This window comes from Dendrobates tinctorius, unplaced genomic scaffold (genome assembly GCF_039654945.1).
Source record: "Dendrobates tinctorius isolate UK_male_01 unplaced genomic scaffold, ASM3965494v1 ptg000020l, whole genome shotgun sequence".
Classification (NCBI taxonomy): Eukaryota; Metazoa; Chordata; class Amphibia; order Anura; family Dendrobatidae; genus Dendrobates; species Dendrobates tinctorius.
Genome location: NW_027361688.1, coordinates 4,416,330 through 4,950,000, shown reverse-complemented (window position 1 = coordinate 4,950,000; position 533,671 = coordinate 4,416,330). Strand labels below are relative to the sequence as shown.

At 46.4% G+C, this 533,671-nt stretch overlaps 11 protein-coding genes and 2 long non-coding RNA genes across 21 annotated transcripts in view; 8 read left to right on the top strand and 5 right to left on the bottom strand.

The window, feature by feature from the left end:
• The window catches only part of LOC141083327 (solute carrier family 23 member 1-like), a 35,418-nt gene extending 18,535 nt beyond the window's left edge, over positions 1–16,883 (top strand). For all 4 annotated transcript variants that reach the window (XM_073567512.1, XM_073567511.1, XM_073567513.1 and 1 more), the window contains 11 exons: positions 4,683–4,844; positions 4,958–5,115; positions 6,303–6,462; positions 10,096–10,277; positions 10,424–10,547; positions 11,087–11,243; positions 11,890–12,143; positions 12,387–12,551; positions 13,462–13,570; positions 14,231–14,326; positions 16,028–16,883. In XM_073567512.1, coding sequence (XP_073423613.1) covers positions 4,683–4,844; positions 4,958–5,115; positions 6,303–6,462; positions 10,096–10,277; positions 10,424–10,547; positions 11,087–11,243; positions 11,890–12,143; positions 12,387–12,551; positions 13,462–13,570; positions 14,231–14,326; positions 16,028–16,254 — 1,794 coding nt within the window. In that variant the 3' untranslated portion in view covers positions 16,255–16,883. The remainder of the gene's footprint in view (positions 1–4,682; positions 4,845–4,957; positions 5,116–6,302; positions 6,463–10,095; positions 10,278–10,423; positions 10,548–11,086; positions 11,244–11,889; positions 12,144–12,386; positions 12,552–13,461; positions 13,571–14,230; positions 14,327–16,027) is intronic.
• A 1,885-nt stretch (positions 16,884–18,768) lies between these two features.
• STRA8 (stimulated by retinoic acid 8) lies at positions 18,769–31,798 on the bottom strand. 3 transcript variants are annotated; one of them, XM_073567509.1, is made up of 9 exons: positions 31,689–31,798; positions 24,146–24,335; positions 23,971–24,046; positions 23,073–23,157; positions 22,642–22,800; positions 21,690–21,981; positions 21,535–21,611; positions 19,640–19,745; positions 18,769–19,543 (listed from the first exon to the last, which is right to left on the bottom strand). In XM_073567509.1, the coding sequence occupies exons 2-9, from the start codon at positions 24,305–24,307 to the stop codon at positions 19,466–19,468; spliced, it is 1,035 nt and encodes a 344-aa protein (XP_073423610.1). In that variant the 5' UTR covers positions 24,308–24,335; positions 31,689–31,798; the 3' UTR covers positions 18,769–19,465. The 3 variants fall into 3 exon arrangements, with proteins under 3 accessions (XP_073423610.1, XP_073423608.1, XP_073423609.1); XM_073567507.1 differs by lacking the exon at positions 31,689–31,798 and adding an exon at positions 26,731–26,885; XM_073567508.1 differs by lacking the exon at positions 31,689–31,798 and adding an exon at positions 26,572–26,724.
• WDR91 (WD repeat domain 91) lies at positions 29,729–44,332 on the top strand. The gene is made up of 16 exons (XM_073567506.1): positions 29,729–29,916; positions 31,530–31,661; positions 32,451–32,630; positions 32,711–32,918; positions 33,233–33,315; positions 33,409–33,527; positions 36,272–36,455; positions 36,569–36,724; positions 36,929–37,125; positions 37,212–37,362; positions 37,440–37,534; positions 37,610–37,772; positions 38,885–38,993; positions 39,155–39,267; positions 42,316–42,513; positions 43,935–44,332. Exons 2-16 carry the CDS (start codon positions 31,539–31,541, stop codon positions 44,094–44,096), a joined length of 2,241 nt encoding a protein of 746 aa, XP_073423607.1. The 5' UTR covers positions 29,729–29,916; positions 31,530–31,538; the 3' UTR covers positions 44,097–44,332.
• Positions 44,333–46,304: 1,972 nt separating this feature from the next.
• On the top strand, positions 46,305–56,751 carry CYREN (cell cycle regulator of NHEJ). Of its 3 annotated transcripts, none has more exons than XM_073567504.1 (4): positions 46,305–46,477; positions 56,085–56,215; positions 56,286–56,367; positions 56,505–56,751. In XM_073567504.1, exons 2-4 carry the CDS (start codon positions 56,100–56,102, stop codon positions 56,703–56,705), a joined length of 399 nt encoding a protein of 132 aa, XP_073423605.1. In that variant the 5' UTR covers positions 46,305–46,477; positions 56,085–56,099; the 3' UTR covers positions 56,706–56,751. The 3 variants fall into 3 exon arrangements, with proteins under 3 accessions (XP_073423605.1, XP_073423604.1, XP_073423606.1); XM_073567503.1 differs by having other exon boundaries at positions 46,306–46,477; positions 56,096–56,215; XM_073567505.1 differs by lacking the exon at positions 46,305–46,477 and adding an exon at positions 54,786–54,852 and having other exon boundaries at positions 56,096–56,215.
• A 13,928-nt stretch (positions 56,752–70,679) lies between these two features.
• Positions 70,680–72,199, top strand: LOC141083323 (E3 ubiquitin/ISG15 ligase TRIM25-like). The gene has a single exon (XM_073567502.1). It carries the CDS (start codon positions 70,718–70,720, stop codon positions 71,954–71,956), a length of 1,239 nt encoding a protein of 412 aa, XP_073423603.1. The 5' UTR covers positions 70,680–70,717; the 3' UTR covers positions 71,957–72,199.
• Positions 72,200–75,887: 3,688 nt separating this feature from the next.
• Positions 75,888–77,672, top strand: LOC141083322 (E3 ubiquitin/ISG15 ligase TRIM25-like). Its single transcript, XM_073567501.1, has one exon. The coding sequence runs from the start codon at positions 76,191–76,193 to the stop codon at positions 77,427–77,429; it is 1,239 nt and encodes a 412-aa protein (XP_073423602.1). The 5' UTR covers positions 75,888–76,190; the 3' UTR covers positions 77,430–77,672.
• A 10,940-nt stretch (positions 77,673–88,612) lies between these two features.
• LOC141083321 (E3 ubiquitin/ISG15 ligase TRIM25-like) lies at positions 88,613–90,327 on the top strand. The gene has a single exon (XM_073567500.1). It carries the CDS (start codon positions 88,846–88,848, stop codon positions 90,082–90,084), a length of 1,239 nt encoding a protein of 412 aa, XP_073423601.1. The 5' UTR covers positions 88,613–88,845; the 3' UTR covers positions 90,085–90,327.
• Positions 90,328–92,758: 2,431 nt separating this feature from the next.
• On the top strand, positions 92,759–97,214 carry LOC141083320 (E3 ubiquitin/ISG15 ligase TRIM25-like). The gene has a single exon (XM_073567499.1). It carries the CDS (start codon positions 92,779–92,781, stop codon positions 94,105–94,107), a length of 1,329 nt encoding a protein of 442 aa, XP_073423600.1. The 5' UTR covers positions 92,759–92,778; the 3' UTR covers positions 94,108–97,214.
• A 3,373-nt stretch (positions 97,215–100,587) lies between these two features.
• Positions 100,588–101,196, bottom strand: TMEM140 (transmembrane protein 140). The gene has a single exon (XM_073568096.1). The coding sequence runs from the start codon at positions 101,194–101,196 to the stop codon at positions 100,588–100,590; it is 609 nt and encodes a 202-aa protein (XP_073424197.1).
• AGBL3 (AGBL carboxypeptidase 3) lies at positions 101,087–202,402 on the bottom strand. 2 transcript variants are annotated; one of them, XM_073567498.1, is made up of 22 exons: positions 202,260–202,402; positions 195,522–195,628; positions 194,322–194,373; positions 174,670–174,855; positions 173,911–174,018; positions 156,274–156,424; positions 151,329–152,114; positions 146,939–147,107; positions 145,943–146,069; positions 145,475–145,575; positions 140,668–140,786; positions 140,399–140,465; positions 140,185–140,268; positions 130,886–130,948; positions 126,404–126,514; positions 125,464–125,517; positions 123,890–123,944; positions 123,504–123,683; positions 121,756–121,804; positions 121,403–121,539; positions 102,150–102,201; positions 101,087–101,216 (listed from the first exon to the last, which is right to left on the bottom strand). In XM_073567498.1, exons 2-21 carry the CDS (start codon positions 195,585–195,587, stop codon positions 102,164–102,166), a joined length of 2,703 nt encoding a protein of 900 aa, XP_073423599.1. In that variant the 5' UTR covers positions 195,588–195,628; positions 202,260–202,402; the 3' UTR covers positions 101,087–101,216; positions 102,150–102,163. The 2 variants fall into 2 exon arrangements, with proteins under 2 accessions (XP_073423599.1, XP_073423598.1); XM_073567497.1 differs by lacking the exons at positions 101,087–101,216; positions 102,150–102,201 and adding exons at positions 115,811–116,768; positions 116,939–117,152.
• Positions 149,439–267,013, top strand: LOC141083318 (uncharacterized). The gene is made up of 2 exons (XR_012230683.1): positions 149,439–149,629; positions 266,660–267,013. It is a non-coding gene; the product is annotated as an uncharacterized lncRNA (long non-coding RNA).
• A 53-nt stretch (positions 267,014–267,066) lies between these two features.
• Positions 267,067–272,614, bottom strand: LOC141083319 (uncharacterized). Its single transcript, XR_012230684.1, has 3 exons — positions 272,548–272,614; positions 272,305–272,437; positions 267,067–267,357 (listed from the first exon to the last, which is right to left on the bottom strand). It is a non-coding gene; the product is annotated as an uncharacterized lncRNA (long non-coding RNA).
• A 56,188-nt stretch (positions 272,615–328,802) lies between these two features.
• ISX (intestine specific homeobox) lies at positions 328,803–341,053 on the bottom strand. Its single transcript, XM_073567496.1, has 5 exons — positions 340,745–341,053; positions 334,259–334,375; positions 333,903–334,054; positions 333,429–333,545; positions 328,803–330,136 (listed from the first exon to the last, which is right to left on the bottom strand). The coding sequence occupies exons 1-5, from the start codon at positions 340,896–340,898 to the stop codon at positions 329,924–329,926; spliced, it is 753 nt and encodes a 250-aa protein (XP_073423597.1). The 5' UTR covers positions 340,899–341,053; the 3' UTR covers positions 328,803–329,923.
• Between the last annotated feature and the right edge of the window lie 192,618 nt (positions 341,054–533,671).

Below are 533,671 nucleotides of genomic sequence, written 5' to 3'. Positions count from 1 at the left end.
GGGCAGTATTATACCCTATGAGGGGGTGCATTATACCCTATGAGGGGGTGCATTATACCCTATGAGGGGGGCAGTATTGTATTCTATGAGATGGCTGCATTATATTCTATGAGATGGCTGTATTATACTATGTGAGGGGGCTGCTTTATATTCTATGAGGAGGCTACCCCAACTCCTGCTACATAATTAAGACATGTACAACCTTATATTATACCCGGATATTAGCGTGTTTTACCACATAATTGGTGGTCTGGTATTTAACTCTATGCAGCTACATAGTGGGCCCCAAGACTGATTTTCTCTGGTGGGCCCAAGGTGTTCCAGTCCGACGCTGGATAGGGACAGTTTCTTTAGGGACAGAAGTAGGGACAGTCTTAGTTGTTGCGGGACAGGGTGAATGTGTTAGTGAGGGATGGGGCCTCTAGAATTCCTTTTTCCTGGTGGTGGGCTACTGCATGGCACATCTAGATTTTTGTTTTGAGATAGAGAAAAAATGGATATTGGGCTTGCAGGCACTGAACTTGGGCCTGTAGGTAAAGGTTTGTGGTGTGGTAATATTCGGTAAAGCAAATGATGTAATGACATTGCATTGTGATATTGTATTGTAATATGTATTGTAGTATATGTATTGTAGTATGTGTTGTTATTCTTTTCCGTAGTCAGAGGTGCATGGGGGCGTAGTGAGGTTGGGAGGGGGGTGAATGGGGGGGTGAGAGCGGAAAAAAAAAGTAAAAGGACCCTAAAACAAGGGGAAAGTGGCGAATGGATATAACATATACCATGGACCATGGAAATTAAGGAAAATGGACCATTTTTGAGCACATCGGGGGCAAATGGGTGAGGGTTTTGCTTGTGGGCATAAACTTTCGTGCTCATCAGGCCTAGACGTGATAAGGCCATGGACATTTATGGACCTGTGGTGTGGGTGGTGGGAAAAATAATAAAAAAACGGAAAAAAAATATATATATATACTGTATATATACAGTGGGGAAAAAAAGTATTTAGTCAGTCAGCAATAGTGCAAGTTCCACCACTTAAAAAGATGAGAGGCGTCTGTAATTTACATCATAGGTAGACCTCAACTATGGGAGACAAACTGAGAAAAAAAAATCCAGAAAATCACATTGTCTGTTTTGTTTTCATTTTATTTGCATATTATGGTGGAAAATAAGTATTTGGTCAGAAACAAGCAATCAAGATTTCTGGCTCTCACAGACCTGTAACTTCTTCTTTAAGAGTCTCCTCTTTCCTCCACTCATTACCTGTAGTAATGGCACCTGTTTAAACTTGTTATCAGTATAAAAAGACACCTGTGCACACCCTCAAACAGTCTGACTCCAAACTCCACTATGGTGAAGACCAAAGAGCTGTCAAAGGACACCAGAAACAAAATTGTAGCCCTGCACCAGGCTGGGAAGACTGAATCTGCAATAGCCAACCAGCTTGGAGTGAAGAAATCAACTGTGGGAGCAATAATTAGAAAATGGAAGACATACAAGACCACTGATAATCTCCCTCGATCTGGTGCTCCACGCAAAATCCCACCCCGTGGGGTCAGAATGATCACAAGAACGGTGAGCAAAAATCCCTGAACCACGCGGGGGGACCTAGTGAATGAACTGCAGAGAGCTGGGACCAATGTAACAAGGCCTACCATAAGTAACACACTACGCCACCATGGACTCAGATCCTGCAGTGCCAGACGTGTCCCACTGCTTAAGCCTGTACATGTCCGGGCCCGTCTGAAGTTTGCTAGAGAGCATTTGGATGATCCAGAGGAGTTTTGGGAGAATGTCCTATGGTCTGATGAAACCAAACTGGAACTGTTTGGTAGAAACACAACTTGTCGTGTTTGGAGGAAAAAGAATACTGAGTTGCATCCATCAAACACCATACCTACTGTAAAGCATGGTGGTGGAAACATCATGCTTTGGGGCTGTTTCTCTGCAAAGGGGCCAGGACGACTGATTCGGGTACATGAAAGAATGAATGGGGCCATGTATCATGAGATTTTGAGTGCAAACCTCCTTCCATCAGCAAGGGCATTGAAGATGAAACGTGGCTGGGTCTTTCAACATGACAATGATCCAAAGCACACCGCCAGGGCAATGAAGGAGTGGCTTCGTAAGAAGCATTTCAAGGTCCTGGAGTGGCCTAGCCAGTCTCCAGATCTCAACCCTATAGAAAACCTTTGGAGGGAGTTGAAAGTCCATGTTGCCAAGCGAAAAGCCAAAAACATCACTGCTCTAGAGGAGATCTGCATGGAGGAATGGGCCAACATACCAACAACAGTGTGTGGCAACCTTGTGAAGACTTACAGAAAACGTTTGACCTCTGTCATTGCCAACAAAGGATATATCACAAAGTATTGAGATGAAATTTTGTTTCTGACCAAATACTTATTTTCCACCATAATATGCAAATAAAATGAAAAGAAAACAGACAATGTGATTTTCTGGATTTTTTTTTCTCAGTTTGTCTCCCATAGTTGAGGTCTACCTATGATGTAAATTACAGACGCCTCTCATCTTTTTAAGTGGTGGAACTTGCACTATTGCTGACTGACTAAATACTTTTTTTCCCCACTGTATATGTTGAGGTGTTAAGCTGGTGTAGGTAATTTTGCCAAAAAAGAATTGGCTAGGTTTATTTAAGGCAGCATGGGCCAAGAATATTATTTCTGTTTTCCTGTATATAGTGTGGTGTAGTTACCACTATGTCAGCTAGGGGGCGCTGTGTGGGTGTCCCAGGACGGGTGTACAGGCACATTCAGTGTGGTAACAGGAGCAGGGTCCTAAATGACCATTATGGGTCTCAAGGTGGGTGGCCTTGGGATGCAGGCTCCAGGGTGTATTGATCAGCAGAGGTACTGCTGATTTTTCTGTTACACTGTGTCAGGGAAGCCTGTGTGTGTCTATACAACCTTTAGTGATGTCATAGCCATGTGATCACCTGTGGGTGTGGTTACAGGGCTATGTAATTGAGGTGTTTGGCACATGTGAGAGTGTGAGAGTGAGTCTGTCTGAGTGTGGACAGACTTCCATGTGTCCAGGTGGGACACTACAGAGAGTGGCCTGTGTGCTAAGGAAGGAGAAGCCTTCCTGGGTCTGCGGCTGCAGATAGAGCGCTGCTCTGGACATTGCCCTGGCCTATGTATATTAGTTGTATATGGGGAGGACTACACCTCCCAGCATGTGCTGAGACTCTCGGTCCGAGTCTAAAGCCACGGACGTTTATGATCTTTTGTGCCTAAGCTAGAGGCTATTTTGGTGATACGCTGATTTATGGTTTATGGAGCAAATAAACCTCATGAACTTTGGGAAGAACCTGCCTCATGATTGTCTCCCGCTGCACCTGAGCGAGTCACATCCCTACAATAGGTATGGGTGGAAGTGTGAACGGGGAGTGAAAGAGAGTGAATGGGGGTGAAAGATTAAAAACTGTTTTTCATTATTTTATGGGAAAAGTTTTCTGTTGGAAAGTTCCTGCTGGGGGTCCCCTAAGCTGGAAAGCTTGGGGACTATAACAAGTTGCGGTTTTGCACAAGCTTCTGTATGTCCTAAGTGTATGATTAATGTGTGTATTTTGGTTTATGTGTTTTCTTTTCTGGAATGTTGTGTTGTATTGTTTTTGATATTTTATAATAAAAGAGATACAGGATGTAACTCAGGATCAGTAATGTAATGTATGTAGACAGTGACTACACCAGCAGAATAGTGAGTGCAGCTCTGGAGTATAATACAGGATGTAACTTAATCTTCATTTACCCTATAAAATGCTCATTCATCAGGTAAAATGAAATTTTTGTGCAGCATTAAAGATCCTCGCTCTCATCAGTGCATCATCCTGTGTAAACAAGACTCCCACTGTCAAGCACTATGGCAACCTGTGCTCAGTGAGGGATCCATAGCAGATCACTCAGTGCCCTTTCTTTACTGCTGTATAAACAGGCTGTTAAACAACCACCGATCAGTAAGGTTTACACTGTAGCTGTGAATTATTGCTGCCGGTCATCCGTGTAAACGGATTTTTACTCCCATGTAGAATAAGTACAGATCCTGCAACGTGTGAAGTTATTGCGCAATGGTCTGGGGGCTGGCACAGATTTCGTTTTGACCCTATTAATGCTTCTTGAAATTGTCCCTTGGTGTCAGCTCAGCAATCATTAATGTTATAATAACCCTCGGAGCTGGCGCTCCTCACTGTGAATCCTGTGTAACCCTGGAGAGGTAACGGGAAGCTCCCATGTCCTAATTCAAAATCTTCCTCTGACCACTCCACCAGCCGAGTGTCATTATTAAAAATAGCATGGTGTCATTTTAGCCTCATAAGTCATTGAAGTAAGAATTCTTTACTGTAAGAGAAGTAAAAATCGCTGTCTGTCATTGTGGAAAGAATTCTTTACTGTAAGAGAAGTGAAACTGTAAAATTGTGTGCTGGAGGGGAATCCTGCATAGATTGCTTACTAGGGATGGGCCCTTTCACTCCAAGGCCCCAAAAAGCGCTGACTTTTCTGTTACCGGTTAGAGCAGGAAGAGCAGCTCTGGAGCACAAACTGCAGCTGTAACAAGTAAGAGCGGAATGTTTAGGAATCTGTAAAACACCCACCGAAAATGTAATAAGGTCCCATTTGGCGCCAGCGGCCCGTTGACCTCTAATCAAAGTTCCTTCTTTTTGACAGATAGAAGATGTTAATCATTATAACATCACATCATCATCTGATACAAAACTCCCCGGCCAAGAAAAGACGAAAATCAGTCAGAGCGACAACGACAGGAACAAGCTGGCGTATACGGTGACGGACGTGCCCCCCTGGTACTTGTGCATCTTCCTAGGCATTCAGGTATCGGGGGTCGACGTTACCCTTAAAATGGTCGACCCAAGCCAATGACGGCCATATTGGTTGGCAGCCATTTTTTCTCAGTACATTGCCTCTTTTTCTCCCTGCTTTCGCAGCATTACTTGACCGCCCTCGGGGGGATTGTCGCTATTCCATTGATCCTATCCAAAGACTTGTGCTTGACCTACGACCCCTTGACCCAAAGTCACCTAATCAGCACCATCTTTTTCGTCTCTGGGATTTGTACTCTCCTGCAGGTTCTCTTCGGTGTCAGGTAAGTTCATAGGCGAGGCGGCGCCATCCCTGTCCAAGTATCGTAACTCGGATCCATCCACTTTCATGGGGCTGACTTGTAATACCAGAAACAACCCATCGCTAGGGGGGGGCGCTATTTCCGAAGGAAAGCGGCCAAGTGTTTTTTTTTTTCTAATTCTGGACAACCCCTTTATGACCAAGTCATCTTGGATGGTTTCGGGGGAAGGAAACGGGGGCTTTCTGGGCAGCAGGCCTCCATGTTGGTGGCGTTATGCGGGCGATTTCGGAAAGGCGTTCACAAGTTTGAGCAGCTCCAATTGGCGTAATTCCAATTTGGGAGTTTAGAAAAGATGTGAAACGCCTTATTGGATTATTGGCGGACATGTTTGTTATTCTCGAGTAGGAAAACTGTCTTCCCTCCATCGCAACCAATCACAGCGCAGCTTTCATCTTTCATAAGCCCTCTTAGAAATGAAAGCTGCACCGTGATTGGTTGCTATGGACAATCTGCCGCCATGATGTGGCGCTAGGTCTGGCATTTTAGTATTTCACTGTTTTACAACCGTAAACATATATATATATATTTTCTTACACATCAAGTCATAAAAGTAGATAAATGACAGATTATGTTGCAGAATAACATAATGGAGCGTCCTCTTATCTCCTGCTATCTGCTGTGTCTAGGAGAGACCGTCCTTACAGATATTTAATGTTTCACACCCCTGGATTGCCGCAAGGTCAATAACTGATGAAGAAAAATCTGATAAGGAAAAAAAAGTTACTGGATGACATATTATAGGCCCAAGGCATCAAAAATGCCGGGAAACTAGGCCTCGTTGCCCATAGCAACCAATAACAACATCTAATAAAAGCTCAAGCCTGGTTGCTATGGACAACAAGATCGACTCTTCTGGTCACGCCCCTTGCAAGCTTTGACCACACCTCCTTCATGCCCCCTTAATATGCGTTCAAGGCACCACCACAAAATCTGAAAAACACCGGTGTCCAGAAAATTTGCCAACTCTCTCCAAGAATCACGGAGGTCTCAGCTTTTTCTGGGAGCCTTCATGTACTGTACCTCAGGAGATCTGGCAAATATCATGACATTCCAAAGATGTCTATAGTCAGAATATCCCTTTAAGAAAAAAGGTAAGTAGATGAGAAGTAATGTCGGGGGTCGCTTACCCAATGTTCTGTATCTTATAGGTTACCAATCTTACAAGGAGGAACTTTTGCCTTCTTGACCCCAACCCTTGCCATGTTATCGCTTCCCAAGTGGAGGTGCCCAGAATGGACCCAAAATGCCAGCCTCGTGAATGCAACGTCGCCGGAATTTGTGGAAGTTTGGCAATCACGGTTACGGGAGGTAATGTGGTACAGGAATCTGACCAGAGATGGAAAATAATGTTACTGCATTGGTCTGAACTGAAAAGTTCATGTATTACATCAGATATTATACCCCAGAGCTGCACTCACTATTCTGCTGGTGCAGTCACTGTGTACATACATTACATTACTGATCCTGAGTTACCTCCTGTATTATACTCCAGAGCTGCACTCACTATTCTGCTGGTGCAGTCACTGTGTACATACATTACATTACTGATCCTGAGTTACATCCTGTATTATACTCCAGAGCTGCACTCACTATTCTGCTGGTGCAGTCACTGTGCGCATACATCACATTACTGATCCTGAGTTACATCCTGTATTATACCCCAGAGCTGCACTCACTATTCTGCTGGTGCAGTCACTGTGTACATACATTACATTACTGATCCTGAGTTACCTCCTGTATTATACTCCAGAGCTGCACTCACTATTCTGCTGGTGCAGTCACTGTGCGCATACATCACATTACTGATCCTGAGTTACATCCTGTATTATACCCCAGAGCTGCACTCACTATTTTGCTGGTGCAGTCACTGTGTGCATACATTACATTACTGATCCTGAGTTACCTCCTGTATTATACCCCAGAGCTGCACTCACTATTCTGCTGGTGCAGTCACTGTGCACATACATTACATTACTGATCCTGAGTTACATCCTGTATTATACTCCAGAGCTGCACTCACTATTCTGCTAGTGCAGTCACTGTGTACATACATTACATTACTGATCCTGAGTTACCTCCTGTATTATACCCCAGAGCTGCACTCACTATTCTGCTGGTGCAGTCACTGTGTACATACATTACATTACTGATCCTGAGTTACCTCCTGTATTATACTCCAGAGCTGCACTCACTATTCTGCTGGTGCAGTCACTGTGTACATACATTACATTACTGATCCTGAGTTACATCCTGTATTATACTCCAGAGCTGCACTCACTATTCTGCTGGTGCAGTCACTGTGTACATACATTACTGATCCTGAGTTAAATCCTGTATTATACCCCAGAGCTGCACTCACTATTCTGCTGGTGCAGTCACTGTGTACATACATTACACTACTGATCCCGAGTTACATCCTGTATTATACTCCAGAGCTGCACTCACTATTCTGCTGGTGCAGTCACTGTGTACATACATTACATTACTGATCCTGAGTTACATCCTGTATTATACCCCAGAGCTGCACTCACTATTCTGCTGGTGCAGTCACTGTGTACATACATTACATTGCTGATCCTGAGTTACATCCTGTATTATACCCCAGAGCTGCACTCACTATTCTGCTGGTGCAGTCACTGTGTACATACATTACATTACTGATCCTGAGTTACATCCTGTATTATACTCCAGAGCTGCACTCACTATTCTGCTGGTGCAGTCACTGTGTACATACATTACATTACTGATCCTGAGTTACATCCTGTATTATACCCCAGAGCTGCACTCACTATTCTGCTGGTGCAGTCACTGTGTACATACATTACATTACTGATCCTGAGTTACATCCTGTATTATACCCCAGAGCTGCACTCACTATTCTGCTGGTGCAGTCACTGTGTACATACATTACATTACTGATCCTGAGTTACATCCTGTATTATACTCCAGAGCTGCACTCACTATTCTGCTGGTGCGGTCACTGTGTACATACATTACATTACTGATCCTGAGTTACATCCTGTATTATACCCCAGAGCTGCACTCACTATTCTGCTGGTGCGGTCACTGTGTACATACATTACATTACTGATCCTGAGTTACCTCCTGCATTATACTCCAGAGCTGCACTCACTATTCTGCTGGTGCAGTCACTGTGTACATACATTACATTACTGATCCTGAGTTACATCCTGTATTATACTCCAGAGCTGCACTCACTATTCTGCTGGTGCAGTCACTGTGTACATACATTACTGATCCTGAGTTAAATCCTGTATTATACCCCAGAGCTGCACTCACTATTCTGCTGGTGCAGTCACTGTGTACATACATTACACTACTGATCCCGAGTTACATCCTGTATTATACTCCAGAGCTGCACTCACTATTCTGCTGGTGCAGTCACTGTGTACATACATTACATTACTGATCCTGAGTTACATCCTGTATTATACCCCAGAGCTGCACTCACTATTCTGCTGGTGCAGTCACTGTGTACATACATTACATTGCTGATCCTGAGTTACATCCTGTATTATACCCCAGAGCTGCACTCACTATTCTGCTGGTGCAGTCACTGTGTACATACATTACATTACTGATCCTGAGTTACATCCTGTATTATACTCCAGAGCTGCACTCACTATTCTGCTGGTGCAGTCACTGTGTACATACATTACATTACTGATCCTGAGTTACATCCTGTATTATACCCCAGAGCTGCACTCACTATTCTGCTGGTGCAGTCACTGTGTACATACATTACATTACTGATCCTGAGTTACATCCTGTATTATACCCCAGAGCTGCACTCACTATTCTGCTGGTGCAGTCACTGTGTACATACATTACATTACTGATCCTGAGTTACATCCTGTATTATACTCCAGAGCTGCACTCACTATTCTGCTGGTGCGGTCACTGTGTACATACATTACATTACTGATCCTGAGTTACATCCTGTATTATACCCCAGAGCTGCACTCACTATTCTGCTGGTGCGGTCACTGTGTACATACATTACATTACTGATCCTGAGTTACCTCCTGCATTATACTCCAGAGCTGCACTCACTATTCTGCTGGTGCAGTCACTGTGTACATACATTACATTACTGATCCTGAGTTACATCCTGTATTATACTCCAGAGCTGCACTCACTATTCTGCTGGTGCAGTCACTGTGTACTTATGAATAGCAGCTGTACATTAGGTACCTCCTGTTAGGAGAGATGATTACCAGCCTACTATACATTTTCCCATCTTTAATCATTATTGTATTGATCCCGCCTCCACCAGTTAGCCATACAATGTGAACAGTGTTGTACGCCAGCCGTGCAGTAATAGAATTCAGTCATTACAAGGAAACTTGTGACAGAGTCCAGAGTCCGTTCTTCCAATACAAAAACATCATGAATGATCTTGGTGTTTCCGTGAGGTTGGTCATCACCTGTCTATAAAAACAAGTAATGCTAATTACCTGTAGCTTTATTGGGTTCAACCTCCACTAGGCGGCACTAGTGAGACAGTTTTCTTATACAGTGTTAGCTAATTTTTATTCTTTTTTTCCCCCCATGGAACGTTGCCAATTAGTCTCCATACACAGCCGGACAAAGCCCCAAAGTTGCATATAGATGTTTCTCCATAGAGTGACCACTGAACACCTCCCTCATTCTGTCTCATCTGCTGTTGTCGCTGAGCTTTTGGCTTTTTTGTAAAAATTGGGGTCATTTTGTCACTAAACTATCACATAGTGGGCAAAATAAAGTGGTACCGGTCAGTTTCACAGCATAGCGCAAAGCAAGATGGTTTAAATTGGATTCTACAGATGCTGTACTGACATCTAGTGGCCAATGTGAATACTGCAGCAATTCAATTTTTTTAAATATATTTTACATGGACAGTTTAATTAACCATATATAATCTCCTCTCCATTTTTCCAGATTCAAGGAGCCATTATGGTCGCATCCTGCTTCCAAATCCTAGTTGGATTTTCCGGATTGATTGGCTTCCTTATGAGATTCATCGGACCCTTAACGATCGCTCCTACGATTACTCTTATCGCTCTCCCCCTCTTCGAGTCTGCTGGTAACGACGCGGGAACCCACTGGGGGATATCCATCATGTAAGTAACTATATATATATATATATATATATATATATACAGTATGTGAAATTAAAGTTCGGAGTCTTCCCCGTTGGTCAGGTTATTCCATATTTTATTGTGGACTTCCCCTTTAAATATCGATTTCTTAATTTCTTGTCTTCCAGGACGACTTTCTTCATCATATTGTTTTCCCAATACTTAAGGAACATTCCTCTCCTGATCCCGTACTACTCAAAAAGTAACCGGAAGTGGCAGTACTCCAGAACATACGTCTTCCAGATCTTTCCGGTAATGTCCTATGATTTTGTCTATACAGCCCATATTTAAAGGGGTTGTCCACCTCCACCTTATTGGATTTTTTTTTTTCTTCCTAAATACTTTTGGCTAAATATAATTTTTACCATTAGCTCTCTTTAAAAAAAAAATATTGCATTTTATTGCCTCTGAGCTGTACTGCCTATCGCAGAGTGCACAGTGAATTAACTGAGAATCCACCAGTGAGCTCATTTTGACATTCCAATGGTAGAGTTTGGAACTGTTATATCCATTTTTTTTAGCTCGCAAAAATGATTTTTAGCCCCAAAATACATGTATTTAAGGAGAAAATAAAAATTGTTCCCAAAGGTGGACAATCCCTTTAATATGTCTCCATAGTAACAGACTACAAAACCTGTGTAGTCTGGTCCTACATTTATGCATCTCCCTTTTATCTGTCCCCTACTTTTTTTTCCTATTATTTCATCAAAGGCATTGGGGGAAGACGGTCATTATGTCAGGGTGTTACTCCGGCTCCATATTCCTTCCCTTTTCCATCTTTTCTGCTTTAGGTTCTTCTTGGCATCTCCATTTCTTGGTTGATCTGTTACATTCTCACCGTCACCAACGTCTTCCCAACCAAGCCCGAGACTTACGGGTATTTCGCTCGTACCGACGTCAAAGGGGATGTCTTGTTTCGGGCTCCGTGGTTCCGCTTTCCGTATCCAGGTAAGAAACATTTTACATGTGTCGTGTTTCTGCATTATGAGGTTCTGCAGCAGCTGAGGTCATATTAATATGACTGCATAAACTACATATAACCTGTCTATCTCCGACTCACTCCATTGTAGGAATGTACCAGCCTCGTAAGGGTGCGGTGTAGAAATCTTAAGACAATTGTATGGCTGTGTGCTCCTGTCTTTTTGCTCCTCATCGGGGCAAGATAAGAAAAATAGCTATATGGAGTCAGCAAGAGCTCATTAGGGTGTTTGTTTTGGTTCCTTTTATCCCAGTACTTCATAACATAACTGGTTATCAAGTCTTTTTTTGCCAGGTTTCTTTTCTTAGACCTCTGTTTTTCATACCTTGTACTGATGAGGTGTAACAAGCCTGGAACAGACCTCTTCTTCTACATCTAAATAGTGGACTGTACAAACCTGAGACTCTAAATTAATGGGGTATTCTAGTAACAAAAAAAATCACTTATAAACAGGATAAATGACCACGTCTAGAATGATGGGGCTCTGAATAATAAAGGAGGTTTTTTTGGGGGAGGGACCTAGGTAAAGGGCAGCACACTGGTAAAGGGCATTGTTGAGAGTACCTTCTGTTAGTCAATATATGACACCAAACTATGGCAGTCTTTGTCTTTTAGGCCAATGGGGTATGCCTAACGTCAGTCTGGAGGGCGTGTTTGGGATCCTGGCAGGAGTCATCTCATCCATGGTGGAGTCGGTGGGTGATTACCATGCATGCGCACGACTTTCTGGGGCACCCCCCCCACCGAAGCATGCCATAAACAGAGGAATTGGGATAGAAGGGATCGGATGCTTACTGGCCGGGGCATGGGGCACCGGGAATGGGACCACATCGTACAGTGAGAATGTCGGCGCCCTGGGAATCACAAAGGTAAGTGTTCTCGCACTATTGATTGGACCTGAATTAGAAATGGAACATTGATTCTAAAGGGGAATTTTAACCAGCAGCACTTATCTTCCATACTGTCCATGGTGAAAAATCCTACATCCCTGGGGGTCTGACTGCCAAAACGGGTGACCCCCTAATCATCTTTACTCCAATCTATAAGACCAAGAGATGTTTGTATGGAATGGTGATCGAGCAAGCAATATGATGTTTATCATTGTCTTCCAGGTTGGGAGTCGGATGGTGATCATTACCGGTGGGGTACTGATGCTCTTCTTGGGCGTGTTCAGTAAAATCGGTGCTGTTTTTGCTACTATCCCAACTCCGGTGATCGGTGGGATGTTTCTGGTGATGTTTGGAGTAATAGCTGCTGTCGGGATGTCCAATCTGCAGGTAAATAATATCGCTTTCACATATGGAGGTCAACTGGTTTGTTCCCTTCTAATCATACACCTTTAGTCTAGTAAGCCAAATGTAGCACCATCTACAGGAAATAGTCCTAGAGTCATCCTATAGGCTGGAAGTTTGATCCTGCCGTCCTGTTAATCTGCTTAGTCTACGTTTCTGTGTTACGCTGCGACTGCAAGTAAACAGTGAAAGGGGCCCTGCACTGTTCCTATGGCTGGGACCCTAACTATCCCTGCTCCCAAAGGTACCGCTAAAGGTGAGGAGGTTTGGGCCACCATTATTCTCCTATTATTACCTAAGCTGTCCCACCTCTCTCCACAGGAGGCCTGAGACAGAAATGCTAACGTATGAACACATAAGACAAACAGGAAGCAACAAACATATAAACACTCACCAAAGGTAGAAAGGTATATAGAGAAGGGTAGGAATGTAGAAACCAAATGGGAATAGGACAATGAGGAAAGCATACACCCAAAAACAGCACGTAAAAATCTCCAGCAGCAACAATGACCTGCAACTCAGCACAGCCACTCCAAAGGAGCTAGGAAGTAAAACTTTAACTGGCAAGGAAGAGAAGGGCTGGCCAGATTTTATAGGGAGAGGAAATTGCCAGGTCAGAAACAGCTGTGAGATGGAGATGCAAGTTTCTATCCAGCATAGAAAGGGTCGTTAACCTCATCAGCACAAAAGGAAACAAAATCCATTTAATATGAAAAACAATTACACAGGCTAAATGGAAGATCTGCGATTCACAATAAGTAGTGATCTTCTAACCCCAGATCTCCCAGGAGGACGTGATACACTTGTGATGCTCTGTTCTCGTCTTTCAGTTACAGGCTATAGACAAGGTAGTGGTTCCTCGCAATTAACTTTTTTTGTGTCTTTATACTCGCAGTATGCGGACATGAATTCCTCCAGGAACATATTCATTATTGGTTTCTCCATATTCTGTGGCCTTTCTATCCCAAACTGGGTGAACAATAATGCCAAACTTCTGGAAACCGGTAAGGAGCAAAAACTGACAATCGCTGCTTTTGAGGTGGCCACATTCGTGTGTTCGATTAATGAATGTAGAGATGTATTACTCTCCCCCCAACCAGCAGTGTTGCGTAAAAACAAAGTTTGAACATGTTGGATGTCAACATGCTCCATCCTTTTGTTCTCACGGGTTGAGGATTAGCCATCCTCCGAGGTGTCTGGCAACGACTTTTCCTAGAGAACATGTGCATGATGGGCTGAAGAGAAAGGAACCTGGGCTACGGGTTCAGTCCACGTCAGCGCCCTTGTTCATGACTTTTTAGGGGGTCTTAATTCCATGGTAGACTACACTACGGAGTATGGCTAAAAAGACTGACTCCGTTGAAAAGACGTTAGAACGGAGTGTTAAGTTTCATCTTTTGGACTTCAATTTTGTAAACCCCGTCTTTACGTAAAATTAAGTGGAAGCCCCTGACAAAGTCAGAAATGAGAGTATTGTCTTGGCCTGAACGCGACCTAAGGTGTAGGGGCACCTTCACATTTTTGGGATTGACTTGAACCGTCCTGAATGAGTCCAGAATGGAGATGTTCTTTTTTCCTTCTGTTGGGGTTCCAGGGATCTTTGTTGTTAAATCAAGTGGAGGCAGATACGTGGATTACTTCTTACATTTCCATTTTCGACACAGGTATTATTCAACTTGACCAAATCATCATGGTGCTGTTGACCACGGGAATGTTCGTCGGTGGGTTCCTAGGATTTTTCCTAGACAACACCATACCAGGTAATGACGGTCATCAAGCTAGAATGATCTCCGGAAGAGAAGATAGTCTATCTAGAAAATGGAGAACATCTAATCCTCAGCAATCTATCACGTTTTTTTCTTTTGATATATTCTCCCCTCTTCCTTCTCCACCATTTTTTCCCCTCGAATCAAAGGATTTAGTTGGCAATGCTAAAACAAGAGTCAAGCATGTTGGTTGTCATCACAATATTATATATGGAGGGTGTGCAAACGGACAATAGGAAGGACCAGATTCTGGGGCAAATTTAATAAGGGAGAACAGGGAAGAGTTAGATTAGTGAGGTGTTGAGCCAGTCCAGGTTTATAGAGCACGCTTAAAACTGTGGACACTAGGAACTCACTGGATTGTCCGGGGTAGTGCATTCAAGAGAACTGGAGCAGCACAAGAGAAGCCTTGGAGATGAAAGTGGGAGGTTCGGATTATGGTGGATGTAAATCTTAGGACTCAACAGCAGAGCAGAGAACTCTTCAAGGGTGGTAGACAGAGATGGGAGAAGAGATTTAGGACAGTGCAGAACTGTGGAGAATGCGCCACCATTCCTTTAGATTCCTTCACTCGTCCTACCATGGCTCTGCAAATACTGTTTAGCCGCAAGAAGACACTCTTATAACATTCTTTACATGCCATTATTGCTTTGCCTGCTATTTAATAGCATTACGCCACCTTCTCTGCATATCTGAGAGCTTTCTCAGTGATGGAGCTCCATGTTCTTTTTCTTCTTCTATGGACTCTCAATACATTATTCCTTACAGTAAAAATAAGGCTTGAGAACGTGAGGTGTTGTGTTGTGAATTCTCTTGCTCGGAGTTCTGAGCCAAAGCTCCCTCTGGTGGTTACTGAGAGTAGTGGAGCTGGCCAGGTGGATGGAAATTCCCTACCTGACAACGATAATTGGGAACCTGGCATTAATGGCTGGGAGCATATAATTGAGCTGGCTGCTCTTAGAGGTTGCTGGTGATTTCCTCCTTGTGCATTTGGAGTTCTTTTGTCCCCTGCCTGATCTGCATTGTTCAGCTAAGTGATTCTTTTGCCAATCCTTTGCATCTAATCTGGTTTTGCCTTTTTTTGCTTTCTGCTTTGTTGCTAGGGTTCAGCGTGCTCCCTGCTGGGGGCTGCGCTGGGCCCTGCTTCATGTGATGCAGCTTGTTCAGTCCCCTGTTATGTTAGCATCTTTTTGCTTTGCTTCCAGTTTATACCAGAGTGCTGATCTAGCGGAGGTGAGGTCATGTGACCTCAGTTTTTTTGTATATCAGAACTGTTGGCCTTTTTTAGGGTTTTTGCATGATTGCAGACAGTGCCTTTTCTGTCCTATCTAGTCAGTGTGGGCCCCATCATTTGCTCAGTCTATCTTCTGTCTGTGTTTGTGTCTCATCTTGTCTCACCGACAATATATGTTTGGGGGCTATCTATTCCTTTGGGGATCTGCTCCGGGGCAATTTAGATTTCACCTTTCTGTCTTTAGCCTTAGTTAGTTCTCTGGCTTGATGAAGCGTCTAGGGCATCATTGGAACGCTCCACGGCTGCTAGTTGTGTGGATAGGATCAGGGGTCTGCAATCCACTTAGTTACCAACCTCTCTGGTCTTCTGGTGGCTTAGCCTGTTCCTGCCATCCTCCTCGGTGACCCATTCATAAGTGTTGACTAAAGTATCCTCCTTGCCTTTTGTTTATGACTTGACAGGCACAAAAGAAGAAAGGGGAATAGCGGCATGGAACGAGGTCAATGTTGAAGACGAGGAGAACTGCTCCGACATTGAAGACGTCTACGACCTTCCATTTGGCATCGGCACAAAATTCTGCACTTCTTCTTGGCTCCGATACATTCCTTTCTGTCCGAAACCCAGAGAAATACCCCTTGTCGATCATGAGAACAACCATTGTAATAGCTACACGGAAACTAACCACTGAATTATACCAAAGAGCTATGGAGCCCTATAATCAAAGACAATACACAACACATGAGTATGTTCAGGACCTTCTCGGGACCGCTTTCATCATGACTTGAGGACTGCAAATCTGGTCGTTGTAGACATTGGATGTCAATGGGCGTCTTGCCATGGTTTTTCATATTTCCTCTTTTGTATACAACTGATGGGAATGGTCTGACGGAAAGACCTTCAATTCTCCACTTCCTAGAGAACAGCCTACAAGGAGTCGCTAATCCTGAAGAACACACCTAAAGACCAATTATTTTCATGTATTAGTGCTAAGGACAATACGATTCGTGAATTCATCACTTTTTTTTTTTTTTAGGTAGTCGACATTTTTCGAATAAAATGGATTTCTTTGAAGGAGGAAATATTCAGCACCAAAATTCTTGACTTGAAGACCTCCAGATAAGGCAAATGCCAAATACGACCTCAATTCGTGACCGAAGGGAGTCGGATGGGGGTGGCTTTTTTTTATATTGCTATCATCCCTTTTCTTTAGGTGAAAGCCTTGTTCCATCTTCCTGTTACATACGTTCTCAATAACGGTCATTACGATACTTCTTGTAGGGAGTTTATTAAACCATCTCTGCTGGAGAAGCCTCGCGATCCAAGTCTCTTCTCCGGTGTTTATCATCCACATTAACGGAAGTTGTTACGGGTAGACCCATAATTTAGACCATAAAGTCCGTACTTTGTAAACTAGTGTTAAACACAAGAGCGCCAATGAAAGACTTGGGTTCCAAAGACCCCGAGATTACGAGCGTCTACAACTTCCATGACGTCTCTACCATCTGGGCAATGACAGAACTGGTGGTGGTGAAAACCATACTATCGGGTTAGTTTTATTTTTGGATCGATCAGACTTTTATGGAAGTAGGTATACCACCACCAAAATCATGGTCTCCTATGAACATTAGACCCAGGTTGATGGTCATAGAAGTACCATCATGATAGGCATGGGGGGTCTTCAGCAAACCCCAGGCCATCATGTGAACATATGGTTGACCCACGATGTAAGTGCTGGCAATAGCAGCCCATCGACACGTCAGTCGCCAGCAGCGGACAGCCTATGACATCAATGCCATGCACTGCCCCAACTGTGGAAGAGACGTAAACTCTGTTCGCCAAGTAAACGAGGTCAGGTGAGGATTAATTCAATTTTTTTAATGTGGATGTGAAGAGTGGCACAATGGGGACCTTACTACAAGATAGGGATAAGGATGGGGACATTACTACAAGATGAGGACCAGGATGGGGAAATTACTACAAGCTGAAAAACAGTGTGGGGGACATTACTACAAGATGAAGACCATGATGGGGGACATTATTACAGGATGGGGACATTACTACAAAATGAGGACCCACATGGCAACATTACTACAAGATAGGACCAGGATGAGGACATTACTACAAGCTGAGAACTAGTGTGTGGGACATTACTACAAGATAGGAACAATACTATAAAGATATGAACAGGATGGGGACATTACTACAAGATAGGGACATTACTACAAACTGAAAACTAGTGTGGGGGACATTACTACAAAATAGGAACAATGCTATAAAGATGTGACCAGGATGAGGACATCACTACAAGATAGGGACCGGGATGGGGACATTACTACAAGATAGGGAAATTACTACTAGAGACCGACCAGGATGGGGACATTACTACAAACTGAAAACTAGTGTGGGGGACATTACTACAAGATAGGAACAATGCTATAAAGATGTGACCAGGATGAGGACATGACTACAAGATAGGGACCAGGATGGGGACATTACTATAAAATGAGAACTAGTGTGGGGGACATTACTACAAAATAGGAACAATACTATAAAGATGTGACCAGGATGAGGACATTAGTACAAGATAGGGACCAGGATGGGGACATTACTGCAAAAAAAGGGACCAGCATTGGGACATTACTACAAGATGAGGACCAGGATGGGGGACATTATTACAGGATAGGGACCCGGATGGGGACATTATTACAGGATAGGGACCCAGATGGGGACATTACTATGAAGTTGGGACATTACTACAAAATAGGGATCAGGATGGGAGCATTATTACAGGATAAAACCCAGGATTACTTCAAGATGTTGGCCAGAATTACTATGCTGCTGCTAATTGTTAGACAATATTACGGTACTTTATGGGGCCAATTGGGGGATAAAAAAAAAAAGTAAACACAAAATTCATAATAAAAGCATGAAAAAATAATCAAAATATTTTGCCACTAAAAATCCTGTTTCTATTGATCCAATCTATAAAACTGTACCTTAACCCGTACTATGAATGACATAAAAAAAAAAAAAAAAAACCATGGCAAAAATCTTTCACCCTGTAGTCTAAAGCCCTAATTTTCACAGGCCGTTTCCATTCTTTGCAGGAAAGTCAGTATATGAGTAATCCCACGAGAAGTCGGCTCAGGGATTTGGTCACCGGATCTAGTAAAAGTCCAATAAAAGCAATAATCTCGGCACATTCCCTCAATAAATAGATTTTATTATAACATTTAACAAAGTGGGAACGAGAACACATGAAAAAATATAACAAATCTTTAAGATCGTCGCTCCCCAGACATCACAAATCTTGGTTATAGTTTTTTGGTTTTTTTTTGCAAAAGATGGATGACTGATGGTGTCCTACCCAGCTTTTCCAGACTCTGAAAGGCAAATCTGCCACCTGGTGCAGTATTTTTTTTCTTCTTTTCAATATTTTTAAGGGGGGAGCGATTAAAATCCTGAACATTGATAACATTGTAACAAATATAAACTTTTTATAAATATTTATCTTAAAACTTTTTTTCCCCCCAGAAATCACATAAATAATCCCATTTCTAATAATAATAAATAATCTTTAACCGACCGATAACTACAGGGACGTACGTGACGGATGGCTGTCTGAGGTCATGTCACCGGATTCCGTCCTTCTCTACGATCTTTTAACCCTTGCATTTCCCACTCACACTGACTATACGCTGTGGGGTATTTGGCACAATGTCTGCATCAATGAAAGCCGGGCGACAACCGATAGGAATCCTCGGACAGATGTTGTCGCTCGGCTTTCCCGCGTACGTATATAACTAAGAAATGGGCGAACTTCCATGAGAAGTAAGGAAACGTTGACCTATTCGGGGGGCAGAAGTGACAAACAGTATCGGATGGAGGTCTGCCGTTCCTCAGAGGTCGTCCAAATCATCAAAGTTCTCCGTGCATCTCAGCATCAGCGTCTCGTAATCGTACTGCGGAGCGGAGACCTAAATAACAGAGGAGGCGTTATATTCTATTCCTGTACGTGTCACGGACACAGTGCCGGCCACACTGACACCACAAGAGCAGAGACACAAACAAACCTGGGGGCAGAGAGAGAACTTCCTTCTCAAGAAATCAGAGACATATTGGTGCAGCTGCTCCTCACTTTCTGGACTGCTCCATAGAGAAACATCAGGTATAGGACTGCTGCAAGGCAAGAACCATGTATCTTAGGTTACCTCCTGTATTATACCCCAGAGCTGCACTCACTATTCTGCTGGTGCAGTCACTGTGTACATACATTACATTACTGATCCTGAGTTACATCCTGTATTATACCCCAGAGCTGCACTCACTATTCTGCTGGTGCAGTCACTGTGTACATACATTACATTACTGATCCTGGGTTACATCCTGTATTATACCCCAGAGCTGCACTCACTATTCTGCTGGTGCAGTCACTGTGTACATACATTACATTACTGATCCTGAGTTACATCCTGTATTATACCCCAGAGCTGCACTCACTATTCTGCTGGTGCAGTCACTGTGTACATACATTACTGATCCTGAGTTACATCCTGTATTATACCCCAGAGCTGCACTCACTATTCTGCTGGTGCAGTCACTGTGTACATACATTACATTACTGATCCTGAGTTACATCCTGTATTATACCCCAGAGCTGCACTCACTATTCTGCTGGTGCAGTCACTGTGTACATACATTACATTACTGATCCTGAGTTACATCCTGTATTATACCCCAGAGCTGCACTCACTATTCTGCTGGTGCAGTCACTGTGTACATACATTACTGATCCTGGGTTACATCCTGTATTATACCCCAGAGCTGCACTCACTATTCTGCTGGTGCAGTCACTGTGTACATACATTACATTACTGATCCTGAGTTACATCCTGTATTATACCCCAGAGCTGCACTCACTATTCTGCTGGTGCAGTCACTGTGTACATACATTACATTACTGATCCTGAGTTACATCCTGTATTATACCCCAGAGCTGCACTCACTATTCTGCTGGTGCAGTCACTGTGTACATACATTACATTACTGATCCTGAGTTACATCCTGTATTATACCCCAGAGCTGCACTCACTATTCTGCTGGTGCAGTCACTGTGTACATACATTACATTACTGATCCTGGGTTACATCCTGTATTATACCCCAGAGCTGCACTCACTATTCTGCTGGTGCAGTCACTGTGTACATACAATACATTACTGATCCTGGGTTACATCCTGTATTATACCCCAGAGCTGCACTCACTATTCTGCTGGTGCAGTCACTGTGTACATACATTACATTACTGATCCTGAGTTACACCCTGTATTATACTCCAGAGCTGCACTCACTATTCTGCTGGTGCAGTCACTGTGTACATACATTACATATCCTGAGTTACATCCTGTATTATACTCCAGAGCTGCACTCACTATTCTGCTGGTGCAGTCACTGTGTACATACATTACATTACTGATCCTGAGTTACATCCTGTATTATACTCCAGAGCTGCACTCACTATTCTGCTGGTGCAGTCACTGTGCACATACATTACATTACTGATCCTGAGTTACATCCTGTATTATACTCCTGAGCTGCACTCACTATTCTGCTGGTGCAGTCACTGTGTACATACATTACATTACTGATCCTGAGTTACATCCTGTATTATACTCCAGAGCTGCACTCACTATTCTGCTGGTGCAGTCACTGTGCACATACATTACATTACTGATCCTGAGTTACATCCTGTATTATACCCCAGAGCTGCACTTACTATTCTGCTGGTGCAGTCACTGTGTGCATACATTACATTACAATACACTTGTATTGAAGGGGCTCTGTTGCAGCTTTGGGTGTGACTGGAGTAAGGCTTAATGCTGTGTTTGCACAGTCCCCCACGTTCCTCGTACACCCGGGCTGTGCCATACAGAGCATTTCCCTCCATGCCTGCTGCGATGGCGTCTTACCCCGGGCTGGACGTCATCCGATTTGCTCCTTGATCTAGAAATACAGCCGCCAATTCGAAAGCGTCGTCCAATAGGATCTAAAAACAGAAAAATTAAGCTATGATCAGTGCCGGACGTGGAGTCTCCCCGGGAGCCCGACCACCTCCATCACTCACATCTTCAGGGGTGGAGGACAGGAATGAGCTGGTGGCCTCCTGACTCTCCGCCCCACTGTCTCTTATGCGCCCGTTACGGCAGCCGGTGTCCGGGGGGGAGGAGAAGGAGCACAAGGCGGCCGTTCTGTCTTGGGACAAGTAATTCTGATAATTGTTGGTTTTCCCGCTCCGGAGAAGCTCCTGCCACAGATTGGAGATGGCCTTCGACACCACAGGAAGAGTGACCTGCGCCTGAGACACCACCATGCTGTCCACCAGCAGGTCCACCGTCTGCTTATAGAAGCGCAGATACCTGGGGGAGGAATATAAGTGTGATATAGAGTGCAGCTCCGGAGTATAATACAGTAATGCATGTACACAGTGACTGCACCAGCAGAATAGTGAGTGCAGCTCTGGAGTATAATACAGGAGGTAACTCAGGATCAGTAATGTAATGTATGTGCACAGTGATTGCACCAGCAGAATAGTGAGTGCAGCTCTGGGGTATAATACAGGATGTAACTCAGGATCAGTAATGTAATGTCTGTACACAGTGATTGCACCAGCAGAATAGTGAGTGCAGCTCTGGGGTATAATACAGGAGGTAACTCAGGATCAGTAATGTAATGTGTGTACACAGTGACTGCACCAGCAGAATAGTGAGTGCAGCTCTGGTGTATAATACAGGATGTAACTCAGGATCAGTAATGTAATGTATGTACACAGTGACTGCACCAGCAGAATAGTGAGTGCAGCTCTGGGGTATAATACAGGATGTAACTCAGGATCAGTAATGTAATGTATGTACACAGTGACTGCACCAGCAGAATAGTGAGTGCAGCTCTGGGGTATAATACAGGAGGTAACTCAGGATCAGTAATGTAATGTACGTACACAGTGACTGCACCAGCAGAATAGTGAGTGCAGCTCTGGAGTATGATACAGCTGCTTTACATACTGTAAAGATACTTACTTTTCGAATTCCATTAGCTCTGGTGAGGATAAAGGCGCTCCAGTATTTTCTATTTTCAATTCTTCCACTGTTTCATTGAGATTTTCTTGAATTTCCGGTTGCATGTACAGGAACACAGGGTCGATGTCATCGATATCCACAGGGTCAGCAGTGGGGCCTCTAACATTGAAATAATAAGGTAGTGAAGGGTCAGCAGCAAAGGAAAACCTTACAGTGGGTTGTACTCAATGTGCGCTCCTTTTTTTTCTGTCTTATGACATCTTTTAAAAGGCGTCCAACATCCTGGGACACCCTTCTATCATCTATAATGGAGGGTGACAAAATAATAGCCTGCTGTCCATATATTACTTTGATGGCCAAATGGGTTCAATGTAAAGAAAGGAAAAAGGTGGAGGTCGCTTTTTACTGAAGCATTCGTCTCTGTCACTTACCCCTCCTCGCTACCGACGAGCTGTAAAAATTCCTCCCTGACATCATCCAGGCTGTAGGGGGCGCTGTGCTCCAGGAAAATGTCAGCTGAGGGATAAGGCAGCCACATTATAACAGACCGGGCCTTCACACATGCACCGATCAACCATTGCATTTTTACAATTGTTTTTTTTTTCTTCTCCTTTTTCCCAAAAGCCATAACGGTTTTTTATTTTTCCATCCTCATACTCTTCTTTTTTTTATCAAATTTTTTTTTTTTCCTTTTTTTTCGCCCCACCCATGATTGTTTTGATCTCTTGTACTATAGTAATGATGTCCAAGCCACAGCACCAAGATGGTGGCGAGACACCTTAACATATCCACGCCTTCCTTACAGTGTGCCCTGGGGAATGTTAATAATAATGAAAAATTCCAAAATAAAGCTACCCTTTTATTCCTGACACCTAAAAAAAAAAAAAAAAAAAAATCAGAATTGCTATATTTCATTCATCTGCTTTTCAGAAAAGTGATTAAAAGTCACATCCACAGGGTCAGCAGTGGGGCCTCTAACATCGATTTTTTTTTTAAATATAGTAGCCTATCCATCTTTATTTTTCAGTCTCCATAAGTTCCTTAAGTTTCTTTATTGCAGAAAAATATAAAAAAAAATTAAAAACATCAATTCAAGCTGAAAATTAATAATCTGTCCTGTCACTATGCTAACTTAAAAAAAAAAAAATGATAGAAAAATAAAAAGTTCTGGCGATTCAAAAACTTTTCTAATTTTATAAGTTAAATTTTTTTTAAAAAATGGTCCCCAATGAAAAAAAAAAACGGAAGAAAACGCCGTATCCTGCGGGGGTTAATGTAGCATCGGATCGGTGCTTGTTCACATTACAATTCATTTTTTTGTATGCTCACCTTTCATTTTCAGCAGGGAGTCCAGAGTGCTCTCCAGCTGCAGGATGTACTGCTTCGCCTGCTGCAGAACCTCTTTCTGGATTATGAGAAAGGTCCATAAAATAATAACACATCACAATTGAGGTGGGGGGGTGTGAATTGTGCCCTAGGGCGAGGAATCTTTGCGCCCCCCTACCCTGGTGGCTTTTGTATCGGGTTCGGGGAACACGAGGTCCCGTAGATTCTGGATGAGCTGCGGGACGGATGTGGAGCTTGGGGTTCTGGCTTTCCGCTTCCTCGCTGGTCTCTTGCCGCTGTTTCTCCCTTTTTGGCTGCCGCCTTCACCTGCCGCGTCCATTCAGACCGCACGCGTCCGTCATGTATGTCTGGATCAAATGGTAACACAGAGCATAGTACACCGGCAGCCATTCCTCCCTGAAGGGGCGGAGCTTGTGTCATGTCCCGCCCCCTTGTCAGCATCACCCGCTTACCCAAGAATAATCATTTAACCCCTTAGTGAATAGCATATAAGGTCGTCTATGACAGCTGCCTGCGGTCAGGATCAGAGATCACTCCGATCCCAGTCGATTAACCCCGTTAGATGCGGCTGTGAAAACCAACGTCGGCATCTGAGCGGTTAAACGAAGGGAAGAGAATTTTATGTCGCCCCCAAAAGCCCCCCCGACAGGGTACGGGGGACCTAATAATGCCAGGGTCGGCCATCTTTTATTTATTCTGACCTGCGAGAGGCATAATATACAAAGTATCGCGTGGTATTATAGGAGAAAAAAAGGACTAAAAAAAAATAATAAAAAAGTAAAAATAAAATTACAGGAGACAGGAAAAGTAAAAAAAAAAATAAGAAAAAGCTTTACAGGAGAAAGGAGGACTAAAAAAATAAGAAAAAGGTAAGATAAAAAAGCTTTATAGGAGAAAAGACTAAAAAATAAGAAAACAAAAGCTTTATAGGAGAAAAGACTAAAAAAATAAAAAAAGCTTTATAGTAGAAAAAAATAATAAAAAATAAAGATACGCAATGGCTCAAAGTCTAACATGATGTTGGTAATTCACCCACATGTGGAACACCGAAAAAAGTGAATAAAAAAATATTTTTTGTTTATTCCCCTTTCAAAAAAAAAGTGATCAGAAAAGTCATATTTAATCCCTCAAAATAATACTAAAAAACGCAACATGGAATCAAAGGTTTTTTGTTTTTTTTTAGGAAAAATTTAAAAAATAAACAGATGTGGTGTTATCGCACTCTGATAGAGCCGTGGAATAAAGGGAACAAAGTAATCCGATTGTTTATGCCACATGGGGAATGTAAAAAAAATGCAAGAAAACTAACAAAACAAAAAAGCTACCATAAAATGTAAAAAAAATGCAAGAAAAATAAAACAAAAAAAAACTACCATAAAATATAAAAAAAGAAAAGTAACCAAACGAAAAAACTACCATAAAATGTAAAAAAATGCAAGAAAAATAAAACAAAAAAAACTACCATAAAATGTAAAAAAAGCAAGAAAAACAACAACAAAAAACTACCATAAAATGTAAAAAAAAAAATGCAAGAAAAATAAAACAAAAAACTACCATAAAAAGTTAAAAATGCAAGAAAAATAAAACAAAAAAAGTACCATAAAATGAAAAAAAAAAAAAAAGAAAGGAAAATAAAACCAAAAAACTACCCAAAAATGTAAACAAATGCAAGAAAAATAAAACAAAAAAAGTACCATAAAATGTAAAAAAAATGCAAGAAAAATAAAACAAAACTAGCATTAACATAAAATGTAAAAAAAAATAAAACAAAAAAAGCTACCATAAAATATAAAAAAGAAAGAAAGGTAACAAAAAAACTACCGTAAAATGTAAAAAAATGCAAGAAAAATAAAACAAAAAAAACTACCATAAAATGTCAAAAAAATGCAAGAAAAATAAAACAAAAAAAATACTATAAAATGTAAATAAAGCAAGAAAAATAAAACAAAAAACTACCATCAAATGTAAAAAAAAATGCAAGAAAAACAAAAAAACTACCATTACCATAAAATGTAAAAAAGCAAGGAAAATAAAATAAAAAAACTACCATAAAATATAAAAAAAATGAAAGAAAAATAAAACAAAAAAACTACCATTACCATAAAATGTAAAAAAGCAAGGAAAATAAAACAAAAAAAACATAAAATGTAAAAAAAAAATGCAAGAAAAATAAAACAAAAAAAAGTACCATAAAATGTGAAAAAAAAGCAAGGAAAATAAAACAAAAAAAACATAAAATGTAAAAAAAATGCAAGAAAGATAAAACAAAAAAAAAATACCATAAAATGTAAAAAAAATAAATAAAACGTGCCCTGAAAATAAATAAATAAATTTCATTTTCTCACACTCGGGCTGAGCTGTGGAATAAAGTTTTCTGGTTGCTCATACCACACAGTTAATGTGAAAAAAATGTACGAAAAATAATAAAACAAAAAAACACCGTAAAACGTAAAAAAAAATATATAAAATACGTCTTAAACCCGCCCAAATTATAAAAAATTCTAGTTATTGTAGTTTTGTGGGAAAAATTGCTGTGTCCTGAACGGGTTAAGGCCTGAGGTCTCTCCAAGGGTCTCAGCTGACCTGTATTATGGGAACTGACAACACTTCGGGTCTCCACTCTCCTGGGGCGCTTCCCCTTGAAGGGGGCTTCCATAGGAGTTTTCCGCTGGCTCGGTGATGGCTGTCAGTGTAGTCCTGACCCCCCACATGTCACATGCCGGGGGTCTCACCACAACTTACTGCGCTAGGACCTGCCCGCCGCACCAGGGTCGCTCTCCCGACCACTCAGGCCCGCGGAATTCCATCTACAGCTGGCCAAGAAGCTGCCGCAGCGGAGACCAATCGCGTTACGCTCCAGCAACATTTCTGACCAATCAGAAGAAAGAAGAACCCAATCGGCGTTCTCAGCAACCAATCAGATGGGAGGAAATGAGAAGAACTGTATCGCGTACTGCGGAGGCCAGGAGGGCAGGATTCTAAGGGGAAAAAAAGGGCGGGAGAACGTGACTGGACATGAAGTAAAATAATGGGAGCCCCCTCCTCACAGACAGGAGGCTGCTGTCACCTCCCCTCATACAGGGGCCCAAAAGAGGCAGCCATGGGCCTAGAAGTGTCCAAATAAATCTTATATGAAAGTCTTATAAGTGCTGACGCAGGGGCCCCGATAAAGCACCGCACTAGGCTCAGCCCTCTATGTATGTGGCCCCTCGGGGCCGCTCTTCGCTTTCAATTTTTCCTATTCTTGTTTAGGATGTGTTTTGTCATCGCCATTTTGATTCTGCCCTTTGGTGCCGTTGGTCCATGGTCGGCGTGCGTTGGCTCCGACCCTGCCCACACCTGACAGGCACAACATGGAGCACTTGGAGGGTCTGAGACAACCCTGTCAGGCACTGTGATGCGCAGGGTGTGTGCTGTACTGAGCGTTATAGTCCCCAACAAAGGGCAACACTGTCAGAAAACACGCCGTCGCTCTACAGTTAGCCACAGTGTGGCCATGACAGTACCGACCACAGTGTCGCCATGACAGTACCAACAGTGTCACCATGACAGTACCGACCACAGTGTCGCCATGACAGTACCAACAGTGTCACCATGACAGTACCGACCACAGTGTCCCCATGACAGTACCGACCACAGTGTCGCCATGACAGTACCGACCACAGTGTCGCCATGACAGTACCGACCACAGTGTCGCCATGACAGTACCGACCACAGTGTCGCCATGACAGTACCGACCACAGTGTCCCCATGACAGTACCGACCACAGTGTCGCCATGACAGTACCGACCACAGTGTCGCCATGACAGTACCGACCACAGTGTCGCCATGACAGTACCGACCACAGTGTCCCCATGACAGTACCGACCACAGTGTCGCCATGACAGTACCGACCACAGTGTCCCCATGACAGTACCGACCACAATGTCACCATGACAGTACCGACCACAGTGTCACCATGACAGTACCGACCACAGTGTCCCCATGACAGTACCGACCACAGTGTCGCCATGACAGTACCGACCACAGTGTCGCCATGACAGTACCGACCACAGTGTCGCCATGACAGTACCGACCACAGTGTCGCCATGACAGTACCGACCACAGTGTCGCCATGACAGTACTGACCACAGTGTCGCCATGACAGTACTGACCACAGTGTCGCCATGACAGTACTGACCACAGTGTCCCCATGACAGTACCGACCACAGTGTCGCCATGACAGTACCGACCACAGTGTCGCCACAGTGTCGCCATGACAGTACCAACAGTGTCACCATGACAGTACCGACCACAGTGTCGCCATGACAGTACCGACCACAGTCTCGCCATGACAGTACCGACCACAGTGTCCCATCACAGTACCGACCACAGTGTCCCATCACAGTACCGACCACAGTGTCACCATGACACCATGACAGTACTGTCCACAGTGTCGGCATAACAGTACCGACCACAGTGTCACCATGACAGTACCGACCACAGTGTCGCCATGACAGTTCCGACCACAGTGTCGCTATGACAGTACCGACCACAGTGTCACCATGGCAGTACAGATCACAGTGTCGCCATGACTGTACAGACCACAGTGTCCCCATGACAGTACTGATCACAGTGTCACCATGACAGTACTGACCACAGTGTCTCCATGACAGTACCAACCACAGTGTCCCCATGACAGTACTGATCACAGTGTCACCATGACAGTACCGACCACAGTGTCCCCATGACAGTACTGACCACAGTGTCACCATGACAGTACTGACCACAGTGTCCCCATGACAGTACTGACCACAGTGTCTCCATGACAGTACCGACCACAGTGTCACTAGGACAGTGCCAGGCGATAGTCGGGGTAACCTGTGTTTTTATAGTTACTGTTGTAAAGGGCAGGAAAGTTATTATTATTGCTAGGAAATGGCATCATATAGTGTTCGCCGGGGGTCCGTCCACTGGGAATGATGGAGATGTAATACTGGTTCAGACCCCCGATCCTGAACAGATGGCAGATCGTAGCCATATATAATCACTCTATAGGATGGGAATAGCCTTGCAATACTTTACAGCAGACGCAGGAGCCCTCACCCCGCAGACCCCTTCCTTCCTTACAAGACCCCTATCAGCAGCATTCCTTCCCCAACCAGCAGGGTCATGTGCACTATTTTCCAGAAACAGCGCCACAGCTGTCCACAGGCCATGTCTGGTACTGCAGCTCACGCTCATCAAAGTCAATGGGATTGAACTGCAATACCAGACATGAACTATGGACAGATGTGGCGCTGTTTTAGGCAGTAATAACGCGCGGATATCAAATATGTGTATTTTTTTTATTTTAATGGGTCAAAAGGGGGGTGATTTGAGCTTTTGCTTTTTCCATTTTTTTTTACGGTATTTAATAGGTTGTAGCTGCGATCGTCCGATCACTTGAGCTATACGTAGTGATAATCACATCTACGAACGCCGGCTACGGGCCGACGTTCACAGGAAGATCGTAGCATCAGGCACAGGAGGGTCATCTGCAGAGCCCCCAGCTGTCATGGCAAGTGTGGACACGTCCAAGCCAAATACTGAACGTGTGAACACGGCCGAATGCAGAGTAATAAATGCGGTTATGGACGGTACTGAATACACGTCACTTTCAATAAAGCTTGTTTTATTGTGATCGCTGTATAAACACATCACACAGTATAATCTGGAGTGTAAACACTAACGACAGGCGGCGGATTACTGCCGTAGCTCTGTGTCAGCCTCGCTTTCATTCCAACATGGCGGATGTGGGAAGGCTCTATCTGGCGCACACTCTGCTGCTGCTGCTGTATAGGGGACTTTCACATCCCCTCGTGACCGGCGCTTCCGGCTGTGTCATGTGACCAGGGCGCCAGCAGCACAGTGCCCACAGTGACAGCGGCAGAGCGGGGTCCGCGGGAGGTAAGAGCCTCGGGTACAGGTGTCAGTGGTGTAGCGGCACGTGGAGGATGGAACGTGGGCGGGGCTAAGAGAATCTAATGGAACGGCGCGGAATCTGCTGCACTGGAACGTGGGAGCCCAGTGTGACATATAATGTGCAGAGGAAGCCCTGGTCTCACACTGCTGGGGCCCCCCCACATCCAAATCCTATGGGCCCCCCCCCACATCCAAATCCTATGGGGCCCCCCCCACATCCAAATCCTATGGGGCCCCCCCCACATCCAAATCCTATGGGGCCCCCCCACATCCAAATCCTATGGGCCCCCCCCCACATCCAAATCCTATGGGCCCCCCCCCACATCCAAATCCTATGGGCCCCCCCCCACATCCAAATCCTATGGGCCCCCCCCCACATCCAAATCCTATGAGGCCCCCCCCCCACATCCAAATCCTATGAGGCCCCCCCCACATCCAAATCCTATGGGCCCCCCCCCACATCCAAATCCTATGGGGCCCCCCCACATCCAAATCCTATGGGCCCCTCCCCACATCCAAATCCTATGGGCCCCCCCCCCACATCCAAATCCTATGGGCCCCCCCCCACATCCAAATCCTATGGGGCCCCCCCCACATCCAAATCCTATGGGGCCCCCCCCACATCCAAATCCTATGGGGCCCCCCCCACATCCAAATCCTATGGGGCCCCCCCCACATCCAAATCCTATGGGGCCCCCCCCACATCCAAATCCTATGGGGCCCCCATTGTCCACTATTGGTGGGGATGCAGAGAAGATAGAAGGGGACCCCCCCAATCGATCGGTCAGGAGACCGTACACTTTCCAATGAAGGTCCCAGAAACTGGAGCCCCCCCGTCTTTGCGCCAAAGGAAATCTATTGGGGTCCCATTGTGATGGGAGGGGGCTCACATACGGGATCGCCTCCTCCTGACTTGTGCGCGGTGACTGATCACACCGGGGCGTGTATCGAGGAGCACTCCGGTATCAGCGGGCGACATCCACTGTACATGCGAGCGCTGCATGTATGGAGCGGGCAAGCGGAAGCTGCATCCTACAGCCGGCACCGGAGTGTGACCCAACCAGATGCGATTGCAGCAGTTTAACCCCTTACATACCACTGCCATGAGCAGCAGCAGCTAATGGGTTAATCTGCTGCCTTTGATTGCAGAAGTTAGACTCCATGTGACATTTGTTGGAAATGTATGGACCCCAAAGTGGGTAATAAAAACTTCCACAAAAAAAAAAAAAAAAAAGCTTTATGGACCAAAAACTAAAAAAGTTACAGCTCTTGTAAGGCGAGAAGGAGGAATAAATAAAGAAAAGTGTCCCACTGCCCCCCCCGAGGGTCTGCGCACACATGGGGGTCATGTCAGCTGTAATAATGTGATGTGTAATATATAATAACGATACAGTATAATGTAACCCAGGATCTAACAGGCAGAGTGTCGGGCTGTGGTGAGATCTGACCTCCAGTGCACCAGGGATGTATCCGGCATCATGGAGGCCGATCACGGCGTTACATGTCACCGCGGGGGATTGGCATGTTGTGGATCCATCATGGCGGCCCTCCCATCTGCTATCATTCTGTAATACTGTTTTTGCTTTTCCTATGGTAAGGCGTTGGGGATGACGTCGGCGGTGGAGCGCACAGATGACCTGGTGCGGGAGTACCTGACCTTCAGGGGCTTCACCAACACCTTGAAGTATTTTGAGGCGGATATTAAAGCTGATAAAGAGAAAGGTTTCCGTGTAAGTTACAGTCCGAGCTTTTCTTACCGTTCTGTAGGTTCTTCTACGTTTCCTGTCGCTTGCCCTTATGTATTTTTTATAACCTGGTGTAAATGCCGCCGTTCTCCTGAATCCGGCGATGTTTTTCTTTTCTCCCTGCGCCTTTCCGTTCCTGAGATATGGCCCCTTTTCCCCTGAATATAAATCTGTCCTTATTAGGCAAGTGGGCGTGTTCCTGACTCTTCTCTGTGGGCGTTGTCTAAGAATCCACACTCACATTAGTACCGAGCCATGATTAAAATACCGGAAAGAGGCGGCCATATCTCCGGAACGGAGAGGCGCAGGGACAAACCAAAAACATCGCCAGATTCAGGAGAACGGCGGCATTCACACCGGGTAAAATAATTAAATATTTAGGGTAAGTCATAGGTCCTCCTTAAAGGGGAGGTCAAGTCAAAATGACTATGAATCAAAGGATTATCACATGCTTTGGGCTTTTCGACCAGTGGTTGATTCATTGAGTTTACAGTGCACCCCATCCCTCACTCACCTGGACCCGGACTTGAGAAGAGGCCATATATGGAGCCAGATGGGATCTTCATGTAGTTCGCCTGTAAACCTAATAATTTTGCATCCCACTGCTTCATTTATCTTCCATTAATCTGGTATTTAACTGTCCATAAAGGTTGTTAATCCGACACAGGTGTGCAAAGTCTGTAATTGCTGATGTCCTGCGGTGTAAAGTATGGGGGAGGGACATGCCACCTGGTCAAATATGACTTTTTTTTTTTTTTTTTTTTTTTTTCTAAGGTGGATCGCATCGTGGAGCAATTACTGCAGTTTATCCAGAGTTATGACCTGAACGGGCTGGTGGATTATTGGAGTTACCTAGAGCGGCGACTCTTCAGCCGACTGGAAGACGTCTATCGGCCGACCGTTAACAAGCTGAAGACCAGCCTGTTCCGATATTACCTGGTGTGCACAATACAGGTGCGGGTCTAGGTATAGATTCCTTAATCCTCCAGCAGCGTACACCTGGTAATCGCTCCGTACGTAATATTATATTACAGAGCAGCCGGACGGACAAAGCGCACGACTTCTTCCAGAAGCAGGCGCCGGAGCTGCAGAATCAGGCGGAATGGAAGGAATGGTTCGCTCTTCCTTTTCTTCCTGCGCCCGATGTCAACCCAACCTTTTCCACGTACTTCTCCCGGCAGTGGGCAGACACCTTCACGGTGTCTCTGCACAACTTCCTCAGCGTCCTCTTCCAGTGCATGCATATCCTTACTGGGAAAGCAAAATTCCCTGCTTGTTCAGTGTCTGCGGATACAATTGTGCAGATCCCCCATTGTCCCTGCTGGTTCAGTGTCTGCGCATCGAATGCCATGCTGTGTAATGTAACAGACTCCCACAATGCTGTTTGTACCTTGATAAAAGGAACCTGCAAAATCCCAAATTTATCTTTGGGGGTGACCCGAGAAGAAAAGCATAATATAAAGCCAGGACAGAATGTTCCATATTGTATGAATTTAATCATGTAATTGTGTAAGTTTATTAGAGACGGAGTTTTCCCTTAACTCTTTACCCCGCACCTATTCCAACTCTCCTGAACTTTGATGCAGAGTGTCACAGACTCTTCCATGTACAAGAGGAGAACGAGGCGCTGAGACAGAAGGTGATGAGGGGCGGCAAGAAGAGCGAGGCTGAGGATCTAGAGGGAAATCTTTTAGTTTTTTTCCTTAGCTATCTACATCTGTTGTTTTCTTAGCTCTTTGCTCTGCAAGCAGAGACGCACCGGCTGAAAAAAGAAGGTGATGATGGCCCTATGGTTCACCATAAGCTGCCGCACTACGTCTCCAACATGGATCGCCTGGGAGACTCCGAGCTGTGAGTGACATCAGGACCACATCATTACATATAACTGCTATAATACTGCCCCTATATACAAGAATATAAATACTATAATACTGCCCCCTATGTACAAGAATATAACTACTATAATACTGCCCCTATGTACAAGAATATAACTACTATAATACTGCTCCTATGTACAAGAATATAACTACTATAATACTACCCCTATATACAAGAATATAACTACTATAATACTACCCCTATGTACAAGAATATAACTACTATAATACTGCTCCCTATATACAAGAATATAACTACTATAATACTACCCCCTATGTACAAGAATATAACTACTATAATACTACCCCCTATGTACAAGAATATAACTACTATAATACTGCCCCTATATACAAGAATATAACTACTATAATACTACCCCCTATGTACAAGAATATAACTACTATAATACTGCCCCTATATACAAGAATATAACTACTATAAAACTGCCCCCTATGTACAAGAATATAACTACTATAATACTGCCCCTATGTACAAGAATATAACTACTATAATACTGCCCCCTATGTACAAGAATATAACTACTATAATACTGCCCCCTATGTACAAGAATATAACTACTATAATACTGCCCCCTATGTACAAGAATATAACTACTATAATACTGCCCCCTATGTACAAGAATATAACTACTATAATATTGCCCCCTATGTACAAGAATATAACTACTATAATACTGCTCCTATGTACAAGAATATAACTACTATAATACTGCCCCTATGTACAAGAATGTAACTACTATAATACTGCTCCTATGTACAGGAATATAACTACTATAATACTGCCCCTATGTACAAGAATATAACTACTAAAATACCGGTCCTATGTACAAGAATATAACTACTATAATACTGCCCCCTATGTACAAGAATATAGCTACTATAATACTGCCCCCTATGTACAAGAATATAACTACTATAATACTGCCCCCTATGTACAAGAATATAACTACTATAATACTGCCCCCTATGTACAAGAATATAACTACTATAATACTGCCCCCTATGTACAAGAATATAACTACTATAATACTGCCCCCTATGTACAAGAATATAACTACTATAATACTGCCCCCTATGTACAAGAATATAACTACTATAATACTGCCCCTATGTACAAGAATACTGCCCCTATGTACAAGAATATAACTACTACATAGAAGCATTATTATATGTACAAGAATATAACTACTATAATACTGCCCCCTATGTACAAGAATATAACTACTATAATACTGCCCCCTATGTACAAGAATATAACTACTATAATACTGCCCCCTATGTACAAGAATATAACTACTATAATACTGCCCCCTATGTACAAGAATATAACTACTACATAGAAGCATTATTATATGTACAAGAATATAACTACTATAATACTGCCCCTATGTACAAGAATATAGCTACTATAATACTGCCCCTATGTACAAGAATATAACTACTAAAATACCGGTCCTATGTACAAGAATATAACTACTATAATACTGCCCCTATGTACAAGAATATAGCTACTATAATACTGCCCCTATGTACAAGAATATAGCTACTATAATACTGCCCCTATGTACAAGAATATAACTACTAAAATACCGGTCCTATGTACAAGAATATAACTACTATAATACTGCCCCTATGTACAAGAATATAACTACTATAATACTGCCCCTATGTACAAGAATATAACTACTATAATAATGCTTCTATGTATGTACAAGAATATAACTACTATAATACTGCTCCTATGTACAAGAATATAACTACTATAATACTGCTCCCTGTGTACAAGAATATAACTACTATAATACTGCCCCCTATGTACAAGAATATAGCTACTATAATACTGCCCCTATGTACAAGAATATAACTACTAAAATACCGGTCCTATGTACAAGAATATAACTACTATAATACTGCCCCTATGTACAAGAATATAACTACTATAATACTGCCCCTATGTACAAGAATATAACTACTATAATAATGCTTCTATGTATGTACAAGAATATAACTACTATAATACTGCTCCTATGTACAAGAATATAACTACTATAATACTGCTCCCTGTGTACAAGAATATAACTACTATAATACTGCTCCCTGTGTACAAGAATATAGCTACTATAATACTGCTCCTATGTACAAGAATATAACTACTATAATACTGCCCCCTATGTACAAGAATATAACTACTATAATACTGCCCCCTATGTACAAGAATATAACTACTATAATACTGCCCCTATGTACAAGAATATAACTACTAAAATACCGGTCCTATGTACAAGAATATAACTACTATAATACTGCCCCTATGTACAAGAATATAACTACTATAATACTACCCCCTATGTACAAGAATATAACTACTATAATACTGCCCCCTATGTACAAGAATATAACTACTATAATACTGTCCCCTATGTACAAGAATATAACTACTATAATACTGCCCCCTATGTACAAGAATATAACTACTATAATACTGCCCCCTATGTACAAGAATATAACTACTATAATACTGCCCCCTATGTACAAGAATATAACTACTATAATACTGTCCCCTATGTACAAGAATATAACTACTATAATACTGCCCCCTATGTACAAGAATATAACTACTATAATACTGCCCCCTATGTACAAGAATATAACTACTATACTACTGTTGTGACAGTAATGTTGTGCTCACGTTCGCAGTACTATGATTTCCAGCCAGAGGAGCTCTGGATCCGCTGTTCAGTCTCAGAAGACCACCGGGTTCCTCTCGTCTTTGCTGCCACAGAGCAAGAAAGTAGTCGCCAAATCTCCCCAGGCCGCCATGTCCTCTCCGACACAGAGCGCCGCTGGTCTCCCCCTGAAGAAAGAGCCGGGGAATAGTCAGGTACAGACACGTCACTTGTGTCCGGACAGTGACTCCCCGAGTGTAATGGCCGCCTCTCTGTAGCCTCACGTGGCTGATAACAGAACAGTACTAATTAAATGTTTATTTTTCAGGCCCAGAAAACAAAAGAGACCCTTTGTGTAACTAAGGACGTGAAGAGTGTGACCAGTGTCCTCGGCGTCCCGGCGGTCGCTGATGTCGGTATGGTGCAACAGAGGCAGCGGCGCCTCCAGGAGAGGAAGGAACTGTTCTCCAAGACGCAGTCACAGGTGAGAAGAAATTTACGAAAAGAGGGAATGAGAATCCTAAACCAATCTGAAGGGGGGTGGAAGTGAATAGGTCCGTTTTGAAGATCTATTAAGACTTTTTTGAAGTTGGGCAAGTTTGAGCCTAGAAAGAGCGTTCTAGAGAGTAGGGGCAGCACGAGAGGAAACCTGAAAATGTGACAGTGGAAGATGTGTGGTCTCTTACAGCAAAGCCTGGACAAGAAGTCGGAGACCTCAGACGCAGAGTCCGAGCTTCGCCCCGAGACGCCGCATGACCCGGTGGACGCTCTGATGAAAGGGGTGAAGGGGAGCTCGTCAGGTGGAGGAGAGAAAGCGGAGCAGCCGTTCATCGTGCTCAGCCAGGACGAGTATGGAGAGCACCACTCCTCCATCATGCACTGCAGGTCATCCTTCCTGACACATTGTAACAAGCTAAGCAGCGGACAGAGGTGTATGGATGGTCGCGCTGATTCTCGTGTCTCCCTTTCAGGGTCGACTGCTCGGGCCGACGCGTCGCCAGCTTGGACGTGGACGGAGTTATCAAAGTCTGGTCCATCGACGGTATCATGCAGACCAAGGCGTCGGCCATATCTAAATCTGCCCTCCTGTCGCTGGAGTGGGCGACTAAGCGGGACAGACTGGTGAGTACGGGCGGCGTACACGGGGCCCCACACCTTCAGAGCCCACGTCACCGCTTTGTTCTTCTCTGCGAGCGCAGCTCTTGCTGGGCAGTGAGGTTGGCACCGTTCGCCTTTATGACACCGAAGCCAAGAAAAACCTCTGTGAGATCGGGATCTGTGACGACATGCCGAGGTGAGCGCTGCCCGACGTGGGTCCGAGATCATAGACGTGTGCGGTATGTGACACTGACGATGTCTGTGCTCCTAGGATCCTCTCTCTGGCATGTAACCCCAGCGGGACATCCTTTGTGTGTTCAGCCGCGGCGCCATCATCAGCCCCAGATCTTCCCATCCCCGGGATAGGAGAAAACGGCGGCAACCAAGTGCCGGGACGACTGTTACTGTGGGACACGAAGACCATGAAACAACAAGTAAGGAGCCTTGTATAGGGTGTTACTACAGAGCTGCGCTCACTGTTCTGCTGGTGCAGTCACTGTGTACATACATTACATTTCTGATCCTGAGTTACATCCTGTATTATACTCCAGAGCTGCACTCACTATTCTGCTGGTGCAGTCACTGTGTACATATATTACATTACTGATCCTGAGTTACATCCTGTATTATACCCCAGAGCTGCACTCACTATTCTGCTGGGGCAGTCACTGTGTACATTACATTACTGATCCCGAGTTCCATCCTGTATTATACTCCAGAGCTGCACTCACTATTCTGCTGGTGCAGTCACTGTGTGCATACATTACTGATCCTGAGTTACCTCCTGTATTATACTCCAGAGCTGCACTCACTATTCTGCTGGGGCAGTCACTGTGTACATACATTACTGATCCTGAGTTACATCCTGTATTATACTCCAGAGCTGCACTCACTATTCTGCTGGGGCAGTCACTGTGTACATACATTACTGATCCTGAGTTACATCCTGTATTATACCCCAGAGCTGCGCTCACTATTCTGCTGGTGCAGTCACTGTGTACACACATTACGTTACTGATCCTGAGTTACAACCTGTATTATACTCCAGAGCTGCACTCACTATTCTGATGATGCAGTCACTGTGTACATACATTACATTACTGATCCTGAGTTACCTCCTGTATTATACTCCAGAGCTGCACTCACTATTCTGCTGGTGCAGTCACTGTGTACATACATTACATTACTGATCCTGAGTTACATCCTGTATTATACCCCAGAGCTGCACTCACTATTCTGCTGGTGCAGTCACTGTGTACATACATTACATTACTGATCCTGAGTTACATCCTGTATTATACTCCAGAGCTGCACTCACTATTCTGCTGGTGCAGTCACTGTGTACATACATTACATTACTGATCCGGAGTTACATCCTGTATTATACCCCAGAGCTGCGCTCACTATTCTGCTGGTGCAGTCACTGTGTACATACATTACTGATCCTGAGTTACATCCTGTATTATACCCCAGAGCTGCACTCACTATTCTGCTGGTGCAGTCAATGGGTAAATACATATACACGTCTACGTTTTTCCCTCCACAGCTGCAGTTCTCTCTGGAGCCCGTTCCCATCGCTGTGAACTGCACCTCATTCAATCATAACGGCAACTTGCTGGTGACCGGTGCCGCTGACGGTGTGATCCGGCTCTTTGGTAAATGGCTCAGTGTGGTGTTTCTCTTTCCCTCTTGCCTTGTCAGTAGAGGGCGCTGTCCTCCTTCGTTTTCCTTCCTCTTTCGTACTGGGGTGTACTGTCCCTGTAAGTGATGTGTCCTTGTGCATGCTGGTCATACAGTCAGTGTGTTCGCTCCGCAGATATGCAGCAGCACCAGTGCGCGATGAGCTGGGAGGCGCACTGCGGAGAGGTGTATTCTGTAGACTTCAGCTACGATGAGAACGCCGTGTACAGCATCGGAGAGGATGGGAAGGTGAGCGGCGCATGCTGGGTCTGGCTACACAGGGTTTGTTTTTTTTTGTAGTCTGTTACCATGTGTCACGGGGTCCTTCTCTGGTATCACACAATCAACAGAGCAAGCGAAGAGTGAACAATTCCAAGACCTTTATTCAGGCAAAAATACGAAAAGGTCCATATTCAGTCCACCACACAAAGGATAAGATAGTCCAGAATAAGAATGCAGTCCAGTATCAGGATACAATGTCCAGGGAAACGAGATTCCAAAACTCTAGCACCAGGTGATAAAATGGGTCCTTCTCTCTGAAATGCAGTCTTTACGTGATCCTGTCCACACCGGAACTGACTTGCCCAGCTCCTGTTCTCTGCCCACCCCCTTCCTTGTCCAGGGGTAGTCAAACCAGTTGGGCGGTTTCCAGGCCTCCCAGATGAGAACAAAGGGCCTTAGGGATTAATGCACTACAGGGGGTCATCAAGAGACAGATACAGTGAGGCTGTAGACTTACAATGTAATAAGAAAAACACTATGAAAATAACTGGAATTGTTAAAAATAGGAATATACAAAAAATGACATCCACATAACATATCACACCATCACAACCTCTCCCCCCCCCCATAATAAGTGAGCACGCCATGAGGTCTACACAGACTTCTGGCCTGCTCACTTTAGTCCACATTGCTCAGGTATTTATACTTCCTTCTACAGTGGCAGGGGTAGGTCGGCCTGGGGAGCCTATGGTTGTTCTTGTCGAGACAGTCCATCGGCGTTCTGGTGTTGGCTTCCCCGCTTGTATTGGATGGAGAAGCTGTAGGGTTGTAAGGACAAGCTCCACCGCAGCAATCTTCCATTGTCCCCTGATACGCGGTTCAGCCATGTGAAGGAGTTGGCACTCCTTTTCAATAGTGGCATAGGCAACTTCCCGATCCAGTAGTTTCCGACTGGCAAAAGCAACAGGATGTTCTTCTCCGGCGGCGTTCACTTGGCTAAGTACTGCCTCAATCCCAAAGGTGGATGCATCTGTCTGCACGAGGAACCTGCGTTTATAATCCGGGGCAGCCAAGACAGGAGCAGTGACGAGGGCAGTCTTTAACGCTGAAAAGGCATCCTCGCATGCCGTCGTCCATGTCACATTCCTAGGCATGTTCCTGCGGGTCAGGTTGGTTAGGGGCTTGGCCAAGGTGCTGAAATTAGAAACAAATTTGCGATAGTAACCAGCAGTTCCTAAAAACGCAAGTACCTGCTTTTTAGTCTGGGGTCTACACCAGTTGCTAATGACTTCCACCTTGGCAGGCTCAGGCCTTAGGGTCCCACCCCCTACTCTATGCCCGAGGTACTGCACCTCAGCCATCCCTATTTGGCACTTATCAGGGCGCAGGGTCAGTCCTGCAGTAAGGATACAGTCCAGCACTATGCCCAAGTGTTTAAGATGTTCCTCCCAGGTTGTGCTAAAAATGGCGATGTCGTCTAAGTAAGCAGAGGCAAAGTCCTGACATTGTTGTAACCGTCGATCCACCAGTCTCTGGAAAGTAGCGGGGGCAGTTTTCATCTCAAAGGGCATTGCCAGGAACTCATAAAGCCCAAATGGAGTAATGAAGGCTGAGCGCTCCCGAGCGTCCTCCGTTAGGGGTATCTGCCAGTACCCCTTGCTCAAGTCTAACGTGGTCACAAATTGGGCACTGGCCAGACGATCCAATAGATCATCAATCCTGGGCATGGGATAAGCATCACTCTTGGTGGCATCATTTAGTCGTCTGTAATGAACGCAGAATCGTGTTGTACCATCCTTCTTGGGGACCAGGACGACAGGAGAGGCCCAAGAACTGTGAGATGGCTGAATAACTCCCAGTTGTTTCATCTCCTCCAGTTCGTTCTTTATCATGCCTTGAACTGCCTCTGGAACCCGGTAGGCAGCCTGCTGGATGGGGCGTTGTCCGCGGGTTTCCACATGGTGGCTGGTGAGAGTAGTCTTCCCCGGCTTTAAGGAGAAAGCAGCAGCCCTCGGCCTTAGTACGGCGACAATATCGTCCTTTTGTATATCCGATAAATGGGAGCTCAGGGGCACTTGTTCCAGTGATCCTCCCGCTTGGGCAACCTGGAGGAGATCTGGGAGATACTCGTCGCCGGCGGTATCACTAGGGGGGTGGCAGACAGCTAGAACAGGCAGAGATCGGTCGTGGTAGTCTTTCAGCATGTTAATGTGGACGGTTTCTGAAACCGCCCAACTGGTTTGACTACCCCTGGACAAGGAAGGGGGTCGGGGGAGAACAGGAGCTGGGCAAGTCAGTTCCGGTGTGGACTGGATCGTGTAACGACTGCATTTCAGAAAGAAGGACCCATTTTTATCCTCTGGTGCTAGAGTTTTGGAATCTCGTTTCCCTGGACATTTTATCCTGATACTGGACTGCATTCTTATTCTGGACTATCTTATCCTTTGTGTGGTGGACTGAATATGGACCTTTTCGTATTTTTGCCTGAATAAATGTCTTGGAATTGTTCACTCTTCGCTTGCTCTCTGTTGATTGTGTGATACCAGAGAAGGACCCCGTGACAACTGGTGGCAGCAGTGGGATAAAAATGGGTCCTTCTCTCTGAAATGCAGTCTTTACGATCCAGTCCACACCGGAACTGACTTGCCCAGCTCCTGTTCTCTGCCCACCCCCTTCCTTGTCCAGGGGTAGTCAAACCAGTTGGGTGGTTTCCAGGCCTCCCAGAGGAGAACAAAGGGCCTTAGGGATTAATGCACTACAGGGGGTCATCAAGAGACAGATACAGTGAGGCTGTAGACTTCCAATGTAATAAGAAAAACACTATGAAAATAACTGAAATAGGAATATACAAAAAAATGACATCCACATAGCATATCACACCATGGATACACATAGATCTGCACCGGAGCTGTATACACAAAACGGACAACACTGTGTTTAATGCAGACTAGTTGCTAAGTTGTTATAAACGTGTAGGACCAATGTCCCCAGCCGATCAGCGTGTGTCACTGACACCAGCTTGCTGACAGTTTCCGCTTCCCGTAGTCGGGGAATAATGTTTTTTTTTCTCTGCAGTTTATTCAGTGGAACATTCACAAGAGCGGTCAGAAAGTGTCGGAGTACTCGCTGCCTCCTGACGCCACCGGGCCCTTCATGCTGTCCGGGTACTCGGGGTACAAACAGGTCCAGTTTCCTCGCGGACGACTTTTCGCTTTCGACTCGGAAGGCAACTACATGCTGACGTGCTCCAGCACCGGCGGAGTCATTTATAAGGTGATATTAGATGATGACGGCTGCTCAGTGATGTCTACTTTATTCACAAATTGTGATATCAGTGCCGTGTAAACGTACCAGATGCCGGTGTAGCAGAGCCGACTTTGCTGCTCGGTGTAGCAAAGCCGACTGCGCTGCTTGGTGTAGCAGAGCAGATTGTGTCGCTTTTGGTCCATATAGACTAGTCAGATCCCGGTGTAGCAGGGCCGACTGTGCTGCTTTTTGGTCCGTATAGACTCCTCAGATTCCGGTGTAGCAGAGCCGACTGTGCCTCTTTTTGGTCCGTATAGACTCCTCAGATTCCGGTGTAGCAGAGCCGACTGTGCCTCTTTTTGGTCCGTATAGACTCCTCAGATTCCGGTGTAGCAAAGCCGACTATGCTGCTTTTTGGTCCGTATAGACTCCTCAGATTCTGGTGTAGCAGAGCCAACTGTGCCTCTTTTTGGTCCGTATAGACTCCTCAGATTCCGGTGTAGCAGAGCCAACTGTGCCTCTTTTTGGTCCGTATAGACTCCTCAGATTCCGGTGTAGCAGAGCCAACTGTGCCTCTTTTTGGTCCGTATAGACTCCTCAGATTCCGGTGTAGCAGAGCCGACTGTGCTGCTTTTTGGTCCGTATCGACTCCTCAGATTCCGGTGTAGCAGAGCCGACTGTGCCTCTTTTTGGTCCGTATCGACTCCTCAGATTCCGGTGTAGCAGAGCCGACTGTGCTGCTTTTTGGTCCGTATAGACTCCTCAGATGCCGGTGTAGCAGTGCCGACTGTGCCGCTTTTTGGTCCGTATAGACTCCTCAGATTCCGGTGTAGCAGAGCCGACTGTGCCTCTTTTTGGTCTGTATAGACTCCTCAGATTCCGGTGTAGCAGGGCCGACTGTGCCTCTTTTTGGTCTGTATAGACTCCTCAGATTCCGGTGTAGCAGGGCCGACTGTGCCGCTTTTGGTCCGTATAGACTCCTCAGATTCCGGTGTAGCAGAGCCGACTGTGCCTCTTTTTGGTCCGTATAGACTCCTCAGATTCCGGTGTAGCAGAGCCGACTGTGCCTCTTTTTGGTCCATATCGACTCCTCAGATTCCGGTGTAGCAGAGCCGACTGTGCCTCTTTTTGGTCCGTATCGACTCCTCAGATTCCGGTGTAGCAGAGCCGACTGTGCTGCTTTTTGGTCTGTATAGACTCCTCAGATTCCAGTGTAACAGTGCCGACTGTGCCTCTTTTTGGTCTGTATAGACTCCTCTGATTCCGGTGTAGCAGGGCCGACTGTGCCGCTTTTTGGTCCGTATAGACTCCTCAGATCCTGGTGTAGCAGAGCCGACTGTGCCGCTTTTTGCCTGTATACACTCCTTAGACGCCGGTGTAGCAGAGCTGACTGTGCCGCTTTTGGGTGGACTGTCCTCACGCTTTGCTCTCTGTTTCCTTCTCTGCAGCTGAACAGTGACGGCAGCACGCTGGAGAACTGTCTGTCCCTCGGGGGGCACCGGGCCCCTGTGGTCACCGTGGACTGGAGCACGGCCGTGGAATGTGGCACCTGCTTAACTGCCTCCATGGACGGAAAAATCCGGCTGACCACCCTGCTGGCCCAGAAATAGCGGGGGCCGCACATTTAACGGAAGGACCCGGCCGCCTCCTTTTCGTCCGAGGGTCCGATATATGAGGATGACACGACGGCCGGCCGCCCGGGACCATTCGTCAGATCCGGTACCCACAGTCCTCCAGTGACCCCTCTCAGGACCGGAGCAGATGCCGTCATGGCCGCCGCACAGTCCGGCACCGAGCGCAGTATTATGGTTACCGTATTACTCCAATAAAGTGTAGTGTCCCCCTCCCCCGGTCCTGACTCCGCCTCTTATTTATAGATGTCCTTAAAGGGGCGGCGGTGGTAGTGGGGATTATACCGGGATGTCCGCACACGGCGCATCCAACAGAATCACGAGGTGTGCGGGAAATTCCTGCAATCTGAGAACAGTGGTGACAACACGCGCTGACAACCGGCGCATCAGTGCTGGGAGGAGGGGCTCATCCACTGTAAGGGGTGCGGTTTAATCAAGGGACCACCTACTGCAGGGAGGAGGGGCTTATAACAATAGGTACATCTTAAGGGGAGGCGCTTATTAAAGGGAATGTCACTGGTTGACCCTCACGGTAAATCTCCACCATGGCCGCATCTATCAGGCTCTTTAACACACTGCCCAAAAAAATAAAGGGAACACTTAAACAACAGAATATAACTCCAAGTAAATCAAACTTCTGTGAAATCAAACTGTCCACTTAGGAAGCAACACTGACTGACAATCAATGTCACATGCTGTTGTGGAAATGGAATAGACGACAGGTGGAAATTATTGGCAATTATCAAGACACCCTCAATAAAAGTGGTTCTGCAGGTGGGGACCACAGACCACATCTCAGTACCAATGCTTCCTGGCTGATGTTTTGGTCACTTTTGAATGTTGGTTGTGCTTTCATACTCGCGGTAGCATGAGACGGACTCTACAACCCACACAAGTGGCTCAGGTAGTGCAGCTCATCCAGGATGGCACATCAATGCGAGCTGTGGCAAGAAGGTTTTCTGTGCCTGTCAGCGTAGTGTCCAGAGGCTGGAGGCGCTACCAGGAGATGTGGAGGGGGCTGTAGGAGGGCAACAACCCAGCAGCAGGACCGCTACCTCCGCCTTTATGCAAGGAGGAACACTGCCAGAGCCCGGCAAAATGACCTCCAGCAGGCCAAACTGCATGTGTCTGCACAAACGGTTAGAAACCGACTCCATGAGGATGTTCTGCGGGCCCGACGTCCACAGATGGGGGTTGTGCTCTCTGCCCAACACCGTGCGGCCCTCCAAAGAAATGCCACCCCACACCATTACAGACCCACTGCCAAACTGGTCATGCTTGCAGGATGTTGGATGTTGCAGGCAGCAGATTGCTCTCCACGGCGTCTCCAGCCTCTGTCACATGTGCTCAGTGTGAGCCTGCTTTCAGTTATGAATCGCACAGGGCGCCAGTGGCCAATCCTGGTGTTCTGTGGCAAATGCCAAGCGTCCTGCATGGTGTTGGGCTGTGAGCACAACCCCCATCTGTGGCTGTCGGGCACTCAGACCATCCTCATGGAGTCGGTTTCTAACCGTTTGTGCAGACACATGCACATTTGTGGCCTGCTGGAGGTCATTTTGCAGAGCTCTGGCAGTGCTCCTCCCGTTCCTCCTTGTATAAAGGCGGAGGTAGCGGTCCTACTGCTGGGTTGTTGCCCTCCTACGGCCCCCTCCACATCTCCTGGTGTACTGCCCTGTCTCCTGGTAGCGCCTCCAGCCTCTGGACGCTACGCTGACAGGCACAACAAACCACCTTGCCACACCTCACATTGAGCTAGATTCTGTTGTTTTAGTGTTCCCTTTCTTATTTTGAGCAGTGTGGTATCCTCCTCTCATAGAGGGTCTCTCAGGCTCCCGGCCCTGCTGCGCTGCCCCCACTAGGCCTGTGGCATAACAGCATCCTGGGTGCTACCTGACCAGCTGCACAGGAGAAACATTGGAAAAATAAGTTCTGCCAGACTAACATTGTCAGCCAGCTCCTCCTGATCACCGGGGACCCCCAGTATAAAGCTGCCCCCCACCATAAGAGCGGTAAACGGAGACCTCCTCAGCTCCTGGACGCTTCTATTGCAGCAGCGCCACCTGGTGTTCAATACGCGTCAGCTGTAGTTCTTGGATCCCTTTTTACAAGTTTCTGCTGCAGCAGCAGCGCCATCTAGCGGTCACCTCCTGGTTACTGCGGCTGTAATAACGCACCGGAGCCGGCTTCCGGCTCGTAGCGCGCTGCAGTTTGGGAAATGTAGTTCTTGCTAAATCGAGGAAGGCAAGGCACCCCGTCCGGCGGGTGTGAGCATGAGCGCCCTCAGTTGTGAGGCTGCGGGTCCTGCACGGACGGAGCCTGTGCGCGTGGAAAGTGTGTGGCAGCGAACTGGTCCCTGACAGGTAGGTGGGGGCGCTGTGATTGGAGCAGAGAGTTCAAGAGGGGCAGTGGTTAAAATGGGGGGCGCTAATGAGTATGGGGGTGCTGGAATTATGGGGGCAGTGATGGGGGGCTGTGGTAATGATGGAGTTATGGGGTCTCTAATATGGGGGGTGCTGTAATATGTAGAGGCTGTAATTATGGGGGGCTGTAATGATTACGGGGTGCTGTAATGAGTATGGGGGCGCTGTAATGATTACGGGGTGCTGTAATGATTATGGGGGTGCTGTAATGATTACGGGGTGCTGTAATGAGTATGGGGTGCTGTAATGATTATGGGGGTGCTGTAATGATTACGGGGTGCTGTAATGAGTATGGGGGGCTGTAATGATTACGGGGTGCTGTAATGAGTATGGGGGTGCTGTAATGATTACGGGGGTGCTGTAATGATTACGGGGTGCTGTAATGAGTATGGGGTGCTGTAATGATTATGGGGGTGCTGTAATGATTACGGGGTGCTGTAATGATTACGGGGTGCTGTAATGAGTATGGGTGCTGTAATGATTATGGGGTGCTGTAATGAGTATGGGGTGCTGTAATGAGTATGGGGTGCTGTAATGAGTATGGGGGGCTGTAATGATTACGGGGTGCTGTAATGAGTATGGGGGTGCTGTAATGATTACGGGGGTGCTGTAATGATTACGGGGTGCTGTAATGAGTATGGGGTGCTGTAATGATTATGGGGGTGCTGTAATGATTACGGGGTGCTGTAATGAGTATGGGTGCTGTAATGAGTATGGGGTGCTGTAATGAGTATGGGGTGCTGTAATGATTACGGGGTGCTGTAATGATTACGGGGTGCTGTAATGAGTATGGGGTGCTGTAATGATTACGGGGTGCTGTAATGAGTATGGGGGTGCTGTAATGATTACGGGGTGCTGTAATGAGTATGGGTGCTGTAATGAGTATGGGTGCTGTAATGATTATGGGGTGCTGTAATGAGTATGGGGTGCTGTAATGAGTATGGGGTGCTGTAATGATTACGGGGTGCTGTAATGAGTATGGGGGTGCTGTAATGATTACGGGGTGCTGTAATGAGTATGGGTGCTGTAATGAGTATGGGTGCTGTAATGATTATGGGGTGCTGTAATGAGTATGGGGTGCTGTAATGAGTATGGGGTGCTGTAATGATTACGGGGTGCTGTAATGAGTATGGGGGTGCTGTAATGATTACGGGGTGCTGTAATGAGTATGGGTGCTGTAATGAGTATGGGTGCTGTAATGATTATGGGGTGCTGTAATGAGTATGGGGTGCTGTAATGATTACGGGGGTGCTGTAATGATTACGGGGTGCTGTAATGAGTATGGGTGCTGTAATGAGTATGGGGGTGCTGTAATGATTACGGGGTGCTGTAATGAGTATGGGTGCTGTAATGATTATGGGGTGCTGTAATGAGTATGGGTGCTGTAATGAGTATGGGTGCTGTAATGATTACGGGGTGCTGTAATGATTACGGGGTGCTGTAATGAGTATGGGTGCTGTAATGATTATGGGGTGCTGTAATGAGTATGGGGGTGCTGTAATGAGTATGGGGGTGCTGTAATGATTACGGGGTGCTGTAATGATTATGGGGTGCTGTAATGAGTATGGGTGCTGTAATGAGTATGGGGTGCTGTAATGATTACGGGGTGCTGTAATGAGTATGGGTGCTGTAATGAGTATGGGTGCTGTAATGAGTATGGGGGTGCTGTAATGATTACGGGGTGCTGTAATGAGTATGGGTGCTGTAATGATTATGGGGTGCTGTAATGAGTATGGGGGTGCTGTAATGAGTATGGGGGTGCTGCAGGGCCGGACTGGGACTAAAATTCAGCCCTGGCATTTGAAGTTCCACAGGCCCACTAGTCACATGGTGACTATATAATATCTTTGTACAGTTGTAGTTTACAAGAAGTGAGAGGAGATTAACACGACTATATAACATGTAGTCACAGCTGTGCCCAGTATTTCAGCTCAGTCCTATTTATTGCTTTTAGGTACAGTACTCCTCCCAAATCTCTGTCCCCTTTTGTATGCATCATTACAGAATTCCTGGCAGAACTGCTCTCTATTGGGCATCCAGACCCCCTGGTCATAGCCGCCCCTATCATACCTCCCAACTTTTGAAGAAGGGAAAGACGGACAAAGATTGCGGCGCGCTGCTGCAAATTTTGGCCACGCCCAGCCACACCCATTTCACAACTAGTCACACCCATGTGCACACCTAATCGCACCCATTTAGCACTGCTGATCACACTGACTGGTACTGAGGGCACACTGGCTGGCATTATGGGCACACTGACTGGCACTAAGGAAGAGAGAAAACAGAGAGAGAGAAAAAAGAAAACCGAGAGAGAAAGAAAGAGGGGAAAGAAAGAAAGAACAGTAAGAGACAAAGAAAGAACAGTGAGAGACAGAGAAAGAACAGAGAGAGAAAGAAAGAGGGGAAAGAAAGAACAGAGAGAGAAAGAAAGTAAAGAAAAGAAAGAAAGAACAGAGAGAAAGAGAGGAAAGAAAAAGAAACAAAGAGGGGAAGAAAGAACAGAGAGAAAAAAGAAAGATTAGAGAGAGAAAGAAAGAACAGAGAGAGAAAGAAAGAACAGAGAGAGAAAGAAAATGAGGGAAAGACAGAACAGAGAATGAAAGAAAAAGAGAGAAAGAAATAAAGAAAGATTCTACAAAGATACTATAGCAGCCCGGCTCCCACTGTAGTGCCCACCTGAGCCTCCCGGTGCAGGACGTATCATGATCCGCTCACATGGCCGGCATCCCCGATTCCAAGGCGATCCTGCTGTCTGCGCTGTCGGAGGAGGACACGGTGATGGATCTGAAGCATTCCTGGTTCCGTCACAATCTCCTCAAGAAATTCTCATTTCCGGTCAGCTTCCAGCACATCACTTCAGGTGGAACGTCATGTGTGTGTTTTAAAATGCTCCTCGGGGCTCCGCCGTGTACTCCTGTGTCCGTGGGAAAAGCCCGCTTTGTATGCTTTGTACACACTTGGCTCCTCTCCGTACATCCCGTACACATATGGCTCCACTCCATACACACGGCTCCACTCCGTCCACCTCGTACACGCGTGGCTCCTCTCCGTACACCTCGTACACGCGCGGCTCCGCTCCGTACACCTCGTACACGCGCGGCTCCGCTCCGTAAACACCTCGTACACGCGCGGCTCCTCTCCGTACACCTCGTACACGCGCGGCTCCTCTCCGTACACCTCGTACACGCGCGGCTCCTCTCCGTACACCTCGTACACGCGCGGCTCCTCTCCGTACACCTCGTACACGCGCGGCTCCTCTCCGTACACCTCGTACACGCGCGGCTCCTCTCCGTACACCTCGTACACGCGCGGCTCCTCTCCGTACACCTCGTACACGCGCGGCTCCTCTCCGTACACCTCGTACACGCGCGGCTCCTCTCCGTACACCTCGTACACGCGCGGCTCCTCTCCGTACACCTCGTACACGCGCGGCTCCTCTCCGTACACCTCGTACACGCGCGGCTCCTCTCCGTACACCTCGTACACGCGCGGCTCCTCTCCGTACACCTCGTACACGCGCGGCTCCTCTCCGTACACCTCGTACACGCGCGGCTCCTCTCCGTACACCTCGTACACGCGCGGCTCCTCTCCGTACACCTCGTACACGCGCGGCTCCTCTCCGTACACCTCGTACACGCGCGGCTCCTCTCCGTACACCTCATACACACGGCTCCACCTCGTACACACACACGGCTCCGCTCCGTACACCTCATACACACGGCTCCTCTAAGTACACCTCGTACACACACGGCTCCACCTCGTACACACACACGGCTCCGCTCCGTACACCTCATACACACGGCTCCTCTAAGTACACCTCGTACACACACGGCTCCACCTCGTACACACACACGGCTCCGCTCCGTACATCTCGTACACACGGCTCCTCTCCGTACACCTCGTACACACGGCTCCTCTCCGTACACCTCGTACACACACGGCTCCGCTCCGTACACCTCGTACACTCACGGCTCCGCTCCGTACACCTCGTACACTCACGGCTCCGCTCCGTACACCTCGTACACTCACGGCTCCGCTCCGTACACCTCGTACACTCACGGCTCCGCTCCGTACACCTCGTACACTCACGGCTCCGCTCCGTACACCTCGTACACTCACGGCTCCGCTCCGTACACCTCGTACACTCACGGCTCCGCTCCGTACACCTCGTACACTCACGGCTCCGCTCCGTACACCTCGTACACTCACGGCTCCGCTCCGTACACCTCGTACACTCACGGCTCCGCTCCGTACACCTCGTACACTCACGGCTCCGCTCCGTACACCTCGTACACTCACGGCTCCGCTCCGTACACCTCGTACACTCACGGCTCCGCTCCGTACACCTCGTACACTCACGGCTCCGCTCCGTACACCTCGTACACTCACGGCTCCGCTCCGTACACCTCGTACACTCACGGCTCCGCTCCGTACACCTCGTACACTCACGGCTCCGCTCCGTACACCTCGTACACTCACGGCTCCGCTCCGTACACCTCGTACACTCACGGCTCCGCTCCGTACACCTCGTACACACAGGGGGCTCTGCTCCGTACACCTCGTACACTCACGGCTCTGCTCCGTACACCTCGTACACACACGGCTCCGCTCCGTACACCTCGTACACACACGGCTCCGCTCCGTACACCTCGTACACACGGGGCTCTGCTCCGTACACCTCGTACACTCACGGCTCCGCTCCGTACACCTCGTACACACACTGTTCCGCTCCGTACACCTCGTACACACACGGTTCCGCTCCGTACACCTCGTACACACACGGTTCCGCTCCGTACACCTCGTACACACACGGTTCCGCTCCGTACACCTCGTACACACGCGGTTCCGCTCCGTACACCTCGCACACACGCGGCTCCGCTCCGTACACCTCGTACACACGCGGCTCCGCTCCGTACACCTCGTACACACACAGCTCTGCTACATCCACACTGTAAATCCTGACCCCACACATACTTACCTCAACCAGTACCATGACAACAGCAAAGCAGAGTCTTGCAGACGGTAGAGGCAAGGCTGAGCGCACAGGACCTGTGATGAGGTCACAGGAGGGGCGGAGTCAGGGGTGATATGATCGGGGGTCTGGACAAAGGCTCCTGATCATGTGACCCCCTGACTCCTCCCCTCCTGTGACCTCATCACAGGTCCTGCGAACAGAGCCAGCAGGCAAGCGAGTGCGACGCTGTGAGTGGCTGCGGAGGGGCGGGGGTCTCATGCTAAGGCGAGGATGGGGTGCGTGGGGGGAGGCGGCTTATCGCCCTGCAGTGCGGGAGGAACTTGAAACTATCACCGCCGGGCCAGCGGCAGGAGCAACAGTGGCCGCAGCAGCTGGCAAGCGGCCACCCGCGGCCCACGTGACAGCGGCCCAGCGGGAAAATGCCCAGTTGGTTATATTGCCAATCCGGGCCTGGGGTGCTGTAATGAGTATGGGGGTGCTGTAATGATTATGGGGGTGCTGTAATGATTATGGGGGTGCTGTAATGATTATGGGGGTGCTGTAATGATTATGGGGGTGCTGTAATGATTATGGGGGTGCTGTAATGATTATGGGGGTGCTGTAATGATTACGGGGCGCTGTAATGAGTATGGGGGCTGTAATGATTACGGGGTGCTGTAATGAGTATTGGGGTGCTGTAATGATTACGGGGCGCTGTAATGAGTATTGGGGTGCTGTAATGATTACGGGGCGCTGTAATGAGTATTGGGGTGCTGTAATGATTACGGGGCGCTGTAATGAGTATTGGGGTGCTGTAATGATTACGGGGCGCTGTAATGAGTATTGGGGTGCTGTAATGATTACGGGGCGCTGTAATGAGTATTGGGGTGCTGTAATGAGTATTGGGGTGCTGTAATGAGTATTGGGGTGCTGTAATGAGTATGGGGGTGCTGTAATGAGTATGGGGGTGCTGTAATGATTATGGGGGTGCTGTAATGAGTATGGGGGTGCTGTAATGAGTATGGGGGTGCTGTAATGAGTATGGGGGTGCTGTAATGATTATGGGGTGCTGTAATGAGTATGGGGGTGCTGTAATGATTATGGGGTGCTGTAATGATTATGGGGTGCTGTAATGAGTATGGGGGTGCTGTAATGAGTATGGGGGTGCTGTAATGAGTATGGGGGTGCTGTAATGAGTATGGGGGTGCTGTAATGAGTATGGGGGTGCTCCGTACACCTCGTACACTCACGGCTCCGCTCCGTACACCTCGTACACTCACGGCTCCGCTCCGTACACCTCGTACACTCACGGCTCCGCTCCGTACACCTCGTACACTCACGGCTCCGCTCCGTACACCTCGTACACTCACGGCTCCGCTCCGTACACCTCGTACACTCACGGCTCCGCTCCGTACACCTCGTACACTCACGGCTCCGCTCCGTACACCTCGTACACTCACGGCTCCGCTCCGTACACCTCGTACACTCACGGCTCCGCTCCGTACACCTCGTACACTCACGGCTCCGCTCCGTACACCTCGTACACTCACGGCTCCGCTCCGTACACCTCGTACACTCACGGCTCCGCTCCGTACACCTCGTACACTCACGGCTCCGCTCCGTACACCTCGTACACTCACGGCTCCGCTCCGTACACCTCGTACACTCACGGCTCCGCTCCGTACACCTCGTACACTCACGGCTCCGCTCCGTACACCTCGTACACTCACGGCTTTGCTCCGTACACCTCGTACACTCACGGCTTTGCTCCGTACACCTCGTACACTCACGGCTTTGCTCCGTACACCTCGTACACTCACGGCTCCGCTCCGTACACCTCGTACACTCACGGCTCCGCTCCGTACACCTCGTACACACAGGGGGCTCTGCTCCGTACACCTCGTACACTCACGGCTCTGCTCCGTACACCTCGTACACACACGGCTCCGCTCCGTACACCTCGTACACACACGGCTCCGCTCCGTACACCTCGTACACACGGGGCTCTGCTCCGTACACCTCGTACACTCACGGCTCCGCTCCGTACACCTCGTACACACAGGGCTCCGCTCCGTACACCTCGTACACTCACGGCTCCGCTCCGTACACCTCGTACACACACGCTTCCGCTCCGTACACCTCGTACACACACGGTTCCGCTCCGTACACCTCGTACACTCACGGCTCCGCTCCGTACACCTCGTACACACACGGTTCCGCTCCGTACACCTCGTACACACACGGTTCCGCTCCGTACACCTCGTACACACACGGTTCCGCTCCGTACACCTCGTACACTCACGGCTCCGCTCCGTACACCTCGTACACACAGGGCTCCGCTCCGTACACCTCGTACACTCACGGCTCCGCTCCGTATACCTCGTACACACGGTTCCGCTCCGTACACCTCGTACACACACGGTTCCGCTCCGTATACCTCGTACACACGGCTCCGCTCCGTACACCTCGTACACTCACGGCTCCGCTCCGTACACCTAGTACACTCACGGCTCCGCTCCGTACACCTCGTACACTCACGGCTCCGCTCCGTACACCTCGTACACTCACGGCTCCGCTCCGTACACCTCGTACACTCACGGCTCCGCTCCGTACACCTCGTACACTCACGGCTCCGCTCCGTACACCTCGTACACACACTGTTCCGCTCCGTACACCTCGTACACACACGGTTCCGCTCCGTACACACACGGTTCCGCTCCGTACACCTCGTACACACACTGTTCCGCTCCGTACACCTCGTACACACACGGTTCCGCTCCGTACACACACGGTTCCGCTCCGTACACCTCGTACACACACGGTTCCGCTCCGTACACCTCGTACACACACGGTTCCGCTCCGTACACCTCGTACACACACGGTTCCGCTCCGTACACCTCGTACACACGCGGTTCCGCTCCGTACACCTCGTACACACGCGGTTCCGCTCCGTACACCTCGTACACACGCGGTTCCGCTCCGTACACCTCGTACACACGCGGTTCCGCTCCGTACACCTCGCACACACGCGGCTCCGCTCCGTACACCTCGTACACACGCGGCTCCGCTCCGTACACCTCGTACACACACAGCTCTGCTACATCCACACTGTAAATCCTGACCCCACACATACTTACCTCAACCAGTACCATGACAACAGCAAAGCAGAGTCTTGCAGACGGTAGAGGCAAGGCTGAGCGCACAGGACCTGTGATGAGGTCACAGGAGGGGCGGAGTCAGGGGTGATATGATCGGGGGTCTGGACAAAGGCTCCTGATCATGTGACCCCCTGACTCCTCCCCTCCTGTGACCTCATCACAGGTCCTGCGAACAGAGCCAGCAGGCAAGCGAGTGCGACGCTGTGAGTGGCTGCGGAGGGGGCGGGGGTCTCATGCTAAGGCGAGGATGGGGTGCGTTGGGGGAGGCGTGGCGGCTTATCTCCCTGCAGTGCGGGAGGAACTTGAAACTATCACCGCCGGGCCAGCGGCAGGAGCAACAGTGGCCGCAGCAGCTGGCAAGCGGCCACCCGCGGCCCACGTGACAGCGGCCCAGCGGGAAAATGCCCAGTTGGTTATATTGCCAATCCGGGCCTGGGGTGCTGTAATGAGTATGGGGGCGCTGTAATGATTATGGGGGTGCTGTAATGATTATGGGGGTGCTGTAATGAGTATGGGGGTGCTGTAATGAGTATGGGGGTGCTGTAATGATTATGGGGGTGCTGTAATGATTATGGGGGTGCTGTAATGATTATGGGGGTGCTGTAATGATTACGGGGCGCTGTAATGATTATGGGGGTGCTGTAATGATTATGGGGGTGCTGTAATGATTATGGGGGTGCTGTAATGATTATGGGGGTGCTGTAATGATTACGGGGCGCTGTAATGAGTATGGGGGCTGTAATGATTACGGGGTGCTGTAATGAGTATTGGGGTGCTGTAATGATTACGGGGCGCTGTAATGAGTATTGGGGTGCTGTAATGATTACGGGGCGCTGTAATGAGTATTGGGGTGCTGTAATGATTACGGGGCGCTGTAATGAGTATTGGGGTGCTGTAATGATTACGGGGCGCTGTAATGAGTATTGGGGTGCTGTAATGATTACGGGGCGCTGTAATGAGTATTGGGGTGCTGTAATGATTACGGGGCGCTGTAATGAGTATTGGGGTGCTGTAATGAGTATTGGGGTGCTGTAATGAGTATGGGGGTGCTGTAATGATTATGGGGGTGCTGTAATGAGTATGGGGGTGCTGTAATGAGTATGGGGGTGCTGTAATGAGTATGGGGGTGCTGTAATGATTATGGGGTGCTGTAATGAGTATGGGGGTGCTGTAATGATTATGGGGTGCTGTAATGATTATGGGGTGCTGTAATGAGTATGGGGGTGCTGTAATGAGTATGGGGGTGCTGTAATGAGTATGGGGGTGCTGTAATGATTACGGGGCGCTGTAATGAGTATGGGGGTGCTGTAATGATTACGGGGCGCTGTAATGAGTATGGGGGCGCTGTAATATGTAGAGGCTGTAATTATGGGGTGCTGTAATGATTACGGGGGCGCTGTGGCTGTCATTGTTATGGGTGAGACAGTACCAGTAGTTCTTTCTTAGTGACATGGCCGGCGCTGGCTCCGCAGTGAAGAGGCGCCTGCTCCCCTCCTGGATGACCGATGATAACTCCGCTCCCAGGAAGCCGCGCAGCGCAGAGCCGCGGAGGAGGAAGACACAAGTGTGAGCTCTGGGGGTCTCGGACTGTAGGGGTCCTCTGCATGTGCTCGTCTGACTTTTTTTATGTTTTTAGTTCCGTTTCTTCCAGGAAGAGGACGGTGTATTGTATGAATGAGAAGGAGCTGGTGGAGTGCGCCCTGGAGGTCCTGAGCCAGGTACTGCGCCATGAGGGGGCGCCACTGTACACAATGGTGGGATAGGTCAGAGGTCACCACCCCGAGGCGCGTCACACCTACCCCCAGTATTGCGCCTGCTGTGACCGAGGTTTGTATCATGTCTCCTTCTGTTCTAGAGTAAAGGACAGAGAGAAGACGAGGAGAAGAGCAAAGCTGGAGCAGACGAAGAGGCGGCCTCCCCCGCTGCCGGCCACGAGGAGCCGCCTCCGACCGCCGCCCGATCCGAGAGACCTCAGACCAAGCCGCCATCGTGTCATGACTCTGACGACCCGGACAACGACCCCCTAAAATACGTCCGGGAGATTTTCTTCAGCTGACGAGAGAATAAAGTTTTATATTTTTAATAAATGGGTCTGTAACGTCCTCATGGTTGTCGGGATCTCTGCTCGTCAGTGAAGAGAAATGTTACGGATGACATCCCGCGGCTGAGACCTGCGCAGACCTCACACCGCCGGCGGCTACCGGGGTCACCGGGCCGGATGTCCCTTATTAACCTATAATAATTGTATCATTGATAATCCTTTAATCGTCCCACCATGGGGAAATTCAGAGCATTACAGCAGCAAGGCAGGAACAAGTACAGATACAGATGCATACAGGCATTACACTGACAGTAGGTAGGTACATATACGGAAAAAGATATAACCGGACTATCACAACTTTGGATCTATCAGTTCACTGTTTGGGTCGTTCTCCGTTTTGGACAGTGCTGGTTATACAGCCTAACTGCAGCAGGAAGGAAGGACTTTCGATAGCGCTCCCGCTCACATTTAGGATGAAGTAGCCGGTCACTGACAGTACTGCACATCTTTGTCACGGGCTCATGCATGGGATGGGAATCATTCTGCACCATGTAGCTCACCTTGGCCAGTATCCTCCTGTCGCCTACTTCCTGAACTGGATCAAGGGGGCCTCCCAGGACAGAGCTGGCCCTTCTAATCAGTTTGTCCAGCCTATTCCTGTCCCTGGTTGATATGCCACTACCCCAGCACGCCACACCAAAGAAGATGACTGATGCCACAACAGAGTTGAAGGATGCAAGGAGTGCCCCCCTAACTCCGAAGGCTCTCAGCCTTCTGAGCAGATAAAGCCTACTGTGGCCCTTCCTGTACACTGCATCCAAGTGATGGGCCCAGTCAAGCTTATTATTGAGGATCACACCAAGGTACTTATAGGTGTTGACTATCTCAATGTCATTTCCCTGAATGTTCACCACTACTGGTGGATTTTTTCCCTTGCGAAAGTCCACCACCAATTCCTTGGTCTTCCCGGAATTCATCCTAAGGTGGTTCCTCTGACACCACTCCACAAAAGCTTGGTTAGTATCTCTGTACTCTCTTTCATCTCCTCCTGTGATGAGACCTACTATTGCAGAGTCATCAGAATACTTCTGCAAGTCGCAGCTAGATGAGTTGCACTTAAAATCCGCAGTGTACAGTGTGAAGAGAAAAGGGGCAAGAACTGTACCTTGAGGTGCCCCTGTATTGCAGATCACCGTGTCTGACACACTGTCCCGATCCTTTACAAACTGAGGTTGGCTCGTGAGGTAGTTAAGGATCCAGGAGGAGAGTTGGAGGTCCACGCCAACAAGGCCCAGCTTGTCTCTCAGTAGACCTGGCTGTATGGTATTAAAAGCACTAGAGAAATTGAAGAACATTATTCTCACAGTGTTCCCAGGTTTCTCCAGGTGAGAGTCCTATCTAGAAGGTGGATAATGGCATCATCCACACCAATGCCCGGCCTGTAGGCAAACTGGAGAGGGTCCATATCCGAGCTCACTAGAGGACGGAGACGTGTGAGAACCAATCTCTCTAGTACCTTCATCAGGTGTGATGTCAATGCTACAGGTCTATAGTCATTAAGGTCTTTCGGATAAGGTTTCTTCGGAACTGGTACCACACACGATAATTTCCACATTTGTGGTACTATACCTATTCTCAGGCTCATATTGAACAGATATGTAATGATCTCACTCAGCTGGTGCCCGCAGGTTCTGATTAGCCTTGCACTGATGCTGTCAGGACCTGCAGCCTTCAAAACTTTGATCTTATCCAGTTCTTTTGCAACCTGGGTACTTGTAAAGAACAGACCCTGGCTCAGTTGACAAGTTGCAGCGGGGGTGAGGTTATTGTAGCAGAGAGGTGTGAATGGTATGCAAGGGCAGGAGCAGCCAGTGTGTGATTAAATCTGTTAAAGAATAGATTAAGTTCATTAAGCCCCTCTTTATCTACAACCATCCTGGAGACAGTCTGTCTATGCCCAGATATAGACTTTAGACCCTCCCAGACTTCATGGATCCTTTTCTGTGACAATTTCAGTTCAATATTTCTCTTATAATTAGCCTTTCCCTGCCTGATTAGATTCTTCAGATCTTTCTGCACCTCTCTCAGCCTGCCCTTGTCACCTGATCTGAAGGCCAACTTCTTCTCTTTGAGAAGAGCCTTTATTCCGGGGCTGATCCATGGTTTATTGTTAGAGAAGCACCTCACTACTTTAGTGGGTACCGTGTTGTCTACACAGAAATTAATGTAGTCCGTTATACAGTGTGTGAGACCATCCATGTCATCAACCATAGGAATCTTGCAGCACTTCCCAAGTGGTTGCTTTAAAGCAGTCTCTCAGAGCATCATCACTCTCCTCAGTCCATATCCTCACTGTGCGAGTGACAGCAGGTTCTCTCTGTACAAGTGGCTTGTACACGGGTTGGAGGTGCACTAGGTTGTGATCCGATCTTCCAAGGGGCGGTAGGGCTGACGAGGCATATGCCCCTCTCACATTGGCAAAGAACAAGTCCAATGTTTTGCTGTTTCTAGTGAGGCAGGTAACATACTGTGTGCAACCGGGTAGTATGGATGCTGGAGACACATGATTGAAGTCTCCCGAAACCAGAAGGAGTGCTTGGGGGTGAAGGGACCGCATCATGCTCACTGTGGATTGTAGGACCTCAGTGGCGGCTCAGCTTTCGCAGAAGGGGGGACATATGCAGCTATCATGATTACATGCGATAATTCCCTCGGTAAATAAAAAGGTCTCATCCCCACAGCTAATAGCTCAATGTCCTTACAGCATGTTTGCTCTTTGACCACGATGTGCCTAGAGTCACACCATCTATCATTCACAAATATCGCCAGCCCTCCGCCTTTCCTCTTACCGCTCTCCCTTGTCCTGTCCGCGCGAATGAGTTTAAAGCCATCCAACGAGACAACAGTGTCCGGAGTACCTTCGGTGAGCCAGGTCTCTGTAAACAGCAACATGCTGCTCTCCCTTAATTCCCGATGATGTCTGGTCAGCGCCGACAGTTCGTCCATCTTATTCCCGAGTGACCTCACATTGCCCATAATGACGGAGGGAAGAGCAGGTCTATAGCGCCTTCTTCTAGCTTTCCTGAGGGCTCCAGTTCTGCAGCCTCTTCTCTAAAGGCCCCGTCTCACTAAGCGATCTCGGTAGCGAGATCGCTGCTGAGTCACAACTTTTGTGACGTAACAGCGATCTCACCAGCGAGATCGCTGTGTGTGACAGCGATCAGCGAGCGGCCCCCCTGTCGGTATCGCTGATCGCTGGAAGAAACCTCTGGACATTTCTTTGGTCGCTGGTCTCCCGCTGGCCAGCACGCATCGCTGTGTGTGACAGGTGGGAGACCAGCGATCAGGTGTAAAAAATAATAAAAAAAAATATAGTTATTCTCACCTTCCGACGTCGCGTTCAGCCATCCCGCCTCTCTCCACGCTCCGGTCCCAGTGATCCTTTGCACGAATGACCGCGAGACTTTGTTATCCCTCGAGACCGTGACATCTCGCGGTCATTCATGCAAAGGATCACTGGGACCGGGAGCGTGGAGAGAGGCGGGATGGCTGAACGCGACGTCGGAAGGTGAGAATAACTATATTTTTTATTTTGATTCTATTTTTTACAGGGATGGCCAGCGATGCTGACACCCCCTATATACAGTATGTGTCCACACACAGTACCCCTCAACTATTGTAAAAGCCCCTATAAACAGTATGCCACATACAGCCCCCTATATACAGCATGCCACACACAGCCCGCTATATACAGTATGCCACACACAGCCCGCTATATACAGTATGCCACACACAGCCCGCTATATACAGTATGCCACACACAGCCCCCTATATACAGCATGCCACACACAGCCCCCTATATACAGCATGCCACACACAGCCCCTATATACAGCATGCCACACACAGCCCCCTATATACAGCATGCCACACACAGCCCGCTATATACAGTATGCCACACACAGCCCGCTATATACAGTATGCCACACACAGCCCGCTATATACAGTATGCCACACACAGCCCGCTATATACAGTATGCCACACACAGCCCCCTATATACAGCATGCCACACACAGCCCCCTATATACAGCATGCCACACACAGCCCCTATATACAGCATGCCACACACAGCCCCCTATATACAGCATGCCACACACAGCCCGCTATATACAGTATGCCACACACAGCCCGCTATATACAGTATGCCACACACAGCCCGCTATATACAGTATGCCACACACAGCCCCCTATATACAGCATGCCACACACAGCCCCCTATATACAGCATGCCACACACAGCCCCTATATACAGCATGCCACACACAGCCCCCTATATACAGTATGCCACACACAGCCCCTATATACAGCATGCCACACACAGCCCCTATATACAGTATGCCACACACAGCCCCCTATATACAGTATGCCACACACAGCCCCCTATATACAGTATGCCACACACAGCCCCCTATATACAGCATGCCACACACAGCCCCCTATATACAGCATGCCACACACAGCCCGCTATATACAGCATGCCACACACAGCCCCTATATACAGCATGCCACACACAGCCCCCTATATACAGCATGCCACACACAGCCCCTATATACAGCATGCCACACACAGCCCCCTATATACAGTATGCCACACACAGCCCCTATATACAGTATGCCACACACAGCCCCCTATATACAGCATGCCACACACAGCCCCTATATACAGCATGCCACACACAGCCCCCTATATACAGTATGCCACACACAGCCCCCTATATACAGCATGCCACACACAGCCCGCTATATACAGCATGCCACACACAGCCCCTATATACAGCATGCCACACACAGCCCGCTATATACAGTATGCCACACACAGCCCCCTATATACAGTATGCCACACACAGCCCCCTATATACAGTATGCCACACACAGCCCGCTATATACAGTATGCCACACACAGCCCCCTATATACAGCATGCCACATACAGCCCGCTATATACAGCATGCCACACACAGCCCCTATATACAGTATGCCACACACAGCCCCCTATATACAGTATGCCACACACAGCCCCCTATATACAGTATGCCACACACAGCCCCCTATATACAGTATGCCACACACAGCCCCCTATATACAGCATGCCACACACAGCCCCCTATATACAGCATGCCACACACAGCCCCTATATACAGTATGCCACACACAGCCCCCTATATACAGCATGCCACACACAGCCCCTATATACAGTATGCCACACACAGCCCTCTATATACAGCATGCCACACACAGCCCCCTATATACAGTATGCCACACACAGCCCCTATATACAGTATGCCACACACAGCCCCCTATATACAGCATGCCACACACAGCCCCTATATACAGCATGCCACACACAGCCCCCTATATACAGTATGCCACACACAGCCCCCTATATACAGCATGCCACACACAGCCCCTATATACAGCATGCCACACACAGCCCCCTATATACAGTATGCCACACACAGCCCCCTATATACAGCATGCCACACACAGCCCGCTATATACAGCATGCCACACACAGCCCCTATATACAGCATGCCACACAGCCCGCTATATACAGTATGCCACACACAGCCCCCTATATACAGTATGCCACACACAGCCCCCTATATACAGTATGCCACACACAGCCCGCTATATACAGTATGCCACACACAGCCCCTATATACAGCATGCCACACACAGCCCGCTATATACAGTATGCCACACACAGCCCCCTATATACAGTATGCCACACACAGCCCCCTATATACAGTATGCCACACACAGCCCGCTATATACAGTATGCCACACACAGCCCCTATATACAGCATGCCACACACAGCCCGCTATATACAGTATGCCACACACAGCCCCCTTTATACAGTATGCCACACACAGCCCCCTATATACAGTATGCCACACACAGCCCCTATATACAGCATGCCACACACAGCCCGCTATATACAGTATGCCACACACAGCCCCCTATATACAGCATGCCACACACAGCCCCTATATACAGTATGCCACACACAGCCCCCTATATACAGCATGCCACACACAGCCCCTATATACAGCATGCCACACACAGCCCCCTATATACAGCATGCCACACACAGCCCGCTATATACAGCATGCCACACACAGCCCCTATATACAGTATGCCACACACAGCCCCCTATATACAGCATGCCACACACAGCCCCTATATACAGCATGCCACACACAGCCCCCTATATACAGCATGCCACACACATCCCCCTATATACAGCATGCCACACACAGCCCCTATATACAGTATGCCACACACAGCCCCCTATATACAGCATGCCACACACATCCCCCTATATACAGTATGCCACACACAGCCCCCTATATACAGTATGCCACACACAGTCCCTATATACAGCATGCCACACACAGCCCCCTATATACAGTATGCCACACACAGCCCCCTATATACAGCATGCCACACACAGCCCCTATATACAGCATGCCACATACAGCCCCCTATATACAGTATGCCACACACAGCCCCCTATATACAGCATGCCACACACAGCCCCTATATACAGCATGCCACACACAGCCCCTATATACAGTATGCCACACACAGCCCCCTATATACAGCATGCCACACACATCCCCCTATATACAGTATGCCACACACAGCCCCCTATATACAGTATGCCACACACAGTCCCTATATACAGCATGCCACACACAGCCCCCTATATACAGTATGCCACATACAGCCCCCTATATACAGCATGCCACACACAGCCCCTATCTACAGCATGCCACATACAGCCCCCTATATACAGTATGCCACACACAGCCCCCTATATACAGCATGCCACACACAGCCCCTATATACAGCATGCCACATACAGCCCCCTATATACAGCATGCCACACAGCCCCTATATACAGCATGCCACATACAGCCCCCTATATACAGTATGCCACACACAGCCCCCTATATACAGCATGCCACACACAGCCCCTATATACAGCATGCCACACACAGCCCCCTATATACAGCATGCCACACACAGCCCCCTATATACAGTATGCCACACACAGCCCCCTATATACAGTATGAGCCTACGCACATCACCCACTATATAAAGTATGATCCCTCACAGCTTCCCTGTATACAGCAGGAGTCCTATAGACAGTAAGGACCCCCATATACAGTATGAGCCTTCTATCTAAAGAATGAGCCTCCCTTTATACAGTAGTATTCAGTATGAGCCCCACAAAGCCCTCTGTAAACACTATAAGACATCACAGCCCCACACACAGTATGAGACCCTACAGCCCCATATACATTGTGAGGCCCCACACAGTCCCCTTATACATAGTATACACCCTCACATAGCCCCTATAAGAGGTATAAGCCCCACAAAGCTTTTATACAAACCGAGCCCGCACACATTTACACATAAAAAAACCCCACACCTCCTTTCCCCCTGGCGCTCTCTGCTCCGGTCTTTGCTGTGTTCTAGAATCATAGAATCATAGAATCGTAGAGTTGGAAGGGACCTCCTGGGCCATCTGGTCCAACCCCCTGCTCAAAGCAGGATTCGCTAAATCATCCCAGTTAGATGTCTGTCCAGCCTCTGTTTGAAGACTTCCATTGAAGGGGAACTCGCCACTTCTCGTGGCAGCCTGTTCCACTCATTGATCACTCTAACTGTCAAAAAGTTTTTTCTAATATCTAATCTGTGTCTCCTCCCATTCAGTTTCATCCCATTGCTTCTAGTCTTTCCTTGTGCAAATGAGAATAAAGTTGATCCTTCTACAATGTGACAGCCCTTTAGATATTTGTAGACAGCTATTAAGTCTCCTCTCAGTCTTCTCTTTTGCAAACTAAACATTCCCAAATCCTGCAACCTTTCCTCATAAGACAGGGTTTGCAGACCGGTCACCATTCTGGTCGCTCTTTTCTGAACTTGCTCCAGTTTGTTGATGTCTTTTTTAAAATGTGGTGCCCAAAACTGGACACAATATTCCAGATGAGGTCTGACCAAAGAGGAGTAGAGGGAAATAATTACTTCACGTGATCTAGACTGTATGCTTCTGTTAATACATCCTAGAATTGCAGTTGCCTTTTTTGCTGCTGCATCACACTGTTGACTCATATTCAGTCTGTGATCTATTAGTATACCCAAGTCTTTTTCACATGTGCTGTCACTTAGCCCTATTCCTCCCATTCTATATATGCTTTTTTCATTTTTATTGCCCAGATGTAGTACTTTGCATTTCTCCCTGTTAAAAAACCATTCTGTTAGTTGCTGCCCACTTCTCCAGTTTATTTAAATCTTTATGAATCCTCTCTCTCTCTTCTCTAGTATTAGCTATCCCTCCTAGCTTTGTGTCATCAGCAAATTTAATCAGTTTACCCTCAATTCCTTCATCTAAATCGTTGATAAAGATGTTGAACAATACAGGGCCCAGGACAGAGCCCTGTGGTACCCCACTTGAGACATTCTTCCAACTGGATGTGCAGCCATTTACGACCACTCTTTGTGTCCGATCACTAAGCCAGTTATGAATCCACCTAACAGTTGCCTTGTCCATTCCATACTTAGTCATTTTTTCAATAAGGATTGTATGAGAGACTTTGTCAAATGCTTTGCTGAAGTCAAGATATACTATATCTACAGCATTTCCTTGATCCACCCAATCAGTAATACCATCATAGAAGGAAATTAAATTAGTCTGACATGACTTATTAGTTACAAACCCATGCTGACTCTGTTTAATCACTTCATTCTTATCCAGGTATTGACATACATGTTGTTTAATAATTTGTTCAAAGATCTTTCCTGGTATAGAAGTCAGACTCACCGGCCTATAGTTACCTGGGTCCACCTTCTTCCCCTTTTTGAAGATAGGAACAACATTTGCTCTTCTCCAGTCTTCTGGCACTTCTCCTGTTCTCCAAGAATTTTCAAAGATTATGGAGAGGGGTTCAAAAATATCTTCTGCTATCTCCTTCAGTACTCTGGGGTGTAATTCATCTGGACCTGGAGACTTGAATACATTTAGGTTAGCTAAGTGTTTCCTCACTATCTTTCTGTTTATAGATATCCTGGATTCTTCTATTCCCTTAATAGGACAGTGAATAGCAGTTGATGTTACATTTCCTTTCTGAGAGAAAACAGATGCAAAATAGGAATTTAAAAGTTCTCTGACGCTCTCTGCTCTGGTCTCTGCTGTGGGCTCTGACGCTCTCTGCTCTGGTCTCTGCTGTGTGCTCTGACGCTCTCTGCTCTGGTCTTTGCTGTGGGCTCTGAAGCTCTCTGCTCCGGTCTTTGCTGTGTGCTCTGACGCTCTCTGCTCTGGTCTCTGCTGTGTGCTCTGACGCTCTCTGCTCTGGTCTTTGCTGTGGGCTCTGACGCTCTCTGCTCCTGTCTTTGCTGTGTGCTCTGACGCTCTCTGCTCCGGTCTTTGCTGTGTGCTCTGACGCTCTCTGCTCTGGTCTCTGCTGTGTGCTCTGACGCTCTCTGCTCTGGTCTTTGCTGTGGGCTCTGACGCTCTCTGCTCTGGTCTTTGCTGTGGGCTCTGACGCTCTCTGCTCCTGTCTTTGCTGTGTACTCTGACGCTCTCTGCTCCGGTCTTTGCTGTGTACTCTGACGCTCTCTGCTCCGGTCTTTGCTGTGTGCTCTGACGCTCTCTGCTCCAGTCTTTGCTGTGGGCTCTGACGCTCTCTGCTCCAGTCTTTGCTGTGTTCTCTGACGCTCTCTGCTCCGGACGTTGCTTTGTGCTCTGACGCTCTCTGCTCCGGACGTTGCTTTGTGCTCTGATGCTCTCTGCTCCGGTCTTTGCTGTGCTCTGACGCTCTCTGCTCTGGTCTTTGCTGTGTGATCTGACGCTCTCTGCTCCGGTCTTTGCTGTGTGCTCTGACGCTCTCTGCTCCGGTCTTTGCTGTGTGCTCTGACGCTCTCTGCTCCGCTCTCTGCTCCGGACGTTGCTGTGTGCTCTGACGCTCTCTGCTCCGGTCTTTGCTGTGTGCTCTGACGCTCTCTGCTCCGGTCTTTGCTGTGTGCTCTGACGCTCTCTGCTCCGGTCTTTGCTGTGTTCTCTGATGCTCTCTGCTCCGGACGTTGCTGTGTGCTCTGACGCTCTCTGCTCCGGTCTTTGCTGTGTGCTCTGACGCTCTCTGCTCCGGACTTTGCTGTGGGCTCTGACGCTCTCTGCTCTGTACTTTGCTGTGTGCTCTGACGCTCTCTGCTCCGGTCTTTGCTGTGTGCTCTGACACTCTCTGCTCCGGTCTTTGCTGTGGGCTCTGACGCTCTCTGCTCTGTACTTTGCTGTGTGCTCTGACGCTCTCTGCTCCGGTCTTTGCTGTGTGCTCTGACGCTCTCTGCTCCGGTCTTTGCTGTGTGCTCTGACGCTCTCTGCTCTGGTCTTTGCTGTGTGCTCTGACGCTCTATGCTCTGGTCTTTGCTGTGTACTCTGACGCTCTCTGCTCCGGTCTTTGCTGTGTGCTCTGACGCTCTCTGCTCCGGTCTTTGCTGTGTGCTCTGACGCTCTCTGCTCCGGTCTTTGCTGTGTGCTCTGACGCTCTCTGCTCCGGTCTTTGCTGTGTGCTCTGACGCTCTCTGCTCCGGTCTTTGCTGTGTTCTCTGACGCTCTCTGCTCCGGACGTTGCTGTGTGCTCTGACGCTCTCTGCTCCGGTCTTTGCTGTGTGCTCTGACGCTCTCTGCTCCGGTCTTTGCTGTGTGCTCTGACGCTCTCTGCTCCGGTCTTTGCTGTGTGCTCTGACGCTCTCTGCTCCGGTCTTTGCTGTGTTCTCTGACGCTCTCTGCTCCGGACGTTGCTGTGTGCTCTGACGCTCTCTGCTCCGGTCTTTGCTGTGTGCTCTGACGCTCTCTGCTCCGGACTTTGCTGTGTGCTCTGACGCTCTCTGCTCTGGTCTTTGCTGTGGGCTCTGACGCTCTCTGCTCTGTACTTTGCTGTGTGCTCTGACGCTCTCTGCTCCGGTCTTTGCTGTGTGCTCTGACACTCTCTGCTCCGGTCTTTGCTGTGTGCTCTGACGCTCTCTGCTCCGGTCTTTGCTGTGTGCTCTGACGCTCTCTGCTCCGGTCTTTGCTGTGTGCTCTGACGCTCTCTGCTCCGGTCTTTGCTGTGTGCTCTGACGCTCTCTGCTCCGGTCTTTGCTGTGTTCTCTGACGCTCTCTGCTCCGGTCTTTGCTGTGTGCTCTGACGCTCTCTGCTCCGGTCTTTGCTGTGTGATCTGACGCTCTCTGCTCCGGTCTTTGCTGTGGGATCTGACGCTCTCTGCTCCGGTCTTTGCTGTGGGCTCTGACGCTCTCTGCTCCGGTCTTTGCTGTGTGCTTTGACGCTCTCTGCTCCGGTCTTTGCTGTGTGCTCTGACGCTCTCTGCTCCGGTCTTTGCTGTGTGCTCTGACGCTCTCTGCTCCGGTCTTTGCTGTGTGCTCTGACGCTCTCTGCTCCGGTCTTTGCTGTGTGCTCTGACGCTCTCTGCTCCGGTCTTTGCTGTGTGCTCTGACACTCTCTGCTCCGGTCTTTGCTGTGTGCTCTGACGCTCTCTGCTCCGGTCTTTGCTGTGGGATCTGACGCTCTCTGCTCCGGTCTTTGCTGTGGGCTCTGACGCTCTCTGCTCTGTGCTTTGCTGTGTGCTTTGACGCTCTCTGCTCCGGTCTTTGCTGTGTGCTCTGACGCTCTCTGCTCCGGTCTTTGCTGTGTGCTCTGACGCTCTCTGCTCCGGTCTTTGCTGTGTGCTCTGACGCTCTCTGCTCCGGTCTTTGCTGTGTGCTCTGACGCTCTCTGCTCCGGTCTTTGCTGTGTGCTCTGACACTCTCTGCTCCGGTCTTTGCTGTGGGCTCTGACGCTCTCTGCTCCGGTCTTTGCTGTGTGCTCTGACACTCTCTGCTCCGGTCTTTGCTGTGTGCTCTGACGCTCTCTGCTCCGGTCTTTGCTGTGTGCTCTGACACTCTCTGCTCCGGTCTTTGCTGTGTGCTCTGACGCTCTCTGCTCTGTACTTTGCTGTGTGCTCTGACGCTCTCTGCTCCGGTCTTTGCTGTGTGCTCTGACGCTCTCTGCTCCGGTCTTTGCTGTGTGCTCTGACGCTCTCTGCTCCGGTCTTTGCTGTGGGCTCTGACGCTCTCTGCTCCGGTCTTTGCTGTGTGCTTTGACGCTCTCTGCTCCGGTCTTTGCTGTGTGCTTTGACGCTCTCTGCTCCGGTCTTTGCTGTGGGCTCTGACGCTCTCTGCTCCGGTCTTTGCTGTGTGCTCTGACGCTCTCTGCTCCGGTCTTTGCTGTGTGCTCTGACGCTCTCTGCTCCGGTCTTTGCTGTGTGCTCTGACGCTCTCTGCTCCGGTCTTTGCTGTGTGCTCTGACGCTCTCTGCTCCGGTCTTTGCTGTGTGCTCTGACGCTCTCTGCTCCGGTCTTTGCTGTGTGCTCTGACGCTCTCTGCTCCGGAAAGCATTCATTGACAGGATCTGCAGAGAGGGAGGAGGAATTGCACACTTATCCATCAGTGTGCAGCCGTCTACATGGGCATGGAGCTCATAGAAGTTGAATAAAATGACGGCTTGATATCTGAGATCCAGTGTTTAATTCCAGAGAAATTCACGTTTTTCTTGTATGTAAATGAGCTGTTAAGATCTCCGGGTGGGACATAGATCTCCCCGACAATCTGCCTCCAGAAATTATTGTAAATGACGGGCTGTTACTAGTGTGAGACATGTAATGGCTGACAGTCTGCTCTCCTGATCTCACTGCAGAGCTGTGTGTGAATACCTACAGATTCCTTCTAAGGCTAAGTGCACACGCAGCAGAAAATTTCTGCTCAAAAACCTGACTCCCTTCCCAGAAACCACGCCTTTTTTTTTTTTTGCATTTTCGTTGCGGCTTTTGCGCGTTTTTGATGCGTTTTTTTTTGCCGGCGCGTTTTCAAAACGCATTGAACTAGCCAGAAATGCGGAAAAATCCGCGAAATTAATGAGCATGCTGCGTTTTTTACCGTGATGCGAAATTAATGGGAAGCTTAATTTTAGCGGTTTTATAGGCAAAACCTCTAAAAATACCGCTAAAAAAACGCTGTGTGTGAACACAGCCTAACTGTAATGGCCGCCTGGCTTTCATCCTCTGCAATCTTCCCCTCGTCAAACACCAGGTCGCTGCCCCCTGAAGTCTGATTTTTTGATTGAAGCAACATCCAGGGCTCTGAAAAATGTGACCAAAGTCACACCAAAACAGCACACAAGGCAAGGATTCATGTGCACATTTCCCGGAGGAGAGGGTCCCCAATAAACCAGAAGGCCACAGCAAGGGTCAGGGATCTTCGATGCTCTTCCTAGCCAAGATCGGACAGCTGTTTTCGTGCTTCAACCAGACTCTTCACCCTAGTGGAGCTGGGAGACCTGTCTCGTGTTGGTTTCTCAACCCAAAGCTGACCTTCGACTGGGTTTATAAAAATTCCCCTTCCCGATCTGAAGGCCAGGAATAGGTGGGGTGCTGAAGAAAGTATGAAAGGCTAGGTGAGGCGTGCTATGGAATGCAAGACTTACCCGGGATCTCACTCTAAGGAAGCTCACACTCCCACCAGGGCGACCACTCCTGGGGCACATTCAACCATAAGTCCTCACACTTACCCAGCCTAGTGACTTCGATGCTGGGGGGCCATGGTTTCCACCAGATGACTTTATCAGCCATCGGCCAGGCGTACTAGCAAGTGCACCAGCCCAGTGTGTATTGTGTATCAATGTGCTAGGGTTGTAGGAGAAGGCCACCTTCTCGAAAGATACTACACTTGATCTTGGCCAAAAGGCCTCCCTCGGAAAAGCCTGATGCGATAGTTGCTTCGCCTATGTATGCTGCGTTCTCAACGTAGCAGCACAGCTAACAAGGGTGGAGACTAATGTGAGTATCCCCTCCGCCCAACCTCCCATTTCGTAGAGGCACAAAAAAAAAAGAAAGAAAGTTCCTGTTTGAGTTCTTTCTTCCTCTGTCAGCCATGGCGTCCACCGATCTGAGAGAACAGCTGGACTGCTCCATCTGTCTGAGCACTTATACAGATCCTGTAATGCTGAGATGTGGACACAACTTCTGCCGGGTCTGTATTGGTCGTGTGCTGGATACACAGGACGGGTCTGGAGTTTATTCCTGTCCGGAATGCAGAGAAGAGTTTCAGGAGCGGCCGGCACTGATGAGATGTTTAGCTCTGTGTAAGATCATGAAGACTCTCCAGCGTGATGAACCAAGTAAGGAGGCCACCGGGATCTGCTGCACTTTCTGTGTGGACTCTCCTCTACCAGCTGTGAAATCCTGTCTACACTGTGAGGCTTCTCTGTGTGAGAAACACCTAAACGTTCACAGCAAATCAGCAGAACACGTCTTATCTGATCCCAGCACTTCTCTGGAGAAAAGGAAATGTTCTGTCCATAAGAAGATCCTGGAATATTACTGCACTGAGGACGATTCTTGTATCTGTGTGTCCTGCAGTCTGGCCGGAGAACATCGAGGACACCGGGTGGAGACGCTGGATGAGGCCTCAGAGAAGAAGAAGGAGAAACTGAGAAATGTTCACCAGAAATTGACCACAAAGAGAAAGAAGACTGAGGAACAAGTCAAGAGTCTGGAGGAACAGAGGAGAAAAGCTCAAGAAAAAGCAGCTGAACAAGCGGGGAAAGTGACTGCCCTGTGTACAGACATCAGGAGACGGGTGGACGACCTGGAGAAGAGTATCCTGAGTGAGATCTCCAGGCAGGAAGAGAAGATGTCGCTGTCACTGTCTACTCTGATCCATCAGCTGGAAATAAAGAAGGACGAGCTGTCCAGGAAGATGAGACACATTGAGGAGCTGTGTAACATGACGGATCCACTGACTGTCCTACAGGATCCAGATATTGGTGACTTGTGTGATCCTAAGAAGGAGGGAGGGGATGAGGACACAGGGGGACATGATAAGCTGCCCCATGATGGAGATGACCTGGATGTGGCGGTGATGTCTAATAAGTTACACATGGGATTACTTAGTATTTTGACTGAATCAATGTCAAAATTTTATGTGAAGGGAAGTAACGATCTTAGTATAAGATTAGACAAATTGTCTTTGGCTTCAGCTGTCGAAAATAAGAAGAGGACTGAAGCCAAACCGAAACAGGTTACTATTCCGCAAAAACCACCAATGCCAAACATAGCAGCTACTTCTATGGGTTATCTAGAAAATAATTTTTATGGTTTTTATAAGTAGGAATAAAAATTGCTTTGTTTTTTTTTCCCATACTGCCGATTTGTCTAGTTTGCATAATTTTAATAACATATCCCTAAAGATTAGTGTAGGCCCCTCATTTATACAGAGCAGGTGTACGGGCCCTCGCCTCTCCTGATGCCGGGGGGCCACATATAGGAGGTTCACTCTAGGTGTAATTGACCATGCCGGTAATATCTAATGTGTTATATTTGCTCATAAATAAAAGTTAAGTAATTTACTATATTTTTGTTTCTAATTTTCAGCAATTTTTAAGTAAATTTGCTATAAACATCTTTCCAAGCAACAGTCCAAACGATAGCCGGCGCTCGCATCTTCTTAGAAGAATTGCTTTATTGATCCAGTAGTATAAAAGGCACAAAAAATAGTTGAACAGAGCAGTGCAAAAATGAAAAAAAAAAACAGAAAATATCCGCTGCGCTCGCAGGCACCATATTTCAGACCTTCACGGTCCTTTGTCAGGTCAGTTTTGTGCTGTTGTGTTCAACCATTTTTTGTGCCTTTTATACTACTGGATTAATAAAGCAATGCCGGCTGGGGTTTAGACTACTGCTATTACTGTAGTATTTTGTCGTGTACCTGGACAGGAGAGCTGATTTCTGCTTTTTTCACATGTTTTTTTAAGCAGGTGATATTGGCAACTGCTGACCCAAGGAATGTCACCATCTGGGCTGGTGCGCGCCCCCGATTATATCGGATGAGTGCTCCCTGTGATTCTCATTCGTACCCACGTTATTCTATGGGGCCGTGCGCATGTCCAATTTTTTCTTTGGTGTCGGATCAAAATCAGCAATCCAAGTCTATGGTTCCATGGAAAATATCGGCCCGCACTCGGATGACATCCGATTTTCACAGACTGACAAAGCAGAGAAGGTGGACAAACATTTTGGTGTTTTTTTCTCTCCACCTTTGAAAAAAGTGATCAACGTCTGATCAGCAAAACAGGACCGTTTTTCTCGGATGTAGATTAAGCGGCGGCGTCCACTCACCCTACAGGCGCAGTCAGATGGCCGTATAACATGGACGACGATCGCATCGCAATGCTCGGACTGGCCGGCAGCTCTTCCTACCACTTCTATGCTCCGGTCTTTGCTGTGTGCTCTGACGCTCTCTGCTCCGGTCTTTGCTGTGTGCTCTGACGCTCTCTGCTCCGGTCTTTGCTGTGTGCTCTGACGCTCTCTGCTCCGGACATTGCTGTGCTCTGACGCTCTCTGCTCCGGTCTTTGCTGTGTGCTCTGACGCTCTCTGCTCCGGTCTTTGCTGTGTGCTCTGACGCTCTCTGCTCCGGTCTTTGCTGTGTGCTCTGACGCTCTCTGCTCCGGTCTTTGCTGTGGGCTCTGACGCTCTCTGCTCCGGTCTTTGCTGTGTGCTCTGACGCTCTCTGCTCCGGTCTTTGCTGTGGGCTCTGACGCTCTCTGCTCTGGTCTTTGCTGTGTGATCTGACGCTCTCTGCTCCGGTCTTTGCTGTGTGCTCTGACGCTCTCTGCTCCGGTCTTTGCTGTGGGCTCTGACGCTCTCTGCTCCGGTCTTTGCTGTGTGCTTTGACGCTCTCTGCTCCGGTCTTTGCTGTGGGCTCTGACGCTCTCTGCTCTGTGCTTTGCTGTGGGCTCTGACGCTCTCTGCTCCGGTCTTTGCTGTGTGCTCTGACGCTCTCTGCTCTGGTCTTTGCTGTGGGCTCTGACGCTCTCTGCTCCGGTCTTTGCTGTGTGATCTGACGCTCTCTGCTCCGGTCTTTGCTGTGGGCTCTGACGCTCTCTGCTCTGGTCTTTGCTGTGTGCTTTGACGCTCTCTGCTCCGGTCTTTGCTGTGTGCTTTGACGCTCTCTGCTCCGGTCTTTGCTGTGTGCTCTGACGCTCTCTGCTCCGGTCTTTGCTGTGTGCTCTGACGCTCTCTGCTCCGGTCTTTGCTGTGGGCTCTGACGCTCTCTGCTCCGGTCTTTGCTGTGTGCTTTGACGCTCTCTGCTCCGGTCTTTGCTGTGTGCTCTGACGCTCTCTGCTCCGGTCTTTGCTGTGTGCTTTGACGCTCTCTGCTCCGGTCTTTGCTGTGTGCTCTGACGCTCTCTGCTCCGGTCTTTGCTGTGTGATCTGACGCTCTCTGCTCCGGTCTTTGCTGTGTGATCTGACGCTCTCTGCTCCGGTCTTTGCTGTGGGCTCTGACGCTCTCTGCTCCGGTCTTTGCTGTGTGCTTTGACGCTCTCTGCTCCGGTCTTTGCTGTGTGCTTTGACGCTCTCTGCTCCGGTCTTTGCTGTGTGCTCTGACGCTCTCTGCTCCGGTCTTTGCTGTGTGCTCTGACGCTCTCTGCTCCGGTCTTTGCTGTGTGCTCTGACGCTCTCTGCTCCGGTCTTTGCTGTGGGCTCTGATGCTCTCTGCTCTGTACTTTGCTGTGTGCTCTGACGCTCTCTGCTCCGGTCTTTGCTGTGTGCTTTGACGCTCTCTGCTCCGGTCTTTGCTGTGTGATCTGACGCTCTCTGCTCCGGTCTTTGCTGTGGGCTCTGACGCTCTCTGCTCCGGTCTTTGCTGTGTGCTTTGACGCTCTCTGCTCCGGTCTTTGCTGTGTGCTTTGACGCTCTCTGCTCCGGTCTTTGCTGTGTGCTCTGACGCTCTCTGCTCCGGTCTTTGCTGTGTGCTCTGACGCTCTCTGCTCCGGTCTTTGCTGTGTGCTCTGACGCTCTCTGCTCCGGAAAGCATTCATTGACAGGATCTGCAGAGAGGGAGGAGGAATTGCACACTTATCCATCAGTGTGCAGCCGTCTACATGGGCATGGAGCTCATAGAAGTTGAATAAAATGACGGCTTGATATCTGAGATCCAGTGTTTAATTCCAGAGAAATTCACGTTTTTCTTGTATGTAAATGAGCTGTTAAGATCTCCGGGTGGGACATAGATCTCCCCGACAATCTGCCTCCAGAAATTATTGTAAATGACGGGCTGTTACTAGTGTGAGACATGTAATGGCTGACAGTCTGCTCTCCTGATCTCACTGCAGAGCTGTGTGTGAATACCTACAGATTCCTTCTAAGGCTAAGTGCACACGCAGCAGAAAATTTCTGCTCAAAAACCTGACTCCCTTCCCAGAAACCACGCCTTTTTTTTTTTTGCATTTTCGTTGCGGCTTTTGCGCGTTTTTGATGCGTTTTTTTTTGCCGGCGCGTTTTCAAAACGCATTGAACTAGCCAGAAATGCGGAAAAATCCGCGAAATTAATGAGCATGCTGCGTTTTTTACCGTGATGCGAAATTAATGGGAAGCTTAATTTTAGCGGTTTTATAGGCAAAACCTCTAAAAATACCGCTAAAAAAACGCTGTGTGTGAACACAGCCTAACTGTAATGGCCGCTCTGGCTTTCATCCTCTGCAATCTTCCCCTCGTCAAACACCAGGTCGCTGCCCCCTGAAGTCTGATTTTTTGATTGAAGCAACATCCAGGGCTCTGAAAAATGTGACCAAAGTCACACCAAAACAGCACACAAGGCAAGGATTCATGTGCACATTTCCCGGAGGAGAGGGTCCCCAATAAACCAGAAGGCCACAGCAAGGGTCAGGGATCTTCGATGCTCTTCCTAGCCAAGATCGGACAGCTGTTTTCGTGCTTCAACCAGACTCTTCACCCTAGTGGAGCTGGGAGACCTGTCTCGTGTTGGTTTCTCAACCCAAAGCTGACCTTCGACTGGGTTTATAAAAATTCCCCTTCCCGATCTGAAGGCCAGGAATAGGTGGGGTGCTCAAGAAAGTATGAAAGGCTAGGTGAGGCGTGCTATGGAATGCAAGACTTACCCGGGATCTCACTCTAAGGAAGCTCACACTCCCACCAGGGCGACCACTCCTGGGGCACATTGCACCATAAGTCCTCACACTTACCCAGCCTTGTGACTTCGATGCTGGGGGGCCATGGTTTCCACCAGATGACTTTATCAGCCATCGACCAGGCGTACTAGCAAGTGCACCAGCCCAGTGTGTATTGTGTATCAATGTGCTAGGGTTGTAGGAGAAGGCCACCTTCTCGAAAGATACTACACTTGATCTTGGCCAAAAGGCCTCCCTCGGAAAAGCCTGATGCGATAGTTGCTTCGCCTATGTATGCTGCGTTCTCAACGTAGCAGCACAGCTAACAAGGGTGGAGACTAATGTGAGTATCCCCTCCGCCCAACCTCCCATTTCGTAGAGGCACAAAAAAAAAAAGAAAGTTCCTGTTTGAGTTCTTTCTTCCTCTGTCAGCCATGGCGTCCACCGATCTGAGAGAACAGCTGGACTGCTCCATCTGTCTGAGCACTTATACAGATCCTGTAATGCTGAGATGTGGACACAATTTCTGCCGGGTCTGTATTGATCGTGTGCTGGATACACAGGACGGGTCTGGAGTTTATTCCTGTCCGGAATGCAGAGAAGAGTTTCAGGAGCGGCCGGCACTGATGAGATGTTTAGCTCTGTGTAAGATCATGAAGACTCTCCAGCGTGATGAACCAAGTAAGGAGATCACTGGGATCTGCTGCACTTACTGTGTGGACTCTCCTCTACCAGCTGTGAAATCCTGTCTACACTGTGAGGCTTCTCTGTGTGAGAAACACCTAAACGTTCACAGCAAATCAGCAGAACACGTCTTATCTGATCCCAGCACTTCTCTGGAGAAAAGGAAATGTTCTGTCCATAAGAAGATCCTGGAATATTACTGCACTGAGGACGATTCTTGTATCTGTGTGTCCTGCAGTCTGGCCGGAGAACATCGAGGACACCGGGTGGAGACGCTGGATGAGGCCTCAGAGAAGAAGAAGGAGAAACTGAGAAATGTTCACCAGAAATTGACCACAAAGAGAAAGAAGACTGAGGAACAAGTCAAGAGTCTGGAGGAACAGAGGAGAAAAGCTCAAGAAAAAGCAGCTGAACAAGCGGGGAAAGTGACTGCCCTGTGTACAGACATCAGGAGACGGGTGGACGACCTGGAGAAGAGTATCCTGAGTGAGATCTCCAGGCAGGAAGAGAAGATGTCGCTGTCACTGTCTACTCTGATCCATCAGCTGGAAATAAAGAAGGACGAGCTGTCCAGGAAGATGAGACACATTGAGGAGCTGTGTAACATGACGGATCCACTGACTGTCCTACAGGAACCAGACACTGGTGACTTGTGTGATCCTAAGAAGGAGGGAGGGGATGAGGACACAGGGGGACATGATAAGCTGCCCCATGATGGAGATGACCTGGATGTGGCGGTGATGTCTAATAAGTTACACATGGGATTACTTAGTATTTTGACTGAATCAATGTCAAAATTTTATGTGAAGGGAAGTAACGATCTTAGTATAAGATTAGACAAATTGTCTTTGGCTTCAGCTGTCGAAAATAAGAAGAGGACTGAAGCCAAACCGAAACAGGTTACTATTCCGCAAAAACCACCAATGCCAAACATAGCAGCTACTTCTATGGGTTATCTAGAAAATAATTTTTATGGTTTTTATAAGTAGGAATAAAAATTGCTTTGTTTTTTTTTCCCATACTGCCGATTTGTCTAGTTTGCATAATTTTAATAACATATCCCTAAAGATTAGTGTAGGCCCCTCATTTATACAGAGCAGGTGTACGGGCCCTCGCCTCTCCTGATGCCGGGGGGCCACATATAGGAGGTTCACTCTAGGTGTAATTGACCATGCCGGTAATATCTAATGTGTTATATTTGCTCATAAATAAAAGTTAAGTAATTTACTATATTTTTGTTTCTAATTTTCAGCAATTTTTAAGTAAATTTGCTATAAACATCTTTCCAAGCAACAGTCCAAACGATAGCCGGCGCTCGCATCTTCTTAGAAGAATTGCTTTATTGATCCAGTAGTATAAAAGGCACAAAAAATAGTTGAACAGAGCAGTGCAAAAATGAAAAAAAAAACCAGAAAATATCCGCTGCGCTCGCAGGCACCATATTTCAGACCTTCACGGTCCTTTGTCAGGTCAGTTTTGTGCTGTTGTGTTCAACCATTTTTTGTGCCTTTTATACTACTGGATTAATAAAGCAATGCCGGCTGGGGTTTAGACTACTGCTATTACTGTAGTATTTTGTCGTGTACCTGGACAGGAGAGCTGATTTCTGCTTTTTTCACATGTTTTTTTAAGCAGGTGATATTGGCAACTGCTGACCCAAGGAATGTCACCATCTGGGCTGGTGCGCGCCCCCGATTATATCGGATGAGTGCTCCCTGTGATTCTCACTCGTACCCACGTTATTCTATGGGGCCGTGCGCATGTCCAATTTTTTCTTTGGTGTCGGATCAAAATCAGCAATCCAAGTCTATGGTTCCATGGAAAATATCGGACCGCACTCGGATGACATCCGATTTTCACAGACTGACAAAGCAGAGAAGGTGGACAAACATTTTGGTGTTTTTTTCTCTCCACCTTTGAAAAAAGTGATCAACGTCTGATCAGCTGATCAGCAAAACAGGACCGTTTTTCTCGGATGTAGATTAAGCGGCGGCGTCCACTCACCCTACAGGCGCAGTCAGATGGCCGTATAACATGGACGACGATCGCATCGCAATGCTCGGACTGGCCGGCAGCTCTTCCTACCACTTCTATGCTCCGGTCTTTGCTGTGTGCTCTGACGCTCTCTGCTCCGGTCTTTGCTGTGTGCTCTGACGCTCTCTGCTCCGGTCTTTGCTGTGTGCTCTGACGCTCTCTGCTCCGGTCTTTGCTGTGGGCTCTGACGCTCTCTGCTCCGGTCTTTGCTGTGTGCTCTGACGCTCTCTGCTCCGGTCTTTGCTGTGGGCTCTGACGCTCTCTGCTCCGGTCTTTGCTGTGTGCTCTGACGCTCTCTGCTCCGGTCTTTGCTGTGGGCTCTGACGCTCTCTGCTCCGGTCTTTGCTGTGTGCTTTGACGCTCTCTGCTCCGGTCTTTGCTGTGTGCTCTGACGCTCTCTGCTCTGGTCTTTGCTGTGTGATCTGACGCTCTCTGCTCCGGTCTTTGCTGTGGGCTCTGACGCTCTCTGCTCCGGTCTTTGCTGTGTGCTTTGACGCTCTCTGCTCCGGTCTTTGCTGTGGGCTCTGACGCTCTCTGCTCTGTGCTTTGCTGTGGGCTCTGACGCTCTCTGCTCCGGTCTTTGCTGTGTGCTCTGACGCTCTCTGCTCTGGTCTTTGCTGTGGGCTCTGACGCTCTCTGCTCTGGTCTTTGCTGTGTGATCTGACGCTCTCTGCTCCGGTCTTTGCTGTGTGCTCTGACGCTCTCTGCTCCGGTCTTTGCTGTGTGCTCTGACGCTCTCTGCTCCGGTCTTTGCTGTGTGCTCTGACGCTCTCTGCTCCGGTCTTTGCTGTGTGCTCTGACGCTCTCTGCTCCGGTCTTTGCTGTGTGCTCTGACGCTCTCTGCTCTGGTCTTTGCTGTGGGCTCTGACGCTCTCTGCTCTGTGCTTTGCTGTGGGCTCTGACGCTCTCTGCTCCGGTCTTTGCTGTGTGCTCTGACGCTCTCTGCTCTGGTCTTTGCTGTGGGCTCTGACGCTCTCTGCTCTGGTCTTTGCTGTGTGATCTGACGCTCTCTGCTCCGGTCTTTGCTGTGTGCTCTGACGCTCTCTGCTCCGGTCTTTGCTGTGTGCTCTGACGCTCTCTGCTCCGGTCTTTGCTGTGTGCTCTGACGCTCTCTGCTCCGGTCTTTGCTGTGTGCTCTGACGCTCTCTGCTCCGGTCTTTGCTGTGTGCTCTGACGCTCTCTGCTCTGTGCTTTGCTGTGGGCTCTGACGCTCTCTGCTCCGGTCTTTGCTGTGTGCTCTGACGCTCTCTGCTCTGGTCTTTGCTGTGGGCTCTGACGCTCTCTGCTCTGTGCTTTGCTGTGGGCTCTGACGCTCTCTGCTCCGGTCTTTGCTGTGTGATCTGACGCTCTCTGCTCCGGTCTTTGCTGTGGGCTCTGACGCTCTCTGCTCCGGTCTTTGCTGTGTGCTCTGACGCTCTCTGCTCCGGTCTTTGCTGTGGGCTCTGACGCTCTCTGCTCCGGTCTTTGCTGTGTGCTTTGACGCTCTCTGCTCCGGTCTTTGCTGTGTGATCTGACGCTCTCTGCTCTGGTCTTTGCTGTGTGCTCTGACGCTCTCTGCTCCGGTCTTTGCTGTGGGCTCTGACGCTCTCTGCTCCGGTCTTTGCTGTGTGATCTGACGCTCTCTGCTCCGGTCTTTGCTGTGGGCTCTGACGCTCTCTGCTCCGGTCTTTGCTGTGTGCTCTGACGCTCTCTGCTCCGGTCTTTGCTGTGGGCTCTGACGCTCTCTGCTCCGGTCTTTGCTGTGTGATCTGACGCTCTCTGCTCCGGTCTTTGCTGTGTGCTCTGACGCTCTCTGCTCCGGTCTTTGCTGTGGGCTCTGACGCTCTCTGCTCCGGTCTTTGCTGTGTGATCTGACGCTCTCTGCTCCGGTCTTTGCTGTGGGCTCTGACGCTCTCTGCTCCGGTCTTTGCTGTGTGCTTTGACGCTCTCTGCTCCGGTCTTTGCTGTGTGCTTTGACGCTCTCTGCTCCGGTCTTTGCTGTGTGCTCTGACGCTCTCTGCTCCGGTCTTTGCTGTGTGCTCTGACGCTCTCTGCTCCGGTCTTTGCTGTGGGCTCTGACGCTCTCTGCTCCGGTCTTTGCTGTGTGCTTTGACGCTCTCTGCTCCGGTCTTTGCTGTGTGCTCTGACGCTCTCTGCTCCGGTCTTTGCTGTGGGCTCTGACGCTCTCTGCTCCGGTCTTTGCTGTGTGCTTTGACGCTCTCTGCTCCGGTCTTTGCTGTGTGCTCTGACGCTCTCTGCTCCGGTCTTTGCTGTGTGATCTGACGCTCTCTGCTCCGGTCTTTGCTGTGTGATCTGACGCTCTCTGCTCCGGTCTTTGCTGTGGGCTCTGACGCTCTCTGCTCCGGTCTTTGCTGTGTGCTTTGACGCTCTCTGCTCCGGTCTTTGCTGTGTGCTTTGACGCTCTCTGCTCCGGTCTTTGCTGTGTGCTCTGACGCTCTCTGCTCCGGTCTTTGCTGTGTGCTCTGACGCTCTCTGCTCCGGTCTTTGCTGTGTGCTCTGACGCTCTCTGCTCCGGTCTTTGCTGTGTGCTCTGACGCTCTCTGCTCCGGTCTTTGCTGTGGGCTCTGACGCTCTCTGCTCCGGTCTTTGCTGTGTGCTCTGACGCTCTCTGCTCCGGTCTTTGCTGTGTGCTCTGACGCTCTCTGCTCCGGTCTTTGCTGTGTGCTCTGACGCTCTCTGCTCCGGTCTTTGCTGTGTGCTCTGACGCTCTCTGCTCCGGTCTTTGCTGTGGGCTCTGACGCTCTCTGCTCCGGTCTTTGCTGTGTGCTTTGACGCTCTCTGCTCCGGTCTTTGCTGTGTGCTTTGACGCTCTCTGCTCCGGTCTTTGCTGTGGGCTCTGACGCTCTCTGCTCCGGTCTTTGCTGTGTGCTCTGACGCTCTCTGCTCCGGTCTTTGCTGTGTGCTCTGACGCTCTCTGCTCCGGTCTTTGCTGTGTGCTCTGACGCTCTCTGCTCCGGTCTTTGCTGTGTGCTCTGACGCTCTCTGCTCCGGTCTTTGCTGTGTGCTCTGACGCTCTCTGCTCCGGAAAGCATTCATTGACAGGATCTGCAGAGAGGGAGGAGGAATTGCACACTTATCCATCAGTGTGCAGCCGTCTACATGGGCATGGAGCTCATAGAAGTTGAATAAAATGACGGCTTGATATCTGAGATCCAGTGTTTAATTCCAGAGAAATTCACGTTTTTCTTGTATGTAAATGAGCTGTTAAGATCTCCGGGTGGGACATAGATCTCCCCGACAATCTGCCTCCAGAAATTATTGTAAATGACGGGCTGTTACTAGTGTGAGACATGTAATGGCTGACAGTCTGCTCTCCTGATCTCACTGCAGAGCTGTGTGTGAATACCTACAGATTCCTTCTAAGGCTAAGTGCACACGCAGCAGAAAATTTCTGCTCAAAAACCTGACTCCCTTCCCAGAAACCACGCCTTTTTTTTTTTTGCATTTTCGTTGCGGCTTTTGCGCGTTTTTGATGCGTTTTTTTTTGCCGGCGCGTTTTCAAAACGCATTGAACTAGCCAGAAATGCGGAAAAATCCGCGAAATTAATGAGCATGCTGCGTTTTTTACCGTGATGCGAAATTAATGGGAAGCTTAATTTTAGCGGTTTTATAGGCAAAACCTCTAAAAATACCGCTAAAAAAACGCTGTGTGTGAACACAGCCTAACTGTAATGGCCGCTCTGGCTTTCATCCTCTGCAATCTTCCCCTCGTCAAACACCAGGTCGCTGCCCCCTGAAGTCTGATTTTTTGATTGAAGCAACATCCAGGGCTCTGAAAAATGTGACCAAAGTCACACCAAAACAGCACACAAGGCAAGGATTCATGTGCACATTTCCCGGAGGAGAGGGTCCCCAATAAACCAGAAAGCCACAGCAAGGGTCAGGGATCTTCGATGCTCTTCCTAGCCAAGATCGGACAGCTGTTTTCGTGCTTCAACCAGACTCTTCACCCTAGTGGAGCTGGGAGACCTGTCTCGTGTTGGTTTCTCAACCCAAAGCTGACCTTCGACTGGGTTTATAAAAATTCCCCTTCCCGATCTGAAGGCCAGGAATAGGTGGGGTGCTGAAGAAAGTATGAAAGGCTAGGTGAGGCGTGCTATGGAATGCAAGACTTACCCGGGATCTCACTCTAAGGAAGCTCACACTCCCACCAGGGCGACCACTCCTGGGGCACATTCAACCATAAGTCCTCACACTTACCCAGCCTAGTGACTTCGATGCTGGGGGGCCATGGTTTCCACCAGATGACTTTATCAGCCATCGACCAGGCGTACTAGCAAGTGCACCATCCCAGTGTGTATTGTGTATCAATGTGCTAGGGTTGTAGGAGAAGGCCACCTTCTCGAAAGATACTACACTTGATCTTGGCCAAAAGGCCTCCCTCGGAAAAGCCTGATGCGATAGTTGCTTCGCCTATGTATGCTGCGTTCTCAACGTAGCAGCACAGCTAACAAGGGTGGAGACTAATGTGAGTATCCCCTCCGCCCAACCTCCCATTTCGTAGAGGCACAAAAAAAAAAGAAAGTTCCTGTTTGAGTTCTTTCTTCCTCTGTCAGCCATGGCGTCCACCGATCTGAGAGAACAGCTGGACTGCTCCATCTGTCTGAGCACTTATACAGATCCTGTAATGCTGAGATGTGGACACAACTTCTGCCGGGTCTGTATTGATCGTGTGCTGGATACACAGGACGGGTCTGGAGTTTATTCCTGTCCGGAATGCAGAGAAGAGTTTCAGGAGCGGCCGGCACTGATGAGATGTTTAGCTCTGTGTAAGATCATGAAGACTCTCCAGCGTGATGAACCAAGTAAGGAGGCCACCGGGATCTGCTGCACTTTCTGTGTGGACTCTCCTCTACCAGCTGTGAAATCCTGTCTACACTGTGAGGCTTCTCTGTGTGAGAAACACCTAAACGTTCACAGCAAATCAGCAGAACACGTCTTATCTGATCCCAGCACTTCTCTGGAGAAAAGGAAATGTTCTGTCCATAAGAAGATCCTGGAATATTACTGCACTAAGGACGATTCTTGTATCTGTGTGTCCTGCAGTCTGGCCGGAGAACATCGAGGACACCGGGTGGAGACGCTGGATGAGGCCTCAGAGAAGAAGAAGGAGAAACTGAGAAATGTTCACCAGAAATTGACCACAAAGAGAAAGAAGACTGAGGAACAAGTCAAGAGTCTGGAGGAACAGAGGAGAAAAGCTCAAGAAAAAGCAGCTGAACAAGCGGGGAAAGTGACTGCCCTGTGTACAGACATCAGGAGACGGGTGGACGACCTGGAGAAGAGTATCCTGAGTGAGATCTCCAGGCAGGAAGAGAAGATGTCGCTGTCACTGTCTACTCTGATCCATCAGCTGGAAATAAAGAAGGACGAGCTGTCCAGGAAGATGAGACACATTGAGGAGCTGTGTAACATGACGGATCCACTGACTGTCCTACAGGATCCAGATATTGGTGACTTGTGTGATCCTAAGAAGGAGGGAGGGGATGAGGACACAGGGGGACATGATAAGCTGCCCCATGATGGAGATGACCTGGATGTGGCGGTGATGTCTAATAAGTTACACATGGGATTACTTAGTATTTTGACTGAATCAATGTCAAAATTTTATGTGAAGGGAAGTAACGATCTTAGTATAAGATTAGACAAATTGTCTTTGGCTTCAGCTGTCGAAAATAAGAAGAGGACTGAAGCCAAACCGAAACAGGTTACTATTCCGCAAAAACCACCAATGCCAAACATAGCAGCTACTTCTATGGGTTATCTAGAAAATAATTTTTATGGTTTTTATAAGTAGGAATAAAAATTGCTTTGTTTTTTTTTCCCATACTGCCGATTTGTCTAGTTTGCATAATTTTAATAACATATCCCTAAAGATTAGTGTAGGCCCCTCATTTATACAGAGCAGGTGTACGGGCCCTCGCCTCTCCTGATGCCGGGGGGCCACATATAGGAGGTTCACTCTAGGTGTAATTGACTATGCCGGTAATATCTAATGTGTTATATTTGCTCATAAATAAAAGTTAAGTAATTTACTATATTTTTGTTTCTAATTTTCAGCAATTTTTAAGTAAATTTGCTATAAACATCTTTCCAAGCAACAGTCCAAACGATAGCCGGCGCTCGCATCTTCTTAGAAGAATTGCTTTATTGATCCAGTAGTATAAAAGGCACAAAAAATAGTTGAACAGAGCAGTGCAAAAATGAAAAAAAAAACCAGAAAATATCCGCTGCGCTCGCAGGCACCATATTTCAGACCTTCACGGTCCTTTGTCAGGTCAGTTTTGTGCTGTTGTGTTCAACCATTTTTTGTGCCTTTTATACTACTGGATTAATAAAGCAATGCCGGCTGGGGTTTAGACTACTGCTATTACTGTAGTATTTTGTCGTGTACCTGGACAGGAGAGCTGATTTCTGCTTTTTTCACATGTTTTTTTAAGCAGGTGATATTGGCAACTGCTGACCCAAGGAATGTCACCATCTGGGCTGGTGCGCGCCCCCGATTATATCGGATGAGTGCTCCCTGTGATTCTCATTCGTACCCACGTTATTCTATGGGGCCGTGCGCATGTCCAATTTTTTCTTTGGTGTCGGATCAAAATCAGCAATCCAAGTCTATGGTTCCATGGAAAATATCGGACCGCACTCGGATGACATCCGATTTTCACAGACTGACAAAGCAGAGAAGGTGGACAAACATTTTGGTGTTTTTTTCTCTCCACCTTTGAAAAAAGTGATCAACGTCTGATCAGCGAAACAGGACCGTTTTTCTCGGATGTAGATTAAGCGGCGGCGTCCACTCACCCTACAGGCGCAGTCAGATGGCCGTATAACATGGACGACGATCGCATCGCAGTGCTCGGACTGGCCGGCAGCTCTTCCTACCACTTCTATGCTCCGGTCTTTGCTGTGTGCTCTGACGCTCTCTGCTCCGGACATTGCTGTGCTCTGACGCTCTCTGCTCCGGTCTTTGCTGTGGGCTCTGACGCTCTCTGCTCCGGTCTTTGCTGTGGGCTCTGACGCTCTCTGCTCCGGTCTTTGCTGTGGGCTCTGACGCTCTCTGCTCCGGTCTTTGCTGTGGGCTCTGACGCTCTCTGCTCCGGTCTTTGCTGTGTGCTCTGACGCTCTCTGCTCCGGTATTTGCTGTGGGCTCTGACGCTCTCTGCTCCGGTCTTTGCTGTGGGCTCTGACGCTCTCTGCTCCGGTCTTTGCTGTGTGCTCTGACGCTCTCTGCTCCGGTCTTTGCTGTGGGCTCTGACGCTCTCTGCTCCGGTCTTTGCTGTGTGCTCTGACGCTCTCTGCTCCGGTCTTTGCTGTGGGCTCTGACGCTCTCTGCTCCGGTCTTTGCTGTGTGCTTTGACGCTCTCTGCTCCGGTCTTTGCTGTGTGCTCTGACGCTCTCTGCTCTGGTCTTTGCTGTGTGATCTGACGCTCTCTGCTCCGGTCTTTGCTGTGGGCTCTGACGCTCTCTGCTCCGGTCTTTGCTGTGTGCTTTGACGCTCTCTGCTCCGGTCTTTGCTGTGGGCTCTGACGCTCTCTGCTCTGTGCTTTGCTGTGGGCTCTGACGCTCTCTGCTCCGGTCTTTGCTGTGTGCTCTGACGCTCTCTGCTCTGGTCTTTGCTGTGGGCTCTGACGCTCTCTGCTCTGGTCTTTGCTGTGTGATCTGACGCTCTCTGCTCCGGTCTTTGCTGTGTGCTCTGACGCTCTCTGCTCCGGTCTTTGCTGTGTGCTCTGACGCTCTCTGCTCTGTGCTTTGCTGTGGGCTCTGACGCTCTCTGCTCCGGTCTTTGCTGTGTGATCTGACGCTCTCTGCTCCGGTCTTTGCTGTGGGCTCTGACGCTCTCTGCTCCGGTCTTTGCTGTGTGCTCTGACGCTCTCTGCTCCGGTCTTTGCTGTGGGCGCTGACGCTCTCTGCTCCGGTCTTTGCTGTGTGATCTGACGCTCTCTGCTCCGGTCTTTGCTGTGGGCTCTGACGCTCTCTGCTCTGGTCTTTGCTGTGTGCTCTGACGCTCTCTGCTCCGGTCTTTGCTGTGGGCTCTGACGCTCTCTGCTCCGGTCTTTGCTGTGTGATCTGACGCTCTCTGCTCCGGTCTTTGCTGTGTGCTCTGACGCTCTCTGCTCCGGTCTTTGCTGTGGGCTCTGACGCTCTCTGCTCCGGTCTTTGCTGTGTGATCTGACGCTCTCTGCTCCGGTCTTTGCTGTGGGCTCTGACGCTCTCTGCTCCGGTCTTTGCTGTGTGCTTTGACGCTCTCTGCTCCGGTCTTTGCTGTGTGCTTTGACGCTCTCTGCTCCGGTCTTTGCTGTGTGCTCTGGCGCTCTCTGCTCCGGTCTTTGCTGTGTGCTCTGACGCTCTCTGCTCCGGTCTTTGCTGTGGGCTCTGACGCTCTCTGCTCCGGTCTTTGCTGTGTGCTTTGACGCTCTCTGCTCCGGTCTTTGCTGTGTGCTCTGACGCTCTCTGCTCCGGTCTTTGCTGTGGGCTCTGACGCTCTCTGCTCCGGTCTTTGCTGTGTGCTTTGACGCTCTCTGCTCCGGTCTTTGCTGTGTGCTCTGACGCTCTCTGCTCCGGTCTTTGCTGTGTGATCTGACGCTCTCTGCTCCGGTCTTTGCTGTGTGATCTGACGCTCTCTGCTCCGGTCTTTGCTGTGGGCTCTGACGCTCTCTGCTCCGGTCTTTGCTGTGTGCTTTGACGCTCTCTGCTCCGGTCTTTGCTGTGTGCTTTGACGCTCTCTGCTCCGGTCTTTGCTGTGTGGTCTGACGCTCTCTGCTCCGGTCTTTGCTGTGTGCTCTGACGCTCTCTGCTCCGGTCTTTGCTGTGTGCTCTGACGCTCTCTGCTCCGGAAAGCATTCATTGACAGGATCTGCAGAGAGGGAGGAGGAATTGCACACTTATCCATCAGTGTGCAGCCGTCTACATGGGCATGGAGCTCATAGAAGTTGAATAAAATGACGGCTTGATATCTGAGATCCAGTGTTTAATTCCAGAGAAATTCACGTTTTTCTTGTATGTAAATGAGCTGTTAAGATCTCCGGGTGGGACATAGATCACCCCGACAATCTGCCTCCAGAAATTATTGTAAATGACGGGCTGTTACTAGTGTGAGACATGTAATGGCTGACAGTCTGCTCTCCTGATCTCACTGCAGAGCTGTGTGTGAATACCTACAGATTCCTTCTAAGGCTAAGTGCACACGCAGCAGAAAATTTCTGCTCAAAAACCTGACTCCCTTCCCAGAAACCACGCCTTTTTTTTTTTTGCATTTTCGTTGCGGCTTTTGCGCGTTTTTGATGCGTTTTTTTTTGCCGGCGCGTTTTCAAAACGCATTGAACTAGCCAGAAATGCGGAAAAATCCGCGAAATTAATGAGCATGCTGCGTTTTTTACCGTGATGCGAAATTAATGGGAAGCTTAATTTTAGCGGTTTTATAGGCAAAACCTCTAAAAATACCGCTAAAAAAACGCTGTGTGTGAACACAGCCTAACTGTAATGGCCGCTCTGGCTTTCATCCTCTGCAATCTTCCCCTCGTCAAACACCAGGTCGCTGCCCCCTGAAGTCTGATTTTTTGATTGAAGCAACATCCAGGGCTCTGAAAAATGTGACCAAAGTCACACCAAAACAGCACACAAGGCAAGGATTCATGTGCACATTTCCCGGAGGAGAGGGTCCCCAATAAACCAGAAAGCCACAGCAAGGGTCAGGGATCTTCGATGCTCTTCCTAGCCAAGATCGGACAGCTGTTTTCGTGCTTCAACCAGACTCTTCACCCTAGTGGAGCTGGGAGACCTGTCTCGTGTTGGTTTCTCAACCCAAAGCTGACCTTCGACTGGGTTTATAAAAATTCCCCTTCCCGATCTGAAGGCCAGGAATAGGTGGGGTGCTGAAGAAAGTATGAAAGGCTAGGTGAGGCGTGCTATGGAATGCAAGACTTACCCGGGATCTCACTCTAAGGAAGCTCACACTCCCACCAGGGCGACCACTCCTGGGGCACATTGCACCATAAGTCCTCACACTTACCCAGCCTAGTGACTTCGATGCTGGGGGGCCATGGTTTCCACCAGATGACTTTATCAGCCATCGACCAGGCGTACTAGCAAGTGCACCAGCCCAGTGTGTATTGTGTATCAATGTGCTAGGGTTGTAGGAGAAGGCCACCTTCTCGAAAGATACTACACTTGATCTTGGCCAAAAGGCCTCCCTCGGAAAAGCCTGATGCGATAGTTGCTTCGCCTATGTATGCTGCGTTCTCAACGTAGCAGCACAGCTAACAAGGGTGGAGACTAATGTGAGTATCCCCTCCGCCCAACCTCCCATTTCGTAGAGGCACAAAAAAAAAAAGAAAGTTCCTGTTTGAGTTCTTTCTTCCTCTGTCAGCCATGGCGTCCACCGATCTGAGAGAACAGCTGGACTGCTCCATCTGTCTGAGCACTTATACAGATCCTGTAATGCTGAGATGTGGACACAATTTCTGCCGGGTCTGTATTGGTCGTGTGCTGGATACACAGGACGGGTCTGGAGTTTATTCCTGTCCGGAATGCAGAGAAGAGTTTCAGGAGCGGCCGGCACTGATGAGATGTTTAGCTCTGTGTAAGATCATGAAGACTCTCCAGCGTGATGAACCAAGTAAGGAGATCACTGGGATCTGCTGCACTTACTGTGTGGACTCTCCTCTACCAGCTGTGAAATCCTGTCTACACTGTGAGGCTTCTCTGTGTGAGAAACACCTAAACGTTCACAGCAAATCAGCAGAACACGTCTTATCTGATCCCAGCACTTCTCTGGAGAAAAGGAAATGTTCTGTCCATAAGAAGATCCTGGAATATTACTGCACTGAGGACGATTCTTGTATCTGTGTGTCCTGCAGTCTGGCCGGAGAACATCGAGGACACCGGGTGGAGACGCTGGATGAGGCCTCAGAGAAGAAGAAGGAGAAACTGAGAAATGTTCACCAGAAATTGACCACAAAGAGAAAGAAGACTGAGGAACAAGTCAAGAGTCTGGAGGAACAGAGGAGAAAAGCTCAAGAAAAAGCAGCTGAACAAGCGGGGAAAGTGACTGCCCTGTGTACAGACATCAGGAGACGGGTGGACGACCTGGAGAAGAGTATCCTGAGTGAGATCTCCAGGCAGGAAGAGAAGATGTCGCTGTCACTGTCTACTCTGATCCATCAGCTGGAAATAAAGAAGGACGAGCTGTCCAGAAAGATGAGACACATTGAGGAGCTGTGTAACATGGCGGATCCACTGACTGTCCTACAGGATCCAGATATTGGTGACTTGTGTGATCCTAAGAAGGAGGGAGGGGATGAGGACACAGGGGGACATGATAAGCTGCCCCATGATGGAGATGACCTGGATGTGGCGGTGATGTCTAATAAGTTACACATGGGATTACTTAGTATTTTGACTGAATCAATGTCAAAATTTTATGTGAAGGGAAGTAACGATCTTAGTATAAGATTAGACAAATTGTCTTTGGCTTCAGCTGTCGAAAATAAGAAGAGGACTGAAGCCAAACCGAAACAGGTTACTATTCCGCAAAAACCACCAATGCCAAACATAGCAGCTACTTCTATGGGTTATCTAGAAAATAATTTTTATGGTTTTTATAAGTAGGAATAAAAATTGCTTTGTTTTTTTTTCCCATACTGCCGATTTGTCTAGTTTGCATAATTTTAATAACATATCCCTAAAGATTAGTGTAGGCCCCTCATTTATACAGAGCAGGTGTACGGGCCCTCGCCTCTCCTGATGCCGGGGGGCCACATATAGGAGGTTCACTCTAGGTGTAATTGACCATGCCGGTAATATCTAATGTGTTATATTTGCTCATAAATAAAAGTTAAGTAATTTACTATATTTTTGTTTCTAATTTTCAGCAATTTTTAAGTAAATTTGCTATAAACATCTTTCCAAGCAACAGTCCAAACGATAGCCGGCGCTCGCATCTTCTTAGAAGAATTGCTTTATTGATCCAGTAGTATAAAAGGCACAAAAAATAGTTGAACAGAGCAGTGCAAAAATGAAAAAAAAAACCAGAAAATATCCGCTGCGCTCGCAGGCACCATATTTCAGACCTTCACGGTCCTTTGTCAGGTCAGTTTTGTGCTGTTGTGTTCAACCATTTTTTGTGCCTTTTATACTACTGGATTAATAAAGCAATGCCGGCTGGGGTTTAGACTACTGCTATTACTGTAGTATTTTGTCGTGTACCTGGACAGGAGAGCTGATTTCTGCTTTTTTCACATGTTTTTTTAAGCAGGTGATATTGGCAACTGCTGACCCAAGGAATGTCACCATCTGGGCTGGTGCGCGCCCCCGATTATATCGGATGAGTGCTCCCTGTGATTCTCATTCGTACCCACGTTATTCTATGGGGCCGTGCGCATGTCCAATTTTTTCTTTGGTGTCGGATCAAAATCAGCAATCCAAGTCTATGGTTCCATGGAAAATATCGGCCCGCACTCGGATGACATCCGATTTTCACAGACTGACAAAGCAGAGAAGGTGGACAAACATTTTGGTGTTGTTTTCACTCCACCTTTGAAAAAAGTGATCAACGTCTGATCAGCAAAACAGGACCGTTTTTCTCGGATGTAGATTAAGCGGCGGCGTCCACTCACCCTACAGGCGCAGTCAGATGGCCGTATAACATGGACGACGATCGCATCGCAATGCTCGGACTGGCCGGCAGCTCTTCCTACCACTTCTATGCAGCTGTCACGCTCGCGTCCTGAGAGTCGCCGGCCAGTCCGAGCATTGCGATGCGATCGTCGTCCATGTTATACGGCCATCTGACTGCGCCCGTAGGGCACAGGTTGTGGGAAATGGTGGTTGTGGGAAATGTAGTTCACAGTGGTCACATGGGAAGCATTTAAGGACCTTCGCCCACTTCACCCCCCGGGCAGAGAGACACAATTCTGAAGGAGCTGGAGTAAGAAAATATCTGAAGGCTTGGGTGGTTCACTTTAGAGAGGTTATTAGCCTACAGTGAAAATAGATTCTAGAACAATCCCTTTAAATCCTGAATGTTGAGGTCCTTAAAGATTTCAGATTGAGAGGAAAAGGGATGTACAGGATATGAAAAGTCAGATAACTAGTAGGGCAGTTCGACCTGTGCAAATTTTCCTGAAGGTCTCTGCCGTTGGCTCCTCAACAATGGGCCACAATGGGGTCATCAGAGATCATTTCTTTACCGGTTTCTTCAGAAGGTGTCTAGACTTTGAGGTCATCTTTGCAAAACACCCACATGTTTTGTTGGTGCTCCGTACAAACCAGAAACTCTGTAGCCAATGCTTGGGATTATTTTTTGAGGCCCTAACACTGTTAGGGCTCAGTCGGACAGTCATATAAATTGGACCGAGATCAGAAGACAATGCTCGGACTGGCCGGCGGGACTCCCTCCTCGAGCCTGACATCTTCATCTAATTCTATGCAGTTGTCACGCTCGGGTTGGGAGACCGGCTGACCAGTCTGAGCATTGCGGGTCCGATCTTGGTCCCATTTTTATGCCCATCTGACTGTGCCCTTATAGAGATCGTCCTCCTCCTAGGCCATAAAACAACTATCTACAGCAGGAGCTCAACCCAACTGTTCTGCGATGAGTCTCCAACACTGTTGCCAGTCTTCTATTGTGTGAAAGGCTAACTTCACGTCGATAGCGTTGTAGCCATTGGCTGTGCCGATGTAGACGGAGCACCACACTCAGAGCCGCTGAGCTCACCGATTGGCTGCCACGCTGTCGACGTGATGTCAGATCTTCAACCAATACCAGACAGTGTGAGCGGACACTCTGTACTAGACTTGACGATGGTGAATAAATGCCATTTTTTTTTAAATAAACAGACCCCAAGGATTGTGATATTCTGAAAGGGGACGATGCTCTTAAGTTTTGCCCCTTTAATTAAACTCAGCCCCTCAATTGTGTGCCAGCCTAAGGTCTCATGCAGACCTCCGTGCCAATCCGTACCGTCTCGGATCACAATGCAAGGACAGGCCGCTGACCAAAGCATGACGGCTTCATGTCTTTCTATGAGGATGTCACAATTAGATCGGGAGACCCTCAGCGAATTCGTGCCTTGCAATCTAAGATTGGACCGAATGTCTATATGAACCTTAAATCAAGCAGATCAAAAGGAAATAAACATTTATGTTCTCCACAAGAGATCCACACACAAATCTTGCAGGCCGACAAACCGGTTTATTATGAGCTGAGCACAGAACAAAGGTCAGGGTTTATTTGGAAACCACACAGGCGTGGAATAGGGTGTGCACCTGAGAGGTGCAATGTTTTCCTTCGCACTGGAAGTCATGGCGTCTGCGGTTCTGAGAGACGAGCTCGACTGTTCCATCTGTTTGGACATTTTTAGAGATCCTGTAACGCTGACATGTGGACACAACTTCTGCCGGGTCTGTATTGATCGTGTGCTGGATACACAGGACGGGTCTGGAGTTTATTCCTGTCCTGATTGCAGAGAAGAGTTTCTGGAGCGGCCGACACTGATGAGGAATATAGCTCTACGTAACATTATGGAGAATTTCCTGTTTACTCCATCGACACAGACTGAAAGTGGGATCTGCTGCACTTACTGCGTGGACTCTCCGGTACCTGCTGTCAAATCCTGTCTGATGTGTGAAGCTTCTCTGTGTGATAAACACCTGAGAGTTCACAGCAAGGCAGCAGAACACGTCTTATCTGATCCCAGCACTTCTCTGGAGAATAGAAAATGTTCTACCCATAAGGAGCTCTTGGAGTATTACTGCTTAGAAGATGCTACACCAATCTGTTCCAGCTGCTACTTTGGTGGCCACAGAAAACACCAGGTGGAGATGCTGGATGAGGCCTCTAAGACGGAGAAAGATCTCCTGAGGAGTGTTCTGCAGGAAATGACCATAAAAAGGAAAGAGACTGACAAAAGGGTCAAGTGTCTACAGGATCACAGAAGAGAGGCGCAAGGAAAAGCAAGTCATCTAACAGAGACAGTTGCCACCTTGTTTGCAGACATGAGGACCCAACTGGACAACTTGGAGAAGAAGGTCCTGAGTGAGATCTCTAGGCAAGAAGAGCAGGTGTCACTGTCAGTCTCGGATGCAATCAAGAACCTGGAGACAAAGACAGAAGAGTTGACAGAGAAGATCCGCCATTTGGAGATGACATGTAACGTACAAGACTCTTTGGAATTCCTAAGAGAATCGGCCAGCTGGAAACTATGGGAAGATAAGTCAGAAGGTGACGTGACGGCTCGTATTGTATCTGATCTGGATGACGGATTGATCTCGGACACTTTACACAAAAATTTAGATGATATCATATCTGGAGTGAAGAAAATGTTTTGCGTGGAAAAGAATTCTGATGATTTAACAGATCCGACCAAGATGGCATCTGAGGAACGAGGCAATACCTCATTCTTTAGTTTCTTGCCGATAAATCGGCTATTTCATGGTGACAGAGACAGGTGGAGCTTGTTCCCATCCAGAGAGCAACCGACAGCATCTTCGGTCCCTGCACCGTCTGTAGCTCGGGAGCCATTTATGATAATTGATAGTCCTTCTGCTTCCTCCAGGTCAGAAAACAAAGGTTTATTCAGTAACATCCCTGATGTTACGCTGCCAACGTGGGAGAATTGGCTGAAAAAATAACGTGAGCAGATGAACTCGAAGACAAGTTGACTAGAATTATGTAACACATATTAGGCGACTCTCCTCGTAATCGGGGAGGCCGCCTAGATTTCCGTAGGATTTGTTGTGAGCAAGGAGCCATATTGTACATATCGTAACTCCCCTCAATCCTGAAGTTCTCTCCACCCTCAGGCCTTGTAGGGCCACCAAGGGTTCAACACTGCAAGCTGCAGAAGCAAATGAGGAAAGTATCTGTAGGGTCCTGGTCTTGCCTCTGTAGTCAATGAGAGGACCTTGTCTGTGGTGGTTTTTAGGGGATCTGTAAATATTTAGTGGATCTAGGTGGAAATGTATTTAGGTGTATTCAAGGGGGATGGTCTGAGGTCTGCATTAGTTTAGGTGGGCCTGTCTGGGGTTTGTATTCAGAGCGTCTCCGTCTGAAGATGTTTAGAAGTATCTAGCGTGAATTTACAATCATTGCCAAATGTTTATATAGTTAAACCTAGGACGTTAAAGCCCTCCTAAACCACCAAACCTGCCCCCAAAGGCCCAAAAATGCCCACTTTTAGGTAGAGTTTTGCACTAGGATTGCACTTTGCTTCATGGGACTGTCTCAGTTAAAATTGGGTTGTTGGCAAATATGATTTTAGTTCGGGGGTCTCTACTTACTAGAAGGCCATCAGAGGTCTGCTGTTGTGAGTTCATTTTTCCCTTCACCATTGTGGTCTGATGAACTCCCTCCTCTGGTGAAGGAAGGTAGTGAGGCTGATTACCAAACACCTGGGCAGCTAGATGATGACTGGGTGGCTGGAATTGAGGACTGGATATAAGGCTGCCGACGCCCTTTTTCCTGGCTGGTGATTTTCCTGCTGGATTCTTGGAGACCAGTCTGATTCCTGCATCTCAAAGCTAAGTTTTTCTGCTCTGCTTTGTACTCTTCAGTTTTGTTTTAGTTTTGCCTTGTTTTTTGAAAGTTCTGCCATCCCCGGCCGGGAGTGAGCTGAATTCCATTTTTGTCTCTGATCTGTTGATCTTTTGCTCTGTCTTCAGAATATACCTGAGTGCTGATATAGTCTTTTGAAGCCTAGCGACTTCAGGGCCTGTTTTTCCTATCAGTTGGTTGGCTCATTTTGATAGGGTTTTTGCGGATGGCAGACAGCAGCTTTCCTATCCTGTCCTATGTAGTTAGCTTGGGCCCCATCATTTGCTCAACCTATCTTTCTATCTGTGTTAGTGTTTTCATCTTGCTTCACCGTCATTATATGTTGGGGGCTGCCTATTGCTTTGGGGTCTGCTCTGGGGCAGTTAGATTTCCCCTTTCTTTCTTTAGGCTATGTAGTTCTCCGGCTGTGATCGAGGGGTCTAGGGCACCGTAGGAACCCCCCACGGCTACTGCTAGTTGTTGTGGATGGGTTCAGGGGTCTGCAATCCGATAGCTGCCAACCTCTCTGGTTTTTCTGGACTTAGCTGGTATTTTGTTTTTTCCTTCTTCGGTGACTCATCATAACAGTCTGCATTAGTTCAGAGTCTATCTGGGATTTGCTCTGATTAAGGGATTCGGGGTATATCTAGGTCAGGGTCCCATAGCTAGCTTTTTAGTGGGTACCCGCTCATTGTCATTATCAGTGCTGGTTGTTCTGACACAGCCCTCCTAGCAATCCTGCCCCCTCTGAGAGTAACTGTAGCATGGGACACCACGTGTAGTCCCAGCTAGGATGAGTAGGGATAGGCGGTATAGCAAAGTCAAGCAGCCACATCAGACCGGAGCCTGGTGAACCGTCCCTTCTGCGACGGCATCCCCAACTCCTGGCGTGACAACCTCATTACAATGTGACATACATTTGCCATCACAGTAGGCTGACTAATCAGAAAAAGAGCTGGGGATCCTGGCAGATAGGAAGCCGTTATCACAGCTCCCGTCTGATTGTGGCAGAAAACTGACGTGACCAGGTCCCGCGAATCTATTCACACCATCTCTAGTCACGACACCTGTCAGGGAGTCTTTTCTGGGTCTATATATATTGAGGGAGTTTGGGTTCCTTTTTTTTTGGGCTTGGTTCTCTGTCTGTGTAGGAGTGTATGTGGGTTTAAGGGGCTGGTCCCAGCTTTACATTCATTTTCGGGTGTGTGCTACTTTGGATTCCAGTGCCTTAGTGTGGGGTTGTAAATTATATAAATTATGGTGTATATATAAATATTACATTTCTCCTTGCAATTATGTTATGAAGGGGAAGCTATATTCTCAGTCCAAAAAGCAAACACTGTGACCTGCTGTACAGGGCCGCACTATGGCTTCCTGAAGTTTAATTAACTGTATATAAGGTGATACGATGGCTAAAACTCCTACACTAGGCCTCATTTATCACAACTGTCCGTGCTACACATAGCAACCAATCAGAGCTCACCTTTCTTTCCTCTCACTGTCCAGGAGCAATGAAAGCAGGACTCTGATTGGTTGCTATGGGAAACGGGCCTAGTGCAAGGACGGAAGGATTGAAGCCTGTCGATAATGTTCTGTACCTCATTAACATTGATAACATTTTAAAATACTTAGCATCACATTAATATTTCTAGAATTAATCTTAAGACATGTTGTAATTGTTTCACCGATCTGCCTAAAAGATCCGTAATCTGTGTGTGATAAAAATTTCTAAAAATTAGTAATATATATTTTTTTTATAATTCTTTGCCATTTTCAGGATGTATGTCCTACGTCTGTACCAGAATATTTTAATGCTTTTTCGACTCCTTTCATTATTCTTACATCTGGAGCTGAAAACTACTTATAAATGGGGGTAACGAGGGATGGACCCCATAGATCCCAAGTATCCAAGGGACGGGCCATCAACATCATAAACCTGGACAACCCCTTTAATTATAGCCCTGAATATCTGCTCCTGGGGAAAACAAGGACTAGTTGTGTAGGAAGTAAAGGGGGTTGTCCAGGAGTAGAAAAACATGGCTGCTTTCTTCCAGAAAATTGGCCACTTACGACAACAGTAGAAACTTGTGGCTCCGTTTTTGAGAATAATGCAATCATTTTTTTATTTTTTTTATTTTTAAAGGTTTTGTTTTCTTTTGTTTTTTTTTAGAGCAAATCCAGTGGAAAATCCACTCCACAGTTCAAAGGAGAAGTTTTTTTTTATTTTTTTTTCTTTCTTCCCGGAAGGGGTTTTTAAAAATTCCTGGTGGGAAAAAAAAAAAAAAAAAAGTGGATCTTGATGGAAGTAGCTTAAAAAAAAACACAACTATTCCAAAACCGCTTCAGGATAATAAAAAATCCTCCAGAAACTGCCCAAAAAGGAGCGTTTTCTGTTTAAAAAACAGCGGCCTGATTCTGGATGTTTTTTTTTCTTTTTTTTTCGTTCTATCCTTTGTTCCCCCCAGAAGCGGCATCAGGTGCGGGTGACGATGATTATCTTCATCTCCCTAAGGCTGTGTGCACACGCTGCGGATTCTGCTGCGGTTCCGCAGTGGTTCTGGCCCCCCTGCGGGTTCGCAGCAGTTTTTGCTGCGGTGTACAGTACCATTATTCCCTATGGGAATAAAAAACCGCAGTGCCAGACGGTGCAGATTTTTCCGCGCGGCTTTGAAACTGCAGAAAGAATTGACATGTCAATTCTTTCTGCGGATTCCGCTGCGGTTTGCCATCTCCTCCATTGTGGAGATGAAAAACCGCAGGCCAATCCGCAGGTCTTTTGACCTGCAGATTTACCTGCGGATTTTACAAAATCTGCGCGACCAAATCCGCACCACAATCCGCAGCGTGTGCACGTACCCTAAGGGTGTGTGCACACGCTGCGGATTCTGCTGCGGATCCGCAGCGGATTTGGCCGCTGGTGTACAGTACCATTATTCCCTATGGGAAATGGAAACCGCTGTGTAGACGGTGCGGAATTTTCCGCGCGGATTATCTGCGGTTTCTAAACTGCAGAAAGAATTGACATGTCAATTCTTTCTGCGGATTCCGCAGCGGTTTCCTATCTCCACCATTGTGGAGATGGTGAAACCGCAGGTCTTTTGACCTGCGGATTTATCTGCGGATTTTGCAAAATCCGTGCGGATGAATCCGCAGCAGATTCCTCAGCGTGTGCACGTACCCTAAGGGCTCATACAGACGTCCCTTCGTGTTTTTCACGGATAACATTAATACCTACAAATAGGGAATGAGGTTTTTATTTGCTGAGTTTTTGGAGCAGAACTTGAGCAATAACTCCAGGTTTTTTGAGGAGGATTTTGGAAAGTTTTCTCCAAAAACTCAAGAAAACACTCAGTGTGAACATAACCATAAGATGTGTATGTGCACACGTCATCTTTAACCCGCCAAGGTTTACCACGCGTCAGGAAAAAGCCGACAGTCTTCGCGGGAGCTTTTGCTACGGTTTTTGTAGAGGCTCTTCTTCTGCCAGCATCTTAAACCATAACGAAATATATAAAAACAACTTCACCATTTCCAAAAAGTAAGAAAAGACTGAACATATATTACGTTCATTGTTTGTGTCTGATTTGCGATTGCTTTTTCAGGTGTAATCTGCTCGAAAAAGATAAGTTCTCTGTTCCTATGCCTACACACTTAAACAGTGTGCTCTACTGTCAATAAAAAAAAGAAAAAGATGTTGGGGCACAATAAGTTTACACCATTTTTTGTTTTATTTTTTGCTGGGTGTATGGAGGAAAACTTCTCCGAAAATCACAAGAAATAAAAAAAAACAAAAAAAAAACAATCAGTTGTGATCTGAGTTTCTTGCTCTGATAACTCAGGGAAAAAAAAAAATCAACCTAAGGGCTTGTTCAGACTTCAATTTTCTACATTCAAGTGCAATTTGGTTTTTTTTACACTTAATCCTATGATAGTCTATGGGATTGTTCACTTTTGACTTTTTTCCCACGGACAAGTAAGATATTGACCCTATAAGTAAGATCAAAAGTTTCAAAAACCAATGAAACTCTGACCATTCCCCTATGACACTCTGAACAAAAACACTGATGAAACCGACAGTTTTTCTCGTACCAGATAAATCACTGATGTCTGAATGAACCTTAAAATTTGTTTTTTTTTTTTGCAAAGTTTTCGGGATCAGAAACTCGACTTAAAACTGGTGTTTTTTGAACACCTTGTGATTTTTGGAGAGTTTCTGCTCTGAAAACTCAGCAAAAAACCTCAAACTCTAAGACTATATGCACACAGGGTCTTTATTTTAGCGAAATGAGCGGAAACTTTCCAAATTCTTCTCATGAACTCAAAACTCCTCAAAAAGTTAGGATCGGCTCTGAATTTTTTTTTTTTTAGCGGAAACTGAGCAGAATTTCCAAATTTTTGGAGAATTTTTGAGGAGGATTTGAAGAGTTAGCACTCAGTTTTTTAAAGAGTTTTTGGAGCAGAAACTGTGTGTGCACATAGCCTTACGCAATACTCAATCTACAGGTTTCTCCCAGATGCAAAGAGTCATCAACCTTCTCAAAAAAATCATTTATTGTAAACATAATACCGATAACACAGATTCACATAACGATTATCGGCAAACTCAAAATTTGAGTGCAAGTTTGTTTTCACTTAATACTTTCTAACTTATACAGTTCACACACACACAATAATAGAAAATCATCATCTAAAAAACCCCACAAACAAACAAAAAAATTTGCAAAACACTTAAAGGGGTTGTCTAGATGAGGCATGACGCTTCGCATTATGGTGATGGAGTCAAGTGACTGTATCGTCAACATACCTCCCATCTTTTCAACCACAGTTATGGGACATTTCTAGCCCCACCCCTGCCTATCTAATGGATAATTTTTGGACATATTTGCACAAGCCTGACCACCTTTGAAAGCCGTTGGTAAGTGGCGCAATCATATGACCATATCTGGGACTATTAATGGGCCACTGTACGGCATAGATACAGGGGTTGACCCACTAAACACACATCATCACTACTGTAGGACCCCCTCCATGCCTAAAAGAGGACTAAATGAAGTGGTAGTGCCGGATGCTCGGCCACCACTTCATTCTCTTCTTTAGGACTGACTAATGTTCCGTTAAGTCCCGTAATAGTGAATGGACCCCATTTTCGGGATCGGCGAGGCTCCCAGTAGTGTACACATACTGGTCACTATTATAGTGTAGTAATTGGGCACTACATGTTGTCCGATATCTGGTGATTCCGATACAAGGTGCCAGGTGGGACGAGGATTACAAATATTCCGCAATTTGAGACACATTTATAAAGTGCAATACAATGTTATAGTAAATCAGTGGAGTAGTAAAATACAGTAGGAGGTAGACTCTGACACTACGTAACTCTCCGTCACCCATGTTCCTCCCTCGTTCCCCACATGAAGACGTAGTCACCAGTGCAACTCAAAGTGTCCAGTGACCATTCAAGTAGAGAAAGTGGTCACCTCAAACAACAGTTCTCAAGAGGAGAAATCATCATGGACGTCACCAGCTCCCCATTAGGCCACCAAGATGTTGAAGTCATGATCAACGTCACCAGTTCCTCACTAGGCCACCAAGACTTTGAGGTCCTTGACCGCGTGGTCCTCAGTTTTACACTCTGCCAACACACGGTTGAGTCTTACGTAACGACTTAAGAGATAAGTCTGGAGAGCTGACCCACCAATGGCCAACAGCAACGCCCAGAAACCAGGAGTCATTTGGAAAAGGTCATACTGGTCCCAGTTAAGAAAGAGGTGGATGCTTGTCCCTACGAAAAGTCCTACCAGGCTTAAGACATTTAGGCCCAGTTCAAAGTGCCACAAGATGTCATCCTTGAAGCCCTGAGCTACGACCATGGTGACAAGGCCCATGAGGACAATGACCAGAGAAGAATACGTTAAGATGAGGGACAAGGTGGCTTCGTAGGTGAAGAGCTTTGAGTGCAGGTCCTCCAGTTGGGTGATGCAGCGGCAGCCACCATCGTTATTGGCGTTGTGTAGGCAGAAGTTGTAAAAGCCGATCTTTTTGCAGCCATCGATAAGGAAGTCTCCAGCTCCGATGAACAAGGAGTAGGAGAGGAGAATGCAGATCAGGGTCTGCGCTACCACGATTGTGTATGCCAAATATTGAAGGCTCGGACTCTTCTTCTGCTTCTCGAGCATCTTGTCCTCCATCCTCTAAGACGGTCCAAACCCTGTGGAGAAAACAGAAAATCTTCTATAAATTTTTGGGGTTAAAGGATCCTATAAAAAAAATCAATATTCTGTATGGACGCAACCTCCACAAATCCTTGTCCAACCCCCTCACCCATGGTGGTGACCAGATAGGAATAGGAGCCAATGGGTGGAAAATGAGCAGTGTTTTTATAGATGGAGGACAACCCCTCCCAAGGAGACCCCGGGATTGCAGCTGTCACCGGTCAATCAAGTCTTCACCCGCTAGGGAAATTATGCTGTTGACCCCATTTCCATCACAGACCCCTTTTCTCCCCATAAAGGAGGTGGGATCCACAGCTACCAATCATTAATGTCATATCCTGAGGAGATGTTCCTATTAGTTGGGGTTAGAAGACCCCTTTATAGAAGGTCATGTTCTGATGATACATTGAAACTGTACACAGCGCCACCTAGAGGACAGAAATACATAAAATGTCCCTGTATAGTAATAGGTGACCATACAGATAGTAAGTATTTGCTCCTAAGTAATTTATTTCCAGGGTACAACAAAGACGCAAATCACATTTGCCAAAGTGCACTACAGCAGAGTGACCACCAGAGGGCAGCAGAGAACACACAACCTGAGATCAAGAGGAGAAATCAGCAGAATTGTGAATGCAGCTCTGAGGTACATGGTGTAACTGATGATTGGCTCAGGAGACCGCCAACTGTACACACAGACGGCTATTTTACCCTGAGATAACCGGTTACTTTACCTGCAGTCCTATGTAAATTTATAGGGACACAGTGCCAGGAGATGGTCGCAGTGCTGCTGTCACTCGTCCTTTCGGTTTCCAGGAAGGTTATTGTAGGTTGTTGTGACTCGGCTTCCAAGAAACTGAAACCCACAGTCCTCAGCGACTTACATGGGGTTAGATGTCATTACATGTGATTTGCACAGGACTGCCTACCTGAGTGTAGGAGCTCAGCGACACAAGACCCCTTCTATGTCAGAGAGGCGACCTGTGGGGAAGAAAGAGTTAACGTTAACTGATTAATCACTGGACAGGATGGAAAAAAGCCATTAAAGCCAATGCTCAAAGACCCCAGAAAATGCATCAATGTATCTCCATGAGGCTGATGAAGACTGCAGAGTGGTCTCCTGTGGCCCTCTATACAGGGTGGTCTCCTGTGGCCCCTCTATACAGGGTGGTCTCCTGTGGCCCCTCTCCCCTCTGTATAGGGTGGTCTCCTGTGGCCCCTCTATACAGGGTGGTCCCCTGTGGCCCCTCTCCCCTCTGTATAGGGTGGTCCCCTGTGGCCCCTCTCCCCTCTGTATAGGGTGGTCTCCTGTGGCCCCTCTCCCCTTTGTACAGGGTGGTCTCCTGTGGGCCCCTCTCCCCTCTGTGCAGTGCGGTCCCCTGTGGCCCCTCTCCCCTTTGTACAGGGTGGTCTCCTGTGGCCCCTCTGTATAGGGTGGTCTCCTGTGTCCCCTCTCTCCTCTGCACAGGGTGGTCTCCTGTGACCCCTCACTGCCTCTGTATTGGGTGGTCCCTCTCCCCTCTGTATAGGGTGGTCTCCTGTGGCCCCTCCCTATAGGGTGGTCTCCTGTGGCCCCTCTCCCCTCTGTATAGGGTGGTCTCCTGTGGCCCCTCTGTATAGGGTGGTCTCCTGTGGCCCCTCTTCCCTCTGTATAGGGTGGTCTCCTGTGGCACCTCTCCCCTCTGTATAGGGTGGTCTCCTGTGGCCCCTCTGTATAGGGTGGTCTCCTGTGGCCCCTCTTCCCTCTGTATAGGGTGGTCTCCTGTGGCCCCTCTCCCCTTTGTACAGGGTGGTCTCCTGTGGGCCCCTCTCCCCTCTGTGCAGTGCGGTCCCCTGTGGCCCCTCTCCCCTTTGTACAGGGTGGTCTCCTGTGGCCCCTCTGTATAGGGTGGTCTCCTGTGTCCCCTCTCTCCTCTGCACAGGGTGGTCTCCTGTGACCCCTCACTGCCTCTGTATTGGGTGGTCCCTCTCCCCTCTGTATAGGGTGGTCTCCTGTGGCCCCTCCCTATAGGGTAGTCTCCTGTGGCCCCTCTCCCCTCTGTATAGGGTGGTCTCCTGTGGCCCCTCTGTATAGGGTGGTCTCCTGTGGCCCCTCTTCCCTCTGTATAGGGTGGTCTCCTGTGGCACCTCTCCCCTCTGTATAGGGTGGTCTCCTGTGGCCCCTCTGTATAGGGTGGTCTCCTGTGGCCCCTCTTCCCTCTGTATAGGGTGGTCTCCTGTGGCCCCTCTCCCCTCTGTATAGGGTGGTCTCCTGTGGCCCATCTGTATAGGGTGGTCTCCTGTGGCCCCTCTCCCCTCTGTATAGGGTGGTCTCCTGTGGCCCATCTGTATAGGGTGGTCTCCTGTGGCCCCTCTTCCCTCTGTATAGGGTGGTCTCCTGTGGCCCCTCTCCCCTCTGTATAGGGTGGTCTCCTGTGGCCCCTCTCCCCTCTGTATAGGGTGATCTCCTGTGGCCCCTCTCCCCTCTGTATAGGGTGATCTCCTGTGGCCCCTCTCCCCTCTGTATAGGGTGATCTCCTGTGGCCCCTCTCCCCTCTGTATAGGGTGGTCTCCTGTGGCCCCTCTGTATAGGGTGGTCTCCTGTGGCCCCTCTGTATAGGGTGGTCTCCTGTGGCCCCTCTCCCCTCTGTATAGGGTGGTCTCCTGTGGCCCCTCTCCCCTCTGTATAGGGTGGTCTCCTGTGGCCCCTCTCCCCTCTGTATAGGGTGGTCTCCTGTGGCCCCTCTCCCCTCTGTACAGGGTGGTCTCCTGTGGCCCCTCTCCCCTCTGTATAGGGTGGTCTCCTGTGGCACCTCTCCCCTCTGTATAGGGTGGTCTCCTGTGGCCCCTCTGTATAGGGTGGTCTCCTGTGGCCCCTCTCCCCTCTGTATAGGGTGGTCTCCTGTGACCCCTCTGTATAGGGTGGTCTCCTGTGGCCCCTCTTCCCTCTGTATAGGGTGGTCTCCTGTGGCCCCTCTCCCCTCTGTATAGGGTGGTCTCCTGTGGCCCCTCTGTATAGGGTGGTCTCCTGTGGCCCATCTGTATAGGGTGGTCTCCTGTGGCCCCTCTTCCCTCTGTATAGGGTGGTCTCCTGTGGCCCCTCTCCCCTCTGTATAGGGTGGTCTCCTGTGGCCCATCTGTATAGGGTGGTCTCCTGTGGCCCCTCTCCCCTCTGTATAGGGTGATCTCCTGTGGCCCCTCTCCCCTCTGTATAGGGTGGTCTCCTGTGGCCCCTCTGTATAGGGTGGTCTCCTGTGGCCCCTCTGTATAGGGTGGTCTCCTGTGGCCCCTCTCCCCTCTGTATAGGGTGGTCTCCTGTGGCCCCTCTCCCCTCTGTATAGGGTGGTCTCCTGTGGCCCCTCTGTATAGGGTGGTCTCCTGTGGCCCCTCTGTATAGGGTGGTCTCCTGTGGCCCCTCTCCTTGCTCTTCCTTACCTTCTCTTCTCTTCTTGTGTTTTGATACTTTCTGTTCATGAAGAGACTTGAGATTTGGTCAAACCTCCCCCAGCCCAGGCCCGACCCCCTCCAGCAGGACCCTGACCCCGGTGGCTCGCCCATGGTGTAATCCTCACCGCCTAGCTTTCTGTCATTGATGTTCCCATAAGATTCTTTCATTTTCTATAAAAGTAAATAAAATATCATCTGATTGTTTCCTTTTTTTTGTAAAACCTCTTAGATTAATAATAATAATAATAATAATAATAATAATAGCCGCTGCTGAGTGGTTCACAGTCACCTCCTTTCTCAGATTTGCAGCAAGGCGCCTGGGGCGCAGCTCTGTACAGGGTGGTCTCCTGTGACCCCTCACTGCCCCTGCACAGGGTGTTCTCCTGTGACCCCTCACTGCCTCTGCACAGGGTGGTCTCCTGTGACCCCTCACTGCCTCTGCACAGGGTGGTCTCCTGTGACCCCTCACTGCCTCTGCACAGGGTGGTCTCCTGTGACCCCTCACTGCCCCTGCACAGGGTGGTCTCCTGTGACCCCTCACTGCCTCTGCACAGGGTGGTCTCCTGTGACCCCTCACTGCCTCTGTACAGGGCGGTCTCCTGTGACCCCTCACTGCCTCTGTACAGGGCGGTCTCCTGTGACCCCTCACTGCCTCTGTACAGGGTGGCCTCCTGTGACCCCTCACTGCCCCTGCACAGGGTGGTCTCCTGTGACCCCTCACTGCCCCTGCACAGGGTGGTCTCCTGTGACCCCTCACTGCCTCTGTACAGGGTGGTCTCCTGTGACCGCTCACTGCCCCTGCACAGGGTGTTCTCCTGTGACCCCTCACTGCCTCTGTACAGGGTGGCCTCCTGTGACCCCTCACTGCCTCTGTACAGGGTGGCCTCCTGTGACCCCTCACTGCCTCTGCAGGGTGGTCTCCTGTGACCACTCACTGCCTCTGCACAGGGTGGCCTCATGTGACCCCTCACTGCCTCTGCACAGGGTGGTCTCCTGTGACTCCTCACTGCCCCTGCACAGGGTGGTCTCCTGTGACCCCTCACTGCCTCTGTACAGGGTGGTCTCCTGTGACCCCTCACTGCTTCTGTACAGGGTGGTCTCCTGTGACCCCTCACTGCCCCTGCACAGGGTGGTCTCCTGTGACCCCTCACTGCCCCTGCACAGGGTGGTCTCCTGTGACCCCTCACTGCCTCTGCACAGGGTGGTTTCCTGTGACCCCTCACTGCCTCTGCAGGGTGGTCTCCTGTGACCCCTCACTGCCTCTGCACAGGGTGGCCTCATGTGACCCCTCACTGCCCCTGCACAGGGTGGTCTCCTGTGACTCCTCACTGCCTCTGCACAGGGTGGTCTCCTGTGACTCCTCACTGCCTCTGCACAGGGTGGTCTCCTGTGACCCCTCACTGCCTCTGTACAGGGTGGTCTCCTGTGACCCCTCACTGCTTCTGTACAGGGTGGTCTCCTGTGACCCCTCACTGCCCCTGCACAGGGTGGTCTCCTGTGACCCCTCACTGCCTCTGCACAGGGTGGTCTCCTGTGACCCCTCACTGCCCCTGCACAGGGTAGTCTCCTGTGACCCCTCACTGCCTCTGCGCAAGGTGGTCTCCTGTGACCCCTCACTGCCTCTGTGCAGGGTGGTCTCCTGTGACCCCTCACTGCCTCTGTACACGGTGGTCTCCTGTGACCCCTCACTGCCTCTGTGCAGGGTGGTCTCCTGTGACCCCTCACTGCCTCTGTACACGGTGGTCCCCTGTGACCCCTCACTGCCTCTGCACAGGGTGGCCTCCTGTGACCCCTCACTGCCTCTGCACAGGGTGGCCTCCTGTGACCCCTCACTGCCTCTGTACAGGGTGGTCTCCTGTGACCCCTCACTGCCCCTGCAGAGGGTGTTCTCCTGTGACCCCTCACTGCCCCTGCACAGGGTGTTCTCCTGTGACCCCTCACTGCCCCTGCACAGGGTGGTCTCCTGTGACCCCTCACTGCCTCTGCACAGGGTGGCCTCCTGTGACCCCTCACTGCCTCTGTACAGAGCGGTCTCCTGTGACCCCTCACTGCCTCAGCACAGGGCGGCCTCCTGTGACCCCTCACTGCCCCTGCACAGGGCGGTCTCCTGTGACCCCTCACTGCCTCTGTACAGGGTGGTCTCCTGTGACCCCTCACTGCCTCTGTACAGGGTGGCCTCCTGTGACCCCTCACTGCCCCTGCACAGGGTGGTCTTCTGTGACCCCTCACTGTCCCTGCACAGGGTGGTCTCCTGTGACCCCACACTGCCCCTGCACAGGGTGTTCTCCTGTGACCCCTCACTGCCTCTGTACAGGGTGGTCTCCTGTGACCCCTCACTGCCCCTGCACAGGGTGTTCTCCTGTGACCCCTCACTGCCTCTGTACAGGGTGGCCTCCTGTGACCCCTCACTGCCTCTACAGGGTGGTCTCCTGTGACCCCTCACTGCCTCTGCAGGGTGGTCTCCTGTGACCCCTCACTGCCTCTGCACAGGGTGGTCTCCTGTGACCCCTCACTGCCCCTGCACAGGCTGTTCTCCTGTGACCCCTCACTGCCTCTGTACAGGGTGGCCTCCTGTGACCCCTCACTGCCTCTACAGGGTGGTCTCCTGTGACCCCTCACTGCCTCTGCAGGGTGGTCTCCTGTGACCCCTCACTGCCTCTGCACAGGGTGGCCTCATGTGACCCCTCACTGCCTCTGCACAGGGTGGTCTCCTGTGACTCCTCACTGCCCCTGCACAGGGTGGTCTCCTGTGACCCCTCACTGCCTCTGTACAGGGTGGTCTCCGGTGACCCCTCACTGCTTCTGTACAGGGTGGTCTCCTGTGACCCCTCACTGCCCCTGCACAGGGTGGTCTCCTGTGACCCCTCACTGCCTCTGCACAGGGTGGTCTCCTGTGACCCCTCACTGCCTCTGCAGGGTGGTCTCCTGTGACCCCTCACTGCTTCTGCACAGGGTGGCCTCATGTGACCCCTCACTGCCTCTGCACAGGGTGGTCTCCTGTGACCCCTCACTGCCTCTGTACAGGGTGGTCTCCTGTGACTCCTCACTGCCTCTGCACAGGGTGGTCTCCTGTGACCCCTCACTGCCTCTGCACAGGGTGGTCTCCTGTGACCCCTCACTGCCTCTGCACAGGGTGGTCTCCTGTGACCCCTCACTGCCTCTGCACAGGGTGGCCTCCTGTGACCCCTCACTGCCCCTGCACAGGGTGGTCTCCTGTGACCCCTCACTGCCCCTGCACAGGGTGGTCTCCTGTGACCCCTCACTGCCTCTGTACAGGGTGGTCTCCTGTGACCCCTCACTGCCTCTGTACGGGGTGGTCTCCTGTGACCCCTCACTGCCCCTGCACAGGGTGTTCTCCTGTGACCCCTCACTGCCCCTGCACAGGGTGGTCTCCTGTGACCCCTCACTGCCTCTGCACAGGGTGGCCTCCTGTGACCCCTCACTGCCTCTGTACAGGGTGGTCTCCTGTGACCCCTCACTGCCTCTGTACAGGGTGGTCTCCTGTGACCCCTCACTGCCTCTGTACAGGGTGGTCTCCTGTGACCCCTCACTGCCTCTGTACAGGGTGGTCTCTTGTGACCCCTCACTGCCTCTGTACAGGGTGGTCTCCTGTGACCCCTCACTGCCTCTGTACAGGGTGGTCTCCTGTGACCCCTCACTGCCTCTGTACACGGTGGTCTCCTGTGACCCCTCACTGCCCCTGCACAGGGTGGTCTCCTGTGACCCCTCACTGCCTCTGTACAGGGTGGTCTCCTGTGACCCCTCACTGCCTCTGCACAGGGTGGCCTCATGTGACCCCTCACTGCCTCTGCACAGGATGGTCTCTTGTGACCCCTCACTGCCTCTGTACACGGTGGTCTCTTGTGACCCCTCACTGCCTCTGTACACGGTGGTCTCCTGTGACCTCTCACTGCCTCTGTACACGGTGGTCTCCTGTGACCCCTCACTGCCTCTGTACACGGTGTTCTCCTGTGACCCCTCACTGCCTCTGTACAGGGTGTTCTCCTGTGACCCCTCACTGCCTCTGTACACGGTGGTCTCCTGTGACCCCTCACTGCCTCTGTACAGGGTGTTCTCCTGTGACCCCTCACTGCCTCTGTACAGGGTGTTCTCCTGTGACCCCTCACTGCCTCTGTACAGGGTGTTCTCCTGTGACCCCTCACTGCCTCTGTACAGGTTGGTCTCCTTTGACCCCTCACTTCCTCTGTACAGGGTGGTCTCCTGTGACCCCTCACTGCCTCTGTAGAGTGGTCTCCTGTGACCCCTCACTGCCTCTGTACAGGGTGTTCTCCTGTGACCCCTCACTGCCTCTGTACAGGGTGGTCTCTTGTGACCCCTCACTGCCTCTGTACAGGGTGGTCTCCTGTGACCCCTCACTGCCTCTGTGCAGGGTGGTCTCTTGTGACCCCTCACTGCCTCTGTACAGGGTGGTCTCCTGTGCCCCCTCACTGCCTCTGCACAGGGTGGTCTCCTGTGACCCCTCACTGCCTCTGTACAGGGTGGTCTCCTGTGACCCCTCACTGCCTCTGTACAGGGTGGTCTCCTGTGACCCCTCACTGCCCCTGCACAGGGTGTTCTCCTGTGACCCCTCACTGCCTCTGTACAGGGTGGTCTCCTGTGACCCCTCACTGCCTCTGTACTGGGTGGTCTCCTGTGACCCCTCACTGCCTCTGTACAGGGTGTTCTCCTGTGACCCCTCACTGCCTCTGTACACGGTGGTCTCCTGTGACCCCTCACTGCCTCTGTACAGGGTGTTCTCCTGTGACCCCTCACTGCCTCTGTACACGGTGGTCTCCTGTGACCCCTCACTGCCTCTGTACAGGGTGTTCTCCTGTGACCCCTCACTGCCCCTGCAGGGTGGTCTCTTGTGACCCCTCACTGCCTCTGTACAGGGTGGTCTCCTGTGACCCCTCACTTCCTCTGTACACGGTGGTCTCCTGTGACCCCTCACTGCCTCTGTACACGGTGGTCTCTTGTGACCCCTCACTGCCTCTGTACAGGGTGTTCTCCTGTGACCCCTCACTGCCTCTGCACAGGGTGGTCTCTTGTAACCCCTCACTGCCTCTGTACAGGGTGGTCTCCTGTGACCCCTCACTGCCTCTGTACACAGTGGTCTCCTGTGACCCCTCACTGCCTGTGTACACGGTGGTCTCCTGTGACCCCTCACTACCTCCAGTTTTGGGTTATGACAGACCCCTTAATATTTCCATTTCTTTTCCTTGGAAACTGTTAGGCCCCCAACCCCCCAAAAAACTACAAAGCCCCCTACTTTCATGCAAATATGCATGAGCCATGCACACTCGTTTACTGTACATTTCTGTGAAAAAATGGGCCATTTTGGGGTGAGGGTCCGGCTTAGGATCAGTCATCAATATAAGATAGCAGGGGGTCTGACTTGTCCCCAATGATCTGATGACGGAGGTGTCTGCGGCGCTCTGGCGAGCGGTCTTGCGTCTTTATGGTACATCAGACGCAGCGCCACTTTTTAAAAAGTGGCCATGCCGGGTATTGCAACCCAGTTCCATTTACTTTAATAGGGATTAGATGCTGTAATACCAGGCACAGCCTCTGCCTAGATTACGACGCTGTGTCAGGTATGTATCACCTGCTGGGGCACTGCGGACCCTTTACTCATGTGATTAGATAATGGTGAATTATCAGCTTTATGTTAAGTACAACAAAGTTCTGCTCTTAACAAAAATTCTGATTGCGGACACCACTAGAGGGAGCTCAACACATACAGCCAAATAAAGGGGCACAAGGTGCCACCTAGTGGTCACTGTGGGTAAATACCAGGAATATGATGGAAATCAATTCTAGCGCTCCCCCCACAGTCGTGCACTTTGCCCCCATCACCTTGTAGGTCCATCCTAATAACACAAGCACGAATCCTCAGTAAAGGGCAGAGTACAGATGTGTTTTGCATTCTTAGCTGGGGTGAGCAGGTTTGCCAATGGCAAAGACCAAGGAGCCAAAGTTCAGATCCCTTTAAATCAACACCGTGTACCTTCAGAGACTTCAGAACTACAACTCCGGTCAGAGTGTAACTACAACTCTCAGCAGGAGAAAGGAAATCAGATCTAATATGACGCGGTTATACCTTTATATACATCTGCTCCTTTAAATCAGTGGCGCCATCTGGTGGTGGGAACATGTAGGCCGCGCATTTGTTATTTTGTGGCCACTTTGGGGCTGGTCACTATTGACCCGTCTATTTTACTACCGGATGATGAACACAGCGCGCTTCGGCACCATATGGCGGATGTTTTTATTTTTTCCCAAGACTGGGATTGGATCCAAAAAGGAAAAAGCCTAAGTCTGAGCAAGAGCAAATAAAAACAGGACGTGTCTGGGCGACAGACATCCATGCCGGTCCGGATAAATTAATCCACCATAAAAATAAAAATTATAACGGAACCTATAAGGACGGCGGTCTCCAAACTGTGGATATTGGAAAACTACAACTCCCAGCAGTCTGGAAACTGACTATATGTAATAAAAGAAGCCACAAATGCAGGCGGCAGCAGCACGGCAGGGGTTAATACTAAGAACAGCCCGAATAGATGGGTGAGGAATAGGATATGGAATAAGTCCGGGAGAACTCACCGCCGGCAGATGTGATCGGTGCTCCTCCGCTAGGGTCATGTGAGCGGCCGCCGTCAGCGCTGGATTATCAGCTGTCACCGGTCACAGATAAGGGAGAGCCGCCAATCACAGACATCACCTGCAGTCACAGATAGGGGAGAGCCGCCAATCACAGACATCACCTGCAGTCACAGATAGGGGAGAGCCGCCAATCACAGACATCACCTGCGGTCACAGATAGGGAAGAGACGCCAATCACAGACATCACCTGCGGTCACAGATAGGGAAGAGACGCCAATCACAGACATCACCTGCAGTCACAGATAGGGGAGAGCCACCAATCACAGACATCATCAGCGGTCACAGATAGGGGAGAGCCGCCAATCACAGACATCACCTGCGGTCACAGATAGGGAAGAGACGCCAATCACAGACATCACCTGCGGTCACAGATAGGGAAGAGACGCCAATCACAGACATCACCTGCAGTCACAGATAGGGGAGAGCCGCCAATCACAGACATCACCTGCAGTCACAGATAGGGGAGAGCCGCCAATCACAGACATCACCTGCGGTCACAGATAGGGAAGAGACGCCAATCACAGACATCACCCGCAGTCACAGATAGGGGAGAGCCGCCAATCACAGACATCACCTGCAGTCACAGATAGGGGAGAGCCACCAATCACAGACATCATCAGCGGTCACAGATAGGGGAGAGCCGCCAATCACAGACATCACCCGCAGTCACAGATAGGGGAGAGCCGCCAATCACAGACATCACCCGCAGTCACAGATAGGGGAGAGCCACCAATCACAGACATCATCAGCGGTCACAGATAGGGGAGAGCCGCCAATCACAGACATCACCTGCGGTCACAGATAGGGAAGAGACGCCAATCACAGACATCACCCGCAGTCACAGATAGGGGAGAGCCGCCAATCACAGACATCACCTGCAGTCACAGATAGGGGAGAGCCGCCAATCACAGACATCACCTGCAGTCACAGATAGGGAAGAGACGCCAATCACAGACATCACCTGCAGTCACAGATAGGGGAGAGCCGCCAATCACAGACATCACCTGCGGTCACAGATAGGGGAGAGCCGCCAATCACAGACATCACCTGCGGTCACAGATAGGGAAGAGACGCCAATCACAGACATCACCCGCAGTCACAGATAGGGGAGAGCCACCAATCACAGACATCATCAGCGGTCACAGATAGGGGAGAGCCGCCAATCACAGACATCACCTGCAGTCACAGATAGGGGAGAGCCGCCAATCACAGACATCACCTGCAGTCACAGATAGGGGAGAGCCGCCAATCACAGACATCACCTGCAGTCAGATAGGGGAGAGCCGCCAATCACAGACATCACCTGCAGTCACAGATAGGGTAGAGCAGCCAATCACAGACATCACCTGCAGTCACAGATAGGGTAGAGCAGCCAATCACAGACCAGACACCACCTTCAGTCACAGATAGGGGAGAGCCGACAATCACAGACATCACCTGCAGTCACAGATAGGGGAGAGCCGCCAATCACAGACATCACCTGCAGTCACAGATAGGGTAGAGCAGCCAATCACAGACATCACCTGCGGTCACAGATAGGGGAGAGCCGCCAATCACAGACATCACCCGCAGTCACAGATAGGGGAGAGCCGACAATCACAGACATCACCTGCAGTCACAGATAGGGGAGAGCCGCCAATCACAGACATCACCTGCAGTCACAGATAGGGTAGAGCAGCCAATCACAGACATCACCTGCGGTCACAGATAGGGGAGAGCCGCCAATCACAGACATCACCCGCAGTCACAGATAGGGGAGAGCCGACAATCACAGACATCACCTGCAGTCACAGATAGGGTAGAGCAGCCAATCACAGACATCACCTGCAGTCACAGACAGGGTAGAGCAGCCAATCACAGACACCACCTTCAGTCACAGATAGGGGAGAGCAGTCAATCACAGACATCACCTGAGGTCACAGATAGGGGAGAGCAGTCAGTCACAGACATCACCTGCGGTCACAGTGGTAACCCTGGAGAATCCCCTCCTCTATGTGTATACATGGCTGAGCCCGGCGGAGGGGATGGGCAGTACAGGGTTGTGGCTCAGTTTTCTATAGTGTAGAAGACATGGTTGGTTATGTGGAAACCATCAGTAAGCAGGTGAGCGGCTGAAGACGCTGGCCATTACAGGACTTGTACTATTTTAGGTATCAGCCTTTCCTTCCGCACTAGTGGCCCCAGCATTCTCTCTTTGCATGTTCTCTCCGCTCGCCGTAGACTTCTTGGCTCAGGTGTAATTTGATCTTTCACTGAAGACAGATCTGTAGACCGATTTGAGAAATTTTTGAGAGTGACAAAAAAAATAAAGAAAAATGACAACTGGGATAAAAAGGTAGATTTCTTTATTAGGTTTTGCTGGGAGTTTGTCTCCTTTGTGCATTTTTCAGACATAAAAATTCAATGCAAGCCCCCCCATAATGAATCAGGCTGTCCTAAGTGATTAAAGTGTGGGCATAATGCAGGATAAATATGAAGAACATTAGTGAAATCTCCACCTTTTACCCTCAGTCTATGTTCTGATACAGAGCTCTAAATCCTCTACACCAAAAAAAAATAATGAAATTCTGTCAGCCACCAGTAGGAGGAGCTCACTGAAGACAGATTTATTATGGAGTGCAATGTATAAAGTGTATGCGCTCAGCTCCTGGGCTCCCTCTAGTGGAGGCTGCCGGTAGACAAATGTCACCAATTACATGCTGAACGTTTCACCACAGACCCGGTAAGGCAGAATATCTGCAATGTGCCAAGAATGCAGCTAACCTTCTACACGCTAAGTCAATGGGAGCGTTCCTGGGATGTGGCGGAGAGGAAATCACGAGACACGAAAAGAGGAAGTCATATTTACACATATTTTTTTGGTGAGGGGGCAACAAACAATTATTATGGGAGATTGGCCTTGCGCTAAATAATACATACAGTGGGGCAAAAAAGTATTTAGTCAGTCAGCAATAGTGCAAGTTCCACCACTTAAAAAGATGAGAGGCGTCTGTAATTTACATCATAGGTAGACCTCAACTATGGGAGACAAACTGAGAAAAAAAAATCCAGAAAATCACATTGTCTGTTTTTTTTCATTTTATTTGCATATTATGGTGGAAAATAAGTATTTGGTCAGAAACAAAATTTAATCTCAATACTTTGTGATATATCCTTTGTTGGCAATGACAGAGGTCAAACGTTTTCTGTAAGTCTTCACAAGGTTGCCACACGCTGTTGTTGGTATGTTGGCCCATTCCTCCATGCAGATCTCCTCTAGAGCAGTGATGTTTTTGGCTTTTCGCTTGGGAACACGGACTTTCAACTCCCTCCAAAGGTTTTCTATAGGGTTGAGATCTGGAGACTGGCTAGGCCACTCCAGGACCTTGAAATGCTTCTTACAAAGCCACTCCTTCGTTGCCCTGGCGGTGTGCTTTGGATCATTGTCATGTTGAAAGACCCAGCCACGTTTCATCTTCAATGCCCTTGCTGATGGAAGGAGGTTTGCACTCAAAATCTCACGATACATGGCCCCATTCATTCTTTCATGTACCCGGATCAGTCGTCCTGGCCCCTTTGCAGAGAAACAGCCCCAAAGCATGATGTTTCCACCACCATGCTTTACAGTAGGTATGGTGTTTGATGGATGCAACTCAGTATTCTTTTTCCTCCAAACACGACAAGTTGTGTTTCTACCAAACAGTTCCAGTTTGGTTTCATCAGACCATAGGACATTCTCCCAAAACTCCTCTGGATCATCCAAATGCTCTCTAGCAAACTTCAGACGGGCCCGGACATGTACAGGCTTAAGCAGTGGGACACGTCTGGCACTGCAGGATCTGAGTCCATGGTGGCGTAGTGTGTTACTTATGGTAGGCCTTGTTACATTGGTCCCAGCTCTCTGCAGTTCATTCACTAGGTCCCCCCGCGTGGTTCTGGGATTTTTGCTCACCGTTCTTGTGATCATTCTGACCCCACGGGGTGGGATTTTGCGTGGAGCACCAGATCGAGGGAGATTATCAGTGGTCTTGTATGTCTTCCATTTTCTAATTATTGCTCCCACAGTTGATTTCTTCACTCCAAGCTGGTTGGCTATTGCAGATTCAGTCTTCCCAGCCTGGTGCAGGGCTACAATTTTGTTTCTGGTGTCCTTTGACAGCTCTTTGGTCTTCACCATAGTGGAGTTTGGAGTCAGACTGTTTGAGGGTGTGCACAGGTGTCTTTTTATACTGATAACAAGTTTAAACAGGTGCCATTACTACAGGTAATGAGTGGAGGAAAGAGGAGACTCTTAAAGAAGAAGTTACAGGTCTGTGAGAGCCAGAAATCTTGATTGCTTGTTTCTGACCAAATACTTATTTTCCACCATAATATGCAAATAAAATGAAAAAAAAAACAGACAATGTGATTTTCTGGATTTTTTTTTCTCAGTTTGTCTCCCATAGTTGAGGTCTACCTATGATGTAAATTACAGACGCCTCTCATCTTTTTAAGTGGTGGAACTTGCACTATTGCTGACTGACTAAATACTTTTTTTCCCCACTGTAAATATCTCATGTATATATTTCATGTATGTTTAAATTTGCAGCCTTTTTTTTGCTCAAATACTACACCAGAGTGGTACGCCTGACCGACGCAAGAGCGGCCTGACCGACGCAAGAGTCGTGCGCCTGGCCGACACAAGAGTGGTACGCCTGGCCGACACAAGAGAGGTACGCCTGGCCAACACAAGAGCGGTACGCCTCACCGACGCAAGAGCGGTACGCCTGGCCGACCCAAGAGCGGTATGCCTGGCCGACCCAAGTGCGGTACGCCTGGCCGACGCAAGTGCGGTACGCCTGGCCGACGAAAGTGCGGTACGCCTGGCCGACGAAAGTGCGGTACGCCTGACCAATACGAGAGTGGTACACCTTACCGATACCAGAGCAGAACATCTGATTGCGATGGTTTAAGGCCACGTGACCGCTATGGGGGCACCACTATCGGAGTTGGAGTATGCCATCCATATTACATGTGGTGGAGCGTCCGCACTAGGAAATGGGTCATGAATTTAGTCATGATTCAAGGTCCAGTCACTGGATGAGGGGACTGTTTTTGGAAGAGGCACCAGGCTGACCCTCTGCCCAGATTTCTGTGTGCATCCCTCTAACCCATTAGAAATCCCACTTTTTAGAAGATGCCCCTTAGAGGGTGCAGGTCTGGGCCGGTCTCTGGACCCTCCCCCTTCGCCCATCTGTAGCCCCATCAGGATGTCCTTCCAGGTGTTGGCAGGCAGGTTGGCATGGTCGGTAGGAACACGATCCTCCGGGGGTTGTGGACCAATGAGCTTTCCCAGCTTCCTTTTCTGTGTTGCCCCTTTGGTAGAATGAAGCGAACGGCCTCTGACTTTGGCGGGCGGCAGCGGCCGGGTGCTGGCGGAAGAGTTGTGTGAGGTATGAGGGTGGGACGTCATTTTGGGTAAAATGTTCTGCACCGACCTATAGGTGATAAAACATTGTAATACAAATGTAAATACAATTTTAAAAAAAAAGGGGACGAAATTGCAAAATGAAACCACCCCGATGTCTCCACAATAAAGTCCGATCTCTCCAGTTACTCGAGGTGTTTCATGCATCCGTTAACAATCCCTTTAAGAACCAGTACGTACCCGCCTCCAATGGCAGCGGAGGTGTACAGAATGTCAGGTCCCAAAGTCGGCATTCCTCTAGAGGCAGTCACGGCTGGCAGGAGGGTCTCCTCCTTCTCATGTCTCGGGTGGTCTACGATTTCTCCCTTCTGGCCGCCCCCTCTGTGATCGGGGCTATTCTGGGGGGCAGAGGAGACGTCCCCCTTCTTTTTGCTTTTACGTTTCACCACATTACCTTAAGCAAATAGCAAATATTTGGCTTAATTATTTAAAGGAACAGGTCCTGAGGGGGAGGAGCGTGATCCCCGGATGTTTCGGAATTCCCGGAACAGGTCCTGAGGGGGAGGAGCGTGACCCCAGATGTTTCGGAATTCCGGTGTCATGCTCGGCCCCCTCTAGGTCTCCATTAATAAGGATTACGAGAAGTTCTGTAACTTTCTAATAAACTTTGCTGATCATTTTCAAGGACCCCGCTCGCTGTCAGTGAATGAGAACATTCTGGTGTACACACATAGGCTGAAAAACAAACACCTCACAGCTGAGAACTCGCTCCAATTGCATCTGGTTTAGACGATTTATCTGTGGCTGCCATGCAGTTTCCCTGCACCGATACACTGTGACAATCCCTCAGCTGTGAGAGGTATTTGTTGTGTAGATTTACAGCCTTTGAGTGTGAACAAAAATGTTTCCAACCATTGCCAGCAAGCGGAGGCTGAGAATCCCAGAACCATTCATAATGGCTCGATCACACCCATCCTCTGCGCCCAGCTATCGCCCCATCTCTCTTCTCCCCTACGCCTTCAAACTACCGAAACAACACGTCCATCTTGAACTGTCCTCCCACCGCTCCTCCTGCTCCTTCTTACAATCTGGCTTCTGACCGCACCACTCCACCGAAACTGCCCTGACTAGTCACCAATGACCAAAGCCAAGCGTCACTAGTCTGTCCTCCTCCTGGACCTGTCCTCTACCTCCTACATTACTCTGTCCTCGTCTTCCTGGACCTGTCCTCTTCCCTCTACATTACTCTGCTCTGTGCTCTTCCTCCTGGACCTGTCCTCTACCTTCTACATTACTCTGTGCTCCTCCTCCTGGACCTGTCCTCTGCCTTCTATTTTACTCTGTGCTCCTCCTCCTGGACCTGTCCTCTGCCATCTACGTTACTCTGTGCTCCTCCTCCTGGACCTGTCCTTTGCTTCCTACGTTACTCTTTCCTCCTCCTCCAGGACCTCTCCTCTGCCTTCTACATTACTCTGTGCTCCTCCTCCTGGGCCTGTCCTCTGCCTTCTACGTTACTCTGTGCTCCTCCTCTTGAACCTGTCCTCTACCTTCTAGGTTACTCTGTCCTCCTCCTGGACCTGTCCTCTGCTTTCTACAGTACTCTGTCCTCCTCTTCCTAGACCTGTCCTCTACCTTCTACATTACTCTGTCCTCCTCCTCCTGGACCTGTCCTCTGCCTTCTACACTACTCTGTCCTCCTTCTCCTGGAGCTCTCCTCTGCCTTCTACATTACTCTGTGCTCCTCCTCCTGGACCTGTCCTCTGCCTTCTACATTACTCTATGCTCCTCTTCCTGGACCTGTCCTCTGCCCTCTACATTACTCTGCGCTCCTCCTCCTGGACCTGTCCTCTGATTTCTACATTACTCTGTCCTCCTCCTCCTGGACCTGTCCTCTGCCTTCTACATTACTCTGTGCTCCTCCTCCTGGACCTGTCCTCTGCCTTCTACATTACTCTGTGCTCCTCTTCCTGGACCTGTCCTCTGCCCTCTACATTACTCTGCGCTCCTCCTCCTGGACCTGTCCTCTGCGTTCTACATTACTCTGTGCTCCTCTTCCTGGACCTGTCCTCTGCCCTCTACATTACTCTGCGCTCCTCCTCCTGGACCTGTCCTCTACCTTATACATTACTCTGTCCTCCTCCTTCTGGACCTGTCCTCTGCCTTCTACATTACTCTGTCCTCCTTCTCCTGGACCTCTCCTCTGCCTTCTACATTACTCTGTCCTCCTCCTTCTGGACCTGTCCTCAACCTTCTACATTACTCTGTCTTCCTCCTCCTGGACCTGTCCTCTGCCTTCTACATTACTCTGTCCTCCTCCTCCTGGACCTCTCCTCTGCCTTCTACATTACTGTCCTCCTCCTTCTGGACCTGTCCTCTACCTTCTACATTACTCTGTCTTCCTCCTCCTGGACCTGTCCTCTGCCTTCTACATTACTCTGTCCTCCTCCTCCTGGACCTGTCCTCTGCCTTCTACATTACTCTGTCCTCCTCCTCCTGGACCAGTCCTCTGCCTTCTACCTTACTCTGTCCTCCTCCTCCTGGACCTGTCCTCTACCTTCTACATTACTCTGTCGTCCTCCTCCTGGACCTGTCCTCTGCCTTCTACATTACTCTGTCCTCCTCCTCCTGGACCTGTCCTCTGCCTTCTACATTACTCTGTCCTCCTCCTCCTGGACCTGTCCTCTGCCTTTGACACAGTGGACCATTCCCTCCTGCTACAGACTCTCTCACCTCTCGGCATCACAGACTTGGCCCTATCCCGGATCTCCTCATACCTAAGGTTCCCGTTACACCAAGCGACGCACCAGCGATCCCGACAATGATATGATCTGGTAAGGATCGCTGGTGCGTCGCTACATGGCCGCTAGTAAGCTGTCAAACAGGCAGATCTACTCAACGACGCAGCAACGATACGGCGATCTGTATAACGACCTCGGCGGTCGTTGGGTCCTTGTCACACAGCAGCTATTCTGACGATTCAGACCTTGATAGGTGTGAGTTCCGAGTTGCCAATGAGGTCGCTCGTCGTTGTTATGGCGTCAAACACTGCGATGCATGCTGGCCAGCGGGACACCAACGATCAAAAAATGGCCTGGAACATTCGAGCACGATCAGCGATATCCAGCGGGGGCCGGTCGCCGCTATGTGTTATACGTAGCGAGATCGCTGAAGAGGTCGCTGTTGCGTCACAAAATCTGTGATGTTTCAGCGATCTCGCTAACGATCTCGCTATGTGAGACGGGGCCTTAACAGACCGTACATTCAGCGTCTCCCACTCACACACCACCTCCTCAGCTCGCCCCCTTCTGTCAGTCCAGTTCTAAACCCTAACCATGTGAAAAATGAGGTTGAATGAACTCATGGAGATCAACATCCAACACTGCGGAGACACCATCACGTGTTTCTCAACGCAGTGATTCTAGAGCAAAGCCCCCATCCCTTATGGGAAATATGTAAAAATATGCAAAACACAAGCCGCGGAGACACCATCACGTTTCTCAACGCAAGCAATGACCAGCCAGGTCTTTCCCCGGGAAGGAACAACCACGGGAAGGGCAGTCTCCAATGAAGGAAACCACCTATGCCAAAACATGGTATCCATCCACAGACAGCTGTTTCAGGGTATTGCCCCTCATCAGTGTGGAGTAGGAAACTGGCTGGTAGGAGCTATGCCTAGTAAAAGACTGTGAAGATGAGGTTGAATGAACTCATGGAGATCAACATCCAACACTGCGGAGACACCATCACATGCTTCTCAACGCAAGCAATGACCTGGCTAGTCATTGCTTGCGTTGAGAAACATGTGATGGTGTCTCCGCGGCTTGTGTTTTGCATATTTTCCATAAGGGATGGGGGCTTTGCTCTAGAATCACTGCGTTGAGAAGCATGTGATGGTGTCTCCGCATTTTTCACAGTCTTCTACTAGGCATTGCTCCTACTAGCCAGTTTCCTACTCCACACTGATGAGGGGCAATACCCCGAAACAGCTGTCTGTGGATGGATACCATGTTTTGGCATAGGTGGTTTCCTTCATTGGAGACTGACCTTCCCGTGGTTGTTCCTTCCCGGGGAAAGACCTGGCTAGTCATTGCTTGCGTTGAGAAACATGTGATGGTGTCTCCGCGGCTTGTGTTTTGCATAAACTAAACCTTAACCATGACATACAAAGCCATCCACAACCTGTCTCCTCCATACATCTGTGACCTCGTCTCCCGGTACTTACCTGCACGAAACCTCCGATCCTCACAAGATGTCCTCCTGTACTCCCCTCTTATCTCCTCTTCCCACAATCACACACAAGATTTCTCCTGCGCTTCCCCCCTACTCTGGAACTCTCTACCCCAACATATCAGACTCTCGCCTACCATGGAAACCTTCAAAAGAAACCTGAAGACCGACCTCTTCCGACAAGCCTACAACCTGCAGTGACCACCGATCCACCAAACCGCTGCACGACCAGCTCTACCCTCGCCTACTGTATCCTCACCCATCCCTTGTAGATTGTGAGCCCTCGCGGGCAGGGTCCTCTCTCATTCTGGACCAGTCGTGAGTTGTATTGTTTAAGATTACTGTACTTGTATGTATTATGTATACCCTCCTCACATGTAAAGCGCCATGGAATAAATGGCGCTATAATAATAAATAATAATAATACTACAATTATGGTTTTTGTACACGGGTCAACTGTCTCTCCGGTCCTCTTACCAGACTGATCCCGAGCCTTCAGAGGCGCAGGACACACCGCAGGTGGAGCAGATTCGGTTGCTCTCACATGTGAAGGCAGCACACGTCCCTTCATGTCCTTTTCTAAAAGAAGTTCCCCAGACCAGAATTTTTTAGAGCTAAAAAACAAAAAACAAAAAAAATAAATAATATATATATATTATATTATTATTTTAATTATTATATTACGGATGTCACTTTTATTACTTTATTTTACTTTTTAACTAGTCTAAGTGATCTAATGATAATAATGATGATAATAATAATATAACAATAACATAATAATAAATGTGTTATTCCACATAGCAGATGATTGTGTGAGACGCGTCACTTACCGGCAGAGCGGCGGCGGGTCGTGTACAGGAGGCGGGAATGAGATTTTCACTTAAAAAACAAATCAAACGTCATGTCAAGTGATTGCTCGCAATATCACAATAAACAGTAAATAATATCCTCTGCCACGAAACCGGACAAGACCGTCTGATCCCGGCTCTTCCGTCATCCGGCTCAGTGCGAGATCTGGGGAAACTACGACTGACCACAGCTAGAAAGGCACAATGTGGAATCGGCTGCCATCGGCAAATCCATCACGATGCTGAAGCTGGTTCCATATACACGCGCTGCACGATGCGAGGATTCTCCGGCGCCAGCAGCGACCGCGAGTATGTGATTTTCATAGTTCCAGCCACATCCCGACTAGAAGGGACACAGTGTAGTTGGAATGTGGTCGGTAGTATGTAAATCACATATTCACTGTCACACGACCAATGCTTCTGTTGCAGGCACCGGAGGATTCTCACTAAGCGCACTGCGGCTGGATTCACAAGTCTGCATTCACATAGTCACATAGAGTGACTGCAGACTTGTAGCCTGAGGCCGGACGACCCCTTTAGAGTGACTGCAGACTTGCAGCCTGAGACTGGATGACCCCTTTAAAATGACTGCAGACTTGTAGCTTGAGGCTGGACGACAACTTTAGAGTGACTGCAGACTTGCAGCCTGAGTAGCCTGAGACTGGATGACCCCTTTAAAATGACTGCAGACTTGTAGCCTGAGGCCAGACGACCCCTTTAGAGTGACTGCAGACTTGTAGCCTGAGGCCGGACGACCCCTTTAGAGTGACTGCAGACTTGTAGCCTGAGGCCGGACGACCCCTTTAGAGTGACTGCAGACTTGTAGCCTGAGGCCGGACGACCCCTTTAGAGTAACTGCAGACTTGCAGCCTGAGACTGGATGACCCCTTTAAAATGACTGCAGACTTGAAGCCTGAGGCCAGACAAACCCCTTTAACTCTTAATACAAACTAGTAACTTATTCCCATCAGTAAAAGTTTCCAACTTCAGCATCGTGAACCCATTTTTGTATCTTTTATTCCCTAGTTTTCCTAGACCCTAGACAATGGCTGAATTCGTGGATCTCAGCAGAGTCTATACGCAGCTCTCGGGCCGCTATGTATCTGGCTAGGAGACAACTTACTGCAGCAGAAACCTCCCCCCACTGCAAACCCTATAAAGCTGATAAAATAGGACTATAACTAAGCCCCGTCTATTGACACAGCCCAGATAGGTGGTCTCTGCTGTGTCGCTATCCTGCAGTAACAAAATCACAATTCTCTACAAATTTACTTTCGGTTTAATGCAGGGGCCGACTGATCATTTTCAGGGTCCGCTACAATAAAAGGTCATGGGCCCCTTATCTATAACTTTAATTCCGTCCATCTTTTTTGATTCTCTGTTTCCAATTTTTCTCTTGGGCTTTCGGATTTATACCTCATCCATTGAAGTCAATGGGAGCTGAACAAATCTGTATGTAGTGCGCTCCCCCTAGTGGTGACCCTGAAGCCCCGTTTCAGCACTTGGTAGGCAGGCTATTCACGATTGCTCTGAGCCTATCACATTTCTCCAACACTGCTTTGACTCCACCTTGAAAAACTAGGTGGAAAGCTGCAGCTGCATCCCCCTCCTCTCCCCACCTATTTCTGCAATTACTGTAGCTGGATTTGGGAAGGGGGGACTGTGTGCCGTATACAACGTACAGTGATTTAATAGGCTACTTTGTGACTGACACCCTTTATCGTACCTACCCAATTCCTGTGCTCCATCACCAGAGCCGTCCTCGCACTCATGGCTGGCGGTATTTGGCCTGAAGGACTCGTTGTTGTCGGAGCCGACATAATAACAGCACGGCTCTAGGATGTTATCGCACGGGACTCGTTGGGAGAAGAGATTCTTAAATATTGGGAGAGGTCTTTTCCAGTTAAAACCTGGGAAAATAAAAAAGCAACCCCAATATTCAGTATCATCTGCAGGAGTAAAAGTCATATTAAAGGACATTTCCCCAGTAAGTGACAAAAATAGCTACAAAATGCAAAAGTGACAGAGTGCATGACTTCGGGTTTACTAATGTAAAAAAAAAAAAAAAAAAGCGTGTTGGACGAGGATTGGGATCGGAGTGGCGGCATTTACTCACCATTAAAGGTGCCCGTTATATTGACGACATCCTGGCTCCTGGCACCAGAGAGCGACTGGGGTGAAATATGGAAAAATGGTCAAAATACAGAAAAATACAGATCAGATACAAGGAAGGAATCAGAGGTAGATTATGTGATATGAGCACAATAACCAACCGACCTGGTGATAGGGATCAGTGATCCGTAAGGAAAAAACAGACCTCGTCATAGGGATCAGTGATCCCAAAAGAACCAACCAACCTGGTGATAGGGATCGGTGGTCCCCAAGGAACCAACGGACCTAGTCATAGGGATCAATGATCTCTAAGGAACCAACCAACCTGGTGATAGGATCCAACGTACCTCATCATAGGCATCAATGATCTCTAATGGACCAACTGACCCGATGATACGGATCCCTAAGAAACCAAACAACCTAGTGATAGGGATCAGTGATCCCTAAGGAAACAACAGACCTTGTCATAAGGGTCAGTCAACTAATCTGATGATACGGATCCCTAAGGAACCAACTGGCCTGATCACACAGATCCCTAAGAACTAACCGGCCTGATGACACTGACCCCTAAAGAACCAACCGGCCTGGTCACACAGATCCCTAAAGAACCAACCGGCCTGGTGACACAGATCCCTAAGGAACCAACCGGCCTGATGACACGGACCCCTAAGGAACCAACCGGCCTGATGACACAGATCCCTAAGGAACCAACCGGCCTGATGACACGGACCCCTAAGGAACCAACCGGCCTGATGACACGGATCCCTAAGGAACCAACCGGCCTGATGACACGGACCCCTAAGGAACCAACCGGCCTGGTGACACAGATCCCTAAGGAACCAACCGGCCTGATGACACAGATCCCTATGGAATCAACCGGCCTAATGACATGAACAACTAAGGATCCAACCGACCTGATGACATGGACCCTTAAGGAACCAACCGGCCTGATGACACGGACCCTAAGGAACCAACCGGCCTGATGACATGAACAACTAAGGAACCAACTGGCCTGATGACACGGACCCCTAAGGAAGGAACCAAGCAACCTCAAGATAGGGATCGGTAATCCCTATGAAAAACAGATTTTACATGATGGATGGAAATAAGGGACATCATACGTTAAAATCTCATATTTGGGAATGTAGGAAGCCAACAAGGACAATACCTGTAATCTGTGTTGTTACAGTATGTTACATCATTAACCCTGTGAGGCAGGAGGGCGCTTGTCTGTCCATGGACCCTTTGTGCTTCTGATCACCCCCTGCAGGTGAGCTATCAGAGACCCCCTGCAGGTGAGATCTGTACACAACCCCTGAGCTGTTGGAATATAAACCATTGTTCTTGAGATGGACATCATGTCTCCAGCCTAATGGAGGGTGAAACTGTCCTTGGCCTTTGGACAGAAAGACTTTTCCTAAATGCAAGGACTCCATCTGCAGGAAGATGAAGATCGTTGACCCTCTAATCCATTCTGCACCTAGAGCGCCACCCTCAGGAGCAGGTCGACATCAGCAGCCATATATACCTTCCATGGGGTGTATAGGGTTGTCAGCCGTTCCCGGCCCCTGGACTCACCTTGGTTGTGATGACTTCTCCTTTGGCGTTGAACACCAGGTAGATCACGGAGACCTGTCACACAGACACGGGGTCAAAAGTCTGCGAAGCCCGAGAAGGAAGCATTGATATTATGTTGCCCTCTGGTGTCCACACACCATGTTAGTAAAGCTGCTTTGTGACAGATTGTCTTATAGCGGGGTGTCAAGGCCAGCGGGGGGTCAGGGCCGTCAGGAACCCATTTCTCACAGGCCCGCACTGGCTACCAACATTATAATCAATCCTAAATGGACTTGGCACTATTTAGCAGAACATGGCGGTATAAATGGTGATGGCTATATGGCAATACTTAGATACTATATGGCAGTATTATTCGTTATCCAAGTACCATTTGGCCATAAACATCAGTTTTCTTCCAGCAAAAAAATATTATTTACTCTTGGTATGGTAGTATTTTAGTACTGTATAGAGGTATTATCTATCCCTTTTATAGCAGTAGTGTTTGGTACTGTATAGAGGTATTATTTATTCTTGGTATGGTAGTTTTTCAATACCGAATGGAGGCATTATTTATTCTTTGTATACCTGTATTATTTGGAACCTATATGGCAGTATTATTTATTCTTTGTATAGTAGTATTTGAATACTGTATAGAGGCATTCCTAATTATTTGGATATGGTATGGAGGTATTTTTTTTCATAGTATGTCAGTATTATTTGGATATTTTATGGAGGTATTATTTATTCACTGCAATGACAGTATTATTTTGGAGTGGCAAGCAATGCATCCTGCCTTGAATACTATATCTCATGACAATCAGGATTCCTGGCACTGTTCTGGCTCACGGATCACCCTTGCCAGATACGGTTATCCACCACACTGACGGACGTAGAGGGTAACAGCTACGGTAGTATATGCTTGGCAATGTCCCGATCAGTAAACCTTGCACAGTATACAGACCTTCTTCGCGCTTAGGTCTTGGTAGAGAGGCGCCCTCTGCTGCTTGGTCAGCCTGTTTTTTTTGGAAACCTTTTGAAGGTTTTGCAGCCTCCGGATGGAGCCGAGTTTTGCCTAAAAAGTTAAAGATTTGTAAATCATCTGCATAACCGGACCTCTTGTCCTCTTTAGCTCTCGGACCATGATGGGAGTTTAGTTTAGAAACAGCTGCTAGTTGGCAACTAGAAGTCATAAGAAATGGAAAGTCCTGAGAGTCAGCAATGGCGCAGTGTAACCAGTGATTAGCACACCCACAGGCTCCAAAGTAAGAATGATGGTAATTATCCATAAGTAGATATTGGAGGATCTATTATTCAATGAGCCGTCAAGAATCTCTGGTAAATGTGAAGCATTTTATATAACCATTTCTTAGTTTTCAGCTTTTTAGATATTCCTATAGAGGTATAATCAATAGAATGGTAGTCAGGTTCATTATATCTCCTTGCTAGTGATTGGATCAGTTTGTCTGATGCACTGCTCCAAATCCCCTGTATAGATGTAGTGTGACTGCAGTCACCACTAGAGGGAGCTCACTGCATACAGGTTATACATTGAAGACAATGAGAACACAGTCTGCAGTAAGCTCCTGAGCTCCCTCTAGTGGTGGCTGCAGGGAGCTAGAAATTGTATTCTTTATCTATAGGTCACAAAAAAAAGCATTTCTTACCGCCACCGATTCCTTCCCGCAGGATGAGAGCAGATAAATATAAAATATGTTCTTTAGCTCCCAGAAGAAAAGGGAAGAAGGGTCTGTAAAAAAACTGGGCGACAACCACTAGGGGGCAATGTAATAAGGGCCGTTACTGGCTGTCACCCAGAATGTTATCAGGGCTTAATGGTAGCAATCACATCACATTACAAGCTCCGTCATCACGGCATGCAAAACCGAATATTGGGCACACACGTCCTCAGAGGCTCAGCAGGAGGAATCCTTTTCCTAATAATAAACCTTAATATTCGGCTTCATGAGATGTCTGGAAGCAAAAGAGGATCAGGATAAAGGAGAATTCCAGCCGAGTAGTGCGGCTCCATCCGTACAAATCCATCGAAAAAATAAACAGAGATCATTATGGTGCAGAAAGAAAAAGAAGTCAAAATAATGTGTTTGCATAAATCTGCACACCCATATACAGTGGGGAAAAAAAGTATTTAGTCAGTCAGCAATAGTGCAAGTTCCACCACTTAAAAAGATGAGAGGCGTCTGTAATTTACATCATAGGTAGACCTCAACTATGGGAGACAAACTGAGAAAAAAAAATCCAGAAAATCACATTGTCTGTTTTTTTTTCATTTTATTTGCATATTATGGTGGAAAATAAGTATTTGGTCAGAAACAAGCAATCAAGATTTCTGGCTCTCACAGACCTGTAACTTTTTCTTTAAGAGTCTCCTCTGTCCTCCACTCATTACCTGTAGTAATTGCACCTGTTTAAACTTGTTATCAGTATAAAAAGACACCTGTGCACACCCTCAAACAGTCTGACTCCAAACTCCACTATGGTGAAGACCAAAGGGCTGTCAAAGGACACCAGAAACAAAATTGTAGCCCTGCACCAGGCTGGGAAGACTGAATCTGCAATAGCCAACCAGCTTGGAGTGAAGAAATCAACTGTGGGAGCAATAATTAGAAAATGGAAGACATACAAGACCACTGATAATCTCCCTCGATCTGGTGCTCCACGCAAAATCCCACCCCGTGGGGTCAGAATGATCACAAGAACGGTGAGCAAAAATCCCAGAACCACGCGGGGGGACCTAGTGAATGAACTGCAGAGAGCTGGGACCAATGTAACAAGGCCTACCATAAGTAACACACTACGCCACCATGGACTCAGATCCTGCAGTGCCAGACGTGTCCCACTGCTTAAGCCTGTCCATGTCCGGGCCCATCTGAAGTTTGCTAGAGAGCATTTGGATGATCCAGAGGAGTTTTGGGAGAATGTCCTATGGTCTGATGAAACCAAACTGGAACTGTTTGGTAGAAACACAACTTGTCGTGTTTGGAGGAAAAAGAATACCGAGTTGCATCCATCAAACACCATACCTACTGTAAAGCATGGTGGTGGAAACATCATGCTTTGGGGCTGTTTCTCTGCAAAGGGGCCAGGACGACTGATCCGGGTACATGAAAGAATGAATGGGGCCATGTATCGTGAGATTTTGAGTGCAAACCTCCTTCCATCAGCAAGGGCATTGAAGATGAAACGTGGCTGGGTCTTTCAACATGACAATGATCCAAAGCACACCGCCAGGGCAACGAAGGAGTGGATTCGTAAGAAGCATTTCAAGGTCCTGGAGTGGCCTAGCCAGTCTCCAGATCTCAACCCTATAGAAAACCTTTGGAGGGAGTTGAAAGTCCGTGTTGCCAAGCGAAAAGCCAAAAACATCACTGCTCTAGAGGAGATCTGCATGGAGGAATGGGCCAACATACCAACAACAGTGTGTGGCAACCTTGTGAAGACTTACAGAAAACGTTTGACCTCTGTCATTGCCAACAAAGGATATATCACAAAGTATGGAGATGAAATTTTGTTTCTGACCAAATACTTATTTTCCACCATAATATGCAAATAAAATGAAAAAAAACAGACAATGTGATTTTCTGGATTTTTTTTTCTCAGTTTGTCTCCCATAGTTGAGGTCTACCTATGATGTAAATTACAGACGCCTCTCATCTTTTTAAGTGGTGGAACTTGCACTATTGCTGACTGACTAAATACTTTTTTTCCCCACTGTACTAATACTTTGCTGTAGCTCTACATCTGTCGGATTGCGGGGGACATCTCATGTGTATAGTGCCCTCTTCATATTACCCATAAATTTACCACTTAGCTATTCCCAGGCTCTGGTCAAGCCATTCTCTCGCTGATTTGGAGGTAGCCATCGCCCGCTGAAATTCCTCTTCAGGTTTTCAGTAGAGGTCTGAAGGTTTTGTTGCAAAATTGACCGATTTTCGGAACTGTATGGAATTCTTCCCACAATGACTAAAACCCTAGTTCCAGCTATCGAAAAACAGCCCCAAAACCTAATGCCACCTCCACCATGCCTCACTTTGGGTATGGTGTTCTCTTGGTGTTGACTTTTCACCTTTTGGAATTATGGCCAAAAATTTCCACCTTGGCCACCATGCCTCACTGTGGGTATGGTGTTCTCTTGGTGATGAGCAGTGTTGACTTTTTACCATTTGGAATTATGGCCTTAACATAGTTTTGTCAGACTTGATGTAGGGTTTGGTAAAACATAGCCAGACTCCGATGTTTTCCTTTGTAAGAAAAGGTTTCTGTCTTGCCACCTCTATCTCACAGGCTGGATATATGAAGAATATGGGAGATTATTGTCACATGCAGAACACAACCAGTACTCGTCAGAAATTCCTGCAGCTCCTTTACTGTTGTCGGCCTATCAGACTAATTTTCTTCTAGTCTTTTCATTAGAGATGTCCAGTTGTAGCTAACGTCACTAGCGACAGCTTCACAGTGCTCCGTGGTAGATCTAATGCCTTGGAAATATTTTTTGCCCCCTTATCCTGACTGATCACTTTCCATGATGAGATCCCTTTGCTGTGTTGTCAGCTGTTTACAGACCATGGATTTTACTGTAAAATCCACCTAAGAAAATGTCAGGAAAGTCCTCCTAGAACAGCGAAACTTTATATGTGGCGAATCAGAATCACTGTAAATGATGGCGGCCGTGCACTGACTACCATGTATCATGAGTGTACACAACCACATGCCCTGTTATAAGAGGGTGTCCACACTTATGCAACCACATTAATTTTAGATTTGTCAGGTGACAATGAAGCTCTGCCCACAAGATGGAATAATGATGCATCTTGGGAAAACAATAAAAATAAAGTCTGCACACCCCATACTTTTTAATTCTAAAATTTTGATTTTAAGTCTCCTACATAGGATTTACTGGTATAACATTATGCAACGGCTGGAGTTCCCCTTTAATCCATCAGATAAAATGCGTGAGAGTGTCATGGTTGTGACTGGATTAAAAAAAAATAATTTATAGGGGCTGCAGAATTTTGATTGCAGCTCTGGTTGTGACCGGTGTCCAAAATAATTTAAAGGGGCTATCCACAAAGCAAGCATGCAAACAATACAGTCTGGACCCAGAAAACGCATTAAAAGCTCTGGATGTGAACACGCAGTTAGGTCCATATGGAACATCTACATTTTGGTGGTCACAGCTCGCCCTCCCTGACCCCGGGCTTTTTTTGTCCTTGTAGTGTGTCGTTGCCTCTGCCTTAATAAAAGGTAGAGAAAAAAACAAAGAGACAAAGAGACACCATAAATAGTTAACACTGACTTTTCTTTAAAGGGAAAGAACACTCTTAACACTTTAAGTCCTGGGCACGTGTAGGGCGACACTGACAACCACACGCATCATTATCGCTCCCTCTCGAGTTGTCACTTGGTTTTTCAGGATTGTACTTACAGCCTCTGGGCTCAGCCGCCGCTCCACCGTCACCTCCTTCGCTTTCTCACCTTCATCTTCTTCCTGCACAAAGCAAATGTCCGCTCATTACTGGGGTCTGAGGCGGCTGGAGAATATTTCCAAATATACAGACTCTTAGGATGCTTGTATTCATGGGTGACGACCATAGTTCCCCAAAACCAGTGCCAGCCCCAGTAGTATTAGTCACAGCGCCCCATTACCAGTCCCAGACAATGCTACCCAAATACAGTGCCAGCCCCAGCAGTATTAGTCACAGCGCCCCATTACCAGTGCCAATGTTACCCAAAACCAGTGCCAGCTCCAGCAGTATTAGTCACAGTGCCCCATTACCAGTGCCAATGTTACCCAAAACCAGTGCCAGCTCCAGCAGTATTAGTCACAGTGCCCCATTACCAGTGCCAATGTTACCCAAAACCAGTGCCAGCCCCAGTAGTATTAGTCACAGTGCCCCATTACCAGTGCCAGACAATGCTACCCAAATACAGTGCCAGCCCCAGCGGTATTAGTCACAGTGCCCCAATACCAGTGCCAGACAATGTTACCCAAAACCAGTGCCAGCCCCAGCAGTATTAGTCACAGCGCCCCATTACCAGTCCCAGACAATGCTACCCAAATACAGTGCCAGCCCCAGCAGTATTAGTCACAGCGCCCCATTACCAGTGCCAATGTTACCCAAAACCAGTGCCAGCTCCAGCAGTATTAGTCACAGTGCCCCATTACCAGTGCCAATGTTACCCAAAACCAGTGCCAGCCCCAGTAGTATTAGTCACAGTGCCCCATTACCAGTGCCAGACAATGTTACCCAAAACCAGTGCCAGTCCCAGTAGTATTAGTCACAGTGCCCCATTACGAGTGCCAGACAATGCTACCCAAATAGAGTGCCAGCCCCAGAAGTATTAGTCACAGCGCCCCAATACCAGTGCCAGACAATGTTACCCAAAACCAGTGCCAGCCCCAGCAGTATTAGTCACAGCGACTCATTACCAGTGCCAGACAATGTTACCCAAAACCAGTGCCAGCTCCAGTATTAGTCACAGTGCCCCATTACCAGTACCAGACAATGCTACCCAAAACCAGTGCCAGCCCCAGTAGTATTAGTCACAGTGCCCCATTACCAGACAATGTTACCCAAAACCAGTGCCAGCCCCAGCAGTATTAGTCACAGCGACTCATTACCAGTGCCAGACAATGTTACCCAAAACCAGTGCCAGCTCCAGTAGTATTAGTCACAGTGCCCCATTACCAGTGCCAGACAATGCTACCCAAATACAGTGCCAGCCGCAGCAGTATTAATCACAGCGCCCCATTACCAGTGCCAGACAATGATATCCAAATACAGTGCCAGCCCCAGCAGTATTAGTCACAGCGCCCCAATACCAGTGCCAGACAATGTTACCCAAAACCAGTGCCAGCTCCAGTAGTATTAATCACAGTGCCCCATTACCAGTGCCAGACAATGCTACCCAAATACAGTGCCAGCCGCAGCAGTATTAATCACAGCGCCCCATTACCAGTGCCAGACAATGTTACCCAAATACAGTGCCAGCCCCAGCAGTATTAGTCACAGCGCCCCAATACCAGTGCCAGACAATGATATCCAAATACAGTGCCAGCCCCAGCAGTATTAGTCACAGCGCCCCAATACCAGTGCCAGACAATGTTACCGAAAACCAGTGCCAGCCCCAGCGGTATTAGTCACAGCGCCCCAATACCAGTGCCAGACAATGTTACCCAAAACCAGTGCCAGCCCCAGCAGTTTTAGTCACAGCGCCCCATTACCAGTGCCCGACAATGCTACCCAAATACAGTGCCAGCCCCAGCAGTATTAGTCACAGTGCCCCATTACCAGTGCCAGACAATGTTACCCAAAACCACTGCCAGCTCCAGCAGTATTAGACACAGTGCCCCATTACCAGTGCCAATGTTACCCAAAACCAGTGCCAGCCCCAGTAGTATTAGTCACAGTGCCCCATTACCAGTGCCAGACAATGCTACCCAAAACCAGTGCCAGTCCCAGTAGTATTAGTCACAGTGCCCCATTACGAGTGCCAGACAATGCTACCCAAATACAGTGCCAGCCCCAGAAGTATTAGTCACAGCGCCCCAATGCCAGTGCCAGACAATGTTACCCAAAACCAGTGCCAGCCCCAGCAGTATTAGTCACAGCGACTCATTACCAGTGCCAGACAATGTTACCCAAAACCAGTGCCAGCCCCAGTAGTATTAGTCACAGTGCCCCATTACCAGTGCCAGACAATGTTACCCAAATACAGTGCCAGACCCAGCAGTATTAATCACAGCACCCCATTACCAGTGCCAGACAATGCTACCCAAATACAGTGCCAGCCCCAGCAGTATTAGTCACAGCGCCCCAATACCAGTGCCAGACAATGTTACCCAAATACAGTGCCAGCCCCAGCAGTATTAGTCACAGCGCCCCAATACCAGTGCCAGACAATGTTACCCAAAACCAGTGCCAGCCCCAGCGGTATTAGTCACAGCGCCCCAATACCAGTGCCAGACAATGTTACCCAAATACAGTGCCAGCCCCAGCAGTATTAGTCACAGTGCCCCAATACCAGTGCCAGACAATGTTACCCAAAACCAGTGCCAGCCCCAGCAGTATTAGTCACAGTGTCCCATTACCAGTGCCAATGTTACCCAAAACCAGTGCCAGCCCCAGCAGTATTAGTCACAGCACCCCAGTACCAGTGCCAAACAATGTTACCCAAAACCAGTGCCAGCCCCAGCAGTTTTAGCAGTTTTAGTTTTAGCCAGTTTTAGTTTTAGCCATTACCAGTCCCAGACAATGCTACCCAAATACAGTGCCAGCCCCAGCGGTATTAGTCACAGTGCCCCAATACCAGTGCCAGACAATGATATCCAAATACAGTGCCAGCCCCAGCAGTATTAGTCACAGTGCCCCAATACCAGTGCCAGACAATGTTACCCAAATACAGTGCCAGCCCCAGCAGTATTAGTCACAGTGCCCCAATACCAGTACCAGACAATGTTACCCAAATACAGTGCCAGCCCCAGCAGTATTAGTCACAGTGCCCCAATACCAGTGCCAGACAATGTTACCCAAATACAGTGCCAGCCCCAGCAGTATTAGTCACAGCGCCCCAATACCAGTGCCAGACAATGTTACCCAAATACAGTGCCAGCCCCAGCAGTATTAGTCACAGTGCCCCAATACCAGTGCCAGACAATGTTACCCAAAACCAGTGCCAGCCCCAGCGGTATTAGTCACAGCGCCCCAATACCAGTGCCAGACAATGTTACCCAAAACCAGTGCCAGCCCCAGCGGTATTAGTCACAGCGCCCCAATACCAGTGCCAGACAATGTTACCCAAAACCAGTGCCAGCCCCAGCAGTTTTAGTCACAGCGCCCCATTACCAGTGCCAGACAATGCTACCCAAATACAGTGCCAGCCCCAGCAGTATTAGTCACAGTGCCCCAATACCAGTGCCAGACAATGTTACCCAAAACCAGTGCCAGCCCCAGCAGTTTTAGTCACAGCACCCCATTACCAGTGCCAGACAATGCTACCCAAATACAGTGCCAGCCCCAGCAGTATTAGTCACAGTGCCCCAATACCAGTGCCAGACAATGTTACCCAAATACAGTGCCAGCCCCAGCAGTATTAGTCATAGCGCCCCAATACCAGTGCCAGACAATGATATCCAAATACAGTGCCAGCCCCAGCAGTATTAGTCACAGCGCCCCAATACCAGTGCCAGACAATGTTACCCAAAACCAGTGCCAGCCCCAGCAGTTTTAGTCACAGCGCCCCATACCAGTGCCAATGTTACCCAAAACCAGTGCCAGCCCCAGCAGTATTAGTCACAGCGCCCAAAATACCAGTAACAGACAATGTTACCCAAAACCAGTGCCAGCCCCAGCGGTATTAGTCACAGTGCCTCAATACCAGTGCCAGACAATGTTACCCAAAACTAGTGCCAGCCCCAGCAGTATTAGTCACAGTGCCCCATTACCAGTGCCAGACAATGTTACCCAGAACCTGTGCCAGCCCCAGCAGTTTTAGTCACAGTGCCCCATTACCAGTGCCAGACAATGTTACTCAAAACCAGTGCCAGCCCCAGCAGTATTAATCACAGCGCCCTATTACCAGTGCCAGACATGGTACTCAAAACCAGTGCCAGCCCCAGTAGTATTAGTCACAGCGCCCTATTACCAGTGCCAGACAATGTTACTCAAAACCAGTGCCAGCCCCAGTAGTATTAGTCACAGCGCCCCAGTTCCAGTGCCAGCAATGTTACCCAAAACCAGTGCCAGCCTCAGTAGTATTAGTCACAGCGCCCCAATACCAGTGCCAGACAATGTTACCCAAAACCAGTGCCAGCCCCAGCAGTATAATCACAGCGCCCCAATACCAGTGCCAGACAATGCTACCCAAAACCAGTGCCAGCCCCAGCAGTTTTAGTCACAGCGCCCCATTACCAGTGCCAGGCAATGTTACCCAAAACCATTGCCAGCCCCAGCAGTTTTAGTCACAGCGCCCCATTACCAGTGCCAGGCAATGTTACCCAAAACCAGTGCCAGCCCCAGTAGTATTAGTCACAGCGCCCCAGTTCCAGTGCCAGCAATGTTACCCAAAACCAGTGCCAGCCTCAGTAGTATTAGTCACAGCGCCCCATTTCCAGTGCCAGACAATGTTACCCAAAACCAGTGCCAGCCCCAGCAGTATAATCACAGCGCCCCAATACCAGTGCCAGACAATGCTACCCAAAACCAGTGCCAGCCCCAGCAGTTTTAGTCACAGCGCCCCATTACCATTGCCAGACAAGGTTACCCAAAACCATTGCCAGCCCCAGTAGTATTAGTCACAGCGCCCCAATACCAGTGCCAGACAATGTTACCCAAAACCAGTGCCAGCCCCAGCAGTATAATCACAGCGCCCCAATACCAGTGCCAGACAATGTTACTCAAAACCAGTGCCAGCCCCAGCAGTATTAGTCACAGCGCCCAAATACCAGTGCCAGACAAGGTTACCCAAAACCAGTGCCAGCCCCAGCGGTATTAGTCACAGTGCCCCAATACCAGTGCCAGACAAGGTTACCCAAAACCAGTGCCAGCCCCAGCGGTATTAGTCACAGTGCCCCAATACCAGTGCCAGACAATGTTACCCAAAACCAGTGCCAGCCCCAGCAGTATTAGTCACAGTGCCCCATTACCAGTTCCAGACAATGTTACCCAAAACCAGTGCCAGCCCCAGCAGTTTTAGTCACAGCGCCCTATTACCAGTGCCAGACAATGTTACTCAAAACCAGTGCCAGCCCCAGCAGTATTAATCACAGCGCCCTATTACCAGTGCCAGACATGTTACTCAAAACCAGTGCCAGCCCCAGTAGTATTAGTCACAGCGCCCCAGTTCCAGTGCCAGCAATGTTACCCAAAACCAGTGCCAGCCCCAGTAGTATTAGTCACAGCGCCCCAATACCAGTGCCAGACAATGTTACCCAAAACCAGTGCCAGCTCCAGCAGTTTTAGTCACAGCGCCCCATTACCAGTGCCAGACAATGTTACCCAAAACCATTGCCAGCCCCAGCAGTTTTAGTCACAGCGCCCCATTACCAGTGCCAGACAATGTTACTCAAAACCAGTGCCAGCCCCAGCAGTATTAATCACAGCGCCCTATTACCAGTGCCAGACAATGTTACTCAAAACCAGTGCCAGCCCCAGTAGTATTAGTCACAGCGCCCCAGTTCCAGTGCCAGCAATGTTACCCAAAACCAGTGCCAGCCTCAGTAGTATTAGTCACAGCGCCCCAATACCAGTGCCAGACAATGTTACCCAAAACCAGTGCCAGCCCCAGCAGTATAATCACAGCGCCCCAATACCAGTGCCAGACAATGCTACCCAAAACCAGTGCCAGCCCCAGCAGTTTTAGTCACAGCGCCCCATTACCAGTGCCAGACAATGTTACCCAAAACCATTGCCAGCCCCAGTAGTATTAGTCACAGCGCCCCAATACCAGTGCCAGACAATGTTACCCAAAACCAGTGCCAGCCCCAGCAGTATAATCACAGCGCCCCAATACCAGTGCCAGACAATGTTACTCAAAACCAGTGCCAGCCCCAGCAGTATTAATCACAGCGCCCTATTACCAGTGCCAGACAATGTTACTCAAAACCAGTGCCAGCCCCAGTAGTATTAGTCACAGCGCCCCAATACCAGTGCCAGACAATGTTACCCAAAACCAGTGCCAGCCCCAGCAGTTTTAGTCACAGCGCCCCATTACCAGTGCCAGACAATGCTACCCAAATCCAGTGCCAGCCCCAGCAGTTTTAGTCACAGCGCCCCATTACCAGTGCCAGACAAGGTTACCCAAAACCATTGCCAGACCCAGTAGTATTAGTCACAGCGCCCCAATACCAGTGCCAGACAATGTTACCCAAAACCAGTGCCAGCCCCAGCAGTATAATCACAGCGCCCCAATACCAGTGCCAGACAAGGTTACCCAAAACCAGTGCCAGCCCCAGTAGTATTAGTCACAGCGCCCCAATACCAGTGCCAGACAATGCTACCCAAATCCAGTGCCAGCCCCAGCAGTTTTAGTCACAGCGCCCCATTACCATTGCCAGACAAGGTTACCCAAAACCATTGCCAGCCCCAGTAGTATTAGTCACAGCGCCCCAATACCAGTGCCAGACAATGTTACCCAAAACCAGTGCCAGCCCCAGCAGTATAATCACAGCTCCCCAATACCAGTGCCAGACAATGCTACCCAAATCCAGTGCCAGCCCCAGCAGTTTTAGTCACAGCGCCCCATTACCAGTGCCAGACAAGGTTACCCAAAACCAGTGCCAGCCCCAGTAGTATTAGTCACAGCGCCCCAATACCAGTGCCAGACAATGTTACCCAAAACCAGTGCCAGCCCCAGCAGTATTAGTCACAGCGCCCCAATACCAGTGCTAGACAATGTTACCCAAAACCAATGCCAGCCCCAGCAGTATTAGTCACAGCGCCCCAATACCAGTGCCAGACAATGCTACCCAAATCCAGTGCCAGCCCCAGCAGTTTTAGTCACAGCGCCCCATTACCAGTGCCAGACAAGGTTACCCAAAACCATTGCCAGCCCCAGCAGTATTAGTCACAGCGCCCCAATACCAGTGCCAGACAATGCTACCCAAATCCAGTGCCAGCCCCAGCAGTTTTAGTCACAGCGCCCCAATACCAGTGCCAGACAATGTTACCCAAAACCAGTGCCAGCCCCAGCAGTATAATCACAGCGCCCCAATACCAGTGCCAGACAAGGTTACCCAAAACCAGTGCCAGCCCCAGCAGTATAATCACAGCGCCCCAATACCAGTGCCAGACAAGGTTACCCAAAACCAGTGCCAGCCCCAGTAGTATTAGTCACAGCGCCCCAATACCAGTGCCAGACAATGTTACCCAAAACCAGTGCCAGCCCCAGCAGTATAATCACAGCGCCCCAATACCAGTGCCAGACAATGTTACCCAAAACCAGTGCCAGCCCCAGCAGTATAATCACAGTGCCCCAATACCAGTGCCAGACAATGTTACCCAAAACCAGTGTCAGCCCCAGTAGTATTAGTCACAGTGCCCCATTACCAGTCCCAGACAATGCTACCCAAATACAGTGCCAGCCCCAGCAGTATTAGTCACAGCGCCCCAATACCAGTGCCAGACAATGTTACCCAAAACCAGTGCCAGCCCCAGCAGTATAAACACAGCGCCCCAATACCAGTGCCAGACAATGTTACCCAAAACCAGTGCCAGCCCCAGCAGTATTAATCACAGCACCCCAATACCAGTGCCAGACAATGTTACTCAAAACCAGTGCCAGCCCCAGTAGTATTAGTCACGGCGCCCCAATACCAGTGCCAGACAATGTTACCCAAAACCAGTGCCAGCCCCAGCAGTATAATCACAGCGCCCCAATACCAGTGCCAGACAATGTTACCCAAAACCAGTGCCAGCCCCAGTAGTATTAGTCACGGCGCCCCAATACCAGTGCCAGACAATGTTACCCAAAACCAGTGCCAGCCCCAGCAGTATAATCACAGCGCCCCAATACCAGTGCCAGACAATGTTACCCAAAACCAGTGCCAGCCCCAGCAGTATAATCACAGCGCCCCAATACCAGTGCCAGACAATGCTACCCAAATCCAGTGCCAGCCCCAGCAGTTTTAGTCACAGCGCCCCATTACCAGTGCCAGACAAGGTTACCCAAAACCATTGCCAGCCCCAGTAGTATTAGTCACAGCGCCCCAATACCAGTGCCAGACAATGTTACTCAAAACCAGTGCCAGCCCCAGTAGTATTAGTCACAGCGCCCCATTACCAGTGCCAGACAATGTTACCCAAAACCAGTGCCAGCCCCAGCAGTATAAACACAGCGCCCCAATACCAGTGCCAGACAATGTTACCCAAAACCAGTGCCAGCCCCAGCAGTATAATCACAGCGCCCTATTACCAGTGCCAGACAATGTTACCCAAAACCAGTGCCAGCCCCAGCAGTATAAACACAGCGCCCCAATACCAGTGCCAGACAATGTTACCCAAAACCAGTGCCAGCCCCAGCAGTATTAATCACAGCGCCCTATTACCAGTGCCAGACAATGTTACCCAAAACCAGTGCCAGCCCCAGTAGTATTAGTTACAGCGCCCCAATACCAGTGCCAGACAATGTTACCCAAAACCAGTGCCAGCCCCAGCAGTATTAGTCACAGCGCCCCATTACCAGTGCCAGACAATGCTACCCAAATACAGTGCCAGCCCCAGCAGTATTAGTCACAGCGCCCCATTACCAGTGCCAGACAATGCTACCCAAATACAGTGCCAGCCCCAGCAGTATTAGTCACAGTGTCCCATAAACAGTGACTGTCACTTAGTCTGTCTCCCGGACACTGGCAGAGAGCAGGCGCATGACAGACCCCTATATCCGGTCTCGGGGTGGTCTCCATCTCAATCCTTTGCTGTGTGATTGGACCCAGAATGTAACATAAAAAAACTCCTACAAATGTAGAAAACGGTTCTGTGTAACTCCGGAGACGTCTCCGCTGGTGAAATGACAAAGGTGAGACAATTAGCGAGATAACGAGCGAGGAGCCTGCAATCCGGCCGCCATCAGTTCCAGGTTGTGCGCTGAGAAGATGCCGAGACCTGATCAACAACGTGCGATCCTGGAAGCTCCCGTCTGACCGTATGGGGTAAGATAGATGATGGGGCCCTGACGGCTGCATATCTCCACCAGCCTGGCCGGTCGGGGGGCCGCGTTTCCTCTTACCTGGGGGTTCGGGCTCCTCGCCGGAGGTCTCCTCTGCGAGTTCCGTTCTCTCTTGGACTTGAGGAGTTTTCTCCGGGGTTTAACCTGACAAGATACAGAAAAAAGGGAAACCTCTCAGGAGCCCCGTGTAGTGCCCTCCTCTATCCGTGACGGTATAACCGGGGGCACACGTGTATCTGTGTGCTGTATACTGGCGCTCTCCCCGTATACATACCTTACCAGCGAGCTCCATCAGATGGGCAGGAGGACCGTTGGAGTCAGAGCTGTCCGATCCCCTGGTGCTGAAATCAACAAAGAACGCTCGTACATACGGTATTCTCACACTACAGCCGGACTTTACAGTCTACTGCTACAGTTACATCCAGAGCTGCAATCACAATTCTGCTTCTTTATTTTCTATCGTGCTGCAATTTGGGATCAGTACCGTTTGCAGCGCGTGCTGTCCAGTAATGTGCTGTAGAGAAACGCTTCGTCTAAACTCACCTGGAATCAAGATCCGACAAGACGTCTTCTAGAACAGATCCCGAGTCCAGGCCGAGCCGGTGACTGCAGGTCACTCGCTGCTTCACCATCTCCTCCAGATCCCTCATACAAGAGTAATACTGCAAAGAGATCATCAACCCAACGGTATAACATCTGGCACATAGGGGCAGTATTATTACAGTGACATGGAAGAGTTTGGGCACCCCTGGTCAAAATTACTGTTATTGTAAACAGTAAAGCAAGTTGAACATAAATGATCTCTAAAAAGGTCTAAAGTTACAGATTTCCTTTATATTTTAGGCAAAAAAAAAAAAAATATATATATATATATATATATACAGTATATATAGTCATTTTAAGCATTTAAGAAGTACAAAAAGGGAAAATGGGCCGATGCAAATGTTTGGGCACCCTTGGGAATTTGTGGGCCCAGATAATTTTGCTTCAGATGTTAACTAGCCTGTTAGGGTTATGGCTCGTTCACGGTCAGCGTTGGGCCAGGTGATGACAATTTCCCAGCTTTATAAACACCCAGCCTTCTCTAACCTTGGGCCAAAACAAAGGAGACATGGGTTCTTCCAAGTAGCTGCCTAGCACTCTGAAAAAGAAAATAGTGGCGGCCACAAAGCAGGAGAAGGCTATAAGAAGGTAGCAAAGCGGTTCCAAGTTGCCCTTTCCTCAGTCCGAAATGTAATTAAGAAATGCCAGTGATCAGGAGGTCAAGATAAGATCTGGAAGACCAAGCAAAATTTGATTGACAGCTGCTTGTAGGATTACTAGAGAGGCAAATCAGAATTAACATCAGACTACAAAACACCTTCAGAAAGATTTAGCAGAGTCTGGACTTGTAGTACATTGATCTACTGTTCAGAGACACCTGCACAAATACAGCCTTCATGGAAGAGTCATCAGAAGAAAGCCTCTCCTGCGTCCTCACCATACAATTCAGCGCCAGAAGTATGCAAGAGAACATCTAAACATGCTTGATGTATTTTGGAAACAAGTCCTGTGGACCAATGAGGTTAAAATAGAAATCTTTGGCCACAATGATCAAAGGTTTGTATGGAGAAAAAACACGCAGAATTTCAGGAAAAGAACATCTCGCCAACCATTAAGCATGGTGGAGATCAATCATGCTTTGGGGTCTTGTTGCAGCCAATGGCACGGGGAACATTTCACAGGTAGAGGAAAGAATGGATTCAATGAAATTCTAACAAATTCATAATGCAAACATAACACCATGTGTAAAAAAGCTGAAGGTGGAAAGAGGAAGAGGAAGAAGATGGCTTCTACAAATGGATAATGATCTTAAACACACATCAAAATCCAGCTTAGAGGACCTCAAAAGGCGCAAGCTGAAGGATTTACAATGGCCCTGATCTGAGCATCATTGAAAATCTGTGGCTAGAACTCAAAATAGCAGAAGAAGCAAGACGCCCCAGGAATCTCACAGAACTGGAGGAAAATCCCTCAAACAGAAAGTGAAAGACTCATGTCTGGCTACAAAAAGCGTTTACAAGCGCTGATACTTGCAAAAAGGGGTCTCTACTAGGTACTAACCATGCGGGGTGCCCAAACTTTTGCACCAGCCCATTTTCCATTTTTTAATTTATAAAATGTGAAAAGCTGAAATTACTTATATATTTTTTTTTTACCTAAAATGCAAAGGAAATGTGTCATCTGTAACTTTAGGCCTTTTAGAGATTGTTTAATCTTCAACTTGCTTAACTCACAATAACAGTAATTTTGACCAGGGGTGCTCAAAATTTTACATGCCACTATAGTAGTTATATTCTTGTACATAGGAGCAATATTATAGTAGTTATATTCCTGTACATAGGGGGCAGTATTATAGTAGTTATATTCTTGTATATAGGGGGCAGTATTATAGTAGTTATATTCTTGTACATAGGGGGCAGTATTATAGTAGTTATATTCTTGTACATAGGAGCAATATTATAGTAGTTATATTCCTGTACATAGGGGCAGTATTATAGTAGTTATATTCTTGTATATAGGGGGCAGTATTATAGTAGTTATATTCTTGTACATAGGGGGCAGTATTATAGTAGTTATATTCTTGTACATAGGGGCAGTATTATAGTAGTTATATTCTTGTACATAGGAGCAGTATTATAGTAGTTATATTCTTGTATAAAGGGGCAGTATTATAGTAGTTGTATTCTTGTACATAGGGGGCAGTATTATAGTAGTTATATTCTTGTACATAGGGGGCAGTATTATAGTAGTTATATTCTTGTATATAGGGGCAGTATTATAGTAGTTATATTCCTGTACATAGGGGCAGTATTATAGTAGTTATATTCTTGCACATAGGAGCAGTATTATAGCAGTTATTTTCTTGTATATAGGAGCAGTATTATAGCAGTTATATTCTTGTATATAGGGGGCAGTATTATAGTAGTTATATTCTTGTACATAGGGGGCAGTATTATAGTAGTTATATTCTTGTATATAGGGGGCAGTATTATAGTAGTTATATTCTTGAAAACAGGGGGCAGTATTATAGTAGTTATATTCTTGTACATAGGGGGCAGTATTATAGTAGTTATATTCTTGTATATAGGGGCAGTATTATAGTAGTTATATTCTTGTACATAGGAGCAGTATTATAGTAGTTATATTCTTGTACATAGGAGCAGTATTATAGTAGTTATATTCTTGTATAAAGGGGCAGTATTATAGTAGTTATATTCTTGAAAACAGGGGGAAGTATTATAGTAGTTATATTCTTGTACATAGGGGGCAGTATTATAGTAGTTATATTCTTGTATATAGGGGCAGTATTATAGTAGTTATATTCTTGTACATAGGGGGCAGTATTATAGTAGTTATATTCTTGTACATAGGGGCAGTATTATAGTAGTTATATTCTTGAAAACAGGGGGCAGTATTATAGTAGTTATATTCTTGTACATGGGGGCAGTATTATAGTAGTTATATTCTTGTATATAGGGGCAGTATTATAGTAGTTATATTCTTGTACATAGGGGGCAGTATTATAGTAGTTATATTCTTGTACATAGGGGGCAGTATTATAGTAGTTATATTCTTGTATATAGGGGCAGTATTATAGTAGTTATATTCTTGCACATAGGAGCAGTATTATAGTAGTTATATTCTTGTATATAGGGGGCAGTATTATAGTAGTTATATTCTTGTACATAGGGGGCAGTATTATAGTAGTTATATTCTTGTATATAGGGGGCAGTATTATAGTAGTTATATTCCTGTACATAGGGGCAGTATTATAGTAGTTATATTCTTGCACATAGGAGCAGTATTATAGTAGTTATATTCTTGTATATAGGGGGCAGTATTATAGTAGTTATATTCTTGTACATAGGGGGCAGTATTATAGTAGTTATATTCTTGTATATAGGGGCAGTATTATAGTAGTTATATTCTTGTACATAGGGGGCAGTATTATAGTAGTTATATTCTTGTACATAGGGGGCAGTATTATAGTAGTTATATTCTTGAAAACAGGGGGCAGTATTATAGTAGTTATATTCTTGTACATAGGGGGCAGTATTATAGTAGTTATATTCTTGTACACAGGGGACAGTATTATAGTAGTTATATTCTTGTACATAGGAGCAGTATTATAGTAGCTATATTCTTGTACATAGGAGCAGTATTATAGTAGTTATATTCTTGTATATAGGGGCAGTGTTATAGTAGTTATATTGTAGTAAATAGGAGCAGTATTATAGTAGTTATATTCTTGTACATAGGAGCAGTATTATAGTAGTTATATTCTTGTATAAAGGGGCAGTATTATAGTAGTTATATTCTTGTACATAGGGGGCAGTATTATAGTAGTTATATTCTTGTACATAGGGGGCAGTATTATAGTAGTTATATTCTTGTATATAGGGGCAGTGTTATAGTAGTTATATTCTAGTACATAGGGGGCAGTATTATAGTATATTCTTGTACACAGGGGACAGTATTATAGTAGTTATATTCTTGTACATAGGAGCAGTATTATAGTAGCTATATTCTTGTACATAGGAGCAGTATTATAGTAGTTATATTCTTGTATATAGGGACAGTATTATAGTAGTTATATTCTTGTATATAGGGACAGTATTATAGTAGTTATATTCTTGTACATAGGGGCAGTACTATAGTAGTTATAGTCTTGTACATAGGGGCAGTATTATAGTAGTTATAGTCTTGTACATAGGGGGCAGTATTATAGTAGTTATATTCTTGTATATAGGGGCAGTACTATAGTAGTTATATTCTTGTACATAGGGGCAGTATTATAGTAGTTAAATTCTTGTACATAGGGGCAGTATTATAGTAGTTATTTTCTTGTACATAGGGGGCAGTATTATAGTAGTTATATTCTTGTACATAGGGGCAGTATTATAGTAATTAAATTCCTCTCCATGGAGGGCAGTATTCTCTACTCAATCTTATATTGCAAAATGTCTTTTCCATAGGAATGTGCGCACAGCAGTGATTTCTCTCAGACAGATTGTGGCTTCGGATATTGTAACCTCACATAGGATGTGCATGTGGCGAGTCAGTAACAAACCTACTGTTCATTTCCCTAGAGCTGGAGCATGAGATTGGGGTCACCTCCGGGAAGTGAATAAGGTAACCCGTTAAATTCCACCTGGTTCCAGGTTGTGAGTGTTTGCAGCGGTAGAGCTGCGTGCTGTCACTGAACTCATCACCCCTCAGGTCGGCATGACTCTGACGTCTCAGAACGTGTGCTCCCCTTCGTGGACCGGAGACCTGGTGGTCGCTCTCGCAGGAGCGGCACGCTTACCTTAGTTAGCTCAGGGTCACAATAATCTAAAAGTGCATCGCAGAAATGGTAACCCAGCGACTTCAGGTCCTTTGTGCTGAAATGAGTCCCGCGTCGTTTACCTGTGATTTATGGCAGAAATACAGAGGTGAATTAAAGGGTCAATTTAAGGAATGCGTTAATATAGGCTTATGTAATAGGCCTGAAAAATTCTTGCTTTCCCGCTGTCACCACTAGGAGGCAGATATGTTGCTCTTATTTAGGGGCCATATACAGCTTGTCCCGGTGACCGTATCCCCTAGTCGTTCTACATGGATCATGTTTACACTGCTGAGCAGCTCACAGTGGGCGGGGCTGCCGTGTGATTGACAGGTCGGTTCCCGCGGCACCTGTTCAGTCATATCCTTGGTAGATCACAGTCAGGGCATGCTGGGAGTACTAGTTTCACTACCGTTGGTTTACAGTAGGTAATAAGACGGTTAGGCTTACCCATTGAGGACCCACAGAACGTGGCCTCCAGTGTATAGCTATTCCGAATGCCCATTTTCCACATGACCACGCGGCCCGTCCCTTCTTTGTTCCTCTGAACCTTGAACTTGCAGGCTGAAAATGAAAACTGAATGGGACATCGGTAAGGACACAGAAAAACACGACAGACTAATACTGAGGCTTTTATATAATGAGATTGTAAGGGGGGTGTTCAGGAGCGAAGGCTGGGCAAAAATACAATAAAAAAAAGCAGGAAAATGAGATAATAGAAGCTCAAGGGAATTTTAAATGGTAAAATTCTGGCTACTTGCAGCCTCCACTAGGGGGAGCTGATGTGAACCGATTTAAAAAACTCCCTTCTGTCTTCAGTAAGCTCCTCAGCTCCCTCTAGTGGTGGCTGAGGGCAGACTGAATTCTACCTAGGGCTACGTGAAAAGTAAGGGTCACTAAGTGTCCAGAGTCTGAATTTAAGTGTGACTGTTTTAGCGGTCTGGTTAGGGAACTTAAATGCCAGAGCAGATCCTTAAATTACGAACTCAAAAGTCTAAATTAATTGTAGGGTCTGGTTTGGGGTCTGAACTAGCAAAGGGTCCATGTTCAGGTTCATGTACAGTCTGGGTCTAAAATTATTTAGAGTTTGGTTTGGGGGTCCGAAATAATTTTAGATGCTTGGTCTGGGGGTCAGACTGAAATAAGATTAATGTAAGGGTCTGGAATAATTGTAAGGTCTGGTGTGGGATCTACATTATTTTTGAGGGTCTGATTTAAGATGTGAATCATTTAGGGTCTGGTCTGGAGAAGTGTATGAATAATTACAGTGGTTAGAGTTTAGTCTATGTGTTTAAGGTCTTAATAATTTAGGGGTCGGTATTTATTTGGGATCTTGGGTTTAATTAATCATTTTCTATCTATGTGGCTGTAATCCCACACACGACCAGTGACAGGGGCGGCGCCGTTTTTAATTAGCCATGTTTTGGCATGTCCATCATTGGTTACCTTGTCGGGGGAGATCTTGCTGAGCATTAATGGGAAGATGCGCTCACACAAGTGACTTTCGCCGCCATTCTGGGCACCTCTGCCTTTACAGCCGTACATAAAGACATTCTGCTTCCTGCTGTGTCCGTGCAGGTCACAATACAGTAAGATATCCCGCTCATCCATCACCCTGAGGAAGAGAGGACAGGATCCAAGTTACAGAGAGGAGGGCGCCATTTACAGGACATGTGCTCCAGAAAGGCACTGCTATCACGTTATATTGTTGTACATAGGGGGCACGCCAGCAAAACTCGTACAATCAACAGGCAACCCTGGCTGACCAGCCTGACCAAAGAGCTGAGACGGGCTTCCAGGGTCATTGAGCGGAAATGGAAGAGATCCCGTTCTGCCGAGCACTTAAATGTATACATACAGTCCCTCACCAACTTCAAGTCCACGCTCACTGCCGCAAAACAAACTTACTTCTCATCTCTCATATCCTCCCTATCTCACAACCCTAAACAGCTTTTCAACTGTCAATTCTCTACTCCGTCCCCCAGCACCTCCTCCCTCTCCTCTCATTACTGCTGAAATCTTTAAGCAGAAGATTGATACGATCAGAGAAAGCTTTGGCCCGCAGCCGCCAATGCCCCTCCTCTTAGCTGCTCAGCCCTGTTCCTCCAAAATCAACTTCTCCACCATGACATAGGATCAGCTCTCCACCCTCCTGTCCAGATCACACCTCACCACTTGCACGCTTGACCCACTCTCGTCCCACCTCATCCCCAAACTCGCCACATTCTTCATCCCAACTCTAACACACCTCTTCAACCTCTCACTTAAAAATGGTGCCTTCCCCTCATCCTTCAAACATGCCTCAATCACACCAATCCTCAAAAAGACCTCCCTCGACCCATCCTCTGTGTCTAGCTATCGCCCGATATCCCTTCTTCCTTATGCCTCAAAACTACTGGAACAGCATGTCCATCTTGAACTGTCCTCCCACCTCTCCTCCTGTTCCCTCTTTGACAGGTTACAATCTGGCTTCCAACTGCATCACTCAACTGAAACTGCCCTAACTAAAGTCACCAATGACCTACTAACCGCCAAAAACAAGCAACACTACTCTGTCCTCCTCCTGGACCTCTCTTCTGCCTTCGACACCGTGGACCATTCCCTCCTGCTACAGACTCTCTCATCTCTTGGCATCACAGGTTTGGCCTTATCCTGGATCTCATCATATTTAACAGACGGGACATTTAGTGTCTCCCTCTCACACACCACCTCCTCACCTCACCCCGTCTGTCAGTGTTCCTCAAGGCTCTGTTCTAGGACCCCTTACTCTTCTCCATCTATACCTTCGGCCTGGGACAGCTCATAGAATCCCACGGTCTCCAGTATCACCTCTATGCCGACGACACGCAGATCTACCTATCTGGACCTGACCTCACCTCCTTACTGACCAAAATCCCACAATGTCTGTCTGCTATTTCAGCTTTCTTTTCTGCTCGCTATCTAAAACTTGAACATGGATAAAACAGAATTCATCAACTTTCCCCCATCTCACTCTGCCCCTCCACCCGACCTATCCATCATTGTCAATGGCTGCTCACTTTCCCCAGTCCCGCACGCTCGGTGCCTTTGAGTGATCTTCGACTCTGCCCTCTCTCTCAAGCCACATATCCAAGCCCTCGCCTCCACCTGCTGTCTCAAACTCAAAAATATTGCCCGGATCTGTGCATTCCTTGACCATGAAACCACAAAAACACTAGTGCATGCCCTTATCATCTCCCGCCTTGACTACTGTAACCTCCTACTCTATGGCCTCCCCTTTAGCACTATGGCACCACTCCAATCCATCCTAAACTCTGCTGCCCGACTAATCCACCTGTCCCCTCGTTACTCCCCAGCCTCTCCCCTATGCCAAGCCCTTTCACTGGCTTCCTTTCGCCCAGAGGCTACAGTTCAAAACCCTAAGTTTGACATACAAAGACATCAACAACCTGACTCCTCTATACATCTGTGACATGGTCTCCTGGTACTTACCCACACGCAACCTTTCATCGTCTCAAGATCTCCTACTCTACTTCCCTCTTATCTCTTCTTCCCACAACCGCATACAAGACTTCTCCCGTGCTTCCCCCATACTCTGGAACTCTCTACCTCAACACATCAGACTCTGGCCTACCATGGAAACCTTCAAAAAGAACCTGAAGACCCACCTGTTCCGACAAGCCTACAATCTGCAGTAATCTTCAGTCTACTGAATCGCTGCATGCTCTACCCTCTCCTAGTATATCCTCACCCATCCCCTGTAGACTGTGAGCCCTCGCGGGCAGGGTCTTCTTTCCTTCTGTACTTGTGTGTGCCTTGTTTTGCTCATGTTTATTGTACTTGTCTATATTTGCCCCTTTTCACATGTAAAGCGCCATGGAATAAATGGCGTTATAAAAATGTATAATAATAATATAATAAAATGAGCGACGGTAATCTAATTGACCAGTAGAGGGCAGATGGACAGGGCACGGAGCAGACACAATGCACATCTTACATAGAGGGAATAGCCTTCTCTCTTCATGTGGAGACATTATCGGATGGAATACGCGTTGCGGTGATGAATTCAGAGCCGACTCCAGGATGACTGGCAGCGGCAGGCAGACCATTATTGGTAATCAGCTCCACAACGAGAGCTTTAGGCTGGTGAAGTGGAAGGTACGTGGGCAGAGATGGAGTCTTTGTGTTGTCAGCGGGAGATTATTATTATTGTAATAATGATTCTTATCTCTTATATTATGCATACAATTTCTACAAAAAGAAAAAATAAAATAAAGTCTGACATTTGCACGGATGAAAAGAAAATGACAATGTGACTGACTGAGCAGGCTGCAGGGAGTGATGCTTCACAGTGCGCTGCCGAGAGACAGTCAGAGACCGAGGGGTTATGTAAAAGGATTGGACTATCGTGTTGCGTGCTGCCGAGAAAAAGAATTGTGCGCTGCGGAGAGAAATGTGCAGTGTTAGCTGGACTATATAAGGCTAGATTATCTCTGTATAGCAGTATTATTTGGACTGCGCATGGCAGTATTTGCATTTCACATGGAGGTGTTAATTGAACTTTATATGGCGATATTGGATCTTTGCATGGTAGTGTTATTTGTCATCTGTGTATATTTCAGCTCAGTATGGCGGTATTATATACAGTATAATACAATATGGTAGCATCACTTCAGCTTTTGTCTTATGATATTATTTGGACTTGATATGGGGATACAGAATTACTTCCAAAGTGGTATCATTAGTTGATCTTTGCACAGCGGTATTATTTGGATTCGGGATGGAAATATTTTATCTGTGACAGTATTATGTGGACTCTGTATGGAAATATTTGATTTTTTGCAAGTAGGACTTTGTTAAACTCTATATAGCAACATTAATTGATCTTCGCATGGCGGTATTAGACTGTATCAGGATAGTATTTCATGTTTATATGGTGGTAACATTTGTCATCTGTATATTGAAATATATAACTATTTCAGTTTTACATGACAGTATTGATACACAGATAGACCCGAGCGGTGCGGGACGGATAAGACCCGAGCGATGCTGGATGGATAATACTCGAGCGGTGCGGGATGGATGAGACCCGAGCGGTGCGGGACGGATAATACCCGAACAGTGCAGGACGGATAATATCCGTGCGATGCGGGACGGATAAGACCCGAGCGATGCTGGATGGATAAGACCTGAGCGATGCTGGATGGATAATACTCGAGCGGTGCGGGATGGATGAGACCCGAGCGGTGCGGGACGGATAATACCCGAAAAGTGCAGGACGGATAATATCCGTGCGATGCGGGACGGATAAGACCCGAGCGATGCTGGATGGATAAGACCCGAGCGATGCTGGACGGATAAGACCCGAGCGATGCTGGATGGATAAGACCCGAGCGATGCTGGATGGATAAGACCCGAGCGATGCTGGATGGATAAGACCCGAGCGATGCTGGATGGATAAGACCCGAGCGATGCTGGATGGATAAGACCCGAGCGATGCTGGATGGATAAGACCCGAGTGGTGCGGGACGGATAAGACCCGAGCGATGCGAGACAGATAGATATTAAATTGAAACAAGATAGGTAGAGAGAAAACTATGAGATAGATACATATGAGAAAAAGATAAATATTAGATATGAGAGAAATAGATGGATAGAAAGCTATGAGATAGATAAAATGTAGATATCTGATAGACATGAAAAATAGAAAATAGCTGGTTAGACCTACACGAGACATAAGAAAATAGACCGATTGACAAATATAGGACAGGTAGACTGACAGATATAGATAGATAATACAGATATGACATACATATTAGACATAGGAAATCGATGAGACAAACAGACACAATCGTACCGTCTGATCATATTTCGGGTGAACCAGATAGATGGGAATGAGTCTTTCAGTCTGGACTTATAATTACGGTTTAGATCCCGTCCGGAAAGAGAGCAGCGATAGTTCCCCACAATCACTCCGTCCGGGTTTAACATGGGCACCACCTTAAAGACAAAGGTGTCTCTGAGCAGCTGGGCATCACTCCTGGAGCTTAATATGTAGTCCAGGAACCCTTTCATCATCCAGGAGCTGTTGGTCTCCCCTGGGTGGACCCGGGCAGTCAGGATCACAGCTTTCTTCTTCTTCTTGTGTTCCTCAGTGTTCGGGGAGGGGTTGGTGATAGTCAGTATGTACACAATGTTACCGGCCAAGGAGTGGCACAGGACCCGGATCTTACAGTATCTGGAGCGCTCTGGGTCGTTGGCTACCCTGGCCAGGTAATCTTGGAGGTTGGAGTAAGTATATGGGTAGCAGTGGGCGAAATAACAAGTGTCTCCGCTGTGAGGGAACCTGAAGGTCCAGGACAGGGAGTATTGTCCCGGTCCTTCTCCAGCCCAGCTGTTCTTGTAATACTTTATCTCATCCCCGATCCTCTTCCACCCAATGTGACGGGCGTTGGCGTCCGTCTCGGAATACATGAGGGGACGCATGCCGTGGCTGTACAGACTTGTGGGTTTCATGAAGTTGACGATGGTAAATCTGTAAGGGACGCCCGCCCTGGTGTTCTTCACCTGGAAGTAGTACCACTGGGTGTGCCGGTCGGTGTACAGGTCACTGCGCAGGGTCAACTGGTAGTCGTAGTCACCTCTGTAAGGAGACACAAGACTGGTGAGCTCGAGGGTCGCCGATATAGTGGGCTATTCCCACCTTAGAAAGTATGTCCTAACTTGTGATTCCTGAGGGTTCATCAATCAATCGACAGACTGACCGCCACTGATATTGACAATGAAAGGAAGGCAGAACAAATTTACAGCTTCATCCCCTTTCTACCTTAGATTGATGTTGACAAAATCTTGACAATTATTCTTCCCATTTCAACATGTACATGCACGCTCATCTCACCTGAGTGTGTGTGTGTTCTCTGAGAGGGATACCAGATAACAAACATGCAATCCCCGCATATTTTGTGGCTGTCTATCAGCCGCTGGGGACTCGAACAGGTCACTCAAGCACCTGTGATATTCAGTGCATACCCGGGCACCCGCGATACTCGGCGCATACTCGATCACCATAGGCAAACTGGAGTAATGAGCACTTGCGCTCATCACTAGAGGTAACACATTTCCCTGCCTGTTTTATCACAGGAGTGAGTGTTTTTGCTTTGTCTCCAGTCCAGGGGCAAACGGATATGATTATCTCAGCATATCATTATTTTTATTTTTTTAACACATCCAATTGTGGAACTTATTATTATTCAAAGATCTACTGACTAAACTATAATTTATTCCTTGGAGAACCCCTCTAAGTCTGCTGTAGTTACCCGCTTCATAGAGAACAGCTGGAAAACTACAGTCGAGGGGAGTGATTGACACTTTTGTGCTTGCACCCCCCCCATCATCTGCTGGTTTCCATTCTCCTCCGAGTGGGCACTAAACATTATATGGATACCCTGAAACGCGTGCGCTCACTGACAGGCAAGACTCGTGTCAGCCTCCTGAGTGAAGACTATGACTTATACTATTATTATGCGCAGCTACTAACCAAATTTATGGCAATTTATTCTATATAAAGCAGGCGGCGGCTGGTGAGAAAAAAAAAAAAAAAAAGAAGCTTTCCCACTGAGAAAATAAAAATGCTAATGCGTGTAGTAGATTTCTGATACATGTGCATGGCGTTAACAGCCGTCCGTGACAGCGCTTGAATCGATGCAGTTCTGTATTCAGGTTAGTCGATGACAACCCCCAGGTCGCTCCTGTCACTGATCTTACGTAAACGCATATTTTATTATTTTTTTAATTTGCAGAAGTTTTTGAAAAGTTCTCCATTTGAATTTCCTCAGCCAGCCACAGGGTGGCGCCGCAGCGCAATGAATCATGTTCTTGTTTTGACGAAATACGGTTATTTCCATTTTTTTCGATAATCTGCTGCCAAATGAGGTACAACGTCCGATACGTTAGGGGAGAATATGATCGCTCACTTCTCGGCAAAAAAATACATATATACAGCTCTGGCAAAAATTAAGAGGCCACTGCACAGTTTTATAAAAATCAGCTTCTCTCCATGTCTGACAGCCATTCCATTCCTGTGTCAGGTGAATTCCATCCAGAGTACACCTCTTTCTACTTAATGTGCTTCTGATTAGGTGATCACTTGAACCAAATCTTATTTAACCAAGGAAAGTATAAAAAACCCTGCTTTGGGGTTCACAATCCTCTTGCAATAGGACAAGCTGGGTGGCAAAACAAGTGCTAGTAATATCCCAAACGTAATAGGAATGAAAAAATAACTTTTAACCATGCAAAAGAAGTTGAAAAGAAAAGTCTTGAGTGAGGAAAAGAAGGCCGCAATTCTGGCTTTACTAGCAGAGGGATACAGTGAGCGTCATGTTGCCTCCATCCTTAAAATTTTTAAGACGGCAGTCCATTACAACAAGGTCAAGCAGCAGATATTGGGGACAACAAAGCTACAGACCGGCAGAGGGCGAAAACGACTCTCCACTGACCGGGATGACCGTCATCTTATTCGAATGTCACTCAGCAGCTGCAAGATGACATCAAGTGACCTACAAAAGGAATGGCAAATGGCAGCTGGGTGAAGTGCATGTCAAGAACAGTTTGTGACAGGCTCCTAGAGGCAGGTCTCAAGTCAAGTAAAGCTAGAAAAAAAGCCTTTCATCAATGAGAAGCAAAGGAGAGCCAGGCTGGAGTTTGCCAAAGACCATAAGGATTGGACCATAGAGGACTGGCGTAAGGTAATCTTCTCTGATGAATCTAATTTTCAGCTTTGCCCAACACCTGGTCATCTAATGGTTAGACAGAGACCTGGAGAGGCGTACAAGCCACAGTGTCTTGCAGCCACTGTGAAGTTTGGTGGAGGATCGGTGATGATCTGGGGATGCTTCAGCAAGGCTGGAATTGGGCAGGTTAATCTTTGCGAAGGACGTATGAATCAAGCCGCATACAAGGTTATCCTGGAAAAACAGCTGATTCCTTCTGCTCAGGCAATGTTCCCCACCTCTGAGGACTGTTTTTTCCAGCAGGACAATGCGCCATGCCACACAGCTAGGTCAGTCAATGTGTGGATGAAGGACCACCACATCAAATCCCTGTCATGGCCAGCCCAATCTCCAGACCTGAACCCACTGAAAACCTCTGGAATGTAATCAAGAGGAAGCTGGATAGTCACAAGCCATCACACAAAGAAGAACTGCTTACATGTGTGTACCAGGAGCGGCATAAGGTCACCCAAAAGCCGTGTGAGAGACTGGTGGAAAGCAGCCAAGACGCAGGAAAGCTGGGATTAACCATCATGGGTATTCCACAAAACATTGATTTCTGAAATGTTCCAGAGTTAGAACATTAGTTTTGCTGTTTCTAAATGATTATGAACTTGTTTTCTTAGCATTATTTGAGGTCTGCATTTTTTTTTTTGTTTTTTTGAACATTTCTGATTTTCTGAAAATAAATACAAAATTTAGTTCTTGGAAAATCGGAGACATGTTGTCAGTAGTTTATAGAAGAAAAGAGCAATTTACATTTTACTCAAAAATATAAAGAGAAAAATCAGACAAACTGAAAATTTTGCAGTGGTCCCTTAATTTTTGCCAGAGCTGTGTATGTAAATATTTTTTCTAAATCATGCTGTAGAATGCTTCGGCGCCGCTAGCTTCCACATTGGGACGTGCAGGCGCCTGGGAAGTCATCAGCGCCGCTCATCTCCCGATGTGGAAGTGAATGGTGCCAGACAAAAAAAAACTTTTAAGTGCCAAATTAATTAGTTGTACAATTTACTTTTTGGTGTTTGTCTATTATTTTCCTAAAATATTGCAGATTCACTGTCAATTTTCAGCTTGTGCTCATTTAGGAGCTCAGCAGAAGAGAGGTTTTACAATCACTGTACATGTACAAGGACCACGCAGGATACACGGATCATGCCCACTGCACAGGTCCTTTTTTGATGTCGTTTAGTCATGACAAGTATAGAATGGAAAAAAAAAATTTGAAAGTAAAACCAGATTGTAAAAAAGTTGTTTTTTTTTTTTTTTAAATCAGACTACTTTTTAATTGTAAGAAAAAAAAGTAATTGAGTTCCCTAGTAAAAATCTATGAGCTCTCCCGATTCTGTCACTCTTTTCGGTTTTGCTCTGCGTCGCTCCATTGCAGAGATATTCACATTTGTTTCTTTTGGAACACAGTATGTGAAATCTCTGCTTGCAGACCAACTGGGCGTTTCTTCAGATTCTTCTCTATGGGCGTCCACTTTCTCCCCTCCCTCCCAGATGCCGTCAATCACAGCTCGGGTGCAAGACCAGCTGCGGAGCTGTGATTGCCAGCATATGGGAAAGAGGGGTGAAAGTGCACGCCCACAGAGAAGGTTGTGAAGAAAACCCTAGTTGGTCTGCAAGCAGAGATTTCATGCACTGCGCTCCAAAAGAAACAAATGTGAATAACTCTGCAATGGAGCAACGCAACGCAAAATGGAAAGAGGCCAGAAAATCAGCGGAGTCAAGGGATTTTTACAAGGTATTTAGCTCAATTTTTAGAGCAAGTGATGGGCCCTATTTAAAGTGGCTATACCAACTTGACACAAGATTTCTGATTGCTGGTGTCTAATGGCTAGGACAATATAAATACCGAGATAAAAGGAATGCATTAGCACTCCATTCACTGTTTATGGGACTAGCGGAGTGCAGTCACATAGATGGAAGTGAGTATGCCATCTACAAAGTGTCTATTTTTTACTATATCTTATGTTTTAAAACTGCAGAGAAAGGACAAGATACACGTGTCTGGACATGTTTTCTTACACCTGTATCACTTTCTGCAAGTTCCCGCTCTCGAATCGAGACTCGAACATCAGAGTGTTGTCGGATTCTTCACAGCTGTGGGAAGACACAGGCTTGAGGGGGCTGCAATTACCACCCACGCGGGAACACATAAAGTAAGACTCCTTCCAACCTAGGAGGATACAGAAGGTACAATTCAGCCACTAAAATGGAACATAAAGCGAAGAGTGAGAAGAGTAATTCTGACAGAAGATGGGGGAGGGAGAAGAGACAGATGAGACTAGGGGTGTAGTAACAGGGACAACATCAGAATAGAAGAGTAAAAGACAACACAAGTATAGAGGAAAAGGATTGTAATATATAGGGACACAGGAAAGTAAGAGAACCAGCAAGGACACAGGAGAAGAGGAAGCAGAAAGACATGGGAATGTAAGAGAACCAGCAAGGACACAGAAGAAGAAGAGGAATCAGAAAGATACAGAAAAGGAAAAGCACAGAAGAAGAAGAGGAAGCAGAAAGATAAAAAAAAAGTAACAGAACTAGCAACAGCACAGAAGAAGAAGAAGCCAAAACATACAGGAAAGTAAGAGAAAGAGGAAGAGCACTGAAGAAGAAAAAGCCAAAAGGTACAGGAAAGTAAGAGAACGAGGAAGGGCACAGAATAAGAAGAGGAAACTGAAAGATACAGGAAAGTAGATGAAAAAAGAACACAGAAGACAAAGCAGAAGTATATAAGAAAGTAATAGAACTAGGAATGGCACAAGGTAGATGAATTTGCAAGGACTCAGGAATGACACAGGAACCTAAGAGGAAGCAAAACAACACAAGAAAGTAAGACAAATAGACAAGACCCACAAGATGAATAGGAAGCAGAAGTACACAAAAAAGTACGAGACATAGGAAGGACACAGGAGAATAAGATGAAGAATGACTCAAGAAAATGAGAGTAAGCAGAGACCACTGAAGAGAAGTGTTGTACTGCCAATGGAAGCAGGCTACGCCACTGATATGGGGCGCGTGAGCCACAGGGCCCCCCCGCCCATCATCGCAAGTTCAACTGTTTGACCTATCAGCACAGCGGGTGCGATGACGCTTGAGAATGCTCGCTTCAGTTATTTATTTTTAAATAAGTGAGAACATTGTGGTGGCCAGAATACTGTATAGAGGACTATGGAGAGTGTATTATACTGTATGGAGGACCATGGGGAGTGTGTTACACTCTATGGAGGACCATGGGGAGTGCGTTACACTGTATGGAGGACCATGGGGAGTGCGTTACACTGTATGGAGGACCATGGGGAGTGCGTTACACTGTATAGAGGAGTATGGAGAGTGCATTATACTGTATGGAGGACCATGGGGAGTGCGTTACACTCTATGGAGGACCATGGGGAGTGCGTTACACTGTATGGAGGACCATGGGGAGTGCATTTCACTGTATGGAGGACCATGGGGAGTGCGTTACACTGTATGGAGGACCATGGGGAGTGCATTTCACTGTATGGAGGACCATGGGGAGTGCGTTACACTGTATGGAGGACCATGGGGAGTGCATTACACTGTATGGAGGACCATGGGGAGTGCAATATTCTGTATGGAGGACCATGGAGAGTGCATTACTCTGTATGGAGGACCATGGGGAGTGCATTACTCTGTATGGAGGACCATGGGGAATGCATTACACTGTATGGAGGACATCATACTATATGGAGGATTATGGGGTGCTGTATACAACATGGAGGACTATGGGGCCCATTATACTATATGGAGGGCTATTATAATATTTTGAGGGATATATTCAGGCTATTATAATACTTGGAGGGCTATGTAATATTTGGAGGCCTATGTGGGAGCCTTTATAGTATGGAGGGCTATGTGGGGGCCATTATACTGTATGTAAGTGTGACACCCCAGATTCCTGTTGTCACAGTGACATTACCTCCCTCTAATGGGTAAAGTCTTGCTTGGAGGCAGAAAGCGACCCCATGCCAGGCAGCATAGATTAAATCACAATTTCCTGCTGCAGGTCAGAAAAGGGAGCTGCCTTATAAATTCTGGCAAGCAAAGGGGGTAGGTGAGTCAACTAGAGGTGAGCTGAGGGGGTTGTCATGGAAACGAAACAGCTGTGAGGAAGTGAGGTGAGGTAAAGAGATCTTTCTGGAAGATCCTGTCAGTTAAAGACAGGCCGCTGATCTGTGAAGAGGGAAAGGACAAGACCAGAGACTGAGAGACTCTAGGGAAGCTAAAATACTGCATATAGCAGACCCCTGAGTGAAGCGCAAAGAAAGAGAAAAGGGACATCAGAGTCCTGGGTGGTCAGGAACTGTACGCCCTGATAGCCAAATCTGAAAGTACAGGGGATTGAAAATTCCTGTGCATATTGATCACCTGAGGGCACGGCAGCGGATAAGGAGCCCGGGGCCGATGGTGAAGAGAATGGTACCCGTGGAATAGGCTCACGCTGACAGCCGTACAGGTTAGTGAAACCATCACGAATAGAGGGTCGCAGCATAGTTATATACAGCGGAGACCCACACACATAGCGCAGAAAGGAAGGTCCTAAATCCCCACCTGGCAAGGTGGATCCCCTGAATGCCTCCAGGCGAGCCGGACTCATTCCATCACCTGTATGTGGTACTCCGGACTGCAACCTATTACCAGTAAAAGGTAAAGAAACTGCACCTCTCTGCGTCTTTCTCTCATTTATCTGCACCCCAACGTTTACAGCCATTTTACTATTTATTTAACATCTTTGCCCTGGGACTACAGCCCTACCTGTGGAGGGCTACAGCATCATAGCTGCGCCCAACATCCATCCCAGAGAAGCAACACCGCAGCACTGGTCACCTCTGACCAAAATACCACAGGTGGCGTCACGTATTTCACCATCTAATAACTTTATTTTCATTTTTTTACCACATAAATACCACACAACTTTCCCCTATTTTTATTACTGGACGCCTCTGGGCCATGGACCGGGTCGCTGCCGCCGTGACACCGTCCCCCATGGAAGTCGACAGGCCCGATACCGAGTTCCCCCAGGCCCCAATGTAAAAGTTTGTGTGGGGTCTCATCTTGTGTGGGGGCCTTTACACTCTTTGGAGGGCTGTGAGGGGGCCATTATACAGTGTGCTGAGGTCACAATTGGGGAATGATACTGTGTTGGAGTCACCATAGTGTACACGTGGAGGGTACTGTGAAGAAATGAACTTTGGGGGTTTCATACTGCATTTGTGGGATAATTTTGTTTGCATCATACTTTATGGGTGAAATGACAGGGGAATCTTACTTTGTAAAGGCTGCAAAGTTGTGAGATGTGCTCCTCTCTGACCCCGCTGATTGTAAAATAAAGAGGAAGGGTACAAAAAAACAAACAAAAAGAGTAGGGGAAAGACACAGAAAAAAAAAACGGGATACATACAATTGGATTCAGCCTCTAAAATGGAATATAACGAAGAGTCGGCAGAGTGGCTATGACAAAAGATGAGGGAAGGGGGAAGAAAAATAGTAATAGGAAGGATTAAAAAAAATTAAAAGAAAACACCGAAGCTGAAGAACAAAACATGTTAGTTAAAAGGAGAAGGACATAACTGAGGAAAAATGCAGAGGGACAAAAACAATGATAAAAAAGAGTAAAGCATAAAACCGATAAGTTAGAGACAGCAGAACATAAAGGAGTAAGAGGAAGCAGAGTGGAAATGAAAGCAATATGAAAAAGAGTGACAAAAAAGTAAGTGGAAATCAGAAGGCTAAAAAAAAGAAGAGGAAAAAGAGACACAGGTACAAGGAAAAGATAACAAAATTACCAGGGCTGTGGAGTCGGAGTCGGAGTCGTGGAGTCGGAGTCGGTGCTCATTTTGGTGGAGTCGGAGTCGGAGTTGGAGTCGGTATAAAATGGAACGACTCCGACTCCTAAAATATATAATAAATTGGGTACAGTAATTCAATGCAGGATGTGCTGAATATTTTTTCATAGGAGTTTGGGAAAGTTATGAAATGTCCTATAAATGGCTGTTCTATTCCTGATCTAAGGCTACATTCACACACAGCATTTTTCCTGTGTTTTTTGAGGATACGTTTTTCAGCTACAAAAGCTGATCATCTTTTTAAAAAACCGCATCACCTGAAAGGTTTTTGAGCTCATAGATAATGTTTTCAATAGCAAAAGCAGATTAGAAATCTGCTCTATCTATCCATTTATCCATATCTGTCTATCCATATCGTATCTGTACCAAAAAGAATGAAAACCGGGTAGTACACCAATATATATTCTGTTCTATCTAAATATCTTGATTATTGGATCATAAAAATGATTAAATGTCTGAGGTTCACATTGTACTACAATACATTTTTCACTTAAATATAAGCAATATGTGTGGGAGTCGGAGTCGGAGTCGTGGAGTCGGAGTTGGAGTCGGAGTAAGGGAAATTGAGGAGTCGGAGTCGCAGGTTTGGCTTACCGACTCCACAGCCCTGAAAATTACACTGGGGTGGAAGAGGATCAGGAGAGAGGAAAGTAAGAAAAAATGGAGGGTCAAAATAGTATGAGAAAGCATAAAGGTTATTGATAGTAAAAAGCAGAAAGAAAAGCATGAAAAAAAATGTGAAAGTTAGCGAGAAGCAGCAAAAAAATAAAATGGAAGAACAAGGGAGATAATAAAAGGAAAACCACTTGAAAGGAGTAAATTAGGCTCCGTGTGATAACATTTTGGCTTTTTTATAAAAACCATGAAGGTGAAACAATATCCTTGGGACAAGAAATAAGTAGGAGACAGATAAACTGATAAGGAGAACTGAAGAGGTGGTGAAAAGATTGGATTAAGATATGAGAATAAGGACAGGCTGACAATACAGGAAGACAAGAAAACAGATAAAAGGAAAAAAATAAAGTCGGCACGTAACAAAGCCGAATTCATGTAAGTTACAGATGGCAGATAATTCCCAAGAGAAGGAACTAATTATAGAGAAGAGGGAGAGATAAGACGGACTAGAATTAGGGACACGGGATGAAATAGATTGGCAGGCCGGTAATGAAATGCTGGAGAAAGCAGACAGGAAATTAAACACGAGAATCACCAGACAAGTACAAAATGTAGATCAGCCAAGGGAGCAACTGGTTAAAAAAAGAAAAGATTTGTTCCCAGCCAAAGGCAAAAGTGAAACTGAAGAGATAAGGGGAACAGAAAAAAGTCAAAATCATTAATATTCCTGTCGCAGGTTATCTATGGGATCGATTCACAGTCTGAGGACAACATGGCTGACACCATCGGGACACCGGGGATGACCCAAATTCAGAGGCTTTCTGTACTGACTCAAGCTACTTGCTGAAATGCATGACCATCTGACACATGGGTAAACGTTCCTGCAGGTACAGGAAGGTTAATTGGGTGGATGCAGGAAAGTAGAAGGAGGAAAAGGAAATTGTAGTAAAGTAGGGAGGAAATTGAAAAAGAGGGATTTTTTGATACTCACCGTAAAATCTCTTTCTTGGAGACTTCATTGGGGGACACAGGTAACCATGGGGGTATGCTGCTGTCGCTAGAAGGTAGACACTAGGCAAAAAAAGAAAGGAAAATAGCTCCTCCTCGGTAGTACACACCCACCGACTGACACAAAGCTCTTCAGTTAGTGTTCAGGCAGTAGGAGAAGCAACCAAAACTCAACATATGTGCCAACCCAAAAACAAAAGGCACGTAGGCCCAATCGAGGTACATTAGGGAGGATGCTGTTACGGCGGCGGAACACGCTTAAAAAAATATAAATAAGCGTGTTCGTTCGCCGCCCGGGGTCCAACATGCAGCAGATGGTAAGACCGCTGCTAACCGAGGCAGAGCACTACAGCGGTAGTGTGCACTGGGTATAACTGCACCCAATATGCACTGAGGCAAGCTCTGTTCACACACAGAGCTGCAAGCACAGAATATACAATAACGCTGAGTCTGTTCTATGTCACAGACTTACAGCAACACAGATACGGTATTTAAGGTCACAGGAGTAGCCTTAAACCGCAGGACTACTCCGTCTAGACCTACCGTAACATAAGATGCGGAACGTCGCAACTGCGAACGTCCGTGAGACTGCAACCGCAGCGTGGTGTGTACGGAGCCACAGAGGAGACACCGCAAACTCGCTGGCACGATGCAGGACGCTAGCTGCTGGAAAGTATAGCTGGAGCGCGCTGACGCTAGCGCTGCTACTGGCGGCTGCCCAATCACTCACACAATCGTAATATCAGAGGAAAGGGGTTTCATAATAAGTCAGTCACCAGTCCAAGCATCCATCACCATACATACAGCAGCAGTACGAAAATACTAGCGCATGGCATAGTGGCCATGCGCACTTTTTATAGCGTACGGGATCTGCCGGAAATCTCCAGAGCCCTGAGCATAACCAATCAAATCAGGAGCAGGACCTGAGCACCTGACTCCTGAACTCCAATGAGAGCTAGTCCCGTGAGCATGCTCAGAAGCTGGGACAAAGGACTTAGCCTCTGGAGACAAATGTGTGAACCTGGATTCCCGCATAGGCATTATAGAACCCAGATTCCTAACAGATGCTGTGTCTCCCAATTAAGGTTCCAAGAAAGATTTTACTGTGAGTATCCAAAATCCCTCTTTCTTTATCGCTTCATTGGGGGACACAGGTAACCATGGGACGTTCTAAAGCAGTCCCATTGTCCTGCCGTTCTCCGTTCCCAAGCGTGGGAACAGAAAGAACTCAAAGAACAAACAGACTTAGGTCGGCCGTTGCGTAACCGCCTCCTGCAACATCTTCCTTCCTAGGCCTGCGTACAACAAGGAATGGGTATGAACGCTGAAAACCTTGCGAAGAGATGACTAGTTCGCGGCTTCACAAATCTGTAAAGCCATGACGAAAGGGAGCAGTCTTGATAGGTGGACTCGGATAGCTCTGACCAGATCCAACTTGACTTCTCCATGGGATGGACCAGAGAAGGACATACAGAAGAAGGAAGGACGATGACTTCATTAATGTGAAATGAAGAGACCACCTTAGACAAGAAGAAAGGAACTGGTCTGAGAACTACCTTGTCCTGATGTAGAATCAGGAACGGAGAACGGCAGGACAACTCAGAAACTCTCCTGATGGACGTAATGGCAACTAAGAAAGCAACTTTCCACGACAGGAGGGAAGACAGAATGTCTTGAATGGGCTCAAAAGGAGCGTGCTGGATTACGCCAAGGACAAGGTTACGATCCCATGGAGCTATCGGAGGACGTAAGGAGGTGCCAGGTGGGCGACTCCTTGAAAAAAAAAAGTCTTTACCTGGGAGCGAGAAGCCAGAATTCATTGGAAAAGAACTGACAGAGTGGAAAATTGCCCCTTAAGGGTACTGAGTGATAGACCAGAGTCAAGACCCACTTGAAGAAAACCCAGGATGGAAGGAAGGGAAAAAGACATAGGGACCAAATTGTTGTCCTCACTCCACCGAAAGAAGGCCTTCAAGTATCTGTGGTAGATACGCAATAATGCTGGTTTACCAGCCCTAATCATGGTCTGAAAGACCTGATCGGAAAAACCAGCCTCCTTCAGAACTGCGGCCTCAACGGTCATGTGATGGTGTGATAGGCTATGTGGATATCATTTTGTGTATATTTCTATTTCACTGATTTTCATAGTGTTTTTCTTGTTGCCTTGTATGTCTGCAGCCTGACTTTTATCTATGTGTTTTGATGACCCCCTGTAGTGTCATAATCCCCCAGGCACCTTTTGTCAGGCATGGGAGGCCTGAGAACCGCCCCAACCCGTCTGGCTACTCCTGGACATGGGGAGGGGGCTGGAAGGGACAGGAGGGGAGAAGTCAGTTCGTGTGTGGAGAGCATCGTGGGAAGACAGGACTTCAGGGAGAAAGAAGAGTATATAGAACATGTTATCCTGTTACTGAAATGCATTTGGATTCGGGACTATCTTATACTTTGTGTGGTGGACTGAATATGGACCTTTCGTATTTTTGCCTAAATAAAGGTCTTGGGATTGTTCACACTTCCCTCACTCTGTTGATTGTGTGGTATCGGAGAAGGACCCCGTGACAACTGGTGGCAGCAGTGGGATCAACAGAGCGTAACCCAATGGAGAACCACCCACATAGTGAGTACAGAAATTGGACTGTATCCAGTTTACAGGAGAGAGCCAGAGACCTGTGTTGTGAGTTAATTTTCACCTTCACCGTCGATGACTGATGAACTCCCTCTTCTGGTGAAGGAAGGTAGTGAGGCTGATTACCAAACACCTGATCTGGTAGATGATGACTGGGTAACAGGAACGTCTGACTGGATATAAGGCAGCCGACGCCCTTCTGAGTCGCTGGTGATTTCTCTGCTGGATTCTTGGAGACCAGTCTGATTCCTGCTTCCCAAAGATAAGTTCAATAGCAGAGCAAAAACTTATTAGTTTTGTTTTTTTTACCTTGTTTTTTGGAGTTCAGCCATCCCCGGTCGGGGGTGTGCTGAGTTCCATTTTTGTCTCTGATCAGTTTGTCTCTTTGCTCTGTCTTCAGAATTTACCTGAGTGCTGATATAGTCATTTTGAAGTCCTAGCGACTTCAGGGCCTGTTTTTCCTATCAGACGGTTGGGACATTTTTTGGTAGGGTTTTTTACGGATTGCAGACAGCAGCTTTTCTATCCTGTCCTTTTTAGTTAGCTTGGGCCCCATCGTTTGCTCAACCTATCTTTCTATCTGTGTTAGTGTTTTCATCTTGCTTCACCGTCATTATATGTTGGGTGCTGCCTATTGCTTTGGGGTCTGCTCTGGGGCATTTTAGATTTCCCCTTTCTTTCTTTAGGCCTATTTAGTTCTCCGGCTGTGATCGAGGGGTCTAGGGCATCGTAGGAAACCCCACGGCTACTGTTAGTTGTTGTGGATAGGATCAGGGGTCTGCAATCCGATAGCTACCAACCTCTCCGGTTTTCTGGACTTAGCTTGTATTTTTGTTTTTTCCTCCTTCGGTGACTCATTCATAACAGACCTGGGCCTGAACTACCAGGGACTGACTAAAGAAGCCTTAATTGACCTACTGGTGGGCGCTAGTCAGACCACCTACTCCCATATGTCTGAAGGACAAGCACTGGAGACAGGGATCCCCACCCCAAAAAGCCAGTGGGTGGTGTGGTACGAAGAAGAGAAGGCGGTTCTGGGCCCAGGCGTCTCTCAGGAGTACAAGGAGGAGGCTGCCCGCCGGGCACAGCGGAGACAAGAAGCAATGGAGCTTGAAAGAGGGAGTAATGCAATGTGGAGTGTAACCCCAACGATCCGGAAGCCTGTACGGATCACCCGGACAGAGTTTAAGCCATTTGATGAGGCTTCCGGAGATGTGGAGGGGTTCTTCAAGGACTTTGAGCAGCAGTGCACTGTGATGGAGGTGCCCCACTCTAGCTGGATGCGTTTGTTAGTGGGACTCCTGAACGGTAGCATGGCGGAGGCTTACCGAACCATTGACGCACAGCGGAATTGGGATTATAACATTGTAAAGCAGACTATCCTGGAGTACCATGCTATCACCCCAGACTCATACAGGGCCAAGTTCTGAGACCTCCCATGCACCACAGGGGGATCATTTAGGATGTATGCACATAAGATTTCCCAGGCATGTCAGAGATGGCTGGAAGCAGAAAACGCCTTTACTGTGGAAGATGTTATACAGGTGTTCCTTATAGAACAATTTCTTGCCAAGTGCCCCGCAGAGGTACGGGAATGGGTCCGGGAGCACACGCCGTGTACCGTGGATAGAGCTGCAGCCCTGGCCGATGAAGCCCTTACTATCCGACCGCAATGGAGGAGGCTTCTGGACAATGAACCATGACCTGCTCCCGCGCCCCGTCCCCCTCAGATTATATCTGCCCTTCCACCTAATCGCAAGCCGATGACTATCACGCCTCCCAATCCTGGGCCCCAACAGTTCCGACTACGACCTGGAGGTATCACAGAGAGGAGATGTTATGTGTGTGGGCAACCTGGACATTTGCAGTTTGGATATCCCTCAAGGATTCGGAGGGAGCCCCACGCAGCCCTACCTCGTCCAGTGCATCTGGTGCACTCCATCCTGCCTGAGGAAGAGCTACCACCATCCCCACCAGTGTGGACCACCGACCACGCACCATAGATTCCCCTCCTGGAGTGTACGGACTCCGGACTTTGTCCTTTGGCTACCCAGAGCAACGGCAACGCTACCGGCAGGATGTCTTAATTGATGGATACAAAGTGTCAGGATTTAGAGACACGGGGGCATTTCTGACTATCGCTGACCCCATGTCGTTCGACCCGAGGCAATTCACCAGGGTGCAGTAATTCCCATTGTCTTGGAGGGGGGTGTCCGCAAATATATACAGCGAGCTTTGGTGCGTTTGGATTATGGTTTTGGAGAAAAATTGTGTTGGATTGGAGTTATGGGAGGACTTCCTGCAGATATCCTCCTTGGTAACGACATTGGGGAGTTACAGTGCCAGTTTGTGGGAGCAGTCACCCGACTACAGGCCCTTCAAGCACCATGACGTCCGGACCCCACTAGGGAGCAATCTGTTTGGCCAGAAGGTCCTTGGGCCTCTCACTCTTCTGAAAGAACAATTGGAGGGAGATATCGCAGACATTGGAATCCCCATCATTCTCTACGTTCTAGAGTTCAGAGACCGTCTCGCCCAGCTAGCTACCTTGGCTAATGATCAACAGCAAATGGCCCAGTCCAGTCAAGAAACCTGGTATGACCGTAACGCCAGGACCCGGGAATTTATGGAAGGACAACAAGTGCTTTTAATTATTGCAACCCCTGCCACTGTACATGGAACTATAAAGGCTATGTGCACAGACTGCGGAATCACCTGCGGGTTTTTCCCTGCGGAACCGCAGGTAAAACCGCAGGTAAAGTGACCTGTGGTTTTCCTGCGGTTTGGTCTGCGGTTTCACACCTCTACTATGTTAAAGGTGTGAAACCGCAGCGGAATCCGCAGAAACAATTGACATGCTGCGGTTTATAAACCGCGCGGAAAAAACCGCAGCGTGAGCACTGCGGTTTTGAAAACCCATTGGGTTACATGGTACTGTACCATGTCTGTGGAACTGCTGCGGTTCCGCAGGGCCAAAACCGCAGCGGAACAGCAGCAAAAAACGCAGCGTGTGCACATAGCCTTAATGATTGAGCAATGTGGACTAAAGTGAGCAGGCCAGAGGTCTGTGTAGACCTCACAGCGTGCTCACTTATTATGGGGGGGGAGAGGTTGTGATGGTGTGATAGGTTATGTGGATATCATTTTGTGTATATTTCTATTTCACTGATTTTCATAGTGTTTTTCTTGTTGCCTGGTATGTCTGCAGCCTGACTTTTATCTATGTGTTTTGATGACCCCCTGTAGTGTCATAATCCCCCAGGCACCTTTTGTCAGGCATGGGAGGCCTGAAAACCGCCCCAACCCGTCTGGCTACTCCTGGACATGGGGAGGGGGCTGGAAGGGACAGGAGGGGAGAAGTCAGTTCGTGTGTGGAGAGCATCGTGGGAAGACAGGACTTCAGGGAGACAGAAGAGTATATGGAACATGTTATCCTGTTACTGAAATGCATTTGGATTCGGGACTATCTTACCCTTTGTGTGGTGGACTAAATATGGACCTTTCGTATTTTTGCCTAAATAAAGGTCTTGGGATTGATCACACTTCCCTTGCTCTGTTGATTGTGTGGTATCGGAGAAGGACCCTGTGACAGGCCATGCCATTAATCTCAGGGACTGAGCTCTGGTGGAAGAGGGAACATTGTGAGAGAAGATATGGATGGTCTGGAAGCCTCCACAGAGCGTCCATGAGCATGGTCATCAGCTCCGCATACTAGGCCCTTCTTGGCCAGTCTGGAGCTACCAAGCTTACAGGAATCCCCTCCGCCTTTATCTTTTTCACGACTGTCAGAATCAAGGGGAGAGGCAGAAAAAGATAAGGCAGCTGAAATTGGGACCACAGGATTACAAGGACATCAAAACCGATGGGTAGCAAATCTCAGGACCTGACTACGAACTGAGGAACCTTGTGGTTGACCCAAGACGTCATAAGGTCGATGTCCGGGGTGCCCCATGGCATATGTGGCTGAAAACAGCGGGGTTGAGAGACCACTCGCCCGATGCGAGACCCTGATGGCTCAAAAAAAATCGGCTGATGAAGAAAGACCGCTCCCCAACCGAGGAGACTGGCGTCGGTGGTGATGACCTGCACCGGAGAGGGAGAAAGGACTTCCCGCGCAGGATTGAGGCGTATAGCATCCACCAGATCAGGGACTGCCTCACCTTCAGAGGCAGAAGCACGGGCCAGTACAGGGAGCTGGTCCTTTTGTCCCAAGCAGACTTAACCAAGAATTCAATCTGTCTATCCGTATAGTCCTCCAAAGGTACCCCATCTGGTAGAGACAAGACTGTCTTAGAACACGGGCGAGAAACTGGCGGGTCCACATTAGGGGACTCTGCCCATCTACCAATGAGGTCTTGGTTAAAAAGATAAAGAATGTCTAGCGGCTTCCTTCGCGGGAAATGCTTTTCAGGGTGTTCCCAGTGTTTAGACATAATCGCTTCAAACTCCTTGCGAGTGGGAACATTCCGGGAAGGACGTTTTACCCGTTTGAAGGAAACAGAGTGCTCCTGAACAAGTGCCAAGTCCTCCTTTAGGTTTAGAGTTTGGGTAATTGCAAAGATAAGGCTATTGACCATATCCTGCATTTTTGAGACCTGGTCCGTATCAGACTCAGACTGGGAATCCGCACCCAAAGGCTGCCTCCGAGGAGGGAGCATGGGGTGAGGAATGCACCATGGAGGATGCCGAAGGACCCGGAGAACTGTAGGAAGAACTATAAAGAGCCTGCTTCCTTTGCTTTGTACCGATCTGCCTCTGCGAAGGTCGTGGGCAGTTGCGTGTGAATCACTGTGAGAGGCGTTCGGAGCACTGGTGGCTGCATATAAATGTGGAAGTCGCTCCAGGACCTGGACCAGGGACTGTGATACTTTTGTCAGGTCGGAGAACGACTGTGACATGGCAACAGCCCACTCCGGAGGGAGGGGTGTGCTTTCATCACGAGCGTTAGGAGGCTCCTATGGAGCTGACATGGTGGAAGGACTGCAGGACAGACAGAAAGGGGAAGGCTGACCTGAAGACCACTTTCTTTTGCAGAGGGCACATCACAGTAGGCTTACTGGGGCAGAAAGAAGCCTCTGAAGGGTTGGGCATAAGTCGAGCCTTGGGAATACTGCAGTGGAGAGATCAAGATAGAGCAGAGCCTACCAGCAGAAGAAACTGTGGATGGCTGTCCCCCCATGTGTAGGTGTCCGCAGGTCATGCAGAGAGCGCAGGATATGGCGGTATAATATTCAGGACCTCCAGCTGCAGAGGCACAGAAGCTGATGCAGTATCGGCTTGTGTCACCGCACGTCCGTGCATTGCGGTCGGCGTGTGGTATGTCAGCCGGTAAAAAAGCAAAAGTAAGCATCCTATTGGCTGACACGCAGGGTGTAAACAACCAGGAAGGGGAAGCTCCATGATAGGAGCGAAAAAACGCGCCAAACAAGTGCGCGCTGCTGGGGAATGGGGGGGGTCATGGCCAGACTTAGCAAAAAGAGGAGGAAGAGACAAACCTCTTATTGGTTAAAACGAGCGATGGTAATTGGCCATAGAAAGCCGGAAAGAATTGTGGCCAGCAAAAGGAGGGGTGTGTCCGCAAGCACTGAGACTGTGCCGGATTGTCCGCTCTACTAACGCCACCCTGTCCCCTGTGAGATGAAGGGACAGTGTTCCCGGGATTAAGGCCTGCAGCTGCAGAGAGAAAGGAGGGAGACATACCTGTGCGGTGAGCTCCCGCTCCCTCTGCAGAGATGAGGATAAATTCAGGAGCCCTCGGGTGGGTGAGGGTCACTAGAATCAGGAATCCTCCTTCCTGCATCATCTCCAGACGGTGCAGAAGATGGCGTCAACCCCTTACAAGAAGGAAGGCCACCAAAGGTGACCACCGTCTTCCACCCAGCCCTCTCCGAGGAGAGGGGTGGGGTGGGAAAAAGGCAAGGACCGGCCACCGGGAATCACTCTGAAACACCCGTGAAGGTAACAGTGGATTAGGTCCTGCCTTGTGGGTCCAAGAGTTGGTGATGTGGGTGACACCACACTGCTCTCTCGGTCGCATAAGTGTGGGAAAACAGGGTGAGAAATTACACTCTATTAACCTAAGAGAAAGGAACCTGAAAAACAAAGGGAAAACATTAATAAAGACAAAAGGAAACCTGAAAAGGAAAATTGCGGATCAGGGATCTGGCCTCTTACAGACACTAAGCTTAAACTGGGGTGCTTTGTGCCACTCGGTGGGTGTATACTGCTGGAAGGAGCCATTTTACTTTTTTGCCTAGTGTCAGCCTCCTAGTGACAGCTGCATACACCCATGGTTACCTGTGTCCCCCAATGAAGAGATAAAGAAATTAGGAGAGAAAGAGGCAAGAGGATACAGAAGAGTAAGAGGAAGCATGAGGACACAGGAGAGGATGTAGAAAAAGACCAACAAAAAAAAGGAAAAAACATAGTACAAACAGAAAAGCCCCAAAAAATACAGAGGGGAGTAAGAGGAACGAAAAGAACTCCGGAGGAAGAGGCAGTAGAAGAAGAACAGAGAACATGGGAGAGGAAGAGGAACAGGAGGACATGAGAGAGAGAAAGGTAGGAGGACACATGAGAAAAATTAGAAGAACCCAGGAGAGGCAGAGGCAGAAGAACATGAGACAGGAAGGGGAAGCAGGAGAACACGAGAGGAAGTAGAACATGGTAGAGAAAGTAGAAGAACATGGGTTAAGAAAAGAAAGCAGGTGACATGGGAGAGAAAAAGGAAGCAGTAGGACACAGAAGAGGAAGTAGAAATACATGATAGAGGTAGAAGCAGTAGAAGAACATGGGAAAGGAAGAAGAAGAACACGGGAGATGAAAATTACGCAGGAGGAAGTAGAACTCAAGAAAGGAAGAATCGGAAAAAGGCACAGGAAAGTAAGAGGAAGCAGGAGGACACAGAGGAGGAAGTAGAAGAACACAGAATAGAAAGCGAAAGCAGAAGGATGCAGGAATGACAGGAGAAGAACATGGTAGAGGAAGAGGCAGAAAGAGGAAGGAGAAGAACACAGGAGATGAGGCAAAAGAAGGGAGAATAAGTAGGATACGCATGTCAGGGAGGGGCTGAAGGAAGACACGAGAGGAAGAATAAGGAAGAGGACAGGAAAGAGTAAGAGAAGAAAGGAGTAGGAAAAATATACTGGAAAGACAAAGAGCGCAATAGGGTCTTATTGGAGTATGAAATGATAACGTATAAACAAGTGTGCTCATCTGGTGAGGTTTGTGGCCACAACAGCTTTGAAGGCTTAAAAAATGCTGCTACAGACCCACGGCTTGGAGAATCATCAGAAGTAGGAAATAAAAGGGTTAAAATCTGGCGGCGCAGATATTTACCCATTTATTTCCTACCTCTTAAAAGAAGGCAGGAGGACACAGGAGGGAAGTAAGAAACTGGCGAGAAATAAGAGGAGTAAAATTAAGAGAGAGGAAACTGAAAAAAGGAGAAAGAAAGACATAGCAAAGAAAGGCAGAAGGAGAATATGGGAGAGTCATAGGAAGCAGGACAAAGGAAAGAAAATACCAAAAAATGTGTAAAGTAAAAAGAGAGGACACAGCAGAGGAAAAGAAAGAAGGATGACAAAGAATAAGGATGCAGCACTCCAGGAATAGGCAGATAGAGGACAGGAGAGACTAAGAGACAGCAGAAGCGTACAGGAAAGTAAGTGGAAGCACGATGGAAAAGCAAAGGGAATGAAGAAGGCAGGATAAGAAATAGGGGAGAGGGAAACAGAAAAGTAAGAGGAAGCAGGATGGAAAAGGAAAGGGAATGAAGAAGGCAGGATAAGAAATAGGGGAGAGGGAAACAGAAAAGTAAGAGGAAGCACGATGGAAAAGGAAAGGGAATGAAGAAGGCAGGATAAGAAATAGGGGAGAGGGAAACAGAAAAGTAAGAGGAAGCAGGGTGGAAAAGCAAAGGGAATGAAGAAGGCAGGATAAGAAATAGGGGAGAGGGAAACAGAAAAGTAAGAGGAAGCACGATGGAAAAGGAAAGGGAATGAAGAAGGCAGGATAAGAAATAGGGGAGAGGGAAACAGAAAAGTAAGAGGAAGCACGATGGAAAAGGAAAGGGAATGAAGAAATAGGGGAGGAGAAAAAAGTAAGAGTATAAGAGGAAACGAAAAACCAATTGGTTAAAAGAAAGAAAAATATTATTCTGTGCTAAAGAAACAATTGCAATGAGGGAAATAAAGGAAAACTGGAGATATCATTAATATTCCCATCACAGCTGATCTATAGGATCAACATAATTCACAGCGGCTCAGCAAAAAAATGGCTGACGTTCTCCGATGACCCAAATTTGAGGGTTTCTGTAGTAACTAGTGTGGAGTTTGTCATGGAATTGTACAATTGTGTGACACGAGGATCAAAGTTATGGTGGGTTTAATTGCCGCTCAAATAAACATATGCAGCCCAGAGATGCAATTAACTTTTAGATCTCCTCTCTCTCGGTACGAGCTCCCCCGTCCTGTCTTGTTCAGAGTCGGGTGGAAAATTATGTTTAATTCATTTCAGTAGCAGAAATAAAGATAAATAATACTAAAAAATAAAAAAAAAAAAAAAGCTAAAAAAGCTAAAAAAGTAAAAAAAAAAAACAGTCTGCGCTTGACAGGAGGGAGTTTAGTGAGAACATGAGAGAATTCTAAAGAATTTCAAAATATTAGCAATTAAGTCGCAGTTCTGAGCGAGCGACGATGAATCTGACATTTTCAAAGAGCATTTTATAGCGCAATTATTACCTCCCTCCCCCTTGAAAAAAAAATAAAAGTGATTGGATTAAAAATAGATCACAGGATGGGGTGGAAGGCAAAAAATAGCATGAGAAACAATGTTCCGCCGCCGTGAGTCACCCGCGCCTTGTGCTAATAAATGTGGTGAAGAATCCAATCGGTTTAGGTGCAGAGCGGGAGCGTTATGACTCTGCGGAAAAGCCTCTCGCCATCTTATCTACATAATGTGGAGAGGAAATTATGAGGAAATTAGTAAACACATTTTTACTCCACAGACCGAATCTGTTGTTATGTGAGAGCAATCGGCTGATCGCCCAGGATTATTCCTGCCCTTTTTCGCAGCAGTGGCCACTATAGGCGACATGTAGTATTACGCCATGCCTATTCAGAAAGGCAGCTGGAGTCCTCCAGAACAGAATCCGCTCATAACACTGGGGTCCGAGAGGATACCTCCTCTGTATGATGTGCTAGTGCCCAAGCCTTCATACACATCAGATAACTCTCTCTCCTGACTCGGTGATGCGTGGGAGACAGGTGGAGGGGGAAAAGCTTCATACATAACTGGATTTCATAGGTAATCATGGGCGAGCCCATTTCCCATTGGGGTGCCATTCGTTTCACATAACTCTACAGCATCCTAGCCATATTTTGTCCCCTCCACCTGATAAACACACTAAATTTATGGTATTTGGGGGGCTACATAAAATTTTCATACTCCTTAATTTCCAAATTAGTCAGTCACAGGAGAAAAGACAAAAGTCCAGTCATCAGATACCAACAAGAGTAGAAGAGGGCAGAGATCTGCACCCACCATCGCTGAGCTGATAGATGACCTTCATTTCCGTAGGGTTCACATACATAGGTTCCTGCTCTAAACCTGAAGGCTTGTACATGGGTTCAGGAACAGGGGGGTCCCAGTCTGAAAAAGAGACAGATCAACCGGTTCAAGACCAGGCCATTTATCCCATCTCCCCCTCCCTTCCTGGATTTTCAGGATTTTTCATAATTCGTATATTTAAGTTCTTCCAAAAATCTGATTAATAAGACGTAGGAACAGTGTTGGACTGGGGAGCCAAGAGCCCACCAGTAACATTGACCTCGAGGGGCCCACTTTCACCTGCATACAAATATTACACTATCCTCCTTCACAATTTACCTCTACATAATAATAGACTGACTAGTTTGGTTAATGAATGATGAGACGCTGCTTTTTCTGTACAGAGTGAATCAAGTGAATTATGCCAATTATGGCCCATACAGTGGGGATGGGGACCGAGATCTGCACAGGGTCCCAAAGGGGGATTCCCCTGTTGCCCTATGGGCCAGTCCGAGCCGGTGTAGGAAGTGCTAAAGTAAGAACGACGAAATTTCCTAATAGTTACCATATTTTACACACGATTTCTATTAAGTATATCCCTTGTGTTGCCCGTGGTGGATTGGCAGGGGTGTAACCATGCATTTCACATGCACTATTAATCAGATTTTTGTAATACTGGATTCTGAAGGCCTGCCCGAATTATAAGAACACCCGCATCTATACCCTCTCTGGACGTTTCAGTGAAGACCTCACCGATGTGCTCAATTTGTTTCTTGATAACCTGACACTCATACGGCCACCGCGGTAGATGGAAAAAGCTATTGGAGGATACACCATAGAGGTCTCGTGGCTCCCGAAGCCGCGCCACTTTCCTTCCCGAGTGGAATTCATACACAATCTGGTTGGTCTTCTGGATGTAGGGGTATAAAGGTGAATGCCCTGTAAGAAAAGCTTAAATTAGCTCACAAGGAACAGCATCTGTAAAGACTTCTATACACAGTGCCCCTTTCTTCGGGAGAACTTCTCTTCCACTTTCTTTGAACTCCGTAATTCAGGAGTGACCCATTGTGTCACGTGACCCATTTAGAATCCTCAGAATTCTGACAGCTCCTCAGTGGAGGGGCTTATGTGATAATCCAATTTCCAACCTCCCTGAGGAGCCTGTTTAGAAAATGAAGCTACAGCCTGTAAATGAAGAGGGCATTTAGAGGATCCAGGAGACCGGTTAGCTTTCCAGGACTTATCCCAGCAGCTTAGGTTGGAAACGGTAGATAGTTGAAGGTTCTGCTTGTCAAGATCTTCTGCTCCTCTCCAATACCAGGCTTGTGGTGAAGAGGACCTCAATCCATCAATTCAAGTGGGTGAATGATGGAACTCTCACCTACACGTGCTAAAGGGCAACTCTACATAGAATAGATCTTTATGGGGTGACCAGCGGGTAACAGACCTCTGGGACGCTGACCGATCAGTAGCCCCGTTTCTCAAACATCTGAGGACATCCAAGTGCCTGACGCTTGAATGAAACTTAGCTTCAGGCCCGGAGACAGCGACGCTCATATGGAAGGTGCTGTGTTAATGAAGGGGAAACATCCCGCTCAGGTAGTGGTCTCCTTATTACGCCTCATCTATGGGGATCCTAGGGTTGGAACTCCGACTGATCAATCACAAACATCAATGTTTTAACGAATGGAATACCCCTTTAAAGCAGGTAATTGCTATATGCAAAGTGTTTCCATTGATTATCCCACTAGGCGAGGCCGCTACTGACCCTTCTCCCGCCTTTTTCGTACCTCTGCTGGCTTCTCGCCTGTTCCGCAGCCCATCAATATGTCGACTTACTGTAAAGACTGAAAGCTACTTTGCCACTAAACATTTGCATTAACCCGTTTTTCCATTTAGAAATGGCAGAGCATTACCGCGCGTCTCATTGAATTCCGGAGAGTCCGGACTCCGCAGTCATTAACGTGTCACTCTGTGATATTTCAAAGCTACGGGTTTTTTTTTTTCTTTAGTAGCTGGAACAGGGAAACGACAAAACTCAACGAGAAGCTGAATAATTTGTCTCTTGACACTTGGTGGGGGTGAGCGCACAAAGTGCAGCCACGAGGTGCACGACGTCACCCACCGCTATCATGAATTAGAGATGCTGTCATCCTTCTGCCTGGTGCTTGTAATTAAAGGGAATCAATTATTTAAAGAGGTTTAGATGTTTGTTGGCAATCAAATGAAATGAGTGTGACGGTAATGGAGAGGGGTGGACGTGCACGGTTCAAGGGTGTGTATACTTTTGCAACTGTACACTCAATGCATCTGATGTAAAAAAATGAAGCCACCTTGCACATAGTTTTGATTAGAAATCTCCTATCGATTTGTGTATGCAGCCCCTATGCAGACCCATGTGTCTCCACGTGTGATCGTGTGATATGTTATGTGGATGTCATTTTTTGTATATTCCTATTTTTAACAATTCCAGTTATTTTCATAGTGTTTTTCTTATTACATTGCAAGTCTACAGCCTAACTGTATCTGTCTCTTGATGACCCCCTGTAGTGCAATAATCCCTAAGGCCCTTTGTTCTCCTCTGGGAGGCCTGGAAACCGCCTCAACTTGTTTGACTACCCCTGGACAAGGAAGGGGGTAGGGGGAAGAACAGCAGCTGGACAAGTCAGTTCCGGTGTGGACAGGATCATGTACAGACAGCACTTCAGAGAGAGAAGGACCCATTTTATCCTCTGGTGCTAGAGTTTTGGAATCTCGTTTCCCTGGACATTTTATCCTGATACTGGACTGCATTCTTATTCTCGACTATCTTATCCTTTGTGTGGTGGACTGAATATGGACCTTTTCGTATTTTTGCCTGAATAAAGGTCTTGGAATTGTTCACTCTTCGCTTGCTCTGTTGATTGTGTGATACCAGAGAAGGACCCCGTGACAACTGGTGGCAGCAGTGGGATCAACAGAGCATCACCCAATGGAGAACCACCCACAGATTGAGTACAGAAATTGGACTGTATGCAGTTTACAGGAGAGAGCCAGAGACCTGGGCCTGAACTACCAGGGACTGACTAAAGAGGCCTTAATCGATCTACTGGTGGGCGCTAGCCCGGCCAACTCCTCCCAGATGTCTGAAGGACGAGCACTGGAGACAGGGATCCCCATCCAGAAAAGCCAGTGGTTGGTGTGGTATGAAGAGATGGCGATTCTGGGCCCCGGCGTCTCTCAGGAGTACAAGGAGGAGGCTACCCGCCGGGCACAGCGGAGACAGGAAGCAATGGAGCTTGAAAAAGGGAGTAACGCAATGTGGATTGTAACCCCAACAATCCGGGAGCCTGTACGGATCACCCGGATAGAGTTTAAGCCATTTTATGAGGCTTCTGGAGATGTGGAGGGGTTCTTCAAAGACTTTGAGCAGCAGTGTGCTGTGATGGAGGTGCCCCACTCTAGCTGGATGCGTTTGTTAGTGGGGCTCCTGAACGGAAGCATGGCGGAGGCTTACCGAACCATTGATGCACTGCGGAATCGGGATTATAACATTGTAAAGCGGACTATCCTGGTAATCCATGCTATCACCCCTGACTCATATAGTGCCAAGTTCCGAGACCTCCCATGCACCACGGGGGGATCGTTTAGGATGTATGCATATAAGATGTCCGAGGCATGTCGGAGATGGCTGGAAGCAGAAAATGCCTTTACTGTGGAAGATGTTATACAGGCGTTCCTTATAGAACAATTTCTTGCCAAGTGCCCTGCAGAGGTACGGGAATGAGTCCGGGAGCGCACCCCGTGTACCGTGGATAGAGCTGCAGCCCTGGCCGATGAAGCCCTTACTATCCGGCCGCAATGGAGGAGGCTTCTGGACAATGAACCACGGCCTGCTCCCGCGTCCCGTCCCCCTCCAATTATATCTGCCCTTCCACCTAGTCGCAAGCCGATGACAATCACGCCTCACAATCCTAGGCCCCAACAGTTCCGACCACGACCTGGGGGTATCACAGAGAGGAGGTGTTATGGGTGTGGGCAACCTGGACATTTGCAGTCTGGCTGTCCCTCCAGGATTCGGAGGGAGCCCCACGCAGCCCCACCTCGTTCAGTGCATCTTGTACATTCCACCACACCTGAGGAAGAGCTACCACCACCCCCACCAGAGTGGACCACCGACCACGGCACCATAGATACCCCTCCTGGAGTGTACGGACTCCGGCCTCTGTCCTTTAGATACTCAGAGCAACGGCAATGCCACCTGCAGGATGTCTTTATTGATGGATACAAAGTGTCAGGATTTAGAGACACGGGGGCATTCTTGACTATCGCTGACCCCCGTGTGGTTCGACCCGAGGCATTTTACCAGGGTCCGGGAATTCCCATTGTCCTGGCGGGGGGTGCCCGCAAATATATACAGCGAGCTTCTGTGTGTTTGGATTATGGTTGTGGAGAAAAACTGTGTTGGATTGGAGTTATGGGAGGACTTCCTGCAGATATCCTCCTTGGGAACGACATTGGGGAGTTACAGTGCCAATTTGTGGGAGCAGTCACCCGACTACAGGCCCTTCAAGCACTACGTCATTCGGACCCCACCGGGGAGCAACCACCACGAACCGCATCCGAGTCGGTAAGCAATACTTTCGCTGCTACTACATTGGGAGAGTCTTGGGACAGAGAGGAGTTTAGGAGAGAAATAGAGGGTGACACTACCTTAGCAGCCCTTAGGCGAAAGGCAGAAACTGGGCACATGGGAGATAATGGGGATGGCTTCACTCGAGAAAACGGACTGTATTCTCGTGTAACAAAGGGCAGTGACCAGGGCAACCCTGACGCAACAACCAGGCAACTCATTGTCCCTCAGAAGTACAGGGCACAGCTACTCCAACTGGCCCATGACATCCCCTTGGCTGGGCATCAAGGGAGAAAAAGGACTGAAAAGAGACTCACCCAAAGCTTTTACTGGCCGGGCGTCTTGCAGTGGTAGCCCATTATTGCCGCACCTGTGATGTGTGCCAGTGAATGCGGCATCCAGGAGCTCGACATAAGGTACCCCTGCAATCCCTGCCCATAATTGAGGAACCATTTCAACGTGTAGCCGTCGACATCATGGGTCCTCTGGCCCACCCCAGCAGGTCGGGGAAAAAATATATCCTGACCGTGGTGGACTATGCCACTAGGTATCTTGAAGCTGTGGCCCTGTCCAGTATTACAGCAGTAAAGGTAGCCGAGGCCCTGGTTGCCATCTTTACCCGGGTAGGGTTTCCTAGTGAAATATTGTCGGATCAAGACACTCAGTTCATGCCAGATCTGGTCCAGTCTCTATGGCATACCTGTGGTGTTTGAGCCATTCGCACCACCCCATACCACCCGCAGACCAACGGACTATGTGAACGCTTTAATGGAACCCTAAAAAATATGCTGAGGGCTTTTGTTGACGTTGAAAAAGACTGGGAAAAGTACCTGCCACATCTCCTCTTCGCCTATCGGGAGGTTCCCCAAGAGTCCACAGGGTTCTCTCCCTTCGAACTACTGTTTAGCCGGAAGGTCCGTGGGCCTCTCACTCTACAGAAAGAACATTTGGAGGGAGACATCTCAGATACCGGAATGCCCATCGTTCCCTATGTTCTAGAGCTCAGAGACCGTCTCACCCAGCTAGCTACCTTCGCTAAAGAACATCAGCGAATGGCCCAGTCCAGACAAAAAACCTGGTATGACCGTAATGCCAGGAACCGGGAATTTATGGAAGGACAGCAAGTGCTCATGATTACTGCTTCCCCTGCCAACAAGCTTCAAGCAGTGTGGGAAGGCCCTTATCAGGTTGTCAAGAAAATTAATGACACTATGTTATTGCCCTGGACTCTAGTGGTCGACGACAGAAAACCGTCCACATTAACATGCTGAAAGACTACCACGACCGATCTCTGCCTGTTCTAGCTGTCTGCCACCCCCCTAGTGATACCGCCGCCGACGAGTATCTCCCAGATCTCCTCCAGGTTGCCCAAGCGGGAGGATCACTGGAACAAGTACCCCTGGGCTCCCATTTATCGGATATACAAAAGGACGATATTGTCGCCGTACTAAGGCCGAGGGCTGCTGCTTTCTCCTCAAAGCCGGGGAAGACTACTCTCACCAGTCACCATGTGGAAACCCCCGGACAACGCCCCATCCAGCAGGCTGCCTACCGGGTTCCAGAGGCTGTTCAAGGCATGATAAAGAACGAACTGGAGGAGATGAAACAACTGGGAGTTATTCAGCCATCTCACAGTTCTTGGGCCTCTCCTGTCGTCCTGGTCCCCAAGAAGGATGGTACAACACGATTCTGCGTTGATTACAGACGAAAAAATGATATCCACATAACATATCACACCATCACACCATGGTTACATATGATAAACTGATAGTAAAAGAAGAGTGGATGAGCGTGACCTGAGTGTAGGTTACCAAGAAGAGGGGGCAGAGAAAGTGGAGTACACGGGATTGTGGGATCTGACTATGTATGGTAGGTCTATAGTTTGTGACCATGGAGATACGTAGGCCTGCGTATGAGCTGCGTTTACTCTTCCAACCGTCTTTCAGGTTGGAAGAGTAATCGACTGCCGTCCCATTCACAAAGGGCACTTGAGAGCCCCCGTACTTCAGATCGCTGGGGGCCCTAGCAGTCAAGTTTTTAGGGGATAACTTTAAAATGTAAGAATACCCTTTTAAAGGGAAGTCGGTAAGCAGGTTGTTCTACAGCGATGTGTCACGTACTGCAGTTTTGATAGAATCCCTGTTTTCTCTGCTGTAGATATAGCAGTGATCCGAATGCTGAGCTCTGTATGAACCCGCCCCCATCACTGATTGGCAGTGTACACAAGAGGCTGCCAATCAGTGATGGGGCGGGGTTACACAGATTAGCTGGACTACCTGGCACGTGACATCTTGTCCTGTGGTGATAATCTCCTGCTGATAAATCACTGATGGTATTGAAACTTCAGCAAGTAACATCCCTGGAATCAGACTCTCTACATTTACATTTTGCTGCTTTCAGACTAAATATCTAAAACCTATCTACAGATCCCCTTTAATATCTGAAAAATTGAGATTGGCTCGTTTGGAAAACTCATTCTGTGAGTTTAAAAAAAAAAGTGGCGCCCCCTATTTAAAACCCTTATAGAACAAAGAGCAGCTACAAAAGAGTTACCAAGAGCGTTTCTTCCTCTGGAGGACTAAGTCCATCAAGTATATAGACAAACAATTGATTTCAATGGCAAAAATTGTAATACTTCCTTTCCCCTGCGGAGGCAGTGCAGGAAAAATAAACACTTGCTATAGTGCGATTTTTCAGAAATTACAGCTCAAAAAGGGATTGTCTAACGTGGACATCCCCTCTAACCTTGATCATTAAAAGAGTCCCGCTGCTGGGTAACAACTGTTTTGGTTACCACACAAGACTTCTGCCTCCAGTTCGGGATGTCAATGATTGCGAGAGTCCGTCTCACGGCAGATTAGTAATTAGGGAAGAATATGCGATGATGAGTTCATGGTCTACTTGTTCTGTTGCAAGGGACACTCCAGTGATTTAGCAATGCAAACACTCGCATGGTGAGAGCGGGCAAACACGACGCCGACCATCCCCGGAGGATACCGTTACCAAACTGAACAGCAGTCGATTGTTCCAAGAAAAGGAAGAAGGGTTTCTCTAATTTTGCATTAACTTTCACGGGGAGGTCTTAAAGGGGAAGTCCTCCTGAAAGCGATCCTCTGCCCATATCAGAGAGACTGATTGTTAGATAACATTGGCCTAGGTTTCTCTCGATATTTATCACTAAACCTCCTCCAATCCTTTCTGGAAGCCTCTGACTTCTTCACCCACAAAACAGTGCCACATTTTTGTCAGGGTATAGTATTGTCCAAGCGGGGAAAACGTTTTGGGTAACTCCTGATCATTGCTGACTTTGGAATACCGAGCCTGGATCGGAGTGATCTCAGATCTGGGGCCTTTGAAACTTTTGTATTTAATACCGCCATCACGATTCTTTACTATGGCGCATGAGCGCACGCTATTATGGCGCAGGATGAGAATGGGTTAAACAATAGTTCTTTAAGAAGGGATCTGAATGATATTATTCAAAGAAAGATTCCCGTGATCCTCCCGCGGGAGACATAATTCTGCAACAGCTGGGGTGCGGTAGGTCGCCAGGCGCTCGCTTACAGCTCCGCGATAATTTGCGATGGTTATCCACAGCCGCGCGTCTCCCTACTAATAAGTTGAAGCCCTCGTCTAATTAGCAGAACAGACTTTTTAATTAAAGGCGTATTCATTTATTTTGTTTGCTTTTTTATTTTCGGTTTCGGGGGAACTTTTTTTCCTTTTTTTTTTTAAATTGGATGGGTTTTCTATTCCGCTTTGTATCCTACCGATTCAGACGCCACGAGGAGATGGCGGCACGGATGGATGGAAATGGAGCGTGTCAGCATCTGTTTACTCTGCTGTCTCCCCTCTTCTCATAATTGTGATGTATTTACTGAAAACTTCCGCATGAGAAGCACCGGAATCATTTATAAAGATCATTATCCCCTCTATAAAAAAAAGAAAAAAAAAGTGGAGTGAACATGAGTCCTTGAGTCGTCCTATTTTGTGAAGTTATTCTGATGTTTAGAAGTATGTTATCCATCTCATTCCCATCTCTATCTATCCATCCAAGTCCTTAAAGGGAATATGCCACCGGGTTTTTGCTATGTAATCGGACAGCAGCATAATGCAGGGGTTGAGACCCTGATTCCAGCGATGTGTCACTTACTGGCCTGCTTGCTGTCATTTTGATAGAATCAGAGTTTTCTCTGCTGCAGGTCTCGCAGACCTTGGAATGTTGAGCTGTGTATAACCACGCCCATACACATAAAGCAGCCAATCAGTGGTGGGGGCGTGGCTGGACCAGGAGGCACGAGACACCTAAGTCCAGTAGTGATAATCTCTTGATTTTATTTAAACAGAACACACACAACCTAGTAAGCGACACATCGTTGGAATCAGGGTCTCTTCCCCTACACAGTGCTGCTCTCAGATTACATAGCAAAAAACTGCTGACACATTCCCTTTAAGGTGCCTTATTTTGTGAACTTTATCAAAAATTCGACTTCAGAGGTTTATGTGAACTATGGATCATATCCCAATTTTCCCACACTTTGGAGTAGTTTTTTTGTGAGTGGGGGAGAGGGAAGCCCTTTAAAGGGGCTGTGTTTTAAGGGGGTTACTGTACTGCTGTTCTTCCGGTGTGTGGTTATATGTAAATTATTCAATGTAATACCTCTCCATCTAATATCTACAGTATCTAAGCATCTAATCACTTATCGATCTAATATCTATCATTTCCTCTGTGTATCGAACTATCTGTAATAGATCGATGAATAAATTAATAGATATTAGATAGATGTAACACATAGATACAAACCAGAGAATACAGCAGGACTACGTATACACCCAGATCCACAAAAACTATACTTATAAAAACAGCACAATTCGTCCAATTCTGTGTGCCCACCTAACAAGGCCCGAGAAAGTCATGCCTAAAAGAAAAGGTTAGGGTTCCAACAAAAGAAAGGACTCCTTGTTGTGGCTGGTGGGAACACATGAATTGGACAATCTGTGCACAAAGGGTCCGATTACATGGGAAACCGGCGGCACTAATCAACCACCGATTGGGTAAACTCTTCCCGTTGTTCAATACAGGCAGACCAAAGGGAACGATGCACACTGAAAGATCTGCAATAGATTGCTCAGTGTGCGCAGGTTGCCATTGTTCTCGGCAATGCAAGTCCTATTTACACAGTACAATGTGTAGCCAGTGATGCATTTCTGTACGGATGATGGTTCTGGTGATTCATTTCTGTACGGATGATGGTTCTGGTGATTCATTTCTGTACGGATGATGGTTCTGATGATGCATTTCTGTACTGACTGTGGTTCTGGTGATGTATTTCTGTACTGATTATGGTTCTGGTGATGCATTTCTGTACGGATGATGGTTCTGGTGATGCATTTCTGTACGGATGATGGCTCTGCTGATGCAATTCTGTACTGACTGTGGTTCTGGTGATGTATTTTTGTACGGATGATGGTTCTGGTGATGAATTTCTGTACGAATGATGGCTCTGCTGATGCATTTCTGTACTGACTGTGGTTCTGGTGATGTGTTTCTGTACGGATGATGGTTCTGATGATGCATTTCTGTACTGACTGTGGTTCTGGTGATGTATTTCTGTACTGATTATGGTTCTGGTGATGAATTTCTGTACGAATGATGGCTCTGCTGATGCATTTCTGTACTGACTGTGGTTCTGGTGATGTGTTTCTGTACGGATGATGGTTCTGATGATGCATTTCTGTACTGACTGTGGTTCTGGTGATGTATTTCTGTACTGATTATGGTTCTGGTGATGCATTTCTGTACGGATGATGGTTCTGATGATGCATTTCTGTACTGACTGTGGTTCTGGTGATGTATTTCTGTACTGATTATGGTTCTGGTGATGCATTTCTGTACGGATGATGGTTCTGGTGATGTATTTCTGTACGGATGATGGTTCTGGTGATGCATTTCTGTACGGATGATGGCTCTGCTGATGCATTTCTGTACTGACTGTGGTTCTGGTGATGTATTTTTGTACGGATGATGGTTCTGGTGATGCATTTCTGTACGAATGATGGCTCTGCTGATGCATTTCTGTACTGACTGTGGTTCTGGCGATGCATTTATGTACGGATGATGGTTCTGCTGATGCAATTCTGTACTGACTGTGGTTCTGGTGATGTATTTCTGTACTGATTATGGTTCTGGTGATGCATTTCTGTATGGATGATGGTTCTGATGATGCATTTCTGCATTGATTGTGGTTCTGATGAGGCATTTCTGTACTGATTGTGGTTCTGGTGATGCAATTCTGTACTGATTGTGGTTCTGGTGATGCATTTCTGTATTGATTGTGGTTCTGGTGATGCATTTCTGTATTGATTGTGGTTCTGGTGATGCATTTCTGTATTGATTGTGGTTCTGGTGATGCATTTATGTACTGATGGTGGTTATGGTAACATATTTTTTAAACTGATGGTGATTCTCTTGATGTATTCCTGTTCTGTTGGCGGTTCTGGTGATTAATTTCTGTACTGATAGTGGTTCTGGTGCTGATGGTGGTTGCAGTGCTGTGCGCAATTATCTTTTCATCATATGAACGAGAGTTAGAGATAGCTTTCTCAAATACCTATCCATCTGATGTCTAAACAAAAAAAAAAATCTATCCGACTACATCTATTTAGCAAATCTCTCTCTGTCCATCTAATTTATATCAAATACCTATACACCAACTTCCCATCTATCTAATATCTATTAATCCATCCATGTAATACCAACACATCCAATATCTATCCCTCTTCCTGTGCATCTATCTCTTGTTAAGATTAGATTGTGACATCTACATAGAATGGGACCTTTGAGTGAAAGATGCATTGCTTGCTTGCCTTAGTGGTTGGAAGACCCCTTTAAATTGCACTGAAGGGCTCTGTTTGTAAAGACCTTGGCAGTTTACCTTTTAAGGAGTTAAAAGTACAGTTTGTTCTACCACTTCTCAGCTCTGAAACACCGTACTAGCTGCATTCACCAGGCTGCAGACATTTGCTCCTCGCAGTGAGGAAACCTCCAGCCTGTGGTGAGGAGTGTGCTGGTGTCAATCAGCCCCCTGAAAGCCACCGTATTTTTATCGTTCTCCTCTATATAAACCGCTGCTTTGAGATTTTACAATTGGGAAATATATAATCATATTGTATGCAGATGTGTATTACGTTTGGGGGGTAATTATCATTTAAAGTGAATTCTATAATTAATTTTTTTCTTCCGCACGCCCACTAAATGCATAAAGAAAAAAAAAAACAGTAATTACGGGGAAAATCACAGTCATTTCCATTCCCTTTGTGATAATCCATTTTAATTACCGTCGCATAATGTCCAATAGTTGCTCGACGTGTACCTTGGAAGACTCCGGCGCGCGGCACAAAACAGGTGTTTGCTCACCCCGCGCCTCCGTAAATAATGTAGATGTGCGTTTAATCGGCAGAGGGGCTTTCACACCCGTCCGCCCTCACTAAATCTTGCATTCGGGTCGTGGATTCAGCCGGCTTCTCTTAGATTTGTGCCTAATTGATAGTCCGTGAGGATATAATGTTATCACTGTCAGAGCTATTGAAATGCAACGCCTACGCCGAGACGAATAAATCACCCGATCCTTTAACGCGGAGGCAAATGAGCGCTACTTCACAGAGCAGAAAAGACCATTAATCACCGCACACCAAACAATAAATAAGAACAGTGCGCCCATCAATCATCGGCCGGACGCTGCTCGCCTCCTGTTACACGAAGCGAGCGGCAAAAGCGACAACTAACAAAAAATATAAAATGCCATTCATATTTCTGCAAAATTAGTCCAACTTTTTTTGGACAATTTATAATTTATACCGCCATGTAGTGTATGAGAGATCCTGAGAGCATAGGACCCAAGGTCGTCTGCGTGAATCAAACCCCACTGAGCATGTGCGACCGCCACTCTGCTGACTCCTATAGGCTGCTAAGTGGTCGCACATGCTCAGTAATGATTCATTCATACAGGCATCGTTTTAGGGGGTCTCAGCATGTCCAACTACTGATTTACACTACGGAAAACAAGACTCCTTTTTATTTTGTCTGCATCCCAAAACTTCAATCGGCTTGGCAGCAGCTTCCTGACGCTGAGTGCTAGCGTGCAGATAAAGACGAGCTCTATGAAAGCCACAAAAGAAGTAAACGGGAATTGTCGCAAAGCATCGATTGGTGGAAGCCTGTCTGCTAGTGTTAAGAACGGCGGAACGCACTAAATAAAAATAATAATAAAGTGCGTTTGCTGCTCGGGGTCCACCGTGCAGTAGGTGATATAACCGCTGCTGAGTAATGGCAGACGAGCAATATGGCGGTATAATGCGCACGGGTTCAACTTCACCCAAAGTGCGCAGAGCGGGCTCTGTTCACACACAGAGGCGCCGCAACAAAAACATACAAAAACACTGAGCCTGTTAGTGACACAGGCTTCAGGTAGATGCACACACGGTATCTGGTCACAGCAGCAGGACCCAAGACAGAGGGGCTGCGTCCGTCTAGACCTACCGTGTGTGCGGCGTCGCTACTGCAGACGCCAAGAAGGGCTGCAACTGCAGCGCGGTGCAGGACACTGCCGCTGGATGACACAGCTTCAAAGCAGGCGCTATGTCGGACGCTAGCGCAGAGGTGCGGTGTGCACAGTGGCCTAAGGCTTGCCACAGACTGGCGCAGACTACAGAACTAATTCCCTAACCACATGCGTAATATCAGAGGGAAGGGGTTTCATAATATGTCAGTCACCAGAATCATACATCCGTCACCATTCACACATAGCAGTATAGTCTATACTACCGCATGGTGGAACGGCCATGTGCGCTTTTTATAGCAGCCGGGACCTTCCAGATCTTCGATATGGACCAATGAGATCTGGAGCAGGACCTGAGCACATGACTCCCGATCTCCAATGGGAAACCGTCTCATGAGCATGCTCAGTAGGAGGACAGAGGGACTTAGCCCCTGGAGAGATTTGCTGCAAGGCAATCTCCTCTGCAGTAGATAAAGAGCGAGAGACCGCAGAATGTGAGGGTCTGGATTCTTGCAGAGCAGACGCAGGAACCTGACTCCTAACAGCTAGGACCCCTACCGATCTGTCTCCAAAGGACTTCTAGGGTCCCCCTTTATTCTATGGAGAATCACCATATGGAAAAGCTTTCCTATTTTCTGACCGTTATCTTCGTGGCGGAGCGACGTTCCCTACTTCTACACGTTGCTAACTTTAGTGCCTTTTCCAGCAGTTTTGTGCTTTCGAACTTTCCGGAGAAATCTTCTTTATACGGTCAAACCCACCTGGGTCACAGGATGGATAATTGACTGTGTGGCTTTTAGAGGATTGATCAGACAATAAAATATATAAAAAGCCGAATGAACCAAAGGTGGAGGTTTGAAGCCTCCACGTGGGGGGTTCGGTTCCAATTCTAGATATGGACGGAAGACCTAGCTTACAGTCATTGCATGCCGGCTACAAAGCGTGGCGTGATATAAAGCGGCGAGGAGGAACCGCTGCTCTACGGGACGTCCCCGCGGAGATGTGATTACTGGAATATATCACTGACATAAAAAAGTCACAGTCGGCTGCGAATCTCCCAGCAAGAATCACACAAAAACATTCAAATGGCTCCATACAATCAAGGATCAAAAGAACCAACTCCTGGAGAAAGGACTTTAACTAAAACGTATTATAGCAGTGGCTTTTTTATCCATAGGAGGCGGTATTATCCGGCTCAAGCCTAGAGTATTTCTGGACAACTCACAGCTCAGCTGTTTTTAGGTATTTATTGTGCATTCTAGGTGTTTTTTGTGATTTTTTTTATTCTTAGACTTCTAGAAAGTTAAAAAAAAGTAGGTAATTTTTCTCTAAATCACACGATGTTACCCTAGTGCTGTACTTCAAATCAAATAGTCTCTGATTATCTCTTTATTTTTAATTGTATTTTTTTATGACTTGTTTCACTTGCCAAAAATAGAGTTTTGTTTTCTTTTTTACCAGGTGTAAATGCCGCTGTTCTCCTGAATCCAGTGTGATTTTTCCTTTCTTCCTGCGACTCTCCGTTCCCAAGATATTGGCCAATTCTTTTGTATGTAAGTCTAGTCTTTCTAGCCAACTGGGAGTGGTCCTCAAGAAGATGCTCATACAGACAAGTTGATTACCACACCCACTTGACTAAAAACACACTGGACCTATATGCGGGGAAGACGTGGCCATATCTCAGGATTGGGGAGGCGCAGGAACAAAAGAAAAAACATCGATGGACTCAGAAGAACAGCGGTGTTTACACCAGGTAACATTTTTTTTTACATATTTATGGCAAGTGATAGGTCCCCTTTATAAAGTCAAAAATTCTCATACATTAGGGGCAGTATTATAGAAGTTATATTCTTGTACATAGTAGCAGTATTATAGTAGTTATATTCTTGTACATAGGAGCAGTATTATAGAAGTTATATTCTTGTACATAGGAGCAGTATTATAGTAGTTATATTCTTGTACATAGGAGCAGTATTATAGTAGTTATATTCTTGTACATAGGAGGCAGTATTATAGTAGCTATATTCTTGTACATAGGGGGCAGTATTATAGTAGTTATATTCTTGTACATAGGAGCAGTATTATAGTAGTTATATTCTTGTACATAGGAGCAGTATTATAGTAGCTATATTCTTGTACATAGGGGGCAGTATTATAGTAGTTATATTCTTGTACATAGAGGGCAGTATAATAGTAGTTATATTCTTGTACACAGGGGCAGTATTATAGTAGTTATATTCTTGTACATAGGGGCAGTATTATAGTAGTTATATTCTTGTACATAGGGGGCAGTATTATAGTAGTTATATTCTTGTACATAGGGGGCAGTATTATAGTAGTTATATTCTTGTACACAGGGGCAGTATTATTGTAGTTATATTCTTGTACATAGGGGCAGTATTATAGTAGTTATATTCTTGTACATAGGAGCAGTATTATAGTAGTTCTATTCTTGTACATAGGGGGCAGTATTATAGTAGTTATATTCTTGTACATAGGAGCAGTATTATAGTAGTTATATTCTTGTACATAGGAGCAGTATTATATTAGTTATATTCTTGGACTTAGGGGGCAGTATTATAGTAGTTATATTCTTGTACATAGGGGCAGTATTATATTAGTTATATTCTTGTACACAGGGGCAGTATTATAGTAGTTATATTCTTGTACATAGGGGCAGTATTATAGTAGTTATATTCTTGTACACGGGGCAGTATAATAGTAGTTATATTCTTGTACATAGGAGCAGTATTATAGTAGTTCTATTCTTGTACATAGGGGGCAGTATTATAGTAGTTATATTCTTGTACACAGGGGCAGTATTATAGTAGTTATATTCTTGTACATAGGGTGCAGTATTATAGTAGTTATATTCTTGTACACAGGGGGTAGCATTATAGTAGTTATATTCTTGTACATAGGGGGCAGTATTATAGTAGTTATATTCTTGTACACAGGGGCAGTATTATAGTAGTTATATTCTTGTATATAGGGGCAGTATTATAGTAGTTCTATTCTTATACATAGGAGCAGTAGTATGGTAGTTATATTCTTATACATAGGGAGCAGTATTATAGTAGTTCTATTCTTGTACATAGGGGGCAGTATTATAGTAGTTCTATTCTTGTACATAGGGGGCAGTATTATAGTAGTTATATTCTTGTACATAGGGGCAGTATTATAGTAGTTCTATTCTTGTATATAGGGGCAGTATTATAGTAGTTATATTCTTATACATAGGAGCAGTATTATGGTAGTTATATTCTTATACATAGGGAGCAGTATTATAGTAGTTATATTCTTGTACTTAGGGGGCAGTATTATGGTAGTTATATTCTGTCCTTAGGGGGCAGTATTATAGTAGTTATATTCTTGTACATAGGAGCAGTATTATAGTAGTTATATTCTTGTACATAGGAGCAGTATTATATCAGTTATATTCTTGGACTTAGGGGGCAGTATTATAGTAGTTATATTCTTGTACATAGGGGCAGTATTATATTAGTTATATTCTTGTACACAGGGGCAGTATTATAGTAGTTATATTCTTGTACATAGGGGCAGTATTATAGTAGTTATATTCTTGTACACGGGGCAGTATAATAGTAGTTATATTCTTGTACATAGGAGCAGTATTATAGTAGTTCTATTCTTGTACTTAGGGGGCAGTATTATAGTAGCTATATTCTTATACATAGGGAGCAGTATTATAGTAGTTCTATTCTTGTACATAGGGGGCAGTATTATAGTAGTTCTATTCTTGTACATAGGGGGCAGTATTATAGTAGTTATATTCTTGTACATAGGGGCAGTATTATAGTAGTTCTATTCTTGTACTTAGGGGGCAGTATTATGGTAGTTATATTCTGTACTTAGGGGGCAGTATTATAGTAGTTCTATTCTTATACATAGGAGCAGTATTATGGTAGTTATATTCTTGTACATAGGGGGCAGTATTATAGTAGTTATATTCTTGTACTTAGGGGGCAGTATTATGGTAGTTATATTCTGTACTTAGGGGGCAGTATTATAGTAGTTATATTCTTGTACATAGGAGCAGTATTATAGTAGTTATATTCTTGTACATAGGAGCAGTATTATATTAGTTATATTCTTGGACTTAGGGGGCAGTATTATAGTAGTTATATTCTTGTACATAGGGGCAGTATTATATTAGTTATATTCTTGTACACAGGGGCAGTATTATAGTAGTTATATTCTTGTACATAGGGGCAGTATTATAGTAGTTATATTCTTGTACACGGGGCAGTATAATAGTAGTTATATTCTTGTACATAGGAGCAGTATTATAGTAGTTCTATTCTTGTACTTAGGGGGCAGTATTATAGTAGCTATATTCTTATACATAGGGAGCAGTATTATAGTAGTTCTATTCTTGTACATAGGGGGCAGTATTATAGTAGTTCTATTCTTGTACATAGGGGGCAGTATTATAGTAGTTATATTCTTGTACATAGGGGCAGTATTATAGTAGTTCTATTCTTGTATATAGGGGCAGTATTATAGTAGTTATATTCTTATACATAGGAGCAGTATTATGGTAGTTATATTCTTATACATAGGGAGCAGTATTATAGTAGTTATATTCTTGTACTTAGGGGGCAGTATTATAGTAGCTATATTCTTGTACATAGGGGCAGTATTATAGTAGTTATATTCTTGTACATAGGGGGCAGTATTATGGTAGTTATATTCTGTACTTAGGGGGCAGTATTATAGTAGTTATATTCTTGTACATAGGAGCAGTATTATAGTAGTTATATTCTTGTACATAGGAGCAGTATTATATTAGTTATATTCTTGGACTTAGGGGGCAGTATTATAGTAGTTATATTCTTGTACATAGGGGCAGTATTATATTAGTTATATTCTTGTACACAGGGGCAGTATTATAGTAGTTATATTCTTGTACATAGGGGCAGTATTATAGTAGTTATATTCTTGTACACGGGGCAGTATAATAGTAGTTATATTCTTGTACATAGGAGCAGTATTATAGTAGTTCTATTCTTGTACATAGGGGGCAGTATTATAGTAGTTATATTCTTGTACACAGGGGCAGTATTATAGTAGTTATATTCTTGTACACAGGGGGTAGCATTATAGTAGTTATATTCTTGTACATAGGGGGCAGTATTATAGTAGTTATATTCTTGTACACAGGGGCAGTATTATAGTAGTTATATTCTTGTATATAGGGGCAGTATTATAGTAGTTCTATTCTTATACATAGGAGCAGTAGTATGGTAGTTATATTCTTATACATAGGGAGCAGTATTATAGTAGTTCTATTCTTGTACATAGGGGGCAGTATTATAGTAGTTCTATTCTTGTACATAGGGGGCAGTATTATAGTAGTTATATTCTTGTACATAGGGGCAGTATTATAGTAGTTCTATTCTTGTATATAGGGGCAGTATTATAGTAGTTATATTCTTATACATAGGAGCAGTATTATGGTAGTTATATTCTTATACATAGGGAGCAGTATTATAGTAGTTATATTCTTGTACTTAGGGGGCAGTATTATAGTAGCTATATTCTTGTACATAGGGGCAGTATTATAGTAGTTATATTCTTGTACATAGGGGGCAGTATTATGGTAGTTATATTCTGTACTTAGGGGGCAGTATTATAGTAGTTATATTCTTGTACATAGGAGCAGTATTATAGTAGTTATATTCTTGTACATAGGGGGCAGTATTATAGTAGTTATACTCTTGTATATAGGGGGCAGTATTATAGTAGTTATATTATTGTATATAGGGGCAGTATTATAGTAGTTATATTCTTGTACACAGGAGCAGTATTATAGTAGTTATATTCTTGTACATAGGGGGCAGTATTATAGTAGTTATACTCTTGTATATAGGAGGCAGTATTATAGTAGTTATATTCTTGTACATAGGGGGCAGTATTATAGTAGTTATATTATTGTACATAGGAGCAGTATTATAGTAGTTATATTCTTGAACATAGAGGCAGTATTATAGTAGTTATATTATTGTACATAGGAGCAGTATTATAGTAGTTATATTCTTGTACATAAGGGCAGTATTATAGTAGTTATATTCTTGCATATAGGGGCAGTATTATAATAGGTATATTCAGTCCATGTGTTACAATTGCTGTTACACAATCCCTTTTACGCTGGCAGAATCCAGGTGTGAAGGACAAATATATAAATGACCCTGGCAGGCATGTAATAGTGTGTGCTACGTTTGTGAATTTTATGTTTTCATCGCTAATGTTGGAGCAGGTCAGGGCCGTAGGTTTTCAAGCACCGAAGGATGAAGAACACTTATGAATTTGCACAGAGAGGATGTAGTTTTTCTGAAGGGAGCACATCAGGACAGAGGAGAGAAGCAGCGTGTGGTCCTTGGTTTTCCTAGCAGATTGTTTGGGAAGGGGTAAAATATGGAGAATATTTGTTATCTATTCCCACTAGTAACAGGCTGGTCCAGCGCCGCAGTATCTGGCCAGAAGTCCACCGAATTACATTAAAGGGGCTGTTCATTTTATTTATTTTTTTAAAAGAGGTTGTCTCATCTTATAAAACCTCTTTGATATATAAACTATAACATTTTCCAGATTTTCCTGGCCGTTTATTTTTCAGCTACAGTTACGTCTCATGGTCTAATGCCCATAGCAGGGTCTTGCGGCCACCAGACATTAATGGCCCGGGTCCACCAGACATTATCGGCCCGGGTCCACCAGACATTATCGGCCTGGGTCCACCAGACATTAATGGCCCGGGTCCACCAGACATTAATGGCCCGGGTCCACCAGACATTAATGGCCCGGGTCCACCAGATATTAATGGCCCGGGTCCACCAGATATTAACGGCCCGGGTCCACCAGACATTAACGGCCGGGTCCACCAGACATTAACGGCCCGGGTCCACCAGACATTAACGGCCCGGGTCCACCAGACATTAATGGCCCGGGTCCACCAGATATTAATGGCCCGGGTCCACCAGACATTAACGGCCCGGGTCCACCAGATATTAATGGCCCGGGTCCACCAGATATTAATGGCCCGGGTCCACCAGATATTAATGGCCCGGGTCCACCAGACATTAATGGCCCGGGTCCACCAGACATTAATGGCCTGGGTCCACCAGACATTAACGGCCCGGGTCCACCAGTACAAGAGCCCCTTCTGGTTACGGCCCCTCCGCTCTGGCATAATCTCCCAATTTACAAAGTCATACCTGAGTAAAAATCATAGGGGTGGTTGTCTTCCAACTCACAGGGGTCTTCATCCTGTAGAAAAAGGCGAAAGAAATATAATGAGACAACCGTGAGACTATTTAAAGGAACAGTAAGCTAGGGAGGGGCTTAGTTAAATGGGAGTGGCTTAGTGTCCAGCCCCATCTGTACAGACCGTTCCGCAGGGGAGGGCTCTGCCTTACACATACAGACTGGTCTGAGCTGCGGTTTATAAGAAATGATATATGGATCTTTTTGTAAATGATTCTTAGAACTTGTATTTTATTAATTGAAATCCCTGGTGTTTGTGTGCAGAGGAGTCCAGTGGGCGTTCCTAAGTCAGTGACTCGGCCTGCACAATTTACAAAAATGAATTTAGAAACTTACCATTGAACTCAATAGTAAATCTGTATTCAGCAAGACCCTGAGCTCCCCCTAGTGGCGACACCCGACAACAAGCACTTTATGGTTTGGTATGTGACCACTGCAGCCAATCACTGTCTGCAGCAGTGACAAAGTGATTGGCTGCTGAAGTCACGTGTCCAATTGAACAGAGAAGGTAGTACAGAGGTAGTCTCTGCACATCCTATTGGTCCTATGCTGCGTGACGTGGGGGGTGATCACTGGCCTAATGACAGAAGGGCTTTTGCTGCAAAATTTACACATTTTTCCATAGATTTTATTTACCCACAGAAGGCGCCATTAAAGTAATATAACCAGTGTGAGCCCATGCGGCACATCTTTGATTCCTGTGTAGACTAATGGACAATTACCATTGACCTTCTGCCCATTTCCAAGATGGCGGCCGCTTATTTTCGAGGAGTGTCTATCCAGGTTTTACAACTTTGTCATTCGATATCAGCCGTGTTGTACGACACAGCCGTTAGGACGCCGTCGCTTTCACGCCCCGCATTGTGGTTTTCGGTGGAGGTTACCCACAGTTCAGTGACTCTTCATTCACCCGCTCTGTACCTGTCGCTATTGTGCCGCGCGGGAACCTGTAACAGACACCGCTGCGTGCGGCCGGAGCGACGGATTTCCGACAAACAAGAATGGGAGGAATTATCAGCAAGGCTTCCTCTTGTGTGACATTTGATGGTCTGGAAATTCCAATAATTCAGAATAAAAGCTAAAATGTGTGAGGTATGGTGACATCAGCAATCCTCCAAATCTAGTCTGAATTAACTCTTACTAGCACATACCGATTCTGAATCGCTGCTGCTCGTCTGCTCGGAGGCAAAGTCCCGGATCTCGGTGTCGTCAGACATGACGCGTCAGCGTAAGGTGCGAGGGCGGGCGTCCTCCAGCTCTAGAAAAAGACAGGAGTTGTGAATTATTGGCACCGGAACTGCACAGAAAACGATGCTGACAAAATGAGTTCAATCAAGTCACGCCTGGTTTTCCCCACCTATGAATTTGCAATTGGGGTCCATCTGATGCCGGACCGTTCTGGAGTCGGAGTCACTGATAAGAAACATTAAAGGGCTGCTCTTTTGAGGTTTGTCGACATTTAGGGGATTCGTAAACTCGTCCGCGAGGTCTCCTCTTTTACCAGGAACTTTCAGGATGCTCCGGAGGATTTGGTAAGTAGGAGTAATGCTCGGTAGTATTCTGCCAGTGCAAGTTTTCCAAGGAACCGGCAAAGAAGCAACAAAAAACCAGAGATCTAACAGGAAGCCAGCGTGGATCGCGGGAGCTAACAGAAAGACAGCAATGTGGTGACGGCAGCTGTCTGGATGCCACATTCAAAGCTGTATTCACAGAGCTAACGGGAAGTCAGCGTGGAGCACGGGAGCTAACCGGAAGGCAGCGTGAAGCCCGAGAGCCAACGGAAAGTCAGCGTAGAGCACGAGAGCTAACGGGAAGGCAGCGTAGAGCCTGAGAGCTAATGGGAAGGCAGCGTAGAGCCAGAGAGCTTACAGGAAGGCAGAGAGGAGCATGAGAGCTTACGGGAAGGCAGAGTGGGCCCAAGAGCTAACGGGAAGGCAGAGTGGAGCATGAGAGCTAACGGGAAGGCAGCGTAGAGCCTGAGAGCTAACGGGAAGGCAGCGTGGAGCGCGAGAGCTAACGGGAAGGCAGCGTGGAGCGCGAGAGCCAACGGAAAGTCAGCGTGGAGCACGAGAGCTAACGGGAAGGCAGCGTAGAGCCTGAGAGCTAATGGGAAGGCAGCGTGGAGCACGAGAGCTAACGGGAAGGCAGCGTAGAGCCTGAGAGCTAATGGGAAGGCAGCGTGGAGCGCGAGAGCTAACGGGAAGGCAGCGTGGAGCGCGAGAGCCAACGGAAAGTCAGCGTGGAGCACGAGAGCTAACGGGAAGGCAGCGTAGAGCCTGAGAGCTAATGGGAAGGCAGCGTGGAGCACGAGAGCTAACGGGAAGGCAGCGTAGAGCCTGAGAGCTAATGGGAAGGCAGCGTGGAGCGCGAGAGCTAATGGGAAGGCAGCGTGGAGCGCGAGAGCTAACGGGAAGGCAGCGTGGAGTGCGAGAGCTAACGGGAAGGCAGCGTGGAGCGCGAGAGCCAACGGAAAGTCAGCGTGGAGCACGAGAGCTAACGGGAAGGCAGCGTAGAGCCTGAGAGCTAATGGGAAGGCAGCGTGGAGCGCGAGAGCTAACGGGAAGCCAGCGTGGAGCCCGAGAGCTTACGGGAAGGCAGCGTGGAGCCCGAGAGCTTATGGGAAGGCAGCGTGGAGCCCGAGAGCTTACGGGAAGCCAGCGTGGAGCCCGAGAGCTTACGGGAAGGCAGCGTGGAGCGCGAGATCTAACGGGAAGCCAGCATGGAGCCCGAGAGCTTATGGGAAGGCAGCGTGGAGCCCGAGAGCTTACGGGAAGGCAGCGTGGAGCCCGAGAGCTTACGGGAAGGCAGCGTGGAGCCCGAGAGCTTACGGGAAGGCAGCGTGGAGCCCGAGAGCTTACGGGAAGCCAGCGTGGAGCCCGAGAGCTTACGGGAAGCCAGCGTGGAGCCCGAGAGCTTACGGGAAGCCAGCGTGGAGCCCGAGAGCTTACGGGAAGGCAGAGTGGAGCATGAGAGCTTACGGGAAGGCAGCATGGAGCCCGAGAGCTTACGGGAAGGCAGCATGGAGGCCGAGAGCTTACGGGAAGCCAGCGTGGAGCCCGAGAGCTTACGGGAAGGCAGAGTAGGCCCGAGAGCTAACGGGAAGCCAGCGTGGAGACTGAGAGTTAACAGGAAGCCAGCGTGGAGACCGAGAGCTAACAGCAAGCCAGTATTGTTGTGAATGCATCTCTTGATGTTAGGGTTCATTCAGAGGACCTCGATCTTCAGTCTGATCTCGGATGACAATGCACGGACTGACCGTGTGTCTTCTGACATGCTGGTTCATTGGAAAACATGAATGGGACAAATGTGGTACTGCTTCTTACTACACAGCCTTATTCAAATTTTCCAAATCCCTGGGCCCATCTGGGAGGCTCCGAGAAAAAGGGGAGACTTCCAGCATACATGAAAAAAAAAAAACTGCTTTGTGCTGCTGAGACCAGGACTGAAGCAAAAACTCCCCACTAAAGTAAGAACTTTCGAAAGCTGGCTTCAGACGGGGAGGATTTGCTGCAGGAGCGACTGATACCAATCTATGAATGTAAATGTCTCTGCACTGGAGATAGGATCAGGATTCAGGTGTTGTGAAGTGGCTGATAACAGGGAACAACAGACTGTGTCATGAGAGGCTTAATAATCCCTTACCTGTAACTATCGGAGCGAGAGATCTTCATCGGATTACCTGCCTACACCCTGATATCTCGTAAACCTGTGGAGGGGATTGCCGGGATCCTATTGTTTCCTGCTTGGAGGTACTTAACGGTAACCAGGCAATTACACTAATTACTGGATGTACAGGGAGCACACACAAACAAGTGACAGACAACCGTGACACACGCTCTCGGCAACACAGCACATTCAATTTCCCCCTCCCTAGACGAGCTCGGCCTCCAAGAATGGAAAGTTCAATCTCTCTATCGTCGGGAGAGTTGGGGGCCCCTGTACACACACTTGTACCTCTTAAAGGGATGTCCGATCATTGAAAGGTCATCAGTGACTGGTGTCGTTGGGGGGGGCAAACACCAGTCACCCCCAGCAAACTGCAGTTTTTTCAGGTAGAGCGCCGTTTACAGAGCTGGAACAGCATGGCTCCATACACCACGTAGTGTCCTTTCTTGGGTACTGCACTTAAATAGGGATGTCCGGTCATTGATAGGTCATCAATGACTGGTGTCATTCGGGGGGAGGGGGGAAAACACCAGTCATCCCCAACAAACTGCAGTTTTTTCAGGTAGAGCGTAGTTTACAGAGCTGGAACAGTATGGCTCCATACACCATGTAGTGTCCTTTCTTGGGTACTGCACTTAAATAGGTACCAGGTTGCAGTTCCAAGGAATGGCCACTACTAGTGTTTTGGCTTCTTTCACTGCCCCAAGAGGGCCGAACAGCTAATTAGTGGAGGTATGACACTGCTGGAACATACCTGTTCAAGGAGCCCCTCTGTTTTGGGTTCTCTGAAAGGAAGGGATAAAGGGAGGATAAGCGTGACTCAAGAAAGTCAGAGCCACAGTGGGCATCACCGCACTGTCCCGGGAAGGTGAATATGTACAGATCGGTATATATAGTGAGAGGTATACATCACCACCACATAGGGCGCCTTTTTGAGGACTCTTTAAGTTCGGCCTCAATAATCTTCCGCACAGTCCTTCTATTTGTCCACAGTCTTTACAATGTAACCGCAGCCATGTCCTCCCATTCACAGCCGGCCGTGCAGGAATGTCACTTCTGAACCGGCCAAGGAGAACCGACACAGATCATTGATCGCATGGTCACGTGTGTAAATATAGTGGTGGTGGGGGGGGGGGGGGAGTTCTCATCGTCCCTAGGACTAATCATGGTAAATGCTGCCTTTAATAAATGTGGAGGACATTTGGGGGAGCTCCCCAAGTTTACTGTTCACATCGGACATCATAACAGCTGATCGGTGGAGATCAGAGGCGTCAGACCCTCTTCGATCTGATATTGATTACCTGTTCAATGGATGTGGTGGTCAATATATATGTAACGGACGACCCCTTTTAGGTCTAATCTAGGGTCTATATGCAGGAGAAGTGGCTGGGGCTGGTGTGGGGTCTGGCCTCGAGTCTGGTCTGAATTAGTTTAGGGGTCTGATCTGGGGCCTGTATTAGATTAGTGGTCTGTATTAGTTTATGAGTCTGGTCTGTGCTGTGTATTAGCTTAGGGGTCTGATCTGGGGTCTATATTAGCTTAGGGGTCTGGTCTGGGGTCTGTATTAGTTTAGTGGTCTGGGGTCTATATTAGCTTAGGGGTCTGGTCAGGGGTCTGTATTAGTTTAGGGGTATGGTCTGGGGTCTGTATTAGTTTAGGGGTATGGTCAGGGGTCTGTATTAGTTTAGGGGTATGGTCTGGGGTCTGTATTAGTTTATTGGGTCTTGTCTGGAGTCTATATTAGTTTAGGGGGTCTGGCCTGGAGTCTGTATTAGTTTAGGGGGTCTGGCCTGGAGTCTGTATTAGTTTACGGGTCTGGTCTGGGGCCTGTATTAGATTAGTGGTCTGTATTAGTTTATGAGTCTGGTCTGTAATGTGTATTTGCTTAGGGGTCTGGTCTGGAGTCTGTATTAGCTTAGGGGTCTGGTCTGGGGTCTGTATTAGTTTAGGGGTCTGGTCTGGGGTCTGTATTAGTTTAGTGGTCTGGAGTCTGTATTAGTTTAAGGGTCTGGTCTGGGGTCTGTATTAGTTTAGGGGTATGGTCTGGGGTCTGTATTAGTTTATTGGGTCTGGTCTGGAGTCTGTATTAGCTTACGGGGTCTGACCTGGAGTCTGTATTAGTTTAGGGGGTCTGGCCTGGAGTCTGTATTAGTTTAGGGGTCTGGTCTGGAGTCTGTATTAGTTTAGGGGTCTGGTCTGGGGACTGTATTAGTTTAGGGGTCTGGTCTGGGGTCTTTATTAGTTTAGGGGACCTGGTCTGGAGTCTATATTAGTTCAGGGGTCTGGTCTGGGGACTGTATTAGTTTAGGGGTCTGGTCTGGGGTCTTTATTAGTTTAGGGGACCTGGTCTGGGGTCTGTATTAGTCTAGGGGGCTGGTCTGGGGTCTATATTAGTTCAGGGGTCTGGGGTCTATATTAGTTTATGGGTCTGTGTACTTGTGTAGGCCTTTTTCACAGATCATTTTTTTGCCATCAGTCGCAATCCGTTGTTTTTAGAAAAAAACGGATCCCGCGACTGATGATGCTGGATCCGTTTTTTTTCTCATAGACTTGTATTAGCGACGGATGGCTTCACGTTTCGTCCGTTGTTCACTGGATCCGTCGTAAATTTTGTGTCCATCGGGCGGAGATGACAAAGTAATGTTTTTTGTCTCCGTCGAAAACTCGGACAGCGACGGATCCAGCACCGTTCGTCGTTGGCTATAATGGAAGCCTATGGGCGCAGGATCTGTCGCTGTCCGTTAAATGACGGAATCCAGCGACAGATTCCGTTTTTTTAAACTGAGCATGCTCCAACTATTATTACCAGGTAGGGCAGTCGGATCCAGCAAAACTGCTGGATTGTGACTGACAGCAAAAACTGATGTGTGAAAGAGGCCGTAGACAAAAAACGTTCCGATGTCCGCTGTCTCCGGCCAAGGGACAAAGAATTTCCTACGGATCCGTCGAACAACGGATGAAACGTGCGGCCATCCGTCGTTAATACAAGTCTATGATAAAAAAACGGATCCAGCAGCATCAGTCGCCGTATCTGCTTATTTCAAAAAACGACGGACTGTGACTGATGGCAAAAAAACTGATAAGTGAAAGAGGCCTTAGGTGTCTGGTCTGGGGTTTGCATTAGCTTAGGGGTCTGTATTTATTTAGAGGGTCTGTATTAGTTTAGGGGTCTGGTCTGGGGTCTGTATCTATTTAGAGGGTCTGATATGGGTCTGAATTAGTTTAGGGGTCTGGTCTGGGGTCTGCATTAGGTTAGGGGTCTGGTCTGGGGTCTGCATTAGGTTAGGGGTCTGGTCTGGGGTCTGCATTAGGTTAGGGGTCTGGTCTGGGGTCTGCATTAGGTTAGGGATCTGAATTTATTTAGAGGGTTTGTATTAGTTTAGGGGTCTGGGGTCTGTATTTATTTATAGGGTCTGCATTAGTATAGGGGTCTGTATTTATTTATTTATTTAGAGGGTCTAAATTTAGGGGGTGTGGGGTTCTGTGCTTGTTTAGAGGGTCTGGTCTAGGGTCTTAGGGGTGTGCCCTGGGGATCTGTACTTAGGGGGTCTAGTCTGGGTTATGCATTTATTTAAAGGGTATGGTCTTGAGTCTGAACTTATTTCCAGGTGTGATCTATGTACGGGACCTGGAATGTGGTCTGCGTTTACTTGGGTGGTCTGAACTTTTTTAGGGGTGTGGTCTGGGGGTCTGTATTTATTCTGTTGTCAGGTTGGGGGGGGGCTGGGATTGTTTGAATTTATTCATAGATGGGAGGTAATTTAGGGGGTCTGCATTTTAAAGGATCTGGTCTGCGCCCTGTATTTTAGAGGGTCTGCATTTATTTAAGGATGGGGTGGTCTGTACTTAGAGGGGTGCAGTCTGCCTTTATTTAGAGGGGTGGTCTATTTACAGAATTTGGAATGGGGTCTGAGCTTATTTAGGGGTCTGTAGTTCTTAAAGGTCTGGTCTGGGGTCTGTATTGTTCGGGGGTCTCCATTGGGGTGTCTAGGATGTGTATTTATCTGGGGGTCTGTATATCTTGGGGTCAGATGAGGGGGGTCTTCTGTAGTATCTGTGATAAATATGTGTGTCCTATAGAACCTGAGGGGGCATAAGCCATGTACATGGCATTTTGGGGGGCACATGGTGACCTCCATACACCTCTCCTTTACCCCACACCCAGTATCTGCCCCTCTAACAGTTCCCCTCATCGATCCCCCATTTACACCCCAGGCTCTCACCTTCTCCCCTCCGGGTTTTCCTCTGCATCCTCTCGGCTCCACAGTCCTAGAGAGCGCAGCTCAATGGCTCATCCTCCTCCTCCTCCTCCTATTCCTCCTCCCTCAGGGCCATGTGCCAGCTCCGGTGAGTCTGTGTACACTTGTCTCCATAACGACCAACCACCTGATCTGCTCTGCTGCGTTCCAAGCCTCGATCAAAAGTCACAATATGATTGGTTAAGATAGCATAACCACGCCCACCGACCTTCGTGCACAGTCATGGAGCTATGGGACGAGGGGAGCAGCTGCCCTTAGCAACCAATAAGGTTGCTGCTTTTGATTCTCGAAGAGCCAATGAAAACAGAGCGCGGGAATGAGCTTGGTTGCTATAGGAAACTACTCAACATTTTTCACTTGCTCCAGTTTTTGAGACAAAATGGAGTTTTATCGAAACCCTGACTACATGTTCTGACAGAAAAACTTGTCATTAAACACCAAAATGAGATAAATTACACTTTAAACATAAGCACAGGGAAGTATTATGCGCTAAACATTACCCCATTCCCAACACGGCCATTTTTCTTTATTTCCCTTCCCTTTCTTCCAAGAACCGTAATTTTTTTTAAAATTTTTCCTGTTTTTTTTTTAATACCTACGTCCATTTTACTATGTTGAAAATGGAAAAAAAATTCCAAGTGAGGTGGAAAAAAAATGCAATTCTGACATTTTTGGGAGTTTTTGTATTTTCGGCGTTCATTGTGTGGTAAAAGTGACCCAATAACATGATTCTTTACGTCAGTACTATTACGGCGATACCAAACACGTATTTTTTTAAATATTTTAATTGTTAAAAACTTTACAAAAATATAATTTGGCTTGTGGCGCCATTTTTTTTGAGATCTGTTTTTTTTTCCTCTCACGGCACTGCGTGAGGGATTATATTTTGCGTGGCGAGATGTAATTTTCATTAATACCATTTTCGGGGTATATCCGTTGTTACATGCGCTCATTATCTCTCCCCTTGTGACAGGATTGCTCATAAATGTCGTGGAGAAAATATAAAATCCATAATGACATCTCCGGAGAGGGGACATATAGCCCTCACATTCAACATATGGGATTAATTATAACTGGGGAAGTGAAGGAGAGCTGAAACTTCATATCCATTGAAGTAGGGGTCTCCTGCAATGGCCAGGTAATTACAACAGGAGATTTGCTCTGGGAAAAAAGACACCAAGACTGAGGTTTGGTTAGACAGAGGCAGAGAAGTACACTTCCCAGGCTGGAGCTTCCTCTGATCAACGCACGGCTCCCAGACCTTTTGGAGTCAGCGGTCAGTGATGAATATCAGGATTTATATTGATCTGATATTTATGGGACATATATTTTCGTCGTCGTAATGAAGGGATGAACATAACGCATTCACTTACACCATCGTAAGGCCATTCCAACTCCTACTCTTAATAACGGTCCGATAGATGATACCTGCATGATTACTGGGATTTCCTATCACAAGAACTGGGGTCTTCCCACATTTGCGTAGTGTCACAATCATTTGTCCAGGCCACTATCCATTGTTTATGGGACTGAGGAAGGTAGCCGAAAGTTTGATGAGAGCGCTAGTATGACTGAGGACCGTCATTTCATTCAAGCAGGGGATCCTTGGAGTCTGGCTTCATTGTAGGAGCCAATTATGCTTTTAAGCAATAGAAGAGATCCCAAGATGGGGGCCCCCTTCAATGATATCCTTATACCCAATAGGTTGTGTAGTCTGGGGGTTGTCATCATGATAGAGCCCCTTTATCTTTCTTACATGAGTCCGCCCTTACAAACTGTTCTTTTCTGATTCGCAAGGAAAGTCGATTAACTTGCATTACGGCCACAAAGCCGTTACTTGTTTACACAGCAGATGGTGCAGATTTTATGCCGAATCCCAACAAATTCAATCACTCGATGTCTTCTGGAGGAAATCTGTCAGCCTAAACTTATTATAATATGATTTAGAAACATTTCCCTTTGTGTATGTTTAGTGACTGTGATGTGTGCACGAAAGGTAATCCATATTTTTTTTGTATCCGTGACTTTAAATTTGATTACTCCATTGAAATGCCAAAGATCAAACAGAGGTAAATACAAGTTATGTTAAATACCATTTTTTTAGCATCTTAAAGGAAAATTACTATAATTATACAACCCCTATGTACAAGAATAGAACAACTATAATACTTCCCCTGTATACAAGAATATAACTACTATAATACTGCCCCTATGTACAAGAATATAACTACTATAATACTGCCCCCTATATACAAGAATATAGCTACTATAATACTGCCCCTATATACAAGAATATAACTACTATAATACTGTCCCCTATGTACAAGAATATAACTACTATAATACTGCCCCCTATGTACAAGAATATAACTACTATAATACTGCCCCCTATATACAAGAATATAGCTACTATAATACTGCCCCTATATACAAGAATATAACTACTATAATACTGCCCCCTATGTACAAGAATATAACTACTATAATACTGCCTCCTATGTACAAGAATATAACTACTATAATACTGCCCCCTATATACAAGAATATAGCTACTATAATACTGCCCCTATATACAAGAATATAACTACTATAATACTGCCCCCTATGTACAAGAATATAACTACTATAATACTGCCCCTATGTGCAAGAATATAACTACTATAATACTGCCCCTATGTACAAGAATATAACTACTATAATACTGCCCCCTATGTACAAGAATATAACTACTATAATACTGCCCCCTATGTACAAGAATATAACTACTATAATACTGCTCCTATGTACAAGAATATAACTACTATAATACTGCTCCTATGTACAAGAATATAACTACTATAATACTGCCCCTATATACAAGAATATAACTACTATAATACTGCCCCTATGTACAAGAATATAACTACTATAATACTGCCCCTATATACAAGAATATAACTACTATAATACTGCCTCTATGTACAAGAATATAACTACTATAATACTGCTCCTATGTACAAGAATATAACTACTATAATACTGCCCCCTATGTACAAGAATATAACTACTATAATACTGCTCCTATGTACAAGAATATAACTACTATAATACTGCTCCTATGTACAAGAATATAACTACTATAATACTGCCCCTATATACAAGAATATAACTACTATAATACTGCCCCTATGTACAAGAATATAACTACTATAATACTGCTCCTATGTACAAGAATATAACTACTATAATACTGCCCCCTATGTACAAGAATATAACTACTATAATACTGCTCCTATGTGCAAGAATATAACTACTATAATACTGCTCCTATGTACAAGAATATAACTACTATAATACTGCCCCTATATACAAGAATATAACTACTATAATACTGCCCCTATGTACAAGAATATAACTACTATAATACTGCCCCTATATACAAGAATATAACTACTATAATACTGCCCCTATGTACAAGAATATAACTACTATAATACTGCTCCTATGTACAAGAATATAACTACTATAATACTGCCCCCTATGTACAAGAATATAACTACTATAATACTGCTCCTATGTACAAGAATATAACTACTATAATACTGCTCCTATGTACAAGAATATAACTACTATAATACTGCCCCTATATACAAGAATAGAACTACTATAATACTGCCCCTATGTACAAGAATATAACTACTATAATACTGCTCCTATGTACAAGAATATAACTACTATAATACTGCCCCCTATGTACAAGAATATAACTACTATAATACTGCTCCTATGTGCAAGAATATAACTACTATAATACTGCTCCTATGTACAAGAATATAACTACTATAATACTGCCCCCTATGTACAAGAATATAACTACTATAATACTGCCCCCTATGTACAAGAATATAACTACTATAATACTGCTCCTATGTACAAGAATATAACTACTATAATACTGCCCCCTATGTACAAGAATATAACTACTATAATACTGCTCCTATGTACAAGAATATAACTACTATAATACTGCTCCTATGTGCAAGAATATAACTACTATAATACTGCCCCTATGTACAAGAATATAACTACTATAATACTGCTCCTATGTACAAGAATATAACTACTATAATACTGCTCCTATGTGCAAGAATAAAACTACTATAATACTGCCCCTTATGTACAAGAATATAACTACTATAATACTGCCCCTATGTACAAGAATATAACTACTATAATACTGCCCCCTATGTACAAGAATATAACTACTATAATACTGCCCCTATGTACAAGAATATAACTACTATAATACTGCCCCTATACACAAGAATATAACTACTATAATACTGCCCCTATGTACAAGAATATAACTACTATAATACTGCTCCTATGTGCAAGAATATAACTACTATAATACTGTCCCTATGTACAAGAATATAACTACTATAATACTGCCCCCTATGTACAAGAATATAACTACTATAATACTGCCCTCTATGTACAAGAATATAACTACTATAATACTGCCCCCTATGTACAAGAATATAACTACTATAATACTGTCCCTATGTACAAGAATATAACTACTATAATACTGCCCCCTATATACAAGAATATAACTACTATAATACTGCCCCTATGTACAAGAATATAACTACTATAATACTGCTCCTATGTACAAGAATATAACTACTATAATACTGCCCCCTATGTACAAGAATATAACTACTATAATACTGCTCCTATGTGCAAGAATATAACTACTATAATACTGCTCCTATGTACAAGAATATAACTACTATAATACTGCCCCTATATACAAGAATATAACTACTATAATACTGCCCCTATGTACAAGAATATAACTACTATAATACTGCCCCTATATACAAGAATATAACTACTATAATACTGCCCCTATGTACAAGAATATAACTACTATAATACTGCTCCTATGTACAAGAATATAACTACTATAATACTGCCCCCTATGTACAAGAATATAACTACTATAATACTGCTCCTATGTACAAGAATATAACTACTATAATACTGCTCCTATGTACAAGAATATAACTACTATAATACTGCCCCTATATACAAGAATAGAACTACTATAATACTGCCCCTATGTACAAGAATATAACTACTATAATACTGCTCCTATGTACAAGAATATAACTACTATAATACTGCCCCCTATGTACAAGAATATAACTACTATAATACTGCTCCTATGTGCAAGAATATAACTACTATAATACTGCTCCTATGTACAAGAATATAACTACTATAATACTGCCCCCTATGTACAAGAATATAACTACTATAATACTGCCCCCTATGTACAAGAATATAACTACTATAATACTGCTCCTATGTACAAGAATATAACTACTATAATACTGCCCCCTATGTACAAGAATATAACTACTATAATACTGCTCCTATGTACAAGAATATAACTACTATAATACTGCTCCTATGTGCAAGAATATAACTACTATAATACTGCCCCTATGTACAAGAATATAACTACTATAATACTGCTCCTATGTACAAGAATATAACTACTATAATACTGCTCCTATGTGCAAGAATAAAACTACTATAATACTGCCCCTTATGTACAAGAATATAACTACTATAATACTGCCCCTATGTACAAGAATATAACTACTATAATACTGCCCCCTATGTACAAGAATATAACTACTATAATACTGCCCCTATACACAAGAATATAACTACTATAATACTGCCCCTATGTACAAGAATATAACTACTATAATACTGCTCCTATGTGCAAGAATATAACTACTATAATACTGTCCCTATGTACAAGAATATAACTACTATAATACTGCCCCCTATGTACAAGAATATAACTACTATAATACTGCCCTCTATGTACAAGAATATAACTACTATAATACTGCCCCCTATGTACAAGAATATAACTACTATAATACTGTCCCTATGTACAAGAATATAACTACTATAATACTGCCCCCTATGTACAAGAATATAACTACTATAATACTGCTCCTATGTGCAAGAATATAACTACTATAATACTGCTCCTATGTACAAGAATATAATTACTATAATACTGCTCCTATGTGCAAGAATATAACTACTATAATAATGCCCCTATGTACAGGAATATAACTACTATAATACTGCCCCCTATGTAAAAGAATATAACTACTATAATACTGCCCCCTATGTACAAGAATATAACTACTATAATACTGCTCCTATGTGCAAGAATATAACTACTATAATACTGCCCCCTATGTACAAGAATATAACTACTATAATACTGCTCCTATGTACAAGAATATAACTACTATAATACTGCCCCCTATGTACAAGAATATAACTACTATAATACTGCTCCTATGTGCAAGAATATAACTACTATAATACTGCCCTATGTACAAGAATATAACTATTATAATACTGCCCCTATGTACAGGAATATAACTACTATAATACTGCCCCTATTTACAAGAATATAACTACTATAATACTGCCCCCTATGTACAAGAATATAACTACTATTATACTGCCCCTATGTACAAGAATATAACTACTATAATACTGCCCCCATGTAAAAGAATATAACAGCTATTATACTGCCCCTATGTACAAGAATATATCTACTATAATACTGCCCCCTATGTACAAGAATATAACTACTATAATACTGCCCCCTATGTACAAGAATATAACTACTATAATACTGCCCCCATGTACAAGAATATAACTACTATAATACTGCCCCCTATGTACAAGAATATAACTACTATAATACTGCCCCCATGTACAAGAATATAACAGCTATAATACTGCCCCCTATGTACAAGAATATAACTACTATAATACTGCCCCTATGTACAAGAATATAACTACTATAATACTGCCCCTATGTACAAGAATATAACTACTATAATACTGCTCCCTATGTACAAGAATATATCTACTATAATACTGCCCCCTATGTACAAGAATATAACTACTATAATACTGCCCCCATGTACAAGAATATAACAGCTATAATACTGCCCCCTATGTACAAGAATATAACTACTATAATACTGCCCCCTATGTACAAGAATATAACTACTATAATACTGCCCCTATGTACAAGAATATAACTACTATAATACTGCTCCCTATGTACAAGAATTTAACTTCTATAATGCTGCTCCTGTGTACAAGAATAAATTAATAAATTGGGAACGTTTCCCTTTGAACAGTGTCCTATTTCATGCTTTTATTTGTGGTTCTGTACATTATTTGTGACACCTTTTGTAAAATAGTAAGTTGATAAGTGCAGCAGCCATAAATAGTAATGTCAGAGCAATGCGGCACTTCTAAATTTCAGCTGTCACCAAGAAGGAAAAAGTTCAGCTTCTTCAGTTAACATCCAATTGATGTTTATGGGCCACTTATGCTAAAATTCAGCGTGAAGGACTGAAACCCAGCGCAAACCCTCAGTAATTCAAACACAGTTGACGTGTCTGAGCTGCTGCTCATTAATCTTTCAGCTAAGGGAAAAGAAAAGACAAGAATTTATGTTTTCAGTGTGTTTCCATGGCAACTTGTTTAGAATGGGTTAATATATAGAGCACCAAGAATATTTTTTGGGCTCAAAATTATTCTCAGTACATTCATAAAGTCTGAATATTTACAGTATTATGGCTACAACATTATCCAACATATTTTGCATAACAAATCTGTTTTGACTGGTAGGAATACAAAAATTACAATGTACAAGAATATAACTACTATAATACTGCCCCTATATACAGGCATATAACTGCTATAATACTGCTCCTATGTACAAGAATATTACTACTATAATACTGCCCCTATGTACAAGAATATAATGACTATAATACTGCCCCTATGTACAAGAATATAACTACTATAATACTGCCCCTATGTACAAGACTATAACTACTATAATACTGCCCCTATGTAGAAGAATAGAACTACTATAATACTGCCTCTATGTACAAGAATATAACTATTATAATACTGCCCCTATGTACAAGAATATAACTACTATAATACTGCCCGCTATGTACAGGAATATAACTACTATAATACTGCTCCAATGTACAAGTATATAACTACTATAATACTGCTCCTATGTACAAGACTATAACTACTATAATACTGCTCCCTATGTACAAGAATATAACTACTATAATACTGCTCCCTATGTACAAGAATATAACTACTATAATACTGCCTCCTATGTACAGGAATATAACTACTATAATACTGCTCCTATGTGCAAGAATATAACTACTATAATACTGCCCCTATGTACAAGACTATAACTACTATAATACTGCCTCCTATGTACAAGAATTTAACTACTATAATACTGCCCCCTATGTACAAAAATATAACTACTATAATACTGCCCCCTATGTACAAAAACATAACTTCTATAATACTGCTCCTATGTACAAGAATATAACTGTGACAAACAGCACGGTCGGTGCCACCAATACGTCACGATCCCACCACTGACACGGGTATGTCAGTGGACGGACGCGATGCACTGCCAGCACACGGCTATCACAGGCACAGTGGGGGCTTATCTTAGTTATCCCACCACTGGCACCATGTGACCAAAACACAGCAAGCTAATCTCGCTCTAACAATTTACCGCAGGGGGGTATTTTGGATGCCCCACCACTGCTAACAACCTTCCAAGAACTGCGGGGATTTATGTCTATCCCAATTTCTCAGTTCCCCTTTGGAACTCGCAGCTCTCCGGGCCCCCTTTACCCTCAGGTCAGTCAGGGAACTGCACCTAGGATAATTAGTCACCGGACGGGCTGCTTGTTGTGCACGGCCAATTAGACTACTGCAGTAAGGGAATTATCAATGCCGTGGCCGCAGCCCCTCATCCAGCAATATAAGACCCTTCCTGACTGCCAACCAACCTAACCAACCGCACACACCAAGCTGCCACCAGCCACACTTTACTTAATTGGAGAGTTAATTAAGAGGGTCCGTGGCAAACCTCCAAATTAGTAGCGATTATCTAACAAAGACGCACAGTTCGTTTCTTAGAGCATGGAAACAGAGATAATAGACATTTTTATCATTTATTCCCAAAATGTGGGCAGTAATTACATAGATAAAAGTTGCTATAAAGTTGAGACATTAAATATGTACAGTTGCAAATATGAAAACAACAAGGATTAAAAGGCAGAAAGTAACACTTACGTGTGCTTAGGTGGTATTAGGCAGACCATGTGGCTGGGGGGATGGGCCGCAACCAAACATTCCAAGACATGGGGTAGGTCTGTTCAGCATCAGAACTCCAGCTCCAACTGACTGGAATATGGTAGGGAATACCTTATAGCCTAGGGTCTGTGACCTCACGAAATGGGCGGTCTGGTGAGGTCCAACCCTCCTTTCTCTAAGTTATGATTTGGCTACAAAACTTAGAATAACTATATCTAAACGAGAAATGCCCATACCAACACATATAGGGCATCATTGTTTGTGATTTATCGAATAGAATCCAACAACACCAAGCATTCCATAATTAAGACACTCCATTTGGGAGCAATCCATACCTCAGTTTCTGGAGGGATTAGGATCATGAAAATTAGAGATTGGTAAGCTGGTTTCGTTGCCTACGCAGTGATATGGTTATTACATCTCTGAGGTGTATGGTTTTTGCAATATGACTTGTTTTAATACTTCCCATATACTGGCATCCAACTTTGTGGTCAGAACAAAGAGATCTTTTCCCTTTAGCTGTGCAAGGGGGGAAGGAGAAGGCTTCGAGAGGAAATGCCCGGTATCAGGTTTCAGATGCAGGCAGAGAGCTGTACACACAAACAGCTGCTAGCGGGGGCAAAAGGAGGGGGCTGCAAGAGCTGACAGGCTACTTTCTCATAGAATGAAGGATTCTAGAAGGTTACAGAAAGCATCATACTTTATAGACATTTTACATTACAATAACTACTATAATACTGCTCCTATGTACAAGAATATAACTACTATAATTCTGCCCCTATGTACAAGAATATAACTACTATAATTCTGCCCCTATATACAGGAATATAACTACTATAATACTGTTCCTATGTCCAAGAATATAACTACTATAATACTGCTCCTATGTACAAGAATATAACTACTATAATATTGCTCCTATGTACAAGAATATAACTACTATAATACTGCTCCCTATGTACAAGAATATAACTACTATAATACTGCTCCTATGTACAAGAATATAACTACTATAATACTGCTCCTATGTACAAGAATGTAACTACTATAATACTGCCCCGTATGTACAAGAATATAACTACTATAATACTGCTCCTATGTACAAGAATATAACTACTATAATACTGCTCCTATATACAAGAATATAACTACTATAATACTGCCCCCTATGTACAAGAATATAACTACTATAATACTGCTCCTATGTACAAGAATATAACTACTATAATACTGCTCCTATGTACAAGAATATAACTACTATAATACTGCCCCTATGTACAAGAATATAACTACTATAATACTGCTCCTATGTACAAGAATATAACTACTATAATACTGCTCCTATGTACAAGAATATAACTACTATAATACTGCTCCTATGTACAAGAATATAACTACTATAATACTGCCCCCTATGTGCAAGAATATAACTACTATAATACTGCCCCCTATGTACAAGAATATAACTACTATAATACTGCCCCCTATGTACAAGAATATAACTACTATAATACTGCTCCTATGTACAGGAATATAACTACTATAATACTGCCCCTATGTACAAGAATATAACTACTATAATACTGCTCCTATGTACAAGAATATAACTACTATAATACTGCTCCTATGTACAAGAATATAACTACTATAATACTGCCCCTATGTACAAGAATATAACTACTATAATACTGCTCCTATGTACAAGAATATAACTACTATAATACTGCTCCTATGTACAAGAATATAACTACTATAATACTGCTCCTATGTACAAGAATATAACTACTATAATACTGCCCCCTATGTACAAGAATATAACTACTATAATACTGCCCCTATGTACGCGAATATAACTACTATAATACTGCTCCTATGTACAAGAATATAACTACTATAATACTGCCCCCTATGTACAAGAATATAACTACTATAATACTGCTCCTATGTACAAGAATATAACTACTATAATACTGCCCCCTATGCACAAGAATATAACTACTATAATACTGCCCCTATGTACAGGAATATAACTACTATAATACTGCCCCTATGTACAAGAATATAACTACTATAATACTGCTCCTATGTACAAGAATATAACTACTATAATACTGCCCCCTATGCACAAGAATATAACTACTATAATACTGCCCCTATGTACAGGAATATAACTACTATAATACAGCCCCCTATGTACAAGAATATAACTACTATAATACTGTCCCCATGTACAAGAATATAACTACTATAATACTGTCCCCTATGTACAAGAATATAACTACTCTAATACTGCTCCTATGTACAAGAATATAACTACTATAATACTGCCCCTATGTACAGGAATATAACTACTATAATACTGCCCCCTATGTACAAGAATATAACTACTATAATACTGTCCCCATGTACAAGAATATAACTGCTATAATACTGCCCCCTATGTACAAGAATATAACTACTATAATACTGCCCCCTATGTACAGGAATATAACTACTATAATACTGCTCCTATGTACAAGAATATAACTACTATAATACTGCCCTCTATGTACAAGAATATAACTACTATAATACTGCCCCCTATGCACAAGAATATAACTACTAGAATACTGCCCCCTATGTACAGGAATATAACTACTATAATACTGCTCCTATGTACAAGAATATAACTACTATAATACTGTCCCTATGTACAAGAATATAACTACTATAATACTGCCCCCTATGTACAGGAATATAACTACTATAATACTGCTCCTATGTACAAGAATATAACTACTGAAATACTGCTCCTATTTATAATAAAATAATTTCTGTATCAGCTGTAAGAGGCGATTGTATTGTAGTCTCCTTTTTATTTATTTTTTTTACAGTTTTGCTCCCTCATATTGTGACCAATTTTATCCAGATTAAGGCACAAGCATTCAGTGATCTTTTCTTTATTCAGCATTGTGCCTGTTGATCAAGTCTCCCACACTATATGGCAGTCTCTTTTGGCACTTTTTATATTCGGTATTCTGTGGTGTTGATAATTGACAGAGTCTCCTTATATTATTTAGGTGTTGTGTGGCATTGTTATTTGGGCAATGTATTCATGGTGTTGTTCAGACACTGAGAAGCACTGCTCTGTGGTCAATGTGTAGTCATGTTGATTGGAATATATGTGACACTTTTTTCGGGCAGTGTCTGCTGATTTTCATTAGGTACAGTATAGTGCCGTTATATGGGCACCTAAGTGTGCATTTTGAGGCATTGTATGGTGCTATTTTTTCCAATATATGATGGTACTGGAACAACATGCCAAAGTGGCATTCTGAATCTCTGTGCGGTACTATTTTGTGGCATAGTATAATGAGTATAATGGTATTCTCAGGCACTGTATGGTACTTTTATTTGTGCAGTGTATGGTGATATTTCTAAGATGTTGTGTAGTGCTGCTCTATGGGCACCTAGGTTGGTATTCTGTGACAATGTATAGTGCTGTTTTTTGTGTGTAATAAATGGTTGCATTGCTGTGGCAATGCATAGTGCCATTGTTTGAGTAGTCTACTGTCATATTTCTGAGGCACTGTATGGTGCTTTTATTTGGGCAGTGTATTGACATGTTTCTCAGGCACTCTATGGTGTTTTTAGTTGTGCAGTGTATGGCAATATGACTTACGTGCTGTATGGTGCCTTTATTTGGGCAGTGTTTTGTCGTATTTCTGAGGCACTCTATGGTGTTTTCATTTGGGCAGCGTATGATGGTATTTCTCAGGTACTGTATGCAAATAAAGAACTTTTGTGCGTGTGTTTCTTTCATGCGAATGTCTGATAGATACCTCTCCATTACTAATCCCTGGGCTTTGATGCCAGCAAACATTACACAGCTGACATCAACCCCAAAACTGTCATGGGGTCCTTCTACCACACAATCAACAGAGCGAGGGAAGTGTGAACAATCCCAAGACCTTTATTATAGGCAAAACTAAAAGGTCCATAAACAATCCACCACACTGAGAATACAATAGTCCAGAACACGAATGCAGTTCAGTAACAGGATGAATGTCCAAGGAGATGAGAGTCCAATAATGCAGCAGACAGAGGATAAAATGGGTCCATATGCTTCCCCTTCCCTCTGACGTGCTGTCTTCACACGATCATCACCACACAGGGTCTGCCTTGTACAGCTCCTGTCCTCCCCAGCCCCCTCCTTATATCCAGGGGTAGTCAGACAGGTTGGGGCAGTTTTCAGGTCTCCCAGACCTGACAAAGGTACCTTGGGGATTAAGGCACTACAGGGGGTTCATCAAGAGGCATAAGGCCCTTTTACATTTAGCGATGCACCAGCGATCCGACCAGTGATCCGACCCGGTCAGGATCGCTGGTGCATCGCTAAATGATCGCTAGTGAGCTTTCACACAGAAAGATCTCACAGCGATGCAGCAGCGACGCAGCGCACGATACTCACCTTTCACACACAGCGATCCTGACGTCCTCCCGCCTGCCTCCATTCGTCGCTCGTCGTCACAGCAGGAAGCCCCAGCAGGAAGCTGACGACGAGAAATGGAGCCGGACATTCTCGCGGGGGGAGCCGGTCGGAGGTAAGTATCACACATAGCGATATCGCTAGCAATATCGCTATAACGTCACAAAATCGGTGACGTTATAGCGATATCGCTATGTGTAAAACCCCCTTTAGATACAGTCAGGCTGCAGACTGTAAGTGAGCTAATTCAATTATCAGACTTTTGGAATGTAATTGAGACTAGACAATATGGGGGAATACACGAAATGATACAGGGCAACAAGAGAACACTATGGAAATCCGTAAAATATAAATAGACACAAAATGATAATCACTTAACATATCACACCATCACAAAAACATTACCCCAACTGCCCCTTCACCAGTGAAATCGAGAATTTCTGAGGCTAAATGGCAAAATTGGATGCGCCATTTCTGGGGAAGCATAGGGCTGGTCTTATTAGCATGGGAAGGGGCCAATATCTATGGACCTTCCAAGCCTATTAATATCTGCCCACAACTGTATTCTTAGCCTTTGCTAGTTATTAAAAATAGGCGGGACCTTACGTCATTTTTCTAACCGTCCCCCCCTCTTTTTTAAAAAAACTAATTTTTATTAAGATTTTTAACAAGTTTTAGCAATAAAGACATTGTAACATATTCTCTACTTAAATAATACAGAGCTAATTTAAATCATACATAGGTAAAAGCAAAAATTGCATTCCATCCTCACCTCCCCACCAGGACTGGAGTGATGTTACTCCCGAATTTATCATGTCAGTTTTAAAGGAAAGTAACACAAGACAAAGACAACAACAAGGGGGAGGAAGAATAAAGGAGAGTGTAGAGAAAATGGAAGTAAAGGGTTAGCCGGTTTGTTGTGCCCAATAATAGTCCCATGGAGCCCAACCCCGCCTCAAACAGTTCAGTCTTTGCATTCAGGTTTACTGTTAAATACTCCATACGACGACGTACATCACATACCCAGCTGCAGTCCTCTAGTCGAGAGGGGTGTGGAAGCTTTCCTCCAACAACATGCAAACATACGTCTTGCAGCACTCAATAGGTGAAGATGTAATTTAGAGGATCTCTTACCCATCTCCCTTGGGGATACATTAAGCAAGAACACAGAAGGATCCAGTATGATATCAGTGAGTAAAACCTCCTGAATCAGTGCTCTGACTATTTCCCAAAAGGAGACTCTGTTCCCACAAGTCCAAAATATATGCGGTAAGGTTCCAACTGAGGAGCCACAACGCCAAGAGAGATTTGGGGATTCATTTTACTAAGCAGCTCTGGTGTGTGATACCAAAACATAAGAATGTTGTATTGATTTTCTTTTATATAGTACACATTGAGGTCTTTGCTGCCCTAGACCAAATCATCTGTCAAGTCTGGGGAGAGAGAGTCTTTCCCAAAAATCTCTCCCACCTTGTCATGTATGAATGTCTAGAAGGAGAGCCATCTCAAGGAGAGTTAATCATTTTATCTGAGATCAGATCTTTAATGGAGGGACTCTTCACATAATCCGTAAGGCTCGAAATTTTGTAGGAACCATAAAGAGATCTTGCCAGATGCTTTATTTGTAAGTAATGGAAAAATTCACGATCCGCTATATCATAATTAGACTTTAAAAATTCAAACTGAAGAATCTCCAATGTATTCCTGTCGATTATTTCAGCAAACCTAAAGAGCCCAGCCGAGGTCCATGGGACAACCATTGGCGCTTCCAAGCAAGGGTTGATATACGAATGACATCATAAGAATGCTGAAAAGAGAGAGCAAATCTCTTACAGGAGATCCCAATATCCCTTGTGAATTGCATAGGGCCCAGTAACCCCCACCGGGACCCCAGACCACAGGAGGGAATTCGGATGTATAAGAGCCAGCCACAACTTTTCAATTTCCATCCATTTATTATATGCCCGCTTTGAATCCCAGGAAGAAATCCTCATCCTCCTTGCATGGCCCAGAAATATTTTATGATATTCGGTACGGATAACCTCCTGCATTTGTTTAGAGACAAGAATTTGTTTAGAAATTCTATGCTGCTTATTGCTCCATATAAATCTCATTATATAAGCCTGAAGGGCCTTGAATTCTCCCAACGGGACCATAACAGGGAGGGTCTCAAAATAGTATATCAATTTAGGAGCAAGGGTCATTATTATAACTGCCGATATACATCCCAAAAACGAGGTTCGACCATTAAACCATCAACCCTTTTAATTCGGGTCACCCTTTTTTTAATAACCAGTAAAGGCTAAGCAGACAGCTGTGAGCTGATATTAATAGACTAGGAAGCTCCATGGATAGTGACCCCATCCCAGACTATTAAAAACAGCTCACAGCTGTCTGCTTTCCCTTAACTGGTGGTGGACCCCACGCAATTTTTTTTTAATTTGTTCCTAAAACGCTGCCGGACAAGCTGGACAGAGCTTATTAAATATCTGTCTATCTATCTATCTATCTATCTATCTATCTATCTATCTATCTATCTATCTATCTATCTCTGTATATAACATTGCTTTATTACTTAGAAAACTAGCTTTAAATTACATAGAGATTACTATATGTAAAATATTAATTGTTTTACGCAAATGAGAGTGAGCCCTAAAGCTTCTCTATTATCTTAACATGCCCAAAAAAGTTAAAACACGAGGAGTCGTCTAGAAGTGACCACCCTAAGCCTTTGTTCAGGTATGTCTATTCTCAGGATGCCCCTTTTTCTGTGCCTACCCCTTTAATGAAAAAATGTGCCGCAGCATTCATTTACTAATGCCAAATCCTGTATTGAGTCATTGGCGAGAGCTATAAGGAAAAGGAGATCATGAAGAATATTGGGCTCCAGATGGGTTAACTCTGTAATGTGCGCTAATCAGTCATTGTAAAGCCCAGATCTGTCCTGACAATCAATAATTTATTCATGGAGATGCGTGTTGGTGTTAGGAGATAAATCTGCTATTTACGATGACTCCATATAGTCTCTGGAGATTAATCCCTTTTATTCCTTCGGTCTATATGAAAATGAGAAGTTTTCAGAAATTGTTTTTCTTCCCCAACCTCATTTCTATATTTAAAGAGGCCATAAAATGAGGGTGAAGTTATTTCGCCATTGCTCAAGGTAATTGTCGCACATCTCCGTAATAGACCCAATACCTGTCTGCCGAAGCCTGGTGCCCAAATCCCTGCTGTCCATTGGTTTATTGCCCTAGTCCCTGGTGACCAGTGGCTTATTGTCCTAGTCCCTGGTGACCAGTGGTTTATTGCCCTAGTCCCTGGTGTCCAGTGGTTTATTGCCCTAGTCCCTGGTGACCAGTGTTTTATTGCCCTAGTCCCTGGTGTCCAGTGGTTTATTGCCCTAGTCCCTGGTGTCCAGTGGTTTATTGCCCTAGTCCCTGGTGACCAGTGGTTTATTGTCCTAGTCCCTGGTGTCCAGTGGTTTATTGTCCTAGTCCCTGGTGTCCAGTGGTTTATTGCCCTAGTCCCTGGTGACCAGTGGTTTATTGCCCTAGTCCCTGGTGTCCAGTGGTTTATTGTCCTAGTCCCTGGTGTCCAGTGGTTTATTGCTCTAGTCCCTGGTGACCAGTGGTTTATTGTCCTAGTCCCTGGTGACCAGTGGTTTATTGCCCTAGTCCCTGGTGACCAGTGGTTTATTGTCCTAGTCCCTGGTGACCATTGTTTTATTGCCCTAGTCCCTGGTGTCCAGTGGTTTATTGCCCTAGTCCATGGTGTCCAGTGGTTTATTGCCCTAGTCCCTGGTGACCAGTGGTTTATTGCCCTAGTCCCTGGTGTCCAGTGGTTTATTGTCCTAGTCCCTGGTGTCCAGTGGTTTATTGTCCTAGTCCCTGGTGTCCAGTGGTTTATTGCTCTAGTCCCTGGTGACCAGTGGTTTATTGTCCTAATCCCTGGTGTCCAGTGGTTTATTGCTCTAGTCCCTGGTGACCAGTGGTTTATTGCCCTAGTCCCTGGTGTCCAGTGGTTTATTGCCCTAGTCCCTGGTGACCAGTGGTTTATTGCCCTAGTCCCTGGTGACCAGTGGTTTATTGCCCTAGTCCCTGGTGTCCAGTGGTTTATTGTCCTAGTCTCTGGTGTCCAGTGGTTTATTGCCCTAGTCCCTGGTGACCAGTGGTTTATTGCCCTAGTCCCTGGTGTCCAGTGGTTTATTGCCCTAGTCACTGGTGACCAGTGGTTTATTGCCCTAGTCCCTGGTGTCCAGTGGTTTATTGCCCTAGTCACTGGTGACGAGTGGTTTATTGCCCTAATCCCTGGTGACCAGTGGTTTATTTCCCTAGTCCCTGGTGTCCAGTGGTGTATTACCCTAGTCCCTGGTGTCCAGTGGTGTATTACCCTAGTCCCTGGTGTCCAGTGGTTTATTACCCTAGTCCCTGGTGACCAGTGGTTCATTGCCCTAGTCCCTGGTGACCAGTGGTTTAAGGTTCGGGTCATACTGTCCAATGATTTAGAGTCGTTTCTTCACATATCCATTGGACTGCTAGTACAGTAATTGGTGACTGAGGGTTTAAAATACAGGCCCTGTGTCCAAATGTCTTTGCCTTTGGTATTGGTTAGTCTATTACTCTAGTCCTTATTAACCAGTGGTTTAAAATTCACCTTCTGGTATCCATTAGTTTAGTGTCTTTGTTTCCAGTATCTTTTGGTTCTATAACACAGTGCCTGGTGACCAGAGCCTTAATGTTCAGGTCCTGGTTTCCAACGATTTAGTTTCCTTGCTTCTGGTATCCACTGATCTGTTTTCCTTGTCCCTGCTGACCAGTGGTTTCAAATTCAAGTCTTGGAGTCCTGTGTTTTAATGTCATTGCCTCTGGTATTCATTGGTTTGTTAGTATAGTCCATGTTTACCAGTGATTTATGATTCAAGTCCTGGTGTCTAGTGGTTTGGTGTTCTTTCATCTGTTATCCATTGGTCCTAGTTCCTGGTGTCCAGTGGTTTATTGCCCTAGTCCACAGTGTCCAGTGGTTTATTGCCCTAGTCCACAGTGTCCAGCGGTTTAATGCCCTAGTCCACAGTGTCCAGCGGTTGAGTGTCCAGTGGTTTATTTCTCTAATCCCTGGGTGTCCAACTGTTTATTTCCATAGTCCCTGGTGTCCAGTGATTGAAAGTCCAGTCTCTGTTATCCATTGACATTAGTGTACAGTGGTTTATTGCCCTAGTCCCTGTTGTGCAGTGGTTTTCATGTCCAGTTTATGGTTTACTGTAGAGTTTGTACTTTCCAGTGATTTTTCTCTAGTTCCCGGTGTACAATCTTTTAGTGTTTAGTCCCTGGTATCCAGAGGCTTTTGTCCAGTCCGTGGTGTCCAATCTTTTAGTGTTTAGCCCATGGTATCCGGTGGCTTTTGTCCAGTCCCTATTGTCCAGGCTTTTAGTGTTTAGTCTGTGGTATCCAGTGTTTTTGGTCCAGTCCCTGATGTCCAATCTTTTAGGCTTTTGTCCAGTATTTTAGTGTTTAGTTCCTGATATCAAGTGGCTTTTGTCTAGTTTCTGGAGTCCAATCTTTTAGTTTTTAGTCCCTGGTATCCAGTGTTTTTTTGTTTAGTCCCTGGTATCCAGTGGTTTTTGTTCAGTCTGTGGTGTCCAACCTTTTAGTGTTTGGTCCCCAGTATCCGGTAGCTTTTGTCCACTCTTTTAGTGTTTAGTTCCTGGTATCTAGTAGTTTTTTGCAGCTCCTTTTTGTCTATTGGTTTTGTGTCCAGTCCCTTTTGTCCAGTCCCTGTTGTCCGGTCCTTGTTGTCCAGTCCCAGTTGTCCGGTCCTTGTTGTCCAGTCCCTGTTGTCCGGTCCCTGTTGTCCAGTCCCTGTTGTCCAGTCCCAGTTGTCCGGTCCTTGTTGTCCAGTGCTTGTTGTCCGGTCCCTGTTGTCCGGTCCCTGTTGTCCAGTCCCTGTTGTCCGGTCCCTGTTGTCCGGTCCCTGTTGTCCGGTCCCTGTTGTCCGGTCCCTGTTGTCCGGTCCCTTGTTGTCCGGTCCCTGTTGTCTGGTCCTTGTTGTCCAGTCCCTGTTGTCCGGTCCTTGTTGTCCCATCCCTTGTTGTCCGGTCCCTTGTTGTCCGGTCCCTTGTTGTCCGGTCCCTTGTTGTCCGGTCCCTTGTTGTCCGGTCCTTGTTGTCCGGTCCTTGTTGTCCAGTCTCTGTTGTCCGGTCCCTTGTTGTCCGGTCCCTTGTTGTCCGGTCCTTGTTGTCCGGTCCTTGTTGTCCAGTCTCTGTTGTCCGGTCCTTGTTGTCCGGTCCCTTGTTGTCCGGTCCCTTGTTGTCCGGTCCCTTGTTGTCCGGTCCCTTGTTGTCCGGTCCTTGTTGTCCGGTCCTTGTTGTCCAGTCTCTGTTGTCCGGTCCCTTGTTGTCCGGTCCCTTGTTGTCCGGTCCCTTGTTGTCCGGTCCCTTGTTGTCCGGTCCCTGTTGTCCGGTCCCTGTTGTCCGGTCCTTTCATGTTTTGCCCCTGATACGTATCTATAGATTATAATGAAGTTATCAGTATAAATCTGACGTTTTGGTTTGTAGATTTACCCATGCATTGCCCTTTATATTCCATAGGACGAGGGGCCGTACACTTGGCCTTTAAGACACATAAATCGAGCCTGTGAAATAAATAAAAAAGCGATGTATAAATTATACATATATCCATAGATCATTATAAATAATGCAAAGAGGAGAAAATAGACGTAAAGTAAATGCAACTAATGAAGCCGTGTCAGTGTTGGGGTAAAGAGGAGCAAATAAATAAGTCCCGTGTTTACCCAGATTATTGGCCCATGCTAAGAAGATTATCGGAGCCTTAAATATATAATATATCAAAGGATTGTGCCAGAAACTAGAAGGATCCAGCTTAAGGAACATTCATCAAAACAGGACCAATCCATAGGCTATGCTTCCCTAATTAGTCCTCCAGTATCGGAGCTATTCATCAACGTCTACCCTTGGAAAATAAGTAAAGGATTGCTTGTTTCTGCGTCCATGTGACTATTGTATACAGGCTCTATCTATGATGAGGACTTTGAAAATCTAATTTGTACTAAAAATTTTGTTTCCTGTGCCACGTAGAACCAAAAAATCAGTCAATACCTGGAAATAGAGTTGAGCGACTTTTGGTTTTTTAGGGTCGCATTTCGTTTCGTGAAACCCGACTTTTCCAAAAGTCGGGTCGAGCAAGATCGTCCGATTATAGGGAAAAGTCGGGGTCGTCCCGAAACACGAAACCCAATGTAAGTCAATGGGGAATAAAAGTCGGCAGTGAGAGGAGGACAGGAAACACACCTACAGTGCCCATTTGAATGCCAAAAGCATCAATTCTTCTTTCTTAAGCTTGTCAACCTTAATTAACTTCATAATACAAGTTACGCACTGAAAAATGGGGGTTATTTGGCTAAAGTTGTGGGGGGGGAGGGCTGGCTCCAGGTTTTCATGTGCCCTGGGCGAAAGAGCGCCCCTTTAACACATACCACAACTCATCATGCTCCGATACGGCAGAGAAATAGCGGTATAGTACAATGAAAAATACCTCACTTTTTACATCTCATGACGAGGCCCATCTATTTCTCCATACAGAATCATTGGTCCCATATAATGTTTGAAACAGTATATGATGAGCTCCACATAATGCTACAGTATATGTTGGTCCCCATGGATGAAGCTCCACTGTCTTATGGGCCCAAATAATGCTCCAAACATAATGGGCCCCATTTCTAATGCTCTAGTGTATAATGGGCCCTGTAAATGCTGCTCCAGTGTCTGATGTCCACCTTTGGAATGTTCCAGTGTATGGTGGGCCCCATCTATCATTCTCCAGAGTATAGTGCTCCCCAAAAATTGCTGTCCCAACATTGAAAACAATCAAATAAGTCTCCTCGCTAGGGAATCCCTGTACTTGTCTGGACTCCTCGTCGTCCCCATCTTCCATCTCACTGCACAGTATTTCAACTTTGCAAGTGCTGTGATCCTGAGCAAGCAGGGGGGGCCCACTCATTGGCGACGGCACTGGCACAGGGCCTCTGATAGTACGGTGGTGTGTCTGATGGCGGGTGGGCCGAACCTGCACTTTCATCTGCAGCTTCCTCTTTGTCACCGTGTAAGATGGAACTGTATATGGGAAGGGTAACCTGAGTTTCATCAGGGTCAGATTCAGGTCGTGTAGCGTGCGAGGGGAATGTAGTGGTCTGGGTCAATGTACCAGCAGATTCATCGAGCAGTGACTGGGCATCAGTGCACTTGTGTCGCCCCCAGGAGTACGGTCGCCACAGTGGCATTACCTTCTTCCTAGGGAGTGTGATGTCATGCTTGGGAGCAACGAAGGATCTCTCTAGCAGGTTAACTGATTGGGTGGCGTTATTCCCACGAGTCATGACCCTCCAAACAGCGTTCATGAAGGCAAAGTGTTTGTTTTACGTGGGCAGTATGGTTGCAAAGCTGAACCTTAAAGGAATGTCCAGAAGGGCACCACCAGGAGTGGAGCCTACGGTTAAATTCGACTCCACCTGGGAAACCTCAACCATGCCAGCTACAGAACAGATGCACACATTGCAAGCTTAATTCCGTTAACGAACGAGACTCCGTCATGCCCCGCGGTCCGAGTCCGGCTTACTAGAGGGACACGTGAGGCTCTGGCACATGAGATTGGCCAATAACTGGTGTGTCATGCCCTTACATGTCCGTGGCTGCATGTGCGCTACACTGAAAAGGCCAGCGTTTGTCGCTTACAGGTGCAGATAACCCGCTGAACAACGTTAGTGATGGGGATCACTGATTACAATTATTACCCGCGAACAATGATTTCCCAGTAAGTGCAGGTCAACCGCAGTTCCGGAATTAGGCCTAACCGTCATTCCTGAAAAAATGAAAAACTTACGTGTGCAAACCACAGGTGCTGTAGCTTGCTTAACAGCTCGCCAGCCATTCTCACGCCCAGTATGGATTACACGTGATTGCACAAAGGTGAGAAAGGGTACCGTATCCCCAGATAACATGTATGGATAGCATAGTGTACACATTCAAAATATATGTCTATACATCAGGAGGCAGGCTCAGACGGTGTTAGGCCCAGTATGGATTGCGCGTGATTGCACAAAGGTTATAAAGGGTACCGTATCCCCGGATAACATGTATGGATAGCGTACACATTCAAAATATATGTCTATACATCAGGAGGCAGGCTCAGACGGTGTTAGGCCCAGTATGGATTGCACGTGATTGCACAAAGGTTAGAAAGGGTACCGTATCCCCGGATAACATGTATGGATAGCGTACACATTCAAAATATATGTCTATACAACAGGAGGCAGGCTCAGACGGTGTTAGGCCCAGTATGGATTGCACGTGATTGCACAAAGGTTAAAAAGGGTACCGTATCCCCAGATAACATGTATGGATAGCGTACACATTCAAAATATATGTCTATACATCAGGAGGCAGGCTCAGACGGTGTTAGGCCCAGTATGGATTGCACGTGATTGCACAAAGGTTAGAAAGGGTACCGTATCCCCAGATAACATGTATGGATAGCGTACACATTCAAAATATATGTCTATACATCAGGAGGCAGGCTCAGACGGTGTTAGGCCCAGTATGGATTGCACGTGATTGCACAAAGGTTAGAAAGGGTACCGTATCCCCAGATAACATGTATGGATAGCGTACACATTCAAAATATATGTCTATACATCAGGAGGCAGGCTCAGACGGTGTTAGGCCCAGTATGGATTGCACGTGATTGCACAAAGGTTAGAAAGGGTACCGTATCCCCAGATAACATGTATGGATAGCGTACACATTCAAAATATATGTCTATACATCAGGAGGCAGGCTCAGACGGTGTCAGGCACAGTATGGATTTGACAGCCCAGACTACACAGCGGAGGAGCAGGGAGAGGTAAAGATTGCAAATGCTGGGGCCCTGCCCAAGCAAGGGGGGCCCACTCGTGGGCGTCGGTACTGGCACTGGGCCCCTCATAGTACGGCGGTGTGTCTGACGGCGGGTGTGCACCACCACCGTCAGAGACACTTGATTGCACTATGAAGGACCCTGTGCCAGTGCCCGCGCCCAAGAGTCGGCCTACCCACCTGTCCAGGGCAACGGCACTCGCACGGTGTCGTGCGCTAGGTGGTGACCCCGGCCATGGGGGGGGGAGGCAGCACAGTTAGGGAGTTTTAGAAAGTGGCATATGTTGATGTTGGACATTCAGCTGATGCAAAAGGTGAAATAGGTCAAGTCCCAGGAAGAGGTGGACCAAAGCAAGCCATTTTTCTGTCACCCTATGTGTCATCAGGGGAAGGTGGGACAAAATCCTTGGAAACCCATGCGTGGTTCATTTTAATGAAGGTTAGATCATCCACATTTTGGGTTGACAGACGGGTCCTTTTTTCTGTCAGGATTGATCCAGCTGCACTGAAGACTCTTTCCGATAGCACACTTGCAGCTGGGCAAGCGAGCTCCTGTAAGGCATATTGGGCCAATTCAGGCCAGGTGTCCAGTTTAGCGGCCCAATAGTCAAAGGGGAATGACCTGTGTGGGAGAACATCGATATGGGAGGAAAAGTAGTTTGTAACCATAGTTGACAACTGCTGTCTCCTGTCACTTTCCATCGATGCAGTATTACCAGTTGTGTGAGCGGTACTTGAAAAATCAGTCCACAACATTGTCATGAAACCCCTGTCTCCAACGCCACTTCTGCTGTGTGCACCACGAACACCTCTGCCAAGCTGCCCCCGGCCCGTACGGCTCGTGTGAGAACCATCACCGCTGCTGTGTGCTGGGAATGCCTCAAGCAACCGATTTACCAGAGTTGCTTGTTTATTAGCCAATATTAGGTCAAGGTTCTCCTGTGGCATGATGTTTTGTAATTTGCCTTTATAGCGTGGATCCAGGATGCTGGCCAACCAGTAGTCGTCATCGTTCATCATTTTGGCAGTGCGGGGGGTCCCTTTTTAGGATCTGCAAGGCATAATCTGACATGTGGGCCAATGTTCCCGGTGTCAATGATGCACTGCGAGTGCTGGTTGGAGGAGCACTTTCTGGCAAATCCACATCCCTCCAGTCACGCACAAACCCTGTACCAGACCTTGCCACGCCAACATTTTCACTTGCCCCACGAGATGCGTCCTCCTCCCCTAAGTAATCATCCCCATCATCCTCCTCCTCTTCTTCCTCCACCTCGTCCAGGAGAGGTCCCTGAGCAGACAATGGCTGAATGTCATCAAGGATTCCCTCCTCCTCTTCCTCCTCATCAACATTGACTGCAGACGCCTGCTCCTTAAGGTGCGTCAAAGTTTGCATGAGCAGACGCATAAGTGGGATGCTCATGCTTAGGATGGCGTCGTCTGCGCTTACCAGCCGTGTGCATTCCTCAAAACACTGAAGGACTTTACAGAGGTCTTTCAGCTTCGACCACTGCACACCTGTCAACTCCATGTCTGCTCTCAAAGTGCCTGGCCGTGTATCCTCCCACAAATGCATTATGGCCTGCCTCTGCTCGCACAGCCGCTCCACCATGTGCAGGGTGGAGTTCCACCTTGTTGCAATGTCGATAATGAGGCGGTGGTTGGGAAGGTGGAGCAATCGCTGCAGCTTCTGCATACGAACGGAGTGTACAGGCGACCGGCGGATGTGCGCGCACAGTCTTCGCACCTTCTGGAGCAGGGCTGTTAACTCCGGATAATTTTTGAGGAAGCACTGCACCACCAGGTTCAAGGTGTGAGCCAAGCAAGGTATATGGCTGAGTTTTGAAAGGGCTATGGCTGCCACAAAATTACGGCCGTTATCACTAACTACCTTGCCTGCCTCAAGATGTACACTGCCCAGCCATGACTCAGTTTGTCGCTGAAAGTACTCGGCCAGCACCTCGGCGGTGTGTCTGTCGCCCAAACACATCATCTGCAACACAGCCTGCTGACGCTTTCCACTAGCTGCTCGATAGGGGGACACATCGTGTGCAACAGTGGCAGCTGCAGATGGAGTGCTCGTACGACTGCGCTCTGTGGACGAGCTTTCGCTTCTGGAGGAGGAGGAGGAGGAGGGTCGAACGCCTACAGCCAACTGTTTCCTATACCGTGGGCTAGGCAGCACTGTCCCACCACCGCTGTCCCCTGTGGACCCTGCATCCACCACATTAACCCAGTGCGCAGTGATGGACACGTAACGGCCCTGGCCATGCCGACTGGACCATGCATCAGTTGTGAGGTGCACCTTTCCGCTCACTGACTGCTTGAGTGCATGGACAATGCGGTCTTTCACATGATGGTGGAGGGCTGGGATGGCTTTGCGAGAGAAGAAGTGGCGACTGGGTAGGTCATAGCGTGGTACTGCATAGGCCATGAGTTCGCGGAAAGCTGTGCTTTCCACCAACCGAAAGGGCATCATCTCAAACGAGCTTAGTTTGGCAATGTGGGCGTTCAAACCCAGTGTACGCGGATGAGAGACTGAGTACTTTCTTGACCTACTCATAGTGTCTGGGAGGGTGAGCTGGACTTGAGAGCTGCATATGGTGGAAGTAGCGGTGGACAGGGCGGACTGAGAGAGGGTTGATGATGGTGATGGAGTTGGTGTTCTTTCTGATGGCCTAGAATCAGTCTTTCGTTGATATAACAGTGGGATTCCCTGACTGCTGTGGTCTTGCAACGACACCTCAACATTTGCTGCTGTGCTAACCGGTGGGCTTACAGTGGGGGAAACAATGTAGCGTTGCTGACTACCTTCGTTGTGATCAGTTGCACATGTGGCACTTGAGGTTTGGTGTTGTGTCCACGCTTGCAAGTGCATGCTGGTTAAATGTCTAAGCATGCAACTGGTATTCAAATTTTTCAGATTTTTCCCTCGGCTAAAGGTCTTTGCGCACTTCTTACAGATAACCTTGGCCTGATCATGAGGATTTTGGTCAAAAAAGTGCCACACTGCACTCTTCCTACTTTGGCAGACATTTTGCGGCCTAGCACGCTGTGATCTTTTGACCCTCTGGACAAGCTGTCCAGCAACTCTTTTGATGTTTGGAACCTGTCTTTGGAGTGCTCCGGGCCTGCCAGATAACAGCTGTTGCGATGTCGATGTCTGCTGTGGATGCTCCTCATCTGAGCTATTGGAAGCAGCACCCTCTTCCCCCAATGGATGCCAATCTGGGTCAACAACTGGGTCATCCATCACCTCCTCTTCTATGTCATGTGCACCTTCCTCTGTGTCACCGTGTATGGTGGTATAGTGTGCGGGAAGGGGCACCTGAGTCTCATCAGGGTCAGAATCTGGCTCTGTACACTGCGAGGACAATGTAGTGCTCTGAGTGAATGTACCAGCAGAATCATCCATCAGCGGCTGTGCATCAGTGCACTCCATGTCAGATTCATCTTGGCCTGGGTAATTCACCATTTGACTTGATAATCCAGGCATGGTATGTGAAAACAGCTCCATGGAGTAATCAGTAGTATGGCCTGCGTCATCCTTCAATCTTGGTTGGGGTGAAGGACACAAGGAAAGGTGTGGTTCATGAACATGAGCCTCCAATGACGACTCAGTGCTTTTACTTTTTACAACTGAAGAAGAGGAGGCGATAGAGCTGGAGGCTGAGTCAGCAATGTAAGACAAAACTTTTTCCTGATGCTCTGGCTTTAAAAGCGGTTTGCCAACTCCTAGAAAACTAAGCGTTCGAGGCCTTATGTAGCCAGACGATGACGCAGGCTCAACACCTCCTGCATTCGGTCCTATTTTGCTCTGGCCACTACCATCAGATCCACCACCAACACCATCATTACCAGCTGCCAACCCCCGCCCAATTCCACGGCCTCTTCCACCAGCCTTCCTCATTTTTGGTAGAAATGTAGACAAAATCCAACAAACTATATAGTAATGTAAAACAAGGTACAAGGTGTCTATAGGACAGGGGAGATTTTGAATTTCTGCAGACACTTGTGGACACTGGACACTTTTGGATTGTGTGAGGGCCACTGATATCTGAGTGCTATGTCACAGGCTCGATGGCACAGCTGTGACAAAAGTGACGAGAGGATAAGGGAGATTTTGAATTTCTGCAGACACTTGTGGACACTGGACACTTTTGGATTGTGTGAGGCCCACTGATATCTGAGCGCTATGTCACAGGCTCGATGGCACAGCTGTGACAAAAGTGACGAGAGGATAAGGGAGATTTTGAATTTCTGCACACACTTGTGGACACTGGACACTTTTGGATTGTGTGAGGGCCACTGATATCTGAGCGCTATGTCACAGGCTCGATGGCACAGCTGTGACAAAAGTGACGAGAGGATAAGGGAGATTTTGAATTTCTGCACACACTTGTGGACACTGGACACTTTTGGATTGTGTGAGACCCAATGAATATCTGAGCGCTATGTGACAGGCTCGATGGCACAGCTGTGACCAAAGTGACTAGAGGATAAGGGAGATTTTGAATTTCTGCAGACACTTGTGTACACTGGACACTTTTGGATTGTGTGAGGCCCACTGATATCTGAGCGCTATGTCACAGGCTCGATGGCACAGCTGTGACAAAAGTGACGAGAGGATAAGGGAGATTTTGAATTTCTGCACACACTTGTGGACACTGGACACTTTTGGATTGTGTGAGACCCAATGAATATCTGAGCGCTATGTGACAGGCTCGATGGCACAGCTGTGACCAAAGTGACTAGAGGATAAGGGAGATTTTGAATTTCTGCACACACTTGTGGACACTGGACACTTTTGGATTGTGTGAGGCCCATTGAATATCTGAGCGCTATGTGACAGGCTCGATGGCACAGCTGTGACCAAAGTGACTAGAGGATAAGGGAGATTTTGAATTTCTGCACACACTTGTGAACACTGGACACTTTTGGATTGTGTGAGGCCCAATGAATATCTGAGTGCTATGTGACAGGCTCGATGGCACAGCTGTGACCAAAGTGACGAGAGGATAAGGGAGATTTTGAATTTCTGCAGACACTTGTGGACACTGGACACTTTTGGATTGTGTGAGGCCCACTGATATCTGAGCGCTATGTCACAGGCTCGATGGCACAGCTGTGACAAAAGTGACTAGAGGATAAGGGAGATTGGATTGCTTTTAAAAAAGCAGTTTGCGGAGCAGTGGGTAAACAGCAATGCAGGAATGTCAGGAAGCCTTAGAAGGCAGCCCAACAACCAACACCACTGATACACCACTATATAGCCTCCCCTTGCACTGCACACACAGTGACTGGTGTGTTGTACAGGCCAAATCGCTAGCAGCAGAAGCAGTTTTTTTGTCTTCTTCCCTGCCTAACGCTCTCCCTACAGAATCAGCAGCAACCTCTCCCTATACTGAGATCGGCAGAAGTAAGATGGCGGTTGGCGTGCACGCCCTTTTATACCCCCTGTGACGCCCACCAAAGCAAGCCAATCACTTGCATGCCCTTCTGAAAGATGGTGGTGACCCCTGCCTAAGTCATCACGTTGCCCACAGTGTCCGTGGATCCTGATTGGCTGAAAAAGAGCGCAAAACAAACTTTTGAAACGCGACTTTGGCGCGTAAGTCGCCGACCTCGTGGCCGACCTCATCCTAGGGTCGGGTTTCGTTTCATGAAACCCGACTTTGCCAAAAGTCGGCGACTTTTGAAATTTTTCGACCCGTTTCGCTCAACTCTACCTGGAAACCATCAACAAGCAGGTTGTGTGCCATTGAGCAAAAAGGACCCTGGTCCCAAGTCTATGCCGATACTCAATGGCAGCTGGTCCAACAGGGGTGCAGCTTGTTGGGGGGCAGGTGGGAGGTGACCCAGGGCGCAGCAACCTATTGGATTGCACTGATTACCCCTTAGTCTTAGGATTAGGGATTAGTTTAGAGTTGGACTAAGGGTTAAGATTAAATTTAAGACTAGGTTTAGGTTTAAGGCTAGGGATTAGGTTAGGATTAGGTTTAGGGCTAGGGTGAGATTTAGGGTTAGACTTATGGATAGGGCTAGAGCAATAACATTATGTTAAACAAACCATAATAGTAAAAAAATAAAATATAAAAAATGTTATTGTAAAATGTTAGTAAAAGAAACTAGGAGTTGAAAGCACAAACTATAATTACAGTACATCAGATTTTTTTGTCAAATTACAATATGTGCTTAGGAAATGAGGGGTTCAATATTGGATTGGTGCAAAATGCTTACCTGGGATCAGGGTAGTAGAATTTTGGTTTTTTTGGCACGCGAATGCTGGCATCCATGGTGCCTCTTATGATTACTAAAACTTAATCTCCTGTCGCCACCTCTTGGCTTTATCCAGGTAGTTGCATGGATGACCAAAATGGTTCATGGCTGCACCTGTTGTCTCCGAAAGGTAGATGTATGTAGGTGGGTCACACTGGTAGCTGCCAGTTTTGAGTTGATGGCACTGCTGGACATTAAACAATTTTGTAAGTAATTAAACATGATGTATCTTTCATTTGTTGCACTAAGTTTCCTTGGCTGACTGCTACATCTACCATTCTCAATGTGGCCCATTTTTTGGGGCCTCTATTAAAAAGCATGAACAACACATCTTAATACCCCCAGTCTGCATTGAAATCTTTCCCTGAAAGAGACCTTGCTGATACAGTATAACTACCTTGTCTCTTATTGGTGTGCTCAATCCTGGTGTATGACCTGCGACATGAAACTGTCTTCCACAACCTCACCTTTTGTAGCAGAGTTTGGATGTTCCTCAGCCAGTTTTAAGCCTCTCATCACTTCCAGGGCTCCTTGTTCTTAATGCCATTGGCTGCATGTTTATTGTTGTCAAGATGCTGAACAAATTTGGAGCCAATCAGATGCCTCCCTGATGGTATTACATGATGGCTAAGTATCTGCCTGGATTTTTAAGTATTGAGGACACCAAAAAATGGACAATATTGAGGTCCCTAGTAGACATACGGGTTAACCAAGGAAACTTTCCAACTTGCAGCTTTAACGTACAGCAGATGAAACACACATTATGCTTACTTCCCTTTGAAATCAGATGTCCAGCAGCGCCATCACCTCAGAACTGGCAGCAATCAGTAGGACCCATTTACGGCCATCTATGGTTCAGAGATGTCTGACTAGAAGTGATCTTCATGGAAGAATTGTGGCCAAAAGTCAAACCATTAACATGGAAAAAAACCGATTTTTAGTAAAGTGTTATTCTCAGAATCACAAGCTATTCCCTATCTATACCAATGATCAGACTCCTTCCAGTGGGCAGAGATTGGGACTCTGTCACCCAGGAACCAGTAGAATGGAGTAGGAGGGCGAATACTCGACCTCTGCTCCATTCATTGTCTATGGAACTGCCGGAGAAATCTAATTACAGCACTCTGCTATTTCCAGCAGCCCCATAGACGATGAATAAAGAAAAGGTCGAGCAAAAAAAATTTTTATTATCTGATAGTCGTGAAATTTTGCAGTCATGATTTTGAGGACAGAACTGAAAGATAATTCTGCACAAAGACCAGAGCCCGGAAACGAAGAAAACCTTGTTTGCAATGGTGTTCAGTTTTATTTTTCAGTGTCTCTACCCAGTGGTGTAACTGGAGTCTTATGGGCTCCAATGCAAAATTTGGCCCTGTGCCACCACCTTCATGTCGGTCATATGAATGGTCCGTTATAGTCTTTTAGATCATATAAAGACATGTGTTCACCCTCCATGTAATGTCCCTAATCCTGGCCCCTTTCTCTAATAATGTACCCCCGTCCTTGTCCCTATTTATAATAATGTTCCTCGCCCTAGACCCTTTCTGTAATAATGTCCCCAATCCTAGACCCTCCTTGTAATAATGTCCCCTGGCTTGGCCCCCATCCTTTAATCATGTCACCCATCCGGTTCCCCTTCCTGGTATATTCTCCTCCATCCTTGTATTATCTCCTCCATCCTGGGCCCTTCCTGGTATAATGTCCATTCCGGTTCACTTTTCCAATGCATGGTCCATTTCTGTACTAATTGTCCTGGCCCCTTCTTGTAATAGTGTCTCCCATCCTGGTCCCCTTTCTGTAATAATATTCCCCTTCCTGGTCCCTTTCTGAAATAATGTCCCCCATCCTGGCTTCTTTCTCTAACAATGAGCCCGGCTTGGCCCCCTTTCTGTAATAATGTCCTCTATCTTGGGCCCTTCCTGGTATAGTGTCCGTTCTGGTTCACTTTTCCAACACATGGTCCTTTTCTGTAATAATTGTCCTGGCCCCTTCTTGTAATAGTTTCTCCCATCTTGGTCCCCTTTCTGTAATAATATTCCCCTTCCTGGTCCCTTTCTGAAATAATGTCCCCCATCCTGGCTTCTTTCTCTAACAGTGACCCCGGTCTGGCCCCCATTCTGTAATAATGTCCTCCATCTTGGGCCCCTCCTGGTCCCTTTCTGAAATAATGTCCCCCATCCTGGCTTCTTTCTCTAACAGTGACCCCGGTCTGGCCCCCATTCTGTAATAATGTCCTCCATCTTGGGCCCTTCCTGGTATAATGTCCATTTTTCCACTTTTTTCCAACACATTAAAATTAAATGTAAAATACCCCCAAAACGATTCTTCTTACCATTCCCTGCGTTATCCTCCTCTAGGACTTTGGCGTGTCAGCCATGGGCGGCACATGACGTCACTGCCTTGGGTTACCCTTGACGGGCACGCCGACGTCATCTATCGGACTCTGATTGGATGGCGGTGTATATTGTGGTGCAAGGAGCCAGCGGGTCTCTGCACCGCAATACACTTCCTTGGACGCACATCCAGCTGAAATAGGCACTGGCAACGTGGGCTTCCCTCCTGCACCACCATTAGATCCTACTCTATGACGGTCCAGTAATCCAGAATATCCATTACCCCACACCTATCGGATCCCATTGCTTCCTGATTTAGAGATATGACATTCTGAGAACGCGTTTCCCTCCTGTTCCTGTCTCCTCCTGTTAGCTGGCAAAGCGGTGACCTCTATTCCATATCTTGCCCCTTTTGGGGGGGATGAATCTAGATGTATTTTTTAAAGCGGTGCGACTTTATTAGTCCCGTTACATGACGCATGATGGAGCGATTTAATGGCGGAATCTTCGTGTCTGCCTAATTAATAATGCAGCACCTTACAAGGTGTCATCATACAGATCTCAGCTCTGGAGGAACGTGGTCGCTCTCTCCTACGGTACAAATTATTATCCGGGTGAAGCTCATGTAACGCCCTGAGGGTTACTTGTAATCACAGATTGCTTGATGACATCCCTTATAGTCAATTATATGGAATGTGACGGTTGTGGGTGGGTGGGCGACCGTCACCGATCCCCTGCTAAAGCATCAGTGGCCGGAGGAAAGGACGGTGACCTCCTACGTGACATTATACGGTAATTGTGATATTCTCCGGCTATTTATAAGAAATGACAGCACATCTCCTGATGCCTGCAGCTCCCATCCCAAGGGATCCTAGAAGAGCACAGCGCTGCCATATGGCAGGCTGAAGACATAAGGAGCGTTACGGATGACCGATGTACCTCTATATAAATGTCACCCTATCCAAGGGTGCAAGAAAAAAGAGCAGAAATGGAGGCATCTAGATGACTACTGCTAGTTATGGATTTATACAGATGGTATTAAAATGAATGGAAAACTATAGTGACCGCCAATATATCTTTTTAAGCTTCTTAAAAATAAGTATCCCCCCCCACACCCGGGCGAACAAATAAGCAGTAGCGGTCGACTCGACCACAATCAGTGTGGACAACCCCCTTAGATGCCCCTTTCAATAATGGCCGAGGCGTCTAAACGGTTGATAGGTGGAGAAGGCTCCCTCAGTAACGCCAATCTTTGAAAAATGATAAAGTAGACATATGGAAAAATGTTGCTTGTTAATTTTTTTTTTTGTGCGGTATGACTATCTAATTAAGGTGAGTAAAAAATGTAATTTAAAAATTGTTGATTTTTCAAAATTTAAAAAAAAATCTACAGAAATATTGATCTAAATTTACCACTAATGTAAAGTACAAAGTGTCACGAAAAAAAAAACAATCTCGTAATCGGTGGCTGTTGGATTTTTTGCAGCTTCTAAGTCCTAACCCTTCCCAGAAACACCACATTTAAGCAGATACTGCCTCTTTTGCGCCCTGATTTGGCTTGGGCATGCCAGCATCACTGCTCAGGTCAGTGACTGGCTGCAGTGGTCACAAATCCCAAAAAATCAGGATAGTGATAAAATGTCATCAGTTACAATGAAGTATTCTTTAACACTTAAAGGTCCAGTCTACTAAGACCCAGTAAGTTGTAAAAATGTGGGAGATTGACAGTCTCGCAGTCAATTACTATACATAATTCACATGACCACTGCAGCCAATCACTGCCCTCAGATGCCGTGCACATAGCTAGTTTTAGTCCCGCCCCAGCTTGACCCAACCACCCATAACCGGTAGGGTCTCTTGCCCCTTCCTTTTTGCCCATGAATTTGTCAGAATTGTTTATGAAAAAATCAAGACATTCTCGGCATAAAAGCATCACTGCTTAGGTCAGTGATTGTCTGCAGCGGTCTCATTATCACTGTAGGAAATAGATCAAGGAGATGAGAATATTTTTTTTTTAATTTAACCTATTCCATAGTCTTGGCTAAATTTTTATAAACCTCCACAAAATCCTTATATTTAGATGAATAACTTATGGCAAAGGGAGTCAGTCACTCTTAAAGGGACAGTATCCAGTATAAGCAAATCACTGGAATATATATATATATATATTTTGTAGAGATGTCATATCTGTCTCCTTTTTGGTATTAGCTTCATGCCATAAGGATGAATGATCATTTAGTCTATATATTAGTCAGACCGCTGATGACGGCAACCCAACCAACCATAAGAGAGATTTGCTATTAACAGGCGCTACAGTCCAGTAATCCGGAACTGTTCTGGGCTGTGAGACACCGGGAGAAATTTCCTCACGCCTGGAGCACAATTTCTGAAATATATTAACCATGTACCTTACCATCAAAGCTTATTGGCTTTTTAATCACACAGCGTGCCTAGAAGTGGACTGTCCCTTTAAGTGTTAAAGAAGCATTCCCTATAAAATAACTAATGAGATTTTTCAATACTAGTTCAAACAAGATGTATATTAGGTTTCCCATAACAACCAATCATGATTATGCATGTATTTTAACCCTTTATGCCACAAATCATGACAATGTGCACATTTTTAACCCTATATGCCCAAAGTGGAGCACAAGTGTTAGATTGACCAAGGTAGAAACTACTGGAAGTTTATAGGTAACAGTTGCACCGATGCTGTGGTGCCACTATTATAAATGGGACATGGCAGGCAGGGGCGCTGTTACAGATTTTGCAGTGTGGTGGGTCCAGGAGCTTCTCATGAGACCCCTGAGATTGACCACTGACTGCGAGTATATGCTGTGATATAACCCCATGTGCATTTATTAGCGGGAAATGTACTTTTAACCCAACATTGCTGGTGTGAAGGACCCCTTTAAAACTTATAAAGTCCATAACTTATATCCTATGATTTGTGCAGGAGGCCTGATTCATTGGCCTCACTCAGCACAGACTTGAGATCTGCTCAGGTTTTTGGGAACAGACCATACTAGGGCGGGGACGCTGTGAGGGATTCATTCATTGTGTTGGGAAATTCTAGAGGTAATGACACGGTGTGGGGCCACTGCAAGGCCATTCTGTTGTGTGTGGCATCATTTTGTGGCAGGGTACTGTGGGGGCTTCATACTGTGTGGAGAGGTCATCATACTTATTGTGGGTGTGCGGGTGCTGTAAGGGCACCGTACTGTGTGGAGGGGCACTTTGGGACATCGTACTCTGTGTGGGGGCATCATACTGTATGCCCTGGCATGCGTTTCGCAAGTATAAACACTCGCTTCCTAAAGGGGGCGCCCCCTTGAGGAAGAGAGTGTTTATACTTGCGAAACGCGCGTCAGGTTTGCGGTCACATCATGGACAAGAGCAGACACAATATGGAACATCTAGTATCTCACATCATTGTTAAGAAGGGCACACTGGGGCATAATTCTGTGTGTGAAGGTGCTGAAAGGGCACCGTGTTGTGTGGAGGGGCACTCTACTCTGTGTGGGGGTTATCATACTGTATGGAAGCATCGTTTTGAAGCAGGGCACTATGGGACCTCATACTGTGTGTATGTGTGGGAAGGCATTGTGGGACATCCTACAGAGTGTGGAGCTACCAGAGTCACCATAATGTGTGGAAGGTACCTACCTGCCCATCTGTAGATACGCAGTGGTGCCGGAGCAATCGTCGGTTCGTGATGAATTCAGTATTTTGTAAAACATATTTTTCAGATGTTGAAACTTTTTGGTTGGTTCAATCCTTTAAGTAAAAACTTATTTTTATCTATAATATGCTGGAACTATACCTCCTGTGTCCTGTAGGTGGCGTCTGTGTTCACCAAATAAACTACTAAGCGCTCGCGCTGCAGCATTGGTCAGTGACCAACCGAAGATATTTCTAAGATGAGACTAATTAGGAAATGTAGGATTTTTACATAACTAATTTGTATTTTATTGCATGAAATAAGTATTTGATACAATAGAAAAACAGAACTTAATATTTGGTCCAGAAATCTTTGTTTGCAGTTACAGAGGTCAGACGGTTCCTGTAGTTCTTGACCAGGTTTGCACACATTGCAGCAGGGATTTTGGCCCCCTCTTCCATACAGATCTTCGCCAGATCATTCAGGTTTCGGGGCTGTCGCTGGGCAACATTGAGTTTCCGATCCCTCCAAAGATTTTCTGTTGCCCTGTGTGTGTTTCAGGTCATTGTCATGCTGGAAGACTCAGCCATGACCCATCTTCAATGCTCTTAGGGAAGGAGGTATTTGGCCAAAATCTTGCGATACATGACCCCATCCACCCTCCCTTCAATACAGTGCAGTCATTTTATCCGATTTGCAGAAAAGCACCCCCAAAGTATGATGTTTCCCCCACCATGCTTCACGGTTGGGACGATGTTCTTTGGGTAGTACTCGTCCTTCTTATACCTCCTCCAAACATGACAACTAGGGTTGATACCAAAAAGTTCTATTTAGGCCTCATCTGAGCACATGACTTTCCCATTCCTCCTCTGGATCATTCAGATGGTCATTGGCGAACTTCAGATGGGCCTGGTCATGTGCTGGCGTGAGCAGTGGTACCTTGCGTGCCCTGCAGGATTTTACTCCATGACGGTGTAGTGTGTTACTAATGGTAATGTTTGAGACTGTGGTCCCAGCTCTCTTCAGGTCCTTAACCAAGTCCTCCCGTGTAGTTCTGGGCTGATTCCTGACCTTTCTCAGAATCCTCCTTACCTCACGAGACGAGATCTTGCATGGAGCCCCAGACTGAGGGAGATTGACAGTCATCTTGTGTTTCTTCCATTGTCTAATAATTGTGCCAGCAGTTGTTGCCTTCTCACCAAGCTGCTTGCCTATTGTCCTGTAGCCCATCCCAGCCTTGTGCAGGTCTACAATTTTGTCCCTGGTGTCCTTAGATAGCTCTTTGGTCTTGGCCATGGTGGAGAGGTTGGAGTATGATTGAGTGTGGGTACAGGTGTATTATATACAGGTAACGAGGTCACACACGTGCAATTAATACATGTAATGAGTGCAGAGTAGGAGGCTTCTTACAGAGAAACTAGCAGGTCTGTGAGAGCAGAATTCTTGCCGGTTGGTCGGTGATCAAATACTTATTTCATGCAATAAAATGCAAATTAATTATGTAAATTTCATATCATATCAATGTAATTTTCTGGATTTTATTTTTAGATTCTGCCTCTCACAGGTGAAGTGTATCTACGATAAAAATTACAGCCCTCTCCACTCTCTGTAGGGGGAAAACTTGAAAAATCGTCAGCGGCTCAGATACTTATTTTCCCCACTGTGTGTCAAAGGCCCGCGCAATGCGGAGATGTCTTTGCAGCAGCTGGTTAAACCTTTGACTGACAGCTGTATTCCCCGATGACGGATCCCCGGCACCCGTCTTGCATGGTCTGTCGAGGACGGATGTGACCTGTCAGGCTGAGTGATATGTTTTAGTCTTGCTTGCAATTCAGGACTTCATTTTCCTAAAATGTTTCGATTTTTTTGTGTGTATTGATGTATATAAAGCACAGGCTCTTAAAGGGTGACTCTGACCCAAAGTACATAGTTGCCCTTTTACCCTACACTGGTACATGACTTATTCCTTCCAAGGACCTCACATAGGACCAGGGGGCACTCATTACGGGTGGAGGAAAGGCGATTCCGACAGCTAAATAGGAAAGGGTTCTTTACCGTTAGAGCAGTCAGGCTGCGGCATGACGACCACAAGAGGTAGTAATGACATTAGTGGTGGCATTAATATATACATACTGATATCAAGGGTATTATTATATAGGCACTTACACAGCTGGTACTGTTCTATGGCTGCAAGTGTTGGCGGTATTAATATACACATAATGTTATTGATGGCACTGTTATATTGGAAATGGTATAGCTGCTATTATCAAGAGACTTATATTGATGGCACTGCTGTATGGTTACCAATGTGACTGGTACTATCTTATTGGAGCAGAGACTGATATTATTGCACACGCACTGATCATGATAGATTTATTCATCATATCATTGTTTTTATGTATGGCACTAGTATTAGGACACTGCCATGAGCGGTATTATTACTGTTAGGCGTCAGATTCCTGCGTTGGCTCTGCAGGGATCCAGACCCTCACATGCTGCAGTCTCCTGCTGTTTATCTACTGCCTTGCAGCATATCTCTCCAGAGGCTAAGTCCTTCTGTCCATCTTCTGAGCATGCTCATGAGACTATCTCCAATTGGAGATCGGGAGTCATGTGCTCAGGTCCCGCTCCAGATCTCATTGGTCCAGCTTGGAGATCTGGAGGCTTCCGGAAGGTCCCGGCTGCTATAATGGCATGTTCCGCCATGCGCTAGTATAGTCATGTGAATGAGGATGGATGCATGATTCTGGTGAATGACTCATTTGAAACCCCTTCCCTCTGGTATTACGTTTGTGGTTAGGGATTGAGTTTAGTGCCAGCGCGCCTCTGCATCATCATCCACAGTTGCTAGTGTCCGATATTGCGCTTGCGTACTAGCTTTGTCATCTAGCGGCAGTGTCCCACACCGCGCTGCAGTTGCAGCCCTCCTTGGCGTCCGCGGTTGCGACGTCGCACACACGGTAGGTCTAGAGGGACGCAGTCCCGCTGTCATTGGCTCTGCTCCTGTGACCAGATACCGTGTGTGCAACTATTCTGAGCACTGTGACTTTAACAGGCTCAGCCCTATTGTATTTGTCATGTGTTTGGCATCTCTGTGACTTAACTGAGATAGCTCTGCGCACCTGGGTGACGTTTAACCCCGTGCGCACCTCCGCCATATTGCTCCTGCCACCACTTAGCAGCGGTTATATCACCTGCTGCACGGTGGACCCCGAGCGGCGAACGCACTTTATTATTATTTTTATTTAGTGCGCTCCGCCGTTCCTAACAGTTACTAGTATTGACCTTTCGTTAGCAGTAGACCCTGCCGGTGAGGATGGCGTTGTATGGTTGGCACACATGAGTAGACACTAGTTTTGCCATTGATAAGTTTTGCTATTTTCAGGGCCCCTAATGTACAGACACAGAGACGGGCATTGCTATGTGGGTAAGGACACTTCTCCACTGCTGGTACCGTACGTTTGCCGTTCATGGCGCCGTCATGGCAGTCACGTGGCCACGGCTCACACCGCTAGTGTTTTTTTTTCTTTTATTGTGCCATGTGACCGCAGAAAGGAACAGCTGTGCAGTTCTTTTAAGGGAAAATACATAAATTATCCAAGGAAAAAGCTGGAACAGATGGCAGGTTATCCATTGTGAAGCCTTAACCATAATTCTCAATTAATCTTCTCCATGACACACAGTATGGAATAATTGCAGAGAAAAACCTGGGTGCTCCGGCAGTGCGATTTGCTTTTCTTTTTTCTTACCTCTGAACGCAGAGCCCAAAATATTCCAAAGTGAATGTTTGTTAACCACTGAAAAGCCAGAGAAGAGTTAACTGATTGCTTCTATTCATTGGTCACCCTATACACCCTCTGCTCATCATCTGCCCTATTCATCAACCCATGATATACCCCCTATCGACCAACTAGTCCTTCCACCTACCTATCCACCCCATCCACCATATTCATCAATCTGCTACACCACCCCTGTCCACCACTGCCCCAGCCGTCATACCTCTCCACCCGATCCCTCCATCTGTCTGATCCATCATAATTGTTCTAGCGCGTCCACAAATTCACTCCACTCTCAACCCACTCTGTATAGCAATCTGTCATATCCATGATGCACCCTAAACACTCATTTCCCTGTTCACAGATTTTCCCTCTCCACCGATCTGCATTTTTGTCCAATCTAAACCGACCTGTCTGTATTCCCCTTTCAACTCATTCCCCTTTTCTACCTAGTCATCTCTTCAGCTCGATGTCATGATTTGACTATAGGACAGCTAGGACTGTGGACCCTAATTTAGTCACTCAAGCTAAAGGGGCTGTGGAAGGGGATCTGATTAGTTTGGTGCAGGAGTTGAGAGAGGTACGTGACCCAGGCATCCCCACCATCAGGGGTGATGGTGAGGATGCCTGGGTCACATACCTCACTCAACTCCTGCACCAAACTAATCTGATCCCCCTCCCGCACCCAGGGAAGAAGGTGACAGAAGTAAAAGGGTTAGCACAGAAAAGACAAACAGGGGAAAACAGAAGCTCAGTCACACAGAACTCACACAGGAATAAGCACTAAGGTACAAGAGTAAGAATGCTGGGAGGCAAATAAACTACATGAAACAACAATGGAAAGGTTTTCACCAAAAACCGCACACAACAATCACAGAGCAACCACCAGAAATACCGGATAAATCCACCTCTACGGACCAGGTTAGGACAAGCTGGCAATACCTGAACAGTCCACCACAACTATGTAGGGGGAGAGAAGAGATGACTGGTTCTCCCACAGCATGTGACCAAGGAGTTAACAAGCTAACGCAACAGAGATTTAACTCTTGGTAATCTGCCTAGGAGCTACAAGTCTTTGCATCAACACCCGAGTCTTCCTGCGCTGATTACATCCATCCACAGACCCTGACGCCGCCATGACAGTCGGCAATGTTTGCAAAAACCTTTTCGTTATGTAGAGTCGGTGGTGGGGTGCCGAGCTGGGGGGGGTGATAGGGGGTGATCCCACTTCTTACCGCGCAGAGATGATACAGAGACACGATGAGGCAGATTCTGGGTGCAACAGGTCCAAGTTTATTTCACACCGTCCGACTGACGGTCCTCGCGGTACACCGCGATATCTCTCTCTGCCCTCCGTGTTCAGGGCCGCTTCAACACCGTATGTTACACAAGGGACGTACTTACACGTCACGTCCCGTCTCACACTGTGACAATCCTGACAGCTCGGTTACTGTGGCCGCCTTAGGCCCGTACACCAACAGCACTTTACTAATCAGTCTCGTCGTTACACATACGGTGTCTTCCACCCAGAGCCTTGTCTCTGCTGCGGTCCTTCCCTGTCAGGACCACCCCCCTGACGTTTCCTCTCCTCAGTCCCCTTGGTCGGATTCTCCTCAGGGAACACAGACTGGCGTGGTCCTCCTGTCACCTGGGCTCCCCCTGGGGACTGGAACCTTCTGGAACCCTCCCTCAGAATTTATAACTTCCCCGGTTCCTTGAAACTGTCACTAACTGTCACCACGCCCCCCATGACCAACGGTTTCTAAAGCCCTAAGCTGCTGTAAAGTCCTTTGCTCACACTCCACCCTGCCATCTAATGGTCATCCCAAGGTACTGCACGTCCACTACACTTTTCTAGTTGTTTCCCCACTGTAATCACTGTCTCCTACCTACACTGTGCAAACCTATCTTTCTTCACTCTGACTAGTCCGTCCGTCCGTCAGGTCACCTTCCCTACACTCCCCCTTCCTTTGTCCATTGTCGTCCTCGACAATCGTCATCCCTGCCTTCGTCGTTCTGAATCTACACCTACATTCTGTTGTCGGACCAGAAGTTGAGCCAAACCCACTATCTGCGGGGGCCGAACCATACTGGGAGCACTATGCTCTGAGCAGCCTACTGCTACTCACCAGCGCGCACGCCACATGACGTCTTTCAAATTGGGCAAGGTACACCCGTATTCTCTCTACGGCGTGTATCTTTCCCCTACTCTCCCCTACTGTTACCTTTCACTATCCGGTACGCCATGATCGAGGCCACTCACCTACCAGATCATTGCCGGCGCCCGCCTTTCCTTCTTCAGGGGTGTCCGTGGTGTTGGGGACCTGACCTAGGACGGCTGTCTTTCTCACGTCTTCCAACTCATTTTCCTTCTTTCAATTACATGTCATGGTCGGCGTCCCGGTCTCCCAGACCTCCTCAACTCTTAGATCCCTACCGGATCTCACACTTTCCTTTGGTCCCGCAGACCTTCCCTTACCCGGACCTGTTGCATTTTACTTTGCATATTATACATCATACAACTTTATAATAGCACAAGTACCCATTTTTTTTATAATTTTTTTTTTTTTCATTTTCTCTTACTTTTAAAACCAAAATATAACATAACATTGCATTTCCTCTTTCTTCCCCCCCCCTTCCTTGGACCTGGACACTCCTCCACTTTTCCGTATCCCCGTTCTGTCAGGTAAACATATTTTCGTATATAAAGAACATAGAAAGAAGAAAGAAAGAGAGAGAAAATAGTTGCATCAGTTAAACAACAACAAAACTTTTTTCTAAATGCAACTGTCCTTATAATCTGCACAACGGTGCATCGAACTCCTGACAGTCTATACCACTCTCAATGGACAGAGGTGAGGGCTCCACGGGGATACTGAGGGTGTCCATTCAAGTCCTCTTCTTTTCCATGACGGCCTCTCCTTGAGTGTGGAGCAGGTTCCACACTTCCTGCTCCCGGGCCTTTTTCTTCCTGATCACCTCCGCTTCCCACACGGAGGGAACAGCACGGGCCCTGGAGTCCGGTGGGCGGGACTCCGCTGAAAAAGACCGCAAGACAGAAACGGCCGAAGATTTCTGCGGCCCAGCAGCCGCTGGGGTCAGGTGGCAAATGGGGAGAACCGGGTCCTCGGGGGCTGGAATCACAGGGCCCGCTAAATCGGTCGCAGCCGACTCCAGCAGCAGCATAACCGCGGCCTCAGGACAGGCCGCATCCACTACTTCCAACGGAGTCGGAGTAACGGCCGATTTCAACAATGCAGCTGCTATTAGCAGGGAAAGCGCAGCAGCATCTTCTTTGGGTGAGCTCTGCACTGGTGACTCCGGGCGGGGTAGTTCGGGGACATGAGCGGGGACCTCGCTCAGCTCTGCATACACCACGGGGCCCGTGGTAACTAGGCCTTCCGGTGCGCAGGGGGCCGCGTGCTGCAGCAGAATGGTGGGGGCCGCTTGCGGAGGCACTGGTAGGGCCGGGGGTACTCTCACCTTCCCTGGCGCTGCGGCCTCCGTTCCATCATCACGCGGTTTCCCCCGCAGCCTCCGTTCCTTGCTCCACTGTCCTGCGGGCCTTCCCTCCGGACTCGGGGGCTCCGCTGAGAAGTCCTCTGCTGGTATTGGTGGCAGCCGTTCTCGCTGACTCCCCTCAGGCTCCGCTCCCCGGCTCAGCATCCCGCTGCCTGCCCGTAAATCTGAAGATGACTTCTGGTGCAGCTCCATCTCTCGCCGCCATTGCCACTCTAGGCGGCCGATGCCCCGACACCCGCAGCATCTCATACCGTCCGTTGGGCAGCACTCGAATGGCGTCAGACAGCCGCAGCCAAGTTTTTCTTCTGTGCCACTCCTCCTGCTGGGTGGGGCGTTGGCAGGCCTTTCCATCCATCTGCCAGGGTCCAATATATGGAAATTTCGGTCTCCGGGCATATATTGCTTCCTTTTGGGGTACGTTGGAGGGGGTCCCAGTCCATTCTGAACAACTGCAAACACCCGGACCTCTCCTCTGCGCTGAAGTAATACCGCCATCTTGGGCAGAATCAGCTACTGCCTTGGATCCTCTGCAAGCAACACAGATCCGACACAGCGTCCCAATTTGTAATCCACAGGTCAGTAATTTTTAGTCCACACGTGTTTATAATCCGAAATAGAGTAGTCCAAGTCCTTTTCCAGTCTTTGAGGCAGGCCTGCCGCAGAAGATGATGTATTAGCGGCGGCGATCCTGCCGACTACGCCAAATGTAGAGTCGGTGGTGGGGTGCCGAGCTGGGGGGGGTGATAGGGGGTGATCCCACTTCTTACCGCGCAGAGATGATACAGAGACACGATGAGGCAGATTCTGGGTGCAACAGGTCCAAGTTTATTTCACACCGTCCGACTGACGGTCCTCGCGGTACACCGCGATATCTCTCTCTGCCCTCCGTGTTCAGGGCCGCTTCAACACCGTATGTTACACAAGGGACGTACTTACACGTCACGTCCCGTCTCACACTGTGACAATCCTGACAGCTCGGTTACTGTGGCCGCCTTAGGCCCGTACACCAACAGCACTTTACTAATCAGTCTCGTCGTTACACATACGGTGTCTTCCACCCAGAGCCTTGTCTCTGCTGCGGTCCTTCCCTGTCAGGACCACCCCCCTGACGTTTCCTCTCCTCAGTCCCCTTGGTCGGATTCTCCTCAGGGAACACAGACTGGCGTGGTCCTCCTGTCACCTGGGCTCCCCCTGGGGACTGGAACTTTCTGGAACCCTCCCTCAGAATTTATAACTTCCCCGGTTCCTTGAAACTGTCACTAACTGTCACCACGCCCCCCATGACCAACGGTTTCTAAAGCCCTAAGCTGCTGTAAAGTCCTTTGCTCACACTCCACCCTGCCATCTAATGGTCATCCCAAGGTACTGCACGTCCACTACACTTTTCTAGTTGTTTCCCCACTGTAATCACTGTCTCCTACCTACACTGTGCAAACCTATCTTTCTTCACTCTGACTAGTCCGTCCGTCCGTCAGGTCACCTTCCCTACAGTTACACTCGATCCACCGATCTACCCAATTCACAACTCTGTCATATCCGTCTGCTCTTTCCACTAATCCACCCTAACCGTTACGCACTGATCCACCTTGTTCATCTTATTCTTCCATCAGCTTGACCCACCCTATAAAATCTGTCCTATCCATCAATCCACCTATCTGCCTCACCCACAATGTTAACGCTCTCTGTCCTATCCACCCATTTTACCTATCCACTGATCTAATCTATTTACCCATACACTCTATCTGAACATCTGTCCTATCCACTGATCCATCCAATCCGCCCATCCACCTTATGCATTTATCTACCTTATCTACCTTCTGTATTGTCTACTAGTCCACCCTATCCACTCATCTATTCTAGTCACTGATCCACCGATACGTCCACCTTCCCCATCCACTGATCCATCCTATCCACCAATTTGTCCTACCTGCTGATCCATCATCCACCCTATACGCCCAGCTGTCCTATCCACTGATCCACCCTTTGTGCCAATATTTCCCATGTACTGATCCACCCTGTCCACCAATCTGTCTTATCCACTAATCCACCCTATCTGTTCATCTATCATATCCACTGATCGACCCTATCTCTCCATCTGCTCTATCTGCTGATCCAACCTATCCAACAATCTATCCTCTCCACTGATCCACCTCATCTGTTCTATCCACTGATCCACCTTATCTGCCCATCTGTCCTATCTACTGATCCTCCCTTTCTACCCATCTTTCCCATCTACTGATCCACCCTGTCCACCAATTTTCCTTATCCAATAATCCCCCCATCTGTCCAATCCACTAAATGACCCTATCTACCCATCTGTCCTATCTACTGATCCACCCTATCCACCAATGTCTCCTATCTATGGATCCACCTCATCTGCTCATCTGTTCCATCCACTGATGCACCCTACCAACAAATATGCCTTATCCACTGCTCCGTTCTTTTTGCTCATCTTCCCCATACACTAATCAACTGTATTTACTCATTCACTCATGTGTCCTATCCACTGATCCACCCTATCTGCTCATCTGTCCTATCCAGCCATCCGCCTTATCTACCAAACTGTCCTAACCACTGATCCACTTTATTTGCTTATCTGCCCTGTCCACTGATTCACCATCTACACCCATCTGTCCTATCCACTGATCCACTCCATCTGTCCAATACTATCCTCAGAACTGCCCTACCTACCAATCAAACCTGCCCCCCGAATCTGCCCTCGTCCTATTCTCCATTCTGCCGGATCAGCCCTATCAGCTTATCAATGGCATAGCAATTACGGTACACGGCTACTACTTTTTCTTAGAGCATGCTGGGAGTTGTAGTCACCAAAAAAATACAAATGGGAAAATAAAAGGGTTAACAAATAAGTTATAATAAAAGCAACAGATGGGAACCAGGAGGAGTAGGAGCGTGATGTTGGCGCGGCAGCGACTGTGTGTGATCCTGGGAGTTTATATGTTATTACGGGCAATCAGCGCTCAGATATGGAGGCAATTTGGGCCATGCGGTAATTATATGATAAAGTTTACATTACACACAGGGCAGGCAGAGGTGAGGAGGTAACCTGGAGTGCAGGCGGCACAGACCTGGCTAAACCCAAGGAGGCGACCTCTGCCTTACTTTGTGTAATTGAACCTTGGCACAAGTGCTGCAGTTAGCATATCAGCTTCTCAACCTCTGACTTGCCTCTTCGTAAGCGATAGATTAAAGTGGACCCATCACCTCCCTGGCAGTCGAGGTAGCCATTACTATGTACTGAACTGAGCCGAGGGGCATGAAATGATCACTTAGTGTCGTCCAGAGGGGCCTGAAGAACCATCTCTAATCGGGTCCTCAATACCTATCATGTGCCCTTAGTAAACCTTGGAACGAGCAAAGCCACCATTAGGGTGTATCAATCGCAGTGGTACATGGGGCCCGCCATTTCCCATTGGGGCTCATAGAGGTTCCTAAATCAAAGTACAAGCCCATAGTGTCAATGGGCATGTTTCCTTAACTATATAGGCACGCTTTTTCCCTCTAGACTCTTCCTGGCCCCTACCCTATCACCTCCCGAGATAGTCCTTACCCTTACCACTATCCAAACTCTGGCTCTACCACGTTTTTTTTTCTCATCCCTGCACCCAACCATAAAGCCAATGTGACCGTCTGACTCCTTCCACCTGCTTCTGCTCCCCAGTCAAATAACAGGCCCCCCTAACTTCCACTTTCTCATCTCCTCCATGACCCCTTCTAACTGCCTTGCCCCTAAAGTGACCTTGCCACCTTTCTCCTCTGTCTTTATCCTTTTACAAAGCCCCTACCCATTCTTGTGCCTTGTAAACCTATGCTACCATGTACCAAACCCTAGTTTTCCAGAAATTGCTGATGCTACCTCACCTCTGTGGCTAATGGACCTTATGAGACTCTGAAGCACCATGTCTTGGTTGCAAATTCTACCTCTGCATGACCCTATAGTCATACTCCTGGGGAAATCCCTATAGAAAACCCTGAAACTAGTGTCCACAAATGTTAGCACGGTTGACAAATATGCCAAAACCTTGCTTTTAACATTGTGCCCTCTTGGCCTTGGTGTCAGCCTTTCCCCACCCCATAGACGTGCCGTAGGCTTCTGGATGTCACTTGGTCGGGGTCCTCCAGTTCTGTGTGTTTGATGGTTTCTCTTTTTTTGGCTTTCCCCATTAACCCCTACTCCCCTAGTTATCTTGACATGTCTCCGAAGAGGGCCAACACTTTCAAAGGGATAATCTAAATCGCACTTAACACTAGAGACCCAGACTCTCTATATATAACTCATCATATCCAGCTAAATGATAAAGAATGGCTTTACTATATTATTATTATTATTTTCTTGCCCCCCTACCGTTCCGCACTGTATCCTGGCACATTATAAGTAAATTATAGTAATAGCGTCGGGTAATGGAGCAAGCCTCTCATCTTCAAATTACACATTGCCTCTCGTATATTGGAAAATAATTTAACCCTTGTTGGAGGGAGGATGGAAGGGGCAAAGAAGCACATTTTTTTAAATTTTTTTTTCCCTTTTGATGCTGTGGGGACTGGCGGAGCACCGGCGCATTATAGTACTGTGACTTGTAAAAGTTTTCAAAGCCTTTGGACGGTCCATCTGTCATGGCCTCTTTGGAGCGAGCGCCGGGGCATGTTGGACACGACGTGACAGCTTGCCTGTGTCACAACTGGGACTTCTATCAAGTTAGCGAGCGCTGCGGTGCATATGCCGCCATCTGCTCGCAGGATGTGGTCAGGGAACGATGGCCTTTACTTCTTGACATCATTATCGGTCATTAAAACTGTGCTTACATGAGAGGACGCAAAGTCAGAACCTGAGGGCGTCTCTTTTACTGCTTCCCGCGGGGGGGGGGGCAGTCGTATTAGAGGAGCCCAATGGCACATCAATGATGATATTGCAGTATTGTAATATTGCTTTGGATCCCTTTGTGGGACCCATCGTAGTCTGGAATCCACCAATCTGGCAGCAGATCGTATAAGTGGCTCCATGGATCGGGGATTTGGAGACGAGTCATCACTTTGTCATGTTCCTCAGACCATTCCTAACCGACCATTATCCTTCCGGAAGAGGCACTACCATTAGGGGATCCCACCACCATGAAGAGGGCATGGGACTGGGTCTTTGCAATATTTAGGTAAGTAGCACGTGCCATATCCACCGGCAAGTCTTTTTCCCATTGTGCAAAAAAAGATTCCAGTGCCAATTTCACCTGAATGTGCATCCTTGGATGCACATTCAGTTGAAATGTATTGTGGCACAGGGGCCCTCTAGCTCCCTGCACCGCAATACACACCGCCAGCCAATCAGAGGTTAGAATCAGATGTTGGCTTGCCTGTGACGGCCGGTTCATGGCAGTAACGTCATGCACCGACAGTGTCAGCAAACCTAAGTCAGCTGCCAGCTTCTGCGACAGCTATAGAGGAGGATGCCGCATGTAGAGTATTATTACTGTAAGGGCCCATGGCAGGTCTGTGACGAACAGCCCACCGCCGTTCGTCCACTTACGGGCGACACTAACGGGAGTCCCGCTGCCACCAAAACGCGACGGACAGCGGACCCTGTGTCACCACTATGTCACAGTCCCACCACTGACACGGGTGTATCAGCGGACGGAGGGGCGTGACACAATGCCGGCACACGGCTATCACAGGCGCAGTGGGGCTTATCTTAGTTATCCCAACACTGGCACCATGTGACCAAAAATATCCAGCAAGCTAATCTCGCTCTACAATTTGCCGCAGGGGGAGTTTAATTTGGATGCCCCACCACTGCTATCAATCTTCCAAGTACTGCCGGGATTTATGTATATCCCACTTTCTCAGTTCCACTTTGGAACTCGCAGCTCTCCGGCGCCCCCCTTACCCTCAGGTCAGTCAGGGAACTGCACCTAGGATAATTAGTCGCCGGACGGGCTGCCTGTTGTGAACCGGCAATTAGGCTTCTGCAGTAAGGGAATTATCAATGCTGTGGCTGAAGCCCCTTACTCAGCAATATAAGACCCCTCTAGACTGCCAGCAAGCCGTAATAGCCGTACACAACGCGCTGCCACCAGTCACGGTTACTTAATTCACAGTGTTAAATTAAGAGGGTCCGTGGCAAACCCCTTGAATTAGTAGCGATTATCTATCAAAGGCGTATAGTTCGATTCTTAGAGCATGGAGACAGATCTAAATAATTTCATTTATTTTCCGAAAGAGGACAGTGATTACAGATAAAAGTTGCTATAAAATTGAGACATAAAATATGTACAGTACAGGTATAAAATAAAAGTGGAGAAAACAAAGAGATTACACTCACAGTTCCATATTGTTCCTTAGGCAGACCATGCGGCTAAGGTGGGTGGAGGCGGAGCTGCACTTCTCCGCTCATTGGGGTCCTTCTAGCACGACGACTTGAGCTGTTCTGAGCTGGTTTGCCCAGGAAATGCCTTATAGACTTTCCTATGTGACATCACAGAGAGGTGCATTCTGGGTTGATCCCACCTCTCTTATCCAAGTTATGTTTTGGCTACAAAACTTAGATTAGCTATAACTTTATGGGAGAAGCTGGTATGGACTCATCAGTGGTATCATGTTTCCCAGCGTAATGAGCCCATCAAGAAAACATCAAACATCTATGCGATATGACCGTCCATTTGGGCGCAAATCCTATCTCATGTTCTGGACAGGGTAGAACTTCGAAACATACGCGGTCTCGAAGCTGGGACCGCTCAGGTTACAAAAATATGATTTTCATATCTCTAGGGTATTTGGTTCTTATGGTATAGTCTCTCATAGTTTTATTCGTTTCAAACAAAGAAGTTTTTCCCGCTCTGAAGAGGAGAGAAGGCAAATGGTGTGAGGAAGATGGTCTAGCTAATTAACATTCCTGCTCTTCCAGAGGAAGTGGCAGGGTTGATAAAACCTGGGGGGAAGGAATTCCTACTACTGAGAGTTTACAATGTCCTAGGATGGAGGATTTGTTAGCACATTGCAACAGAAAACATATCTTGCAGACATGGTACATCACACCTCCCCCCTTAAGAGGGCGCTAAGGAGGCATTACCTCTCGGTAATCGGCCATGCGCACCTCAGCGGGTTCGCCCCGGCGGGACAACCCATCGGCATTGCCGTTTTCACTGCCCTTCCTGTGTTTTACAGTAAAATCGTACTGTTGAAGGGCAAGGCTCCAGCGGAGCAATCTTCCATTGGTTCCCGACACGGTGTGCAACCAGCTCAGTGGGTTGTGGTCGGTTACCACCGTGAAGGCGCGCCCATACAGGTAGGGCTGCAAACGCTGCAGTGCCCACACCATGGCCAGACACTCCTTCTCGATGGTCGAGTATGCCACTTCCCTCGGCAAAAGTTTCCGGCTCAGGTACAACACGGGGTGCTCTTGGTCCCCCGAGTCGACCTGGCTAAGCACAGCACCGAGGCCAAACTCGCTGGCGTCGGTCTGTACCAGAAACGGGCGACTGCTGTCGACTGCTCTCAACACTGGAGAGTTGCACAGGGCTGCTTTCAAAGCTTGGAAAGCCGCCTCACAGTCATCTGTCCAGTTGACTGTTTGGGGTAGCCTCTGCTTGGTGAGGTCAGTCAAGGGTTTGGCAAGGGCGCTATAGTCCTGTACGAACCGCCTATAGTACCCTGCAGTGCCCAAGAAGGACTTCACCTGTTTCTTGGTCCTGGGGGTGGGCCAGGACACGATTGCGTCCACTTTTTCTGGCTCCGGACTCATGGAACCCCCGCCTACCCGGTGCCCCAGGTAGTGGACCTCGCGCATGCCTATCTGGCACTTCCCCGGCATGATGGTCAGGCCTGCCTGGTGAAGACGCTTGAGCACCTCCTGGAGGTGCTGAAGGTGTTCCTCCCAGGTGGAACTGAAGACGGCAATATCGTCTAAGTACGCCACTGCGTACTCCTCCAGTCCCCGAAGCAGGTGGTTGACCATCCGCTGGAAAGTGGCAGGGGCATTCTTCATGCCGAAGGGCATGACCGTGGACTCGTACAGTCCAAAGGGGGTGATAAAGGCGGATTTCTCCTGCGCCTCAGGGCTCAGGGGAATCTGCCAGTATCCCCGACTCAAATCCATGATGGATATGTAGTTGGCGTTTGTCAACCGCTCGAGCAGATCCTCGATGCGCGGCATCGGGTGGGCATCAGAGGTTGTGATGGCGTTGAGCCCCCTGTAGTCCACGCAGAACCGGGTGGTTCGATCCTTTTTAGGCACGAGGACTACAGGTGAAGCCCACGCACCTTTTGACCGTCGAATCACTCCCAGCCTTAACATCTCATCGACCTCTTGGCGCATGACTTGTTGCACCGTTTCAGAGATCCGATAAGGTGTTCGCCGTAATGGGGCATGATTCCCGGTGTCCACCTCATGAACCGCTAACTCCGTCCTCCCAGGACGGTTGGTGAACACGGGCCGGAAGAGTTCCAGGGTGGCCATCAACTGCAACCGCTGGGACACGGTGAGCGAACCACTTATCTCCATGTCCTCAATGGACCCATTGGCCTTGGCCTGGGCCAGCATGTCCAGGAGGGAATCTTCCTCCCCATCCTCTGGCAGATTGCAGACCGGTAGGATGCAAGCTTCACGTTCGTAGTGCGCCTTCAGCATGTTGACGTGAAAGGCCTTGCGCCTACCCCGAGCATGGTCAAGCGTGACCACGTAGGTGACCGGGTTGAGCTGTTGGTGGACGACGTACGGGCCTTCCCAGGCTGCCTGAAGCTTATCCGTTGGTACCGGGACCAACACCCACACCTTTTGACCCACCTGGTAGGTCCGCTCCCGGGCGTTCTGGTCGTACCAGCGCTTCTGGTCAGCCTGAGCCTGCGTCATGTTGTCATGCACCAACTGCGTCAAGGTCTGCATCTTGTCACGGAAGCGCATGACATAATCCACGATGGACACTTCTGTGGGGTTTGGCTCATCTTCCCAGGATTCTCTTATCAACCCAAGGGGTCCCCGGACTCGCCTGCCATACAGGAGCTCGAAGGGGGAGAACCCGGTCGAAGCCTGCGGAACTTCTCTGTAAGCGAACAGCAGGTGTGGGAGGTACCGCTCCCAGTCGCGCCCTTGGGTCTCAACCAGTATGCGGAGCATCTGTTTGAGGGTACCGTTGAAACGTTCACACAAACCGTTAGTCTGTGGGTGATACGGACTCGATACCAGCTGCGTCACCTGCATTTTCTCACAGAGAGCCTCCATTAGGCGAGACATGAATTGGGGCCCTTGATCGGTAAGCATCTCCCTGGGAAATCCTACTCTCGAAAAGATGGTCACCAGTGCGTCAGCCACCTTATCTGCCCTGGTTGAAGACAGAGCTACTGCCTCTGGGTACCGGGTAGCGTAGTCTACCACGGTGAGAATGTATCGCTTTCCGGAGCTGCTGAGGACGGACAGCGGTCCTACAATGTCCACCGCGATTCTCTGGAAAGGCTCCTCTATCACCGGCAAAGGAATAAGGGGAGCCTTAAGAGCAGGCCCCGCCTTACCCACTTTTTGACAGGTGGCACAGGAGCGGCAGTAGTGTGTTACATCTGTCCCCATCTTGGGCCAATAGAAGTGTTGAGACAGCCGTGCCTTTGTTTTGCTGATCCCCAAGTGTCCAGCGAGTGGAATCTCATGGGCAATCCGCAACAACTCAGTTCTGAACTGATAGGGGACGACCAGCTGTCTTTCCCTCAACCACTCCTTTTTAGGATCTCCGGGTACTGTCTCCCGGTACAACCTTCCTCGTTCCCAGAACACCCTCTCCTTATCAGACTTGGAGGTGGGCGTCTCGGCGAGACCTCTCAATTTCTCCAGGCTGGCATCTGAGTGCAGAGCAGCCTGGAACTCCATGCTGGAGGCTGCCAGAAGTGACGTCAGGGTCCCCTTTTTACTGGGACCCTCTGGAACCGGCTCTGGGTTCACCTCTGGTTCAGTCTCTCCTGTAGCAGCAGAGGGTCCAGAAGACAGTGCGTTACCTGCGATCTGGGCACTCTGACTGCGTGTGACAGCTGCTATGTATGCTGTCTCCCTGGGGATTTCTGCAGACCCACCAGCTGGTGCTGCCCTGGGCTCTACCTCCCCATCCACCCCCAACACTTCAGGAGCAGTGCTACTTATGGGCCAGTTACCTTCCTCGGTGGCACTGGTCAGCTGCATGGCATTACCTTCCTCATGGTCCCCATGCACCTCCCCATTTCCTTGAGCACCGTTGCTTACTCCTGCCAGGGGTTCCTCAGCCGTCTCACTCCGCAGAGTGACGGGGCTGAGCACTTCGGTACCTGTGGACACATCTACCGCTTCAAAGAAAGGGTTAACGGGTTCAGTCGGCACAGATACATCAACATCATCATCATCCTTCCTAGGAGAAGAATGGTTATCAGTTTGCTTTGGTACATTCACATCAGCATCAGCATCGTACCTGGGGAAAGAATGGTTGTTAGTTGCATCATTACTCATCAAGGCATTAGCAGGTAACACATTCAGTTTCCCATCATCAACATCATCAGGGTTAACGTTACCCTTATTATCAGTTTGGGGAAGGGTGTCAGGGACATAGTATGCAACCATCCTCCCCAAGTCCGTCCCCAATAAAACATCAGTGGGCAAATTTTCAGACACTCCCACCTCCCTCAACCCGCTCCCGGCACCCCAGTCAAGAAAAACTCGTGCCACTGGCAAGGGACAACGGGTGCCTCCAATCCCGGTGACAGTCAGGGTTTTCCCCTCAACAAACTCTTCAGGGGCCGCCAGTCCAGGACGGATGAGGGTTCGTTCAGCCCCGGTGTCCTTGAGGCCTGTAGCAAGACGGGCCCCCACCTGAACAGGTTGAACGTTGTCGTCAGCCCTCCCAACCACACCTCCCACCAAAAGAACAGAGGCATTGGGCCCGGGGGCCTTGGCTGGGGGGTTCTTCGGCCTGTTCGGACAGGTGTAAAAGAAGTGACCAGGCCGCTGGCAGTGGTGACACAGGCGACTGTCAGTAGCCGGCCTGTTGTTGGCAACAGGGACAGGGCCTCCGGAGGGACGGCTAGCTGGGGCATTGGGGTTGGTTGCTGGCTTACCCCCTTTCCAGCTGGTGGCGACTGGCCTCCGCGTCTCGGGCTTCCGGTTGGCCTCGTGGTTGTCGGCGATCTGCGCCGCTTTGTCCGCGTTCGTTGGTTCGCGGTCCAGGATGAACTGTCGGACCTCAGCTGGGCAGAGATGCAGGAACTGGTCTTTGATCATCAGGTCCCGTAGCTGCTCAAAGGTTTCAACGGACAGTCCATGGATCCACTGGTCAAAGTGGGTCCTGAGTCCTTGCACCACATCACTGTAGCTATCGTGTGGGCCACGTTGGAGGTGTCGGAACTTCTTTCGGTATACCTCAGGTGTCAGCCGGTATTTGGCGATCAGCGCCTGCTTTATGGCGTCATAGTCATCATCGGCTTCTGGCGGAAGAGAAGCAAATGCCTCCAGGGCTTTGCCTTTTAGCCCTGGGGTCAAGTACCTTGCCCATTGGTCTCTAGGCAGCTGGTACTGTCTGCAGGCTTTCTCAAAGGCTCGCAGAAATGTGTCCAAGTCCCCGTCCTTTTCCATCACGGGAAAATGCTCTGGCCGGGGTTTAGGAGTCTGGACGCTGCTGGGCTCACGGCTTCGGGCTGTGAGGGCATTCCCACCCCGCTGGAGTACCTCCAGTTCATGGGCCCTCTGCGCCTGGCGCTCGGCTCTCTCAGCCTCAGCTTGGCGCTCAGCTCTCTCCGCCTGGCGCTCGGCTCGCTGCTCTGCTCTCTCTCGAGCTTGCTGGATCAGCCTCACCCGCCCATCACTGTCTTCGGCGGGGAGTTCGTCCAAGGCCATTTGCAGATAGGGGTCCACCCCGTTCTGGTTGAATGTGGGGCCAGCGCTCAGGAGTGGAGCCTCTGCTGCAGCCCCATTGCAACTTGGGCCAACTTCTGCGCTCGCTGGATTCTGGTCGTTGTCCAGCTGCACTAGAGCCGCGATCATTTGAGCTCTGTTTTTGTTCGTGGCGTCAAGGCCTTGGTACGTGCATAACGCAGCAAGAACTTCCTTTGTCTGCCGGGTGTACCAAGGTTCTCCTTTTGCCGCCATGGTTGCCAAATAAAAGATAGAAAAAGAAAAACGAAGAAACGGGAGGGGGATACTTGCAAGTACACACTAATGTCTCAGGACTAGTAACCACTGAGTCTGTTCTCCAAAACCTATGATGCAGGATTCCCGCAGGAACCGTGCAGGTTTTTAGTGAGAGGAATGATTGCTCAAACCAAATCACTAATGCTCTAGGATTATCCCACCGCGCTGCCACCAATATGTGACGAACAGCCCACCGCCGTTCGTCCACTTACGGGCGACACTAACGGGAGTCCCGCTGCCACCAAAACGCGACGGACAGCGGACCCTGTGTCACCACTATGTCACAGTCCCACCACTGACACGGGTGTATCAGCGGACGGAGGGGCGTGACACAATGCCGGCACACGGCTATCACAGGCGCAGTGGGGCTTATCTTAGTTATCCCAACACTGGCACCATGTGACCAAAAATATCCAGCAAGCTAATCTCGCTCTACAATTTGCCGCAGGGGGAGTTTAATTTGGATGCCCCACCACTGCTATCAATCTTCCAAGTACTGCGGGGATTTATGTATATCCCACTTTCTCAGTTCCACTTTGGAACTCGCAGCTCTCCGGCGCCCCCCTTACCCTCAGGTCAGTCAGGGAACTGCACCTAGGATAATTAGTCGCCGGACGGGCTGCCTGTTGTGAACCGGCAATTAGGCTTCTGCAGTAAGGGAATTATCAATGCTGTGGCTGAAGCCCCTTACTCAGCAATATAAGACCCTTCTAGACTGCCAGCAAGCCGTAATAGCCGTACACAACGCGCTGCCACCAGTCACGGTTACTTAATTCACAGTGTTAAATTAAGAGGGTCCGTGGCAAACCCCTTGAATTAGTAGCGATTATCTATCAAAGGCGTATAGTTCGATTCTTAGAGCATGGAGACAGATCTAAATAGTTTCATTTATTTTCCGAAAGAGGACAGTGATTACAGATAAAAGTTGCTATAAAATTGAGACATAAAATATGTACAGTACAGGTATAAAATAAAAGTGGAGAAAACAAAGAGATTACACTCACAGTTCCATATTGTTCCTTAGGCAGACCATGCGGCTAAGGTGGGTGGAGGCGGAGCTGCACTTCTCCGCTCATTGGGGTCCTTCTAGCACGACGACTTGAGCTGTTCTGAGCTGGTTTGCCCAGGAAATGCCTTATAGACTTTCCTATGTGACATCACAGAGAGGTGCATTCTGGGTTGATCCCACCTCTCTTATCCAAGTTATGTTTTGGCTACAAAACTTAGATTAGCTATAACTTTATGGGAGAAGCTGGTATGGACTCATCAGTGGTATCATGTTTCCCAGCGTAATGAGCCCATCAAGAAAACATCAAACATCTATGCGATATGACCGTCCATTTGGGCGCAAATCCTATCTCATGTTCTGGACAGGGTAGAACTTCGAAACATACGCGGTCTCGAAGCTGGGACCGCTCAGGTTACAAAAATATGATTTTCATATCTCTAGGGTATTTGGTTCTTATGGTATAGTCTCTCATAGTTTTATTCGTTTCAAACAAAGAAGTTTTTCCCGCTCTGAAGAGGAGAGAAGGCAAATGGTGTGAGGAAGATGGTCTAGCTAATTAACATTCCTGCTCTTCCAGAGGAAGTGGCAGGGTTGATAAAACCTGGGGGGAAGGAATTCCTACTACTGAGAGTTTACAATGTCCTAGGATGGAGGATTTGTTAGCACATTGCAACAGAAAACATATCTTGCAGACATGGTACATCACAAGGTCCAGGTCCAAATTTTCCACAGTGTCCCATCATACTTTAGTTATACTACTGCTTTGGGGTCCATGATTGCGTCACCGTTTGGGCCAATTCGAGGATCCTCTGTCGGCCACGTCTGACATGGAGCATTGACTCTGGCAGTGCAGAAGCAAATTAATTATCCATGAAACATTATTTTTTGCCCTTTTTGTGAATTTTTCTCATTGATTTTGCACCAGGATTAATGGAGAATCGCCATCTAATTAGAGGACTGATATCAATGATCCTCTGAGGAGCGCAACATTATTATGTAATCATGGTAGCTCTGATTTTGATGGTTTAATCAGTGGGTGGATTAATCCACAGACGAAATAATTGAGAGCGCAGAACTGCTTAACTCTTTAACGACTGGCTTAGCCCTGATAGTCCGTCGGTACAATTACGGATCCTTTCCGATCTTAATTAGAGATCTTTGACTTATGGAGACCAGGTGACTTTCCAGAAGGAAAGAGGTAGCTCCCCTGAACTTCAATGTCTGACCATAACCAGACAAGGTTTGGTTGACTTCTAAAAGGGTCAAACATTAACTTACAGAGTAACTACCTCCAATACGTTGAAAGGCAAAGATGGTAGTCTTTCTTTCCCGGAGAGAACCATCCTGGATGTTAAGAGTCAGCATTGATCCAACCCAAACAATCATAGAGAAGATGCCTTCACTGCAAATATCAAAACGGTGTTGATGTCTAAAAAGTCCAACAAGTCTTTCCTATCCCTGCACTGAAGTCCATTTATTTATATATGGAGGGTGGGCCCCCCGGAATCTTGTCCTCTCTCTAGAGAACCAACCAAGAGACCCCATTAAGCATTGTTAGATAGCGGCGTCTTCGCTTAGGGGAGTCTATGAATGAGAGGACACATCTGGTCCATGTAATACAGCATACTGATTTTGACTTTGTTTGCTGCAATACTTCATTTCTCCTGTGGTGGTGCTGCAGGGAAATTGAATACTTGCTTTTTAATTTTGCAGTTGATCACAGCTGATCATTAAAAGCAGCTGTCCTCATTTTTATGGGACTTTTTTTATCTACAAAAATGGATGTATTGGGGCCGAAAAATCATTTTTGCAATTGGGTTTCATTAAGCTTTTTGCACCGTTTGTCATTTATTGGCTCTTTGTTTCCCGGCACATTCAACTTTGATGTGGTCTGTGGTCATTCAATCAGCTGATAGGAGATGAGAAAAAAAACAGATAAGAGTTACACCCTCCTTAACAGATCATCATAGCGTGTGACTGACGGACTCGCAGCACCCAGCCTAAAGAAAGCAAATTTTTAATGAAACCCAACAGCAAAGAAAAAGAGTTTTTGTCCCAAATACAGGCATATAAGTAAACAAAAATGTCCCCAAAGGGTGGACAGCCCCTTTAAATCACCCAAAAAGTTGCTAATTTCGTAATTCCGGAATTTTTTGTGAATCCAGCGCTGGCCCTTTAATTTGCTGCACACTATTGACATATCTGCTTGAATAATATATGTGAGGTCGTCATGAATATTTATGAGGTGGTTGCCCCCGTTCATCAATCCTGATGCCGCGAGTTGCTCCACCATCATGAAGTGGTGTCTAATGTGATGTTATTATGTATAGAGTAATCTATATGGTACTGACTGTAGAGTCACTGGCCGAACCTTGTGCAGGATATCATGGCGCCTGAAATATAGAAATGTCTCAGAGATTTAGAATTATGCTCCATTACACATAGATCCCCACTGACCAAAATCACATTCATGGGGTGTAGGAGATGTGTAGAGGGGGTGTAGTCTGAAAGGGGGTACATGATATGTGCTATGGGCGTGGTCTGAAAGGGGGTACATAATATGTGTGATGGGTGTGGTCAGAAAGGGGTGTGGAAAATGTGTGACGGGTGTGGTCTGAAAGGGGTGTGGAAATGTGTGGTGGGTGTGGTCTGAAAAGGGGTGTGGAAGACATATGAGGGGGCGTGGTCTGAAAGGGGTGTGAAATAAATATGAGGGGGTGTGGTGTGAAAGGAGTGTGGAAGATGTGTGTGATCTGACAGGGGGTGTGGAATATGTGTGGAGGGCGTGGTCTGGAAGAAGGAGTGGAAGATGTGTGTCGAGTGTAGTCTGGAAGAAGAAGTGGAAGATGTGTGTTGGGTGTGGTCTGGAAGAAGAAGTGGAAGATGTGTGTTGGGTATTGGTCTGGAAGAAGAAGTGGAAGATGTGTGTCAGGTGTAGTCTGAAAGATGTGAAAGATGTGTGTTGGGTTTTGGTCTGGAAGAAAAAGTGGAAGATGTGTGTCGAGTGTAGTCTGGAAGAAGAAGTGGAAGATGTGTGTTGGGTGTAGTCTCGAAGAAGTGGAAGATGTGTGTTTGGTGTGGTCTGGAAGAAGATGTGGAAGATGTGTGTTGGGTGTAGTCAGAAAGAAGAAGTGGAAGATGTGTGTTGGGTGTAGTCAGAAAGAAGAAGTGGAAGATGTGTGTTGGGTGTGGTCTGGAAGAAGGAGTGGAAGATGTGTGTTGGGTGTGGTCTGGAAGAAGAAGTGGAAGATGTGTGTTGGGTGTAATATTGAAGAAGGAGTGGAAGTTTTGTGTTGGGTGTAGTCTGAAAGAGGTGGAAGATGTGTGTCAGGTGTAGTCTGAAAGATGTGGAAGATGTGTGTTGGGTATTGGTCTGGAAGAAGAAGTGGAAGATGTCTGTCGAGTGTAGTCTGGAAGAAGGAGTGGAAGATGTGTGTTGGGTGTGGTCTGAAAGAAGAAGTGGAAGATGTGTGTTGGGTGTGGTCTGAAAGAACAAGTGGAAGATGTGTGTTGGGTGTGGTCTGGAAGAAGGAGTGGAAGATGTGTGTTGGGTGTGGTCTGAAAGAAGAAGTGGAAGATGTGTGTTGGGTGTGGTCTGGAAGAAGGAGTGGAAGATGTGTGTTGGGTGTGGTCTGAAAGAAGAAGTGGAAGATGTGTGTTGGTTGTAGTCTGGAAGAAGAAGTGGAAGATGTGTGTTGGGTGTGGTCTGAAAGAAGAAGTGGAAGATGTGTGTTGGTTGTAGTCTGGAAGAAGATGTGGAAGATGTGTGTTGGGTGTGTTCTGGAAGAAGATGTGGAAGATGTGTGTTGGTTGTAGTCTGGAAGAAGATGTGGAAGATGTGTGTTGGGTGTAGTCTGGAAGAAGGAGTGGAAGATGTGTGTTGGGTGTAGTCTGAAAGATGTGGAAGATGTGTGTTGGGTGTGGTCTGGAAGAAGAAGTGGAAGATGTGTGTTGGGTGTAGTCTGAAAGATGTGGAAGATGTGTGTTGGGTGTGGTCTGGAAGAAGAAGTGGAAGATGTGTGTTGGGTGTGGTCTGAAAGAAGAAGTGGAAGATGTGTGTTGGTTGTAGTCTGGAAGAAGATGTGGAAGATGTGTGTTGGGTGTGTTCTGGAAGAAGATGTGGAAGATGTGTGTTGGTTGTAGTCTGGAAGAAGATGTGGAAGATGTGTGTTGGGTGTAGTCTGGAAGAAGGAGTGGAAGATGTGTGTTGGGTGTAGTCTGAAAGATGTGGAAGATGTGTGTTGGGTGTGGTCTGGAAGAAGAAGTGGAAGATGTGTGTTGGGTGTAGTCTGAAAGATGTGGAAGATGTGTGTTGGGTGTGGTCTGGAAGAAGATGTGGAAGATGTGTGTTGGGTGTGTTCTGGAAGAAGATGTGGAAGATGTGTGTTGGTTGTAGTCTGGAAGAAGATGTGGAAGATGTGTGTTGGGTGTAGTCTGGAAGAAGGAGTGGAAGATGTGTGTTGGGTGTAGTCTGAAAGATGTGGAAGATGTGTGTTGGGTGTGGTCTGGAAGAAGAAGTGGAAGATGTGTGTTGGGTGTGGTCTGGAAGAAGGAGTGGAAGATGTGTGTTGGGTGTAGTCTGAAAGATGTGGAAGATGTGTGTTGGGTGTGGTCTGGAAGAAGATGTGGAAGATGTGTGTTGGGTGTGGTCTGGAAGAAGAAGTGGAAGATGTGTGTTGGGTGTAGTCTGGAAGAAGGAGTGGAAGATGTGTGTTGGGTGTAGTCTGAAAGATGTGGAAGATGTGTGTTGGGTGTGGTCTGGAAGAAGATGTGGAAGATGTGTGTTGGGTGTGGTCTGGAAGAAGGAGTGGAAGATGTGTGTTGGGTGTAGTCTGAAAGATGTGGAAGATGTGTGTTGGGTGTGGTCTGGAAGAAGAAGTGGAAGATGTGTGTTGGATATTGGTCTGGAAGAAGAAGTGGAAGATGTGTGTCGGGTGTAGTCTGAAAGATGTGGAAGATGTGTGTTGGGTAATGGTCTGGAAGAAGAAGTGGAAGATGTGTGTCGGGTGTGGTTTGGAAGAAGTGCAGTGGTGGTTCAGCTTATCGGGAGCTGGCTGTGTGCAGTGGAGCTGCAGCTGAATGCTGATCTAGAGCCTCGCTTTGCTGCTTGGGGCATTGCAGCAGAAAAAGCTAAGTTTTGTTTTTTAGTTTATTTAACCCCGAGGTGTCTGTATTATCTTTCCTTTTGTGTTTTTGGTGCAGTTCACTTTTTTCCCTGTCTCACCTCCTGGGGAGGGGGTTGGGGGTTATCTCAGGGCTAAACAGGAGATAGGGACAGGTCAGAGACTTGGGCCTCACTACCATCAAGTGTACCTCCAAGTTAAGGAAAGTCAGGGCACCCCCTTAGCCTGAGGAGCAGTGCAGGGGCCCAGGTTCCTCGTTCCCTGTTTTCCCACAACTGCCCCGTGACACGTGTCCGTGGGAGTCGGAATCGATAGTTGTAATACATTGAACCTTCCTAAAGAGTTGCTTTTCCATTATGACCCCCTAGAAAGGGGTCTATAAGACCCCCGGCCTGCGCTGTACACACCCTCACTCACACAATCGATTTGTATATTTTTTAATAATACAATATCTCAACCTAAGTGGATCAAATTGTGAAAAAATAAATAAAAATTACCGCCCTGATGTACTAATGCTCCATTACGAAAAGCATCTGCATCGATTCCCCCCGGTGCTTTCTATGCCGCCGCTGCCTAAATGCACTGAGATGATCCATCAGCTGGAGCGCGTCGCAGTTCACTTGTGTTCATTTCCTTATCGTATTGATTTTATTTTAAATGACCCCGGATGATGTGACGCACGAACTCCCGGCCTCCATCTTTAATGCAGATACATATTAATGCACCGCAGATAAGACCTGACAATTATATTAATAGAGATAGTGCATGACAGTGATCATTAAGGGTAGGAGGTCCGGCTGATAAGTACAGACCTTTGGCAAACGGTTATAAATCACGTCCTGGGACAGGGGATGGGTTCAACTTCTGCAAAAAAAATTATCATTGTACTGGCTTTGGTATACTCTACTCCGGAGACCAACGCTAAAAAACCCAAATACCCTCCTGTCTAAACCAACTTGGCATTTATATGCTTTTTTTCACAATATATAGTAATGCAAAAAGTTAAATTTGTGAAAAGTGGAAAAGGATATGCAAATACTTTCTTTTCTACCTCTAGTGACTGACTCATGTGTCACTGAGACAGCTTATTAAAGGGAATCTTCCAGCAGGTTTTAGTTATGTAATCTTATATAGGAGCTGACATCCTGAATCCAGCGATGTATCACTTACTAGGCTGTTTTTATACAATCAGTGTTTTATCAGCAGGAGATTATCACTATAGGACTAGATTTATCATGCCTCCTAGTCCAACCACATCCCCACTCAGCATTCTTAGCTCTGAATTTGAGAAAACTGTGATTTGTATCAAAATGCCAGCAAGCAGCCCAGCAAGTAATACATTGCTGGAATCAGGGTCTCAGCGCCTACATCAGGATGCTCTCAGATTACATAGAAAAATCTGCTGAAAGATTCCCTTTAATTATTTATTTCAACTGATATACAGCTTTAATAGCCTTCATTACAAGATAATGGCCCCTAGGACACTGCTGTGAAGGTAAAGAGGGGTGGTCCTGTTAAAGCGGTTGTCCTGTAAAAACAAGTAGTCCCCTAACCTATAGGTTTCTGTGCTGTGGGAGGGAGGAGGAACAGTTTCCATTACCGATCACCAATATCCAATAGTGAGATGCTGCGATTTTCTTTTATACTCTAGTTGGTTTTATATATATATATATATATATATATATATATACAGTTGTGCTCAAAAGTTTACACACCCCAGTAGAATTTTTGCTTTCTTGGCCCCTTTTTCAGAGAATATGAGTGATAACACCAAAACCTTCAAGTGCCTCCTTATTGTGCATCTTGACACAGCCATGCCGTTAGTTTTCAGAGAGTCCAGTATTTCAGCTGATGTTATTTGTGGGTTTTTCTTTGCATCCTGAATACTTTTCACGGTCAGGTAGACCAAAAGTTTTGTTGGTGTACCTGACCGTGGTTTTGTTTTTACAGAGCCCCTGATTTTCCATTTGTTAATCACAGTTTGAACGCTGCTGACTGCCATTATCAATTCCTAGGATATCTTTTTGTATCCCTTTCCTGTTTTAAACAGCTCAACTACCTTTTCCCGTAGATCCATTGACAATTATTTTGCTTTCCCCATGACTTACAATCCAGAAACGTCAGTGGCTGGATGAAAGCTGCAAGAGTCTGTCTGGATCCCAGAAACTCACTCAGTGTTTATGCACACACACTGATTACAAGCAAACAGGCCACAGGTGAGGATGTTACCTTTAGTAGCCATTCAAGTCAACTTCTGCGTGTGTTATCAGGCCAAAATCATCAGGGTATGTAAACTTTTGATCAGGGTCATTTGGATGTTTTGGGTTGTCATTATGATTTAAAGCGAGAACACAGTAGTTTGACAATAAATGGCTTCACCCAACCAATAACCATGAGTGGAGAAAAAGTTTTGGTGTTATCATTCACATTCCCTGAAAAAAGGCAAAGAAAGCAAAAATTCTGCCGGGTATGTAAACTTTTGAGCACAACTGTATATATAATATCTAATATACAGTATAACACTATATAATAGCTAATATCCTCTCATGTAAAATCTATGACATTTTTTGGAGGAGCAATCAAAAATCGTTCCAGTCTGCTCTGAGATCCATCATAAAATGTCAAGTCTGGATCTAATTTTGATTTGACAGAACTAAGGTTACAATCTGAATTATTGGTTTCGTTCTTGAACTATTGCACCTATAAATAATAAAATACGAGATTGAAATTCATTTCCCCGCAATTGTCCCGTGGTTTTGAAGGTCTTATTCCACTTTGCAGTATATTATGTACAGATAAGGAACATGCCGTTCAACAAACTCATGTTTCTTTTTTTTTCTTTTTTAATTACGACCATTAATTTTTTTTATGTTTTAGGAAAAAGACGGTATTTCGAAGAGATTTCCATCTTCAGATCTTGTGTTTTCTTACTTACACTGGAATCATAGAATCGTAGAGTTGGAAGGGACCTCCTGGGCCATCTGGTCCAACCCCCTGCTCAAAGGAGGATTCGCTAAATTATCCAAGACAGATGTCTGTCCAGCCTCTGTTTGAAGACTTCCATTGAAGGAGAACTCACCACTTCTCGTGGCAGCCTGTTCCACTCATTGATCACTCTAACTGTTAAAAAGTTTTTTCTAATATCTAATCTGTGTCTCCTCCCATTCAGTTTCATCCCATTGCTTCTAGTCTTTCCTTGTGCAAATGAGAATAAAGATGATCCTTCTACAATGTGACAGCCCTTTAGATATTTGTAGACAGCTATTAAGTCTCCTCTCAGTCTTCTCTTTTGCAAACTAAACATTCCCAAATCCTGCAACCATTCCTCATAAGACAGGGTTTGCAGACCGGTCACCATTCTGGTCGCTCTTTTCTGAACTTGCTCCAGTTTGTTGATGTCTTTTTTAAAATGTGGTGCCCAAAACTGGACACAATATTCCAGATGAGGTCTGACCAAAGAGGAGTAGAGGGCAATAATGACTTCACGTGATCTAGACTGTATGCTTCTGTTAATATATCCTAGAATTGCATTTGCATAGGAGTCACACTATGTTTCGACATTTACGCCCATGACCCTGTGTATAGAGCATAGAACACAAATAAAGCTCAATCAGTGCATAATGACAAGAAATGCAACTTTCTAATATACTTTTGATTCTCTTTCTAACTGTCACGCTCGCGCCTTGGCTGAATGGCGCAAGCCGGGGGGTTGTGTCCCCACTGTGCCACAAACCAGACTACCCTGGAAGGGGCGTAACTACGACAGCTACCTCGGTCTTCACTGGAGCCTCTGATGGTGAGGACAGGCTTGTGCGGCAGGTAGCTGTCGGGTGCCACTCCAGGGTGGTGTCTGGCTGTGGCTGCTGATCCCACTCGGGGACAAGTCACTTGGACAGGTGTGACTAACAGGCAGGCTGAGACACTGGGCAAGCGGGCACGGCTTGGAGACACTGGGCAAGCGGGCACGGCTTGGAGACACAGGACAGGCGGGCACAGCTTGGAGACACAGGACAGGCGGGCACGGCTTGGAGACACAGGACAGGTAGGTGACGGCTTGAGACACAGGGCAAGCAGGAGTGGTATATGAGAGAACAGGTTTGGACCTGCACACACAGGAGGTGCAGGTATGGATATAGGCAGGAAGGAGTGGAATATGAAGGAACAGGTTTGGACCTGTTCACACAGGAGGTGCAGGTAGGCGGAGCCGCAGGATTGCGGAGTAGGCAGAGCCGCAGGATTGCGGAGTAGGCAGAGCCGCAGGAGTGCGGAGTAGGCAGAGCCGCAGGAGTGCGGAGTAGGCAGAGCCGCAGGAGTGCGGAGTAGGCAGAGCCGCAGGAGTGCGGAGTAGGCGGAGCGGCTAGGGAGCTGAGCAGGCGGAGCGGCTAGGGAGCCGAGCAGGCGGAGTGGCTAGGGAGCCGAGCAGGTGGAGCGGCTAGGTAGCCGAGCAGGCAGAGCTGCAAGAGAGCAGAGCTGCAAGAGAGCAGAGCTGCAAGGGAGCAGAGCAGGCAGAGCTGCGAGGGAGCAGAGCAGGCAGAGTTGCAAGGGAGCAGATGCACAGACAGGGAGAACACAAGGAAAGACACAGCAGGGAAGGAAGCCACAGAGAGGAGAAAGGGAGACTGAGGTAGGACAGAGTACAGACAAGGTACTGGGACCAAGACTCAAGGGCCAGGATATTCAGCCTCCTGGCAGGCAGGCAGAGAACACAAAGCAAGGCTAAGAGTATTCCTACAGAGAAGGAGATACACAGGACAGGGCCTGGCTTCCTCAGCAGCAAGATACTAAGTATAGACATTGCACAGGCATTGTTTCAGTGGGTGTGGCGGAACTAAATAGTCAAGGGCTCTAGGTGATTGGTCAGGGACAGAATAGACAGGTGCACCCTGACTGCATAAGAACCAGAGAGTTCTGGCGCCGCCCCCCTATACACACATAGCCAGGAAACATACAGAAGAGCAGAGGCACAGAGCACAGGACTGGCAATAGACAGAATTCACAGCATGACCCGGAGCAGTGAGTAAGTTGATGTGCGGGGGATGGGAGGCCATGCAGTGACGCCAGCAGGGTTGTTACACTAACTTTTTTCAAGATCAGTTGTAACCACCAAGTGTCTGTGCCAATAGATTGTAACCACCAAGCGTCTGTGCCAATAGATTGTAACCACCAAGTGTCTGTGCTAATAGATTGTAACCACCAAGTGTCTGTGCTAATAGATTGTAACCACCAAGTGTCTGTGCCAATAGATTGTAACCACCAAGTGTCTGTGCCAATAGGTTGTAACCACCAAGCGTCTGTGCCGATAGATTGTAACCACCAAGCGTCTGTGCCAATAGATTGTAACCACCAAGTGTCTGTGCCAATAGATTGTAACCATCAAGTGTCTGTGCCAATAGACTGTAACCACCAAGTGTCTGTGCTAATAGATTGTAACCACCAAGTGTCTGTGCCAATAGATTGTAACCACCAAGCGTCTGTGCCAATAGATTGTAACCACCAAGTGTCTGTGCTAATAGATTGTAACCACCAAGTGTCTGTGCTAATAGATTGTAACCACCAAGTGTCTGTGCCAATAGGTTGTAACCACCAAGTGTCTGTGCCAATAGGTTGTAACCACCAAGCGTCTGTGCCGATAGATTGTAACCACCAAGTGTCTGTGCCGATAGATTGTAACCACCAAGTGTCTGTGCCAATAGATTGTAACCATCAAGTGTCTGTGCCAATAGACTGTAACCACCAAGTGTCTGTGCCAATAGGTTGTAACCACCAAGTGTCTGTGCCAATAGATTGTAACCACCAAGTGTCTGTGCTAATAGATTGTAACCACCAAGTGTCTGTGCCAATAGACTGTAACCACCAAGTGTCTGTGCCAATAGATTGTAACCATCAAGTGTCTGTGCCAATAGATTGTAACCATCAAGTGTCTATGCCAATAGGTTGTAACCACCAAGTGTCTGTGCCAATAGATTGTAACCATCAAGTGTCTGTGCCAATAGGTTGTAACCACCAAGTGTCTGTGCCAATAGATTGTAACCACCAAGTGTCTGTGCTAATAGATTGTATCCATCAAGTGTCTGTGCTAATAGATTGTAACCAAGTGTCTGTGACAATATATTGTAACCACCAAGTGTCTGTGCCAATAGGTTGTAACCACCAAGTGTCTGTGCTAATAGATTGTAACCACCAAGTGTCTGTGCCAATAGATTGTAACCACCAAGTGTCTGTGCTAATACATTGTATCCATCAAGTGTCTGTGCTAATAGATTGTAACCAAGTGTCTGTGACAATATATTGTAACCACCAAGTGTCTGTGCTAATAGATTGTAACCACCAAGTGTCTGTGCTAATAGATTGTATCCATCAAGTGTCTGTGCCAATAGGTTGTAACCAAGTGTCTGTGACAATATATTGTAACCACCAAGTGTCTGTGCCAATAGACTGTAACCACCAAGTGTCTTTGCTAATAGATTGTAACCACCAAGTGTCTGTGCCAATAGATTGTAACCACAAAGCATCTGTGCCAATAGATTGTAACCAACAAGTGTCTGTGCTAATAGATTGTAACCACCAAGTGTCTGTGCTAATAGATTGTATCCATCAAGTGTCTGTGCTAATAGATTGTAACCACCAAGTGTCTGTGCTAATAAATTGTAACCACCAAGTGTCTGTGCTAATAGATTGTATCCATCAAGTGTCTGTGCTAATAGATTGTAACCACCAAGCGTCTGTGCTAATAGATTGTATCCATCAAGTGTCTGTGCTAATAGATTGTAACCACCAAGTGTCTGTGCTAATAGATTGTAACCACCAAGCGTCTGTGCTAATAGATTGTAACCACCAAGCGTCTGTGCTAATAGATTGAATCCATCAAGTGTCTGTGCTAATAGATTGTATCCATCAAGTGTCTGTGCTAATAGATTGTAACCACCAAGTGTCTGTGCTAATAGATTGTAACCACCAAGTGTCTGTGCTAATAGATTGAATCCATCAAGTGTCTGTGCTAATAGATTGTAACCACCAAGCGTCTGTGCTTATAGATTGAATCCATCAAGTGTCTGTGCTAATAGATTGTAACCACCAAGTGTCTGTGCTAATAGATTGTATCCATCAAGTGTCTGTGCTAATAGATTGTAACCACCAAGCGTCTGTGCTAATAGATTGAATCCATCAAGTGTCTGTGCTAATAGATTGTAACCACCAAGTGTCTGTGCCAATAGATTGTAACCATCAAGTGTCTGTGCCAATCGATTGTAACCATCAAGTGTCTGTGCCAATAGACTGTAACCACCAAGTGTCTGTGCTAATAGATTGTAACCACTAAGTGCCTGTGCTAATAGATTGTAACCACCAACTGTATATACCAACAGATCTAACCAACAAGTGTCTGTACCAATAGGTTGTAACAAACAAGTGTCTGTGCTAATAGATTATAACCACCAAGTGTCTGTGCTAATAGATTATAACCACCAAGTGTATGTGCCAATCGATTGTAACCAACAAGTGTCTTCGACAATAGACTTTAACTTCCTAGGATCTTCGCAAATATACTGCAACTACCATTCATCTGCGCCAATTGATTGCAACCACCAAGCCTCTGCTTCATTAGACTGCAGCCATTAAGCATCTGCACCAATAGACTGTAATCCGCAATCCTCTATAAGATATACTGTGACCAACAAGCGTATGTGCCATTTACTGTATCCTCCATCTTCTGTACAATACACTGTGTCCACCAAGTCTATATTCCATTTACTGTAACCAAAAGTCTGCGTCTCAGATTGTAACCACCAAGCTGCTCAAAAGTATACTGTAACCACCAAGTGTCTCTGCCATTTACTATAACCACCAAGCAGCTGTGCTAATATACTGTAACCACCAAGGTGCTTTCACTCTCACTGTAAATGCCAAGCGTCTGTGCTAATAGACTGTAACTATCAAGCTTCTATAAGATGTACTGTAACTAACAAGCGTATGTGCCATTTACTATAACCTTCAAGCTTCTGTACAACATACTGTAACTACCAAGCGTCTCTACCATCTACTGGAACCAGTGTACTTTGCATAGTGATACGTCTGCCTCATTTGGTGCACCATTCTCAAGAGGGGTACTCTGATAAGGTAAAAAGTCAATACACCAAAAACACACGCCTTCCCATACAACTGCAGCAAGCTCAGCTAAGTTGTGGGAAGCATTAGGTCAATAGAACGCTCACATTCATTAACAGCTTGCAGAGATCTTTACTCTAGTCTTTCGATCAAGGTTCATAGTTATGCATGGTTGGAGCTTAATTTTTTTTTAACTCCAGAGTTGTAAATTCTCTGCATACACTTCCTGCAGCCACCACTAGAGGGAGCACACTGCATACTAATAATACATTGAACTCAGTATGCAATTTGCTCCTAAGCTCCCTCTAGTGGTGGCTGCAGGTAGACAAATCTTTTTTTTCTATTCCACCTGATGACTTACGAACACCTGAAAAGATTTTTTTCCTTCTCAACTTGTCAAAAGATGGATTCGTATTTACCTCTCCTTAAATACAGATCTCAGCGCCGCTTTTCCATGAAAAATAACCGGAGGGAATTGATGTTGATTTCTTTTTTTTTTCCATGAGTTTATAGACAGATGGTGTGGGCAATCACACAACGGATCAGCAAAACCTACAAGCAAGGAAAAAATTCAAAAACATTCCGAAAGATGATAGCATTACGAAGCGTTGCAGATCTCAGTCCGGGGCCACGCGTTCGCCATGTTACATTGATATTCTCACCTATTCCCTCTGTGTCTTCTCTGCTCCAGAAAAGAAGAATCTGCTTGTTTTATTCTCTCACGTCTCGCACGGCAGCACTGACACATCTCGACCTACATAAACACCATGAATATTTCACACCAACTGGGATTTTCAGAAAAAAAACTCAAAAGCCGGAGAAAAATGCTTCCCTCTTAGGTGTGAAGACTGCAGATTGACAGGTGTTTTACGCCTTTGTTTTTTCTTAAAGGGGAAAATCGATTATAGACGAGGGTTTACATTTCAATGGTCGATTGTCTCCTTGCTTGACTTCATGCAAGGGATAGCATGAGATCACTGTGGCAAGTGTTCACATCATGTTCGCATATCCAGAAACTGATTTGGCAAGGGATCTAGTGGGTAATTGCTAGGTGAGAGTCACGAGTGGGTCACGTCCACTTGGGAGATCGGGGGTTAGAAGATCACTAAGTATTGTGAATCACAGATCTTCCATTTAGCCTGTATGTGTCCCATATTAAATGGATTTGGTTTCCTTTGCTGCTTAAGAGGTTAACAACCCTTTCTATTCTGGTCAGAAACTTTCATCTCCATTTCAGCTGCTTCTGATCACTACCTCTCCCTATAAAACTTGGCCAGACCCTCTCTGAATTGCCAGTGAAGGCTTTGCTTCCCATGTCCTTGGAGACGCTGCATGCTTTTTTTGGGTGTATGCTTTCCTCTTTGTCCTATTCCCACTTTTTTGGTATATTCTTATCCTTCCCTTTGGTGAGTGTTTGAATGTTTGCTGTTTTCTGTTATCCCTGTTTTGTCTTTGTGTCTTGTTTACCTTACATTTCTGTCCCAGGCCTCATGGGATGGGGAAGGGACAGATCTGGGTTAACAGAAGCACAGTAAGGTTGGAGACTTGGGCCTCTCTACCTTCAAGAGTACCCCCGGGACAGGGATAGTTAGGGTCCCAGTTCCAGGGACAGTTTTAGGCCCCCCTTCCTTACTGAAAACACACAGCATGATACTGAGTTTGCTGTATTTTTTATTTTTTTCACACCAGGCTTGGTGATTTTTCAAATTTAAATTTCTTTGAGATGGCCACACTGCTATGCTTGTCAACACCTATTCATTTCAAGCTCCCCATACATATTTGATACAGCAAAGCCTGCATGTTTTCCCAATGGGGAGAGATGAATTATCCACTGCCAGACTCCTCTGGGGGATGGCTTATCTTCCTTGAGAACAAAAGGGGTGGGGCATGTTGAGATTTCTCCACCAACAACTACCATGTAGGGAGAATCTGGGACATCATCATGGTTAGATACTTGACCATTATTATTTTAATTGGTATGACCACCTATACTAAAAGAAATCCGCCTATAAGGAGCTACTAAGCTCCACCCCTGCAGAGCAAGATTTAGAAACTGATTGGAAGCAGTGGATCTTGGGAAATTAATCACTTCTTGATAGAATGGTCCCTTGATTGTAAGTTAATCATGCAGGATACTGCTGCTGGGATCTTTAAGTCACCAAATGCTATGGTCACCTTTAACAATGGGCCCTTAGGCACCTGCCTAATTCCCAGTCTGTACCTGAATGATGACATAAAATGTTTCTACCAATCTCCTGTGAATCTTCAAGGAAGGTTACTAGCTTGATAACGCATTGGAGAGGCAAAGACTGGGATGTGGAGACATGGAAGGGAGGAGAATAGTTGTTCAGGGGTATATATCCTATAAAGGGAGCATTGCTGCTGTCCAAAATGTCACTGGTTCATTGAATGGGACTTATACTGTATATACAGCAGCGAGGGAATAGGTTTCTGCTGCAGCACGCTGCCTCTCTGCTCAGGAGAGATACACAGATACTCCCATGCAGTTCTGCACTACCTGTATGCAGTGTTATGGACAGAGCTCCCCCTAGTGGTACCTAAACTCAGACAGAATTATGTCATTTGTCCAGTTACAACAAGTAACAGAGCTTCTCTACACAGAAGAACCAAGAAGCAGAATGGATTTGGTCTGTGCGGAGTTTCTGCGGCAAACTTCTCTGCACTGATTTTATGCTGCTTATTCCTACCTTCAGCTCTTGCAGCCGCCCCTTGGGATTTATGGCGATCATTTGGTTCCTGATTTCAATGAGCTAATGAGGTTATCACCTTAACGAGCTGCTATGAAAATCTATTTTCCATGAGATAACGCGCAGGTTACTGATCCTCCACCAGCTCACGCCACCCTGCAGAAAATCACTATCATCACTTTACAGAGTAAACTTTTCACCTCCGACTTTCTAACCCACTGCATTTTTTTTTTCCTATCTGTGAATTTATTGATTCTAAAATAAACATTTTTCATGATGAAGTCTGACAGTGAGCTACTAAATGTGTTTACGTCTATGGCCAGAAATAATTTACCCCACTGTATTGTGCAACAAGCAAAAGCTACTCAGCTAAATATAAAATATAATGTCTGATTATAATTTACATGTGTTATATTATGGGCATTTGGAAGGCTACAAAAATATACTACATAGAAAAATATTATATAATGTCTATAATACTGTTCCTATGTACAAGAATATAACTACTATAATACTGTCCCCTATGTACAAGAATGACTACTATAATACTGCTCCTATGTACAAGAAAATAACTACTATAATACTGCCCCCTATGTACAAGAATGACTACTATAATACTGCTCCTATGTACAAGAATATAACTACTATAATACTGCTCCTATGTACAAGAATATAACTACTATAATACTGCCCCTATGTACAAGAATATAACTACTATAATACTGCTCCTATGTACAAGAATATAACTACTATAATACTGCCCCTATGTACAAGAATATAACTACTATAATACTGTCCCTATACAAGAATATAACTACAATAATACTGCACCCTATGTACAAGAATATAACTACTACAATATTGCTCCTATGTACAAGGGTATAACTACTATAATACTGCCCCTATGTACAAGAATATAACTACTATAATACTTCCCCTATGTACAAGAATATAACTACTATAATACTGCCCCTATGTACAAGAATATAACTACTATAATACTGTCCCTATACAAGAATATAACTACTATAATACTGCCCCTTATGTACAAGAATATAACTACTATAACACTGCCCTTTATGTACAGGAATATAACTGCTATAATACTGCCCCCTATGTATAAGAATATAACTACTATAATACTGCCCCTATGTACAAGGATATAACTACTATAATACTGTCCCCTATATACAAAAATATAACTACTATAATACTGTCCCTATGTACAAGAATATGACTACTATAATACTGCTCCTATGTACAAGAATATAACTACTATAATACTGCCCCCTATGTACAAGAATATAACTACTATAATACTGCCCCCTATGTACAAGAATATAACTACTATAATACTGCCCCTATGTACAAGAATATAACTACTATAATACTGCCCCTATATACAAAAATATAACTACTATAATACTGTCCCTATGTACAAGAATATGACTACTATAATACTGCTCCTATGTACAAGAATATAACTACTATAATACTGCCCCCTATGTACAAGACTATAACTACTATAATACTGCTACTATGTACAAGAATATAACTACTATAATACTGCCCCCTATGTACAAGAATATAACTACTATAATACTGCCCCTATGTCCAAGAATATAACTACTATAATACTGTCCCTATGTACAAGAATATAACTACAATAATACTGCCCCTATGTACAAGAATATAACTATTATAATACTGCCTCTATGTACAAGAATATAACTACTATAATACTGCCCCTATGTACAAGAATATAACTACTATAATACTGCCCCTATGTACAAGAATATAACTATTATAATACTGCCTCTATGTACAAGAATATAACTATTATAATACTGCCTCTATGTACAAGAATATAACTACTATAATACTGCCCCTACGTACAAGAATATAACTACTATAATACTGTCCCTATGTACAAGAATATAACTACTATAATACTGTCCCTATGTACAAGAATATAACTACTATAATACTGCCCCTATGTACAAGAATATAACTACTATAATTCTGTCCCTATGTACAAGAATATAACTACTATAATACTGCTCCTATGTACAAGAATATAACTACTATAATACTGCTCCTATATACAAGAATATAACTACTATAATACTGCCCCGATATACAAGAATATAACTACTATAATACTGCTCCTATGTACAAGGATATAACTACTATAATACTGCTCCTATGTACAAGAATATAACTACTATAATACTGCTCCTATATACAAGAATATAACTACTATAATACTGCTCCTATGTACAAGAATATAACTACTATAATACTGCCCCGATATACAAGAATATAACTACTATAATACTGCTCCTATATACAAGAATATAACTACTATAATACTGCTTCTATGTACAAGAATATAACTACTATAATACTGCCCCGATATACAAGAATATAACTACTATAATACTGCCCCCTATGTACAAGAATATAACTACTATAATACTGCTCCTATGTACAAGAATATAACTACTATAATACTGCCCCCTATGTACAAGAATATAACTACTATAATACTGCCCCTATATGCAAGAATATAACTACTATAATACTGCTCCCTATGTACAAGAATATAACTACTATAATACTGTCCCCTATGTACAAGAATATAACTACTATAATACTGCCCCTATGTACAAGAATATAACTACTATAATACTGCCCCTGTGTACAAGAATATAACTACAATAATACTGCCCCTATGTACAAGAATATAACTATTATAATACTGCCTCTATGTACAAGAATATAACTACTATAATACTGCCCCTATGTACAAGAATATAACTACTATAATACTGCCCCCTATGTACAAGAATATAACTATTATAATACTGCCTCTATGTACAAGAATATAACTACTATAATACTGCCCCTACGTACAAGAATATAACTACTATAATACTGTCCCTATGTACAAGAATATAACTACTGTAATACTGTCCCTATGTACAAGAATATAACTACTATAATACTGCCCCTATGTACAAGAATATAACTACTATAATACTGTCCCTATGTACAAGAATATAACTACTATAATACTGTCCCTATGTACAAGACTATAACTACTATAATACTGCTCCTATGTACAAGAATATAACTACTATAATACTGCCCCTATGTACAAGAATATATCTACTATATTGCTGCCCCCTATGTACAAGAATATAACTACTATAATACTGCTATGTACTAGAATATAACTGCTATAATACTGCCAACTATGTACAGGAATATAACTACTATAATACTGCCCCCTATATGCAAGAATATAATTACTATAATACTGCTCCCTATGTACAAGAATATAACTACTATAATACTGCCCCCTATGTACAAGAATATAACTACTATAATACTGCCCCTATGTACAAGAATATAACTACTATAATACTGCTCCCTATGTACAAGAATATAACTACTATAATACTGTCCCTATGTACAAGAATATAACTACTATAATACTGCCCCTATGTACAAGAATATAACTACTATAATACTGCCCCTATGTACATGAATATAACTACTATAATACTGCTCCTATGTACAAGAATATAACTACTATAATACTGCCTCCTATGTACAAGAATATAACTACTATAATACTGCTCCTATGTACAAGAATATAACTACTACAATACTGCTCCCTATGTACAAGAATATAACTACTATAATACTGTCCCTATGTACAAGAATATAACTACTATAATACTGCTCCTATGTACAAGAATATAACTACTATAATACTGCTCCCTATGTACAAGAATATAACTACTATAATACTGCCCCCTATGTACAAGAATATAACTACTATAATACTGCCCCCTATGTACAAGAATATAACTACTATAATACTGCTCCTATGTACAAGAATATAACTACTATAATACTGCTCCCTATGTACAAGAATATAACTACTATAATACTGCCCCCTATGTACAAGAATATAACTACTATAATACTGCCCCCTATGTACAAGAATATAACTACTATAATACTGCTATGTACTAGAATATAACTGCTATAATACTGCCAACTATGTACAGGAATATAACTACTATAATACTGCCCCCTATATGCAAGAATATAACTACTATAATACTGCTCCCTATGTACAAGAATATAACTACTATAATACTGCCCCCTATATGCAAGAATATAACTACTATAATACTGCCCCCTATATGCAAGAATATAACTACTATAATACTGCCCCCTATGTACAAGAATATAACTACTATAATACTGCCCCCTATATGCAAGAATATAACTACTATAATACTGCTCCCTATGTACAAGAATATAACTACTATAATACTGCCCCCTATGTACAAGAATATAGCTACTATTCATAGAGTTTTGCACTTCAGCCTTAATGAAGATAGCTCTAGAGTGAAATGTTCTGAATTGAATGGATGTGGCACATTTTTAATCGGCTGTGCACCACTACCAGGTAGGGACTGATGTATATATACAGTATATCAGTCATATTATTCTCCAGCTTGTGTTATTTCATATACTTTTCTATAATTTGGTAGCACTGGCCGGGATTAGTGTAAAAACTTGAAGTTGCGCAAAAAATTTCCTATTATTTCAAGGAGTCTTATGCCTGATTTCTGGTACTTGATGTCTTATATTTTTACCCAGCAGGGTGGACATGAACATGTAGGATTTTATGGTGGTACTAGCTGAAGAGCCCGGCGTTGCCTGGGCATAGTAACCAACTGTGGTTAGTTATAACAAATTATAATGATTATATTGCATATAAAAACCGTGCATCTAATCCTCTCCTGTGTGATACTGACTGCTGAGCCGTGTATCTAATCCTCTCCTGTGTGATACTGACTGCTGAGCTGTGTATCTAATCCTCTCCTGTGTGATACTGACTGCTGAGCTGTGTATCTAATCCTCTCCTGTGTGATACTGACTGCTGAGCCGTGTATCTAATCCTCTCCTGTGTGATACTGACTGCTGAGCCGTGTATCTAATCTTATTCTGCGTGATACTGTCTGCTGAGCCGTGTATCTAATACTATTCTGTGTGATACTGACTGCTGAGCTGTGTATGTAATCCTATCCTGTGTGATACTGACTGCTGAGCCATGTATCTAATCCTCTCCTGTGTGATACTGACTGCTGAGCTGTGTATCTAATCCTCTCCTGTGTGATACTGACTGCTGAGCTGTGTATCTAATCCTCTCCTGTGTGATACTGACTGCTGAGCCGTGTATCTAATCCTCTCCTGTGTGATACTGACTGCTGAGCCGTGTATCTAATCTTGTTCTGCGTGATATTGTCTGCTGAGCCGTGTATCTAATACTATTCTGTGTGATACTGACTGCTGAGCCGTGTATCTAATCCTATCCTGTGTGATACTGACTGCTGAGCTGTGTATCTAATCCTATCCTGTGTGATACTGACTGCTGAGCCGTCTATCTAATCCTATTCTGTGTGATACTGGGCTCCCCCTGCAGTCTGTGTCAGAGGGTGGTCTGTGTTGGCACGGTAATAAATTGTGTTATTTCCAGCTTTACAGAAGGACGATAACACCATAGGAATGATAAGAATAATCGGCCTTAGTTACCACAACTGTCTACAAAGAAAACTGTTGCTGATAGCGACCAATCACAGCTCATGTTTTATCTGTTAAACAGCTCTGGGACAGCGTGGCGAGTTCTGAGTGGCGACTTTTGTGTTTCGGCTTTCATGTGGCGAGGTTGGTGTATGTATTTTGAAATGTGTGCTGAGGGTGGTAGATGTGGTGAAGCACGTGGTAGTGTGTGGCGCATTGTGTGTGTGTTCATATCCCCGTGTGTGGTGAGTATCCCATGTCAGGGCCCCACCTTAGCAACCATTATGTAGATAGGGACAAAATTGTTTGGTGAATTGGAACACGCGGGGTTAAAATTTCGCCTCAAAACATAGCCTATGACGCTCTCGGGGTCCAGACGTGTGACTGTGCAAAATTTTGTGGCTGTAGCTGCGACGGTGTGGATGCCAATCCCGGACATACACACACACACACACACACACACACATACATACACACACACACACATACATACACACACACACACATTGAGCTTTATATATTAGATTAGACATGAATAGTTGTTTACATCCCTGCTGTAGGGAGAAGTTTTTTTTCCTCCCAGATCATAAATTATAATATGAGAAGAATTTATAACCCGGGTTATAAAGCCGATAATGGTCGTAAAGTCATTTAGTCGGGTTCGCCCGCAGGTTAGTCACAAGTTCAGCTTTTCCTCTTGGCGTTGATATCTTGGCGGGAGCTGGTTGGAAAATGTCCATAAAGTTTGAGCTGGAATGGATCGGAGAGGCATGAAAGGAGAAGCCGTGTATTGGACCGGAGAATACTCTGGCTAATGGAGGCACAGGGATTTAAAGGACACTAGAAATGAAATCCTTGTATCATGCCCCTCCCACTTGGCACTGATGGGCATGCTTGTCATATTGAGAGAGGTTCTCGAAAAAAAAGTAGACCTCCCTGACTCCAGAAAGTGTCTTCAAGCCAAACCTCCGAACCTGCAGAGCAGTGGAGACCGTCTATAGGTGGGAAAAGCATCATGGAGGGGTGTGGTTTGGGCAGAGAAGGGGCTGGGCCACAGCTTTGCGCCACTAATGGCTCCTCCTCCCGGACCCTTTACTTGGAAATATGGCAAATATGACAAAGGTTTTTCATTGGTAGCCCAGGTTTTTCCGTGGTAGCCCATGCCAAAAGCAAAGCCTAAGTTCGACATTCACTGTCTGGGTCAGCCCCAAGTCTGCTGTCTCAAAATCAACAGCCTCGTGTATGCCAAGACCTGCATCCGGCCTGAACATTATTCAGATGTTTGAAACCAACCCACTATGGAAGGGTTCATCAGATTGTATTGTGACGTCAATAGTTTAGTAAAGTGTTTAAAAAATAAGTAAAAGAGGAAAAAAGTAAAGATTCTTTTTGAAAGTTTTTATTTTGTAAAAATAATCTGTTATAATATTTATTATTTTTTTATGCTTTTTTATTTTGTTTTGTTCATTTTTCATTATTTTTATTTTTCACAGGTATATTTACTGTTCTCCATCGAAATCCAAAATCAGTTCCCAGTTGTGGAAATCTTCCTCACTGGTAGACTAGTAACCATTAATGGCTGTTGTTACATACATGTCCCGGATTTTCTGGGCTCCGCACCCTTCTCCTGGGTCTGCTGCCTTCTGTTGTGCTCCACATTGGGTTTTGCAAGTTGCCCGGCATTGATCATTAATATCATCTCCCTAGACCTATTTAAGGCCCATTGACACACACGCCCTTGGTGTGCTCCATTATTTGCACTATTGTGTTCCAACTCACATCCATCCCTGCTGGGTTTTCTTCCATCTGTGGAGCTGCTCCTGATTTTTCAGTCATTCCTTGTCTCCACGTTTCTATGTGTCATCTGAAAGGAACACCAACGCCTGGGGTCCCTATAAGGAGATAGAAATGCTTCCCATGTTCCCCCATGAAGAATATGTGTATTGTTGATGTGTAAGGTGAAGTGGGAAATGCGTTATGGTGTTGGTATTGTATTCTGCCCAGCAACAGATAGTTGATATGGACAGTTAGAATTAATGGTTGGGACTAGCCCAGAGTGGGCAAGGCTAAGCTGACGGGACAGGAGACAGTTCCTGTCACAATGTCAGAAAGGACCCAGTGTGCACAGAGAAAAGACCTAAGGTCTAATTTGAGTAGTGCCGCATGATGTGGGTGCCCATAACAAGGGGAGAGATAGAGCCTGAGGATAGCGAGATCCTAATGGGGAGGCCGAGAGATCAGAGTGATCGATCGGAGAAAGGTCCTAGGTCAGGACATCTAGAGTTAACGGACTTAGTTGGGACAGAATACATAAGACAAAGAGAGTGCCTCGGGCAGAAGTCCCAGAGCGTCAGAGACAGACAAGATAAGTGCCGATCATTGTAGCAATGTAGAGAATACAAGGAACCAGGGGATGAGTAAAGGACTCTTACTAACGACTGTAGACCTGAGCTGGGCTGTGGTGAAGTGTAAGGAACACTGAAGACAGAAGATAAGAGAGAAAAGAGGACAGAATCGACATTGTATGTGGAACATTCTCCCGATTGTAACAGGAATGTTCATCAAGTTGTGTACCCGCTATCTCCTGTATATAATCCCTCCCAAGTTATCGTTGAGTATCAAGTTTATTTTTGACTGGTGGTTTCCCTTATTGAACTGTCAAACATCTGGTCCTGGCCAACCAGCAACACCGGTTACATGTGACAACCGAAAAGGAGACAAGGGCGAAAAAACACGTCTCAATTTCAAGCCTAAAAAATAATAAGGCTATAAATAATATAGATAATAGTCAAATAATAAATAGGAGAAAAATCACCATAGTAGAGAGGATTTAATACAATAATGTAAATTTCATTGCACATATATTATAATGACATACAGCGTGCTTAAGGTGAGGTGGATGAAATATAGCAACTAAAAAATAAATGGCCTAAAAGAGATGACAAATATAATGCCAGACAGCATAAACGTCTCAGGACGATACCCTGCACGAGGTCAGGTTATCCATAGCAAATATTCAAATTCTAAGCACGATGGATAGCAGCACTAGGTCTATAAAATCTAGATCCAATGTATCAGACAAAACGCCAGAATCAAATGGTACCTAAGCAGCTGATTTCAGTGAGCAGTGTTATCTAAGTGTGGGAGGAACGGCCCCCGTCGAGTGTCCGGGCCGGAACCAATGGAGCCGTCATCTAGGTGTCGGTGGAAACTATTCCCGGGGGACAGAGTTCGGGGACGGACCGTGGAGATGGACAGCTGAGCTAGGGGAGGGGCCAGTATAAAAGGGGCGGGGAGCGCCAGTCACGATGAGTCAGCAGACCGGGACAGAGGCAGCAAGAGACCGTGGGAGCGACTGGGAGCTAGAGCGACTTACCAGTGCCAGGGAAGGCGCTCACTGAGGACTTCAGAGGGTCGGCGCCGAGACGACCGTCCGAGACTTGCTGCCGCCTCACCACAGCCCGCGGCTGCTGCCTGTTCCTCGCCACCCGCAGCTGCCCTGCTCTCACCAGTGGCCGCGGCAAGACTAGTGCCGTCGGCTGCCACCACTGTCCCGCTCTGTCCACGGCAAGGGCCGAGCCTCTGCTGACCGTGGAGTTCCCGTCGCAGCGGCTAGCTGCACAGGTGGCCTGTCACCCGCCACCCCGCATCGCTGCCGCTTGCCCCCGTCCAGGGGATGCAGCCTACCCGTCCAAGGACTCCTCCGGGGCCAGAGACACCCCAGCGCCACAGGAGTGGCGGACTGCTCGAAGACTACGCCAACTCTTCAGCAGCTAGGCCCAGTGGCTGCGCCGCCAAAGAATCACCGACCAGAACGCCGAGGGACGTCAGGACGGCTAAGTTGACTATATAGTTAAGGACTCGTAGTCGACCATACCGCGGCCCTATAGTGACCGGCTCTCGCCGGACGTAGTCGTGTTCTCCTCTGTTTGTGTGAACTGTATTGAGCCCCTGCGAGGGCATCCCTTGTTACCCCCTTTGGTTGAACAGGCTGAGACTGAGGAAAGTCTCCTTTAGGCCTATAAAAACCAAGCCGACTCGCGACTCGTCACTGCATCCTGCGTACCTGCTAGTACCACATTGGCATGCTCAAGATATAAGAAATGGGGCCTAAAATAATGTCCCAAATGTATGTCAACTGCGATCCCCAGGAGTGCAGTAGTATGAACTTACACAGAGAATGCCCAATAAAGCATACAGACCAAATGAATAAATGATGACTGCCACTGATCGAGTAGATTTCAATAAGCAACATTATCGTGGAATACTAAAAATTCTAACACAAGAGTCTATAGATTTTAGCATATTGAAATATTATATGCCCATATGTTACATTTATGCCTGGAACACCAGAGAGTCTGTGCATATAGGCTCAGATTATGGCCGCATATCAAATAGTGCAATATATAATGTAATGGCGCTAACCAGGCTAAATTGAACAGGGTGAAATACCTTGTGCCATGATCCCAAGTGAGTGCAGGAATGTCCAAGAGACGCGCTGAAGCCCCACTGGTTACATGTGGTCTGCACAGGTGTAGTGCCCCCCACTACAAGTCCACACACCTAACCAGAACCCTTCATGTAACGTGCCGGGAACCAAGAGATGAGTATCTAGCCCATGGCTACCGAACCGGGCCATGTTACATCCGTGTGCCCATCCGGGCCACAGGCTTAGCGGATCGATCTCTCCTTGTGAGCCCTTAAAGTGATTGATGCTACTTTACTTTATGATGTAAATGACTCTAGTCCAGAGTCGGTTTCGCAGCATCGACCTTTCCAGCCGTTATGGAGGTGACCACGCAGAATCTGGAAAAGTTGTCATCCTTGTTATTGGTCCTTTATGTTCCTAGAGTATGAAAGAACTAAGAAAATATCATGATCTTTGAGCCGGTCAGCTGCTCCTTCTCCCCTCTCACAGCATAACTCGCTCACAGACACTCCATGATAAATCCTGCAGCTGCATCCCCCTCCTCCCCTTCCTTTCTAACTTTTTTGGTTTCAATCTCAAATTTTGGTTTTGGTTTTTCTAATGCAGTTTCATTGCATTTACAATTTTCTCACCAGGTGCTTTGTGTGTTTTCCTTTAGTCGCTGCCTACAGATACCACTAGGTGAGCTCCCTGCATTCAGGTTTTATAGCTTCTCTTAGGGGCCCTTATACACGATAGATAGATAGATGATGGCTTGACAGAAGCTACTTGTCCTGACTTCATCTGTTTCACTGGGAGCAAAAAATCGGAAGTCTGAAATCGGACATGTCAGATCCTTATCTCCCTTGACATCATCTGACGGAGGTCCGCATACACTTTAGTTCGTCTGCCTAGCCTGCCAGTATAAGCAGATTGGGCTGATATTATTCTAATGTGGATGGGGGACTTCAAATCCCTGTAAAAATCTTGCCTCTTTTTGGGTGTGTCCAATTTTGGGTCCCCATGTATGTTTCGGGCTCAGGAGTTGAGCACGCATCATACCTGGAAGATGTCAGCTGTATTACACAGCCAGAATCTACCTGTAACAACAGTGATCTGAGCTCTGATCGCTTCTCGTAACCCCATAAGTGCGGCTGTCATGGTGCGTGACTTTCTCTGTGCCCATTGGCTCCCAGCAACACAATCAGGGGGAGCCTGGTGAATACTCCTGTTGGCCTGGCCGGGCTTCATTGGAGACCATGATTTTGACTATATACTATAATACTGTGATCAGATGAACACAGGCTCAGACTCTCTAAGAGGAATAAAAGTATAAAGCAAAAAATGTTTTAAAAACATATAAATATAAAAAAAAATGTATTTTTTGTTCGTTCGCCATAACTGCACTAAATTTTCTTTTTTTAACAAATTTATGATTTTTTATTTATCACTTGAATAAAAAAAAAAAAAATAACATTACACGTTTTGTTTCACGGTGATCATACTAGAGAATCATGTTTCCAGATCATTTTTCCTGGAAAATGGAGGTTTTAAAGAGTAAGTCCTTATTTCCTGATGGCCTTGAGTTGTCGGCTATAACGCGGCTCCGTGGAGGTTTTTGTTTTGCTGCTCCCACAGTTGCTCTCTGTACAATGTTGTGATGTTGGCGCTGATACTTTATACCGTATATCGTGTAATTCTCTCTTATCTGCCGCACAGCAGATTACACAGAACACAGCAGGAAAACAGACAGGACCCAATATGGAGCAAAGGTGAGGCTACTCACTGAGTGTTGTCCACGGTGCTCCGCTTGGGTGACTTTTTTTTAGTTTGGAAATATCTCCAAATACCTGCTTGGTACATTGAAGGTCTTGGGTTTGTACTTGCTATATGTCAGGTCTTATGGTGTGGCGAGTTCCTGGTATACAGCACGTCTTGTGGGGTGTTCCCAGTATACGGCAGGTCTTGTGGGGTGTTCCCAGTATATGGCAGGTCTTGTGGAGTGTTCCCAGTATATGGCAGGTCTTGTGGGGTGTTTTCAGTATACGGCAGGTCTTGTGGGGTGTTCCCAGTTTACGGCAGGTCTTGTGGGGTGTTCCCAGTATATGGCAGGTCTTATGGGGTGTTCCCAGTATACGGCAGGTCTTGTGGAGTGTTCTCAGTATACGGCAGGTCTTGTGGAGTGTTCCCAGTATACGGCAGGTCTTGTGGGGTGTTCCCAGTATACGGCAGGTCTTGTGGGGTGTTCCCAGTATATGGCAGGTCTTATGGGGTGTTCCCAGTATACGGCAGGTCTTGTGGGGTGTTCCCAGTATATGGCAGGTCTTGTGGAGTGTTCTCAGTATACGGCAGGTCTTGTGGGGTGTTCCCAGTATACGGCAGGTCTTGTGGAGTGTTCTCAGTATACGGCAGGTCTTGTGGAGTGTTCTCAGTATACGGCAGGTCTTGTGGAGTGTTCTCAGTATACGGCAGGTCTTGTGGAGTGTTCCCAGTATACGGCAGGTCTTGTGGAGTGTTCTCAGTTTACGGCAGGTCTTGTGGAGTGTTCTCAGTATATGGCAGGTCTTGTGGAGTGTTCTCAGTATATGGCAGGTCTTGTGGAGTGTTCTCAGTATACGGCAGGTCTTGTGGAGTGTTCTCAGTATACAGCAGGTCTTGTGGAGTGTTCTCAGTTTACGGCAGGTCTTGTGGAGTGTTCTCAGTATATGGCAGGTCTTGTGGAGTGTTCTCAGTATACGGCAGGTCTTGTGGAGTGTTCTCAGTATACGGCAGGTCTTGTGGAGTGTTCTCAGTATACGGCAGGTCTTGTGGAGTGTTCTCAGTATACGGCAGGTCTTGTGGGGTGTTCTTAGTATACGGCAGGTCTTGTGGGGTGTTCCCAGTATATGGCAGGTCTTGTGGAGTGTTCTCAGTTTACGGCAGGTCTTGTGGAGTGTTCTCAGTATATGGCAGGTCTTGTGGAGTGTTCTCAGTATACGGCAGGTCTTGTGGAGTGTTCTCAGTATACGGCAGGTCTTGTGGAGTGTTCTCAGTTTACGGCAGGTCTTGTGGAGTGTTCTCAGTATACGGCAGGTCTTGTGGAGTGTTCTCAGTATACGGCAGGTCTTGTGGAGTGTTCTCAGTATACGGCAGGTCTTGTGGAGTGTTCTCAGTATACGGCAGGTCTTGTGGGGTGTTCTCAGTATACGGCAGGTCTTGTGGGGTGTTCCCAGTATACGGCAGGTCTTGTGGGGTGTTCTCAGTATACGGCAGGTCTTGTGGGGTGTTCTCAGTATACGGCAGGTCTTGTGGGGTGTTCTCAGTATACGGCAGGTCTTGTGGGGTGTTCTCAGTATACGGCAGGTCTTGTGGGGTGTTCTCAGTATACGGCAGGTCTTGTGGGGTGTTCCCAGTATATGGCAGGTCTTGTGGAGTGTTCTCAGTTTACGGCAGGTCTTGTGGAGTGTTCTCAGTATACGGCAGGTCTTGTGGAGTGTTCTCAGTATACGGCAGGTCTTGTGGAGTGTTCTCAGTATACGGCAGGTCTTGTGGAGTGTTCTCAGTTTACGGCAGGTCTTGTGGAGTGTTCTCAGTATACGGCAGGTCTTGTGGAGTGTTCTCAGTATACGGCAGGTCTTGTGGAGTGTTCTCAGTATACGGCAGGTCTTGTGGAGTGTTCTCAGTATACGGCAGGTCTTGTGGGGTGTTCTCAGTATACGGCAGGTCTTGTGGGGTGTTCCCAGTATACGGCAGGTCTTGTGGAGTGTTCTCAGTATACGGCAGGTCTTGTGGGGTGTTCTCAGTATACGGCAGGTCTTGTGGAGTGTTCTCAGTATATGGCAGGTCTTGTGGAGTGTTCTCAGTATACGGCAGGTCTTGTGGGGTGTTCCCAGTATACGGCAGGTCTTGTGGAGTGTTCTCAGTATACGGCAGGTCTTGTGGGGTGTTCTCAGTATACGGCAGGTCTTGTGGGGTGTTCCCAGTATATGGCAGGTCTTGTGGAGTGTTCTCAGTATACGGCAGGTCTTGTGGGGTGTTCCCAGTATACGGCAGGTCTTGTGGAGTGTTCCCAGTATACAGCAGGTCTTGTGGAGTGTTCTCAGTTTACGGCAGGTCTTGTGGGGTGTTCCCAGTATATGGCAGGTCTTGTGGAGTGTTCTCAGTATATGGCAGGTCTTGTGGGGTGTTCTCAGTTTACGGCAGGTCTTGTGGAGTGTTCCCAGTATACAGCAGGTCTTGTGGAGTGTTCTCAGTATACGGCAGGTCTTGTGGAGTGTTCTCAGTATACGGCAGGTCTTGTGGAGTGTTCTCAGTATACGGCAGGTCTTGTGGGGTGTTCCCAGTATATGGCAGGTCTTGTGGAGTGTTCTCAGTATACGGCAGGTCTTGTGGGGTGTTCTCAGTTTACGGCAGGTCTTGTGGAGTGTTCCCAGTATACAGCAGGTCTTGTGGAGTGTTCTCAGTATACGGCAGGTCTTGTGGAGTGTTCTCAGTATACGGCAGGTCTTGTGGAGTGTTCTCAGTATACGGCAGGTCTTGTGGAGTGTTCCCAGTATACAGCAGGTCTTGTGGAGTGTTCTCAGTTTACGGCAGGTCTTGTGGAGTGTTCTCAGTATACGGCAGGTCTTGTGGAGTGTTCTCAGTTTACGGCAGGTCTTGTGGGGTGTTCCCAGTATATGGCAGGCCTTGTGGGGTGTTCTCAGTTTACGGCAGGTCTTGTGGAGTGTTCTCAGTATACGGCAGGTCTTGTGGCGTGTTCTCAGTATATGACAGGTCTTGTGGAGTGTTCTCAGTATATGGCAGGTCTTGTGGAGTGTTCCCAGTATACGGCAGGTCTTGTGGCGTGTTCTCAGTTTACGGCAGGTCTTGTGGGGTGTTCTCAGTATACGGCAGGTCTTGTGGCGTGTTCTCAGTATACGGCAGGTCTTGTGGAGTGTTCTCAGTATACGGCAGGTCTTGTGGAGTGTTCCCAGTATACGGCAGGTCTTGTGGCGTGTTCTCAGTTTACGGCAGGTCTTGTGGGGTGTTCTCAGTATACGGCAGGTCTTGTGGCGTGTTCTCAGTATACGGCAGGTCTTGTGGAGTGTTCTCAGTATACGGCAGGTCTTGTGGCGTGTTCTCAGTTTACGGCAGGTCTTGTGGAGTGTTCTCAGTATACGGCAGGTCTTGTGGAGTGTTCTCAGTATACGGCAGGTCTTGTGGAGTGTTCCCAGTATACGGCAGGTCTTGTGGCGAGTTCCTGGTATACGGCAGGTCTTGTGGGGTGTTCTCAGTATACGGCAGGTCTTGTGGCGAGTTCCTGGTATACGGCAGGTCTTGTGGAGTGTTCTCAGTATATGACAGGTCTTGTGGAGTGTTCTCAGTATACGGCAGGTCTTGTGGCGAGTTCCTGGTATACGGCAGGTCTTGTGGAGTGTTCTCAGTATACGGCAGGCCTTGTGGCGTGTTCTCAGTATATGGCAGGTCTTGTGGAGTGTTCCCAGTATACGGCAGGTCTTGTGGAGTGTTCTCAGTATACGGCAGGTCTTGTGGGGTGTTCTCAGTATATGACAGGTCTTGTGGGGTGTTCTCAGTATACGGCAGGTCTTGTGGCGAGTTCCTGGTATACGGCAGGTCTTGTGGAGTGTTCTCAGTATACGGCAGGTCTTGTGGCGTGTTCTCAGTATATGGCAGGTCTTGTGGAGTGTTCCCAGTATACGGCAGGTCTTGTGGAGTGTTCTCAGTTTACGGCAGGTCTTGTGGAGTGTTCTCAGTATACGGCAGGTCTTGTGGAGTGTTCTCAGTATACGGCAGGTCTTGTGGCGTGTTCTCAGTATATGGCAGGTCTTGTGGAGTGTTCCCAGTATACGGCAGGTCTTGTGGAGTGTTCTCAGTTTACGGCAGGTCTTGTGGAGTGTTCTCAGTATACGGCAGGTCTTGTGGAGTGTTCCCAGTATACGGCAGGTCTTGTGGAGTGTTCTCAGTTTACGGCAGGTCTTGTGGAGTGTTCCCAGTATACGGCAGGTCTTGTGGAGTGTTCCCAGTATACGGCAGGTCTTGTGGAGTGTTCTCAGTATACGGCAGGTCTTGTGGAGTGTTCTCAGTTTACGGCAGGTCTTGTGGAGTGTTCTCAGTTTACGGCAGGTCTTGTGGAGTGTTCCCAGTATACGGCAGGTCTTGTGGAGTGTTCCCAGTATATGGCAGGTCTTGTGGAGTGTTCTCAGTATACGGCAGGTCTTGTGGAGTGTTCTCAGTTTACGGCAGGTCTTGTGGAGTGTTCTCAGTTTACGGCAGGTCTTGTGGAGTGTTCTCAGTATACGGCAGGTCTTGTGGAGTGTTCCCAGTATACGGCAGGTCTTGTGGGGTGTTCTCAGTATACGGCAGGTCTTGTGGGGTGTTCTCAGTATATGGCAGGTCTTGTGGCGTGTTCTCAGTATATGGCAGGTCTTGTGGAGTGTTCCCAGTATACGGCAGGTCTTGTGGGGTGTTCTCAGTATACGGCAGGTCTTGTGGGGTGTTCCCAGTATATGGCAGGTCTTGTGGGGTGTTCTCAGTATACGGCAGGTCTTGTGGGGTGTTCCCAGTATACGGCAGGTCTTGTGGAGTGTTCTCAGTATATGGCAGGTCTTGTGGAGTGTTCTCAGTTTACGGCAGGTCTTGTGGAGTGTTCCCAGTATATGGCAGGTCTTGTGGGGTGTTCTCAGTATACGGCAGGTCTTGTGGGGTGTTCCCAGTATATGGCAGGTCTTGTGGGGTGTTCTCAGTATACGGCAGGTCTTGTGGGGTGTTCCCAGTATACGGCAGGTCTTGTGGAGTGTTCTCAGTATATGGCAGGTCTTGTGGGGTGTTCTCAGTATACGGCAGGTCTTGTGGGGTGTTCCCAGTATATGGCAGGTCTTGTGGCGTGTTCTCAGTATATGGCAGGTCTTGTGGAGTGTTCCCAGTATACGGCAGGTCTTGTGGGGTGTTCTCAGTATACGGCAGGTCTTGTGGGGTGTTCTCAGTATATGACAGGTCTTGTGGGGTGTTCTCAGTATACGGCAGGTCTTGTGGCGAGTTCCTGGTATACGGCAGGTCTTGTGGGGTGTTCTCAGTATATGGCAGGTCTTGTGGAGTGTTCCCAGTATACGGCAGGTCTTGTGGAGTGTTCTCAGTATACAGCAGGTCTTGTGGGGTGTTTTCAGTATACGGCAGGTCTTGTGGAGTGTTCTCAGTATACGGCAGGTCTTGTGGAGTGTTCTCAGTATACGGCAGGTCTTGTGGAGTGTTCTCAGTATACGGCAGGTCTTGTGGCGTGTTCTCAGTATATGGCAGGTCTTGTGGAGTGTTCCCAGTATACGGCAGGTCTTGTGGAGTGTTCTCAGTATATGACAGGTCTTGTGGGGTGTTCTCAGTATACGGCAGGTCTTGTGGCGAGTTCCTGGTATACAGCACGTCTTGTGGAGTGTTCTCAGTATACGGCAGGTCTTGTGGGGTGTTCTCAGTATACGGCAGGTCTTGTGGAGTGTTCTCAGTATATGGCAGGTCTTGTGGAGTGTTCTCAGTTTACGGCAGGTCTTGTGGAGTGTTCCCAGTATACGGCAGGTCTTGTGGGGTGTTCTCAGTATACGGCAGGTCTTGTGGGGTGTTCCCAGTATATGGCAGGTCTTGTGGCGTGTTCTCAGTATATGGCAGGTCTTGTGGAGTGTTCCCAGTATACGGCAGGTCTTGTGGGGTGTTCTCAGTATACGGCAGGTCTTGTGGGGTGTTCTCAGTATATGACAGGTCTTGTGGGGTGTTCTCAGTATACGGCAGGTCTTGTGGCGAGTTCCTGGTATACGGCAGGTCTTGTGGGGTGTTCTCAGTATATGGCAGGTCTTGTGGAGTGTTCCCAGTATACGGCAGGTCTTGTGGAGTGTTCTCAGTATACAGCAGGTCTTGTGGGGTGTTTTCAGTATACGGCAGGTCTTGTGGAGTGTTCTCAGTATACGGCAGGTCTTGTGGAGTGTTCTCAGTATACGGCAGGTCTTGTGGCGTGTTCTCAGTATATGGCAGGTCTTGTGGAGTGTTCCCAGTATACGGCAGGTCTTGTGGAGTGTTCTCAGTATATGACAGGTCTTGTGGGGTGTTCTCAGTATACGGCAGGTCTTGTGGCGAGTTCCTGGTATACAGCACGTCTTGTGGAGTGTTCTCAGTATACGGCAGGCCTTGTGGGGTGTTCTCAGTATACGGCAGGTCTTGTGGGGTGTTCTCAGTATATGACAGGTCTTGTGGGGTGTTCTCAGTATACGGCAGGTCTTGTGGCGAGTTCCTGGTATACAGCACGTCTTGTGGAGTGTTCTCAGTATACGGCAGGCCTTGTGGGGTGTTCTCAGTATACGGCAGGTCTTGTGGGGTGTTCTCAGTATACGGCAGGTCTTGTGGGGTGTTCTCAGTATACGGCAGGTCTTGTGGAGTGTTCTCAGTATACAGCAGGTCTTGTGGAGTGTTCTCAGTATATGGCAGGTCTTGTGGAGTGTTCTCAGTATATGGCAGGTCTTGTGGAGTGTTCCCAGTATACGGCAGGTCTTGTGGGGTGTTCTCAGTATATGGCAGGTCTTGTGGAGTGTTCTCAGTATACGGCAGGTCTTGTGGCGTGTTCTCAGTATATGGCAGGTCTTGTGGAGTGTTCCCAGTATACGGCAGGTCTTGTGGGGTGTTCTCAGTATATGGCAGGTCTTGTGGAGTGTTCTCAGTATACGGCAGGTCTTGTGGGGTGTTCTCAGTATACGGCAGGTCTTGTGGCGTGTTCTCAGTATATGGCAGGTCTTGTGGAGTGTTCCCAGTATACGGCAGGTCTTGTGGGGTGTTCTCAGTATACGGCAGGTCTTGTGGAGTGTTCTCAGTATACGGCAGGTCTTGTGGAGTGTTCTCAGTATACGGCAGGCCTTGTGGGGTGTTCTCAGTATACGGCAGGTCTTGTGGGGTGTTCTCAGTATATGGCAGGTCTTGTGGAGTGTTCTTAGTATACGGCAGGTCTTGTGGAGTGTTCTCAGTATATGGCAGGTCTTGTGGAGTGTTCTCAGTATATGGCAGGTCTTGTGGAGTGTTCCCAGTATACGGCAGGTCTTGTGGGGTGTTCTCAGTATACGGCAGGTCTTGTGGGGTGTTCCCAGTATATGGCAGGTCTTGTGGCGTGTTCTCAGTATATGGCAGGTCTTGTGGAGTGTTCCCAGTATACGGCAGGTCTTGTGGGGTGTTCTCAGTATACGGCAGGTCTTGTGGGGTGTTCTCAGTATATGACAGGTCTTGTGGGGTGTTCTCAGTATACGGCAGGTCTTGTGGCGAGTTCCTGGTATACGGCAGGTCTTGTGGGGTGTTCTCAGTATATGGCAGGTCTTGTGTAGTGTTCCCAGTATACGGCAGGTCTTGTGGAGTGTTCTCAGTATACAGCAGGTCTTGTGGGGTGTTTTCAGTATACGGCAGGTCTTGTGGAGTGTTCTCAGTATACGGCAGGTCTTGTGGGGTGTTCTCAGTATACGGCAGGTCTTGTGGGGTGTTCTCAGTATATGACAGGTCTTGTGGGGTGTTCTCAGTATACGGCAGGTCTTGTGGCGAGTTCCTGGTATACGGCAGGTCTTGTGGGGTGTTCTCAGTATATGGCAGGTCTTGTGGAGTGTTCCCAGTATACGGCAGGTCTTGTGGAGTGTTCTCAGTATACAGCAGGTCTTGTGGAGTGTTCTCAGTATACGGCAGGTCTTGTGGAGTGTTCTCAGTATACGGCAGGTCTTGTGGCGTGTTCTCAGTATATGGCAGGTCTTGTGGAGTGTTCCCAGTATACGGCAGGTCTTGTGGAGTGTTCTCAGTATATGACAGGTCTTGTGGGGTGTTCTCAGTATACGGCAGGTCTTGTGGCGAGTTCCTGGTATACAGCACGTCTTGTGGAGTGTTCTCAGTATACGGCAGGCCTTGTGGGGTGTTCTCAGTATACGGCAGGTCTTGTGGGGTGTTCTCAGTATATGACAGGTCTTGTGGGGTGTTCTCAGTATACGGCAGGTCTTGTGGCGAGTTCCTGGTATACAGCACGTCTTGTGGAGTGTTCTCAGTATACGGCAGGCCTTGTGGGGTGTTCTCAGTATACGGCAGGCCTTGTGGGGTGTTCTCAGTATACGGCAGGTCTTGTGGGGTGTTCTCAGTATACGGCAGGTCTTGTGGGGTGTTCTCAGTATACGGCAGGTCTTGTGGAGTGTTCTCAGTATACAGCAGGTCTTGTGGAGTGTTCTCAGTATATGGCAGGTCTTGTGGAGTGTTCTCAGTATATGGCAGGTCTTGTGGAGTGTTCCCAGTATACGGCAGGTCTTGTGGGGTGTTCTCAGTATACGGCAGGTCTTGTGGGGTGTTCTCAGTATATGACAGGTCTTGTGGGGTGTTCTCAGTATACGGCAGGTCTTGTGGCGAGTTCCTGGTATACAGCACGTCTTGTGGAGTGTTCTCAGTATACGGCAGGCCTTGTGGGGTGTTCTCAGTATACGGCAGGCCTTGTGGGGTGTTCTCAGTATACGGCAGGTCTTGTGGGGTGTTCTCAGTATACGGCAGGTCTTGTGGGGTGTTCTCAGTATACGGCAGGTCTTGTGGAGTGTTCTCAGTATACAGCAGGTCTTGTGGAGTGTTCTCAGTATATGGCAGGTCTTGTGGAGTGTTCTCAGTATATGGCAGGTCTTGTGGAGTGTTCCCAGTATACGGCAGGTCTTGTGGGGTGTTCTCAGTATATGGCAGGTCTTGTGGAGTGTTCTCAGTATACGGCAGGTCTTGTGGCGTGTTCTCAGTATATGGCAGGTCTTGTGGAGTGTTCCCAGTATACGGCAGGTCTTGTGGGGTGTTCTCAGTATATGGCAGGTCTTGTGGAGTGTTCTCAGTATACGGCAGGTCTTGTGGGGTGTTCTCAGTATACGGCAGGTCTTGTGGCGTGTTCTCAGTATATGGCAGGTCTTGTGGAGTGTTCCCAGTATACGGCAGGTCTTGTGGGGTGTTCTCAGTATACGGCAGGTCTTGTGGAGTGTTCTCAGTATACGGCAGGTCTTGTGGAGTGTTCTCAGTATACGGCAGGCCTTGTGGGGTGTTCTCAGTATATGGCAGGTCTTGTGGAGTGTTCTCAGTATACGGCAGGTCTTGTGGAGTGTTCTCAGTATACGGCAGGTCTTGTGGAGTGTTCCCAGTATACGGCAGGTCTTGTGGGGTGTTCTCAGTATACGGCAGGTCTTGTGGAGTGTTCTCAGTATACGGCAGGTCTTGTGGAGTGTTCTCAGTATACGGCAGGTCTTGTGGGGTGTTCTCAGTATATGGCAGGTCTTGTGGAGTGTTCTTAGTATACGGCAGGTCTTGTGGAGTGTTCTCAGTATATGGCAGGTCTTGTGGAGTGTTCTCAGTATATGGCAGGTCTTGTGGAGTGTTCCCAGTATACGGCAGGTCTTGTGGAGTGTTCTCAGTATACGGCAGGCCTTGTGGGGTGTTCTCAGTATACGGCAGGTCTTGTGGGGTGTTCTCAGTATATGGCAGGTCTTGTGGAGTGTTCTCAGTATACGGCAGGTCTTGTGGAGTGTTCTCAGTATACGGCAGGTCTTGTGGAGTGTTCTCAGTATATGGCAGGTCTTGTGGAGTGTTCTCAGTATACGGCAGGTCTTGTGGGGTGTTCTCAGTATATGACAGGTCTTGTGGGGTGTTCTCAGTATACGGCAGGTCTTGTGGGGTGTTCTCAGTATATGGCAGGTCTTGTGGAGTGTTCTCAGTATACGGCAGGTCTTGTGGAGTGTTCTCAGTATACGGCAGGTCTTGTGGAGTGTTCTCAGTATATGGCAGGTCTTGTGGAGTGTTCCCAGTATACGGCAGGTCTTGTGGGGTGTTCTCAGTATATGACAGGTCTTGTGGGGTGTTCTCAGTATACGGCAGGTCTTGTGGCGAGTTCCTGGTATACAGCACGTCTTGTGGAGTGTTCTCAGTATACGGCAGGTCTTGTGGAGTGTTCTCAGTATATGGCAGGTCTTGTGGGGTGTTCTCAGTATATGGCAGGTCTTGTGGAGTGTTCTCAGTATACGGCAGGTCTTGTGGAGTGTTCTCAGTATATGGCAGGTCTTGTGGAGTGTTCCCAGTATACGGCAGGTCTTGTGGGGTGTTCTCAGTATATGGCAGGTCTTGTGGAGTGTTCTCAGTATATGGCAGGTCTTGTGGAGTGTTCTCAGTATACGGCAGGTCTTGTGGGGTGTTCTCAGTATATGGCAGGTCTTGTGGAGTGTTCTCAGTATATGGCAGGTCTTGTGGAGTGTTCTCAGTATACGGCAGGTCTTGTGGGGTGTTCTCAGTATACGGCAGGTCTTGTGGGGTGTTCTCAGTATACGGCAGGTCTTGTGGAGTGTTCTCAGTATACGGCAGGTCTTGTGGAGTGTTCTCAGTATACGGCAGGTCTTGTGGAGTGTTCTCAGTATACGGCAGGTCTTGTGGGGTGTTCTCAGTATACGGCAGGTCTTGTGGAGTGTTCTCAGTATACGGCAGGTCTTGTGGGGTGTTCTCAGTATATGGCAGGTCTTGTGGAGTATTCTCAGTATATGGCAGGTCTTGTGGAGTGTTCTCAGTATACGGCAGGTCTTGTGGGGTGTTCTCAGTATATGGCAGGTCTTGTGGAGTGTTCTCAGTATATGGCAGGTCTTGTGGAGTGTTCTCAGTATACGGCAGGTCTTGTGGGGTGTTCTCAGTATACGGCAGGTCTTGTGAAGTGTTCTCAGTATACGGCAGGTCTTGTGGGGTGTTCTCAGTATATGGCAGGTCTTGTGGAGTGTTCTCAGTATATGGCAGGTCTTGTGGAGTGTTCTCAGTATACGGCAGGTCTTGTGGGGTGTTCTCAGTATATGACAGGTCTTGTGGGGTGTTCTCAGTATACGGCAGGTCTTGTGGCGAGTTCCTGGTATACAGCACGTCTTGTGGAGTGTTCTCAGTATACAGCAGGTCTTGTGGGGTGTTCCCGGTATATGGCAGGTCTTGTGGAGTGTTCTCAGTATACGGCAGGTCTTGTGGGGTGTTCTCAGTATATGGCAGGTCTTGTGGAGTGTTCTCAGTATACGGCAGGTCTTGTGGAGTGTTCTCAGTATACGGCAGGTCTTGTGGAGTGTTCTCAGTGTGACGAACAGCCCACCGCCGTTCGTCTACTTACGGGCGACACTAACGGGGGTCCCGCTGCCACCAAAACGCGACGGACAGCGGACCCTGTGTCACCACTATGTCACAATCCCACCCCTGACACGGGTGTATCAGCGGACGGAGGGACGTGACACAATGCCGGCACACAGCTATCACAGGCACCGTTGGGGCTTATCTTAGTTATCCCACCACCGGCACCATGTGACAAAAATATCCAGCAAGCTAATCTCGCTCTACAATTTGCCGCAGGGGGAGTTTAATTTGGATGCCCCACCACTGCTATCAATCTTCCAAGTACTGCGGGGATTTATGTATATCCCACTTTCTCAGTTCCACTTTGGAACTCACAGCTCTCCGGCGCCCCCCTTACCCTCAGGTCAGTCAGGGAACTGCACCTACGATAATTGGTCGCCGGACGGGCTGCCTGTTGTGAACCGGCAATTAGGCTTCTGCAGTAAGGGAATTATCAATGCTGTGGCTGAAGCCCCTTACTCAGCAATATAAGACCCTTCTAGACTGCCAGCAAGCCGTAATAGCCATACACAACGCGCTGCCACCAGTCACGGTTACTTAATTCACAGTGTTAAATTAAGAGGGTCCGTGGCAAACCCTTTGAATTAGTAGCGATTATCTATCAAAGGCGTATAGTTCGAGTCTTAGAGCATGGAGACAGATCTAAATAATTATTTCATTTATTTTCCGAAAGAGGACAGTGATTACAGATAAAAGTTGCTATAAAATTGAGACATAAAATATGTACAGTACAGGTATAAAATAAAAGTGGAGAAAACAAAGAGATTACACTCACAGTTCCATATTGTTCCTTAGGCAGACCATGCGGCTAAGGTGGGTGGAGGCGGAGCTGCACTTCTCCGCTCATCTGGATCTTTCTAGCACGACGACTTGAGCTGTTCTGAGCTGGTTCTGCCAGGGAATGCCTTATAGACTTTCCTATGTGACATCACAGAGAGGTGCATTCTGGGTTGATCCCACCTCTCTTATCCAAGTTATGTTTTGGCTACAAAACTTAGATTAGCTATAACTTTATGGGAGAAGCTGGTATGGACTCATCAGTGGTATCATGTTTCCCAGCGTAATGAGCCCATCAAGAAAACATCAAACATCTATGCGATATGACCGTCCATTTGGGCGCAAATCATATCTCAGGTTCTGGACATCCGAGAGTTTTGCAACAGGCACCACAGCGAAGCTGGGTCTGCTCGGATCGCAGAAATATGATTTTTATATTTCTGCTGGGTATGGTTTTCGCGGGACAATCCCTTATTGTTTTATTCAAACTCCTGGTTTCAAACAAAGAGTTTAGTTCCCGCACTTTTTTTCTCTTTCAGCTGAGAGAAGCCAAATGGTGTGAGGAAGATGGTCTAGCTAATTAACATTCCTGCTCTTCCAGAGGAAGTGGCAGGGTTGATAAAACCTGGGGGGAAGGAATTCCTATTACTGACAGTTTACAATGTCCTAGGATGGAGGATTTGTTAGCACATTGCAACAGAAAACATATCTTGCCGACATGGTACATCACACCTCCCCCCTTAAGAGGGCGCTAAGGAGGCATTACCTCTCGGTAATCGGCCATGCGCACCTCAGCGGGTTCGCCCCGGCGGGACAACCCATCGGCATTGCCGTTTTCACTGCCCTTCCTGTGTTTTACAGTAAAATCGTACTGTTGAAGGGCAAGGCTCCAGCGGAGCAATCTTCCATTGGTTCCGGACACTGTGTGCAACCAGCTCAGAGGGTTGTGGTCGGTTACCACCGTGAAGGCGCGCCCGTACAGGTAGGGCTGCAAACGTTGCAGTGCCCACACCATGGCCAGACACTCCTTCTCGATGGTCGAGTATGCCACTTCCCTCGGCAGAAGTTTCCGGCTCAGGTACAACACGGGGTGCTCTTGGTTCCCCGAGTCGACCTGGCTAAGCACAGCACCGAGGCCAAACTCGCTGGCGTCGGTCTGTACCAGAAACGGGCGACTGCTGTCGACTGCTCTCAACACTGGAGAGTTGCACAGGGCTGCTTTCAAAGCTTGGAAAGCCGCCTCACAGTCATCTGTCCAGTTGACTGTTTGGGGTAGCCTCTGCTTGGTGAGGTCAGTCAAGGGTTTGGCAAGGGCGCTATAGTCCTGTACGAACCGCCTATAGTACCCTGCAGTGCCCAAGAAGGACTTCACCTGTTTCTTGGTCCTGGGGGTGGGCCAGGACACGATTGCGTCCACTTTTCCTGGCTCCGGACTCATGGAACCCCCGCCTACCCGGTGCCCCAGGTAGTGGACCTTGCGCATGCCTATCTGGCACTTCCCCGGCTTGATGGTCAGGCCTGCCTGGTGAAGACGCTTGAGCACCTCCTGGAGGTGCTGAAGGTGTTCCTCCCAGGTGGAACTGAAGACGGCAATATCGTCTAAGTACGCCACTGCGTACTCCTCCAGTCCCCGAAGCAGGTGGTTGACCATCCGCTGGAAAGTGGCAGGGGCATTCTTCATGCCGAAGGGCATGACCGTGGACTCGTACAGTCCAAAGGGGGTGATAAAGGCGGATTTCTCCTGCGCCTCAGGGCTCAGGGGAATCTGCCAGTATCCCCGACTCAAATCCATGATGGATATGTAGTTGGCGTTTGTCAACCGCTCGAGCAGATCCTCGATGCGTGGCATTGGGTGGGCATCAGAGGTTGTGATGGCGTTGAGCCCCCTGTAGTCCACGCAGAACCGGGTGGTTCGATCCTTTTTAGGAACGAGGACTACAGGTGAAGCCCACGCACCTTTTGACCGTCGAATCACTCCCAGCCTTAACATCTCATCGACCTCTCGGCGCATGACTTGTTGCACCGTTTCAGAGATCCGATAAGGTGTTCGCCGTAATGGGGCATGATTCCCGGTGTCCACCTCATGAACCGCTAACTCCGTCCTCCCAGGACGGTTGGTGAACACGGGCCGGAAGAGTTCCAGGGTGGCCATCAACTGCAACCGCTGGGACACGGTGAGCGAACCACTTATCTCCATGTCCTCAATGGACCCATTGGCCTTGGCCTGGGCCAGCATGTCCAGGAGGGAATCTTCCTCCCCATCCTCTGGCAGATTGCAGACCGGTAGGACGCAAGCTTCACGTTCGTAGTGCGCCTTCAGCATGTTGACGTGAAAGGCCTTGCGCCTACCCCGAGCATGGTCAAGCGTGACCACGTAGGTGACCGGGTTGAGCTGTTGGTGGACGACGTACGGGCCTTCCCAGGCTGCCTGAAGCTTATCCGTTGGTACAGGGACGAGCGCCCACACCTTTTGACCCACCTGGTAGGTCCGCTCCCGGGCGTTCTGGTCGTACCAGTGCTTCTGGTCAGCCTGAGCCTGCGTCATGTTGTCATGCACCAACTGCGTCAAGGTCTGCATCTTGTCACGGAAGCGCATGACATAATCCACGATGGACACTTCTGTGGGGTTTGGCTCATCTTCCCAGGATTCTCTTATCAACCCAAGGGGTCCCCGGACTCGCCTGCCATACAGGAGCTCGAAGGGGGAGAACCCGGTCGAGGCCTGCGGAACTTCTCTGTAAGCGAACAGCAGGTGTGGGAGGTACCGCTCCCAGTCGCGCCCTTGGGTCTCAACCAGTATGCGGAGCATCTGTTTGAGGGTACCGTTGAAACGTTCACACAAACCATTAGTCTGTGGGTGATACGGACTCGATACCAGCTGCGTCACCTGCATTTTCTCACAGAGAGCCTCCATTAGGCGAGACATGAATTGGGGCCCTTGATCGGTAAGCATCTCCCTGGGAAATCCTACTCTTGAAAAGATGGTCACCAGTGCGTCAGCCACCTTATCTGCCCTGGTTGAAGACAGAGCTACTGCCTCTGGGTACCGGGTAGCGTAGTCTACCACGGTGAGAATGTATCGCTTTCCGGAGCTGCTGGGGACGGACAGCGGTCCTACAATGTCCACCGCGATTCTCTGGAAAGGCTCCTCTATCACCGGCAAAGGAATAAGGGGAGCCTTAAGAGCAGGCCCCGCCTTACCCACTTTTTGACAGGTGGCACAGGAGCGGCAGTAGTGTGTTACATCTGTCCCCATCTTGGGCCAATAGAAGTGTTGAGACAGCCGTGCCTTTGTTTTGCTGATCCCCAAGTGTCCAGCGAGTGGAATCTCATGGGCAATCCGCAACAACTCAGTTCTGAACTGATAGGGGACGACCAGCTGTCTTTCCCTCAACCACTCCTTTTTAGGATCTCCGGGTACTGTCTCCCGGTACAACCTTCCTCGTTCCCAGAACACCCTCTCCTTATCAGACTTGGAGGTGGGCGTCTCGGCGAGACCTCTCAATTTCTCCAGGCTGGCATCTGAGTGCAGAGCAGCCTGGAACTCCCTGCTGGAGGCTGCCAGAAGTGACGTCAGGGTCCCCTCTTTACTGGGACCCTCTGGAACCGGCTCTGGGTTCACCTCTGGTTCAGTCTCTCCTGTAGCAGCAGAGGGTCCAGAAGACAGTGCGTTACCTGCGATCTGGGCACTCTGACTGCGTGTGACAGCTGCTATGTATGCTGTCTCCCTGGGGATTTCTGCAGACCCACCAGCTGGTGCTGCCCTGGGCTCTACCTCCCCATCCACCCCCAACACTTCAGGAGCAGTGCTACTTATGGGCCAGTTACCTTCCTCGGTGGCACTGGTCAGCTGCATGGCATTACCTTCCTCATGGTCCCCATGCACCTCCCCATTTCCTTGAGCACCGTTGCTTACTCCTGCCAGGGGTTCCTCAGCCGTCTCACTCCGCAGAGTGACGGGGCTGAGCACTTCGGTACCTGTGGACACATCTACCGCTTCAAAGAAAGGGTTAACGGGTTCAGTCGGCACAGATACATCAACATCATCATCATCCTTCCTAGGAGAAGAATGGTTATCAGTTTGCTTTGGTACATTCACATCAGCATCAGCATCGTACCTGGGGAAAGAATGGTTGTTAGTTGCATCATTACTCATCAAGGCATTAGCAGGTAACACATTCAGTTTCCCATCATCAACATCATCAGGGTTAACGTTACCCTTATTATCAGTTTGGGGAAGGGTGTCAGGGACATAGTATGCAACCATCCTCCCCAAGTCAGTCCCCAATAAAACATCAGTGGGCAAATTTTCAGACACTCCCACCTCCCTCAACCCGCTCCCGGCACCCCAGTCAAGAAAAACTCGTGCCACTGGCAAGGGACAACGGGTGCCTCCAATCCCGGTGACAGTCAGGGTTTTCCCCTCAACAAACTCTTCAGGGGCCGCCAGTCCAGGACGGATGAGGGTTCGTTCAGCCCCGGTGTCCTTGAGGCCTGTAGCAAGACGGGCCCCCACCTGAACAGGTTGAACGTTGTCGTCAGCCCTCCCAACCACACCTCCCACCAAAAGAACAGAGGCGTTGGGCCCGGGGGCCTTGGCTGGGGGGTTCTTCGGCCTATTCGGACAGGTGTAAAAGAAGTGACCAGGCCGCTGGCAGTGGTGACACAGGCGACTGTCAGTAGCCGGCCTGCTGTTGGCAACAGGGACTGGGCCTCCGGAGGGACGGCTAGCTGGGGCATTGGGGTTGGTTGCTGGCTTACCCCCTTTCCAGCTGGTGGCGACTGGCCTCCGCGTCTCGGGCTTCCGGTTGGCCTCGTGGTTGTCGGCGATCTGCGCCTCTTTGTCCACGTTCGTTGGTTCGCGGTCCAGGATGAACTGTCGGACCTCAGCTGGGCAGAGATGCAGGAACTGGTCTTTGATCATCAGGTCCCGTAGCTGCTCAAAGGTTTCAACGGACAGTCCATGGATCCACTGGTCAAAGTGGGTCCTGAGTCCTTGCACCACATCACTGTAGCTATCGTGTGGGCCACGTTGGAGGTGTCGGAACTTCTTTCGGTATACCTCAGGTGTCAGCCGGTATTTGGCGATCAGCGCCTGCTTTATGGCGTCATAGTCGTCATCGGCTTCTGGCGGAAGAGAAGCAAATGCCTCCAGGGCTTTGCCTTTTAGCCCTGGGGTCAAGTACCTTGCCCATTGGTCTCTAGGCAGCTGGTACTGTCTGCAGGCTTTCTCAAAGGATCGCAGAAATGTGTCCAAGTCCCCATCCTTTTCCATCACGGGAAAATGCTCTGGCCGGGGTTTAGGAGTCTGGACGCTGCTGGGCTCACTGCTTCGGGCTGTGGGGGCATTCCCACCCCGCTGGAGTACCTCCAGTTCATGGGCCCTCTGCGCCTCCCTCTCGGCTCGCTGCTCTGCTCTCTCAGCCTCCGCTCGGCGCTCAGCTCTCTCAGCCTGGGCTTGACGCTCGGCTTGGGCCTCCTGCCGATATTGCTGGATCAGCCTCACCCGCCCATCACTGTCTTCGGCGGGGAGTGCGTCCAAGGCCATTTGCAGATAGGGGTCCACCCCGTCCTGGTTGAATGTGGGGCCAGCGCTCAGGAGTGGAGCCTCTGCTGCAGCCCCATTGCCACTTGGGCCAACTTCTGCGCTCGCTGGATTCTGGTCGTTGTCCAGCTGCACTAGAGCCGCGATCATTTGAGCTCTGTTTTTGTTCGTGGCGTCAAGGCCTTGGTACGTGCATAACCCAGCAAGAACTTCCTTTGTCTGCCGGTTGTACCAAGGTTCTCCTTTTGCCGCCATGGTTGCCAAATAAAAGATAGAAAAAGAAAAACGAAGAAATGGGAGGGAATACTTGTATGTACACACAAATGTCTCAGAACTAGTAACCACTGAGTCTGTTCTCCAAAACCTATGATGCAGGATTCCCGCAGGAACCGTGCAGGTTTTTAGTGAGAGGAATGATTGCTCAAACCAAATCACTAATGCTCTAGGATTATCCCACCGCTCTGCCACCAATATGTGACGAACAGCCCACCGCCGTTCGTCTACTTACGGGCGACACTAACGGGGGTCCCGCTGCCACCAAAACGCGACGGACAGCGGACCCTGTGTCACCACTATGTCACAATCCCACCCCTGACACGGGTGTATCAGCGGACGGAGGGACGTGACACAATGCCGGCACACAGCTATCACAGGCACCGTTGGGGCTTATCTTAGTTATCCCACCACCGGCACCATGTGACAAAAATATCCACCAAGCTAATCTCGCTCTACAATTTGCCGCAGGGGGAGTTTAATTTGGATGCCCCACCACTGCTATCAATCTTCCAAGTACTGCGGGGATTTATGTATATCCCACTTTCTCAGTTCCACTTTGGAACTCACAGCTCTCCGGCGCCCCCCTTACCCTCAGGTCAGTCAGGGAACTGCACCTAGGATAATTGGTCGCCGGACGGGCTGCCTGTTGTGAACCGGCAATTAGGCTTCTGCAGTAAGGGAATTATCAATGCTGTGGCTGAAGCCCCTTACTCAGCAATATAAGACCCTTCTAGACTGCCAGCAAGCCGTAATAGCCGTACACAACGCGCTGCCACCAGTCACGGTTACTTAATTCACAGTTGTGATGTACAATGCCCGAAGATATGTTTTCTGTTGCAATGTGCTAACAAATCCTCCATCCTAGGACATTGTAAACTCTCAGTAGTAGGAATTCCTTCCCCCCAGGTTTTATCAACCCTGCCACTTCCTCTGGAAGAGTAGGAATGTTAATTAGCTAGACCATCTTCCTCACACCATTTGCCTTCTCTCCTCTTCAGAGCGGGAAAAACTTCTTTGTTTGAAACGAATAAAACTATGAGAGACTATACCATAAGAACCAAATACCCTAGAGATATGAAAATCATATTTTTGTAACCTGAGCGGTCCCAGCTTCGAGACCGCGTATGTTTCGAAGTTCTACCCTGTCCAGAACATGAGATAGGATTTGCGCCCAAATGGACGGTCATATCGCATAGATGTTTGATGTTTTCTTGATGGGCTCATTACGCTGGGAAACATGATACCACTGATGAGTCCATACCAGCTTCTCCCATAAAGTTATAGCTAATCTAAGTTTTGTAGCCAAAACATAACTTGGATAAGAGAGGTGGGATCAACCCAGAATGCACCTCTCTGTGATGTCACATAGGAAAGTCTATAAGGCATTCCCTGGCAGAACCAGCTCAGAACAGCTCAAGTCGTCGTGCTAGAAAGATCCAGATGAGCGGAGAAGTGCAGCTCCGCCTCCACCCACCTTAGCCGCATGGTCTGCCTAAGGAACAATATGGAACTGTGAGTGTAATCTCTTTGTTTTCTCCACTTTTATTTTATACCTGTACTGTACATATTTTATGTCTCAATTTTATAGCAACTTTTATCTGTAATCACTGTCCTCTTTCGGAAAATAAATGAAATAATTATTTAGATCTGTCTCCATGCTCTAAGACTCGAACTATACGCCTTTGATAGATAATCGCTACTAATTCAAGGGGTTTGCCACGGACCCTCTTAATTTAACACTGTGAATTAAGTAACCGTGACTGGTGGCAGCGCGTTGTGTACGGCTATTACGGCTTGCTGGCAGTCTAGAAGGGTCTTATATTGCTGAGTAAGGGGCTTCAGCCACAGCATTGATAATTCCCTTACTGCAGAAGCCTAATTGCCGGTTCACAACAGGCAGCCCGTCCGGCGACTAATTATCCTAGGTGCAGTTCCCTGACTGACCTGAGGGTAAGGGGGGCGCCGGAGAGCTGCGAGTTCCAAAGTGGAACTGAGAAAGTGGGATATACATAAATCCCCGCAGTACTTGGAAGATTGATAGCAGTGGTGGGGCATCCAAATTAAACTCCCCCTGCGGCAAATTGTAGAGCGAGATTAGCTTGCTGGATATTTTTGGTCACATGGTGCCAGTGTTGGGATAACTAAGATAAGCCCCACTGCGCCTGTGATAGCCGTGTGCCGGCATTGTGTCACGCCCCTCCGTCCGCTGATACACCCATGTCAGTGGTGGGACTGTGACATAGTGGTGACACAGGGTCCGCTGTCCGTCGCGTTTTGGTGGCAGCGGGACTCCCGTTAGTGTCGCCCGTAAGTGGACGAACGGCGGTGGGCTGTTCGTCACATATTGGTGGCAGAGCGGTGGGATAATCCTAGAGCATTAGTGATTTGGTTTGAGCAATCATTCCTCTCACTAAAAACCTGCACGGTTCCTGCGGGAATCCTGCATCATAGGTTTTGGAGAACAGACTCAGTGGTTACTAGTTCTGAGACATTTGTGTGTACATACAAGTATTCCCTCCCATTTCTTCGTTTTTCTTTTTCTATCTTTTATTTGGCAACCATGGCGGCAAAAGGAGAACCTTGGTACAACCGGCAGACAAAGGAAGTTCTTGCTGGGTTATGCACGTACCAAGGCCTTGACGCCACGAACAAAAACAGAGCTCAAATGATCGCGGCTCTAGTGCAGCTGGACAACGACCAGAATCCAGCGAGCGCAGAAGTTGGCCCAAGTGGCAATGGGGCTGCAGCAGAGGCTCCACTCCTGAGCGCTGGCCCCACATTCAACCAGGACGGGGTGGACCCCTATCTGCAAATGGCCTTGGACGCACTCCCCGCCGAAGACAGTGATGGGCGGGTGAGGCTGATCCAGCAATATCGGCAGGAGGCCCAAGCCGAGCGTCAAGCCCAGGCTGAGAGAGCTGAGCGCCGAGCGGAGGCTGAGAGAGCAGAGCAGCGAGCCGAGAGGGAGGCGCAGAGGGCCCATGAGCTGGAGGTACTCCAGCGGGGTGGGAATGCCCCCACAGCCCGAAGCAGTGAGCCCAGCAGCGTCCAGACTCCTAAACCCCGGCCAGAGCATTTTCCCGTGATGGAAAAGGATGGGGACTTGGACACATTTCTGCGAGCCTTTGAGAAAGCCTGCAGACAGTACCAGCTGCCTAGAGACCAATGGGCAAGGTACTTGACCCCAGGGCTAAAAGGCAAAGCCCTGGAGGCATTTGCTTCTCTTCCGCCAGAAGCCGATGACGACTATGACGCCATAAAGCAGGCGCTGATCGCCAAATACCGGCTGACACCTGAGGTATACCGAAAGAAGTTCCGACACCTCCAACGTGGCCCACACGATAGCTACAGTGATGTGGTGCAAGGACTCAGGACCCACTTTGACCAGTGGATCCATGGACTGTCCGTTGAAACCTTTGAGCAGCTACGGGACCTGATGATCAAAGACCAGTTCCTGCATCTCTGCCCAGCTGAGGTCCGACAGTTCATCCTGGACCGCGAACCAACGAACGCGGACAAAGCGGCGCAGATCGCCGACAACCACGAGGCCAACCGGAAGCCCGAGACGCGGAGGCCAGTCGCCACCAGCTGGAAAGGGGGTAAGCCAGCAACCAACCCCAATGCCCCAGCTAGCCGTCCCTCCGGAGGCCCAGTCCCTGTTGCCAACAGCAGGCCGGCTACTGACAGTCGCCTGTGTCACCACTGCCAGCGGCCTGGTCACTTCTTTTACACCTGTCCGAATAGGCCGAAGAACCCCCCAGCCAAGGCCCCCGGGCCCAACGCCTCTGTTCTTTTGGTGGGAGGTGTGGTTGGGAGGGCTGACGACAACGTTCAACCTGTTCAGGTGGGGGCCCGTCTTGCTACAGGCCTCAAGGACACCGGGGCTGAACGAACCCTCATCCGTCCTGGACTGGCGGCCCCTGAAGAGTTTGTTGAGGGGAAAACCCTGACTGTCACCGGGATTGGAGGCACCCGTTGTCCCTTGCCAGTGGCACGAGTTTTTCTTGACTGGGGTGCCGGGAGCGGGTTGAGGGAGGTGGGAGTGTCTGAAAACCTGCCCACTGATGTTTTATTGGGGACTGACTTGGGGAGGATGGTTGCATACTATGTCCCTGACACCCTTCCCCAAACTGATAATAAGGGTAACGTTAACCCTGATGATGTTGATGATGGGAAACTGAATGTGTTACCTGCTAATGCCTTGATGAGTAATGATGCAACTAACAACCATTCTTTCCCAAGGTACGATGCTGATGCTGATGTGAATGTACCAAAGCAAACTGATAACCATTCTTTTCCTAGGAATGATGATGTTGATGTATCTGTGCCGACTGAACCCGTTAACCCTTTCTTTGAAACGGTAGATGTGTCCACAGGTACCGAGGTGCTCAGCCCCGTCACTCTGCGGAGTGAGACGGCTGAGGAACCCCTGGCAGGAGCAAGCAACGGTGCTCAAGAGGATGGGGAGGTGCATGGGGACCATGAGGAAGGTAATGCCATGCAGCTGACCAGTGCCACCGAGGAAGGTAACTGGCCCATAAGTAGCCCTGCTCCTGAAGTGTTGGGGGTGGATGGGGAGGTAGAGCCCAGGGCAGCACCAGCTGGTGGGTCTGAAGAAATCCCCAGGGAGACAGCATACATAGCAGCTGTCACACGCAGTCAGAGTGCCCAGATCGCAGGTAACGCACTGTCTTCTGGACCCTCTGCTGCTACAGGAGAGACTGAACCAGAGGTGAACCCAGAGCCGGTTCCAGAGGGTCCCAGTAAAGAGGGGACCCTGACGTCACTTCTGGCAGCCTCCAGCAGGGAGTTCCAGGCTGCTCTGCACTCAGATGCCAGCCTGGAGAAATTGAGAGGTCTCGCCGAGACGCCCACCTCCAAGTCTGATAAGGAGAGGGTGTTCTGGGAACGAGGAAGGTTGTACCGGGAGACAGTACCCGGAGATCCTAAAAAGGAGTGGTTGAGGGAAAGACAGCTGGTCGTCCCCTATCAGTTCAGAACTGAGTTGTTGCGGATTGCCCATGAGATTCCACTCGCTGGACACTTGGGGATCAGCAAAACAAAGGCACGGCTGTCTCAACACTTCTATTGGCCCAAGATGGGGACAGATGTAACACACTACTGCCGCTCCTGTGCCACCTGTCAAAAAGTGGGTAAGGCGGGGCCTGCTCTTAAGGCTCCCCTTATTCCTTTGCCGGTGATAGAGGAGCCTTTCCAGAGAATCGCGGTGGACATTGTAGGACCGCTGTCCGTCCCCAGCAGCTCCGGAAAGCGATACATTCTCACCGTGGTAGACTACGCTACCCGGTACCCAGAGGCAGTAGCTCTGTCTTCAACCAGGGCAGATAAGGTGGCTGACGCACTGGTGACCATCTTTTCGAGAGTAGGATTTCCCAGGGAGATGCTTACCGATCAAGGGCCCCAATTCATGTCTCGCCTAATGGAGGCTCTCTGTGAGAAAATGCAGGTGACGCAGCTGGTATCGAGTCCGTATCACCCACAGACTAACGGTTTGTGTGAACGTTTCAACGGTACCCTCAAACAGATGCTCCGCATACTGGTTGAGACCCAAGGGCGCGACTGGGAGCGGTACCTCCCACACCTGCTGTTCGCTTACAGAGAAGTTCCGCAGGCTTCGACCGGGTTCTCCCCCTTCGAGCTCCTGTATGGCAGGCGAGTCCGGGGACCCCTTGGGTTGATAAGAGAATCCTGGGAAGATGAGCCAAACCCCACAGAAGTGTCCATCGTGGATTATGTCATGCGCTTCCGTGACAAGATGCAGACCTTGACGCAGTTGGTGCATGACAACATGACGCAGGCTCAGGCTGACCAGAAGCACTGGTACGACCAGAACGCCTGGGAGCGGACCTACCAGGTGGGTCAAAAGGTGTGGGCGCTGGTCCCTGTACCAACGGATAAGCTTCAGGCAGCCTGGGAAGGCCCGTACGTCGTCCACCAACAGCTCAACCCGGTCACCTACGTGGTCACGCTTGACCATGCTCGGGGTAGGCGCAAGGCCTTTCACGTCAACATGCTGAAGGCGCACTACGAACGTGAAGCTTGCGTCCTACCGGTCTGCAATCTGCCAGAGGATGGGGAGGAAGATTCCCTCCTGGACATGCTGGCCCAGGCCAAGGCCAATGGGTCCATTGAGGACATGGAGATAAGTGGTTCGCTCACCGTGTCCCAGCGGTTGCAGTTGATGGCCACCCTGGAACTCTTCCGGCCCGTGTTCACCAACCGTCCTGGGAGGACGGAGTTAGCGGTTCATGAGGTGGACACCGGGAATCATGCCCCATTACGGCGAACACCTTATCGGATCTCTGAAACGGTGCAACAAGTCATGCGCCGAGAGGTCGATGAGATGTTAAGGCTGGGAGTGATTCGACGGTCAGAAGGTGCGTGGGCTTCACCTGTAGTCCTCGTGCCTAAAAAGGATCGAACCACCCGGTTCTGCGTGGACTACAGGGGGCTCAACGCCATCACAACCTCTGATGCCCACCCGATGCCGCGCATCGAGGATCTGCTCGAGCGGTTGACAAACGCCAACTACATATCCATCATGGATTTGAGTCGGGGATACTGGCAGATTCCCCTGAGCCCTGAGGCGCAGGAGAAATCCGCCTTTATCACCCCCTTTGGACTGTACGAGTCCACGGTCATGCCCTTCGGCATGAAGAATGCCCCTGCCACTTTCCAGCGGATGGTCAACCACCTGCTTCGGGGACTGGAGGAGTACGCAGTGGCGTACTTAGACGATATTGCCGTCTTCAGTTCCACCTGGGAGGAACACCTTCAGCACCTCCAGGAGGTGCTCAAGCGTCTTCACCAGGCAGGCCTGACCATCAAGCCGGGGAAGTGCCAGATAGGCATGCGCGAGGTCCACTACCTGGGGCACCGGGTAGGCGGGGGTTCCATGAGTCCGGAGCCAGAAAAAGTGGACGCAATCGTGTCCTGGCCCACCCCCAGGACCAAGAAACAGGTGAAGTCCTTCTTGGGCACTGCAGGGTACTATAGGCGGTTCGTACAGGACTATAGCGCCCTTGCCAAACCCTTGACTGACCTCACCAAGCAGAGGCTACCCCAAACAGTCAACTGGACAGATGACTGTGAGGCGGCTTTCCAAGCTTTGAAAGCAGCCCTGTGCAACTCTCCAGTGTTGAGAGCAGTCGACAGCAGTCGCCCGTTTCTGGTACAGACCGACGCCAGCGAGTTTGGCCTCGGTGCTGTGCTTAGCCAGGTCGACTCGGGGGACCAAGAGCACCCCGTGTTGTACCTGAGCCGGAAACTTTTGCCGAGGGAAGTGGCATACTCGACCATCGAGAAGGAGTGTCTGGCCATGGTGTGGGCACTGCAGCGTTTGCAGCCCTACCTGTATGGGCGCGCCTTCATGGTGGTAACCGACCACAACCCTCTGAGCTGGTTGCACACAGTGTCCGGAACCAATGGAAGATTGCTCCGCTGGAGCCTTGCCCTTCAACAGTACGATTTTACTGTAAAACACAGGAAGGGCAGTGAAAACGGCAATGCCGATGGGTTGTCCCGCCGGGGCGAACCCGCTGAGGTGCGCATGGCAGATTACCGAGAGGTAATGCCTCCTTAGCGCCCTCTTAAGGGGGGAGGTGTGATGTACAATGCCCGAAGATATGTTTTCTGTTGCAATGTGCTAACAAATCCTCCATCCTAGGACATTGTAAACTCTCAGTAGTAGGAATTCCTTCCCCCCAGGTTTTATCAACCCTGCCACTTCCTCTGGAAGAGTAGGAATGTTAATTAGCTAGACCATCTTCCTCACACCATTTGCCTTCTCTCCTCTTCAGAGCGGGAAAAACTTCTTTGTTTGAAACGAATAAAACTATGACAGACTATACCATAAGAACCAAATACCCTAGAGATATGAAAATCATATTTTTGTAACCTGAGCGGTCCCAGCTTCGAGACCGCGTATGTTTCGAAGTTCTACCCTGTCCAGAACATGAGATAGGATTTGCGCCCAAATGGACGGTCATATCGCATAGATGTTTGATGTTTTCTTGATGGGCTCATTACGCTGGGAAACATGATACCACTGATGAGTCCATACCAGCTTCTCCCATAAAGTTATAGCTAATCTAAGTTTTGTAGCCAAAACATAACTTGGATAAGAGAGGTGGGATCAACCCAGAATGCACCTCTCTGTGATGTCACATAGGAAAGTCTATAAGGCATTCCCTGGCAGAACCAGCTCAGAACAGCTCAAGTCGTCGTGCTAGAAAGATCCAGATGAGCGGAGAAGTGCAGCTCCGCCTCCACCCACCTTAGCCGCATGGTCTGCCTAAGGAACAATATGGAACTGTGAGTGTAATCTCTTTGTTTTCTCCACTTTTATTTTATACCTGTACTGTACATATTTTATGTCTCAATTTTATAGCAACTTTTATCTGTAATCACTGTCCTCTTTCGGAAAATAAATGAAATAATTATTTAGATCTGTCTCCATGCTCTAAGACTCGAACTATACGCCTTTGATAGATAATCGCTACTAATTCAAGGGGTTTGCCACGGACCCTCTTAATTTAACACTGTGAATTAAGTAACCGTGACTGGTGGCAGCGCGTTGTGTACGGCTATTACGGCTTGTTGGCAGTCTAGAAGGGTCTTATATTGCTGAGTAAGGGGCTTCAGCCACAGCATTGATAATTCCCTTACTGCAGAAGCCTAATTGCCGGTTCACAACAGGCAGCCCGTCCGGCGACTAATTATCCTAGGTGCAGTTCCCTGACTGACCTGAGGGTAAGGGGGGCGCCGGAGAGCTGCGAGTTCCAAAGTGGAACTGAGAAAGTGGGATATACATAAATCCCCGCAGTACTTGGAAGATTGATAGCAGTGGTGGGGCATCCAAATTAAACTCCCCCTGCGGCAAATTGTAGAGCGAGATTAGCTTGCTGGATATTTTTGGTCACATGGTGCCAGTGTTGGGATAACTAAGATAAGCCCCACTGCGCCTGTGATAGCCGTGTGCCGGCATTGTGTCACGCCCCTCCGTCCGCTGATACACCCATGTCAGTGGTGGGACTGTGACATAGTGGTGACACAGGGTCCGCTGTCCGTCGCGTTTTGGTGGCAGCGGGACTCCCGTTAGTGTCGCCCGTAAGTGGACGAACGGCGGTGGGCTGTTCGTCACAACAGTGTTAAATTAAGAGGGTCCGTGGCAAACCCTTTGAATTAGTAGCGATTATCTATCAAAGGCGTATAGTTCGAGTCTTAGAGCATGGAGACAGATCTAAATAATTATTTCATTTATTTTCCGAAAGAGGACAGTGATTACAGATAAAAGTTGCTATAAAATTGAGACATAAAATATGTACAGTACAAGTATAAAATAAAAGTGGAGAAAACAAAGAGATTACACTCACAGTTCCATATTGTTCCTTAGGCAGACCATGCGGCTAAGGTGGGTGGAGGCGGAGCTGCACTTCTCCGCTCATCTGGATCTTTCTAGCACGACGACTTGAGCTGTTCTGAGCTGGTTCTGCCAGGGAATGCCTTATAGACTTTCCTATGTGACATCACAGAGAGGTGCATTCTGGGTTGATCCCACCTCTCTTATCCAAGTTATGTTTTGGCTACAAAACTTAGATTAGCTATAACTTTATGGGAGAAGCTGGTATGGACTCATCAGTGGTATCATGTTTCCCAGCGTAATGAGCCCATCAAGAAAACATCAAACATCTATGCGATATGACCGTCCATTTGGGCGCAAATCATATCTCAGGTTCTGGACATCCGAGAGTTTTGCAACAGGCACCACAGCGAAGCTGGGTCTGCTCGGATCGCAGAAATATGATTTTTATATTTCTGCTGGGTATTGTTTTCGCGGGACAATCCCTTATTGTTTTATTCAAACTCCTGGTTTCAAACAAAGAGTTTAGTTCCCGCACTTTTTTTCTCTTTCAGCTGAGAGAAGCCAAATGGTGTGAGGAAGATGGTCTAGCTAATTAACATTCCTGCTCTTCCAGAGGAAGTGGCAGGGTTGATAAAACCTGGGGGGAAGGAATTCCTATTACTGACAGTTTACAATGTCCTAGGATGGAGGATTTGTTAGCACATTGCAACAGAAAACATATCTTGCCGACATGGTACATCACACTCAGTATACGGCAGGTCTTGTGGCGAGTTCCTGGTATACAGCACGTCTTGTGGAGTGTTCTCAGTATACGGCAGGTCTTGTGGAGTGTTCTCAGTATATGGCAGGTCTTGTGGAGTGTTCTCAGTATACGGCAGGTCTTGTGGAGTGTTCTCAGTATATGGCAGGTCTTGTGGAGTGTTCCCAGTATACGGCAGGTCTTGTGGGGTGTTCTCAGTATATGGCAGGTCTTGTGGAGTGTTCTCAGTATACGGCAGGTCTTGTGGAGTGTTCTCAGTATACGGCAGGTCTTGTGGAGTGTTCTCAGTATACGGCAGGTCTTGTGGAGTGTTCTCAGTATACGGCAGGTCTTGTGGCGAGTTCCTGGTATACAGCACGTCTTGTGGAGTGTTCTCAGTATACAGCAGGTCTTGTGGAGTGTTCCCAGTATACGGCAGGTCTTGTGGGGTGTTCTCAGTATATGGCAGGTCTTGTGGGGTGTTCTCAGTATACGGCAGGTCTTGTGGCGAGTTCCTGGTATACAGCACGTCTTGTGGAGTGTTCTCAGTATATGGCAGGTCTTGTGGAGTGTTCTCAGTATACGGCAGGTCTTGTGGAGTGTTCTCAGTATACGGCAGGTCTTGTGGAGTGTTCTCAGTATATGGCAGGTCTTGTGGAGTGTTCTCAGTATACGGCAGGTCTTGTGGAGTGTTCCCAGTATACGGCAGGTCTTGTGGAGTGTTCCCAGTATACGGCAGGTCTTGTGGAGTGTTCTCAGTATACGGCAGGTCTTGTGGAGTGTTCTCAGTATACGGCAGGTCTTGTGGAGTGTTCTCAGTATACGGCAGGTCTTGTGGGGTGTTCCCGGTATACGGCAGGTCTTGTGGAGTGTTCCCAGTATACGGCAGGTCTTGTGGAGTGTTCTCAGTATACGGCAGGTCTTGTGGAGTGTTCTCAGTATACGGCAGGTCTTGTGGGGTGTTCCCGGTATACGGCAGGTCTTGTGGAGTGTTCTCAGTATACGGCAGGTCTTGTGGAGTGTTCTCAGTATACGGCAGGTCTTGTGGGGTGTTCCCGGTATACGGCAGGTCTTGTGGAGTGTTCCCAGTATACGGCAGGTCTTGTGGAGTGTTCTCAGTATACGGCAGGTCTTGTGGAGTGTTCTCAGTATATGGCAGGTCTTGTGGGGTGTTCCCGGTATATGGCAGGTCTTGTGGGGTGTTCCCAGTATATGGCAGGTCTTGTGGGGTGTTCCCGGTATATGGCAGGTCTTGTGGGGTGTTCCCAGTATACGGCAGGTCTTGTGGAGTGTTCTCAGTATACGGCAGGTCTTGTGGAGTGTTCTCAGTATACGGCAGGTCTTGTGGGGTGTTCCCGGTATATGGCAGGTCTTGTGGGGTGTTCTCAGTATACGGCAGGTCTTGTGGAGTGTTCTCAGTATACGGCAGGTCTTGTGGGGTGTTCCCGGTATACGGCAGGTCTTGTGGAGTGTTCCCAGTATACGGCAGGTCTTGTGGAGTGTTCTCAGTATACGGCAGGTCTTGTGGAGTGTTCTCAGTATATGGCAGGTCTTGTGGGGTGTTCCCGGTATATGGCAGGTCTTGTGGGGTGTTCCCAGTATACGGCAGGTCTTGTGGGGTGTTCCCGGTATATGGCAGGTCTTGTGGAGTGTTCCCAGTATACGGCAGGTCTTGTGGGGTGTTCCCGGTATATGGCAGGTCTTGTGGGGTGTTCCCGGTATACGGCAGGTCTTGTGGGGTGTTCTCAGTATATGGCAGGTCTTGTGGAGTGTTCTCAGTATACGGCAGGTCTTGTGGAGTGTTCTCAGTATACGGCAGGTCTTGTGGGGTGTTCCCGGTATACGGCAGGTCTTGTGGAGTGTTCCCAGTATACGGCAGGTCTTGTGGAGTGTTCTCAGTATACGGCAGGTCTTGTGGAGTGTTCTCAGTATATGGCAGGTCTTGTGGGGTGTTCTCAGTATATGGCAGGTCTTGTGGGGTGTTCCCAGTATATGGCAGGTCTTGTGGGGTGTTCCCAGTATATGGCAGGTCTTGTGGGGTGTTCCCAGTATATGGCAGGTCTTGTGGAGTGTTCCCAGTATACGGCAGGTCTTGTGGAGTGTTCTCAGTATATGGCACGTCTTGTGGAGTGTTCTCAGTATATGGCAGGTCTTGTGGGGTGTTCTCAGTATATGGCAGGTCCTGTGGGGTGTTCCCAGTATATGGCAGGTCTTGTGGGGTGTTCCCAGTATATGGCAGGTCTTGTGGAGTGTTCCCAGTATACGGCAGGTCTTGTGGGGTGTTTTCAGTATACGGCAGGTCTTGTGGGGTGTTCCCAGTATATGGCAGGTCTTGTGGAGTGTTCCCAGTATACGGCAGGTCTTGTGGGGTGTTTTCAGTATACGGCAGGTCTTGTGGAGTGTTCCCAGTATACGGCAGGTCTTGTGGAGTGTTCCCAGTATACGGCAGGTCTTGTGGGGTGTTCCCAGTATACGGCAGGTCTTGTGGAGTGTTCCCAGTATACGGCAGGTCTTGTGGAGTGTTCTCAGTATACGGCAGGTCTTGTGGAGTGTTCTCAGTATACGGCAGGTCTTGTGGGGTGTTTTCAGTATATGGCAGGTCTTGTGGAGTGTTCCCAGTATACGGCAGGTCTTGTGGAGTGTTCCCAGTATACGGCAGGTCTTGTGGGGTGTTCCCAGTATATGGCAGGTCCTGTGGAGTGTTCCCAGTATACGGCAGGTCTTGTGGAGTGTTCTCAGTATATGGCAGGTCTTGTGGAGTGTTCTCAGTATACGGCAGGTCTTGTGGAGTGTTTTCAGTATACGGCAGGTCTTGTGGGGTGTTCTCAGTATATGGCAGGTCTTGTGGAGTGTTCCCAGTATACGGCAGGTCTTGTGGAGTGTTCTCAGTATATGGCAGGTCTTGTGGAGTGTTCTCAGTATACGGCAGGTCTTGTGGGGTGTTCTCAGTATATGGCAGGTCTTGTGGAGTGTTCCCAGTATACGGCAGGTCTTGTGGAGTGTTCCCAGTATACGGCAGGTCTTGTGGGGTGTTCCCAGTATATGGCAGGTCTTGTGGGGTGTTCCCAGTATACGGCAGGTCTTGTGGGGTGTTCCCAGTATATGGCAGGTATTGTGGAGTGTTCCCAGTATACGGCAGGTCTTGTGGAGTGTTCCCAGTATACGGCAGGTCTTGTGGGGTGTTCCCAGTATAAGGCAGGTCTTGTGGGGTGTTCCCAGTATACGGCAGGTCTTGGGGGGTGTTCCCAGTATACGGCAGGTCTTGTGGGGTGTTCACAGTATACGGCAGGTCTTCTGAGGTGTTCCCAGTATACGGCAGGCCTTGTGGATGTTCCCAGTATACGGCAGGTCTTGTGGGGTGTTCCTGGCATACAAATAGTGAACTGGTAAAAAGTTCATGGTTTCCCAAAATCTCATAGATGCACGTGAGGAAGAGAGTGAAGGTTAGCTGGTGGAGGCAGTGTGATAAGGCCATATTCTGATTGGAAACCTTGAATCCTGGCGATATGTACCACCTAACCAAAGAATTCAATGTGATGACTTGTCTCCCAGTTCCCCAATCTCAGTTCTGCTGATCATCTGATGGATGTGCCTGAAATACTATTTTGATCCTTGGAGGCAACTTACAGTACTGAAAGGATCTGCCTTGCTGTCTCTACCTGTAAATGATAAAAGTACAGATAGTGCTGCCTCCATGTCTCTTCCTATAAATGATGTAGCTACAGATAGTACTGCCTCCCCAGTAAATGATGTAGTTACAGATAGTGGTGCCTCCCTGTCTCTTCCAGTAAATCATTTAGGTACAGATAGTACTGCCTCCCTGTTTCTTCCTGTAAATGATGTAGCTACAGATAGTGCTGCCTCCCTGTTTCTTTCTGTAAATGATGTAGCTACAGATAGTGCTGCCTCCCTGTTTCTTCCTGTAAATGATAGAAGTACAGATAGTGCTGCCTCCCTGTTTCTTTCTGTAAATGATGTAGCTACAGATAGTGCTGCCTCCCTGTTTCTTCCTGTAAATGATGTAGCTACAGATAGTACTGCCTCCCTGTTTCTTTCTGTAAATGATGTAGTTACAGATAGTGCTGCCTCCCTGTTTCTTCCTGTAAATCATTTAGGTACAGATAGTGCTGCCTCCCTGTTTCTTTCTGTAAATGATGTACCTACAGATAGTAGTGCCTTCCTGTCTCTTCATATAGTATTAAAGGCACAGTTTTCTACCCTTTCTCTTCCTGCAAATTGTGCAAATTCCGATAATACTGCCCCCTATCACTTACTATAGAGTTTGTAAGTACAGATAGTGCTGCCTCTCTTGCTGTAAATGATGTAAGTACAGTTAGTTTAGATAGTACTACTTCCTTGCTGCTTTCTGTAAATTATATAGTTAGAGGTAAAACTGCTTTCTTCTCTCTTCCTGCAGATTTTTTCAGGTACAGATAGTGCTGTTTCCCTGTCTCTTGCTGTAAATGATACAGGTATAGTACTACCTCCTTTTTACTTTCTGTAAATTTTATAGTTAGATAATTCTCTTTCTGTATCTCTTCCAGTAAATATGTAGGCACAGATAGTGCTGCATTTCTGCCAAAAGCATAGGCACAGATAGTACTGCCTCCTTGTTTCTCACTACTAATCACATAAGCATATATATTACTGCCTCACAGTCACTCACAGTGAATTATATTGGCACATATAATGCCTTTTCAACTCCCTCCTATAGCTGAGGAACTATGCCTTGTCTCTTTTTGTAAATGGTGTATGTGCTACCTTCCCAAATTCCTCCAAAAACGATACAGTCATTGCTTGAAGCTCATGTGGTATGGGAATCAATAAAGCAGAATGAATGGAGGACTTTTTGATTTTAGAGAAATCCTTTAGATTCCTATGTTCATTGTCTGAACACGATCCACACGGCGCAACGTATTTTCGAAGGCCATGTCTAATTCTCAGAGTCAGTCTAAGACGTGACTCCATTCACATTGACCAGTTTATGGCTCTTCGGATATCTACAGGCAACTGCGTGGGAGATAAAGCAGGTGAAACTGCATGAACCGACTGTAAACGGCTTTGAATTTGTTGGGTTTCTAATTACTGCAAAATTACTTTATGACCCTCCAAAGATAACGTGAATTATCCCCCCTCCCCTCTTAGGCATACAGCAGCCGAGGTCGGACAGCGGTCGAGGCTGTGATAACGCGAGGGCAATCGGTCACCATACCCTTATAACAAAGATTAAGTCATCTAAAACAGTGAAGAACCAGACTTTTCATCGTTGGGTCCATACGTGGTGCCAATATTTCCTAATGTTCATCCTTGGGAAGATTAAGTAATCAAAGACGTTAAAGAACCAGACTATTCATCCTTGAGTCCATATGTGGTGCCAATATTTCCTAATGTTCATCCTTGGGAAGATTAATCTAAGATGGTGAAGAACCAGACTTTTCATCGTTGGGTCCATACGTGGTGCCAATATTTCCTAATGTCCATCCTTGGGAAGATTAATCTAAGATGGTGAAGAACCAGACTTTTCATCGTTGGGTCCATACATGGTGCCAATATTTCCTAATGTTCATCCTTGGGAAGATTAATCTAAGATGGTGAAGAACCAGACTTTTCATCGTTGGGTCCATACGTGGTGCCAATATCTCCTAATGTCTATCCTTGGGAAGATTAAGTAATCTAAGATGGTGAAGGCCCAGACTATTCAGCATTGGGTCCATGCTGGGTGCCAATATCTCCTAATGTCCATCTTTGGGAAGATTAAGTAATCTAAGATGGTGAAGAACCAGACTTTTCATCGATGGCTCATGTGTAGTGCCAATATCTCCTTGGGTCAGTCAATGGGACCTAAAATTAAAAGATAGGCAACCCTATAATATCTCCAAGATGGCCTCCGATTTTCCAATGGGAAGTCCAAGTCTGTGCCCATCATCTGCTAATTTGGGAGCTTAAGAAGATCTCTCACCGCCTTCTTCACACCCCGTCCCTGTTGATGGGGCTTCTTTTACTAGGAAATTTTGGGAGACTTGTTAGCCCTACTATGAGTCTGGTAAGTGCTCTCTTTTTTTCCTGGTACTTTCCTGACATTGTTTGGAAAGTTTTCTTGATAAAATAATAAAAAAAAAGTTTTTGGAAACTTTTTTTTTGCATTGACCAACTGTGCATTATTCATCCCTGGGTACACATAATAAATGAAATTAGTGCATTTCTTCCTCTTATCTCCCGGGATTTTGTATGTTAAGCTTTACTGAAGAAAAGTGTTTAAGATGCAAAATAATAATAAAAAAAATAAATAACTGAGAATTAGATGAAATATGCATGAGCCGATTTTGAGACTCTGGGGGTCCATTGAGACCTGGAGTGAACATGATGAATTTGAATCCACGGAGCCGTAAATCGTCCCTTGTGTGCGAGTATGGAAAAACAGCTTTCATGCAATAGTCTCTAAAGGTCGTGAAAAAGTTTTTTCTTTTTTTTAAAGAGAACAAAACACTGGTAAAACGGAACCCAAAAAAAAGTGCCAGGCAGGGAGCTGCCAAAACGTTTGGCTTCAAAACAGGACACAAATCCATACTGCTGGGACACCGAAGAAACAAGATGAGCCAAGGCGCGAAGGAGACTTGGAATGAGGTCCAATTTATCAGGGTCTTGTTGTGGTTGTGCTCATTGGTTCATCTTTAATGGCATCCTATAAGAAGGGAGCAGCCGGGCCTCCCAGTTTGGCGCTATGACTGTCACCTTATGGCACTATGGTTGGCACTAAAGGTACAACGGTTGGGTCTAAAGTTTCCTTCCTTGACAGGGCAGGGAATCTGGTTGGGTTTTTGGTCTCTCCCCTCTTTCAGAGTTCTTAAAGGGATGCAAATTGTGCCATCCAGTCCAAGAGGTGTCTCCAGGCCAGACTCGATGCATCCTCAGTCCCGGCAAATTTCTGTCTTATTGGACATATCCAACATCATCCAGCCAGTGTTCAAAGTCTCGCGCCTGTGTCGTTGAGACTCGCGTAGGCGCCCCCTCACAGTGCGAGTAGTGGATTAAGTCGCTGATGCTGTGGAAGTAAAGCCAGGGCCTGCGCACTATGGGACTCAGTAGGGCAGTGTGAGGCGCGCCTGCTCAGGTCAGCAGTCCGTCTGCGCAGGTGCGAGACTTCCAGCACCATGCAGATGATACAGGTTGAAATCATCCATATCCACCAAGAAAGAAGAGGCGATGTTTGAAAGTGAGGAGGTGACGAGTGTGGTCCGGAGACACCCATCGGACCGGACAGTGCATTTTGCGTACAGAGTGGGACTTGATTAAAGGACTTTTTAATAGTTATTGGGGTATAAAGTGGTTTACATGCTTTAAAAGGTGTAAAACCGATGACAGGTTCCTTTTAAAAGGGATCCCCGACTATGGCATAATTCATAACCGAAACAGAGGTGATGTGTCTGATTCCAAATGTAATCTCCTTAATTATGAGAAGCCGGTCTTCTACGCTGTCAGATCTGCAGGCCGTGCCGCTAATTATACAATGCCTCGTCCTTCCCAACAATTACAGCACGCGGCGCGGCCTGAAGAAAACCGTAAAAGGCTGCGTTAATTAGAAGCCATTCGGAGCACTGCATTCTACCTTACATCTGGATTGACCTTGAAAGCAGAAAAATTACCTACAGTAGGTCCTTAATCAAGAGGCCTCGGTAGTAAGGTGCAACTGTGGCTATACATCAGGTGCCTACGGCTCCAGTGTATGGAATATACTGATATTCTGGTTCGGTGCAAAAGTCAGATGTTGCCACATTTTAGGCTACATTGTCATTTGTATAAGAAAACATAGCAAAACTGTCAAAAATGCAATGTGTGAATGCAGCCTATGAATACCACGCTGTAACAGTTATAGACTTTGTTCTAAATTTTTCTCTGATGGTGCTTAATCCCATGTTATGATCATAGAGTATGCTATTGTCACAGGTTTACCGTGACAGAGAGGAGCCAGAAGACTGCAGCGTCTGATTTCTCCTACTCCTTCAATGATTAGAACCACTTCACCTTCATATTAAATATTGCAGGTTTCTTTTAGTAGTGCAAGGGTTAATTTGCTCAGTTGAGAGCTCCTGGAAGCTTTCCTGCATTAAGGCTCTCAGCTGTTCACTGTTAGCCACTCTTATCTCCTGTATAATCTGGGCCCTGGCTAGCGCTCATTTCCAGAGTAGCTTCATGCTGCATGGTTAGGAGATGGTGGTTTGTTGTAGTTGTTTGAGAAGGCATTTGGTGGATTTATCTGAGACAGTTGTGAGGTTTTTGGTGAGTGATAATCCCCTTTCCTTCTCCTACTTTGGTTTTACCCCATTGGCTTTCCTGCATTAAGGCTCTCAGCTGTTCACTGTTAGCCACACCCATCTCCTATATAATCTGGGCCCTGGCTAGCGCTCATTTCCAGAGCAAGCTTCATGCTGCATGGTTAGGAGATGGTGGTTTGTTGTAGTTGTTTGAGAAGGCATTTGGTGGATTTATCTGAGACTGTTGTGAGGTTTTGGGTGTGTGATAATCCCCTCTCCTTCTCCTACTTTGGTTTTACCCCATCCTTCCACTCCCTGGTTCACTCATCTGTTATATGTGTTTGTGTGATTAGTGTTTTCCTTTATCCCTGTGAGTCTACAGTAGATTATCCCTCCGAATGAGCCTGCTATTTTCATCCATCTTCATAGAACACTCCATATTAAACATGTAATTGTCCCAACACATATCAAGAAGCTGGAGAATCTATTACTCCTATTTTCCTACAATGTAGGAAACAAAAATCATTATTATTAGTCTTTAATTTTTGGGGACAAGAAATATGAACCCTATTTCCTATGTAAAATAATGGAAGTGTGACCTGAAACGCGTTGGAGAACCAAGTTCAGTTTTTGGTCTGTTCAGTTGTTGAATAGCCCACCGTGAATCTAGCAATGCCAGTAATAAACTTTCTCTATCCTTCCTCTCCAAAGCAAATTCCACACTGAAGACGGAAGGAACTGCAGAATTTTATTTATGCAGACGGTGCTCGAATATAATGCTTTTCCATCTATTTTACCCCCCGAGGGAAAAGTAAAATCATGATTCAAGTTTGTACTTTTTGACCCTGAGGTTTTAGCATCTAGATCCATTCTGTCTTCTCTATAACATGCGAGAGACTTCAGGACTCGAAATGCGTTGGTGACCCTAATTTGCTCGTATGCTCAGTGCGATATCACTTCCAGTCACCGGCGTGCTGTGAATTTGTATTACCAGCGTAGTTGCTTGTGATTAATGAGCCCAAATATCACCCACCTCTTGCCCTCCGCTATGCGCCAGACTCCATATTGAAGACAGACTCGCCCCAATTAATTTCAAGGAAGCGGTGAGTATATATACAGTATCTAAATATATATATCCATAGCGTATCATGCTGGGTGTCAGAAGTTTGGAGAAAGTGATTGCTACTCCCCAGGCGATAGATGCAGAATATCTTTTTTGTATTGAGATTGGTCTTTCTGAAGTGACGTGCCCTGCGGGGTCGTGTTGTTAGCAGTCATCCAGTGTGTGTCGCGTTTCGCACTCTGCCATACAAGCAGTCAATGCATTTTCCGCAGCAGGGAATTGAGCCTCATTGATGTCAGACATTCTGGGAACAATGAATTATACGCCTCTCATACAAAGGTTAATTGACTGATGACTTGTAATGATTCTCCGAGTTCATAGACCCCTTACTCCAATCAAAATCTGAAAATCTTTTTTTTTCTGAGGTCCAACTTGTCTGGTGGTCTAGGTACTGAAGAGGTTTAGGTACTGAAGAGGTTAATACAAGTTTCTTTGGTTGGGTAGAGTAGTGCCCAAATCTCTTGTTACCTAGAGCAATGCAGGTGTTAATGTAAGACTACCTGGTGGTCTGGAACAAGAAAGGGGTTATTGATACCCTTCGGTATATAGGTGAACAGGTTAATGTCAGCTTCCGTGGTGGTCTAGTGTGTTTAACAGGTTAATGTCAGCTTCTCTGGTGGTCTAGTGTGATAAACAGGTTAATGTCAGCCTCCCTTGTGGTCAAATGTGGTTAGCAGGTTAAAGTCAGCTTCTCTGGTGATCTAATGTGGTTAGCAGGTTAATGTCAGCTTCCCTGGTGGTCTAGTGTGATAAACAGGTTAACGTCAGCTTCTCCGGTGATCTAGTGTGGTTAGCAAGTTAATGTCAGCTTTCCTGGTGGTCTAGTTTGATAAACTGGTTAATGTCAGCTTCCCTGGTGGTCTAGTGTGATACACAGGATAATGTCAGCTTCCCTGGTAGTCTAGTGTGGTTAGCAGGTTAATGTCAGCTTCCCTGGTAGTGCAGTGTGGTTAGAAGGTTAATGTCAGCTTCCCTTGTGGTCTAGCGTGATAAACAGGTTAATGTCAGTTTCCCTGGTAGTCTAGTGTGGTTAGCAGGTTAATATCAGTTTTCCTAGTGGTCTAGTGTGGTTAGCAGGTTAATGTCAGTTTCCATGGTAGTCTAGTGTGGTCAGCAGGTTAATGTCAGCTTCTATCATGGTAAAGTGGAGAATAACTTCCCTGGTGGTCTAGTGTGGTGTGGAGCTTAATCAGACCTGATGTGTAGTGGAATGCTCCAGGAAACTGAACATGATGTGATGATTGCGTTCAGCTTCTGAAGGATCAGGCAGGGACGGATAATGGATTACCAGGGTTCTCTCTGTGTTTAGATGGAGCCATGAATTTTCACAAGCAAAATTTCTCACCAGGGTGTTAATACATAAGGATTTCTAATCTAGACTACCTCTTTAAAACCAATTCCACTTTTACAGGTCAAATAAGCAAAGATATGTGCAGTTCTCACATTGTACAGCTGATGTAGCTGTCCGCGTACCGGTCTGTAACATGGAGAACACAAAGCGATCATCGCTGTATGCTCACAACTTCACTTTATGCCTCCCACATCACTGCAAGCTCACCACTGTATGCTGACCACTTCACTATAAGCTCACCACTGTATGCTGACCACTTCACTATAAGCTCACCACTGTATGCTGACCACTTCACTATAAGCTCACCACTGTATGCTGACCACTTCACTATAAGCTCACCACTGTATGCTGACCACTTCACTATAAGCTCACCACTGTATGCTGACTTCACTATAGGCTCACCACTGTATGCTGACCACTTCACTATAAGCTCACCACTGTATGCTGACCACTTCACTATAAGCTCACCACTGTATGCTGACCACTTCACTATAAGCTCACCACTGTATGCTGACCACTTCACTATAAGCTCACCACTGTAAGCTGACCACTTCACTATAAGCTCACCACTGTATGCTGAACACTTGAACACTTCACTATAAGCTCACAACTATAAGCTCACTACTGTATACTCACCAGTTCAATATAAGCTCACCACTGTATGCTGACCACTTCACTATAAGCTCACCACTGTATGCTGACCACTTCACTATAAGCTCACCACTGTATGCTGACCACTTCACTATAAGCTCACCACTGTATGCTGACTTCACTATAGGCTCACCACTGTATGCTGACCACTTCACTATAAGCTCACCACTGTATGCTGACCACTTCACTATAAGCTCACCACTGTATGCTGACCACTTCACTATAAGCTCACCACTGTATGCTGACCACTTCACTATAAGCTCACCACTGTAAGCTGACCACTTCACTATAAGCTCACCACTGTATGCTGAACACTTCACTATAAGCTCAGAACTATAAGCTCACTACTGTATACTCACCAGTTCAATATAAGCTCACCACTGTATGCTGACCACTTCACTATAAGCTCACCACTGTATGCTGACCACTTCACTATAAGCTCACCACTGTATGCTGACCACTTCACTATAAGCTCACCACTGTATGCTGACCAATTCACTCTAAGTTCACCACTATAAAGACACCACTGCATTCTATTGCATGATCAGTTCTGTGCGCTCACCACTTCACTATAAGCTCACCACTGTATGCGGACCACTTCACTATAAGCTCACCACTGTATGCTGACCACTTCACTATAAGCTCACCACTGTATGCTGACCACTTCACTATAAGCTCACCACTGTATGCTGACCACTTCACTATAAGCTCACCACTGTATGCTGACCACTTCACTATAAGCTCACCACTGTATGCTGACTTCACTATAGGCTCACCACTGTATGCTGACCACTTCACTATAAGCTCACCACTGTATGCTGACCACTTCACTATAAGCTCACCACTGTATGCTGACCACTTCACTATAAGCTCACCACTGTATGCTGACCACTTCACTATAAGCTCACCACTGTATGCTGACCACTTCACTATAAGCTCACCACTGTATGCTGACTTCACTATAGGCTCACCACTGTATGCTGACCACTTCACTATAAGCTCACCACTGTATGCTGACCACTTCACTATAAGCTCACCACTGTATGCTGACCACTTCACTATAAGCTCACCACTGTATGCTGACCACTTCACTATAAGCTCACCACTGTAAGCTGACCACTTCACTATAAGCTCACCACTGTATGCTGAACACTTGAACACTTCACTATAAGCTCACAACTATAAGCTCACTACTGTATACTCACCAGTTCAATATAAGCTCACCACTGTATGCTGACCACTTCACTATAAGCTCACCACTGTATGCTGACCACTTCACTATAAGCTCACCACTGTATGCTGACCACTTCACTATAAGCTCACCACTGTATGCTGACTTCACTATAGGCTCACCACTGTATGCTGACCACTTCACTATAAGCTCACCACTGTATGCTGACCACTTCACTATAAGCTCACCACTGTATGCTGACCACTTCACTATAAGCTCACCACTGTATGCTGACCACTTCACTATAAGCTCACCACTGTAAGCTGACCACTTCACTATAAGCTCACCACTGTATGCTGAACACTTCACTATAAGCTCAGAACTATAAGCTCACTACTGTATACTCACCAGTTCAATATAAGCTCACCACTGTATGCTGACCACTTCACTATAAGCTCACCACTGTATGCTGACCACTTCACTATAAGCTCACCACTGTATGCTGACCACTTCACTATAAGCTCACCACTGTATGCTGACCAATTCACTCTAAGTTCACCACTATAAAGACACCACTGCATTCTATTGCATGATCAGTTCTGTGCGCTCACCACTTCACTATAAGCTCACCACTGTATGCGGACCACTTCACTATAAGCTCACCACTGTATGCTGACCACTTCACTATAAGCTCACCACTGTATGTTGACCACTTCACTATAAGCTCACCACTGTATGCTGACCACTTCACTATAAGCTCACCACTGTATGCTGACCACTTCACTATTAGTTCACCACTGTATGCTGAACACTTCACTATAAGCTCACTACTGTATACTCACCAGTTCAATATAAGCTCACCACTGTATGCTGACCACTTCACTGTAAGCTCACCACTGTATGCTGACCATTTCACTATAAGCTCACCACTGTATGCTGACCACTTCACTATAAGCTCACCACTGTATGCTGACCACTTCACTATAAGCTCACCACTGTATGCTGACCAATTCACTATAAGCTCACCACTATAAAGTCACCACTGCATTCCATTGCATGATCAGTTCTGTGCGCTCACCACTTCACTATAAGCTCACCACTGTATACTCATCATTTCACTGGATGCTCACTTCACTATAAGCTCACTACTGTATGCTCACCACTTTAATACAAGCTCACCACTGTATATAAGCTCACTAATTCACTGTATGCTCACCATGTCACTATAAGCTCACCACTGTATGCCTGCCAGTGTATGCTCACAACTTCACTATAAGCTCACAACTGTATGCTCACCACTTCAACATACAGCTCACTGCTCTGCACTCATCAGTTTATTGTACGCACACCTCGTCACAGTATGCTCACTGCTGTGCGCTCACCAGTTTATTGTATGCTCACTTCATCACAGTATGCTCACTGCTGTGCGCTCACCAGTTTATTGTACGCTCACCTCGTCACAGTATGCTCACTGCTGTGTGCTCATCAGTTTATTGTACGCTCACCTCATCACAGTATGCGCACTGCTGTGCACTCACCAGTTTATTGTACGCTCACCTCGTCACAGTATGCTCACTGCTGTGCGCTCACCAGTTTATTGTACGCTCACCTCGTCACAGTATGCTCCCTGCTGTGCACTCACCAGTTTATTGTACGCTCACCTCGGCACAGTAGGCTCACTGCTGTGGGCTCATCAGTTTATTGTACGCACACCTCGTCACTGTATGCTCACTGCCGTGCACTCATCAGTTTATTGTACGCTCACCTCGTCACAGTATGCTCACTGCTGTGCGCTCATCAGTTTATTGTACACACACCTCGTCACAGTATGCTCACTGCCGTGCGCTCATCAGTTTATTGTACGCGCACCTCGTCACAGTATGCTCACTGCCGTGCGCTCATCAGTTTATTGTACGCTCACCTCGTCACAGTATGCTCACTGCTGTGCGCTCATCAGTTTATTGTACGCACACCTCTTCACTGTACGCTCACTGCCGTGCGCTCATCAGTTTTTTGTACGCTCACCTCGTCACAGTATGCTCACTGCTGTGCGCTCATCAGTTTTTTGTATGCTCTCCTCATCAAAGTATGCTCACTGCCGTGCGCTCATCAGTTTATTGTACGCACACCTCGTCACTGTACGCTCACCTCTGAATAATTGTCATGTCGCTGTATGCTCACGGCTATATCGTGCGCTCACCACTATACTGTGGTATATCTACCAGTTTTCGATAATCCTCTGTGCGCCGCTCCGCTGTTAGCTCTCCTAGACAATTCTATCCATCGTCTTTCCACTTGAGGCTGAAGCAGCAGAATTCTCATCTTCTCATTCCAAGCGCAGGAACATTAAACTCATCCATTCTGCTTTCTTAGTCCACAAAAAAAGTCCCTGAGCAGATGGGACATCGAAATATCTCGTATCACTTCCACCTTGGAAATTCGTCTCTTGAAACCTTTTGCTCGTCAGATCCGCGATCTTCATTTTCCTCTTTTCGATCGTATAAAACGTTGCAGCCGTCAGTTCGACTCGTCTTCTACAGTGTTCCCATGGAGCCAAGTTAAATGGACTTCGGGAACATCTGCTCGCACTTTCCGCCCTTTTTCTACCCCCGCTTCCGGGGTATAAATAAATGATAAGGTGTTTTAATTGTTCCTGCGTTCTTGGCGATCTTGCCGCTTGTTTATCTCCATCTCCAGATTTTAAACAACAGATAAATGGGTTTTTGTGGTGAAGCGTCTCTTGTCGCCCTCCGGAGAGGAGCAATTAACCGCTTGCCGTTAGTTACAGATATATTTCTTCCTCTGATGAAGTGCCGACTCCATCTGCCGCGCATTACGCAGCGCGACTCGCACCACGTAGCACGAGAATGTCATCCAAACATGAGAGCTTCTCAGTCACCTCTCCAAACTATGTTGGCATGGCCAGAAAACCGCTGTAGCCGACCCTGTGAGGGAAAGGAACGTAGTAGGGTTTTGGCCTCATTAATATTCCTTGTTGAGACGCTATGGAGGACAAATTGGGCACTAAGGATGCCAAGGAGGTAATGTGACCTTGAAAAGGTACGTAATACCTATGGGTTGGTTCGATACGGGAAGACGTCTTCATATGTAAGTTGAAGTCCTGCAAAATTAAAGGAATGCAAATCAGGAAGGGGAAAATATTAGAAATTTACCAAATTTTTGTTGCCCCTTCTATAGACTGGGAGGGAGCAGTGGCCATTATGAACCTCGTGGGTTGGACTTGTTGGTCTCAGTCTTGTTCGCGTTCCACCTCATTGTAGGAGATTGGGTTGATGACCACTTAATTTTCACTTCTTTTGGAGTGAAGGTCCGGAAGGAAATAAGTTCCTTTTCGGAAGGTTATAGGCAAAAACTATGGGAGGTCCAAGTCCCTTGTGGGCGGGACAAGTTTATGCTTTAAATACCAGCAAGGAAATAGGAAGCAAGGCGGATGGGCAAAAAAAAAAAGTAATATCTCAAGGTCCATTGTCAGAAAAGAAACAGGCTCAAAATGTACAAAATTTTGAAAATGTTCTCATTCCAAAAAGTATTATTATTTACTACGTTATATAGACCCACATTGTGGACTGCAAGGGAGGATATCTACAGTGGCGATGGGAACTATTGGGTTTACGTTTGCCCCATTAGGATTCTTTACTGGTAATTGGAGCCATTAAAGGGTCCCCCCCTCTTTATAAGGGTCTGGCATGATGGGCTTTGCATTTTTCCTTCCGTAAAGGAGTAGTTTTGGGAGAAAATGGATCTCAAAATGTTTGGGTTTTGCATAGAGTTATTTTTATGGGACATCTAGCTCCTCTTGGGCGGTACTAATTTTCTATTGGTGCTGCATCACCCATATGGCTATACTAGAAGCCATGTAGGAGGTGAAAATATAAGTTATGTAATGTCCCAAATCTATGATCAGGAAAGGAAAATTTTTTGAAATGTACTACATTTAGCAAATTTCTACATTTCATACTTTTGTATACAAAAAAACATTATTAAAGGACACTATTATTATTTTTATGAAACAACCAATCATTTCATGGGCAGGCCAAATTTTTCCTATGAAAGCATAAACTGAGTGGTGCGCTTCTTATATCATCTCTGAAGTGGGAAGGTCTATTTTAATTATGGCTTTGAGACCTTTGGTTCCTCGTGGGTGGGGCCAATTTTCATTATGAATTTACGGACTCGGTGGTGCACCTTCCATATTGAAATTGTACTGAGAAAAACTAAAATACTCAGATTGGCCCCAATGTATTTCTCTGTAGATGGTGAGAGTCACTGTTTTGGTGAGAGGACTGGCTTGATGGACATTGCATTGTTTTTCTTTCAAGGGACAAGTTTGGGAGCAAATAGATTCCAAGACATTTGGGTGGGTTATATCCAAAAAAGATGGTAAAAAGAGGAAAGGTCTAATTTGTTTTATTGTTTTGAGACCTCCAGTTCCTCGTGGGTGGGGCCAATTTTCAGTTTGAATTTATGAACTCAATGGTGCACCTTCCATATTGAAATCGTACTGGAAAAAACTAAGATACTCAACTCAGATTGACCCTATCATGCCTCTCTATGGTGAGAGCCTCTATGGAGTTCCCTGTAATGTACTGTAAGGCATGATTTTGTTGGAACCTTCCAGAATCCACCATTCTAGGAGAAAATCTTGTCACATAGCTGCAGCATTCCCCTCTCTTCCCCCCCTCTGCCTGCTGGTAATAGGACACTTCCTGGTACAAGCATTTGGCCCCTCTCCACAGCTAGGAATGTTAATTAAGCTGAGTGGAGAGGACGTCTTTTGTTCTCAAACATATGGCTTGAATTCAGCTACAGGAAATATTAAAACAAGTCATATCACAAAAACCATATGTGACAGGGATATAATAATTACATTTCTGAGAAGGGCACAAAACCAGCTTTCTAATTTTCATGGCTCCAACCCCTCCAGAAACTGAGATATGGATTGCTCCCAAATGGAGTGTCTTAATTATGGCATGTTTGATGTTGCTTTATTGTATTTGATAAACTGCAACCAATGAGACCCTCGGCGTGTCTATACGAGCTTCCCTCATTAAGTTATGGTTATTATAAGTTTTTAGTTAAATGGCAACTTGGAGAAAGGGGGGATGAACTTCTGCAGACTGCCCCTTTCGTGATGTAACCGACCCTAGGCTATAAGATGCCCCTCCCTTACAGTGCTTCAGTTGAAGCTGGAGTTTTGATGCCAGAAAGATCACCAAATGTCTGGAGATGTCCGGCCGCCCCTCCCCCCAGCCACATGGCTTGCCTAAAGACCCTTAAGCAACTGTAAGTGTAATTTCTGTTTTCACCCCTGTTATTTTTATACTTGCCTTGTACATATTTAATGTCTCAACTTTGTAACAACTTTTATCTGTGTAATCACTGCCCACATTTTTGGGAATAAATGATAAAATTATCAGTTTGTCTCCATGCTCTAAGAAACGAACTATGCGCCTTTTTTAGATAATCGCTAATAATTTGGGGGTTTGCCACGGACCCTCTTAATTAACTCTTTGATTAAGTGAATCGTGGCTGGTGGCAGCGTGGTGTGTTTGGTTGGTTGGGCTAGTTGGCAGTACAGAAGGGTCTTAGATGCTGAATGAGTGGCCACGGCCAAAGCATCGATAATTCCCTCACTGCAGTAGTCTAATTGCCCGTGCACAACAAACAGCCCATCCGCCGACTAATTATCCTAGGTGCAGTTCCCTGACTGACCTGAGGGTAAGGGGGGCGTCGGAGAGCAGCGAGTTCCAAAGTGGAACTGAGAAAGTGGGATATCCATAAATCCCCGCAGTTCTTGGAAGGTTGTTAGCAGTGGTGGGGCATCCAAAATAACCCCTCTGCGATAAATTGTTAGAGCAAGATTAGCTTGCTGTATTTTTGTCACATGGTACCAGTGGCGGGATAACTAAGATAAGCCCCCACTGTGCCTGTGATAGCCATGTGCAGGCAGTGCGTCGCATCCCTCCGTCCGCTGACATACCCGTGTCAGTGGTGGGATCATGACATATTGGTGGCACAGAGTGTGCTTGCTGTCATCACATTCCCGTCTTAATAGAGGACCGGCTTAATGGGCATTGCATTGTTCTTTCCTTCAAGGGAAACGTTTGGGAGCCAATAGATCCCAAGAAATTTGAATGGGTTTATATATCCAAAACCGATTACAAAAGAGGAAAGTTCTATTCTATTTACTGTTTTGAGACCTTCGGTTCCTCGTGGGTGGGGCCAATTTTCATTTTTAATTTATGAACTCAGTGGTCCACCTTCCATATTTACATTGTCCTTCGGAAACAGTTAAATACTAAAAATATAATATTCCAGAGCTCATGATGCAATGCAACGAACGCTGACATATCCATGCATGGATCAATATGATCGTTGTGATGTCAGCTTACCACTGAATCAGCTTTCGGTGCTGGAATCATGTCAGGTGTAGTAAGGTTCTGGAGGCCTCCAAAATTGCCAAGTTTTTCGTATTTACGCCATTTAGCGCGTCGGTTCTGAAACCAAATCTTATGAAATAAAATATATATTAATGAAAAATTAAAAATTTTTAAAGCTACACGGCTCCCTTTTAAATCTAATTCTACTTCTAACGGGTAAAACATGGAGACCAGGCGGCTCCAGGATGTATGGGGGATTGGAGCGCTCATTGTTGATGGACACACATGCTCAGTCACTAGCTTTTTGCTTGCTTGTCAAGGAAGGAGCAGTGCCTCTACATCAATATAGCTGGGGAGAATGGCAGATATTGTCAGCTGCCAGATGGGGAAGGAGACTGATCAAGGGGGATAAATAGTATATAGAGGGCATCTACAGAATATCCTGCCTACCTAATAGTCTTCCCAGATAAAAAAAAATTGAGGTACCTGGACTCGTGTTTCGGGAAGTTTAATCTTTGAGGCCAGCTTGTCTCTTGTCTGAACATCGGGGTAATGTGTCACATGGAAGATCCTCTCCAGCTCCTGGAGTTGCTCCATGGTGAAAGTGGTTCTGATCCTTCTTTTGTTCTTGCGTTCACCTTGATAACAAAGCCAAATTCACATGGAAATGTAAATCCAGGACACACATGAGTACATGACTGATGGGAGGTATGGTGAGTATAAGTGGAACTGAAACACCACAGCACAGAGTATTTCAGGAGAGACATATAATGAGCACCACAGATAATAAATAGCATAAATTAGTAATAACCTGACACAATAGCTATATAACAGTCACTTACTGTGAGGGCTGACCTGTGCAGAATCACTCATCTCATCATCACCTTCCTGATGGGAAAAGTCTTCATGTCTGATGTCTGAAGGAAAATCTGAATTGTGTTCAAGAACCAAATCTGAACCTAAGGAAATAGAGAAACAAAAACATCACTACCAAAAAGTCTAATTATAAAATGACTCCTCACCAAAGGAATGTCATAGTATTATAGTAGTTATATTCTTGTACCTAGGGGTAGTATTATAGTAGTTATATTCTTGTACATAGGAGCAGTATTATAGTAGTTATATTCTTGCACATAGGGGGCAGTATTATAGTAGTTAAATTCTTGTACATAGGGGCAGTATTATAGCAGTTATATTCTTGTACATAGGAGCAGTATTATAGTAGTTATATTCTTGTACATAGGGGGCAGTATTATAGTAGTTAAATTCTTGTACATAGGGGCAGTATTATAGTAGTTATATTCTTGTACATAGGAGCAGTATTATAGTAGTTATATTCTTGTACATAGGGGGCAGTATTATAGTAGTTAAATTCTTGTACATAGGGGCAGTATTATAGTAGTTATATTCTTGTACATAGGAGCAGTATTATAGTAGTTATATTCTTGTACATAGGGGGCAGTATTATAGTAGTTATATTCTTGTACATAGGGGCAGTATTATAGTAGTTAAATTCTTGTACATAGGGGCAGTATTATAGTAGTTATATTCTTGTACATAGGAGCAGTATTATAGTAGTTATATTCTTGTACATAGGGGGCAGTATTATAGTAGTTATATTCTTGTACATAGGGGGCAGTATTATAGTAGTTATATTCTTGTACATAGGGGGCAGTATTATAGTAGTTAAATTCTTGTACATAGGGGCAGTATTATAGTAGTTATATTCTTGTACATAGGAGCAGTATTATATTCTTGTACATAGGGGGCAGTATTATAGTAGTTAAATTCTTGTACATAGGGGCAGTATTATAGCAGTTATATTCTTGTACATAGGAGCAGTATTATAGTAGTTATATTCTTGTACATAGGGGGCAGTATTATAGTAGTTAAATTCTTGTACATAGGGGCAGTATTATAGTAGTTATATTCTTGTACATAGGAGCAGTATTATAGTAGTTATATTCTTGTACCTAGGGGTAGTATTATAGTAGTTATATTCTTGTACATAGGAGCAGTATTATAGTAGTTATATTCTTGCACATAGGGGGCAGTATTATAGTAGTTAAATTCTTGTACATAGGGGCAGTATTATAGCAGTTATATTCTTGTACATAGGAGCAGTATTATAGTAGTTATATTCTTGTACATAGGGGGCAGTATTATAGTAGTTAAATTCTTGTACATAGGGGCAGTATTATAGTAGTTATATTCTTGTACATAGGAGCAGTATTATAGTAGTTATATTCTTGTACATAGGGGGCAGTATTATAGTAGTTAAATTCTTGTACATAGGGGCAGTATTATAGTAGTTATATTCTTGTACATAGGAGCAGTATTATAGTAGTTATATTCTTGTACATAGGGGGCAGTATTATAGTAGTTATATTCTTGTACATAGGGGCAGTATTATAGTAGTTAAATTCTTGTACATAGGGGCAGTATTATAGTAGTTATATTCTTGTACATAGGAGCAGTATTATAGTAGTTATATTCTTGTACATAGGGGGCAGTATTATAGTAGTTATATTCTTGTACATAGGGGGCAGTATTATAGTAGTTATATTCTTGTACATAGGGGGCAGTATTATAGTAGTTAAATTCTTGTACATAGGGGCAGTATTATAGTAGTTATATTCTTGTACATAGGAGCAGTATTATATTCTTGTACATAGGGGGCAGTATTATAGTAGTTAAATTCTTGTACATAGGGGCAGTATTATAGCAGTTATATTCTTGTACATAGGAGCAGTATTATAGTAGTTATATTCTTGTACATAGGGGGCAGTATTATAGTAGTTAAATTCTTGTACATAGGGGCAGTATTATAGTAGTTATATTCTTGTACATAGGAGCAGTATTATAGTAGTTATATTCTTGTATATAGGGGGTAGTATTATAGTAGTTATATTCTTGTACATAGGAGCAGTATTATAGTAGTTATATTCTTGTACATAGGGACAGTATTATAGTAGTTATATTCTTGTACATAGGGACAGTATTATAGTAGTTATATTCTTGTACATAGGGGCAGTATTATAGTAGTTATATTCTTGTACATAGGGGGCAGTATTATAGTAGTTAAATTCTTGTACATAGGGGCAGTATTATAGCAGTTATATTCTTGTACATAGGAGCAGTATTATAGTAGTTATATTCTTGTACATAGGGGGCAGTATTATAGTAGTTAAATTCTTGTACATAGGGGCAGTATTATAGTAGTTATATTCTTGTACATAGGAGCAGTATTATAGTAGTTATATTCTTGTATATAGGGGGTAGTATTATAGTAGTTATATTCTTGTACATAGGAGCAGTATTATAGTAGTTATATTCTTGTACATAGGCGTCAGTATTATAGTAGCTATATTCTTGTACATAGGGGTAGTATTATAGTAGTTATTTTCTTGTATATAGGAACAGTATTATAGTAGTTATATTCTTGTACATAGGCGGCAGTATTATAGTAGTTATATTCTTGTACATAGGGGGCAGTATTATATTAGTTAAATTCTTGTACATAGGAGTAGTATTATAGTAGTTATATTCTTGTACATAGGGGCAGTATTATAGTAGTTATATTCTTGTACATAGGAGCAGTATTATAGTAGTTATATTCTTGTACATAGGGGGCAGTATTATAGTAGTTATATTCTAGTACATAGGGGCAGTATTATAGTAGTTATATTCTTGTACATAGGGGCAGTATTATAGTAGATATATTCTTGTACATAGGGGTCAGTATTATAGTAGTTATATTCTTGTACATAGGGGGCAGTATTATAGTAGTTATATTCTTGTACATAGGGGCAGTATTATAGTAGTTACATTCTTGTACATAGGGGGCAGCACTTTCCAGTAAGCTGGTGACGAGCAGTGACACTGGAGAACTTTACTCTGTAGTCCATAGTGTTCAGTACTGGGATTTACCATCCTGTAACATTGACATTAGAAGGATTAGTATTTCCGTCACATATATAACTTGCGCATATTAATATAATGATAAATCTTGGGCTCTTCTCGCGGTGGGTGAGCGCCATCAGATATTGTGATGAGCCCAGACAGCCATAACTCAGAGGCCGATGCTTAGCGTTCTCCTGAAATCGCTCATAGTGGAAATGTAAGAGTTTAATAGAAGTCATTAATTTCCCGGATTCTTCTTTTTTAACTACTTTAAAAAACTCTTGTTAAAGTTTTTAAGGAAACTTATGGGGTATCGCCTCATCTGGATTGGCCGCAGAGTTTTTATTTCCTCATCGGCTGCCATTCATACTCCGTGTCGCCCCAACACCCTATTTACAGCCAGACGCCCCCTTATAACGTTCCGTACTGTAATAATAATTTTTTTTTCTATAATGAAAATTGCCGACCAGTCACACAGTGAAGATTACACCACACTACCGATGGGATTTAACGCCACTTTAACTTCCTCGCTGAGCGAAAAATGGGAATGTGGCGCTCGCCCTCTGAAGTTTTAAATGGGTTCGATACGAAACTTTGTTAAAGGGCAACGAGCGTGAAGAATCACATCACACGGTGTAGACTGCGGTGGAAATGTTGTCACGGACATTTAATATGTGACATTTCCAGTGTGTCGTCAGGAAAAAAAAAGTGACATCCCGAGCGAAGACCATGCATTTCTGTCCTGAAATACTCTGTGCTGCTGGGGGGCCCTGCTTCTATAAATCAGTCTGTCTCTATCTACCCCATCTGTGACAATGACATCATCCTGTGATCGGCCCGGTCACAAACCTTCACATTATCAGGATATTCCTCTCCTGAAATACTCTGTGCTGCTGGGGTACTCACTAGTGGTAATTTGTGGACTGCACATGGGCTGCATTGTTTTTGGCATTACATAGCGGTATTTTGTCGGCCGTGTTTGGAAATATTACGCAATCTCTGAGGAACAGCCAGGTTGTGGAAGACGGCTTCACTGTCACAGCAACAAGACACAGGGTAGTTAGACTGCATCGGCAAGGGGTCTCCCAGGCAAGGATTTCAATACAGACTGGGAGGTATCAAGATGAGCTGCTCAATTTATCTTGTAGCAAGAAATGGGCCACTTTGAGGATCGAAGACTCGGTAGTTGGCTAAGGAAACTTAACACAGGAGATGAAAGACACATCGTGTTACTTCCCTGCAAAATTGTTCAATATCCAGCAGTGGCATCAACTCAGACCTGGAAGCAACAAGTGGGACTCGGCTAAATCCATCTATTGTTCAGAGACGTTTGGCCAAAAGTGTTCTTCACCTGCTGAACACTATTGCACAGTGCTGTTTGCGGTAGTATTATATTGGCACGATCTGGCAGAACTATGTAGCTTGCGTAGGTCAGCAATATCATGGCAATATATAGTGTTGTGGAGTGGGCTGCATACGGTAGTGTTATGTTGACACTATATGATGGTATTATATGGGCTGTTATAGAAGTATTTTGTAGACTCTTACTCGGAGTACTAATATATCTGGACTGATTATTATGGATTATTATTCGGGCTCTATGTAGTGCTTTTATGTGATAACTATATGGAAGTAATGTTATCTACGCACTATAACGACTATTACGTAGGTTGTACATGGCAACAATAGCATTGCACTTTACAGCTTTACATGATGTGAGCTGGATGTGGTGGTATTATCTTGGCACTACATTCTGGTATTATGTAGGCTGTCTATGGCTATATTACATAGGTTGTTATTAACAGATGTAAAGTATTTGGATACTACAGATCATACTATATGGTATGTTAGTGGTATAGAGCAGTATTATGTTGGCAATGTATACCTGCATAATCTGGGCAGTATATAGCAGTACTAAATCCGATATTTCGACTGCATAACTGTAGTATTAGCTTGGCACTAGTGGTATTATATCAGCTCTATATGGCAGTAACATCTTGATGCTATATTGTTGTACTATATGGGCTGTATCATCTTGGCACAAGATAGTTGTATTCTTTGGGCTGTATATGGCAGTATTATGTGGATTATTTATGCTGGTATCATGTTGGCTCTTTATGGCGGCATTATGTTTGCTATATAGACAGCATCATTTTGCCACTGTATGTTTGTACCATGTGGGCTGTATATAGCAGTATCATGTTGGCACTATAAGGTGGTATTATTTGGGCTGGTATGGCAATACCATCCTCATACTATTTGATAGTATTATCTTGGCACTATATATCGGTATTATGTAAGCTATATAAGGCAATGGGATGAAACTGAATGGGAGGAGACACAGATTAGATATTAGAAAAAACTTTTTGACAGTTAGAGTGATCAATGAGTGGAACAGGCTGCCACGAGAAGTGGTGAGTTCTCCTTCAATGGAAGTCTTCAAACAGAGGCTGGACAGACATCTGACTGGGATGATTTAGCGAATCCTGCTTTGAGCAGGGGGTTGGACCAGATGGCCCAGGAGGTCCCTTCCAACTCTACGATTCTATGATTCTATATCATCTGGGTACTATTAGGTAGTATTATTTAGAGTTGTATTTGGGTTTTATGTTGCAATACAATCCTGGCACTAGTTAGGACTAGTGTGAGTTTTATATGGCAGTATCATCTTGGCACTATAAGGTGGTAGTAAGTGGGCTGTATACGGCAGTATCATGTTGGTATTAGGTAGTATTATTTAGGGTAGTATATGGCAGCATTTTCATAGCATTTAAAGGTGGATTTATATGGGCTCTATATGGCAATATCATCCTGGCACTATAGGGTAATACTGTGTGGCTTGTACATGGCAGTATCATCTGGTCATTATATAGCAGTATTATGTAGCCTTTATATGACAACACAATGTAGGCACTGTTGGATAGTTTTGCATTGTGAATAGTAGTATCATCTGGGCACTACATGTTAGTAACATCTTGGCACTAGTGGTATTATATCGGCTGTATGTAGTATATCCTCCTGTCACTATTTGGTTGTATTACGTGGGTGTATATGGCAGTATCACCTGGGCAGTACATGGCGGTAACACATTGACTGTACACGACAATATCATCCTGGCACTATATGGTGGTATTATGTGTGTTGTATGTGGCTGCAGCATCTCGGCGCTGTATGGCGGTATTGCAGTGTATATTACGTATTTTATATATCTATATACATACAGCAGAGCTGAGTTTGTTAGTGGAAAAGAGCAATTCTGAGTTTTAATGCGGCGTACCACGCACCCCCTTTTTCGAACCAGGTGTCGGACCCCCACAGACAAGACATATCTGAATGTAGCAGAGCTAAACTGTTCCATCATCACACCAAATACCCCACTCAGCTCTGCTACGTCATCACCTCCTTTCGTACATACAGACGCTCACCGGCAGGTGACTCCTGAGGATCCTTTTTTGAGGAATATTCCCGGTTTGTGTTTTCCATGGAGGCAGGAGACGGTTTCTTCAATATCTCCTCTATGGAGTAGGATAAATACGGTTTTGGCGATGTCCGGCAGGGCGTCATCGAGCTGGGATCCATGGCTGTGAGCGTCAGACACCAGGTCTATACAAGGTCTGACCGGTTATTATAGGCTTCCTATAGAGAATAGATGCTCAACCTCCAGAGGCTGCAGCTAAAGCCGTGGAAACTTCACCGTATCTCACGACACGTAGACTGGACGATATCAGTAGTGTTAGTCTTACAGGTGACATCCTCAGTCTTGGAGGAACACGCCTTGCTCACCTGGAATTACGCCATAAGTGACACCCGACGCTTCAGATTGGCTGCGGGGCCCGGAATAGTCCCATAGGGATAATATAATGTCCACCTACGGGGCGTCATCCATTCCTTACACATTACTCCATCCACAGTCCATGGAAGACGACGCTTTTACAGCTAACGACATCTATTGTTCTCTGTTATCAGCCATGGTAACAACACAAGGGACAATTCCCTGCCCCCCATTTATGTCACATATCTCCAGTGGTGAGACTGATATCAGATACCCCTCTTATTACGCTCCCGCACTATTATAAGCTGGTAGGTCCCGGATTCTCCATGTCTCCGGAGCAGACCGATGGCCGATCCCCACCTTCTTTGCTCTGAGCTCAGTCCTATTACTGAGTAACCAGATTACAGGTAGCCGTCACTTTAACCCCTTCTGTAATCGGTGGTCAGCGGTACCTCGACGCACGTGTGACCTGATGGGCAGTGGGATTACCTGCTTCATATAATGCCAGCACTGGCCTCTGCCCAAGGCCAGCAATGGAAGGTGCCCACAACTCAGGGACCGAGGACTGAAAAGGGCCACAGGGAGTGCAGCTCTGGAGCCCAAACTGCTGCTAGAAGTTCTGACATAAGAGGGCGGAGATTTGTTAATGACAAATATGAATAGGGCAGTGGTTATCCTGTACCCCGAGTGTCAGCGTCACTATCCTGTACCCCGAGTGTCAGCGTCATTATCCTGTACCCCGAGTGTCAGCGTCACTATCCTGTACCCCGAGTGTCAGTGTCATTATCCTGTACCCCGAGTGTCAGCGTCACTATCCTGTACCCCGAGTGTCAGCGTCATTATCCTGTACCCCGAGTGTCAGCGTCACTATCCTGTACCCCGAGTGTCAGTGTCATTATCCTGTACCCCGAGTGTCAGCGTCACTATCCTGTACCCCGAGTGTCAGCGTCATTATCCTGTACCCCGAGTGTCAGCGTCACTATCCTGTACCCCGAGTGTCAGCGTCACTATCCTGTACCCCGAGTGTCAGCGTCATTATCCTGTACCCAGAGTGTCAGCGTCATTATCCTGTACCCAGAGTGTCAGTGTCATTATCCTGTACCCAGAGTGTCAGTGTCATTATCCTGTACCCAGAGTGTCAGCGTCACTATCCTGTACCCCGAGTGTCAGCGTCATTATCCTGTACCCCGAGTGTCAGCGTCACTATCCTGTACCCCGAGTGTCAGCGTCATTATCCTGTACCCAGAGTGTCAGTGTCATTATCCTGTACCCAGAGTGTCAGTGTCATTATCCTGTACCCCGAGTGCCAGCGTCACAATCCTGTACCCTGAGTGTGTCATTATCCTGTACCCCGAGTGTCAGCGTCACTATCCTGTACCCCGAGTGTCAGTGTCATTATCCTGTACCCCGAGTGTCAGCGTCACTATCCTGTACCCCGAGTGTCAGTGTCATTATCCTGTACCCCGAGTGTCAGCGTCACTATCCTGTACCCCGAGTGTCAGTGTCATTATCCTGTACCCCGAGTGTCAGCGTCACTATCCTGTACCCCGAGTGTCAGTGTCATTATCCTGTACCCCGAGTGTCAGTGTCATTATCCTGTACCCCGAGTGTCAGTGCCATTATCCTGTACCCCGAGTGTCAGCGTCATTATCCTGTACCCAGAGTGTCAGTGTCATTATCCTGTACCCAGAGTGTCAGTGTCATTATCCTGTACCCCGAGTGTCAGTGTTATTATCCTGTACCCCGAGTGCCAGCGTCACAATCCTGTACCCTGAGTGTGTCATTATCCTGTACCCCGAGTGTCAGCGTCACTATCCTGTACCCTGAGTGTGTCATTATCCTGTACCCCGAGTGTCAGCGTCACTATCCTGTACCCCGAGTGTCAGTGTCACTATCCTGTACCCCGAGTGTCAGTGTCATTATCCTGTACCCCGAGTGTCAGTGTCATTATCCTGTACCCCGAGTGTCAGCGTCACTATCCTGTACCCCGAGTGTCAGCGTCACTATCCTGTACCCCGAGTGTCAGCGTCATTATCCTGTACCCAGAGTGTCAGTGTCATTATCCTGTACCCAGAGTGTCAGTGTCATTATCCTGTACCCAGAGTGTCAGTGCCATTATCCTGTACCCTGAGTGTGTCATTATCCTGTACCCAGAGTGCCAGCGTCACAATCCTGTACCCTGAGTGTGTCATTATCCTGTACCCCGAGTGTCAGCGTCACTATCCTGTACCCCGAGTGTCAGTGTCATTATCCTGTACCCCGAGTGTCAGTGTCATTATCCTGTACCCCAGGTGTCAGTGTCATTATCCTGTACCCCGAGTGTCAGCGTCATTATCCTGTACCCCGAGTGTCAGCGTCACTATCCTGTACCCCGAGTGTCAGTGTCATTATCCTGTACCCCGAGTGTCAGTGTCATTATCCTGTACCCCTGGTGTCAGTGTCATTATCCTGTACCCCGAGTGTCAGTGTCACTATCCTGTACCCCGAGTGTCAGTGTCATTATCCTGTACCCCGAGTGTCAGCGTCACTATCCTGTACCCCGAGTGTCAGTGTCATTATCCTGTACCCCGAGTGTCAGCGTCATTATCCTGTACCCCGAGTGTCAGTGTCATTATCCTGTACCCAGAGTGCCAGCGTCACAATCCTGTACCCTGCGTGTGTCATTATCCTGTACCCCGAGTGTCAGCGTCACTATCCTGTACCCCGAGTGTCAGTGTCATTATCCTGTACCCCGAGTGTCAGTGTCATTATCCTGTACCCAGAGTGTCAGTGCCATTATCCTGTACCCTGAGTGTGTCATTATCCTGTACCCAGAGTGCCAGCGTCACAATCCTGTACCCTGAGTGTGTCATTATCCTGTACCCCGAGTGTCAGCGTCACTATCCTGTACCCCGAGTGTCAGTGTCATTATCCTGTACCCCGAGTGTCAGCGTCACTATCCTGTACTCCGAGTGTCAGTGTCATTATCCTGTACCCAGAGTGTCACTGTCATTATCCTGTACCCCGAGTGTCAGCGTCATTATCCTGTACCCCGAGTGTCAGCGTCACAATCCTGTACCCCGAGTGTCAGTGTTATTATCCTGTACCCCGAGTGCCAGCGTCATTATCCTGTACCCCGAGTGTCAGCGTCATTATCCTGTACCCCGAGTGTCAGCGTCATTATCCTGTACCCCGAGTGTCAGCGTCATTATCCTGTACCCCGAGTGTCAGCGTCATTATTCATTATCCTGTACCCTGAGTGTCAGCGTCATTATTCATTATCCTGTACCCTGAGTGTCAGCGTCATTATTCATTATCCTGTACCCTGAGTGTGTCATTATCCTGTACCCCGAGTGCCAGCGTCACAATCCTGTACCCTGAGTGTGTCATTATCCTGTACCCCGAGTGTCAGCGTCATTATCCTGTACCCCGAGTGTCAGTGTCATTATCCTGTACCCTGAGTGTCAGCGTCATTATTCATTATCCTGTACCCTGAGTGTCAGCGTCATTATTCATTATCCTGTACCCCGATTGTCAGTGTAATCATCCTGTACCCCGAGTGTCAATGTCATTATCCTGTACCCCGAGTGTCAGCGTCATTATCCTGTACCCCGAGTGTCAGTGTCATTATCCTGTACCCAGAGTGTCAGTGCCATTATCCTGTACCCTGAGTGTGTCATTATCCTGTACCCAGAGTGCCAGCGTCACAATCCTGTACCCTGAGTGTGTCATTATCCTGTACCCCGAGTGTCAGCGTCACTATCCTGTACCCCGAGTGTCATTGTCATTATCCTGTACCCCGAGTGTCAGCGTCACTATCCTGTACTCCGAGTGTCAGTGTCATTATCCTGTACCCAGAGTGTCAGTGTCATTATCCTGTACCCCGAGTGTCAGCGTCACAATCCTGTACCCCGAGTGTCAGTGTTATTATCCTGTACCCCGAGTGCCAGCGTCACAATCCTGTACCCTGAGTGTCAGCGTCATTATCCTGTACCCCGAGTGTCAGCGTCACTATCCTGTACCCCGAGTGTCAGTGTCATTATCCTGTACCCAGAGTGTCAGTGTCATTATCCTGTACCCCGAGTGTCAGCGTCACAATCCTGTACCCCGAGTGTCAGTGTTATTATCCTGTACCCCGAGTGTCAGTGTTATTATCCTGTACCCCGAGTGTCAGTGTCATTATCCTGTACCCCGAGTGTCAGCGTCACAATCCTGTACCCTGAGTGTCAGTGTTATTATCCTGTACCCCGAGTGCCAGCGTCACAATCCTGTACCCTGAGTGTCAGCGTCATTATCCTGTACCCCGAGTGTCAGCGTCACTATCCTGTACCCCGAGTGTCAGTGTCATTATCCTGTACCCAGAGTGTCAGTGTCATTATCCTGTACCCCGAGTGTCAGCGTCACAATCCTGTACCCCGAGTGTCAGTGTTATTATCCTGTACCCCGAGTGCCAGCGTCACAATCCTGTACCCTGAGTGTCAGCGTCATTATCCTGTACCCCGAGTGTCAGCGTCATTATCCTGTACCCCGAGCGTCAGCGTCATTATCCTGTACCCCGAGTGTCAGAGTCATTATTCATTATCCTGTACCCTGAGTGTCAGCGTCATTATTCATTATCCTGTACCCTGAGTGTGTCATTATCCTGTACCCCGAGTGCCAGCGTCACAATCCTGTACCCTGAGTGTGTCATTATCCTGTACCCCGAGTGTCAGCGTCATTATCCTGTACCCCGAGTGTCAGTGTCATTATCCTGTACCCTGAGTGTCAGCGTCATTATTCATTATCCTGTACCCTGAGTGTCAGCGTCATTATTCATTATCCTGTACCCCGATTGTCAGTGTAATCATCCTGTACCCCGAGTGTCAATGTCATTATCCTGTACCCCGAGTGTCAGCGTCATTATCCTGTACCCCGAGTGTCAGCGTCATTATCCTGTACCCCGAGCATCATAGAATGATAGAATCATAGAATCATAGAATGGTAGAGTTGGAAGGGACCTCCTGGTCCATCTGGTCCAACCCCCTGCTCAAAGCAGGATTCGCTAAATCATCCCAGTTAGATGTCTGTCCAGCCTCTGTTTGAAGACTTCCATTGAAGGAGAACTCACCACTTCTCGTGGCAGCCTGTTCCACTCATTGATCACTCTAACTGTCAAAAAGTTTTTTCTAATATCTAATCTGTGTCTCCTCCCATTCAGCTTCATCCCATTGCTTCTAGTCTTTCCTTGTGCAAATGAGAATAAAGTTGATCCTTCTACAATGTGACAGCCCTTTAGATATTTGTAGACAGCTATTAAGTCTCCTCTCAGTCTTCTCTTTTGCAAACTAAACATTCCCAAATCCTGCAACCTTTCCTCATAAGACAGGGTTTGCAGACCGGTCACCATTCTGGTCGCTCTTTTCTGAACTTGCTCCAGTTTGTTGATGTCTTTTTTAAAATGTGGTGCCCAAAATTGGACACAATATTCCAGATGAGGTCTGACCAAAGAGGAGTAGAGGGAAATAATTACTTCACGTGATCTAGACTGTATGCTTCTGTTAATACATCCTAGAATTGCATTTGCCTTTTTTGCTGCTGCATCACACTGTTGACTCATATTCAGTCTGTGATCTATTAGTATACCCAAGTCTTTTTCACATGTGCTGTCACTTAGCCCTATTCCTCCCATTCTGTATATGCTTTTTTCATTTTTATTGCCCAGATGTAGTACTTTGCATTTCTCCCTGTTAAAAACCATTCTGTTAGTTGCTGCCCACTTCTCCAGTTTATTTAAATCTTTATGAATCCTCTCTCTCTCTTCTCTAGTATTAGCTATCCCTCCTAGCTTTGTGTCATCAGCAAATTTAATCAGTTTACCCTCAATTCCTTCATCTAAATCGTTGATAAAGATGTTGAACAATACAGGGCCCAGGACAGAGCCCTGTGGTACCCCACTTGAGACATTCTTCCAACTGGATGTGCAGCCATTTACGACCACTCTTTGGGTCCGATCACTAAGCCAGTTATGAATCCACCTAACAGTTGCCTTGTCCATTCCATACTTAGTCATTTTTTCAATAAGGATTGTATGAGAGACTTTGTCAAATGCTTTGCTGAAGTCAAGATATACTATATCTACAGCATTTCCTTGATCCACCCAATCAGTAATACCATCATAGAAGGAAATTAAATTAGTCTGACATGACTTATTAGTTACAAACCCATGCTGACTCTGTTTAATCACTTCATTCTTATCCAGGTATTGACATACATGTTGTTTAATAATTTGTTCAAAGATCTTTCCTGGTATAGAAGTCAGACTCACCGGCCTATAGTTGCCTGGGTCCACCTTCTTCCCCTTTTTGAAGATAGGAACAACATTTGCTCTTCTCCAGTCTTCTGGCACTTCTCCTGTTCTCCAAGAATTTTCAAAGATTATGGAGAGGGGTTCAAAAATTTCTTCTGCTATCTCCTTCAGTACTCTGGGGTGTAATTCATCTGGACCTGGAGACTTGAATTCATTTAGGTTAGCTAAGTGTTTCCTCACTATCTTTCTGTTTATAGATATCCTGGATTCTTCTATTCCCTTAATAGGACAGTGAATAACAGTTGATGTTACATTTCCTTTCTGAGAGAAAACAGATGCAAAATAGGAATTTAAAAGTTCAGCCTTCTCAACATCCTGTCTTACCATTTCATCATTTTCATCCTGTAAAAATCCTATAGCATCTTTGACTTTTCTTTTACTTTTGACATATCCCCAAAATCCTTTATTATTGCTTTTGACATCTCTTGCAAGCCTCAATTCATTTTCAGCTTTAGATAATCTGATTTGTGCCCTGCAGGTTCTGCAGACAGCATTATATTCTTCTTTAGATATGCCTCCCTCTTTCCATTTTATAAACATTTTTTTCTTCCTTTTTAGCATGTGCTTAAGTTCTGTGTTCATCCATCCTGGTTTCCTTAAATGCTTCCTATTCTTCCCTCTTTTTGGAATTGTTAACAACTGTGCTTTGAGAATTTCATTTTTCAAGATTTCCCATCCTTCCTGGACATTTTTGTCTTTAAGGATATCCAGCCATTGGATCCCTCCAATTCTCTTTCTGAATCCCTTAAAATCTGCCTTTCTGAAATCTAACCTTGACGTCTGAGTCTTCACAGGTCTTCCGCCTCTAGTTATCCAAAATTCTAAAATAGCATGGTCGCTACCTCCTAGGGTCCCAGCCACTTTTACCTCCTCAACCATTTCCTCCCTGTTTATAAGGATTAGATCCAAGGTAGATCAGCGACATTATCCTGTACCCCGAGTGTCAGCGTCATTATCCTGTACCCCGAGTGTCAGTGTCATTATCCTGTACCCCGAGTGTCAGCGTCATTATCCTGTACCCCCAGTGACAGTGCCATTATCCTGTACCCCGAGTGTCAGTGTCATTATCCTGTACCCCGAGTGTCAGCGTCATTATCCTGTACCCCCAGTGACAGTGCCATTATCCTGTACCCCGAGTGTCAGTGTCATTATCATGTACCCCGAGTGTCAGTGTCATTATCCTGTACCCCGAGTGTCAGTGTCATTATCCTGCACCCTAAGTGTCAGCGTCATTATCCTGTACCCCCAGTGACAGTGTCATTATCCTGTACCCCGAGTGTCAGTGTATCATGTTTTGAAGATGCCATCAGACAGTTAATAATGAGCCGCAGCTTCCCAGCATCCAGCCCCTCTCTCCCCCCTGTGGCCCTGTGACACCTTCATTCCTCACATCTCCTCCGGCCTCCTCAGCGATCTCCCTCTCACTTTCTATTAACTCCCGTCTCTACGGCTCATTTGCTGCTCATTCTGTGAATAATTAAGAAAGGGATTTTTAATAACTGGGTAGAAGTGGATTCATTTCTGGAGTCTCGCTCTTCCCTTACATTGCTGCCCTGCACTGCACCCCAGTGGGCACCAGGGGGCGCTGTGTCCACAGCCACTCCATCATGTTCCTAATGTCCTAATGTTGTTCTGTATCAATACAACCCCAATTAGCGGACATATTTCAAAACCAGTCCTCTGAGAAAGACCTTACCTGCTGCTTTAACCCCTTCTCCACCAGACACCCACCTTCTGTCATCCTGGTCAGGGACTAATATGCCTCTGTTATCGCCCGTGATCGATGACGACCAGGAAAGTGTATTTCGCAGTCACCATGGTATAATCATTTTCAGCATTGTTTAAAAGTTTTAGGCAGGCGTGGAACAAATAGACTTTAAGGGATTGTCCACATTGGGCCTCATTTATCATAACTATCTTAGAGAAAAACTCTATGTTGCCAATATAATGCAAGTTTCATTTCTGTAATTTCTGGTAGGATGAAATCCGTGTTCAGTAGATTTAGATAATAATATGTGGTCTCTCTCAGGATTCAAACTCACAACTTGTAGAGCGGCAGACTGCACTGCTAAGTATAGGAAGATTTTCTCTGCTTAAAGCCCTAAACAGTCTGTTGTATCAGCATATTTTACATCTCTATTTATCTGCTTTACATACACCGTTTTTACCTGTATGCCCTATATACTCTGACAAAGTCACCGGCACAGTGCTGGAGGGGAGATACGTTTCACTGAGGCTGTTAGCTTCAGTGATTTAATACCCAGAAGTTTCCTCCAGCACACTATGTGTTGAGAGGGGTTAATGAGCCACTTTGAGGGCTGGGTTTTTGTGGACAGCCATAGAGTGGGTGGGAGGTTGTCCGCCTTATCTCCACCCCAGGGAGTGGTCTGGGGTTTAACTGAGACATTCAGTGTTCAGTGTGTCTGGAGAGGCTAACTCCGGAGAAGTGTTTGTATTTGTTCTACTGCTAACCTGAACCGCCTGGGCGGGCGGATCCCCGCTACCACAAGGACTGTGCTTTGTGTTACCACTTTGTTTTGTTTTTTTTCCTCTTTTTACCCTTAAAGAGACAGCATTCCCATGTCTACCTCCGTAGTGAGCCAATCTACCACAATACCTATAATAGGAGTAAAAAAAAAGTCAGAAGTTGTTTTTTTCTACTTTAAAAAAATGCTAAAAAATAATTAAAAATAATTACAAAAATCACATAAACAACTTTAACAATAAAACCATATTAATATCTCCATACTGCAATATAAGGGACAAATAACACCGCCAGACCATAACTTCATATTACCAGCATATATAGTCATGACTGAATAAAACTGATCATTACCAAAAACCACAGTTCAAAGACAAATATTACTGTTCTGTCCCCGCATGAGGCGAATGAAGATGTGGCTGGTGAGTAGGGGCTGGGAGAGGTCCTTCCTTCATTTCCTTGATGCAGGGCACACAGGACCATGTTGCTCAGCGTCCGGAGAGATGATGCACACCAGGGATTGTACAGTCCAGACTTGTTTAATTGGAATTCTGGACATACAGCGTATGATTGGTAATACAATAAGAGGAGAGCCGAACGTGGAACCGGAGGTGGAAGGCATGCATGAGGATTAATTAGCTGCAGGCTGCCATACAGAAAAAAGGAAAAAACACTGTGTGCACAACTGTGTTTCTTCCTAGACGTATATCTCCCTTACGTGTCTGCACACTGTCTGGTCATGACCTCCTCCTCTAATTTCTCCTACAACATTGATGAGACCTCAAATATTTTGGCTCAATCAAAATTCTCCAGTGAATTCCTAAAGGTACCACCCCGCGAAACACGGGGCAGAGACCTTGAGCGAGAACTTCGTCACCACACTGTGCCACTCTCTCTGAGTACCTTCGGGTACAAAGAATTCCACGGGGCCTTCGAGTCTCACTCCGTCCAACACTCTTCCGTGACACCCCGTAATATTGCACTAGATATGAACAAATTCTTAATAAATGTTCATTTGATTTAATGACCCTCACCATAGAACACCTACAGAAGGCCATTGAAAGTGTATTTATGGTTACACTTTGTTTGTTCGTTTGTTCATTTGTTTTGTTTTGTTCTATTTTTTTTTCTTCTTCACCTTGTAGTAACTGATGAAGGTCTGCACTGACCGAAACGTTTTGTTTGGTACTACAAATAAACTGTTCCATTTAAGCATTTAAGTTGAGTGCCAGGTTTTCATTATACTATACAGAAAAAAGACCAGCAGGTGGCAGCAGAGCAAATGCAAGACAATTCTACACAGAATGGAAATAATAATCTATAGAAACCATAGAACTTAGACGGAACAGCACAATTACCTCCATATAGTGTCCACACAGTGGTAATCGCCAGTTCTCTGCAGACCACAGACGTGTATTAGTTGCAAGTAAGTCCATTGACTCGCAGGCGACATTCACACTGATCTCAGTGGTTAATTTACGTTCTTGCTTCTCCATCCGGCCATGAACGTCATGATGACTTCTTCCATCCATGATGTTCCTCTGCACAATTTTGCACAAAGACATCTTTGGATCATCACTTTTGCAATCACTTTACTATGGTGCCTCCACCTAGTATAAGTGCGGCGCCCCTACTGTTCATATAGTAATAATGCCCCCACTGTTCCTCCACAGAGTAATAATGCCCCCACTGTTCCTCCACATAGTAATAATGCCCCCAATGTTCCTCCACATAGTAGTAATGCCCCAGAGTTCCTCCACAGAGTAATAATGCCCCCACTGTTCCTCCACATAGTAATAATGCCCCCACTGTTCCTCCACATAGTAATAATGCCCACACTGTTCCTCCACATAGTAATAATGCCCCCACTGTTCCTCCACATAGTAATAATGCCCTCACTGTTCCTCCACATAGTAATAATGCCCCCACTGTTCCTCCACATAGTAATAATGCCCCCACTGTTCCTCCACATAGTAATAATGCCCACACTGTTCCTCCACATAGTAATAATGCCCCCACTGTTCCTCCACATAGTAATAATGCCCACACTGTTCCTCCACATAGTAATAATGCCCCCACTGTTCCTCCACATAGTAATAATGCTCCCACTGTTCCTCCACATAGTAATAATGCCCCCACTGGTCCTCCACATAGTAATAATGCCCTCACTGTTCCTCCACATAGTAATAATGCCCCCACTGTTCCTCCACATAGTAAAAATGTCCTCACTGTTCCTCCACATAGTAATAATGCCCCCACTGTTCCTCCACATAGTAATAATGCCCTCACTGTTCCTCCACAAAGTAATAATGCCTCCACTGTTCCTCCACATAGTAATAATGCCCTCACTGTTCCTCCACATAGTAATAATGCCCTCACTGTTCCTCCACATAGTAATAATGCCCCCACTGTTCCTCCACATAGTAATAATGCCCCCACTGTTCCTCCACATAGTAATAATGCCCCCACTGTTCCTCCACATAGTAATAATGCCCCCACTGTTCCTCCACATAGTAGTAATGCCCCAGTGTTCCTCCACATAGTAATAATGCCCCAGTGTTCCTCCACATAGTAATAATGCCCCCTGTTCCTCCACATAGTAATAATGCCCTCACTGTTCCTCCACATAGTAATAATGCCCCCACTGTTCCTCCACATAGTAATAATGCCCCCCACTGTTCCTCCACATAGTAATAATGCCCTCACTGTTCCTCCACATAGTAATAATGCCCTCACTGTTCCTCCACATAGTAATAATGCCCTCACTGTTCCTCCACATAGTAATAATGCCCCCACTCTTCCTCCACATAGTAATAATGCCCCCACTCTTCCTCCACATAGTAATAATGCCCTCACTGTTCCTCCACATAGCAATAATGCCCCAGTGTTCCTCCACATAGTAATAATGCCCCAGTGTTCCTCCACATAGTAATAATGCCCTCACTGTTCCTCCACATAGTAATAATGCCCCCACTCTTCCTCCACATAGTAATAATGCCCTCACTGTTCCTCCACATAGTAATAATGCCCTCACTGTTCCTCCACATAGTAATAATGCCCCCACTGTTCCTCCACATAGTAATAATGCCCCCCACTGTTCCTCCACATAGTAATAATGCCCCCACTGTTCCTCCACATAGTAATAATGCCCTCACTGTTCCTCCACATAGTAATAATGCCCTCACTGTTCCTCCACATAGTAATAATGCCCTCACTGTTCCTCCACATAGTAATAATGCCCCCACTCTTCCTCCACATAGTAATAATGCCCTCACTGTTCCTCCACATAGTAATAATGCCCCAGTGTTCCTCCACATAGTTATAATGCCCCCACTGTTCCTCCACATAGTAATAATGCCCCCACTGTTCCTCCACATAGTAATAATGCCCCCACTGTTCCTCCACATAGTAATAATGCCCCCACTGTTCCTCCACATAGTAATAATGCCCCCACTGTTCCTCCACATAGTAATAATGCCCCCACTGTTCCTCCACATAGTAATAATGCCCCCACTGTTCCTCCACATAGTAATAATGCCCACACTGTTCCTCCACATAGTAATAATGCCTCCACTGTTCCTCCACATAGTAATAATGCCCCCTTTGCACCTCCACAGGGTAATAATGCCCCTACTGTTCATATAGTAATAATGCCGTTACTGTTCCTCCACATAGTAATAATGCCCCCACTGTTCCTCCACGTAGTAATAATGCCCCCTGATGTCCTCATACAATCCTTACTCCCCATCATTTCTGTCCTACTGTTCTGGCCGCCACATAATAATAATGCCTCATCTCTGCCTACACAAGTGTAATGTCCCCTCTGTGACACATCATGGTAAAATTACTCCGTGTGCCTCTTTACAGTAAAAATGCCTCCTCTGTGCCTTCATATAGTAATACTGTCACCCTGTGCTTCCACATAATAATAATATTGTTACACCCGGTCCCTGTCCTGGCGCGGTGCCCAGATCTGCCACTGTTACACCTGGTCCCCGTCCTGGCGCTGCGTCCAGGTCTGCCGCTGCCCTCCGTTATGGGCACTCACCTTGAGCCTCACATGCTGTCCTTAGGCAGCAGCCGGCCTCCTCTGGATCTCATTCTGCTGCTCAGCATTCAGGCCTCCCTCCTGCCTCCACCTCCTGGCTTCCTGTGAGGTTATCTGTAGCTAAGGCTATTAGGGCTCTCCTGCCTTCTTAAAGGGACGGCGTGCATTATTCAAAAAGTGCAATTAACCAATGGCAGCGCACTGGCTGCTATTTCTGGCCTCTCCTCCATAGGGAGAGCGTCAGAGCAACAAATATCTATCATTGCTACAGCCGGTTCTCATGCTAACCTGTCTGCGCTGCAGTCTCTGTACATTATCTAATGCTCTCTGTTTCCACAGCATATCAGTATCCTGTGCTTCCTGGTTATATCTGCAACCATCTGAGCCTAAGCCATCCCTTTACGCCATCAGCTATCCGTATCTGAGGACTGTGTGAAGGTCACTGGAACCGACTCCTTACCAACTACCTGGATCCAGGACCCGGCTCATTATGGACTCTGCTGTAACTACTGTCATCCCTTTTGGTCCCGCTGGGACAGCTGCCATGTGTTTGGGGTCTAACTGGAGGTAGCACCTGTGTCCTCTGGATATTCCATTCTGGCCCTGTCTGAGGGGCTTTACTACGGGTGCCCGGGGCTCACTAGTCACGCCCCCTTCAGAGCCCCCCGGACCGTGGTTCCGAAGTTCCACTTAAAAAATAAAAACGAATGTGAACTTCACCATCTCTGCCTCCGCTTCCATTCGTTACAGATTGCTCCGGCCATGGAATCCGCTGGACCCCAGAGGCCTCCGACTTTGGAACTGTGCCAAGAGGTGACTCGCTTAAAAGATCAACAGGACAAGATCACGTCTTACCTACGTAACCTGTCCATCCGCATGGATTCTCTGCTGAACCCGGCTACTTCTGAATCACCTATCAACACCCAGGTACCTGCTGTCACGGCAAGCAAGGGTCCTCGCCTGGTGGCTCCTCCCCGCTTCCATGGTGACCCCACTCAGTGTCGGGGTTTTCTCAATCAGTGTACTCTACACTTCGAAATCTTGGGGCACATGTTTGCTTCTGACTGTGCCAAAGTGGGCTTCATTATGTCACATCTAGCAGGAGAGGCTCTCGCCTGGTTAAACCCGTTATGGGAGAGAGGAGACCCGCTGGTTAATGATCTTCAATCTTTCCTAGAGACTTTTCGCAGGACCTTCGATGAACCTGGCCGGGTCACGTCGACCGCTTCTGCCCTGCTTCGCTTACGCCAAGGAAAACTCACGGTGGCTCAGTATGCTGTTCAGTTCCGCACCCTCTTGTCTGAGCTGTCCTTGAACAATGAGGCCTTGCTGGCTACTTTGTGGGAGGGCCTATCTGAAAAAATTAAGGATGAGCTGGCAGGACGAGACAGGCCTACCATCTTGGATGACCTGATTTCCTTGGCAACCCGGATTGACCTGCGTTTTCAGGAGCGTTCCATGGAGATTAAGCGAGACAAGAGGTCCTACCACCTGGACTCTAGTTCTTCCAAAATGGCTACCTCATCTTCTTCTCCCGAATCTATGGAGGTAGATTGAGTAAGTCTGGCCAGCCACTGCTAGGAGGCGCGTCGCAAAGACGGAAGCTGTCTTTAATGTGGTAGTTCCGAACACCTGATCCGCTCCTGTCCAAAGTAGTCGGGAAACTCCTGTGCCTAGGTTCGGTAGGAGAGGCCACCCTAGGTAGAGAACATTCCTCTCCTTCATTGCAGATCTCAGTCTCCGTGACCTGCGGAGCAATAAAATTTTCTGGACTCTATCTGTTGGATTCCGGGGCCGCCGGGAGTTTTATCCAACAGATGCTTGTGGATTGTTACCACTTACCAGTTCAGGCTCTTCCCAATCCGCTGCGGATGACCGCTGTCGATGGCCAGCCACTGACTGAACCCGTCCAGTTCCAGACTGTGCCAGTGGAACTCCGGGTAGGTCTTATGCATTCTGAAAATATCCGTTTTTATGTGTACTCGGGTTTGTCTCACCCCTTGCTTTTAGGTTTGCCTTGGTTTCAGAAACACGAACCAGTTCTTAATTGGAGAACAGGCGAAATTCTACGTTGGGGAGATTCCTGCTCAGACCGTTTCTTAACCCGGATTGAACCAGTTTCAACCCCGGTCCAACCTGCTACCCTGCCTGGATTACCATCTGCTTACTGGTCCTTCTCGGATGTCTTCGGGAAATAGGAGGCCTGGAGGCTGAAAAACGTCCCCCCCCCATAGGTCGTATGAATGTCCGATAGATCTTCTTCCTGGAACATCTCCTCCCCGTGGGAGAGTTTACCCTCTTTCCCAGGCAGAGACTCAGGCTATGTTGGACTACATCCAGGAGAATTTGGCCAGAGGGTTTATCTGAAAATAATCTTCACCGGCAGGAGCAGGCTTCTTCTTCGTGAAGAAAGGACGGATCCCTGCGGCCCTGTATCGACTACCGGGGCCTGAACCAGATCACGGTAAAAAACAGGTACCCTTTGCCTCTAATTTCATAACTGTTTGACCGTCTCCAAGGGGCCAAGATCTTCACCAAGCTGGATCTCAGAGGTGATCCAAATCAGGGATGGAGACGAATGGAAAACAGCCTTCAACACCCGTGATGGCCACTACGAGTACCTGGTAATGCTGTTTGGTCTAAGCAATGCACCCGCTGTTTTCCAAGAGTTCGTCAATGACATTTTCAGGGATCTGCTTTACACCTGTATTGTTTACCTAGACGACATTCTGATTTTTTCCACTGACTTGGTCTCGCACCGGAGGCAAGTACGCCTAGTCTTACAGAGGCTCAGGGAGAACAGACTGTATGCCAAGTTTGAAAAGTGCCTTTTAAAACAATCCTCTTTGCCTTTCCTCGGTTACATTGTTTCCTCCACAGGATTAAAAATGAATCCAGAGAAGTTATCGGCTGTACTCAAGTGGCCTCGTCCGTCTGGGCTGAAGACCATGTAGCAATTTCTGGGTTTCGCCAACTACTACAGACAATTCATTCCTAACTTCTCCACCCGAGTGGTGCCCATCTCGGCTCTAACCCGGAAAGGTACAAGTCCCAAGGATTGGCCCTCTGATGCGGAGGAGGCTTTTGTTTCTCTAAAAAGGCTTTTGCTGTCGCACCTGTTCTTCATCGTCCTGACTCTAATGAACAATTTTTTTCTTGAGGTCGATGCCTCTTCAGTAGGTGCGGGAGCTGTACTAACCCAGAAATCGTCCTCTGGGCGAATGCATTCCTGTGTTTTGTTTTTTTTGTTTGTTTTTTTTCCAAGGTTTTTTCTTCAGCAGAGAGAAATTATTCCGTTGGAGATCGGGAATTGTTGGCTATCAAGTTGGCTCTGCAGGAGTGGAGGCATCTTCTAGAAGGAGCTCTTCATCAGGTAGTCATATACACCGATCACAAAAACCTTGCTTACCTCCAAACTGCGCAAAGGCTGAATCCTCGTCAAGCTCGCTGGGCTTTGTTTTTTGCTCGCTTCATTTTTGTCCAGCTGACAAAAATGTCAAAGCTGACGCACTTTCCAGAGCCTTTCTACCTCCTGATCAGGAAGAACCGCAGCACATAATTGAACCCTCAAGTTTAGTCGCTGTCGCTTCTTCTGACCTTACCCGGCTTCCCCATGGGAAGACTTTTGTGTCAGCTTCTGAGCGTACTCGTGTCCTTCGGTGGGGTCACTCATCCAAGTTGGCTGGTCACGCCGGTCAGACAGACTCTGCAACTAATCTCCCGGTACTATTGGTGGCCTGCTATGGCTAAGGACATTCAGGAGTACGTCACAGCCTGTCCTTCTTGTGCCCGTAACAAGACGGCCAAGCACCTACCCGCAGGTAGGCTTCAGCCCCTACCAATTCCGTCTGCTCCCTAGCAACACATCGCGATGGACTTCATCGCAGATCTTCCGATCTCATCTGGCTGTTCTATGGTGTGGGTAGTGGTGGACCGCTTTTCTAAAATGGCCCACTTTGTTCCGCTACCCGGTCTTCCAACTGCTCCTGAGTTGGCACATCTGTTCATCCGGCACATCTTCCGTCTCCATGGTTTCCCTCTCCATATTTCTGACAGAGGAGTCCAGTTCACCTCAAGATTCTGGAGAGCAGTTTGCAAACTGGTAAGAATTGAACTGGATTTTTCCTGAGCATACCATCCCCAGTCCAATGGACAAGTGGAGAGGACAAATCAAATCCTGGATGGATTCCTGCGTCACTTTGTCAACGCGCATCATGACGACTGGGTAGACTTACTGTCTTGGGCCGAATTTTCCTACAACAACCAAGTAAGTGAATCTTCTGGAAAGTCTCCCTTTCAGATTGTCTTCGGACTGCAACCCGGGATACCTCTTCCCATCTCCGGATCATCTGGCGTTCCGGCTGCCGATACTTTCCCTGAAGATTTTTCTTGCGGACAAGAGACGTTTGGATGCGCCTATCTTTCGTCCCAGAGACAAGGTATTGCTCTCTTCGAAGTATATCCGTTTAAAGATGCCATCCTACAAATTGGGTCCCCTGTTCATCGGACCATTTGAGATCTTGAGACAGATCAATCCAGTCTCGTACAAGCTGAAGTTGCCTACTTCCCTATGTGTGCCTAACTCCTTTCATGTTTCTCTCCTCAAACCAGTAGTTTTGAGCCCCTTTTTTAAGGATCCGGGTACCACTCCTGACCCTGTCTCGGACGATGAGGTTTTGGAGGTAAAACATATCTTGGCCATAAAAAAAGTAAGGGGTAAGACCTACTACCTGGTGGACTGGAGGGGTTTTGGTCCTGAGGAGAGATCTTGGGAGCCTAGGGAGAACATCCAGGCTCCTCTTCTCCTTAAATGGTTCTACGCAAGCTTGAAGAAGAGGCGGTGTAAAGAGGGGTATACTGTTACACCCGGTCCCTGTCCTGGCGTGGCGCCCAGGTCTGCCACTGTTACACCTGGTCCCCGTCCTGGCACTGCGTCCAGGTCTGCCGCTGCCCTCCGTTATGGGCACTCACCTCGAGCCTCACATGCTGTCCTTAGGCAGCAGCCGGCCTCCTCTGGATCTCATGCTGCTGCTCGGCATTCAGGCCTCCCTCCTGGCTTCCTGTGAGGAGATCTGTAGTTAAGGCTATTAGGGCATGCCCGCCCGCTCTCCTGCCTTCTTAAAGGGACGGTGTTGTGAGCTCATTTTTGGGTTTGCCTCTGGCTTCTGGTGAGGGTTATGGAGCTGGCTGTGCTGACAGAGGAGTAGTGAGTTCTCTGTCTGGACTCCCTCTGTTGGTGAAGGGAGGTAATGAAGCTGATCTAAATGGCAGTGACTGGCCACCTGAGGAAGAGGACTGTGATTGGACATCAGGAGTTTGATTGGATTTAAGGCAGCTGACTCCCTAGTTTCTTGCTGGTGATTTTTCCTGACTGTGGCTTCTGGTTTCCAGTTTGGTTCCTGCCTTCCTAAAGCTAAGTTTTCTCTGCTATTGTTCATATGAGTTTTTGTCTGGTTTTCTTAGTTTTTGTGTTCAGCCAGCCCTGGCTGGGACTGGGCTGAATCCCCATTTTGTCTCTGATCAGTTGATCTCTTTTGCTCTGTCTTCAGAGTATACCTGAGTGCTGATATAGTGATTTGAAGTCTAGCGACTTCAGGGCCTTTTTCTATCAGACGTGTTGGACATTTTTTTTGGCAGGGTTTTTTGCGTGATTGCAGACAGCAGCTTTTCTTTCCTGTCCTTTCTAGTTAGTGAGGGCCCCATCGTTTGCTCAGCCTATCTTTCTATCTGTGTCTGTGTTTTCATCTTGTTTCACTGACAATACATGTTGGGGGCTGTCTATTGCTTTGGGGTCTGCTCTGGGGCAGTTTAGATTTTCCCTTTCTTTAGGCTTATTTAGTTCTCTGGCCGTGATGAGGCATCTAGGACCACCGTAGGCACGCTCCACGGCTACTGCTAGTTGTTGTGGATAGGATCAGGGGTCTGCAATCCGCTAGTTACCAACCTCTCCGGTTTTCTGGGCTTAGCTTGCTTTTTGTTTTTTCCTCCTCAGTGACTCATTCATAACAGGACGGCGTGCATTATTCAAAAAGTGCAATTAACCAATAGCAGCGCACTAGCTGCTATTTCTGGCCTCTCCTCCATAGGGAGAGCACCGGAGCAACGAGTATCTATCATTGCTACATCCGGTTCTCATGCTAACCTGTCTGCGCTGCATCTGCAGTCTCTGTGCATTGTATAATGCTCTGTTTCCACAGCATATCAGTATCCTGTGTTACCTGGTTATATCAGCAACAATCTGGGCCTAAGCCATCCCGTTCCGCCAATAGCTATCCGTATCTGAGGACTGTGTGAAGGTCACTGGAACCGACTCCTTACCATCTACCCGGATCCAGGACCCGGCTCATTACGGACTCTGCTGTAACTACTGTTATCCCTTTTGGTCCCGCTGGGACAGCTGCCATGTGTTCGGGGTCTAACTGGAGGTAGCACCTGTGTCCTCCGGGTACTCCATTCTGGCCCTGTCTGAGGGGCTTTACTACGGGTGCCTGGGGCTCACTAGTCACGCCCCCTTCAGAGCCCCCCGGACCGTGGTCCCGAGGTTCCACTTAAAAAATAAAAACGAATGTGAACTTCACCATCTCTGCCTCCGCTTCCATTCGTTACAAATATTCATAATGCCTTTTTGTACCTGCTTATTGTAGCAATGCTCCCTGTGTGCCTCCACATAATAATAATGCCCCTATGGTGCCTCCACCTAGTAGAAGTGCCCCTACTGTTCCTCCGCATAGTAATAATGCCCTCTTTGCACCACAACATAGTATTAATGGCCCCTCTGTGCATCCACATAGTAATATTGGGCCCCCTCTATGCCTCCACACAGTAGTAATGCACCCATCTGTCTCCACACAGTAATAGTGCCCCCTCTTTGCCTCCACATAGTAAATGGGAGGCCTCATCATAATAGTGCCCCCTCTGTGCCTCCACATAGTAAATGGGCCGCCTCATCATAATAGTGCCCCCTCTGTGCCTCCACATAGTAAATGGGCCGCCTCATCATAATAGTGCCCCCTCTGTGCCTCCACATAGTAAATGGGCCGCCTCATCATAATAGTGCCCCCTCTTTGCCTCCACATAGTGACTCCTCTGTGCCTCCAAATAGTAATTGGGCCCCCTCATCATAATAGTGCCCCCTCTGTGCCTCCACATAGTAATAGTGCCCCCTCTGTGCCTCCACATAGTAATAGTGCCCCCTCTTTGCCTCCACATAGTAATAGTGCCCTCTCTGAACCTCCACATAGTAATTGGGCCCCCTCTTTGCCTCCACATAATAATAATGCCTCCAACTGTGCCTCCACATAGTAATAGTGCCCCCTCTGTGCCTCCACATAGTAAATGGGCCCCCTCTTTGCTTCCACATAGTAATAGTGACTCCTCTGTGCCTCCACATAGTAATAGTGCCCTCTCTGAACCTCCACATAGTAATTGGGCCCCCTCTTTGCCTCAACATAGTAATAGTGCCCCCTCTTTGCCTCCACATAGTAAATGGGCCGCCTCATCATAATAGTGCCCCCTCTGTGCCTTCACATAGTAAATGGGCCGCCTCATCATAATAGTGCCCCCTCTTTGCCTCCACATAGTAAAAGTGACTCCTCTGTGCCTCCACATAGTAATAGTGCCCCCTCTTTGCCTCCACATAGTAATTGGGCCCCCTCGTCATAATAGTGCCCCCTCTTTGCCTCCACATAGTAATAGTGACTCCTCTGTGCCTCCACATAGTAATAGTGCCCCATCTTTGCCTCCACATAGTAATAGGGCCCCCTCTTTGCCTCCACATAGTAAATGGGGCCCCTCTTTGCCTCCACATAGTAATAGTGACTCCTCTGTGCCTCCACATAGTAATAGTGCCCTCTCTGAACCTTCACATAGTAATTGGGCCCCCTCTTTGCCTCCACATAGTAATAATGCCTCCAACTGTGCCTCCACATAGTAATAGTGCCCCCTCTTTGCCTCTACATAGTAAATGGGCTGCCTCATCATAATAGTGCCCCCTCTGTGCCTCCACATAGTAATAGTACCCTTTCTGTGCCTCCACATAGTAGTAGGGCCCCCTCTTTGCCTCCACATAGTAATAGGGCCCCCTCTTTGCCTCCACATAGTAATAGGGCCCCCTCTTTGCCTCCACATAGTAATAGGGCCCCCTCTTTGCCTCCACATAGTAAATGGGCCCCCTCTTTGCCTCCACATAGTAATAGTGACTCCTCTGTGCCTCCACATATTAATAGTGCCCTCTCTGAACCTCCACATAGTAATAATGCCCCCACATAGTAATAATGCCCCCTCTTTGCCTCCACATAGTAATTGGGCCTCCACATAGTAATAGTGCCCCCTCTGTGCCTCCACATAGTAATAGTGCCCCCTCTTTGACTCCAAATAGTAATAGTGACTCCTCTGTGCCTCCACATAGTAGTAATGCTCCCGTCTGTGCCTTCACATAGTAATTGTGCCCCCTCTGTTCCGCCACATATTAATAGTGCTTCCAATGTTTCTCCACAAATTAGTACTGCCCCGATCTGTGGCTCCACGTAGTAATAGTACCCCCTAATGTCCTCATACAATCCTTACTCCTCATCATTTCAGTCCTCCTGTGCCTCGGGTTAGGGTGGAGGGGGTCTGGGAGCACATGTTTAATTTCCTACCAAAACATGGAAAATGACAAATGACGCCATTCTCATGGACTGTTTACATTATCGTGAACGTGTTGTTCTCCAGAAAGACAGAGGCGCTCCTCAGAGCTGTAAGGAGAGACCCGCTTCCATTGTGTCCTCATGGGGGGGAAGTTTTCATATAAATGTCGCCATCGGCATGTTATGGATTGTCGATGTCTCCATCATAAACGTGGAGTAAATCTCTTAAGAAATCAGAAAACAGGTGCTGCCGAGATTAGAAAGCTTGTTATCAGAAGGGAGAACATACGGAGATTTCCCACGCACAACACAGCGACTAGCGACGCGGTAATTAGCAGAAAACAAAAGGAATAAAGTCATATTGCATTGAATTCTTTTTAATGCACACAGTGACTGCACCAGCAGAATAGTGAGTTCAGCTCTGGAGTATAATACAGGATGTAATTCAGGATCAGTAATGTAATGTATGTACACAGTGACTGCACCAGCAGAATAGTGAGCGCAGCTCTGGGGTATAATACAGGAGGTAACTCAGGATCTGTAATGTATGTACACAGTGACTGCACCAGCAGAATAGTGAGTTCAGCTCTGGAGTATAATACAGGATGTAATTCAGGATCTGTAATGTATGTACACAGTGACTGCCCCAGCTGAATAGTGAGTGCAGCTCTGGAGTATAATACATTACATTACTGATCCTGAGTTACATCCTGTATGTACACAGTGACTGCTCCAGCAGAACAGTGAGTGCAGCTCTGGAGTATAATACAGGATGTAACTCAGGATCAGTAATGTAATGTATGTACACAGTGACTGCACCAGCAGAATAGTGAGTGCAGCTCTGGAGTATAATATAGGATGTAACTCAGGATCAGTAATGTAATGTATGTACACAGTGACTGCTCCAGCAGAATAGTGAGTGCAGCTCTGGGGTATAATACAGGATGTAACTCAGGATCAGTAATGTAATGTATGTACACAGTGACGGCACCAGCAGAATAGTGAGTGCAGCTCTGGAGTATAATACAGGAGGTAACTCAGGATCAGTAATGTAATGTATGTACACAGTGACTGCACCAGCAGAATAGTGAGTGCAGCTCTGGAGTATAATACAGGAGGTAACTCAGGATCAGTAATGTAATGTATGTACACAGTGACTGCTCCAGCAGAATAGTGAGTGCAGCTCTGGGGTATAATACAGGATGTAACTCAGGATCAGTAATGTAATGTATGTACACAGTGACGGCACCAGCAGCATAGTGAGTGCAGCTCTGAGGTATAATACAGGCTTTTTTTACCTGCAGCATTTAGCTATTGGTGAGTCCCAGCAGTGTAACCTCTCGTCTCCTTTAATATTAATGAGTTTGGAGCTGTATTATCTGGACATTTTCGCAAGGAATCGGGTCGTGTTGAGAGTTGGAGCTTTGCAATAGATGGAAACCATAGATTTGATTTATCTGCTCTATGATATAGTAATATATAGCTTGGCCGATTCCTCTTAGTCTTATAAATTAAATTGTAAGGGGTTCTCTGCTGCAGGAAACCATTTGTCCAAAGAAATCCACACTTATAAATCAAGGAGAAAAATTACAAAGAGCGTCTTTCTCTCTGGAGGACCCAACAAGTTAGTGTGATACGTAGGCGGCCCATTGATATAATTAGGTATTGTGTAATATGTCATTTCACCAGTTGGTGGTGCTGCAGTGAAAATAAACACTTGCTGTTCTCCCTTTTACAGCTGATCGCCAGTGATCGGGGATCGCCCTGTGATCCTTTCTAATATTCGTGGTGTCTCTTCTTATTCCGGAGGTACGATACCTTCTTCCCTTCTTGAAGTTGATTTTCTTAGAGACTTGAAAACTTCTGCTGCTATTACGTTATTAAATGACCCATGAGTGTCTTTGTAGGACGAGGAGTCCTAGCGCTAATGTCATCACCTCGAATGAAAATGGTTGTTTTCTAGGAGCTCATCTTCCCCCGTTCTGATTAATTAAATGCTCTAATGGTCCTTAAAGACCGTCGGAGGGCGGGTAATAAGCGCAACAAATGTGCGGCGCCATTATTAACCGGACTGATTAGATGTTTTCCGAGATGTTACGCGGGGAACTGTCTAATTAACGGACGATCCATCAAAGTTTAACAAGAACCCGGAAAAATGGACGACACTGATTAACCCAGGAGCTCCAGACATAGTCTCCATATAGGCTGTGATGGGAGACCCCCCAATATTGAAGAGCGGGTATTCTAATGTCCGATACACCTGGTGTGATGGCTCCTCGGAAGCTCCTCTAAAAGAGGGACATTTTCTTACTGAGGGTCTTCAAATACTAAGGTCTCATATACAGGTCCATGTTATCTCTCTGTACCCGCACCACCTTATATGTCTCATATCACTATCGTATATCCGCACACAGTGGCTTATAGCATGGAACTGTAGAGTCCTGTGCCACTGACTTGACATTTGAAGCTACCTGGCCATCAAAAAGCTCCTAGCCAATAAGTTTCCGTCATTGGACTCTCAGCCAGTAAATGGCCTACAAAGGACTCTCAGCCAATAAGTGGCCATCAAAAGACTGTCAGCCAATAAGTGGCCTAGAAAGGATTCTCAGCCAATAAGTGGCCATCAAAAGACTGTCAGCCAATAAGTGGCCATCAAAGGACTCTCAGCCAATAAGTGGCCATCAAAAGACTGTCAGCCAATAAGTGGCCATCAAAAGACTGTCAGCCAATAAGTGGCCATCAAAGGACTCTCAGCCAATAAGTGGCCATCAAAAGACTGTCAGCCAATAAGTGGCCATCAAAAGACTGTCAGCCAATAAGTGGCCTAGAAAGGATTCTCAGCCAATAAGTGGCCATCAAAAGACTGTCAGCCAATAAGTGGCCATCAAAGGACTCTCAGCCAATAAGTGGCCATCAAAAGACTGTCAGCCAATAAGTGGCCATCAAAAGACTGTCAGCCAATAAGTGGCCATCAAAGGACTCTCAGCCAATAAGTGGCCATCAAAAGACTGTCAGCCAATAAGTGGCCATCAAAAGACTGTCAGCCAATAAGTGGCTATCAAAGGACTCTCAGCCAATAAGTGGCCATCAGAAGACTGTCAGCCAATAAGTGGCCATCAAAGGACTCTCAGCCAATAAGTGGCCATCAAAAGACTGTCAGCCAATAAGTGGCCATCAAAAGACTGTCAGCCAATAAATGGCCATCAATGGACTCTCAGCCAATAACTGACCATCAAAAGACTGTCAGCCAATAAGTGGCCAATAAAGGACTCTCAGCCAATAAATGGCCTACAAAGGACTCTCAGCCAATAGTTAGTCATCAAATGACTCTCAGCCAATAAGTGGCCATCAAAGAACTGTCAGCCAATAGGTAGTCATCAAAGGACTCTCAGCCAATAAGTGGCCAATAAAGGACTCTCACTCAGCAAATACTCTGCTTAGCACTGATGATGGGCAAGAATCCTGAAACAGCTTTCTGTAGATTTGGTCTCTTCTTTTTGACGACGTCTTTTTTTTTGGCTGAGTATCCATCTGGCAAAGCTAGTTTACAGACTGAACATTGACCTATAACGTGGTTGTCCCAGAGCCAGAGATCTTCTCCGTGGATGAGAGCTAATTTACATACTTTTTGTCCCAGTATGCATTACCTGATCTATCAGTCTACCAATGGCAGCTGGTGATGTCACGAGGAGAACCAGATCACATCTAGATCTCCACCCAGCCAATCAGTGCACTGCTCTGTGCTAATAATGGGCAAAAAGGGCACCTTTCCAAAAATGCTTACACAATATTACCTGTCGGGAGACAGAAGCTCCTACCTAGTAAGGGGCAAAAATGCATCAGTGCCACCTGCTGGTGACCCTAATTTATATAAATCAATGATTTTGAAATTTTTGACCATAATGTGGGAGAAAATGGCACTTAAAGTGTAACTAGAGAGCAAGAACCCCTTTTCTTTTTCCTAGATCCAGTGCCATCCTTGTCTATGTGCCGAAATACTTACTAAAGGCTGGAATATACCGTAATACCAGACACACCACATAGAAACACCATAGTCCCGATTCATCAAGACTGGTGTTTTGTATGTCGGTCCTGACGACGGATGCACTGGACTAAAATGCGCCAAATTATTGCTATTATTACCATAGTAATTAAGCCCTAGTAACCCTCTCATTGCTGGAATGTTCTAATCCCATTCTCTCTCCGAGTGACATCATGGTCTCCGTCCCCCTCAATTTCTCGCTCTTTGCGTCATGCGTGGCTCCCGCTTCCCGTCTCTCCCCTGATGGCTGCCCCTGTGTACATGGAGCTATTTTGAGCCTAGTGGTTCTCCTACACTATCAATAATCCCTGTCTATCTCCTTCTCCTGGATCTAGCTGAGCACAGATACTGTTGTCTGCATGATTAAGTGTTGGCGAGTAGCACAGTGATTCATAGGCCGCGGTTTTACAGGAGAGGCCTCAACGGCCGTATGACTGAGCGGCATCAATATTTCTGCTGATATCACATAAAACCAATGTATGGACCAACCTGACTACTATCATAGCATCCTAATGTACAAGAATATAACTACTATAATACTGCCCCTATGTACAAGAATATAACTACTATAATACTGCCCCTATGTACAAGAATATAACTACTATAATACTGCCCCCTATGTACAAGAATATAACTACTATAATACTGCCCCCTATGTACAAGAATATAACTACTATAATACTGCCCCCTATGTACAAGAATATAACTACTATAATACTGCTCCCTATGTACAAGAATATAACTACTATAATACTGCTCCTATGTACAAGAATATAACTACTATAATACTGCCCCCTATGTACAAGAATATAACTACTATAATACTGCCCCTATGTACAAGAATATAACTACTATAATACTGCCCCCTATGTACAAGAATATAACTACTATAATACTGCCCCTATGTACAAGAATATAACTACTATAATACTGCTCCTATGTACAAGAATATAACTACTATAATACTGCCCCCTATGTACAAGAATATAACTACTATAATACTGCCCCTATGTACAAGAATATAACTACTATAATACTGCCCCCTATGTACAAGAATATAACTACTATAATACTGCCCCTATGTACAAGAATATAACTACTATAATACTGCCCCCTATGTACAAGAATATAACTACTATAATACTGCCCCTATGTACAAGAATATAACTACTATAATACTGCTCCTATGTACAAGAATATAACTACTATAATACTGCCCCCTATGTACAAGAATATAACTACTATAATACTGCCCCTATGTACAAGAATATAACTACTATAATACTGTCCCTATGTACAAGAATATAACTACTATAATACTGCCCCTATGTACAAGAATATAACTACTATAATACTGCTCCTATGTACAAGAATATAACTACTATAATACTGCCCCTATATACAGGAATATAATAACTATAATACTTCTCCAATGTACAAGACTATAACTACCGTACTATAATACTGCCTCCTATTTACAAGAATATAACTACTATAATACTGCTCCTATGTACAAGAGTATAACTACTATAATACTGATCCTATGTACGAGACTATAACTACTATAATACTGCCCCCTATGTACAAGAATATAACTACTATAATACTGCCCCTATGTACAAGAATATAGCTACTATAATACTGTCCCTATGTACAAGAATATAACTACTATAATACTGCCCCTATGTACAAGAATATAACTACTATAATACTGCTCCTATGTACAAGAATATAACTACTATAATACTGCCCCCTATGTACAAGAATATAACTACTATAATACTGCCCCTATGTACAAGAATATAAGTACTATAATACTGCCCATATGTACAAGAATATAAGTACTATAATACTGCCCATATGTACAAGAATATAAGTACTATAATACTGCCCATATGTACAAGAATATAACTACTATAATACTGCTCCTATGTACAAGAATATAACTACTATAATACTGCCCCTATGTACAAGAATATAACTACTATAATACTGCCCCTATGTACAAGAATATAACTACTATAATACTGCCCCTATGTACAAGAATATAACTACTATAATACTGCTCCTATGTACAAGAATATAACTACTATAATACTGCCCCTATGTACAAGAATATAACTACTATAATACTGCCCCTATGTACAAGAATATAACTACTATAATACTGCTCCTATGTACAAGAATATAACTACTATAATACTGCCCCTATGTACAAGAATATAACTACTATAATATTGCCCCCTATGTACAAGAATATAACTACTATAATACTGCCCCTATATACAGGAATATAATAACTATAATACTTCTCCAATGTACAAGACTATAACTACCGTACTATAATACTGCCTCCTATTTACAAGAATATAACTACTATAATACTGCTCCTATGTACAAGAGTATAACTACTATAATACTGATCCTATGTACGAGACTATAACTACTATAATACTGCCCCCTATGTACAAGAATATAACTACTATAATACTGCTCCTATGTACAAGAAAATAACTACTATAATACTGCCCCTATATACAAGAATATAACTACTGTAATACTGCCCCCTATGTACAAGACTATAACTACTATAATACTGCCCCTATGTACAAGAAAATAACTACTATAATACTGCTCCTATATACAAGAATATAACTACTATAATACTGCCTCCTATGTACAAGAATATAACTACTATAATACTGCCCCCTATGTACAAGACTATAACTACTATAATACTGCCCCTATGTACAAGAAAATAACTACTCTAATACTGCCCCTATATACAAGAATATAACTACTATAATACTGCCTCCTATGTACAAGAATATAACTACTATAATACTGCTCCTATGTACAAGAATATAACTACTATAATACTGCTCCTATGTACAAGAATATAACTACTGTAATACTGCTCCTATGTACAAGAATATAACTACTATAATACTGCTCCTATGTACAAGAATATAACTACTATAATACTGCCTCCTATGTACAAGAATATAACTACTGTAATACTGCTCCTATGTACAAGAATATAACTACTATAATACTGCTCCTATGTACAAGAATATAACTACTATAATACTGCCACCTATGTACAAGAATATAACTACTATAATACTGCTCCTATATACAAGAATATAACTACTATAATACTGCCCCTATATACAAGAATATAACTACTATAATACTGCCCCTATGTACAGGAATATAACTACTATAATACTGCTCCTATGTACAAGACTATAACTACTATAATACTGCCCCTATATACAAGAATATAACTACTGTAATACTGCTCCTATGTACAAGACTATAACTACTATAATACTGCTCCTATGTACAAGAATATAACTACTATAATACTGCTCCTATGTACAAGAATATAACTACTATAATACTGCCCATATGTACAAGAATATAACTACTATAATACTGCTCCTATGTACAAGAATATAACTACTATAATACTGCCCCTATGTACAAGAATATAACTACTATAATACTGCCCCTATGTACAAGAATATAACTACTATAATACTGCCCCTATGTACAAGAATATAACTACTATAATACTGCTCCTATGTACAAGAATATAACTACTATAATACTGCCCCTATGTACAAGAATATAACTACTATAATACTGCCCCTATGTACAAGAATATAACTACTATAATACTGCTCCTATGTACAAGAATATAACTACTATAATACTGCCCCTATGTACAAGAATATAACTACTATAATATTGCCCCCTATGTACAAGAATATAACTACTATAATACTGCCCCTATATACAGGAATATAATAACTATAATACTTCTCCAATGTACAAGACTATAACTACCGTACTATAATACTGCCTCCTATTTACAAGAATATAACTACTATAATACTGCTCCTATGTACAAGAGTATAACTACTATAATACTGATCCTATGTACGAGACTATAACTACTATAATACTGCCCCCTATGTACAAGAATATAACTACTATAATACTGCTCCTATGTACAAGAAAATAACTACTATAATACTGCCCCTATATACAAGAATATAACTACTGTAATACTGCCCCCTATGTACAAGACTATAACTACTATAATACTGCCCCTATGTACAAGAAAATAACTACTATAATACTGCTCCTATATACAAGAATATAACTACTATAATACTGCCTCCTATGTACAAGAATATAACTACTATAATACTGCCCCCTATGTACAAGACTATAACTACTATAATACTGCCCCTATGTACAAGAAAATAACTACTATAATACTGCCCCTATATACAAGAATATAACTACTATAATACTGCCTCCTATGTACAAGAATATAACTACTATAATACTGCTCCTATGTACAAGAATATAACTACTATAATACTGCTCCTATGTACAAGAATATAACTACTGTAATACTGCTCCTATGTACAAGAATATAACTACTATAATACTGCTCCTATGTACAAGAATATAACTACTATAATACTGCCTCCTATGTACAAGAATATAACTACTGTAATACTGCTCCTATGTACAAGAATATAACTACTATAATACTGCTCCTATGTACAAGAATATAACTACTATAATACTGCCACCTATGTACAAGAATATAACTACTATAATACTGCTCCTATATACAAGAATATAACTACTATAATACTGCCCCTATATACAAGAATATAACTACTATAATACTGCCCCTATGTACAGGAATATAACTACTATAATACTGCTCCTATGTACAAGACTATAACTACTATAATACTGCCCCTATATACAAGAATATAACTACTGTAATACTGCTCCTATGTACAAGACTATAACTACTATAATACTGCTCCTATGTACAAGAATATAACTACTATAATACTGCTCCTATGTACAAGAATATAACTACTATAATACTGCCTCCTATGTACAAGAATATAACTACTATAATACTGATCCTATGTACAAGAATATAACTACTATAATACTGCTCCTATGTACAAGAATATAACTACTATAATACTGCCCCCTATGTACAAGAATATAACTACTATAATACTGCCCCCTATGTACAAGAATATAACTACTATAATACTGCCCCCTATGTACAAGAATAGAACTACTATAATACTGCCCCCTATGTACAAGAATAGAACTACTATAATCCTGAATGTCAGCGCTGTGATGCTGTTGCGCTGTATAGTTGTGCGTTTTGTGCTTGGTAACTGAATACATATAATACATTTCCGCTCTTCCACTTTGCTCTGTGAGACACATGAGGGGTTAGTGTTCTTCTCGCTTTGTGTTGTAGGCGGATCAGCGGTGGAGGAGCGTTGCAGTCTCACCGTGTCTCAGAAAGCCGCGGTGTCAGATGGGCTAGTTTATTTTTTTGAAATGGAAAATAGTCTGTCCTCGGGGCGGCACTTGGCAGAGCGGTAGAGACTGCATCTCTCTTACATCGCATAACAGAAAAATCCTTCCAACGCTCATTTCAAGAACACGGACAAAATATCCTAAATTACACTCGGGGCCTACGGAAGATTCCAGGCTTTTCAGGGATCCTTAGTTGGAGCTAATACAGTGATAATAGACTTGTTAACCCTAGTCTACCCACAGGTGGGAAACAAATCGACGTGGATATTATTGGATCTCATAGTCAGTTCTTGGCTTCTTGCGCGTTGCAAATTCTTGTAATATTGCAGTATTAACTTGATATTGTGAGACTAGGAAATTTTACCAAAATTTTGCTTTGTCAAGCCCTAGTCTTATCATTGTGTAAAAACGAAAATTACAAGTTACATGTAAACGCGAAGCTGGGGACAGACTATTGCCACTATGACTTTATTGTCCAGATTCTCTAAGCATCGCTGAGTAAAATTTGCTCAAGTTAATTATTCTTGTGCTCCTGTGACCATCATCAAGGAAATTCTGCTCCTGTGACCATCAATAAAAGATGCTCCTGTGACCATCATGTACTGCAAATTCTGCTGCTCTGACCAGTACTGTAATTCTAAAAATGCTCCTGTAACCACCATCTTGTTAATTTTTCTGCTCCTGTGTCATTATTAAAATATTGTTTCTCGATATATTCTGCTTTTATTATTGTCCTCCATTGTCTTTCCTCTATATTTATATTCAAACTATTGCTGTGATTGTTTCTTATATAGGGATAAATTAATTCTGCTCCTATGATCATCAAGTAAATTTTGTTGCTGAAACCATTCATCATGCTCTTGTGACCATCATCATGTTCTACTCTTGTGATCACCATCTAGTTCTACTCCTGTGGACATCATCTAGTTCTACAACTGTGATCACCATCTAGTTCTGCTCTTGTGACCACCATCTAGTTCTACTCCTGTGGACATCATCTAGTTCTGCTCCTGTGACCTCCATCTAGTTCTGCTCCTGTGACCACCATCGAGTTCTGCTCCTGTGACCATCATCTAGTTCTGCACCTGTGACCACCATCTAGTACTGCTCCTGTGACCACCATCTAGTTCTACTCCTGTGGACACCATCTAGTTCTACAACTGTGATCACCATTTAGTTCTGCTCCTATGACCACCATCTAGTTCTGCTCCTATGACCACCATCTAGTTCTGCTCCTATAACCACCATCTAGTTCTGCTCCTGTGACCACCATCTAGTTCTACAACTGTTATCACCATCTAGTTCTGCTTCTCTAACCACAATCTAGTCCTGCTCCTGTGACCAACATCTAGTTCTACTCCTGTGACCACTATCTAGTTGTGCTCCTCTTGCCACCATCTAGTTCTGTTCCCGTGACCACCATTTAGTTTTACTCCTGTGACCACAATTTAGTTCTCCTCATGTGACCATCATCAAGTTCTGCTCCTATGACTACCATCTAGTGAATTCTTCTGCTCCTGTGACCTCCATCTAGTTCTGCTCCTCTTACCACCATCTAGTTCTTCCCCTGTGACCACATCTAGTTCTTTTCCTGTGACCACCATCTAGTACTACAACTGTGATCACTATTTAGTTCTGCTCCTCTGACTACCATCTAGTTCTGCTCCTCTGACCACCATCTAGTTCTGCTCCTGTGACCACTATCTAGTTCTGCACCTGTGACCACCATCTAGTTCTGCTCCTGTGACCATCAAGTTCTGCTCCTGTGACCACCGTATAGTTAATTCTTCTGCTCCTGTGACCACCATCTCCTTCTGCTCCTGTGACCACCATCTAGTTCTGCTCCTGTGACCATTATCTAGTTCTGCTCCTCTGGCCACCATCTCGTTCTGCTCCTGTGACCACCATCTCCTTCTGCTCCTGTGACCACATCTAGTTCTTTTCCTGTGACCACCATCTAGTTCTGCTCCTGTGAACAACATCTAGTTCATTCTTCTGCTCCTGTGTCATTATTAAAAACATTGTTTCTTGAAATCTTCTGCTTTTGCTGTTCATTATTGTCTTTTATCTGGATTTAGAATTAAACTGTTGCACATTGGTGTATATTGGATTGTTTCTTTTATAGGGCTAAATACATTTGGCTAAAACATTCACATATCATATTTTCCCTGTATACAGTATATATCAGTCACATTTTATGGATACATTTGGTTCATCTTTGGAGTTTTTCTTACATCTTTCTAGTCAGTGAATTGGGGATATCAATGGGTCATTAAGGTAGGATTTTCTAATAAGTAGGGGAGGGACGTACATCTAAGCAGGGGAGGGGCATGTGTCTATAATTTGTTGTGTAAACACATGACAGGGTAAATATATCAGTCACATTTTATGGATACATTTGTCTCATTTTTGGAGCTTTACTTCCATCTTTCCAGTTAGTGAATTGAGGATATAAAAGGGTCATTAGGGAAGGATTATCTGAAAAGCGGGGGAGGGACTTAAAAATAATCAGGGGAGGTGCTTGTGTCTGTAATTCATTGCATAAACACCTGACAGGGAATCCAGTCTTTGTACACAGAGGATACAGCAGGAGCAGTCGGATGAAATAACACATTGGACGATCTTTAGTCCAAAGTCGGGTTCGGGTACCAGAACTTTACCTGAACTTGACCCTGAATCCCATATAAGTCAATGGGGACCTGAACTTTTGTGCAGTAAAATGACTGTAAAATGGTCGTAGTAAAAAGTGGAGGTAAGAGCAAACAAATATGGATAGGGAAATAACTTACATTAACATAGAATAAAAGAATAATAATCTTGAACCAGGAGGTGGAGGTCCAAATGGAGGAGTGGAACAGCGCCTTGCGTGTGTTGTTTACTGTACTTGTTAATAAATAAATTTAAAAACCAACATGGGGTCCCCCCTATTTTTAATAACCAACCAAGACAAAGCAGACAGCTGTGAGCTAGTCTTATTATGCTGAGAAAGGGTCAATATCCATGGAGCTTCTCAGCCTATTAATAGCAGCCACCTGATGTCAGCTTTGCCTTTGCTGGTTATTAAAAATAGGGGGACCCCAAAAACCACAATGTGGGGTACCCCCTATTTTTAATAATCAACTAAGGCAACGCAGACAGCTGGGAGCTGATACTAATAGGCTGGGAACATTCAAGGATATTGGTCTTTTTCCAAGACTAATAAGACCAGCCCTCAGATGCCCCCCGAAATGGCGAATCCACGAGATGCACCGATTCTGTCATTGAGCCTCTGCTCTTACCGATTGCCCTGGTGCAGTGGCAATTGAGGTAATTGTGTTTGGAGTTGATGTCAGCTGTGAAATGTCAGCTGGCATTAAGCCCAAGGGTGAGTTAAGAAGAGGCATTTATTAGACACCCCCATTAATAATCCTGCATTGAAAAATAAAAAAGATGCACTGGGAAAAATAGGGGGGAACCCATGTTTTTTTGGGGTACCCCCATTTTTAATAACAAGCAAAGGCAAAGCAGACAGCTGGTGGCTAAACTTAATAGATTGTGAAGATCTCTGGATATTGGCCCCTTCCCAGCATAATAAGACCAGTGTACAGCTGTCTACTTTCCCTTGGCTGGTTATAAACATAGGAGGGACCCAATGTCATTTTTTAAATTATTTATTTGACACTGTACATATGCTCATCAAAGCACAATGGCGGCGCCACCAGTGAACTGACGTTATTACTTGGCATGGCTGTGATGTCCCTAGAAGTGCCCACTGCCTAAAAGCTTGTTGAGTGGCTGCATTGCAGCCTTTCAACAAACTTTATTGGGCACCGAACCAGAGCAGTAAACCGGAAATCAAGGGAAAAAATTTGTGTTGGAATTCGGGACCAGACACTAGGTGTCCTGTGCAAACCCTGAACTTTACAGTTCAGGTTTGCAAATCCCTAGTAATGACCTAAGCTTATAGGGTGAACTTAAGGTCTGCACCAGCCATAGAGAACCAAAATGTGGGATCCTGGTTATCACAGACTGCTGGATACGGCACCCGTAAGAGAAGTAGGAAGGGGTTAATTCTGGCTTCCTTCCCCTCATGCCCCCAACTCCAAATAGATCCATGCTCAGATATTCCTTTGTCATTTTGGTAACCACAAACCAGGATAAATCTCTCTAATAAGAAGGTGTGGGCACTGAGATACCGTCGGCCGGCCATACAGAGGCTCTAGATGTGATCATTATGATTTTGAAGCCTCCTGCTCCTCCTGTTCCCCCACATCATGGAAGCTCCTGTGGTCCCTCATCGCAGCGGCTCGGAGCCATACAATTAGGAAAGAGATGACAAAATGAGAACGACGCTTCCCCTGGGTGTTTTCCAGCATCTTTCGCATAAGATCTCAATCCTTTCCCTTTGCAGAGACAGAATTTGAGTTGTTAGAACTTGTACTTTACTCTTGGAGAATTATAGATACAAATTGATCCGGTTTCTCTTAACCCATTACATTTGGCGATCCTACATGCCCAAGACTCTGAAAGCAACTAATAAGGATTTGGTCAGTTTCGAAATATAGTCCTTTATGGCTTCAAAATAAGAGACCATCTGTTGACTTCTCTGGTTTGTGTCTGGACTATGGTCTGAGAGGCGAAACATTTGTCAAGTCATGAAGAGGACATAGGACAAAGAATTCATGTCTGTTCTTTACCCCAAAAAAGGCCTCCCTGGCCGTTGGAATTGAAGGTTCAACATTGGTGTTAGCGCCGCTCCCGCTGCCATACTCACCGCTCCTGCTTCTGCCCCGACTCTCTCCTCTGACGCGTCCTGCGCGCGCGCCTCCGCTCTCCTTGCTTTCCGGCGGCCGGCGTCCCGACGTTCTCCTCCACTTCCCTCGGCCGCGTGCACTGTGCCTCTGCGCACGCGCCGGAGGGATAAGCCGCACGCTCCTACCGGCAGCCACCTGTCTGCCGTGACCTGACCCGGACCGGCCCCCCGACCTATCAGAGGCCACCACCAGGTATTTCAGGCCGCCCTCCCTTAGTGGAGGCGCCTGACTATTGAGTTGCCTCTCGGTTGTCTAGGCCGCGCTCCCTGCTGCTTGTTCCTTGCTAGCTGAGCTCTAGTTTATTCCTTGTGTCTTGTGCCTCCTGTTAGTTACTGTGTCTTCTGCCTGTGTCCTCAGTGTTCCTCTGTTCCTCCGGTCCGTTCCTCCTGCCTAACCCCTGTGTCTCCTTCCTTTTCAGTTCGCCTCTTCCTGGACCCCCGCCTTCCTCCGTCCTTCTTCCTCTTCCGCAGCCTCTGGACCCTGGTCACCCTGGTTCCTCTCTGGACCTTCCTCTGTTCCTCATCACTTGTTCACCCTCCTGAGCCGACCCCTGGTCCTGGCTGCCGTGGCGCTAGAACTTCCCGAGTCTGTTCCCTAACGGTCCCTGTATAGGGGTCGGTCCACTTGGTGCGCTCGCTCGGGGAGAGCTCGGCGCCACGGTCCAGTGGGTCCACTCTCGTCACCTGTGTCCACAGCGTAACAGTATAGTCAGGCCATGGACCCCGCCGGGGCCGCTACCCAAAAGGAGTTGGTTTTCCTTAGGGAGAACCAGACCCGTATTATGTCTTTCATGAAGACCATGGATTCCCGCTTGTCGGCCTTGCAGGCCGCTGATCCTGGTAACGCCTCCCAACTGGCCAGTCTCCAGCAGGAGCTGGTTCAACAACGGGACACCCAATCCCATATTCTTTCGTATATGGCTTCGGTCGACGATCGGCTGCTTTCCCTTCAATCGGCCGCCGGACGCGATTCGTCCCGCAGTTCAGATCCCGGACCCTCTCCGCCTCCCAGGCTTGGTAGACCGCCTCGGTATGGCGGCGACCCCAAGTTGTGCAGAGGCTTCTTGAATCAGTGCAGGTTGCACTTCGAACTCCTGCCCCAACAATACCCCACCGATCGGGCCAAGGTTGCCTTCATTGTCTCCCATTTGGAGGGAGAGGCACTCTCCTGGGTAAATCCCCTGTGGGAGCGGGACGATCTCGTGGTCTCCAGTCTCCAGACCTTCACTGACACATTCCGTAGGGTCTTTGACGAGCCCGGATGGTTGGCTTCCGCCACGGAGTCTCTTTTTTGCCTCTCCCAGGGCGCTCTTACGGTCGGACAATACGCCATCCGGTTCCGTACCTTGGCCTCCGAGGTGGGGTAGAATAACGAGGCTTTGGTTGGGGCCTTCTGGCGTGGCCTCTCAGGCAAAATTAAAGATGAGCTGGCAGGGCGAGACACCCCAACCTCCTTGGAGGATTTAATTTCGTTGGCCACACGCATCGACCTTCGGTTCCAGGAACGCGCTAGAGAGACTGCTAGGGACAGGAGACCGCTGAGACCATCTGCTTCTTTTCACAGGCCGTCCAGTCCACATCCGCCTGGGGCATCCTCCAGTCCGGCGTCTGAGCCAATGCAGGTGGATCGGGTCAAGTTGGCAGAACGGCGCCGTAAGGAGAGAATGATGGAGGGTCTGTGCCTGTATTGCGGCAGCGGGTCTCACTTCCTACGCTTCTGTCCTGAGAGACCGGGAAACTCCTCCACCTAGGGCAGGTAAGAGAGGCCGATCTAGGTGTGTCTCACTCCTCTCACCCCCTTACCCTTTCAGTTCAGTTGGTTTTGGGTCAGAGACGTGGTTCGGAGGTGGCCTATGTGGACTCGGGCGCGGCAGGGAACTTCATTAGGTTGAAGGAGGTAAAGAAGTATCAGATTCCTGTGATCTCCCTGAAGACTCCACGTGTCATCGCCTCAGTAGATGGTAGACCCCTACGTGAATCCGTGTTCCTGGTAACAGAGGAGGTGTGTCTGCAAATTGGGGCCTTGCACCAGGAGCGGATCGCTTTCTACGTCCTTCCCAACCTTTCGCATGCTGTGCTGCTAGGTCTTCCGTGGCTTAGGACTCATGAACCTGTCTTGGATTGGCGTTCCGGTGAGGTCCTCTGCTGGGGGCATCCCTGCCAAGAGAAGTGTCTGGGGCCTGTCCGCCCGGCTAACCCTCCACCAGCCTCCTCGGGTCCCGAGGCTCTACCAGCCGCATACTGGGCATTCTCTGACGTATTTGACAAGAAGGAGGCAGAGGTTCTTCCCCCGCATCGCCCATATGACTGCCCTATTGATCTGCGACCCGGGACCACTCCGCCCCGAGGGCGAATTTATCCCTTGTCCCCTGCAGAGACTATGGCCATGTCCGAGTACATTCGTGAGAATTTAGCTCGAGGGTTCATACGGAAATCTTCTTCCCCGGCCGGAGCCGGGTTTTTCTTTGTAAAGAAGAAAGACGGTTCTCTCCGTCCTTGTATTGATTTCCGGGGCCTGAACGACATTACTGTGAAGAACAAATATCCGTTGCCTCTCATTCCTGAACTCTTTGACCGGTTACGGGGAGCCCGCATTTTCTCTAAGTTGGATCTACGCGGGGCTTACAACCTCATCCGCATTCGCCCTGGTGACGAATGGAAGACCGCCTTTAACACCCGGGACGGGCATTACGAATACCTGGTTATGCCCTTCGGTCTCTGCAACGCTCCCGCGGTCTTTCAGGAGTTTGTCAATGATATCTTCCGAGACTTGTTGTACTCCTGCGTGGTGGTGTATCTGGACGACATCCTTATTTTTTCCCCGGATCTGGCGTCCCATAGGAGGAGTGTTCGTCTGGTCTTACAACGTCTGCGGGAGAATCGCCTCTACGCGAAGCTTGAGAAGTGTCTCTTTGAGCAGTCTTCCTTGCCTTTCTTGGGCTACATCGTTTCAGATTCTGGGCTGGAGATGGATCCTGAGAAACTGTCGGCTATTCTTCGATGGCCTCGCCCTGTGGGGGTCAAGGCGATTCAAAGGTTCCTCGGCTTCGCCAACTATTACCGTCAATTTGTGCCACATTTTTCGTCCATCATCAAACCCATCTCCAGTCTCACTCGCAAGAGCGTCAACTCCTCGTCCTGGCCTCCGGAGGCTGAAGAGGCCTTTTCCTGCCTGAAGCAAGCCTTCGCGACCGCACCTGTTCTACACCGACCCGAGGCTAGTAAGCCATTCATCCTGGAGGTAGACGCCTCTTCCACCGGAGCAGGTGCAGTGCTCTCACAGAGGTCCCCGTCCGGCCGCCTGATTACCTGCGGGTTCTTTTCAAAGGCCTTCTCGCCGGCTGAGTGTAACTACGCCATCGGGGATCGCGAGCTGTTGGCCATAAAGTTGGCGCTCGAGGAGTGGCGTTACCTCCTTGAGGGCTCGGTCCATCCGTTTACCATCTTTACCGACCACAAGAACCTTGCATATCTCCAGTCAGCCCAGAGACTTAACCCTCGGCAGGCCAGATGGTCCCTCTTCTTTGGTCGGTTCGATTTTGAATTGCGTTTCCGTCCCGGGCCAAAGAACATCAAGGCGGACGCATTGTCCCGGTCTCTGCAACCCTCTGATCTGATGGAGGAACCAACTCACATTATCGATCCCGCTAAGATCATCACTGTGGCCCCGGTGAGACTGATTACTCCTCCCCCCGGCAAGACCTACGTCCCTGATGCTGAAAGAGAAAAGGTACTGCATTGGGGACATTCCTCTAAAGTTTCCGGACATGTCGGAGTCAAGAAGACATTTGAGCTCATCGCTCGTTTTTACTGGTGGCCCTCACTCCGCCAGGATGTGACAGACTTCACGGCCTCCTGTCCCTCTTGCGCCAAGGTCAAGATTCCTAGGCGACCACCCGCCGGCCTTCTGCTTCCTCTCCCGATTCCTTTGGTTCCATGGCAACATATTGGTTTGGATTTCATCACGGATCTGCCTAAATCTTCCGGATCTACGACTATCCTGGTAGCTGTCGACCGCTTCTCCAAGATGGCCCATTTTGTTCCTCTACCTGCGCTGCCCTCCGCTCCGGAGTTGGCGAAGATTTTTATCCAGCACATCTTCCGCCTCCACGGCTTTCCACAGCATATTGTTTCCGATCGAGGGGTACAGTTCACCTCTCGGTTTTGGAGGGCCTTGTGTAAACTTCTAGAGATAAAACTGGACTTTTCATCTGCATACCATCCCCAGTCCAATGGTCAGGTTGAACGCGTTAATCAGGCGCTAGCGTCTTACTTACGGCAGTTCTCTAACGCTCATCAGGATAACTGGGTCCATCTACTTCCCTGGGCAGAGTTCTCCTACAATAACCATCCCAGCGAGTCATCAGCCAAGTCTCCATTTTTCGTAGTCTTTGGCATGCACCCTGGTGTTCCTCTACCTTTGTCCGGTTCCTCCGGTGTGCCTGCAGCCGACTCCCTGACCCAAGAGTTCTCTAGGATCTGGTCCGAAACTAAGGAGGCCCTCCGGAGGTCTGGGGAACGCATGAAGAGGCACGCTGACAAAAGACGCTTGGATGCTCCAAACTACCTCCCAGGTCAACAAGTTTGGTTGTCGGACAAGTACATTAGGCTAAAGCTCCCTTCCTACAAGTTGGGACCGCGCTACATTGGGCCTTTCAAGATTCTCAAACGTCTGAACAACGTATCTTACAAACTGGAGTTGCCTGCGTCGCTTCGGGTTCCCAACTCCTTCCACGTCTCTCTCCTTAAACCGGTTGTCCTGAATCGGTTTCACCCGGCCCCGAACCTTTCTCCTCTTCCTGTTACGTCTGATGACGTCTTCGAGGTAAAAGACATCCTGGCCTCGAAAAAAGTTAGAGGTAAAACCTTTTTTTTGATCGACTGGAAGGGTTTTGGTCCCGAGGAGAGATCCTGGGAGCCGCAGGAGAATATCAATGCTCCACGCATTCTTAAGAGGTTTTTAGCCAGACGCAGTGGAGGGGAGTGTAAGAGAGGGGGTACTGTTAGCGCCGCTCCCGCTGCCATACTCACCGCTCCTGCTTCTGCCCCGACTCTCTCCTCTGACGCGTCCTGCGCGCGCGCCTCCGCTCTCCTTGCTTTCCGGCGGCCGGCGTCCCGACGTTCTCCTCCACTTCCCTCGGCCGCGCGCACTGTGCCTCTGCGCACGCGCCGGAGGGATAAGCCGCACGCTCCTACCGGCAGCCACCTGTCTGCCGTGACCTGACCCGGACCGGCCCCCCGACCTATCAGAGGCCACCACCAGGTATTTCAGGCCGCCCTCCCTTAGTGGAGGCGCCTGACTATTGAGTTGCCTCTCGGTTGTCTAGGCCGCGCTCCCTGCTGCTTGTTCCTTGCTAGCTGAGCTCTAGTTTATTCCTTGTGTCTTGTGCCTCCTGTTAGTTACTGTGTCTTCTGCCTGTGTCCTCAGTGTTCCTCTGTTCCTCCGGTCCGTTCCTCCTGCCTAACCCCTGTGTCTCCTTCCTTTTCAGTTCGCCTCTTCCTGGACCCCCGCCTTCCTCCGTCCTTCTTCCTCTTCCGCAGCCTCTGGACCCTGGTCACCCTGGTTCCTCTCTGGACCTTCCTCTGTTCCTCATCACTTGTTCACCCTCCTGAGCCCAGGGTCACATCCTGGTGATGTCACTATCTACTCATCACAATAACCCCAGGGTCACATCCTGGTGATGTCACTGTCTACTCCTTACAATGACCCCAGGGTCACATCCTGGTGATGTCACTATCTACTCATCACAATGACCCCAGGGTCACATCCTGGTGATGTCACTGTCTACTCCTCACAATGACCCCAGGGTCACATCCAGGTGATGTCACTATCTACTCATCACAATGACCCCAGGTTCTCATCCTGGTGATGTCACTATCTACTCATCACAATGACCCCAGGGTCTCATCCTGGTGATGTCACTATCCACTCATCACAATAACTCCAGGGTCACATCCCGGTGATGTCACTATCTACACATCACAATGACCCCAGGGTCACATCCAGGTGATGTCACTATCTACTCATCACAATGACCCCAGGGTCACATCCTGGTGATGTCACTGCCTACTCATCACAATGACCCCAGGGTCACATCCTGGTGATGTCACTTGTCTACTCCTCACAATGACTTTAGGGTCACATCCTGATGATGTCACAATCTACTCATCACAATGACCCCAGGGTCACATCCTGGTGATGTCACAATCTGCTCATCACAATGACCCCAGGGTCACATCCTGGTGATGTCACTGCCTACTCCTCTCAATGACTCTAGGGTCACATTCTGATGATGTCACTATCTACTGACCCCAGGGTCACATCCTGGTGATGTCACTATCTACTCATGACAATGACTCCAGGGTCACATCCTGGTGATGTCACTATCTACTCATCACAATGACCCTAGGGTCACATCCTGGTGATTTCACAATCTGCTCATCATAATGACCCCAGGCTCACATCCTGATGATGTCACTGTCTACTCCTCACAATGACCCCAGGGTCACTTCCTGGTGATGTCACTATCTACTCATCACAATGACCCCAGCGTCACATCCTGGTGATGTCACTGTCTACTATTCACAATGACTCTAGGGTCACATCCTGATGATGTCACTATCTACTCATCACAATGACCCCAGGGTCACATCCTGGTGATGTCACAATCTGCTCATCACAATGACCCCAGGGTCACATCCTGGTGATGTCACTGTCTACTCCTCTCAATGACTCTAGGGTCACATTCTGATGATGTCACTATCTACTCATCACAATGACTCCAGGGTCACATCCTGGTGATGTCACTATCTACTCATCACAATGACCCCAGGGTCACATCCTGGTGATGTGACTGTCTACTCCTCTCAATGACTCTAGGGTCACATTCTGATGATGTCACTATCTACTCATCACAATGACTCCAGGGTCACATCCTGGTGATGTCACTATCTACTCATCACAATGACCCCAGGGTCACATTCTGGTGATGTCACTGTCTACTCCTCTCAATGACTCTAGGGCCACATTATGATGATGTCACTATCTACTCATCACAATGACTCCAGGGTCACATCCTGGTGATGTCACTATCTACTCATCACAATGACCCCAAGGTCACATCCTGGTGATGTCACTGTCTACTCCTCTCAATGACTCTACGGTCACATTCTGATGATGTCACTATCTACTCATCACAATGATTCCAGGGTCACATCCTGGTGATGTCACTATCTACTCATCACAATGACCCCAGGGTCACATCCTGGTGATGTCACTATCTACTCATCACAATGACCCCAGGGTCACATCCTGATGATGTCACTATCTACTCATTGCAATGACTCCAGGGTCACATCCTGGTGATGTCACTATCTACTCATCACAATGACCCCAAGGTCACATCCTGGTGATGTCACTGTCTACTCCTCTCAATGACTCTACGGTCACATTCTGATGATGTCACTATCTACTCATCACAATGATTCCAGGGTCACATCCTGGTGATGTCACAATCTGCTCTTCACAATGACCCCAGGGTCACATCCTGGTGATGTCACTGTCTACTCATCACAATGACTCCAGGGTCATATCCTGGTGATGTCACTATCCACTCATCACAATTTACCCCAGGGTCACATCCAGGTGATGTGACTGTCTACTCATCACAATGACTCCAGGGTCACATCCTGGTGATGTCACTGTCTACTCCTCACAATGACTCCAGGGTCATATCCTGGTGATGTCACTATCCACTCAAATGACCCCAGGGTCACATCCTGGTGATGTGACTGTCTACTCATCACAATGACTCCAGGGTCACATCCTGGTGATGTCACTGTCTACTCCTCACAATGACTCCAGGGTCATATTCTGGTGATGTCACTATCTACTCATTATAATGACTCCAGGGTCACATCCTGGTGATGTCACTATCTACTCATCACAATGACCCCAGGGTCACAACCTGGTGATGTCACTGTCTACTCCTCACAATGACTCCAGGGTCATATCCTGGAGATGTCACTATCCACTCATCACAATGACCCCAGGATCACATCCTGGTGATGTGACTGTCTATTCATCACAATGACTCCAGGGTCATATCCTGGTGATGTCACTATCCACTCATCACAATGACCCCAGGGTCACATCCTGGTGATGTGACTGTCTACTCATCACAATGACTCCAGGGTCACATCCTGGTGATGTCACTGTCTACTCCTCACAATGACTCCAGGGTCATATCCTGGTGATGTCACTATCTACTCATTACAATGACTCCAGGGTCACATCCTGGTGATGTCACTATCTACTCATCACAATGACCCCAGGGTCACATCCTGGTGATGTCACTGTCTACTCCTTACAATGACCCCAGGGTCACATCCTGGTGATGTCACTATCTACTCATCACAATGACCCCAGGGTCACATCCTGGTGATGTCACTGTCTACTCCTCACAATGACCCCAGGGTCACATCCTGGTGATGTCACTATCTACTCATCACAATGACCCCAAGGTCACATCCTGATGATGTCACTATCTACTCATTACAATGACTCCAGGGTCATATCCTGGTGATGTCACAATCTGCTCTTCACAATGACCCCAGGGTCACATCCTGGTGATGTCACTGTCTACTCCTTACAATGACCCCAGGGTCACATCCTGGTGATGTCACTATCTACTCATCACAATGACCCCAGGGTCACATCCTGGTGATGTCACTGTCTACTCCTCACAATGACCCCAGGGTCACATCCTGGTGATGTCACTATCTACTCATCACAATGACCCCAAGGTCACATCCTGATGATGTAACTATCTACTCATTACAATGACTCCAGGGTCACATCCTGGTGATGTCACTGTCTACTCCTTACAATGACCCCAGGGTCACATCCTGGTGATGTCACTATCTACTCATCACAATGACCCCAGGGTCACATCCTGGTGATGTCACTGTCTACTCCTTACAATGACCCCAGGGTCACTTCCTGGTGATGTCACTATCTACTCATCACAATGACCCCAGGGTCACATCCTGATGATGTCACAATCTACTCATCACAATGACCCCAGGGTCACATCCTGGTGATGTCACTATCTACTCGTCACAATGACCCCAGGGTCACGTCCTGGTGATGTCACTGTCTACTCCTCACAATGCCTCCAGGGTCACATCCTGTTGATGTCACTATCTACTCATCACAATGACCCCAGGGTCACATCCTGGTGATGTCACTGTCTACTCCTCACAATGACCCCTGGGTCACATCCTGGTGATGTCACTATCTACTCATCACAATGACCCCAGGGTCACATCCTGATGATGTCACAATCTGCTCATCACAATGACCCCAGGGTCACATCCTGGTGATGTCACTATCTACTCATCACAATGACCCCAGGGTCACATCCTGCTGATGTCACTATTTACTCATCACAATGACCCCAGGGTCACATCCTGGTGATGTCACTATCTACTCATCACAATGACCCCAGGGTCACATCCTGGTGATGTCACTGTCTTCTCATCACAATGACTCCAGGGTCACATCCTGGTGATGTCACTGTCTACTCCTCACAGTGACCCCAGGGTCACATCCTGGTGATGTCACTATCTACTCATCACAATGACCCCAGGGTCACTTCCTGGTGATGTCACTATCTACTCGTCACAATGACTCCAGGGTCACATCCTGGTGATATCACTATCTACTCATCACAATGACCCCAGGGTCACATCCTGGTGATGTCACTATCTACTCGTCACAATGACCCCAGCGTCACATCCTGGTGATGTCACTATCTACTCATCACAATGACCCCAGGGTCACATCCTGATGATGTCACTATCTACTCGTCACAATGACTCCAGGGTCACATCCTGGTGATGTCACTATCTACTCATCACAATGACCCCAGGGTCACATCCTGGTGATGTCACTATCTACTCGTCACAATGACCCCAGGGTCACATCCTGATGATGTCACTATCTACTCGTCACAATGACTCCAGGGTCACATCCTGGTGATGTCACTATCTACTCATCACAATGACCCCAGGGTCACATCCTGGTGATGTCACTATCTACTCGTCACAATGACTCCAGGGTCACATCCTGATGATGTCACTATCTACTCGTCACAATGACCCCAGGGTCACATCCTGGTGATGTCACTATCTACTCATCACAATGACCCCAGGGTCACATCCTGGTGATGTCACTATCTACTCGTCACAATGACTCCAGGGTCACATCCTGGTGATGTTACTGTCTACTCCTCACAGTGACCCCAGGGTCACATTCTGGTGATCTTATGAGCCATAGTTAGTGGAAGTTCTCTCCATTCATTTGCATAGTTTCTCTGAAAATTGGGAAGCACGGTCTATCAATTTTCAAAAACATGTTGACTATTGATCTATAGAGTAAGTGCCCCTGTAGATGGGGTCTCTGTGTTTTTAATTTGGGGAATTGTCCTTAGACAACGCTGTGCCAGCGCCACAGACAGACCTATTACCTGCAATGTTCCCATTCACTGACAAGAAGCAGTGATGGTGAGAAATTGATTCAAAAGGACCAGAAAAAGTTGAAAAACTATTTTTTAAAGTATCATCCAGAGGCCCCGGAACATGAAATGAGCAAATCCAGAAAAGTTTTTTAAGAACTTTTTCTATCCAGACCACATCGGGCTCCTGTTAATATATTAGCTTACCGCTCGTGTAACTGAGGCAGTGATGTAAATTTTAATCAGGCACTCGTGAGAGCTGCAGCGCTCCCCTGCCAGATCCACTACAGTAACAGATAATTCAGCTAGTAATTACAGCATCTGCTCTTCATGAACATCACGGAGGATGGAAGCCGACTGTGGGTTTCTTTACAAGAAAGGCCGGAATAAGTATCCCCTGCACATCAGGAGTCTGCACAGAGCTCTCCACTAATGAAAGAACAGCTAAAGTGTGAACGGCTGCAAAATCCTAAACCCAAGGTGAGAACCGCAGCTCAGATATATAAAAACAGAAATGTAGAAATTTTTGGAAATGTATTAAAAAAGAAAAACTGAAATATCACATGGCCATAAGTATTCAGACCCTTTGCTCAGTAATGAGTAGACGCGCCTTTTGAGCTAGTACAGCCATGAGTCTTCTTGGGAATGATGGAACAAGTTTTTCACACCTGGATTTGCAGATCCTCTCCAGTTCCGTCAGGTTGGATGGTGAACGTTGGTGGACAGCCATTTTCAGGTCTCTCCAGAGATGCTCAATTGGGTTTAGGTCAGGGCTCTGGCTGGGCGAGTTAAAAATGGTCACAGAGTTGTTCTGAAGACACTCCTTTGTTATTTTAGCTGTGTGCTTAGGGTCATTGTCTTGTTGGAAGGTGAACCTTCGGCCAAGTCTGAGGTCCAGAGCACTCTGGAAGAGGTTTACATCCAGGATATCTCTGTACTTGGCCGCATTCATGTTTCCTTCAATTGCAACCAGTCGTCCTGTCCCTGCAGCTGAAAAGCACCCACATAGCATGATGCTGCCACCACCATGCTTCACTGTTGGGATTGTATTGGGCAGGTGATGAGCAGTGCCTGGTTTTCTCCACACATACCACTGAGAATTATCACCAAAAGTTCTATCTTTGTCTCATCAGAGCAGAGAATCTTATTTCCCATAGTCTGGGAGTCCTTCATGTGTTTTTTAGCAAACTCTATGCGGGCTTTCATATGTCTGGCACTGAGGAGAGGCTTCCGTCGGGCCACTCTGCCATAAAGGCCCGACTGGTGGAGGGCTGCAGTGATAGTTGACTTTGTGGAACTTTCTCCCAACTCCCTACTGCATCTGTGGAGCTCAGCCACAGTGAACTTGGGGTTCTTCTTTACTTCTCTCACCAAGGCTCTTCTCCTACGATTGCTCAGTATGGCTGGACGGCCAGGTCTAGGAAGACTACTGGTGGTCCCAAACTTCTTCCACTTTAGGATTATGGAGGCCACTGTGGTCTTAGGAACCGTGAGTACTGCAGAAATTCTTTTGTAGCCTTGACCAGATCTGTGCCTTGCCACAATTCTGTCTCTGAGCTCCTTGGCCAGTTCCTTTGACCTCATGATTCTCATTTGGTGTGACATGCACTGTGAGCTGTGAGGTCTTATATAGACAGGTGTGCGCCTGTACAAATCAAGTCCTATCAGTGTAATTACACACAGCTGGACTCCAATGAAGGAGTAGAACCATCTCAGGAGGATCACAAGGAAATGGACAGCATGTGACTTAAATATGAGTGCCTGAGCAAAGGGTCTGAATACTTATGACCATGTGATATTTCAGTTTTTCTTTTTTAATAAATTTGCAGAAATTTCTACATTTCTGTTTTTTTCAGTCAAGATGGGGTGCAGAGTGTACATTAATGAGAAATTAACTTTTTTGAATTTACCAAATGGCTGCAATGAAACAAAGAGTGAAAAATGTAAAGGGGTCTGTGTCATGAACTCATTTTCTGCTCCACCAGTTGAGAGTTCCCCTTCCGTTCTCCCTCTGGTGGTGACAGGAGGTAGTGCTGTTGGTTTAAGTGGTAGTGATCTGCCACCTGATGAGGAAGATAACGATTGGATCTCTGGAGTATCAGACTGGATATAAGACAGCCGACGCCCTATCCGGGTGCTGGTGATTCAGTCTGCTTCTCAGGTCCTGGACTTCAGCTCTCTTCCAGTCTTCTTAAGTTAAGTTTGTTTTTTGCTATTGTTCATGCTTGTGCTTGTTGGTCAATTCAGATTTTTGTGTAATCATCCTGCCCCTGCTGGGGCTATGCTGAAATTCCACTCCTATTAATCAATATTTGTCAATCTGCTTTTTGTCCCTTATTAGATTGGCCTCTTTTTTGCTCTGTCTCAGAATATTTCAGAGTGCTGATATAGGTTTAGAAGTCTAGTGACTTCAGGGTTAATTTTGCTATCAGAAGTGTTGGACAATATTTTTGTAGGTTTTTTTGGCAGATTGCAAACAGTGTCTTTCCTTTTCTGTCCTTTTTAGTTAGCCGGGCCCCATCGTTTGCTCAGCCTATTTTCCTGCCTTTGTTTGTATTTTCATCTTGTTTCACCATCAATACATGTGGGGGGCTGTCTCTCCTTTGGGGTCTGCTCTGGGGCAGTTAGTTTTCCTCTTTTCCTGCTTTAGGCTTATGTAGTTCTCCGGTTGTGATGAGGCATCTAGGACCAACGTAGGAATGCTTCACGACTGCTGCTAGTTGTTGCGGTTAAGATCAGGGATCTGCAATCTGCATAGTTACCAACTTCTCTCGTTTTCTGTGGCTTAGCTTGTTGTCTTTTTTCCTCCTTGGTTTCCCATTCATAACAGAATCACCAGCCATACCGCAGATTCTAGGGTACTCAAAAGCAGGAAAGAATTGTTAGAGAAAGTAAAAAAAAAATTCTGACACTTTTTTTAATGTATTTTTTCCTCTTTTTCTCTGGGGCCGTAGGAGGATTTTTTTCCTAATGGAGATTAAGCAATTGTCTGATCGTGTGGAGCAGCTGGCTGCTGAAGTACAGGGAATTTCCACCTACCTTATTCAGTCACATGCTGCTGAACCCAAGATTCCTACTCCTGATGTGTTTTCTGGGGATCGGTCTAAATTTCTGAATTTTAAGAATAATTGTAAATTATTTCTTGCTTTGAAGCCTAACTCATAGGGGAGTTCTGTGCAGCAGGTTCAAATTGTCATCTCCTTGCTGCGTGGCGATCCCCAAGATTGGGCTTTTTCTTTGACACCTGAAAATCCTATTCTGACTAATGTGGATGCATTTTTTCAGGCCTTGGGGTTGTTGTATGATGAACCTAATGCCGTTGATCAAGCTGAGAGAACCCTGTTGGCATTAAACCAGGGTCAGGATCCTGCAGAGTTGTACTGTCAAAAATTCCAAAAGTGGGCGGTCCTTACTACATGGAATGATGGTGCATTGGCAGCTCTCTTTCGGAAAGGTTTGTCAGAGACCGTAAAAGATGTTATGGTGGGATTTCCTGTTCCCTCTGGTCTGGATGGCTCTATGTCATTAGCCATTCAAGTTGATCGGCGTTTACGTGAATGTAATACTACACGGGAGGCGCTGCCACCTGTTGAACAAATGTCTGAACCTATGCAATGTGATGGGGTTTTGTCTAGGGCACAACGTCAGGAGTTTAGAAGGCGTAATAAGCTGTGTTTTTCTGTGGAGATGCCTCTCATACTATTTCTGTCTGCCCTAAATGAGAGAAACGTTTTGCACACACATTTGCTGTGGGCAGTATACAACCTAAGTTCCTTTTGGCAATTACTCTGATCTGCTCCTTGTCCACATTTTCCACTAAGGCTTTTGTGGATTCAGGAGCAGCTCTGAATCTGATGGATATGGACTTTGCTAAACGTTGTGGTTTGTCCATGACGCCTCTGCAGATGCCCATTCCTTTGAGGGGTATTGATGCCACTCCTTTGGCGGAGAATAAACCTCAGTTTTGGACCCAGGTGATAATGTGAGTTGCCCCAGACCACCAAGAAAATTGTAAATTTTTGGTGTTACATAATCTGCATGATACTATTGTTCTGGGGTTCCCCTGGTTGCAAACTCATAACCCAGTTTTGGATTGGAAATCTGTCTCTGTGGTGAGTTGGGGTTGTCAGTGTGTTCTTAGGGACGCTCCTGTTTTCTCCACCACTCCTCAGTCTCATGATATTCCTGATTATCTGGCTGATTTCTCTGATGTTTTTAGTGAGAGTAAGGCTGCGTCTTTGCCTCCTCATAGGAGTTATGACTGTGCAATTGAGTTGATGCCTGGGTGTAAATTTCCCAAGGGTCGGCTTTTCAACTTATCAGTACCCGAACATGATGCTATGCGATCCTATATTAAGGAGTCGTTGGAGAAGGGTCATATTAGACCATCCTCGTCACCTTTAGGTGCTGGGTTTTTTTTTGTGGCCAAGAAAGATGGTTCATTAAGACCGTGTATTGATTATCGTTCCCTTAACAAGATGACGGTTAAATATCAGTATCCGTTACCTCTGATTTCTGATTTATTTTCCAGAGTTAAGAGTGCCTGCTGGTTTACTAAGCTTGACCTCAGGGGGCGTATAATCTTATTCGCATTAAACACGGCGATGAATGGAAGACGGCGTTTAATACTCCGGAGGGACATTTTGAGTACCTGGTGATGCCTTTTGGGCTCTCTAATGCCCCTTCTGTCTTCCAGTCCTTTATGAATGATATTTTCCGAGACTTTGTGGATAAGGTTTTGATCATCTATCTGGATGATATTTTGATCTTTTCTAGTGACTGGGATTCCCATGTGGAACATGTCCGGACTGTGTTCCAGATTTTGAGGGAGAATTCCCTGTTTGTTAAGGGATCGAAATGCCTCTTTGGTGTACAGAGGATTTCATTTTTGGGATTTATCTTGTCTCCATCGACTATTGAAATGGATCCGGCCAAGGTACAGGCCATTTATGATTGGGTTTAGCCTACTTCTTTGAAGGCTCTCCAGAAGTTTTTGGGTTTTTCTAATTTCTATCGTAAATTTATAGGTAATTTTTCTAGTATTGTCAAACCACTGACTGATCTGACCAAGAAGGGCGCTGATGTGCTGAATTGGTCTCATGAGGCTGTCTCAGCATTTCAGGAGCTTAAGCGGAGATTTACTTCTACGGCAACCTGATGTCTCACTTCCATTTCAAGTGGAGGTGGACGCTTCTGAGATTGGTGCTGGAGCTGTGTTGTCCCAAAAAGACCCTGTGACTTCTAAGATCCCTGTGCCTTCTTTTCTTCAAAGTTCTCCCCATCTGAACGCAACTATGACGTGGGGAATCGGGAATTGTTGGCCATGAAATGGGCATTTGAGGAGTGGAGACATTGGTTGGAGGGAGCTAGACATCAATTTGTGGTCCTCACTGATCACGAGAATCTGATTTATCTGGAGTCGGCCAAACGCTTGAATCCTAGACAGGCTAGATGGGCCTTGTTTTTCAAGTGTTTTAATTTTTTGGTCTCTTTTCTTCCGGGCACTAAGAATGTTAAGGCAGACGCCCTTTCTAGGAGTTTCTTTGCTGATTCTCTTAATGTGACCGAGCCTACTACTATCCTAGGTGAGGGGGTAGTTCTTTCTGCCATTTCGCCCGATTTGAGACGCGCCCTGGAGGAATTTCAGGAGGATAAACCTGAGCGTTGCCCTATGGGAAGATTGTATGTTCCTGACCAGTGGAGAAAGAGAGTGATGTCTGAAGTCCATTGCTCCGCATTGGCTGGTCATCCGGGTATTTTTGGTACCAGAGATTTGGTGAGTCGGTCGTTTTGGTGGCCTGCCTCATCTCGTGATGTCAGGAATTTTGTACAGTCCTGTGGGACTTGTTCTCGGTCTAAACCCTGTTCTCGTTCTAGTGGGGTGCTGATGCCCTGCCAGTGCCCAAGAGGCCATGGACCCATATCTCAATGGATTTTATTTCTGATCTTCCTGTCTCTCAGAGAATGACTGTTATCTGGGTGATTTGTGATAGATTTTCGAAGATGGTCCATCTTGTACCACTCCCAAAGTTGCCATCTTCCGCTGAGTTGGTGCCCTTGTTTTTACAACAGGTGGTTCGGTTACATGGGATTCCTGAGAACATTGTGTCCGATAGAGGGGTCCAGTTTGTTTTCAGATTCTGGAAAGCCTTTTGTTTCAATCTGGGAATTCAGTTATTCTTCTCCTCCGTGTTTCATCCCCAGACCAATGGGCAGACTGAGAGAACAAACCAGACCCTGGAGTCTTATTTAAGATGTTTTATATCTGCTGATCAAGATGATTGGGTCTCATTTTTGCCCTTGGCCGAATTTGCGCTGAACAATAGAGCTAGTTCTGCCACTCTGTCACCCTTTTTCTGTAATTTTGGGTTTCATCCTCGATTCTCTTCAGGGCAAGTGGAATCTTCGTCCTGCCCAGGTGTGGACACTGTGGTGGAGAGAATGCAGCAGATATGGGACCAAGTGGTGGATAAATTGTCTCTCTCTCAGGAAAAGGCCCAGCATTTTTCCAACTGGCGTAGGACCATTGGTCCCCAGTTTAAAGTGGGTGATATGATTTGACTGTCGTCTAAGAATATTCCTATGAAGGTTGCATCTCCAAAATTTAAGCAAAGATTTATTGGACCTTATAAGAATTTGGAGATTCTTAATCCTGTTTCTTTTCGATTGGCTCTTCCAGTTACGTTCAAAATCCATAATGTATTTCACAAGTCACTGTTGAAGAGGTTTGTTGAGCCAGTAGTTCCTGTGGCAGCACCTCCTGATCCTGTATTGGTTAAAGGCAATGTGGAATATGAGGTAGAGAAAATATTGGATTCTCGTTTGGTTAGACAGAGACTCCAATATTTGGTCAAATGGAAGAGTTATGGCCAGGAGGATAATTCTTGGGTCTCTGCCTCTGATATTCATGCCAATAAATTGGTTCGTGCTTTTCACCGGGCCCATCCTGATCAGCCTGGTGGCATGGATGAGAGTTCGGTGACCCCTCCTCAAGGGGGGGGTACTGTCATGAACTCATTTTCTGCTCCACCAGTTGAGAGTTCCCCTTCCGTTCTCCCTCTGGTGGTGACAGGAGGTAGTGCTGTTGGTTTAAGTGGTAGTGATCTGCCACCTGATGAGGAAGATAATGATTGGATCTCTGGAGTATCAGACTGGATATACTGTAAGACAGCCGACGCCCTATCCTGGTGCTGGTGATTCAGTCTGCTTCTCACGTCCTGGACTTCAGCTCTCTTCCAGTCTTCTCAAGTTAAGTTTGTTTTTTGCTATTGTTCACGCTTGCGCTTGTTGGTCAATTCAGTTTGTTGTGTAATCAGCCTGCCCCTGCTGGGGCTATGCTGAAATTCCACTCCTATTAATCAGTATTTGCCAATCTGATTTTTGTCCCTTATTAGATTAGCCTCTTTTTTGCTCTGTCTCAGAATATTTCAGAGTGCTGATATAGGTTTAGAAGTCTAGTGACTTCAGGGTTATTTTTGCTATCAGAAGTGTTGGACAATATTTTTGTAGGTTTTTTTTGGCAGATTGCAGACAGTGCCTTTCCTTTTCTGTCCTTTTTAGTTAGCCGGGCCCCATCGTTTGCTCAGCCTATTTTCCTGCCTTTGTTTGTATTTTCATCTTGTTTCACCGTCAATACATGTGGGGGGCTGTCTTTCCTTTGGGGTCTGCTCTGGGGCAGTTAGTTTTCCTCTTTTCCTGCTTTAGGCTTATGTAGTTCTCCAGTTGTGATGAGGCGTCTAGGACCAACGTAGGAACGCTCCACGACTGCTGCTAGTTGTTGCGGTTAAGATCAGGGATCTGCAATCTGCCTAGTTACCAACTTCTCTGGTTTTCTGAGACTTAGCTTGTTGTCTTTTTTTCCTCCTCAGTTTCCTATTCATAACAGGTCTGAATACTTTCCGTACCCACTGTATATCCTGGATTATACTCCAGAGCTGCGCTCACTATTCTGCTTGTGCAGTTGCTGTGTACTTTCCACCATGGATTCATAAAGCCACTACGTATGTCATGATCCATGCTGGATCAGGACTGATAAAAAGCACAGGTAACCTTTTTTTTCTTAAGCTGTGCTTAAGTTTGTTTTTTGCCCCCGGTGGCCAATAGGATTATTGCACTGTGGTGTCGTTTGTTTTAAGTTTGCCCCCGGTGGTGGTGAGCATCATTGTACTCTGGTTTCCTTAGTTAAGTGCACAGGATTATAATGCAGGTGTGATTGCTCTGGCTCTGCTATAAAAGAGTCACAGGTGTTGCAATCAGTGTTGGTGATAGTGTTCGTTTCAACCATCCTTGGTGGAGGAAGGAGCTGGAGAACATTCCTTGCAGCACTGTCTTAGCCCTGGTGTGGAAGGAGTCATAGGGGATTTCCTTGTAGCCCTGACAGAGCTTGGTAGCAGCGATTCAGGAGGAGAGCTGCATTCTGGTGGTGGACTCTGTTGCCAGGAGCAAGTGCAACAGAGTAAAACTAAGTGGTGTTTCCCTGTTTGTGTTTTTCCTTAGTGTGTATTAGTACAGCAGTGGGGCCAGTGCCTGCACCACCCAGCTCCCTAGCAAGGGATAGGTGTAGGGTGTGCTAGGGCGACAGGTTCTTGATCAGTGCCGGTGCGGAATCGGCATAGGGAACGTTAGGAGCGTTAGGGACACTGACTCAGGGGAGTGCAGGAGGTCTCCACGTCCCCTTTCCCTATCGCAGGGCCCACCGTTGTAACTGTTTCCCCTTTCCCCGTGTCTTGTTGTTTTAGTTACCGGCCTGCAGGCCGTGTCACACAGGACAGTTGTCAGGAACACCGCACTGCACTTGCTCACTGAGCCAGTGCGCGTGTCCTGAGTACAAAGATTGTGCACAAAGATACCTGCGGAGTGGGGTCTCAGTGGTGACAATGCATGCTCCAAGCTCACAGGACCTGAAGCATGTGACTGCTGGGGGCGTGGCCTCAGCGCCACAGAGCCTGGAGCTGCAGGGAAACTCCTAGAAAGGTAACTACTGGACAATGTAACCAAGGGGCATAGACAGAGATAGAAACCAGATCAAGCCGGGTCAAAGCACGAGATAGCAATACAGTACCAAAGGGTTAGGCAGAATGGATAGTCAGGACATAGCAATAGATCAGAAAACCAGAACGGGCTATAGACGGTACAATAGGGACAAACTGTAACGGAGTAACGATAGCCAAGCCAGGAGGTCAGAACCGGAAAAGACAATAGTGCCAAAACGAGAAACAGAGTACAGAGTGAGGGAACGGACTGGGTCATACACAGGAAGCAAACAAGCAACGCAGAATACACGCACACCAGGGGTCAGACACACCAGAACAACAGTATAGCTGGCATAGAACCCTGGTAAAGAGTGAGTATAAATACCCCTCCCAGATCCAGAAAGAGGCCACGAACACTTAACCCTGTGAGTGTAGGGCAAGAACCCTGTTCAAACCATGACAGTACCCCCTTCTTAACGGGGGCCACTGGACCCCCAGGCTTGTCTGAGTATCTGGCGTGGAAAGCCCACACCAGACGATCGGCATGCACCGAACTGGCCGGAACCCATGACCAATCCTCCAGAGAGTACCCCTTCCAGTGTATCAGATACTGGAGTCTCCGGCGCACCCACCGGGAGTCGACAATGCGCCCTACTTCATACTCCAGCTGCCCCTCTATCAGCACTGGCGGAGCATTTGATGAGGGATCCTCTCTCACCGTCCCCACAGGCTTTAACAGGGACCTGTGGAAGACATCAGAAATTTTAAAGGAGGTGGGCAGCTGCAGTCGGTAGGCTACTGGGTTATCAACCTCCACAACTTTGTATGGGCCAATAAACTTGGGGCCCAGCTTTATAGATGGTATCTTAAGCTTGATATTGCGGGTGGATAGCCACACCTTCTCCCCTACTGCAAATGCTGGACCTGACCCCCTCCTCCTGTCAGCAAACCGCTTATAGTTTTCCTGGGCCTTGGAAATATTCCTCTGAACCTCCCTCCAAAGAATTCTAAGACGTTGTGTTGCACCCTCAGCTCCAGGACAACCTGAATCCATGCGGGAAAACTCTCCAAAATGTGGGTTAAACCCATTGTTGATCTGAAAGGGAGACTTCCCAGTAGATTGACTCACACGACCGTTGAATGCCAACTCTGCCATGGGCAACACCTCACACCAGTCCTCCTGCCTGGAAGAGGCCAAGCATCTCAGAATCTGCTCCAACGATTGGTTCGTGCGCTCCGTCTGTCCATTAGACTCTGGATGGTAGGCAGAGGAGAAGGACAACGAAATCCCCAGCTTTTTGCAAAAAGCCCTCCAGAACCTGGCTACAAACTGTACCCCTCTGTCTGACACCTAGTGTTGAGCATTCCGATACTGCAAATATCGGGTAACGGACGATATTCGCTGTATCGGAATTCCGATACCGAGTACCGATATTTTTACAATATCGGATACCGGAATCGGAAGTTCCCATAATGCAATGAGCCAGTGTTGTGGCTGTGATTGGCTGCTGAAATGATGTTATCATGATGCGCGGTCTGTGCGCATCATGATGCGCGGTCTGTGCGGGCCTGCCGGGGGTCTGTGCGGGCCTGCCGGGGGTCTGTGCGCATCATGATGCGCGGTCTGTGCGGGCCTGCCGGGGGTCTGTGCGGGCCTGCCGGGGGTCTGTGCGGGCTGCCGGGGGTCTGTGCGGGCTGCCGGGGGTCTGTGCGGGCCTGCCGGGGGTCTGTGCGGGCCTGCCGGGGGTCTGTGCAGGCTGCCGGGGGTCTGTGCAGGCTGCCGGGGGTCTGTGCGGGCCTGCCGGGGGTCTGTACGGGCCTGCCGGGGGTCTGTGCGGGCCTGCCGGGGGTCTGTGCGGGCTGCCGGGGGTCTGTGCAGGCTGCCGGGGGTCTGTGCGAGCCTGTCGGGGGTCTGTGCGGGCCTGCCGGGGGTCTGTGCGGGCTGCCGGGGGTCTGTGCGGGCCTGCCGGGGGTCTGTACGGGCCTGCCGGGGGTCTGTGCGGGCTGCATATATACAACATTCATACAACATACATACATACTACATATATACTACATTCATACAACATACATACTACATATATACTACATATATACTACATTCATACAACATACATACATACTACATACTACATACATACTTCATATATACTACATTCATACTACATACTACATACATACTACATATATACTACATTCATACAACATACATACTACATACATACTACATACTACATACAATACATTCATACATTCATACAATACATACATATAGACATACAGTACATATAACATAGAGTACATACTCACCATCACTTGTCACTTTGTTCCCCGAAGCCAGTGTCATCTTTAAAAAATATTAAAATAACAAACAAGCGATATACTCCCTGATCCACAGAAATCCACGAGTGTCCCACGACGATCTGCTGCACTGCATCACTGAGAGGTTACTATCATTCACTGGTCTCACTTTATGGCAAAAGCTGCGTGGGAACTTTCTCACACAGCAATGCCAAAAGTGAGACTAGGGACTATTTTTTTTACAGTGGCGGAGGAATACAGTGCGGAAGGATACCTACCTCCCGTCATTGGATTCCTGGGGCCCCTAGAGAGCGGTGGCATCAGCTGATGCTTCTGTTCTCCACGGGAGATTGTCGTGGGACACTCGTGGATTTCTGCGGATCAGGGAGTATATCGCTTGTTTGTTATCACTTCTGAATTTACTGTATTGAGCCCTGGTGACCCAGTGGCTCAAGACTAATGATGGGCAGTGTAATGGTGTCGTGTCCAGTCTTAGCTGGTTAGGTGAAGTTGATTACTGCATTGTACCTGTCATTGGTGCTAAGTTCTGCACCTGGTGGCTTAGTGATGCTGTGTATTGTTCCTGTTGGTCTAGTGAGGCTGTGTCTTGTCTCTAGTAACTGAGTGATACCGTCTTTTGTCCCTGGTGTTTCAGTGATGCTGAGTCATGTCCTTGGGGGTTAGTGATGCTTTGTCTTATAAGTTATAACTGATGACTTTGTGATTCTTTCTCTTATATCTGGTGGCTTACTGACACTGTGTCTTGTCCCTGGTGGCTTAGTGATCTTATGTCTTATCCATGGTAACTTGGTGGTGCTGTCTCCTGACCATAGTGGCTTAGTGATGCTGTCTCTTTTACCTGGCAGCTTTGTGGTGCTGTCTGCTGACTGTAATGGCTTAGTGATGCTGTTCATTGTCCCTGGTTGGCTTGTGATGCTATCGTCTGACCATAGTGGCTTAATTATACTGTCTGTAGCCCCTGGTACGATTATTAAGCTGTCTCCTGGGTTTAGTGACTTAGTAATGATGTGTCTTGTCACTGGTAAATTAGTAATGTTGTGTTCAGTCTCTGGTGGCTTAGTGATCCTCTGTCTTGTCCCTGGTGGCCTAATGATGATGTTTCCGCTCTCTGTTGGTTTATTGATTGTATGATCTGAGTCTATTGATATTAAGGCCTGTTTCACACTTCAGTTTTTTCTGTCAGTTAAAATCCGCCAAACTAGCGGAAAACGGATCCGCAGGCGGACTGACAGACACGGGGGTCAGCGGATCGGCGGATGTACGGATCCGCCGAAGGTAAAAATTTAAAGGAGCCGTGCCTGGGGAAAAGGGGGGAGAGAGAGAGAGATCAATTTTGTCCAGCAGCCAGACAGGAACGCGGGTTAAATCGGCAAATAGCGGATCCGGTCACGAAAAAAACGTTACATGCTCCGTCCGGGCCGCTGAGCGGACGCCAAAATCTTGGCGGATCCGTACAAAAACGGATCAAACGGACGACCATCCGTCAAGATTCGCCGATAATGCACGTCTATGAGGAAAAAATCGGATCCGCCAAGAAAAATGGCGGATCCGTTTTATTTCCAAATTGGCGGATCTTGACTGATGGTCACAAACGGAAGTGTGAAACAGGCCTTAGGCCATCCCCGGTGGCTTAGTGATGATGTGTCTTGACCCTGCTAACTTAGTAATGTTGTATCCAGTCTCTGGTGGCTTAGTGATCCTCAGTCTTGTTCCTGGTGACTTAGTGATGCTGGATCTCATTCAAGGTGCCTAGTGATGATATTTCCTGCCTCTGGTGGTTTACCGAGTTATATTGATAGTGGGCATGCTCTGTGTATGGGAGAATGTAGTGGGCATGCTCTGTGCCTTGGAGAATATAGTGGGCATGCTCTGTGTATGGGAGAATGTAGTGGGCATGATCTGTGTCTGGGAGACTGTTGTTGTCATGCTTAGTGTGTGGAAGAGCGTAGTGGGCATGCTCTGTGTCATGGAGAATGTAGTGGGCATGCTCTGTGTCTTGGAGAATGTAGTGGGCATGCTCTGTGTCATGGAGAATGTAGTGGGCATGCTCTGTGTCTTGGAGAGTGTAGTGGGTATGCTCTGTGTCTTGGAGAGTGTAGTGGGCATGCTCTGTGTCTTGGAGAGTGTAGTGGGCATGCTCTGTGTGTGGAAGAGTGTAGTGGGCATGCTCTGTGTCTTGGAGAGTGTAGTGGGCATGCTCTGTGTCTTGGAGAGTGTAATGGGCATGCTCTGTGTCTTGGAGAGTGTAGTGGGCATGCTCTGTGTCTTGGAGAGTGTAGTGGGAATGCTCTGTGTCTTCGAGAGTGTAGTGGGCATGCTCTGTTTCTTGGAAAATATTGTGGGCATGCTCTACGTCTTGGAGAATGTAGTGGGCATGCTCTGTGTCTTCGAGAGTGTAGTGGGCATGCTCTGTGTGTGGAAGACTGTAGTGGGCATACTCTGTGTCTTGGAGAGTGTAGTGGGGATGCTCTTGTCTTGGAGAGTGTAGTGGTCATGCTCTGTCTGGGAGAGTGTAGTGGGCATGCTCTGTGTCTTAGAGAATGTAGTGGGCATGCTCTGTGTCTTGGAGATAGAAGTGGGCATGTTCTGTGTCTTGGAGAGTGTAGTGAGCATGCTCTGTGTCTTGGAGAATGTAGTGAGCATGCTCAGTGTCTGGGAGAGTGTAGTGGGCATGCTCTGTGTCTTGGAGAGTGTAGTGGGCATGCTCTGTGTCTTGGAGAGTGTAGTGGGCATGCTCTGTGTCCTGGAGAATGTAGCGGGCATGCTGTGTGTCTTGGAAAATGTAGCGAGCATGCTCAGTGTCTGGGAGAGTGTAGTGGTCATGCTCTGTCTTGGAGAGTGTAGTGGGCATGCTCTGTGTCTTGGAGAGTGTAGTGGGCATGCTCTGTGTCCTGGAGAATGTAGCGGGCATGCTGTGTGTCTTGGAAAATGTAGCGAGCATGCTCAGTGTCTGGGAGAATGTAGCGGGCATTCTCTGTGTCTTGTAGAATGTAGCGGGCATGCTCTGTGCCTTGGAGAATGTAGCGGGCATGCTCTGTGCCTTGGAGAATGTAGCGGGCATGCTCTGTGTCTTGGAGAATGTAGCGGGCATGCTCTGTGTCTTGGAGAGTGTAGTGGGCATGCTCCGTGTCTTGGATAGTGTAGTGGGCATGCTCTGTGCCTTGGAGAGTGTAGTGGGAATGCTCCGTGTCTTTGATAGTGTAGTGGGCATGCTCCGTGTCTTGGATAGTGTAGTGGGCATGCTCCGTGTCTTGGAGAGTGTAGTGGGCATGCTCCGTGTCTTGGATAGTGTAGTGGGCATGCTCCGTGTCTTGAATAGTGTAGTGGGCATACTCCGTGTCTTGGATAGTGTAGTGGGCATGCTCTATGTCTTGGAGAGTGTAGTGGGCATGCTCTGAGTGTTGGAGAGTGTAGCGGGAATGCTCTGTATCTTGAAGAGGGTAGCGAGCGTGCTCTATGTCTTGGAGAGTGTAGCGGGCATGTTCTGTATCTTGGAGAGTGTAGTGGGTATGCTCTGTGTCTTGGAGAATGTAGTGGGCATGCTCTTTGTCTTGGAGAATGTAGTGGGCATGTTCTGTGTCTTGGATAATGTAGTGGGCATGCTCTGTGTCTTGGAGAATGTAGTGGGCATGCTCTGTGTCTTGGAGAGTGAAGTGGGCATGCTCTGTGCCTTGGAGAGTGTAGTGGGCATGCTCAGTGTCTGGGAGAGTGTAGTGGGCATGCTCAGTGTCTGGGAGAGTGTAGTGGGCATGTTCTGTGTCTTGGAGAATGAAGTGAGCATGCTCTGTGTCTGGGAAAGTGTAGTGGGTATGCTCTGTTTCTTGGAGAATGTAGTGGGCATGCTCTGTGTCTTAGAGAATGTAGTGGGTATGCTCTGCGTCTTGGAGAGTGTAGTGGGCATGCTCTGCGTCTTGGAGAGTGTAGTGGGCATGCTCTGTGTCTTGGAGAGTGTAGTGGGCATGTTCTGTGTCTTGGAGAGTGTAGTGGGCATGCTCTGCGTCTTGGAGAGTGTAGTGGGCATGCTCTGCGTCTTGGAGAGTGTAGTGGGCATGCTCTGTGTCTTGGAGAGTGTAGTGGGCATGCTCTGCGTCTTGGAGAGTGTAGTGGGCATGCTCTGCGTCTTGGAGAGTGTAGTGGGCATGCTCTGTGTCTTGGAGAGTGTAGTGGGCATGCTCTGTGTCTTGGAGAGTGTAGTGGGCATGCTCTGTGTCTTGGAGAGTGTAGTGGGCATGCTCTGTGTCTTGGAGAGTGTAGTGCGTCCGGAGCTTGCACTGGCTAAAATCTCAGACTAGCTTCCAAAATTGCTACAAGTGACAACTCAAAACTATGAAGAAATAGGGATAACTAAAGTTGTCAGCCCTCCTCCACCAGTTCTCTATGCCTGTAGGGGGCGACTTTGAGCATAGCGGAAAGTTCTCTCCAGCCTTATGATAGTGTCTATGCTCCATCATGATGCACAAAACTATTCGGAATAAAGTTATATTTCACACAATCATTTAATAGTGTCTTTGCCGCACTTTTGATGTTCGCTAATCTTCGCCACGCAGAGAGTCAGCAATCTGCGGGAGGCAATCGGGAGGCAGCAGCAGAGGCTAACAGGACGTGGACGCCTGGAGGACGCAGCTGAGACAAAACATCTGTCCTGATCTCAGATTATTTGTTATTGTGTGAGCTTCAACATCGACACAAAAAAACAATGTGATAAAAGCAGAACATTTCCCACGAGCCGTTATAGGACATGCCGCTCTTCCGCAGCTTCTATGTCTTTATTAAAAAAAAAGACGCCAATGTGAATGTCTTAAAGGAGCCAAGAAATCATAACACATTAAACTATTTTCTATTCCTCCAATGCAAAAAAAAAGATGTATACATATTTTCACCCCTTTAAAATACTGTGGAATTTGCTTATCTTGGTTCACGCAGCAAAATTAAAGGTTGAATGAGGTATTCTCCAACTTCTCTGTATAGAATTACCTAGCATTTAGCAGAAGAGAATCTGTAACTGGATATAGAACAAGTCAGCTCCCTAAAACCCTAACTCAACATTGGCAGCGTTATAGGTGCTTATCTAGTCTCAAGAAAAACAATATTCTTATGATGAGGGTGCTTCTCAATCTCTCTGTACTGAATTTTCACTATAAAGTCAACAACGTCTGAAACTTGAGATGTGGAAAAAGCTCCCACATAACCCTTACCTGCGGGTCCCCTTCTGTACTGCTGTTCACCGGGCCCCATACAGCAGTAAGGGCAGTAATGCCCTGATGGCAGCCCTGTACCTCTATAATATAGTTAGTATGAAAGCTGCTTATCTTGGCTCAAGCAAAACAATATTCTCTATGATGAGGGTACTTACCAATCACTCTGTACTGGCTTTTCACTACAAAGTCAACAGCGTCTGCAACTAGAGATCTGGAAAAAGCTTCCACATAACCCTTACCTCTATGATATAGTTAGTGTAAAAGCTGCTTATCTTGGCTAAAGCAAAACAATATTCTGTATGATGAGGGTGCTTCCCAATCTCTCTGTACTGGATTTTTACTATAAAGTCACCACCATCTGCAACTAGAGATCTGTAAAAAGCTTGCGCATAACCCTTACCTCTTTTATATACGGTAGTTCGTGTGAAAGCTGCTTATTTTGGCTCAAGCTAAATAATATTCTCTATGATAAGGGTGCTTTCCAATCTCTCAGCACTGGCTTTTCACTACAAAGTCAAAAACATCTGCAACTAGAGATCTGGAAAAAGTTTCCACATAACCCTTACCTCTATGATATAGTTGGTGTGCAAGCTGCTTATCTAGTCTAAAGCAAAACAATACTCAGTGTGATGAAGGTGCTTCTTAATTTTTCTGTACTAGTTTTGCTCTACAAAGTCAACAATGTCTGCAAATAGAGATCTGGAGAAAGACAGCACCCATATAACCCTTACCTCTATCATATAGTTAGGGTGAAAGCTGCTTATCTTTGCTCACGCAAAACAATGTTCTGTATGAGGAGGGTGCTTCCCAATCTCTCTTTACTGGATTTTAACTATAAAGTCAACAACGTCTGCAACTAGAGATCTGGGAAAAGCTCCCACATAACCCTTACCTCTATGACATAGGGTGAAAGCTGCTTATCTTGGCTCAAGCAAAACAATATTCTGTATGACAATGGTGCTTCACATTCTCTACGTACTGGATTTTTACTATAAAGTCAACGTCTGCAACTAGCAATCTGGAAAAAGCTTGCATATAACTCTTACCTCTATGATATATAGTTAGTGTGAAAGCTGCTTATTTTTACTCAAACTAAATAATATTCTCTATGATGAGTGTGCTTACCAAACACTTTGCACTGTTTTTTTCTCTACAAAGTCAACAATGTCTGCAACTAGAGATCTGGAAAAAGCTCCCACATAACTTTTACCTCCATGATATAGCTAGGGTGAAAGCTGCTTATCTTGGCTCAAGCAACACAAAACTGAATATAATGAGAGAATAACATTTAGTTATACAGGAAACCTTAAAATATATTTTTTTTAGGTCATACCATATGTCCTGAAATGCGGAGAACTTGGTGGGCAATGAGAAACACTGCATCCACATGTGGTATATCATACACCTACACCCGAAATTCACCACAGATATGGGACCCTTACTAAGTGGCAGGGATCATCATAAGACAACCCCTCTAGCTTATATATAGGCCATGTGTTTGGCCTACAAAAGCCTTCCTAGACTTATCACAGGATCAACCCTTTAAATTCACACTTTCATGGGTCTTACCCCCTTTTGTCGTCCGATGTTTAATCTTTGGTCACTTGCTTCTTCTGTGGATGAGAATACATTGCAAAATTTGGCCTTTTATGCAAAATTTACTGCACCTTCCAGTTTGTTCAGCACAAACGCAGGTTTTATCGAAACACAGAGACGACGCTAAGTTATTCCAGCCCTGTCCGCCTGCGTTTAATTGCTCGCTCTGCCTCCATGCAGATAATGCAAGTGCCGTACGCAAGGCCTGTTGTGCTGTTTGAGGCTTAATTTTAAAGGATTTTCCGCAGGATCCAATTAATTGGCAAACCAAATTAATTAAAACTGATGAAGTTCTATTCATCCATTATTTATAATCCCGTTACAGCTGGGAAGATGAAGGGGCATTAAGCCGTGCATTCCGACAACTATTTCTTTATTTCTTTGATGAAACATTAACCCTTTGCGCGTTCAAGGGGCAATGACTCCCCCCATAGCCGTTCCTTTAGGTCTCTTCCTGCTTTAGTTCATATTATATTATTTTCTAATGAATCCACGCTATTCAGGGAAATTCTTACAAAAAGTACTTTCAATTGGGGAAAAATCACAAAATCCTCCCGGGATCCATTTTCTTTAAAATGAAAAACAATAAAAACATTTTGATTCAGTAAAATGCTGACTTTCTTTAATTTGGCTTCTTAGGGTAAAAAAAAAAAAAAAAATTAAAAAAAAGTGCATCTGGATACGAACTGATAATACAGAATTTATTTTTTATTTATTTTTTTATTTTTTTGCAAAACTGTAAACCAGTGTCATTCATTTAGAATATTTCACAGGAAAAAATCCCCTTGATGGTACTTCCAGTGTTAAAGTAATTTGTAATTACAAGCTCAGTGATGGGATTTGCCCGTTGTAAATAGTCTGAATGCCTTTAGCTTGTTTCGCTGTAACATTAGCTTGATGTAAATATATAGAATTTAGAAAAAGCAGTAATATAATATCATAGAATTAATAGGATTAAAACTGTTTTTACAATACTGCCCCCAGAAATTCTCTCCGTTAGTACTTGAAACACAAGGTTAATTAGGTGAGCCAAATCCGCTAATTATTGAGATGATCCCAACTTGAGAAAAGGGCACAAAATCTCCATCATTCCACTGCACCACTCAGGGTTTCATTTTTCTGGCTTCTTCAAAGGGTATCCATTGTGCCTTTGAAGAAGCGTGAAAGGCGAAACCTCTACATCCTATTAGGTGTTTGAACGGTCCCTGAAAAAAAAAAGTGTATCCTTAAGGGTCATCGTTTCTTAGGTTGATATTCTCATGCTTCCTGCTACTTATAACGAGACTTTGCCGCATGGAGAGGAATACTGAGCGGAATACTGCCCCCAGAAAGTCTCTCTGTTAGTACTTGTAACACGGGGTTAATTAGGTCAGACAAATCCGCTAATTAATGAGGTTATCCCAACTTGAGAACAGGGCACAAAATCTCCATCATTGCACTGCACTACTCTGGGTTTCATTTTTCTGGCTTCTTCAAAGGGTATCCATTGTGCCTTTGAAGAAGCGTGAAAAGCGAAACCTCTACATCCTATTTAGTGTTTGAACGGTCCCTGAAAAAAAAAAAGTGTATCCTTAAGGGTCATCGTTTCTTAGGTTGATATTCTTATGCCTCCTTCTACTTATAACAAGTCTTTTCAGCATGGAGAGGAAGTTCCTGGTGCAGTAGGCAGAATTATTTGTGACCAATTGGTTTCAAGCGGCAGTAATACAAATTATTATCCTATGTGTATCATGAAAATGTTTTGTGTCGGGGGCATAATTTCTTAGACAATGTTCATATGATTACTTCTATCTATAACAAGTCTGTGCGACATGTAGAGGAAGTCTCTTGTGCAGCAGATAAAATAGAATTTCCTGCGATGACTTGGTGCCCAGTGGCTTCAATATAAGTGTTTTCTGTTCCATATACTGTATATAATTATATTTGGGGCCAAGGGCAGAGATGTAACTGTACGGGTCTGGCTCCAGGCGTTAGGGTTCAGATGGGGCCAACAAGGCACCCTTTCTATGCCACCCTGGGATAGCAAACTGAATGTTTGCCCTGTGTTAAAAAAAGGTGTAGCTATGAGTCAGACCTTGTCCGATTCTAGACAGCCCATTTAATTAGTAACATGTTATAGAAAGTAGACTTCCCCTTTAAGATCACATTGATCTGACTGAGGGGTGATGGTGGGCCCAACGCACAACTATACATAAAGTAAGTTTTTCTGGTTTTCTTTTGCAAGCAGCACATTTTTGATGATCCAGTTGGAGAAATCGTCTATTATTCCAAGCGGCTTTCGTTCGGGTCAGGTCTGCATAGCACCTCCAGGCACGGCTCCTAAATAATAGACATTTTCTGTGAAATTTAATAAGAGTTTTACGGGGAGAAGCCGCTCGCGGACATTGTTTGCTTTTCTTTGCTTTGAAATTATTTCAAAAAAACAAATAAAAGCACAAACATGGTATGAAGTGTGAATGCAACAAGGAGTCTGGAGACAAGCGAGGCCGGGAAAGAGACGTGTTGTCAACCGCAGAGATAGAGCTAAGCTTCATCCCTTACGAAACCTCACCGCACCTGGTCCAAGTTTCCGGTCATGGTCACTGGCCCTTTGGGGTTGTTAGCCCAAAAGACCAGCTGTGATGGTGTCACACCCGATGGTAGACTTACGGGGAATTTCTAATGTGTGTTACAGTATATTTTCTAATTACTACTGTGGAAACACAGGGGTCAGTGGGTGCTCTTGTCCGCTGGCCCGAGAATCACCCTACCCGTGGGTATAATACTACTCAGACAATACAAGGTGAGGGTAGTTCCACCAAACTACCCAAGATAATGCAATCACTAGGATTAGAGCAGATGCGACTTTGTAGCTTCCAGGGCCGACTACCCCCACCAGTAGCATCCCACTTTTGGCGGGCACCCACAGAGAGGAGGTAGCGACAAGCTTAGGAAGCTGATTGTCCTTTGAGGCATGTGACCAGGTGATCAGAGATTTCCAACCTGGCTTCTCTGAATGTCACCATGTGACCGGAGATTTCCAACCTGGCTTCTCCAAATGTCATTATGGGACCAGGTGACCGGAGGGTCTCAACCTGGCTTCTCTGAACGTTTCCATAGGGCCAGGTGACCTGAGGGTCCTAGCTTGGCTTCTCTGAACACCACCATGGGACGATGTGACCAGAGGGTCTCAAGCTGGCTTCTCTGAATGTCTCCATGGGGCCAGGTGACCGGAGGGTCTCAACCTGACTTCTCTGAACATCTCCATGGGACCAGGTGACTGGAGGGTCTCAACCTGCCTTCTCTGAAAATCTCCATGGTGCCAGGTGACCGGAGAGTCCCAGCCTGGCATCCACAAACAAATCCACATGGCCAGGAGACCAGAGTTTCCAAGCCTGGCTTCTCTAATCACATCCATGGAGGCAGGTGACTGGAGGGTCTCAACCTGGTTTCTCTGAATGTCTCCTTGGGGCCATGTGACCGGAGGGTCCCAGCTTGGCTTCCCAAATGTCTCTATGGGTTCAGTGATCACCAATGAAGCAGATCTGTATTCTTCCAGCTAGGGCCATGATCCTTTAAGCTAGCATCCTGTAGAATGTCAAAACTGTGTTCCCCTTGATGGTGCCATGGTGCCTTGGATGTTGTTCTGTAGAGTCTCTTCAAGCCATGGTGTCTTGGCTGTTTTGGTGACTCGGCGGTCTTGGCTTTTTGCAGAAGGATAGAAATCCCTTTTTATTCCCACATCTGTGGTTCAGGTCATCATCCACAGGTCAGGAGGAGGTGTCATGAAACTAACTCTCATTATTTGAGTATGTAATCAATCTGCATAGTTTGTCCTCTACTGTATTGCAAGTCAACAAGCTACATGAGCTTATACAATGGGTAATCAACATATTAGCAAACACTGATTGTTCAATTACCCTGCGTCCCTGTTCTCCAAAGATAGCAGACAACAACCTGTAGGAGAAAATACAAGATGTAAACAGCAGCCATTCAACAATTCACAAACATCAATTTCAAGAGTCAACATTCAGACTCATATGACAACAGTCTATGCTTCTTGACTCACCAACAAAAACACATAAATTCAATAGTCAACGTTCAGGCAAAAGCCTATGTCTACTGGCCTACTAAAAATTGGCGTCTGTCATAATTTAGATTAAATGCTGTGTCTCACAAATACCGTTCTCCATTTTGCATTTTGACCCTGATCTTGACCCTCATTTCGTTTTTGCCTTGCTTCTTCAGATTTTGTTGCCTAGCTCTTCATATTTTGCTTCCTAGTTATTGTTTCTTTCAAATCTTATTTTTTAATGTTTCATTGTTTCTGATCAAGATGCTCCTAGCAGTTGCCAATCTTGGATTACTTTGGGAACTTTGAATTGGGCACCCAACTGGAAAAAGTGCATAGAATTTTGTGAGGGACTCTAGGGTAAGGAATATGGAGTGTTTTTTAGACTCCATACCAAATTTTTAGACTTCACACCATCTGGTGGGAATCATTAACGTAATGTTCATACCATGCCCAGTGTCCTACATACAGTGGTTTGGTGCACCATTTCATGATCTTTAGTAGATTTGTGATGTAGAGCTTGGAGTTCTATGACCCTTGGTGGTCTAAAACCTGATCCCATTGCTTCCCGCCTGAACAATATGGTCCTATATTTCTTGTATGGACAAAAGTGATCTTCAGAGATGACTTCTCATTATCCAACTGGTCTTCGACTGTGACCTTTATTTTTGTCCACTGCTGGCCCTGACCTTCTGGTTGTCTACTGTACTGAGTGACCTCAGCTTGCCTTGATCTCGACTGACTAGACATATGGATCTTCTCTTGGTCTTAGGTCTTGAATTTCATCATCTGTCAAGCAATGGAAACTTCTCTGAGGTTGCGATTTGAGAAGACACATAGTGTTTAGAGAGCAGTTAAAAGATCAACGCTAGAGTCCCTCACAATCCTTAGGTTAACCTAAGCCAAAATGTGTTGGCCAACATATCCGTTTTTTCCAGGTAGACCTCACGTCAGTAGATACTATATCTGGTGAACATCCCGCCATCATGGTCCCCAATTAAACTCCATACAGAAAAAAATATTAAATGTTCCTATTGACAAAAAACAATTATTAGGTCCTTCATGAAAGCTCATGGAGATATTGTGAAGGATCTAGACACCACTTAAGCAATTCCTTTCTCTGGAGGTAAGAGGGTGGGTAACAATGATGTACAGTTTCCATTTTTGACTTCCTTGACCCTTCCAGTCTTCAGTACACAAAGGATTCCTCATTAGTAAAGCATTCTTTAACATTTCCTCCTATTCTGGTGAAGAAAAGACATCTTCATATGTTGACTCGTCCTTTATTATGATTTTACTGTTCCGGAACCTCACGGCTCCTTCTCCTAATGCAATGATATTTGTTAGCGAGCTTTCTACTTTTGTTCACGTCAGGTTTTATTGCTAAGTGTGTGTTTTCTAGTGTCGGAGGCAGTTAAAGTCCCCTGAACGCCAATTTGTAGCCTTGACTAGAATGGAGTAATTACTCGTTATAGGGTAAATAGGACTTTGTTGACGTACAGACTATTGGACAAGGAGTCTCTGGTGGCAATTACCTGGTAGGCTTCTAATCTGCCGTCTGTTATTGCACGTTGAGCTCTTGCTGATTGCTGAATAGGAGAAAAAAAAAATCAGATCGTAATTTACGTTGGTATGACGGAGACCGTTCCAGAACCTCATTATGTTACTTTTGTCGACCATACGTTTTATGCTCCTTTGATTTTTTGATGTTTTATTCCATAGAAAGAGATGCTCGAAAGAACATTTACTGTCACTATGGGGATGTCGATTAACGAATCCTGAGCTAATCAAGGGATGGGGTGGGTGTCCATTGCTCAGGTTTCTCAACTCTTTGGCGAGAATAAAGGAGATATAGACTGAGGAGCCTCTCTCAGTCTGGAGGTCCCAACCCATCATCTTTTATCAGAAGTCTTCATGAGTTGTATAGTGACTGTGTAATACTTCATTTCTCCTGCGGGGGTGCTGCAGGGAAGCTAAACACTTGCTGTCAAAGAACCTCTCAGTCTGGAGGTCCCGAACCATTTATGACTGAGAATCCTCATTGATTTGAATGGTGCCTGTGTAATACTTAATTTCTCCTGCAGGGGTGCTGCAGAAAAAGAATATAGTTTGCTGCCAAGTTCCCTCACAGCTGATTGCTGGGGGTCCGACAAGATTATTGTCCATAAGAATTGGCTGCCTAAAGCGAAGAAACCCTTTAATATGATTGGGGTTATGCCAAATTTATCATCGATCAGAACCTCAAAATTGCAATATTACTTCAAAAGTGCATTAATCTTAAGCTCCTACCCCTGAAAAACCACCATCTCCTGGACACCTCCTGCAGTAGTTCCATTAGCAATAGGTCGAGCATGAGCAGATGTCGCCTCCCTTTTCTTGCGCATGCGTATTAGCGCTGCCCCTCTGTAAATGATGCGCATGCGCCAGTTCTGATTTACAATGCCATCTAGACTCATGGGGTTAAATTGGGTGAAATGAGATCATTGGCGATTGATGAGGGTATGAGGTCTTTTAGGGCTTACAGGGAGGGAATTTAACAGCCAGTTTTTGCTATGTAGTCTGACAGCAGCATGATGTAGGGGCAGAGACCCTGATTCCAGCAATGTGTCTTTTAATTTACAACAGTTATGATAGATCACAGTTTTCTCTTCTGAAGCTTGAGTAGAGCACGGAATGTTGAGTTTGAAATGTGAGCTTAGAATATTGAGCTTGGAATGTTGATCTCGAAATATTGAGCTCGGAATGTTGAGCTTGAAACGTTGAGCTTGGAAAATTGAGCTTGGAATGTTAAGCTCAGAATATTGAACTGGGAATGTTGAGCTCTGAATATTGAGGTCGGGATGTTGAGTTCGGAATGTTGAGCTCTGAATAATGAGCTCGGAATGTTGAGCTCTGAATAATGAGCTCGGAATGTTGAGCTCTGAATGTTGATTTGGAATGTTGAGTTTGGAATGTTGAGTTTGGAATGTTGAGTTTGGAATGTTCAGTTCGGAATGTTCAGTTCGGAATATTGAGCTCGGAATGTTGAGTTCGGAATGTTGAGCTCTGTATAACCCCACCCACACCCCAGACTGGCAGCAGCTTTCTGTGTTCGCTGTATATTGACAGAAAGTTCTTAATCAGTGTTGTGGGCGTGGTTGTACTACTATTGAAACAACTCACAGCCCAGTAAGTGACACATCGCTGGAATCAGGGTCTCTTCCCTTACATCATGGTGCTCTCAGATCATATAGCAAAAACCTACTGACAGATTCCCTTTAAAAAAAAAGATGCAGTACTGCATGGAACTTATATTGGGCAGCTTTAGTATAGGTGCTCTGCAGTTATCACTCTTAAAGGGGTAATAAAGATGACTATGTTATAGGGTCATTGTGATTGGCACTGATACTGGGGCATGAACTATATATGGTATTTGTGTTATTACCGTGGACATAATGTGGGGAGTTTGTGAAGAGTAGTCAACAATCGGCACAAGATCGCCCTTTTTGTCATGGAGGAGGTGATGTAATTAAAGGTACAGTATATCAGTATCAGACATTCTACATTACATTTAAAAAAAAGACATAAAATGTAAGTTTTTGTTTTAAAACCTGAAAAGTCTGCAGAAGTTTTCCGATGCGGCACAGGCTGGCGTCCTGCTGTATAATTGCACTTTATACATCCAGTAAATACGTACACAGAGCGCTGCGGCCGTCGGCTCCTGACAGCCTGTGATGTGCCTCTTATTAATCTGGGTCTGGCCGATCCCCCTCCTGGAGGACGCCGGTCGCCTTTCTTCCCGGCTCATATAACTCTTGTCAGCTGTGATCGGCCTCGCAATAATGAAAGGCGAACACGGCAGAGGCAGGCGAGCACGGCGGAGGCAGGCGAGCACGGCGAAGGCAGGCGAGCACGGCGGAGGCAGGCGAGCACGGCGAAGGCAGGCGAGCACGGCGGAGGCAGGCGAGCACGGCGAAGGCAGGCGAGCACGGCGGAGGCAGGCAAGCACGGCGGAGGCAGGCGAACACGGTGCAGGCAGGCGAGCACGGCGGAGGCAGGCGAGCACGGCGGAGGCAGGCGAACGCGGCGGAGGCAGGCGAGCGCGGCGGAGGCAGGCGAACGCGGCGGAGGCAGGCGAGCGCGGCGGAGGCAGGCGAGCGCGGCGGAGGCAGGCGAGCACGGCGGAGGCAAGCGAGCACGGCGGAGGCAGGCGAGCACGGCGGAGGCAGGCGAACACGGCGGAGGCAGGCGAGCGCGGCGGAGGCAAGCGAGCATGGCAGAGGCAAGCGAGCACGGCGGACGCAGGCGAGCACGGCAGAGGCAGGCGAGCACGGCAGAGGCAGGCGAGCAAGGCGGAGGCAGGCGAGCACGGCGGAGGCTGGCGAGCACGGCGGAGGCTGGCGAGCACGGCGGAGGCAGGCGAGCACGGCGGAGGCAGGCGAGCACGGCGGAGGCTGGCGAGCAAGCGAGCACGGCGGAGGCAGGCGAGCACGGCGGAGGCAGGCGAGCACGGCGGAGGCAGGCGAGCAAGCGAGCACGGCGGAGGCAGGCGAGCGCGGCGGAGGCAGGCGAGCACGGCAGAGGCAGGCGAGCACGGCGGAGGCAGGCGAGCACGGCGGAGGCAAGCGAGCCGCACGCCTCATCGGGAGGAGAAGCTTTTCTTTACAGAAGGGGCTCGATCAGCGTTTAATTACAATTTACAGCAATTCACAAATTCACTAACAATAAACCGGTACAGTCAGGCACAGCGGGGCGTCAGGACCCGCGCCACGGGGCAAACCCCGGCCATTTACTGCTGCGGCATTCAGCTGTCAAAGGGAAAGTGTCAGAATTCACCATAAAAGAAAAAAAGTCTACTGTAAAAAAGAACAAAACAGAAACAGCGCCACTCATAGGCGCAGGCTGTGTCTGGTACTGCAACTTAGCTGTATTTACAGTAGGTAAATGGGAAAGAGCTGTGATATCGGATACATCCTGTGTATGGCACTGAGAATGGGGTACCGTGTGTGGTTATGTTATAGATGCACTGTGGTGGCACTGATATTGGGGTACTGTGTGTGGTTATGTTATAGATGCACTGTGGTGGTACTGATATTGGGGTACCGTGTGTGGTTATGTCATAGATGCACTGTGGTGGCACTGATATTGGGGTACTGTGTGTGGTTATGTTATAGATGCACTGTGGTGGCACTGATATTGGGGTACCGTGTGTGGTTATGTCATAGATGCACTGTGGTGGTACTGATATTGGGGTTCTGTGTGTGGTTATGTTATAGATGCACTGTGGTGGTACTGATATTGGGGTACTGTGTGTGGTTATGTTATAGATGCACTGTGGTGGCACTGATATTGGGGTACCGTGTGTGGTTATGTTATAGATGCACTGTGGTGGCACTGATATTGGGGTACCGTGTGTGGTTATGTCATAGATGCACTGTGGTGGTACTGATATTGGGGTTCTGTGTGTGGTTATGTTATAGATGCACTGTGGTGGTACTGATATTGGGCTACTGTGTGTGGTTATGTTATAGATGCACTGTGGTGGCACTGATATTGGGGTACCGTGTGTGGTTATGTTATAGATGCACTGTGGTGGCACTGATATTGGGGTACCGTGTGTGGTTATGTCATAGATGCACTGTGGTGGTACTGATATTGGGGTTCTGTGTGTGGTTATGTTATAGATGCACTGTGGTGGTACTGATATTGGGGTACTGTGTGTGGTTATGTTATAGATGCACTGTGGTGGCACTGATATTGGGGTACCGTGTGTGGTTATGTTATAGATGCACTGTGGTGGCACTGATATTGGGGTACCGTGTGTGGTTATGTCATAGATGCACTGTGGTGGTACTGATATTGGGGTACTGTGTGTGGTTATGTTATAGATGCACTGTGGTGGCACTGATATTGGGGTACCGTGTGTGGTTATGTCATAGATGCACTGTGGTGGTACTGATATTGGGGTTCTGTGTGTGGTTATGTTATAGATGCACTGTGGTGGTACTGATATTGGGGTACTGTGTGTGGTTATGTCATAGATGCACTGTGGTGGTACTGATATTGGGGTTCTGTGTGTGGTTATGTTATAGATGCACTGTGGTGGCACTGATATTGGGGTACCGTGTGTGGTTATGGTATAGATGCACTGTGGTGGTACTGATATTGGGGTACTGTGTGTGGTTATGTTATAGATGCACTGTGGTGGCACTGATATTGGGCTACTGTGTGTGGTTATGTTATAGATGCACTGTGGTGGTACTGATATTGGGGTACCGTGTGTGGTTATGTTATAGATGCACTGTGGTGGCACTGATATTGGGGTACTGTGTGTGGTTATGGTATAGATGCACTGTGGTGGCACTGATATTGGGGTACCGTGTGTGGTTATGTTATAGATGCACTGTGGTGGCACTGATATTGGGGTACCGTGTGTGGTTATGTTATAGATGCACTGTGGTGGCACTGATATTGGGGTACCGTGTGTGGTTATGTTATAGATGCACTGTGGTGGCACTGATATTGGGGTACCGTGTGTGGTTATGTCATAGATGCACTGTGGTGGCACTGATATTGGGGTACCGTGTGTGGTTATGTTATAGATGCACTGTGGTGGCACTGATATTGGGGTACTGTGTGTGGTTATGTTATAGATGCACTGTGGTGGCACTGATATTGGGGTACCGTGTGTGGTTATGTTATAGATGCACTGTGGTGGCACTGATATTGGGGTACCGTGTGTGGTTCTGTTATAGATGCACTGTGGTGGCACTGATATTGGGGTACCGTGTGTGGTTATGTCATAGATGCACTGTGGTGGCACTGATATTGGGGTACTGTGTGTGGTTATGTTATAGATGCACTGTGGTGGCACTGATATTGGGGTACTGTGTGTGGTTCTGTTATAGATGCACTGTGGTGGCACTGATATTGGGGTACTGTGTGTGGTTCTGTTATAGATGCACTGTGGTGGCACTGATATTGGGGTACTGTGTGTGGTTATGTTACAGATGCACTGTGGTGGCACTGATATTGGGGTACTGTGTGTGGTTATGTTATAGATGCACTGTGGTGGCACTGATATTGGGGTACCGTGTGTGGTTATGTTATAGATGCACTGTGGTGGCACTGATATTGGGGTACCGTGTGTGGTTATGTTATAGATGCACTGTGGTGGCACTGATATTGGGGTACCGTGTGTGGTTATGTTATAGATGCACTGTGGTGGCACTGATATTGGGCTACTGTGTATGGTTATGTCATAGATGCACTGTGGTGGCACTGATATTGGGGTACTGTGTGTGGTTATGTTATAGATGCACTGTGGTGGTACTGATATTGGGGTACTGTGTGTGGTTATGTTATAGATGCACTGTGGTGGCACTGATATTGGGGTACCGTGTGTGGTTATGTTATAGATGCACTGTGGTGGCACTGATATTGGGCTACTGTGTGTGGTTATGTCATAGATGCACTGTGGTGGCACTGATATTGGGGTACTGTGTGTGGTTATGTCATAGATGCACTGTGGTGGCACTGATATTGGGGTACTGTGTGTGGTTATGTTATAGATGCACTGTGGTGGTACTGATATTGGGGTACTGTGTGTGGTTATGTTATAGATGCACTGTGGTGGCACTGATATTGGGGTACTGTGTGTGGTTATGTTATAGATGCACTGTGGTGGCACTGATATTGGGGTACTGTGTGTGGTTATGTTATAGATGCACTGTGGTGGCACTGATATTGGGGTACCGTGTGTGGTTATGTTATAGATGCACTGTGGTGGCACTGATATTGGGCTACTGTGTGTGGTTATGTCATAGATGCACTGTGGTGGCACTGATATTGGGGTACTGTGTGTGGTTATGTCATAGATGCACTGTGGTGGCACTGATATTGGGGTACCGTGTGTGGTTATGTTATAGATGCACTGTGGTGGCACTGATATTGGGGTACCGTGTGTGGTTATGTCATAGATGCACTGTGGTGGCACTGATATTGGGGTACTGTGTGTGGTTATGTTATAGATGCACTGTGGTGGCACTGATATTGGGGTACCGTGTGTGGTTATGTTATAGATGCACTGTGGTGGTACTGATATTGGGGTTCTGTGTGTGGTTATGTCATAGATGCACTGTGGTGGCACTGATATTGGGGTACTGTGTGTGGTTATGTCATAGATGCACTGTGGTGGCACTGATATTGGGGTACTGTGTGTGGTTATGTCATAGATGCACTGTGGTGGCACTGATATTGGGGTACCGTGTGTGGTTATGTTATAGATGCACTGTGGTGGTACTGATATTGGGGTTCTGTGTGTGGTTATGTTATAGATGCACTGTGGTGGCACTGATATTGGGCTACTGTGTGTGGTTATGTCATAGATGCACTGTGGTGGCACTGATATTGGGGTACTGTGTGTGGTTATGTCATAGATGCACTGTGGTGGTACTGATATTGGGGTACTGTGTGTGGTTATGTTATAGATGCACTGTGGTGGCACTGATATTGGGGTACCGTGTGTGGTTATGTTATAGATGCACTGTGGTGGCACTGATATTGGGCTACTGTGTGTGGTTATGTCATAGATGCACTGTGGTGGCACTGATATTGGGGTACTGTGTGTGGTTATGTCATAGATGCACTGTGGTGGCACTGATATTGGGGTACCGTGTGTGGTTATGTTATAGATGCACTGTGGTGGCACTGATATTGGGGTACCGTGTGTGGTTATGTCATAGATGCACTGTGGTGGCACTGATATTGGGGTACCGTGTGTGGTTATGTTATAGATGCACTGTGGTGGCACTGATATTGGGGTACTGTGTGTGGTTATGTTATAGATGCACTGTGGTGGCACTGATATTGGGGTACCGTGTGTGGTTATGTTATAGATGCACTGTGGTGGCACTGATATTGGGGTACCGTGTGTGGTTCTGTTATAGATGCACTGTGGTGGCACTGATATTGGGGTACCGTGTGTGGTTATGTCATAGATGCACTGTGGTGGCACTGATATTGGGGTACTGTGTGTGGTTATGTTATAGATGCACTGTGGTGGCACTGATATTGGGGTACTGTGTGTGGTTCTGTTATAGATGCACTGTGGTGGCACTGATATTGGGGTACTGTGTGTGGTTCTGTTATAGATGCACTGTGGTGGCACTGATATTGGGGTACTGTGTGTGGTTATGTTACAGATGCACTGTGGTGGCACTGATATTGGGGTACTGTGTGTGGTTATGTTATAGATGCACTGTGGTGGCACTGATATTGGGGTACCGTGTGTGGTTATGTTATAGATGCACTGTGGTGGCACTGATATTGGGGTACCGTGTGTGGTTATGTTATAGATGCACTGTGGTGGCACTGATATTGGGGTACCGTGTGTGGTTATGTTATAGATGCACTGTGGTGGCACTGATATTGGGGTACCGTGTGTGGTTATGTTATAGATGCACTGTGGTGGCACTGATATTGGGCTACTGTGTATGGTTATGTCATAGATGCACTGTGGTGGCACTGATATTGGGGTACTGTGTGTGGTTATGTTATAGATGCACTGTGGTGGTACTGATATTGGGGTACTGTGTGTGGTTATGTTATAGATGCACTGTGGTGGCACTGATATTGGGGTACCGTGTGTGGTTATGTTATAGATGCACTGTGGTGGCACTGATATTGGGCTACTGTGTGTGGTTATGTCATAGATGCACTGTGGTGGCACTGATATTGGGGTACTGTGTGTGGTTATGTCATAGATGCACTGTGGTGGCACTGATATTGGGGTACTGTGTGTGGTTATGTTATAGATGCACTGTGGTGGTACTGATATTGGGGTACTGTGTGTGGTTATGTTATAGATGCACTGTGGTGGCACTGATATTGGGGTACTGTGTGTGGTTATGTTATAGATGCACTGTGGTGGCACTGATATTGGGGTACTGTGTGTGGTTATGTTATAGATGCACTGTGGTGGCACTGATATTGGGGTACCGTGTGTGGTTATGTTATAGATGCACTGTGGTGGCACTGATATTGGGCTACTGTGTGTGGTTATGTCATAGATGCACTGTGGTGGCACTGATATTGGGGTACTGTGTGTGGTTATGTCATAGATGCACTGTGGTGGCACTGATATTGGGGTACCGTGTGTGGTTATGTTATAGATGCACTGTGGTGGCACTGATATTGGGGTACCGTGTGTGGTTATGTCATAGATGCACTGTGGTGGCACTGATATTGGGGTACTGTGTGTGGTTATGTTATAGATGCACTGTGGTGGCACTGATATTGGGGTACTGTGTGTGGTTATGTCATAGATGCACTGTGGTGGCACTGATATTGGGCTACTGTGTGTGGTTATGTCATAGATGCACTGTGGTGGCACTGATATTGGGGTACTGTGTGTGGTTATGTCATAGATGCACTGTGGTGGCACTGATATTGGGGTACCGTGTGTGGTTATGTTATAGATGCACTGTGGTGGCACTGATATTGGGCTACTGTGTGTGGTTATGTCATAGATGCACTGTGGTGGCACTGATATTGGGGTACTGTGTGTGGTTATGTCATAGATGCACTGTGGTGGTACTGATATTGGGGTACTGTGTGTGGTTATGTTATAGATGCACTGTGGTGGCACTGATATTGGGGTACCGTGTGTGGTTATGTTATAGATGCACTGTGGTGGCACTGATATTGGGCTACTGTGTGTGGTTATGTCATAGATGCACTGTGGTGGCACTGATATTGGGGTACTGTGTGTGGTTATGTCATAGATGCACTGTGGTGGCACTGATATTGGGGTACCGTGTGTGGTTATGTTATAGATGCACTGTGGTGGCACTGATATTGGGGTACCGTGTGTGGTTATGTCATAGATGCACTGTGGTGGCACTGATATTGGGGTACCGTGTGTGGTTATGTTATAGATGCACTGTGGTGGCACTGATATTGGGGTACCGTGTGTGGTTATGTCATAGATGCACTGTGGTGGCACTGATATTGGGGTACCGTGTGTGGTTATGTTACAGATGCACTGTGGTGGCACTGATATTGGGGTACTGTGTGTGGTTATGTTATAGATGCACTGTGGTGGCACTGATATTGGGGTACCGTGTGTGGTTATGTTATAGATGCACTGTGGTGGCACTGATATTGGGGTACCGTGTGTGGTTATGTTATAGATGCACTGTGGTGGCACTGATATTGGGGTACCGTGTGTGGTTATGTTATAGATGCACTGTGGTGGCACTGATATTGGGGTACCGTGTGTGGTTATGTTATAGATGCACTGTGGTGGCACTGATATTGGGCTACTGTGTATGGTTATGTCATAGATGCACTGTGGTGGCACTGATATTGGGGTACCGTGTGTGGTTATGTTATAGATGCACTGTGGTGGTACTGATATTGGGGTACCGTGTGTGGTTATGTTATAGATGCACTGTGGTGGCACTGATATTGGGGTACTGTGTGTGGTTATGTTATAGATGCACTGTGGTGGTACTGATATTGGGGTACTGTGTGTGGTTATGTCATAGATGCACTGTGGTGGCACTGATATTGGGGTACTGTGTGTGGTTATGTTATAGATGCACTGTGGTGGCACTGATATTGGGGTACTGTGTGTGGTTATGTCATAGATGCACTGTGGTGGCACTGATATTGGGGTACTGTGTGTGGTTATGTTATAGATGCACTGTGGTGGCACTGATATTGGGGTACTGTGTGTGGTTATGTTATAGATGCACTGTGGTGGCACTGATATTGGGGTACTGTGTGTGGTTATGTTATAGATGCACTGTGGTGGCACTGATATTGGGGTACTGTGTGTGGTTATGTTATAGATGCACTGTGGTGGCACTGATATTGGGGTACCGTGTGTGGTTATGTTATAGATGCACTGTGGTGGCACTGATATTGGGGTACTGTGTGTGGTTATGTTATAGATGCACTGTGGTGGCACTGATATTGAGGTACCGTGTGTGGTTATGTTATAGATGCACTGTGGTGGCACTGATATTGGGGTACTGTGTGTGGTTATGTTATAGATGCACTGTGGTGGTACTGATATTGGGGTACTGTGTGTGGTTATGTCATAGATGCACTGTGGTGGCACTGATATTGGGGTACTGTGTGTGGTTATGTTATAGATGCACTGTGGTGGCACTGATATTGGGGTACTGTGTGTGGTTATGTTATAGATGCACTGTGGTGGCACTGATATTGGGGTACTGTGTGTGGTTATGTTATAGATGCACTGTGGTGGCACTGATATTGGGGTACTGTGTGTGGTTATGTTATAGATGCACTGTGGTGGCACTGATATTGGGGTACTGTGTGTGGTTATGTTATAGATGCACTGTGGTGGCACTGATATTGGGGTACCGTGTGTGGTTATGTTATAGATGCACTGTGGTGGCACTGATATTGGGGTACTGTGTGTGGTTATGTCATAGATGCACTGTGGTGGCACTGATATTGGGGTACCGTGTGTGGTTCTGTTATAGATGCACTGTGGTGGTACTGATATTGGGGTACTGTGTGTGGTTATGTTATAGATGCACTGTGGTGGCACTGATATTGGGGTACTGTGTGTGGTTATGTTATAGATGCACTGTGGTGGCACTGATATTGGGGTACCGTGTGTGGTTCTGTTATAGATGCACTGTGGTGGCACTGATATTGGGGTACCGTGTGTGGTTATGTTATAGATGCACTGTGGTGGCACTGATATTGGGGTACTGTGTGTGGTTATGTTATAGATGCACTGTGGTGGCACTGATATTGGGGTACCGTGTGTGGTTCTGTTATAGATGCACTGTGGTGGTACTGATATTGGGGTACTGTGTGTGGTTATGTTATAGATGCACTGTGGTGGCACTGATATTGGGGTACTGTGTGTGGTTATGTTATAGATGCACTGTGGTGGCACTGATATTGGGGTACCGTGTGTGGTTCTGTTATAGATGCACTGTGGTGGCACTGATATTGGGGTACCGTGTGTGGTTATGTTATAGATGCACTGTGGTGGCACTGATATTGGGGTACTGTGTGTGGTTATGTTATAGATGCACTGTGGTGGCACTGATATTGGGGTACCGTGTGTGGTTCTGTTATAGATGCACTGTGGTGGCACTGATATTGGGGTACCGTGTGTGGTTATGTTATAGATGCACTGTGGTGGCACTGATATTGGGCTACTGTGTGTGGTTATGTCATAGATGCACTGTGGTGGCACTGATATTGGGGTACTGTGTGTGGTTATGTTATAGATGCACTGTGGTGGTACTGATATTGGGGTACTGTGTGTGGTTATGTTATAGATGCACTGTGGTGGCACTGATATTGGGGTACTGTGTGTGGTTATGTTATAGATGCACTGTGGTGGCACTGATATTGGGGTACCGTGTGTGGTTATGTTATAGATGCACTGTGGTGGCACTGATATTGGGGTACCGTGTGTGGTTATGTTATAGATGCACTGTTGTGGCACTGATATTGGGGTACTGTGTGTGGTTATGGTATAGATGCACTGTGGTGGCACTGATATTGGGGTACTGTGTGTGGTTATGTTATAGATGCACTGTGGTGGCACTGATATTGGGGTACCGTGTGTGGTTATGTTATAGATGCACTGTGGTGGCACTGATATTGGGCTACTGTGTGTGGTTATGTCATAGATGCACTGTGGTGGCACTGATATTGGGGTACTGTTAGTGAGTATATAATAATACAATGGGTAGTGCTTAGGGTAGTGCTCAGGACCCCGCAGCGCGACCACCCTGCCTGCTCAGAGGTCGGCCCCACCTTACACGTAGGCTGCACATTACCCGTCATTCATTGCCGAACTGTGATGTCTGATAAACAATTATCAATGAAATTTCTGCACAAAGAATTCTGAAATAATCTGAAGGAATATGAAGGCGATATCGGGAGGATCGATCCCGGCTGTGTCCGAGGCCGGAGAATAAACAGCGTTAAATCCTGACAACATCAAGAGGCAAAAACGGCAGCGATTACGGGGGAATATAAAGCGGGAGATTGTTGTCATGACTTGTATTTCAGCTCCGTCTCACCGTCTCCGCGCAGACACCGGCACCAGCAGATCGGCCGGAGATGAACACAACGTTTCTCGCTTTCACAAGAAATTACAGAGAGAAAAACGTTCAGAATCTCATCAGATCCGCATTCAGGAAACGAACTCTGGAAAGCATAATGTTGGGAATAAATTACTACGGCCGGAAGGGAGGAGGCACCGACGGGTCACTGGCAAAAATACTGCTGCAGTCATCATCCTGATCCCTGGTGGTCAGAGGTACAGTCATCATCCCGATCGCTGGAGGGCAGAGGTACAGTCATCATCCTGATCCCTGGTGGTCAGAGGTACAGTCATCATCCTGATCCCTGGTGGTCAGAGGTACAGTCATCATCCTAATCCCTGGTGGTCAGAGGTACAGTCATCATCCTGATCCCGGTGGTCAGAGGTACAGTCATCATCCTGATCCCTGGTGGTCAGAGGTACAGTCATCATCCTGATCCCTGCTGGTCAGAGGTACAGTCATCATCCTGATCCCTGGTGGTCAGAGGTAAAGTCATCATCCTGATCCCGGTGGTCAGAGGTACAGTCGTCATCCTGATCCCTGGTGGTCAGAGTTACAGTCATCATCCTGATCCCTGGTGGTCAGAGGTACAGTCATCATCCTGATCCCTGGTGGCCAGAGGTATGGTCATCATCCTGATTGCTGGTGGTCAGAGGTACAGTCATCATCCTGATCGCTGGTGGTCAGAGGTACAGTCATCATCCTGATCCCTGCTGGTCAGAGGTACAGTCATCATCCTGATCCCTGGTGGTCAGAGGTAAAGTCATCATCCTGATCCCGGTGGTCAGAGGTACAGTCGTCATCCTGATCCCTGGTGGTCAGAGTTACAGTCATCATCCTGATCCCTGGTGGTCAGAGGTACAGTCATCATCCTGATCCCTGGTGGCCAGAGGTATGGTCATCATCCTGATTGCTGGTGGTCAGAGGTACAGTCATCATCCTGATCGCTGGTGGTCAGAGGTATAGTCATCATCCTGGTCCCTGGTGGTCAGAGGTACAGTCATCATCCTGATCCCTGGTGGTCAGAGGTACAGTCATCATACTTATCCCTGGCGGTCAGAGGTTACATTCATCATCCTGATCCCTGGTGGACAGAGGTAGAGTCATCATCCTGATCCCTGGTGGCGAAAGGTACAGTCATCATCCTGATCCCTGGTGGCGAAAGGTACAGTCATCATCCTGATCCCTGGTGTTCAGAGGTACAGTCATCACCCTGATCCCTGGTGGTCAGAGCTGCAGTCATCATCCTGATCCCTTGTGGTCAGAAGTACAGTCATCATCCTGATCCCTGGTGGTCAGAGGTACAGTCATCATCCTGATCCCGGTGGTCAGAGGTACAGTCGTCATCCTGATCCCTGGTGGTCAGAGTTACAGTCATCATCCTGATCCCTGGTGGTCAGAGGTACAGTCATCATCCTGATCCCTGGTGGCCAGAGGTATGGTCATCATCCTGATTGCTGGTGGTCAGAGGTACAGTCATCATCCTGATCGCTGGTGGTCAGAGGTATAGTCATCATCCTGGTCCCTGGTGGTCAGAGGTACAGTCATCATCCTGATCCCTGGTGGTCAGAGGTACAGTCATCATACTTATCCCTGGCGGTCAGAGGTTACATTCATCATCCTGATCCCTGGTGGACAGAGGTAGAGTCATCATCCTGATCCCTGGTGGACAGAGGTACAGTCATCATCCTGATCCCTGGTGGCGAAAGGTACAGTCATCATCCTGATCCCTGGTGGTCAGAGGTACAGTCATCACCCTGATCCCTGGTGGTCAGAGCTGCAGTCATCATCCTGATCCCTTGTGGTCAGAAGTACAGTCATCATCCTGATCCCTGGTGGTCAGAGGTACAGTCATCATCCTCATCCCTGGTGGTCAGAGCTGCAGTCATCATCCTGATTGCTGGTGGTCAGAGGTACAGTCATCATCCTGATCCCTGGTGGTCAGGGGTAGAGTTGTTGTCCTGATCCCTGGTGGTCAGAGATACAGTCATCATCCTGATCCCTGGTGGTCAGGGGTAGAGTTGTTGTCCTGATCCCTGGTGGTCAGAGGTAAAGTCATCATCCTGATCCCTGGTGGTCAGAGCTGCAGTCATCATCTTGATCCCTGGTGGTCAGAGGTACAGTCATCATCCTCATCCCTGGTGGTCAGAGCTGCAGTCATCATCCTGATCGCTGGTGGTCAGAGGTACAGTCATGATCCTGATCCCTGGTGGTCAGGGGTACAGTTGTTGTCCTGATCCCTGGTGGTCAGAGATACAGTCATCATACTGATCCCTGGTGGTCAGGGGTACAGTTGTTGTCCTGATCCCTGGTGGTCAGAGATACAGTCATCATCCTGATCCCTGGTGGTCAGGGGTAGAGTTGTTGTCCTGATCCCTGGTGGTAAGAGATACAGTCATCATCCTGATCCCTGGTGGTCAGAGATACAGTCATCATCCTGATCCCTGGTGGTCAGGGGTAGAGTTGTTGTCCTGATCCCTGGTGGTCAGAGATACAGTCATCATCCTGATCCCTGGTGGTCAGAGATACAGTCATCATCCTGATCCCTGGTGGTCAGGGGTAGAGTTGTTGTCCTGATCCCTGGTGGTCAGAGATACAGTCATCATCCTGATCCCTGGTGGTCAGAGATACAGTCATCATCCTGATCCCTGGTGGTCAGAGATACAGTCATCATCCTGATCCCTGGTGGTCAGAGATACAGTCATCATCCTGATCCCTGGTGGTCAGGGGTAGAGTTGTTGTCCTGATCCCTGGTGGTCAGAGATACAGTCATCATCCTGATCCCTGGTGGTCAGAGATACAGTCATCATCCTGATCCCTGGTGGTCAGGGGTACAGTTATTGTCCTGATCTGTGTTTATATGTTTTCCTCTTGTCCTGAACGTTGCAGCCTCTTCATCACTGCTGATTTCTCCGGCCGGCTCTTTAGAGATCCGTCATTTCACGTTGAATTACCAGGCGATTACGGGAGGGAGCGCTCCGGCTGCACATTGTTTCTGGTTTTCTTTGCTCCGCAGTTTTGGATTAATATTGTACGTTCCACTTTAGCAGTATTCCTTAATATACACAGTCCACGACTTTGCTCTATGTGTCTGTAATCTGACGATGGGCGCAGAGCTGCCGCCTCGACCTGCCGCTGACTCAAATAAATTATCCACTGAGGGGGTCGAGTAGAAAGTGGAAAAAAAAATGCAAAATGTAACACTTCGTATTTGGTGTAAATGAAAGTATTTTCCGGATTTCCATAAATAATACGATCTCCCCGGCCCTTCATCTTCCCCTGCAGGAACCGCTGAGCAAAACTGCATTTCTTTCATTTTTTTCCTTTTAATTCACTGCAGTAAGAGCACGACACATAACACTGTATCTTTAATTCTCCACCATTTTTAATATCTCTGCTTGTTGTCAGTGAATGGGAGAAAAAAATGTACAATCCTGATACTTTTCACAGCTGAGGGTTTGCAACAGTTGTATTCAGTTTAGAAAATCTACTGGAGGTTGAACATGCGAAGCTCCATTTTACCTGCGCTGTAGGGCAGGACTTGGGGTTGGCAAGGTTTCCTTTCATCCTCTGTTCCGGTGACATTACGACGTGCCGCACTGCTTGATTACACAGGTAGTTGGTATCCTGAAAGTACACCGTGTTATGGATATTGATACTCAGACACCACTGCTACAATTCTGCTATATCGTTGTCCCAGCACTGCTACATCCTCTGCTGCTACAAATCTGCTACTCCGGTCATAGCTGGGCCAGCTCTGCTGCATCAGCTATCGGGCCAATCCTGCCACATCAGAGTCTGCTGGGTCAGATCTGCAACATCAGATGTCACATGGCCAGCTCTGCTACATCAGACTCTGAGGGGCCAGCTCTGCTACATCAAAGTCTACTGGGCCATCTCTGCTACATCAAACTCTGTTGGGCCAGCTCTGCTACATCAGACTAGACTAGTTCAGCACTGCTACATCAGACTTCAGTGGACCAGCTCTGCAACATCAGACTCTGCTGAGCCAGCTCTGCTACATAATACTCTACTGGGGCCAACTCTGCTACATCAAACTCTGTTGGATCAGCTCTACTACATCAGACTCTACTAGTTCAGCTCTGCTACTTCAGACTTCATTGGACCAATGCTGCTACTTCAGACACTGCTGGGTCAGCTCTGCTACATCAGACTCTGCTATTTCAGCTTTGCTACATCAGACTCTGTTGTTCCAGCTCTGCTACATCAGACTCTGCTGGACCAGCTCTGTTTCATCAGACTCTGCTATTCCAGCTCTGCTATATAAGACTCTGCTATTCTATCTCTGCTACATCAGACTCTGCTATTTCAGATCTGCAACATCAGACTCTGCTGGGCCAGCTCTGCTACATCATACTCTACTGGGGCCAACTCTGCTACATCAGACTCTGTTGGATCAGCTCTACTACATCAGACTCTACTAGTTCAGCTCTGCTACTTCAGACTTCATTGGACCAATGCCGCTACATCAGACACTGCTGGGTCAGCTCTGCTACATCAGACTCTGCCATTTCAGCTTTGCTACATCAGACTCTGTTGTTGCAGCTCTGCTACATCAGACTCTGCTGGACCAGCTCCGTTTCATCAGACTCTGCTATTCCAGCTCTGCTACATAAGACTCTGCAGGGCTAGCTCTGCTACATCAGACTCTGCTATTTTATCTCTGCTTTGCTGCATCAGATTCTGCTCTTTTAGCTCTGTTACATCAGACTCTGCTGGACCAGCTCTGTTTCATCAGACTCTGCTAGGCCAGCTCTGCTACATCAGACTCTGCAGGGCTAGCTCTGCTACATCAGACTCTGCTATTCTATCTCTGCTACATCAGACTCTCCTATTTCAGAACTGCAACATCAGACTCTGCTGGGCCAGCTCTGCTACATTAGACTCTGCTATTCTATCTCTGCTACATCAGACTACTATTTCAGATCTGCAACATCGGACTCTGCTGGGCTAGCTCTGCTACATTAGACTCTGCTATTCTATCTCTGCTACATCAGACTCTCCTATTTCAGATCTGCAACATCAGACTCTGCTGGGCCAGCTCTGTTACATTAGACTCTGCTATTCTATCTCTGCTACATCAGACTACTATTCCAGATCTGCAACGTCAGACTCTGCTGGGCCAGCTCTGCTACATCAGGCTCTGCTATTCTATCTCTGCTACATCAGACTACTATTTCATATCTGTAACATCAGACTCTTCTGGGCTAGCTCTGCTACATTAGACTCTGCTATTCTATCTCTGCTACATCAGACTCTCCTATTTCAGATCTGCAACATCAGACTCTGCTGGGCCAGCTCTGCTACATCAGACTCTGCTATTCTATCTCTGCTCTGCTACATCAGACTCTGCTATTTTAGCTCTGTTACATCAAACTCTGCTATTCTATCTCTGCTACATCAGACTCTGCTATTTCAGCTCTGCTACAGCAGACTCTGCTATTCTATCTCTGCTACATCAGACTCTGCTATTTCAGCTCTGCTACATCAGACACTGTCAATCCCAATTTGCTATATCAGCTATGATGGTCCCGCCCCCACCCTCGCCCCTCCCCTGCTCTGCTACATTAGTCATCACTGTTCCAGCTCTGCCTCATTGGTCGTTGCAGATCCAGCTCTGCCACACCTGTACGGCATCTCCTGCGCAGCCTGTTAGATCTTCGTCACCATCTCATCCCTAATCTGCTGCTCCAGAGCCACCGGTCCGTGCTGTTTAAGAACGGCTCATACTGGCCAGGGGCTTTGAGAATCCAGATCACCGAGGAAGACATAACAGATAATTAGATAGAAATATATGTACATCTGTGATCCGGGAGGTCTTCTCCCCCATCTCCGGCCGTGCACACAGCCCCCCCTACTGTCCATCCAGTGGCCACGCACTTTGGGTCGGCGATGCCGTGCGGAGGAGGATTTGCGCGGCCTCAGCTGCTGCAGCTGTAAGAATGAGTTCACATTCAGGGTTTTATTATTGCACTAAGATGTAAGAAATCTGTCAGTTCTGATCCATTCGGCGCGTTCTGCCGGGCAGGCAGATTAGGTTAATGCCGGATCAGGCGCTCACACTCACAGTTTGCATATAAAGTACATTCCCGGAAGGAACGCAGAGAAGAAAGTTCTTATTTTTCTAAAACGTTTTCATAGGAGACAAAAAACAACTCCTCCTGATGAAGGCGGGGGGCGCTCTCCTCCTCCTCATCTCCTCGCTCGGCGTCAATTGTGGATGTCACTTTCACTTTCCAGTCATGGGGAGGATTTCTCGGAACTGACGGGTGCACATTATGCGCATTTCCAAAACATAATCACCAAAATTGGAGAGAAATAAACGTAGAAACCTTTCAGTAGAGCAGCGATGTGACACCTGTACAGACCGGGAGCACTTCATCACTCTCGTGTAAAAATTGCCCTTGGTTTGTGTTAAATCAAGAGCATTTTGCTTTATCAATCAGTCCTTATGCCTCCGAAGCATCAAAAATTAAAAAATGAGACATTACAGTCTCTGACCGTTTTATGTACACAGCTCCTATGCATACCTACAGTTTGCAATAACTGGCAATGAGGCTTTTACAACGCTCTGGAGGAATTTTGGCCCACTCATCTTTGAAGAATTGTTGTAATTCAGCCCCATTGTAGGGTTTCCGAGCAAGAACCGCCTTTTCAAGGTCAGGCCACAGCATCTCAATTGGATTAAGGTCAGGACTTTGACTAGGCCACTCCAAAGTCTTAATTTAGTTTTTTTGCTTAAGCCATTCAGAGGTGGACTTGCTGTTGTGTTTTGCATCATTGTTCTGCTGCATAACCCGAGTGCGCTTCAGCTTGAGGTCACGAATAGATGGCCGGACATTCTCCTTTAGTATTTTTTAGTAGACAGCAGAATTCATGGTTCCACTTACCACAGCAAATCTTCCAGGTCCTGAAGCTTCAAAACAGTTCCACACCATCGCACTACTACCACCATATTTTACTGTTGGTATGATGTCCCTTTTATTAAATATTGTTACTTCTGCACCAGATGTAATCGAACATACACCTTCCAAAAAGTTCAACTGTTGTCTCCTCAGTCCAGAGTATTCTCCCAAAAGTCTTTGGGGATCAACAAGATGTTTTCTGGCAAAAGTGAGACAAGCCTTTATGTTCTTATTGCTCAGCAGTGGTTTTCGTCTTGGAACTCTGCCATGCAGGCCATTTTTGCCCAGTCTCTTTCTTATGGTGGAGACATGAACACTGCCCTTAATTAAGGCAAGTGAGGCCTGCAGTTCTTTGGATGTTGTTATGGGGGTTTTTGTCACCTCTTGGTTGAGTCGTTGCTTCACTCTTGGGGTAATTTTTGTCTGCCGGACACTCCTGGGAAGGTTCATCACTGCTTCTTTTTTTTTTTGCCATGTGTTGATAATGGCTCTCACTGTGGTTTGCTGAAGTCCCAAAGCTTTAGAAATGGCTTTATCACCTTTTCCAGACTGATAGATCTCAAGTAATTTATTTCACATTTGTTCCAGAATTCCTTTGGATTGCGGCATGATGTCTAGCTTTTGAGGACCTTTTGGTCTATTTCACTTTGTCAGGCAGGTCCTATTTAAGTAATTTCTTAATTGAGAACAGGTGTGGCAGTAAACACGCCTGCGTGTGGCTAGGGAATATGAACTCAGCTTCCCAAAGATGTGAAATTAATGTTTTAATGGGTGAGGTTGAGGGGCAGTCACTTTCTCACGTAGGGCCCTGTAGATTTAAGATTTCTTTTTCCTTTAATAATAAAGATGTTCATTTAGAAACTGCATTTTGTGCTTACTTACTTTTTTTTTTTTTAACCCTGAGACCTTTTCTAGGATATGAAAATGTTTTGTGGACTCATCAACTTTAAGGGTCTGATTACAGTAATTTTGGGGTCTGGCTAACTTACGAGTCTAGTCTGGGGAATCATAACATTAGGAGTCTGATTTTGGATCTGTACAAATTTTGGTAACTGATGAGCTTAGGAGTCTGGTCTAGGATCGAAATAAATTTTGAGATCTAATAAATGTAGGTGCTTAGTCTAGGGTCTGATAAATTTAGGGACTTGTTTTGGGTCTGATGAATTTAAGGATCTGCTCCAGCGTTTGATAAATTAAGGGGTTTGTTTTGGATTCCGTTGAACCTTGAGACTTTCTCTAGGATGTGAAAAAGTTTTGTTGACTCATCAGCTGATCTAGGGTCTGATTAATTTTTGGGTCTGATGAACTTACGGGTTTGGTCTGGGGGCTCTTAAAACTAAGGGTCTGATGATCTTAGCGGTTTGGAGTCTGATGAACCTTGGAATCTCGTCTAAATAAATTTTGAGATCTGATAAATGTAGGAGTACCGGTCTAGGGGCTGATGAGTTTAGGGGTCTGGTACCTATGAGTCTAATCCAGAATCTGAAAAATTTAGGGGTCTGATGAACATAGGGGACTGGTCTGGTCTTTGGTGTGATGAATTTTGAGTTTAAGGAATTTTTGGCTTCTGTTCTCAATTCTGAATAATTGTCAGGCCTGGCTTAGGGTCTGGTCTTGAGTTTGATGCTTCCCCTGCCACCTTTCCTACATTTAGCACATATGTGGTCTATCATGTGTGTGGTACCATTGTTCCTTTCTCTTACATTTTATTTCTGAGAGCAGCACCTCACGGGAGGAGGAGGCCAGTCAGGAGAGCCGGAGGAGGAGAAAAGCATCCTAGCAAAGAATATCCCTTCATAGGGTAATACTCTAATACTCGAGCAGTGACTGGGATAAAATCGGTGGTTGTGACTGGTTGTAAAGGGTGAGTCTAGCTTCACTGTACAGAAGTAGTAGTAGATTGTGTAATGAGATAGATCAAATTACAATTTATAACTCAATTGGGCCCGCCCCCGAGGATCTAAAAATTTAATTTCTGTGTGAGAACTATGGGAAATAAATGGTCTGGAAATCCACTAATCTAGCGTTCAGTCAAAAGTTTACCAAAGCTAAATCAAGTCAACAAGTAATAAAAATCCAAGTCGTGTACCTTCCAGGCACAAAAAAAAAAAAAAATCATCTTTTTTTCTCCTTTTTAGTACTGAATTGGAAAGTGTGGACAAGCACAGGGATAATATAGTGACATCTTATAAAGGGAGCTATCAATACCATTAGCATTAATTAGGAGCTCAGGGTCTGAATTCGCCAGATAACTTAAATATATCCATATTTAAAAGGATAAAAACTCTGCGCAGTTGACAAAGCGGCTGACTCAGTCCCCTCCGGGAATATACAGGATAACAAGGGCATTAAATATTTACCATCCATTACATGCACATCAATTATGGAGCACAGAGACCTTAAAAGGTGCATTAAGTACATAACCTGCATCGTAAGGAGCTTCAGATACAAAACACTTACCGCCAAGCAGAAGGGAACTATAGCGGGAACATAACGGGGAGCATTATTCATGTGCCGGCTCAAATTAGACCTTGTGTTTTGTAAAGTTACTGCTTTCAAAAACTTTTTTCGGCTGCTGAAAATTGCTGAAAATAAGTTATTTAAAGGAGAAATACAAAAAAAACCTTGAAGGAATTTCTGAGCGTCGTGGAGGAACCTATGGTGATGGCCTGTCAACGCAAGGCAAGTATCCCCCCCAACCCTTGGACTTTTAGCTCCGAGTCCAGTATTATACCTCTTACCCCCCATGTATTGTATTTTAAGAAAATACTAGTGTAATTATAGTCAGCCATTTGACCCTGTAGGTTTTGTTTTTGATTAAATTCAACATAAAATTTTAAGAAATAAAAAATTGTACAATGTTATATACAATATTTTTTTTTACTGATTATTTTTTTTTAACTATATTTTTAGGTTCCTATTTTATTACTTTAGTCCTAACCCTAGCTCTAGGCTTAATCTAACCTTTGCCCCAATCTAAGCCCTTGCCCTAACCTAACTCTAGCCTTAATCTTGGCTTGCATTTTCTTAACCATAAATCTAACCCTAGAGCTAACCTAACCATAGCCCTAATCCTAGCCCTCATCTTGTCCTTCACCATAGCCCTAACCCTAGCACTAACCTTAGCCCTAACCCTAAACTTAGCCCGAACTCTTGCGCTAGTCCCAAACTACACGTAGCCTTAATCCTAGCTCTAACCAAACTCTAGCCCTAAACCTTTGCCTAACCCTAGCCTTAACCCTAACATTAGTCCTTGCCCTAGTTCTATCCTAACTATAGCCCTATCCCTATCCTTAATCGTATCCCTAATCCTAGCCCTAACCCTAGCCCTATTACTAAACTAACCATAGCCTTAATCTAACCCTAGCCCTAATCTTGGCCATAACCCGTATGTCACATATGTGCTGAGACTTTCGGTGCTAACCAGGTCCCTGGCTAGGGGTGCCCTAGTCTATCCCTGTTCCCAGATTACTCCTGAAGGTGGAGACGCCGGGTTCAGGAGCCTTACTAAGCTTCTATATATACACTGATCTGTCCCCTCCCCCACCCAGGGTAGTGGGAAGCTGAAGTGTACAAGAACACACTAATCAGGAAAACAAGGGATGAAAATACCAATCATACAAAATACTCACACAAAACAACTGAGCGAGACACACGGGAGTTAAAGGAAGGAAAAACCAAAGAGAAGAGGACGAGGATGTGCACACACAGGCAAAAATTCAACACAACAATCTCCAGAACAATCTCCAAATGCTAACTCCAGCCGGAGACAACACCTCCAACTTCAGAACCAGGCACTATGATCTAACACTGGTGATCTCAGAGTGCTAGAGGTAAGTATATATAGCAGAGGGGAGTGGCCAACATTGAACAGCTGAGACAATCCGTGAAGGAAAGCTCCAGGAGTCTTAACTGAGCAGATTAACCCTTGCACTACTAGCAAGGAAAAAACCTGCACAGATTAATATGATGGTGAAGTACTTCTAACCAATGCAGGAGTGTGTGAAACCAGACACTGCAGTCTTCTGGCCACTCTTTGTCAAGGTTCCCCGTTACAGTACATCCTCTTCTAAGAGCTACCTCCAGAGCCTCAGAGCCAGGTTTATCAGTGTGTGTTGTGTGAAAAAAAACCGGATCAACCTGACCGCAAGGACGTCAGATGCCGGTACCCACATTCTCTCTACGGGACCATATCCCTTTCTGTGTACCAGATACTGAAGAGATCGATAAGGATAATGAGGAGGGAGTTCTTGATACCGCTGTTCTGTCTGTGGCGAAGACGGCGATCCACCCAAGAAGCAGGCAAAAGCATCCTTTACCCTCACAGAAAGCCCCTGACCAAATTGGCTATGGAGCGTGGAGTCATTCCACTTAGTATCTGTGGACCACCTACAAAACTCGGAGCAACACTTCTCTGCCGGCCGGTCTCCCTCCTGAAGCTGACGTAGTTTAGATTCAGCCAGAGAGACGCGGTCGGGGTTGTCACGCAGTCGGGGTTGTCATATATATGACCCAGAGCCAGAAAAAAATTCCTCCATCGTCTGAAGCGACTGAGAGTCAGATGAGGCAGTAAATGCCCAGGCTTGAGGAAAGAAATTATGATCCCCACCCTTTGCTCCTCTGTACCTGAGGAGTGAGGACGAAATTTAAAATAGAGTTTACTGGTCTCTTTGAAAACCACAAACTTATCCCGACCCCCAGAAAACCTATCCGGTAGAGTGATCTTGGGCTTCATTAGTGGATGCCAGAGAACCGGGGGCGCTAAGCCTGAAGTGTTTGGGAGCAGAGAATCAACTTTGTGTAAGTCTGCCACCTCCAGGTTGAGTTGCTTAAGTTGCCCTGCCAGAGCAGCCACCAGATCCATAATGGATCAAAAAGGTATGGGCCAATGTTAATGTGACGAGGGTCTTGGGACATTGGGCGCTAACCAGGTCCCTAAAACTAGGGGTGCCCCACTCTATCCCTGTCCCCTGATTACTCCTGAAGGTGGAGACGTGCCTTACTAAGCTCCTATATCTAGCTAATCTGTTCCCCTCCACCCCCAGGGAAGTGGGAAGCTGAAGTGTATAAGAGCACACTAACCAGACAAACAAGGTGTAAATGGCTGGGTGGTGGAACCACTGTGCTAGGACCCAAGGAAAGCCGGGAGAGGCGTAACTAGAAGTCTCGCCTAATCCGACCTTGGATACACAGCGACTGACGAAACCATGATCTGAGGAGAGACAAAGGAGGTGGACCATGTGCTACACCACGACTGACCTTGGGAAGGTGGCAGCTGACTCCCTAGTGAAGGGTAGCTAGGAGGACCCAAAGGAGACTACATTAAATTAAAGCAGGAGCTGTAGGAACATGGGATCCACGGATTCATGCTGGACTGGCTGATGTACAGATATGCACTGGCAGGTGAGGCTGGACTGGCTACTGTACAGATGAGCACTGGCAGGTGTGGCTGGACCAGCTGATGCATAGATGAGCACCGGCAGGTGCAGGCTTGGCCACCTGACAGACAGGCAGGCGTGCATGGCTTATAGACAGACAGGCACAAATGATAGACAGGCAGGTGGGCACCGCTGATAGGCAGGCAGACACGGTTGAAACACAGGCAGGTATGCAGGAATACGAACACTCGGACCTGAGAACTAACAAGAGTGTTTAGGAACCAACTTACAACATTGCACAGGCACCTCCCTTAAGGTGAAGGTGCTTTATATAATGAGTGTCTCCCATCCATTGGCTGGAAACACTTTAGGATGGTGCGTGCTGTCCCTTTAAGAGGACAGGACTTCGTATGTGCCCTGAACACAGTATATGGGGATCTGAGCGCAGTGCGCTCACCCCGGATATCAGCAGCCAAAACAGGAAGTGAGGGATCGGGACCACGGCAGTGAGCAACTCAGCATCTCTGATGGGTAAGAGAGGCAGCAAGCAGAGACGCCGACGCTACACAAGGGAAGATCGACAGGGATAAATGAAAATACCATCCATACAAAATACTCACACAAAGTAACAGAGTGGGACACAGGCGAGTTAAAGGAAGGGTAAACCAAATAGTAGAGTATGAGGATGTGCACACAGACAAAACTCCACACAACAATCTCAAGAACAATGGCAATGTCAAAGTGCCAAAGGTGAGCATATATAGCAGAGGGAGGGAAGTGGCCAACACTGAACAGCTGAGAGAATCCAAGAAGGAAAGCTTGAATAGATTAAGCCTTGTACTGCTAGTAAGGAAAAAACCTGCACTGATTATTACGATGGTGAAGTACATCTAACCATTGCGGGAGTGCGTGAAACCAGACACTGTGGTCTCCTGTCCCCTCTCTGTTGCTTCCGACCCAAAATATATTTTGCTACTTGTTTTGCAATCTACTGTGGCATGACTATTTTCAAGATGCAATTTTGCTATAAAAAAGAAACACCACCAAATGGCACACAAGTCACATGCGACTGGCACTGGAATCTATGCAAGGTTAGTCCAGAAACATTTGTAAAATTTGCGACTCTTTGTTGCATTGGCTGTAGTTGGGTATCACAACTTGACGCCAAAGGAAATCATCAGATGCGAAGTCGCGATGCGACACGGTGATCTCAATGTGGCGGGTGGTCCTAGCCTGAAGAAGAAAAGGCACAGGAGAGGCTGCAGACTGCACTATGCAGCAGCACACATGGCGCAGGCAGACTGCACACTCCAGCTGACGAGGAACAGATATGACATAGGAAGGTCATGACGAGGGTTGGGTTCACAATGCTTTTTATGACTACGATCTTATTTATCCATCCTTTTGTTTCTGTTTCGCAGCGAAACCATTTCCCTGTTTCCACATGCAGAGCGCAGAATACATATCTCGTTGACGACCTTCTAATGAGCGAATATTTGCTCATTTGAATACATTTTCACCAATGAATATTTAATTAATCCGTTAGCAGCAATCACCGCACCGCTGCCAGCCCAGCAAATAACAACTTACACTATCACCGCGCCAAAACAAAGAGCAAAATCGCAGGGTTTCTGGAAGGATCAGAGCGGATTAATTTAAAGGATCATTTTAACGCCCATTGAAAATTTCCATCTGGTCGAGGGTTTTGTGAAACTACTGAAAATTAAAACGTTTTACTCCATTTTAGTACAATGGAGGTTCGGAGGGAGGATTACTTGTAGGGATGGAAAACAAAGAATAAGGGCTCAAGAAAAAGAAAGAAAACAAATTTAGGGAAGGTAAAAGGTAGGTGGTAAAGAAGAGAAGAAGGAAGGAAGGAAGGAAGGAAGGAAGGAAGGAAGGAAGGAAGGAAGGAAGGAAGGAAGGAAGGAAGGAAAAAATGAAGGATGGAAGGAATCAAGGGTGAAGAGGAGAAACAAAAGAAAAAAGCAAGGATGCAGGCGAGGAGGAGAGGAGAAAACAATGACGTGTAAGATAATAAAAGGAAGAGAGGAAGGAAAAAAAAGAATGATAAAGGAAAAAAGAAGTATAGGAGGAAACAATATGGATGGTAAAAGGTAGATGTGTAAAGAAGAGAACAAGGAAGCATGGGAGGAAAAAAATAGGAAAGGATGAAGGAAAGAATGAAAGAAAATGGAAGGAAGGAAGAAATGAAAGATGAAAAGAATTGAGGGTGAGTTGGAAAAATGAAAGAAAGAAACAATAGATGCAGGAAAAGAGGAGAGCAGGAGAAAACAATGAAGTGTAGGATAATGAAAGGAGGAGAGGAAGGAAGAAAAAGAAAGAAGAAAGAAAGATGGAAATGAAGAAAGAACATAGAGAGAAAATAAATTAATGGTAGAAGTGGTGGAAGAGAGGAAGAATATAAAGAAGAAGGAAACAACGGAGGGTAAGGGAAGGAAGGAATTGAGAGTGAGTGGGAAAAAAGAAGGAAGGAGGCAATAAATAATGAGAAGTAGGAAGAAACAAAGCAAGAAAGGAAAGTAATCAGAGGAATAAATTAGGAGGAATGTAGGTTGGGATGGCATAAACAAAAGAAAAAAAAAAGCAAAATAGTGTAAAAGAAAGTAAGAAAGAAAAAGAATGTTTGGAGAATAGAAGGGAGAAAAGGAGGAAGGAAGAGACAACAATCATAAGAATGATATTTCATATTCATCCATTATATCAGTCTGTATGTAAAATAGATAGATAATAGAAGACAAAAATGGAACAGCACTGTATAGATGAATTTTCTTTTTTATTATGTATACAAATAGATAGAAAATACATAGATAGATAATAGATGGACAACAGACAGATAGATTGTGGAGACACGGGGGGGGGGGGTCGGAGGGCACCCCGATCCACTAGCCGCAACCACATGGACCAGGAATCGTCCCACCGAACGCCCGCTCTCCCTGTAACATGGGCATAACGCTACTCAGACAACACAGGGTGAGGATAAAACAGTGTGGCAATGTTTTATTGAACCACAAAACAAGCAGATAACACGTAGGACAGTCCCAGCAAAATACCCAAAGATGATTACAGAGTTTCGGCTTTCCGATGACTCGCCGGGATATGAGAAGCTGTGACTTCAGAGCTTGCAGGGTTGACTACCCCACCACGCACGCACACAGAGACAAGGCAATGACAAGCTTAAGAAGATGACAGTCCATTGAGGTATGTGGACAGCTGACCAGTTGGTCCCAACCTGGTTTCCCCAAATGTATCCAGGGTGCCATGTGACTAGATGATCCCAACCTGGTTTTCTAAACATATCCATAGGTTATAAGTGACCGGATGATCCCAACCTGGTTGCTCCAAACGTATCTATAGGTTCCAGGTGACCGAATGGTCCCAACCTTTTTTTCTCCAAATGTATCCCTAGGTTCCAGGTGACCAGATGGTCCCAACATGGGTTTTACAAATGATGGTCAATGGAGCAGATCTGTAGGCTTTCAGCCGGTGCTTTGGTCCTCTAAGCTGGCATCTTTTTGAATGATAAATCTGTGATGGAGCCATGATATCTTGGCTGCAGTCCTGTAGAGACTCTCTGGATGTCGAATGTCTTGGCTGAATCTCTGTCGGTCTCTTTGACTCTTACAGAGGCGTATCACCTCCTTATATATTTAACAAGTGTCCTTTCTCCAAGATTAACAGATAATGCTGATAAGACCAACTCACATTGTCTGATTATGCAATCTATTTGACTAAATTTTCCTCCTCTATTTTAAAAGTCAACAAACTATCTGGCCTAGACAATGTATGATTAGCATATCAGCAAACATCACTAGTCATCAAACCCAAGGATAAGAGCACAATTTTACATCAAATGTCAACTTACAACTCAATATTACAGGCTTACACAAGCAAAAGTGTGCTTTCTTGACCAAACGGAAAGAAATGCTTACATTCAAAAGTCAACATATTGATAACAGTCTATTCTTCTTGGCTTGCTAAAATAGACATCTGGTTAATTAAGTTACAATGCTGTGTCTCCACAATAGATAATGGATATATAGATAGATGATAGATAGATAATAGACAGACTGTATGTAGTACAATGTTTTCCTTCTTCCTTCTCCATTATACTTAGTAGCTGCTTTGCTCTCCTGGTGGCCGGCAGCTCCAGGACTGTCAGACCCTCGGAGTTTCTGTCATTTACCGTATGTTTTGAACTTATTGTAAAGAAATTCACAACAAACAAACCCTGTTGTGAGTTCATTTTCCCCTTCATTACTGAGGCCCGGGGAACTCCCTCTTCTGGTAAAGAAAGGTAGTGAGCCTGATTATCAAACACCTGAGGCTGATGATGATGACTGGCTGAATGAGTCACCGTAGGAGGCAAAAGCAGAAATATAAGCTAAGTCCAGAAAACCAGAGAAGTTGGCAACTATCAGATTGCAGACCCCTGAACTTATCAACACAACTAGCAGTAGCCGTGGGGGGTTCCTACGATGCCCTAGACCCCTCGATCACAGCCGGAGAAATACATAGGCCTAAAGAAAGAAAGGGGAAATCTAAACTGCCCCAGAGCAGACCCCAAAGCAATAGGCAGCCCCCAACATATAATGACGGTGAAGCAAGATGAAAATACCAACACAGACAGAAAGATAGACTGAGCAAAGACGGGGCCCAAAACTACCTAGATAGGAAAGGACAGGAAGGCTGCTGTCTGCAATCTGCCAAAACCCTATCAAAGACATAAGCCAACAAGCTGATATGAAAAAGGCCCTGAAGCAGCTAGGCTTCAAAAACTAAATCAGCACTCAGGTATTTTCAGAAGACAGAGCTAAATGAATTCAGCACACCCCAGCAGGGAATGGCAGAAATCCAGAAAAACAAAGCAAAACAAAGTCAAAGCACAAAAGCAAAAGGCCGAGCAGCAAACTTAGCTTTAGAGGAGCAGGAATTCAGACTGGTCTCCAAGGATCCCACAGAGAAATCACCCGCAGGGCAGAAGGGCGTCGGCAGCCTTATATCCAGTCAGTAACTCCACTCAGCCAGTCATCATCATCAGCCTCAGGTGTTTGATAATCAGGCTCACTACCTTTCTTTACCAGAAGAGGGAGTTCCTCGGGCCTCAGTAATGAAGGGGAAAATGAACTCACAACAAAACCCAATCTCTCTGGATCGCCCCCCACAGCAGCTTTCAGGAGCCACGTAAAGAGCAAGGAAAGAGAACGCACTGGAGCTCGTGGTGTTGGGCGTCATCACTCGCACATCAGTGATAAAAATTCTCAAATTGAAAAAGTTTCTTTTTCCCTATTTCATTGTCCAATTTGAGATTTTATGATTGATTTTTGCCAGGCTGTGGTCTCCTTTGAAAAGGAATATACGCAGCAGTGAGATGATTAGTGATATATACTGTATCTGTCTTGTTAGATGTTACTTGTTGTATCTGTTGTTATATATTATGTTGCCTCTTTGCCACAAAGAATTCCTTGTATATATGTAATATGTACTTGGCGATAATAAATTTGATTGATTGATTGATTGAAAGCTGCGGCCTGGTGGGTAAGCTGGTATAGCTAATTAGCATTGTGTTTTTTTTTCTTTTTTTCTCTTAACTAGCTGTGTACTAAAAAGTTTCATCCGGGAAGATCTTTTTTTACAAGTGAATTATCTGGGGTCAGAGCAAGCGCAGAAGGTTTCATTAAAAATGTTACTAGTTTATGAAAGTATATCATGAATATTCTCCCATACATCAGATACTCCAACAGAATGGCAAAATAAGCGTACAAAGTGTTAACAAAGAAAACCCAGAAGAAAAAAAAATTCTTAAAGGGGTTATCTAGTTTTGGCAACCCCTAGGAAACTCAAGGCAGGTAGAGAGCTACATGTGTTGTGAGTTCATTTTCCCCTTCACTACTGAGGCCCGAGGAACTCCCTCTTCTGGTAAAGAAAGGTAGTGATTATCAAACACCTGAGCCTGATGATGATGACTGACTGAGTGGAGTTACTGACTGGATATAAGGCTGCCGACGCCCTTCTGCCCTGCGGGTGGTTTCTCTTTGGGATCCTTGGAGACCAGTCTGAATTCCTGCTCTTCTAAAGCTAAGTTTTCTGCTCGGCTTTTTGCATTTGTGCTTTGACTTTGTTTTGCTTTGTTTTTCTGGATTTCTGTCATTCCCTGCTGGGGTGTGCTGAATTCCTTTAGCTCTGTCTTCTGAAAATACCTGAGTGCTGATATAGTTTTTGAAGCCTAGCTGCTTCAGGGCCTTTTTCCATATCAGCTTGTTGGCTTATGTCTTTGATAGGGTTTTGGCAGATTGCAGACAGCAACCTTCCTTTCCTGTTCTGTTTAGTTAGCTTGGGCCCCATCGTTTGCTCAGCCTATCTTTCTATCTGTGTGAGTGTTTTTTCATCTTGCTTCACCGTCATTATATGTGGGGGGCTGCCTTTTACTTTGGGGTCTGCTCTGGGGCAGTTTAGATTTCCTTTTCTGTCTTTAGGCTATTTAGCTCTCCGGCTGTGATCGGGGGGTCTGGGGCATCGTGGGAACCCCCCACGGCTACTGCTAGTTGTGTTGATAAGTTCAGGGGTCTGCAATCTGATAGTTGCCAACTTCTCTGGTTTTCTGGACATAGCTTCTATTTTTGTGTCTGCCTCCTACGGTGACTCAATCATAACATACATGTATATCTATTTTAAGCTATTTTTGATATTGACAATGCCAATTGCAGAAATGTCATTATGGGAGACAAAATTATGTTCCTCACACTGAGTGTACATAGAACACCGTTGACCGTAACTTGAGATGTTCCTTTACGCAATAATGGCTTGTGCTCTTGTAGTTCTATACTATTTTCTTTATGACCACGTCTGGTATAATGTGGACACCAGGAAAAACAACTACAAGATTGAAAATATCTCTTAAGCTTTGGCCCAGATGAAGCCATTCTTGGTGAAACTAAAGGCACATCGAGAGCCACATTTGTATCTATTAGATGCCATTGTAGATATTGAATGTACTATTTGCAGAAATCTTAGTCTGGGAGGAGAGTCTATAGAGAACACTGTCGACCATAGTTTGAGTTGTTCCTTTATACGAGAATGGCATGGGCTGATGTAGATCTACATCACTTTCTTGATGAACATGTCTTGTGTAATAAGGACACCTAGGAAAACAACTGCAAGATAGAAAATGACGCTTAAAGGATGACCCAGATGAAGCTATTGTTGGCGAAACACAAGGCATGTAAAGGATCACCTGTATATATGGCTTTTAGATGCCATTTTGGATATGGAAATTACTATCTGCAGAAAAGTTAGCGTGGGAGAATGTGTAGACAACACCGTAGACCATACAGTTGTGGCCAAAAGTATTGACACCCCTGCAATTCTGACAGATAATACTCAGCTTCTTCCTGAAAATGATTGCAAACATAAATTCTTTGTTATTATTATCTTCATTTAATTTGTCTTAAATGAAAAAACACAAAAAGAATTGTCCTAAAGCCAAATTGGATATAAGTCCACACCAAACATAAATGGAGGGTGGACAAAAGTATTGGCACTGTTCGAAAAATCATGTGATGCTTCTCTAATTTGTGCAATTAACAGCGCCTGTGACTTACCTGTGGCACCTAACAGGTGTTGGCAATAACTAAATCACACTTGCAGCCAGTTGACATGGATTAAAGTTGACTCAACCTCTGTCCTGTGTCCTTGTGTGTACCACATTGAGCATGGAGAAAAGAAAGAAGACCAAAGAACTGTCTGAGGACTTGAGAAACCAAATTGTGAGGAAGCATGAGCAATCTCAAGGCTACAAGTCCATCTCCAAAGACCTGAATGTTCCTGTGTCTACCGTGCGCAGTGTCATCAAGAAGTGTAAAGCCCATGGCACTGTGGCTAACCTCCCTAGATGTGGACGGAAAAGAAAAATTGACAAGAGATTTCAACGCAAGATTGTGCGGATGTTGGATAAAGAACCTCGACTAACATCCAAACAAGTTCAAGCTGCCCTGCAGTCCGAAGGTACAACAGTGTCAACCCGTACTATCCGTCGGCGTCTGAATGAAAAGGGACTGTATGGTAGGAGACCCAGGAAGACCCCACTTCTTATCCCGAGACATAAAAAGCCAGGCTGGAGTTTGCCAAAACTTACCTGAAAAAGCCTAAAACGTTTTGGAAGAATGTTCTCTGGTCAGATGAAACAAAAGTAGAGCTTTTTGGGCAAAGGCATCAACATAGAGTTTACAGGAGAAAAAAAGAGGCATTCAAAGAAAAGAACACGGTCCCTACTGTCAAACATGGCGGAGGTTCCCTGATGTTTTGGGGTTGCTTTGCTGCCTCTGGCACTGGACTGCTTGACCGTGTGCATGGCATTATGAAGTCTGAAGACTACCAACAAATTTTGCAGCATAATGTAGGGCCCAGTGTGAGAAAGCTGGGTCTCCCTCAGAGGTCATGGGTCTTCCAGCAGGACAATGACCCAAAACACACTTCAAAAAGCACTAGAAAATGTTTTGAAAGAAAGCACTGGAGACTTCTAAGGTGGCCAGCACTGAGTCCAGACCTGAATCCCATAGAACACCTGTGGAGAGATCTAAAAATGGCAGTTTGGAGAAGGCACCCTTCAAATATCAGGGACCTGGAGCAGTTTGCCAAAGAAGAATGGTCTAAAATTCCAGCAGAGCATTGTAAGAAACTCATATTTTGGCTAAAGGTTGTGCAACCAAGTATTAGGCTGAGGGTGCCAATACTTTTGTCCTGCCCATTTTTGGAGTTTTGTGTGAAATGATCAATGTTTTGCTTTTTGCTTCATTCTCTTTTGTGTTTTTTCATTTAAGACAAATTAAATGAAGATAATAATACCAAAGAATTTGTGTTTGCAATCATTTTCAGGAAGAAACTGAGTATTATCTGACAGAATTGCAGGGGTGTCAATACTTTTGGCCACAACTGTAGCTTGAGTGATTCCTTTATTACAATGGCTTGTGGTGTTGTAGGTCTACATCATTTTCTTGATGACCATGTCGTAAGTCAATATTCCAAAATCAGGGTGGTACCACATTTTCAACCTTTGTCTTGCCTTTAAGGTGATGGTGATTGAACTGTACTAATGGTCTTGTACTTTTCGGTAATGTTCTGTGCTAATGACTTGCAGTCACGTGTTTCCATCAGACAGTGGCGGTGCGTTTGATCCTGGATATTTTTAACGACCTGAATGCGCCTCTTATTAGGAAGGTTCTGCAGCTTTTAAATGATTCAAAGTTTCACAGATGATTTTTCTTCCTATTAAGGGTAACAAGCCGAGAGAATTAAACTCACTCACAACCCGATCTCATTACCTTCCCCAGAGTGAGTTCATTACGTCCTGGCACCATGGTTATTCCAACCGCACACCGGCTTCAACTTGGTTTAACGGGCAAGAAATGTGTTTCGTGAAGATTATTCTTGAAATGGCAGAGAATTGCAGAGAATGATCATTCCCGTAATGTGCAGCCATTCTTCCAGGACAATGACCCCAGAGGCTTTGTACCTTCATAATAAGGTTTAGGTGTGACCTGAAAAGAAAAGTACATTGCTTTCTTAGTCATTAGCAAAGAGCCAGGCTTGACGCTGAAGATGTTGTATTGGCAGCAACGATCCTGCCGACTACGCCAAATGTAGGGGTCGGGGCTGAGGGCAGAGGCGATGATGTGGTGGTGCTGCTGATGCTGATAGGCGGGGGAGGTGTGCTGATCCAACCGAACTGGGGGGGGGTGACCCACTCCTTAGCGCAAACAGACTGAAGACTGAGACAGTACTGGGGCTCAACAGGTCCAAATTTATTCACCAACTTTGTGCCGACGTCCACACTTCAATACAGGACTGTTCACATTTCCTCTTTACACAGACCCGGGTACCTTTGCTTTCTCTGTGTCACCGTCGTAGTGTCCTCTGCGGCTCTCCTCACTGTGGCTGCCCTAGGCACTTCCACCACAGCGCTTCGCCGTTCAAAGTACACTGTTACTTATTCCACTCAGACCGTCTCCGTCTGACGCTACTGTGCTTTGGGTCACCCCCCGTGACCGTCTCTACTGTCAGGTTCTCTCTGAGGACACTCTTCTGCCCTACACTCCACAGCAGACCCTCCTATCTTGTGGGCTCCCCTGGCTGACTGGAACTTCTGGAACCTTCCCTCAGCCTTTATACTACCAGCCTAGGTAGCTCCGCCCACTGTCACCTGACAGTCACCTTTGACCAATGAGAGTGACCTTGACCTATGGCAGTTACATAACCACTTTCTCCTCAGCTCCCGACTGCCCTCTAATGGTCACACTCAGTACGGCACCCTTTTCTCTTCATCTCAGTGCTTCTATTCCTACACTGAGCTATTCCCTCTGCCTCTTACCAAAAGCAGATTCATCTGTCAGGTCAACCTCCCCACACCAGGACCCCCTCCAATGGGTCAGATTGTCACATTAGCATAACATAAGATCTGTCCTGCTAGAGTGACAAAGGATCTTTAAGTGGATATAGGGTTAGACTGCCCCAATAATGTACCATTGTGTTCTCCAATGGGCATAGTTTCTTACTGTCCCACCAGAAAACCTGGAGATCTATCCCTGGGTACCTGGTCAGATTGTTACACTAGACCAGAGGTCCCGACCTGTAGCTCGAGAGCCACATGTGGCTTTAGGGCCCGTGATTTGTGGCTCCTGGCTGTCCGCCAGCTGTAGCAAACAGCTATTAAGAGTAGATCTCGAGATGGTGACTTTTGTGTGTAAACCTGCACAGAAGAGCAGATCAGAACGGGGTAAGATAGAAAACCCTGGAGCTTGGCATACGGCCTTGGTGTGAGTTCAGTGTAAAAGCCTTGGCTGGTATACTGGTTTTCAATACTGTGAGTGGGGCAGGACCTAAATGTGGCTCGCGACCCTCTCTCAGAGCAGAATACGGCTTGTGACCCTCTCTCAGAGCTGAATGTGGCTCGCGATCCTCTCACAGAGCAGAATACGGCTTGTGACCCTCTCTCAGAGCTGAATGTGGCTCGCGATCCTCTCACAGAGCAGAATACGGCTTGTGACCCTCTCTCAGAGCTGAATGTGGCTCGTGACCCTCTCTCAGAGCTGAATGTGGCTCGTGACCCTCTATCAGAGCTGGATGTGACTCGCGGCCCTCTCTGAGCTGCATATGTCTCGCAACCCTCTCTCTGAGCTGCATATGGCTCGTGACTCTCTCTCTGAACTGAATATAGTTCGCAACTCTCTCTCAGAGCTTAATGTGACTCGTGACCCGCTCTGAGCTGGATGTGGCTTGCGACTCTCTCAGAGCTGGATGTGGTTCGCGACCCTCTCTGACCTGAATATGGCTTGTGACTCTCTGAGCTGAATTTGGCTCACGACTCTCTCTCAGAGCTGAATGTGGCTCACGACCCTCTCTCAGAGCTGAATGTGGCTCACGACCCTCTCTCAGAGCTGAATGTGGCTCACGACCCTCTCTCAGAGCTGAATGTGGCTCACGACTCTCTCTCAGAGCTGAATGTGGCTCACGACCCTCTATCAGAGCTGAATGTGGCTCACGACCCTCTATCAGAGCTGAATGTGGCTCACGACCCTCTCTCAGAGCTGAATGTGGCTCACGACTCTCTCTCAGAGCTGAATGTGGCTCACGACCCTCTATCAGAGCTGGATGTGGCTCACGACCCTCTATCAGAGCTGAATGTGGCTCACAACCCTCTCTCTGAGCCGAATGAGGCTCACGACCGTCTCTCTGAGCTGAATGTGGCTCACGACCCTCTCTCTGAGCTGGATGTGGCTCACGACCCTCTCTCTGAGCTGGATGTGGCTCGCGACCCTCTCTCAGAGCTGAATATGGCTCGTGACCCTCTCTCTGAGCTGGATGTGGCTCACGACCCTCTCTCAGAGCTGAATGTGGCTCACGACCCTCTCTCTGAGCTGGATGTGGCTCGCGACCCTCTCTCAGAGCTGAATGTGGCTCACGACCCTCTATCAGAGCTGGATGTGGCTCGCAACCCTCTCTGAGCTGAATATGGCTTGTGACTCTCTGAGCTGAATTTGGCTCATGACTCTCTCAGAGCTGAATGTGGCTCAGAACCCTCTCTCAGAGCTGAATGTGGCTCATGACCCTCTCTCAGAGCTGAATGTGGCTCACGACCCTCTTTCAGAGCTGAATGTGGCTCGCGACCCTCTCTCTGAGCTGAATATGGCTTGTGACCCTCTCTCTGAGCTGAATGTTGTTCGCGAACCTCTGTCAAAGTTGGTTGAGGCTCTCGACCCTCTCTGAGCTGAATGTGGCTCGCGACTCTCTCTCAGAGCTGAATGTGGCTCGCGACCCTCTTTCTGAGCTGGATGTGGCTCGCGACCCTCTCTCAGAGCTGGGTGTGGCTCACGACTCTCTCTCAGAGCTGAATGTGGCTCGCGACCCTCTCTCAGAGCTGAATGTGGCTCGCGACCCTCTCTCAGAGCTGAATGTGGCTCGCGACCCTCTCTCAGAGCTGAATGTAGCTTGCGACCCTCACTCAGAGCTGAATGTGATTCGTGACACTCAGGGCTGAATGTGGCTCGCGACTCTCTCTCAGAGCTGAATGTGGTTTGCGAACTTCTCTCAGAGCTGGGTGTGGCTCACGACGCTCTCTCGGGGCTGAATGTGGCTCGCAACCTTCTCTCAGAGCTGGGTGCGGCTCTCAAGGTCAGAAAGGTTGAGGAACTCTGCACTTTACCAAGAAAGGATCCTCCAGTTGGTAAAATGATATACTATTGCACCAAAGTACCAAATAATCGGGAGTATAGGGTTAGACTGTCCAAATAAAGTACCATGGTGTTCTCCAATGGGCACAGTTTCTGACTGCCCCACCAGGAAACCTCCAGATATATCACTGAGTACAGGGTCAAATTGTTACTCTAGAGCAATAGAAGGTCCTCTAGTAGGTAAAAGGATAGACTATCGCACCAACGTACCAAAAGATCTTTCAAGGGAATAGGATTGGACTATTTTTGTAGAGCACCACCAGGGAAGGCGCCAATGGGTAAGCGGCCAGATTGTCACGCTTGAGTATCAAAGGAATATTAGAGTGTCCCATTACCAGAAGTTCCCCCGGAGAGTCCTGCTGTAAGTCCCACTGGTCCATCAGAATACAGTCCTATATGGAATTTACTTTAAAGGCTCTGTCGGGGACATTTTTAAAATTTGACAAGGACTCCAATTGTCCTCCTGCTGTTTCCACAATCCTTGAGCTCATCATGCGGACACTCCATTTATGCATGCAGGTGCCGACCACTTTGTACAATTTTTTTTAGAAAAAAAAGCATCAATATTTGAATTCATAACTATCCCTTTTAATACTAAATATCCATTTCTCTTTAAAAAAAAAAAATCCAGTCGGCCTTTTTTTTCTTTTTACAAATCTTCTGTACTTTTTATAAAGTAATAAAATGATATTCATTTTTCGGTTGTTATTCCCCAGAGGCGACTGCAAAGAAATGTTGTAATAAAAAAAGGAAAAGATTAAAAATAAAAAAACACCTGTATAACAGAAAATAACCTGGATTGAGATATGGAATTTATTGTCAGGTTTTGTTTGTGGAGTCTGATAATGTAATAACATAAATGCGAACATAATAGGCTAAAACACTTTAGCCATAATTTATGATAATGTTAATAGTGTCCACTGGGCGTTCCTTGTTGTCTTTTTTAGTTTCCAGCATTACAAACCGACCTCTCCAATTCCTGTGCATGCGCCGTGGTGTGTAGAGATGGCGCCTATGCAGGACATTTCTCTTTATGGAATGGCTTGAGTAGTATTAGCCCCTGGCAGGCGCTGGCTTCCTTTTGCACTGCACAGGCGCTGGTCTCCTTTTGCACTGCACAGGTGCTGGTTTCCTTTTGCACTGTGCAGGCGCTGGCATCATTTTACTTTGCGCAGGTGCTGACTTCCTTTTACTCTGCGCAGGTGCTGGCTTCCTTTTACTCTGCGCAGGTGCTGGCTTCCTTTTACTCTGCGCAGGTGCTGGCTTCCTTTTAATCAGCGCAGGTGCTGGCTTCCTTTTACTCTGCGCAGGTGCTGGCTTCCTTTTACTCTGCACAGGTGCTGGCTTCCTTTTACTCTGCGCAGGTGCTGGCTTCCTTCTGCACTGTGCAGGCTTCCTTTTGCACTGCGCAGGCGCTGGAATTCTTTTGCACTGCACAGGTGCTGGCTTCCTTTTACTCTGCACAGGTGCTGGCTTCCTTTTACTCTGCGCAGGTGCTGGCTTCCTTTTACTCTGCGCAGGTGCTGGCTTCCTTTTACTCTGCACAGGTGATAGCTTCCTTTTACTCTGCGCAGGTGATAGCTTCCTTTTGCACTATGCAGGCGCTGGTTTCCTTTTGCACTGAGCAGGTGCTAGATTCCTTTTTCACTGTGCAGGCACTGGCTTCCTTTTACTCTGCGCAGGTGCTGGCTTCGTTTTACTCTGCGCAGGTGTTGGCTTCCTTTTACTCTGCGCAGGTGCTGGCTTCCTTTTACTCTGTGCAGGTGATGGCTTCCTTTTGCACTATGCAGGTGCTGGTCTCCTTTTGCACTGTGCAGGCACTGGCTTCCTTTTACTCTGCACAGGTGCTGGCTTCCTTTTACTCTGCGCAGGTGCTGGCTTCCTTCTGCACTGTGCAGGCTTCCTTTTGCACTGCGCAGGCGCTGGAATTCTTTTGCACTGCACAGGTGCTGGCTTCCTTTTACTCTGCACAGGTGCTGGCTTCCCTTTACTCTGCGCAGGTGCTGGCTTCCTTTTGCACTATGCAGGAGCTGGTTTCGTTTTGCACTGCGCAAGCGCTGGCCTCCTTTTGCAGTACTCAGGTGCTGGCTTCCTTTTGCACTGCGCAGGTGCTGGCTTCCTTTTGCACTGTGTAGAAGTTGACTTTCTTTTGCACTGCGCATGCACAAAAAGTGGAAAAGACTTCCTTTGATGCTGGTGACTGAAAATGATGTCAGCTAAATGCACAAGGGGGAAGTTTGAGGCAGAAAACCCAGGGACTTTGCTTATAGAGAAACACCTGGCGGATACGTGTATCATTTTCCTTCTTCAGGAAATCCCTTCATGCTTGCAAGGAGCCCTTGAAAACTGACAGTTCATACCAAAGGAGCCACCTGGTTGGCTGCTGGTCCAACAAATGCGCTTTCTCATGTTGCAAACATAGGGTAAGCGTGGGAAAAATGCAGGGGAATGGAAGGTAGCCAGATTGAGTGGTCTGCTGCATTGAAGCAGGTCAGATCGCTTGCAAGTTCCTTCATTTTTCCCATGTAATTTTCTCATGCCCTGTCTCAGCAAGGGAAAGTGCACATTTCAGACCAGCATCACGGCTATGCCGCTCTTCTAAACTATCAATATTAAGAAGTGCACTACTCCCTTTCCTGCTTGCTAAGCTCTCCTGATGATTGGCAGTTTGGAATCGCTAACGTGGTTGCACCAAGGTCGGAACTGTGCGCTCTCCCATGTTGCAAGCAGAGGCAGAGCACAGGAAACAGAACTGATGCTAGCTGGATCAAGCATAGAGAATGCAAGCGTGTGTTACTTGCCAAGGTAATCATCCACCTCTAAGAGACCTCAGAGGTGGCCAATAAGTCAGGCAATGAGTAGTACACAACAGAAGGATGCAACAAAAGTGAGCAGAAAAGATTTTAAATAAGATGTAAATTACAACGTTAGTTGTTTTTACAAGCGTTTAACAAATTTACCAATTAATTAAGATGAGACAACCTCTTTAATTACTTACAAAATATTTAAAAAAATGTAAAATGTGTTCAAATAACACAGGATCACACAATAGGGGACCGGATCGGCTCTTCCTCTCCCTCTCTGCGCAGTGACTTCTGCACATGACACAGAGCATGCTCACTGTACTCTTCCAATCAAATTTCTTTCCGACTTTTCATGTTTTTTTTATAATTTTTCATTACATTTCCCACCATTAACATTTACCGCGTTGAAACTGGTTGCACAAATTGATATTTTTGCCATCCTAGCACTAAATATTTTGTTATTGTAGCCCGATGACCGGGCTTTGTGTTTTTCTCTGAATTGTATGGATACATAAAGCAGAAATGAAAAAAAAAAACATGACGTCCTTGAAAAATCTCAACATCAAGTACTGGGAACCTTGACTCCTCGTATACCTGACGCCCAGATAAATGGAGTAAAGCTTTATCTCATAATGAGAAGGTCCGTATCACTAGGAAAGAAAAACAATTATTCTTGGAAGGGTTGAAAAGAAAAGAAGATGAGGGCAACCAGAAGCAAGATGGATGGAGACAATCAACTGAGGTCGAAAGCAACTATTAAAAATAATCAAGGAGTACCGATCTAACCCAGAAGGAGAACGGGCGCTCCTACTGGAATTGCTACTTAAGATTGGAGCTATCTCTTTATAAATCATTGAAAATTGATCATGCAGCATACATTCAGCTCGGTGATGACCCTTTTTTTTCCACTCCACCAGCCATATTGTATTAAAATAAGCTAATAAACGCACAATAAATCACACCTTTACCGTAGGAACTGGCCGAGCGCCAAGCGTTATTGGCGGTAAATCAGCGAGTCTTCTGGCAGAAAGACACTTGCCATTTACTATGCCTACATTGTAGAGATGAGGCCATTTTTGGAATTCACATTTGCCAGGTTTGTTGGATTTTCCCAAGTGTAAAAAGTCTCTAAATGCCCTGAAAAGAAGCGTATGAAACCGTGACTCTCATATCTTTCTCTTTCTACCAATTCAATCTGTATTATTCTACTTTGCTCACACACTAACCTTCTTATCTGTACAGTTTCTTCAGTGTTTTTATGGCTTTCTCTCCCTGTCTCTATGGCTAAGCTGCGACGTCCACTCACTATCCAGATTCAAAAAAAAGCGGCTGCTGCATTTCTTGCCTCGACTTTTATACAGGCTCCAATAGTCTCTCTTGGTTGGCTGTGCTATATCATGTGATGTAATAGCTGCAATGCATTATGGGGAAGCGTTCTTGGCTGTACCTCAGGTCTATTGATGGCTGATACAATTTTCTGCAATATGTAAACGTAGTTGGCCATGTTAGGCTCTTTGCATCGGGTTCAGCAAAAAGCAAACATGAATTAACTCATCTCTACTACAAAGTGATGGCCTCCTTATCAAACCTATGTGTATGTCCTATAAACATGGGCCCTCTGAAGGATCTTCAAATGGTCAGCCAGGTGAAAGGAAAAGTTCCCCAGGGGTTTGAATATGTAAAAAAGTAAACTAGTTGATGTTCACCTACCGGCATGAACCTGGATCCAGAACGGGCCATTTCTTATCACTTTTAATCTTTTATTCAACATAGTGTCTAGTAAACCGGAGAAAGAAAATACAAGATCACACCGTCAACAATAGATATCAGGAACAGATCCTCCACCCGCGTCATACACAACAACCTACGCAGGTAACAGAGAGCGTGCTCACCAAACCTAACACAGAGGCCAATTTGTTCTTGATTTTAAGAGAACATATAAATCACACTGTCCAACTCTCCCACAATGTCCAGGAAACAGTAAAAAAAAAGTGCAGACTTCCAGAGCAAGAGTGGAGGAGAAGAGAATGAGCACAGAGGGGCAGAGAACAGGTGAAGAGGGCAGATAATCATTATGGAGGGGCTTAGAACAGGTGGAGAGGGCAGAGAATCAATATGGAGGGGCTGAGAACAGGTGGAGAGGGCAGAGAATCAATATGGAGGGGCTGAGAACAGGTGGAGAGGGCAGAGAATCAATATGGAGGGGCAGAGAACAGGTGGAGAGGGTAGAGAATCAATATGGAGGGGCAGAGAACAGGTGGAGAGGGCAGAGAATCAATATGGAGGGGCTGAGAACAGCTGGAGAGGGTAGAGAATCAATATGGAGGGGCAGAGAACAGGTGGAGAGGGCAGAGAATCAATATGGAGGGGCAGAGAACAGGTGGAGAGGGTAGAGAATCAATATGGAGGGGCAGAGAACAGGTGGAGGGGTAGAGAATCAATATGGAGGGGCTGAGAACAGCTGGAGAGGGTAGAGAATCAATATGGAGGGGCAGAGAACAGGTGGAGAGGGCAGAGAATCAATATGGAGGGGCAGAGAACAGGTGGAGAGGGCAGAGAATAGGTATGGAGGGGCAGAGAACAGGTGGAGAGGGCAGATAATAAAAATGGAGAGGGCAGAGAATCAATATGGAGGGGCTGAGAACAGCTGGAGAGGGCAGAGAATACACATGGAGGGGCAGAGAACAGGTGGAGGGGGTAGAGAATCAATATGGAGGGGCTGAGAACAGCTGGAGAGGGTAGAGAATCAATATGGAGGGGCTGAGAACAGCTGGAGAGGGCAGAGAATCAATATGGAGGGGCAGAGAACAGGTGGAGAGGGCAGAGAATAGGTATGGAGGGGCAGAGAACAGGTGGAGAGGGCAGATAATAAAAATGGAGAGGGCAGAGAATCAATATGGAGGGGCTGAGAACAGCTGGAGAGGGCAGAGAATACACATGGAGGGGCAGAGAACAGGTGGAGAGGGTAGAGAATCAATATGGAGGGGCTGAGAACAGGTGGAGAGGGTAGAGAATCAATATGGAGGGGCTGAGAGCAGGTGGAGAGGGCAGAGAATCAATATGGAGGGGCTCAGAACAGGTGGAGAGGGCAGAGAATAAATATGGAGGGGCTGAGAACAGGTGGAGAGGGCAGAGAATCAATATGGAGGGCCTGAGAACAGGTGGAGAGGGTAGAGAATCAATATGGAGGGGCTGAGAACAGGTGGAGAGGGCAGAGAATAAATATGGAGGGGCAGAGAACAGGTGGAGAGGGTAGAGAATCAATATGGAGGGGCTGAGAACAGGTGGAGAGGGCAGAGAATACACATGGAGGGGCAGAGAACAGGTGGAGAGGGCAGAGAATCAATATGGAGGGGCTGAGAACAGGTGGAGAGGGCAGAGAATAAATATGGAGGGCTGAGAGCAGGTGGAGAGGGCAGAGAATCAATATGGAGGGGCTGAGAACAGGTGGAGAGGGCAGAGAATACACATGGAGGGGCAGAGAACAGGTGGAGAGGGCAGAGAATCAATATGGAGGGGCTGAGAACAGGTGGAGAGGGCAGAGAATACACATGGAGGGGCAGAGAACAGGTGGAGAGGGCAGAGAATAAATATGGAGGGGCTGAGAACAGGTGGAGAGGGCAGAGAATAAATATGGAGGGGCTGAGAACAGGTGGAGAGGGCAGAGAATACACATGGAGGGGCAGAGAACAGGTGGAGAGGGCAGAGAATCAATATGGAGGGGCTGAGAACAGGTGGAGAGGGCAGAGAATACACATGGAGGGGCAGAGAACAGGTGGAGAGGGCAGAGAATAAATATGGAGGGGCTGAGAACAGGTGGAGAGGGCAGAGAATAAATATGGAGGGGCTGAGAACAGGTGGAGAGGGCAGAGAATCAATATGGAGGGGCTGAGAACAGGTGGAGAGGGCAGAGAATACACATGGAGGGGCAGAGAACAGGTGGAGAGGGCAGAGAATCAATATGGAGGGGCTGAGAACAGGTGGAGAGGGCAGAGAATCAATATGGAGGGGCAGAGAACAGTTGGAGAGGGCAGAGAATAAATATGGAGGGGCAGAGAACAGGTGGAGAGGGCAGAGAATAAATATGGAGGGGCAGAGAACAGGTGGAGAGGGCAGAGAATCAATATGTAGGGGCAGAGAACAGTTGGAGAGGGCAGAGAATAAATATGGAGGGGCAGAGAACAGGTGGAGAGGGCAGAGAATAAATATGGAGGGGCAGAGAACAGGTGGAGAGGGTAGAGAATCAATATGGAGGGGCAGAGAACAGTTGGAGAGGGCAGAGAATCAATATGGAGGGGCAGAGAACAGTTGGAGAGGGCAGAGAATAAATATGGAGGGGCAGAGAACAGGTGGAGAGGGCAGAGAATAAATATGGAGGGGCAGAGAACAGGTGGAGAGGGTAGAGAATCAATATGGAGGGGCTGAGAACAGGTGGAGAGGGCAGAGAATCAATATGGAGGGGCAGAGAACAGTTGGAGAGGGCAGAGAATAAATATGGAGGGGCAGAGAACAGGTGGAGAGGGCAGAGAATCAATATGGAGGGGCAGAGAACAGTTGGAGAGGGCAGAGAATAAATATGGAGGGGCAGAGAACAGTTGGAGAGGGCAGAGAATAAATATGGAGGGGCAGAGAACAGGTGGAGAGGGCAGAGAATCAATATGGAGGGGCTGAGAACAGCTGGAGAGGGCAGAGAATACACATGGAGGGGCAGAGAACAGGTGGAGAGGGCAGAGAATAAATATGGAGGGGCAGAGAACAGGTGGAGAGGGCAGAGAATCAATATGGAGGGGCTGAGAACAGCTGGAGAGGGCAGAGAATAAATATGGAGGGGCTGAGAGCAGGTGGAGAGGGCAGAGAATCAATATAGAGGGGAAGAGAACAGGTGGAGAGGGCAGAGAATACACATGGAGGGGCGGGGAACAGGTGGAGAGGGCAGATAATAGGTATGGAGAGACAGAACAGGTGGAGAGGGCAGAGAATACACATGGAGGGGCAGAGAACAGGAGGAACGGGCAGAGAATAAATATGGAGGGGCTGAGAACAGGTGGAGAGGGCAGAGAATCAATATGGAGGGGCAGAGAACAGGTGTGAAGGTTAGAGAATAGGCGAGGAGAGGAGGAAAACGGGTTTAGAGGGGCAAATAATGGGCATGGAGAGGTAAAGGGACGAAGGGCAGAGAATAATAGTTGAGTAGCCTTTAAAAGGGATATGGTTATGAACCAAAATGTTGACCATGTCCCGGAGGCCAGGCTTCGAAAGTTGTCAAGTATGCTATAAATCTTCAAGTTATAGAAACGACAGAGAAATTCCTCAGAACTGACACCATTTCCCTTCTTGAGAAGTAAAATACTTTTCTTTTTCCGCTTTGTCACCAGTCATCCAGGCAGCGCCTTCTGCCTGGTAATTTGGGAACGCTGCGGCATGTCTGTCTATCACTTTTATCCTGAGATAATGTATTATTAGACGAGATCACAGGCTGCATGCAAATCTCCGATATCTGACAGGCGGCGTTTTCGGATGGAGATTTTATATATATATATATATAAAAAAAGGAGAAAACATTAGCCGTTAAGATGAAATGTAAATCCGAGGAAAATCCCCAGATCAATGCGGAATAATGAATTTTGAAGCTGCGTTTTGTTCCCTGTAATAGACACCTGCCCGTCTGCACCGCGCGCCTCCCTCGTCTCGCCGCCTTCGTCTTGGCATCCCTGTGTCAGCTATCAAATGTTAAGAAGAAGCTGACAGGCCACGTTCTGCATCATTTACTTCTCTCTCTTTCCCCGGTGTCATTTCCATAAGTTTTTATTTTTCATTTTACTTCTCGACCCTCTGGAGTTTTTTTTTTTTTTAGAATCATACATCCGATGATCAGTTAACTGTTTACAACCATGAATCGAAAACCTCAGTAATTAGTAATTCAGAAAAATAAAGGAGCACTAGGTTTCCCACAAAAAGGACCTTTCACTAGAGTCCAGTTTTTGCTCTTATTTTATTACCCATGCTCCACTGAGTATTTCTTTTTTTGTCATTTTTAAATCCGCCATACGGTTCCAGAGATATGAGCCTTTTTATTAAGTACTACTAGTGGCGCTCACAGGATCCTCAGGGGCGTGTCTTTAGACTGCTCTGCATAATTACCCTGTAAGCCACACCCTCTTAGTAAAGACCAAAAAAATGAGCACTACATAAAAAGGTTCATATCTCAGGAACCATTTGGCGGATTTTTAAAAAACAAAAAACAAACTACTCAGGGGATCGATGGGAATAAAATGAAAGCAAAACTCGCTTTTTTTTAAAAAAATCTAATGGTAGGTTGCCTTTAAAGTATGCCTAATACAAACCAGGACTAAAATTAAAAAAAACTTTTGTAAAATGAAAACACCTATTCTTATCTCTCCTGAGCTCCTACGGTAACCTTGTCACCTGTGGACATGTGTACACACTGTCTTTTGTGATGATGGCTTATAACAGCTGCTGACAATCACAGGCAAAAACGGTAACACATGACAAGATGTGATTGGTGGAGACTGGATATACAGCAATCGGAAAAAGGATCAGATCTGTTCCAAAATCAACATGATTTGTGGATTTGCTGTGAAAAATGTCCACATCAAATGTGTAATGCATGAATGTATCTATAATGAGGCACTGTAGCTTTAAGAGCGCATTTCCCATGGTGGTAACGTATTTAGCTGCTATGGGTCCTGTGAAGCAAGGAGATCCCACACTGGTTGATCCCATCTCCTTCAACTGCAGCCTTTCAGTTTCCTGTCAGAGCGGACCTCCACTCTGATGGACTAGTGAAGGCTGCAGCTGATCAATGCCCACAGATTGGCTGCAGCGGTCATGCGATATACCAATGCCACATGACTTCTGCAAGACACAGCTCCGGTATTACAGGAAATACACGCTGAGGGAGATGGGTATGTTATTTTTTTAATGTTATGTAGCGCATTTTAGCCTTTAAGAAGGTGTTGTCCTGTCCTAGATAACCCTTTATTTACTCCATTTAGACAAGCAGTTACAGGGGGGGATCTAGGATTACTACACACATAGTAATAGCCTATGAATTTTTTTTCCCCACTCCAGATTTTGAAGAATTTGCACAGATGCCAAAATCAAATGGAAAACTAAAGACTAAATCCCTCTATTAAGCTCCGCCCCCGAGGTTCTGCTCTAGGCATTACATGGCTTCCCACAGTTTATCCCTGAGAAACTTGTGAAAAATATTATTAAAAAATTGCAGCAAAAGTGTTTCTATTACCCTACTAAACCTTTTTCAAGCTCTATGATTTTATTTGGGCAAATTATAGCAAAACCTAAACATGTCGGAGATACTTTAGGCTTGATATTTTTTTTTATTATTTTAACTCACAAATTGACTTGTATCTGTTTGAGTTTTGTAGGCTTTTTTTTGGAGATGACACATCAAACCCCATAATTTATAAGAAGTTGTTTGCATAACCTTGGGCTAGAGTGGAAACTCAAAGTTTTTAAGAAGTTTTAAGATTTTGAGGGGTATTTAGAGAATTTTACATAAACTCCTCAAAAACCTCTAAAAACGAAGCCCAAGATTGATATTTGCAGCGAAAACAGTATGAAGTTGTGGTGGGTGATAAAGGCAGCAGGTTTTAGGTGAAAGGACGGGTACAATTTCGGGAGGGTTGAGGAAAGGACACAAGGAGCAGACGTGAATGATGTAGATTGATGTAACACTGATTAACTTTTGCATATTCATCTAATTCGGTTACGAGCGGATCCATTGTACAGTCAGGCGTCTGCAGGAAAAAAAACAAAAAACAGTGGGTTGTTTTAATTATAATCTGGTGTCAAAAATCGCCGCCTGAGAAAGGAATCGCTCTTAAGAGACCATCTGTGATATTACTTCTCAGCCATGTAAGCATGAATGCAGTTTAATCATCCGGCCCACTCCTCGGCTCATCTTCTTTATCTCGTATGCAAAAAAAAAAAATAAAAAATGCAAAATTTCGACCAACGAAATAAATCTGGAGGGGCGACAAAACGGAGGTCTGTATTGTATTTACCCAGAATCCTTGGCTCCTCCGCATTATCCCGCAGGTAGATGATTTATGCATGCCATGCCGTCTCAGTGAAATCTCCAGACCTCCGACGCCGGCTTCAGAATGTCTCACACCCAACAAGAATTGATAGAATTCTGCAACCTCGATTCTGCAAGTTTTTTGCTGATAGGTCAAGTCCCACGCATTTTAATTGAGTTGCCCTTATACCTGAGATAACTGTTGGCCAATTACTTGTTTGGCTGACACCAATCACTCCAGACTTCCCCATACACAAAAAAAAGACTTGTTTATAGAGGACCTTTCACCAGGTCAAAAATGTCTAGTTTTTGCTCTTAAATTTTATTCCCACTGTTCCCTTGAGTATTCATTTTCTTTTCCTTTTCAAATCCGCTATACAGTTCCAGAAATATGGGATTTTTCATTTAGTGTTAATGTTTATGATCTCTACAAATGGGTGTGGCTCAGAGGGTAATTATGCAGAGCAGCCTAAGCACACTCCCCCGAGGATCCTGCTGTATAAATGTGCTGCCTTAATTCTCAGCTTTAGCATTTTCAAACCTAGGTGTCATCCTATATATCCAGCTCCATTGTTTCACATGCCAGCCTATCCCAGCTTCATTGTTCCATATGCCACTCAGCATATCCAGCTCCATAGTTCCACTTGCCACTTAACATATCCAGTTCCACTGTGCCACATGTCATTCAGCATATCCAACTCCATAGTTCCACTCTCCAGCCTATCCCAGATTCATTGTTCCACGTGCCACTTAGCATATCCAGCTACACTGTTCCACTTGCTACTTAACATATCCAGCTCCATTGTTCCATGTGCCATTCAGCATATCCAACTCCATTGTTCCACTTGCCAGCATGTCAATCTCTATTGTTCCATGTGCCACTCAGCAGATCCAGGTCCACCTATCCACGTGCAACTCAACATATCAACTCTGTTGTTCCACGTGCCACTCACCATATCAGCTCCATAGTTCTACGTGCCACTCAGCCTATACAACTGCACTGTTCCACATGTTACTCAGCATATCCAGCTCCACTGTTCCACATGCCATTTAGCATATTCAGCGCCATTGTTCCACAGTCCAGTCAGCATATCCAGCCTCATTGTTTTTTATCCCTTTCAGAATATCCAGCTCCATTGTTCCACGTGCCTCTTAGCATATCCAACTACATTGTTTCTCCTGCCATCCAACCTATCCAACTCCAAAAAATCTCCCTACATCATCACCTTCGTTACGTGCTGCTCACCCTGACCTACAGCTTAGCAAAAAGGCCTCAAATTGCTACCTAGTCTTAATAAAATAAAAATATAATTGAAAGGAGGCAAAAATGAAAAATTAATGACAAAAATATGGCTCGGCCAATAAATGGCTAAAGTAGAATGCCAGTCAAAATCAGGGAATGGTCAACTGAGATAAATCTGGACAACCCAAAAAGGGTGGGGGAACAAGAGGCGCAATAGTGCCCTATCACTAGTGACACTACGATGTGAGTGGTGTAATGCAGTTCCACTCACCTATTCCAGTTGTGTGACCCACAACTGGCTTGAAGACATAACACAGTATCAGCTGCTGCAGGACCTCCACCGACCACTCCAAAGTGGAAAAACTGCCAGAGAATATGGGAAGCAAGATGTGCCACAGTCCGCGCTGCTGAATCCACAAAATCACCTGGCATCCCAGGTGATTTTGTGGATTCAGCAGCGTGGACTGTGGCACATCTTGCTTCCCATATTCTCTGGCAAATCTGGACAACTGGCTTAGATATTTGTTAGTGAATCCAAAATAAGTTATTAGGATTTTAACGATCCAATTTCAGTATAAAGCTACAATATTGTCTATTTGCAGCCACCACTAGGGGGAGCTCTCTGAATACAGATTTCTCCCACTTCCATTGGAACTCAATACTAAGTCGGTGGCTGCTGATAGTCATGATTTTATTAATGAACTCTATGAACATACAGAGGATTATGAGCTCTGTATCAGCAAAGAAGGAGCTCCACCCCCATAAAAAGGTAGTAAAAAATGAATTAGCAGGTAATTGTTAAAAAAAAGTGAACATTCCCTTTAAGAGTGAAATTGACCGTAGCATTGCCACGCGTGTGACATCACTTTGAGAAGAGCTGTGTCTTTTTTTTCCAATGACTCAAGAAGATGTAAGGAAGAGGCTGATTATATGAGAGCATCCGAGCCGCTATTAGTAATTGATCATACACTTAGTATCTAGACGTCTCCAATTAACACATAATTAACTCGGCCTTAATTATACCTAATACAGGCAAATATGGATCGCCCAGACAACCTGACCCTGTCATCGCTCATGAAGATGAGGACATAATGGTTTCTTCGGGCTATCTTTTCATGTAGCAATGTATTCAAAGCAGATTATTCGCGGATAATTACTCCGTCTATGTGATGGCGGCTCATAATATAAACCTTTGTCGTCGTCACTGGTAATAAATCCCATGAATGCCACACAAACCAACCAAGCTACAATCGAATCGTCACCCTAAAGACGAATATCTAGGTCCCAGACAAACAACGGTTCAGTTTTCTGGAAGTCCCTATTAGGTCCATTAAGTTCCAACATGTGCCCTATGACAAAGATTTGATGACCACCTGATGAAGGGTTCTCATGGGCCACCATCATGCCATTACAAGCCCACAGCATTCCACTCTCTCTTTGGTGGGCGTCTTGTTTGTCTACTTGTCCGCAGACCATCCTGACCTTCTCCAAGACTCCATTTGTGTCAGTCCAGACCTTAAATTGTCTCCATCAACTCTAACCTCATGTGTCTTCTGACTTGTACCATGTTCTAGTGTCATCTGCTTAGCTTCAACCCAGGTAGTGTAAATGGAGACTATTCCTGAAGAAGTGGTCAGTGAAGTCCAGATCCTTGAATAATGGTTAGATGACCCCACTTCTGGGTAGTCCAAAGCCAAATCCATTGCAACTCAATGAATAACGTACGTGACAAGAGTACTATACTTCTTCTCAAACACAATGTCCAACTAATTCTTAAACATACTTGACATTGCCCATCCGGGAGATTGCTGGATGAGTGAATGATGACCAAGATCCTTTTCATAACTATGCCCCTCCAGAGCCTGTTACCCAGCTCTTGATTGCATGTTTCTACATGGGACATTTCAAAGACACCCAAGAGATATGAAAACTCTTTCAAGAGGTCCAAGAGGTCACCACTTTGATAAGAAACCTTTTATACTTCTACGTAGACTTTACTTGCCCAAATCCCTCAATTAGTGTATCCAAGAGGGAGAGAGAAAAGAATACTCATTTATACCCATATTTGAACAAGATTTGTACATGGTTGTCTACTAATCAGGACTCGACTTTAGATTGGTGGCCACCTAAAGATGAATGTAGGCATTTTAGGCAACCACTTTACCTGGGCCTTTGACAGTAGTACCAACTTGACTAGCACGATTGTGAGTGACGTTGAGGATACTCTCCTGATTTTACGAGAATTGGGAATTTGGTTGCTGGTAGTGTGTAACCTGAGCTACAGGAGAGAAAAGGAAGGTGGAGGAGGAAAGCGAGCGTAAGAACATAAATATATGGTGGACCTGGGTGACTTCATGACTAAACAGTAGCTCCGAAACTGTTCAAGATGTTTTCTTTAGTGGACTACTTCTCGAACTCAGCTGCAAGAGTAAAATGAAGTCATCAGCTGACAAGGGTAATGATGAAATGTGCCACTAAAACTGAGTGTTCTTTAGCTTCCATGATGACCAGATGTTGTAGCCAGTGGCCAGTTGTCTAGAGTTACTGTAAAAGGGACTACAACTCTTTCCTATTGACTTGGATCACAAAAGACACCTCTCTACAGGGACCAAGTCACTTCATTTTCATTATCAAGGGGGGATTTAGAGGATGGACTCCCCCAAAGATCATAATTCTAGAAGTATAACTCAACGATGTTCTTTCCCTAGAACTTCGTTTACATGAAATAAACTAGAGTTACAGGTCAGAGACTCAACATACGGAATCGAACGTCCACTGCGAAATATCAGATGACACCATCAGAACCTTTCAATGACGATCCGAGGAGTCGTATAAAGAGTTATATTGGATCTGTCACCGCTGACCTTCTAATCTGGGATGGCAAGCATAAAACCAACCTGTAATTGTTTTTCAACACCGCCTCACCCCACACGCTCCCTTTAATTGGCTTACCAAATCAATTGGACAGGCTGATGATATGAAACTTCCAACAGGGAGAAGTATGGAGGAAATCAGCATGAACAGAAGTGCCGGCGTCTGCTTAGTCCGCAGCCCTCGGCCATTCAGCACGGATTTAATAAATACATATATCTCACGATGAAAACCATTATGTGGAAATGCTGTCTAGTCAATGCAATATATCTTATTCTCAAGACCTATCCCTGGGCGCTTGTTGTCTTCAAAGCTCAGTGTCTCGTAGACTGTGGATCCTAGTAGAGGAGCTGGCCGCGGGGCATCAAGTCGTGAGAGTTTATGTATCCGCTGATAGTAAACCAGAAGAGAACTGGACAGCAGCTTTGGCTGTGGAGGTGAAATAGGTTGTTTGCTGTGTACTTTTCATTTTTTGTAGGATTATCTTTATTCTACCACTATTGGAATATAACTATTTATCATTTATTTTATTGTTGCCATAATCCCAAATTTGTCAAAACTTTTTAGAATTTTCATAAATAATTTTAACAAGTTTTGGCCTGGGCCTGTCTAAGATAGGGCAGGGATTACACGAACCCTGCCCAAAAGTCAGCCATTCCTTCCTGCTTTGGATAGTCTTGGAAGTAGGATTTAAAGTGCCTACTGGCCGAGATAAGTAAGATTTCCAGAAAGTGGTCGATATGTTAAAGATATGTCAACAGTTAATGATTGCGGGGGGTTCTGACCTCTGGGATCCAACTGATCGTGTGAATGAAGGGATCTATATATATAGTTACTCTTTCTCTGGTATTAACCCTTCCTTGATTTTGGCAGTTCTTGGCCAGCCTGGACAGATCTCCACCCAGTGGATCTTGCTCAGTCATGCAATTTTGTAATTCTCTCCCTGTCAAGCCTTTTGATCAGTTTTACCCTGGCTGGTTATGCTATGTTCCACCATGCTTGGCAAACATAGCACCACCTCTAATCAAACCTCAGGAAAAAAGGTTCATTGATGTAAAAAAATATAATACTGACTTCTCCGCAGCCTCCCATCTTGTCCTCCGTGCAACCCCTTCTTCACTTGTCCACCACGTGTGGCATCCTCTTCCTCCATCTTCTCTTAGTGCAGGAGCTTCCGGTGCCAAAAAGACATTTGTTGTCGCACTGTGCACGATGAGGCCTCAGGAAAGAATAATTTTATTTTTTTAATTTGTTGGGGAAGAACAGAGAGCATTATTATTGGAAGGAGTCCAGAATCGGGGACATTATGCCAGGAAGCAGCTCAGGATATTAGATATTACATCAGGAAAGGGTCCAGGATGGGAGACATTATTACTGAAAGGGGCCTACGATGGGGGTAAATTTTTTTAGGAAGGGGTCCAAAATGGGAGCTATTACACCAAGAACGGGACAGAATTGGGGAAATTATATCAGGAAGTCGCCCAGGTGGGGGACATTATACTAGGAAGGGGCTCAAGAAGGGGATATTATACATGGGAGGGCCTGGAATGGAGGACATTATACCAAGAAGGGGCTCAGGATGTGGAACATTATATCAGGAAGCAGCCAGGATGAGGGAAATTATACCAGGAAGGGACACAGAATGAGGGACATTATATCAGGAAGGAGTCCAGGAGGGGGGACATTATATTCTTGGTGTAATAGCTCCCATTTTGGACCCCTTCCTAAAAATTTTTACCCCCATCGTAGGCCCCTTTCAGTAATAATGTCTCCCATCCTGGACCCTTTCCTGATGTAATATCTATACCAGGAAGGGGCCCAGGATGGAGGACATTATACCAGGATGGTGAAAAATGAGGATGATTGACCTCATGGAGATCAACATCCGACACTGCGGAGACACCATCACGTGTTTCTCAACGCAGTGATTCTAGAGCACTGCCCCCATCCCTTATGGGAAATATGTAAAACATGCAAATTTAGTCTTCTACTAGGCATTGCTCCTACTAGCCAGTTTCCTACTCCACACTGATGAGGGGCAAATACCCCGAAACAGCTGTCTGTGGATGGATACCATGTTTTGGCATAGGTGGCTTCCTTCATTGGAGACTGCCCTTCCCGTGGTTGTTCCTTCCCGGTGAAAGACCTGGCTAGTCACTGCTTGCATTTAGAAACATGTGATGGTGTCTCCGCGGCTTCTGATTTACATATTATACCAGGATGGGACGCAAGATGGGGACATTATACCAGCAAGGAGTTCAGGATGGGGGACAATATAACAGGAAGGAACATAGGATGGTGGACATTATACCAGGAAGGGGCTCAGGATGTGGGACATTATTCCAGGAAGCAGCCAGGATGGGGGAAATTATACCAGGAAGGGACGTAGGATGGGGGAAATTATACCCGGAAGGGACGCAGGATAAGGGACATTATCCCAAGATTTGGGACACCATACCAGGAATGGGCCTAGAATGGGAGACATTATATCAGGATGGGAGACATCATACTGGGAATGAGCCCAGGATGGGGGACAGTATACAAGGATGGGCGACATCATGCCCGTAATAGGCCCAGGATGGGGGAAATTATTCCCGGAAGGCACCAGGATGGGGCACAATATAATAAGTGGGTGAACACTTATGTCTTTATAGGATCTAGAATGCTACAAGGGCCCATATACCTGACCACTAGCCATTTGGGGACCCAAGTCCAAATTTTGCACCAGGTCCATCGGAGAGAGAGATTCATGCCAGCGAAAATCTTCCGGGCATGCACACTTTAAAAAAGCGGTCTGGCATGTAGGTGTGTTTAGTGTCCTCCACTCACTGCCGACTTTGCTTCCCCATTGACTTGCATTGGGTTTCGTGTTTCAGTCGAACCTCCAACTTTTCCCGGTAGTCGGCCGATTTCGTTCGACTCGACTTTTGAGAAAGTCGGGTTTCATGAAACCTGACTTGACCCTAAAAAAGGCAAAGTCGCTCATCTCTAGTCAGAAACACTCATCGCATCTCCCTGGGGCCTCCAACGCCCTAACATAAAATGCTCGTATATAATATTTCTGTCTAAATATTCTGAATTAAACATTTCTATGTAACATTACATTTTGGCTTCATGTTCTTTTGGGACACGCCGTCTGGGTGTTATACAAATTTTCCATGAGTGCCATATGGAGGCATTTCGGTAAATTTGCTTAGTTCTCCTTAGGAGCATTAGGTCCACCAACTTTTTGCAGGTCCTTTCTTGAACCTTTCTCCAACTATAAAGTGCACCCCCTCTCACAAAGGTTCCCATGGAAGTCACGTCTTCTGCTCACCCCTTGACTTTGTGGTTGAAAATCTCAAAAAAATAGAGTCTTTTAGAATCCAAACTTTTTGCCTAATTAAAACTTTTGAATACAAAGTTCAACTTTATTATTTTTTTGAAAACTGCAAATTCTGGGAGTCGCCAACAATATTCTCCGCTCTTCCCTTAAAGATGGAAAATGTCAAAATGATCTGCAAAGAAGATTTTGATCAGAGGGAAAAGGGAGAGACGAGAATCAATTTGTAAGACTTTGTAGTCAGCGAGGGAGCCGGGCTCCGGCTTTGGAATTGCATGTGTATATTTAAAAATGACTGTGTTCATAACTCAGGGAGACAGGCCTTGTTTTACGGTTCGCTCCTCGGGGACGACGAAGCAAATGCTCGACCGGATTTACGGGAGCGAGGCTCCGAATGATGGTTTATTTTGATCTTTGCCAGACTTGCGCAGCCTAGTCAGCGGCTAGTGGGTCTTCCCCTGTGGACGGGGAGATGAAGGATTCTACAGTATGTCTCATTAACTTGCAACATGAAACGTCGTCTTTATTATAGGCTCTAGCACTGACCTAGCCCTGAGATTTAAGAAACTGCACTGATGTGCTAATAAAATGAGAGCGTCCACCCATAAAATACTCTGACTACTTAACTGCCAAAAATCCTTATAACTTATGTTGTAATATGTCTAATACTAATTACCTAAAAAGTCTCCTAAACGTATATAGAATTAAAGGTATAGAATGAAGTCTTCAATAGCAACTATATTCCAGTAAATAGGAGAGTTATATTCTTCTACATAGGGGCAGTATTATAGTAGTTATATTCTTCTACATAGGAGCTGTATTATAGTAGTTATATTCTTGTACATAGGGGGCAGTATTATAGTAGTTATATTCTTGTACATAGGAGCAGTATTATAGTAGTTATATTCTTGTACATAGGGGGCAGTATTATAGTAGTTATATTCTTGTACATAGGAGCAGTATTATAGTAGTTATATTCTTGTACATAGGGGGCAGTATTATAGTAGTTATATTCTTGTACATAGGGGCAGTATTATAGTAGTTATATTCTTGTACATAGGGGGCAGTATTATAGTAGTTATATTCTTGTACATAGGGGCAGTATTATAGTAGTTATATTCTTGTACATAAGGGGCAGTATTATAGTAGTTATATTCTTGTACATAGGGAGCAGTATTATAGTAGTTATATTCTTGTACATAGGAGCAGTATTATAGTAGTTATATTCTTGTACATAGGGAGCAGTATTATAGTAGTTATATTCTTGTACATAGGAGCAGTATTATAGTAGTTATATTCTTGTACATAGGGAGCAGTATTATAGTAGTTATATTCTTGTACATAAGGGCAGTATTATAGTAGTTATATTCTTGTACATAGGAGCAGTATTATAGTAGTTACATTCTTGTACATAGGGGGCAGTATTATAGTAGTTATATTCTTGTACATAGGGGCAGTATTATAGTAGTTATAATCTTGTACATAGGGGCAGTATTATAGTAGTTATATTCTTGTACATAGGAGCAGTATTATAGTAGTTATATTCTTGTACATAGGAGCAGTATTATAGTAGTTATATTCTTGTACATAGGGGCAGTATTATAGTAGTTATATTCCTGTACATAGGGGCAGTATTATAGTAGTTATATTCTTGTACATAGGGGCAGTATTATAGTAGTTATATTCTTGTACATAGGAGCAGTATTATAGTAGTTATATTCTTGTACATAGGAGCAGTATTATAGTAGTTATATTCTTGTACATAGGGGCAGTATTATAGTAGTTATATTCTTGTACGTAGGGGGACAGTATTATAGTAGTTCTATTCTTGTACATAGGGGGCAGTATTATAGTAGCTATATTCTTGTACGTAGGGGGAAAGTATTATAGTACTTATATTCTTGTACATAGGAGCAGTATTATAGTAGTTATATTCTTGTACATAGGGGCAGTATTATAGTAGATATATTCTTGTACATAGGGGCAGTATTATAGTAGTTATATTCTTGTACATAGAGGGCAGTATTATAGTAGTTATATTCTTGTACATAGGAGCAGTATTATAGTAGTTATATTCTTGTACATAGGGGCAGTATTATAGTAGTTATATTCTTGTACATAGGGGCAGTATTATAGTAGTTATCTTCTTGTACATAGGGAGCAGTATTATAGTAGTTATATTCTTGTACATAGGGGCAGTATTATAGTAGTTATATTCTTGTACATAGGAGCAGTATTATAGTAGTTATATTCTTGTATATGGGGGCAGTATTATAGTAGTTATCTTCTTGTACATAGGGGCAGTATTATAGTAGTTATATTCTTGTACATAGGGGCAGTATTATAGTAGTTATCTTTTGTACATAGGGAGCAGTATTATAGTAGTTATATTCTTGTACATAGGGGCAGTATTATAGTAGTTATCTTCTTGTACATAGGGAGCAGTATTATAGTAGTTATATTCTTGTATATGGGGGGCAGTATTATAGTAGTTATATTCTTGTATATAGGGGCAGTATTATAGTAGTTATATTCTTGCACATAGGGGCAGTATTATAGTAGTTATATTCTTGAACATAGGGAGCAGTATTATAGTAGTTATATTCTTGTACATAGGAGCAGTATTATAGTAGTTATATTCTTGTATATGGGGGCAGTATTATAGTACTTATCTTCTTGTACATAGGGGCAGTATTATAGTAGTTACATTCTTGTACATAGGGGCAGTATTATAGTAGTTATCTTTTGTACATAGGGAGCAGTATTATAGTAGTTATATTCTTGTATATGGGGGCAGTATTATAGTAGTTATCTTCTTGTACATAGGAGCAGTATTATAGTAGTTATATTCTTGTACATAGGGGCAGTATTATAGTAGTTATATTCTTGTATATAGGGGCAGTATTATAGCAGTTATATTCTTGCACATAGGGGCAGTATTATAGTAGTTATATTCATGTACATAGGGGCAGTATTATAGTAGTTATATTCTTGTACATAGGGGCAATTTTTATTGTAAAAACAAAACAAATACAAATAACATTCCTCCAATAATACAAAACTGAATTCACTAGGATTGTACATACATTCATTACATATCCAGTTTATACATATCAAATTAACTTAGAGTCCATACTCCTAGTTTGAGGAGAGAAAAAAAAAAAAAAAACACTGGCAAACAGAGCTCATCATGTTCCTACCCAGTGACACATCCTTCTCTATCTTAACATTTCCTAATTTCTCCTAATGATTTTCCCTATCTGAGTTCAGACATTATCTGGTTGACAGCGTCACAGATCTGAGTCGGAGTTATTCTGTTCACCACCGGTCTCCATCTCAGACTCTACCCGAGTGCCCTCAGGTAAGGGCTTCCGCTTTGGCGGAGGACAGTCCTCTACGTCCCTATCACACTCTGCGTCAATTCTCTTAAGGTCATCTTCAAATTCGCCGTCAGACTCAGACAGAACATCAAACCTGTTAGATACGACCATTACACCTGCAGAGCTCTGGAATTTCTTCCCGGCTCCTTGGCCAGTGTCATACCCCTCAGGTTTACGGGAGGCCTTGTCCTTTTTCTTCCTTTTCTGATTATTGCTATTCTCTTCAGACACAGATGGTAGCACTGAAGTAATGCCTTCCTGTGACCGCTGCCCCTGAGGTACAACCTCCATACTCCCCTGTTCTCTCTCTGAACCCTGCTGCTCTGGTGTTAGCTGAGTAGACCCCTGGTGGACCTCTGGTCTGGTCAGTATTTCCCCTGACAGTAAAGCTGCCTCCTCCAGAATCTCTGCCCCTGCCACCAAGTCCTCGTCAGGAAAGTCCTTACAGATATTGTACCAGGCGTCTGGACAGTCCCTGTGAGGGTGACCGATCTTCCCACAGAGGTTGCACCTGATGTTCTGGCAGTCTGCAGCTAGATGGCCGACCTCCCCACACAGGCTGCACTTCACCACAGTACAGGTATTTGCCAGGTGACCTGCCTTGCCACATTTAAAGCACTTACGAGGCTGCCCAGGATAGAAACACACACCCCTCTCCCTCCCAATAAAGAAGGAGTTGGGTAAATGGGCAGTGATGTTATTGCACTGGCGCAGTTTCACCAAAACCCGCCACCCTCCCGTCCAGATCCCATCACTGTCTCTTCTTTTGGTGAGGTCAGAGACCAGGTCACAATGCCTCCGGAGCCACACCACAATGTCCTGCGGGGGAACAGACTCATTCCAGAAGATGACATTTATGGTGACAGTATCTGGCTTAGAGATAGGAATAAAACTGAACTTAATGTGTCTCTATACTTGGGGAAACTAGACCAGAATCTGTCCAGGTCAGACATGAGCTTAAAGCTGACATCATAGCCCTGCCTGTCTGGAAGATTAATCACTGCCAGGATGCTGACTGGCACAAACCCCATCTGGTGGCACAAGAGCTCCCTGACGACAAACCTCCTGTCTGGCAGGTCCTCCTTGGCACCTCTGTGCCGGAAACGCACAACGTTTCTCCGTTTAAACGCCTGGCCTGTATAATTGGAACCAGAGGTAAAGGACGGAGCACCACGACTCCAGGCATTACTGGGGGGACCGTGCGGGGTCACATTGGGTTGACTGACGGGGTGAAGGTCTGCAGCAGGAGGGGCAGCCAAACCTTGTGTGCTTGAAATTAAAGGGGGGAAATCACAGACATTATCATGCACATTGTTATCATCAGCATCAAAGTCATTATCAGACTATGCAGCGTCCACCAAAGATACTGTGCTCCCCCAAGCCCCCGACCCCCCAGATACAGTGCGGTTATCCCCAGCATCAGAGCCCTGCTGGGCACCATCAGTAATGACCGGCACATGTCCACTGCCCAACTGTTGTGCTTGGCATTCTGAGACTTGTAGTCCCTCTGCTGGAAAGTGCAGTCCATGCTGCTGCTTGGAATCTGCTGCAGGCTGCTCTGCTGGGCATTCTGAGACTTGTGGTACACCTGCTGGAATCTGCATAACATGCTGCTGCTTGGGGTCTGCCGCAGGGTGCTGCGGCTGCAGTATTTGACCCTTTTGGAAGCAGAAACTTGCAGGCTGCAGCACTGGCCGCACCGGCTTCTGGGTCCCACCTGGGACAATGTCTGAGCTGGAACCTGCAGAGTCCTGCTTGTGTGCCATAAACAGTTCCTGGTTCCTATAAGTCTTCGCCAGGGGCCCCATCTTCTCTAGGACACAGTCCATGTCCCTCACCACTTTTGCCAGCTGTATACCAAGCATGTTCAGAGTCTGATCACAAAAGGTGTGATCGCCACCAGGATTAGCAGCCTTTACATTATAGCCCATGTCTATCTGTTTCTGCAGCAAGTCTTTGTGCTGCTGTAACTCACCGAGCCTCTTGACCAGTCCTGGGATCTCCTCTGCGACCTGAAGCTCGGGTGCACATGGCGTCTCCTCCTGGGATCCTGCTTTCAGCAATGTCCCTGGATGCTTGAAACCAGACGTCTCCTTAACTTTCACCACCGCTGGTTTCGTGGTTCCAGGCTCCACAGCACTTTTACTGCTGCCACCTGACTGCGACCTTGTGCGCCCAGAGCTCGCCATGCTGGCCACCACATGCTTCTGCTGCAGGTTCTCCTGGAGCGTCTGTCTCTCCAGTGAGGTTCTCCTCTGCCTGCTGGGAGTCAGCTGCACACCTGAAGATGGTGATGGCACCTCCTGAGCTGCAGGCTGCTTTCCTCCATTCAGCTTCTCACCAGTAGATTTCTTCTGGATTTCTCCTAGTTGTCCTTCACTCTGCTTGCCTTGGCTGGCCGACTGCTTAACTGGAACTTTCTTACCCACAGCCATGGCTTTTCCTTGTTCCGTTACTTTTTGCACTTTCACAGCTTCACCTTTCTTGCTGCTGCTGCTGCTACTTCCATTCTGAGCTTTCTTTCCCTCAGAAACAACTTTGGGACTTGCATCCGCCTTAGACACAACTTGGGTGTTACTTCCAAGTGTAGGCCTGGAAGCCTGGGCCTTGCTTGGGGAGTTACCCCGCCCAGGGTGGCCTCCCCCTGGGCTTGCTCCAGGCATCAGGAGAGCTACAAACACACAACCTCACAGCTAGGAGGCAGTATTATAGTAGTTATATTCTTGTACATAGGGGACAGTATTATAGTAGTTATATTCTTGTACATAGGGGCAGTATTATAGTAGTTATATTCTTGTACATAGGGGCAGTATTATAGTAGTTATATTCTTGTATATAGGAGCAGTATTATAGTAGTCATATTCTAGTACTTAGGGGAAGTATTATAGTAGTTATATTCTTGTACATAGGGGCAGTATTATAGTAGTTATATTCTTGTACATAGGAGCAGTATTATAGTAGTTATATTCTTGTACATAGGGAGCAGTGCTATAGTAGTTTTATTCTTGTACATAGGGAGCAGTATTATAGTAGTTTTATTCTTGTACATAGGGGGCAGTATTATAGTAGTTATAGTCTTGTACATAGGAGCAGTATTATAGTAGTTATATTCTTGTACATAGGGGCAGTATTATAGTAGTTATATTCTTGTACATAGGAGCAGTATTATAGTAGTTATATTCTTGTACATAGGGAGCAGTATTATAGTAGTTATATTCTTGTATATAGGAGCAGTATTATAGTAGTCATATTCTAGTACTTAGGGGAAGTATTATAGTAGTTATATTCTTGTACATAGGGGCATTATTATAGTAGTTATATTCTTGTACATAGGGGCAGTATTATAGTAGTTATATTCTTGTACATAGGAGCAGTATTATAGTAGTTATATTCTTGTACATAGGGAGCAGTGCTATAGTAGTTTTATTCTTGTACATAGGGAGCAGTATTATAGTAGTTTTATTCTTGTACATAGGGGGCAGTATTATAGTAGTTATATTCTTGTACATAGGAGCAGTATTATAGTAGTTATATTCTTGTACATAGGGGCAGTTTTATAGTAGTTATATTCTTGTCCATAGGAGCAGTATTATAGTAGTTATATTCTTGTACATAGGGGCAGTATTATAGTAGTTATATTCTTGTACTTAGGGGCAGTATTATAGTAGTTTTATTCTTGTACATATGGGGCAGTATTATAGTAGTTATAGTCTTGTACATAGGAGCAGTATTATAGTAGTTATATTCTTGTACATAGGGAGCAGTATTATAGTAGTTTTATTCTTGTACATAGGGGGCAGTATTATAGTAGTTATATTCTTGTACATAGGAGCAGTATTATAGTAGTTATATTCTTGTACATAGGGGCAGTATTATAGTAGTTATATTCTTGTACATAGGAGCAGTATTATAGTAGTTATATTCTTGTACATAGGGGCAGTATTATAGTAGTTATATTCTTGTACTTAGGGGCAGTATTATAGTAGTTTTATTCTTGTACATATGGGGCAGTATTATAGTAGTTATAGTCTTGTACATAGGAGCAGTATTATAGTAGTTATAATCTTGTACATAGGAGCAGTATTATAGTAGTTATATTGTTGTACATAGGGAGCAGTATTATAGTAGTTATATTCTTGTACATAGGGAGCAGTATTATAGTAGCTTTATTCTTGTACATAGGGAGCAGTATTATAGTAGTTTTATTCTTGTACATAGGGGGCAGTATTATAGTAGTTATATTCTTGTACATAGGAGCAGTATTATAGTAGTTATATTCTTGTACATAGGGGCAGTATTATCGTAGTTATATTCTTGTACATAAGGGCAGTATTATAGTAGTTATATTCTTGTACATAGGGGCAGTATTTTAGTAGTTTTATTCTTGTACATAGGGGGCAGTATTATAGTAGTTATATTCTTGTACATAGGGGTAGTATTATAGTAGTTATATTCTTGTACATAGGAGCAGTATTATAGTAGTTATATTCTTGTACATAGGGAGCAGTATTATAGTCGTTATATTCTTGTATATAGGAGCAGTATTATAGTAGTCATATTCTAGTACTTAGGGGGTAGTATTATAGTAGCTATGCTCTTGTAGCAATCTTTAATTTCTATTAAACATGCATTTTCATTGGTTGACGCTAACACAAGATTCCAAAATTTATACTGTAAATCTATGATAACATCACAAGTCCGTCATCTGATCGGTGTCATTAGTAATATGTTATTCACTGCGCCAATTCCAATTTTGCCGTGACACGGAATCCCGCATGGCTGACCCTTCTCTTTCTCTCAAAAACATTATTTGATATCGAGTTTTTTCCGTAATAGGAAGTTACTGAGGCATCGCACAATCTCAATAGGGTATGTTACTGAAAATGGAAAAACGCCTTCAGGGAGACATCAGAAAGAAGACGATACACAAACATCATCATTTCAGTGTCTTCCCCTTTTATTTACAACGTCCCAATGTTTTTTTTTCCCCACTTTTGATCTGTTGTAGAGGAAGAAAGAGCATATTGGACATTCCGCGTCTGTGAGTTATGAAGCTTCATTTCAGTCAGCGATTTTCTTAGTGAAATTGCAGCAATCAGCCAAAACGCTCGGAAATGCTTTATGTCTTTTATTCAGTCTGGAGTGTTTAATCGCTGAATGCATCCACAGGAACCACAGTATCTCATTCCACGTACATAGATAAGAGCATGCCAGCTCTATGAAAGCCGGCACAGAAAGGGTGCAATTAGAAGCTAAACCAGTTTAGATCTATATAAATAAAATGTTCCAAGAAAAGATTTTATTTGTCTGTACAATGTGTTGTCTTCTCTATGTATAAAAATATAACTACTATAATACTTGTGACGAACAGCACGGCCGGTGCCACCAACACGCCACGGTCCCACCACTGACACGGGCTTGCAAGCGGACGGAGGGACGCGACACACTGCCGGCACACGGCTATATCAGGCACAGTGGGGGCTTATCTTAGTTATCCCACCGCTGGCACCGTGTGACCAACACACAGCAAGCTAATCTTGCTCTAACAATTTGCCGCAGGGGGGTTATTTTGGATGCCCCACCACTGCTAACAACCTTCCAAGAACTGCGGGGATTTATGTATATCCCACTTTCTCAGTTCCACTTTGGAACACGCAGCTCTTCGGCGCCCCCCTTACCCTCAGGTCAGTCAGGGAACTGCACCTAGGATAATTAGTCACCGGACGGGCTGCTTGTTGTGCACGGGCAATTAGGCTACTGCAGTGAGGGAATTATCAATGCTGTAGCCTCAACCACTCATTCAGCAATATAAGACCCTTTCCGTACTGCCAACCAGCCTAACCAACCACACACACCATGCTGCCACCAGCCACGCTTTACTTAATCACAGAGTTAATTAAGAGGGTCCATGACAAACCCCAAATTAGTAGCGATTATCTAAAATAAAAGGCGCATAGTTCATTTCTTAGTGCATGGAGACAGAGCTAATAGATTTTTATATCATTTATTCCCAAAATGTGGGCAGCAGTTACATAGATAAAAGTTGCTATAAAGTTGAGACATTAAATATGTACAATACAAATATAACATAACAGGGATGAAAGCAGAAAGTACACTTACATGTGCTTAGTTTGTATTAGGCAACCCATGCGGCTCGGGGGATGGGCGGCGGCCAAACATCCCAAGACATGGGGTAGGTCTGTTCAGCATCAGAACTCCAGCTTAACTGAAGCACTGTAAGGGAGGGGTGCCTTATAGCCCAGGGTCTGTGACATCACGAAAGGGGCAGTCTGCAGAAGTTCATCCCCCCTTTCTCCAAGTTGCCAATTAACTAAAAAACTTATGATAACCATATCTCAACAAGGGAAGCTCGTATCAACCAACTGAGGGCCTCATAGGTTGTAGTTCATCGAATATAATAGAACGACATCAGACATGCCATACTTAGGACACTCCGTTTGGGAGCAATCCATATCTCAGCTTCTGGAGGGGTTAGAGATGTGAAATTTAGAGGTTATAAAAGCTGGTTTCGTTGCCCACGCAGTGATGTGATTATTATATCTCAGCGGTGTATGGTTTTTGTGGTACAGTCTCTTTAATATCACCCATAGTTTCATTCAGCCACAGATCTGAGAACAAAAGAAATGCTTTCTCTTAACTAATTAGCATTCCCTTCTGTGGAGAGGGGCCAAATGTTATAGAGGAAGTGTCCTATTACCAGTGCGGACACACAGCTGATAAGGAGGGGGGATGCTGCTGTGTGACAAGGCGATTTTCTGGAAAGAATTGTGAGGACTCCAGAAAGTTCTACCTTACAGACATTTTACATTACAATACTGCTCCCATGTACAAGAATATAACTACTATAATACTACCCCCTATGCACAAGAATATAACTACTATAATACTGCCCCTATATACAAGATTATAACTACTATAATACTGCTCCTATGTACAAGAATATAACTACTATAATACTGCCCCTATGTACAAGAATATAACTATAATACTGCTCCTATGTACAAGAATATATCTACTGTAATACTGCCCCCTATGTTCAAGAATATAACTACTATAATACTGCTCCTATGTACAAGAATATAACTACTATAATACTGTCCCTATGTACAAGAATATAACTACTATAGTACTGTCCCCTATGTGCAAGAATATAACTACTATAATACTGCCCCTATGTACAAGAATATAACTACTATAATACTGCCCTCTATGTACAAGAACATAACTACTATAATACTGCCCCTTTATACAAGAATATAACTACTATAATACTGCTCCTATGTACAAGAATATAACTACTATAATACTGCTCCTATGTACAAGAATATAACTACTATAATACTGCCCCTATGTACAAGAATATAACTACTATAATACTGCTCCTATGTACAAGAATATAACTACTATAATACTGCTCCTATGTACAAGAATATAACTACTATAATACTGCCCCCTATGTACAAGAATATAACTACTATAATACTGCTCCTATGTACAAGAATATAACTACTATAATACTGCCCCTATGTACAAGAATATAACTACTATAATACTGCCCCTATGTACAAGAATATAACTACTATAATACTGTCCCCTATAGTAATGTAAAATGTCTGTAAGGTATGATGTTTTCTGTTGGAACCTTCCAGAATCTCCCCTTTCCTTCTGAGAACATTGTAAACTGTCAGCTGGCAGCACTTCCCCCCTCCTGTACAGCCCTCTGCCTGTTGGTAACAGGATACCATCCATTTCCTGTTGGAGAAAGGAATGTGGAGTAGTTAAGGGAAAGCATTTCTTTGGGTGAAACATGTGACTGAATGAGACAATAGGAAATATTAAAGAAGCGTACACTGCGCTCATGACAGAGATATAAAATTTACATTTCTACGAAGGGCACGAGGCCAGCTTTCTAATTCCTAATTTTCACGATTCTAATCCCTCCAGAAACTGAGATATGGATTGCTCCCAAATGGAGTGTCTTAATTATGGCATGCTTGGTGTTATTGTATTCCATTCGATAAATCACAAACAATGATGCCCTATGTGTGTTGGTACGGCATTTTTTTGCTGTCCGGATCCGCATTTTCCCCTTTTAACCCTGAATCAAGTGTTGCTGCTGGATGAAAATTCTCTCTCTCTCTCTCTCTCTCTTTACCTGCCTCCTCCATTTCTGCCCGATCTCCCCATTTCTCGCATTGCGCGATCTCCTCCCTCATGGCATCGCGCAATCTCCTCCCTCCTGGCATTGCGCAACCTCCTCCCTCATCGCATCGCGCGATCTCCTCCCTCATCGCATTGCGCGATCGCTTCTCACCCGCATCCTGCGAAATGATCGCTCACCGCAGATGCCCGCTCTATTCCGGATACCACTACATCCGCCGGTATTAATTTTTGATTTTTTTTTTTCCTTTTCCCCAGGCACGGTTCCTTTAAATCTTTACCATTGGTGGTTCCGTACATCCGCCGATCCGCTGTCCCCCGTTTCTGTCAGTCCGCCTGCGGATCCGTCTTCCACTATTTTGGCGGATTTAGACTGACAGGAAAAACTGATGTGTGAAACAGGCCTTAGAGGGGGTGTGATGGTGTGATCTGTTATGTGGGTATCATTTTGTGTCTATTTATATTTTACGGATTTCTATAGTGTTCTCTTGTTGCCCTGTATCATTCTGTGTATTCCCCATATTGTCTAGAGTCTCAATTACCTTCCAAAAGTCTGATAATTGAATTAGCTCACTTACTGTCTGCAGCCTGACTGTTTCTATGCCTCTTGATGAACCCCCTGTATTGCCTTAATCCCCAAGGCACCTTTGTCAGGTCTGGGAGATCTGAAAACCGCCCCAACCTGTCTGACTACCCCTGGACATAAGGAGGGGGCTGGGGAGGACAGGAGCGGGACAAGTCAGATCCTGTGTGGTGATGATCGTGTGAAGACGGCACGTTAGAGAGAAGGAGAAGCATATGGACCCATTTAATCCTCTGGCTGCTGGATTATTGGACACTCATCTCCTTGGACATTCGTCCTGTTACTGAACTGCATATGTGCTCTGGACTATTGTATCCTCAGTGTGGTGGATTGTTTATGGACCTTTTAGCTTTGCCTATAATAAAGGTCTTGGGATTTTTCACACTTCCCTCACTCTGTTGATTGTGTGGTATCGGAGATCGGAGAAGGACCCCGTGACAGGGGGCAATACATGGTATTAAGAAATGTGGTATGTAAACTTTTGATCAGGGTCATTTGGATGTTTTGGGTTGTCATTATGATTTAGAAAGAGAAAACACAGTAGTTTGACAATAAATGGCTTCACCCAACCACTAACAATGAGCGGAGAAAATGTTTTGGTGTTATCATTCATATTCTCTAAAAAAGTCCAAGAGAGCAAAAATTCTGCCGGGGTATGTAAAATTTTGAGCACAGCTGTACCTAACTGTAGGACTTGTAGAAAGTGAATCTTAGCACAGGTTTTCACATCAGGGTAGAGATGACCAGGGCTCTGTTGCTCTCACTCTACGTGATGCTTATGAACTGCATTGTTTTCCATAGTATGTACACACTAGTCTTCAAAGTAGATCTAGATGGTTATCTTTGACAACATAGCATTTATTCTTAATTATGCCAGATATATTTTCCAGTAAGTCAAGAGTCATAGGCCACTGTTCATATAAGCCTGAATATTGATTCTTGAATTGATGTTTGTTGCAGCTTATTGTGTTGCTATCCTTGGAGGACAGGGACATAGGGTCATTGAACAATTGATGTTTTCTAATATGTTGTTTACCCATTGCATCAGTCCATGCAACTTGTTGATCTGCAAACATTAAAGGACAAACTATGCAAATTGATTGACTACTGAAAAATGAGAGTTGAGCTCATCCCTTCTTCCATCTGAGTTGTGGATGATGGCCGGAAGGACAGATATGGGTATTAAAAGGACCTCTAACCTTCTGAAGAAAGACTCTGCAAAACAGCAGCCAGGGAATCATGCCTTCAACTGGAGGAATACACATTTGAGACTCTTCAGAACTGCAGCCAAGAAACCATGGCTCCAACTGGAGGAATACTGATTTGACACTCTACAAGATGCCAGCTTAGGGGAACACAGCCCCCGCTGGAGTGATACAGATCTGCTCCATTGACCATTACTGAACCTATGGAGACGTTATGAAGCCGGGTTGGGACAGTCAGGTCACCTTGCCCCATGGAGACGTTTGGAGAAACCAGGTTGGAATAATCAGGTCATCTTGCCCCATGGAGGAGTTTTGAGAAGGTAGGTTAGGACAATCAGGTCACCTTGTCGTGGACTGTTAGCTTTCTAAGCTTGCCACTACTCCCTCACTGTGGGTGCCTGCCCAAAGTGGCATGCCACTGCTTTGGGTAGTTGGCCTTGGAAGCCCCAAAGTCACAGCTGCTCTAATCCTGGCGAGCTAGCGGACTGGTGAGACTCTGAAATTTGCACCATCTTGTGTACTTGCTGGGACTATACTATTTATTATTGTCTGTTGGTGGTTCAATAAAGTATTGCCATACTGTTTTACCATATTATCATCACCCTGTGTTGTCAGAGTAGTTTTCTGCCCATGGGAAAGGAGTGCGAGCATTCAGTGGGATGAGCCCTGGTCCATGCGGTTGTTCTAAAGACAGCCGCCACAGCGGACCAGAGAATCCTCTGACCCTCGTGTCTCCGCATCATCTATGAGCTTTAATATTATAGCATGACCATGTCGTCTAAGAACGATGATAAACCATCCAAAAAAGCTCACAAGGCCATACTTCAAAGCCAATCTCCAAAACTTGGAGGTGGTAGACCACTGTTTGTCTAATTTCTCAATTCGAACCCACTTGAAAAAGTTTCTATCTCAACACCATCGTAAATTCGGAGATGCATGGGAGATTCTTTTCCTCTCTCCTTCTTTGCTATCTGATGACAGATACAGTAATATAAAGCCCTCGTCACTATTTTTCCAGACGGATAATTCAGCTAATATTCCCCTGTGAGTATCATCAGACAGAGAGAGACAATCCGGAACACCTGCTCGGGGAGGAATCTTTCCACACCTGATTGATAAATTCCACCAGGTTCCAGGCAGTTGGGAGGAATCTCTCATCTGATGTCGGAAAAACCAATCGATCAGAGGAGAAAGATAATTTACTGCTACAATTATCTGGTGGTGGCCGAGGCGAGGACGGTTGGCGGATCCAGGGGACAAGGAAGAGAATTCTTTTTTCTTTGCTATTCTGCTGGGATATTCTGGCTTCTGCGTGTGCAGATAAATAGACTTTCATAGACAGCGGCAGATTGACGGGACTGGAAACAGATCGGTCTATGACAAAGATGAAGTAATTCAACCGTATACCAGTGAGCGACTCTACAGTCAGCCGAAATATGACTTAACCGTTACCTTCCCTCATCCAGGAAACATAATAATGGCACATAAAGGGTATAATAATATAAGTTCCTACAAGGGGTGAATATGTAAGTGAGGCTTCCCTTGTACAACACCTTTTGAGGATGAATCTTGAAGCACAACCTTCTTGTGATCTTGGGTCATCCTCTGCCAGAATCCTACCGAGCCATCTTCTGTACCGCTATGGGTCTGGATGCTACCCTCTGATACTTACTAATATTAGGGTACTTAGTTATCACTGGTTATGATCAACAAGCGTCAAAGCCATTCCACCACAACAAGGTGTACAAAAATGGGGACTATCCTATACTGTCTCAAATATAAAATCCTTACCACGCATCAAAAACGACCTCAATGTGAATAAGGGCCGAGCTGGACCGAGGCCCGACTATGGACACCAGAATATGGGATGATGGGAAGCTATGTAAATATAATGCCCAGCTCAAAGAAAAGGAGGCTACACCCTTGTTTGCTCTTGATATGAGCAGATGTATCATATCAATTACCGGTTTGATGTTTGACCATGTGCGCTGGGCCACATGGGCATAGGCTGCCAGCTGGTTCCTAGTTCTTTCACAGCACGTTACTCAACATGGTCCCCACTTTCTTAGTGAACATCAAGCATTACAGAGAGAAACCACATGGCTATACACAAGCCTTTATCCCTTTGGTTGATCACACCTTTTCCTTCCCTCGGGAAGGTCCTTATTCCCCCTCCCTGTAGGTCTGTAACTACATCTCCCAAAACCTATGAAAGATCACACCTTCACAAAGTCATAGGGTGGCGGTTCTGGCACCGTCAGATTTGGCTGGGCCACCATTAGGCTTGGAGACCAAACATGGCTTTGCTATCTGGCTCCTGCTAGCCATTCTACGTAGCGTCCAACCTTGGGGTGCTAGAACGGATCGAGACCCTGGAAGGCGTTTGGTCTGTTTCAGAGATTTCTAAAATGTAACCGGTGTGTGGCTAGGACATACAATAAGTCCATATTCTCCTTATGAAATCATAGCTGACTCAACAAAGCAGTTAGACCTCATGGTGTACACAGGTTGTCTAACTGTAGGAGCTTGGCAACTGCTAGCTGTTGGGGGTGTGAATTTCTTCTCTGAATCTGAAAAAGTTGTGACCCCCTGCAGAGCAAGGTATCATGTTACAGCTACACAGGTTTCAGGAGGATAGTAAGCTGTCTTTAAATCCCCCATCCTTCACAGTCCCGATTTTGTTACACCTTGTAGCGGTGTAATGGCTTTTACGCTTTTTTTAGCAGTGTATTCAAAGTCCCCTATGTTATGTACATTCACTATTACTTTTCACTTATTTACAGCAGGGTATTTGCTCATTTTGCTTCTATCTTAGGTTTTGTCTTTTTAGTGGCCAGTGTGAACGTGCTCCTGTACGTTGCATGTATACCAGCTGATACTCCAGTTAATTTTTTTCAGTTTTACTAATACTAGGGTTAGTAATTTAAGTACAATTTCTCCCAATTCCTCCAAGAAATTTCCCCAACACATTCGGCAATGTCCATGTTTACCAAAAAAACTCTGCCTGAAATGGTCAGAATTTCATGGGCTTGGATCTGGAAAGTCCAGGAAAATTCTCAACTGTAGACAGCTAGGCTCTGTGCCTTTACATGTACCAAAAGTCACTTATTAAAAGTTCCTTTGTCACGGAGTGTCCTCGTGGGCGGGACTGCATCACCTTTCATAAAGTCCCAGCATCACCCAACACTTTGCACAACACAGTATTTTAGTCTTGAACTAAACTGTCCTCCCCAACTCCTGGTTGGAACCTACAGCCCAAGCTCAGGCAATGGCTCCAAATGTTCGTGACACCAGCCATCCGATTTGGCTCATGGCGGGTCTTCTAGTGCTCAGGTCTCACTGGTACATCATGTGGATACTCCCACACATCCACCATTTCTCCATCCATTTGTAACAATGGACCGGACTATCACACTGGCTCATTATTTGCGTAGCCTCCTCCCAAGAACTTTTCTGGTGTCTGCAGCACAGATATCATGTTGACATTGCTGCAGCCAGTCAGGAAGCTCAGTGGCACTGAGAGGCTTGTGTCGTCAATGTGAGTGGAGCGCTTAGCTCATGGATTGTCTGCAGCGCTGCAGATGATAAAAGACACCGGGGAAGCAACCCGGACCTGGGGAGAGTGAGTCAAGTACAGTATGTAGAGGTGTGGCTGTTGAAGCTGGTGGACACTTTCCACATTGGTAATACATCCCGACCACTTTCCAGTCTTCGATCCCGGCCTCCATTCGAGCTCACAGTTGCTTTCAGGTATCGCACTTCAACTACAAACAGGAGATAAATGTGCTGAGTGCTGCTAGAGGATATGGCAGAGAGGCAATGCCCCCTGGATGGCAGGGGAAGTTCTGGGACCAGAGCCAGGTAGGCGAGCGATATAGATCTGTTGTCAGAAACAAAGAGAAATCTTTATGGCCGGAGACAGATTGTGCGCTAAGCATCATTATCCATTTAGGACGCCGTGCACTGCCCTGTTTTTCAGAGAGAGAGAGAAGTCCTTGTCCTGCTAAACACGATAAGGAGGGAGAGGAGCGTGCAATGTATGTGTGAGGATTTACAGTGTACCATATGCTGCTAAGATACTGAACGCAGCTCTGGGATATAATACAGCATGTGACTCAGTAATGTAATGTATGTATGTAGGAGGGAGTGTCCCCATTGTGTAACCGGACCAGAACCAAGGGGACTGTCCACCAAGGTTCCTAGGGAGACTGTTTCCGAGGGACATAGTTAGAGGTCGGACCAGAGAGAGTTCTGGAAGGAGTGGGGGCGGAGCCGATATAAAAGGAGCTGACGACGCCAGCAGAGGACACTCAACAGAGCAGGAGAGAAGGAGCAGGAAGACTAGAGGGCGCCAGAGAGCCAGAGCTAGAAGGAGAGAGCGGCAACTAGAGGGACTGGAGAGAGACTCACCCGGGAGAGGAAGGAGATGACACCAAGCCTTCCAGCAGAGGGATACTGACTGCATGGCTGCACTTCCCACGGCCATCACTGCCCAACTCCAGCCCGCGGCTGCGGCCTACACGCCCCGGGCTCCGGCCTTCGTCATCCCGCCTCCGCCGGGAGGTGCAACACAGAGGAACTCGCCAGGGGCCTGTTGTGCCCACACTCCACTTGGGCATAGGAACACCAGAAGCCTGCGTCAGATCCTCATCGGCTGGGTCCAGCGGCTGAGACGCCGAAGAGACATCGAACACCACTCTGCCGGACATCAGAGGAGGATAAGTGACATGTTGTAGTTGATATCTTGTTGTTTCTGGACCCGTAGTCGGCCATACTGCGGCCCCATAGTTATAGGTTTCGACCGGGTAGTTGTGATCGTGTTACCTGTGTATTCTTGTTCTGATCCCTGCGAGGATAACTGTTGTCAGCTTGTCGGTTACTCAGGATAGCCCTTATAGATATAAATATATATATATAAAAGTTAAATTCTAAGTTCACTCCGACTCCCGTCTCGTCACTGCATCCCGCGTACCTCCGATTGCTACATTTGGCGTAGTCGGCAGGATGCAGTCTCCAAGCTCGAGCGGAGATGCCACGGACCAGGGATGTGCTGTGGACCAGGGGGGCAACGGTGGCCCCCGGTCCAGTATATCTTTGGGGGCTATGCTGAGTAACCTGCCCAGGTTCTCCGGCACCAATACTATGCTATAGAGCTGGACAGAACGGATGCAAGGGCTGTTTAGGATGCATCCAATGACCCCCGACTTAGAAGCAGAGGTAGCCCTGATGGCGATGGACAGGGTAGCCCGGGATTCCGTAATGTTGAGACCTCCGGGGCAGCGAAACACCTTTATTAGGGTCTTACAGATACTGGAGGAGACTCATGGGGACCCGACGGATGTGGGGGAATTGAGAACCCGGCTGTTCAGTCGTATGCAAGGGGAAGGGGAGGTGGTCACCCAATACATGAACGTCCTTCAGGAACTATACACGGCCATTGAGCGGAAGGACGATGTGGGCTTTGGGCCCATCGACATAACCCTAAACGACCTCTTAGTGACCGGGCTCCGAAACCCCCTGACTAAACAGGCATTACGGGAGCGAGTCCGGGTAAACCCACAGATGGCTTTCTTCGAGGTAGGGAGTCAGACACGCGCGAGGGAGCAGGAACAGGGGTTGACAGTCCCCGTGGGAAAGGTTCGGAGCACTGAAGTCTCCATGAGCACCATCGAAGAGCCCTAATGGGTGGAAGAAATGAAACAAGAACTAAAGATCAGAGGCGAACTGGCCGAGGTGAAGAGGAGGACTGAGACCACAAGTGGAGGGCCTGGAATGGGCCCGGGACCCTGGGGTCCTCGTAATCCCAGGGGCGGTCGGTCCCTGCGGCCCCGAGAATGTTTTGAATGTGGCGAACTGGGCCACTTGACCGCGAGTGACGGGGCGTGGGAGATACCCACCCCGGCGGCCATTAAACTAAAGGGCTCTGAGCTGGGGGGGGATGCCGCTCGGAGCCAGAAACCACAACACGGGGTGGTGGAAGTCCCGAAGATCTGATCGCAAAGTGTCCAGTGATATGGGTGGAGGTCGAAGGACCTGGTCTGGTAGATACCGGGTCGCAAGTTACGACCATGCCAGAGACCTTTTTCCGGCAGCATTTTCCCAAAGCTGTGAGGCCCCAGAGGGGGTCCGTGATAAAGATACTAGCCGCCAACCAGCTACCAGTCCCTGTCGTCAGAGTAGCCTGGATGCAAATTTCATTGTGCGGCAAACAACTCGGCCGCCGAGGGGTGATTCTGACCAGGGAGACACAAACGACAAACACCCTGTGACCCTGGGTATAAACATATTGAGGGAGTTCGGCAGTCTACTCCTCAGTGAGCCTACACAAGGGATCCTGAGCCAGTGGGGCTCCCGCACGCTCCAAGGGCAGGTTTTCCAACAGCTGGTACGGGGGGCGTGGGTCCTAAAGGACTGCCAGGAAGGAGAGGCGCTGGGGAAATTGATTTCACCGGTGGCCCCTCAGCTCGTGCTGCCGCCAGGGCAGATGGTGGTGGCCCTGCCTCTCCGGGCCCTTGTGCCTCTGGAGGGAGTAGAGGTGCAGGTGGAGCCGTGCTTCTCAGGGTGCCTACCCCCTGGGGTCCTGGTGGCCCGCGCCTTTGCCACTGTGAGGAAGGGGACCGTTCTTGTGTGCTGTGTCAACTTAGAAGATCAAGACGTCGTTCTAAAACCACGGGCCGAAATGGCAAAACTAATGAAACCCCTGGAGGAGGTGCTTCCGGCCCTGATGTTCCAGCTAAAACTGCAGGCGGGGGACCCATGGGCGGTAACTAATCGATTCATTCAAACCCCCGGGTCCTCGGCCGAAGAGAAGGGCTGAGCCATCCTAGAGAAAATGCGAGCAGAACTCTCTGGCCTCATCCCGGCCCAAATACATCAAGTAGAAGCACTCCTGGGCCAGTACCAAGAAGTAATCGCCAATCATGAGGACGATTTTGTGTGCACCAGGGCCATCACGCATGGCATCCCCACTGAAGGAACGGCCCCTATCCGAGAGCGATACCTACAGATTCCCCCACAACTATACCAGGAGGTAAAAACACTGCTGGGCCAAATGCTGCGGAAAGGAGTTTTCCGAGAAAGGCAGAGTCTTTGGGCAGCCCCCATTGTGTTAGTCCGAAAGAAGGATGGCACCTTACCATTCTGTGTGGACTATTGAAAGTTGAACGCCTGTACCATCAAAGACTCATACCCGCTGCCCCGTATAGAGGAGTCCCTATCAGCTCTAGGGAAGGCAACATACTTCTCTACCCTAGATCTGGCCAGCGGGTAGGTGCCAATGTCGGAGGAAGACCGCGCCAAGACCGCGTTCATCTTGCACATGGGACTGTTCGAATTTATCCGCATGCCGTTCGGGCTAGCCAACGCCCCCGGGACCTTCCAACGGCTAATGGAGCGATGTCTGGGAGATCTCAACTTCGAGGCCACGTTGATATACCTGGATGACAATATCATCTACGCTGCCACATTTGAGGACCACCTGCAGTGGTTGAGGCAGGTGCTCTGTCAGTTGCAAAAGTACGGGTTGAAGGTAAAACCCCAGAAATGCCACCTATTCCATACGCAAATCGAATATCTAGGACATACCGTCTCCGCCGAAGGCGTTAGACCGTCAATGGAAAAAGTCGCCGCAATACAAGGGTGGCCTACCCCTGAGATGGTAAAAGACGTAGGGCCTTCCTGGGGTTGGCCGGATATTACCGTTGCTTCGTAAAGAACTTCGCCCGCTGGGCCCGAGCCCTGCAAGACCTGATGAAGGGAGCCCCTGCCGGAGCTAATAGTTGGAAGATCCAGTGGTGGGAGCCACAGGAAGAGGCCTTCCAAGATCTAAAAACTGCACTCTCAGAAGCTCCTGTATTGGCCTACATGGATTTCTCGCAGCCGTTCATACGGACATTGACTTGGGACACTTTGCTAATGCTACGTCAAGGGGAGAAACTGGTAATCAAGGGAGGACTATTGTATCGAAAGGCAGTGCTGCGCACAACATCAGCGACAGCCTGGCAGGTCGTAATACCGGGAGCCCAGCTCACTGAACTTGCTTGTGAGGCTTATGAAAAAGGGGCTCATTTTGGGGCACAAAAGACTTTTCAGTGGCTACAACAAATGGCCTACCATCCTCGCTTGCAGGCCACAGTGGAAGAAGTTTGCCGTGCATGCCGCCTATGTGAGTTAACTAAACCATCTGAGCAACAGGCTCCAGTACAAACAATAGTAACAGCAGCACCCCTCCAACTGTTAATGGTAGACTATTTAACCATCGGTTCCACTCACCAGGGGTATGAGCATTGTCTAGTCATGGTGGACCATTTTACCAAATTTGCCGTGGTGACCCCCACCCGGCCCCCTACGCGTTTTGTGAGAACTTTATTCAAGTATACGGCTGCCCCCAACGGATCCATTCAGACCAGGGTGCGTGCTTCCTGGGAAAAGTAATGGAAGAATTACACCACTTACATGGTATCGACAAATCCCGGACCACTCCGTACGATCCTCAAGGAAATGGGGCCTGCGAGCAATTTAATCGAACATTAATCCAAATGCTGCGCACCCTGTAAAGCTGGCCCGAGTACGTCCCCAAACTGGTCTGGGTATATAAGAACAGGGTACACCGAGTCACCGGCTACACCCTGTACTCGCTGCTATTTGGCCGGGAAGGCAAAAGAATTACTGAGGTGGAATTAAACCCAGAGGAGGAACAACCGTGGACAGGAGTCTCCTCGTGGGTTCGGAATCATCGGTATCGGCTGCAAACCCAGCACCGAATCGTCCATACAAAACTTCAAGACCTGGAACACCTGGGGAATACCCCGTCCCAACCCACCGAACTCCAAGCAGGAGATCATGTACACATACGAGATCAGCGCCCCCAAAATAAATTGGGGCACCGCTGGGAAGAAAGTCCCTATCGAGTACTGTGCCGAATAAGCCCAGATGGGCCAGTGTATGAAATACAATCTGAAAAAGAAGGAGGCCACCCTACCCGTACCGTACACCGTATTATGCTACCACCTTGTACTTCCATGGACCCAGCATGACCCGAGGCCCATCCTCAGGTCCCAGAACCTCCACCAGCAGTATGGAATGAGGACGATGAGGAAGACCTTCGATACCCCAAAATCGATACCCCAGCAACCCTAGTCAATCCACCATCTTCCACCACCCCAGAGGACTCCACCACAATCGAACCACGATGCTCCAAGCGGTCCACAGCTGGCAAACCCCCCGAACGCTACGAATAGGACCAGTTCGTGTGGCAGAAAAGACTTTCACATCAAAAAACAGACCCAGGCCCCTCCGAGCCCTCGCCCGAGGACTGGCGAGCATACAGGATGGGGGAGTGTAGGAGGGAGAGTCCCTGCTGTGTAACCGGACCGGAACCAAGGGGACTGTCACCAAGGTTCCTAGGGAGACTGTTTCCGGGGGACATAGAGGAAGCACAAGAGAGAGTTCTGGAATGAGTGGGAGCAGAGCCGATATAAAAGGAGCTAAGGACGCGAGCAGGGGCACTCAACAGAGTGGGAGAGAAGGAGCAGGAAGACTAGAGGGCGCCAGAGAGCCAGAGCTAGAAGGAGAGAGCGGCATCTAGAGGGACTGGAAGGAGACGACACCAAGCCTTCCGGCAGAGGGATACTGACTGCACGGCTGCGTTTCCCACGGCCGTCACTGCCCAACTCCAGCTCGCGGCTGCGGCCTGCCCGCGGCTGCCACAGCCCGACTCCAGCCCACGGCTGCTGCCTGCCTGCTGCCACCCGCAGCCGTCACAGCCCGACTCCAGCCCGCGGCTGCGGCCTGCCCACTTTAGCCCGCAGCCGCCACTGCCCAACTCCAGCCCGCGGCCGCCACTGCCCAACCCCAGCCAACGGCCTGCTTACCACCACTCGCGGCCGGCAGTGCCCAACTCTGGCCTGTGGCTGCGGCCTGTCTGCTGTTACTCATGGCTGACGTTGCCCGACCCCAGTCTGCGGTTGCGGCCTACACGCCCCGGGCCCCGACCGTCGTCATCCCGCCTCTGCTGGGAGGTGCAACGCAGAGGAACTCGCCAGGGGCCTGTCGTGCCCACACTCCACTCCGGCATAGGAACGCCAGAAGCCTGCGTCAGATCCTCATCGGCTGGGCCCAGCGGCTGAGACGCCGAAGAGACACCGACCATCACTCTGCCGGACATCAGAGGAGGATAAGTGACACGTTGTAGTTGATAACTTGTTGTTTCTGGACCCGTAGTCGGCCATACCGCGGCCCCATAGTTACCAGTTTCAACTGGGTAGTCGTAATCGTGTTACCTGTGTATTCTTGTTCTGATCCCTGCGAGGATAACTGTTGTTAGCTTGTCGGTTACTCAAGATAGCCATTATAGATATATAAAAGTTACATTCTAAGTTCACTCCGACTCCCGTCTCGTCATTGCATTCTGCGATTGCTACATGCACACAGTGACTGCACCAGCAGAATAGTGAGTGCAGCTCTGGAGTATAATAAAGGAGGTAACTCAGGATCAGTAATGTAATGTATGTACACAGTGACTGCACCAGCAGAATAGTGAGTGCAGCTCTGGAGTATAATACAGGATGTAACTCAGGATCAGTATTGTAATATATGTACACAGTGACTGCACCAGCAGAATGGTGAGTGCAGCTCTGGAGTATAATATAGGATGTAACTCAGGATCAGTAATGTATGTACACAGTGACTCTACCAGCAGAATAGTGAGTGCAGCTCTGGAGTATAATGCAGGAGGTAACTCAGGATGAGTAATGTAATGTATGTACACAGTGACTGCACCAACAGAATAGTGAGTGCAGCTCTGGGGACTAATACAGGATGTAACTCAGGATCAGTAATGTAATGTATGCACACAGTGACTGCACCAGCAGAATAGTGAGTGCAGCTCTGGAGTATAATACAGGATGTAACTCAGGATCAGTAATGTAATGTATGTACACAGTGACTGCACCAGCAGAATAGTGAGTGCAGCTGCTCTGGGGTATAATACAGGATGTAGCTCAGGATCAGTAATGTAATGTATGTACACAGTGACTGCACCAGCAGAATAGTGAGTGCAGCTCTGGGGTATAATACAGGAGGTATCTCAGGATCAGTAATGTCATGTATGTACACAGTGACTGCACCAGCAGAATAGTGAGTGCAGCTCTGGGGTATAATACAGGAGGTATCTCAGGATCAGTAATGTAATGTATGTACACAGTGACTGCACCAGCAGAATAGTGAGTGCAGCTCTGGGGTATAATATAGTATGTAACTCAGGATCAGTAATGTAATGTATGTACACAGTGACTGCACCAGCAGAATAGTGAGTGCAGCTCTGGGGTATAATACAGGATGTAACTCAGGATCAGTAATGTAATGTATGTACACAGTGACTGCACCAGCAGAATAGTGAGTGCAGCTCTGGGGTATAATACAGGATGTAACTCAGGATCAGTAATGTAATGTATGTACACAGTGACTGCACCAGCAGAATAGTGAGTGCAGCTCTGGAGTATAATACTGTAATTCAGGATCAGTAATGTAATGTATGCACACAGTGCAGTGTCCGAGATGATCCCAGTACAGGATCTTATGCCAGGCAGCTGTACCGTATAGTCGTCCTCTATGATTGGTGCCGCCTGAGTACTGTATATATAATCCAGTAATTAATGTTGCCAAAATTTGAAAAAGATCCAAACCGTTCTCATTTCTGCAGTAAATAGTTCCAGAAAATGACAATTCCCTTTACGTGACGCAGCGTCGTTTGCATATGGCTTTTATACAAGCAGTAATGATCGGCCGCTGGGTTACGCCGAGCACATATATACAGTTGTGGCCAAAAGTATTGACACCCCTGCAATTCTGACAGATAATACTCAGTTTCTTCCTGAAAATGATTGCAAACACAAATTCTTTGGTATTATTATCTTCATTTAATTTGTCTTAAATGAAAAAACACAAAAAGAATTGTCCTAAAGCCAAATTGGATATAATTCCACACCAAACATAAAAAAGAGGGTGGACAAAAGTATTGGCACTGTTCGAAAAATCATGTGATGCTTCTCTAATTTGTGTAATTAACAGCACCTGTAACTTACCTGTGGCACCTAACAGGTGTTGGCAATAACTAAATCACACTTGCAGCCAGTTGACATGGATTAAAGTTGACTCAACCTCTGTCCTGTGTCCTTGTGTGTACCACATTGAGCATGGAGAAAAGAAAGAAGACCAAAGAACTGTCTGAGGACTTGAGAAACCAAATTGTGAGGAAGCATGAGCAATCTCAAGGCTACAAGTCCATCTCCAAAGACCTGAATGTTCCTGTGTCTACCGTGCGCAGTGTCATCAAGAAGTGTAAAGCCCATGGCACTGTGGCTAACCTCCCTAGATGTGGACGGAAAAGAAAAATTGACAAGAGATTTCAACGCAAGATTGTGCGGATGTTGGATAAAGAACCTCCACTAACATCCAAACAAGTTCAAGCTGCCCTGCAGTCCGAGGGTACAACAGTGCCAACCCGTACTATCCGTCGGCGTCTGAATGAAAAGGGACTGTATGGTAGGAGACCCAGGAAGACCCCACTTCTTACCCCGAGACATATAAAAGCCAGGCTGGAGTTTGCCAAAACTTACCTGAAAAAGCCTAAAACGTTTTGGAAGAATGTTCTCTGGTCAGATGAGACAAAAGTAGAGCTTTTTGGGCAAAGGCATCAACATAGAGTTTACAGGAGAAAAAAGAGGCATTCAAAGAAAAGAACACGGTGCCTACAGTTAAACATGGCGGAGGTTCCATGATGTTTTGGGGTTGCTTTGCTGCCTCTGGCACTGGACTGCTTGACCGTGTGCATGGTATTATGAAGTCTGAAGACTACCAACAAATTTTGCAGCATAATGTAGGGCCCAGTGTGAGAAAGCTGGGTCTCCCTCAGATGTCATGGGTCTTCCAGTAGGACAATGACCCAAAACACACTTCAAAAAGCACTAGAAAATGGTTTGAGAGAAAGCACTGGAGACTTCTAAGGTGGCCAGCAATGAGTCCAGACCTGAATCCCATAGAACCCCTGTGGAGAAATCTAAAAATGGCAGTTTGGAGAAGGCACCCTTCTAATATCAGGGACCTGGAGCAGTTTGCCAAAGAAGAATGGTCTAAAATTCCAGCAGAGCATTGTAAGAAACTCATTGATGGTTACTGGAAGCGGTTGGTCGCAGTTATTTTGGCTAAAGGTTGTGCAACCAAGTATTAGGCTGAGGGTGCCAATACTTTTGTCTGGCCCATTTTTGGAGTTTTGTGTGAAACGATCAATGTTTTGCTTTTTGCTTCATTCTCTTTTGTGTTTTTTCATTTAAGACAAATTAAATGAAGATAATACCAAAGAATTTGTGTTTGCAATCATTTTCAGGAAGAAACTGAGTATTATCTGACAGTATTGCAGGGGTGTCAATACTTTTGGCCACAACTGTATAGGAGATCCGCCAATAACGAGGCTTCTGACACCATCATGCTAATTGCGAGACATTCGGTGAAGGTAACATTCAGCTACGGAGTGCTAGATTACATATATTAGTATCTCGGCTCCGTCCTCTCATTGCCCCCCAGGCGACACACTCACTTTATTAGGAGGAGATATTTTTGCATTAAATTCCTATATTTCGCCATTTTCCATGCAGGAATATTTTTTTGAGAAAAAAAAGATTAAAGGAAATAAATCACCAAAATCTAATTTGTAACGTGTTTTTTATTTCCTGCCCGATAATGAAAATGTGAGTTATAGAAATAAAAAGTCGTGAAATTTCTAAAAAATGTTTGTGTAATTTGCAGTTTATACAGGAAGCGGCAGAAGCCGATCAGTCCGGGATGTGTTATCTCATTCTGGATTCCTTCCAAGTAATGGAAGTTTAGATGAAGAGAGAATATATGGATACACAATGCATTACTTTTCTGGGGGGTTCTGGTATGAAGAGTTAATAGGAGGTGCAACCCAATTACGTGCTATCGTCCCCCCAAATTGGGGGAATAAGTCATAAACGTTCCATTAAAAAGTTTGTCACATAGTTGCAGCCCTATGGTATCCACAAGTAGCCGTACCACCTGTAGCCGTACCACCTGTGCCCCAATGTATTGCTGCTACTTGTGAAGACCCCCCCAAAGTTGCACATGGAGGGTGTGGGGGTATTGGTACAATTTATCAGGTATCATAGTAACCGCCCATGTCCCCATGTTATTTTTAGATGCACATTTCCCTCTCTGCTATTGTTTGTTATGTAATCCTGCCTATCTTGATCCTGCAGTAAGAGATTAATCTCATCATTACAAATCCAATCACAGACCAAAGGTCAACTCATTCAGTCATTACAACCCTCCCTATCTTCCTGTCATTTCTTTTTAACCTCACTCACAGACCTATCATTTGTCATGTTGTAATCTTGTCTATCTTGATCCAGCAGTAAGGCGTTTGTGCTGGATCATTCAAGATCCAGTAATTGTAAACTTACTTTTTTATGGTTGCATCCTGCCTATCTTCATCCAACAGTAGAGGATTGGTGTTGAACCAATTGACCTCTCATTGTAATCCCCACACAGACATTTCCACACACTGTACCCATACACTTAACATTTAGGAAGTGTAACTTTTTTCTTCTTAGTTTTATTGTGGAATAATCCTGCCTATCTTCATGCAGCAGTAGCGTCAAGACCTGTTATTGTATCCCTACCCACAAAAATGTCATGTATTCATTGTAACCTCACAAACAGACTTCTTTCATGATTGTAGCCCTACCCATAGACCTATAATTTAGGCAGTGTGACTCTTTTCTTCTGAGTTTAATTGTGAAATAATCCTGCCTATCTTCATCCAGCAGTATACGATTCTATCGTGTCAAGACCTGTTATTGTATCCGTACCCACAAAAATGTCATTCATTCATTGTATCCCCACAAACAGACTTATCATTGTAACCTATAATTTCTATAGTTTAGGCTGTGTAACTCTTTTCTTCTCAGTCTTATTGTGGCATAATCCTGCCTAACTTGATCCAGCAGTAGAGGGTTATACATGGTAAAGACCTGTTATTGCAACCCTACCCACAGAAATGTCATTCATTCATTGCAACCCTCCAGATAAACTTGTCATTCAGTTTTTGTGACCCCCCATTATACATTAGTCAGTAGTTGTAAATCCTCTCTTTTTAATGTGGTTACAATAGTGGCTATCTTGATCCTGCAGTAGATGGCTAGTGTCCAATCACAACCTGTCATTGTAACTAGATCCACATACTGTACCTATCCTTCTCTCACTATAACCCTCCTTACAGACCTGTCATTCAGTCACCATCAATTCTCTCAGTGGTGTAATCCTGCTTATCTTGACCCAGTAGTAGATCGCTAGTGTCCAATCACAACCTGTCATTGTAACACCCACAGACCTGTCATTCTGTCACTATAACCCTCCTTACAGACCTGTCATTCAGTCACCATCAATTCTCTCAGTGGTGTAATCCTGCTTATCTTGATCCAGCAGTAGATGGCTAGTGTCCAATCACAACCTGTCATTGTAACTAGATCCACATACTGTACCTATCCTTCTCTCACTATAACCCTCCTTACAGACCTGTCATTCAGTCACCATCAATTCTCTCAGTGGTGTAATCCTGCTTATCTTGACCCAGTAGTAGATCGCTAGTGTCCAATCACAACCTGTCATTGTAACACCCACAGACCTGTCATTCTGTCACTATAACCCTCCTTACAGACCTGTCATTCAGTCACCATCAATTCTCTCAGTGGTGTAATCCTGCTTATCTTGACCCAGTAGTAGATCGCTAGTGTCCAATCACAACCTGTCATTGTAACACCCACAGACCTGTCATTCTGTCACTATAACCCTCCTTACAGACCTGTCATTCAGTCACCATCAATTCTCTCAGTGGTGTAATCCTGCTTATCTTGATCCAGCAGTAGATGGCTAGTGTCCAATCACAACCTGTCATTGTAACTAGACCCACATACTGTACCTGTCATTCTGTCACTATAACCCTCCTTACAGACCTGTCACTCAGCCACCATCAGCTCTCTCAGTGGTGTAATCCTACTTATCTTGACCCAGCAGTAGACAATTATTCAGTGATTATAACCTCATCACATAAACCTATCGTTTTGTAATTGCAACCCTACTTTTCAGCCCTGATTGGACGACCTTGCTGATAACATTGAGTCTGCATCGCATAACCTTCATATAAATATGCACCAAATACAAGGTGTCGGACTATTGTATATACCCTAGTGTGCAATTTGAAAACTGTAATGTTTCAGAATCGATTTGTATAAGGAGAGTCACAAAATGAAAAAAACATGAAGCATACTTTTTCCGATAATGGCATGCCTTTAATTTCAGGATCTGACTGTGTTATATCAGCAAGAGAGTGGCACCCGAGAATACGAATAGAAAAAACTTCTGATAATTAGAATACATGCGCAGACCTCCCGGGAACTCCGTCCTCCTAAGTTTTTACACTCTTTGGGAGAGGTAATATGAAGAAGCTAATTGCAGCTCAACATTACAAACGCTCATCCCTTATAATAAGCATTTGCAGCGTAAAATTAGGGGATTTATCTTTCTCCCGGAATAATGGTTATCTTCGCTACAGCTGGCAGTAAGTGGTGAATCTAAAAACATATAAGTTTTTTGCAGCTTGATTCTTGCCAGCAAATAACAAAATTCTACACAGAGATTACATCACGCGGCAGGTGGGCTCTCTGTCATTTACTGTCTATGAAAAGTAAAAATTGAAGTTGAAAACTCATATTTTATCTGCCGTCATAAACTCTCGGCCGTGGAGTCTCATCTCCACTAATTACAGAGCAGAGAAGCCTACATTGCTTGTTCTAATTGGTTGAGATCAAGAAAATGATGCTAAGGATGAGAATGACCTTCTGGTCATTCTCACTGCTTTCATCCACATCTGGGGGGGTTTATACCCTTTTAGGATTTTTTTAAGGTTGGGTAAAGTGATTTACAGGACCTTGGTCAAGTGGACATATCAGTTCTTAATGGAAGCCATACCAGAGCATTGCGAACTTCCTACTGTGATGGTAGTCACTACTCAAGGACAAACTGTGAGGCAGGGAAGTCAAACATTCCAGGAACAGATACCAAGAGCGCAGGTAGTAAACTAAAGAGAAAATACAAAGGTGAAATCAGGTCATGGTCCAAGGTCAAAATACTAGGAAGATAGTGGATCAAATCAAAGGGGCAAGACAAACTGATGGTCAGAATTAGTAACGGGCGAACCCGAACACTAAAGTTCGGGGTCCGTACCGAATACCTACTGTTCGGGCTCAGGCCCCGAACACAGACTTTACCAGGAAGTCTGTGTTACTGTTCGGGTTCGGCCCCCTGAACACCAGGTGTTTCTCACGCTGGGAGCAGTGGCTCTATGACCGACGGTAATAAGTTTAATCAGAGGCAGTGTCATGCACATGACATTGTGGCAAGCATTAGATTTCCGTAACTCCCACTCCTGTGAATGGGGTCTGGGTTTGGGTACTGTTCTGGTACCTGAACCAAACTTTTTTTTATCTATTCGTCAGAACCCGCCGGACCTGAACATCCAGGAGTTCGCCCATCACTAGTCAGAATGAGGTCCAAGGTTAGGCAGCAAAAGATCAATAAACAGAGCATAGAAATACAAGGGAAACCACTGAGCAGAAGCTAAGTCTGGCAGAGAACTGGGACCAACAGCTCAGGTGGGTAATCACATTAAATAGGGAACATCTGTAAGAAGCTCAGCACCTCCCAGACTCAGATTGGATGGCTGAGCTGTCAGTCACCTTGTCCAAGACACACTGAGCAGAGACATTGTGACACCTACTACCTGCCGGTATCTTGAGTTTCTCTTTTGGTTAGTAGGCAAGGTCATGGTCTTGCGGCACAAACCACATCATGACGTCACAGAAGAATACTAATCATGAGAGCCGCCCAGGATACAAGCAGGTAAGTAGGAGGCTCGTGGCGCTCTGGTCCTGCAGTCACGGAGTACTGACTCTACCAGGATCCTGTCAATCATTTTTCTGAACTCTAAATTTTTCAGTTAGTCGAATAGCCTCATCATCGGCCGCTGTATCCAGAGATAAGAGTATCTACCAAGAGTGTCTCTTTATGGAGGACTCATTATGTTCTACAGCCTTCAAAGCTTTTCAAGTTCAATCTGTTCTGATCGTAAAGACTATTCTACGTCCCGTTTCCTGCCTTCCTCAATGAAAACGACACTAGAAATAGCCGGTTTTGTGCAGAGACGGCAGTGCCCAGCGAATGTTGCGTCTTCTACGGCAGTCTGGAAGATCAACTTTAATTCCAAGAGCCTCCTAGACCTTCCAAAAGAGTTGGCGAATATGATTTATAGTATATGTATGGTATATGATAAGTGTCTAACACTGATGAAGTCCTTCTTCTGGGACCTCCAAGTCATTGAGTGAAGAATTACTGTTCTTTACATTTGGTGGAAGATGCGGGCACAGATGAGCAATTATGGATCCTATCTTATGTCAATGATGGGAATGGCCCCTATTAGACAAACTTGTCCCTTTGTCACTTTTGTTTTACGGTTCTAAGGGATTTTCTCTGTAGGGGGCAACACTGAGCACAAGAGAGAGCTCATCCCCCCAAAAAATCATCATCAATTCAACTTCTCTTTTCAAGGTGATCCTGGGAATATCTTCATCGTAAAGCCCAACCATCTGTGCCTCTCATGATGGAGGCTAAGTTGACTGATTTGCTCCAAGACGTTGTTTCCTTTCCTCAGGACCAAATTACACCGAGCGCAATTATCCAAAGCGTGTTATTGGATTACGAACCGAGTGACACCATTAGCTGCTGAATATTAAAAACGTGATTTATATTTTGTTGCCTGCGCTAATGAGAAGACAAAGCCATCGCTCTTCGCGCGGCGCAGTGATCTCATAATTGCTTAGATAGTTACTCATTAACACTTTCGTCTCCAGAGTGACCCTGAGCTACTGTCGTTTGGCGTTGTGAGATAGCACCACGCGTTTCGCTTCTGGGACTTTACAATGTCAATTCAAACTAGGTGGAGGAAGGGGATGCAGCTGCAGCTTCGATCTCTGAGACTGTATGCTGTGAGAGGGGAGAAGGAGCAGCAGAAGAGAAGATTCGGCTGGCTGGCTCAGAGCACACTGAATAACTCTCAGTAAGAACAAAGAAAGGGAATGTGCTCGGAAGATTAAAGAAAGCAAATTTTCTGCCTGAATTGAGCAAACCTTTGCTTTTGATATATTGTTCCCTGCTCAAACAAAAGACAGATAAAAGAGTTACAAACTCTCCCGTCAGACTGTACATAATGAGCTCACTGAGAGATTCTCAGTCCACTCATTCTGCTGCCGTGCAAAATTTGTGATGAAACCCATTCGCAAAAAATGATTTTTAGACCAAAATACATGCATTTAAGTAAAAAAAAAAAAGAAAAGAAAAGGAAATTGTCTCTATAGATGGACAATCCATCCATCATGGCTTCCTAATCTGACATTTAAAGGAACACTCCACTTTCGGATACTTTTTTCACCGTTTATGATACATAGAACGACTTTCTCGTTTGTAGCTATAAAAACGGCCGTGAGGGTGTTAATGTCGGAGAGGCTGAAGCAATTAAAACCTGCAGTAATTCAGCCAAATAAATCGTATTAGTTGGGTCTGACGAGAGGATTAATGCAGCCTTCCCTTGAGGAGCGGAAAAAAAAAAGCTGATAAAATCCATCCAATGATGGCTGCTGATGGGAAGGAGACGAGCCACGGTCTTCATCTAATTAGGTTACCGCAAATCTTTCCTACAGAATCATTTTACCAGATCCTGGTGGGAGTAGGAGAGAGACGCTGTGCCAGCAACCCAAATATTGTCTGTTTCCAGGCTGCACACAGCTGACTATTCCTATTACTCCGCGGTTATAAACTTAAAGGGAATGTCCGCCTTATACCGCCATGTTCTTTTGATGACCAGTAATCTGTAATAAGCAGTTTCTTAAATATATCCTTATAGTGGTCAGAGCTTTGTTTTTCTGATACACTGCTCCAAAACTACTGCATAGACATAGGGTTAACCCCTTCATGACCAAGCCTATTTTGACCTTAATGACCTTCGCCATTTTTTGGCAATTCTGACCAGTGTCCCTTTATGAGCTAATAACTCTGGAACGCTTCAACGCATCCTAGAGATTCCGAGATTGTTTTTTCATGACATATCGGGCTTCATGTTAGTGGTAATTTTAGGTCGATAATTTTTGCGTTTATTTGTGCTAAAAACAGAAATTTGGCGAAAATTTTGAAAATTTCGCAATTTTCAAACTTTGAATTTTTATTCTGTTAAACGAGAGAGTTATCTCACCCAAAATAGTTAATAAATAACATTTCCCAAATGTCTACTTTACATCAGCACAATTTTGGAAACAAATTTTTTTTTTTGTTGGGAAGTTATAAGGGTTAAAAGTTGACCAGCGATTTCTCATTTTTACAACAAAATTTACAAAACCATTTTTTTAGGGACCACCTCACATTTGAAGTCACTTTGAGGGGTCTATATGGCAGAAAATACCCAAAAGTGACACCATTCTAAAAACTGCACCCCTCAAGCTACTCAAAACTACATTCAAGAAGATTATTAACCCTTCTGGTGCTTCACAGGAAGTAAAGCAACATGGAGGAAAAAAATGGACATTTTAATTTTTCCAACATAAATTTTCTTTTAGCATCAATTTTATCATTTTCACATGGGTAACAGGATAAAATGGATCCTAAAATTTGTTGGGCAATTTCCCCTGAGTACACCGATACCTCATATGTGGTCATAAACCACTGTTTGGGCGCACGGCAGGGCTGAGAAGAGAAGGAGCGCCATTTGACTTTTTGAATGGAAAATATGCTTGAATATTTAGCGGTTGCCATGTCGCGTTTGGAGAGCCCCTGTGTGCCTAAACATTGGAGCTCCCCCACAAGTGACCCCATTTTGGAAACTAGACCCCCCAAGAAACTTATCTAGATGCATAGTGAGCACTTTGAACCCCCAGGTGCTTCACAAATTGAGCTGTAAAAAAAAAAAAAGTACTTTTTTTCACATAAATTTTATTTAGCCTCAGTTTTTTCATTTTCACATGGGCAACAGGATAAAATGGATCCTAAAATTTGTTGGGCAATTTCTTCTGAGCACACCAATACCTCATATGTGGTCATAAACCACTGTTTGTGCGCACGGCAGGGCTCCGAAGGGAAGGAGCGCCATTTGACTTTTTGTTTGGAAAATTAGCTCCAATCGTTAGCGGACACCATGTCGCGTTTGGAGAGCCCCTGTGTGTCTAAACATTGGAGCTCCCCCACAAGTGACCCCATTTTGGAAACTAGACCCCCAAGGAGCTTATCTAGGTGTGTGGTGAGCACTTTGAACCCCCAGGTGCTTCACAGAAGTTTATAACGCAGAGCCGTGAAAATAAAAATATTTTTTTCCCTCAAAAAATGATTTTTAGCACGCTATTTTTTATTTTCACAAGGGTAACAGGATAAATTTGGACCCCAAAAGTTGTTTTCCAGCTTGTCCTGAGTACCCCATATGTGGGGGGGAGCCACTGTTTGGGCACACGTTGGGGCTCGGAAGGGAAGTAGTGACGTTTTGAAATGCTGACTTGATGGAATGGTCTGCGGGTATCATGTTACGTTTGCTGAGCCCCTGATGTACCTAAACAGTGGAAACCCCCCACAAGTGACCACATTTTGGAAACTAGACCGCCCAAGGAACTTATCTAGATATGTGGTGAGAACTGTGAACCCCCAAGTGCTTCACAGATGTTTATAACGCAGAGCCGTGAAAATAAAAAATAATTTTTTTTCCACAAAAGTAATTATTTAGCCCCAAATTTTTTATTTACCCAAGGGTAACAGGAGAAATTAGACCCCCAAAGTTGTTGTGCAATTTTTCCTGAGTACGCTGATACCCCATATGTGGGGGTAAACCACTGTTTGGGTGCACATTGGGGCTCAAACTGGAGGGATCACTGTTTAACTTTTTGAACGCAAAATTGGCTGGGATCAATGGTGGCGCCATGTCGCGTTTGAAGACCCCCTAATGTGCCTAAACAGTGGAAACCCCTCAATTCTATCTCCAACCCTAACCCCAACACACCCCTAACCCTAATCATAACCCTAACCACAACCCTAACCCCAACCCACCTCTAACCCTAATCCCAACCCTAATTCCAGCCCTAACCCTAATTCCGGCCCTAATCGTAATTCCAACCTTAGCCCTAACCCTAATTCCAACCCTAACCCTAACCCTAATTCTAGCCCTAGCCTTAACCCTAACCCTAGCCCTAGCCCTAACCCTAACCCTTATGGAAAAATAAAAATAAAAATATTTTCTTTATTTTATTATACATCCCTACCTATGGGGGTGATAAGGGGGGTGGTGATTTACTTTTTTATTTATTTTGATCACTGTGACAGTGATCAAAATAAATGAATGAATCTGCAGCGTCGCAGATTCCCGGCGGGCGCATGGCGCATGCACCCACTATTTTCCAAGATGGTGGCGGCGGGACACCGGGACGGCCAGAGGGAGTTCGGAGGCCTCGTTGAGGGTGAGAGGGGGTGATCGGAGGGCAGGGGGACCGGAGGGAAGGCGGGGGGGCAGATTTTGACAGCGGCTGCCGATCGGCGCCGTCAGATGGTGGATGCGGCCAATCAGCGCTGTCAGTCAGTTGGGGGGGTCGGTTCAGTGTCTCCAGCCATGCCCGATGCTATTTCAGCATCGGCCATGGTTGGATTTGTAATATTTCATCAAATTTCATTGATGAAATATTACAACCGCTCTGATTGGCAGTTTCACTTTTAACAGCCAATCAGAGCGATCGTAGGCACGTGGGGGCTAAGCCACGCCCCCTAGGGTTAACTCTAAGGTGTCCTCTGTGTGCGGGTCGGGTGACCTTTCAGTGACCCTGGTCACCCGACCCGCAGGGGGGCTTTAAAGTCATGAAGTCACATAGGCGTCATGGGTCGTTTTGACACCTCTTTTCATGACACCTATGTGGTGTCAAAGGTCGTGAAGGGGTTAAAGAATAACATTTTATTTACCTGCGGCCACCACTAGAGGGAGCTCAGGAGATCACTGCATACTGGTGTATCATAGCGCTAAATGTACAGTCTGCAGGAAGCTCTCAAGCTCCCTCTAGTGATGGTTAATTAGTGTAAAAGGGAGACTGGTTACAAAAAAAGTTACAACTGATCCTGCATTGCCCATTGATTTTTAAGAAGTGTAATACCTAATCTCCCCTGCGGGGGTGCTGCAGAGAAACTTAATACTTGCTGTTGAACTCCATCCCAGAGTACAGCTGATCACTGGGTCCTTAATTGATAAGCTTATAGCGGGGAGGAGGGAGAATAGTCTAAAATGAACAACCCCTTTAATTTTTTAGTTTTTAATTTTGAAAACGTTTTGACCCCCCCTTAAAGAAAATTAGCGTTATAAAAAATATGGCTGCTTGTTTAAAGAAAAAGAAGAGTCCAACCCTGAGGAGCACAGGTGAAAATAGGTATTGACGTTCAGCCCATATACTTAAATAGTGCCTGGCCTGCAATGCCAGACACAACCTGTAGACAAAGGTGGCGCTGTCCCCCCCATCTAAAAAAATAATCATCCTTGTCTTTATACTCATAAATAACTCCTTAAATTACTGAAGTGACATCCCAATGAGGTCAGTGATAATCGATGATCCCTCGTCTGAGGTTTTTGCCGCTACATGCCGGACTCTGGTTTCACCAGTGTTGGATACAGAAAGGGTAAATTGGCTCCTGGGTGAGAAGGATCAATAAAAGAGAGAACATAAAGCCATGAATCACCAATAGCCCTTTTATACGATAAAAAGGCCATCAATAAAGCCGAGATGAATCCGTGCATCTTAATTCAGGTGGATGGACGTCTCGGACAAGCCCCGGGATTTGCAGTAAATAAGATACAGATGTCAATACAAGGATATTTCCTTCATTCCGCCGTATCAATCCCTCATTCCCCTGCACTTTACATGAGGTGACGGAGATTTATGAGATCGGAGCCGAGTCTGAGTTATTGGTGAGCCCCGAGCCAATATCTCCATCCTAATAAATCACCGGAAGCTTCTAGATGAGATTCATGTAAAATCGTACAGAAGCATATGTAACCTGCAATGTAAGGAACAAAGGATGGATCAAAGGCCGATAATACATGGGAGACGGAGAGAGATAGATAGATAGATAGATAGATAGATAGATAATAGATAGATGATAGATAGATAGATGATTAATAGATAAATAAATAGATAGATACTAGATAGATAGATAATAGATAGACAGATAGATAATATATAATAGATAGATAATAGAAAGAGAGATAGATCTATAGATGGAGAGCTAGATAGATAATGGAGAGATAATAGATAGAAAGATGATAGAGATAGATAGATCATAGATAGATCATAGATATATAGATAATAGATAGATAGTAGATATACAGTATGTATTCATAGATAGATCATAGATAGACAGATAGATAGATAGTTAGATAATAGATGATAGATAATGGATAGATAATAGATAGATAGATAATAGATGATAGATAATAGATATATAGATGATTTATAAATAATAGATAAATAATAGGTAATAGTCTTTGTGATGGCTACAGTGAAGCATGGCTGTGGCTTCATGATGCCTACAGTGATGCATGTTGGTGCCTTGGTGATGCCTACAGTTATGCATGGTGGTGTCTTGGTAATGGCTACATAGAAGCATGGGTTGGCTTAATAATGGCTACTGTGAAGCATAGTGGTGTTTTGGTGATGCCTACAATAAAGCATGGGGGTGGCTTGATAATTCATACAGCGAAGCATGGTGGAAGCTCAGTGATGCCTACAGTGAAGCATGGTAGTGACTTGATGATGGCTACAGTGTGAAGTATGGTGATGGCTTGGTGATGGCTACAGTGAAGCATGGCGGTGGCATGGTGATGTCTACAATGAAGCATGGCGGTGGCTTATTGATGTCTACAATGAATTATGGCAATAACAGCTATGTCTATAATGAAGCATGACGGGTGATGTCTACAGTGAAGTATGATGGTGCTTTTGGTGATGACTACAGTTAAGTGTGGCAGTAGCTCAGTGATGCCTACAGTGAAGCATGCCAGTGGCTCAGTGACGCTCTGATGCTGGATGGATCCTCTGGCACTGAAAGCCAACAGCATTTGGAAGACAAGATGAATTCAATCAAATATCAGGAAATCTTAAGAGAAAATGTCATATTCTCTATGAGGAAACTGAAACTTGGGTGTCATTGAACTTTAGAACAGGACTATGGTTCCAAGCCTGAAAGTCCACAAAGGCCTGGTTGTAGAATCAGTTCTGGAAGATTCTGGAATGGTCATCACAGTCGCGTAACCTGAACCCGATAAAAAAAATCTTTTGAGGATAGCTGCTGCATGCAAACTAAAGAATATTAGTGAACTGGAGGCCATTGCCTATGACAAACACTAGCAGAAGCAGGTGTCTGGCTTTACATCTCATCTGCAGCAGGTCATAACCTTCAGAGGTACAGCAGGTCATAACATCCAGAGGTGCAGCAGGTCATAACATCCAGAGGTACAGCAGGTCATAACATCCAGAGGTGCAGCAGATCATAACAGCCAGAGATACAGAAGGTCATAACAGCCACAGGTACAGCACGTCATAACATCCAGCAGTACAGCAGGTCATAACATCCAGAGGTACAGCAGGTCATAACAGCCAGAGGTACAGCAGGTCATAGCATCCAGAGGTGCAGCAGGTCATAACATTCAGAGGTGCAGCAGGTCATAACAGCCAGAGGAATAGCAGATCATAACAGCCAGAAGTACATCAGGTCATAACATCCAGAGGTACAACAGGTCATAGCAGCCATAGGTACAGAAGGTCATAACATATAGAAGTACAGCAGGTCATAACATCCATAAGTACAGCAGGTCATAACAGCCAGAGGTACAGCAGGTCATATCAGCCAGAGGTACAGCAGGTCATAATATCCAGAGGTACAGCAGGTCATAACATACAGAAGTACAGCAGGTCATAACAACCAGAGGAGATCCATTACATAATTTTGCAAACAGCATCTTAGGTAACCTTGTATACATTATTTTTGCAGTCTCTGACTTGGATTTTGCAAGAGAAAAATATTCCTATAAAGTAGTAAGAATGCCCACATGCCATCGCCTGTCAGTGCTGTGCGGTAATAATAAACCGCTTGTGCTGCAGCTCAACAAAAAAATTGTACAAAATATCCCCGAAGATCAAAGAGATTCAAAAAATGATAACAATAAAACATGGGGATAATATATCTCATTTTAATAGTTGCATTTACAAAGTCTTTTCCTTCCTCCTTTCCGCCGCTCCATCCTGTGATGGGCGTTGCGTTGCGGTGGGCGGACGACCTTGCGGTGTGAACCTGTGTTTGTTATGTTGTTTGCAGGCAGAGATTCGGCGGCTTTCATCTTTCCGTTAGGTTGTGCGGTCCGGCCGCCCCCCCACCTGGCGGAGCCCTCTCATGTTACTTGCACATTAGTAGGAAGAAATGATTCCATTATAACCAGCAGGAAAATCCGATCACCGCTCCGATACATTATTAATGCTGACAGATTGCAGCAAACTGCTCGGCCGTTCTTGGAAGTTTGTTAACTATTTTCTGAAAATCTCCTAATAGGTTCTCCGGAAAGAAGGATCGATCACTGGATTTCAGTATGTCCCATCATTCCTTCCCGTCTGCGCCATCTAACTCTACACTCCCCTATATATGCTTCGATGTGCGTGCGTGTCTAAGGTGGAAAGAGCTCCGTGCACACCGGGCCGGCACAAGACTGAATCTAAAGGAAGATTGAACTTGATCAAACCATTGGCAATAGGTGATCTGTGCAGCTCCTCTCCCCTCTCAGCGCAGTGACGTCTGCACATGACACAGAGCATGATCACTAAACCATGCAACTCAATAGCCGTGTATTTAATTGAGTGTTAACCAATGGCAAACCTGACAGCCTTTGTCATTCTCAATACTGGCCAACAGTATCCTCCATAGCATGCTCACTACTCCATACTACCCAACAGTATCCTCCATAGCATGCTCACTACTCCATACTACCCAACAGTATCCTCCATAGCATGCTCACTACTCCATACTACCCAACAGTATCCTCCATAGCATGCTCACTACTCCATACTACCCAACAGTATCCTCCATAGCATGCTCACTACTCCATACTACCCAACAGTATCCTCCATAGCATGCTCACTACTCCATACTACCCAACAGTATCCTCCATAGCATGCTCACTACTCCATACTACCCAACAGTATCCTCCATAGCATGCTCACTACTCCATACTACCCAACAGTATCCTCCATAGCATGCTCACTACTCCATACTACCCAACAGTATCCTCCATAGCATGCTCACTACTCCATACTACCCAACAGTATCCTCCATAGCATGCTCACTACTCCATACTACCCAACAGTATCCTCCATAGCATGCTCACTACTCCATACTACCCAACAGTATCCTCCATAGCATGCTCACTACTCCATACTACCCAACAGTATCCTCCATAGCATGCTCACTACTCCATACTACCCAACAGTATCCTCTGTTAGGCGTCAGGTTTCTGCGTCTGCTCTGCAGGAATCTAGAGCCTCACATTCTGCGGTCTCCTGCTGTCTTTCTACTGCAGAGGAGATTGGTTTGCAGCAGACCGCTCCAGAGACTAAGTCCCTCTGTGCTCCTACTGGGCATGCTCACGAGACGATCTCCCATTGGAGATCGGGAGTTATGTGTCCAGGTCCTGTACCAGATCTCATTGGTCCATCTCAGAGATCTGGAAGGTCCCGCACGGCTATAAAAAGTGCGCATGGCCGTTCCGCCATGCGCTAGTATAGACTATACTGCTATGTGTGAATGGTGACGGATGTATGATTCTGGTGACTGACACATTTGAAACCCCTTCCCTCTGATAATACGCATGTGGATAGGGAATTAGTTTTGCAGACAGCACCAGTCAGTGGCAAGCCTTTAGCCACTGTGCTCACCGCACCGCTACGCTAGCGTCCGACATCGCGCTTGCTTTCTGCTTTGTCGTCGAGCGGCAGTGTGCTATGGGTCGCCCTCACACCCAGGGCTGTGGGGTACTCGGTACCGGGCCGGTATCAGCGTGATGTGTCACAGCAGCAGTGACCCGGTCCGTGGCCCTGTGCGCCCAAGTAATAGGGGAAGTGAATGGTGGAATGTAGTTAATGGAATAGTTCGTGACGTCACCTGTGGTGTTCGGCAAGTGAGATGTTGAGCCGACGCTGCATGCAGATCCACTGGGACTGATGGTGTGTTGCAGCCAAGATGGTGAAGCTCCCCACAGGTGGCTCCCCACAGGCGGAACTGTAGTCCCAGGGCAGTGTAGATGTAGGGGCAGAGGAGAGGCGCAGGCGGTGTGGAAGCTGGTACCCTGATGTAATGGTACCGGGTGTGATGGCGCAGGAATAATTGGAGGACACCAGGGCCTGTAGTTCCAAAGCTTTACTCACAGTCTGTAGCACACACAGATGCCTGCCTCCATGCCGTGACCTCCGGGTCAGGGACTCAGTCAACCTCCAGATCAGATGGAATGCTCCCTTCCAGCACTCCGCCAACATGTACCTTCCTGAACGTCTCCTCTTATAGCGCCTTTGGTGTGAAGTACTCCTAGTACTGAGTTACACTGGAGTTCCTCCTGACAGATGTTCCCAGGAACCTTACTTGTACGGCAGACAGCTGTAGCCTGCTTCGGGGACCCCTCTCTCCTGAGTCCCGGCTCACTATCCAAGTTGCTGTTGTGCCCTCAAGTCTTAGATGGGAGTAGTGCATTTACAGCTCACTATGCCACCAGTGTCTGCTGTAGGACCATTAGTATCCATACAACCTCGGGGACCGGGCCCCGGCCTTGCGCTTAGAACTTCTCGGCAGGGTGCTCTCCTAACCCACGTCCTCTGTTCCCTTTTACTCCTACGTTCCGTACTTGTCTTTCCTTCTTATGGAAGATCAGGTTTCTGTTCAAAGTCTCTCCTTCTTTCCTTTCCCGTAACAGCAGACTCAGATCACTGAGATCTGCTGCAGCATCTCCGTCCTCCATCCCTCTCTCAGGGATCTTCTCTCCTCACTCCTCTCCAACTGACTGACGAACTAACTCCTCCAATCCTAAACCTTCCCGCTCTTTATGTACTCTAACGCCACCCGCCTCCCAGCACGTCTCGTGTTCCAAGCAGGGAGCCACCAAAGGTGCTCTGCTACACTCCAAGCAGGGAGCCACAATGTGGCTTTGCTGAACTACTGTGTTGTGTGGGATGCAAGTGTTGGAGCGTGGTCAGGAGCCTCCAACTTACCTGGAAGGTGGGGTACCACACCTCAGGAGGAGGTGCAGCACCTCTGTGGCAACTGAATCCTCAGGAGCGCTACTTCCCCCCCCGTTAAACATAGCACGTCCATGGGCTGCAAGTCAAACAGAGTCAACAATATAGGAACATACAAAAGTTTTATAATGCTGAATAAACATTTCTTAAACTAAACTTCTCAATGTGAGAAGCACTTTTCTTGAACGTTACAAACAGTTTTAACTGGCTATCTAAATTCAAAGTTATGCTACCTAATTTAAAGTGCTATGGAAGCAACTCAATATCGATCCACATTTTCTAGCAACACAATTTCTTTCTGTTACCTTGCATATTCTCTACTTTCTTATATGACAACCACTAGTGTCTGGTTCATCACCTCTAAACTCAATTCTTTATTCACATTCAAGGCAATTGTACTTCAAAATTTCTTTAGTATACCTTTTATTAATTAAAACATTCACTATATTCCTTTTCTCAATTATACTCTATCAAATCTAGCATTAAAACATTATCATTTTCTAGCTTTCTGTTTCAAAAATATATTAACCATTATCAATAAGTGCAAAGAGTAGACATGGGTCCGACCAACATGTCTGGAAATGTCCCTATGATGAGGTAATTCTTCTAAGTGCTGGACACCGCTCCCAGCCAGGATCTCTTGCAGTGTCCTTTAGTTGGAGCCATGCTCCAGATGAAGTAGTCCTTATCTTCAAAAGAAGGCCTATGTAAAACCAAGAGAGAGCACCTGAAGAGGTGCAAACTATTTACAATTACAGTTCTGGACCAGTCAGCGTTCATGCAGTTCAATGTGAAAGCTGCCATATAACTGGGCAACAACTGGAAAACAAAACTAAACCATGATGGTCAAAATTAGGAACAAAAGGCACAACGGTGCAAATACCCTCCTGGGTAACGAGAGTTAGCTATTTTTGCTAGTGGTGGTCTCCTCCTGGGATTTCTGGAGACTAGTTACTAGAACTGTTTCCAGGGGAGATACTTTGGGTGTCTTCATCCTGTCGCTGGTTGCTTGCCATAAGGCATGGTGGCAACAGCTGGTGCGATTGCTGCCTAGGACACTGATGCTGTGGTAAAGGGAACCCATGATGCATATCAATACCCAGCAGCTGTTCCTCATTGGTGGGTGGTCCCGGTACCAGGGTGCGGGGTCTAACATCCAGGGAGGCCACGGCCTGTTGGCGCTGATAGGCTGCTACGTGGGGGTTTTCCAGCCAAGGAATCTCGATGTCACCATCCCAAAGCGACCTAGACTCCTCCAAGCCCTGAAGATGTCGGATCGTGCGCGCCTGCTCCAGCCGTACCCTTCTCAGTAGGGACCTCCTCCACCTCCCCATCTCCGACAGCCTAGTGTCCCCAGCTGACTCTTCCAACTGCCCCATTTCGAGTTCCCGCAAGCCAGCCTCTGACAACGTGAAGTCGGGGGGCAACCCATTAGGAGGAGCGGGGTATATACCTGGTGCCTCCCGGAGGTGCGGTCTCGACTCCGGTGCAAGCATGGTGGCAGCGGGTGCTGTTTGGCCGGATGCCGGGGACGGCGGAAGAGCTAATGGTGGCTCCGGGTCCGCGGGGGTCTCTGGAGGGATCTATGTGGCCGCGTCATGTCTGGACGGGAGCTCTTCTTCCTCCGCTTCGGCTTCCAGGGCCTGGTACAACTCCTCCGGTGGTGGCGGTAGAGAGGGAACGATATGCTCTGCTGGTGGAATGGCAGCGGTCGCAGGCTCCACTGATTCTGCCTGGAAAGGATGTGGTGCAGCAGCGGCGGGTGCCGGTGTTGCGGGTACCGCAGGTGTAGGCCCCTCCTGGGTGCGCTGCAGGTTCAAGGTCCATAGCGCTTCCTGCCTCAGTTGCAGGTGGCGTGTCAGCTGGGCTATTTCGTCCTCCAGCTGCTGGCGGTTCATCTCGTACACTGGGTTGGAGCCTTCAGCCATGGCGCCAAGGAGATCCAGCATGACCTCCCTGCACTCCGCAGGCCTCCTCCCGTCTCCTTCCAAGATGGCGTTCTGGCGTTCTTCCTGCCTCGGCCCCTTTCCCGCCACTGGCTTCCACTCCTCCTTCTTGGGGCGGCGTCTTCTTCCAGCTCCTTCATACCAAGCCAGTATACGAACCCCTCGGGGGGTGGGCCATGTCGCCGTTGCATAGTAAATCAGGCAGGGGAGGCCCAGGACAGTTCGTGGTCTTTTCTTAGGACCTCCCATGTTGTCACGCCCTTCTTCACCGTGCCAGCGGCCATTTTTAGCATTCATTTTACAGTCTATTAAATTGGGTCTTCTGCACATTCTCAAAAACTAAGTCTTAGGCACACAGAACCCGATGGCATTGGGTCTCGTCATCCTGTTCGTGATGCCAAAATTGGGTCGCCCTCACACCCAGGGCTGTGGGGTACTCGGTACCGGGCCGGTATCAGCGGGATGTGTCACAGCAGCAGTGACCCGGTCCGTGGCCCTGTGCGCCCAAGTAATAGGGGAAGTGAATGGTGGAATGTAGTTAATGGAATAGTTCGTGACGTCACCTGTGGTGTTCGGCAAGTGAGATGTTGAGCCGACACTGCATGCAGATCCACTGGGACTGATGGTGTGCTGCAGCCAAGATGGTGAAGCTCCCAACAGGCGGAGCTGTAGTCCCAGGGCAGTGTAGATGTAGGGGCAGAGGAGAGGCACAGGCGGTGTGGAAGCTGGTACCCAGATGTAATGGTACCGGGTGTGTTGGCGCAGGAATAATTGGAGGACACCAGGGCCTGTAGTTCCAAAGCTTTACTCACAGTCTGTAGCACACACAGATGCCTGCCTCCGTGCCGTGTCCTCCGGGTCAGGGACTCAGTCAACCTTCAGATCAGATGGAATGCTCCCTTCCAGCACTCCGCCAACATGTACCTTCCTGAACTTCTCCTCTTATAGCGTCTTTGGTGTGAAGTACTCCTAGTACTGAGTTACACTGGAGTTCCTCCTGACAGATGTTCCCAAGAACCTTACTTGTACGGCAGACAGCTGTAGCCTGCTTCGGGGACTCCTCTCTCCTGAGTCCCGGCTCACTATCCAAGTTGCTGTTGTGCCCTCAAGTCTTAGATGGGAGTAGTGCATTTACAGCTCACTATGACACCGGTGTCTGCTGTAGGACCATTAGTATCCATACAACCTCGGGGACCGGGCCCCGGCCTTGCGCTTAGAACTTCTCAGCAGGGTTCTCTCCTAACCCTCGTCCTCTGTTCCCTTTTACTCCTACGTTCCGTACTTGTCTTTCCTTCTTATGGAAGATCAGGTTTCTGTTCAAAGTCTTTCTCCTTGTTTCCTTCCCCATGCCAGCAGACTCAGATCACTGAGATCTGCTGCAGCACCTCCTTCCTCCATCCCTTTCTCAGGGATCTTCTCTCCTCACTCCTCTCCGACTGACGAACTAACTCCTCCAATCTTAAACCTTCCCGCTCTTTATGTACTCTAACGCCACCCGCCTCCCAGCATGTCTCGTGTTCCAAGCAGGGAGCCACCAAAGGTGCTCTGCTACACTCCAAGCAGGGAGCCACAATGTGGCTTTGCTGAACTACTGTGTTGTGTGGGATGCAAGTGTTGGAGCGTGGTCAGGAGCCTCCAACCTACCTGGAAGGTGGGGTACCACACCTCAGGAGGAGGTGCAGTACCTCTGTGGCAACCGGATCCTCAGGGGCGCCACACCTACGCCGCGCTACAGTTGCAGTCCTCCTTGGTGTGGCATCCCCAGGAGTATGGCCGCCACAGTGGCTTTGCATTCCTCCAGGGAGGGTAATGCCAGGCTTGGAAGCAGTAAAGGGTCTCTCCAGCAGTTAACCTATGCATACAACACAGTTCCACTCCAGGCCAGCAGGGGGGACTCTGAACTGGGATTGAGGGAAGGAGTGCTCTCTGAGGGCCAAGAGAGAGGAGTGGTCAGTTAGTGAGAGGAGGGTGAAGTGTGCAGACGTGAAGGAGAAGCGCGGAGATCGAGCAGAGAGGAAAAGCTCATCTCCAGGGAGAGCGCATGAACTGGCGCCTGGTCTCCATGGTTGTACGGATACTAACGGTCCTGCAACAGACACCAGAGGAGTAGGAGGCTGTAAATGCCCTACTTCCATCTAAGACTTGAGGGCACAACAGCAGCTTGGATAGTGAGCTGGGACTCAGGAGAGAGGAGTCCCCGAGACGGGCTACAGCTGTCTGCCATGCAAGTAAGGTTCTTGGGAACATCTGTCAGGAGGAACTTCAGTGTAACTCAGTACTAGGAGTACTTCATTCAAATAAGCGCTAGGAAGGAGACTGCACAGCCCATCTGCTGAGAGAGAATCCCTGAGCTGCTTCCAGGCTAGCCTGCTCTGGTACCATCTGTAATCAGGACCCTGGACTGCAATTATCAAGTAAAGGTACAGAAATTGCACCCCGCTGTGTCTTTGTCTATTTCCTACGCTCCCGGCACTGCTACATCCCCGTGCCAACCACATCTACACTGCCCTGGGACTACAGCTTCACCTGTGGGGAGCTTCCACATCTCTGCTGCACCCTACCATCAGTCCCAGTGGATCTGCTTGCAGAGTCGGCTTAACATCTCACTTGCCGAACACCACAGGTGGCGTCACGAACTATTCCATTAACTACATTCCACCATTCGATTCCCTTATTATTTGGGCGCCCAGGGCCACGGACCGGGTCACTGCTGCTGTGACACCTCCCGCTGACACCGGTCCGGTACCGAGTACCCCACAGCTCTGGGAGGGCGACCCATTGGCGTCCGCAGAAGCGAAGCCGCACACACGGTAGGTCTAGAGGGACGCAGCTCCTCTGTCTTGGGTCCTGCTCCTGTGACCAGATACCGTGTGTGCATCTACCTGTAGCCTGTGTCACTAACAGGTTCAGCGTTTTCTATGTTTTTTGTTGCGGCACCTCTGTGTGTGAACAGAGGCCGCTCTGCGCACTCCGGGTGAAGTTTAACCCATGTGCATCATACCACCGTATTGCTTGTCTGCCACTACTTAGCAGCAGTTACACCACCTACTGCACGGTGGACCCCGAGCGGCGAACACACTTTATTATTATTTTATTTAGTGTGTTCCGCCGTTCCTAACAATCCTCTATAGCATGCTCACTACTCCATACTACCCAACAGTATCCTGCATAGCATGCTCACTACTCCATACTACCCAACAGTATCCTCCATAGCATGCTCACTACTCCATACTACCCAACAGTATCCTGCATAGCATGCTCACTACTCCATACTACCCAACAGTATCCTCTATAGCATGCTCACTACTCCATACTAGCCAACAGTATCCGTCCATGGCATGCTCACTACTCCTTACTAGCTCCCATGCTCACTACAGCACATGCTCACTACTCCATACTACCCAACAGTATCCTCCATAGCATGCTCACTACTCCATACTACCCAACAGTATCCATCCATGGCATGCTCACTACTCCTTACTAGCTCCCATGCTCACTACAGGGCATGCTCACTACTCCATACTAGCCAACAGTATCCGTCCATGGCATGCTCACTACTCCTTACTAGCTCCCATGCTCACTACAGCGCATGCTCACTACTCCATACTACCCAACAGTATCCTTCCATAACAAGCTCACTACTCTAAACTAGCAGCCATGCTCACTACAGAGCATGTGTGGCACCCCAGGGGTTCGGTTGCCACAATGGCCTTGCCTCTCCCAAGGGGGGAGTGATGTCATGCCTGGAAGCAAAGAAGGAATCCCTTTATCAAGTAGTTCCAGCATACAACACAGTTCCTGCTCCAGGCCAGCAGGGGGAGCTCTAAACCTGACTTCAGGGGAGCTGCTCTCTGGTCAGGAAGAGGAAGTTAATGAGAGTTAGAGCCTGAACATGGTTGAGAGAGGACGTGAGGAGAGGAGCTGGGGATAGGAGCTCCATCTGAGCTCACCCCAGGCTTGAGCACCAGTGACTGGGCACTGGAGCCCGAGGCTGTGTGGGTACTATAGCCCCAGCAGCAGAATCCGGAGGACAGAAGACCGTAGATCCTCTGTCCCCAACTGATACTCGACGACACAGCAGCACGTGTGAGCCGGAGAAGCCAGACAGGAGTGATCCCCGAAGCAGGCTACAGCTGCCTGTCATGCGAGTGGAGTTCTACCTAAGCCTCAGATAGAAAGAGGAACTTGAATAGAGTTTACAGCAGAGAATAGCGCTAGAAAGGAGGCCTCACAACCCATCAAATAAATTGCTTCCAGGCTGACCGGCTCCAGAACCATCTGTAACCTGAGCCCTGGACTGTACCTGCACTGCTCAGTAAAAGAAAACTGCACCCTGCTGTGTCTTCTGAATCTTTCCTGTGTCACCTGCCCTGCATCACACTCACTACCAACATCGCCTTTAGTACCCTAACCGCTCTGGGACACAGCTCTACCCGCGGAGACCTTAACCATCTTTGCTGCCCCATCACCATCCCAGGGGTTCTATATTGCAGCGTCGGTCCCCTCACCGAATACCACAGGTGCGTCACAAACACTTTATTACAGACTTTAATATCCCCTTCCTCATCAACCCCCTTTTTATTGGACGCCCAGGGCTGCAAACTAGGTCACTGCCGCTGTGACACTTCACCTTTAAGAAGCGGCCCGGTACCGAGTATCCCCACTGCCCTGGCGGGCGATCCACGTGCTAACTACTCCATACTAGCTACCGTGCTCACTACAGAGCATGCTCACTACTCCATACTTGCTACCATTCTCACTACAGAGCATGCCCACTACTCCATACTAGCAGCCATGCTCACTACAGAGCATGCTCACTTCTCCATACTAGCTACCATGCTCACAACAGAGCATGCTCACTACTCCATACTAGCAGCCATGCTCACTACAGTGCATGCTCACTATTCCATGCTAGCTACCATGCTCATTACAGAGCATGCTCACTACTCCATACTAGCAGCCATGCTCACTACAGAGCATGCTCACTACTCCATACAAGCAGCTATGCTCTCTACAGAGCATGCTCACTATTCCATACTAGCTGCCATGCTCAATACAGAGCATGCTCACTATTCCATGCTAGCTACCATGCTCATTACAGAGCATGCTCACTACTCCATACTAGCAGCCATGCTCACTACAGAGCATGCTCACTACTCCATGCTAGCTGCTATGCTCACTACAGAGCATGCTCACTACTCCATACTAGCAGCTATGCTCTCTACAGAGCATGCTCACTATTCCATACTAGCTGCCATGCTCAATACAGAGCATGCTCACTATTCCATGCTAGCTACCATGCTCATTACAGAGCATGCTCACTACTCCATACTAGCAGCCATGCTCACTACAGAGCATGCTCACTACTCCATGCTAGCTGCTATGCTCACTACAGAGCATGCTCACTACTCCATACTAGCAGCTATGCTCTCTACAGAGCATGCTCACTATTCCATACTAGCTGCCATGCTCAATACAGAGCATGCTCACTATTCCATGCTAGCTACCATGCTCATTACAGAGCATGCTCACTACTCCATACTAGCAGCCATGCTCACTACAGAGCATGCTCACTACTCCATACTAGCTGCTATGCTCACTACAGAGCATGCTCACTACTCCATACTAGCAGCCATGCTCACTACAGAGCAGGCTCACTACTCCATACTAGCAGCCATGCTCACTACAGAGCATGCTCACTATTCCATACTAGCTGCCATGCTCAATACAGAGCATGCTCACTATTCCATGCTAGCTACCATGCTCATTACAGAGCATGCTCACTACTCCATACTAGCAGCCATGCTCACTACAGAGCATGCTCACTACTCCATACTAGCTGCTATGCTCACTACAGAGCATGCTCACTACTCCATACTAGCTGCTGTGCTCACTACAGAACATGCTCACTACTCCATACTAGCAGCCATGCTCACTACAGAGCATGCTCACTACTCCATACTAGCAGCCATGCTCACTACAGAGCATGCTCACTACTCCATACTAGCAGCCATGCTCACTACAGAGCATGCTCACTACTCCATACTAGCAGCCATGCTCACTACAGAGCATGCTCACTACTCCATACTTGCTACCATTCTCACTACAGAGCATGCTCACTACTCCATACTAGCAGCCATGCTCACTACAGAGCATGCTCACTTCTCCATACTAGCTACCATGCTCACAACAGAGCATGCTCACTACTCCATACTAGCAGCCATGCTCTCTACAGTGCATGCTCACCATTCCATGCTAGCTACCATGCTCATTACAGAGCATGCTCACTACTCCATACTAGCAGCCATGCTCACTACAGAGCATGCTCACTACTCCATACAAGCAGCTATGCTCTCTACAGAGCATGCTCACTATTCCATACTAGCTGCCATGCTCAATACAGAGCATGCTCACTATTCCATGCTAGCTACCATGCTCATTACAGAGCATGCTCACTACTCCATACTAGCAGCCATGCTCACTACAGAGCATGCTCACTACTCCATACTAGCTGCTATGCTCACTACAGAGCATGCTCACTACTCCATACTAGCTGCTGTGCTCACTACAGAGCATGCTCACTACTCCATACTAGCTGCTGTGCTCACTACAGAGCATGCTCACTACTCCATACTAGCAGCCATGCTCACTACAGAGCAGGCTCACTACTCCATACTAGCAGCCATGCTCACTACAGAGCATGCTCACTACTCCATACTAGCTGCCATGCTCACTACAGAGCATGCTCACTACTCCATACTAGCAGCCATGCTCACTACAGAGCATGCTCACTACTCTATACTAGCAGCCATGCTCACTACAGAGCATGCTCACTACTCCATACTAGCAGCCATGCTCACTACAGAGCATGCTCACTACTCTATACTAGCAGCCATGCTCACTACAGAGCATGCTCACTACTCCATACTAGCAGCCATGCTCACTACAGAGCATGCTCACTACTCCATTTAGCTACCGTGCTCATTATAGAGCATGCTCACTACTCCATACTAGCTGCTGTGCTCACTACAGAGCATGCTCACTACTCCATACTAGCAGCCATGCTCACTACAGAGCATGCTCACTGCTCCATACTAGCTGCCATGCTCACTACAGAGCATGCTCACTACTCCATACTAGCAGCCATGCTCATTACAGAGCATGCTCACTACTCCATACTAGCTGCTATGCTCACTACAGAGCATGCTCACTACTCCATACTAGCTGCTGTGCTCACTACAGAGCATGCTCACTACTCCATACTAGCTGCTGTGCTCACTACAGAGCATGCTCACTACTCCATACTAGCTGCTGTGCTCACTACAGAGCATGCTCACTACTCCATACTAGCTGCCTTGCTCACTACAGAGCATGCTCCCTACTCCATACTAGCAGCCATGCTCATTACAGAGCATGCTCACTACTCCATACTAGCTGCTATGCTCACTACAGAGCATGCTCACTACTCCATACTAGCTGCTGTGCTCACTACAGAGCATGCTCACTACTCCATACTAGCTGCTGTGCTCACTACAGAGCATGCTCACTACTCCATACTAGCTGCCATGCTCACTACAGAGCATGCTCACTACTCCATACTAGCAGCCATGCTCACTACAGAGCATGCTCACTACTCTATACTAGCAGCCATGCTCACTACAGAGCATGCTCACTACTCCATACTAGCAGCCATGCTCACTACAGAGCATGCTCACTACTCTATACTAGCAGCCATGCTCACTACAGAGCATGCTCACTACTCCATACTAGCAGCCATGCTCACTACAGAGCATGCTCACTACTCCATACTAGCTACCGTGCTCATTATAGAGCATGCTCACTACTCCATACTAGCTGCTGTGCTCACTACAGAGCATGCTCACTACTCCATACTAGCAGCCATGCTCACTACAGAGCATGTTCACTGCTCCATACTAGCTGCCATGCTCACTACAGAGCATGCTCACTACTCCATACTAGCAGCCATGCTCATTACAGAGCATGCTCACTACTCCATACTAGCTGCTATGCTCACTACAGAGCATGCTCACTGCTCCATACTAGCTGCTGTGCTCACTACAGAGCATGCTCACTACTCCATACTAGCTGCTGTGCTCACTACAGAGCATGCTCACTACTCCATACTAGCTGCTGTGCTCACTACAGAGCATGCTCACTACTCCATACTAGCTGCCATGCTCACTACAGAGCATGTTCACTACTCCATACTAGCAGCCATGCTCATTACAGAGCATGCTCACTACTCCATACTAGCTGCTATGCTCACTACAGAGCATGCTCACTACTCCATACTAGCTGCTGTGCTCACTACAGAGCATGCTCACTACTCCATACTAGCTGCTGTGCTCACTACAGAGCATGCTCACTACTCCATACTAGCTGCCTTGCTCACTACAGAGCATGCTCACTACTCCATACTAGCAGCCATGCTCATTACAGAGCATGCTCACTACTCCATACTAGCTGCTATGCTCACTACAGAGCATGCTCACTGCTCTCTCCATGTGATAGACAAGTGTGTTTTTGCCTTAGGCACAAGATGTGTAGTGCTACAGGACTGGAGGTAGGTGGCTACCTCTCTGCTGGTGGAAGATGATCGAGTGACTGTTTAAACAAGGTCCTCACTTAAATTTAGTTTTAATAAATGGATGGTCTAGGTTTAGATTTCTTCCAGAAATGTCACCATGCTCGTCTAATTTATCTGACTGGTAATGTTGCATTACCACATACGACCTGTGAGCGGGTGTGGCGCTAATTAAATTAAAAAATGGCCTTTTTTTTCTACTCACGATGACTTCTCAGCTTCTGAAGGTTTTATTATTTCAAGAAATGCAAACATAAGAATTTTCCATATCGCTGCCGGCTCCTGGATCTGAAGGTTCCCATAAATCACTGACAACCTCTTCATTATATATTGCGTGTATCATTTCACCGAAAAAAAATATATTTCTCTATTACATTCGATGATAAAGCACTCGGGAGAATTTATTGCAGGGCACCAATAAAATAAATCTTTATGTTTCAATGTCAGAGATGTTCTCACGTTCAGAAACACTCGAAGACACAAGAGCTACTCGAGAACACAAGGAGGAACCTAACCGAATCATGATCAGTCACTATGATCGACTGAAGGAGACCTTTGAAGACCTAAATGCTCCATCATGGAGCTTCTTTATTGGCAGGTCAGTTTCTCACTTTCTGCTTAAATACTAGTTGCTCCACCTGTGACCGTTGACTCTTGACATTCTTCCAACTTAACCACGAGTGGGACAACAGTAGGAGATCTGGGTTGATGTCCAAAATCCCAGTGGAGTTGACACCAAGATGGCCGATTTCTCAGGAATATTCTTCATTAATAGGTTGCTGCTTGAATACTGGTTTCTCCACCTGTGACCATTTGCTTTTAACGGGTTTCCACCTAAGCCACGAGTGGGTGGCTGCCCATAGCGACAGTAAGTTGGCCAATTTGCCATGGATATTCTTTATTGTCAGATTGCTGCTTGAATACTAGTTGCTCCACCTGTGACCATTGGAATTCGAGTGGGCCAGGTGTAGGACACTGGTAGACACTACTAGTAGTAAGGTTGACAATTTCTCATGGATCTTCTTTACTGGCAGGTTGATTTTCCATCACTGCTTAACTACTAGTTGCTCCACCTGTGACCATTGACTTTTGACGTGCTTCTAAACGAACCACAACTGGGAAAACAGTAGGAGATCTGGTTTGATGTCCAAGATGCCAGTGGAGATGGCTGAAATTTTATGGATCTTCTTTGGAAGATTTATGGAACTGCTTGGTGGCTAGCTGCTCTTCTATGTCTTCTGTTATTCCCCATGTGAAAATTGGCTTTTCCCATGTTTTTGACTGAGCCATGGATGCACTACGTTACTTCTTCTCAGTTGTGTACGCCTCCATGCGCCACGCCGGCAGTTTTGATGAACTGGGTGGACGAACGAAGCCATGCCACGTCCAGCTACGGCTCCTCACTAGATGTGGTCAATTTGGCCAAAAAATTACGAAACGTCATTTTTAAGACTTCTCAAATCTGTTGTGTATCTTTTGTGGCCTAAAATCTTTGATGACCCCCAAAAATTGTTAATTAAAAATGCAACAGACAAGTTGGACATGTTGGATATTTTTTGAAGAACCTATTGATATTATGATCATTGTTATGAGCGTGTACAACAACTCTCTGAAAGGAACTAGACATGTAAACTTATGTATAAGGGATGTCATTGGCCACCTGTAAAGAACAATGTAGTCGAAAATGTCGGTGGGGGCTGGTGGAGATATGAAAAATGGAAAAATTCATGAAGGCAGTATCAGGAAAGGTTGAAAAGAGCTCAAATAGTTACACAATAGAAAATAGAAAAAGCGTCACATCAAGACACCAAAGACAAATAAATTCCTCTGTGCATTAAGAAAATGTAAAATATGGCCGAACCTCAGGAGAAACAGAAAGACGCTGAGATGACTCCATAGATCAAGGAAAAGGAATAAGGAAGCAGAAAGAACAGACAGAGAAGCTTCTGTGTTTGTGATTTAAAGCTTTGAATTTACTCTTTAGCTTTGCAAAAAAAATCCTTTCAGCTTTGCTCCCACATAGATGTATATTTATGTCGTCTTATCTGTCAGTTGAATTAAACATACCGTCCGGCAACAGCGAGCGATTTATTGCTGTCAGAAGAAGACTACAAAAGAGTCAGATTCTGACAGCAAAAAATGGCCCTTTTTAACATTGTTTTAATAAGCGCCTAGGTGACCAAGGTTGGATCTTCTGGGAGCTCCAGGTTCTGAAAACAAATAATAAGCCTCAACCGAAACAGAACCCATGCTGCCTATTCTAGGGTAAACCCAAGGTTGAGAGAGGTCGGAGTAGACCCCATGGACAAAAAATTTGGTGGGAACTGACACTGCCCGCCTGACCATCCTATAACAGCCACAAATACAAGAGTTAGGTGGACATGACCATGACCCTTTCCACTGTAAATTAAGGAGACATCCAAACCATCGATTTGTATAAAATCACTGGAGAACCATCAAGGGAACCAGTTTTCCAAGTCGTGAATTGGGGCTCCCAGATGTGAGCAGTGTGTACATTACCTACAAAACAAATGACTGGGTGGAACAATAAGGTTGGATGGTGGAGGTATCTTTGATACTTCACGTGGTGGAGAATGCGGGCACATGGTCTTGATTCTCCTATATTCTGGCCAATCTAATAGTAGAGAGGATCAATGGGTAAATCTACCAAATAAATGTTTCTGCTGACACAAATACTGCAGTGAGACCCTGTAGGTGAGGTCTATCCTCAGATTTTACATAAACAGGTGTCACGCTGTGACGGTCTTCGATAAGGAAGAGGGGCCTCAAACTGTCCTTGGAACTGGAACCCAAACTATCCCTGCCTGAGGGGTACTCTTGAACGTAGAGAGACCTGGGTCTTCGACCTTACTATGCTTCTGTTAAACGCTAATCTGTCCCCTCCTCCAGCCCATGAGGTATGGGACAAAAATGAAAGGTAAACAAGACAAAAAGACAAAACGGGGATAACAGAAAACCTCTTTCATATAAAAGCACAGAACAACAATAGGAAGGAGGACAGGGACAGAGAGTAACAAACTAAATAGGAAAAGAGACCAAGAGATAAACACACACATACTACAGCAAACTACAACTCCACTCCAACTACTCAGGTTTAGCACTCAGCACAGGAAGACAAATCTTTCACTGGCAATGACTAACTGCCCAGAGCCAGTATATATAGAGGAAGTAAATGATAAGCAGTTGCAGCTGACAACAACCAGACTGTATAGTCTCAGCCAGGATGGAAATAGTCCTTAACCCTCTCAGCACTGCAGGAAATTCCATTTAAAATAGGACATGACTGACGCCATCTCTAAAGAAGACCAGCGATTCATTACTCGATGTGACCATCTAACTTCAGGTCTTCCAAGGGGACGTGACACCCTCGAGACAACAGGGGTGTATTCTAAAGGAGGAGCCAAAACAAAATTGGTATTGGGGTCTTCATTTTTGCTAATGACCCTGAATTGGCCTCACAACATAACAGAAACCCATTGTAGACTTCAGCTCCTGAAGGAGCCTCCTCAACCATTCTTCCAACATATAGAATCAGCCCTCTGAGCATTTTATAGTCCAACCCCCGAAGAGCTTCTAGTCTTTATTAGGAGAGGAAATCTGGTCACAAAGCCACCAAACACATGCCCCACAATGTTCAATATCAACAGCTGAATTTAGCACATGGAGGAGTCTTCAGAACCCTCACTTCCAGGTACAAATAGGAAAACTTGAACAAAAAGTATTTTTTTTATCTTGAATATCTTCTTTTATCGGGCCTCTGAGAGTATCCACAGCAGAAGGAGAAGACAGTGCTGATCTTGTAGGGGAAAGTGACTTGTCCATTCATGCGATAATGGGCCAAAAGGGGCTATTTATGGAGGAGAACATGGATGTGAGGAGAAAGAAGACCGGCCTCTAGCTCACACAGCTCAGCTTGAAGAAGACCGCTACGGTTGACGGATCCTATTGCCTTGGGAGGGTCCAAATGGAGCATCTAAGTCCATATTTGCCAAAAAGTCCTATTTTTCATGGGACTGTGCTGGAAAGTGGGCACAGAAGGGAATGGGGTTTTTATTTAAAATGGGCCTTATGGTGGCAAAAAAGGGCCAAGATTTGAGATGGAAACATTTTAAATCTTGTGTATTATGCTGTAGTAGGCCCCTCAGTTACGACCTTTAATGCGTAGTCAATCTGGATTTACACCCAATCCTAATGACTTTACTCAGTGACCGCAGATTTTCTACAAACCACCACTGCTGGACCACTGTACATGCGACTGATAAATTACAGACCCGGCTCTCGGACAAGTTGCATTGACAAACAAGTCCATTTGTTGCAGAGAAGAAGAGACTTTTGTTGTTGCCCTTGAAGGATTGAATTTTCATCATCTTGACATCATAATAACACGTTAGGACTGAGACCCGGATCATCGACGCTTAAAGGGACAGACGTGTTTTCTTGAAACATTAATGATGCAACGTCTTCTATAGCGACCTCTGTGTACGATGCGCCAGGATCTCATAGAAGAAAATAAAATCACCTTATAAAATAACATTTCGATGCTCCAATTTGGCAATTTTTTCCTTGAGATGTAGAACCCAGAAGGAGAGAAGGACCCTGTACTGTACTGACGGCAACAATGGGGTATAATACAGGGTGTAACTCAGGGTCAATAATGAATGTACACGGTGACTGCACCAGCAGAATAGTGAGTGCAGCTCTGGAGTATAATACAGGATGTAACTCAGGATCAGTAATGTAATGTATGTACACAGTGACTGCACCAGCAGAATAGTGAGCGCAGCTCTGGAGTATAATACAGGATGTAACTCAGGATCAGTAATGTAATATATGTACACAGTGACTGCACCAGCAGAATAGTGAGTGCAGCTCTGGAGTATAATACAGGATGTAACTCAGGATCAGTAATGTAATGTATGTACACAGTGACTGCACCAGCAGAATAGTGAGTGCAGCTCTGGAGTATAATACAGGATGTAACTCAGGATCAGTAATGTAATATATGTACACAGTGACTGCACCAGCAGAATAGTGAGTGCAGCTCTGGAGTATAATACAGGAGGTAACTCAGGATCAGTAATGTAATGTATGTACACAGTGACTGCACCAGCAGAATAGTGAGTGCAGCTCCGGAGTATAAGCTCAGGATCAGTAATGTAATGTATGTACACAGTGACTACACCAGCAGAATAGTGAGTGCAGCTCTGGGGTATAATACAGGATGTAACTCAGGATCAGTAATGTAATGTATGTACACAGTGACTGCACCAGCAGAATAGTGAGTGCAGCTCCGGAGTATAAGCTCAGGATCAGTAATGTAATGTATGTACACAGTGACTACACCAGCAGAATAGTGAGTGCAGCTCTGGGGTATAATACAGGATGTAGCTCAGGGTCAGTAATGTAATGTATGTACACAGTGACTGCACCAGCAGAATAGTGAGTGCAGCTCTGGAGTATAATACAGGATGTAACTTAGGATCAGTACATGATCACTAATGTAATAGAGAACGTATTTTGCTATTTACTTATTTTACTTTTTTAAATGCGGACTGTTAGAAATTGATCATGTGTGATGTCACTCTCAGGACCGGTGTTAGGGGAAAACAGACTAGGCATCTGCCCAGGACCCCCACTATGCCAGAGGCCCCCTAGCGAGTGGTGTGCCACTAATAGCGGCACACCATGCAGCCACTATGGGGCCCGTGAGTCTGGCGCCAGTGGCCCCCGTCCCCCTCGGTGAATCGCGCACTCAACTGAAAGCAATGATGGAGGAGAGAGCATCAAATGACGCTCCCTCTCCCATAACCCCACCTCTGCTTCTGATGCCAGTAGTGAAGCTGATAGCAAGTGAAAACCTGGCACTCAACTTAATGCTGTGAGGTATATTTATTGCAGTGCCAAATAAAACGTTTCGGTCTACTTGACCTTCATCAGTTACGTACTGAGTGTAGTGGAGTGTACTGGAGGGCCCGTGTGAGTTAGTCTCACTATTAGTATAATGCCATAAATATTCAGGGGCAAGATAAGATATCACTCTTAAGTCGTGACGAGGTTAAAGCGCGCTTGGTCCAGGAGGAGCATTATACTATGTGGAGGACTCTGGGACACATTATACTATATGGAGGACTATGAAGTATGTATTATACTATATGAAGGACTATGAAGTATGTATTATACAATATGGAGGACTATGGGGTGCAATATACTTTGCTGAGGACTATGGGGTGCAATATACTATGTTGAGGACTATGGGGTGCAGTATACTATGTTGAGGACTATGGGGTGCAATATACTATGTTAAGGACTATGGGGTGCAATATACTATTTTGAGGACTATGGGGTGCAGTATACTATGTTGAGGACTATGGGGTGCAATATACTGTATGGAGGACTATGGGGTGCACTATACTATGTTGAGGACTATGGGGTGCAATATACTATGTTGAGGACTATGGGGTGCAGTATACTATGTTGAGGACTATGGGGTGCAATATACTGTATGGAGGACTATGGGGTGCACTATACTATGTTGAAGACTATGGGGTGCAGTATACTATGTTGAGGACTATGGGGTGCAGTATACTATGTTGAAGACTATGGGGTGCAGTATACTATGTTGAGGACTATGGGGTGTAGTATACTATGCTGAAGACTATGGGGTGCAGTATACTATGTTGAGGACTATGGGGTGTAGTATACTATGTTGAGGACTATGGGGTGTAATATACTATATGGAGGACTATGGGGTGCACTATACTATGTTGAAGACTATGGGGTGCAGTGTACTATGTTGAGGACTATGGGGTGCAATATGCTATGTTGATGACTATGGGGTGCAATATACTATGTTGAGGACTATGGGGTGCAATATACTATGTTGAGGACTATGGGGTGCAATATACTATGTTGAGGACTATGGGGTGCAATATACTGTATGGAGGACTATGGGGTGCACTATACTATGTTGAAGACTATGGGGTGCAGTATACTATGTTGAGGACTATGGGGTGTAGTATACTATGTTGAGGACTATGGGGTGCAGTATACTATGTTGAGGACTATGGGGTGCAGTATACTATGTTGAGGACTATGGTGTGCAATATACTGTATGGAGGACTATGGGGTGCACTATACTATGTTGAAGACTATGGGGTGCAGTATAACTATGTTGAGGAGTATGGGGTGCAATATACTGTATGAAGGACTATGGGGTTCAATATACTATGTTGAGGACTATGGGGTGCAATATACTGTATGAAGGACTATGGGGTTCAATATACTATGTTGAGGACTATGGGGTGCAGTATACTATGTTGAGGACTATGGGGTGCAATATACTGTATGAAGGACTGTGGGGTGCAATATACTATGTTGAGGACTATGGAGTGCAATATACTATTTTGAGGACTATGGGGTGCAATATACTGTATGGAGGACTATGGGGTGCAATATACTATGTTGAAGACTATGGGGTGCAATATACTTTGCTGAGGACTATGGGGTGCAATATACTATGTTGAGGACTGTGGGGTGCAATATACTTTGCTGAGGACTATGGGGTGTAATATACTATATGGAGGACTATGGGGTGCAGTGTACTATGTTGAGGACTATGGGGTGCAATATGCTATGTTGATGACTATGGGGTGCAATATACTATGTTGAGGACTATGGGGTGCAATGTACTATGTTGAGGACTATGGGGTGTAGTATACTATGTTGAGGACTATGGGGTGCAGTATACTATGTTGAGGACTATGGGGTGCAATATACTGTATGGAGGACTATGGGGTGCACTATACTATGTTGAAGACTATGGGGTGCAATATACTGTATGGAGGACTATGGGGTGCAATATACTATGTTGAGGACTATGGGGTGCAATATACTATGTTGAGGACTATGGGGTGCAGTATACTATGTTGAGGACTATGGGGTGCAATATACTGTATGAAGGACTATGGGGTGCAGTATACTATGTTGAGGACTATGGGGTGCATTATACTGTATGAAGGACTATGGGGTGCAATATACTATGTTGAGGACTATGGGGTGCAGTATACTATGTTGAGGACTATGGGGTGCAATATACTGTATGGAGGACTATGGGGTGCAATATACTTTGCTGAGGACTATGGGGTGCAATATACTATGTTGAGGACTGTGGGGTGCAATATGCTTTGCTGAGGACTATGGGGTGCAGTATACTATGTTGAGGACTATGGGGTGTAAAATACTATATGAAGGACTATGGGGTGCAGTGTACTATGTTGAGGACTATGGGGTGCAATATGCTATGTTGATGACTATGGGGTGCAATATACTATGTTGAGGACTATGGGGTGCAATATACTGTATGGAGGACTATGGGGTGCAGTTTACTATGTTGAGGACTATGGGGTGCAATATACTGTATGGAGGACTATGGGGTACAGTATACTATGTTGAGGACTATGGGGTGCAATACTGTATGGAGGACTATGGGGTGCAGTATACTATATTGAGGACTATGGGGTGCACTATACTGTATGGAGGACTATGGGGTGTATTATACTGTATGGAGGACTATGGGGTGCAGTATACTATATTGAGGACTATGGGGTGCACTATACTGTATGGAGGACTATGGGGTGCAGTATACTATGTTGAGGACTATGGGGTGCAATATACTATATGGAGAACTATAGGGTGTATTATACTGTATGGAGGACTATGGGGTGCAATATACTATATGGAGGACTATAGGGTGTATTATACTAAATGAGCAATGATTTCTGTTCTGCCAGAACATAAATCCTTGTTCTCAGCAGCACATTGCCTGGAGAAAACTGCAGATGTGCTGCTGATAACAGGATACTGTATGGGGACAGATTGATCTACTAGTGATCGTTCTGTCCCCATCATTCTTCCTCGGCTGGTGTAAAGAGGTCGGGAAACAACGACTTCAGCAATGTCTATTGTTTTCCGGCCTGAACTCAGCGCATGGAAGTACAACCCGAATGTTCCTGTGTGATGGGGCAATGTGTCAGCATTTGGGGCCCCTCTTTGTCTAGAGCCGGCCCTGGTCACTATACAACTCCCCGCTCCCATCTTGTGGGTATCTTCTCCCCTTGTGGAGATATTCAGCTATGGTCGCTCTGCCTAAGGCTCAGCACTGTGTATCCGCTGTGCCTGGGGTGTTACTTTTCCGTCCTGTCAGACTGAACCTCAGCGATCGCTATTGATCTTCATAGGACGACAGCCGGAATGCATAAAACGAGTAGAGAAATTCAATGAGATTATTTGTTAGGACAGTTAAAGGGACGGTACCTAATAATTGTACTGCGCTGGGCGGCCGCTCATGGGCCTTTTTCTGCTTGCGATCAATGGACAATGAGTAACATCCATAAAGAAAGCGGCGATAAAGGGAAATGAAAGACTAATTGAAATCCAGAAGAAGCCATAGAATACGATATCCACCTCGTGTCCAGCATTGGCTGAATCTTTATAGCGCATTAATACGATGAATTAATCTTGATGGCTAAGAAAACATCGTTACTGGAAGCTACTGGGATCAAAGCGCATGTAAAAATACTTCCAGTAATGTTCACCATGGACAATCCTTTTAAGTCTGGTCGACTTTGATTTGATGGTGAACTCAGCAGCAAGTGTTAAACATCCCTGCAGCTCCCCCGCAGGAGAGGTGAGGAATTACACATCAAAATAATGTCTATGTCATACGAGGTCCTCCAGGGAAAGAGAGAGAGAAAGAGAGAGGCCACTTGGGCTTATAGAAGAGGGTCCTCATTAGAGGACACCATCCATTAACTCAGAATTTTTTTAATGCATTATTTAAAAATTGATTTAAAAATTGAATTTCTAAACAAAAAAAAGTCCCATTAAATAGAAAAAGAAACTACATTTCTTAAAAGGGGTGCCCGGGCAAAAGGTGTTTGTTATTTGGGGATTGGATTCTGTACAAATTCTGTAAAAATCACAAAACTAAATCATACCCACCAAAAGTATTACTCAACTCCAGTCCTCCCGAAAGTCATTATTTGGGGATACCCTAGGTCATTTTAACCCCCTAAAAACCAGAGTTGAGATCTCTTGATATGTTACAGATGCAGTTTGCACAACTAGCGTCTGATGGGCCCCAGTCCAAAATTTGGACCTGCGCCCACACCTAAAATATTTGTCAAATGTATTATCCTTTGTAGCATTCTAAATTTTAGAAAGATATACATGTTCCGCCCCTATAATATAATAATGTCCCCCATCTTGTTCTAATGTCCATCATCCTGGACCCCTTCCTGCTATAATGTCCTCCATCCTGGGCCCCTTCCAGTAATAATGTCCCCCATACTTTGCCCCTTCCAGTAAGAATATACCCCATCCTGTGGACCTACCAGTAATAATACTCCCCATCCTGGGCCCCTTCCAGTGATAATGTCACCCATCCTGAGCCTCTCGCAGTAAAAATGTTCCCCATCCTTGGCCCCTTCTGGTAATAATGTTCCCGATCCTGGGCATCTCCCAGTAAGAATGTTCCTCATCTTGGTCATCTTCCAATAAGAATGTTCCTTATCCTGTGTGCCTTCCAGTAATAATGCCTCCCATCCTGGGCCCCTTCCAGTTATTATGTCCCCCATTCTGTGCCCCTTCCAGTAATAATGTCCAACATCCTGTGCCCCTTTCAATAAGAATGTTCCTCATTCGGGGCCTTTTTACAGTACGAATGTTCCTCATCCTGCGCCTCTCCCAGTAAAAATGTTCCCTATCCTGGGCATCTTCCAGTATGAATGTTCCCTATTCTGGGCCCTTTCCAGTATTAATGTCCAACATCCGGTGCCCCTTTCAATAAAAATGTTCCCTGTCCTCTTCCCTTCCAGTAAGAATGTTCCCCATCCTGTGCTTCTTCCTGTAATAATGTCCTTCTCCTGATCCCTTCCTAGTATAATATCCCCCATCCTCTGCCCTTTCTTGGTCTAATGTCCCCATCCTGGGCCTCTTCCTATAATAATGTCCCTCTCCTGATCCCTTCCTAGTATAATGTACCGATCCACGGTCCCTTCTTGGTCTATTGTCCCCATCCTCGGCCCCTTCCTGGTCTAATGTCCCCATCCTGGCCTCTCCAGTAATATAGTAGGAAGATTAAGTCTTCTTCCAGTGTCTGATGTCTGTAGTCCTAGCCCTTCATCTTGTGGCAGGTCCCATCCAGTTTTCTCTGGTCTGTAACTATGGCGGTATGTAGTTTCCTGCCTTCTTTATGGTTATTTTCTAGAAATTTTACTCTTGAGAAACTGCCGCCCTCCAATTATTTCTCAGGTTTTGAGATTTTACACTATTGTTATATTTTACATTTCTAGATATCAAAGGAATATTCCTCCCAGTGGGAAGAAAGAAATCTTCACATTTAAGAAAATGATGTATATGTCGCTACATGAAAAATGGTGGAGATGATAGTTTGAGAAATAAGCCAGTATTTTGTTCTCGCCCGCCTCTTTTCACCGCCCTGCTCTTCCCTTTCTCTGGAATTTTGAAATAACACAGTCTGGATGAAAGGTTCTTCTGGCAGTGACCTGTAATTTCAAGATGTTCAGTGTTGATTACAAGGGTGGACAGAGCGAATGCAAAATGTAAGAATCAGAGATAAAGCGGAGAGTTCAGTGTGTATTGTAGCTAAAGCTTCATTTAAATAAACGCCTACGAAAGTCCATCCCATTACATTACTGATACTGAGTTACATCCTGTATTACACCCCAGAGCTGCACTCACTATTCTGCTGGTGCAGTCACTGTGTACATACATTACATTACTGATCCTGTACTGATCCTGAGTTACATCCTGTGTTATACTACATGGCTGTGCTATATACATTGTTACTACAGTTATGTAATGTATGTACACAGTGACTGCACCAGCAGAATAGTGAGTGCAGCTCTGGGGTATAATACAGGAGGTAACTCAGGATCAATAATGTAATGTATGTACACAGTGACTGCACCAGCAGAATAGTGAGTGCAGCTCTGGAGTATAATACAGGATGTAACTCAGGATCAGTAATGTAATGTATGTACACAGTGACTATACCAGCAGAATAGTGAGTGCAGCTCTGGGGTATAATACAGGAGGTAACTCAGGATCAGTAATGTAATATATGTACACAGTGACTGCACCAGCAGAATAGTGAGTGCAGCTCTGGGGTATAATACAGGAGGTAACTCAGGATCAGTAATGTATGTGCACAGTGACTGCACCAGCAGAATAGTGAGTGCAGCTCTGGACACACCCAGGAAGAGGAGGAGCGTCGCAGCTGAGCATCTGCAGGCTGGGGTTTTGCTAAGCTCCTGGGAAGGGAGGTTTTTCCTGCAAGGACTTTCCATCTGCCCCCTTCCCAGGAAAGAGGACTTTCCCTGGGACTGAGCGCCGGGGCTGTGCCCCTGGCTCCCACCCCCCGGCAAGCCAGCTGGGGGTGGGGGGGCCTCATCCACCATCAGGAGGCCCAAGGCACAGCCAGCCAGACCCAGGGATGGGGAAAAAGTGGACCCCAGGGGGCCGCAAGGCTCCAGGGTCCGGGACCCCTGAAGTGAAGGCTGTGGCGGGCCCTTTCCCCGGAGGTGCAGCAGCCGGCAGAGGTGAGGCGGGGCCCCCCCTTAACATCTGGGACTCCAAGGTTGCGGGAGAGCCGGCTACCACCTACGCCTCCCGCATCCATGCCCACCTCTCCGAGTACGAGGAGGCCGGCAAGCAGCTCAGGAGACTCCGGGGGGAGTTGGAGGGAGCCCGGGTCATCAGTAAAAACAGGCTCCCTGCCTCAAAGAGAGCGGAGGTCGCTGCCACAGTCAAGCGGCTGAAAGGGGAGATTCGGGCCCTGGAGGACCAGCGAAGTACCATCATGGCCGGCAGCGGCCCCTTCCAGGAGAAGCTGCACAACGAGGACCGGTTCAGGGCCATGGCCGGTGGGTCTCCTGGGGGGTCAGGAGGCCCCACCCAGGTGGAGGAAAGTGAGGAGAAGGAAGAGCAAGATGGCGCCCACACCACACCCGGGCCACCTCCACCTGAAGACCTGGCGGACACCAGCGTGAGCCAGGTAACATACAGTGGGATAGCCCCCGAGCAGATGGCCCTCCCGCTGGACTCCAGTAACGCGGAGGAAAGCAGGAGCGAGGGGGAGGATGGAGGGAGCGGGAGTAGTTCTGAGGGGGGCTGCCTCATCCTTAAACAAGTACGGCAGATGGAATCCCCAGCACGGTTTGGCACGCTGTTGTTTGGGGATGAAGTCTGCCCGGAGGATGAGGCAACCGGGAAGAGGAGAAACAGGAGGCGCAGGCGTAAGGCCTCTGAAGGCGTGGAGGAACAACTGGTTTTTGCTCCTCTTCCCGGGGGCCCCTCTGTCCCGCTGTGTGGAACCCGCTA

Excerpts from the sequence above, each read along its gene's own strand:
- STRA8 (XM_073567509.1), bottom strand. The coding sequence starts at position 24,307 with ATGGACGCGGCAGGTGAAGGCGGCAGCCAAAAAGGGAGAAACAGCGGC. Across the intron at positions 21,982-22,641 it reads GAGCTAATGGAATTCGAAAA|GTATCTGCGCTTCTATAAGC; the intron begins GTAAGTATCTTT and ends TTCCTCCCCCAG. Across the intron at positions 19,746-21,534 it reads CGGATGACGTCCAGCCCGGG|CAGTCCTATACCTGATGTTT; the intron begins GTAAGACGCCAT and ends CTTGCCTTGCAG.
- WDR91 (XM_073567506.1), top strand. The coding sequence starts at position 31,539 with ATGACGTCGGCGGTGGAGCGCACAGATGACCTGGTGCGGGAGTACCTG. Across the intron at positions 37,126-37,211 it reads TCCTCCATCATGCACTGCAG|GGTCGACTGCTCGGGCCGAC; the intron begins GTCATCCTTCCT and ends TCTCCCTTTCAG. Across the intron at positions 37,363-37,439 it reads CGACTAAGCGGGACAGACTG|CTCTTGCTGGGCAGTGAGGT; the intron begins GTGAGTACGGGC and ends CTGCGAGCGCAG.
- CYREN (XM_073567504.1), top strand. The coding sequence starts at position 56,100 with ATGGCCGGCGCTGGCTCCGCAGTGAAGAGGCGCCTGCTCCCCTCCTGG. Across the intron at positions 56,216-56,285 it reads CGGAGGAGGAAGACACAAGT|TTCCGTTTCTTCCAGGAAGA; the intron begins GTGAGCTCTGGG and ends TTATGTTTTTAG. Across the intron at positions 56,368-56,504 it reads CCCTGGAGGTCCTGAGCCAG|AGTAAAGGACAGAGAGAAGA; the intron begins GTACTGCGCCAT and ends CTTCTGTTCTAG.
- LOC141083323 (XM_073567502.1), top strand. The coding sequence starts at position 70,718 with ATGGCGTCCACCGATCTGAGAGAACAGCTGGACTGCTCCATCTGTCTG.
- LOC141083322 (XM_073567501.1), top strand. The coding sequence starts at position 76,191 with ATGGCGTCCACCGATCTGAGAGAACAGCTGGACTGCTCCATCTGTCTG.
- LOC141083321 (XM_073567500.1), top strand. The coding sequence starts at position 88,846 with ATGGCGTCCACCGATCTGAGAGAACAGCTGGACTGCTCCATCTGTCTG.
- LOC141083320 (XM_073567499.1), top strand. The coding sequence starts at position 92,779 with ATGGCGTCTGCGGTTCTGAGAGACGAGCTCGACTGTTCCATCTGTTTG.
- TMEM140 (XM_073568096.1), bottom strand. The coding sequence starts at position 101,196 with ATGGAGGACAAGATGCTCGAGAAGCAGAAGAAGAGTCCGAGCCTTCAA.
- AGBL3 (XM_073567497.1), bottom strand. The coding sequence starts at position 195,587 with ATGTCTGACGACACCGAGATCCGGGACTTTGCCTCCGAGCAGACGAGC. Across the intron at positions 147,108-151,328 it reads ACCCGAAATATGATCAGACG|GGTGATGGATGAGCGGGATA; the intron begins GTACGATTGTGT and ends TCTCTTCCTCAG. Across the intron at positions 121,540-121,755 it reads GACCCGCCGCCGCTCTGCCG|CTCTAAAAAATTCTGGTCTG; the intron begins GTAAGTGACGCG and ends TTTGTTTTTTAG.
- ISX (XM_073567496.1), bottom strand. The coding sequence starts at position 340,898 with ATGGATCCCAGCTCGATGACGCCCTGCCGGACATCGCCAAAACCGTAT. Across the intron at positions 333,546-333,902 it reads TTCCCGAAACACGAGTCCAG|ATTTGGTTTCAGAACCGACG; the intron begins GTACCTCAATTT and ends TTATTTCATAAG. Across the intron at positions 330,137-333,428 it reads CACCGAAAGCTGATTCAGTG|GACTTCAACTTACATATGAA; the intron begins GTAAGCTGACAT and ends TTAATTTTGCAG.